The sequence below is a fragment of the Castor canadensis genome, chromosome 7, assembly GCF_047511655.1.
Source record: "Castor canadensis chromosome 7, mCasCan1.hap1v2, whole genome shotgun sequence".
Classification (NCBI taxonomy): Eukaryota; Metazoa; Chordata; class Mammalia; order Rodentia; family Castoridae; genus Castor; species Castor canadensis.
Window position 1 is genome coordinate 17893629 of NC_133392.1, and position 534664 is coordinate 18428292.

The 534664-nt window shown below is 39.0% G+C and overlaps 4 protein-coding genes and 3 pseudogenes across 18 annotated transcripts; 4 read left to right on the top strand and 3 right to left on the bottom strand.

The window, feature by feature from the left end:
* Positions 1-15394: 15394 nt before the first annotated feature.
* On the bottom strand, positions 15395-360795 carry Vti1a (vesicle transport through interaction with t-SNAREs 1A). Of its 7 annotated transcripts, XR_012449627.1 has the most exons (10): positions 360393-360795; positions 349945-350003; positions 346313-346423; positions 288885-288962; positions 282714-282734; positions 278037-278121; positions 148574-148644; positions 147816-147877; positions 134351-142382; positions 95906-132982 (listed from the first exon to the last, which is right to left on the bottom strand). XR_012449627.1 is itself a non-coding variant. In XM_074078311.1 (9 exons), the coding sequence occupies exons 1-9, from the start codon at positions 360484-360486 to the stop codon at positions 17373-17375; spliced, it is 675 nt and encodes a 224-aa protein (XP_073934412.1). In that variant the 5' UTR covers positions 360487-360795; the 3' UTR covers positions 15395-17372. The 7 variants fall into 7 exon arrangements, 6 of the variants coding, with proteins under 6 accessions (XP_073934412.1, XP_073934416.1, XP_073934413.1 ...); XM_074078311.1 differs by lacking the exons at positions 95906-132982; positions 134351-142382 and adding an exon at positions 15395-17466; XM_074078315.1 differs by lacking the exons at positions 95906-132982; positions 134351-142382 and adding an exon at positions 15395-17466 and having other exon boundaries at positions 147805-147877.
* LOC109702771 (small nuclear ribonucleoprotein G pseudogene) lies at positions 197226-197523 on the top strand (annotated as a pseudogene).
* LOC141424648 (large ribosomal subunit protein uL18-like) lies at positions 319705-320522 on the top strand (annotated as a pseudogene).
* Positions 360796-360904: 109 nt separating the features above from the next.
* On the top strand, positions 360905-381487 carry Zdhhc6 (zDHHC palmitoyltransferase 6). 4 transcript variants are annotated; one of them, XM_074078308.1, is made up of 11 exons: positions 360905-361146; positions 362127-362605; positions 371482-371573; positions 372741-372900; positions 374158-374319; positions 376203-376256; positions 377047-377214; positions 378152-378193; positions 379262-379407; positions 379496-379542; positions 380050-380551. In XM_074078308.1, the coding sequence occupies exons 2-11, from the start codon at positions 362339-362341 to the stop codon at positions 380166-380168; spliced, it is 1257 nt and encodes a 418-aa protein (XP_073934409.1). In that variant the 5' UTR covers positions 360905-361146; positions 362127-362338; the 3' UTR covers positions 380169-380551. The 4 variants fall into 4 exon arrangements, with proteins under 4 accessions (XP_073934409.1, XP_073934410.1, XP_020022610.1 ...); XM_074078309.1 differs by having other exon boundaries at positions 360905-361084; XM_020167021.2 differs by lacking the exon at positions 380050-380551 and adding an exon at positions 380873-381485 and having other exon boundaries at positions 360907-361146.
* Positions 381488-382685: 1198 nt separating this feature from the next.
* On the bottom strand, positions 382686-422821 carry Acsl5 (acyl-CoA synthetase long chain family member 5). Of its 6 annotated transcripts, none has more exons than XM_074078306.1 (23): positions 422666-422818; positions 411621-411708; positions 404992-405176; positions 401497-401605; positions 397669-397733; positions 397429-397530; positions 395879-395978; positions 394716-394894; positions 393948-393980; positions 393808-393859; positions 392958-393031; positions 392574-392651; positions 392053-392187; positions 391297-391431; positions 390601-390696; positions 388548-388620; positions 388200-388288; positions 387780-387896; positions 385592-385735; positions 384873-384974; positions 384203-384274; positions 383722-383868; positions 382686-382959 (listed from the first exon to the last, which is right to left on the bottom strand). In XM_074078306.1, the coding sequence occupies exons 3-22, from the start codon at positions 405145-405147 to the stop codon at positions 383728-383730; spliced, it is 2052 nt and encodes a 683-aa protein (XP_073934407.1). In that variant the 5' UTR covers positions 405148-405176; positions 411621-411708; positions 422666-422818; the 3' UTR covers positions 382686-382959; positions 383722-383727. The 6 variants fall into 6 exon arrangements, with proteins under 6 accessions (XP_073934407.1, XP_073934406.1, XP_020022609.1 ...); XM_074078305.1 differs by having other exon boundaries at positions 411561-411708; XM_020167020.2 differs by lacking the exon at positions 422666-422818 and adding an exon at positions 420516-421288 and having other exon boundaries at positions 411561-411708.
* Positions 422822-429585: 6764 nt separating this feature from the next.
* On the top strand, positions 429586-477819 carry LOC109674821 (guanylate cyclase 2G-like; annotated as a pseudogene).
* Positions 477820-479122: 1303 nt separating this feature from the next.
* On the bottom strand, positions 479123-496013 carry Tectb (tectorin beta). Its single transcript, XM_020151695.2, has 11 exons — positions 495934-496013; positions 494892-495054; positions 494033-494223; positions 492534-492676; positions 492357-492429; positions 486277-486380; positions 486060-486143; positions 484435-484597; positions 483411-483483; positions 482229-482261; positions 479123-480978 (listed from the first exon to the last, which is right to left on the bottom strand). The coding sequence occupies exons 2-11, from the start codon at positions 494965-494967 to the stop codon at positions 480929-480931; spliced, it is 990 nt and encodes a 329-aa protein (XP_020007284.1). The 5' UTR covers positions 494968-495054; positions 495934-496013; the 3' UTR covers positions 479123-480928.
* Positions 496014-534664: the final 38651 nt, after the last annotated feature.

The following is a 534664-nucleotide window of genomic DNA, read 5'->3' on the forward strand; positions in this document are numbered from 1 at the left end:
TACTCATTGCTTCATTTTCCATGGACACTTCCTGCTCACTCAGAATCACCTGGGGCTGATACCAGCAGATCTCTGCATCTGTCTCATGGGCCCATGCTGTCTGCCCTGCGAGGGGAGGAAACAGGTCTGGCCATGTCACCACAGAGCCAGCAGGGATAACACAGTAGCAGATCCATGGAGGTCTCTTGCATTTCAGATGACTCCAGTGGCCACTGCCCAGGATGTCACATTTCTACTGAGTCAGTGCCATTTCTGATCACTCACCTGGAGCGAGTGAAGTTCTCCCCATATTGGATATGGGGGAGGTGAGGGAAGAGGATAGTCTAAAAGCCAGAGGTTATGACTTTTGATCTAAGTGTTGGCTTTGAAATATTGAAAATTCCCTTGAAATGAACTTGGGTCAGTATTCCTTCATTCTTCTGAGAGAGAAGGCTGAGTACAGGTGGCCAAGCCTCTGGTGGCTTGGCAGGTGGGGAGGTCATGGAGCCCTTAGGTGACCATGGATGGAGCACAGGGGAAGGCAGAAATGCACAAGGCTCACTGGGCTCAGACAGGGCAGGGGCCCTTGTGTAAATTCCACCTGGCCCCCTCCAGCTAAACCAAAGGCAAACAGAGGGCCCGGGCCAGCTGATGGCAGGATCTGACTCCCAGGAGGAGGGCCTTCACAGGTTTATGTGTTATATCCCCCCACCTTGCGAGTATAATCTGACCTACCAGCGTGCAAGGCTGTGGGAGTTTTGAACTTGGCCTACATCAAATAGACCCCCTCCTCTGCTAGGGAGAAACCCAGTCACTCTGCTGCAGACTCGGCGGGCATTTGATTGTCTAGAACACATCAAACAGCCTAAGACTGCCTTGTAAAAGTTTTACAAGAAAATCATTGAAGACTAGCTGAGCCATCCTTTTTCTCTCCTCCTCCCTAAATTCCAAATCTGAGCCGATATTCTTGATTCCCACACTTTGGTGTCGGCCGGTGAGTGTGCAGCAATGAAAACCTCTGTGCCTGGGTCATTAGACTTGCAGGCCACGGCTTGTGGGATCTAGTGATTTGGACATATTTTATTTAACCAGCTTAGTAAAAGGTAATATTCAGCAGCTGTGATCTATAGCAGAATTACAATTTTCAGGGTCAAGGAGGGATTTTGATATTAGGAGGTTGGGCAGAATTGCTATGAAATCTCATGAGCTGTCTTTAAAAATAAATGAGAAAATAGGTTATCCAAGAGTCATTGTAAGGGAAAAATCAATAGGCAGTGTCTATTCACTTGGGCTATCAAAATCCTTGAAATTTGAACAAAAGTTTCACGTTTAGTGTACTGGAGGTTTTGAAATACCAGTGCTGGAGCTCGGTGGATACCAATTCATTGTACTTTGCATCCAAACGAGGCTTGCCCTGAGAAGCTGCTCTGCTCCCTCTTAGGTTGGGGGAGGATCTGGTGACCAAATAAGATGATAAAAAGGGACTCCTGGAGAGAACGGAGTCATCGCGGCCACAGTCTGCCACAAACACCTGAGATGCATCAAATGCCAGAGCATCAGAGCAGGTGTGCCTGGTGGCCAGCATGTCTTCTGTGCCCGCCCTCTTGTCTGGGAGGAAGGAGGATCCAGGTGTCTCCCTTCAACGCAGTTCAGGGCCCAGGCCTTTGGATGGGAGCAAGTGATAATTCAACAGGGAATTCCCTGGAGGTGAAATTTTGGCTAAGCTGGTTACCTGGAATGACAGAAGTTGTCTTGCAATTATTCATTCATTCACCCCTTTGTTCCACAGTAACCTACTGAGGACCCACTGTGTGCCATGCTCAATTCTGACCCAAAAATGGAGAAATAAAACAGGTCTTTTGCTAGCTGCCTGAACATACAGACTAGTAGAGAAAGTGGATATTAAAATGTTGACACAGAAATAAACACTTGAGTATGTGCTGTGATAAAGAAGACAAGCTGAGAATTAGGTGAACCTTCCTTAGGTTGAGGAAGGTGAACCCCAAGGTGAAAGCTTTTTACCCCAGGCCCACGGACAGACAATACTTGGGTAGAGGGCAGAGGTGGTGGGAACCTTTTGGCAGAGGTGCTGAGGTGGGAAAGAACTTGGAGTGTTGGGGAAAGAAAAGGGAGGGGAGAGGGGCCAGACACTCTGGGCCAGGGCACGCCAGGGCACACAGGACTGGGCAGGGTGGGTCATGGAAGGAATTCTGAGTGGAAAGGCTAAGGCAAGTCAAAGAATTATGAGCCGAAAGTTTCTCTGATCTGATTTTCATGTTCAAGTCATTACCCTGGCTCCTGTGAGCTGGAATAACCTACTAAGCACACGTGAGGATTTGGACTAGGTAGGTGGTGGGGATGGAAAAAAGTGGACACTAGTATTTTAGGGAGAGCCCAGGCAAGTCATTACTCCTTCTGCACTGTCCTTTTAATTTTAATTGACTGAGATTGGGAACAGCAAGCTCCGCCTCTTTTTTTGGAGTCAGAATCTATGTAATCCAGGCTGTCCTCGAACTTGAGATCCTCCTGCCTCAGTCTCCTGAGTGCTGGGGTTATAGGCATGCACCACCACACCCAGCTCAATCAGGCACTGCTTTGTTTTTTGGTGATTCTGGGATTTGAACTCAGGACTTCACACCTGCTAAGTTGCTCTACTGCTTGAGCCACACTCTGGCCCTTTTTGTATTTTAGAAATAGGTTCTCGATTTTTTGCTCGGTGCAGCCTGGATCATGATTCTCCTATTTTTGGCTTCCTGCCATAATCGGATGATAGGATCGTCACCACTCCCAGCTTCCCTCCCCCCTTGCCCTCCTCTCTCCCTTAAGATGGGATCTAACTTCTTCCCCTCAGGGCTGGCCTGGAACTGCAATTCTCCTGATCTCAGCCTCCCGCATAGCTTGGGTGACAGGCTCGTGCCACCCTGCCCAGCTATTGGTTGAGAGGGTCTTTTGAACTTTTCACCTGGGCTGGCCTCAAACTGTGATCTTCAAGATCTCAGCCTCCCAAGTAGCTAGGATTACAGGATTGAGCTACCAGCCTTGGTGCAGGCACCATTTTCATTCACTGGCAGTCTTTCCTCTTTTGAACTTCTGTTCTACAGAACCCATGTTCTACTTCCCCACCCACCAAGGTAGTGGGTTATTCAGGGACCACTCAGTTATCCAGGGATCCAAGATTCCATGTGGAGGCAAGTACTGTGTGTAGACTGCCTAAATACTACATCTTCTAAGTTTTATCTTTAAAACTGACATCTTTATCTGGATGTCATTGTTATAGATTCACGTAAAAGCATTTTATTATAGCATTTCTCATAGTCTCCATTTTCTCAATCAGTAGATTTTAAAAAGGTGGTTCAAGTATGTCTTCATTTCCTTCAGGATGCCTTACACATGGCGCTGGAAAGACTCAAGAGCCTAACCAACCCTGGCTGGCTCCTCCCAGGCCCCTGTGGCTGACCTCCTCGTCTAGGTAACTAACTGCCAGGCAGCTGCTGGTTTCCCCTCAGTAGCCTTGAGCTCTGGGAAAGGCAGAGATTGTTTTGTGGCTCAGTGTTGCCTTCCCAGTCCCTGGCACCATGTTTGCCACTTAGTGTTACAAAATATTTTTACAACATTCTTAGATTGAATATTTCTTAATGAATAAGAGAATGTTTTCTTTTTTGTGTGTGTGGTGCTGGGGATTGAGCCCAATGTTTGGCAAATGCATTGCCACTCAGTCACACCCCTAGTGGTTTTTTTTGAGACAGGGTTTCACTATGTAGCCCAGCTTGGCCTCGAACTCACGATCCTCCTGCTTCCACTTTACCACTAGTGCTCGAATAACAGGCATGAACCACCGTATCTGGTGGTACATATTTTCCTTCTATTTTTTTTCTTTTTCTTTCTTTCCTTTTTTTTGGGGGGAGGCAGTAGTGGGGTTTGAACTCAGGGCCTTGTGCTTGCCAGGCAGGCCCTGTACCATTCAAACCATGTCCTGAGCTTTTTTTGCCTTAGCTATTTTTTGAATACAGTCTCACTTTTATGCCCAGATGGCTTAGAATGTGATCATGCCACTATGCTTCCTGAGTAGCTGGGATGGCAGACGGACACCACTATGCCCAGCTACTGGATGAGATAGGGGGTCTCATGAACTTTTTGCCTGGGTTGGCTTTAAACCTTGATCCTCCCTGTCTCCACCTCCCGAGTAGCTAGACTTACAGGGGTGTGCCACTGTGCCCAGCATATTTTCCTTCTATTTATTGACTTATTAGCATATTACAGTTGTACCGAGTACATTGTGACATTTTACAAAAGTGCTGACAATATATCTTAGATTCACCGCCTCCATCTTTCTCCTTTATCCCTCCTCTCCCCCTTCTTAGAACTCATCGTTCCGTTTTCCTATGTAAGTGCATACACTTCCACCATATTCACCTTCCTTCACCCTTATGCTCTCCCCCTTCTATTAAGGTATTCTTTGAGTATTTCAAGGCCACGATCATGAGTAATCTATATTGAAAAAAAACATCTAAAACACTGACACTCCCCAGACAATATTTTTCCATTATACTGCAGAGCAACACATTGATGATGGGATGGCTTGTCACATGCGTGGTGCTGCTATCTGTGGGTTACCTAATTGAATTTTCTTATCTGTTTTTGGGTTGGGTGACATTTTCTCTACTTACAGTGTAGGAAACTGAGGAAAGGAGTAATTATTCGAGTTCACTAGTCAGGGAAGTAGAGGTCAAAGTCAGGTCTGCCACCACTCTGTGGTGCCAGCTCTCTGGGCAGGTCAAGGCAAACAAACAAAACCATGTCAAAGACAACCTTAGGGGGCTGGGAGTGTTGCACAGTGATAGGACACTTGCCCAGCATGCCTGAGAACCTGGGTATGGTCCCCAGCACCACACAAAACAAACAAACAAAAATCTTAGTCAGGTGTGGGAGATTTAGGTTAGGAGGATTCTTTGAGCCCAGGAGTTCAAGGCCTACCTGGGCAACACAGCAACACCACATCTCATAATGAAAAAACAAAAGACAACTTTGAACATGATCCTTTCAATGTTCACCATTTAAGAAATCGATAGTGTTGGCTGGGTGCAGTGGCTCAAGCCTGTAATTCTAGCTACTAGGGAGGCAGAGATTGGGAGGATTGAGGTTGGAGGTCAGCCTGGGCAAAAAGTTCTTCAGACCCCATCTCAAGCAATGGATGGGGTGGCACATGGAAGCAGTGGCACATGATGACTGTCATCCTAGCTACTCAGGGAAGAACAAATAGGAGAATCATAGTCCAGGTTGGCCTGGGCATAAAGAAATCTTACAAGTAACCACATAGAAAGGGCTGGCAGAGTGGCTCAATTAGTAGGGCACCTGCCTAGCAAGCACCAGGTCCTGAGTTCAAACCTAGACCTACCAGAAAAAAAAAAGTGACAGTGTCTATGGCAGAACACTAACCTACCAATTTGAAGTTGTATAACCACCCTTTGGTTAGAATAAGATAATAATTCAAATGAGAACAGTAGACTTTGGAATTAGGCATTCATTTAACTCATCCAATAACACAAGTTAGTTCAGGAAACAGTCAAAATGCATTATTTGTACTAATGACAGGTAGAACCACATTTCCAAGAAATCTAATGAAAATAAATGCTGAAATAAATTACTTTGTGGAATATAGCAAATAAATAGATTAAAAAAACAAAAACAAAAACAAATAACCATCCTGTGACTATTAGAAAAAAAAATACATGAAGGTTTTGGGGAAACAGACCCCAGGGAGCCAAGAGACAATGGAACTTGGAAAGAATGCCTGAGTGAGGTGTAAAAACAGTAGCACATTAATGAAAGAGTAACGGACATTCTCCCTCTCTCCCGCCACCCCCTTGGTTTCAGAGTGATTTCTCCCATCCCTCCTAACACCCCAGCCTAAGTGATCCAGATAATATAATCGCAGCATCATCAGTAACCATGAAATTGCAATTCCTCGGGGAAGGAGTGCTATCGCTCAGTTACAGAGAAGAGCGATTAATTAGCAGATCTCAGTTTAATGTGACTGTGTACTACATGGGTTCTAATCCCAGTCTGCAGTGGCTCTCAGGCCTAATGAATTATCTCTAGGAAGTTCAGCTGGAGCCAGAAGATGCCACTCAAAATGCAATTTCTGGAAAGAACACAAAATCCCCAAACTATGACCTGAAAGACACCATCCACACTGGGGAAGAGTCGGAAAAAGCAAATGAGGGTCACCTAATTTTTCCTGACCCTAAAATCACCCTGCTGTGTGTGCAATTCCATATCTGCACTCAACTTAAAGTGACTGGATGTAAACCAACTCACTAACTCACTCCATAAATGTCACCTTAAAGCCACAGCACATTTTACAGGACAGGATGCTTCTGGGGACCCAGAAGTTATATGTAGACACAGCAGAAAGCTGCCCTCGAAACCGCCATGATGGTGGCTTAGAAGACAATTCCAAAATGGGGATCCTTCTCTAGGGAAGTGCAAGCAGAATCTGAAGTTTTACCATGCACAAGAGGGTAGCATCTCAATGCATGCCTGGCTGGCACCCACCTTCCTTGGTACTGGGACTTTGGATTGAGCACCAACATCCTAGGCCTGGCTTCAAAAGCAAATGATGGGTAAGAAAGGATGGGTCTTCACATACTGCAAGGCTCATCTTGGGCCAGCTGAAGCCTCCATTTCATAACTTGCTTCATCCCAATTGACTCTGACTGCTTAACTGTATCTACGGTGGGAGCTTCTATTTCAGAACGTAATATCCAGGGGATACCAGGGGCAGACTGCCTTGACAGTGGTTAGACCTACATGAAGGGACTGAACTTTTTTTGGATGTCAGTCTAGATCTCCTTTGAAAGAGAAGGGCTTTTTTTTGCGGGGGGTGGAGGTGGGGGGAAAGAGTTTGTAGCTCCAAGGCCCAGGATTCACACCATACACTGGTTTTGAAATGTCCTTCATAGATTTTTTTCTTTTTCATTTTGGACAGGGTCTTGCTATGTGGCCTAGGCTGGCCTGAAACTCACAATCCTCTGAGTGCTGGCATTGCATGTGTGTACCATCATGATCAGCTGGCTTTTTTCATGGATATCCACATACATGCTCCTAGCATGTCCAGGAGTGAGGGAGGGGCAGGCACGATGTTAGTGTCTGGTTTACTGATAGGGAAATGGATGCCAACAGGGAAGTGACTCATCCTGGCAGGACTGGCTACATAATTTTCAAGACCCAGGCAAAACCGAAATGTGGGGCCCCTTGAAAAGGAGCAAGAAAACATGTTTCTTTCTTTTTCCCCAGGCTCTTTTGACTTGTCATGATGCTTTTAATTTGCAAGTTAATGTTCTAAGTCAAAATATAAATTATTGCCATGACTCTTATCATTCACCTTTGCATTATATAAGGCCAGTTTTAAATGGGAATATCAGAATATTTAACATGTAGGTGGAATTACCTACATTGCACACTGTAATTTCTGTCTCATGTCAGGAGGGTGCTTGGGCTGACCAGAAGAGACTCAGGAAAGTAGAAAGAGGCCTGGAATTGGCCTCTAGGGTGCTCCCTTAGGTGTGAGGAGTCTCCAGGGAGAGTGCAGACTCTTGCGGGCACCTGGCTGACTTGGCAGTGCACAAGCACTTTAGCCAGCTGCTGGTTCCCTTTCCTGCCAACTATGGGGCCAACACACTGTACCCTACACTTAGGGCAGGAGGTTGAGCTAGGCAACCCTGCCTTTCACAAGCACCTGTCACAACTCACACCAGTTGGGCAACCCCCAGAGGCTCTGGGGGCACATTAAGTGCTGGGTTAGGGATGGGCTAGAGTTAACCCCCGGAGTCCCCCATGTAACGTGCAACAACACTGGCAGCCCAGGGCAGCTGTCACCATTCCCTACCCCTAGATGCATGGAGTGCCTGGTGAGCCACCACCCTCTTCGTGCCTGTGTCCAGGTTGGAGCAGAATGGAAGCAGTTGCTACATGGGGGTGAGAAGACAGGCAGAGTAGACCTGGGGCTCCAGGGGGCTGAGAGAGCCATAGAGAACTGGATCCCAGAGGCAAGGAGGTGGTGGGAGGCTCCAAGTCCCCAGCTCACAGTTATACTATCCCTTTGGACTTCACTTACAAAATGCAACTACAAAGATGAAATTGTAAGAATTTTAGGACAGTGAGTGCAGCGCATTAGCTCAAATGTGGGGTCTTTCTGAGCATGGGCCCTGTGTCATTGGTCACAAGTCCGTGCTACCGACCCTGCACTCAAGACCACACAGAAGCTATGCATGCTAGGCTTCTGCATCTTCTAGAAGGTTCTACAGACCAGAGGCTGACATCCTGCCCTGAGACCCTTGGTCCTCACTTTGTCAGGAAGGTCTCCTTTGTGCTGGGAGCTGGCAGAAACCTACCTTCCTGGAGACTTTCTAGCCCCATTTTCCCATTTGCTGGATGATGAAACTGGCCCAAGCAGGACATCCTGGCCTTGCAGAGTTCATACATCAGGCTAGAGCACAGCAGGGTTCAGAGCCCTGGGACCTGGGCCCAACTTGGTACGGACAAGGCCAATCTGGCGAAAGACCAAGGTCTGCCAGGCTGAGCAGGGGAGTGAGTCCTCTCAGGCCACAACCACAAATCAGGAAGGTTTTCAGGGTCACTTGGTTCTAAGCCCCTTAGCATCAGCCACCAAGATTTTCTGATTGTCCCCCACAGGCTCAGCATCACAGTGGGGCCTCTAATTATCAATTGCTTCTTACAAGGCTCTTGGTGGAGGAGAGTGGCTAGTGATAATTGTGAGTGAAAAAGACACTGCAAAGAAGTGAGGACAAAAATGCTTTCTGCTGGGCAACCTTAGGAGCTCAGCTAAGAGACCCAGGATAGCCCCTGCAAATACTTCCAGAGCAAAGACTGACATTCAGGAAAAAGGCATCACAGCTAACAGGGGGAGAGCTGACTTTCTCTGTACACATGGGATCAATAGGACCAATGGTATAAAGACCAGTACTACTCAGGCCACTGGCCCTGTTGCCCTTCTGAGCCCCTGCATGATGAAAGGCTGGTCCAGGCTGATGGCTGGCTGAGAGTGGGAGTGGAGGGCCACTAAGACAGAGCATTCGGCAAGTGGTTCAGTGTGAAGTGACACCTCCTGATGCAGAGGAAAGAGGTAGCACCGGAGGCTGAATGCCTGGAGCCCATTTCTGGCCCTGTCACCAAACTGCTGGGAGATCTTTAGCAAGTCTCATTACCTCTCTGAGCCCCATTTCCCAATCAGAAAATGAGCAGGTTGGCCAACATGGCTCCTGCAGCTTGCACAGCTTGGAGGCTTTGTGAATCTGAGCTCCTCCCATGTGACATGCAGCTGTCGCCAAGGGCAGCCAGCATGGAGCTCGAAGGACGCACATCCACGTCTCCTCCTTTCAAACCCTGCTGTGCCTTGCTCTGTGTGTCTCATCTCCCCTCACATGGGAATTCAGAGAGGTCTCTTAGAGGCCAGAATGGGAGGCTGCTTTTGCTGGGAGGCTCAAGTTGCTCCCATCCTGATGTCACACATTCTGACATCAGTTTCTCCACTGATTGGGATTCTAGTTCTATTTCCCTAGGCACCAGGAGAAGCGAAGGGAGCCTTTGAAAATGTCTCTGGCTCCATTTCTTCCCTGCTCAATGTTCACTGCTTTGCATTCACCTTGTCACTGAGCCCAGTGACACTCCTGTGGTGTACCTCTTAGCCACTCAGCAACTTTTTTCCCTTTTATGATATTTTGGGTTTCTGATTGCCTGCCAAGTGAAACCTTGATCATTTAACAAGAAGCAAAAAAGAGAAAAAAATCCCTCCAAGTCAGTCCCAGTCCAAATAGTCCCTATTTCCTGTCTTGTCTCTCCTAGGCCAGCTCTGGATGCAGGACCAGTGCCGAGGGGACCTACCCACCTACAGGCAGTGTCACTTCTATTTGTGCTCATCAGGGTTCTGTGCAGATGCAGCTGTGAGAAGCACAAGGAGGAAGGAGGGCACAGCACTGTGTCCAGGGGCTTTTTGTGATAAGGTATTAATATCAGGGCAGAAGCAGGGGACTTGCGGTGTGATTTTGACTCAGAGAGATCAGAAATTGGATTGGGGCACAGGGAGTGGAAAAGCTTTCTGACCTATGCCCGGTGCAGCAGGACTCTGACATGCAATCTGTTTTCTTCATCACGGTCCTCCGGAGCCTGGAACGTAGTACATGCTCAGTAAATATTCATGGGCCCAGATGAATAAATCTAATTACACTCCTCCTTCAAACAGGAAAAGGTTTGATTATTTAGAGGTGTTGTCGGGGGCAATAATGAGCTCATTGGAGCCACCTGATTCTCCTCCCTCTAATGCTTCCTTTCTTTAGACATGCAACTGGAGCCCAGGGCTGGGGGGAGGCGCTGGGTGAATGGTTGAGCAGAGAAGTTCTGATGGTCATGTCCACTGTGGGATCTGCTGGGGCTTACGAATCTATTTTGGGCCCTTCCACAGATGCCAAATTGTGTCACCACAGGGGCCTTTGACTTTTCCCACTCTTAGCTAGGACTGGACAAGACTGGAACAGCTCTTGATGGAAGTGATGTGCTGGACTCCAGGGCCATTTAGCCTTCTGCTCACTTCCATCTTTCTCTGCAAGAAACTTCTGTGGAACTGCTAGAGGACCTGCAACCCTTCCTGCTCCTCAGCTGAGACCATTCTTGGACCTTGTGTTTGCCCGGACCAGAGCACAGTCCTTGAAAAATGGGCACCTGGCCAGTGGGTTAGGGGTATAGGCCTGCAGGGAAAGATGGTGTTCTGACCCTCCTTTACCATAAGGGAACTGAGATGAGAAAAGCCTCCACAGAACTGGTTCCAGGGATCAAGGCCCTCCTCCCTTCTTGCCCTTTTCCCTAAACCTGCTCCTTTCACACTGCAGGACCTCTCCTTTTGAAAACCCCACATTGGCCCCCAGGAAAGGGTCCAACATTTCACATACAGAAGTCTGTGATCAGCAGAACTGAAGCTGACTAAGGAAGACTGAACCTGCATTTTTCCAGTGTTCAAGGATCAGAAGCCAAAGGAGTGCTCTTTAGAGATGGTATTTCAGGGCATCACTGTGCATGTGCCTGGATGATCTCACAATTGTGAATCCCTTGAGGGGCTAAGGACTTGGCAACTTGTGCCCCGAAGGGATGCAATCCAGGGCCAGGGGATGGTCCAGTCTTGGGGTAGTAAGGCTGGCAGGTTTCCCCTTGGCTGGTTACCAGTCTATGGCTGACACTTTTCCATCAAATTTAGCAACATTCCCTCAACCCCCAAGAAGTGAGGGATTGCAGCCACATTCTTGCTCCTCTTCTTTCTAACGGTATAAGACAGGGAAAATTAACAGGGAACTGCAGTCTGGTATGTCAGAGTGTTTAGTCCAATGCTGGGCATACAGCAGAGTTCTCCTGTCAGTTGATGGTGCCTCTGTGGCCTTGGTTCTTGGCAGAACCTAAGGGAGAGAAGCTAGAGCTGGAGAATGTGTTCATTCCCAACTATAGGGGGCCTATCAGGAAAGTTCTCTCTAACTTAGGTAATTTTCCTGGTAAAAGAAGCTAAAAACAAAAAGTTGCTGCAGTAAAATTGTGCTAAGCTAGAGAGTGGACCGCTACCCCTGCCCCCACCTTCCCAGTATTGTCCCCTCCTGAACACACCTAGGGGAGACTGGGGGAAGGGAGAGGAGTCTGTGCTGCCCAGCGCCTTCCTGCCCCCAGGAAAAGTCCAGGCTCTCTTAGGGGCCACTCAGGCAGCCGATCAATACAGGCTGTGGAGCTGCTGAGCTATTATTCACGCCAAAGGGCCTCGTTTGGATGAAGGGAAGGAGGGGTGCACAAGTTCACAGAATCACACTCTGGGTTTCTGCTTCTTGACATTTCCTCCCTTGCTAGGATGACTTGGTTGTTTATGTAGTACAAGAAAAGAGGCAATTCAGAAGAGGAAATGCTTTCCCACTGTATGCTGGCAGCCTGTGACTTGGGCCAGGGTCCCTGTTGTCCCTTTCTTGGGGTCCTCTTGAAGAAGGACAGTGCTGGGCTCAAGGTGCTACAAGGTGAGGTCTGCTTTCCTGGGTCTCTCGCTCTCAGTTCTTCCCTGTGATGAGCTCATCTGCTACTTTCTGGTGCTGTGGACTCCTTTGTCTTTTATCTGAACACCATCTGGTCCTCACCTCCTCACACATTCCCAGCCCACTTGTTACCATTTTAGTTTTTTTTACTTGTGCTGGTAAGCTGGCTGTGATCTGGAATCCCAAGAGAGAGAGGGTAGCCCCTCAGCACAGTGTCTCTATCTCACAGTAGTGGCGATGCTTCATCATCCACTCCAGAATGCCTTGGCTCCAATCACACTTCTGTCCTGCCTATGCTTGGTTGCACCTGCCTACCCTTCAATATCACCCTTCTTGGTTGCAGTGCCTGTGCCTTTAAAATCTTTTCTGAGCTGTCTACAGTCACCTATGCCATTTAAAACTGGCTGACATCTCAGAACCACCTGACTGATCACATTTGTTTACAGCTTCTGGCAGATGCCACCAGTCTGAGCCTGAGGGACCACAGGCAAAGTAAAGGCACATAAACAAGAATATTTCTTGGGGTCAGGTTCAAAGTTAGTGAATTACTGCTGAGGTGTGGATGTCTCCCAAGGAAGGTGGATGGTCATGTAGCAATTCTGGACTAGAATGACATGGAGCCTTCCAAATCCTGGCACATTCACCATTCCTATGTTTGTAGTGATCATTGAGACCTGAAACCAGGCTTTACCTGGCTTTGCCTACTGGACCGGCCCATGGCTCCTTCAGGACCTCTGTCCTTGGGTAGATGATGCTGAGAGCTGCTTCACCGAGTAAGAAATGCACCTCATCTCTTCCCCTCACAACTATGGTAAAGCTACCTAAGAGGTCTGGCCCTTTGGGGATGGAGGGTGGGATTAGAAAGATGATCAAATAAAGGTTCCCCCAGTTCCCTGCTCCTCGCCAAAACACCCCAGCCCTGAAGTGCCATGAATTAGGCTTCTGAGAATGGCTTCCATGGTTACATAAACTACCTCAACAAACCAGAGAGCAGGTACAGCCAGCACATATAGCATGAGGAATGTCACTGACTTCTGACAGGATGAACATGGGGTTTTGCTTCTCTGGCCCTTCAAGCTCACAGCCCATGGAAAAGCTGATCAATTCACCAATGGCAAGTCATAGAAAGTGAAAAAGGGCAAAAGGTCAGTCCCTGCTCAACACTGCTCCAGTGGCCCGGCAGGGAAGCCCTGTTTGTAGACTCCACAGAGGTGCCTCAGATACCTACGACACCAACCACCTGAATACACACAGGTCTCTCTTTAAGACATCCCTGCTTACTCTCACTGCAGACCACAAACCTTCCAACCACACACTCAGCTGAAGGGGAAGGCAAGTGGCCGGCGGACTGGGGACTCACAGCAGCTCCTTTGAAACCAGTGCCGGCCACAACGAACTAACAATCGTTGGCCCTGGATTCCTCTCCCAACACACAATTTCTCCCAGGAAAGCCATCCATACCCAGTGAAGAGCACCCCACGAGGCTGGTAGTTCAAACCAAAGTGATGAGGAGATAATCACTCATAGTTAATTCTCAACTACGTAGACAAACTGCTATAAATATTTATGATGGGAAATTTCACTATTTAAAAATTCTGCTCTAAATTTCCAGCTAACTCCATGAAGAATGCCTGCTGAACAGGTTGCAAATTAAGAACAATTATTTTTCCTCTTCTTCATTTAAATATAACTTACAGCTAAAGTCATTTAAAGGGGTTACCATCAACCTTAATTAAATATTAAAGTGTGCCTGTACCTGCTGCTATTGTTGCCCCTTCGAATAAGATATAACCTATTTTTGACAAGTTTTCATCTTTCTCTGTGGAAGGCACTACATGAAACCAAATCAGTGGCAAAGAGGAGAGTAATGAATAATCTATTTCACATTCCAGGAGCACCCAGAGCTCGGGTAGGAAAATATTCAGCCGGATGATGGCAAGAGGCTGCTGAGGAACCACATGACACAGCTAATGTTTAAATAATAATAATAAAAAAAAGCGATAAACAAATCATTAGCCCTTAACAGTTGTTTAATGCAATTTGTTAATGAACGTAATGCTGGGGACTAATAATGAAAGAAAATAAAAATGTCTAAACAGGCGCCAAGTTGCTGGCGATGCGCAATTATTTCCTTGTCAAGTTTTTATGATTTAATGAGCCCCTCTGGGACTGACGGCTGTCAGTCAGTCGTGACTTTTTGACACCATTACAACTTCAAATACAGCAGCAGGCAGGCTGTTTTCCTCGGATTTGAAATACTGAAATGATCTGACAGTTTTAAAGAAAAGATGTGCAAAAAAAAAAAAAAAAAAAGGAGAAAGAGAGGAGGAAGACAGTGGCTTTTCCTTTCTTTCTTTCCCTCCCCTCCCTTCTTCTACGGGTTGATAATCTCTGGATGCTGTTTGGTAATGAAAACCCAATCACTGAGGTCATTATCTGATGAGGTTTTTGGAACAGGCAGGCTTTATTCCCCTCTTTCTTTCTTTACTTAATGATAACCCTCAATGGGCCTGCCCCGCATGGGACAGCCAGAGCTGCACAATTTTGTTCGCCATTAATTTCAGCCTTTGAAGCTCAGGCTCAGAAGCAGTAGCAAAGCAAACCCCCCACCAAGCTGGTTCCAAAATAAGACAATCCAGCCTGCCTGAAACAGAATAGCAAATGGCCTCCCAGCTCAGGCCTGGCAGCTGACGTCAGGCCCACTGCATCTGCAGCCATTCGCCTTCAACATGGAGCATTTAAAACTCTTTACAACTTAAGAGACTTTAATTGAATTGCTTTTGATTCTGGGGCAGGGTACCATCCACTTTATTTATTCTGTCAGGGAAACTGTTTAGTCTGCATGAATTTTGTATGTGGAAGGCTTCCTTTTCTTTTTTTTCCCACATCTTCATCTTCGTGTCCCCCCTGCCCCCACTTTACAGCAAACATCTTCTTAAACAAAGCTTCTCAACTTTATGAATATTCAACCAAAGTCTACATCTTAAGTACCTAGAACCTTCCACAGATCCATGGCCCATTTCAAATTCATGGACCTTCTCCTTCCCAAGCAGAGCAGAGAAAGAGGGCAAACACTTGGCTTTCCCTGGGGTTCCACAGAGTTCCTCCCACAGCAACCAGGAGACCTTCAGATCAGTTTCCTCCCCAGTAACTCCTTGGCTTGGTCTAGGACGTCTTTCTCGAGGGAATGTGATGGCCCTGTGAGGCCAATGGTTGTCTGTTCCCATTCTTTCCACTCCTGGGGTTGAACTGGGGCAAAATTGCAGTCAAAAGCTGATAAAGAAATAGAACTCAGCAGAAAAAGTCATTGCAAGGTGAGTAACGAACGCACTCCTTTCTCATTTCTTTGGCTTTCAGTGTGAACACAAGGTTTTAGTGAAATATTTAGGAGCCAGCAAGTGCAAGTGATCAGATCAACCTTGCCTGCTAGGTGGCCTTGGGAAGACCGCTGAGTGGTAGATGGGAGGCAGGTGGGAATGACAGCTTAGCACTCGGTCATACATTCAACTACGATCAACATTTGGGAAGGAAGCCTCCAGAGTGGTTGGCACACTTCAGGACTATCCCATGTTTCAGATGGAGAAGGGGCTATTTGTTTGTTTCTTTCCTCACTTTTTAATGGTTTCTTTCCTGTGTTTAGCAAATCCAGATTCTTGCTGAGATGGGTCCCTTCTGCTGAGAGGAAAATTAGCACAGTTTCCTGCTCCTTCCCCGTCCTATTTCACTCGGCTAGAATCCCAACCTTCCCTCTCACATAAAGGCTGCAGCTTTATTTACACAATACTAAATGATTTATCTGAACACATGCAGACCCTGGCTTGTTTTGCTAAGTATGATTTCTCTGGTGGATTTTGCATTCTGCATTTCCTCTCTACACCATAATGGTCCTCTTCCGAGTTGGGGAAAAAATCGAGTGCTGGGTTCGCATGATCCACGAGCACAAATGGTTAGCATATTTTATGAAGAGAACAGGTTTGCTTTTCAAGAGTTCAAAGCTTCTAACTATATTCAAAAGATAGTAGGAACTCGTAAGTGCCTATGAAGTCTTAAGAAAAACACATTTTGCTTTATGACTAGTGGGAAAATGACCTCAGCTTGGGCAACTTTTAAGCCCAATCACAAATGAGCTCATTTTGAACACAATTCCTGGGTACCTCAGACAGAAAGAAAGGAAAGCAAATCACAACGCATGTTAGAGGGTTGAATACACAGTGAATTCAGGAAAGCTTTGCGAACATTTGTTAGGAAAAAACCCAAGTTGTCCTTTTGTAACTCTCTGCAATCCCTTATTCTTTGAAAGGTTGTTAGTGGACATTTTCCAGAAAGTTTATTTCTCATGGACGTCCTATAGAACTCCCATATTTATAAGCACACTGGAAATTTCACACTGATAGAGTCATGCTTGCTCTTTCTGACATATTCATGTTATCTTTACATACTGGGATGGATGTGCAGAGAACCTTGTCAGACCTCTTGCATGTATAAGGGCTGCCTTTGGCAGAGCAAATATTCAAAACAAAAGGATACAGAGAGGCTTACATAGGTCAGGGATACAGAGAGGTCACAATTAAATACTGTGCCAGAGCTCACATCACCAGAAAATTCTGAGGAGCACGGGATTTTTGGAAAGGCATGGAAATATTTCTTGCAGCCAGTAACCAACATTGTGAAAAGTAGATATTGAGCAGGATCAGCACAAATATCTTGGGTTAAAAAAATTATGCAATAGAAAAACATGGAAAGTGCTAAGTCAATTTCCTGTACAAGTGACATTAAATACCTTTCTTTGTAATAAAAGCACTTGTGCAGGCTGACTATATTCATTGGGCCTGGGAGGGACAGGGCTGGCCTGCCGGAGCTGGTCACTGGCTCTAGTCCCTGATTTTCTTTGCATTTTTATACTCAGACATGATAAAAGGACATGTTGGCAATGAGAGGTATGTGAAAAACAGAAGCTCCTGTGACTGACTCATCATTCTCTTTCCTATTCCCTGACCCCTGACATGTCCACAGGGCAAGAAAGAATGTCACCAAGGCTATTTTGGACAGTAGATGAAATTACCAAAAGGCAAACAAACATTTACCTTTGTCTATAAAAAACAAATCTGGGTGAAGACCAACCTAGAAAAGGAAACCAACCCACATGCAAACAGGAATAGAAAATATTTTTACACTCTTTGCACTTCAGCTAAACAGTGGGGAAGGAGAAGGTGGGTCACCCAAGGGCCTGTCAGCGCAAAAGAATGATTCATGTGACCATTTTGTCTTAATTACTCAGAACAAGCCGTGGTTGTTGTTTATCAAGGGAGAGCAGATACATCAGTGTTTTCTGACAAAAAAAGTGATCGCCGTCAGGATGGTGATGACCACGATGATCCCCAAGATGACGAGCAGGATGCGGTTCTGGATGATTCTGAGAGAGAAAAAAGAGAAACACTTACATAGATAAATGGAGGGGGGTTCTGACAAAGATCATCCAAGGCCAACTTGGCTAATGAAACCACAGTCGTGTAAGGTGGGGTGGGAGCTTGCCTCTGTGTGCGTGTGTGTGTGTGTGCGTGTGTGTGTGTGTGTGATCACACAGCTTTTGGCTATAGGAACAACTCCATAGTGCTGTCACATTGCACTCAGAGGCACGCTTCCTGCAAAGCTGCATGAATCAATGGCTTTCCAGGCTCTGAGTACCATGTAGTCTCTTTAAGTGATCAAGGGCCCCATGTGAGCTTCTCTTTTTAATTTAAAATGTGAGACAAGCCTCATTTTTTTGCGGTGTTTCCTGTAAAAGGAAAGACTCCAAGGAAACATGTCAGTAAGGTACTTACCTGAACAAAAATACCCGGGGAAAAGTAAAAGAGAGATTTAGCAAGAAAAGGGCAGGATTAAGTAGCAAGTGTCAAACTTGCAGCCTTGGCTGTGAAACCGTCACCTGTCACTATGGTTCACGCTCTGTCACACCAGGAGGAAACATTACATTTGCTCCATAGTGTGACAAGATGGAAACGAGAAATGATACAAAGTCTTCAAGGTGCCTGGCATGCATTGGTGGGTGGGCCTGCACCTCCAGGGATCCTCACCCCTTGGTCCGGCCCTGCTGAAGGCAACCTCAGAAGGAGAAGCAGAGACATGCGCTCCCGGATGCCTGCAGAGAGCTTCCGAGGAAGTTGTTTCATAATTTGTTACCTCATTCGGAGAAAAGAGGTCACGCATCAGAATGCTTTGTTGAAACTTTCAAAGGGAACCTAAGTCACACAGCCTCGCCCACGTTTGCTCCCTCTAGCTGAGCACACAGAAATAGAAACCCAGAGTGACTGGCTGTCTCGCCAGCTGCCCACCTGGTTTAAAGCCCCATGGCAACCCCATCCCACCATCCTGACAAAAAAAGTGATCACATCAGGATGATGACTGAGACTATCCCGAGGATGATTCTGCAGGTACAGGTGGAAGAAGTGCCTGATTGTGGACATGGGACTCTGGACATGGATCTTCCACGGGGAGGAGCCAGGTGGGACAAAGCCAGGCCTCCAATTGAACAGGGACCTGCTCCTGCCTTGTATCTTCACACAGAAACCTTCGCAGGTGTTTGCAGCCTTTTCTAGCATCTGGATGTCTGTTTCTGGAAGTATGACATCAGGCTGTGTTTTCAGCCGGAGTCTTCCTCATCCACCCTCTTTCCTCACACCTACACGGATGGATGGAAGCGGTTATATCAGAGCAACCCACTCCCCTGTGGCCCCTAACAGGACCAACTCCCTCTCCTCCTGACAGGTTACAAAATGATCACATTTGCTGACAGGTCTTCCGCAAAACTGCTTTAGTGCCTGTGTGCACTTTCCTCGCAGGAGATGAATGGTCCGCTTGGTCCTCATTTATCACTCGAGGCTGGGCTAAGATCTGTCTCGTTTATTTCTTGCCTTCCCCACTGGAAAGTCTGCACCCTGACATTAATTCTGTGATGACAGAAGAGGCAGGAAGATTCTCTGTTCCCCAAATAAATTAATAAAAACAGGACTTTGCAGCCTATTAAAGTGAGGCTAATTGTGAACACTGAATGATGCTACTTCGTGACTCCAATTAAAACTCAAATTGATGTTTCCCCTTTTCTGCAGAAGGGACAGAAGTCTTCAGGACACTCCATATACATCCCACTTGCCCAAGGTACTGTCAAAATCTCTGTTTACCACAGATCTTTTGCAACTCTGACCCATCTCAGAGTTGCAAAGGTATTAGCCAAATTGAAACTCAGCAGTGAAACAGATTAAAAGCATGAAAATACTTTTTAAATGCTGCCTTAAGTAATCTATGGCAGTGTGTCTCTTGTGTAGTTAGGCGACAACAATTTTATTTGTGGATTGAGGGCCCCAAGGCATCCAGGATGCTAATGTATGAAGCATTAACTGTGAGTGTTACTTGTTTAATCTGAGGCCTAGTTGGAAAAATGAATGCACAAGAATCCCTAAACCTTTTGCTCTTCCTGGCCTGCCTACTTAGTCTTCCCCATTCTCAGTGTCTCCAGAGCCTGCTGGCTTTCACCATCCCTCTGCTGTCACCACCCCTTTGCCACTTCAAGTGGCCTACCTGTGGGGACCACACAGAATTCACCTAAAAAGTCTCAGACACCACACAGTGGCTGGCACTCAGAAGGTCTAAAGAATGACAGTGAAATCACAGGCCCTGGCAACTGTGGCCATTTCTTTCAAGGGAGAATGGAGAAGAAATCTGGGCAAATTCAGTTAATGGGAAAATGTCAGGGGGTCTGTGTAGAGAAGGCTGAAGGTAAAAGTTGAAACCAGTCCCCAAAGATGATGCCTTCTCAGAGCACACTGTGTCTTCTCCCTGAAACTGGGAGGTGTGTGCTGGCAGAAGGCATAAGTGGGAAGGGGCGTTTGCTTCCAAACCAAATGCTGCCAGATATTTGGGACAAAGGGAACAGAGGCAGAAAGAGTTGGAACAGAGGATTGTAAGTGAGCTTGACTGGCCTAGCCATCAACCTAACTTTGGACCTAAAAGGAGGTGGCTAAGCAGTCTAAGGACCAGAAAAGTTAGTAGTCATTAGGGCACTTTAGTAGACAGGGCTGAGTCAGTTGGGAGGGGGGAAACAAAGGCTGGCAGCAGCTGGTCCCATCTGTGAAGAAGCCTAGAGCAGTCACAGCCAGTTACTCTGGGCAAAGCAGAAAGGAATGGAGGGAAGGAAAGAGAATCAGAAAAACAAGCCAGGCCAAGAGGCTCCAGTGTGCAAGCTGGAGAAGGAAGTTTGGGGGCAGCCCAAAGTACCTTGCTCCTAACTCTGGGCAAGGGGCCTCGATGTTCAGCTAGGTCTGCAGCAAGCAGTCTTAATCTCCCTTTTGAAAATGCAAAGTGTGTTTACCCAGTAAATAATTTAAGAAAGAGTACACACTTGAAAGAAGACATCCATTGAAACAGCCAGGCTAAATTGCCTCCAGGCAGAAACTTGTGCATTTGCATGCTGCATTCTATTAAGTGAGCACACTGTGGCTTTAAAAGAATGCAGAGCCAAATTAAAAGGAATGCGGGCCTGAAACATCAAAAATTCTCCAAGTTTACATTATGAATCACAGTGCTGTTGATATAAGATGAATTAACCATTTACTTTGAGGCTGAACTCACAAAGTACTATTGAAAATACTGATCCCTGTGTGGAACCCAGGGAGCGGTTAATCTCCCCATTGCCCGGCTCCTCCCCTTCTGGAAACAAGCTCCTGTGTGTGGCAGCTGGAATCACAGAAGTGCTGGTTCAAGCGAAGGAGGCAGAGCGAAGGAGGCAGGCGGCTACCTGATGCAGTTCTCTGCTTCTGCTAGAGGAACATGGGGATTCCACTGCTGTAGGGCTCCCTGCGGCCCTCAAAACCCAGTTTTCCTCTACTTCCAGCACACACTGAAGTGACTGGGCCCTGGTGGCTAGAGTGGCCAGGGGACTTGCTATGGTCAATGAAATGTGGGCAAAAGTGCAGGGTGTCATTTGCTGGTGGAATGACCTGCAGTGCTTGACTGACCTGCTAGCTCTTCCCTGCTGTTCTGATTTAGAGGGCTGGCCTGCTCTGGAGAGTGCAGTTACAGGCTGTTTGGAGATTCCTGACCAGGTGCCCGGTTGTCTCCTGGAGGAATTGCCTTGGGACTTAATCTAGATTCACAGTGGATTTGTATTGAGTCAATGAGATTTGGGGGCTGTTTGTTACCACAGCATGACATGACATAAACTATCCTGAGTGCTACACTACTATCCCTCCTCAGACAAGGCGACATGTCTAACCAAGCCAAGGGAGACTCTCAGTTCATGTATCCCAGAAGCTAAGGAATGATGAGGGCCAATACTTTTGTTTTTTGATGAATCAAAAGTTTTTCTATCCACTTTGTCATAATGCATCTCACCGAACAATCAGGAGTTTCTTCCAGCTGGGACCAATACCATTGTGTGCTGCTGAGTGATGATGTTCACATGAGGTCTCAGCAAGCCTAGCCAGGCACTCTGCTTCCTGAGTACAGTGATACCATGTTGGCTGCATTCACCTCTCCATTCCAAGTTTCTAACACCAGCCTTGACTCCAGGAGTAGTTAGACAGTGTACTCCAAGCCCCTGGCCTCAATGATTGGACCATGATTGTGACTCATGCCAATCCAACAGATGGAATCTCTACTTTTGCTGGTGATGCTGGGTCCTCTGGACAATTTGGCAGGTGAATGTTAAGACCCAGCTCTGCTGCAGCTATTTTATTTCCCGAGGAAAATCAGCCAAGGAAAGAAGCTGACTCATGGAGAGCAGAGAAATGGAACCCTATCCCTGAAGACAAGGCGAACTTCTGTAGTAAGCCACCCTTCCTTTGAACTTTGACTCACAGGAGAAAATAAATTAACTTCATTTCTCAAGACTGATGTGGTTCTTCTATTATTTGTGACCAAAAAGCACTTTTAGGTTGAGTCACCCTGATTCCTAAATCCAGTCTTTGATCTATGGCATACTTTCTCCACCTCATTCAAGAAGAACTTCCAGACCCTGCCCCTCTCTCATTCTCCTATTTTGCTGTGCAGCTCACGTATCACTATGCTAACCACCTGGGTTTATGATTTTCTGTTTCTGTGAAGTTTTCTCCAGTAAAAAGTAGACTTTCTTCAGTCTGAACCTCCTTTGTCTTTTTTTCTTTTTTTATCTCTGGAGCCTGACACAGAGTTTGGCATAGATATATTAAAAAAAATGCTTATGCAGGTGCAGTGAGGCTGAGGTGGGAGATTATTTTGAGTCTAGGAGACTGAGGACAGCTTGGGCAGCATAGTGAAGACCCTGGCTCACAAAGGCTTCTGCACACCAAAGAGGGCAATTACCAGAATCAAAAGAAAACCTACAGAATGGGAGAAAATCTTTGCCAATTACTCATCAGATAAAGGATTAATATCCAGAATATGTAAAGAGCTCCAAACATTAAATACCAAAAGAATAAATAGTCCAATTAATAAATAAGCAAATGAACTGAACAGTTTTCAAAAGATGAAGTACAAATAGCCAATAAATGAATGAAGAATTGTTCAACATCATTAGTCATAAAGGAAATGCAAATCAGAACATCACTGAGATTCCATCTAACTCCAGTCAGCCTGAAAGCTACAAACTTGTCAAGCAGGCCATCTTCCACTGGAGAAGCTCATGGTTCCCGGACATGACACAGCATGGATGGGTACTGGCAGATGTGGCCTGGTTCCTCTGAATAGAAAAGGAAACTCAGAGTTCCTGCCCTGTGGAAGCAGGTAGTGTCACAATGAACAATCAATGACAGAAGGCTGAGAACAAAGGACAGAATTAAAGTAATGCCAGGCTCAGGACAATTTCTTTTGTGCTCACAATTCTGGGTTTGCCTGGGATGACCTGAGCAAGTCACTCCATGACACTTGGGTTTCAGTTTCTTCTCAAATAATATCAGCCAACTCACACCCTCCTCCTGCTCCAGAAAGAAAAGGATTAACTCATTAAAGATTTTAAAACACTTTCTGAAGCAAAGTTCTTTACAAGCATGCAGTCAGCATGTACTTCTGTGAAAGGAGACTTTCATGGAAGGTGAAAGGCACCAGTCACCAGGCTGGAAAGGTGCCTGAGAAACTTGCAGAAGCTGGCAGGGAAGGCAGAGACAGGAGTCCAGGGAGCTGCTGCCTTCCCTGGCCCGCCAAGCTGCTCGTTCCCATAGGCTGCTATCTATCTGGGCCTCACGTTGACAGTCTCCCCAGCAGGGCTGAACCTTCTCTCCAAGGTGAGTAGCAGTAACATCAAAAGGGAAGGGAGGATGTCCCATTGGCTGGCTCCAGGATCCCTCCCCAGCCTGGGAAGGCAGCCAACAAGTACCTGTCAGACCCACTGATAAGTCCAAGGGGTTTTGATCAGTGATGTGTAGCTACACTGCACTCTGCGTTGCCAAGTGTGTACATCAGATTGCTGCCTGGGCACCACGGCCATTGCCATTCTTAAATATGGACTCAGCGACCACAGGAGGCCTGGAGAGCAGCTTTGCTGGCTACCACTTTCAGATAGGATCAAGGCAGCTCGCTTCCATCAAAGGACTTGGAAAGAACTTGAAGAGAATTAAATAAAGATGCTCTAGAAATGCAAGGTATACTTAATCTCTCACAGGCTTGCAGACTGAGAGATGGGAAAGGTATTCAGGCCCAAGTCTAGATTCTGCAGGTGAGAGTTGAGGAGAGGCCCTGAAAAAAGGGATGTGCCCAAGGTCAACTGTTTAGGGCATGGCCAGGTCTTCTGGCCCCAGCCTATTCTTACATTACTGGGACACTCATTGTTATCGTAGTGGCCAGTGTCACTCATGGTGTCAGCACATGATGGCAAGTGGAAGCCATTGGTGGCCTCCAACTCTTACTGGGCCCAACCCAATCCTGTCTGTGTAGGACATGAAGAGGAGGCATGGGATGACTAGGAACAGTGGGTCCCAAATTTCAGGCTGAGGCTGAGTGAGAAAAGCAGGGGACAGAGAAGGTATCTTTTTCATGAAACCAAGATAGATTACTCAATTTAAAGGACACCCTCTTCTCTGAGACTACATCCTTTCCACTGTTTTAGTGTTAAAGTGTCCTTTATTTTATGAAGTGATGGGGACAGTAGATGGCAGATTTTTTTTTCTCCAGTTTCCTTACTTGCACATGAGAAATGTACTCTGTCCTTGGAAATTACTCTCTCTTACTTATCAAAATAAAACATGAACAATCTGCCATTAGTCCCCCATTAAAAAAAAAAAGTCCCTGCTGGATGTGGTGGTACATGTGTGTAATCTCAATGCTCAGAGAGTGGAGGCTTGGGCTCCACAGTGATTTTAAGACCAACCTGGGTTATATAGCAAGACCCTGTCTCAATAACACAACACAACACAACACAACACAACACAACACAACACAACACACCACCATAAAGTCACAATGTAAGAAATCTGAAAGCCTATGAACTTGGAGTTGGAAAATCCCACTTGGCTCTCCTCTTCGGTGAGACCTCAGGGCCCCTCCAGCATGGTGCCCATGGCAATGGCAGCAACAACACGCACTACAATGATGACGGCTGCACCAACTGGAACTCATATTAATCACGTGGGGCCCAACTGTCCTGTATTTCATGCCTTGTGGTTCACTGACCCCTCATCACAAACCTAGGAGGGAAAGCTTGTTACCATGGCCCTTTTTAAGGAGGTCCCCAGGCCCTAATCTACCTCCCCAGCCTCATCTTCCCATTGCAGGGCACACACATCAGTTATCACAATAACCCACCAGTCTATGTTCTCTACCCAATTCTCCTTTGCTTCTTTAAAGAATGTTTTTGACGTCTTCATCTTTATATTCTTCTCCCAGGTATAATAATTGGGCGTGAAAGTTTATTTCTGTTGGTACAAGTTGAGCATCCCTTGTGCAAAATGCTTGGAACCAGAAGTGTTTCAGAATTTTGAATATTTACATAGATTTTACTGGTTGAGCATCCCTAACCGGAAAATCCCAATACTCTGAAAAATTGAAACTTTTGAGTGTTGGCATTCAAGTTTCAGAGCATTTCGGATTAAGGATGCTCAACCTGTACTATGGTATACTAGTTAACCAAAGCCAACCAAGTCTTTATTTAATGCCTAATGCAAATACACAGCGAATTATTAAGATAATATTCCAGAGCATGCTTTTATTCCATAGTGTGTTTTATTAGCTGTTTCCAATCCCTAGCACATTGGCTGTGTCTTTTCAGCCTTTTAAAGAGCTTAATTTGTCTTTTCTAGGTACATACATGATGACCTAAGGGCTGGGGATGGAGAGAATGGCAGTCATTCTCTGGAGGCTGCCAATGACTTTGTACCACACAATTTTTAAATTACTTCTGCATCACTTACAGTGGTGAGCAGATATTATAGAAAGATTTCAGGTGTGCTAAAGGTTTAATTTAGTGAACCTGGTGGAACGGAGTGCTAGACAGAAAAGAAAATCAAGGGGGAGAACTGGCTAGGTTCACTGTGTGATCATGGGAAAGGATTGAAAGTCTCTGTTCTTGAGTTTTCCCATCCAGGAAATGGTAAAAAGGTATTCTCAGCTTGGTCTGTGGGAGGGCAATATCGCTTCAAGACAGTCTTAAGAAGGAAGTATCTTTTCCTGGGCTGGGATATGATTGCATACATGATCTCATTTAATATTCATAGTGATCCTTATTTATTAGGGCCCAGATTTGATGGCTCAGGCCCACCCAGGGAGAAGGCAAGGCCCACTCCCAGGGTGGCTGTGGCAAAACTGTAAGTCCAGGGCAGAGTGTCACGGGTGTCTGGGATGGGATGAGCCCCTCCCTACCCCCCAGCTTAGGTACTTCTCAAACTCCCCCAGCTCTTGCTCTGTGTCTTGGGAGCATCTGCCTGGAGGACTCCCTACTGGCTGCTGGATCCTGACCCTTTACTGAGAAGCAACTTTCTTGCCCTTCTGAATTGGTAACACCTGTGCTCTCTGACTGAGGGCCCCTCACCCTCTTCAGACTACAGAGAAGCCAGGGACCACATCGGGTGGAGGGTGACCACCAGCCTCATCTTGGGAGCCAGTCTGCCTGGGTTCAAGTTCAAGGTCTGCTGCATACCAGCTATGAAACACTGGACAAGTGATTTCATGACTTCTCTGAGATTCTGTCCTTTTGACTGCTGTAGTGTGAAAGGTTCTTTATTTCATGGTATGATGGTGATAGCAGATGGCAAGGATTTTCCTGATGGCCTTACTTGGACATTGGAAACACACTATCACTGGAGATTACGTTCTTACTTTGCAAAATAAAAAGTGGTCAATCCTTCATTAATAATAAAAATAGTACCAATATCTGGAGTCTGCGAGTTCCAAACAGCCTATATTTGGGTTACCTTCTTGGTAAATGGGCAATTAATTGCAGTAGTCTGTTAAAGAATTACATTAATAAATCAACGAATTAACACAATATGAAGTAATTTGATCAGTGTTTAGCAATAGTAACAGCTCAATGAGTAACTGTAATAACTACTATTAGTCTGTTACTATTATTATTCACCAATCTTCCCAAAACAGTCCCTGGAGCCCTGTACTTGTGATGGGTCCTTCACAGTCTTGACTTGATCTCACAGCCCCCAAAGCAGCATCAATGCATTCTAAGCAGATGAACCCCAGGGAAGGCCACCTTCCAGGAAGGTTCATTATTGATAAGCAGAATGGGTGACCCAGTTCTTTGGGTGGGGCGGCATAGCCACTAGACAGCAGGGCCCCAGGGTCTGTGCACATGAGACTATGTCACCCACTGGCCTAGGAATAGGTATTCTTCTTCCCTATCCAAGGAAGGAAGTCCTGTAAGGGTAGGAAGATCTGGCCTGAGGGCTTCACACAGCAGGAGAGCAGCCTGGGAGGACTGGAGTGCCTGCCTTTTTCCTAATGGAGCTGCTCCTGACTGATGCTGGGACTCAGAGCTCAAGATCTTCTGATTTGCCACGAGAAACCAGAAATAGTTTTCTCTCTACAAAATCTCCCATGTTTGAAACATTGGCAACTAAGTCAAGCTTTCCAAAACACTGAGTGGCCAAGCAAAACACATCTGCAGGGCAGACTCAGACTGTGGGCCTAGTCTGTAACCTCTGACTATTACTGAGAACAAATTACTGAAGGGGAGGAGGTCTGGGGCAGGCATCACTGCTTTGCCTTCCTGAAGATGGGAAGCCCAGCCATGGTGGCCCTGTTGTGACTTTTGGAAATCTGAGGTGCAGCCTTTGTGTGGGCATCAATAACCAGGTCTACATCAAGAGCATCCAACTTAGCCCATAACCCTTTCCTAACCACGGGGTCAAAGGCCAGGGAGAGGTCAACACGAGTCACAAACCAGCTTGTGCGTGCCTTCGCAGACGTTCACAAGGTCACAAGAAGTGCTAACAAAGGTCAGGGCTGCACTGCACATCTGCAATGCCCCTCCCCTTCTTCAGACAGTCTGCAGCTGGAGAAGCCCGGATGGTGCTTTCCATGGAGAAAGGCATACATCTTATATGCAATGTATTAAAAGTCCATGGGCCTGCCTGTAACAGGAAGCTTAAGAGGTCTCTATCAGGGCGAGTGGTGAAGAGAGGTTTGTAGGATTGTTATACCCACAATCTGTTTAGGGATCTTGGGAAGGCAAGTATACATGCCTCAGTTTTCCCATCTCTAAAATGGTAGTAAATATAAGAGATGCAGGCACCCTGAGGATGGATGCTCAGTACCAAATCTGTGGATCTGATAAAGATAAATTAGAAAAGCTGACAGAAGGAGGGAGGCCTTTGAACACTCTCTTGGGTCCTTTACATACTGCAATGAGTAAGAAAACTAGTCATAAATCAGGAGGGCTCTTTATAGCAGTTGAGTCAAAAGGCAGCCTACATCTTGCAAAGGAACCATCCTTTACTATCATTTTTTGGAGGCACCAACCCAGGCTTCCTGACCTTAATTTTCACGATGGACAATGAAGTCTGACCCCCACTGGCTATTAGGCAACAAGATGGCTCGTAATTACCACTGTAAGGTGGATCCACTCTGGGTGGCTGGCACAAACTCTCCTGCTGCTGAGTTGTTGTAAGTCCAGCTGAAAGAAACAGTGTTGGCTGAGGAGCCCGAGGACCTGGGGGGAACCTGGGGTCTCCCTTGCTTCCTGGAGATGCTAGAATCTCTCTGGAGCCTGAACCTGGGAAGTCTATACCTGCACTTGCACATTGTTGGCAGAATGTGTGTTCAGCTGGCCTGGCTCGGTAGTATCTGCTCACAGAAGGGCAGGAGCTGTAAGGTGTCTCCTGTAAGGTTGTTCTTGAAGACTGTTTAATACCTTGCACAGCAAGTGTCCCTGTGAAGAGATCCAATGGGAAATTGTTCTCTCATCAGGGTAGGAGAAAGAACTCTGTGTACGTGTGTGTTTAAAAATCTGTGGGTATTGACTCCTATGGCTGAACCCATCTTCTTCTCCAAGTCAGCTGCCAGATGCCTAGAAATAAATTTTGTAGTTCACTTCTGATAAACGCACAGACCATTTCAGCATGGGTACTGGCCTCAGTCCTGCCTTCATTTTGTACAAATACATTATTATTGTGTTGCATAAATTTTGGTAAATTGAATTGCTCTAAGTCTTTTTGGGACAAAGGTACTAATGAGATAAAATAAAAAAAGTTCCCCACAGTTATGGGTTGGCTACTTTAATGACTGAGACCTTAGTTTCCTTCATATCCCAAACAATTCTCTACCATGGGATACTTGGACTACAGTTTTCACATTTATCAAGATAACAGGCTATGTCCACTTTTTTCTCAAATCTCCTTTCACCACCAGCATGGACTTTTTCTAGAACTCATTCAAACTGGGACTCCAGGGGGATGGGATGGGGTGCCTGGGTCAGCTCAGTGTATGGTAGATCCCCTTTGTTTGGGGGTTTACAACAATTGTCTTAATACAGAATCTCTCTGTGAAAGCTGAAGGTAGTCCCAGCAAATGTTGGCTGCAAATATGCTAGCCAAAATGTTAGCATGGTCATGGCCCTTCCTTGAACAATCTCAAGTATATTTCTCTCAGTATATATTTGGCTTTTCAGTTGCTTTAAAGCCTGGAAAACAATCATAGCTGAGGCCATCTCTGAGATGGCTCTAAAGGAACCAACTTGGAGACAGATAAAAATAATGAGAATCTTTCTGTCAGGAAAGATTTAGAAAATATCACTGGCATTATTAAAATTTAATTTTTTTACTCGGCTTTTTGGTTCCCCTTTCCAGTGATAATGAGCAGGAGTGCACACCTCCGCCTCGCTAGTACTTGTTTTGTGCAATAAATTCAGCCTTCCAGTCTGAAGACATTTCAGACAACAGTTTTGACTGCTATAGGCTTATTTTTTACCCTGTGCTCTGCTTTGAGTCTTCCTATAAAAACCAGTTCATGAGATAATTTTCCACAAGGCCAGTGGAACTAATAAAAATCAATTTTGCCCAACTGGTTCAGAGAAATCTTGGGTATAGCCAAGGTGGAACTGCAAAAATAGAAAGTTAAAAAAAAGGATCAAGGTATTCACTAATGGTTTACTTGATAGAGAACTATCAAATTAGCTGGCAGGAGGTGCTTGGCTGTAGAAATTTCCCTTTCAGCCTGAACAGAACAACCTTTAAGGGCCCATGAAGACTATTTCTTCCCAGTGGTGGAAGGTATGAAGTATAATAATTCTTTCAAGGAGTTGCCTGTGCCTGGGTGACGAAGCTGACCTGGGGCCTGATAGAGACGTGGGTTTGTGAAGGGCTGGGCTGTTACTTGAATTGTACCCAGGCCACAGGATCAGTGGGTTAGGAGCTCACCATTGTGTGTGGGTGTGTGGTGCTGGGGATTATTAAATCCAGGGTTTCATTCATGCTAGGGTACTGCTCTACCACCGAGCAACACCCCCAGTCCACACCTAAGGTTCTTGAGACCTTCTTATATCCCTCCTCCCATGGCCATAACCACCCCTGACCTCCCATATTGTTTTCCTGGTGATGAAAGTGGGCTTCTCTTTTATAATTGGAAAGCAAGAGCAGAGTGTGGAGCCATGAAAATTCTCTAAAACACAGGCCTTAACAAAAGTCTATGCTCCATTCATTCAGAATACTGGTTGATATGTCTAAAATCAAATGGCAAGCCCTTGCACAAAAAGGAAAAAAGACGGGAAGGAGCAGGCAAGTGTTAACAGTGGTTGTATTTGGATGGTGGGTGCTTTTTTTTTTTTTTCTTTTCTGTCTCTACATATTCTTACATTTTCTTGAATTAATGTATACTATACATACATTATAATGACTGTTCAAAATAATGGTAAGAATTGAGTAAATTGGAAAAAGAAAGATAATAGATTTATTTACAATGTTGTAAAAAAGGAAATATGTAGGAAAAAGAAAACCAGTGGTAAAAATAATTTTTTTGTGCCTCCTACTATCCTAAGTCCTTTACACAAACTCTTTTTGTCTAATTCTCATCACAAATCTGACAAAAGCATCAGTGTTCCCATTTTTCAGAGGAGAAAGCTGAGGCTTAAGGGTTAAATCGCCCAGCATCACAACATCCTAACACAGACGGTTCTACCTAAAATCAGATCTGATTTCAAAGCCCCTGTGCGGTGCAATCACAGGCATCCTGCTTTTCAGCTCTTGCTGCAAGTGCTGTCATACCAGGTGAGTCTCTGCATTTATGAAGAAAGTCAGGGATACCAACAGCTGTCCTTTTCTGTACCTCACAGGTTCCTGTGATACTTGAATTTGATCACACATGTGAAAACAGAGAAAATTCAATGTTCTGTTCACAGGGATCTAGTGATATAACATTTCATGTAATATTGGTGAGTTGAGAGTTGCTGAAAAAGTCATTTAGGTGCTGATAATTAAAAAAATTACTACTACATTAAATTAACTATACTATAACGACATTGATTTTTTTTTTTTGAGACAGGGTCTCACTCTGTAACCCAGGTTGGCCTCAAACTTGTGATCCCCAAGTGCTGTGATTACAGGTGTGTGACACCACATCCAGTAAAAAATTTGTTCTTGATGATTCAGAAAGTGTAATAGATATGATTATATACTAGTCATCATTAAGACCAATCTTCTTGTCCATAATAAATTAGGCAAAAATTAAAGTTGCAATTAGTATGTACATTATGATCCCAACTGCTATTGAAAGAAAAACATATATAAATGTAAAATAGAAATTAGAAAGATGTACTTGAAATGTAAAATGACTGGACCTCAGAAGCAGAGCTGTGCCTCCTATTAGAGCACACAATCAGTAGCTTAACAGAAAAGTGCCACCCTGTTTGTAAAAACAAGGCCCAGTTCAGATTTCAAGCAGTGCCACCAACGAAGCTATTTTTTAAGTATCTGATTGTATTTGTAGCATCTGGCATTTTGCACACTTCATTTTTATGACTTCAGCACGATACATGTTTTGCGAGACAAACAAAAGAGAGATTAAGTATAGTACGTTGTAGTCATGTCAAATATCCCCAGCATAGAAACATTACAGTATGCCCTAGAGATTATTCTAGGGCCAAGCAAAACATTACCCAGTGTATGCAGCCTTAGAATGGGGGCTACTTAGCATTGAGGAGAACAGGGATTTGCTTCATTTATGAGGCCAGTACACAGCCTCAGATGCTAACGTGCACTGATAGGAGATGCCAACATTTCAACTCAAATCAAGACCGGAGTCCGTAACATCGACACTTTGCCTTTCAGCAGAAGATCACAAACAGCACAGATCCAGGTTTCTTCTACTAATTGGGGAGGTTTTCTAATTTGCTTGTGATAGCTGCCTCATGTCGAGCTAATCTTCCTCCAGTTACCTCCTAATGCTGTCTGAAATAATCCGCTTACTCTTGGTCTGTCTGCAATATTTTATATCAAATAACACTCACTTCCTTAACACAGCCAGAGCAAAGGCAGCTGCAGTCTGGCCTTGGACCCTCACATCACTGAGTGTGTGACGAAAACTGAAGATACTTACAGACCTAAGCCAGGCAAGAAACAGGGTGCAGCGTGGGCTTTTGAGTAAGTCAGAAAGTCAGAATGATGAAATATGTGTTACGGAGCTCTAGTTCACAACTAAAGGCATCATCTCATAGCTGTCTTGAAAAGATGCAGACAGATAACGTTGCTGTGTTACACAGGCAAGCAAAGTATTTCAGGGTGTCTACCAGTCTATGGAATTACTACTATCAACATTAATTACTGAACATTTTAACTAAATTACTATCAATTCAATTAAAAAAAAAAAAACAAAAAACCTCTTCTGAATACAGACCCACCACTTTCCCTTTTAATTACTCATGCAAACCTTACTGACCAGCCATGAGGATGTAACTGATTGGCGGACTATCCCATCTCAGTAGCGTCATTGTCCTACTTAGATTCAGGTTCACCATGTGAGATTTTTGCAAAGAGAAGCGAATGTTTCAGTTTTCAGAAGGCAGAAGAGTCCAGAACTCTAAGGCATATCAAACACGCCCCAGGTGTGTGTGCGCGGAATTCCAACAAACGCAGCAGTAATGAGTTGTGGTGTAGAGTGGGAGGTAATGTGGCACCCAGATGAGAGCTAGGTTCTGGTCCCAGGTGGGCTACTGCCTGGCTGTATGACCTTAGTTAGAATACTTTCTGCTCCTGGACCTCCATTTCCTTATCTGCAAAGATGTTGAGGTGTGCCCAGATCAGGGGATTTCTAAGATTTCTTCTATTGTTACGAATCTACACCTGTTAATGGAAAGGCTCTTATCCTGTTCCTAAGAATGTGTTTATTCTAAACAAACAGTCCCAGTCTCTTCTCTATGCAGCACATCATACTTGAAAGCAGTTTCCTCACATTTTTAGAGGTCACTGAAGGAGAGAAAAGTTACATTGCTTAATCCTACTTTATAGGAGTTTGCTCTTTCATTAGAGAACAGACTCAGAACAGTGATCAGTAAGGTTTACGTACCCAAAGTGGGGGGAGGTGGGGAGAAGCAAAAGGAGAGGCTGCCTTCAAGTGCCTTGTGGAAATGTATAAAACAAGCAGTAAGATAGTCCTTTGCCAAACGCTGTCATAAATTTTTTATTTGGCAGCTAACATTCTCACTAGTTTTCTTGGCAGCAATTGGGACCTTTAGCAAGAAAGGTGCAGAAGAAAAATACCTTGTTTAGAGATGTTTTCAACACTTTTCTGGGATTTTTTAGAACTTCTGCCTGAAGCACATTTTTACAACTATAGTCTCCAATCACCTGATGAGTGGGTGGTGGGGTTTCAACTTTTTCTTTTTTAAAAAAAGAACATACAGGGAGAAAGTGAACAAGCAGTGCTACCCCCTCTGGCCTTCCACTGAACATGTCTTTCTTATTTTTCGTAGTAGGTATTTCTAATATCCAAGTGCTTAGTCTCTGTCCAGACAAAAAACTGAAAACAACAGCACAATGTACCTTTTGTTGGGCCTGATACTATCTATAATGTCTTCCCAAACGGCAGAGAGAAATGAAAGTGAAACAAGTTGATGATTAGGGCAGCTTTCTTACAGAGTTCTGCCAAAAACAGGTCCCACCTGTTGCCCTTGGGTCAGCTAATGGGCAAAGTGCTACCCTGGATTGGATGCTGATGGGAACACATGCAGACGTGGCTACTGCAGGCCAACACAGTGGTAGAATGAGGGGGATAGACATCTGTGGACTTGACGGGTACTCAATCTGGGGGCACCTCAGGCCCTGAAAACTCTTTCAGGGTTCTCAAAAAACAAATCAAGAAGTGTTTATTCATAGGAAACTGGCAGAACTTTGGGTAAGAACATCCCTACCCTGCCCCTTAGTTTAATTGGCTAGAATGGTGCTTTTACCAGGTAGGGCCTGCCAAGGAGGGTGATCTGATCTAGACAAAGTATAAAACCTAAGCTCAGCAGCATTGTTAGTAAAAGTGGCAAACTCAGTGGGAAAATGAATAGAACATACCCACCGCTCTGCTAGCCTAGGGTTGCAGTGAATGACAGACCAACCAATAATATAATGGGAGATTCTGGAGGTAACAGAGCCAGAGAAGTGCTAGCCAGGCCCTCTATACATTTCCTATTGACCGGCAAAATATGATACGTGAGGGGAGATGAGACGAGAGAGAGCTAGTGAAAAGCCCCAGTCAAGGCTGACTTGAGAGCTGGCTAATCTTTGGATGTGCTCCTTGATCCACACACAGATCACTTGGCAAAAGTGGGAGCCTTATGGGATTGAGGCTTTTAAGCACAATCTTTGCCCAGTCACTGGCTGACCACTAACTATGCACACAAAGCTCATAAAATAAAGATAAGAATTGGGAAAAAAAGCAACAGTTTAGCAGACTGAGCAGACTTAAAAATGTAAGAATCCTGACTCCTTACAATATATTAGCTAAAATGTCCAGTTTTCAACAAAAATTAGCACATGACAAAGAATGAAAGAAAGAAAGAAAACAAATGAAAAAGAAGAAAAAGAAAACTGTAATTGATATTAAGGGAAAAAAGAGGCAGTAGAAACTGATTCTAGGTGATGGGGATATCAGATTTAACAGATAGAGACTTCAAGGCAGCTATCGGATTTATGTGCAAAGAATTAAAGGAAGCTGTGTTTATAGAATTAAAAGAAATTATGACAATTCCTTAACAACAGTGAATCTCAACAGAGAAAGAGAACTATAAAAAAGAGCTAAATGGAAACTTAGGAGCTGAAAAGTGCAATAAATGAAACAAAGATGCATTAGTGAACTTGAATGTTTGTGAAAAGAAATTATCCAATCTGAAGAAAAGAAAAAAAAATGGAGAGAGCCTCAAAGATCTCTGTGACAATATCAACCATACCAACAGATGTATAATGGAGTCCAAGAAGGAGAACGAAGAGAAACTGGCAGAAAAATGTATTTATAGAAAAAAATGGCTGAAGGAAGAAATCATGAAAGCAGTAAACTCATCATGTATAGGCAAAAATCAATGTGATTAATGACTGACGTCTCATCAGAAACAACGGAGGAGAAGACAGTAGAATGACATGGTCAAAGTGCTGGAAAGAGTGGGTGTGTGGGGGTAACCTGTCAACCAAGAATTCGATGTTTAGCAATACTGCTCTTGAAAAATGAAGGCACAAAGACCTTCCTGGATAATAAGGAATGAGAGAACTTTTTGTGACCAGACTGATTTTATAAGAAATACTAATGTACTTCAGGACCAAAGGAAATGATACTTAGATGGGAATGCAAATCTACAGGAAAAAAATGAAGAATATCAGAAGTGGTAAATATAATAAACTATATAAATGTATTTTCTCTTTTCTTCCCTTAAGTAATTTAGACACCATTAGATTACATAAGCAGTAATTACAATTCTGTATTGTTGGGTTTATAGATATGATGATCAGAGTACAAAGAAAGATGGAAGAAACTGGCTATATTGAAATAAAGTTGCTGCTTTATTAAAATGAAGCCAATATTTACCCAAAGTACATAATGGAAAGTTGGGATACATACTGTAATTCACAGAGCATAAAATAAGAAAATTACAACAAAATGGTACTAATGAAATGAACAGATGAATTAAAATGGTACACACACACAAAAATCTGTGTAGAAAAAAGAAGAAACAAGAGAAACAAAAAAAAGGCATAAGGCATATAGAAAATAAAGATGGCAAGCATAAATATAACAAGGTAAAAATCACATTAGATGCTCTACTCAAACAGTAGAGGTCAGATATGATAAAAAAAAATTCCTACTTTGTACTGTCCATGCAAGATACATGTCACATTTGAAAGCACAGACATATTGAACATTAAAAGATACCATACAAACGGCAACCATAAGGGGGCTGGAGTGTTTATATTAATATCAGACACAGATATTAAAACAAGATTCAGGAATTGTGGCATGCACCTGTAGTCCCAACTATTCCAGAGTTGAGACAGGATGATCATGTGAGCTCAGGAGATCAAGACCAGACTGGGCAACATATGGAGACTCTATCTCAAAACAAAAACAAAAACCAAAACCCAAAAAGCAAAACAATGAAAGACACATGGGCTTTAAGATGAGAAATATTCTCAAAGATCAAGACACACATTTTATTATTAAAAAAGATCAATGCATCGGGAAGAAATGGCAATTAATATATACACACCTAACAACCAGGTCTCAAAATATATGAAGAAAAACTGTCAAAAGAAAAGAGAAAGAGTTCACTTGTAGATCTCAATAGCCTGTTCTTAATAACTGATATAATATCTAGATAAAAAATTAATAAGGCTGTAGAAGACTTCAACACTATCAACCAACTTGATCTAACCAATATTTATAAAATACATCACTGATAACTGCAGAATATACATTCTTCCCAAAAGCACATGCAATATTCCCCAGCATGTGGAATATTGACCTATGTGACCACATGTAGGTCAGAAAATAAGTGTCAATAAGTTAAAAAGAATTGAAATAATGGATGTATGTTCTCTAGTCACAACAGGACTAAATTAGAAACCAACACTGGAAAGTAATTTGGAAAATCCTGAAATTAGAAAATTAAGTAACACACTTCTAATGAACCAACTGTTTAGAAACAAGCAAACAAATCACAATGGAAAGTACAAAATTTTTTTTTTTTTTGGGGGTAGTACTGGTGTTTGAACTCAGGGCTTCCTGCTTGCTATGTAGTGCTCTACCACTTGAGCCATTCCACCAGCCTCTTTTTGTGTTGGGTATTTTCAAGATAGGGTCTATTTGTGCAGGCTGGCTTTGAGGTGCAATCCTCCTGATCTCTGCTACCTGAGTAACTAGGATTACAGGCGTGAACCACCAGCATCGGGCTTAGGAAATATTTTTAAATGAACAAAAAATGAAACCATCAACGTCAACATTTGTAGGGTGTATTGAAAGCAGAAAGTGGAGAGAAATTTATTTGCCTAATTATAAAGGTCTCAAATAAATTATATAAGCTATCATATTAAGAAATTAGAAAAACAGCAAATGAAGTCCAATTAAAGAATACTCCAATTCATTCTGAGTATTACCTTGATATGAAAGCTAAACAAAGACATCACAGTAAGGTCCATCAGGAACGCAGACATCAAAACTCTTTACAAAATATTATCAAAATGAATCTAGTTTGATAATAAAAGGCTTAAACAGAATGACCAGGTGGAATTTATCCCAATAATGTATTGGTCAACAAATGAAAACTAATTAATATAATACAACACATTAATAGAATAAAGGACAAGAACCACAGGAGCATCTCATTAGAAAATGAAAACATATTTGGTAAAATTCTATACCAACTTATGCAGAAAATTCAACAAACTTAGAATAAAAAAAGAGCTTTCTCAATCTGATAACGGGCATTTATAAAAATCTATGCTGAGGGCTGAGGGTGTATCACAGTGGTAGGGCACTTGCCTAGCAGGTCAGAGACCCTGTTTTTGATCCTCAGCACTGCAACAACATCACCCCCACAAAACAAACAAACAAACAAAACAAAAACAACCAACCAAGTAAAAGACCTACAGCCAACATCATACTTAATGGTGATCGATTGAAAGCTTTCTCCCTAAGATGAGGAATAAAATGAGAATGTCTGTTCTTATTACTACTGTTCAACATTGACTGGAGGTTCTAGCCAGTGCAATCTGCCATGAAAAAGAAATAGAAGGCATCCAAATTAAAAAGGAAGAAGTAAAATTGTCATTCACAGAGAACAAAATCCTGATTATAAAGTCCTGAAGGACCTGTAAGAAAAAGCTATTAGAACTAATTGGTGAATTTTACAACATCACAAGACATAAGAACATATAAAAATCAGTTGTATTTCTTTAAACTAGCAGACATAGTCTGCAAATGAGATTAAGAAACAATCCACAATAACATCAAAAGAGAATGCAAAATTTAGGGATGACTTTAACAGTGTTAAATAGAAGTCCTATATAGTGAAGTCTATAAAATATGCCTTAGAAAAATTAAAGACCTAAATAAACAGAGAATAATTCTATGGTCATAGATCAGAGGACTCAGCATTGTTAGAATGACAATTTAAATGCAATCTTTATCAAAATCTCAGCAAGCATGTTGTTGGTGTTGGTGATGGAATTTAAAAAGGGAATCCTTAAATCTGTATGTAAATGGAATGGATATTAGAATGGCCAAACAATTTTGAGAGCTTGTTTGGAGGTTCTAGCAGGGGAGCGCAGCTACTCGTATACCCTTGACAAAAGAACGGTCCTCCTCTATCGGGGATGGTCGTCCTCTTTGATGGAGCACAGCTTTGGGAGGGACGCACATGGAGTGGTGAGGGAGGAAGGGGACACCCGCCTAGCCAGCCAGATCAGCTGAATCAACCCTGGCGATCAATGGGGTGACAGATGTCGCAGCCAGATCGCCCTCACATCCGCCAAACAATTTTGAAAAAGAGCAAAGTTGGAAGACCTACACTAGCTGATTAAACACTTACCACAAAGCTACTGTAATCAACACTACAGTATTGGTGTAATACTACATCAATAGAACAAAACAGAAATTCCAGAAATGGACATTTACATTTATAGTCAATTTTCAACAAATAATTCAAAGCAATTTATTAAAAAAATGAACTTAGACTATCATCTCACACTATATGCAAAATTCAAAATGGAACACGGATCATATATAAGAGTTAAAATTATGAAACTTCTAGAAGAAAATATTTTTGGCCTGGGGGCAAGCAAAGATTTCTTAAATAAGACACTAAAGCTATTACCCACAAAAAACTGGTAGGTTGATTTCATCAAAATTAAATTCTTATGCTTTTCAGAATTCACTATTAGGAAAAAAAACAACAACAAGGTACAGACTACGGAATAATATTTACAAGTCATATATCCCATAAAAAAGAGTTGTATCCAGAAGCATAAAATAAAAACTCTTGAGGATGGAGGGAGAGGGGAAGGCGGGCAGGGGGGAATGATGGCTCAAACAATGTATACACATATGAATAAATGTATAAACAATAAAAAAGAAAAAAAGCTTAGAAAAGCAAGTAATAAGCCCTTACATTGGACTATAGCAAATTTCATGAATAGTTACTCTCAACAAAGCTTTTTAATAAAAAAGTTTTAGCTGAGGGAAAACCTCTCAAAATTCAATATGAACATTACAAAAACTCAATTAAAAATTAAAAAATTAACAGAGATGAATAGAAATTCCATTAAAGTCTACACACAACAGCAACAAGCATATAAAAAAGATCAACCTCATTAGTCATTAAGAAAGTACAAATTACAATGAGATAGCATGGCACACATACTAAAAGCTACAATAAAAATGACTGACAATGCCAGTTCACGGAGCACCCACACATTACCTGTGCCAATATAATGTGGTAAGCTACTTGGGAAAACAGGGCTTTCAAGATAGTTAGAACATTTTATATATATACATACCATATGATGCAACAATTCTACTCATAGGTAGAGGAGGATAAATACCCAAGAGAAACGAAAACATGCCTTTATAAAAACTTGTATGCAGGGACTGGAGGTGTGGCTCAAGTGGTAGAGTACCTGTTTGCAAGCACAAAGCCCTTAGTTCAAACTCCAGTACTGCCAAAGAAAAAAACAAAACCTTGCATACAAATGTTCATAGCAGCATCTTCATAATGGTCCCAAACTGGAAATAATTCAAGTGTCTATATACTGCTGAGTGAATAAATAAGATGTTGTACATCCATACAATGGAATACTACTCAGCAGTAAAAAGTAATGTATGCTACAATATGGATGAAGCCTAAAAACATTACCCTAAGCAAAAGAAGGCAGACATAAAGAATTACATTGTTGTATGATTCCATGACTGCAAACAGCCAGGAAGGAACATTTTGGGATGATGGAACAATCGTTAAATTAGATCATGGTGAAGGTTGCATTACTCTGTAAATTTACTACAAGTCATTAAAGCAAATGCTTACAATGAATGAATTTTATGGTATATAGATACTTCAATACAGCTGTTGACCAAAAGTCTATAGAGCAGCAGTTTGCCTTCAAAAGATGCTTGAGTTGCCAGGGAAACTGCACTAGTAATGAAATAGCAAATTAAATCTTCCAGATTGACATAGCCCATGCCCCATCCCCTCCTCTTTTGGTAACAGTGTCCTGCTCATTTCCTTCAATTGGTAAATATTTGTTTCCTTGCATCCTATGAAGTAGAGTTGTGCAAGAGGAAGGAAAAGTTCACCTTGGTCTTTGTTGTATACCATTACCTATTCCAATGCTTGGGAAATTAGAGTTACCAATAAATATCTGATGAATTGATGAGTGATATAAAGAATGAAAAAATATTTGAATTTTCATGAAAAATATTTGAATAATCAAGGCATTAATTTCAATGCCTTGATTATTTGTGAATATCTCTATCCTGGGTAAAGATATTTATCTTCAGAACAGTAAAATTCATGGACCATGTGCCAGACATTATGTGTTTGATAATAGGGAACAAGACTAAACAGACCTGGTCCTTGTCCTAAAGGTGTTCACGGTCCGGTGGAAAGTGAGACATGGTATTCTGCCTTCTGGCAGGCAGGTGTGGCATGGCCCTCCCTCCAGCACATCTAGAGGAGAAGGTGTAAGAACCAGAAGAGCGCAGGAGAAGTTGCAGAAACGTTAACTCACCTGCAGCCTAGGACAACACTTGATTATTGCAGAGTTTGTCTGCAATCCCTCCTCCACTCAGATCAGTGTTGTTTTGTGTCAGTCATATTTTAGGACCCCAATTCTTGAAATGCAGTCTTGGGATTCTGGAGGTCCCTAAGACCCTTTCAGGTGATCCATAAAGTGAAAATTCTTTTCATAACTAACACTGAGATTTTACTTTTTCCATTCGTTTCGTTCATGAGTGTAGGGAGTTTTCCAGAGGTGACCTGACTTGTGACATTACAAAAGACTGAACATAGAAACGGGTACAACAGTCCCATTGTCTGCTATGAAGCCAGACATTAATGAGATGTGCAGCAAAATAAAACAGTACTCCCCTCTCACTAACTTTGCTTTGGAGAATGTAGTTATTTTTCATAAGAATGTGTTGATGTATAGCAGCCTATTCTCATGATTTAAAAAAGAATGTTTAAACTTTGTTTTGATTTCTGCTATAAGTACTGATAGATGTAATTACATAAATAAGAGCTCTTTGAGGTTCTCAATAATTTTCCATTCCCTCCTTCATTTCCTTCTTTTCTTCTCTTCCTTCTCCTTTCTCCTTTTCTTTTCTTTCTGTTGTGCTGGGGATGGAACCTAGGGCCTCACACATGCTAGGAAAGTGCTCTACCACTAAGCTCTACATCCAGCCCATCAACAATTAAATGTTCCAAAGGGTTTTGAGGCCTTAAGATCTGAGATTCGCTTGCTGTACTAGGGGAGGGAAGGAGGAGTTTGGGCATCTTATCTACAGAATAAGTGAAAAGCAGTAAGGTTCATGGACACTGAAGGATGAGTTTCCTGGAGATCATATGGAAAATCGAGTCTTGAGAATCTTTGAACTTGGTTAAGCCTTGTGATGAAGCAGGGTTCTGATCTCCCAGGACACTCTAGCTGAGCTGTTTCTTGGTCCTAGGTATCAGAATTGCACAAATGCACTATGGATAATAACTGTTTTGACACTTAACAAGCAAACACAGATCAAGAGAACAGTGAACTACTTGAAGTTAGTAACCAATAACACAATCTAATACCCACTGCTAAAATATTCAGAGTGGAAGGGAATGAAACAAGGCAGAAAAATGTGGGCCAGGTTATGTTAAGAGCCACGAGTGGGTACCATCCACATAATGGAAGATGACCTCGCATGAGTCTCGGGTCTCTTAAGAGTGTCATCTAGGCTCACACATACAAAGAGAGCCAGAGAGGTGGAATCAAACCCAGCTGTGTGATGTGGGACAAACTCACTACTTTTCTTGAGCCTCATGTACTTCTTCTGTAAGATGCAGATAATGACAATGTTGTAATTAAGGATGAAATGGGAAGTAATTAGGGCAAAGTGATCACTGTTAAAGTAAACTCCTGGACTATGATTTCTGTAGCCACCCCTTGCATGGTTCAGAAGCAGGGGAACCCAGGGAAGGCACTTGAGGCCCCCAGGGAGCCCCTCATTCTCACCTTCAGCCTTCATGGGCCTCTGCTGCTTTTCCCTCCCTTTCCTACCACTCCAGGGTCTTGCTTAGCTATATCATTGGTGTCTGTGGGAAAACACTACTGCCTGTGCTTATATTCAGGGGTGCAGAGGTCTTTTTCTCTATAAGTTTATAGTTAAGAACAATGAAAAGACTAAAGTCCAAAGCCAACAGGGGCCAAGGGATCTGCCTACAGTTGGATTTTGCCATGACGTGCAAACACATGGCTTCAGAGTGTAACATGAACAGCTCTGAGATCTCTCCAGGGTGGAATCTATGTTTTCAGCTATGCAGAAATACTTATGATGGACCTTTTAAAAAGCCGGTGGGAGGGTGTGTTAAATGAAAATCAAGATAACCTTTCTTAGGCATGCTTTCCCCATACACTTCCAAATCTTTTCATTGTGACTATGGTAAGAGATGGAGAGATGCCTTAAAATAGGGGAAATGTCTATTTTCCCTACAACCTCATTTGAATTGGGCACTCTTGGGATGAAGGCAAGGCTTGCCATTTGAAGACAAGAATGAAGCCTTTTGTGAACAGCCTAAGTAAACCACCACTCGCTTTAAAAAGTGTGAAAGGCTATTTTTGGAGAATATGTGGTTGACTAGGCCAAACTGAAACATTGACTTATCACCCGATTTAGCATGAAGACATTAGAACTTACAATTAAGACTACTCTGTTTATTCCAAATGAGTTTGTCAATATACACCAACTGTATTTATGTTATCGTAATACAAGCAAGAAATTGGTGGGAGTGGTTGCTAACTGTTGAAGGCCATGCTGAAAAGCACTTCCCAGTGCTGAAATTTGACCTGCCCTATCATACAGACAACTTCTTTTCCCCAAAGAGCAGACACTGGGTGTAGCTATATTAGTGCATAATAGGTTTATTCTCATTCACAGAACAAGAATGACTTTATGGCTCCAAAGTAAAACTACGGTAAAAAATATGCTGGCAGATTTGCTGCAGATGCGGTCTCTGACACGCACACATGGGGAATATGCTGTGAACCACATGTTAGGATTTGAACATTAGAAAGTACAAGGCAGACAAGCACTAAGTTCAAGGTCTGAACTGATAAAAAACGAGAAGAGAGAACCATCAGTGCGATATTGTGTTTACATGCATTGCTTTAAAAGATATCATTCATCCCTTTCCCTGTCTTCGCCCCATTTTATTTCAAGGTTGGTCTGCCTTTTGTTTGCTTCCTTTTACTCTGACACAGATGACAGCTCTCGGAAAAGGGCAGCCTTTCGGCTGTCCAGCTCGCTTGCTGGACTAGGACAGGAATGTGCTTGTTTGGCATTTGTTCAGGAGCGCCTAGACTTGATGGACCCCGAGGACCAGGAGAGCAAGGAGTACATGCCGGAACTGGTGTGCACCTAGGCCCTGCAGGCCTTTGTCACCACCTGCCTCCAGGGTTAAGGTGGCCACGGTAATTATGCCAAGGCCATGCATTACTCTGACAAAGTAATCCATCAAATTATTTCTCACAATTTCAATTCACCCCTTGAATTTTCCTTACTTTCAAAGCCAGCTGGATATTATATTACCCAAGCTGTTGAAAAGGTGGAACACTAGTCATGGAGCCAAAGGCCACGGCAACTATGCAATGCATAAATTTTTATTGTTTGCTCAGTATTGAAATCTCATTAGGGTCCATAATTCATCTGAACACTGTGAACATTTACATCTGTTGATCATGAGAACCTAGGAGGAATGTACACCTTTGGCTAACTTGTTTTTAGAGGAGGCAGTGTGTGTGTGCGTGTTTGTGTGGTGTGCACGTGCACAAATGCACGCACATACACTCGTATGTTTTTAGCCCTTAAACAGCTGTGGTTTAAATATCCCTTACTCAAACCAATTTCCAACCTGAATTTAAATATCCCAAAGTTGTTTTCATTTGGCAGCTTTCAAACAAAGACTCGGTTTTCTTCAAGTCCAGCTTAATCAACGTTGGAAAATTCCACGCATTGCACGTTGGCTTTAATGCAGCTCTGCTGTGTTAATTACATCAGAATTATCCCAAAGATTACACGCCTTTCATTCAACATATATATGTTTTTGTCTTCACTTAATTATGGCTTCAGAATCCACTCAAGAGAGGAAATACAACCGTGACTGTCTCTGGGTCCCAGGGATATCCAGATTTGAGTCTTTATTTTTTTAGTGTATATGTATTTAAACATCTTTCCTACCAAGTTCTGCTCTTTGATTAGGCAGTATTTTAATTTAAGGGGCTCTTAGCCATTCCATAACTGCTGTATTTAAGAGTGACAATAACTGAATCACAGAATTGGAAGAGGAAGGGGTCTTGGGGACCATCTAGCCAGCCTAGCTCTCTTCCAAGTGGGAGTCTCCCCAACACCAACAAACACTCTCCCCAATACCAACAAACAACCCACATAACAAGTGGCCCTTCAGGAATACATCCATTCTTGGAATGAACTATGGCAGCAGCTGAAAGGCTCTCACAAACACTCCCTAGCACTTCAGGGCAGAGAAGAAGAACTGTGTCCTATGAGAAGTCCAGAGGGAATTTAGGTGACCAAATGTAATTACCTGGTTGGCACCTGGCTAGGACACCAGCTCTAACAACCCCACTGTAATTCCAGCTGATGGCAGTGACACCTACTGATAAGAGTCTTGTCAACTACAAGCTACTGTTTAGCAGGACTAAACAGTACTAAACACTGAGACAGGAAAAAGTGAAGACAGATGTTTTCACTCAGAAGGCCTTGGGAATGCTGAAGTTCTCCCTTCTCCTCAAGGAGAAAGAGCATATACTTTCATGCAGGAAAAAGAAGCCAAAAGATTTTCATACGGGGCGGCCTCATGTGAGTGTCATCACCACATTACTTTCCAGCCTGCCTCAGCACATCTCTGATAATCTCAGCACACAACTGGTGACAGCCAGCAAAGTGGCCCTGGAAACACAGAGTCAACCAAGACTCTGAGCAGGGTTGGGGAAAATGATCTGGCTCCAATGAGGGATGTAATGATGAGCAAAATCACACGGTTCCCTGTTGTCATGGAGCTTCTAGGCCTAAACAAAACAATCACGCATACACATGCTGTGTGTAAGTGCTACTTAAGAAGTGTCTAGAAGAGTCTAGAAGGGCTAAGGCCCCTCATCTGCAGCAGGCAGCACTCCTCACAGTTAGGTGGCTATACTCTGCAGTTGAGCTTGTCTAGGGCCCAGACAGGGTTCTCCAAGGTGCTGCGGATATAGAATCCAGCTCTGAGGCATGCACTGGGTTAGTAAAAAGGAGGGAAGGGCGATGGGGAATGGGAAAAGGAATGCACACAGCACGTGCGAAGGTCCCATCTCTGGAGTGTGGAGTGGCAGGTAGGTGGGAAAGAAGGTGCTGTGCCCAGGAGGATGATGGGAAGTGGAGATAAGGCTGTGCTGGCCTGGTTTTCTGTTTCTGAGTCATGTGGCTTTGAGGAAATCACTAACTTTACAGATATTTAGTTTCCTAATCTATTATAGGGGGAACAGCAATGCATGCTTGATAAGGTTAGTGTGAGGATTAAATGACACTGCACATATTGAGCTCTATTTCTTAGGGAATAAAGGAATAAGCATTTATTAAACCTTACTGTGCCAGGCACATTAGACATGTTCCTAAGCTCTTAGTTTACAACAGTTCTGGGAGGTATGTAAATATTATCTATTCTCACTTACTGGATGAGGAATCTGAACTCAGGCAAGAGATTTGCCTATATTCACTCAAGTAGTAACTGATAGAATGACAGAAGTAACCCAGCCAGGCACGTCTGCCTACCCAACTCTGTTCAGGATTCTATCCTGCCATACCAAAGGAAGGATTCCAGGAGTAGTTTAATAGAAGCTAGAAGGTCGAGAGGGTGTGGTCATTTCATAGAGCATGTCAAGAGGTTTGAGACAGGTAATAGGAGTAGAGAGGTGAGACAATGCTTAAGGCAACTTTCAGCAGTATTTTGAAAATTTTATATGTAGTAAATTTCACTATATTGTGTGTACAATTATGTTACCTCAGATAATTTGGAATATAGAATTCAGTCATATAACCACAACACAACCGAGATACAGAATTGGTTAGGTGCATATCCTCCACCCCCTTGGGCTATTATTCTCTCATATTTCTCTCTGAAATCAACTCCTCCCACTGCCCACCTCCTCTGGCAACCACTGAGCTATTCTCCATCCTATCAGGCCATATAAATGGAATGTCATATAATTTGCAGAAGTATACACGTACAGTATGTACCTTTTTGAGTCTGGTCTCTCAGTATAAGGCATTTCTGACTAGGGTAATGATTTATGGTGTAAATTTTGCTGCGGTTCATTTTTTTTCCCTTTCAAATGCCTTGCATTAGCTCTAACTCCAGTTCCATATAAACAGGATATTTTTTGGCTATAACATGATTAAGTTAGAGCTGCAAGTACCAAGGAAGCTCAAGTAGACTCCTGATAAGTGTCCCAAAAAAGTGAAAATAGAAAAAAAATCAGCTGTCTTTCTCAGTCCTCTCCTTGCCTCTTGGATAGAGAAATCTGCACAGAAAGTTTGCTACCCATTGTGAACTTTGCCAGCTTGATATGTCACAAAATGCTTAGATCACAGAGTTGAACCAAAGCAGACCAGACAGGAATTTCTTCATTCACACAATGTCTGATGAGAAGGCTACTTATGTCTCCAGCAGCAGAAAACAGCCCACTTTGCTCACATGCTGTATTATTGACTAAACTTTCAAAAACTTACATTTTTTTCTGGAGGACTGATACCTGGTGGAATTGCACCATGCTTCCAAACCTTTCATTAAGGTGACTCATACTGTAAGTAATTTAAAAAAAAAAAAAAACAAAAACCTCTCCCAGGTTTTATCTTTTGTCATAGATTTGCCAAAGATTCTACCAATAAAACAGGAGTGAACAGGAAAAATCCTTAGCTCTGCACAGAAAATTCTGTGAATAATAATATAATGTTCTATAAAGGATTTGCATTCAGTCTAGGTTGGCTCATCACAGGGTCTGTGGTTAGGTGTGGATAACTGGTTCACATGGTTACATTTGGATGTAATTCACAATGGCCAACACCACTTATTAGGACACAAAAGGTGATAGCTGATGGTCTCTAAACAACCCAAAGCCATTCTGTGGTTCTTCAGTTCAATGTGGAAATGATGGCTTTCATATTAAGTTTTAAATGAGGAGGTGCATATCCAGGAAACTTGTAATTCTAAGTTGAAAAGGTCACATTTTTTAGAATAAGGTGAACTGGACAAGGTTATTATGCTATCATCAATTCTGTGTGCTTCCTTTGAAGTTAAAAGACAGTACAGGCAGAATCTAATTTAACTTCAGCACTTCCTAGGGAAGGAGCTAGAGGACAAATGCCACAGCATCCAGAAAACTGAGACTTGTAGACACTGGGTGGGGATCCTAGGGCTCCCATAATCCTGGACCAGAATGGCTCATTCCACTTCCTGCAGGAGAGTTCTGTCTCTGACTGATGGATGTCAGACATGGAATAGAATGCAATCATCATCAAGGATTACCAGGGAAGGTGTCCTTCCCTTACAGGTTTTACTTTCAGAAGAAAATACTTTTGGTGAAATCTTTTCTTCCGTGGTGCTGGTATTAAACCCAAGGTCTTGTGTATGCTATGCAAATGTGCTCTACCACTGAGCTACATCTCCAGCCACTCCTTATTTTTATTTTGACACAGGACTTGCTAAATTGCCCATGCTGACCTTAAACTCACTGTACAGCCTAGGATGGCCTTAACTTTTGATCCTCCTGCCTCAGCTTCCCAAGTAGATGGAATTACAGGCATGTGCCACCATGCCTGGCTGAAACCTTGCGTTCTTTTTACTGTATTGCTTCAGGGATTACCTTTCTCACAATGCTCTGTGTCAAAGATTCAAAGATAAGCCTTCTATGTAATAAAGAGTTGCCCCATGGCTGTGGCCACCCACCTGAAGAGAAGGCATTTATTTGTCCATGATCAATTTAATACCTGAACTGTGGGTCAAAGGTCCTGGAGTCATCCTCTGATCACCCTGAGAAACCCATCTCCACCTCGGGGTCTTAAGCACTCAGTCAGGGTGAGCAGGGGAGGCTGGGAACCTACCTTGTTATTCTTTGGTCCTCCAAGTACAAAAACAGGTTTCAATCATGACACAAGGCAAGGATTCTTCAAAAGGCAAAAGAGCAATGATGTGGACTTTGATTTTACTTTCTATAATTAAGAAACCAATCATGAGGAAAGTAAAATGAGAGTGCTGAGCTTCTACCAATCAGGGAAGAACTTTCAAAGACGAGAGCTTTGTTTTCTCTTTCTAAGCAAGCGTTAAGATACTGGCTTTTAAAGTTAGGCTAGTGCACCTCAAGATTTGAGAAAACTGGATGGATGACATCTCCTGTTCAGGTGGTTGATGCAGAATGTACTTTTGGGATTGGGGAGTTAGGGATGGTGGACAGGCTAGCACCTCTCACAGATGGTCAGTCTGGGAGACGGATGGGCAACAGACAGCAGCTATATGCAATCTCTTTGCTCATAACCATCTTGTTTCCAGGCCATAGACCAGAACAGACTGCCCAGTGCTAAGACCCAGAGCCCGCACTCCCTTGCACCAGCCCTGCCCCTGAGCTCCCCGAGGTTGCAGCAGATGTTAAAAACTAAAGTTGAAACCTTTAAGCTGTAATGAAGGAGTTCACAGGGTTCATAATCCCAGTACCCCACCCCGATTCTCTAGTGATCCTGCTGAAAGCTTTCAAATAGTCCTCAGCACTAACACGGCGCAGTGCGTGTTGAACACACTGATCTGCCCATGATTACCCTCGGCTGCTGTAAAACAATCTCACTCCTCCAGTGAATGCAGGCTGCAGTAACAATGGTGTTATTGACTTGTTGCTCCAGCTCTATTTAGTTATTACCCTCGGGGCCACAATCAATAGACTTTGCACCAAGTCAGCCTAATAAATCCCAGGCTCTCACTGGAGGTTTGCCAGGAACAGCAAGAAAATCTATGGCAGGGAAACGCTTAGAGTGTGAAGACAGAGAAAGCTGCACTGACAGCCGTATAAATTAATTAACAAGGAACTGTTTATTCTTCTAAAAGATCAAATCACACATTTGTCATCAGCAAAGAAGGCACAGATAGACGATCACAAAATTGTCTGGTGATATTTAAAAACCCACACATTTGGATGCACACACAAAAGAGAGAGACCCATGTTCTATAGCAATTGTTTCCTCCTTTATTACATTTTTAATTACTCAATGTATAAATTTGCTTCTTTGCACTCGTTGTGGCCAGTCTATTATTTCCAGCTCGTTTGGATTAATGCCGTCTGCCTTGGTAATTCCCTGGCTTGTGGTTGAAATAGTCAACGATAAAAATAAAATGTTGATCATTAATATCGTTAGGTTCTGGGATTTTTTTTTCCTCCCTGATGTCAGGAATTTGAATCCTGCTTGTAATGCAGCAGTGGAGGGGAAAATTTCACTTTGGTGAAAGTAAATGCCAGGTTATTTTTGATCATTGTAAAAGAATTCTAGGGTTGTTCCTCACTTAATAAGTAAACAGTGTATACATTCAGTGGCAAGGGGCCCAGGATCCTATGTCTTAGGATACCCTGAACTAAGCTTGGGCAGCTTGGGGAAAACCGTCTTCTTCCATGGATTGAAGACAAATAGAAGAGATCAACGGGACTCTTACAGCCTGTTTGCTACTGCAGTGGTACTGTCTAGAATCTTCATGCAAAACTTTCTTTACTGCCCATGCTAGTTTAGAATTTTTAACTTGATGAGAGAAAGTTCTTCCCAAATGAAAACAGTCAAGTTTTAAATTTGAGGGAAGGGATGTTAGAAATAGCCTGTAAGTAGACTTACAAGCCCCACTCCCCCATCACTCAGCCGAATAAGCAGCATTTGGTGAGTGCCTGTCAGGAACAAGGCACTGACACAGCCACGGACAGGCAGTGACACAGGCATCATTGTTCCCAGACATGGAAAGCTCACGTCATTGCTTCAGTCTAGCCTGGGATATGTCAGTCTTGCCGCGTGCTAACATACCTTGTGAATACCAAAGGACACAGCAATCCCCTCAAACACACGCTCCTCAACTTGATGGGGCATCAGGAGGGGCTCTCACATGCAACACGTGAAACCCATTTCATCGTGGGACTGCTAATTGTGTTGTGCCAATAATTTATTGCCTCTTAAAACACTGGCTTGAGAAACTCTCATCCACTGCAACAACCTCCTAACATTCTACAGTAGGTGCATGTACTTTCTATTATTAGTCAGGTCAAACATGTCACCTGAATAGGCACATTAACAAATGATGGAACTAAAATCACCCCCAAAACTTCTTTCTAAATATGCTCGAATGAAGTTGTTCATTCTCTCATTGGCTTACTTTTCCTAGCACAAGTAGGCCTTCTGCCTGGACAGAGGCACAGGATTTGGAGTTTACTTCCCTTATTCCTATCTTATTTGGGGGAGAAGACCAAGGTTTAGAGGGGAGTGTGTGGGCAGTCAGCAGTACAGGCAGGCTCAGGGCAGACTTTCCTGCTACTGCTTTCTGATATCCTCAAGTTTTGGCTGAGCTGGGATATACCCAAGGGAAGAAGCTTTGACAAAATGGAGTCTGTGCCTCCAGAAGCCCCATGAGCTGCTGCTCTGGTGCCCTCGGCTCCAGACCTGGACACTCAGCCTCTTTTGTGTGACACGTTCTCAACTGCCTTCACTTCAGAATGTTTCAGCTCAGGCTCCATGGCCTCAAGGCCAATCAGTATGTGTGTTGGGTGCCTGTCTTTGCTGCTCCTTGCTGCTCTGTCTCGGCTAAGTCACTCCTGGTCTCTGGTTCCTGGTGTTTTCTTTTGCCAGAGGGAAGAACTGGATAGAAGATTCCTAAGGAGGCTTCCTCTCAGCCTTAACATCCTGTGATTCATACCAATGGCTACTCCTGGGCTACAGTGCCTTGTCATGTTTGCATAGCTCTCCTTGCTCCTCCCAGTATCCTCACATCCACTAACTATCTCTCTGCTCCCTGTTCCAGACAAGATATTAGATCCTGGACATGACTCTATTCCTTAACCCAAGGGCAGAGCACCCTGAAAGCAAGTACAGGTCTGGAGTAAATCTTGTCACACCTTAGGCCACACTGGACAGCAGTCACCCAGTCCTAGGGCTACAAGTTTTCTTTCTAATGAATGGTCTCTTGCCAGGCAACAGGCACAGTAATGCTATGAGGCCTGGACACCCCAAGCCCATTCTCGGCTGAATAGCATTGTTTTCTGAGACTTCCTGTGGTTAACAGCCTGGTGGAAGACTGGGGCTTGCACCAGACAGTTTCTGGGGCAGGTGTGTGGCTCAAAAATTTTCTGTTCTGTGGGATTGCAGGGTTCTTGCCTCTGTGATATGAAGCAGCAGACACAGTTAGCCTCCAGCTTGACTAATGGTGGAACTGGGGACAGGAATGCAATGAGAGTGAACACGTACTGCTTTTCATAACAACCAGCTATCAGTATGTGCTTTCCCACACCCTAGAAGCTTCCTTTAATCCATTTGATAACACTGGAGACTTGATATCATTATCCTGCTTACAGATGAGAAAACTAAGGATCAAAGAGGTTGAGTGACTTGCCTATGGTCACAAAGGTGGCCAGCTCTTAGACTTTTTGTTTTTGACACAAGGACTTGCTATGTTGCCCAGGCTGGCCTCCATCCCATGGACTCAAATGATCTTCCTGTCTCAGCCTTCCACATGGTTAGAACTACAAGTGTGCACCACTGTGCTTGGCCAGCTCTTGGTCTTTTGACAACAAAATCAATTCTCTATTATACCCTACTTCTGTCCAAAAGGGGAGGTAAGAGAAAAGTATAAATTAGGGTGGTAAGTAACGTCATTGATTTCTATGTCATCTACTGAATATACACTTTATGAGCTTTAGAATACTCTGAGTTCCCAACGCATAGAAATGATTAATGTTTGAAGAGACAGAAGTGCTTATTACCCTGATTTCATCACTACTCATTTTATACATGTATCAAATTATTATACTATACCCCAGAAAGAAATATAAATATTATACCTCAATTAAAGAAAAAAAAAAAAAGCAGACTACAGCTTCTGAGACCTGAAGTGGCTTTCCCATCACTAAAGTTGCCCCTGCCAGTTCTGTTCTGTCATTGGGCTTCCATGATGAACTGGGCTCGGGTGTGTCTTGGTCGATGACCCTATCAATCCAGAGTTCTTTTTATTCTTTCAAAAGCATGTCTGTACACTCAAAAGAAGAGAGTTGAGCCCTTGCCTCACACCATATACAAACTTTAACTCAAAATGGATTAAAGACCTAAGTGAAACATCTTAGAAATTCTTCTGAGAGTTTGGAAAAAACTCTTAGAAATAAACATAGGGATAAATCTTTGTGAGCTTGGTTTTAGAAAAAAGATTCTTAGATATGATACTAAAAGCACAAGTAACTAAAGAAACTTCATCAAAACTAAAGTAACTTCATCAAAATTTAAAACTTCTGTGCTTCAAAGTAAATATACTATCAAGAAAGTGAGAAAAACTATAGAGTGGGAGAAAATATTTATAACTCATATTCCTGATAAGAGACATGCATCTAGGTTATGTAAAGAACTCTTTAACATAATAATAAAAGGACAACCCAATTAAAACATGGGCAAAGGACCTACACAGAATTTTTTTTTCCAAAGATAAACAAATGACCAATAAGCATATGAAAATTGGGTTGAATTCTATCAGTTATCTGGAAAAAGCAAACTAAAATCACAACAAGATACTATTTTTCACTTACAAGGATAGGTAGAATAAAAGTCACATGATCATAAACTGGAGTAATCAAAACCCTCATAGGGTGCTGGTGTGGGAATAGAAGACAATGCAGCTGCTTTAGAAAGGAGTGCCTCAGTTCCTCAAAAAGTTAACCAGTTACCATTTGCTACAGTGATTTTACATGTATATCTATATATCTATATATCTATATCTCCCAGAGAAATGAAAACATGCCCATAGAGAAACTTGCACACGAATGTTCCTAACAGTATTATTTGCAATAGCCAAAGGTAGAAACAACCCAAATGTCCATCAGCTGATGAACAAGTAAATAAAATATGGACTGACATAGCCATACAATGGCATATTATTCAATCACTAAAAAAGGAATCAGGGAAGTGCTGATACATGCTACAAGAATAAATCTTAAAAACACTGTGTTTAGTGAAAGAGGACAGATACAAAGGTCATATATTATACAATTCCATTTATAAGAAATGTTCAGAACAGGCAATCCCTAGAGAAAGTAGCTCGGAGGCTGCTTAGGGCTGGAAGAATGCAGACATTGAAGGTGATTGCTAAAAGGCACTAGATTTCTTTTTGAGATGATGGAAATGTTCTAAATTGGCTATGGTGATGGTTGCACTTATCTGGGTATATTAAAACTCACTGAGTTACATATTTGAATTTTTTTTTTGTTTTGGTGATACTGGGGTTTGAACACAGGGTCTTGTACTTGCTAGTCAGGGGCTCTACCACTTGAGCCACTCTGTCAGCCTTCAAATTATATATTTTAAATAGATGAATTGTGGTGTATGTGAATTACATACCAATCAAGTTGTTACTAATAACACTAACAACCTTGAAACAACCAACACCGAACACAGCTATGCCACAGGTACTCCTGTGAGGACCCTTCCCTGTGCTCCTCTCCAGCTCTGACTCTGTCCCACATGGTTGGGCATCTCTTGAGCAGTGGCGGAGGCTCCAGAGATATGAACTGCCAATCCCTGTGCACACACTGCGCCAGATGACCTATATTAAGTGTCATATGAAGTTAGTTCCTTTAACTCCTACCTCTGCTCCCTGCGGTAGGTGCCATTCTCATCTCTACTTACACATGAGGAGGCTGCAAGAGTTTGGGTAATTTCTCCAAGGCCATAGGGCTGGTAAGTCACAATGCTTGCATTTGAACCTAGGTCCTCCTAGCCCCAGGACTGGGCAAGTGAGAACCTTGGTTACCAGGGGCACTGTGTGGGATTGAGCACCTGTGTGTGTGCTCAGAAGCCTCTCTGGGACCTCCTGAAGGTCTCTCCATTCAAATTACCTAGTGTTCCTGGAAAAGTCAGAGACATCCTTAGAGCAAAGTCCGTCTATTCAGTTTTTTTTCTAAAATGAGCCACTTAAATATGGGAGGGTCACTTTTTCTTGCAGTTGACACTCTGACATCTTTAAGCCCCCATCTTTATTTTTGAAAGCCAATTTGTAGTTAGGAAGAAAACTACAAGGTGAGTTTTAAGGACGTACTCCTACAAATGTGGCAGAAGCAAGGTGTTAGGATATTTATGGAATTACTCTTCATTTTAAAGAACTGGAATCAATTTTTCCTGTTCATGAAGCTGCCATCTTTTAGACAAATTTTCACTTTTATGTCAAACAGAACACTATTTGAGGTTAACATTTTGATATAATTAAATATGGTGCCCTTGCCACTAACTTGCTGTGTGGTTTAGGCTAGTCACTTGTCCTCTCTGGGTGTCAGTACCCTGTTGGAGTCCAATAGATCTTGGTGGAATAAAATGATCAAATATGTAATATGAATGGGCTGGATCAGATCAGAAATTTCCAGGCTGCAGCCCATGGCTGGGTTCTGTAACAGATGTCTTGGTTTGGTCTGCTCAGTTTTAAATAAAAAAAGAAAAATTCTTGCGAACATTTCCAAATGGAAACATTTGTGTTATAGAAGTTGGTATTCTGGAAAACCCTGAAGACCTGATCCCAGCAGGTCCAGGTTTCCTATAGCAACAATGGGATGACCTCCAAGAAGCCTCTTCAATAGGGCTTGCACTTTTCTGCTTTCCATATTACTTCCTGGTTTGTTTTATTCACCTATGTACCTACCAGGTTTCTTGGGCATCTGAGTATGCCACCTCTGCACTCACCTTTTCCCAGATTCCCACCTGCTCTTCCAGGCTAAGTTCTAAACTTTGCAGTGTTCCAACAGGAAGGTGAAAAGTGAGGTGAGAACCAGGTCAGGCCATACACTGTTCTGAATACTATGCAAAGCAACACAACACAGGGGTTGGTGCTGATGGCTTTCACCAAGAAGAGCCCTTGTGCACACCACTTTGGCCCTCAGGCTTGACACCACACCCAGAGCAGAATTAAAGGGAAACATGGAGGACATTTTCATGCTCCCACTATTCTCCCTTGCCCAGGCTTTCCAGCTCGTGGATGGGTGGAACATCCAGGTATGAATTAGGAGGCTGTGGCTAGCAAATCTGTCCAAGGACATGAAGACAAGGACATTCATTCCATGGTTTCATTTAACATTCCAAATGGACTTGAACTCCAAGTCAACTCATTTTCTTCCTGATGAGATCCAGAGGTAAAGTGACCATGCAAATCAAACGATAAAGTGTTCCCTAATCCGGCCAAAAGCAGCACAGCCTTTCCATGCATGCTAAGGGCTGTCTACTTGTAACAGCCTTACAAGAGGGTCTGGGTGGCCACACTCTGTGCTCTGGGACAGCTGAGGCCTGTGTTCTCCATGCTGGTCAGCAGGGCTACTGACTGATCTGGGTTTTCATCTCATGGATATAATTAATTGCAAATTTCAGCTCTCCCTACTTCACACAAAAAATTATTTGGAGTGTGCATGTGATTTGTCTTTTCTAGATTTCCCAGTTTTTCTCTTAAGGAATGAGTAGCAATTAGTCCTACATGGCCAGACTTACTTCCGAATGTGATTTTTTAAGCTTCTTACTCTGAAATAATTTCAAACTTAACAGGAAAGTTGTGAGAACAAGAAAACAAGTTCTGATTCTCATCACTACATTTACTACATTTATTTTGCCAGTAAGCTTTACCTATCTCCCCCTCTGCATGAATGCACATGGCCTTAGGAACAATTTGAGAATTAGCTGCAGAGGCCATGCCCTTTACATTACTGTAACACATCTCCCCAAACCAGGAAATTTAATACTACAATATGAGCACCAGATCCACAGCCCCTATTCTAATTCTGCTGGTTATCCTAATAATGTTCTTTATTGCTTTCTCCCACCCTCGCCCTGTTTTAGAATTCATTCTAGTTTCCTGTCTCTGAATCCTGAACTGGCTTTTAAAGATGCTTTCTCTGTGACATCAGACATCCAGAACAGGTAGAGGGTGGAAACACAGACAAAATCCCAGGGTATGTGTAACGTGGTAGTCAGGGGGAGAACAAATGCTCCCCAGACGCCAGCAGTTGATCTAGGAATTGTGCCACGTGCTTACAGTGGAGAAGGCGGACCTGAGAAATGAAGAGTCTCTATTTTGGCCTCGTGTTTTCTTCCAGAGACAACTGCCATGTTCTACTTTTTTCCCTCAGCCTGTCCAGAAAGAGCTTTATGGAGTAGTAATTATACTTCCAGGGTGGCAGAGCTGCTTCCCCAGCCCTGTGTCTCACAAAGCATCTAAATCATTCCATTGTACCATAACAATGATTCCTCACACTCGCCAAGCAATTTGTTTTAATTATGTAAATCACTTCATTCTCTTTTCAAATATCTGCTGGGGAGCTGCAAGTAACTGCAGGTCACAATAGGATGTGGAAAATGTCTGGTGTAGGAACAGAGGGGCTGAGGGAAGCCTGGCTTGTCCTGGAGGTCACCTATCTCATGGGGTTGGGGTGGAGAAGGGACTGGGGCACAAAAGTCTCAAGAAAGGTGTGTGAATGCAAGAGGGAAGTAATGTTGGGTCCCATGGCTGTGACATAAGTGTCTCCATCACACAGCACAAAGCACGGTGAGATGTGGTGCCTGCTTTCTACCAGATACTCTGCAGCTGTCCTATTCATTTTCTCCTTTGCTAGGTTCGGTAGAGGAGAACCAAGAGTCACCTACACACCTATAGGTCACCTTCCTGAAGGTGCCTGATGACAAGACTGGTCCTGGGAGGGGCTGAGGGCTCAGAACATTCTGGGATTCACACTATCTTACGGGGCTATGTATGGAGTTTGTGTTTAGAATAAGCTGGTTAAATGTTTCAAACCATTTAATTTAAAAAAATACTTTTTTTTTCATTGCAGCTAAGAAGTCAGATAAAGAGGAATAGGAGGGAAGAAAGAAGGAAGAAAATAAGGTAGGTAGTTGAAATCTAAAACAAACACAAGGAAGTTTTCCTCTCCATTATTCCATTAATATCAACTCTACACTGTTGCTATTAGTTGATGCTTCCATGTTGTAAGGACAAGGACAAATACATTTTGTATAATATGGAATGGCTTATGGCTTTATTTTTTTTTTTTCTCCTTCAATGCTGAGGCTCAAACCCAAGGTCTTGCACATACTAGGAACGCTCTCTACCATTATGTCCCCAACCCTAGGTTTTTCTGAGACAGGGCTGGCCTGGAACTTGCAATCCTGCCTCAGCCTCCTGAGTGCTGCAATTACAGGCATGTGTGAACACCTGGCTCTAGTTTTGCTTTCAACTTCGCAGACTTTACATCCTATTCAGCACTGAACAGGCACTTACAGTAGACCCTTGGTATCCAGAGGTTCCAAGGAGATTGCTGCTGAAGAAAAACTGTGGATGTGTCAGGGTGCACATTGTTCAGCTCTGTGCTATGATACTTGCTTGATTCATTTTTCCCACAACGCTGCCCAATTTCCACTAAAGACACCCTGCCTTTCAAAAATCCCCAAACTTCACTTTACCTTCAAGTAAGTACATTCACTTTTACTTTGCTTTTTGGGCACCATTTGCTGTTTGGGAGGCAGATTTTCACAAGATGAAGAGCAGAGAAACACTCAGCAGATTATACTATAAAACGCAATTGACAGTGGGACTGACTGTGGGTTTCTCTGCTGTGGAATGTGTGTGTGGGAATTTAAATTTTTGGTTTTGAAGTTTCTTTTGATTTTCATGTATTTATTATTTTTTCTACTGCACTTGGGTCAAAACCCCATGTAATAAATCCATGAGTAAGTCAGGATTACTGTGTTTCCTTTTAGGCAGTAAGTCTGCAATTATCTGATGTTCCCAGGTAAAGAAGGGCTTGGGGAAACGAAATAGCCAGTTGATTAAGGGTATGGGTTCTGAGATTGGACCATCTGGATTCAAATCCCAGAATCCTCTTTTACTAGTTGTATGACTGTGGGCCTTGGTTTTAGCATCTGTAGTAGCTATCTGAAGGTTGTTGAGAGAATTAAAAATGAGATAACAGCTAGCTTAGCTCTGCACACATCATTTATAGCAGAGCACTCAATAAATGCTAGCTGTTACTATTATTTCAACATGGATTGAAAAGTCAAGTTTAAGACACAGATTGGGAAGTTGGTGGAATCATTTTCCCTTTAAAGAATAAAACTCATATGACTAAGAAATGAGAAGCTTTAAAACTCTGCTTTTAAGGGTATTTAATATACGTGGAACAAGTTTTAAAGAAGTCACACCTGAACACAGTATTGTTTTCCCGTCCTTACAAACACACAATTGGTATGGGTCTTGTCTCATTTCACTCCTTTCAAGGCTTTAAAGAAGAAACTGCCAGGTGCACTCTCATCCAGTTCACCTGCCACTAAACTTGAACTACTTCTTATGCTGTTGCCATTCATGAAGAAGCAAAAAGACATGTTTTTTTTGGCACCCCTACTAAAAGCCATCGCTTCCACTCTTCCTTATGGTAGGAATCAAATGGGACTCTTTAGTTTTATGGTCTACAGGATCTCTTGAGCACTTTTGTTATTTGGAAGCAGTTGTTTTTCTCTCTTTTTGACATGTACCATCATTTCCTCCTTCCAATGGGAATCTGGTTCCTGATCTTGACTATTCATTTGAATACAATGGCTTCCTCTTCAGGCGAGGTTTCCAGGAGCCACCAGCAGGTGGGCATCAGATACCAACTGCTTGCAGTAACAGCCTCTTTCTAATGATTAAACCTAAAATTATATTTGAGTCTAAGTTAGTAAACTAGATTTTAGTGACATTTAGCAACATTTTTAAAATTTAAAGTTACTCTGTAATAAGATTATACTTTATCAGATAAAGTATTGACCACCATCTGCTGAGTTTTTCATTATTTGCATATAGTTTATATCCTTCATACATTGCTTATACAGTAGTCAGTTTTTAACTTCTATTTTTGTTCCTTTCAACAAGAGACTTTCTTTTTTGCCTAAGGACTCCCTTTATGCTTACCCTTGCAAAGAGCCTCAGCATTCCTTAGGAGCCGGTTACCTTCCATCTTCAGGTCTGACCTCATCCCATGCTTTCCCCCTTCTCTTCCTCCTCCAACACATTGGCTTAACTCTGACTCTTGACCTCTGTACACTCTTTCCCATCCGAGGGCTCTTGCATTCATTCTTTTCCAGGACAGGAGCACCCAGCACAAGCATTCCTTTTTCCTTTGGCCTCCTTGTAGAGGTGATGTCTCTCTCCCAGAGTTTTTGCATATGTGGTCTTGGACTGGCACCATGAGTATCAACCAGACACATGGCAGAGATGCAAATTCTCAGCCCAGACCCAGACTATGGAGTTAGAAACTGCTTTATTTTTATAAGCCCTCCAGGGGATCCTGATGTCTGCTGAAGCTTGAGGGTCACTTGCATTTAGTCCTCTGCACCACGAAGCTCTCCTTCATAGCATTCATCATGACTACTCTCAAATTTGTGTGATTATTTTGCTAAGGTCAGAAGCTGCAGTGTTTCTTTTTTTCCCCTCACCACTGTTTCCCCAGCATCAAGCAGTGTTTAGCACATAATGCTCGATATTTTTCAATCATTTAAAAATAAATGTAAATTTACATGACAGATACTATAATAGAAGAAAAAGTTGAAACATAAGGACTAGTAATTTACCATGCAAGTTATAAAAGTGGTAAATATTTTGGCATGCTCAAATTCAACTAAACCCAGGTAAAATGAGGTGTGTCATTTCCCCTCACTTACCAGGTTCGGGAAGGTGAAAGGGAATTGCCATACTCAGCCAGGACATAGGAATAATCACTGCTATAGGAACAGAGGTGCAGGTAGCTTTTCTAGAATGTAGCTTGAAATCATTGTGAAAATCTAAAATGACCCATTGAGTATGAGGGTATATCAGAACATGTGCACACAGGTACATTATATGCATGGGTGCATAATGTAACAGTTAACTATAATTTGAAATTAAGGCAAATATTCATCATTGGAGATTTGTATAAGCAAATTGTACATTCAACATGAGTACCATGTAGCCAACAAAAATGATGTTGGGATGAATTCACTGATGTGGAATGATTACAATAGTTAGTAGAATGAAAAATCCAATTTAATTAAAAATCTGTATGTGTATACATCCAGAGAAAAATGTCTGAACATATATTTAGCAAAAGGGCTATTAACAGTATGAGTACAGATGATCTTTACTTTCTTCCCAATGTCCTGTAATTTTCCTAATTTTTTTTAACACATTACTCTGTATAATACAAAAAATAAAATAAAAATTTAAACACCAAGTTCAACTTAGACAAGATACAAATAGGAAGGTAAAGTACTTTTGTAAAACAAAACCAACTAAAGATAATTCTCAAAATATGAGTCTTGCATGATTCACTGTTTTGAATTAACCATGCCACAAGTCCTCTCCATTGCCACAGACAATCAAGAATTGCCTGCATCTGGCTACAATGACCAACACATCAAGTACTATAAGCACTGATTGGGATTAAGTGGCCAGTTACTGAGCGCTCACAAGCAAACTGAGACCAAGAACTGCTGGCATAGAAGAGGACTAAGAATCCAGAGGGTGCCTTATCCGAGGGCAGGGAGTAGCCATCCCCAATGCTGTGGCTTGGCACTGGTCTATGGGGAACCTCTGGGATGCAGGAGACACTGTCATGGCAGGCATGATTACAACTACTTAAAACTCTTTCCTTCCGCTTCCCCCTTTCAGTTTCACCGAAACCATCTACATTCTTGGTATGCTGTTTTCCAGAAAGAGTGCTGTGGCATGGATCAAGTGGATAAGCCTGTGGAGATTGGGTGATGGCTGAAAAGGTCAATGCCGCAGCATCTGACTGGTGGTTAGTTTATCACGTTCTTTGTGTCACATGGCAGCAGGTAGTAAAAGGATGAGGCTGAAGGTCAAAGGCCTCAATGACCTTATAGTGTCTTTTAATAAAACAACATCTGAGAGCTATACTGATATGAGGTTTAAGTATAAAATAGGTTCCCCCCCAAAAAAAAAGAATTCATGTCAGTATTATAGAAAAACTGCCAAACATGGGACAGTTAAGTCCAAAATTCAGAAAAGGAACGTCTGAGCTGCCAACCAGGGCATTAAATTCACTTCTTGGTGCTACAAAGCAGGGTGTGCTCTTGGTATGAAGAACTTGATCCCATCACCTCAATGCAGGTGGGGGCAGGTAAAATTATGCCTGGCACGAGGCTTGGGGCAAGGACCATGGTGTCTAAAGCCATTTTTCTTCTACTCGCCAAAGTGGCACTGCTAATGGGTTTTGGAGCCTGGTGCCAAGTGGCAGGAGTGTCTGAGTGCTGAGTGTTTGGTGCCTGAAGGCGGGAATTCAAAGGCTATGCAAAAACATCCTCTAGCTGTGACACTTTTTTTTTTTTTTTCAAAGTACCCTTGCTGCAGAACTTTGCTTGGGCTGAGTTGCATCACTGACATTTAAATGTCTTGATCTCTTACATGTGTGGTCCCCACACCTAAAGGAAACTACAGTCCAGGCCCAGCATTTAAATCGCCTCTGGAGGTACCTGGGAGGGAAAATAAGCCACAGTTTCAAGTCAAAATGTGCATTTTCAGGCAGCTGCAGCCTCAAGTTCAACAATTCTCTTCCGGATAGATATTAATGAGAAGTTGGAATACTGAAGCTAATGACTGCATATCCCTTGCATAATTACAATGACCTGTAGTCCTTTTTAAATGCCAATTTAGCTGATTAAAATGAGTCCTGTTCAAGTTATAATATCCTAATTCCAATGTCCTGCCCAAATATACTTGCAGAACCTAATACATTTAAAGATGGATTTGGCAAACACAAAAAGAACTCAGTTCCTAATACAGGGCCAAAATAATTTCAAATTCACTTTCAGAAGCCGGAACCATGACTCCTATTCCAATTTGTAGGAACCTCTTTTTGTCTCCCTGTTTCTGGATTGCTCTCTACTTTCCATTCAGGAAAAGATAACATTCTCAGCTTAATTTTTGGCTTCACTTCTGATTTTACTATAAAGGGTGGGTCACTTTTAGACCCTGCAAGTGTAGAGTTGTGTCTGGACCATCAGGTCCAGCATCCCTGTGAGTCAATTGCAGAGAAGGTGGGTGTGCTCCTGAAAGCCACAGGAAATTAGACCTGCAATAGCCATAGACCAGATTTTGACCAACCCTCAGCTGAAAGCATGTGTCTATCAGCACTGAAACTTCTTAGTTCGTTTTATTTGAGAGAGACTAAACAAAATCTAGAAAATAACACAGCAATGTACCCATGAATAGTGGTCCAAGAATAGCTATTTAATTTCTCTGGAGAGGACAGCAGTTATTCTGTCCAGGCTATAGACTTTACTGAGCCCAAAGTGTTAGATACTCAGAAAACAAAGTAACATAATTTCCCATAGCAACAAAATTATTACATAAGTAGTATAGATACACACATGTGGATAGGTGCTCTATCTACCTACCTACCTACCTATCTATCTATTAAAGGAAAGAGAAACAAAGCACTGGTAAGAAACTTAGCAATAGAATCAACAGTTTTAAAATTCAATTGTGTAGAATTGAACTTATTTTTCTAGCGTATAAGATTAAAACTGTATTTCAACCTAGAGGTAACACATTGCATTGACATTAAGAATAACGTCAGGCTGTGTAAATATTTTTTTAAAAGAAAATGTGGCATTATTAGTGAGAGCAAGACATAACTGTTATGTTTAAGGAAAGAAAGCCTTTATTTGTTCCCTCTACAATCATAACTCAATCAACCAAACAAGGCTTTCCCCCTCCTCAAGTCACCATTATAAAGGGAGTTTTGTGTAAGCTTCTTGTTTGTACAAAAGCCTGATGACATAGTGTTGAGGGGTAATCCTAAAGCTGTTAGACCGAAATTAAAACACATCTTACTGGCAGATCTGTGTTTTTGCGACAGCTCTATGTAAGAGGGCCAGGCTGATCACATGGGGAGATAAGCCCCACACAATCTCAGGGCGATCACTTTAGCAAACGTGAGCATGATATTATAATTTTCTAGTTTTTTGCCTTACAAAAAATCAAAAACCTCACAATCACTGTTTAAAAAGCAGATTTCTCAAGACATACACCCCTGATATGCATGGGCCTGAGTAACAGTCTGACTTTTAATTTTTTTTCTTGACCTTAAAAATATAATGCTCACATGCATAATTGGTTCAATTATCACTAAAATAGAATAAGGCTGACAAGGAAGGGTTCTATGTACTATTTCTGCATTCCTAAATTGAATGTGAACTTAATATCATGGATCAACAAACGTCTGGATGGTTTCCAACTTTTTGATTTTTCTTAAAATAAAATTTCATCTCTGTCCCTGCCGCAACACACACACAAACACAGAAGTAATCAACACCATGTTTGAAAAGTTTAGAACAAAACAGGATGACTTGAAATTGTTCAAACATCTATTTCCACCTCCCTAGATTCTATTTCTTTGTGAGAACTTTTTGTGTATTTCCCCTTGTTTGTATCTTCACTATCCCTCTCTTACTTCTGGCTTTTTGTGACTGGGATGGGGTGGCTCCAGCATTACCCACGCTGTTCTCATCCCAAGCTGCCCCATCATTTCTCAGAAGTGCATTTTTGTTTGTTTTGCATCATTTTGGCAGTCAAAGTCAATCACCAAACAATCTGAGAATTCTGGGGTTGGGTGGACCTCATGCACCCTAAGTCTTCGGATCTTGGCAACCTTGGGATGCTGGAACAGTGAGGAGAATGAACCATTCTGGTGATGGGAGACTATAGTCAGGGTGGGTAGAGACAGGTAGGAGTTTCTGGGGGGAGTTCCTTTGAATCTCCTTCTCAATCCAATAAAACAAAATTCTTTTACACTTTGTGTAGGTGTTATGGTTGACTGGGAGGATTCCATGAATGCAGAAGGCTCTTTATGAGCTTGACACTGGGAAAAAAAAAAGAAGTGTTTTGCCACTGAACTGGGTCTGTTGTCTCTTTCCAACAAAAATACTTTCTAATGCAACATCACTCAACATTGGTCCAGCAGCACATGTGAATGAACTTAATATAGTCAGGGAATAAAAGATGTATTTTGTTAAGTTTATTAGTAGCTCAAAACATGATACTTCAACAGTGGGAGGAAAGTGATCTACCCACACAATTTGAATGGAGTGAGCTTTTGGCTTTAACTATAGCTAATAAGTGAAACCTAAAACAGAGTTTTCCATCTGAAGACCTTTGGGGTTCTTTTTTACACTACCTTGATCAAACCAGAAATGAACGTTCAAGCTGCTTCCTGCAGCCCTTAGGGTCCTGGAGTTTCTCCAGTCACACCTCTTCACATCAGCCTGCCTCAGACTTCTCAATCCCTCCCACCTTAGCTTAACTTGGCTCCCAACCAAGGATGCATTTCTACCAATCACATGCCACTACACAGCTCCCCTCTGGTAGCTTGCAGGGTGTGGAAGTAAGGGAGGCACAGGCTGGTAGGGGACTCAGCAGGAGACTCATCTCGGAGGCTACTTTTACAAAGCAGTCTCACTGGTGAGCTCAGCTGTAGCCCATATGAAAGACTATGGGAGATGCATTGGTGTTTTAGAGAGAAAAGATATACATGACCCATGATAACAACTACCAAAAACATTAATTGAAAACTGGCACCTCATCCAATCCTCACAGTCTTGGAGGGCTGCTCTTCTATTAATTTTTTTTAGAGGAAGCAGACCTCAGTGAGCAAAGCAAGGAGCCCAAGGACACACAGTGGGGAGTGGTAAGCATGGACTGAAACCTCACCTCTCTGCAGAACGCTTTCTCTCGATTACTGGGCACTTTCTGCATTGTGACTGAGCCAGCACTTCCTCCTGCAAAGTTGATCTTGCACACTTTACCATGGAATTGCCTTGAGGTGCATTTTAAAATGCAGATTGCTGGATCCTGCCCCACAGGTTTTGACTGAGCAGGCCTGGGATGGGGGCCAGGAATCTGTCTTTTTAATATACACCCAGGTGAAATGTTTGTGGATCACTGACTTGAACTTGAGATGTGCAGTAGACACAGGTGATAGAGGCTGCCAGGACTGAGCTGGTGGAGAAAAAGGTGTTCTTTACAGATGCTCAGGAGAAAGTGCAAACTGGGGTTTGGGGTAAACCGCAATAACGTGCCTAAAGGCTGGAGCACTTGGTTCAAGACCTGCCTCAACTGTGAGACCTCTGTTCTGATAGTCTCCAGGGAACTCCCCATTCTCCAGATTTGTTCAGCTACACAGTGGGTCCCACAACCATACTCTGCTTTGTATTATGTAGCTTTGTATTATGTAGCAGCTACACAGTGGGTCCCACAACCATACTCTGCTTTGTATTATGTAGTTTTCCTTTATTTTACAGGGAGGTACTGAATAAATGCAATTTGTAAGTAACTGTGGGGATGTGAAATAAGTGACCATTCTTAAATACAAGGATGCTCATGACAATGTTATTTTGTAACCAAAATGTCCAGCAGTAAAAGATTAGACTTGGGCTGGCAGTGTAGCTCAGTGGTACAGCACATGCTTAGCTCTGATTCCATGCCCACTGCCCTCCCCTAAGATTGGCTAAACTCTGCAGACACTCTAAATAATGGTTTGAAGCATGCTGAATGGTATGGAAAATGTTAACATTATGTTAAGTGTAACAAGTAAACAATAATTCCATTTATATGATTTTTGTAAAAACCCAAAATAAAAGATTGGAAGAGAGACATCTAAATGTTAGACTGGGTATTATGGGGTGGCCAGATCACAGATGATTTTATTTTCTTTTAATATTTTTTATATGTGACTAGTTTTCAATAAGAAACCCAACTATATATTTGGTGGCATGGAGGATGAACTCAGGGCTTTGTGCTTGCAAAACAGGTACTCCACTGCTTGAGCCACACTTCAGGTCCAAGAAACACACTAATTTTCATATGAAAAATGTCATTAAAATCACATCCCCGGGGGCAGGGGGGGAGAATGACCCAAACAATGTATGCACATGTGAATAAATGAATAATTAAAAAAAAAAAACAAACTCACATCCCCAAAGCAAGACTAAAAATGATACACTTGCTCCTTTTCCTCCAGCAGCAAATTAGAAGAAAAACAGGCAGGTTATGTCAGAGCAGTTCCTCTTACTGGAGCTGTAGCACCTTGACTGCCCCCCCACCCCCACCACTCATCAGGTAGTAATTCCACAACACTGAAGTTGTGGTTGACTGACCATCTCCCTGCTAGATAGCGAGGGTGGAGGCTGTGCCTCCTTTAATCACCCCTGTATCCATGGCACCTAATAGAACACCTACACTTGTCTGCCTCTCAATAAATACTTGTTGCATGAATGAATGAATGGCCATATCTCACCTCTCCGACTAAGCTAATGGTGCTGAGAAAGCAGGATTTCTGAATTTCCCCAAACACCAGTGTTGGGTATATCACAGATGCTTAATAAAGGTTTGCTTTTCTAATGGAGATCACGTCAAAAGGAAGTATGCCTGCGGAATGGAACCAGCTTCTTGGATACCTCCCCCAGAGTTCAGGCACCACTCCAGTGTTGGATGGAGCCAGCCTGCCTAACTGTAAATGCTGTGTGGAACTGAATAGATGATTTTGTCTGCTGAGAGAAGCAACCAAGGTAGCCCTGGATCTTTATCTGTAGAAGCAGTCATGCCGTAACATACTGCTCCACCTCACCTCTTTTGGAAAAAGATTGATAAGCATAATGATGATGTTTTAATGAGCTTAATTGCACATTCCTTATGTTCTTGCAGAGTTGCCAACCAGCTACTTCACCATCCAGCAGTTTACTTGTAATAACTCTCCTCCTTTCTCTAGGCCAGGGAGCATAATTATTCTTGCACCAATCCCATAGTTCAGCTCTTTCTCCCTTGCTTCCCCTCCCTCTCTCTTTTTCTTGCTGTTTTTTCTCTTTCTGGGAATTACTCTAAATGGGTATCTTTGAAAAGGAGGGTGGCAGGCTGCTTTTGGTACAGTACTTACCAAGAACCCTTTCATCAAAGAGGCCCTTGTGAGCATGCTCTGGACTCAAGCCAATCAGATCATCCCGCTGTCTGTTTCTGAAGAAACTCTGGCCCTGGTATGCAAGTCAAGCCAGTCTGCAGACAGGCTGACTGCTCTCCCAGGCCAACCTGTCTTAGCTGACTGAAAAAAATGCTGAAGGGAAAATTACCTGTTTGGCTCCAGACGGAATTAACATTTTTTATATATATACACAAGTATGTTTATTATTTTTTGTTTAAAAGCGTTTGCCTATCTAATATAGTTATTAATGTTATCTGGTCAGTACTTGAAACATTCTGAAATATGTGCAAATGCAATAAGGCTACAGGGCCTGGAGGCAAAATAAGATGAATTTTCTAATTAAATGACAGAAAACTGTTTGGGGATTAACGAATGGCAGTTCTGTAATCTGTTTATGGATGCTGCTCACTCTGTGCAGGGACATTTGGTCCATGTACAGGCCTGGTGCATTAGAAGGACCTGAGTACTAAGCACTCCTGGCCCTCCATTTTCCTCCTTCACACCACACCCCACCTGAATCGAGTCCTGAAGGAAGGCAGTGTGGCCTACCTTTGGCAAACGATGCCTCTTCTCAAGGACATACAAGCTCGTCTTCTGAACAGAGTATGGGAGACCTCTTGGAGTCTTAGGCTCCATATTAACTTATGGACACATTTTTGATATTTTGAGAGAGGTCATAATTGAGAAATATATTTTATAGCTTCTTTTTGTGAAAAGTACTAACACATTTCTTCTTCTCTAGACCCATCCTAGATTGTTGCCTTCTTCCACCTCTGAAAACCTTGTGCATGCTGTACACACTGGGCTCTGGGCCAGCTGCCAGGGGACTTGGATAAAGAAGATATGGCTTGGTCCTAAAGGACGGGGTCTGGACACCTGAGCTCCTCTACCTTAGGTGATTTCCTGCAGATCTTGGTGTTTGCAGTATTACTAGGAATGCTTAAATAACAGCAGCTTTGTATCACTAAAGTGTGAGCAATACCATTAACGTATAGATGATAGAATTACTGTGCCATGTACTTTTTCTTTATACTTTTAGGATTCTCCAAAATTTCTACAATGAATTTTTACTTTTATAGGTATAAAATATGACATTAAAAACTTTTTTGGGAGCACTGAAAAGGCACATTCCAGAATTATAGAGAGAATAAAGTGAGGGACAATAGGCCAGGCAACAGGCAGTAATGGTAGAAGGGACTCGGAATTGAAAGGGGAATTTTAATGAGCGGGGCAACTTGAGAATCACAGCTGGCCTGGGCTAAGTTTCTGGAGTGTTAAATTAAGTAATAACAAAAATATGAGTATGCTTTACATATGAGATGTCATAACTTCCTGAGAAGTAAACTGTCCCTTCCCCTTGCTTGTTACTCCTAAGGAATGTCTATGTTCTTGCTGTGGGCTCAGTATTATCCCCAAGTTTTCTTGTTTATGCAGAAGCACAATGTCCCAGACAGAATGCCAACCTGATTTTCTCTGGTGGTGCAGCTCACAAATTCCGGTAATCAGGGGCCATATCCAATCACAGCAAGGGGTTTGTGTGCCTGATCTCTTCTCGACTCCTAGATTCTTAAATGTGCTATTATATAGTGTTCTTTTTACAGTTTTAGACTTGACCCTGCAAAGGATGTTTGGAAATTCTCTGATGGGTTGATTCACTTTGGCCTAAAGGGTTTCTTCCTGGGAGGCTTTTCCTTTTTATAAGTCCCACAAAGTCATGGATATAGGCTGAAATCGAGACTTTTCCATCCATGGAGGGAAAGAAATATAAAATTCTTTTCATATAAATATATTCACAGAGAATAATCCTAGTCTGCTCCTGGCTACTTCCACTCTGAAGGCAGAACATAAATCTCTGTGTGCCTTTGTATACTCTCTTTTCTTATACCAGGGGAAGAAAGCTAATTTTCATCACCAAACTATATCTCTGAATGGCCATAAGAAAATGATGGAAAAATTGTTTGAAAATATTGTATAGCATGCTATAAAATGATTTGATAACAGTAATTACAGGTTTAGTCTCAAGAGCAAATAATTACCCTACTGGGAAAATGCTTATTTATTTATTTTTTGATGCGGGGGTCTGGAATCCTGGACTCAAGTGATCCTCCTGCCTTAGTCTCCTGAGTAGCTGAGACTGCGGGAGCAGGCTACCACACCAGCCTCTGATGCTCACTTTTAAAGCAGAATAAACCCATTCTAGAATTTGCATAAAATGTGTCAGTCTGAGAACAGAAGCTTTGGGAAAAATAAAAACTAAAAACCAAGGTCAATCCCTTTCCAGAGTTGAGAAAAATGTCTTGCGGACATCTGTTCTTTCTGATTTGGGGACTAAGGGTTATATTGTTTTTATATTCGAAAAGTTTCAGGGTTATTTCTCTCAGATATATAAATTTAGCAAAGGAATTCTTTTTCTGAAAATAAGTTGTTGAATCTAATAGCTGATATAATGCATTGCAACTCTGAATATGTGTCGGTAGAATGCCTGTGTATCACATCTTATTAGGGCAGCTATTTTAGGTAATTTAATCTTTTTAAAAAGATGGTTCTCCCAATGTATACATGAATCCAATTAAACTAAGAAATTTTAGGGAAAATATACATACAAATCAGGCTATGTCTTACTTGACTTGTAAAATACAGCTTCAGAATTTATAGGCTACAGATTTCTATCACACAAAAAGAAAGGTAATTGGGGGAAAAAAGCCCATGTGAGTGAGCTGAAGGCCAAAAAAAAATTTGTGCTATACCCAAAAGCAAGATAGTCAAACTATCACAATCCCCATGCAGTGGGGATGAAGGAGAAATATAATAGATCACCAGCCAGACACGAGAGTTCTCCTTCCCGAGATAGTGATAATGTGTGTGGACAGTTTGATATAGAAGATGATCCATGACTTACTAAGTTGAGGGGACACTGAGTCTGAAAGGTGCTCTTCATGTACCTAAAGCAAATGGGCCTTCTGAAACCGTGACAGCCACATCAGGCACAAGATACATTTTCCCAAAGCACAACCCCTCCCACCCCGAAGGAGAGAATTATACCTTCCGCATTTTCAAAATTTTCTCAAATAGTAAAAGGTCAGAAAATGCTAGGGCAACAGAAAAGCAGTGGATGAGATATGCAGGTTATTCTTTCAGCAATTGTGGCTGGTGAGACAGTCTCCTCTATCATTAGGTGTTAGCTCTGCTTCTGAGTAGTCAAATAGTGTAATCAAAATAGTGTGCTCCAGAAAGGGACCCAGAGGAGGATGAGAGGCAAAATGGCAAGAGTGAGACAGCAAAGAAGGAGTGTATGGCTGGAGCCAGGCTGGACTCAGTCCTAGTGGCTCCTGTCAATAGGATTCACCACAGCATAGTGAATCCCACCTGCAACAGTCTCATGCCTGCGTATCAGTATAGTTTTTCTATATCTGTTTTCAGTTTATAGCTATTTGTTACCTACGCACAGTTATGCCTACACTCTGACTTTGGTTTTTCTTAACTTGAGAAGACAGACCTGCCTTACCTGAACTCTGAATTAAAAGAACTCTATTGTTAAAGAGATGTCCTTGGACATGTGCAATCACTCCCCTGGTACCTGACTGGATAAGACCAGCTAAGTTGTAACCATTAGAAATGCTGCCCAACTGTTGCCTAGTTTACTATTATGAAAATTCTTCCTTGAGCAAAGGGCAGCCACCTGCAAGGATTTAATAACTCAAAGTGATTATATAACTAGTGAGAGCAGTTATAGATCAACGCCTCACCTTTTCAGGTGCATGGTATTAAATTCATCCTTTCCTGTGGCTTGCTTTCTGCTTTACACTAAAATGCAAAATCTCTAGTAGGCACAGGGGAGTCCCAGACTCTTGCTCCATTTCTTTGTTTCAGTGAAGAGATGGACAACGTTAGTCCTTTTATTGGTCCTACTTACAAAAGTGACTATAATTGCCTCTAAAGAAACTATATATTTTGAAGAAATAGATGGTATTTTAAATGATGTCTTAGATGCTCTCCTGTGATATCCAATGGGGTGATGAATAGTTGGTTTGCTTGTTTTACAATTGTTCCTCATTATCTTAGTGATATGACAATAAATAAGACAATAGCTCAAACTATCTCCTGAGTTATTTAGAAGCAAATGTTCTGTAGATGCAAGGAATGGTAAAATTCCTGTGCTTCTACAAGGACATTCATAGCGATAGTTAACCTGTGTTTCTCTGCTCCTCTCAACACATGTCAGTCTCTTTCGCTATGTCTTTATTTGATATTCTCTCAAGGCACACAACTTACTGCACATAAAAATTGCTTAATGCTATTAAAATTGCAAGGCTTTGCCTAACAATTGTCATCATATAATTAAGTGTAATTAATGAAATGACTAAGATAAACAGTTCCCCAAATTTAGCCTAAATGTATCTTAGGGAGAATATCTACAAACATCTGAGGCTATGAGCTCTAACAGGAGATATGTGGGCTAACAGTTTTAAAGTCACAACCTTATATGGCCAGGAGGACTTGTATGAGAAATGACTATATACAGCTAATCAGATTTTCTTTTGATGGTGTGGTTAAGCAGAACACCAGGGGATCACTCCAGGAAAGTGGCAGATTGGATGGAAGATGCTGTTAGGCCAGCTGGTGTTTAAAGCTCATGGTGCCTATCATCAGACCTCAAGTCCATAGGCTCTTGTCTTCCACTCCAGGTGCTTCCACTCCTGGAGCTTCCTCTCCAGGTGCTTTACTCCAGTCTACTTTGCTATGTTTTTGCTTCCCTTTCCAGCCTGTCTTTGGTGAACATGCCACCTGTCCTTGGTACCAATGCTTGTCAAAAGGGAGCATGGTACTTACTTCCAGTTTCCTGCACAGAGCTGGCCAGGCTGAAAGTCTTACTACTTTATGGAGCAGAGAACAATGCCCCTTCGTAGGCACCTGCTTAAAACAGATACTTGGTAGAAATAATTCTTAACTTGGTTGGGAAATGGCCATTTCTCACTGGGGGCAAAAACAGTACTGGAATTAGCTTTCATAATAGCCTAAGCAGAAATGCAAATTAAAGAAATTAGGCGTTGTTTGGCTTATTTGGTACTTTTGAAAAGGGTGGATTGGACACTTTTGGATGGGCCATGTAGAGTTTGGTTCACTGTAAGCCCCCACTTTCTGCTGTGTGATGCCGGGCCAGTTCCATTCCTGAATACTGCTATGATCCATCTGCTTCCATAGGTATTGGAGGATCAGAGGATCTAGAAACAAAAGTAACTCATGAAGGGTCTTTTCCTCGTCATTACTAAACACAGCATTCCCTCTGTCTAATTAACTGACCAGCAGAGAGTTAATTATTGTGCACCTACTGTGTCTCTGGCAATGCTAGATGTAGGGTCTCAGAGATGACTGAGGTCTATTCCCTGCCCTCTAGAAGGTTTCTCTCTGTCCAGAACACATTAGTGTTCTTGCTAAAACACAAGCCACATTCCCAGCAAACCCTTTTTCATTACTTAAGCAGAATGTGCCCACAGTCTTAATTCATTTCTGCTTTCCTCAAAAGACAAGCATTTTATACCAAGACACTAGATAAAGCACTGGCTTATGCTATATGATGATGAAACCTTCAATATCCACATTTATAGTTACAGACAGATAAAGAAAGGAAAGATAACCTGAACCCAGGAGGCAATATAAAAAAGAAGAGAACAAAACACATGTTCATACACTCACCCTTAAAAATAGGTGAAAACCAATTGGGAAACTCTTGTTTTCTTCTGGAAGTGTATTTAAACAATCCTATGTGATATGGGTGTCTATGGAAACCTTCGTTATCTCAAGATAGTGAGGTACTAAAGGCCATTGTTGCTATGGAACAAGCAGTATTTGCTTTTTATTCTATTGCACAATATCTAATTACAGAGACACTGATAAAATTATGCATTCCTAAGCACAAATTGAGGTCATTTTACAGGAGCCTTTATGCACACACTTTGTCAAATTTCATTAAAAAAAAATCAGAGATGGTTTTGTAGAGTCTTAGGGATAACCAAATGCAGTCTTTTCCAAGATGGAATGCTCCTGAACCTCCAGTTGGGATTGGAGGTGTAGCCTAGGTGGGTACTTTCTTCTTCTACCAAAGCCAAAGGTAAAACTATGAAGCCCTTTCTCCTTGTGAACTGTTGCACAAGACAGGTATTTAAAAACCATTCTCTGTTTCCTCCTGAAACACAAGAGGTGATTTAATAGCATGGAAGGGTGAGCTGCTCTTTTGAAAAGATAACAAATTACAAATACAGTTAATGCTTCCTTATTGTTCATCTTTACTTCCAGGTAACCACTGACCTGAAGCTGGAGAATGCATCTGTGCCTGTTTTTATATTTTTTACCACAATTTATGTATCTGCAAACATGCATAATACTTTACATGTAGCATTTTGAAAAGTATATTTTGGATCAATGTAATAGTTTCATGATGCACACAAATGTATGGTTTACTTATTTTAACTGCTTATTTAACATTCTGTTGTGTTGACCCCTTCTCCCAACTAAATAAAACTTAAGTTGCTTCTAAATTTCTGCCATTCCAATGTTGCTATGAATGTCCCAGTCTGTGGTCAGTACTTTTAAGGATTTTTCTTGAGGTCTTCAGACTGGGATACAGCTGAAGTTTAAAAGAATCAGTTTCCACACCCCTCACTTTTATAGGTGTCACTTGCTAAAACCAATCTCCTAAGGAGATGTCTGCCACCCAGGCATGGGGCAGCACCTCACCCTCTCGTTCCTCAGGTGCTAGAATTCTCCGCTTGACTAAGTTGCTGTGCCCTGAGGTACAAAACCTCCATGGACTGCTGCTGCAAGCAGTCCAGGACCCCAGATCCGTCCCTTGAGTCTTCCCTGCGTCCCGCACAGTTCAGTCAAGGGAGAAGCATGATGTTAGGCCTGTGGGGTGGACTGAGTTCAGATACACACACGATTGCTGACTTACGATGGTTGTACTTATGATTTTTTTGGCTTTATAATGGTGAGACAGTGATGGACACTCAGTGGAAGCTATTGCTTTTGGCCTTTTCTCGGGCCACCAAAATGTGGCCTGATCCTCTGTCAGCAGTGAGCTGTGGTCCCTAATCAGCCATGTGATCAGGAGGGGAACCACACCCACCCCACTGCTACTGTGAGGATGTTGAATAGGTTAAGTGTCTTAAGTGTACTTCTGACTCAACAATACTTTCAACTTACAAAGGGTTTATTGGGATATAACCCCATCCTGAATCAAGGAGCATCTAAGTTTTGCAAGTTTTGACAATCTTTCTCCACAACGTTTCCATTTCCTAACTTATTTTCAAAGAATGCATTTTTTTTCTGAGAGTCTTGTGAGGAGAAAGCAAAGAGTATTGGTAAGAAGTTCTGATGGTGGCAGTACCTATGTCTCCATGTGACAAATCTGTAGAGAAGCTTAAAGCTTCCTGTTCCAAACATCTGCTTAAGACCTTCATCGTTTCCTACCTATCTTAGAATTGTCATACTTGAACCATGAACTAACACATTTACTGAAAATGAAAAATGAAGTCAGACTTATTCTACAGAATATGAGTATACTTTGGCTGTTTTATTTGACAGTGAAAACTGGTATTGCTAATTGGGTCACATTCTGGCTGTTTCCATAATTTGAATGAGTAAATTGTACCTGAAAGGTTTTGATAAGGACCTATCTAAAACATAAAAGATGAAAACATTTCCTAAAAAAATTCTATTGGCAAAGAGGGATTTATATGAATAACATCTTGACTTTCCAACTCCTTCCAAGTATACTTAGTTATGGTACTGGCACAAAAACAGACATGAAGACTAGTGGAACAGAATAGAGGACCCAGATATGAAGCCACACAACTATAACCAACTTGTCTTTGACAAAGGAGCTAAAAATATATGATGGAGAAATAGCAGCCTCTTCAACAAAAACTGCTGGGAAAACTGGTTAGCAGTCTGCAAAAAACTGAAACTAGATCCGTGTATATCACCCTATACCAATATTAACTCAAAATGGATCAAGAATCTTAATATCAGACCACAAACTCTAAAGTTGATACAGGAAAGAGTAGGAAATACTCTGGAGTTAGTAGGTATAGGCAAGAACTTTTTCAACGAAACCCCAGCAACACAGCAACTAAGAGATAGCATAGATAAATGGGACCTCATAAAACTAAAAAGCTTCCGTTCATCAAAAGAAGTGGTCTCTAAACTGAAGAGAACACCCACAGAGTGGGAGAAAATATTTGCCAGCTACACATCAGACAAAGGACTGATAACCAGAATATATAGGGAACTTAAAAAACTAAATTCTCTCAAAACTAATGAACCAATAAAGAAATGGGCAAGTGAACTAAACAGAACTTTCTCAAAAGAAGAAATTCAAATGGCCAAAAAACACATGAAAAAATGCTCACCATCTCTAGCAATAAAGGAAATGCAAATTAAAACCACACTAAGATTCCACCTCACCCCTGTTAGAATAGCCATCATTAGCAACACCACCAACAACAGGTATTAGTGAGGATGTGGGGAAAAAGGAACCCTCATACACTGTTGGTGGGAATGTAAACTAGTACAACCACTCTGGAAAAAAATTTGGAGGCTACTTAAAACACTAAACATTGATCTACCATTTGATCCAGCAATATCACTCTTGGGGATATACCAAAAAGACTGTGACACCCATGTTTACTGCGGCACTATTCACAATAGCCAAGTTATGGAAACAGCCAAGATGCCCCAGCACTGACAAATGGATCAAGAAAATTATCTATACACAATGGAATTTTATGCAGCCATGAAGAAGAACGAAATGTTATCATTTGCTGGTAAATGGATGGAATTGGAGAACATCATTCTGAGTGAGGTTAGCCTAGCCCAAAAGACCAAAAATTGTATGTTCTCCCTCATATGCGGACATTAGATCAAGGGCAAACACAACAAGGGGATTGGACTTTGAGCACATGATAAAAGCGAGAGCACACAAGGGAGGGGTGAGGATAGGTAAGACATCTAAAAAATTAGCTAGCATTTGTTGCCCTTAACGCAGAGAAACTAAAGCAGATACCTTAAAAGCAACTGAGGCCAGTAGGAGAAGGGGCCCAGGAACTAGAGAAAAGGTTAGATCAAAAAGAATTAACCTAGAAGGTAACACACATGCACAGGAAATTAATGTGAGTCAACTCCCTGTATAGCTATCCTTATCTTAACCAGCAAAAACCCTTGTTCATTCCTATTATTGCTTATACTCTCTCTTCAACAAAATTAGAAATAAGGGCAAAATAGTTTCTGCTGGGTATTGAGTGGGGGAGCGGGAGGGGGCGGAGTGGGTGGTAAGGGAGTGGTGGGGGCAGGGGGGGAGAAATGACCCAAGCCTGTATGCACATATGAATAATAAAACAATAAAAAAAAAAGTATATTTAGTTAAACAAGGTCCTTCAAAGAAAAAAACCGTAACAGGTGTCATTTGTGGGTGAAATATTTGTATATGTTCATAGTTACCTAAGGCACTTCTTGCTTTCAAAACAAAGAACCTGTTGGGCAATGTCCCTGAATATGCTGTGGAATATAAGTCTGAAGAAAACCTGATTGACTCAGGTAACATGATAATGTGTATTACCATGGATGAGTCAGCAACTTCATGAATAAAGTAGAGTTAATTTAAATTGCTTTTATTGCTCTACACTGAGAATCTAACCACCTGAGAAAATAGAGCACTGCCTCTAAGACAGTCGGTCTTCTCTGTACAATGTTAAGTGCAACCCTAAATTGGATCACTGGATGAATAATCTGGCTTGGTGCAAGTGGATGTGCCAGGGCAGGGGATCTCTCTGCTTGGGTGATGCTGCCCTGAGGTGGCCTGTCAGAGGCCTACAGCGCAAGAGTGTCTCAGCAGGAATCCTAATGCAGTCTCCACCATTTAGCTGAGGGACCTTCAGCAAGTCCCTTCCTCTTTTTGGGCCTCAGTTTCTCCATCTATGAAAGGAGGGGCTGGAGCACATGTTCTCCTGAAGTCCCCTCTCACTGCCTTGGCCCGTCACTTCTCCACATTGGTCCCTGAGCCCCAGTGCAGGTACTTCCCCTAGGATCTATGGGCTGGGCACTGATCACCACTGTGCTCTCTGGCTGGACTGTGTAAGTACGACTGCCACTCCTGGGAACTTTTCAAAAATAATGTGATGGAATTGTTAGGTATCAATGGTCAACATACAGGGAACCCTGTTGTAGTCCCAAGGAGGCAGCACCATGACCGTAGCTACTTCGTGGTAACCTGAGTTTACCATACTCTCCTTTGTCCTCTTTGAGGATTTCCCTTTATCTAAGACAGGCCTCCAAGCAGGGGTGAAAATTCAAGCCCGTATCAAGGCTTTCAGGGACCAATGAATATTTATTGTACTCCCTAAATAGTCCTATGTTTTACTTTAGGTACCCTAAAAAAGACACAAAACAACTCTATCTAGGAAGGGTGCTTGGGCAGACGATAAAAACAGCCCTTGTTTGCATCACTAGAAGTACATTCAGAGAGTGTCTCAGGGTATTCACCCTTTTATAGGAACTTTTGGAGGCAAGACGGAGTTCTGAGGAACAAGACAGGAGCAGCACTCAAATGGACCCCTCAGAATCAGATGATCATTGTGCAAATTCCTAACTCCCAATGCCTTGGTTCAAATCTGGCCTCAGTCACTTGTCTGCGTGGCTGGGCAGGTAAAGATCGAATCCCTCTGAACCGCACTGTTTTCATCTGTAAGTTGAAATAGCTCCATAGGGTTCTGCAGGGACTCAGTGAGATGAGCAGTGTAAACATACTCAGCCTAGGGGCCAGAGAATGGTGGGAATGAACAATTGTGACTAACATATTTTTATCATGCAGGCTTCTGTTTCGGGCATATGAGAAAGTGACTCCCTTGACTTCTTTAATAGGAAAGTCTAGCAGATAAGAAGTCAAATCCATCATTCGTGAAAGCAGTGAGTTCTGAGTATTCTCTCTCTAGGAATTTTTTCCATTGTAAAATGGGAAGCCAAGTCAAATTTGCTCAGTTAATTTTGGTTCGAGAGGTGCTCTTAGGACCCTCAACATTTGCCTGTAAGGTCAGGCTTATCAGTTCATGCTTGTTAGCGTGAAAAACTCCTTTCCTATATCACTGCTTCTGCCACTTCCCTTATCCTGTCTTTCTTCTGGAACAAGTGGACTTGTAAGATACTTCACTCCCTGTTTTGGCAAACACACTTGTTCTGTGAGAAAGAGTTCCACCCCTGTGTGCACCCGGGGCTACAGACATGGGAGAGTTTATCAGACAGAAAGCCTTTCTTCTGCAGGTGCCAGGGCACTGAAAGCAGGGCCCCTGCTGGCTGTCCCCCCTTTCATTAAGAGTGCCCCACCACTTCCGAACCATGGCTCTAAGGGACACCAGAATAAAGCTAGGAAGAATGTACTATATTTATCAATCCTTGGGGCAGATGGAGAACTATTTCTAGCTGAATGAGATGAGGTGTAACAGCGTTTCTAGAGTATGGGTGGAGTAGAGGGAGTAAGTTTTGTTTAGTGTAGGGCTATCTGCAATTCTGTCTCATGATAAACTTATTTTAAATGGAAGTTAAATTTTAGTTTTAAAGTTGGCTCAACAGTACTCAGAATACAGCAAATTTGTTTTGAGATTTTGCGGTCCATTGTGTGTGTGTGTGTGTGTGTGTGTGTGTGTGTGTGTGTGTGTGTGTACAGCAAATGTTGAGCAGTAGCTGTGTGCTGAACACTAAACTGGAACAGAGAAAGAAAGAATAAGACAGGAATTAGCAGAATTTAATAGATAGGAGTGTTGTCTCTTACGACTGTTTAGAACCTTGCTGTAATTTGCTGCCTGAGCAACCTTGCACAACTCTTTCATGAAACAAATGCTGCTTTGGGGTCATCCCTCACTTGTTTGTGCCCCTAGCAGAGTCTTAAGCAGTACATGCGCTTGCTTAAGTATTTTTGCCAAATTTGTAATTTCTACTGTGACTCCCCTTTGTATTGGTATCATGGGTGTGGTTTTGGAAATATGAGGGATCCAGCTAAGAGAAAATTGAGTTATGATAGTCAACTTTGGATTTAGTGGGATATAATCATGTCCACATTCAGTTAAAATACTGGTGCCCATCTTAGACAGGAAACAGTCACCTTTTCTAGTGCTGGGACATGCAGGTGTAGGGTCAGAAGTCCTACTATGATGTGAAGATGGTAAGAGCACCTGGCACTAGAGATATGTGGGTGGCAGAGGAAAACAAATGTATGGACAAAATTTCAAACACTGAGGCTGGCATACAGAAAAAAAGTGAAAAATGTTTTCATTTGAGGACTATCTTAAAAACACATGAGACTTACAGTAGTTCTCCCTTATCTGGCGTAACTGTATCCCATGGGCTAAAAATATTAGATGGAGAATTCTAGAAATAAACAATTCACATTTTAAATAACTTCTTACAGTATGTAGTTATAATTGTTCGATTTTATTATTTGTCATCATTGTTAATCTCTTATTTTGCCTATCTTATAAATTGAACTTTATCATAGGAATGTAGGGAAAAAAGCACAGCACACATACTGTGTGGTACCATCTAGTACTGCAGGATTTGGTACTATCTGGGAGTCTAGGAACATATTCCCCGTGACTTTGGGGGGACTACCATATTAATAGGGTCCCACAGAGCTAAAGAAGCTTGTTAAAACTCTCAATAATAAAAAATGTAGTTTGATCAATCATGCAAGAGGAAAAAGTTAAATATTCCCCTATTCCCTCCATAAACTATTGTAAAATAACTGCTATATGAAGAAATAGGCAAATATTATATACAATAAAAAATAGAGAAAAAATATCACAAATGTGTGTCATGCATTAATTAATAAAACTATGTAATTTTTCTGGAATTAGTGTGTTTATAATATTTGCCCATTTTAGAAACTTTGTTGTACTTCCTTTTGTTGACCTAAAGAAACATTAGCTTTCACAAATGATTCTGAATTTAACTTTTTTTCCAGAAGGGACTCCTAGCTATCCACCCTCAAATCCCACAAAGCCAAGAACTGCCCCTGGAAAGCTCATGGTTTCTTGGGAGGATGAAATGAGATGAGGGTGTGGAGCACAAGCAAAGGGTGTAGTGAGCTGCTTCTGCAGCTCTGGAGCTGGCTCTGGGAGTCTGGGCAGTACTCCACTCTCAAACACTGACATTTCTGTAGGGAACAAATATATTAATATTTTTAGTTTTGATCCATAATTTAACTTTAATCAGATTTATTTATATGGTTGTGGCAAGAGTGGTGGTTGAATTGGAAGGAATTGAGAATCAAGGCAAGGAAGCTAATTCTGAGGCTAAGCTAATGGGCCAGACAAGAGAAGTTTCGTGCTTGACTTTGGTTTCCTCTGTAATGTGCACAGGAGATTTGTCTCCTGCTAAACTTTTGAAGTTCAAAAATAATTGAGTATTGGTCATTTCTTATGGTTTAGATATTTGGAATATTAAAAACACAAACCAGCAAGGAAAGTACATTCTCTCTCTTCAAGCACACTGTCCTTCTTTTCTGTCACAGAGTGGGTCGCAATACCAGATCTGGATTCTTCAGCATGCTGCTGACTTGGTCTTACAAATGTCTCCTCAGGTTGAACAGGGGTTTTATTTATTTTTGCAAACAATTAATTAAGCTTATACTGGAAAGAAAGGTGTTCATTCTATGATGTCCTATGTTTTTATTTTTGGACTATTTGATTCAAATGTATATAACAGAAATAACTTTTTTATTTTTAAGAAAGTACCGTTGTAAGAGAAAATAAAGATGTGGCAGGAATTTCTCTTACTATTCCACAGGGGTAGGAAGTTCATGAAACTTGGGTTTGCCAGGTGGGAGTTTAAATCTAAACCTCAGGAGACCCTAGCCTTCTCCCAGCAGAGGCCTGGGAGTGGACAATCTCTCCCTCTACAGACATGGAGCAAGGCACTGGCCAGCTGGGGAGGAAGTGAAATGAGAGGAGGATTAGTTAATAGTTAATGGCTGCTGAGCATCAACAACTTGCTAGAAGCCACACTGCAGAAGGGATTAGCTCCAGTCCTTACCCAAGCACACAGCCAGCCAGAAGTAGAAGAGAAGCCTTTCATTCTGAGTGCTACAGACCACTGAGGGAATTAATGAAATAAAGACAACGATTACTGTATGAGTCATCTCTGGAAAGTAGTAAACATTTTTTGGCTTCTGAGTTTCATCTTCTCTAAGAGTTAATGTGAATGAAGGTGATTTATAATGGATCTGCACGTTGTTTCAGAGGAACATCCACAAACTTTGATGGTGGGATGGTACATTTAACCTGAGTCCTAAAAATGTTCTGTTTCCCAGATGAGCTCAAGGCTTGTCATATTCTAGACCTGGAAAGCATAAATGGTATTATCTTTGTATATACAAATAAAAATCAATTCATTTTCCAAATGGTTAACTCATTCAGGAAGAGACACACACGAAAAGATCCCAGCTAAATCAACGTTAGCAAATCTCTTTTAGCTTATCAAATCAGGATATGTTAGGTTCAATGAAGGTGCTTGACTTATAAATCTACAAATAAACAGCTATTTTCTGAAACAGCATTTTGACTTATTACCTGAAGCTGTATTTCCTGTTCATTTATCATAGCTTTTGGTAACTCTCCCCCCTCAAAAAGAAGGAAATAGTTCGTATGTAAAACAAAAGTATCTCAATAAACTATACTCTCTAGACTATCAAAGGATTACATTGTCTTCCTGTGAAAATATCAGAAATGCTGATGAGAAAAATTTTCTCCATCATATTTTTGGAGAAATACCAAAGAATGTATTTTTTTTATAGTCTATCAAAGGATTACATTGTCTTCCTGTGAAAATGATCAGAAATGCTGATGAGAAACCTTTTCTCCATTATATTTTTGAAGAAATACCAAAGGATGTATTTTTTTTTTTATAGTCTAACATCCTAAAAGGAGATCCACACAAAATACTGGAATAAAACTTACTTGTCTATTACTACAATCCATTTAACAGCCTCTACTTCTGGAATATTTCAAGCCATTCATGGAACACATCTCAAGTCCATTAGTGTGCTTCATAACACTAGAGTGCAGAAAACAGTGTGGGGTTGCTTATGTCTCATGAGCCTAGCCACATCTCCAGGGCAAGTTTCAGCCCCCCCAAACTCTTCTCTTCCAGCAACTCCAACAATCTGACCTGGCTGTGAAGGTTAGGAAGCTGGGGTTCCATATCAGACTGTTTACTTAACACATGTCACATCTAAAATAAGGATTGCTTTGGCTGAAAAAGCAAGTCATTTATAAATGTGCATTTATAAGGGCAAAAGTCAAGGCAACTGTGCAAACCACTTGTCAACGTATTTAGAGGAAATTGTGTAATCAACTTAACATACCAGTTAGCCTTTACCTGCAAGGTCAAGCTCAGAGTTCCTGTATGTCACCACACTAGCCTATTAATCACTCTGCAGGAAATTCCACATTTTTCTTTAGATTAAACTATAGAAAGTGGAGTGCAGACAGAATCTAGAGAGGATTTCCTATTCATTTCTTTGTTTCCTCTGACTTGCCTGATGTTTCATGATTTAATTTTTTTTTTACTTGCCTGATGTTTCATGATTTAATTTTTTTTTTTACTTGCCTGCTTCAGAATTCAAAGTAGGTTCAAAATGATATATTTCAATATGCATTGCTAGCGGGCATTTTATCACACAAAGGTAAATCTAGGTATTTGATGGCTGGGTGCCAACTTACTGCTATAGATTCCAACCAGAGATAGAAAGCGTTGACACTGTCAAACAAGTAACAGATCTTTCATTCCAGAAAGAAAGAAAGAAAAAGAAAGCAAGATATATGCTGCTAAATTTAAAACCATTTCCTCTTCTTTTTCATGCTGCCAAAAAAGTTCAGATATGTGATTTTGGAAGACATCCTAATTGTAGGTATGTTTTTAAAAAAAACCTCACCTTCAAATACCTTTAGATTTTTCTTATCTGCAAATGTCTTCATTTTCAACAAATTTATCGAGGTATAACTCACATATCATGCAGCTTGCACACTCAAAGTTTAAAATTTAGTGGGTTTTAGTGTATTTACTGAATTGTACAACCATCACCAAAATTTAAGAACATTTCTATCACTTCAAAAAGAGATCCCAAGGGTGGAGAGTATAGCTCAGGGTAGAGCATAAGGCTTGGGTTTGATCCCCACTAACCACACTCCAACCTCCCTCCCCCCAAACCCATGTCCATTACCAGTCACTCTCTCCTTTCCTTCAAGTCTCACCCTATGAATCCAACTACATCTCCAAGATGAGTTTCAGTCCCCCCCAACTTTTGCCATAGGTAACTACTAATTTGCTTTTTGTTTCTATTGATTTGCCTATTCCAGACATTTCGTACAAATGGACTCAAGTAACACATGGACTTTTGCGTCTGCTTTCTCTCACTGTGCACATTTTCAAGGTTCATTTATGTTGGATCAGTACTTCACCCCTTTTTAATGGCTGAATAACATGCCACATTCAACAGTTGATATTGAGTTGTTTCTGCTTTTTGACTATAATGCACATTGATGATATGAATATTCATGTACAAGCTTTTGTGTGGATGAATGTTTTCATTTGTCTTGGTTACAGATGGAAATGCTAGGTCATGTAGCAACTTCATGTTTAGTATTTTAAGGAAATGCCTGCTGTCCAAAGGGCTATTCCATTTTGCATTCTTGCTGGTAGCAGAGGAAGGTTTCAGTCTCTCCACATCCCTTACCAATACTTACTATTATTGGCCTTTTTAATTTTAGCCATTCCAGTGGGTGGGAGTGGTATCTTACTGTGGTTTAAATATCCTTAAAGAAATTGTTCACAGGAGAATTTCTGCATTGTTTTCCCATGGCCAGTATTGGGCTCACTGACCAATTAATGGTATAGCTGTTTGCGATACAGTACCTAAAGACAATATACACAGTACCTAGCAGACAGCTATACAGTACCTGTGCAAGACAGCTCAGGCGCCCAGGGTGATTGGGGTCCATCTTGAATTTACAGTGTTCTGAGTTTCTAGATATATAAAACAAACCATTCTCAAACCACATTCAAAGTCGCAATTTTGTTTGGTTGCTGTTTGTCATTTTCTTTGCATGATTTACTTTTAGGAAAACAAACTCAGTCTTAATTGCAATAAGTAATTTAGAAAAAATGATTAATTTTGCTTCTGAACAGCCATTTGTAGCTACTGCCCTGAGTAGCTTCCACGCTTATGTTTCTAGTTTCTGGGGGGCTTTGCCCCAGTAATAAGAAAGATAATCCTCCTTTGTGGACATTCCCACAGTTAACTCCACACACATCTGGATGGCAGTTCAATAGTCCACTGTTATTCAAACAATTTGTAATCACACATACTGTGTGTCAACTAACAAGCCAGGGTGTATGGCTTTTCAGTATTCCGTAGCATGCAGCACGCACAATTTACAAATAAAATAAAAATCTACAGCAGAGACAATGGCACATTCTTCCTTGAATAACTGAGTGAAAAGAGAGTCTGTTGGAATACAAGACATCACTTGTTATTTTGACAGAAAATGAAAAGAGGTTTGGAAAACCATATTTCATCTGTTAAGTCTCTTAGCATGGGAAAGTTCCCTATCTGTGCATAGAAGAGTCTGGGGCCATATGTTTCTTTAAGCTGAGCTTGAAGCAGAAATGGCCCAGCAACCAGAAGCATATCTGAAATGCAGCTGAAAAAACTCAGCAGCTCCATTCCTCTAAGTCCTGGAGCACCCGGGAAAATGGAGAAGGTAGTCATCTTTAGTATGGGCCACCATTTCTCTCATTACTTCCAGCTGGGAGGAAGAAGGAACGGATGAGTTGAGTTCATCCCCCAAGCGGCTGATTAACAATTTTGGAAACAAAGGGCTGATAAGGCCAGAGGAAGTGAAGTTGAGCTTGTCCTGAGAAAAGGGACTTGGGGACAGGCTCTCTACACATACAGCCGCTGAGCCCTCAGACAACTATGACAAGGTGGCAGAAACAGCACGCCGAGGAGCAATCACCATGGGATAGGGAGGTGTTGGGAACACAACCGGGGTGTAGCTGTACAACATTCTACTTGTCTTCCCTGATTGGCAGCCACTGTGGCCTCTGACCCTGAGGGACCATGTGCATTACTGGGAATCTGGAGCCACTGGGTCACTCTCAATTCTGTAAGATTCAGGGACTGAATGATGCAGTCCTTCTTTCTCTAGGTTTTCCCTACTGGCTTTCTGCCCACAACACTATAACTTGATTCTCAGGCTCTGCTGAAAGGTTCCTAACGGAGGACAGCTCTCCTCCTTCCAAGGTAAACACAATTCTGTCATATTGTAAACCCAACAACCTTGTAAGAAAACAACCATTAAGATCTAGGTGGTTCAAGAGAGGAAGCAAGTGTCACAGTTTAATCAGGTTGTATGGGGAGAAAATTAGTTTCACATTGAAGTTCACATATCTTGATTTCTCTCTACCCACAAAATGCTAATTCCATTAATATTTTTGGTGTCTAGTAATTTATTTTCCAATTCATCAGGAATTCACCCATGAATTATTATGTGCCAAGACCTGTTCTGAATCCTGGAGATATAAAGAAAAAGGAAACACAATCCCTGTCCTCAAGGGCCTCATAGGATAGCCAAGAGTATATGCAATAATGTAGAACACAAACTGGTGAATGTGGCGGGGACAGAGGAATGGATGTTTTGCCTGAGGGCTGGGAGAGCTTTCAAGAGTAGGTGACCTTTAAGGTGGGGCTGGTGAGATGAGTGGGCTCTACCCAGACAAGGGGACATACAGGGACAAGCATGTGTGGACTTGCAGGACCCACAAGGCCATGCCTGGGTCTGCCTACAGGAGGCAGATCAGCATCCTCAGCTCAGTTTACCCACTGGAAGGTACCAAGTGTATGGCTTAGGTATCCAACCAACAATTAAGTAGGAAAAGCAGATTTATAAGGTAAATGACTCAGCAACAGCAAATTATCAGCTTATAAAATGTTTTTGATTTCCAGAAGTATGTCAGGCAAGGAAAGGTGGTCACAGCCAGCTTCAGTCTTCCAGATCACTGTGGGTCTCAGCGACCTTGATAGACATCTTTACATGGATGGAGTGCTCTTGTTCTATTTTTGAGGTACCTCTGTGTTTTATATACAGAGGCTTTGCCTTAAGATCACAGGGCTGGATTAAGGTCTTCTATGCTATCCCTGCCACCCCCTGGGAATGCAGGCTCCTTGCTCACAGTGTACCTAAAATACTGCACATACCTATCTAAGGCATCCTAGGGAACAGAAGATGGGAAGAGGCTTTTAAAATTCAGCCTTATTATTTTGTTAGAACATTTTTCATTTTTATCATTTTTTAGTTATCTCCTTTTGGGACAAAATGAATAATGTACATCCTTTTTAAAGTAATTGCCAATTTTTAGAGAGTGTCTCAATCATTATAGACTTACAGAGTTTTAGGATGGGAAGAGACCAGACAAGACATGTAGAACCCCTATGAGAGCATCCTTGCATGTATCCTGTACCTGTGAATACTTTTACCACCATCATCTCACTACTTTCCATTCTAGGCAGCTCTGTTGGTAAGAAAGATCCTCATTTAAAGCCACAATATGTGTTCAGCCAATTTCTAACCACTAGTCCTGAGTCAAGCTTTTGGGACCTCAGAGAAAAGTCTACTTGTTCTTGCACAGAATCACCCCCTGTGAAAGTGGAAATTGTGATGTAGTAATTCTCACTCTCTCTTGTCTCTGAATGCATTGTTTAGATAGGTGTCTCTAATTTTGCAATATAGAACAGGCTTTGGTTTCTAATTAAAAAAAAGCTGTTGTTGAAGTCATGCCTGTCCCTGGCCTTCAATTTCTGTCTTAACTCTTCTGCTTGTCCCAACCAACATAACTTTATCCTTTATTTATCCCTTTCATGTAGTCACCCATCCATCCACTCACTTATCAATCCATCTATCCAGCACTCATTGACAGCTTACCATGTACTGGCACTATTCTAGGCACAGGGCTAGAGGACTGAACGAGATAAACAAGATGTGTCTGCTTGGCTTGTAGTCCAGAGGCAGTAACTCTGCATAATCAAATTAGATAAATGAAGACAGATGATAAAAGATAAGATATTAGGAAAGAAAGATAGGGGAAGTGTTTTTGAGGGGTGGCACTAAAGTGAAAACGGAGGAAAAGAAGAAGCCAAAGAAGTGAAGATCTAGAGGAATAATACTCCAGAAAAAAAAATACACACACACACACATCTGGGTATATTTTTTCAGTTTTAATACACACATACACATATTTTAAACTTGACCATTCCAAATAGTCAATAGTAAATCCTACTTTACCTGCTTATAGAAACCCCACATCTAGTTTTTTGACCCCTGTCTCTCTGTGGTCCATGAATATGTTGCCTTGCTCCAGAATTTCAATTGAAGAAGGTCTGGTGGCACCTAGGGTGCCATAGGGGATTAAATGACCAGATTGAGAAAACATTAATTTAAACTAAGTTGCAGGATTTTTGAGTAGAGGAAGAATAGGGTCTTTAAATGAAAAGTCAATTCACATAACCCAAGAATAGGCTTTGTGTGTCTAACCAATTAAACTCCCTTCAGTTTTTAACAGCACTGTTTATGAAGCCCATATTGAAAATTAAATGTTTATTACAATTTTTTGAAGGTGAGGTATAGAACTTGACACAGTATTGATTAATAACTTGTGGATGGCTGGTGTGGAAACCAGTTTTGAACCCAGCTGTAAACAATGCATCAACAGAGTGTTTCAGCTATTTGGAGGCTCAGGGCGTGCCAATTTGTAATTAGTTGCAGATTTTTCAATTACTTCTCCGCAAACAAAATTGTTTTATTTGCATTGTTTATTTGGCATTCAATTTAAGAAGAATCCAATTGATTGTTTTTAAGGACAGATGAATTTGGAGGGTTGGAGTAAAATAAATAGATACATTTTTGAGTAGTCCTACATCTGCATTTTTGTTTTGACTACAGAATGTGGCCTAAATTCAATCAACTCTATCACACAATCTCAAAATGCCTCCTGTGCAATTTGTCAAAAAGAAGATTTTTGGCAACTGCATATAAAACTCTTGAGATTTGTAATGAAGAACATAATCAGTGAGAGAGAGAGAGAGAGAGAGGAAGAAAATAAAAGCAAAGTTGCATTTTCTGCTAATTGAAACTGGTAACCCTGGTGGGTAAGTTAAATTCAATAAGATCAGAATAATCACTATTTTGAATGTCAGTTCTTGCTCAGTTCTCTCCAGTGTTTCAGACTGGGTCTCTCCATGACTGAGGGCTCCTAATAGGTCCATAGTTTTTTCTTTAGAAAATTCAAAATTATTCAACAAAATATTTATGAGGGGACATACACAGTGATTAGTGTGCTAGAAACATGAAAATGAGGAAGGCAAGATTTTTGCCTTCGAGAAGCTCGGAGTTTGGTAGAGAAAGGACACACATTTACAGAGAGCCCTATTTAAAGATTGGCTGGGCAGATTTTATCTATTATGATAAATAAAATGCCAGGATTAGAGAGAAAAGGCAGATTCATTCTGCCTGGTGGATCATGGAAGGGAGAAGGAAAAATACAACAGCCTGCTAAGGAGGAATGGACTTTTGCCGTGGCGGGGAGAGGAAGGACATTTCACAGTGAGGGCACAGGACACGTAAAGAGATGCAGAAACAAGTGAACTCCCTGTCAGAGACCCATGAGCAGTCTGATGTGGATGGATCAGAATGTATCAGATGAGGATGGGAGGGAGGTGGAGGGAGCGGAGGGAGGCGCAGGCTGAGGACAATGTTGGCTGGTATGATAAGGAGCTTGAACCCATTCTGAAGGCAAGGAGGAGCCATTGGAGAGAACTAAGCAGGGCAGTGACATGTCAGATGTGCTTGTGCTTGAGAAAGACCATCTGGGAAATGAATGGTGTCTGAAAAAGGACAGGAGCAGTAGGAATGTAAATGTGAATTAACTGAAGGTATTTCAGAGGTGGAATCCAATGAACTTAAAAGACAATTAAACAACAGGAGTGAGAGAGGAAGAGGGGCCTTAGTGATGACATTATCCAAGCCAGAGAACATATGAATAGGAATATCTGACAGAAAGATAAACACACATACACATGCACACACCAGAAAATGCCATAATAAAACACTATGGCAAAGCTCAAAAACATATTCTAAATGAAAGAAGCCAGTTACAAAAGTTCACATATTGTAATGACTCCTCAATTTACATGAAAATTCCAGAACAGGTAAACTCATAGAGACAGGAGCTACAGAAAATAGGGACTGGCCACTGGATGGGCAAAGAGTGTACTCTGGAACTTGATGGAGGGAATGGTTATATAACATTGTGTGTGTACTGGTTGACACTGACTGGTTCACTTTAAAAGTGGTTACGTTTATGTTATGTGCATTTAAATTAAAAAAAAATAAAGCAAAACCAAGCAAATAGAAAACAAAAAACACCATGGCAGCTCATGGAACCTTGCATTCCAGAGTGGCAGAGACCAAGAATCTTCTCTTAATCCCAAATGACACCAACACAGACAGCTAAGGGAAAGCTGGTGCCCATTCAGCAAGCATGTCTGTCTGGCTCCCAGTGGACACAACTCCTTCCTGCTGATTATTATGCACATTTTCCTTGCAAGGCTGGGCTGATAGCTTTGAGGAAATTTAATTGGCAAAGAATCTTATTCCTTGTAGGTACATCATCTACTTGGGGACCTCCACCTTTACTATGTCAAACTCTGGCTGACCTAGTAATGTGAATAGTCAATCTGTCATGTGGAGACATAGTAGTGGGTGAAGGAATGCAGCAAGGTACACAGAGAGGAGCAGTGGGTCAGGAAAAGTAAGGAAAACTTTCTGGCATTCTTATTGGTCATCAGTAGCCCTAGGGGAATAAAGGGTTCCCTGATGCTCAGTGCATCATCAGGAAGATTAATTAACATTTGTAAAGGCCACACACAATGTGAAAGGCCCAGTAATGGATCTCCAAAAGCTGGAGACTCTGTTTTCCAGAAGGGTCATGAAACAAGGAGTGGAAAATATTCCCTAGAAGACAGAACTGGATGACCTCGGCCATGAAGAACATTGCAAAGAAACGACGGGGCTTGTCTGGGATTCTCTTCATTCTCAAGTTGAATCTGATCTGACAGATGTGGTGAGTAATTAAACCCTTGTCCATTCATAGTCTGAATGCTTGCACTGCATAGAGAATGGGGCAGGAATAATGAGAGGCACAGCCCCTCTGGGACTATTCAGAAGTGCTCAAATTTGCATGGTCACATGACCCCGAAGGAAGTGGATTACGCTGGTCTGGCCAGGAAATGGGGACCTCCAAAGCTTTCTAATTTGCATAAATCACAGGGCTGGAAGACAGAGGCTTAAGGACTCTCACAGGGGACCAGCTGTAGCTGCCTTTCCTTGAATACAGTACTTTTCTGCAGCTAGATGTCTTCTCAGAAAGGCTGAATAGGTAACATAACTTGTGATGTCATTTATCCAAAGTTTTGTCAATAGTTACCTTCATGTTTCCAAAAATGTAATTTTTTTAAACAAGTGAAGTTGCCGGATAGTCTCCTTGTGAATGAATTCCTTTAATCACCTTGAAAAAAGGTGATTTGATAAGGAGTAATTCATTTTATTATAATTACTGCTGTCAAATAATTTCTAACTGTGTGACAAGGTGCTTAAGTAAAGAGTTATTTGTGTCTTTAAAATATAGTTAATGCCTCTCAAAAAGGATTATTTTCTTCTTAAGCTTCAAATGAAGGCTACCAATTAATTAATCCATTTACATAAAAATGTCTTGGATCAGTTACCTGTAAAGATAAAGGGTGAAATATACCCTCTAATTGGAAGAAAAAAAATTGCTATAAGTTATGTGGAATAAACATATAGAAGCAATCTACCAAAAGCAAGTAGAAGTCATTAATTTAAAATAAATGTCAAAAATTTTATTTCATTCTATGCAATGTGGGTGATACCATATACTTAATTGAATACCTTTTCCTTAAATGTGCCTTCTCTCTCTGCACTTTATATAAGTTCTTATTGGAAGACATGTGAAATTACATGATGGTTTCAAGAGATCAGATGTAAATCTCCCACCAGTTTTGTACCCTACATGTGGCTAATTTCATGGTATCCAACCGGATTTGTAGATCTTGGTCAATCAAACTTGGTTAAAGCCTTGCAATGAATCCAGTACTTCTCTGTGACTAGATGCCTTCTCAGAAAGGCGGTATAAACCCAGCACAGTAGCTCCATCCTGTAATCCTAGCTACTTTGTAGGTGGAGACTTGGAGGATGTTGGTTCCAGGCCAGCCAGGCAAAAAAAAGTTTGAGAGAACCCCATCTTAACCAGTGGATGGGCATACAGCAAGATTCTATTTCAAAAATAACCAAAGTAAAAAGGGCTGGCATAGTGGTTCAGGAAGTATACCTGCCTTACCAGGCACAAAGCTCTGAGTTCAATCTCCATTACCACCAAAAAAAAAAAAAAAAAATTCTGAATAGGGAACTTAACTTGTGATGTTCCCTATTTATCCAAGGTTTTGTCAGTAGGTACTTTCAAGTTTCCAAAGGAGCTTGTTCCCTTTAGTTTTACAGAAGTCCTACACTGATATGAACAGTCATCACAGACCCAGAGTGCAACAAGGAAGGCAGAAATTTACTAGTGGAAAACTGAGGTTTCTTAATCACCTTAATATGTATAATCAAATGGAAAGTATACATTACCCAGACTAATTATATATAATTTTTTGGCATTAGGCTTAAATTATTCAGAATATACCAAGGAAAAAAAGTGAGAAAGATTCTTCTTTATAGCAGGACTTTCATTGTAGAATACATCTCACAGCAAATTCTATCTTTCTAGTATCTTGTTTTGTTTTTGGTGTCTTAAGTTTATTTTTCCAAGCTGAGGCTGGGCCACCAGTTTTACTGTTGGGATTGGTTTTTACCCAGTTATTCACTGGATTTATTGACAAAAGGTTGTTAAATGCTGAGAAGAGTTGAAAGGGAAAAAGAGAAAAGAAGAGAGAATAAAAAAGATAACATGGACAAAGAAGGAAAGAGAAAAGAAAGCATCAGGGGGAAAAGGGTAAAGAGATTAAAACAAACAGCACCTCCCACCCCAACAGCAAAGGCTGTAATGAATAGGAAGAAGAAACATGCTGTTCAGGGACTGATAAGAGATGAACTGGCAGTGTCCACACATCCCCTGTCAAAGGGGCTCTATGTGTTAGTGAACTGGCAGGAAGTGACACTCACACATGCTGATTGTCCCCTCACCATCCCTCACCCTAAATGAACAGAATGGTAGAACTTACAGTTACCCTCCCTTTTGGGCTGACAGGTTCATGCCATAAGGTGACTATCAATTGGCAGGGCTGAAAGAAGGTATTATCAGTAACCTCTGGGAGATACAGTCTCACAAGTAGAAATGGAAAACTCAAGTCCTAGCAAAGTCCTTAAGGATACAGAGAAACAAGAGCTATGCAATGAAGGAAATTCCTGGCTTGTGGGCAGCTGTAATCTCTCTCCTTTAAAAAAGCCTATTTTCACCTTTAAAATCACACAGATCATTCAGCTGTTATCCTAAGGAGCTCAGTGTGACTCATGTAAGAGGGTAACACCATTCCATGCTCTTCTGCTGAGGAAGATGCTTCCTTTATGGTCAGTGTAACCTAGCTGCAGCGAGGTTAAAAAACTCATCCGGGTGACATTGTTGGGAAGAGAGGTCCTGATGGTAGGATCCTGCTTTTGAGGTCTGGATGCCCTGTTTTGGCCTTGGAGCTTTCTGGGGAGTATCAGGCTGGCTACTCACAAAGAGTGTTGTAAGAACTCTCTGGAATCACAGGCAGATGTCAGTCTGGGCAGAGTCACTGCAGCCCTGGAGAGGCATAAGTCCCCCTGCCTATGTCTTTGTAGAGAGTATTTTATAGGCTACACTAAGGGTGTCCAGCCCACTATCAGCCAGATCAGCTACCTGGACTATATTTTAATTGCTGCTCTGGCCTATCAATTGCTGCAGAGGCCACACCACATTGCTTATGACTTGTTAGAGAGCCCTTGGAAGTGCTTATCAATTTGTCCTGCTTTCCTTGTTACTTCTATTGTATATTTTGAATGAACTCAATTTCATGGTGGTAAAGTCCGCCTCAGATTCTATCTATATGGAAATAAAACTTCTTAACCTCATAGTCTTAGTTTTTTTCAGTTGTAAAACTGAGACAACAATTTCTGTCTTTTGTTGGCTGCTTGGCTTAAAAAAGGCCCATAACAATGGTAATTATTGCAATTATTAATACAGAAAAAGAAGTGTGAGTGTTTTAAGGCTATGAAAACTGAATTCTTTTTCCTATTTTTCTTTCTAAAGGTTTAAACTGTTCAGATCTGTTTGCATTTGTTTTGGTCTCTGCTGATATCAACACATTATTTAAGGAGTGTTAGAAACGTTAATCCAGGAGAAACAAACACTCCCTGTCACTGACCTCTTTAAGTGACACCATTCTATTAATTATTACCTTTCAGTGACTGTGCTGTGGCCAATTTCCCTTTCTTCTCACAACTTCTGTAAGCTCTAGAAAAAAATGTGGTTTGGAACCTTTCTCATCAAGGAGCAAAGGATCATACACACTCTCTTTAAACTTTTAAGTGAAACCAAAACTAAACAAAACATCCTAAAGGGCAGCATGATTGTTAAGGCTGAGAAGTTCAGCAGACCTGGTTCTGAGACCACCTGGGCCTCTTAGAAGAAACATGATCTGAGTGGGCTGTTTTCTGGCTTATAAACAAGAATTAAAACATTTTTCTACTAGGGCTATTGTGAAGACTAAAAAAAAAAATCCACAAAGTGCTTGGCTTCAAGGCTGGTACATGGAATACCTACCATAAACATGTGACTATCAATGACAGTAAAACTTTCATAGAGCAGTCAGGGCGTTGGTACAGCGAATATTCAATGTTAGATACTGTTGGAGAATATCTGGAGGTACCTGGAGCTTCTGTTCACCCCCAAGTATGACACTGTTTCTTTTCCCCCATTTCAAGAATTCATTTGTACTTGAAAACATTCATTAAGCCAAGCCCTTTGTGATACATGTGTTTAAAGTGGTATTGACACCTGGAGTTATCAGCCTAAATTTGTGAACATAAAGTTTGTATCAGGCTTCAGCAATCATACATATTGCTGGACAAACTCCATGATCTCCTTAGCATTTCTTGCACAACTTTCTTCTTTTTTTTTTGAGTCAAGCAAACTGCCTGTATTGTTCAAATGGACACTAAGAAGCAAAGTTATTTCCAGAAATTTCTAGTTCCTTTAGTAGTTGTTGATAAATGTAAACCAGCTGTCACTCTGCAACACATACCATATACTTTGTACTACCAATTTATCAGTTATGTGAGACAATCTCAAGTTTTCTTCTCTTGCATTTTGCAAATAATGTTTCTGATTCTACTCAATCAAAGGAAGGAAGGAAGGAAGGAAGGAAAGTAGGAAAGAAGGAAGGAAGGAAATCTGTCTCTTTATGTAGGTAATGGCTCCAGAGAAAGTGAGAATTTGTCCTGAGGTAAAATCCTTTTCTGTGATAAGTGAGACAGCTGGTGACTGTAGGTTTACAATCCCCCCTGCAGATGTGCTGCATACTGTCAGCCACTAAGTGGAGTAAGGCATGCTGGGAATAAAGAATGGATTCTATTGGGGCTGGGTTTGAGGGTTGGGGAAGGCAAGGCCCACATTTAACTTCTTATGCCAACTGGTCCTTAACTTGCCAGGAGTCTTGAGCACTAAAGGTGACTATAAGCCCAGTTTTTAATGCAAGACTTTGGATTCCTTCAAAGAGCAGATTTCATGAATCCTGACTGCTTAGGGATGACAGAAAGAAGTAAAAGAAGGGAAAACCAGACAGAGGATGTACTATCATATCTTTTTTCCCCCTTTCATTTATAAAAATCTTATTCTGAAAATCCTCCTGCTTCTAATAAGCCAATGCCCAACACTGCCTTGTTTATGAAAACAAATGATACTCCAAGACAGTTGGAGGTCTTGACGGTCCATGAAATGGGGTTCAAATTTTGTTTGTACATTTTTCTACAGAGAAGATTCAGTTTTTATAAGACAGTCAATAAAGTATGTGGCCTCAAATGACCTGACAACTCTGGTTAAAAATTTCAATGTGCAACCCCCTGCTTCCTAGGGAACACACACACCTGGATTGGTGATTTTTATGGGCTCCCAGCTCCAGTGACTTGGCCAACCATTTCCTGCATTGTGTTTTAATGTTCTCTTATTTTGGCTTAAGAAAGAGAGAAAATTTGTCTATCAAAAGCTTGGATGGTAACAGAAGTTGGTTCCGTTTAAGAAATGGGAGGGGGGGGGGGGAAAGGCAAGTTTCTACCCTGGCTGGCTGAGGATTGACTACTATCAAGACACATTAAATATATGGACTAGAAATTCATGATTACCTGACTACTTCAGAGGAAACAAATGGTCATTGATGTCCTTTAGCCTGGACAGACAATTAGGGAAAAATTAGCCAAAATGTATACATATGGCCACACTGGATGTCATCTTTGCATTTGGACTGAGAAACCATTTTGGTGGTGGCAAGACGGGTCATCTTTGCATTTGGACTGAGAAACCATTTTGGTGGTGGCAAGACAGCCGGCACAGGTATTGCTTATGATTTCTTGGATTGGGGAAAGAAAACAACCCAAACATAGACCTGTAAGACATGGACTATATGAGAAGAAAAAGATCTCAAGAAAAGAGTAAAAAAATCTGAAAAACAGAACAAAGTCCAATGTTGGCGCTGGCTAAGTAAAAGCTGGGGATTGGATAACAGGAGAAGGAAGAAAGATTCTACACTGACATTTTCTGTGGTGACTGTGTGGATCTTTCACAGGAGGATTGATGAATTGTAAAAACTCAAAAAAAAAAAAAAAAAACCAAAACCTCAAAAAACCCAAAAACCAGTCTGTGTACTGGATTACAGAAGTGTTTCCCCACACTGGTGTCTTACGAGCCTACACATGGTGGGGGCAGTTGACATACAGAAGGACAAAAAGGTGGAGAGAGGACATAGGTATGGATGAAGAAGTAGACTCATAAGGAGCACTGGCAGCCTATACGCCTATTGGAGGAGGGAGTATCAACTGGAACCATATGCCAACAGAAAGCAGGAATTATGAGATAGCAAGGAGGATGAGGTTGCCATTCCAGAACACACATCACTATTTTGGAGGGGATCTGCTGCTAGTGCTTAGACTATAGCCTTTTTAGTATTAATTATTATTATTTCTTGCAGTATTGGGGTTTGAACTCAGGGCCTTGTGCTTGCTAAGTGGACATTCTACCACTTGAGCTACGTCCCTGGTCTTAGACTGACGCCTTTACCTATTTACTATGGAAGGGAATTCAGATTCCTTATAGAAATAGTTGAGTCCAGGTTGGGCTAGAAACCTGGGGCATATTATCCTTCTAGAGAAGCCAAGGGTAATCTTTAAAAGGTGAGAGGAGGCAACTCCCACTGATCAAAGTAGGATACAGGGGATCGAAAAGAGTACTAAATTGACACACAGGAAATGTGTTTACAAAGTAATATATTATGAATTTGCAATGATAGGCAAAAAACAAACAGTCCTTGTTGGTCACTTTTGGAGGTTGTTGGTACAACTCAATATCATGAAAACTTGTTACACAGAAAGGCACTTATGCTGCTTTTCTTGTATGACATGCATTTCAGAATACTCAAATAGTTGATAATAAGCCATACTATATAGAATAATAGCTAGTAAATGCAGACAGAATGACAAAAGTGAAAAAAATCACCGCTTTGTAACCCCTAACAAATGTAAGCACCAGCAGCAACGGGTGCTAAAACTGGTAACAGGTTGATGGAGAACGTCACTGTGGATCAATCAGGCTGATCATAGCTGAATCCACCAATCAATTATGTGCATCCTGATGTGATAAAATTGAACCTGCATTTCACTAAGTCTTTAGGGCTGACGACTCATTTACAGGAAGGATGGAGGAAAAAGGACCATGTTAAACAGCATCATGAAGATGCAGCAGGCCCAATATATAATGTGGAAAGTTTTGCAAGGCAATAATCTGATTTCTTCAACAAACAAATACAATAAAAAGAGGAGGAGGATTTGTAATAGATTAAAAGACACTTAAGGACAGATCAACCAAAAGCAATCGGCCACCTGTTTGTGGACATTTCTGAAATGATTAGGGAAAACTGATCCCTGGACAGGCTTTGCAATTACTATTAAATCTGTTGGATTGTGGTTAAGTTTCTAAAAAGTTATAGTACATATGCTAGAGCTACATGCTAAATATTTATAGGTAACTTTGGTATCTGGTATTTGCTTTAAAATACCCCAGCAAAATAAGAGAAAGGAAATAGGAAGATAAAACAAGAAAGGCTACATACTGATAGTTGTTGAAGGTAGGAAGGGGGCTTACTACACTATTTTCTATCTCTGTGTATGTAAATTTCTGAAATAACTTAAAAAAGAGGATGGAATCTCATAGAAAATAAAAAAAAATGGGCAAGGTAGGAAAAACACACCCCTTATCTATTGAGTTGTTGAGTTCATGTCCACACTTGCCCAGGCCAGGGATTTGCGGAAGGGCAAGCACAGATCACAGGAGGGACTTCAATGTCATTGCCCTCTACAGTGCAGTGTTACTAGGTGCTGGGAATTCATGAGAGAGAGCAGTCTGTGCTGAGCCTACAGTTCCCAAGAGAGGCTCAGGTAGCTTTTTGATGGGTTAGAGAAGATGGAAGTTCCCAGGATCTGCCTGGGAGAGGCAAGCAAGAGGATTCCAGCCAAAGTCTAGTGTCCTCTTTAACCTTGTTCCTAAGAAAAGTCCAAGTCAAGTACCAACAGAGCCATGCCATCTAGAAATCTATAGTGAACAGTTGGCAATATGCCATGACAATCAAGCCTCAAAACTGTAGATGATTGCCATATTTCATGGCCACACACGTCTTTCCTTCAGTGCTCTATCTTCTTACATGTTATTAATGCATTTAAAGAACTATAATAAATCTGGTCTTTGAGAGCGTTTGTTCAAAAGGAGTAACACCATACTTGATACAAAAATGATCTATTGGGACCTATAATATCTCCATGCCAGCTTTTTTCAATTAAATGACCACAACTAGCAAACAACTGTTAACATGGGGACTGTGTGGGATACAAAGATATGCAGTGTCTGCAATGGTGAACCACAAAATGCTTGTAGGAGAGAAAGGGAAAAAGAGTTTCTCATACAAGTTTCTCATAAAAGAGACAAAGAGGTTATTCAGCTTTACAATCCTTTGAGTTCCTACTAGGAATATTCCACCAGTTTCCACAATTGCAGTTAGAGGCTGTCTTGCTGGAGTATCTATGAAATATCCACATTTGCCCCCCACCCCATCAAGAAAATCAGGGACTGTTGCTGCTGCATGCTCAGTAGCTAGAGCAACTTCAAGTTATTCCTTCATCAACTGAAAATGAAACAGAAACTATGCTTAACTGTGGTCTGTAATTCTTCTTGGAGGGCATCCCACATATTCAGATTATATTTACTTTTTGCACAATTAGTCATTGCTTCCTGTCAATCATACTTTCCAAAATGTAGGTCTGATCATTCGGCAGGGTGGGCCATGTGAACTTGAGACTGTCCTGAGTACTCAGGAGGTTGGCCTGCCATACATAGTGCATGCCTTTCCCAGTTACTAAACCGAAACTCAGTATTAGTCTTCACGTCAGCCCCTGGTTTGCAGTGCTGTGGTCCAATCTTAATGTAGAAGTGCTGGATGGAACTCTTAAGTTACCTAGCTCAAGCTTCAGCTTCTTGCAGAGAATCTGATTCAGAAGATCTCACCCGCTGAGAAGTTCTGAAAGCGAGGAAGCATGCTGCTAACGATGCCAAGAGCATCTAGTGCTCCCAGTTTTCAAGTAAGGTTGGATCTTGTTTGTAGCCCTGTACAGGATGGCCCAGGTTGCACTGTGCAATGCAACCAGAATTTCTTTCTCCTATCTAACTATACTTTAGTACTTGTTGACCGAATTTTCCCCCTTCCTTCCACACTGTACTCTCCCCAGCCTCTGTTCTTCTCTTAACTTCTACAAGATTAATGTTTTTAGATTCTTTCTGACTTTTCTTTTCCATGTATTGGTTGACAGACACTTAAGCTCATTTTATTTTGTTTCACAGCTACTGTGAGTAGTGCTGCAAAAGACACAGGTGTACAGATGTCTTTTTGACATAACAATTTCATTTCCTTCGGATATATATTCAGTAGTGGATCGATCATATGACAGTTCTGTTTTTCACGTTTTGAGGACTCCCATACTGTTTTCCCTCATGACTATACTACTTTACAGTCCCATCAACAGTGAATAAGGTTTTCCTATGTGTGAAGGGTTCTCCATATTCTCACCAGCACTTGCTATTTTTTTGTCTTTTTAAATAAATAAACTAATAGGGGTGAGGTGATACCTCATGGTGTTTTTATTTGCATTTTCCTGATGATTAGGGATGCTGAGCTTTTTCTTTCATAAATCTGCTGGCCATTTTTGTGTCTTTTTTATTTTGAAAAGTCTATTGTGCATTTGTAATTGGATTTTTTATTCTTTTTGCTATAGACTTGTTTGAGTTCCTTATTTACTTCCTATCAGGCATGTAGTTTGTAAGTATTTTCTCCCATTGTATAGGTTGTCTCTTCATATTTTTGTTTATTTGCTTCACTGTGCAGAATGTTTTTACTATTTATCTATTTTTGCCTTTTGTTTTTGCTTTTGTTCACTGTACTTTTGGGGTCTTATCCAATAGATCCTTGTCTACTCCAATGTCTCCTATGTTTTTCTCTTGCATTTCATATTTCAGGATCTTACATCTAAGTCTTTAATCCATTTTGAGTAGAGTTTTGTACATAATGAAAAATAGAGGTTAGGTTCATCCTTTATGTGCGGCTGTTCGATTTTTCCAGCACTATTTATCCAAGAGGTTGTCATCTTTCCAATATATGTTCTTAGTACTTTTATTGAAAATCAGCATCTGCACTTTTTTTAAAAAAAGCTCCTCAGTTGATTCTCATCAGCAACCAGAGCTGAGAACCATTGGGGTAAACTGACAAATGTGGTTCTGAAGTGCTTTGCAAAAATAAAAAGTAAATTTGGAATTGGCATATATTTCCCCTGCCTATTGGGTAGTTACAAGGACAATGGCACATTGACTGCTAATATTCAGGCTTAGTTGAATATGGGACCCTTGTGTAAAGCATCTGTCAACATAGATGGGAACGGCTATTCTAACTGGAAATCAGTAATCCAGGTTGATAAATTTGGTTACTTTCTTTTAAAAAAAGAAACCCCAGAGCTACAGTCTCTTTATTCTCTTAATTAGGAACAAAGACCCACAGTCTCATAGTTGGAAGAGGTCTTAAATGCCATCTCTCTATCTCCCCCCCTCCCACTTCCACACAATGCAGAAATCCCTCCAGAGGATCCTCCCAGATGGTCATTCAGCCTTAGTTTGAACAGTTCAATGACAAGAGACCTCACTCTTGTCTCATAAGACAACACATTCCATTGTTGGATCAAGTCTTCTTTATGTGGGCTCAGAATTGGCCTCCCTGTAACTTCTGCTTGTCCTTAGCTCTGCTGTCGTCTGGAATAATGGTATAATCTCTTCTTCTTTTTAATGCGTGTCCTTCAGCACATTATTAAGGTGGAGCACTGACAATGTTCCACTGGAGGAAACACAGGACTCCACAGGAGCCAAGAAACTTGGATTTGAGATGTAGTTTTGCCTCAGACTTCATAATCATAGCAACTAAAGCCTCTCAGGCCTTAATTTTTTTTAAGAATATAAAAATACATGAAAACAAAAACAATAAAAAACTGGCATAATTGTGAACATCAAATTAAAAGTGTAAGTCAAATGCTTTCTAACTGAAAAGTACTCTACAAATATAAGTGGCTGTATCAGTACTTTATAGTATAATATTTTTATATCTGAACAATTCTTTGGTTAGTTGAAACATATATTCTACTTTTGAGGCTAGATATGTTAGTGTTGCTAAGTAAGCATGTTAACAATACAAATGAGCACCCCATGATATCACCTATTACTTCTGTCAGTGATTTAGTGAATCAGTCTTGCAAGATGGCAAAGGCAACAGTATGCTGATGCTGCCTTTGATTGTCGGACAAACCACAAAAACAAAGAGAACAATGGCCTCTGAACCTCTGAGTTAGAAGGCCAGTTTAGGATCTGCCACTTACTATGTAGATGGCCTCCAACAAGTTAGCTGACCTTAGTTTCCCCACATGTAAAAGGAGAGAATGATAATATTAATCTTGTATGTGCTACTATAAGGATAAAATAAAATACTATGTGTTAAGTACCCAGCAGCAAATTTTGTTAATTCAGTTGCAGGGCATTTTCACCATTACTTTTTCTTTTTAAATCAGAGAGAACCATTTGAAAAGTGCTATATTTGCTCTAAAATAAACAGAATTTTAGGTACCTGGACTCCACGTGTATAGAGTTCCAACTCTTATCATCAATTGTCTTTGGGGCCTACATGGTGACTCCCAGACTGGCTTATACAGCCCAGACTGGCCTAGAAGCTTATGATTCTTCTGTTTCAGTCTTCTGAATGTTGAGATTATAGGCATACACCTCCATGTTTGGCTGGACAAGCTTATCTTTACAACCCCCTTTTTCAGTATGATTCTGGGACCTCTAATACTACCAAGTTGAAAAAAAAAAACTTTTAGAGGTAAACTGCTTCATGGGAACAACCCAGTTATTCTGGAATTCAAAAATACTATTGTAAAAACAATGTCTTCAAGTTATAAATGTGTTTGAAAATTGCTCCCGTTAGGAAGATATCCTTGTTTCTAACTTAGTTCTGCTAACCACTTTCCTGTGGTGAGGTAAAAGAATTTGTAAAAACTCAGTAGAAACAGACATTTCATCAAAGAAGAAATACAAATGGCCTATAAACACATGAAAAGATGTTCTGCATCATCACCCATTAGGGAATTACAAATCAAAACCACGATGAGATAATTCCTCACACCCACTCAAACAACTATAATCAAAAAGACAGACAATAACAAGTGTTGGTGAAGATGTAAAGAAAATGGAACCTTTGTACATCGCTGGTGGGAATGTAAAACAGAGCACCCACTTTCCAACACTTGGCAGTTTTCCAAAAGCTAAACATAGTTTCCACATGACTCAGCAATTCTATTTCTAGGCATATGGGAAGGAGAAATGAAAACATATGTTCACACAACAACTCCTATGTGAATGTTCATGTTATTTGTAATGTTCAAAAAGTAGAGACAACGCAAATGTCCATCAATTGATAGGAAAATGAATGAATGAAATTTTCATATCCATACAATGGAATATTATTTGTTGGTAAAAAGATAGGAAGTACAGAAATGGAAATGTGTCACATGGATGAACCTTGGAAACATTTTGCTAAGTGAAAGAAGCCCGACTCAAAAGACCACCTAATATATGATTCTATTTATATGAAATGTCCAGAACAAGCAAATCTATAGACACAGAAAGCAGATTAGTGGTTGTCAGGGGTTGGTGGGAAATAGGGAGTGACTGCTAATGGGTACCAGATTTCTTTTGGGGGTGATGAAAATGTTCTAAAATTATTGTGTTGATGGTTGCACGACTCAGTGAGTATACTAAGAACCACATAAATTGTATACTTTAAGTGGGTGAATTACATGGTATGTAAATCATATCTCAATAAATCTGTTAAAAAACCTCAATAGAAGCACATAATCATTTAAACCATAAAGATCAATTCAAGTTAAATTAAGGTACAAAGAGCATGTGTGTTTGCACAATAGCATTTTATGTGGATAACTGGTTTATATGTTCAATTGCTTTAGACCTAGTTTTGCATTTGGATCATTTTTCAAGGAGCAGCTGAAATTTAAGGAAGTAAATAATAAACAAGACTATGGCAGCACACAAAATATATTTCTTTTATTTTACTACCTAGGATTGACTCAGAGGTATAAAATGCCATTTTAAAAAACGAATGACAAAGTTTGAATGAGAAAATGTATTTCATCGTGGAAGATAAAAGTCTTTCCTTCCCTACAGTGAATACAGGTAATTTCAGAAGCAGCAGCTCCTAATTATTCACTGTTGAAAAGCTAAAAAAAAAGGTTGATATTGAAAACAGTGACCTCCAGTTTGCTCTGTGAATGAAGGCAGACAGAAATTCTCATTTTCCTAGAATCCTGGTTGATAAGTGAGTTGGAAAAAGCATGCATTTCTTCATTACAGTGCAGTAGACTGTTCATTTAAATAACAATAACCTGCATAAAAGTCACAAAAGCATTATCTAGAAATTCTACTGTGTTGAAATGCATTATTAGTGCTAACAATGCCAAATACAGTAAATAAATGACTGTCCCCTTATTTTCAGCATTATTCCTGATTACTTAGCTTTATGAAAGAGTAGCATCATTATTACTGGTGCATTCAACACCTTGGTCAACACCATTCTCTTGGATAACTCTTGAACTGGAAGGGATTTTAAAATAGAATTACATTCTTTTCTACTTTATCCAAGGATACGTGTGTGTGTGTGTGTGTGTGTGTGTGTGCATGTGTGTGTAGTTTCCAATTCAGTGCTTATGCTAGGTCTGTGTAAAGACTAAAATCCCCACTAAAGCACACTTGTAATAGAATTTATTAAAAGTTATAAAATTCACATCAATAGTTTTAACTTTCAATGAGATTTCTTACCAAGAATATAATAATGCTTAGGTTTTTAAAATTCCTTGGGCAAAACTGTGGGCCTTTCTTTTACTTTCTCCTCTTCACTCCTACAACATTCAGTGCTCCATCTAATGCTCCTGGTCAACTTGTTCTGAGAGTTTCAGGTAGGCAGCTAGGTAGTCATGGTCAGGAATGAGGAAATGGCCCAGGCTACAAGATTTCATTCTAAAACGCCCGATTGTCCTATACCCTCCTCATGGAGTGCATGTGCCATACTGAGGTTGGGCATACCTCTTGAGGGAGTAATGACTGACATATTACCTTCCACTGGCAATGCTAAACTGGGTAGGGCGAAGAACCAAATGTTCAGAAATATGCCTTCCCACAGCTGAAAGCCACTGATTGTTGGTAAACTATTTGGGGAGGGTCTCAGGTTCTGCACCATCTAGTAACCCTGCCTTACTGGATAAAGCCCTGAATCCTGACAGCTTCCACAGAGTTGGTGTTTATCCAACTGCCAGCTTCATCCTTTGAGGTTTATTATAGTTGGATAGTCAGTGGCTCATACTCAACTACTCTCATCAACCCTCAAGCATACTTTTGTTTTGCTAAGAAGTCACTCTTTGTTCTTGTCCTACTTTTCATGGTTCTTTTCCTGCACATGGGGGAGTATCCTAATCTTAGATGTTGTACCCAAGAACCAAGTAACATCTACAATACCACAACTACTGGTAACAAGAGTGCCTTGAATCTTCCAAGAGTGTGTGTATTTGTGGGTGTGTGTGTTTGGGGTGGGAGGAATAAGAGGGGAGATTAGAAATCCTTTACTCCGGAGTGTCTGGTTTGCTTTATTTTCTGTGTAACCACAGCAACAGGCAACTCAAAGAGGAGGAAAAGATGCCTGAGTACACTCATATCATAAACAACATGGAAGACAAAGAGCATTTGGAGCCAAGTCTTTCAAATCATGGCCTCTAGACATGCAAATAAAAGTACTGGATGAAGACTCTACAAATCAACCAGTAACATCCCAATCCAGTTAGGATTCAGAGCTTACAGTTCCTTAGCAGTGAGTCAATGTCCCCTCAGTGGAACTCCAGATTTTCCACGCAATAGAGCTCAGGGCAGGCAGAGGTGCCAGGGAACTGATATGAAGCTGCATTTAGAAAGCAAGCACAGTTCTCTAATTCTAACCATGTGCTGCGTACAATGGGCTCACAAGATGATAAGGAAACTGCAGCCTCTCCAAGGCACCCAGAGCCCATCCACTGATTCCTACCTGGCCTCTTCTGCTCCAGGAAGGCTAAACAGGTTGCAACTGCTGAGCATAACATATGGTTTTAATGCCACCATGTCTCTCTTCTCTCTTCTTTAGCTAACTCACACTTTTAAAAACTCAAGCCCGGTGCCCCAAATACAGAAATTCCAACAAATCTAAGAATTTCTTGTGTATATTTATGGTTAGGTTATATTGAAATTTTTGTCTAGGACTGTTTCCTCACTAGAATGAATAATGTTGGGAGATTGACACAAATTATTTTTACAGTATCTTTACTGTCTAGGGCCACTATATCACAGTAGCTTGTGCTCAGTGAATGTTGGTGAAATAGAAGTGAACACACCAAGACAAACTGGCTTCACAAGATGAATGGGAGTCATCCTTGTATTTCAAATATTCTTTGCTCTTTCCTGATCTCTACTGGACTCTCTCCAGTCTGTAAACTCTCAGGATTTTTTTCCTGTTACTTCCCTCACCTCAGATCCTCATCAGAAATGTATTTTCTTTCTTGGACCCACCCCTTCTACTTTAGCCTGTACTTACTTCTGCTCCCATTAGAACCCTATCTAGATGGTCTGTTCCCAGATCCCAAGTTCCTGGGGTGATTCACATCCCGACTGCTGAGAATAGCACTGCATATAGGTTTGGTAAAGCAGTGTGTCTTCCCAGTCTCAGTGCACTTACAAACTAGTTACAGACTCCAAAATCTCTTCCCTGGGGTTAGCAGCTCTGCCTCCAACAAGTCAGCAACACACTAGCCTTAGATATGTGCAACAGGTAATATCAAGATGTACTCAAATGATGTAAGGATAACCTGCCAAAGTCCTCAGAAGCTTACTGTGCCCTTGAAGTAGGTCATCCTCAGGAGTTGTAGCTTTTCATCTACCCAGCAGGTGTGTGTCATCAAATAAATATCATAAAATGTCTTCCAGCCAGGAACAAATATCTGGCAAGGAAAAGGAAGTATACATGCTCACTGACTACAATGCCTTATGGAAGGACAGCTCATGAGATAGCTTTTTTTTTTAACGTATGGAAAACAATATTCTTAATGAATAAGACTTCCCACCCCTACAATTTATTGCCCCCCATCTATCCATGTGCCTGATCCTCTCCCATTACATGTGCAACTGCCAAGTCTCATTGAACCCAAATATTTAAAAAATAATTATAAAAAAACATAAGCCTGTGGTTTAACTCTGACTTCAAAGTTATGGATACAACTTAAAAAGGAGAAATATTTGGATTCAAATGTGGATAAGTCTTAGTTTAATTTTGTGCACATAATTTATAAAACCCCAAACCAAAGATAATTCTAAGAGAACCATGAACACAATGCATATCATATGAGATCGAAAAGGATGACTCATAATTATTTCAAGGCAAATTGTGTAGATGACTACAAATTTTTCCTCATGTGAAGGTTATCCAGTAATGTAATGGTGGGTTTTGTTAGATTGGTGTTTTCTGGTCTAACAGTGGTTTTCAGTTACCCAGATCTCATTTTCTTAACTCTGCTGTACTTGAGCACCATCTGAGCTAGTATTTACCGAACTATTTTCTTCATGTCAACTTTACATTGGCCTTTTAAAGAAAAAAATTCAATGCATCCAAAAATACAGGTAAAATATGGGTTTGATAACTTCTTCAATTTGTTCTTTTGGAAAAAAGTCTGGATTAAAGAAAAAGCAACCCAGCTCAAAGAGGCTGATTCTTGTATTTAATAAATATATACGAAGCACCTACCATGTGCCAAGTCTTCTTGTAGATGCTGGACTTATAGCATCAAGGAAAAAAAGCTGCTGCTCTCATGGAGTTCACACTGTACCGGTGAGGTGACCATAGCCAGTAAGGAATTACAGGCTGAGTATCCCCTATCTGATGTGCTTAGGACCCAGAAGTGTTTCTGATTTTGGAATATTTGCACCTCTAATGAGATACCTTTGGAATGGGACCTAAACATGATTTATGTTTCATTTATGTTTTTATCTACAGATAATTTAAAGGTGATTTTATACAATATCTTACACTGTTTTGTGAATAAAGCAAAATTTCATGGTATAGAATTTACTCCTTGTGGTGACAAGTTGACCTTTAAAAAGCTTCGAATTTTGGGGCATGATGTATTTCAGATTTTTCGATTAGGAAGGCTCAGCCTGTAGTATAATTCCAGATAGTGATATGTTATTATAAGGAAAATTGGGGCAGGGAAAGGCAACGAGTGACAAATGAGGAGGGTATTTGAGCAGAGATCCAACCTAGCACAGAAAACAGTGGACTGTTCTAAGCAGAGGCAATGGGCTCAGAGGGTTCATACATATCTGTGCCCAATTCCACCCTTCTTATAAAACCCAGTTATGCCTCAAGATTGCATCTTCCTGTAGTTGACCTTCCCCACATTACTCTCCTAGTGGCTGAGGTTACTGTTTCTCATGGGCTGAGAGTTTTCACTGGTGAACACAATCCTGGAACAAACAGGCCTAGATAGGAAGAATGGGGCTGGGTGCCAAGAGACATGGAGAGCAGCAAGAACCTCTTTTGCTATGTCGCCGACTGTCTTTAGTGGAGTCACCTCTATGTGCCATAAGGAAATGATTTTGTACATTGACCTTGGCATACATATAACACTATATGTAGGACCAATATAGCATTTCCTTCCTACTGATGGAAAGGGAAGCTAGTAAATACATTCCTTCAATTTTTTTTCTTCAAAATTAGATTAAGTCATTGACTGAAACTATCATTGATACTCTAAATAGAACATATGTCTAGAAGCAGAGTCTGGGTTTTAAGCAGACTTACTATTTGACTACATAATTACTTATGTTTTTGGAGAATGTGTGCAGAATCCAGCTGGTGTCAGGTATCAGACAAGACAGCTGTGCTCGTAAAGTTGATGGATAGGTGTAGCTGCAATTCTTGCTTTGAGACTTGAGAGTTGTATGGCTCTGAACAAGTTATGAACTTTTCTAAGCCTCAGTTTCCTTCTCTGGAAAAGGAAATAATAATGCCTTCCTTATGGGTTTGCTCTGAGGGCTAAATGAAACTAAATGAGATGATGATTGCATAGCACTTAGTGAACAAATGCTCTTAAAATAAATGGCAGTTAAGACAACAGCAATCAAGGCTGTGATGGTGATTCAGAAATCACATGCAAGGAGTTTTAGTTTTGAAATTGAGAAGGATGGTCATGGCTTCTAGACTCCTTGAGGGTTAAGTAATAAACAATGATTTTCCAGGAGAATACTAGTACTCTACTGAGGTGGTATATGTGGCACAGTGGTGAGAGAAATACAGGAACAAGGGTGAGAGAAAGGGTCATCAACCTGGACCACAGGCCCATCCTCAAAATCTGGGAGGTTCAGAATGGGATAAGCAGTGGGACTACTCCAGTTAGTCTCAGTAGACATGGAAACACATATGGGGGCTTCTTTAAGCTACGACAGGGGTCTTATATGAGGAATTGCAGATCCTGGAGAAATCAGGAGGCAGTGAGTCATTGGACTCCACCCCCCAGCATTCTGGGGCTTGGTTTAGAGGCCTTCCCTCATTTGCAGCAGCTTTTGCTCCATGTAATTTTAAAGGTACTCAATATCTGACATCCTAAATTTTAAAACAATAATAGGAGAGCACATTCTGACTGTCTGAATCCATTAAATCTGCATATAGCAAAGACATCTTATATAATCAGTCAAAATCCCTTGAGCCCATACCAGTCTCCATTGGCAACAGAAGCAGATAAGGTCACATATCTGGGGAAGGGGGTGGTGTAGAGTCAGGTGCAAGTGGAAAATTGGGATAGGAGCAAGTCTATCCTGATACATGATATTCCTTAATAGGGACTGTGCTGCCTGTCAGGGTAGCTTCCGTAGGAAGAGAAGTGCCTCTTTATATCCCTTCTGCTCTGTATTTTTTTCTATTCTTCCCCCTTTCTTCCCCTCTGTAGTATACATATAGCTGGATTTATATCATGTGTGTGTTATATAGTAATTTATGTCACTTAGCTGGATTCTATTATTTAGTCCACATACAGTTGTTGAGTCCTACTGTGGGCTAGTAGAAAATAAAATCCTTAGGAAGAAGAGTCCTTCCAGGGATGTTTGGACTTTTGTAACTCATAGTCACAAGCATTTATTGATTATACACAGAAGGCCTCCAACTTCTTTCTGCCTGGGTCTCATAAGAGGAAATGTGCAAGAATAAAATTTTAGGTTACTGTCTGGCCAGCCCAATATTAATATGACACCTATAGCTTTCTGACTGGGAGAGAGAGGGTGAGAAGAATGAAGACATCGAGGCAGGATGTATCTGGGGAAGACAGACCAGTGTAGGTCATGAAGAGAAAAGCAGACTGGGAACAAGAAGATCTAGATTTCATGCCTAATTTCATTACCCATTCAACTATTGAAGGAGTAGTGAGGGGTATGAGATCTCTACCTTAGGCTTATCTTACTGGGCAGCTGTGAGGATCATCAAGCAATGCTTTCAAATGATTTCTACCTCCCTGACTACACCTGTGGAGCATGGATAGTGGATTGCTTAGTATAAAGTGAAACAAGTATTAAAACAGAAATTCATACACAGGCAAATGGTTTGTGGGAAAGACTGAGCTCGTGCCTGCTGTGTTGATTTCTCCCAAGCTGTAGCCTTTATCTGGCTAGAGAGTTCATCTGCTGTTGATATCCCAGGAGACACAGTCTGAGAAAATAAATGACTCAAACAGCATTCATGTTGTTGGCTTATTCTCCTTCTTGTTCCCCACAACATTCAAAGTGGCTTACATGAACACACTCCCATCATGTGTGGAAGGTCACCGGTTTTGGACTTGGCCCTGGTTACAGTAACTTGAAGCTACTAGGCCTAGGTAGCCTAGGCCTAGGTATAGTGAATGTGGGAGTGATTTTACCAATAAGAATTTGCTGCACAGATGTCAGGGTGATTGTTAGTAGTAGAAATGCTTGGCACTTAATGGGTTAAATAAAACATGCTAACAAACACAACTATGAATAAAAGCATGAAGTTCAACCTACATTGACAAGGCCCTCAAACCTTAACAGTAGAAAGATTTCTCTCAATAAGCAAGGCCATGATCTGGTCCTAAAAACAGTACATTTGTTAAACTTAATATGCTCTAAATTACTTCTTGATAAGGGCTCTTCTGCATAATCTGATGATTTGGGATTTCATCAAATTAATGTCACCAGATATGGCTTAAAAATTAGGATAAAATACTTGAAAAGTTTAAAAAATGAAGCTATTCATTAACTTATTGATTTTTTCTACAGATTGGGAGTCTGAATTTAAATGATATCCAAAAATATAACTCAATACACTCAAAAAGAATGAGTTGTGAGTCTTTAAATGGAATGCAGTAGTTTAAAATGCTATTACTATTCAGATTCCCTGAGAACATTAAAACTGCCCATTAAATAAAAATCTAATAATTGGCCCTACTGAACTGTGACATTTTGCAACCTGCAGAGAAATGCAGAAAATTGTGGAAGAAAAGTTCTTTTGAGGCAGAATTTGATTTGCAGTGTAATATCGTTCTAAAAGCCAAGGTTCTCATGCATACAACCACAAAAGAACAACAATGTAGACTGGCTAATGAAGATGAGGAGGACTCTGGAAACCACAGCTGAGGTGTACGACTCATGACTCTCAAAGCTTAGTTATGGTACTGCTCTGGAAAAAAAAATTAGGCAACTGAATGAGCTCAGCTAAAACCCACCTTGAAGCTGCCTTCTCATTGGACGCTGCTTAAAAACATAACCATGCTAGATCATGCCATGCTTTCATACAAGCCACCAAGTTTCCCAACTTACTTTTCAACATAGCTAAGTGAATAAAATGTAAAGGCATCAACTAGGAAGAATCAATGGTTTCAAAGCAGAGGATTAAAAACTCTCACAGGCTCATATTTATTGAATACTTTCTGTATGCATGGGAATGTGTTAAGTGTTTTTCAAGATTCAAATATGAAAGCCAGGGGTGGTGGCTAATGCTTATAATCTCAGCTATGTGGGAGAAGGTATAGGGAGAAGGAATAAGGTCCAAGGCCAGTCCCAGGCAAAAGCAGACTTACCTGAAAAATAACTGAGGCAAAAAATGGGCTGGAAGTGTGGCTCAAGTGGAAGACTGCCTGCCTAGAAAGTGCAAGGCCCTAAGTTGAAGCCATCAAAACCAACCAATCAAACAAAAACCCCTCATATATGAAAGATATGCTCCTGCTCTCAACAGCCTTACTGTATAGTAGGATGAATGAGACAGACTCTAAAAGAACTAAAACATCAGGCATACTAGTTATGTCTGACAGAAACAGTACACTCAAGGCAACATGGACTCTTGTGGAAGGGATGTGGGTGATGGGATCTTTCTTTCCTCTGAGGACTCAGCATGAAGGCATGGAACTGACAGGGAGGCTTCTGATGGGGAACAGAAGGTAGATGTCAAGGTGTGAGTGAGATAAAAGCAATAGGCGTGTTGCTGGTCTGCTCCGGATGCAGGTGAAGAGAGGGAGGGAGATGTGGTATTGGGAGGGTCCTGGGGCCAACAGTATGCCTAACACAGGATACAGCTGTGTCTGAAGACTGATGCTGTTGTCTGCACTAGGAATAATTAAAAAAAAAAAAAAAGAACCTTCATTCAACGTTTTCCTTTCTTTTAAAAATTTGAGACAGGGTCTCACTGTGCAGCCCAGTCTGGCCTTGAACTCATGATCCTCCTGCCTCAGCCTCTGAAGTACCAGGATTACAGAAATGTGTCACCACACCCAGGACCCATATATTTTTTATCTAAAAAAAATATAGGGCTCCAACTTTCTATCTATCTGAAAGACACTATGAAGTGCCTTTCATTGAAACAACAGAAACACACACACGCACACACACAAAAGACAAAAACAAAACAAAACGAAAGTCATTTGGAAGTGGTGACTAAAAGGAAACTAGGGCAGAAAATAATCTGGAATTTAAAGGAAGATGGTGAGTGAGATGAAGAACAATACATGCTAGAATGGGTGGTCGAGTGGGGACCATGACGGAGGTGGGGAAGGGGATGCATTGAGGCCCTCTCATCACCCTTCCCAGCTAAGCCCTAGGAAAACTTCAAAGGTACGAGGGTCTGCAAGCCCATGGATTGGGCAATCACTGACTGCCATGGCAACAGCATGAACTTGCAGCTATGGACTTCTACCCATAAACTAAGAGCGTTCTTTGCATTCTTAGGAGATAAATTTCCTGACAATTAAGCAGCCTTTTAGGAAAATATTTAATGTCAAGGGTGAATGTTCACAGCAAACTGTTAAGTGTGAAATGCTGTAAAATGGAGGCATGTACAACACGAGTCCAGTTTTACATAAATTATGACTAGCATTTATGGGAGCATCTGGTAGTCAGAAACTAGATTGGTGAATGGTAGAAATAGTTGAAAAATGCTCTATCAAAAATGTTTCTTCGATTCTTTCTTGGGATATTTGATGAGACTCTTCTGTCAAAAATACTGCTTAATGCTTTACTTACTATGCAGAACATATCCTTTAGAAATATCTCTGATAAGAAGAATAACTAAAACAAAGAATCTTGTCAAAGATGTAGTTGGAACAGTGTAAAACATTAGAGATAAATGTTTCCACTTTTATCACTTTTAGGAAACAGACTTCTATGCAAGGAATACAGAAGACTTTACTTGAAAAAAACAGAACTATTAACACAAATATCCAAAGCTTACATTAGCTCTTGAAATCAATGTAACTTGTTTACATAAACCTATTACTCCACTTACATAAATATATCCACGTATAAACTATGAACAGGGCACAGCAGTGCATGGTAGAGGTTTTTTTAAATGCAGATGTTTCAGGATCATTTTATATTTAACAAACTCATAGTAATGCAAATACCCTATATGTACCCCACAGGATTATTCTATTTCTCCTGAGATTACATATACTGCATACCTGGCTAGCATATGTGGAAGATGGGCCCATTTAAAGAGAAGCATGTTTAAGTCCTTGAATGTTAACAGGACAGAATTAACTAACAGAGAAAAAAATAAAAGAGAAAAAAATCTGTTTCCGTTAGGAGCGAAGAATGTTATCAACACCAAGAACAGGTGTGAAAAAGTTGGCTATATACTTTAAAAAAAGTATGACCAGGACTGCAGCTGCTAATTTTGGTTTGATGTTTCACAACTGAGGGTAGCAAAAAAGGTAAAAGGCAATTATGTGAACCAAGAAGACCTTTATAGTTTTTAGCTGATCTCAAACAAATAACTCTAGAAGATTCTATTATGTTACAATATATCATCGGCCAAGTAAGGATGATAATTTAAAAATTTTTATTGAAAGTAAGAGTGAATTACAGATAGGTTTCTAAAACTTAAAAGCCAACATTCAATTATTTGTATGCAAAATATGCATAGAAAAGGGAAGACCACACACAAAATAATTAACAATAGTTCAACATAGATAAGGCATAAAAGGAATTTAATTTTATTCTTTATTTCTGAATTTTCAAGATATTCAATAATAAATAAGTGATAGTTTTTAAATGTTTAGATTCTATTATTTTTGGTGGTACTAGTGGTTGAACTCAGGGCTTCCTGTTTTCCAGGCAGGTACGCTACTCCTGGAGCCACTCCACCAGCCCCTTTTGCATGGGCTATTTTTTTGGGATAGGTTCTTGCTTTATGCCCAGGCAGGCCTGGACTGTGATCCTATTCATGTTCCTGCTTAGCTGGGATGGCAGGTGTGTGACAACATGCCAGCTTTTATTGGTGGAGAGGACATCTCCCAAACATTTTGCCCAGGATGGCCATGCTGCAATCCTTCTGATCTCCACTTCCCAAGTAGCTGGGATTATAGGTGTGAGCCTCACATCTGGTAAAAACTTCTATTTTTTTTTAAAAATTAAAAGTACTCTGACAAACTCGCCCTTATTTAAGTATAAGAAATCTTTGTGAGATCTGAAAAAATAAAGTCCTCTGCAGCTAGTTTAAGCCAGTGGGAAAAATACAGCCAACGCTGCCTGAGTGCAAGAGCAAAGCTTCTGTTGCTTTATGGAAATGCCCTTGGGCAGCTTGTGTTTCTGGGGTGAAGAGCAGGCTTGGATTTTAATATATGACAGGGACAGGTGATATTAGGGTATCCTGAAAACATACAGCAGCCCAGGTTTCCTCAGTGCATAAAAGTCACATGCAGTTATGATCCACAGTGGGACAGGCTACAGGTGGTATGATGGGAAGTACTTCAGAGAACTGCATGCTTAAAGCTTCCCGTCAAACTGTTCTGTAAGGACCAATATTGTGCATGTAAGACTGAGCATCAGAAGAGTTTTAGACTTCTTAATTTCTTGGATCCTGGAATATTTGCACACACTTACTGGTTGAGCATCCCTGATCCAAAAATTCAAAATATGAAATGATCCCAAATCTGAAACTTTCTGGACTTTATGCAGGTCTCAAAAGTTTCAGATTTCAGAACATTTTGAGTTTTTGGATTACAGATGCTCAACCTGTAGATCTGTCTCTCTCCTACTTAGTTTAGAGGTAGCTTTCCTTTAATCTAGTCTGTGTGGCAGAATACTAAAGGTACAGAGAATGCAGTAGGTAAGACTTACTAAGAGCTCTGCACCATCTGAAACAGGCATTAACGGTGAGACACAACAGTTATTTAATTAGTGCACATTGATTAACTTAACCCCCTGTAACCACTGTCTTCTGCTGCTGCTAATTTTGTTTTTGAAGTCAAATGAAATACAGTAGCTGAAGAGTAATTAAATGTGTCCAGTCCCTTTACCCCTATGGCTATGATGACTGGGTTGCCCTACACTGCTGAGGTTTTCTGAGAAGATGATGGAAAGGCTTTGAAACAACTCAAAGGCGTGTTCTCAGGAGGTGGTGACTTCACAGCAAAACCTCTAATATGAGTGGGACTACTAGCAGCATTTCCCTAACGATGCATGTGAGAGATGAGTCTAATTTGTAATCATTTTCAAATTTTGCCTACTAAAGTGATGCTGTCCTATTAAAATGCTTATTAAGGAAACAAATCCTAGTCTGTATTTGTGATAGTATGCCTACCATAAAAGTAGTAGATTGAGGTAGTAGTTTTGAAACTTACACACGCACACACACACCCCAAAAACAAAAGAAAAAGGGGAAAATACTTTTTTCCAATCACAATTGCTGATCAGATTAACGTGGAACTGGCTGTCAAGATGAAGTCATGCCTGTTGGAGCTCATCTGTCTCCTGGGCAACCTTTAGGAGGGTGGGCACAGTTTTAGGGCTCATTGGAACACAGTTTGAGAATCACCACTCTGTGCTTCCCTGGGAGGCACTGTGTACTGATTGGCTTATTCCAGGGATTCTGATGCCCTTTAGCAGTTTTGACAACAAGGCTAGAGAGCCAAGAGCTACATTTCCACGACTCTCTTCAAAGCAGGTTTTAGATTGTAGCCCAGTTTCTGCCAAGCAAGTAACTGAAACACTTGGAAGTAGATGTGTACAGAACAGGATGGGCACTTCTGATAAATGCCTGTGTGTGTGTGTGTACATGGTGGCTGCATGTGGCTCCTCTTGGACAGCTCTGGCAGAGATGATACAGTCTAGATCATCCTGCCATGGGCACCATGTAGGGTAGGACTGAGGCAGGAGGTCTGCTGCTTTCATTCACGGCTGTATGGTAGCCAAAAGAACTTCACTGGCCTTTCCAAAGAGTCTGTAAGCTATACCAACAAATCTCTTTGTGCCTAAATGAGCAATAAGATTCTATCCCCCTGAATAAGCACCATGACCATACAGGTTTCAATGGGTTCTAATGAAATGGGTTCTCCCTCATAGGAGGTTTCTTCACCCGACCCCCACCTTTGTGTCCTTACTGAACCCAGCACCGATTTTTGTCATGCAGCTGCTGAACAGTAGTTAAACTACACTACTATAACATGGCATGATGATGGGCTCATTGTAACACCATTCAATGATGCATCTGATAGTGAGACAAGGCCTAGGAAGCGTAGGTAACAAATGTGCAAGGGGCTGACCCATTACAATTTTTGACTATGTTCATTTATGTAGGTAAAGCAAGAGAATTAAAAAGAACAGTTTCAGTTTTTTTATCATTTGGAGAAGACAGAAATAAGTCAAAATAACAAGAAAGAAAAAGAAATAAATTGGATCCATTATTAAAAAATAATATATTGTCACCATGGGGGGTCTCATAAATAAATAGATATTTGATTATTCCCAGGAAATATTGATTTAAAATCTAAATATTTGATTATTCCCAGTAAAAGTTTTTTATTTAGAAAAGACTATTTCAACGAAATTTTCTTTTTCCTATTTCTATTTCCTATTTCCAAACTTTATTTCATTTTCTAAAGGTGATTAGACAAAGGGTCAGATGATAACTTTAAATATTTAAACTGCTCAATGACAGCCAAGTAGCCAGGAATTTCTCTAGTTTATTGTTAAATATGGGTTGCCTTAGAGGTAACCTCAAGTACGTGGTACAGCTTCCTAATGAGTTATTAGTTATGAGACTACGAAGTAGTTCTGAATTTTAAATATGACTGAGGCATAGACTAGGGTGTAATCAATTAAAATGCCATAATTCTGTAGTATCGTGTGGTGCATTACAGAGTCAAGCTATCATATATCAAAAATATATTAACAAACCTAACATATTAATAAAAACCTAAATCTAGCCCTTTAAGACCTCTATGCTAATTGGAAAGAATTTTGACAGAACATCTTGAATAACTCTCATTATCAGTTTTGGCAAGCTATTTCTGAGCTACCTAAATAATGATTACTTGTGCACTGCACAGTACCTCAATCAAAATCTAAGATTTGAAAAATATCATTAGAGAGGATAAGTGAGGCAGCAGTGCAAATGCTGCAACTTGACTTTGAATTTATCTTTGTGATGTAAATAACATGTATGTGGTGTTTCATTTTCCTATATTTTACTTATATGTTATCCACTTAAAATAGATCACATATTTAAAATTATGTACTATACATTAATTACATGTCATGCATTATATTCCAAAGTTCAGCAAAATTTTTAAGATTGCACATTCTGACGAGGAATGGATTCCATTCCTGAAGAAGACATTTGTCAATACACATCAAGGGAAGATCAACCTCACGATAAACACACACACTGAGTAACACATTATTGGCAAAAAGTGTAAAAAGTACGATTTTACCTATAAAAGCTTATTCCTATAACCAAGACAGATTTATCCGCCAGCCCCCTTATTTTTGGAATTAAAGACACTGATTAGAAAAAAGAAGAAGCAAATCACTGTTAGGTTTAGAAAGCGTCTAACCAAAAAGAAAGCCTAATTAGGTACTACTAGAGAGTACTTAAGTATATACTACTAAAACATTGTTGATAGGGCTGCTGTGTGGCCTATCAATGCCTCTAACTCCTGTAGATTTTAACACTAGATTTGGTTCTATGAACGCTCTCTCCTTGAGGTAAAATGTCTGCCATCTGCCTGTTTTGCATGGATGGCCATAAATACCACGTTTTTGATGGATTTTATTTTGCAAATACTAGGCCTTAACTTTCACCAAAACGGAAGCCCTGCTGAACAAATAAACAATGTGCCCCAGGACATGAAGTTAAATATTAGAAACAGAGGAAGATGTTACAGCCCAGGTTGGCTTGCTGCACCTCTGTCCACACTCATGTTCCCCTAGACAAGGAGGCCTTTGCTTCCTGATTCTTTTAGTTGGGACTTTGACTTACAGACCTCATATGCTTCCTTTCCCTTTTCTCACTGAAATAAAAACTCTCACACAATATACATGACCATGCTGTAACAGTACAAATTAAGTTTATGAATGATGTCCTTCACTTATTGCCCCTTTCTCTCGTACAGTGATATCTGTAACTCACTAGCTGTAGGATTGCCAAAGCTGAGTGATTTGTAATATGATACTTCCAGAATCTCCAGAGTAATTTCAGCATTAGTTACTAATAAAAGTTGGCTCTCTGCATTTCTTAACCTTGGGAACATGAACCTTTAAGACTTAGAGATCAAATACCAGCATTCCCTTAGGACTGCTGTACACATCTGCATTTCTGGACATAGGACATTTTTTTGTTCCTAATCAAGTATAATCTCACTTCATAACTTCTGCTTTTGGCTCAGTGCTACCTAGATTTCTAGGCAAGCAAAGAAATGAAGTCCGAAGATTTTGTGCTTAGTGGTTTGGAAATTTGGCAAATACTATATTAAAATGCAACTATTTGGTCTTGAACCTCAACATGGTGAACTTTAGTTAAAAATGCAAAGAAACCAAAGCAAGGCTTTATATATCCCAAATGTGCACCTGCATTTTGATGTTGCCAGGTATTTGTACTAACAACTCTGTTTTTTGGGGCAAAGCAGAATGAAGAGCCCCCCTAATTTCCCTCTGGGATCATCCAGTCTTTTGAAGTAATCACTAATTCCTGCTTACGTTTCCAAGTCAGGCATCCAAGGGTTGCTATTCCTGGCTGATCTTGCTCTGTGATTAAATGGACTGAGTATTGGTCTCTGCATTGAAGTCCAAACCGATTCAACATGGAAAGTTAGTTCAAGGATTTCAACCACCTTTAAATTATACTTAAAGCCAGTTATGAACATAGCTTGAGTTATTAATACATGAAATGAAATGAATGAAAAATGCATTCTGACTCACCAAACCCAAGGATATCATTTTTAATACAACTTGCTCAGTTTTGATCTTTTTGGGTCCAGTTAAAAATATTGACTTTATTTTCAAATAATTTAATATAGCATGCATTAGCACTCTTTGGAACCTCAAACCCATAGAATATAAATGATTCTTATGTTCCAATAATTGTGAATATAAGTTACCTATAAAATAGAATTTCTATGAATATTTAGCCAGGGCAGGACATTTTATGGCCCTACATTTCATTAAAGTTAGTGGCACGGACTAAATTTAGGCTTAATTTACAAACACTTTCATGTAATATCTGTAGCTTTTATTATATTTATTCATTTTATAAGGTTAAAAATGGGGAAAAACAATCACAAAGTATCATAAACAGTAATGGTTAGGAAAAGAATATACTTCACCCAAAACTGCCTTATACAATAGCTGTGGTTTATTTATGAATTCATTCATTGCTGTTGGTTGAGAGCCAATATGTGTAACAGTTAAAAGTATGGGTTTGATTTAGAATCGGGCTTGCATTCAAATGCTAGCTCTGCTACTTATTAGTTCTTTGACTCAGAGTTAAGTTTATTATGGCTTTAGACCTTAGTTTCCTCACCTGTCAAACAGGGCGTTGGGAAAATAAAGAGAGATGATTCAGGAGAAGATGCCTAGTATAGAATTGTGTCATAGACCTCCACAAATGGGCATTTTTTTTTTTCACTAATAAGCATCTTTCCTTCTCTGTAAGCTCCTTGACGGAAAGGGCTATTTCTAGTACTTCCTAATATATCTTTCAGTACTTAGCTTTGTAACATGGCAGAAAACACACTGATTTAGATATCACAAGATCTGTGTTAACATTCAACCTCACTACCTACTAGCTATGTGATTTTTACAGAGTTCTTATGAAATCTGGATCTTAGGATCTATCTATAAAATGGGAATAATGTTTTACACCCAAGTGTTCTGATAGGGCCCCAAAAAGGGTACAGATAAAACACTTTATAAATGATAAAGTATTGTTGAAATTTAGGTTATTATCACCATTTTACTCTACTTGAATTACGAATTACTATTTTCTCTCCTCTCTGTCAATGTAAGGATTCATTGAGAAGATGAGAAGACAGACATTTGTACCAGGAAGTGAGCTCTAAGACACTGGATCTGCTATCACTATTATCTTGGACTTCTCAACCTGAACTGTGTGAAATAAGTGTGTGTTTTAAGCCGTCCAATCTGTGGTATTCTGCTACAGCAGCCCATGCTGACTGAGACGCCACCAAAGGTAGCTGTAGTGCACAGAATGAAGAGGAGCTTGCAGTGATGGCAGCTACCATCTGGGCTAAATATCCAAGAGGACATAAGAGAAGTTAAACAAAATCCCCTCAATTCTACATCTGGAAATGAGTAAGACTTTAGCTCTTACCAGTTTTGGAAACTACAAGAGGACTGCCTGGGGTAGAAAAGAGTACTTTGTGACATGACACCTCTGCCTGCTAAGACCACCATTCAGAGGTGTAGTGGACACATAGGACCATGGTCATCTTTATGAGGAGTCTCTTCAAACAAACTGAAGAAACTCAAGTGTGCACATCACCTAGCGGAGAGAGCTGTGACTTTAATTAATAAGGCACCAATCTTTGACTGAATGCTACTAACCAATAAACCACTGGAAAATGAGACCCAAGACAATACTCTGCCTGTGTTCCACAACGAGCACACAAAGGGTATCAAAGCATGTGCTCCAGCATATGTGAACAAAGGGCATAAAGACGTGTGAGGCAGTATTACAACACCAGTTCAAACACGTGTTTAACCATGTGTGAGCGGAAGGGTGCTAAACCATGTGGTAAAGCAAGTGTGAGAGCATATTCAATTACAAATGTTTCTCATTTGGGAGCTTAAATTATTCTCTGCTTAATCTAGTGTTGCTAAGCAATCTGTATTGTCCTAACTTAACAAGATAAACTTAAAAACTTAAAAAAATTAAAGCTAGAATTCTTTTTGCCTGTCTTAATTTCATCATGAGGAATTTACATCTATAATTTTTAATAAACACAGTCATCTTTTGCTTGTGAAAGCACAAACAGGGTAATGCTCTATCTGCAGGAAGGCAACAGAGACTAGGGGTGAATGAACCAGGGTGTTTAGAAGATATGGCGACACACTGCACCCATTTCAAGTTTGGCAAGCCACATGGTCTACTAACTCAGAGTGCCTACCACATCGCAAGTCTACTGATTTAGAGTTTCTTGGCCACCACTAGGATTCTGCTGTTTTCAATTTAAAAATATATGTATCACTGCTCTAGCAAACAGAGATTTAGTCAATTCTTATTGCTAGCAAAATGCGACAAGAGACTGGCTTTAAGGTATACCTGACACTATTTGCTAAATATTGTAATTCATGAATCTACAGTTGCTGTTACAAACTTCCATTCCAATGCAAATGAATCGCTGTATTTTAAAATAAAAAATTCAACTCTGGATGTCACTTAAAACAGAAAGAAAGTAGGCAAACTCAAATGTGTTGTTTGATGCCTTGCTATGGGGTGAGAAGAGTATAAAATAAATACACATATGATAATATAGAGAAAAAAATTCCAGGTAGCTATTTTTTATTTTGCTATGAAATGAAGCTCTAGGCAAATAAATTAATAAACCTATTTAAGCCCACACATTTCTTGACTCATAACAGATATATAATCAAGTATGTTTTAAAAATACAAATACAAAGAACAAAAAAGGGAAAGATCTCTAAGTTTGTATTTAAATTCCATTTCTCATGCAGTACTAATTAATATGGCTTCTATTGCTTAACCAGAATAATCTGTATATAAATACTATTTAATTATATCTACAAAAATAATTTTGTTTATTCCTTCTTAAAAAAAACCATGCTCAACAATTAGAATAAAAATGTTGCCTTCCCCATTACCTTCTGCTCCAGTTCATGGAATACTTTATTGAACAACAACTAGCAAGAGAGAAATAAACAATTAAAGCTAGTGTCTTCTGCCAACCACCCTTGCAGTACAGGTCACTGAATTTCTGAATACTTATCTCTTCCTGTTCGCTTGTGTCACTTAATGATTTGTTCATGTGCTTCAGTACATAATCAAGAAAATGTAATTCCTCAGCAGAAAAAGCATGGATTTCTGACTGCTGTGATCTGACTCTTCACTTAAACACATTTCAGAGTACACATTAACAAAGCAATGATAATTATTTTCATTTCTTGACAACTCAGTCCAAATTAAGGAAGCAAAGAAAACAGAATCTGATCAAGGAAATAATAAAGTTGTTCATAGGTTTTCTTTGTTTAATTCTGTAGTCTTCTTTTGATCAAAGAAATGACTGATGAGGAAATTCATTTCCTCAATCCTATGTTTCTTCAATATTAAGACACTTTACCCTTGATAGCGGAAAAACAAATACAGAATACAGATAGTTTATTTTCTGTGAATACTAAACACTCTCTGAAATCTGAAGCTATTTCACTGAGACTGGTCCCAAAATGCATGTAAATCAGGCTCAGAAATAATGCCTATGCTGCAAAAATTGTAAAATATCCCATAAATTTTGCTGGCTGGGAAAAACTATGAGGATAAGAATGTGTTTCTGAGTACTCAAAACCAGAGAACCGTCAGTCAGGTCAAGGAAACTGAAGGCCCATGTTCTGAGTCAGGTAAGCATGCAAATATGTTCTACTTTACCAACACAGAATAAGATAAATAGACTTTTGAGAGAATGCTTCTGAATTTCCCTCACCGTGCCCATCTGACTGTATGTAATAATTTGCCTTAAGTACATTTTTCTCTGAACATGGCATACTCAGTAAGCAAAACATACTGAAGGTAAGGAAAGAGAAGAGGCTCTTTAAATATTTCTCTCCAGAGCACCTTGTTGTACAGCATTGAGTACTGAGGTACTTAGCAAGCCTTGAATAACAATTTTTACTTTCAACAAAACTTTGCAGGGGATAGCAAAAATGACTAGAAACACCATTTTGGCTTCTTTCTATTAGAAGTAAGCATCATTAACTTTGGGGTGTGGGGGTGGGTCCCAAGCTTTCCCAATTTCATTCCAGGGCTATTGGTTGAGGGGCCAGGTGAAGACTGTTTGCCAGTGGGGACACAATGCATCCTCATTATGCTCTCCACCTGCCTCAAGCTTTGTGCTGTTCCTGGAATGAGCCTGCCAAAGAGTCCCTGTAAGAAGGAACTGTACCTAATAAAGTAGCGCCATATCTGCAAGTGACTGCATTTAAAGCAAGGTAGAGAACTTGCACAAAGTTGAATGTTCCAAACTGAAGCTGGGCAAGGGCCTTTTAAAGCTGGCACCACTTCCCTTGTTATGAACAAAACAACCATAGTAATCATGGGAAAAATAAAAATCAATGCAACTAAACCAAGTCCTTTTATCCTTTTCAACTTAAGCATTAAAAACAATCTTTTAAAGGCTCAGGAAAATGTGATGGTTTTTATGAATCTAAATCCTTATGCCCTTTTTTTTCCACTGGACACGCTTTCTTACTTCATGTTTATAGAATTAATTGACCCCAAAATTAGAACTACTGAGCTCTTAAAAGTGTTTTATGTAATTAAATGCAAATGCTTCAATGTGAAAAAAAAAAAAAAACCCAAACTTGTAAATACCATGCAGAAAAGTTCAAGGTAAAGTACTATGTTAACATAAATAGCTCTCTACATTTGAACTTTCATTGTTATGAATCAATAGATAGACCTCAGAAACACTTCTTTTATAGTTCAGATTATCCAGTAAGAACATTAATTTATAACTTTAAAGTTAGCTGATTAACTCTGGAATGTTTGCTTTCTGAAGCCAATTTCAGATTAAGAACTTTTTTTTTTTGGTTTGGTACTGGGGTTCAACGAGGGCCTATGTTTGCTAGACAGGTGTTTACTATTTGAGCCACACTGCCAGCCCCTTTACTTTGGTTATTTTTCAGATAGGGTCTTGCTTTATTCCCTGGATTGCTGGGCTGGGCTGGCCTGGACTGAGGACCTTGTATTTATGCTTCCCTATAATTGCTGAGATGACAGGCACATGCCACCACACACTGCTTTTATTGTTGAGGTGGGGTCTTGTGAATTTTTTGCCTAAGCTGGCCTTGAACCATGAACCATGATCCTCCCAATCTTTGCCTCCTGAGTAGCCAGGATTACAGGCTTCAGTTACTGTGCCTGGCTCAGATTAAGATTTTTTTTTTTAAAAGATTGAATTGTCAAGGTTTGTTTAAAGAAGGTTAGAAAAAGTTTACTCAAAAAAAAAATGGTACTAACTCTGCCACTCATAGGCATACTTTCAGATTTATAAAGTTTTCTTCTAAATGTATTTCTTGCCAGATCTTTGCTAAAATTCAGGGAGTGAAGTTGGCAAGGTTCATGTAAATTAAAGTCAGTAGATCACCTGCTCTTTTGTTCATTAGTCCATTTATACTTCTACCCACACACCCATCCATCCATCCACCCACCCATCCATTTCCTGAGTGTCCATTCTGTTCCAGAAATTCACAAGGCTCAGGGGATCTAAAGTACAATAGATTTCAGTCCCTGCATTTTATATTTTATATTGTGAATGTAACTTGAGCTTCGATTCAGGCAAACTTTTATTTAAAAAAATTTACATCTTTAAACCTTCTATGTTTCCCTATCTAACACTGTACAATGAAATTAATAAGAGTTTTGTCATGAAAAAAAGTTTCAAGAGGTAGAAAAATAGTTCTCAGCTCATTTACTTGTGTTTTGGTACTTATTTAATGTTTTGATTCCATGTTTTTGTGCTTAGGAGTTTATCAGAGGTTAGGAATCAAAATGAGAAAAAAAATAGCAAATATTTGTATTTGCTAATGGTGTTTTGCTTGTGCTCATGAGGGAGACATTCACTCATCAAACATTTATTGAATGCATATTATACACCAGGCTCACTGACAGGGTGATGCAGAGATGAAAGCTAGTCCCTGCCCTCCAGGGTCCCACTGTCTAGTAGGGAGATGGGCAAGGAACCCGACAAGGACAACACAGCAATGGTTCCCACCATGCTGTGTGCAGACCACTGGAGGGACAAGAGCTGATTGCAGGCAGTGCATAGATGATTACTTTTTATTTTAAGTATTCATTAATACTTTAAACATTTTATTTCAGACTTTGAGCTACGCATTTATTTTAATGGGTGAAAAAATGCATAGCCAGTGTATTAAAATCATGGTTATTGTGTGATAAGGTACAAATACTTAAATTTAAAAGAAGGTATGTGGGCTAGGGGTGTAGCTCAGTGATGGAACATTTGCTTAGCATGTGCAAGGCCATGGGTTCGACCCCCCAGCACTGCCAATAAAAGTGTACCAATTTAAAGAAAAACATTAACATAAGTGCTATATAGAGATAGCAAAAAAAAAAATGATGTAGTCAGGTCACTGAGGCATGGGAAGTACGGCAGGCCAAATGCAGATTAAAGGGATACCATGTTACCCAGCTGGAATTCTCACTGTGGGTTCCTGAGTCTGAAGTACAGTGGCAGGAAAGAGGCAAGTACTTCCAGGTGGGGAGTGGAGCGATGGCACTAACATTGTCTGGGTAACTCAGAGCATTTCAAGGAAGATGGGGCTAAAAGAAGAGAAGTTGAAATGAAAAACAAGCACACTATTAGGACCCTTCATATGTAGAAGTGTTGGATGGAATCTCAGAAGTCACTTGTAATACCGTCCGTAATTAACTGTAAAGACCTCCTGCTATAAAGTGACAGATATGCATGCACCAGGTACTTTTAATCTACATCCTAAGGTACTGAGTTTATGACTTGGTCTAATGGGAATACACACTTGGGAGGTGTTTAGTTAACATTTGAAAGACTAATGAAAAGCCACAATCCAGAGGCAGATAGGCATAGTGTGGCAGCTATCTTTATTTTACTAATTAGCTACTCTTAATTAGTATAACTAATACTGATGAATTAAGACATTAGAAATGGTATGGAAAATATGTGGACGGGCTTGGAGTAGCATCATTAGCACTTCTACAGCATGCACAGAAAGGTTCTAAGAATCTAAGGGTGAGGTGTCTTTTCTGGATGGTGTCCTTGACTTAGGATTCTGGCTTAGTCCAGCATCCGTCCAATTAAAGGAGGATTTTTATACTACTTTGACTAGAAGGTTAGCTGACTCCTGATGCTAGAATGTTCTCATATCAACCTTAAGTGAATATCTCATGCAAGTTGCTGTCAGTTCATCCTCCATCAGCAAAGAGGACAGGGACTTCTTTGGGCCCATGGGACAAGTTGGGTAACTTTTGTGTCTGCTTGCTCACACATATTTCTATGTACAGCAGAATTCAGTCTGCAATTTGCCTTCATCTGACAGGGTATTTGGGAAGCAGGTATAACCCTCAACAACTTCTAACTCATCTGTCTTCAACTGTGGCCACTGTCTACCAGAAAAAACCCCTAAGAATTGTGAAAGACCAAATTTGGTAGAGTTATATCCGTGCTAAATGAGCTCCCTCAGTGAGGTTGAGCAATTTGCCTAATGTCACACAGCTAGTTGGTGCTATAACTGAGTGTAGAATGTAGGGTTTCTTGTTGTATCTGTATAGCCAACCAACGGTTGCTGAAACAGAGATGCTCATTCCAATTATCTGTGAAACTGAAGTAATACAATGTATGCCTCCAGCCCTGATGATTTTGATTCCATAGGAAAGCTGGGGTAGGAGCATAAATGTGTATGTTTTTAAAAAGTTGTGCAGATGACTGTGATTCACACACACACACACACACACACACACACACACACACTACGGAGGATCACTGGGCTATCCCACAGATACTAAGAGTACCATTAATTACATGTTTTCTGTATGCCTGGCCCTGTGGTAGGTGCTTGACAGGCTCTATATTGTTTCATTTTTACAATAAATCATTAAATAAAGCATCCCTAGCATTTTACAGCTGAAGAAAACAAATTCAGAGAGAACTCCAAAGTGACAGAACACAAATGATAAGAGACTGAGATTCCACCTCAGATTCTCCTGTCTCAATGGTCTCTGTTCTTAACTATGATTCCCTACTGCAGACAATGGGGTATAAAGTTGCTCAAAAGAATTTCTGTTGCTTGTGTCACAAACCTACAGGTGACAGGTGGATAACATAAGCCAGTAAATGGCTCAAATAGAAACTGGGGTGAGCCGAAGACCATGTTGTTAGACACTATTTGGAATGTTTTAAGAGTAGCAGTGGAGAGCACCTGAGACACTCCTACACTGCTACAGAGATACAAGATGGTTCAGCCATCTTGGAAACAACTTGGGAGGTTCTTATAAAATTAAGCATGACTCAGTAGTCCAACTCCTATTTACTCAAGAGGAAGGAAAACCTATGTTGTAAAAAGATAAGTACACAAATGTTCACAGCAGCATTATTTTTATAAGCCCCAAACTAGAAGCAATCTACATGTTCATCAACTTGTAATAAATAAAATGTAGTAACCTTACTCTGGAATATTAGTCAGGAATTAAAAGGAATGAAATATTAATACAGTTACTAACATGGATGAATTTCAAAACCTCGATGGTGAATGAAAGAAGCCATATCTGAAAGACTACATATAGTATAATTCCATTCACATGAAACTCTAGAAAAGTATCAGAAAGCAGATCAATGATTGTCTATAGCAAGTGGGGGAAGGGAACTGAGTGCAAAGGTAGTAGGGGAAACTTTTTAGTGTGAGAGATCTATTTTTTTATCTTGATACATCATGATGGTACAAAATTGTATACAATTACCAACATTTAGCTAACTAAACTTAAACTGGCTGATTTTTATTTTATGCAAATAAATTTAAAAAGCAAACAAAAAACTATGTAGATCCTAAAGGGAAAACAAATTCTGTAGGCTACTCACAGACTACCAGTTTCCATGTTAGCTGCCCCCAAAGAAATACAAAACATGACAAGAAGTTATCCATCATCCTCCCCAGAGCTGGGCACAGGAAGAATGATTAAGTGGTCTCTTCCTCCACCAAATGCAAAATGCTCCCATGCTGCCCCCTGGCTGTCCAGTGTCCCCTGCCAGGGCACTCCATCCATACCCCTTCCTACAGGTGTCTCCCAAACTGCCCCTCCCTTCAGCTCCCAACTTCCTTCACTGAGAGGCTGCCCCTCTTGCACCTTGCAGATTCACCTTTGTTACAGGTGACCAAGTAGTACCCATGGTCCACACTGATTCCACAATAAAGCCCTGACATCTGCAAAAGATACATGAGACTTGGCCCAAGTTCAGTTATGACCTTTGGGTTAGGAAATACTTGGTGGAAAGGAGGTTTCTGGACCCTGCCACAGAGTGATTTCCCTGTTTTGTTTATATATTTTGTCATCAATATTATCCTTAAACACTAAAAATTAAAATTTGCAAGTAGTCTGAATGGAGGATATACAACAGGACAAATAAATCTTAGAACCCAACCATCAAAACTCAGAGTTTCTTAGATATTAGGCTGAGGAGCTCTAAGACATGATAAAATTAGCCAACCATATACTTTTGGATTTTTCTGAGCCTCTATAAATCAAAATAATTTGATTTAAAATAAAAACACTAGCTATAACATCAAGTTGATGTTAGTAGTGCAAGCTATAAAGTTAAGTTAAAAAGAAAAAGCCTGCATGTAAAATTCTGTTTATATTGGAATCAATACCACACAAATAAAAATGTCAAAATATGAATAAAAACTCTTTAAAAAATGGGGACAAGTTAATTAGAATTATATTCAGTTTTATTAGTTTAAAAAAATTTTTTTTTTTTTTGCATTGACATTACAATGTGTAATCAGAAGAAAAAGAAATCCTACTGACTGGTCCTGGCCTAGATGCTGTGTGTGGACAGTGTTCACTCTTCCTTCTCCTCAGAGACTGGAAAGGCCTAGGTATTGCTGAGTTCCTGCCAGGTACACTCAAGTATTTCATCAACACTTTAGTCACACTGATGAAGAGGACATTCTTCCAAGGCTGGCTGCAACTCCATTTGCAAATAGAACTATTACACAATAGCTAAGCTATGAGAACAGCCAAGGTGCCCCACTACTGATGAATGGATTAAGAAAATGTGGTATTTATATACAATGGAATTTTACTTATCCACAAAGAAGAATGAAATTTTATCATCTGAGGTAAATGGATGGAACTGAAGAACATCATCTTAAGGGAAGTTAGCCAGACTCAGATGGCCAAAAGCTGCATGTTCTCTCTCATATGTGGAATATAGATCTGATATAAATGTAACAATATTATGAAACACTGGTTACACTAAAGGGAGGTCACCAACAAGAGGGGTAGGGTAAAAGAAGGAAACTAAGAACTTGAATATGGCCGATATACTCTTTATACAAGAATGAATATAAAAATTTTAAACTGCCTGAAACCACCATAAGAAAGGGACTAAGGTAGAATGAAGAAAATTAGAGGAGATAAACCAATTGGGGTCCTAATACATACACACATGGAAATACCAGAAGGAAACTCCCCGTGTAGCTACCTTTATCTTAAGCTAAAATGTCATGTTTTTCTTTTTATCTTTTTTTTTCTTCTACAAAATCTGAGAATAGGAGGGTGCAACAGGTCCTGCCCAGGAGGAGGGCTGGCACCAGTGGGAGGGAGGAGGTGATGGAGAAACGGGGTAGGAGGGTGAAAAAATGTGTACTTATGTATCTAAATACAAAAATAAAAAAAATAAAAATGGGTTATTTTTTGTATGGTTATTAATACATTGTTATTATATGTGATCACTGAGTTTTCCTAAGCACATTGAAAACATGGGTTTTATCTCTTTAAAATAAGGAGAAATTAATTTTGAAGAAGTAATTTATGGAATAATGAAGTTCTTCAGACAAATGTATTTATAAGGAAAAACCATTTACATGTTATCCAGTATTCCTTTTTTGTGCAAAAAGAAAAAAAAAAATCTATTTTCTGCCAAAGTCTCAATCCTAGAAAACTTGGAAAATTTAAAATTAAACCTGCTAAAGTCCCCTGCATATTTAAGCTTTGGTCATTTCCCAAGGACTGAAATAAAGGTGTTCTGAGAAAACTCCTTTGAAAAAAAAAAAAAGAACTACTAACAGCCAGAGCACTTGATTAACAAAGCAGGTATGCACAAAGAACTCCAGTGCCAGGAGTTCATTCTGAAGTTTCATTCTGAATATTTTTTAAAAATGTTATCTTGACAAGACATATGGTTAATGCATTTTTCCCCAAAGCAAAACTGGGTTAAAAATTTCAAGTCCTATTAAAGCAAAATTGTTGCTTAAAATCAAAACAAAACAAACAAAAAACCAAAACAAAGTTGTAAAGTGGCTAGACCAGTTTGTTTCATCCGTGAGGGGAAGTTTGATTTGACTCCAGCCTAACTGGGCTCTCTGATGTGTGAACTCCTAATGTCCTCCAGGCTCTGCCTTTGCCTCTTCTCTATCCACACACGAACCTACTCTCAGGGAGCAATTGGATTATGGATACTCAGCAGAGCTGGAGAACAGATTACAGCAGAGCCCACTCAGCATCTGGAGAGACAGCAAAGCATAATGAGCAAGAGTAGTCATTTTGGGAATTGGCTCAGGATGATCCCGTGCCCCTAAAGTAGGACCCCACCTTTGAATGGAAGTCTATTCTGTCCATATACATAGTTTCTAATATCTCACAGAATTCTTAGAAAACACTCAGCACCAGTGAAGGGCAAATAAGAACTTGTGAAAGAAACATCAATGGGCTACATGAAAACTAGAAAGAACTTGGCCTAGGGGTTAGTAGAGTACTTGCTTAGCAAGTGTGACGTCTTGAGTTTTAAATCCCAGCATTGCCCACCTCCAAAAAAAAAAAAAAAAAAGAAAAACCAAAGAAAAAAACACTACAAAACACTATAAAGTATTTGGTCCTTTCTGCCCAGAGCACGTATTATATGCTCAATAAAGAACACTGATGGACAGAAAATGTAGAACCTAGGTTTTTAGGTCACTTAATCTAGGCAAGCTTTTATTCTCAGTGGGGGTAAAGATGGGAAGCAGGGCAGCTGTGCACAACTGCAAACATGTTCTAGGTGATCTACCCAGTTCTGTTAATGTGAGAACATCTGAAAATGAAGAGCCAAAAATCAGAGTTGGCAACAACCAGCTTATCTAATTGCAAGCCATGTCTGCCTTGCAAGATGCTATCTTCCTACTGATGTTCATGCTGTTCCCATAGCTTGGAGTCCCTTCTAACTTGTTTGGACAAATCCTCCCAGTCTTTCAAGGGCCATTACAGGGTCATTTCTTCCATGAAATCCTCCCTGATTGCTCCAAGCTGGCAATAATCTTTCAGTTTTGGGAACTGAGGTGTTATGTCATCATTCATTCTGAACCTGCATTTTCCCTGATTTTTTACCTCTGATTAAATGTGAGTTTCCTGAGGCAGCAATACCATACATCCCTATATACATCTCCAGGTACCCTGTACAAAATTGTGGATTGAGTTAACATTTTCCTAATAGATGCTTCCCAGAATAAAAACATTAATAGGGGGAAACTAGATCCTGTAGGTCTTTTTTTTTTTGGAAATTGTTGGAGATTAAACTTTTCCCCCTGAGGGGCAGAGAAGGGAAATGAGGGGTATGGAAATGCATAGGCTGCCTGGCCTGCAGGAGGGGCTGGGTAAGGCTGCCATGCTATAAACCACAGCAGACATGCCTTGTCTTCAAGATGCATCAGTGAGGTAACACACATGCACAGGAAATCAACGCGAGTCAACTCCCTGTATAGCTGTCCTTATCTCAACCAGCAAAACCCTTGTTCCTTCCTATTATTGCTGATACTCTCTCTACAACAAAATTAGAGATAAGGGCAAAATAGTTTCTGCTGGGTATTGAGGGGGTGGGGGGAGAGAGGGAGGGGGCGGAGTGGGTGTAAGGGAGGAGGTGGGGGCAGGGGGGAGAAATGACCCAAGCATTGTATGCACATATGAATAATAAAAAAAAAGATGTACCAGTAGATTCCATCAGTGAATACAGATATTGTGGCTGACTTTGCCAGGCAGAATTTGAATGGCCCTTAAACCTGCCTAACTATATTACTTGGAGAGATACTTAAACCTCAAAGAAGATTCATCTAAAGAAACTGACATGTGGGATTTCATTTTCCCTAAGGCTTCCATGCCTAGTGTCAGCAAATCGTCAATAATTAAATAGCAACAGTTAGAACAAGACCACCCAGGCATACTGGCCCAAAGGTTGAGCTACAGAAATTGTTTGTATGCATGCCCTGCTTATGGAGGGCAATTTTAAAGGTCACCCATGGTCTCCAGTTTAAAATGATGACTGATACATGACTCTTGATGCTGCATTTATCAAAGTGCCTATTACATTCAAATGAAAAAATAGAAGATGATGAAAATGTATACCCCCAAAACTTACATCATAAGTTGCCAGAGTTTGGAAGGGGTTTCTATTACTACAAAAAATGAACTGAGTTAAAAAATGCCAGAAGTCATTCACCTCCCCCAAAGTCTTCAATCAGATAAAAAAAAGTACAAGATTTGTGACAAGCAAAAATTAATACAGTTTCTCTTAAGACAGGATACTGCAACTGAGGAGGTATGGGCTGCTATATGTACTCCTTTTTCTTCACTCTCCTCAGCTTGTCTCTTTTCTACATGCAGTAAGAAACTGGAGCTCCCTGTAAAACAATAAATCAATATTAGGAAGCTACTGGTAAAGTGTGGCATGGTGTACTGAATCCTGGGAACTGCAGTCTTCACAATTTATAATAAGTGTGTTTGTGTGTGTGGTGGGTGGTAAAGTTGTAAAAGAGATGAGAATTGTGTACGCAAGGGTTGGACATTTTTCCTGCTAGAGTTAAGGAAAGAGAAGGAAGAAGTCTCATTTCCTTCCATGAAGACAGTCTTGAGACAAAGAGAATTGGGACAGAGCTGAGCATATAAAGTTGCCATTCATTTGCAAATCCAAAAAGAGGTAATGAAAAGTGACCAAACAAAAAACTTCGAAACATGTACAAATGATGGAAAAAAGATAATTTAGAAACCTGGGAAAAGAAAAGTACATTCTAAAGATTCACAGAAAGCATGCAATTCTGGGAAATATGTACTAATGAAACCAAATTGCTTGGCATCCTCAATAAAAATGGTAAGAAGACAGAATCTTAATTTATTTATTTACTTTGGCGGTACTGGGGTTTGAACTCAGGGCCACACACTTGCTAGGCAGATGCTCTACCACCTGAGCCACTCCACCAGCACCCCTCCAACCCTGCTTTTTTTGTGTTGGACATATTCAGTATAGGGTATTGAGGAACTATTTGCCCAGGCTTGGCTTTGAAATGTGATCTTCCTGTTCTCTGCCTCCTGAGTAACTAGGATCACAGGTTTGAGCCATCAGTGCCTAGCACAAGGCCAGAAGATTTCTATAGATTCCTAAGAAGGACAGGATCTAAAAATATTATGCCCAGCCCAGTATACATAGACACATACATACATATGTGCCACACATATGGAATTGGTGGCAATTCCTATATATGAATCACTATATATACAAATCATATATACCTTTCTTGAAAAAGTACTGGAAGATCTAGCTTAGCTGACTACAATTCTAGAAAATTAAGAAGCCAAGAGTGGGAAGTCATAAGTAAGATGAACAAATTATTTTCTTTAAGGATGCTGCACTAAGAGCATAATATAGTCTATGAAGACATATAGCATCAATGCATAACTTTAAGCTAGATAAACTTACATGCCTAACATATAAGAAATATTTTTATAAGGGAATATTATATAACCATTATAATAATGATTACAGTTTTTAGTGAAATGGGAAAATATTTTCAATATAATCTTAACACAAATAGTAGAATACAGAATTGTATATGTTGTTTATAAGTAAAATAAATAGAAAAAAGTTGGAATGAAAAACTTTAACAGTTGCTAACCTTTAGCCAGCATGAGTACAAATAAATCTGTCCCAGTTCCTACTTTCTCTTTAACTTTTCTTTTTTTTGAGACAGGATCTCACTATTTCCTAGGCTGACCTGAAACTTGTGATCGTCCTTTCTTAGTCTTCCAAGTATTGGGATTGTAGGTATGCACCACTATGCCCAGCTGTTCCCTGTTTCTTGATAATTTTTTTTCCCTGCAAAGTAAGAGGGTTTAAAAAAAACTTTTATAGTTAGAATATTTTTTTTTGAATTAGGAAAGATATAGTTACAAATACTGTGGAAATTTAAGACACAATATTCAGAAAAGCAACATAGCATAGTACATGAATCATGGCTGAGAGATGGAAGGAGTGCTTATCTTAAGGGAATAGCTTGTTTCAGAGTAGAGGAATCAGAATTTTTCAAAATGTAATTAATAACATTATTACTGTTTTATACTTTAAAGGGAAAAGTATGGTTTAAAGAGAATGCCCCAAAATAAAACATGGTCATGTCTTCAATATGTATTACAGAAAGAGAAACCTTTCTGATGCCAGCAACTGCTTTCTGCCCACAGATAGTTTCCTAAAGACCATTCAGGCTGACTTTCATGGTTCAACCAATTACTATTATTACAGCTTAGGCTAAGCTGCTGGAGGTCAGGGTCTTTCAATGTCTTACACTCTATTCCCAGCACTTAGCCCAGTGCTTTAAGTGCTCAAGAAACACTTGGTGAATGAACAAATAATTAATAGAAAGAAAGACAATTACATTTTATATGTACAACTTTTGACTTTTTTTTTTTTGGTCGGGCTGGGGTATGAACTCAAGGTTTTGTGATTGCAAAGCAGGCACTCTATCACTTGAGCCATATCTCTACTCCTATATGTACAACTTTTGGTCAAAAGACTTTTTGCATTCACTTAAGTTTTACAGCATCTCCAATGTTGAAAACTACATGGATACTGTGCTTCAAGAATTCTCATAGATTACATGCTCCATGGAAATAAAGTCAGAGCCAAAACCTCATGCCATATTTTTATTTCTCTTTTTCTATTTCAAAAGAAAAAGCTGTAGTTGATTCTAATTTTCCTGTGGGTAGAGGGAAGGGGAACTTTTTATGTGTGTGAAGAACGGCACCCCTGCCCTCAGTCATCAGAGGACGGTCCCTCCCAGGACACCTGTTCTGTCCAAGTTGAGTCCTGGGGATCAGGAGCTGGCTCTCAAATGTCCCACTACTCTACAACACTTACTCCCCACCTGTCTGATGACCGTGATAGCTTGGGAAGGCTCCAGCCAGGGAAAGCTGTTCCTTGGCCCTAGCACAGCGGAGCTAACAGCAGCTAATGTTCACCCAGGATCTGCTCTGGATCCAGTCACCCTCGAGTTCAAAACCGACTCTTTTCAGTCTAGCAGGCTTAGCTTTTCATCTTTATATAAATATGTTACAAAACCAGGCTTTCAAAAGCTAATTTATCAGTTTTCCACTTGTATTTAATATTCAGTATTCCAATCATATTAAATAGTTGGCTGACACTAAAAATGAGGATTGGTAAATTAATTATCTAAGAAGAAAACCATTAAAACCCAGAAGGTAAAATGCAATAAAAACAATCTTAAATACATAATTTAACATGTAATTCAAGGGAAAGAGAAAGAGATCCCACATCAAACTCCAGTTACAATACTGAAATAATGTTTTATTAAAAAATTCTAGCCATGAGAAAACTGTACATATGAAAAGTTTACATAAAGTCTTATAAAATAAGAGATCTTTTATCTTCTCTAGATCCATGAACTTGAAAATACTTTATCTATGCAATTTCAAGGCACATAAAAAACCCCAGTGAATAAATAAAATGTCTTTTTTTTCCTTTATACAGCAGCTTTAAAAATTATCCATATAAATAGCTTGGCCTTGAACAAACAGATTAAAAGTCTATAGCTTCAGATCAAGTATACAGAACAGAAAATGAATGCTTTTCTTTATTGGCCGGGCAAGTTTTCAACTAACTAAATTTCTATAAGGCCATTTGATGAGAAAGATTTAATTGGAGTACATGAAAAAATTTCAGCATTTTTAAGTGATATATTTATCAAATAAGTAACAGGCCATAATAAAATAATCGTGTGCTCTACACTCTGCACACATTCTTTGCATCTATTCATGACTTATACATATATGTATGGTAGACATGTAGTATTATTTAAAAGGCCATAATGTTTTCTAAATATGTAATTTTAGTCCAATGTGTGAAAATTCTCAATATTTTTCTAACACATGGAAAGGTTTTTTTATAATTGCTTATATAAATTAGAACGATTTAGGTGGTTTCACCTTTGCTTGTTTGCTTGAAAAAAACCTTAAATTCCATCAGAATTAAAAAGAATTTTCAATTTAATTTAAGGTAAAGATTATGTTGAAGCCCTTCCGTCATGTTAACTTTATAAGCAGATGAGGTCCAAGTTGTCAACTTCCTATGCACTCTAACCACAGCTGTAGCTAAACAGATCTTTCTAATACCACCCCCAGCAATCAAATTCTATCGCTGGGAGCCATTACCTTGAAGTTGCCATAAAAAGGGAAGTGGTGTGCTCCATATGGGGGTTAAGAATCAGGCAGTAACTTTCAGGCCTGGTAATCATGTGCCTCTCCTGTGAAGTCTCATTTGCCCACTCAGGCCCCAGAAATTTCTTCCTGTCATCTCCTTTGCCATCAATCTCTCACTTATAACATAGTTTTTATGTCCTGCTGCTTCCTAAACCATGTAAGCCAAGCTCTCAAGTTAGACATCAAGCTACCTGGGAATACAGTTTTGAGTTTTGGATTTCTAATGCCTAACATTTTTCCTTTTACCCAGTAAAATACCAAGCATTTGCTGCTGATGCAGATGCTGGTGCTGTTCCTGCCAGGATGCTGCTAAGAACATGGTTTCTATGGCTAAAACCAGGGCACTGGTCCAAATTTCACTCTGTATTGGTGAATACAGACTGTGGGCAAGACTCAACTTCTGCAGGCCTCAATTATGTATAACTGCTGGTTTGAATGTGTTCCTAAAGAGTTTGCATGTTGGAAACTTAACCCCTAAATTTACATGTTAACATTCTTTGGAGGTAGGGGCTGGAGGAGTTAATTAGATCAGATGACATCAAGAGGAGGGGGCCCTCATGATGACATCAGTGGCTTTACAAAAAGAAGAGACTCTGGAGCCTGCATGTCCTGCCTTGCCATGATGTCCTCCACCATGTTATCCAGCAAGAGGGCATCTACCAGATGCTGGGCAAATGCTGGCACCATGCTTTTGAACTTCTCAGCTTCTGGAACTGTGAGCCAAGTAAGTAACTATTCTTTGTAAGTAACCCAGTCTCAAGTATTTTGCTACAGTAACAGAAAATGGACAGACAATTTACATAAGGGTAATAACCATGATATCAATTTAGAATTTTATAAAGGTTATCTTAAATAAAATAATACTCATAAATGTGACTTATTATCCAAAAGGTCCTGTATACACTGTAATTGTTATGACTGTCTTTAAGGACTCACTTTTGACAAACTAATTTCCCAAGGAAGGCATCCCTGAATTTTCAGTTTGTTGCTGAACTTTGTAGACAAATTCAAATGTGTGCTTCTTTTATGCCAGGACCTTTCAAATGAACTAGAGAATCAAAATAATTCAGTGGTATTTAGCTGGGAAAATGGACACCGTTCTAAAACAGTGTCTAATTTCTAAACTTTTTTAGGGAGTTGGTTATGGGCTGTTTTGAAAATTTTATAGAAGTTTAATGGGAAATTACCAGAGAGATTCATATATACATATGCATTTTCATATATTCAGAAAACTTCAGAAGTTCAGAGACTCTGTGAAGCCACCCCAGGAGAAGGACCATTGCCCTAGGGCTTGAGACAGAACGTGTGGTTTCATAAAAACATATGGGGACCTCAGACATCTTTAGTTGATTTGGGAATAAAGTGTACAGTTTTTTTTTCTCATAATAAAATCATTAAGGCATCAGAAAAAGTAAAGTGACTTTGTCTTAGGTAAACAATAATTGATTATACAGGAAACTAGGGAGCTGTTGTTTCATAATTTCAACAACCCTCTTCTTAAAATTATGATCAAATTTACCATTTTGGCATCTTCCCCACTGATATTCACAGCTAGTTCTGATGGTTTTCGTGTAACTTCGCAAAAGACGTTGGTAGGGTTTTAAAAAAGACATTGGGGATGAGAAAAAAGATTAGGCTTCCTTTCTTATCTGCTTCTGCCTTGCCAAAAAATGTTGAGACAATTTAAAATGAAAAGTGAAAACAACCTTAATACTTGCAATTTGAGAAACATTTTAATTTCACTCTTGGATATTAAACATGTTACTTAACAAACAGTGTGTGCTTTTGCCATAAAAGCAAAGAATTCTTTCTTAATACCTAGATGACAAAGTCTTAAGATCTACACAGTTGTTTCTTATTATGGCTTCCTTGGAAAACATTTCTGGGAAAGCACAATTCCCAGCCACTTACTTTGTTTACAACAGACAAAACTGCTTGTGTGGTATAAATAGGAGTCTGTCTTTAAATGTTGCTGAAAAATAAAACACAACCATGAAAAGGAGCCATTTCCTGCCCTAAAGGTGGCTTAAAAAATTCGTAGCTACTTTAGGAACAGTACCAAAGCATAAATAATAATTATCAATTGCCGCATAATAAAAGACTAATTTTATAGGAAAAACCCCAAACAAAAACAAGCCACATATTCCAGAGATGCCCTCAAAATTGTCAGCATTTGGTTTCTTTACCCTGCAAGATTATGAAACCCTGCTTTGTCCCCCTCATTTGTGATGTATATCTATAACTCGTTCTTGTTTGTGCAGATAAGCCTTTCCTTGTCTCCCTAACTGCACTTTCAAAAGCAGATTCACAGTTGTGTGACTTTTGATCTGGGCAGCAGCTAGCTCGACCACCTGCACTGTGCATGAGCTGTTACTGAGCTTGCTTTGTCCCATCTTATAACACAGCAAGCCTTTTAAAATTGATGTGTGAATACGCTAATTTACAATGTGAGTGTTCAAACAAAAAAATATGGTAGTGGTAGTTGTGGTGGTGGCAGCAGAAGAAGGGGGAGATTTGTGAAGGGAGAAGTCCTAACCCTCGATTTATAAAGTTCCACTATTGTTCACTGCCTCTAGCATTGAATGAAACAGATGCGAAAGGTCTCCCTCAACTTACAGTGGAGCAGACAGTGGTGTAACAGTGCAGGGCCTGGGATTGTAAAATGTTGTTTGGTGATGGCATATGTTAATAAACAGCCATTTATGAGGGGGGCTGAAGGCTACATTACTTGTTTATAAGAAAGGCCTAGGGCTCCTCGCTTAAAGTTAACAGCTCAAGGCTGCATTCAAAGAAGGCATTGATGGTGAAGGTAAAGTGCTCCCTTCACACTCTACTTCCCATTACAGAATGGCATGTATTCTGGGGAAGAAAGGAAAATCATAAAAGAAAGGTAATTCAAGAATTAGGTCAAATTGTGGCTCACAATCAAGAAAAATATAAGATGTGTTTCCATTGTGGCTAAATAATAGACAAAATATTCTCTTTTTTGTGAACATACATATTTTACCTTTGAATGAACATGTTTATGTGTATCCAAAAGCACGACAGAGAAAAACTTGCAGGGTTTCAACTAAATTATACCCATATGGACCTGGATAGTAACTTTGAAACTATTCCTACTCATTCTTTCAAAGATGAAGCCTGAAGACTATTTGGTCATGAAGCCTGTACAGGGGTAACATGGCCCTGTGCTAAATGTAAAGAGGCTCCTGACTAGTAGGTTACAATTAAGAGAGGTTTGACCTCAGGGTCCTGCAGAGAAGTGGTAGGATAGAAATGTCTTCTCCTCCTAAGGGCAGAGATGTACCTGCAACCAGTAGTCACTTGACGCATGGTTTATCTAGGGCCCATCTCTGTGGCACGAAGGCTAAAGTTGTTTCATTTTACAAAGCAGTAGATCCTCTGTGTCTCCTGCTTTCTTTTCAAGTAGGAAAATTTCAACCTGTCTATAAATCTATATAGGGCTCTATTGAAAGTCTATACTTTGAGGGTACTAAAGTGACTCCGTGATTTTGTTTTATTTTTCTTTCAAATGTATTTCCTTCTTTATGTATTTCCACTGGCTGCACAATATTGTGGGGAGCTATCTAAACTCCTTCTTGGATTTTCTTGGCTGACGGTGTCTTGTGAGAAGTACCACTTTTGCACTGAAGACTTGGTGGGGAAAGTAGGAATTCACCCGGGATCAGGAGCGCTCATGAAGGTAATACCTGTACTTTTCGCCCATACTGTGGTCATGCTTCTTTCCGGCAGAAGCTCTGAGATTCCTGAAGGAACTATGCTTCACTCATTCCCAGTCCATTTGTCCATTTTCAGCTCAGGGTCTCCTGTCATTAATCAATGGGATTTTTACCTAATCAGAGCCAATCAGAATCAATATGACTCCACTCTATGATTTTTCTGTCTACTGGGAAGAAAAGACTTGCTATACTCAATGGGTGTCACTGATAGGCTGGCAAAACTGTTCTTATAAGGAGAAGCCCAGACGAAGAATAGAACACTCACTCAAGAGATCTGAGTGAGAGATAGGAAGAGCAAGACCCCATCCTGATGACATTGCTTTAACCCTTAAGATTCCATGGTCTTTGAAGTCACTTCTACTCTTGGTCTATTTAGTTACATTAGGCAATACATATCCTTTTTTGGTGTATAGCCAGTTTGATCTGGGTTTCTGACACTTGCATCCAGAAGACGTTGACTAAAATGGGTTGCAAATGGAGAATGCTCCAGATAGGAGTTACACACAAATCAAAGCAACAGAATTAGTGAGAAATCAAACTCACTTGGGTAGGGGACCTGGTGTCTGTCCAAAGGCAGTAGCAACTAATAAGGCTACAAGTTCACTGGCAGACCTCAGAGATGAGACAAAGGAGGACACACTTGTATCTGCAAGTGACAGGGAACTTGGGAGGCTTCTAAGCAGGGAAGAAACAGTACTAGTTTTGTCATATTCGGAAGGGCAAAAGAGGGGAGGAGGCACAGAGATTAGCTAGTGGGCTCCCTTTCCTAAATAGTACAAAGGAGAAGAAAAGCGTCTGAGCTTTGCTGTGCTCCAAGTGGAGCTCTGAGTACTCTGGGGGAGTTCAAGCAGTGTGACCAAACTGAGGGTTCCAGACAAAGTGAGAATGGTGGCTCCATTACAGAAACAAGGACATCAGGGAAAAATGATAGGATTTTATTTTTATTACTATTAATTTTTAATTAAAAAATTTCTAGGAAACTCTGGGAATGGAAAAAGCAAATGTAAAGTTCATCAACCTAAAATATTAATTAACATTTTGATTTTGGTCATTGCTCCCAGGTGTTTTAAAACAAGCAGTGATAATGATGATAATGATAATAGCAATAATAATTGCTAACAATGATAATAATGATAATTTACAGAGACCTTATTAAATACCAGGCACTGTGTGCTTCACATGCATTAGCTCCTTTAATTGTCCTGTGAATTTATGAGGTAAAGACCACTGTCATCCCTATCTTATAGATGAAGAAACTGAGGTACAAAGAGGCCAGATTCTTGCCAAAGGTAACAGCTACAAAGGAGAGCCAGTGCAGCACCAGAGCTTGCCTCCTATCCATAGGGCAGACACCTCTTGATGCCTCCATGGAATGTCATTTTGAATAATTAAACAAAACTGGAACTGTTTTCTACAGTGAGAAAGCACAGGTGATATGGGTTAGATAGGAAAATAAAACTTCCTAACTATGGTACTTGCCAAGGTCTGGTGGTCAGGGGGATTACAGACTCTCCTGCTGCACACTGTTGAATTTTATTGGTTCTAGTAACTGCTCAAAAATAAGACAGTTGAATAGGACTCCTCAAGAACCCACTTGCTTGGGGCTCCTTTTGGCATGGCAGCTGTATAACCTAGGCCTTCAACCTGTCCCAACAGTGGGATCTGGTAGTTTGCTGCTGCTTTCAGGACAATCGTCTGCACATTGAGAGTTGTCTGACCACTGCGAGGATCCTGATGCTGCTCAGAAGAGGGCTGCAGTCCAGCAGAGCAGGAGATCTAGGCATGGAGGTATAGCCTGGTGAAATTAACCAACAGTTCCCTGTTATTTTAAAATGGGAGTGATAATCCCTGCCTTCCTGAATAGTCTTGAAGGTGTCCTTTCAAACAGATTTCAGTAGGTAGTGCACAAAGTACAATGTGGATTCTGTATTTCCTAGACCAGTGAAACAGGAGGGGCACGGGCAGATGGGGAGACTGGCATGATTGCCAAAGTTTAATATTCAAGTGTTTTTTTTTCCATTTACTATAACAAGGGACTTGTTTAAGGAAACTGTTAACTAGACAATTGTTTCTCAGAAGAAATGGAATCATATCACAGCATATAGCATTGTTTTTCGTACACGGTTCTCACTGCTACCTTTTCAGCTGGCCTTGAATGTGAGCTCTTCCTGCATCCACTTCCAAGTATGTGGGATTACGAGCATATACTACCAAACCCAGCTAGTTCTGCTGCTTTCCACATGTGTGATGCTACATAGTTCACTTTACTTCACTGAGATTATCCTCATCTGTAAAATGGGAGATAGTGCTGCTTCCTGGTCATTAAGGGTTCCTTGCTGTTAAGGTTTAAATCAGATAGCATGTGTAAATCATGGCTCAGAGTTAGATGCTCATGGAGGGCTCGCCTCAGTGCAGCTGGTACTTATCCCTGACAGATTCAGATTCTGACTTTGACTGACACCAGAGTGAAATTATGGGTTTTTTGTTTGTTTTGTTTTGTTTTTGAGACTGGAATCTCACTATGTTGCCCAGGCTGACCTCAAACTCAGGGGCTCCAAGCAAATCTCCCAACTCAGCCTCTCAAGTAGCAGTGACTATAGATACGTGCCACCATGCCAGCCAAAATTTGTTTAAAGGCATAAGAATGTTATTAAATAAAAAAATACAAATAAGTAAATACAAAGCTGTTCTTTAGTTTGATAAAAGTACTACCCATTTTGGCCCTGAAGAGATCATAGGCCAAAGACAATGAGCCAAGTATATAGTAATAAATTTAGCCATACAAAAAGGACCAAGATTCAAAAACAAATTCTCTTCATAGCATTAATCTAGATCAGATCTTAAATATGCTAAGTCTGAAGAGTCTACAGCAAATTCAACAAATTAATTTGGAAGAACAGGCACTTTATTTAAACCTGAAAAATAGCTTAGAATTTGAGATCCTTGCTACATTAATTCTAAGTTAGGGCCAGTTCATCCTGAGTAAGTGAAACAGGCCAAGATGGAGGAATAGGATAAACAGAGAAAAGGATAAAAAAAAGAAAAAAGTGAAAATATAAATGCAAGCCACTACAAGAGAAGGTACCCTTTACAATGCATAAAAATTGAGAGTAAACTTTCAAGGACATTTTTTCTTATAGGTCTTAAAAGCTCTTGAATTTTAGACATTGTAATTAGAACAATTAAAACATAACAAAATTGTTCCTGAGCAAAATGACGGTGGGGAGAATGAAACTTTAAAGAAGCTAAACTTCTAGTCGTGGCTTATTTAAGATAAGCCTGTTCATTTAAGAAATATATTTCCATAGCTTACAGATCTTGTACCAGCATTTCTAGTGTACTGCCCCTTAGGAATTATTCTGATAGTACATTTAAGTTTTCCAGATGTTCTGCCTCTCATTCTACCAGAATAAGGAGACCATGCTTAAAATGTAAAACGTGATAGCAATGTTAGCTAGCAATTGCTCAGAAGTAACTCTAACAAAAGAACACATATTAGACAGTATTGTATGAACATTGTTGGGAGATCAACTGCTTTTACAACAGTCTGCTTTATTTATATTACAGGTTAGTTACAAAAGACCTCTTAGAGGCTCCACATGTACTCACGCTGCAAGGATAAACAGAATTCACTTTTGAAGGAAATGTTTGAATTTTGTGTGTGAAAACAGTGTGAGGAGGAATGGAAATTATTTGATATTGAGGTGACCATACAGAAAAGAGGTTTGATAATTACTATTACTAACTAATTATTAACAGTTATTTAGCTCATCAGAGGTGAAAAGAAACAGAATCCTGATCTCCTTTTTCTCCTGACTAAAAATCTTGAAAATTTCTACTTCCATTTTTACTGATTGCCACCAATATTTGACCTAATAAGACTTCCTAGTCAAATGGAAAACACATACACACACACACGTATATATATATATATAAATATATACTTATTTATATACCTCCCAGTGATACTCATGACACTTTTAAGACAACCAATTGTAATAATCAAGTTTTTGTGAGAATCAATGAAAAATCCATTTCTCAGACCTAGTTATCACACGAATGGTCATTTGTTTCATGGCTATTTTCATTATTATCTGAATTCCACTTTATTTAAACTCTGTCTACAGAGTCAGGAAATGAACAGTTTGTCCCTAGGTAGCTCTCCATCTATGTCAAGACAGAAGAAAAATGACTTTCCAGAAAATCAGCTCCAGCTTCATTCTGATGTCAAGTATTACTATTGTAATTTTGAAGGAACCAGTTTACTCCTGTGTTTTTCTTTTGGTAGCATAGAGTAGATACATGAAAAATAATTTCTTTTTGACCGAATCAGCTGCTGTTTCATTAACCTAGTTTTGTCTCAATATTTTCTGCAACTTTAGATCTTTTAAAACTTTGCATTACAGCTCCATAAATCACCTCCTATTCTTTAAGTTTCTCCAAATATGATGGTTTTATAGTTATTTAAATCATATTTTCTTTCAGTTCTGTTCCTGGTGCTCTTTTAAATGATCAGCAAAGATGAATGGAGGTCATAGAATTTTTAGAAGCTTCTTTGAGAATTAAACAATTTTGTGAGTTCCCACAAACAAAAAGATAGTGATCTTTCTTTTCTTTTTTCAGTTCTAGGGATTGAACTCAGGGCATTATGCTTGCTAGGCAAATGCTCTATCACTTTAGTCATGCCCCTAGTCCTTTTCCTGTTAACTTTTGTTTTTCAGATAGTGTCTTGAGGCTGGCATTGGACCACAATCTTCCTACCCCTGCCTCCTGAGTAGTTGGGATTACAGATGTATACCCCTATGCTTGGGTCCAATCTGTTATCTTTCCTTAAAATATTTATTTTGTTGTAGAGTAATTATTCTCAGTCACATAGAATTTACCATATGAAAATAAATATATTGTATGCAGGTAAATACCTATACTGCATGAAGAGGACATTTATTTCTTTTTCACATTTATGAAGGTGACAGATGAGCACATGGTCCAGTATTATATTATTTATTAAAACAGAAGCACCTGTTGGCACATGGTATAGCTATATGGTTTTAGGAAGAACAAGAATAAGAGAACATGGCATGTGAATAAGAGTGAATGGCATGTGAATGGGAGTGATGTAACAGAGGATACAAAATCACAGCATTAAATTTAGACTTTGGTATAAAGTCTTGGCTACATTTCTCAAGACACTGTTTTCTAGGGAATAACCCAAAATAACAAAGTGAAGCAATTGGTAATTTTTTTTTTCACTCTCCCAAGTCCAAAATGAATTGTGTACCATGTAGGATAGTAATTAGAAACAAAGCCAAAAACTACCACTAGGTATTTGGTTCCTAAAGAATCTAGTTCTGTTATGGCATTGATTCAAAGTACCTGGATATGCAGATACAACATCCCAGCTGTGCCCAGTGAAAAGCACTGTCCCACAGACAAATGCCATGTAGGGATTTTTATTTCCGTTCGTTTTCCAGACACATCCCAAAAGGACATGAGTCAGTGATTGACTGAGTTTGTCTACAAAGAGAATCACAAGTAGATTTTACCAGAGTAATTTTCTTCTGTAGGTTTCTGACGCTACCGCGTTAGTGTGATTTCCCTACAGAGGGCCCAGTCAAAGGTTGCAGAAGTTGTTTGTGCTTTACCCTCTCCAAACGACTTGCAAATTTATTCAAACGCAATATGAGGGGATGCTTTATTTGCTGAAATAACTGTCTGCAGTGTCCTGCATTAAGGGGTGAGGTACATCAAGCAGAAACACGGACAGAAATACATTGGTTTAGAAACCCATAAATCCTTATTTGAATCTGCCAACCTGAAAGCTATGTAGAGCCTGAATAAACTATTTTTCCTAAATGCTACATCTGATTAAGCCATACCACTAAATGACAGCTGAACTTTAACATTAATATGATATTATTTAAATAACCACATGATTTTTTTACACTAAAAAATGATGAATGATTTCTGGACAGCTCAATTGACATAAAGCAGGAGTACTCTTTAATGAGATTTGACAAAATGGAGACATATGCAGAATATTCGTTACAGCTCACATCGCAGGAGCCCTCCCATGGAAGCAACAGAGGATTTTTTTCCTTCTTTCGTTCTTTTTTATTGTCTTTAGGCACTGAAGCATTCTTTTCAATTGCCAGTGCTTTTCTCTTTAGATTTTGAGTTTTTCTTAGGCCATTCACATATTACTCTTAAACAGAGATTTTGGTGGTTTATGGTTCTGAGCTGGAACGTGTCTCCAGGAAAAGGAGGGGCAATGTAGAGACTTTGTTGCCAGTGTCCTGAGAACTTTAGGCTCATTACTGACAGACACTTACAGGCATCAGCTCTGAAGATGGAACAATTATACATATACTTGTTTCTTATGCAATATATCGGACAGATGATAATTACTGTATATGGACAGATGATCAGAGAAGGCTGTGGCCATTTTTATAACTATATAGAAGGCTTTCTTTTTTAAAATTTCAATTAAGCTATTCTAGGGGTCATTCTCAATGTTCCTCATTCACTTTCCACCCATGTTTCCAAAATGCCATGATGATGCCAGATGATCTAATTTGGTAGATTCTGAGTGTAAAATAATTCTGGGTTGAATATACATAGTCTATACTATATATAGACTCTTACCTGCCCTTATTCATTTATCTTTTTATATTCTCCTGAATATTTTTCATCAATCAAAGTTTAGACATACATATAAAACATAAAGATTTGTTTGCTGGCACATAGGCATTCAGATCTTGATGTTTTATAAATTGTCTTTAAGTATATACATTAAGTGAAAATGTTTCCCCGAACAGCATTCCTTACAGCAGTGAAAACACAGTAATAGAGAGCAAAGCTGATACCAAGTGTGCTGGGATGACAGCAAGCCCGCACTCCCCCTATCAAAACAGAGTCAGTCAGTCTGCTCCTGCCACAGGCCTTCCTCAGGCTATGAAAAAATGCTTCTTGTCTAACCCTAATTTTTTCCATTGCTTTAGGTAATCCCCCTAGCTCGAGCCTTCTCTCTAATCTGAGCTACTCAGTATGCGTCTCTGTCTAAACAAGAGTCAAGTCAGTGCTCTGTTATTTCAAAAGGGCCTTGACACAGGGTATGAAGAGCAGAAGCGTGCAAGTCTGTAAAATGCCCAATTGCAATTGGATGAAAAAACAGTTAAAAAGAGAGGGAGAGAAAGAGGAAGAAGATGATCAGTCCCTACCTTGCTCTTACCTTCGTAACATCCCTGTCAGAATCCTTGAGCTTTTCCCCAAGTTTGCATCTGTTTCCCGAAGCTAGGAGGAGAAAAGCAGCATTAAAACAAACCAGAACAAACTAGACTTCATGCAATTAGATTATTTCAAAAGTGCACGGCAAGTTACAACTTTATTTCATATCAGAAAAGCCAAACAGTAAAAAAAATGCTTATGCACAGAAGCACAAATGTATTTATATCTGACATACAAATTCTGAAAATTCATAGATTCAGAAAATGAGTAGGAGAGGTAATCTCAGGAGCTTAAAAATGGATACTTGAACTGGATATAAAAGCAAAAGCCTGATGAACTGACAGAGTTTAACATTCATGTGTCAATTAATCTCTAATGTATGGATGTGCAAAGTCCTAAGAACACGCATGGAAATGAAATGAAGGGAGAAAGGATAAGACACTAGTATTTTTATAGCCTTTGCTCTGAAAGATTGACATGCTCTAAAATCCCCCTCAATGGCCTTCTTCTTAGCCAGGACCTAAATAAAATATCCACGTGGACATTCCAGGATGGGGAGAGTCAGCTCTCAAATCCTTTCTTTTCCTCTTCACAGACACTGCACCCCTCATTCGCCCTAGCCATTTAAAAACATACCTAGTTCCATCTATGTTAGTATTACTATCTATGTTACCATTACTGTCTGGGCATGTTCCAATGACCATTTATTTTTATGTCTTCTCATTAACTGAATATTGAAAAGGTGATGTCACTTGCACTTACTCTTTCGCGTGCTCGCTGTATCTTTTCTCTGTCGTGACTGAGGTTTTCCAACATCTCTTGGCCAATTTGCTCTATGGAAAAGAAGATATGAGTAAGGAAAGACAACTAACTTGGGATGCATGTGAGAATAATCCTTACAAGTACCAAAATGACAATGGGAGTAGAATTTAGGTTAAAGTAGTATGCTTTATACACCAATGCATATTTTAACTCATATATATGAAAAATATTAAACAGTATTTGATAAACTTGCCTACATGTCTTGAGTATGATTAAAAGCACTTTATAATTCAGCCTATAGAATATAACCAACACAGCAGTAATGATACAGCGTTGATATGACTTGCCTAAGGTCACTCCAGCAAATTACCTGCAAAGATGGAGGAGAGCCCAGGTATAATGTTTTGTTATTGTGTCATCATGAAATTTGTCCTTTGGTCTTTACAGATTAAGAGTAATGTTAATAACTGTTCTACCTTCCTCCCTTTATTATGGTACTGTCTTGCCTATGTAAGTCAATGTTCATTTGAAATGATTTTGATTTGATTTGATTAAAAATGTTTTTGGCAGTACTGGGGTTTGTATTCAGGGTTTTGAGCTTGCTAGGCAGGTACTCTACAATGTAGCCATGCCCCTAGGCTTTTTTGCTTTAAGCATTTTTCATATGGGGGGGGGGCTCAAGTTTTTTGCCTGGGGTTGGCCTCTAACTGCAATCCTCCTATGTGATCCTAACTATGCCTCCTGAGTAGCTGGGATTACAGGTGTGAACCACCACATCTGGCCACAATTTTGATTTTAATGTGCTTACCCTACATAGGTAATCCTCATATTATCACTTGCTACAGCATACTAGTAGTGGATCTATCTCTAGGCTTCCATTCTTCTAGAAGCAAGGGCTTATTTAATGTGTTGTCAGTGCTATAGATTCTTGAGTCAAATCAAGATGAGGAGCACTCCTTAACAAGTAGTTGAGAGTTTGAGCTGAAGGCAGTATTTCACTCCCTAACTTCAAAACCCTTATGCTAGTATAAGCAGCACAGCACATTCATTAAAAAGCCACATGGCTGACACTAATGAATACTTTGCTGGCCAAGATTATCTGACTTGGCTGGCACAGGGCAGTCTCACCTCTGACTACAGACCTTTTACAAGACAGCAGGTATGTTCTGATCTTGCAAATATCCAGTTGGCTTAGATAAATGTTTTTCAGAGTCATTCTCCCATTTCCTGGGAGGAGCCTAATTCTATAAAAGAATGTCAATCTAACTTACGACTGGGCAACCTAACTACCTTATTCTCCATCTCTGTCACAGTCTCTCCTTTTTTCTCTCTTGCACTGTCTCTTTAAACTAATTTTTTAAGGACAGGGTCTCACTATGCAGACCCTGCATAGTTTGAGGCTGCCTCAAACTTGTGATCCTACTGCCTTGGCTTCCTTAGTACTGTGATTGTAAGTCTGTGCCATCATGCCCAGCTATGTCCACACCTGTGACAATGATCATGTCTGGCTTTACACATAACCATTCAACAAGTATTCAACCAAGTCTAACAAAGGCAAGTAATTTAATCAAGCCATTAAGGGATCACCACAGTGGTTAATGTATTTACATTTCAGAGCAGTGACTGTGATTGGGTCAACACATAGCCACAGAACTCTGGCTGTGATCTCACACGGCTTGAGCCTAAACCCCAGGGCTGACACTTATTAACTGCAAGGGTTCACATAAATCAGTTAACTTTTCTATCTCAGTTTCTTAATCTCTATAATGGATAATAATAATAATAGTAGTATATTATAGGGTTGTTATAAGGATTTCATAAGATAATTCAGTGAAAATGTTTAGCAGTGACTGGTCCCTAACAACAACAATAAGCATTATACTGAATGGTGATGATAAATATAAACAAATCAATGGACTATTATGACTTTGAAACCTGCTCCTATACTACTTCTGTCAGAATCCACTTTTTTTTTTTTCATTTTTCTTTTATTATTCATATGTGCATACAAGGCTTGGTTCATTTCTCTCCCCTGCCCCCACCCCCTCCCTTACCACCCACTCCACCCCCTCCCGCTCCCCCCCCTCAATACCCAGCAGAAACTATTTTGCCCTTATCTCTAATTTTGTTGTAGAGAGAGTATAAGCAATAATAGGAAGGAACAAGGGGTTTTGCTGGTTGAGATAAGGATAGCTATACAGGGCATTGACTCACATTGATTTCCTGTGCGTGGGTGTTACCTTCTAGGTTAATTCTTTTTGATCTAACCTTTTCTCTAGTACCTGTTCCCCTTTTCCTATTGGCCTCAGTTGCTTTAAGGTATCTGCTTTAGTTTCTCTGCGTTAAGGGCAACAAATGCTAGCTAGTTTTTTAGGTGTCTTACCTATCCTCACCCCTCCCTTGTGTGCTCTCGCTTTTATCATGTGCTCATAGTCCAATCCCCTTGTTGTGTTTGCCCTTGATCTAATGTCCACATATGAGGGAGAACATACGATTTTTGGTCTTTTGAGCCAGGCTAACCTCACTCAGAATGATGTTCTCCAATTCCATCCATTTACCAGCGAATGATAACATTTCGTTCTTCTTCATGGCTGCATAAAATTCCATTGTGTATAGATACCACATTTTCTTAATCCATTCGTCAGTGGTGGGACATCTTGGCTGTTTCCATAACTTGGCTATTGTGAATAGTGCCGCAATAAACATGGATGTGCAGGTGCCTCTGGAGTAACAGTCTTTTGGGTATATCCCCAAGAGTGGTATTGCTGGATCAAATGGTAGATCGAAGTCCAGCTTTTTAAGTAGCCTCCAAATTTTTTTCCAGAATGGTTGTACTAGTCTACATTCCCACCAACAGTGTAAGAGGGTTCCTTTTTCCCCGCATCCTCGCCAACACCTGTTGTTGGTGGTGTTGCTGATGATGGCTATTCTAACAGGGGTGAGGTGGAATCTTAGTGTGGTTTTAATTTGCATTTCCTTTATTGCTAGAGATGGTGAGCATTTTTTCATGTGTTTTCTGGCCATTTGAATTTCTTCTTTTGAGAAAGTTCTGTTTAGTTCACCTGCCCATTTCTTTATTGGTTCATTAGTTTTGGGAGAATTTAGTTTTTTAAGTTCCCTGTATATTCTGGTTATCAGTCCTTTGTCTGATGTATAATTGGCAAATATTTTCTCCCACTCTGTGGGCGTTCTCTCCAGTTTAGAGACCATTTCTTTTGATGAACAGAAGCTTTTTAGTTTTATGAGGTCCCATTTATCTATGCTATCTCTTAGTTGCTGTGCTGCTGGGGTTTCATTGAGAAAGTTCTTACCGATACCTACTAACTCCAGAGTATTTCCTACTCTTTCTTGTATCAACGTTAGAGTTTGGGGTCTGATATTAAGATCCTTGATCCATTTTGAGTTAATCTTGGTATAGGGTGATATACATGGATCTAGTTTCAGTTTTTTGCAGACTGCTAACCAGTTTTCCCAGCAGTTTTTGTTGAAGAGGCTGCTATTTCTCCATCATATATTTTTAGCTCCTTTGTCAAAGATAAGTTGCTCATAGTTGTGTGGCTTCATATCTGGATCCTCTATTCTGTTCCACTGGTCTTCATGTCTGCTTTTGTGCCAGTACCATGCTGTTTTTATTGTTATTGCTTTGTAATATAGTTTGAAGTCAGGTATTGTGATACCTCCTGCATTGTTCTTTTGACTGAGTATTGCCTTGGCTATTCGTGGCCTCTTGTGTTTCCATATAAATTTAACAGTAGATTTTTCAATCTCTTTAATGAATGTCATTGGAATTTTGATGGGAATTGCATTAAACATGTAGATTACTTTGGGGAGTATCGACATTTTTACTATGTTGATTCTACCAATCCATGAGCATGGGAGATTTCTCCACTTTCTATAGTCTTCCTCAATCTCTTTCTTCAGAAGTGTATAGTTTTCCTTGTAGAGGTCTTTCACATCTTTTGTTAGGTTTACACCTAGGTATTTGATTTTGTTTGAGGCTATTGTAAATGGAATTGTTTTCATACATTCTTTTTCCGTTTGCTCATTGTTAGTGTATAGAAATGCTAATGATTTTTCTATGTTGATTTTATATCCTGCTACCTTGCTATAGCTATTGATGATGTCTAGAAGCTTCTGAGTAGAGTTTTTTGGGTCTTTAAGGTATAGGATCATGTCGTCTGCAAATAGGGATATTTTGACAGTTTCTTTACCTATTTGTATTCCTTTTATTCCTTCTTCTTGCCTAATTGCTCTGGTTAGGAATTCCAGTACTATGTTGAATAGGAGTGGAGATAGTGGGCATCCTTGTCTGGTTCCTGATTTTAGAGGGAATGGTTTTAATTTTTCTCCGTTAAGTATAATGCTGGCTGTAGGTTTGTCATATATAGCTTTTATAATGTTGAGGAACTTTCCTTCTATTTCTAGTTTTCTTAGAGCTTTTATCATGAAATGATGTTGGATCTTATCAAAGGCTTTTTCTGCATCTATTGAGATGATCAAGTGGTTTTTGTCTTTGCTTCTGTTAATGTGGTTTATTACGTTTATTGATTTTCGTATGTTGAACCACCCCTGCATCCCTGGGATGAAGCCTACCTGGTCGTGGTGAATAATCTTTTTGATGTGTTGCTGAATTCGGTTTGCCATTATTTCAGAATCCACTTGAACTGCAATTTTGTCCATAGGATATATTTGTCCTATCTTCCTCACAAAATTACATTAGAATCAAATGATCTAACCCAAGTAAAAATGTAGATGCTATAGGGCACCACACAAATGCATGGCATTATAAGATTTAAAGCATTCAACAAATAATCACTGAGTCCCAGCAGACAAGACCTAGCATTTGCACTCATGGAACTTCCATGCCAGTAGTGAAGATATAGCAGAGACGAATGTTTTAGCAGTGTTTGTATTTCCTGGCAACCTGTATACTGCTTTCACAATAGAAAATCCAACTAATAAAAATGGTTACAAACACTATAATAATATAGTTTTGACACTATACAATCTCTGAAAATTCCTCCCCAGTATAGTACTTTCTCAGCAAAGTACTACTTCTTAGATTTATCTTAGCTCTTTATTAACTTCATATAATTTATCCTTAAGGTAAAATGATATAAGATACATGGTTCCCAGTAAAGGCATCATGAAAAGTGAAAAAAGAGGAAGAAAACAAGTAGAATTGAACTTTATTCTTTTTTGTATTAAACTACAATATTCAGTTTTTTTCAGATTGTCTTTCTTGGTGAACTGAATTCCTTTAGTCAACATAATACAGTAATGTTAATTCATTCTAAACTAAAAATCTCTAGTATGTATAAGTATCAGTACTGTCATTATTTCAGCAAAATACCCATTTATATAATACTTCCTATCAAGATTAATGGTATCATATTATATAATTTCAAACAAATAGAAAATAGGTTATTATTACTGTGTCTGTGGTCAGCACAATGTCTCATGTGAATATCCATGGAAAGAGTGAAGAAATGAAGTAAAGAGAAAAATGAAGCATATGAAAGATTTGTGACTATTTATTCCTGCTTTCAAAGCCCATCAAGTATGCAATTTGAGAAAGTAACATGGAAAGCAGGTAACAGATCCACAATTCTATCATGCTCACCAGGGGAAAACTCTACTCAGAATGGATCTATAGTCTGCTACTGAAGGAATCAATGAATGAGAAACAATGAGTTTGGGCCTTTTCAGAGTCACATGCCACTCCCACAAACTCCTTCCTTTAAGAGACATGCCTCAGAATCTCAAGTATTAACCCTCTCTGGCAAGAGAACGAGATATTGGCAAGAACGTATGCATTCTGGTCCTAATACACAAATATCAGGCATTTATTAGGAACAGATTTCCTTTTTCATTTCTTACTTGCTACCTTATATTTTAATCATCTAATAAAGAAAATTCTAGGACAGATACATTAGAAATGATCACTCTTATGGAGTGAAAAAAATTATACAGAGAAGAAACTTTTTATTATATATGAAACAAAGCAAGATGACAAATTAGAAGGAATTGTTTTTAATACAGACTACTATTGATCAGGATAGCATTAGACATTTAGGGACTATTTCATTACAAAGTAACACTGTTAGGCTTACTTTTCTTGAATAAGTACTTACACATAAGGAGTCACCAAAAACATCAATGAAGAAAGAACACAAGCCTACAGACTGGAACCAATGCCAACTGTGATATATGGAGTCTAGATTTTTCAATTCTTTAAAATTTCATAGGGCCTTTGATGGGAATTGCTGTACTGTATCTATTGAAACACTTGGAGAAATACTAGATTTTACAAATGCTGTATTTGTTGACCATAAGTATTTTCTTGAGATTAACAAATAATGGGAAGCACAACAGAAAATAAAAACTTATTTTTGTACATTGGAATTTTACATGTCAACATTACATGATAAATGAATTCCTGGAAGGAAGAGTTCCTTTCTGCACTCCTTCCATTCTTTCCACAGAATTATCCTGGGAGTACAGCACTCAAAAGCATAAAATGAATTGTTTTTACAGTTATACAGAATCAATCATATCCTTGGTCCACAGCCCTTTTATAGGGGTACACATTTGCAAAGCATCTTTGGTTAACATTTTCTAAAACTCCTCTTCAATTTTTTGGAGGGTGTACACAATAGGCATTCAACACTTTATTCCATACAGGAACTGAAAAGTAAGCAAGAAGCTACGTATCTAGTACCATACTTCAGGAAGGACTGTCCGCCATCACAAAATAAAACCAGCTTGAGGAGCTTTCCTCAGAACATCATGTTGTTCCATTCATAAAACAGTTATGCTGTGTGAAAACAGTGCAAGTTTATTGTGAGACTAACTTGAGTCAACCTCTTTTTTCTTTTAATTGGACCTGTATTTTGGAGATGAGTAGATTAAAATATTCCCTATAAAAAAGTCTGAACTGACTGAAGCTCACCTCATGTTATAACTAATAAACTTAGCTGAAGGAGAAGGCCCCCAAATCTCATTCTCAAGAAAATGTCCCATTTGATAAATTAAAATGATTTTTAAAAAAAACTAGCCGTTATGCTACCAGCAGTGCATTCTTCAGAAGACACTGATTATTCCTCAGCAGAACTGTCTTCAACTTTCTTTTTACAATCTCAGTTAAGGATGTGATTTCCAGCTATTATTTTAAAGAGTAAAGGCAGCCAGTTGAGTCTTTTTTAAATTGCTAAGAGAAGATAAGTTTATTTCCTGCAACTTGAAAACTTCAGCAGTAATTTTAGGAACAGGTGAAAAGTATTCAGTTACCAAACTATTGTTTGCTTCTGAAAACTTCTGTGCAGTGGAGTGCATAGCAATACTGTAAAAAGTACTATTTTAAAGCATGTGTGTTCATATGTGGATTGCAGAACACCAACCAGATAGATGACAAACATGAAGTGATATTTCCTAATAATTTGAAGTGCTGAAGTTTGGACATGGCTTGAGAACTTCTGGCCACTGAATCTAAGAAAGGGGAAAAGACTTAATGCTTTGGAAAGCTGGGGGAGTCATCTACAGCTGTCCCAGGTGAGATCTACCCATGGAATGGGGGACCAGTTACTTATGGTTTAACATGCTTCCCGGGGCACTCAGTCTGGCATCATGTCCAAGTAGGTTGTCCTTAGTACTGAAGTCTTTTGAGTTCCTAACCCTGGAAAAGTGGGGCAATGGAAAAGCGGGGCAATGGAAAAGCACTTTTTCACCATCCTCCCTTATTTGAAACTTAAAACACGTGAGGAGCTTCTGCTTCCAGTTAGGATGGAGAAAGTGTACAAATGGCCACTCACATGGAAACAAGAAAAACCCAGGCAAAATAATTATCAAACTATTTTGTGGGGGGAAGCCAAGCAGATGCAAAAAAGTTCTGATGAATTTCAGAGAGAAGCAAATACTTCACATGTGAGCAAAGACTTGGGACAATTTTCACTCCTAGGCTGAGTGCCTGAGTATGGGACTGCCATTCACAGAATTTTCAGAAATGAGGAAACTCAGTTATACAATAGACCACGTATGTCTTCAGGGCAGAATGGAATTTAGATGAGTTCAACCCACAAAACCAAGTTGTTTGGTCTTATATTCTCCCTCAATTTCTACATGTGCCAAGCAAGAGGCACTGAAGGAGAGATGAATATTAGAGGAATGACATATCCTCACACATTCTTATAATGCCTATACTCTAAGACACTGTTAGAGTTGAGTCTAAATGTGACTAAAGGATAGCTGTGATTACAGATTAACCCAGTCCCAGATCAAACACTGGTAAGATTTCTTTTTTTAAATTTTGAGATGGGTTTCATTAGGCTTAGGATTTCTCAAGGTCTAGGTTGGCCATGAACTCGTCATTTTCCTGCCTCAGCTTCCCAAATGCTGGAATTACAAGTATGGGTCACTGTGCCTGGGAAGATTTTTTTTAATTGTTCTGCTGGGTGGGGTACATTTTGGCATTTACAAAGGTTCTTACAATACATCAAATATATCATTCTTAAATTCACCCTTTCCACCAGTCTCCTTTATCTCCCCTCCTCCCATTCCTGGAACAGTTTCAACAGGTATCATATTTCCATTTTCATACATCTGTACACAGTCAGGCTGGAACTATAGTGATCACAGATTAATCTAATCTAGTGATTCAGTTCAGCAATATCACAACTTTTGGGAGAATCTGATCATTCCATTGTCCAAACACAAGGTAGAGTATTATGCTATTAGAGAAAAACAAGCCCAACATATATCAAGGTCTACTGTTCTTTATACCATGTTTAGACAACTATAAAATTATAAGACATGCTAAAATCAGGAAAAAAGTATAATCAAGAGAAAACATCATCTGTGTAAACAGACCAAGAGATTCCTAATCAGTGTAGGTAGCAGATAAAGATTTTTGGAATAATTATTATAACCTGTTAAAGAATTTATAAGAAAAGGTAAACATGGTAAATGAAGAGATGGATTTTTGAAGACAAAATATGAAACTCTACAATGGAGTTGAATGAAATTATAGAATGGAAAACTGTAACATCTGCAATGACTTACCTGGATTAATCAGAGAATCTTTCCCTATGGAAGAAAGGATCATTGAGTACGGAAATCAATTAGGAGAAATATCCAAACTGGAAAGAAAGAAGTTACCAAAAAATTTAAAAAGCAATAAAAAAGGACCCAGCGTCAGTAGACTGTTAGATAGTAAGAAGGGGCCTTATGTATATATAATTAGAATCTCAGAAAAAGATAATTAGGGACAAAGCATGGGAAGATAGGAGGATCACAGTTCAAGGCCCGCTCAGGCAAAAGTTAGTAAAAGCTTATCTCAAAACAAACTGAAAAAGCAAAAGGGTTGTAGGATGACTAAAGTGGTAGAGTGCTTGTGTAGCAAGCTTGAGGCCCTGACTTCAATTCCTAGTAGAGGAAAAAAAAAAAAAAAAAACCTGTGGATAAGTATAAAAAATTTAAAAACAATTAGCTGTTCAAAATAAAAAAAAAACATATACGGAGGTAAGATATATGGAAAATCAAAGATGGATGGAAAGGAAGTAAAGAGCAGTCCATAGTCTTCCCTCATATTCTCAGGTTCTGCAGACCAAAATTATTTGAGAAAAAAAACTGTGTCTGTACTAAACATGCACAGACTTTTTCCTAGTCATAATTCCCTAAGCAATATAGTGTAACAACTATTTACATAGCATTACTCTGTATTAGGGATTATAAGTAACACAGAGACAATTTAAAGTACCCAGGAGGCTGTGTGTAGGTTACATGTGACTGCTAGGCCATTTAATATAAGCCACTTGAGGATCTGCAGACTTGCATCTGTGGGGGGTGCTGGAACCAATCCCCTGGGATACTGAACACCAAGGGATGCCTGTACTATTGACTGGCCCCTAAGTTCCATATGAAAAATCATAATATTTATTTAAGATAGGTAGTGATACATTATGATGGAAACTGTATCTGAGTTTCTTTGTTCAGTATCCATTAGGCACATGGGACTGTTTAAATTAATTGAATTCAGTTAAAAATTTAGTTCTTCAGTAGCACTAGCCACATTTCAAGTGCTCCATTGCTACATGTGGGTAGTGGCTACTGTATGGCAGATGCAGAAATACAATCATCTCTAGAAAAAGAAGTAAGTATTCACTTATAGTTAGCTTCAGGAAAAACACTTCCCTTCTTTGAGCCTCACCTTCCTTTCAAAATACAATGAGAGTGTTAGGCTGGATGATCTCTGGTGCCAATTCTGGCTCTAAAGTATTAAGACACAATGACTCTAAATGCTTAGCGCTTCTTTTCTATAGAGCACGTAAGCTAACTAGAAAACAAGGGATGAATCTGGGCATCAGTTGTATTCCCATTCCCTGCTTCCAGGAAAAACCAACAATCAAAACTTTCAGGCAGGTCACATAGTGTCCAGTTCGCCCCAGTTCTCAACATTTGACTGCTTCAGACAGTACCCGGCTTGGCCTCTGAGGACATATGCATCTATTATGCACTATAAAACACTGACAACCAACTTGATAATTACATTATTAAAGAAAATTTCATGTTCATGTAAACTGAGAGTAAATTTACACATTTACACTTTCAGAGAAAAATAACAAGAGTGTGCAGGGACTAGGTGGTGTGATGTGGTGTGGTACAGTGTGGGGCAGTGCAGTGTGGTGTGGGGTGGGGTGTCTGTGTGTGTGTTAAAGCAATTATGGTTTAACATTATTTCCTTAGAAGCTGAGTATGTATTCTACTTTGCTTTATGATCACATCTATCATTAAGCAATTAAAAAAAATCACCAGTGCTACTTTTATCAAAGTCAAGTAGCAGAACCTCCCCTTAGTTACCTGGCTTGCTGCAGATAATTAACAAACACTATTCCCAGAGCCCTCAGACGTCAGGCAGTAAAGCTGTGCCACCAATAATGATGCTCTGGAATGAGCAGGTACTATGTAAATTGAGGGTGTTGAACAAAAAAGAACCATTTAATTACAGCTCCATTCAAAAATGAGAACAAATCCATTCTATTCTATGAAACAAGACCAGAGCAGGAGGAAGGACATCCCTTTTCCATAATTCAATAAAGAATGTAAACGCCCAGAAGATGAAGCAGCATAAAATCTGAATGGGCAAAACTGTCAAAACACATTCCAAAGGTTCACTTGTGGAATTTACCAAACCTGTATTTACTTAACAGACAAGACATGCTCAGTGTCATCCACCTCTCCAGGGTGAATGAATTACTCAGTCTAAAAAAACCAAAAAGTGCTGCAAAGTATTGACAAGTGACTGGAAAGTAGTTAGAAAGCCTTTTCAGAAGCCAGTATGAGCTGAGCTAATTACTACCTGTGCTCCTGTGAACTTCGCACATTCCTATCACAGATGTACAGCATCCTAATGATGTGCCCATTCAAGAAGTCATTATTGTGGTGACCACAGGACCTCCGTGGATAACAAACATGTTTTGCTCTTCTGAAACATCATTTTAAGCATTTTTTAACTGTTGCCAACAACAAGAATGTTTTTTAAATGGGGGATTTCATATAAAAAGATACACTTCAAGTTACTTCTGAAATTTGGAACATCTGGCAACACTGAGTCCCAATTCCCACAGGGCAAACACCAGGCACTATTTCAGTTTGCCCCCTCCTCCCCAGCCTGCTACACCCTTTTATAGTCCCCTGCTTGCCTCTGGAGGAATCAGTTTGTGGCTTCTTGCTTATATGCACTGCTTCCCTATTAAATTGTAAACTACTTTAAAGATGGGTGGGACTGTCTTATTCTTTTTAGTATATGAAGTATTTTGAAAGGAAGTACCTGACCTGAAGGTGCTGAGGACATTTTTACTCCTGGGAACCACTGAACTTGAAAATATGGCTAAGTTTTTTTTTACAAATATATAACAGAATCACAGACTTTTTTTTTTTTTTTTTTAACAACAAATGTAGGCTTTAAAGGTAACTGCACAGATGAGCAAACAAATGGATGCAGGAGTGTGTGAGAGAGGGGTAGAGCTCGCCAGATTATGTTGCTAATTACTGACAGCTTTGCAACCATGACCTACTTCTCTGACTCCTAGGTCAGTGTCCTTAGCAGTTTAAAAAAAAAAAAAGAAGGAAAAACCACAGAATTTAAAAGTGCCTTGTTTAAAATACATTGTAATGTATGTGACAAGGCATCCTAATACTAGACAGTTAAAATATTAGTGTCCAAGAAAAGCCTCTGCAATAACAGGCAAGAGAGAGGCTGAGTATAGTTGTTCACACCTGTAATTTCAGCTATGTGGGAGGCAGAAGTAGGAGGATCATGGTCAGAGGCCCAGGCCCAGGCCCTATGTGAAAAACAAACTAAAGCAAAAAAGGGCTGGGGGGCAAGGTTCAAGTGGTAGAGCACCTGCCTATCAAGCACAAGGCCTTGAGTTCAAACCCCAGTACTAGAAAGAGAGAGACAGAGAGAGAGAAAGAGAGAGACAACCATCCCCCACATTCCCAAACACCATCATTCTCACGTAAGAATTACTATACTCCATGGATAAATCTTTCGTGATTTCACCATCTCAACTGGAACAACATTCTATTTCTTGTAAATTACACAAGGAACAAAAAATCCTGGAAGGAGTATTATTCGTATCCAAATCTTCTGACTTCAGTATGTTTTTGTTCTCTTGAAAAGTGAGGGGTGGATTCTCATATAGACAAAAGTTCCTACTGTAAAATGCCCATCCCATTGACCCTTTCTGTACTCTATTCACAATGGCAAGTGAATTTGTTGTCCTTAGTGAATAATTCAGTGGAGTTGCAAGATTGAATGCATGTGAATTGACCACTGCTTCTCTCCCCCTCCTGCCTCCCATACTGAAGATTGAACTCAGGGCTTTCCACATGCTTGTCAAGTACCCTCTACCACTGAACTACACTCCAGTCTGTCAATTCATCATTAGTCATTTGAAAAATTGGTAATCAGGTGATGATATTCCTCTCTTTCTCTCCTCTCTCTTACATACACACACACACACACACACACACACACACACACACACATGCATGGAAGTGCACACACAAATACACAGGTGTACACACATAGAATATATAAAACATATTTACTTGGCTTAAGGCCCATGTTCAGAGCGTAAAAGGAGAACACCTCATTCAGAGCCCTTGAATGGAAACACAGGCAGATAAAATCATAGAAAATCTGTCAAACTGGACAAAAGATAATGCCAAAATTTCTGGCTTCTGATTTTTCTTTTCTTGATTAATTTTTTTCAGATATTAGTTTTATTCTTGGTTTGAACTGAAGCTAAAAGAGAAAGACTGACTTAAGAATGGAATCCCTTCTCTCCCGATTTAGGTCTGTGGCCATAATGTATGTCAGTATGCAAATACATGAATAAAACTCATACACAGATTATGGTCTTCAGGTGTAAATATTAAAAATTTCTGACATCACAGTAAATGGAAGATATGAACTATAGGTATCATCTTGAAAATATGTCCCAGAGCTAAAATTTGTATTATGGTAAAAGTTACACAGCCTAAAATTAAAGTGAACAATTCAGTAACATTTACTACATTCATGTGTTGTACAATCATCACCCCTTTTGAGTCCCAAAACATTTCCAAAACTCACACAGGAGATTCCACACCCATTAAACAGTCATTCCACATTTCCCCCTCCCTCAGCTGTGGGCAACCACTAATCTGCTTTCTGTCTGTATGTATTTGCCTTCTGGATGTGTCATATAAATAAGTCATACAATACATAACCATTTGTGCCTGGTTTCTTTCACTTAGCTTAATGCTTTCAAGGTTCATTCATGTTATAGTACATATCATTTATACAGCTGAATTAAGTTCTATTGCATAGATCCACATTTTGTTTATCCATTCAGCCACTGATTGTTACTTTCTTTGCTTCTCCCTTTTGGCTCTGTGAATAGTGTTGATATGGTATTGTGAAAACTATTGGACAAGAATTTGTCTGAGTACCTGTTTTCGGTTCTTTGGGTATATGCCTAGGAGTAGATTGTTGGGTCATATGGTAATTCTGTGTTTAACTTTTTTGAGGAATTGCTCAAAACTGTTTTGACAGTGGCTATATCATTTTATGTCATTACCAGCCAGGCATGAGGACTCTAACTCTCCACACCCTTGGCACTGTTTTGATTATAGCCACCCTAAGTAGGTATGAAGTGGTATTGCATTGTGGTTTTAACTTTCGCATCTCTAATGACTAATAATGCGAGGCATCTTTTCATGTGATTACTGGCCATTTGTAGATCGTTTCTGGGGAAATGTGTATTAAGTCCTAAGATTTACTGCTGAGTTTTATCCATATCCATATACATATATATACGTGTATTTTGGAGATTACACTACATTATCAAATATGGGATTTGTAAGTATTTCATTCTGTTGACTGTCTTTTCACTTTCCTGATAGTTTTCTTAAATATGCAAAAGCATATTTAAATTAAATATGATAAACTCTAACTTATTTTTTTTGTTGCTTATACTTTTGGTATAATATCTACGAATTCACTGCCACTTTTAGGCCTTGAAGACTGATCTCTATCTTTTCTTCTGAGACTTTTTAAAAAATTTATTTTTGGCAGTACTCATGGTCTTTGGTTTATGCTCATGGTCTTGAAATTTCTCTCTACCACTTGAACAACGTCCCTAGCCATTTTTTGCTTTAGTTATTTTTCATGTTGTTTGCCCAAGGCTGGCCTCAAATTGCCATCCTCCCAATAACTTCCTCCTGAGTAGCTAGGATTACAGACATGTCATATCATGCCTGGTCTTTTCCAAGAGTTCCATTGTTTTAGTTCTTACACTAAAAGTCTTTGACTCTTTTTAACTTATTTTTTGTATATGCATGCGGTGAAGAGTCACAGGATATTCTTGACTCACATGAAATATTTAGAACTCATTTGGAAGAAGTTAACTCTTTTATACTTTTTATCCAATATTTCTTCATATCTTGACTTTTCTGAGCACACAGAAAGCAAGTATATGTTTAATTAAAACAGGAAAAGGAAGCATGGATATATTGAGTAAATGGGTAAAAATTTATTGAGCCCGAAGAAACACAGGACAAAGGGGACATACAGGTAACAGTCTGCACGCAGAAATACTGCTGAATTTGAGCATTAAGAAATACAAAGTGTTTGCATAAAGAATGATAAACATTCAAGAAATATCAGGCCAGACATCATGCTGGATATGACAGAGGAAAGTTGAGGAAGTGAGAAGATTGACATTAAAGGTGAATCAGAAATTATAGAAATGATTAAAGTTGAAAATAAAATTCAGAGAGGTAAGTTATGTTCTTTAATTTTCCAAGGAAAGTGTCATTCCTTCTATTCACTTGTGTATCCCTGAGAACAAGACCAACAAATATGTATCATATATGCCACCATTCCTTAATATCAGGTACTTGGGCAGATGCCATTAATCAATCACAGCACCCCAAACCCATCTTGCAATAGCCCTCTATTTGAAATACTCCAGGCAACCAAATTCAATTGATCAGAGTTGGCACAGGGGATACAACTTATTTGTTATCTTGAACCTATAGCACTGGAATAGTTTATCAATTGAGAAGGGAAACTTGGCAACTGATTTTTAAAAAAATTTTTCCACTTTTCAGCTTCAAGCTAGTTCTCTCATCTTGGATTTTCCACATCTATTTGCGTCAAAAGCATGAATGAGAACTGGGCTTTGGTGGCTCATGCCTGTAATCCTAACATTGGGAGGCTGAGATCTTAAGGACTGTGGTTCAAGTCCAGCCTGGAGAAAGAGTTTCTGAGACCCCCATCTCAATGGAAAATTGCTGGGCATGGTGTCACAGTTTGTCACCTACAAACCAGCTACAGTGGGAAGACTAAAATAGGAGGATCATGGTCCAGGTGAGCCTAGGCAAAAAAGTGAGACCCTACCTCTAAAATAACCAGAGCTAGAAGTGCTGGAAGTATGGCTCAGGTGGTAGAATGCCTGCCTAGGAAGTATGAACCCTGAATTCAACACCCCAAAAAACAGCATGAGTGAGATGACCGAAATATGAAGGTCACGGTTTATGGCAAAGTCCTCATCCGGAATGCATGGTAGAATTTGAGAAACTTGAGTGTGTAGCTCTTAGTGTAGGCTGACTAAATTAGAATCCTTAGTACTGGGGTTCAGACATGTATACTTTAAAAGTTTTCCATAAGTCATGTTGATCTCCTTGCTGTGGACTACTGGTCTTTCCATTTCAACATTCTCTACCTCAACATACCTGACTCTGGTACAGAATTTTCTCTAGCTCTGGGCCTTTGGTTCTCAAATGATTTACTGAAGAAAGTAGGAGTGTTTCTACACTGTTTTAGTTAAGTTGATTTCAAGAACAGGATTCACTACAATTCTTAGCAAATTTTATTCAAAAGCTACCACCATACTTCCTTCCCTTCCTAATTTAAAACATTTTTTGACAGTACATTTTGTATTATTTTGTATAATTGAACAATTCAAGCCATGTAATACAATACATACTCCTCTTTGGCCTGAATCCTAGGAAACCCTGGATGAGTAGCTTAATCCTTGATTTTAAAAGCATTTCTCCAGGAGTTCTTCATACAGCTCCCCAACACCACTCTCGCTACACGCATACCTTCTATTTACATCATGGCTTCTGACTACTGTCCTGGGTTAGTTTTTTCTGCTTTTAATATACCCCTTGATCTTCTATTGTAAGAGACTTCAAGTCCTTTTTGTGAGAGTAGATGGCAAATAGATCAACCAAAAACCAAAAGTAGGCCGGGTTGTTAAAACATAGATTGCTGGGCCTCATAGCCACAATTTTCAGTTCAGTAGCTCTGGGTAGGGGCCCAAGAAGTTGCATTTATACCAAATACCTGCTGACTGCTGATGCTGCTGGTTCCCTGGACCATGCTTTGAGAACCAGTGCTCTATTGAAAGGATAGGCAAACTAGGTTATGAAAACATATCCAGCCTATAGTCTATTTTTTGTAAATAAAGTTTTACACACACACACACACACACACGTAAAACAGAGAAATACTAAAATCTCAGGGAATTTTATCATGAAGCAGACAAAAAGATGAAGTCATTTTATTTCTGAATTAACTCTAAGGTAGAAGAGCCTTATACTTTGGACACTGACACTTTTAGAAGTAGTAATTAATAAAACTCAAGACAATAGAACTAGTGAAAAAATGGGGAAATCAGAACAAAAAAAGGGATGGATGACTTTATGGTATACTCTGGCAGAATTTTAAAGTAATGTCTCCTTAGCATTATTTCTAAATTTGAGATGCATGAATGATAAGAATTCCAAACTGAGCCCAAATTACTGTCTTCCTAAAAGAAAGAAAGAAAACAAAAGGATATGAAAGAGCTAAAGTTTTCCCAGTATTTATGCTATCCTTGTGACATTAAAGAAAAGGCTAAGTAAGAATGGATTTTGACAATCTAGCTCATTAGATGGCAACTGCTGGTTAATGTCAGGTGGAGCACATTAAAGAATTATTGTTTTGTAAACTGAAATATCAGAGTGACTTTAGAGGGAGGGTACACAACCAAATAGGCAATTAGAGACTTCTTTTAGTAAAATTCCTAAAAAAAATAGTTTATTATTGTTCACCTTCTTAGCAAGCACTGTGACATTGGGAGTTTCTTAAAATACAGAATAAAACAAAGCCACTATTGTTTCTAAATACAACACAGAATTTATTAGACTTCATCAGCAAAGCTCTATATTGAACTTATTAGCATAATTCTAAGAAGAATTTTTAATTATATCTGAATGGGCTCCATTAGAGAACCATTAAAATTGGTTCCACATAAAAGTCTTAACCAGTAGGGATGGGACTGTTTTATGAGAGAGGAAAAACATGTAGGTTTAAACCCTTGGGGTGGAAAAAATAAGTTCCTTCATTCAATACATATGCAAAAAAGTTTATTGCTTACAGGCAGTACATAAAATACTGCAATGACTACTTCCCTCCAAGGATTATAATTATTATCTTTTGGGGGCTGTGAACTCAGGATCCCATGCTTGTTAGGCAGGTACTCTACAGCTTGAGCCCCAGCCCCAGCCCTTGATTCTATTTAATGAGTGCTTAATTTGATATCAGCCTCTGTGATAAGTACTTAGTGAACAATGCATTTAATCTTCACAACCACTTTATGAAGTAGATTACTATTAACTCCATTTAAAGACAAGGAATCTGAGGCTCAGAAGGATGAAGTAATCTGCCCAAGGTTGGCCAGTATGCAAAACCCATTGTGACTCCTAAACTGGATTTGGCCATTGGCACAGACTATGCTTTCACCAGTCATCACATGGCCAACATCACTGACACTCTGGCCTAACGATTTGCAGTCACACTATGTAACAAAAAGAGGAAGCTAGACATTGTCTTATTTCTTGAATGATATAAATCAAATACAAGACAAAGGTACAAGGCAAAATTTTTAAAAAATCAAAAATAATTCCCCTCTACTTGAAAGAAAGAAAAACAAGGTACATTTTCTAAGGCCCAAGAGCCTCATACACATCACGGTCTATTTTTCTAACTCTTGTACTCTCAGTCTCAGAGTCCATGATGCTCCTTCTGGGATTTTGTGTGTTTTGTCTTTTATGAGCCCTACATCAACTGTACACTCACCAAGACATACAATGAGCACTGATGGGAAGAGTACTCACTTCTGAGGACTGGAGCAGTGACTCTGGTCTGTTTTCCTCACCCACTGTCTGCATCACCTTGTTTATATCTTCTTGGTGTCAAAGGTGGTGGCAGGCTTTAATTTTACTGAGGACTTGGCTACACTCAAGTTCAGACATTGCTTTAATTAAGCACTGGCCCAGTCATACTCCAAAGCCCCTTTACCTTGTCTTTGATCACAGAGTTATATTTTTTCCACCTGAAATAAAGATATCCCATCACTGCAGAAATCTCACCATTCTGCTCTATCCCCCTGTAAACATCCTGTTAGAAGTTACGGCAACTTCTACATGGTAAGAGATCAATAGAGGATTATGCTTCTTTCCATTCCTTACTAAGGCCAATGTTCTGGAGAAGTTTCAGATAATCTATCAGATAATAGCCTTATGGCTAAAAATTTTTCCTTGATGAAGCAGGAATGGATAAAGTGGGCTTTCTTAACTTTCTATTTCACATTTTCCCTTCTTGGAAGAAGGGAGGTACTTACTGTTCAGAGTTCATTCATTTCCTCTGTATTCATCAGTTTTCTGTCACTATAGTAAAATCCCTGAGACAATTAGATTATAAAGAGAAAATGCTTATTTTTGGATCACAGTTTTTGAGATTCCACTCCATGATCAGGTGGACCCACTACTTTTTGGTCCCTGGTAGGAGTTCTGGAGAGCAATGGTTGGGGAGCTTGTCTGAAACAAACTGCTTACTTAGTGGCTAGGAATCCCAGAGGAAGGGGCTGGGGTCCCAGGGTACACCCCTAAGAATCTCCAACTAATTTCCATCTCCTAAAGGTTTACCAACTCCCAGTAGTGCTTCCTGGATGAACAAATCCCTTAATACATGTATGGGACACTCAATATCCAAACCACAGCATTCTGCTTGATACAGCAATAGTGTATGCTCAATTTTAAAAGTTATTGTTTTCTTTATTATTTTAATGTGAACGGTTTTAGTTTTAGCTAAAAGGGACTGGGATCATCAACTAATAGTGTGGCTATTTGATGAAAAGAAATGGAGCCTTTCTATCTAATAAAGACACTGAGATACTAAAAATTCTTGTGTTATAATTAAAATCTCATCCCCAAGCCACCTGTTAGGTCACTTAAGTATTAAGGAAACTGATGACAGGGCTGCCCCCAGGAGGACATCACCACAACCACAGCTGAGAACAACAGATTGGCTGGCCTTGAATGTTGGTGCAGCCATAGAGTAGTGCTTAAATTGTTCAATATGAAGAGGAGAGACAATAACCTCTTCAAAGCAAAGAATTAATTTATAAAATAAAGATGGAGAAAAAGACTTATTTAACCTATCAAAGCAATTAGTCACATAAACAAATGAGAATAATATGAATCATAGGTTAGAAAGTCAAGCCTAGCAGAAACACAAGAAAATATCTTCTATGTACTTAAAGTAAGTCAAATTTCAGTAAGCAGTAAGAGCTATTTTTAATTTGAGAATTCTTTACTGGGAGGACACATTTCATATAAAGGCAAATGGCTTTTCCTATTGTAGCCACATCTGAATTTATAGAGACAATACTTGAAGAGATCATAGAATGTGTTCAAAAACCTTCCTAGCAGAGAATGTATCTTAGGATTCTGTATCCTTCCCATTCTGTCCAGCATGCTGCAGAGCCCGTAGTAGGCACTAAATTAATATTATACAAGATATGATGTAATAAGCCACATTTCAAATCACTGGCACACATTCAGTTTTGGGGGATGATTCACCTTGAGCATCCAGATGATAACAAAATAGAATGAAAATTTCCTTTTTTACACAAACAGAAAGCTCAGGAAGCTGGTGAACAGCTCAGCAACCTAGAAACTGGCTGTGCAGAGCACTCTTTGAATACGAATTAGCAGTGGGTAATGGCAGCATATTTATGAGGTCTCTTGCCAGGTCCTTTCCTCCTGTGAATGTTGTATAATTCATTGCGCGCGCCCTGACCCCAGTGCGCTCCTGTTCTGACAAATCATACTTGATTAAGACAAATCTTTATTAGTTAGCTAGTCAACTTCCCCATTTATCACTGGCAAATCCTATTCTCCTCTTCAGGTACAGGAAAAGTGACTGAACCTTTAGGAAAAAAAAAAAGCAATCTCAAATAGCTAAATAAAAATAAAATATTTGTTATGAACAGCAAATAAAACTAGAAACTTCAAAGTCTTAATAGACAAATGAAGTATTTAATGGGCATACATTATACCCACTGTACCAACAAACTCAAACCCACTACACATTTCACCCAGGCTGAGAAACTGTTAGTTAGATATCTGTTTGGAGATTTTTTTAAAATCTCCTACTGAACTTATGTTTGAAAGCAAAATGCTATATGTAAAAACCTCTATTACAAAGTTGTAGGCTCAAAGTACTGAAACAATAATTTAAAAAAAAGACTTCAGAGTAGACAGAATGCTTAAGGCCCTTACCAAAAGAATAACAAGAAATCTTTAAAAACTAAATGAGAATAAGGCAGAATGAATTAAAAATTTTCATTCTTTTGTACTATAAGAAAATGTATCTCTCTGGAACTGTTTGCTATATTTTCATGAACTTCAATGTTGCTTTACTGTAATGATTATTTAATGTATTTATAATGGTGATATTCTCTTGAGAGTCCAGTGATATCAGAAATGTTCTCAGAAATCTGACAATGAAGCTATCAGTTACAAATAAGCACATCAGTAATATTATTGGACACAGGTCACACACTAAGGAGAGACAGCACACAGGAGGGATAGGACTAGGGAAGGAAACCAAAAACTTGAATGTGGCTTATGTGCTCACTGTATCGGAATGAATATAGTAAACTGACAGAGGCTACTATGGGAAGAGGACTAGGAAGTTGTGAAGAGGTTGGGTAGAGATGAACCAGTTTGGGTTGTAATACATATATGCGTGGAAACAAAATAAGAAATCTCCAATTATAGCTATCTTTATCTCAAACTAGCAAAAACGCTATGTTTTTATGCTTTTTCTTCTACAAAATCAAAATCACGGGGGCGGAACAGGTTCTGACCTGAGGCAAGGAGGGGAGACGAAGGTAGGTGGCCCAAATAATGAATACACATGTAAGTAAATGCAAAAATGACAAAACAAACAAATAAGCATATCATGTCCAAGCACTGCCACTGAATATACCAAACAGCAACTTCTGACAAGTTTTCTCAAAATTTTACTCTTATGCCCCAATTCCAACACAGGATAAATATCATTTTAGATTTTTTTATGTTACCAAATCAACCTAAACAAATAATTGATATGTAATTTCAATGTTTCCTTTAAAAACAAGGCACAATGTATAACTATAAAAAATTTCCATGTGAGCGCCTATACATTTTGCATTGATGATAAATAAATCAAGATATAAACTATGAGGAAAGCCCACTTTTGCTCTTGACAACTTTAATGAAATGTCAGTCAACACTATATGGTATGCCGTCATATTTCACCTCATTGATGTCTTTAAGTGTTAAACGGAAAGCAACATTCAAAAACATCTTGCACGTTGGGGTTGTCTCCTCTTTGCCAAAATTTCCTATTTAGAAAATGTGGATACATCTTGAGAAATGAGGTCAGAGCTTGGTAGGGGAGACTTCAAAAGAATACCCAGTACAGTGGGAAATACTGTGTTGATGATTTTATAAGCAGACTGGCTCTGATTATATCTACAGATTCAGAAGAGATCACGCCTAAACAATTCCCTCCTCACTCTATAGGTCTTTCATCATGATCTCAAAGCATTGAACAACTGTTCCAAAAGTGCAAATTGCCATAATCCAGTTGAAAAATTGTTTTTCTTTTTTTTGTGGTTCTGGGGCTTGAACTCAGGGCCTAAACCTTGAGCCACTCCATCAGCCCTTTTTTTGTGATGGGCTTTTTTCGAGATAGGGTCTTGCAAACTACTTGTCCAGGCTGGCTTCGAACTGTGTTTCTCCTGACTTCTGCCTCCTGAGTAGCTAGGATTACAGGTGTGAGCCACCAGCACCCAGCTCTATTGGTAAATCTTTATTTCATTCAGAAAGTTGCTGGGTGGGTATTAAGCACTTTATAATATGCCCACAGAATTTAAGGAAAAATTAGAAATCACTTCCACTTATTCTATGAATTCTCTACCATTTTTTTTCTTGGAAATCCTGATGAGAGTGATTTGTCTCAGAAATATTAAGCAATTTGCCCATGGAAGTAAATTTTATGCTACAGGTAGCATCATAATTCTATCAATAATTGTTGAGAGTCAACTATGTGGCAAGCATTATGAAGAAATAAAGGACAAAGCACGAACCTACCATGTAGCATATCATACCCAAGTGGGTAGAGTGACATAAAAACAACCACAGCACAGTATAGAACATTGTGTAAGGGTGAAATGGAGAGGAGTGTGTCAAATGTGCTGGATCAACTAACAAAAACATGGTACTCTCAATAAATCTGCTCACCATCCTTGCTGGTCTCCAAAAACCCAAATTTCCTGACTCACACCTCAGGCTTCTTATCTCCATCATACTAATATGCCTGATAATAATGTTGACTTTTTTTGACACAATTTAAATATGAGTGTCTACTGAAAACCTCTATTGATTCTCTGTTGTATTCCTCCCATTCCTTCCTGACTTTTAGAAGATGAAGAAAGGGTCTGTGGAAACAATGCTTCTTAGGTTTTGCTTTCTTTCACTGTAGCTTGAGAATGAACATCATACTGACTGGAAACTAATGATACACAATAAACATTTACTAAAATAGAATGGATATTTCCAGATGAAACTGTTGAAAGGCATTTGGTTCAGCTATTCCTACTTCAAGTATCTATCAAATGGCATGTAAATCAAAGGGGCTGGTAAGAAGATACTATCCTCTCCTGTCCATCTGCTATCCATCCCTGGCAATACGCTGGCATCCAGTGACCAAAAAAGCAGTATGTGTTGTTTCTTTTCCACATAATATAATACACATTTCCTGGGTAGATGGATGAATGAATAAATGAGTCATGGAAAGACTGAGTCTAAAAAAAAAAACAGATGTGTAAAGAAAGGTAAAAAGGGGATAACATTAAAAGCAAGAAAGGTCAAAGGCTGAAGGTGGTAGAGTGATTTCTTTAGAGGGCCAGAAATTTTATCAACAGAATTCTAGGACTGGATAGGATTTACAAATTATTTATTCCACTCAATGCTGGATTAGGTCATCTAGATCTAGTAGATTTTTCTATTTGTCATACCAGGTAGAACTTGGATTAGAATCTAGACTTCCTGTAAAATTTTTCATTAGTGTATTAATTATACAAAATAATGGGTTTCATTATGACATTTTCATACATGCATATAATGCACTTTGGTCATATTCACCCCCATTAACATTTATTACCCTTCTCCCTCTGGCTGGTATCCTTCCACTTCCCAAATAGTTCCCCATCTATTTTCATGTTTAGGTATTTTTAAAATCTAGATGCCACATTTGAGAGAAAAATGTGTGACATCTGTCTGAATCTGCCTTATTTCACTTAACAAGATCTCTTCAATTCCATCCATTTTCTTGCAAATGACACATTTTTTGTTCTTTTTTATGGTTGAATAAAACTTTATTGTATCTATTTTGTCCACTCATCTGTTGATGGGCACTTAGTCTAATTCCATAACTTGGTTATTGTGAATAGTGCCACAATAAACATGGGTGCACAGGTATCTCTGTTGTATGCTGACTTTGATTCCTTCATGTGCATACCCAAGAGTAATAAGCTGGATCATATGGTAGTTCTAGTTTTAGTTTTTTGAGAAACCTCTATTCTGATTTCCATACTGCCTGGACTAATTTACATTCCATCAACAGTATATAAATGTTCCTACTCCACGATCCCCAACAGCATTTGTTGTTATTTGATGATAGCCATTTTGATTGAGCCATTCTGACTATGGTAGGATTGAATCTCAATATAGTTTGAGTTGCATTTCCCTGATGACTAAGGATGTTGAACACGTCTACATGTATTTATTGGTCATTTGTACCTCTCCTTTTGAGAACTATCTATTCATTGGCCTATTTATTGACTGGATTATTTGGTCTTTTGGTGTTTAATTTTGTAAGTTCTTTATATATTCTGGATATTAATCCCCTGCCAGATGAATAGGTGGCAAAGGTTTTCTCTCATTCTATATATGCTGTCTCTTCATTCTGGATAATTGTTTCCTTTGCTGTGAAGAAGCTTTTTAATTTGATCACTCCTACTTACCAATTCTTGCTATTATTTCCAGGGCTATTGGAGTCATACTCAGATAGTCATTGCCTATGACATTGTCTTGAAATGTTTTCCCTATGTTTTTCTCTAGACTTCTTAATTCCTCATTTTATAACCAATTTAAAACATAATACACAAGCAGGAAGTTCAAAACCATGTAGTTATTGTGGACTCCTTACTAGACTCAATGAATGGCCCTGGGGCAGGGTTCCTTAAACTAGCCCTATCACTTCAGGAAGTATGGGTGAAATGCCACACTTCTACCCAGGAAGAATTTCTACCCAGGAGAATCCTACATAGCACTGGCATAACTCATCATTTTAGTGACACTCTCTGAAACTAGTGAGAAATACCAAATATGTACCTATTTATATGCTACAATGAGTAAATGGGCTAAGACATGAGGCAGAGGGGAAGAAGAAATGTACTTTTTCCTCACAACTCATTTATGAGCTTACTGAATTCTGGGAAAAGGGTTCAAGCAGGGTACACACTTAACTATGGTAAACTGATTCCCCATTTATTCAACAAATATTTACTGAATGCTTACTGGGAACCTGGCATGGGAGCATAAAACCAAATATGACATCAAATGATCATTGTGAGCTCTTCGGCAAACAATAGTTCTTTGAAAAGTGAAAGTCAAAAATATTTATTAGAAAGTCCGTTTGACAGGAGAGTTAGAGGCTATTTCCCCATTTATCCATTTTAAAAGAAAAGGTTCATACCAAATAGGCTCATTTAAAAGAGTAAGTTTCAACTTGCAAACACATTCCTAGAAAGCACAATAAATTTCCAGAAAGTATACTATTTTAGTGTTATGTCTAACTAAAATAAAATTTTGCCATTGTGTTTAAGGTTGATAAGTCAGTATAATCTGATATCTGAGTGCAAACACTCAGTAGAGAAATCCAATTCTGCTGCAAAATTTCAGAATGTGTTAAAATTGATGTCAATGTCTCAGTAATTTTGCAGTTTAAAAAACAGTTAGAAATGTAATGACTACACTACACTTGATTAAAGCATTTACAGCTCTAATCAAAAACTGACAGCAAGATCAAAGATGTTAACTTAAATCTCTCCTCTAATTATGTTTAAAATGCCACACCTCAGGCCTGTCTCTCCTCTTCTTTTTCAAACCGAATTCTGCTTAAGAAAGATCTAACACTTCTTAACAGTTCATTATCCAATAAAACTATTCAAAGCTTAAAAGCAATCTACACAATTAGTTAGGACCTCAGGGAGTCCACCGGTAGTCTTTATTACAGGACTTCATATTAAAACACCTTAATTATATTTGTCAAATGGATTTCATTAAAACCCATCGTCACTTTAATTTTCATATTTTGACAGTGCTGGCATAGGCATTATTACCACCTGCCAGGCTAGGAATCACAACAAAATTGTCAAATTCCTTCAAATCCTTAGCAGTTTCTTTTGTACCTTACTGATAGATTTCCCTGTGTGGGGAAACTATCACAATTAGGTGAATTAAAATATCCCTACTTACATTCTACTCTGAATATATATGTTTCCTGCAGGTGCAAGAAAAACAAACTCCATCCGTGCCGGGTTGCCAGGTGCACTTTGCCATGCATCTGAATAGCAAAGCCGAAACATCAAACAGAATGCACTATGATTCAATCACATCACAACCATCAGGACTTGAAAGCCAAGACATTTTTTTTTTTTACCTCCTATTCATTATGCTGCCATATTTCATAAAATATACGGTGTTTCTGGCCATTCACTTGAGATTCAATTGTATTTTCATTTGCCACCATGACTTAAACTATTGAAATAGCAAATGGAAAAAATACATATATCCCTTGCTTTCCAGCTATGCAATGTTCAATGTCAACAGTGATGCAATGTGTAAAAGCATTTTCTTAATTTGGCTAGTGATGCAACTTTAGGAAAATGGAGGTGCACACACTAACATGCAAAGCATTTTTATCTGTTTCCCTCTGGATTTTCTAAGTCGTTGGTAGCATATGTAATATAGAAAGAGAATTTCATGATAATCCTCCTTTTAGATTGTGGCACATAAAATTCTAGTTTTTAAGAATCAGGGATAGAACAATAACAAAAATGATAGAGGTTTTTTGTTTTTTGTTTTTTTTAACCTAACAGACTGGTAAGATATAACAAAAGAGAGAGGTTTCTGGCTTATGTCTAACACACTTCAGGGCTTTGTACAATGGTCTCAAGAGTAATAATCACCTTGCTTTATGAATACTTTAAATCATAGTAAATGGTCTTGGATTATTTTGAGTGGGGCTGGAATTTTAAAGATTTACTTACAAAATCACAAGACTTTCAAAAATCATAAATGATCACTGATTTATATGTCTCAAAATTTAACATAATTGAAATAGGAAACATGCTCAGAGAATTATTTGTTGGGAAAATGCATTTAAATTCAGTTCCAATGTTACTGCTGCCTGGAAGCCTTTCATGATCAACTTTGATGGCAAAGTTTCTCCCTTCTTTGGACTCATATCAATTCATTATCTGTACCACTATTGTGGTACATATCCCCAGGCTTAGTGTTTTCTTCTTCCCTCTACCCTTAGAGCCTAGCAGAGTGCCCAGTACCGTACATGCAATGCTTGTCTATTATAGAGTGACTGACTGAGCATCTGCCTTGCATGTCCTCTTGATTAGACAGTAGCGACTCCAGAGAATACCTTATTAACCGTCCTCCGTAAGTGGTAGATACCTGACATGCACATACATACACACATGTATACAGTATGTTTGTAAGTCTGAGTATATGTGCTGATATAATGAATTCTACGAATATAAAATTTATTTAAGAAAGTTCCAAAATTTGTATGCCAAAAATATAAGACCCATTAGCTCCTTTTAAAATTTTTATTAAATGTTACCATAATCTTGAACCACAATTCCTTCACAACTGTCCCACCTTTCCCATGCTGGCCCTTCAGCAATTCTGCCTAGCAATTCCTGCTAACTGAAGGAAATGATGGAGAAGGGTTGTGAGAAGACTACAACTCAGATGCTTTCCAGGAGGCTCCTCATCTGCTGGAAAGCACATTCCATTGCAAACAGTCAATAATTTATTTGAAGCCGTTATTATTAATAATCAGAGAACACATGGATTTTCCTCATTAGGAAAAAAATTGGAACAATCTACTACTTTAGCAATGTTCCTAGAGGGACACTTCAAAAATGAGGCCAGATGCAGTCTGCATTCTGGAAGATTTGAAGTTTATTTGATATAAATGGAGGCCTGCAGAAGCCCTGCTGACACAAAAGTCACACGGCACATACAGGTTTATGAATACTGCATCCACTGCATTTTAAATGCAACACATGCTAACTTGATACTCAAAGACTGGTTATGGTTATTCAAGAATCTTTCTGCACTAACACTGTACTATCAATTTGTGCTCAGTGGTGCCCTGGTTTTGAAGGGCATTCACAAAGGCTAATGCAGTTCCTCTTTTTTTGTTGCCCACTTGTGTGCAAGTGCAGGAGTTGGGGAATGAGGAAGGTGCAGGGGACAGGGATAACAGAGGAGGTAGAAGACCATTTAAGAGTGACATTCTGTAAGTGGGGCTTGGTAGTGAGGCTGGGGTCCTTATCAGTTTCTGCTGGGAATTTCTACCCAGGACTGTGTCCACTCTTCCTTAACTGATACTTCTATTCCTTGCTAAGGTCATCTGTCCTGAGCTCATACTGTCACACACATCATCATCTGATCTTCTGCTATGGCTACTGCAGTCTCTTCCAAACTGCCCAGGCTTCAGCCCTTGGTGGGAGGCCTCATCCTTTCTGCATTGGGCAAAATAAGGAAAGTGGTTATTTTATTTTCTCTCTTATCAACATCAAGCTTGGAGTGCTGGCGGGGAAAGGGCAGTGGGGAAGTAACGTAGGACATGTGGGATCACAGGAGCCTGCAGGAGGACTGGAAGGAGAGTTGCAAAGGCTTTCGAAGCACATGATCAGAGAGAAAGCCTGAAGTGTCCAACTGACAGCTCATCAAGCCTGCCCAGATAGTGCTTTTTCCAACAGGAGACAATCGTGACTTCTGCGATCACTGCCAACCCCCTTTTAGATAATCATCTTGGAAAAAAAGAGCATTTTCTGCAATAGTCTTAAGGCAACAGAACAATATTTACTGTATTTTTGAAGTTGCATAAAAGCAGACCATCAGAATATGCTCCATTTCAATGTTGGCTAGAACTGAGACCTATTGAATAATTTGGATGATAAATCACAGCATTTGTCAACATCTTTTTGGAGCCCAGTGAATGACACCAAGATCTGTTTCTGGACTGAGCCTTGTATTCTGCATTCAGACTATCCTCAAGACTAAGACTCTCTTTCCTACACAAAAGAAAACTAATCCTCTTTATATAAAACAACAACTGCCTGATTCAATAGCTGCTAAATGATAGGCTAATATTTAAATACTTTAGTGACATTTTTCTATTGGGAATCAGCACTAGCGCCTTTAACACAGTACATATCTATATCATTTCAGTTACTAAGAAAGGTGAACAAATCACTTACAAAGTTGGGCAACTGGAACCACTTAAATACTTATCTACAGAAGTTGGTGGGTCCCCCCATTGTCCTTAGAGAGCTGAGATCCTCCTTATCAACCTCCATGCTCTGAAAAGTTTGATTCCAAATGAGCTTGTCTACTTATTCTCCCTTAGAGTAGGGGGAAGAAGATGGCAAGGAGGGGTAAGCTATGAGCCAGATAAAACTTGGGATGGATTCAAACAATGTTTGCTATGGTTTCTGATAAATTGGGCAGTTTCTGATTAGTTTTTTTAACCTCCATGTTTCATTCCTAAAACAGAAGGATTTTCTGCTTCATAGGCTGATAATATTTTAATGGCATTGATAGATATTTCTATTTAAAGGCATCCTAATATGATATTTACAACATCTCTGTAGTTATTTTTGCAATATAGATAGGAAATACATATATAAATTTAATATGCAGAATTTTTAAGTGAGCATTTTACAGGTAAAACTGATTTAGAAGGTTTTCTCATATTCTATGAACTTAATTCTTTAGATAAAGACAAATAATTTCATCCTTTCTTTTTAACTTGACATGGCCCCTGGATCATTACTCTTCAAAGTCCTCAACAGAAGGTGGAAAGCCATGATTATTCCTAATTGCTTGGTGAAGAAAAGATCCATAAAGGAGTTAAATTACTTTACTACTGTTATAAGTGAGTCACAGAATTACGAAGTAACATTTTGTCTCCTGGTCTATTTTCCAGTATTCAAAGCAGAAAATGAACATAGACCATATTGGGAATAGGAGTAGTTTCTAGAGGACTCAGCTGAAAGTTAGGGAACATTTCAAAGAAACATATATATTAACAGCAAAACAGTTAATACTAAATTTGAGTTTTTTTTTTAAAACAAAATTTCCCAAAATTCCTCCTGCATCTTCTAAATGGTAATAAGTTTCTTCTATTCTAACATCAATTCACAGGTGAACAGAAATGTGTCAGGTCTTCACAAAGTAAGCTGGATATTAGTGTTTCCAGGCTGCACTAGGGCTCTTAAATGTTAAAAGGTCACAAAAAGTCATAGAATGCCAGTTCTTAAATAGTGCAATGAATAAGGCAATTCTATGCCTACTTTTCATTGTTAAATTTCATTAACAAGTAGTCATGACTTCTAGGTCCCGGTATGCCAAAATTATGATGTTAACACCAACAAGGAAATACAAACATGTTCAAAGACCTAGCCATTTTGAAATTCTGAAGACATCACTGTTACAGAATAACTATCCAGTTTGTAATTATCTATGTGATTCATCAAAAGAATAAACACAGAAAATCAAAGGCTCCTATAAGTCTAAAAGCTCAGTATTTAAATAATATTTTGCTTTTTATGATCATGTCAACTTTGATTATGCATTTTACATTGTCAATGAAATTTGGTAATAAAAAGGGAAAGCCTTAATTGAAATGCTTGTAAAATCCTCTTACTTGGAGAGTTTGTGTGAGTTGATTAATTAAGAGACTTTCACAGTTTTCATATTGATTGCCTTTGTGTTTCTGAACTTTCTGTCTGTTGCTCATGTACAGAGTAAGAGTAAGAAACCCTGGATATAACAAGACATAGGATTTCTCACACAGGTTTCTTCTTTGATAAATTGAGTGCCTGCCCTCCCTTTTTGGAGCATTTCTCTGTTCTCCCATTTTTGCAGAAAAATAGGCTTTTAAATGTTGATATATTTACCTCAATGTCATAATTTTCCCAAATGTTTTCAGGAGATGTCTAGTACATGATGTCTACGTCTAGTACAATTTTTATTTATTTTATTAAACTATTAAAAACAGAAATAGAAAAGCCCAATCTTACCAAGGCTAAGCCAGAAGATGTTAGTATCTCTATTTTAGATCTGTATAGGAGAAAATATTAAAGCAACAGGAATTTTCTGCCTATATTTAGGGCTAAAAGTACATTGGTGTTGACTTTTCCAATGATCTTGAGAAGAAAAAGGTTTGAAATATGGGAACTCAATCTATTCAATACTACAGTTAAACATTTCTCCACAGCATCACTAAGAAAGTGTTTCATGGGATTTTATGTAACAAGTTATATTCCAAAATAAAATAAAATTTGTTTTTGATATTTTTGATTAGTATTTCCTTCTCTTTTTCAGTATTTAGGATGCTATTATGAGACAAAATAAATATTTAGGGTGTTGCTGTAAGATAAATTAATTTTAAGGATGTTATTATAAGGTAAACTTATAAATTTTCTACTTTGTTTCTTTAGGAATTTCCTCCCATACCAAGAAAAGATACTTCTCTCTTCTTTTGAACATTTCAGCATATTTGTCCAGCATTATTTTTTCATTCTCTTTTATCCCTGGGGCTCTCAATGTTTAAATAGCTCCCTCCCATGTAAAGCTTTACACCGATATCGATCAGCCTAGGCTAGAAGTTACTATGAGGCATTTTCAATAATCAGCCCAGCTGTTCAGAGAGCTTCTTGAATAAAACCCTTAGGTAAACAGCATAATGTACTGAGAACTCTCTGCCAGCAACCAGACCTTCTTGGCAATCTCAAGGATTGCTATTAGTGCTTCGCCAAACAAAGAACTTAATTCTGATTTTAACAATGGAGGCTATAGAGTAATTCAAACAAATCCCACCTTTGATTCGCATATGTAGAGACTATAAGGGATCCCCCCAAACATGCTTGCACATCTGATTAATTCCAAAGCATTATGTGTCAAGCAAATCATTTTCACAGAGCCCCAGAAGCAACTATATGCAAGGTAATTTGGTAGTATTAACATTTTACTCCTTAATATTCACATTTAGATTTAAGTTTATGGACTCAGATCTTTTAGGCCAATTATATTATCTACCTTTATGGAATATGTAACATATAACACAGAAATAAAGACATAGTTACACATTTATACTTTACTTTTGAATTTTATCTCTCCTCAAGAGTCAAATGTTAAAAAAGGAAAGAGACTTTTATATAGCAGTCCTAATTATGATTTCCTGCTGCTATGCAGCAAGGAAGCCTGAAAAGAAGCACTGAAAAACTGACACTGTGTATAAAGGAAAACAGCATTAGGTCTCCATGCAGGCAACCCAAAATGTTCACACCCTTCAATGGAGGAAAAATAAACATCATAAAGTAAAAAGCATTTCAAAATAGATAACACCTATGAAATCTTGTGAGTTCCCAAATTGTTTTGATTTTAGAAAAAAAACAAAATAAAAGTAGGCATAAATAATTTCTAATGTTTCTACTGGAAATATTTTAAAAAGACTTTAGGTTGTTTTTTAAAGTTAAATTAAACATATTTGTATTGCTACAGCTATTCTGTGATATATTCCTCCAAGTACTGGAAGAATAGACCAGTCTCTGACTTCTGGTAAATAAGAAATTTGAAATGTTTCCTCTGGTTTATGACTTACCCCAAAGTCCACATCCACGACAGTAAATCTGACTGACATTTTTCTTTCTTTTTTCAGATAGGGTCTCACCCAGGCTGGCCTTAAATTCTAGAACCTCTGTTTCAGTCTCCTGAGTGATGGGATTACAGGTAGTATCACCATGCCTGGTGACTTTTTTTTGTTGTTGTTAGTTGGTTTATTTTGCTTTGAAACGGTTGTTTGATTTTATGAAGCCAGTATTACACTTATCCCAAAACCAGGCAAAGACACCTCCAAAAAGGAGAACTATAGGCCAATCTCCTTAATGAACATGGATGCAAAAATCCTCAACAAAATAATGGCAAACCGAATTCAGCAACACATCAAAAAGATTATCCACCACGACCAGGTAGGCTTCATCCCAGGGATGCAGGGGTGGTTCAACATACGAAAATCAATAAACGTAATAAACCACATTAACAGAAGCAAAGACAAAAACCACTTGATCATCTCAATAGACGCAGAAAAAGCCTTTGATAAGATCCAACATCATTTCATGATAAAAGCTCTAAGAAAACTAGGAATAGAAGGAAAGTTCCTCAACATTATAAAAGCTATATATGACAAACCTACAGCCAGCATTATACTTAACGGAGAAAAATTAAAACCGTTCCCTCTAAAATCAGGAACCAGACAAGGATGCCCACTATCTCCACTCCTATTCAACATAGTACTGGAATTCCTAGCCAGAGCAATTAGGCAAGAAGAAGGAATAAAAGGAATACAAATAGGTAAAGAAACTGTCAAAATATCCCTATTTGCAGACGACATGATCCTATACCTTAAAGACCCAAAAAACTCTACTCAGAAGCTTCTAGACATCATCAATAGCTATAGCAAAGTAGCAGGATATAAAATCAACATAGAAAAATCATTAGCATTTCTATACACTAACAATGAGCAAACGGAAAAAGAATGTATGAAAACAATTCCATTTACAATAGCCTCAAAAAAAATCAAATACCTAGGTGTAAACCTAACAAAAGATGTGAAAGACCTCTACAAGGAAAACTATACACTTCTGAAGAAAGAGATTGAGGAAGACTATAGAAAGTGGAGAGATCTCCCATGCTCATGGATTGGTAGAATCAACATAGTAAAAATGTCGATACTCCCCAAAGTAATCTACATGTTTAATGCAATTCCCATCAAAATTCCAATGACATTCATTAAAGAGATTGAAAAATCTACTGTGAAACTTATATGGAAACACAAGAGGCCACGAATAGCCAAGGCAATACTCAGTCAAAAGAACAATGCAGGAGGTATCACAATACCTGACTTCAAACTATATTACAAAGCAATAACAATAAAAACAGCATGGTACTGGCACAAAAACAGACATGAAGACCAGTGGAACAGAATAGAGGATCCAGATATGAAGCCACACAACTATGAGCAACTTATCTTTGACAAAGGAGCTAAAAATATACGATGGAGAAATAGCAGCCTCTTCAACAAAAACTGCTGGGAAAACTGGTTAGCAGTCTGCAAAAAACTGAAACTAGATCCATGTATATCACCCTATACCAAGATTAACTCAAAATGGATCAAGGATCTTAATATCAGACCCCAAACTCTTAAGTTGATACAAGAAAGAGTAGGAAATACTCTGGAGTTAGTAGGTATAGGTAAAAACTTTCTCAATGAAACCCCAGCAGCACAGCAACTAAGAGATAGCATAGATAAATGGGACCTCATAAAACTAAAAAGCTTCTGTTCATCAAAAGAAATGGTCTCTAAACTGAAGAGAACACCCACAGAGTGGGAGAAAATATTTGCCAATTATACATCAGACAAAGGACTGATAACCAGAATATACAGGGAACTTAAAAAACTAAATTCTCCCAAAACTAATGAACCAATAAAGAAATGGGCATGTGAACTAAACAGAACTTTCTCAAAAGAAGAAATTCAAATGGCCAGAAAACACATGAAAAAATGCTCACCATCTCTAGCAATAAAGGAAATGCAAATTAAAACCACACTAAGATTCCACCTCACCCCTGTTAGAATAGCCATCATCAGCAACACCACCAACAACAGGTGTTGGCGAGGATGCGGGGAAAAAGGAACCCTTTTACACTGTTGGTGGGAATGTAGACTAGTACAACCACTCTGGAAAAAAATTTGGAGGCTACTTAAAAAGCTGGACATCGATCTACCATTTGATCCAGCAATACCACTCTTGGGGATATACCCAAAAGACTGTTACTCCAGAGGCACCTGCACATCCATGTTTATTGCGGCACTATTCACAATAGCCAAGTTATGGAAACAGCCAAGATGTCCCAGCACTGACGAATGGATTAAGAAAATGTGGTATCTATACACAATGGAATTTTATGCAGCCATGAAGAAGAACGAAATGTTATCATTCGCTGGTAAATGGATGGAATTGGAGAACATCATTCTGAGTGAGGTTAGCCTGGCTCAAAAGACCAAAAATCGTATGTTCTCCCTCATATGTGGACATTAGATCAAGGGCAAACACAACAAGGGGATTGGACTATGAGCACATGATAAAAGCGAGAGCACACAAGGGAGGGGTGAGGATAGGTAAGACACCTAAAAAACTAGCTAGCATTTGTTGCCCTTAACGCAGAGAAACTAAAGCAGATACCTTAAAGCAACTGAGGCCAATAGGAAAAGGGGACCAGGAACTAGAGAAAAGGTTAGATCAAAAAGAATTAACCTAGAAGGTAACACCCACACACAGGAAATCAATGTGAGTCAATGCCCTGTATAGCTATCCTTATCTCAACCAGCAAAACCCCTTGTTCCTTCCTATTATTGCTTATACTCTCTCTACAACAAAATTAGAGATAAGGGCAAAATAGTTTCTGCTGGGTATTGAGGGGGGGAGCGGGAGGGGGTGGAGTGGGTGGTAAGGGAGGGGGTGGGGGCAGGGGGGAGAAATGAACCAAGCCTTGTATGCACATATGAATAATAAAAGAAAAATGAAAAAAAAAAAAAGAAATGGTTGTTTGTTTTCTATTGGGAGAAAAGAATTGGCCTCTAGCATTTAGTTTACACCAATTAAACCCCTGTAGCAATAAGCCAAAGAACAAAAGGCATAGTCTTTACCATTGATGGAGCTAATAATCTACTTGAAAAGATGGAATTCCTCCTACCCTTGCCCTAACACACTGCCCAATGACAGGAGAAAATTAACAAGCTATTATAATAGACACATTATTAAGTAATATTAATTGCAGCTGTGTATTCTTTTATAAATTTCTGATATTAAAAAAATCATATACATGATTTTGCTAGCTCAAGATTCCTGGCTTACAAAATGCCCCATACATAAAGCATTATCATATTGAGGAAATATTTGCAGTGAAAAAGACTTGGCCTTGACTCTGACAGTTGTCCACCCCAAAATGAATCTGTGCAGAGTGGCTACTGTGAGCAAAGCACTTCCACCCCTCAGATCTTTCTCCCCATTAGGTGCCACTATCAAGTCTCAACTCATATTGGCTATTCATGTTGTTATCTTGCATTTCTTCCCTATATTCTCCAAATTTCCTTTGAAATCCTTATTGACTGTCATAGCTTTAAGATATCGTCCCTGTTTCTATGCTTCCAGGTTTTAGTCTCTATTTCCTACTTAATGCTGGAGTTTACACTGTGGTCTCGACAGTCCCTTAAACTCAGTAGGTATAAAATTAAAATCGTATCTTATTATATGCCTGTTCTTATCAGGTAAGAGTGAGCAAGTTAAGGGAGTTAACTTGGGATGGACACCTATCAACTCATGTGGAATGTTCCTTTATTTTGTTTCTCATTTAAACCAGTCATCAGATCTTCTCAACTCTACTTCTGGAATAGCTCTCATACTCACTCAATTCCTACTTCTGAAACCTCTTACATAAAATAGTACAAAACCCTTCTAATTGGTTTCCCTTGTCTTCATTGTTTATAACTATTGATACAACTTGATTACTTAAATTTCTAGCTCTAGCAGCTAAATGCCAACAGCAGCAACTCTTCTCCAGGTGTGACAACCTGCAATGTTTCCACATACTACCAAATGTCTCCTGGTGGGAAAAATCAGAAGAACCACTTCTCTGGTCAGATTGCTCTTGACCACCTTGGAGCCTCTCTCTACCCATGCGGTTGATTCTCTGTATGAACAGAGAATCTCTAACAGTTCCCACTTCTTACAGTCCTGCTCGTTGCTCATGGTTCAGCTAAAACGCTAGGCCCGCCATGAACTTTTCTGCATTTGTGCCTCCCCAAAGGCTCTCTTTCTCTTCAAAATTCCTAAGAACTCCTAAGTTCCTTGTCTTCCTTCAATAGGACTAATGTACATCAGAGTGAAAGCTGCTTGCTAGCAGGAACTGTGTTCTTTGTTTCCCCAATGTGTTTAGCCGGGTTCATCTTCCAGCCCAGCTTTCTAAACTTTGTAGTTATAGACAATAATGCAGTAACAACTCTGGCAGGTGTCTGTAAGAGACTTAGCTTCTAGAATACTAGATTTTTCTCTGCCTGCCTATGTCAAAGGGTAAGGAGGACACAGAACAAATCCTGACCACTCAATCTAGGGCACATCTCCCTCACCCCCACTCTCAAACAGGCAGGCAGGCTGTGAAGGAGGCAACAGGCAGGGATTGTAAGGTAATGGCAAACTTAATGAAGAAACAGACAGTGTAAGAAGGCATTTTAAATGCCCTGTGAACATGGCTGCGATATTTAAAAAGTCTTAAGAAAGTTTATACTAAAGAAAAGAATGTGGAAGGGTGAGAGTCGAAAAAGATAACTACACAGAAGGTTTTTAAACAGCTTGTCTAATGGAGATGTTGAATGATGAAGGCAAACCACTTGCTGAGCCACCTGATCACAGGACACAAACCTGCAAAAGCGGCAGACTCTTCAGAAAGGTCAGATAACCTTTAGTTTTTAAAAGGCAGAAAACATGAGATTTGTGCATAGATTTTGCATGCCTGTGTGTGTGTGTGTGTCTGTGTCTGTGTGGTTATTGGGAGGGAAGGGTAGGATATTGATAAACTTCCGAGAAAGAAACCATTTGTATTAGCAAGTGACTTAAAACTCAGAGGCATAATCTGAAGCGAGAATTGAATAGCACAGCATAGTGTAGTCAACACCTGTGAGGGGTGCCTTTAGGGCAACACACACTGCTGCTAGAACACCAACCAAAAAAATGGACAATCAGGATCTCAAAAGAGAGGAGTCACCCAGAGGGTCTCTGTAGGACCAGTCTAGTTTCTTAGCCTTGAACTAATGTGGTCTTGCTACAGGCAAGGAAAATGTTGCTACTCCACAAAGTCAATTCCAAATGCATAAGCCACAGAAGCATTTACCCATGGAATAAGGCCTGAGAAAAACTAATGACTGAGGAATGAATGAAAGGATTCAACAAAACTTGTAAAGTGATCAATCTTGCATAATAGCTTCCAACAAAAAGGAAAGAAAGCCCCATCACTCTGACAAAAAGGATATCCTACTAAAAAAGGAAGACTGAAAAATCCTTGAGTTTTAAATTCTGAGTTAAGAGTAATTCTTTTTCTTTTGTTAACTGATGGTATATTCTGGAATAAGTCTTTAAAAAAAGTTTTTTGGCTTTAGCCAATTTGATCATGCCATTTAAATAAATTGATTAAATTGCTAAGTGCAAGCTCTATGCCCATGAAATCAGAGAAGCAGTGGGAATCCATAAAGATGGATAAAACAGGAGAGGCACTTACTAGAGTTTGTCAGAGTGAGGGTAACTCAGTGACTCATCTATGTAATGTTGGGCTTTTCTGGGTGGGGATCTTACTTTCTGGGACAGTGGACTTTTCCTTACCAGTCTTTTCCAATATCTTCTTTGACTTCCTTTTTGGGTTCCTGATATCCTGTTGTGTTGCCCCAACCCTTGAGTTCTGCCTGCTGTCACTTTTTGATGTTCTAAGATCAATTATCCTTTCATAGAAAGTAGCATATAGTCCTACTTCATAGCCATATGCTGGTATGTAGTAGGCAGGAATGTGAACCACAACTTTCCCAACATGTTTAAATAAGGAGAGTGGCTCTCATGTATAAAACGGAGAATTCAAAAGTTTCCTTATAGGCTTCTGGTGAAGATTACAGCAGAATTAATGAATAAGGCTTAGAACAATGTCTGGAACATAGGGTCTGCTTAATAAATATGAACTAATTCTACATTACTACATAAGTACTATAATCCTGTAGGACCTGGTATATGCTCTGGAAGATGTGGAAGACCTAGAAAGTAGCTTTCATTCATATCACACCCCTTTTTATTTTATTTTTTAAAAATTTTACTTTATCGTTTTTACATTTGCTTATATGTATATACATTATTTGGGCCACCTCTCCTTCCCCTCGCCCCCTGCTTCTGGGCAGAACCTGTTCCACCTTCTTGTCCTCTGATTTTGTTGAAAACATAAAAGATAATAAGAGAAACACTGTTTTTGCTAGTATGAGATGAAGATAGCTATACAGAGAGTTCCCTTGTCATATATCTGTGTATTATAACCCAAACTGGTTCATCTCTACCAGACCTCTTCACTATTTCCTAGTCCTCTTCCCATAGTGGCCTATGACAGTTTAAGATTACTGTATTTGCTCCTATACAGTGAGTACATCAACCACATTCAAGGTTTAGGTTTCCTTCCCTTTCCCTATTCCTCCTGTGCCCGTTCACCCCTTAGTGTGTGACCCATGTCCAATAATATTTTTGCATTTGTTTTAGATCTATAATCCACATATGAGGGAGAACATGCGGTTTTTGGCCTTCTTAAACTGATTACTTTGCTTAAGATGATGTTCTTCCGTTCCATCCATTTACTTGCAAATGGTAAAATTTCATTCTTTGTGGCTGAATAAAATACCACTGTGTATAAATATCACATTTTCTTAATCACTTTGTCAGTAGTGGGGCATCTTGGCTGTTTCCATAGCTTGGCTATTGTGGATAACACTGCAATAAACATGGGTGTGCAGGTGCCTTTGGAATAACCTGAGTTGCATTCTTTTGGGTATATCCCCAAGAATGGTATTTCTGGATCAGATGGCAGATCTATGTTTAGTTTTTCAAGAAGCCTCCATGTTGTTTTCCATAGTGGTTGTACTAGCTTACATTCCTACCAACCGTGTATGAGGGTTCGTTTTCCCCACACCCTTGCGAATATTTGTTGGTGGTGGTGTTCTTGATGGCAGCAATTTAACAGAAGTGAGGTGGAATCTTAGTGTGGTTTTGATTTGCATTTCCTTTATGGCCAGTGATGGTGAGCATTTTTTCATGTGTTTTCTTTTGCCATTTGGACTTCTTCCTTTGAAAACGTTCTTTTTAGTTCAGTTGCCCACTTCTTTATTGGTTCATTGATTTTGGGGGGGTTTAGTTTTTTGAGCTCCCTGTATATTCAGGTTATCAATCCCTTATCTGATGTATAGTGAGCAAAGATTTTCTCTCATTTTGTGGGTAGTCTTTTCAATTTAGAGACCATTTCTTTTATTGTGCAGAAGCTTTTTAATTTCATGTATTCCCATTTGTCAATCTTTTCTCTTTAGTTGCTGGGCCACTTGAGTTCTAATAAGGAAGTCCTTGCCTGTACCTATTGCTTCCAGTGTAATCCCTGCTCTTTCCTGTGCTTAACCTCAAGGCTTCAGGTCTGAAATGAAGGTTCCTAATCCACTTGGAGTTGATACTAGTACAGGGTGTCAGGCATGGATCTAGTTTCAGTTTTCTGCAGGCAGATAACCACTTTTTCCAGAGTATGTTTCAGATGCAGATCCAGGTCCTCTATTCTGTTCCACTGGTCTTCATATCTGTTTTTGTGCCAATACTGTGCTGTTTTTATTGGTATGGCTCTGTAGTATAGTTTGACGTCCGGTATCGTGATACCTCCCAGCATTGCTCTTTTTGCTCAGTATTGCCTTGGCTATTCACAGTCTTTTGTGTTTCCAAATGAAGTTTAGGGTAGATTTCTCAATCTCCATGATGAATGTCATTGGGATTTTGATGGGAATTGCATTGAACATATAAATTGCTTTTGGAAGTATAGCAATTTTTACTATGTTAATTCTGCCAATCCATAAGCATGGGAGATCTTTCCATCTTCCGTAGTCTTCTTCAATCTCTTTCTTCAATGGTTTGTAGTTCTCCTTATAGCAGTCACTTACATCCTTTGCTTATTCCTAGGTATTTGATTTTTTTGAGGCTATTGTAAATTGAATTGTTTCCTATATTCTTTCTCAATTTGTTCATTGTTGGTGTATAGAAATGTTACTGATTTTTGTCAGTTAATTTTGTATCCTGCTACTCTGCTGAAGCTGTTTATGGTGTCTAGGAGTTTTTTTAGGTTTTTAAGGTTAAGATCATGTCATCTGCAAATAAGGATAGTTTGAGCATTTCTTTACCTTGTATTCCTTTTATTTCTTCTTGCCTTATTGCTCTGGCTAGGAATTCCAGGACTCTGTTGAATAGGAGTGGGGAGAGAGAAGTGGGGAGAGAGTGACTTTAGGGGAAATGGTTTCAGTTTTTCCCCATTAAGTATGATGTTGGCTGTAAGTTTGTCATACATAGCCTTTATAATGTTGAGGTACATTCCTTCTATTCCTAGTTTTCTTAGAGCTTTGATCATGAAATGGTGTTGAACCTTATCGAAGGCGCTTTTCTGTGTCAGACCCTCTTTATGACAAACATTTCTCAATGTCTCTTGACTATGATGAAATGAAATATAAAGCTAATATAATCTAGACATCTATCATTTAAAAAAACTCACTATAATGCCTTAACGGTAATATAATGAAAAAACAGAAAGTAATTTATAAAATAAATGCACTTCTGTATGTAAATATACAGGCACTGCTATCCTAGGCACAACTAAATATGTTTCTACCTACACTTGCACTACATAGACATTTCAATACATGAGCACCGAAATGACAACTCAAACAGTGCAAGTGCCATTATCATGAACATTAACTTCCCAAGTTGTCTATTTATTCTGCTTCCCCAGGCCCCTTACAGATGGTTGGGACTATGTGACTAGTTCTGATCATTGGGCTATCGTCAGAAGTGATGTGTCTTATTTTGGGGGTTAAAGCATTAAAGAACTGACATGCAAGTCTCCTGTACCCCTGCCTGAAGTGGCTGGCAACACTCCTCATGGTGGAGCCTCTGTTAATCTGGATCCTTGAGTAACTAAACAGACAGCCCTCTGCCAACACTAGTTGGATTTTTTTATTTAACAAAAATTTTAAAATAAAAAATTACAATTTAGGGAGAAGCAATGTGAAAAATATAAATAGAACATTATGTGTTAAACTGCTAAGGGGGGATATCATAAAACATTTGCTGAAAAGAAAATTCTTGCAGAACTCAAAATCAATAGTCCTCTAAGCATTTTGGAAGGGTAGCTATTAATAATGATGAATATTTGCTATTGCTATCTTTAAACAAAGTCAAATCTGGATACAGATATCCCAGCTATTCAGGAAGCTGAGGCAGGAAGATTGATTGAGCCCATTTCAGGACCTGCCTGGGCAACATAGCAAGAGCCTATCTCAAAACAAAACAAAACAAAACAAAACAAAACAAAAAACTAGTTTTGTGGCAGAACTTAGAAAATCATCTCCATGAGCAGAATGGGCTGAAGTATGCTTGAAGAACCTAGAATTGTCAGCAAAACTGGCTGTGTCTAACAGAGAAAAAAAACGTAAAAGTAGAATATGAGATAATAAGGGGCTATAACTTTGAAACAGTATGAGACAGCTGCAGTCTGGATTAGTAAAACTGTATAAAGAATATTTCTATATCTTCTCTTAAACTTTGTCCATTGGTTTAGTTCATATCTCTTCCTTATGATGTCATAAATTTCTTCAAAAATAGTATTAGAAAATAGTGAATCTTTTGGAATAATGAACACTATTATCTGATAACAAAATCAAGCATTTTGTTTCCATTATTGCACTGGCTACTGTGAGACACTTTCATGAGTGTCACTTTCACCACACAATCACAGTGGACAATTCTGCAGGTTTTTCAGTAGTCACTTCCTTTTTTCTAGTGTGTGTATGTATGTATGTATATATATATATATATATATATTTTTTTTTTTTTTAACCTTTAACTTTTAATAAAAACACTCTCAGATTCTCTCAGGGAAGTGGACAGGATGCAATTAAAAATATATAGTTAAAAATGATGCCTATGGAAATATGCCCAGAAAAAAGTAAGTGAATATTTTTAAAACAAACCAAAAGATCTTGGTGCTGGGACCAAGATCTCTTTAGAGGCTTGAAAACTCCAGTTACCATCTGGGGCAAAAAATAAAATAAAATAAAGTAAAAGTAATTTGAAAGTGAATGCTGAAGAAGGAACATACTAGATGGATTTTTGACATAAACAAAGAATAAACATTTGGAGTGCTAAGCTGCCAGGATTTCTAGGTTACTTTGTTACCACAGTATAACCTTGACTATCTTTCAAGGGTAAAAAACTCTTTTAAGATATACGCTGACTTTGTACATGATTATTGCACACTTGGAAAAATAGGTATATATTAAAAACATGCAAAAATATTTGTGTTCTTAAGGAAAACTAGGCTCAGAAAATTACCCACAGGGTGCTCACCTACACGAGTGGCCACCAGGACATTTGAGAGTTTGTGTAGGACCAGAAACTGTCTGTGTAGTGAAAGATTGTCAAAAATGTTGCCGGATGTCCATTGCCCTCACTGGAACAACCAAAATGCCCAATAAAGGTTCATAACCTCTCCTAGTAAAGTATAGCACCCCAACTGAGAGCCACTAACCTAGAGGAAAGATCAACATGGACTTTGCTGGTCAGGTTGTACCTTGTTGGATTGCATAATAAAGTGGTTCATAGATTAGTGTCTTAGAATGTTGAATTATGTTTTACAAGACACAATAGAAAGAGATGAACAAAAGGGTTCTGGTCACAGGTTGGGAAGAATATAAATCTTTAGCTATTCAGGAGGTGGAGATCAGGATGACTGCTATTTGATGCCAGCTCGGGCAAAGAGTGAGACCCATCTCAACACAAAATGCTGGGCATTGTGGCATATGCCACCATGTAATTTCAGCTATTTAGGAGGAATAGGTTGGGGCAGTCAAGGGTCAGGCTGGTCCAGGGTGGAAGAAAAAAGTCCTGTAAGACCCTATCTAAAAAACCAAAGCAAAAAGTATGGCTTAAGTGATAGAGTACTTGTCTAATAAGCAAGAGGTCCTGAGTTCAAACCCCATTACCAACATAAAAGGAAAAAGGAATATAAAACTTTATACGTAGGGCAAGAATCCCCACAAGGGAAACAGCATACAATCCCCCACACTTCCTTGAGCGGGAGGCCTTTGGTTCCAGAGCTTTCTGCAGAAGCTGCTTTCCACAGGGAATGCAATTCTCACATCTGCAGATGAGTAAACCAATGCCCAAAGATGATAACAGGCTGGTGACCAGTTTGCACAGACAGTAGCAGAGCTAGGCCTCAAACCCTCACATAGAAGCCAATATTCTGGGCCACAAAAATAATGAAGTACAGATGTATGCTGTAATGTGGATGAAACTTCAAAAATATACTAAGTGAATGAAGCCAGACAAAGAAGGTATCAAATTGTAGGAATTCACTTATATAAAATATCCAGATAACTATCCAGAGACAGAAAGGAGACTGGTGGTTGCCAGGGGTCAGGTGGCACATGGAAAAGTGAACAACTGCTCAGTGGCCACCGATTTCCTTTTGGGGTGATAAAAATGTTTTGGAGCTAGGTAGAGGTGGTATTACACAACATATATGTACTAGATATCACTATTTGCACACTTAAAACTGGTTAATTTCATGTGATATGAATTTTACATCATTAAAAATAAATAAGTTTTAAAATTAATCTTCTTTTCTCTATACTATGCTCTTAATCAGAGTTCACTAACATATAATTATATATAATATACAGTAGTATTTTCTTTTCCCTGTGTGTTCTCACATTGTTGGTACAAATATCATTTTATTACTTTTCATTTTCTGGTTATTATGCAAGGAAGTAGATGCCATAAACCTACAATGATAGAATTTTGTGGGGTTTGCTTATTGGATAACAAGATAATTCAGCTACCTAGAATGGGACAGGTAGCTTTTTACCCATCAACTACTACAAGTGTGAGTCTTTGTTCTGCTGAGCGGAAATTAGAGGGCACTGGAGTCAGAAGAAATAGAGGTTCAAATCCTGATTCTACTGCTTAATAGTTATATTGCTATAGGAAGTAATTCAAGTTCTCTGAGCTTCAAATTCTGAATGTGAAATGTGGAGTAGTAACACCTAACAACATGGGGTTACTGAAGCAATTGATTGCGATGATGCAGATAAAATGTCTACAACAAAACTTGATTCCATACTAGAAAATCAACTCAAGTTCCAGTATCCCCCATATGTAGTATTTTCCTGGGAGCACACAGTGACACTTAAAATTCCCTTCAGAGGGCCAGAAAGGGGACCCAACCCAGGCTAGGGGTTTTCTTTCTGAAGCTGAGGACGTATTTGGCTCAGTAAAGAATTTCAGAGTAAAGATATTCTTTGTTCTGTGACTCCGTGGGATGCTCTGTTGTACTGTGCAGATCAGAAAGTGGGAGTATTGGGCAGAATATATTATGCATATGCATGTGTTTATAAAATAAGAAGTTCTCTAGATGGGAACTCCTACATAATCAAGTCTGTCAGAAGAAAGACTCTCTGGAACCTTCATCTTTTGATCAATTGGGAAGTAAGTGGGCATTTCAAGAAAAAACAAACACGTTTAGGCACAATTAATGTGTTTCTTTAAGACTGTATGGTTCTTCTCACCTTTATTCTCAGTTTTAATACTATAAAACAGTATTTTGCGAAAAAATCACCTTCATTTAAAAACATCAAGTAGTCACACAATTGTGCACTGCACTGCACAGAAGGACTTACGAATCTCATAAGGCATGTTTGTGAGATTTGCCTCCTATGTGCATAGTATCACATGGGATTTATCTACATCTTAACCCTCACAACTGGTGAATTATCCAGTTAAAGGAAATAAACAAAGTTGCCAACTGCATTCACTTGGAACTCAGTTGCTTAAGCCATTCTTGAAAACTGGCATGCAAGTTAAAAATTTTAATTCTGAACTGCTGCTGTAGAGCCTCACTTTGAGTAACAATTTCTGCCTTAAATAAGCACTCATTCTCAAATTAGTGTTTTCACTAGTCCATCATGGGCTATGCAGGAACCCAAAGACAAGAAGCCTTAAAGATTCTGTTTCCTGTTAATTCCAACGTGGAGAAAACACACAAGGTCTAGTGAAAAGCCATTTATCCTCTCAGAAGTTTTTGTGGGTCAAATATAGAATAGGAAGAATGAAAGGGTTATGAGGAACAGTGAGAAAGTCTTTTCTATAAAAATCCAAAGAGTTCCCTCGGGAACCTGATAAGAAGAAGGAATGGGATAAAAGAACTTTTGTGACTTCTGGATTCAAATGCTCCCCACATAGCATTGAATGCTATCCTGAGCAGACCCAGTCAGCAGCTACCAAGACAGCCATAAGCAAATATCCAAGGGCTTGAGGGTTGCAATAACATCACCTGTCACCCAGGAAGCCATTCCCTTGACAAACAGTCAGCAAGGCACATATTTATTTGAGTGACAACATGGGGAAAGTCTGATAATGCTATTTATTATAAAGTGAGTACCCAGCACTCAAAAGGTGATTTAAGAGAATTAGTGGGTCTCCTCTCATTGTGGGTCATAAGAAGTCAGGTATGCCAAACAGAGTCAACAGAACTGGACAACCCAAAATGAAAGCTCTAATCTACAAAACAAACCAATCTACACATAGCACAAAAATACACACATTGAAAAAAACCCATGTAGAAGGCTGTATCCAAAAATGTCTACAATGGTTATCTCTGGGTTATATGGGTTTATCTGCATTTCATAGTACATTTTTAACTAAGAAAATTATACATTTAAAAGATAAATATAGTTTGGTTCAAATTATTTCAGACAAATAATAATATAAAGACAGCAGAACTTATGATGACTTAATGGATGATGCAGGCTGAGGATACAGGTTAGTAGGAGAATGCTTGCTTAGCATACGCAAGACCCTGGGCTTGATCTCTGGCACAACACACAACACACACACACACACACACACACACACACACACACACACACACGAGGATGATCCAATACAAAGAGAACAGATATAAAAATAAATGATCCTAAACTGGCCACTGCAGTTTTATGAGTGAGAACAAGTGTCTGGGAACTTCTTTGTACAACTTGAAAAAAAAAAGTAAAATATGGTGTTTAATAACAAAGATGTGATTTAGGATTCTTTGATGGCCCAACTTAAAATTAAAAATGATTAGGTAAATCTCACCTCTATCTACATGTAAAATGGTATACACTTTTGTATCCTATGTCTGTTTCCTTTAATTGTGAATAGTGAGTGTATTTCACTGATATAATCCAAATACTAAAAATAATTTCACAGAACTATAATATTAATCTATAATATCTAAACATTAAGATTATGATCTAGAGAATTTTACTGCAGTACTTATAAATGCAAAATGAAAAGAAAAATGTCTAGCAATGTGTGAATGGTTACGTGATAGTACAGATTTATGAAATAGTAAGCAGCCACTAAAAAGAATAACTTAGATCCATATATACAAACATATACATATTGGAAATGTGTACATAAATCATATTTGAATGAAACAAGACACAGGACAGTATACATAACAGAATATTGTTTTGTTAAACAAAGTGTGGTTTTGTACACATATCCTAGGAAGAACTTAGTTTAGCTTCCTCTTTTCCAAGATAAATACAGAGCTCATTTCCTCCCTTCACTCTTTTATTTAAAAGATGTTTTTTTAGTATATAATAGTTGTACAAGGACTTTTGTCATGACATTTCCATATATGCATATAATGTATCTTGGTTTGGTTCATCCTCTCCATTATTCTTCCTCTTTCCTCTCCCCGCTCTTAAAATGACTTCAACAGGTTTCACTGCTCTATATTCATACATGAGTAGAAAATACATCAACCATATTTACCATTGCTTACCCTCTTCATTTGTCCTCCCTCTCTCTCTAGAACCTTCCCTTTAACATGACCTATTTTACATCCCTGTCCTTCATTGTTTGTCTATTCATTGTTCAGTGGGGTTTTGCCTTGGTATTTTACCTACGAATATACTGTATTTTAATCTGTGTAACCCTATCTATTATTCATCTATACACTTTCTCCCTATCCTGTATTGTTCAATAGTTTTCAGTGTGTTTTGTTGTATCTTGTTCCAATACAGATGTGGTGCATTTTAATATTATTCACTCTCTATCATTCTCTTCTGTTTTCCCTCCTTCCACAGTCTCCTCTAACAGTCCCACTTTTGGAAACATGTGTGTATATATATATATATACACACACATATATATGATAATGCTTTTGTTTGTATTTGCATCTATCCCCCACATGAGAAAGACCAGTCTCTGCCTAAACATTATCTCAGAATCTTACTCTGGCCACCATATCTAAAGTGAATGCCCTTGGAATTCTCTATCCTTTTATTCTAGTTTATTTTTCCTTATAGTATGTATTAGTGCCACATTTTATATTACATTTTTATTGATTGTCTGTCTCACTATTGGAATGTAGGTTCAAGTTCCACCTCAAAGCATCACCGAGTCCACCAAGTAGATACCATGAGTAAAGCACACCCTCCCGAGCTAAAAAAATTTATGGACAAGAAGTCGTCATTGAAATTAAATGGTGGCAGACATGTCCAAGGAATATTGATGGGATTTGATTCCTTTATGAATCTTGTGACAGATGAATGTGTGGAGATGGCAACTAGTAGGCAACAGAACAGTACTGGAACGGTGGTAATACAAGGAAATAGTATCATCATGTGAGAAGCTTTGGAATGAGTTTAAATGATGACAGTTCAGCAGAGAAATCCACGTCCCCTCTCCAAAGGGCCTGTTTTACTATGAAGTAAAAATGAGGCTATATACATTTTCATATTAACCTTTTTGTTAAATAAACTTTTGTAATAGTCAGAAAAAAATGTAGGTTCCATGACAACAGGGACCTTATTTGTTTGGTCATTGTTTTCTCAGTACTAGTTCCTGGAACATAGCATATGCTCAAATACTTGCTGAACGAATGAATAAATATAAACATATATGTACATACACAGGTACATGTGGATATATTTATATTTGCACATATAAATACACACTTACACATAGAGAAAATACAAATATACAGGGGACAAGTCTCCAAGGTTATGTACCAACTATAAATAGTGGTTGTACTTGGGTAGTGGGAGACCTGGGTGGCTGGGGGAAAGAACTTTCATTTTAAATTTTATATACTTCTATTTTATTGGAATAATTTGCAGTAAGGATGAATTATGGTATGATTAAAAATGTAAAAAAAATTGTCATATAAGAATTAGCATTTGTTGAATATACATATTTATAATTACATCTGGTGATACATTTAGGTATCTCTAATTCTTCCCTCCCTTTCTAGACTGGCCTGAAACTCACAACTGTAGCCCAGGCTGTCTTCAAACTGCCAATCCTTCTGCTTTGGTCTCCAGAGTGCTGGGATTACCAGTGTGTATTACCACACCTGGTTGCTATCTCCAGTTTCTTAACTGGGCTGATTTAACTGAAGATATTTTAATCAGTTATGATGTAATCTCATTACTTTAGGCAGCAGTACTCAGTGTGCAAAGATCACCTGACCAGTTTATTAAAAATATAGAATCCCAACCTCTATCTCCAGAGATTCTGAATAGGATTGGGTAAAGCAGGAGTTTACACTTTAAAGAAAATCACCCATGGTGATTCAAACCTCACAATTTGAGAAATTGGTTTGAAACACAGCTGAGACAGGGAAGACTAAATCAACATATATTTAATGAGAACTAATTATCTGTCAGGCAATTGTGGATAATAAACATGAGATAAATTTCATAATTGGCTATTAGCAGATGACTATTTCAGCTACCACCATTTGCAATTAATTTGTAAGTGGCTTAACAGTGTGAGTAGAACAAAATACCTTACAAATAAAAAGTTATGATGCAGGCTTTGTGGTTCCATTTGTGTGAATTTTAAAATATTCTTATAATTAACAAAATTGTTACATATGCCTTCATCCATTTATATGGGGATGGCAAAGGCATGGAATCTGAAAAGGCCAGAGTATATCCTGATGCACATTACATTAGCAGGACTACCAGTTGGAAAACTTGGTTCTAGTCCATTTGATCATCACCTATGTCTCTTCACTAGGCCTCAGCTTTCTCCTTTGTAAGCAGCTAGAATTAGCTTTATGATCGCTTCTGGCTTTATCAATTTTTTTCTAATACCAACCCACATAGGCTTTTTCTTTGCCTTACCCATGATACTTCTGGTATGGTGTTTCCATAAGTAATGGCAGTTTTCAAATTATTATGCATACACACATTCTCAAATATGGGTGTATTCACAAAGAGTACACCCAAGTCAAACATATGTAATCAGCCCTTATTTTATTATAAAACACTCACTACAATAAACAATTTTAAGAGTTTAAGTAAAAAATAATTTGGGGATTAGTAGGTGGAAAAGTGTCAGAAACTTCTGACTCACAGACTTAACAACAACAGTGGTAATAAGAGGCTCTGTGGCTCTGAGCTATTTTAGTTACCTTAAGATTGTATTGTGTCTGGGACTTTACACTTTCTGGTATCATACTCATATTTCACCTATAGCATTCTTCCTAATAAGAAGTTTTTTTTGTTTTAAAAAAGAAGAAAATAAAATACTAAGAAAAAACAACTTCCCAGGAATCCTAGAATATCTTTACGTAAAATGAATTATGGCAAATACATCATCATCACCCACAAAGATTTCAAAATAACATCTTAAGAACAAGGATTCACAATGGCTGGTTTCAAACATTTCTTTTCCTTCACATTTCATTCTAGACTAATCAGGAGGCTCAAACTGCCCTGCTGCCAGAATAACCCATATTCCATTTAGCGTAGCTGATGATGGAGAGGGAGGAAAGGAAGGAAATGGGATGCCTCAAGAGGATGACAAAGAATAACATCACAAGGACAGTGACTGCTAATTAGTGACATATTATAAACATAGGTAAATGCACTAGTCTTTCAACTCTTAAGCCCCAAAGTTCAGACTTCAGACAGAAGTGAAAATGTGTTTGTCAGAACCATGCTGGTCTCTTTTCTCAGAGGTTGAGGCCTGTACACACAGATCTGCTGCTGCAATAAGTTTTGCTGCCTCTGATCAGGTCTCTATCCGCCTTGTAACTTGCTTACAATCAGGGCTCAAAATCTTAAAACAATCTGTTTTATTAGCAGAAGCCATTTTTCCCTTTACCCCTGAACAGTCCCTAGATTGTGAATAGGGAGCTGGGAACCCTCTCCAGCAGTTGTTTCCAAGCCTCTCCTAAAGAAATGAATATTGTGTCCAAGTTGGAAGAATCTTACAGGAATGGATTAAAAAACACCTCCAGGCTTGAGGAGAAAGTCTCAGTGCCCTTTGGGAAGCAAGATTCAATTTATAGCCCAATCTCCTTTCCTAAGACTGCTGGGGGACAGCATTCCCTGGCCATACAGGAGCCAGCCCTGCAGCTGTTTAAGAAGATGGTGAGATCCAAAAAGAGTTCTCAGCCAGTGGGCTGAGGAGAATGGTGAGGTATTGAGTGGTCCAACGGAAAGAGATGATTCAGAGTGTTCTGGCAAAGAAGGAGAGTTATTTTAATACTGTTTAGAAGAAAGAAAAATCTGTCTACACACATGCACTCTGACTTTTTTGGGCTACTCTAATAAAATGGGAACATGGTGTTTTTAGCCTTTTCTTAAAAGCCTCTAGCTTGTCTCTTTCCTGCTGGATTTACAATGCTAAAAAGCAAAATCCCAGAAACCTATTTCTGTTTACTTAAGAAGGATAAAGTGTTACCCCAAAACAGAGGGGCCTTTTACAGAGATTGGAAAACAAATGGTTTAAGAGCATTAAGATCTACATCTCTCTCATGCCAGCACATTCAAAGTCATCAATCAAGCATAATCCCGGGCATACGAGGTGCAAAAGTGCTAAAAAGGCCCCATTAAATTCCAAGCCTTTTCAGGTGTACCACCCAATCCTGAGACTTACATACAGGCAGAAAGAGCTCTAAGTTTATACACACAATACCATTAGGGACAATTTATCATGTCTTTAAAAGTGATATATAGTACACTGTGAAATTGCTTATTAACTCCAGAAATAACAAACCCAGCTTGTCTAAATGCATTTGAACACCCATAATTGGAATTTTGAAAACTTAAGTTGGAGCAAATTCTTATTTACATAGCTTAACCTTTTACTAATCTACCTCCTCAATTGTACTTCAGATTTTAACCTCACATTTTTAAACCGGCACTACAAGCTACCACTATTGTGACAAAACTTTCAAGATGTTTCAAACAGGTTTACATAGCAAATGCTTAAAAGAACAAAGAAGATTACAAAAACAAATAGATTCAGGATAAAAATTTAAATTATAGGAATTGATCATTTCATCTTGCAGATCTTATTTTCTTTTAAAACATAGCCAGTCTGCACTTATTTCTTGATTTTTTCCCATGTTCATTATAAACATCTATGCAACTGTTAGTGTCTTGACTCTTCTACCTGTTGTCATTACATCTTTTTTGCTAAACAGCTACTATTTATTCTATAAATATAAAACTTCAAATATAAAAATAGCACACTTGGTCTACATTAAGATTTACTAAAGCCAAAGCTAAAAACTGCAGAAGTAACCGTCAAAGGAACTTCAAAACCAAGCATAGACCTTGCTGTACTGGGTGTGCCTGTTAAAACCTTTAAAAACAATTACAACTGAAGAGTCTTTCTCAAGCACAGAGCCTGGTTTCCAGTTTGGTTTTTAAATATATTGATTGCCTTACTGCATGTTGTGGGTACATTTTTGTGCTTATGTTTTGATGGGACAACTGCACATTTCCCTATCAGGGGACGGACCACTTCATGCAGAAAACACCATCTTTCATGTTTCTTAGCAAGCTGACTCAGCCACATGATCAAGATCAGAGTCAGAAGAAGCACCCAGGTCTCTCCTCTTGATTCCTACTCCTGAGGAATACTCTCATTCATGCAATCACTCAGCAAACCAGTCCTGAGAGAGACAGTGGCCCAAGAACTGCAGTAGATACCACACATACTAAATGTATCTTGTGTTTAAAGAGCACATAGCCTGGAAAATAGAGACAAATTTGCAGACTGCTTCCCTGCCACCTGCCATACAAAAAAAAAAAAAAAAACCCCAAAACAAACAGCATAGTTTATAATATTAGGGACCCTGGAGTGGTCAGTCCCATATGGAAAAGCATAGGTCATGAAAGGTATTACACACTGGACAATCACAGATTTAGGACTACAGCCTGTGACTGGAACAGCCAAGGCAGATGCATATATTAACAAGGCTCCTAGAGACAAAGCCAAGAGCCAGGTCAGATGAGAAACATCAGAGCCACCAAGGATGGTACATGTCTGTAATCCTAGCACTCAAGAGGCTGAGGCAGGAGGATGATGAGTTCAAGGCCAGTCTTTCTACATAGCAAGACCCTGTATCAAAAACAAAACAAAACAGAAACAATGTAACAAAACAAAAATAATGGGATACACTGGTGCTCCATTAAAAGATGTAACTGAATCCAAGAGGCAGAACAATGCAGTAGAATAGTTCCTAGGTTAGGAAAATCCATATACACATTTTGAGTTTTTTATTGGTCTCTGAATTTAGGAAAGTAAAGTAATTTCAGGTCTTATTTGAAAAATGGGCAATAGTATTTATCTCATAAGGATGTTACAGGAATGATGAGAAACATGCACAAAAACTTTTTATGACCATACATAGTGGTGCATGCCTGTAATTCCAGCACTCGGGAGGCTGAGGCAGGGGATTGGGAGTTCAAGGACAGCTTAGGATACACAGCAACACCCTGTCTCAAAAACAACTCCCCCAAACACAAACTATTTATGAAGCGCATCCTAATCCAACATTTTCCCCATCTTGTTTTGTGAGATAAAAATAAGATGAACAGGATCTGTGGCCAAATGCATTAAATAGTTAAATGTAGTTAAAAAGGACTTTTCTTTTCAGAGTCATTACTGTGCTAATGTATAATCTGATTACACAAATCCAAGAAAGGGGTGCAGAATGCAGCCCTGCGTGCCGAGGCTTGACTGTGAAGCCCTTTTTTGGTGGGACATGTCCTTCTGTAGATAAGCTCACTATGGAAAATAGTGCTACAGGTTCTTTAATGTATATCTATCCAGAGATTATCAGTGAATACTGGAACAGACAGCAGTTACTGGAAGTTACCAAAACAAGAGAATGGAAGATAACACATCATTTTTCAACAAATTTCACCTTTGATCAACAAATAGCAGTCAGTAAGAATTCTAAGTCTCTGTCCATGGAAGAGGGAAACCCCCCAGTGTACTATGTAGAATCAAGTTCTGGTCTACAGGAAAAGGTTTCTGCTATTGGCCTCAGCCGCTGACACTACACTGCCCATCTGTAGCCCTAGCCTCACTTCTGAGGTGCTTCCCACTCCCAGACCTCACTTCTCCTAAGCAGCTCTGAACTCTCCTATCTCATGGCCATATATTAAAATTAACAGTTCAAAACTGATCCCCGACCAGAAGTTCTATTACTTTTCTCCCAAATGAATCCATTTCTTGCTCTTCTATTGGCCAGTAAGTATTCTGTACCTCTGTTGTAGTTGTTGACCTAGCAAGCAAGTCTTCCCCAGAGTATTTATTATTATTATTATTATGGTCTCAACTAAACTGTAAACCCCTTGAGAGCAAGGATGGTGCCTTTCTTCTTTATAGTTCCACAATGCCTCATAGCATGTACTGCACATAAATGTGAAATAAAATGCCTGTTGGATCAAACAGCTTCAACCATCAGTAATGGTAATACTACAAAGAGTCAGCGTCCAATAATGAAATGCAAATTCTATTAAAGTCCAATAATAATTAAGTGAAAGGAACAACATGCACTGTTAATGTTACACGAAGTTACTTACTAGGCCTGAAAACATACCATGCTTTTACCTATCACAAAAATTTCCACACTGTTGCCAGAATTACTTTAGTGGAGAGTTTTAAAAGTCCTGGGAACACTTCCAGATTGTTACCGAACAGTTTCAAAAGTAAGACTACAGCCCAGGGGGTCAAGCCCTCCCCCAACCACCTGGATGGCTGTATTCTCTGTTCCAGAGTCCATTCAATCATGTACTTCCCTAGGTGGAGTCTCCTCCTCTTTAACCACTAACTTCCATCCACCCCACCTGATCCCACTACTCACTACTGGCAAGCAAATCAGTTCCTTTGTCAGGAAGAAAGGTAAAAGATCCATGTACATGTTATCCCAAGCCCTACTCACAAGGAAGGAAGTTAATTAAAGTCTCATCTAGCAGGCATTCTTCCCCCAGCTGGGTCTAGTCATGAGCAGAATGATGGTTATATGCATCTGGGCCAAACATTAAAGAGAAACGCTTTGTAAAAATCAGGTATGGTCTGGAAATAAGAAACAAATATTGTCTGTATATTCTGCAGAAACAACATTAAAGAAGCACCAGGCCAGCCTTGGCGCTTCGGGGCCTCCAAGGTGGAGGCAACGAGTGGTTCAAAGAAGAGCTGCTGGAAAGTCAGTACAGCTCTTGAAATGCGACTGTAAGATCCTTGTGTACAGGGGCCATGTTTTCTCCATCATTGGAAAGCACACACAGGCACCTGGGTTAGAAGGCTGTTATTATCATGTCTCTCCTATTTCCACATGCTTTGTCTCAGTAAGCCCCTTCACTGCTTCTCCCCAAAGAACCATTTTACTCCAGATGGGTTGGCTTAGACCATGCATATATTTATTCTTTCAATCACGGAAGTCAGTGGAAAAAACCCTACTGTAGTTTGACACGACATTACCAATATGACAATTATCTGAACCCACTGCACTGTATATGCTAGTTATTTAAAAAAACAAAACAAACTGTGATTATTAATGTGCCAGGCATTATTCCAGAGAATGGATTTACCTTTCCTTAGATATTCTTCCGTTTTCTTGTTATCTGACAACTAATTAATACTTGGTTCACTGTCACGATGGATTGCACAGACAAAACCCATTGTGTCATTTGTGTGTATTTCCTTTGACCCATCCTTCCAACTTCACGTCTGCTCAGCCAGCCAAGCCGAACTATCTCACTATCACAAGGAATCATGCTGTCCACCTCCCTGCTGTTAACCTAGAATGTCCAGAGTATTCAGTCAAGACAGACTCAAGGTATACAAAGCACGCTTTCTGCCCAATGTCCTCCCCGTCCACAGTACACATATTCCTACCTTACCAGTGATTTTACGGCTAGACTAAAAAAATCATCTACTTCACAATGTATCTTCTGAGGACACAGCCTTTCTCTAGACTAAAATTTCTCCTCTTTCCTAAGGACTGGGTGAAGTCACCTTCTGACACAACTTACACATCCTATGATAACTTCATCTATTTTGACATTTACAATATACACCTCTTAAGATAATCTCCATCTATTTTGTTTTCCTCTTGATTAAGTTCCAAGATGCTTGAGTACGGGGCCATTGCTTCCCTCCTGGCTTTCCACCTGATGCCTAATGATGAGGATGAGGATGATAAGGGTTCTGTGGTATACTACTTACTTACCTTTCACCAGACTATAAAGTAAGTACTACTATTGCTGTTATATTAGAGACAAGAAGTTGAAGTTCAGAAAATTTAACCTGCTCATGATCTCAGTTGCTAAGTAAAAGAATTAGGTCTTGTACATGTTTTGTTATATTCATTCCCAGGTAACTTCTACAGTTGTAAACGGTATCCTTTATTTTTAATCTCTTTCTTTTTTTGACTGCAGTATAGAAACGTAAGAGGTTTTGTAAATGTTTGAATCCATAAAATATAATTTTTATTCTTCTAAAGGGTGTATTTAAAATTTCACCATGCATATGTGACAAAGTTCAAAGTTAATGAGTGCCTTTATTCTTAACCTAAAAATTACAGGGTCATTAGAACATGCTAACTATGATACTCCTCTCCTAACTCCTAAAAACAAGGCAAATAGCAAGATTTTAGTTTTTTTTTCATTTGTGGTGTTGGGGATTTAACTCAAGGCCTTATGGATGCTAGGCAAGTGTTCTTGTACTGAGCTATATTCACAGCCCTAGTTTGTTTTTCCCCTCAAAGTCGATATTGTTGCTATTATTAATTAGTTAATATTTTTGCAGTGCTAGGGATCAACCCAAGGCCTTGCACATGACAGGCAAGCACTCCACTACTGAGTGAGACCCTCAGCTCCTATTATTATTTTTAAGCTAAACTATAAATGTAAATCTCACAACACTTGTTAAGGTTTCATTTTGATTTAATGATTTATTGTCCACTTTTCATTCTTATATCTTAGATCATCTTTCTGGAGTCATTTTCCTCCTTTCTCAACTACTCCTTTTAGAAAGTTCCTTTGATGAAAGATCTCCAGGTAATCTCTTAGATTTTGTTTATGTAAAAATGTTCTTTGCTATTGCTGTCAAAGACACTTTGCTCAGAGGACAATCCTAGGCTGGTAGTTATTTTCTCTTTAATCCCATAAGCCATTGTTTTCTATCTTTTGTCATCAATTCTTGTTGAGATGCCTACTTTCAATCTAGTTTACTGTTGCTTCTAGATAATGTATCTTTTATATCTGGCTGCTTTTACTTCTCATTGAGTTTGGTGCTATGCAGTTTTAAAACAATGTGTCTAGATGTGAAATTCTTCATATTTATTTTGCTTGGTCTATATTGTCTATTTGTGGATTTATGTCCTTTGCCAGATTTGGGAAATTCTCAACTATTTTTTTTTTAAATATTGCTCCTCTAATTTTACCTTCTGGCACTCTGAATTCATGTCCGTTTTTTGTGGGTGGGGGAATATTACTTTGTATTCTAGGCCTCTAAATTGCAATCCTCCTGCCTGGCAAGTGCTTGGATTAGAGGCATGCACGAGCATACCCGGCTTAAATTGATATCCTTTTAGTCTTCCATTCTATTCCACATGTATCAAAGATTTCTCTCATGTTCTGCATCTAATCTTCCATCTGTACTGAATTCTGCATAATTTCTTGAGAAAGATTTTCCAATTCACTAATTACCTTTTCAGCTTTTCTTTAATTTGCTTTTAAACCCACTCATCCAGATTTTGATGTCAAAAAGTTCTATATGGTTCTTTTTAATAGTCTATTTAACAATTAATTTATATATTTATATAAATTTATATTCTTATCTTGTATCTATGTTGATAATGCCAACATCTGAAATCTTTGGGAAGTAAAAATGTCTTATTTGCTGTTTGAGTTGATTCTCATTTATAGCATTTTTTTTCTGTGTATGCTGGGTAATTTTTTATTTTCTTTTTTGAGATAGGGTCTCACTATGTAGCTTAGGCTGGCCTCAAACCTGCAATCCTCTTGCCTCAGCCTCCAGAGTGCTGGAATTACAGATGTGTACCACCATGCCCAGCTGGTAATTTTAAAAAATAGACTCATATTTTGTTGAACTTAACCAGTGTAATTAAGTTAGGGATGCTTTCTTCTAAAAATAAGAAAGCAAAAAATTGTTTACTTTTGCTGGAATCAGTAGGTATGACTTACCTATTTTTTCTTAAATAGGTTTAAGAGATCTTCCTATTTATGTTTCCCATGTGGCTGATGCCACATGCCACCATGCCTCAAACTGTGATCCTCCCCATCTCCCCATCATGATAACAGGCATGAACCACTATTCTCCCACACCTAGGACTACTGTAGCCCTCTATATGTGCACTGGCTAAGCAGAAGTTTCAAGTTTTAGTTGCACTTCATGTGTGCATGTGTGTATGTGCATGTGTACTAGTCTGCAAACGCTCCTCTATCTCAGATCCCCAAGTGCTGTGCTGGGGCTGAATTTGGTCCCTAGACATCTTGGAAATTTCTATTTACCTCTAGGTCACTGGTCTTTATTCTGGCTTCCACTCAACACTTCCCTCTTTTTTTCATCTCGAAGATTTTCCTTATTTTCTTGAAAAGCCTTCAATGCATCAAAGAGAATGTTGTAACTTACCTAATATCAACTTATACCTAGGTTGAAACACCTGTACTGTCCTAAGTAACATCACCTTCATTTGTCTTGTCAGCAGGAAAGCTCTGAAGCTGGAATAATAAATAAAATTACTAATATCAATTTTACTGTTTTCTAGAGGCCAGCATCTTACTCTTATTTATAAAATAACAGGCAGATAGAATATTGATTGGAAAGGCATCTAAGTGATTATTTAGTTCAGAATTTCCCAATGCAGACACTATTATATTTTGGGTAGAATGATTCCTTGTCCCATGGGACTGTCCCAAATGCTGTAAGACATTTAGCATTTCTGGCTTCTACCTGTGAAAATCAGGTAACTGAAACAGCAATGAAAAGTGTCTCTCATTCCAACAGCCTCCGACTCACATCTCTATCTATGGGTGCATACCACCACATTCTACCTCACTACAGCCATACTCGTCTTTTTAGTCCTTTGGTATGCCATGCTCCTTCCTGCCCCAGGGCCTTTGCATTTGGCTCTTTCCTCTTTGGCTCCTTTTCTATCCTCTTTACCTATTAAACTCCTACTATCTTACAGATCACATACCAACTGTTACTTATTTAGGAACATTGCCCTGACTTCCAGACTAGGATCAAGATCTGTTACATACTTTAACAAACAGCCCTCTAGACTTTGTCAATCTATTTAAAATAGTTAAAGATTTATGTTATCTTAATGACTATTTCTATCAGTAGGCTGTAAAGTGCATGAGGAGTAGAGGTATCAGTTTTATTTACCACTGAATCATACCTAACAAGTATCAGCCATATAATAGGGACTCATGCGTAAGTGTTAAATGAACGAACCTGAGAAGTCGCTGATACATGACTCATCCACATCTTATACAATGTGCTCTAAGGAAAAGTTAAAGTGAAGCCATTATCAACAATGTCCATCAGGACCTGAGTGCAAAAGAAATATTCCTAAACTTACTTTCTATGGCCTCTCTGTTGCTATCTGCTCTCCAAATACAAATATCTCAGTCTATAGTATCTGAGACAAACCCTGCCCTTGCTAAACTACTGTGACAGTGGTTTTTGCAAATAACTTAATGCTAAAAAATATCTTTTGGAAAGCCAATATCATGGACTGCCACACCATCTTACAGGAAATCCTTAACCTATTGCCAATATAAACTTTGGATAATTATGAAGTTTTAAGTATTTTAGCTAATAATTTCAACAAATATCTGTTTGCCCCACATTTTAGAAATCAGAATTCCATTATCTATAAAGTCCATCTGTTTCCTTGGACTGATCCATCAACATGATTCTGTTTAATAGCTACTTGTCCATGCTAGTGGTGTGCTTATGAAAAATGAAAAAAAAATACCACATACTTTTTGTCCCTGTCCTTATCTGACCTCGTTTTCTGCTGAGACTGGCTGCTGCCATAGACCTCACAGGATTTACACTGTTATGATTTCTCTCACACTGTGACTTGTGACCAAGGGTTGACAATAGCCTGTGGGTTAACCAGACTTTACAAAATGACCAGGTTCATAAAATCCTCATAAATCCTTTAAATATATACCTCTACCTCAATATCTACCTGTGCAATTACTAGGAGCTCTTTTAGGTGTTTGTTATTAGAATAATGAAAATTCCCCTTAAAGCTTCTTTTTAAATTTTTTTGAGAACTCCCTTTAAGAGATAATTTCTCATAAAAGACTAACTTAGCCAGCCAGCCACCCAGTATGATGTAGCCATGGGCGGTCTTTTTGTTTTTCCCATAAACTTGAGTAAACCGCAAAATAGCGAAACCAAATATAAACTGGTTGTCTACACTTTGTCCCACCCTCAAAAGCAATAAGGTTTCATTCTCCTCTCAAAAAAAAAGAAAGCCAGCACCACCTTAGATGACAAGGGAATGAGTCAAGGATGTGTTGTGAAGAAAGAAGGGCAGTGCTTCAGCATTCGAGAGAGCTGGGTGCCTGCTACTCTTGCACTCTTGAAAGGCCTAAAGGAAAATTGCTTCATGAGACTCAAGACCAAGCTTGGCACAAGCACAAAACATCAGTGAGCGTTGCCTGTCACTACTTCTTTAAGCAGTCTACTCAGGTATTACCAGATTTGAGCACATTTCCATGAATAAAGTCAAGGTACTGGAACCTACATGTGTTACTTCCTCTGACATCTTTGCAAAAAGGTAAAATAGTGTGAATATATGATCACCGAATGAAACATGGGTATCTGGAGAGAACTGAATGAGAAAAATGGAAGCAAGAAAAAAGGAACAACAACAACAAAAAATGGTTAACATGTGGCTATTGCATTTCCCAAGCACAGCAATATGAGCTTAATCGAGGCTGACGCATGACAGACCCATATGTGCAATATCGCTGGGCTCTGACTGAAGCTGCTGACAGAGGGTAAATGGTGCATGGTAGCGGGGCTTGCCCTGGCCTGGCATGGCCACGTAGGTGCATGGAGCCTGTCAGGAGATAGCATGAGGGCTAATGAAGGGCAGCCCTTGTTTTTAAAATTCTTCTCACTTAGTTTGGGATCTGACTCTGTACCATGAAGCCTTCTCAACCTTTTAGTGCTCAGTTAAGGATTTGTGACACTTATTTAAAAATTAATGCATTCCAATCAATTTAAAGTTAGACAGCAGAGTCTGCAAAAGAGGGAGACAAAAAGAGAAAAAGGCAGAAGGAGGTGAGAAAACAGACTAAGAGGGAATGAGCTCTACAGATGTGGAGAAAGGTGGGAGGCATAAAAAAACATGTCATAACACCTAAGTGTTTTTGGACATCTTTATAGAAAGAATTTTGTAAAGACGGCCATTCCAACATAAGAAGTCAAGGGGAAACAAACCGTACTCTTTGCATATTCTACCAATAATATAAAAATTCTAGCAACCAAAGTGTGAAAAGGCAAACACCAAAGGGAATCTTTAACATCTGTAAAACACACAAAATTGATACTTTTTAAAAAGAGACTGATGCTGTCCCCAAAAACCGTAAGACTACTGTGCATCCCATTATTAAAAGCTTTTCTTTATTCCTCCAATGTGGGTAGTTGTCAAAAATGACTGCATATGTGAACTGTATACGTACTTCAGCAGAAAGGAACCACAATATTTGTTTGCTCTGCTGAATAAGTATTAACATTAAGGGACGATTATCATTAATTATAAAAACAGTCATTTATATAAATAAAATGAAAGAAGAAAACAGTCTGTTTTCTACCTCAAAGCCACATTTATAAAATAGTTAGCTTAGATGTCAAATAAATGGCAAAAATGGAGCCTTGACAAAGGGTTCAAATATATAGCATAAGTATATATTAACTATTTCTCACTATTGTTAATATAGAGAAATACTTCATTGCAAATTTTATTTACATTATAGGTACCTGAAAATTGCACACATGAAATCTACATTTTGTTGGTTCTTCTCTACCCAAAACTTTCTCTTAAAAGGTGCTTTTCATTCTAGTATAACTAATGGAATGGAGGAAGAAATCACCCCAGGTTAAAAGCAAAATAGGCTACATTAACCACACTTTAAGTGAGAATGCACACTGTTATTTCAGTTTTTATTAATCTTAACTAAAACTGTATTTACCTTTGTAAATTTCTCTCGGGAAAAAAAAATCTCTCTCTAATAAGACCTGACATTAGAATGTGAAAATGGCCATGTTTTTAATCACATGAAAATTCTAATACCCCAGTTTTCCAACTTCTGATAAAATGAATTTTCAATTTAAGAAGAATTTAAGAATTTATACGTTTGTGCCCCGTCCCCCAAATAACTCTAACAATTACTTTTCTCTACAAATGGGCTTTACCAAAGATGACTGTTTGTCAGATTAAAAAAAAAATTTATCATTCCATTTGTCAGACTTAATGTAAGAATAATTCATTTTTGTAAAGATTTGAATTTTATATACCAAAGAGTTCAACTTAGGGTACTCACAAAGAAAATTAAATGTTTTCTAACGACATAATCTTGACTACTTCTAAGTAACTCAAAAAAACTTTGCAAATTTGCAAATAATCTCATATTCATTCTTATACAAGTGACCAGAATAGGTTGCTAAATTACCAGGGATCTTTCCAGGAATCCACATACAGGAAGCACAGGCAGTCAATCAGAATGTGCAGTCCTTTCCTAAGTTATATGCTCAAAAGCCTGATCCTGGAAACAATGGAACATACTGGCAACAGAGGAAGGACAGGTCTGCTTAGGAACAGACTTAAGCAGGTGTACATCCTACCTGCTCCACCAATGTCTGACAAGAGAAGACATCTTACATGTAAGTCACTCCTAAATCCAGTGCACTTCAGTCAAAGTGATGACATTACTCCCTTACTGTTTCATGTTGAAGATCAGTGTTTATTGATGTCACTAAGCTGGAACAGTTCCCTTTACAAATGGCTGGAATTAAAAAGAGTTTGAGGATTCTTGACCACACAAGGAAATTTAGGAGGCAAGTAGAATCAATCCTATTAAGAATATACCAAAACATCAGCCTGACAACAATGAACATTTTCATTTCATGGTAGCAGTCCAGATAGTGTAGATCCATCCTAAAATCTAGAAGAAGAGAAATTCTTAAATGGCCATTTTCTTATAAATGCTGGGTGATAAGCTATGAAAGGAAACACAAAAAGTATAGAAATTTATTTTTCCTATTGATTAAAATTACTTAATTCATTATGATATGAAATTAGAATCAATTATTTAAAAGAAATTTAGATAGATAATGAAAATCAGATTGGATGACTTCAAAGATCTTTCCAAATCACGGATTCTTGGACTTCCTGCCATGTTTTGCTTGGTGTTTTGGTTGGGAGATTCCTCTGAGGGGAGCATGAGATTTGGAGGCTCTTGTGATAACGATTGGGGAGGCTTTTGTCTGGAGCACCAGCAGCTAGCCACTGGCCCCTTTAAAACTCTTAGAGATGCTACCAAGACTGCTCATGTTTTCCAAGGCTTGGCCACAGTGTGGTCCTAAATGAATATTGGAAAAACAATGGCTAGAAAAGTATGTACTTTCTGTGGTTCCCCCAGAACACTGAAGATGTAAAGGACACTACATGTATGCAATAAACATTTAGTCTAGAACTCCCAAGTCTATACATTTTTGTGAAGTTAGTATCTGTATGAAGGGGTAACTTTTATTTTTATATTCCGTTTGTTTACCAAATTTTTTTCCTGCAAATATTTTACTTGAAAGCCAGGGCTCAGATCTTTAAAAATGTCTGGGAATAAACTCGTTATTTTGTGGTAATAAGGTAAACTTCACTGTCCTTTCACAAGTGAGATTCAGAATCCATTTCAGAGTGGTGATTTGCTTATAAGCAGTGGTGAATTCAACAGCAAGCCTGATTCTGCACAGACTTGCAACTGCTGCTCCATGAGGCACCACTGAATCTGCCCCCCAAAACCCAAAACAATTAATGCACCAACATGATTTCAATTTTCACACTGATGATGTGGTGGGAAGGTGCATAACAGATAAATGCTTAAAATAACTTTAAGATGTCAAAGTATTCAGAAGACTAAGAATCAGGGTTATCTCTTTCTTTCATTTTTCTTTTCGGAATAGGTTCACTATGTAGCCCAGGTTGGCCTTGAACTTGTGATCCTTCTGTCTCAGCCTTCTAAGTGCTGGGATTATAGGCAAAAGTCACCATGCCTAGCTAAGGGTGTTTTTAAAAATAAGACGCATGACTTGTTCACAGGAATAAAGATGTGTGATTATTAAAAATCTACCAAGTTATTTATCCATCCATGTGACATTTATTGTCTGTCCACTGTAATCAAAGTATTTGATTCAAGAAAAGGACTTTAAAAAATTAATAAAATATGATCCCTATCCTTCAATTATTTTGAAATTTTTTCATCATAAAATAATAATTCATAAAAGTTATATTAATTATCCCCAAAGAAGTTTTAGTATATTTTTAATGATCTTTCTTTAAAGCTATGTCTACTTTCATTAATTTAATTTTTTTTAAAATTAAAAACCCAGGGCCTTGACAGGCAAGTACTAATTTAATCATTCAAAATGTTCAATACTACTTCTTTTTCTTAGGATAAGTTTTCATCTTAATGAATTTTCTCTCAAACAGCAGAAATATATCTTATCACTTTACTCTTTCCCCAAAGCGTATCTGTAATTTTTAGTGCAGATTTACTGATATTTAAATAAGATTCACTAAATCTTTATCCTAACTATGTATTCTACACACAAAAATATTTTCCAATGACAATTTTTTTGACAGATTTTTACTGTTATCCCACCACCCTTTTTGAGTCAAAGTCTTACTATATTGCCTAGACTGGCATTGAACTCCAGGGCTCAAGCGATCCACCTGCCTCAGCCTCCAGAATTGGTGGGACTACTGGTGTATGCCACCACACCCGGCTTCAACCCTATTTTTACTAAGAACATTTTGTTAAAATGATTTCTAAAATACAAATATTTGACTGAAAGTATAATGACTGTAAAAGCTTCTACATCCCCACAGCTACACCACAGATAAATGATAATTAAAAAGCTAAAGGAATAAAAATATACCTTGATCATTTAATACCAGTTTTGAGTAATAAGAGTAGAAGAAGAAACAGAGGTGTTGAAGACTTTATTTTCCTGACCAAGAAAGGTCAGATATAGGGCGTCAGAATGCTGCATCTTAAAAAGTCATTATTTTAAATGCTGAGATTCCAGTGAATAGAGTAGTTTTCAAATATTAAAATCTCTGTGGTAGGCTCTCACCTCAGAATAACAAGAAAATGGCAGATGCTTATTTTTCCACGTATAAAAATGACACTATTATAAGGTCATTATATAAAAGTCCTATTTCCCCTTTGTAAAATAAATAATTGTACTACCAGTTCAATCTATTTGCCAGCACGTCTACATGTGGTTTAAGTGGTTATTTCAATGACCTAAATATAGAATAGAACTAATACTTATAAACTAAAAAAACTATGGTCCAAGTGGTCCATAGCCTTTGTGTATCATTTTTCCTTGGCAAATCATTTACTCAGCCTCACAGAGAGCACCATAAGTGTTCTATTTATACATGTGGTACTTCTCTGATCACATCTGGAGGACCAAGTGTACTTTGTTTTAAAAATTAAATCATGGTTATACACACACACACACACACTCACACATACATACTTATACTATGTTGCCCAAGGTTTTATACATATATGTGTGTACACACACACACACACACACACACACACACACACACACATATACATATGCTACGTTACCCATGCTGGCATTGAACTCACAATCCTCCTGCCTCAACCTCTGAAGTAGCTAAGATGAAAGTTGTGTGCCACCATGCCAGGCTAAGATATTCTAAAAGAAGTTAACAGGAAAGATTTCACACCAGGTGGTAGAGTGTTTGCCTAATATTCACAAGGATTCAAAAAAAAATGCAATTTTCAAAGGAAGAAGCTGTGGGGAAAAAGTCTGCATTACACAAAGGTTTACTATAGAGTGTTGTGGTAGGCAGCCTGCAAGATGGCCCCAATGGTTCCCAATGCACTTACCGTGACATTGTGTTAGGGTTAGTCTGTTTAGTCAAAAGAATTCTGTAGAAATAATGATCTGTCTGTATTCCAGCCTGGTGTGCAGGAATATGCCCAAACAGTCCCATGAGAAAGAAGTGATGTGTAGAACCAGACTAATGTCTGGAAGCAAAACAGTTGGCAATTTCTGACTGTACAGGAGTTTCAAAATTACCTATTTCTCTCAAATAATTGTTTTAATCTATTTTGGATTGATTCTTACTACAAACAAACAAAAACAAAAATAGAAAGAGGAAGGCAGTTAGAGAGAAAAAGAGACAATGAGAGGGAGAAACGAAGACAATCGTAATTTATTGAGCACTTACTTTGTACTAACCCTGTCCATGTATAACCCTTATGTTCATAAAACCCATGTATCTTCATGAAACTCATGAAGTTGTTACGAGTTCACTTTATAAGTGTATAAAATGAAGCATTAAAAAGGCTGGATTATTTACCCAAACTAACACAGCTAGTTGGAGGCAATGTTGGGATTTAAACCCAGGCAGTTTGTCTCTAGAATAACACTATGCAAAATTATTAAGTACATTATAAGGGTTTGGCTTCCAGTCAATACTGGTTCACTCTTATCCTTGAACTCTAGGTCAAACCCCAGACCAGGAAAAAAAAAAAAAGACCTATTACTTAGCTATGTAGATCTGGTACTGACAGACTGAGCAATAGAGAAAGTGCTCAGAGGCAACCACGAGCCAAAGGTGCTTCACTAAATTGTTTTTAAGGGAGATGAGCTTATGAAGGCTTTGTGACTACCATTAGGTATTGTCATTTATCAACACTAACTACTTTCCCCTTTACAGGTAACCAGATACAACACTATGACTTCTATGTCTGGGTATGGTGGGGGGTAGAGGTTGAGGTGGGAGGTAGGGGTCGGTAAAATGAATGATACGAAGATATTCTTTACCATTTACTGAGCTAATTTGAGGATGTATGGCCTTTTTTAATTGCATAAGAAATCTGTGACTATCATATAAGGTTAAGGGATTTCAGAAATTCCTGGGACATGTTTTGCAATCTAAAATGTGAAGAAGCCAGTTGAAGTAAAACAATATTTAGTTCCTGTAGCAAAAAAAATATCTGAATGAGAAAAATTCTGTCTATGAAGAAAAACACTCATTTTTACAAAGTGATTAAAAACTAGACGCAGCTGGGCACCGGTGGCCCCCACCTATAATCCTAGCTACTTGGGAGGCAGAGATTGGGAGGATCATGGTTCAAGGGTAGCCTGGGCAAATACTTAGCAAGATCCATCTCCAAAAAAAAAAAAAAAAACACCCAAACAACAGAGCAAAACGAACTAGAGGTATGAGGTATGGCTCAAGTGGTACAGTGCCTGCTTTGCAAGCACGAAGCCCTGAATTCAAACTCTAGTCTTGCCAAAAAACCAAACCAAACAAACACAAAACAAGAAATGACAAAGAATATCTTTGGAAAATTAAACAAAATCCTCCAAACCACTGCTATTCATAAACAGCTAGAGCAGTTCCATACTGTTAGGACCAAAAGGACTTCCATAGACCCAAAGTTCTCAAAGCCTCTGTGACACAGGGAGCAGGTTCTTAATCTTATTACATTGTCAACAAGCTCCTGGTTAATCAGTGTCCAGGCTCATTTGAGTCTTGGCTGATACGCTTGCAATTACATGCCACAAGATCCAAATCAGCTTAAATAAGTCATTTTCCCCCTCGTATGGCTGAATCACATAGCCAGCATGGCAATACAACTTAGGCAAAACATATCATCATTAATTAGCAGGGAATTTGAACAAAATGCATTCCATACATCTCCAAAATTTATTTACCAGATTAAAAAAATATAAACTATTAAAATAAATACCTGTGACCCCAGATAACTATTTAGTTGATATAAAGAATGTTTTAATAATGTCCTAGGCTTAAAAAAATAAGCAGCACATTTACTTAGCTAGCTATTTGGATAATATTGTCAAACAGTTTCATGTGACCAAATGATTTAAAAAATAATTTTTTTTTTTGTGGCAGTACTGGGGTTTGAAATCAGGGGGTTCATGCTTGCTAGGCAGGCATTCTACTGCTTGAGCCTTGCTTCCAGCCCAAAAAATTGATTCTTGATACGTTTCCATAAAGATCATTCTCTAAAGCCTGTCTATCATGAAAAAAATCATCCAAATAAGTGTTTACAAAATTAACATAAATACAAATGCAACTAACCTGAGCTGTGCTACTTTACTCTTTGACCACAATTTCCCAACTATGCATGCTTTATGTTAGGCAATTTTTATGAAGGGGAGTGAGGGACTGGGAGAATAATGGAGGAAATGAACCAAACTGAAGAACAATATATCTATATATGGAAATGTAGCAACAAAAATCCCTATACAACTATCATATATTAATAAAAAATGGTTTTAAAAAAGAAAAAAAAAACACCCATATGTTAATAGCTGCCTCCTAAAAGCTGTCTGATAGTAAAAACTCTTTAACCATAAGTCTATCAGAATGCCTTAGAAATCCACTGGTGGCGACATCTCTCTATTCAAAATATAATCAATTAGAGTTTCACACTTACTTGAGGCATTTCAGTATTTTTTAATCAAAGTCTACCAAAATTACTTCAGGGCTTAGAGGGTTTAGGGGAACAATTCAAGATTAAGGATAAATCTGGGAGGAAACTTTGATAAGTCCCCATCTACCTTAATTTTTTTGAGCTCCTCTTGGTTAAGTCCTGGGTTACTTTGGGTCAATTTTGTCAAAACTTTGTACATCAATTGCTTATTTGGAGCAATATCCAGGGTATGATCTTTGCCATTGTGGACCTGCTGAGGAAAAAATTTTTAAATCACAATAATGAACAGTAAGTCCCAGATACTGGGCAAAGTTGAAGTCAAAGGATGCATAAAAACTGGCCTTGTTATAATTACTCTTAATTATGAAAAGAATATGTTAGAATTAATGATCTAATTTTCACTCTTGATATTCTATTACTCCTACTAATTTTAGAGATGCTCATATTAAAAAGTGCATTCTAAGCTGGGTGCAGGGGCTAAAGTCTGTAATCTTAGCTACTAGGTTGAGATCTTGAGGATCATGGTTCAAGGTCAGCTCCTGCAAAAAAAGTTCATGAGACCCCCCTCACAACCAATGGCTGACCTGGTGGTACCTGCCTGTCATTCCAGCTACGGCAGGAAGCATAAAAGAGGATGATGGTCCAGGCAAAACATCAAGACTCTAACTCAAAACTAACCAGTACAAAAGGGCTGGAGGCATGGCTTAAAACACAGTGCCTGCCTAACAAGTGGGAAGCCCTGAGTTCAAACTCCAGTACTTCCAGTCATTGGGGGGAAAAAAGCACTTTCAATGGAACATTCTTATTTAGAGCAATTGTCATGTGAGAACTAATGTCTGCACTTTCCAGTTTTTCCTATTCAGAAAATATGGGCCAGATCCCATCCATATGTTTTCCTAAGAATTTAATGAAATGCATTATCTAAAGACTCTAGCTGTGATCATTTATGCTCCCTCAAAATCTATACCCAATTACAGATGTGTTTATTCAGTTTCCCAAAGCCCTTCAAAAAAAATTACTCGTACAAGGATTTTATCCCTTAATGGATCATTCTCACTGATAATGATACCTTACAGCATGCATATGCCACTTCCTTTTTCTTACCTTACAAAGACACTTGATACACAGAATCCTCATTTTATGATGGGATAAAAGTTGAATCTATTGTTTATCAGCTTAAAGGTTAAGGATTATGTTAGCAGTTATGTTTATGAACACAAACAGGACAGACCTACCACTTTGGATGAGGCATCAAACAAACAATAAATGACTGCATTCCAGAGAAATAGTAAATAGTGTCAACAATTATTGGGCATCTGGTTGGTACTGAATAAACTAGACCAGAGATCTTTATAAAGTTTTCCTATAGAAATAGATGTTTAAATTTAAAAAATACAATAAATAATTCTTGAGTCACAATTTTATCCTTCTGGGTATTAGCAAAAATGTTTATGCTTAGCAGACATGTTGACTGGTTTTTTGGACTTCAATATTTACTGTCATTGAGGCATTACTGACTGGTTTTTCTTTGGTCAATATTTTCCTTTAGAAAAGCACCTTGGACTTTTCTGCCTCTGTATCTTTGTTGAGGCACCTCCTCTCACATGGAATGCCTTTTCCTTCAGTTCCATAAATCTAAATACCACTTACCGTCTAAAACCCAGGCCAACCTTACTTTCTCCCTCCTTCCAGTGAAGGTACCCTTAATCCTTACCAGTGGATATGAGTGGTTTCTCTGCATCCCTGAAGAACTGTTCTTGCAACATGATTACAGTAATCAGAGTTTACTGTGTACTATACCTGATACCCCAACCTTTCTTAAATTTCAGTTTCTTTATTAAATCTTAAATGCCTTGAGGTCAAGGAAAGAATTACATTTTAATTTTTGCATTTTCAGGAGAAAATGAAAATTAACATGAGAAATAGCATACAAAAGATGGGAGATTTGTAAATACACATCATAATGTAATTCACACCAAACATTAATTTCAAAACATTTGTAAAATTTCATTCATTCATGATTTTCTGAACATTTACCTTTTGTTGGTAGAGACACAGCAGAGAACAAAACAGACCTGATCTCATGGACTTTACCTTTTCATGGGAAAAGATAAGAAATAAATATGGACTATATATAAGGTCAGGTACTGAGAAGTGCTAGGTAAGGAGAGAATGAAAGAGATACTATTTTAAACAGGGTAGTCAGGAAAGAGCTTTCTGAGGATCCCATACCTGAATAAAATGGGTAAGCCATATGTAGATCTGGAAAAAGAACTTCTAGCAGAGAAAATAGTGAGTGCAGAGACCCTGGGGCAAAATCTTGCTGAATATACCAGGGAATAGGGAAAGAAGAGTGTCAGGAATTACAGTTGGAGGAATAAGTGGTCAGATAATGAAGGTCTTCTGGATCATGGCAAAGACTGTATTTATGCTAAGTGTCATGAGAAGTCATTGGACATTTCTAATCAGGGGATAGTTGATTTGATTTATGTTTCCAAAGCATCATGTTGGCAGCGATGAAGGATGAAAAGGACTATACTTGGGGCACTCTTAGAGGGGAGAGCAATAAGGATGATGGCACAGCAGCCCATGGTGCAGGATAAGAGAGATAATGGTGGTGGGCCAGGGCACTGGTCTGGTTTGAATGTCCTTTCAAGGGAGATCCTCTAGGATTTGTTGATAGATTGGCTGTGAGAAATCCAAGATGGCACCATGGTTTTGGTTTGGGCAAGTAAATGCAAGCTGTTAGCACTTGAGATAGAGGACGTGGGAAAAGCAAGAGTTCTGTTCTGGACACGTTAAGTTGTACTGACAATTAGCATCCAACTTTACATTTTGAGTAAGAGGATAGATATGTGTAAGTGAGGGACATAAATAAACTTGAGATTTATCACTACAATCTAAGTGTACATTCATGCTTTGGATGCTATGAAGTTAAAACTAACTGGTAAACTTTAAGGCCCACTTATGCCCTATTAAAGCATACTAATACTAATGCCAGGGACATAAATAAGCATGCATACTTTGGGCAAATTTTAGTCATAAAAACAACAAAGCATATTCTACCATGAATTTATCAGCAAATAGTCATATGAAGAAACATATATTACCTCTGTTAGTAAATATTCGATTGCATGCATGTGATTTCTTCTGGAAATTTCAAAATGCAGGCACATTTTCCCATGTGTAACTGAAAGTGTTATTTCCTCACTTTCTTTTTATTTATCCTTCACCTGAGCACACAAAATCCTTAACAGAATGAAAATGTATTTTATATTACTCTGATCAGCTTTGAGCTATGAATCCAAGGTAAAAGCCAACCCAATATAGGTACCTATTTAGTATGTGTCATGTGTACGTATGGTAAGAAGGATGATCTGGGGAGACAGTTAATCACCATATAGTCCCCCTTAGTATTATAATTAGCTAGTTCTCCCAAATCTACAATTTCCCTAAAATTATTTTCCAAGGGAGGCTGATAATATAATTTTAAAAATGAGTAGAAACTTTGCCCATTACAATGATGACTGGCCAACCCCAAAGAGACAATCCTAACACAGTCAGTGCTAAGAAGCAAGTAGAAGATGAAGAGAGGATACAGTTCCAGGTGACCAGAGGGCTGGATGATTACAACAGCCTCTTCACTGAGCTTACCTTCAATCTCTCTGTGTTGATTTTTTCTAGATTTCATGATAGAACTAACTTTTCTTTCTTTTTCGTTTTGAAACGAAGTGTTGATACATAGCCCAGGCTGGTCTAGAATTCTCAATCCTCCTACCTCATCCTCTCAAGGGCTGGGATTACAGGTGAGCTAATCTTTATGAAACACTGTGTACTGGTTTCCTATTGCTGCTGTAACAAATTACCACAAATTTAACGGCTTAAAACAACACAAACTTATTCTCATATAACGTTGGAGGTCTGTTGTCTAAAACGGGTCTTAATGGGCTGAAAATCAAGGTGTTGGCCAAACTGCATTCCTTCTGGAGGCTCTAGGGGAGAATCTGTTTTCTTGACTTTTCCAGCTTCCACAGGTTGCCCAGATTCCTTGGATTAGAGCTTCTTCCTCCATCCTCAAAATAACGATGAGCACAGCATATTCAAATCTGTCTGATCTCCCCTTCTACTGCTACCTCTCTTTCTTGGACTCTGATACTGCCTTTCTTTGGTAAGGGCCCTGTCATCACACTGGGCCCAGCCAGATAATCCAGGACAATCTTCCCATCTCAAGATCATTAACAATCGTATCTGCAAAATCTTTTTTTCCTATGTCAGGTGAAATATTTATTAGGATGTTGTATCTTTGAGGGAGGGGCACATTCTTCTATGAGCTGTTCCCAAAAATTTTGTTCTCAGAAATGGTTTGTGATATGATAATGACTAGGACTCTGCGATAAGTAAGCCCCAGACTTACCACCTGTTTCATCACACACCAGCTGGTGCCCTTGGACACAGTTTGTTAATTTCTCTAACCTTATTTTATGACTTTATGAAATGAAGATAGTAATAATGCCTATCTCACAGATCATGAATGCAAGACATGTAGCATGGTTTATTTAAAAATATTTACTGGTTTGGTTTCTATGTGTCAGGACGTATGGAGGAAAATTATTATTTTTTTGTTGTTGTTGTTTTTAAGACAGATCATTGCTAATGTAGACTAGACTGGCCTAGAACTTGCTATGTAATCCAGAATGATCTCAAACTTGAAATCCTTCTGCCTCTGTCTCCCAAGTGCTGGGATTACAGGCATGTACCACTACACTCAGCTTATTTTTTGGAGCACAGAAACTCTCCGATACTGAAGGTTTTCTACAAAAGCCTTCTCCTGCAGTGCTTATTGGTGCCCACTCATTTGGCATTCGTCATATATTGCTTTGTCCTAATATTTAACTTTATAGACATAGATATAGATATATGTTACTGTACTAGAAGATCCCAGGGGGCAGTATCTTATCTAAGACCACCTGTATTTGAAAATGAATAAAAGCAGGCCAGTCCAATCTGCCTGCAACCCATCCACCCAACATCACACAGAGACATAACATGGCTGCCTGTTATGTCTGCCCTTAATGCTTTTACCCTAATCAGGCTCTTTCTTGTGGCTTCTTTCCTACCTCACTCCACTCAAACAGATCACCAAATCCTACTCTTCCAGCTGCTTCTCATTTCAGGCCTTTTTGGAAAGCCAATCAAATCTTGGCTTTCCACAGTGGCCCTGGCCTCTTTTCTAACACTTTTGTTTCTAAAGGAAGTTTCTGGAAGGGTGACTTTTGCTCTGGGTCCAGATCCTCAAACTGTTTTGAACAAATAATGAATGAGGGAAGGAACAGAGTAGAAGCTTATTGCTATCTGGGATCTTGTTATTACTGAATCAGATTTAATGTTAATTCAATCTGGAACCTCAAAAATATAAAATCCTGCAGCTGTGTGCAGTGGTGCACGTCTCCATTCCTAGCAGTTGGGAGGTTGAGGCAGAAAGATTGAGAGTTGGAGGCCAACCTGGGTTGTGACTGTATCACAAACAATTATGTCATAAAACCAAAGCCTAAGAAAACTGGCTAAGTCCAATTCACATATGAATGTATATATGTAGCAGGTTTCTAATTCCCAGCATTACCCAAGGGAGTCAGTCTACAGTATACAGAACATCAACATGCATCTAGATTCATTAAAAGAAAGTGATCTTGTCCTTCTGACACCTAATGGCAGCAGCAATAATACAAAATCAGCTCTTAAAAATTGCATCTCCACTGTTCTCCACTATTTGTGTCTTTGATGTATCTCACATTATGAGCTATCAAAGCAAGGCAAGACATCCAAGGTTGGGAACACCTCTAATGAAGGAAACATTAAAAGGTTATGCTTTTCCCCATTACTTTTGTCTTCTTTGCAAACGATTTTAAAGGTCACTTTAAAAATAGCCCACAAGGCTACAAAGGCCTCTAAATATTTAAATAATACAATATAGTTTATTTTTACATGGCGTTCTAAATGCACATCACAAAATGCTTCACAGAAATGTCACTCAAAGGCTAAAGAGAGTAAAAAGAGTATTTGCAAACTAAACTGATGGAAGTAGATGATTAGGAACGGAAGGAAAAGGTCTTTCAATCCATGGTGCCTAACTTTCTTGCGTAAGTGAAAAATGCCATCATAAACTATATGAAAAAGACAACTCCAAATCAAGGTATTGGGATTTATTGGAAGAAAACTGACTCAGAAATTGTCCTGGACCTTCAAATGCTAGTCTGATATGTCATTCTGAAGAAAGGGGCTGGAAGAAATCACTGTTTTTCTTTTTTAGCATTTACTATGTGATCACTACTTTCTATGATGCCTCATTTAGTCTGCACATGTTGGGTATTACTTTCAATATTTATAGACCAAGGAATGTAGTCCTAGAGAGGTTCAATAAATTCCCTAAGGTAAGAGTTAGTAAGTGGGAGACTCCAGATCCTAAGATCTGTCTGAGTCTCAAACCTCTAGTTCAAATTCCCAACAAAGGATGAAACCCAGACAACAACTCAGTGAGTAAAATACAAAACCATAAAAGACTTAGAAGAAAATTATGAGTTTATTTCTTATCTTATATATGGTATAGGGCATAAAATCAAAGGGAAAAACAATACAAAAACAAATATTTAATTGTATTAAATGAAAATTTTCAGTATTTCAAGAACAGAAGTCTACTGATAAACCTGAAAGTCAAAGTTGCTACTAATACGACACACAAAATGGTTATGAAGAGCTCTTGTATGAACCAAGAAGCAAAACAAACACACCAACAGCAAAATAAATAAATAAATAAATAAAATTTAAAAATTAGCTTTTAAAGAAAAAATAAGCAAAAGGATCACAACAATTAATGAATATAAGAGAAATTAATATCAAGCTTATTCAGGGTACAGAAATGTAATAAAACCCAAAAGCATACTTTCTGCTCAGCATGAGTAAAGATTTAGGAAAGGGAAATTAAATCTTAAAAATATTCAAGCTCTTTGGCTCAGCAATTGCACTTTTAGGAATTTATAACTAAGAGATAACTAGGAATTCATGCAAAAAATTAGGAATAAGTATTTGCACTGCATCATTAGAATGGTTTAAAAAAACCCTAGAAACAGAATATCCAACAATGGGCCGTAGAATAATTAAATTTGTGGTACGTTTATAGAATGGAGTATAGACAGCCATTAATTTCCTTTTCAAACTAGACTATTTGATGACATGGAAAAGTGTTCATACTGTATTAACTTTTTAAAGCTGGCTTTTAAAAAGGCTCAATGTCTTAAGGGGTTTCAAACTCAAATGCTTACAGAGGATAACACATCTGCAGTGATCAAGTCTAAAAAAACAGACTCCATGTTCAGTATAAATGTGTCCACATCCATTAGCCTGTGGCCCCAGATTATTTACCAAAAATGTTTAGAGTAGCTGATGGGATCATGAGTAATTTTTATTTTCTTCTATGTGCTTTTCTATTTTTCCATAAGTTTAGCAAGGATTTATTTAGCAAAGCAGGATAAAGTAGGGAGAAATAAAAAAGGGAAAGAAGAGTACCTCCTGCCTGAAAAGCAGAAGGTGGGAGCAGAGAGTATCTCCCCTTACTTCTATATTCAGAAAAATTCCAAAAAAAAGAAAATCAGCTCTAGTCTGCATTCAGACAGAACTACTAACACACTTGGAAGAGACTCCTATCCCCCTATTTGTAGAAGTGTCTGAGGAAGGGGAGTTCATAGCCTTTACTTCATAGCCCCGCCTATCTTTTGGTCACTAATTGTGAAAATACACCCAAAATACTAAAGCAGTGGTTCCCACTCTTCATTGGTATCCAGAGTAGCTTGGAAGCTTTTAAAAATATTGATAACTACAACCATTCTTGGAGACTTTGATTCAACTGATCTGGGATGAGGCCCAAGCATCCATCACTCCTTTCTAAAAGCTCCCTGGCTGGGTCTCATGTGGAGCCAGGGTTGAAAGCTTCTGGTCTAACTTTAACTCTTCAGAGGGAAACTTCATTTCACTTCTCATTGCACTCTTTAGGGAGCTGGGTTATCTCTGCTTTTAGAATAAGATGCCTTTATCTACTTCTAATATCTATTTGAAAGTACTACTATGCATTCTTTCCTTTAAACTGAATGACCATGATTATTTTTCCAGACACCATACAGTCCTTCATTCAATAAATACTGACTATAAGGCTCCAGAGCACCATATTTCTTTTCTCTGTGGCACTTGACACAAGTGTAATTTTAGGTTTTACTGCAGGATTACTTATCATTTTCCACCCATGAACTCTAAGATCCATTTGGATTAGGACAACATAGTTTTATTTGCCACATTATCTCCATAATTTGCCATTGAGTAAATGTATAGGTACCGTTTTCAATGACTGTATATGAGTACCATGTACCTAATCATTTTAGACTCTCTGAGGATGACATTCAGCATGTAACACTCATGGAATTGGATAAGGGACTATATCGAATAATACGGAGATATAAACCAACGCTTGACAGATTTCAAGTGTTGTGATTTGATAGGGGAGAGATGAATGCAAACAGGTAGATGCAGCACAAGGCCAAATGATGAAGTGCCATCACAGAAACTGAGACTCAGTGGCATCAACACATGGCAGAGTGATTTTTCACCAAAGCCTTTATGGAGGAGAAGTCATTTGAGATTGGCCTTGGAGGATAAAGATGTTGGTTACCAGAAAGGTGGAGAAAGGGCATTATAGACCAATGTACTTGCTTCCTCTCACTTTTATAACCAATGAGCACAAACTTAGTGTCCTAAAGCAAAACATGTTTATTATCTCAAATTACTATAGGTAAGAAGACCAGTGGGCATTGCTGCTTTCTCTGCTCTGGGTCTTATAAGGCCAAAATCAAAGTGCTGCCTGGGATATATTCATTTCTGAAGGTCTGGGAATGAATTCACTTTTAAACTCATTTAAGTCATTGTAAGTCATTTCAGTTCCTCATGGTTGTAGACTGAGATCTCTGTTTTTCTGTTACTTGTTAGCCAGGGGCCTCTCTCAGCTTCCACATTCCTCATTACATTGTCTCCTCCATCTTTAAACCAGCAATGGTATCTTGTTTTTTTTTTTTTTTTCATTTTTCTTTTATTATTCATATGTGCATACAAGGCTTGGTTCATTTCTCCCCCCTGCCCCCACCCCCTCCCTTACCACCCACTCCACCCCCTCCCGCTCCCCCCCCTCAATACCCAGCAGAAACTATTTTGCCCTTATCTCTAATTTTGTTGTAGAGAGAGTATAAGCAATAATAGGAAGGAACAAGGGGTTTTGCTGGTTGAGATAAGGATAGCTATACAGGGCATTGACTCACATTGATTTCCTGTGCGTGGGTGTTACCTTCTAGGTTAATTCTTTTTAATCTAACCTTTTCTCTAGTTCCTGGTCTCCTTTTCCTATTGACCTCAGTTGCTTTAAGGTATCTGCTTTAGTTTCTCTGCATTAAGGGCAACAAATGCTAGCTAGTTTTTTAGGTGTCTTACCTATCCTCACCCCTCCCTTGTGTGCTAAAGCTTTTATCATGTGCTCATAGTCCAATCCCCTTGTTGTGTTTGCCCTTGATCTAATGTCCACATATGAGGGAGAACATACGATTTTTGGTCTTTTGAGCCAGGCTAACCTCACTCAGAATGATGTTCTCCAATTCCATCCATTTACCAGCGAATGATAACATTTCGTTCTTCTTCATGGCTGCATAAAATTCCATTGTGTATAGATACCACATTTTCTTAATCCATTCGTCAGTGCTGGGGCATCTTGGCTGTTTCCATAACTTGGCTATTGTGAATAGTGCCGCAATAAACATGGATGTGCAGGTGCCTCTGGAGTAACAGTCTTTTGGGTATATCCCCAAGAGTGGTATTGCTGGATCAAATGGTAGATCGATGTCCAGCTTTTTAAGTAGCCTCCAAATTTTTTTCCAGAGTGGTTGTACTAGTCTACATTCCCACCAACAGTGTAAGAGGGTTCCTTTTTCCCCGCATCCTCGCCAACACCTGTTGTTGGTGGTGTTGCTGATGATGGCTATTCTAACAGGGGTGAGGTGGAATCTTAGTGTGGTTTTAATTTGCATTTCCTTTATTGCTAGAGATGGTGAGCATTTTTTCATGTGTTTTCTGGCCATTTGAATTTCTTCTTTTGAGAAAGTTCTGTTTAGTTCACCTGCCCATTTCTTTATTGGTTCATTAGTTTTGGGAGAATTTAGTTTTTTAAGTTCCCTGTATATTCTGGTTATCAGTCCTTTGTCTGATGTATAGTTGGCAAATATTTTCTCCCACTCTGTGGGTGTTCTCTTCAGTTTAGAGACCATTTCTTTTGATGAACAGAAGCTTTTTAGTTTTATGAGGTCCCATTTATCTATGCTATCTCTTAGTTGCTGTGCTGCTGGGGTTTCATTGAGAAAGTTCTTACCTATACCTACTAACTCCAGAGTATTTCCTACTCTTTCTTGTATCAACTTAAGAGTTTGGGGTCTGATATTAAGATCCTTGATCCATTTTGAGTTAATCTTGGTATAGGGTGATATACATGGATCTAGTTTCAGTTTTTGGCAGACTGCTAACCAGTTTTCCCAGCAGTTTTTGTTGAAGAGGCTGCTATTTCTCCATCGTATATTTTTAGCTCCTTTGTCAAAGATAAGTTGCTTATAGTTGTGTGGCTTCATATCTGGATCCTCTATTCTGTTCCACTGGTCTTCATGTCTGTTTTTGTGCCAGTACCATGCTGTTTTTATTATTATTGCTTTGTAATATAGTTTGAAGTCAGGTATTGTGATACCTCCTGCATTGTTCTTTTGACTGAGTATTGCCTTGGCTATTCGTGGCCTCTTGTGTTTCCATATAAATTTAACAGTAGATTTTTCAATCTCTTTGATGAATGTCATTGGAATTTTGATGGGAATTGCATTAAACATGTAGATTACTTTTGGGAGTATAGACATTTTTACTATGTTGATTCTACCAATCCATGAGCATGGGAGATCTCTCCACTTTCTATAGTCTTCCTCAATCTCTTTCTTCAGAAGTGTATAGTTTTCCTTGTAGAGGTCTTTCACATCTTTTGTTAGGTTTACACCTAGGTATTTGATTTTTTTTGAGGCTATTGTAAATGGAATTGTTTTCATACATTCTTTTTCCGTTTGCTCATTGTTAGTGTATAGAAATGCTAATGATTTTTCTATGTTGATTTTATATCCTGCTACCTTGCTTTAGCTATTGATGATGTCTAGAAGCTTCTGAGTAGAGTTTTTTGGGTCTTTAAGGTATAGGATCATGTCGTCTGCAAATAGGGATATTTTGACAGTTTCTTTACCTATTTGTATTCCTTTTATTCCTTCTTCTTGCCTAATTGCTCTGGCTAGGAATTCCAGTACTATGTTGAATAGGAGTGAAGATAGTGGGCATCCTTGTCTGGTTCCTGATTTTAGAGGGAATGGTTTTAATTTTTCTCCATTAAGTATAACAGCAATGGTACCTTGAATCCTTCTGAAGCTGCAAATCTCTCCAACTACACCTTCTGCTGGATTTCTTCCGCCTCCAGAAGAAATTCTGTGCTTTAAAGGGTTCATGTGATTAGATTAGGCCCACCTGGTTAATTGAAGAAACTATCCCTATCTTAAGGTCTGTTACCTTAATTATACCTACAAAATCACTTTTGCCATACAATGTAAAGTAGTTACAGGTTATAGGGGATTAGAGCATGGCATGTGTTAGGGCATTCTGCCCACAATGCTATGTAATCTGCAGAACTGTCAGCATGATGTGGATGGCACACAGATTTCAGAGATATAGGGGAGGAGCCTAGCACCCCTGAACACCAGCTTGAGACAGCGGGATTTTTATCTTGTCAGCAAGAGAGAGTGAAGGCTCTGAAAAAGAAATCTTATATATAACAAATATGGAATTGTTTTAGAAAGTTGCCTCTTATAACATAAGTCTAAAAACCCAATAGGGAGGCTAAGGTCCTGTGCTTTACAGGCTCAGTTCCTAATAATGCAGTGCAGAGTGGTGTTATTTTATCTGAAGCTATGTCTGTTTTCACTTGGGGCTATCTTACTATATACTAATTATTAAACTAGGTAGATCTTCTATTCCTCTTTCCAATCTCTGGGCAAAAAGAAACACACACACACACACACACACACACACATACCCTCATGTACATAAAAATATATGGAGATAAACAGATACTCTCTTTTTCTACCTATGCAACAAACATTGTATTTTGTTCCTTAAAACATTCTAATTCACTAAATATATACTTCTATTCATCTGTAAATAACAAAAATTTCTTAATACCAGTTCACCAATATTTAATCTTCTGAGTGGCTACTGACTTTTACCTCTTGCTAAATACCAGAAACATGACTAGGATTCAAAATATCCTAATAGAGATTAGGGTAAAAACATCTGGGTGGATGAGTAAGCTGTGCTCAGTTACTGAGTTCATATTCTCAGTACAAAAATATTGTGTCATGAAAACTGGAATTCTGCACTTAAATAGCACCCTAACATTAAGGTTTGGCCCTTCAAATGCTGCAAATCTATAAAAAGGAAGAAAACTATAAATCACCATCTTTAAGGAAATGCACATTGCAATTCTCATAAAATAAATTCAGTCTTTCTTAATATAAAATTTTCTATCTTCTGACTTAATATTGTATATATAGTACAATATAGTTCCTTGTTAAGAACTTAGATTCTGATGTCAGACAGCTGCTTACACTCCTATTCTTTGATATTCTGGTAGACTTTCCTTCAGCAAATTCCTAAAGTCTCAGTGGTCACCTCGCTATAAATGGGCACAAAGACAAAACCTACCCCATAGGGATGTTGTGAGGGCTTAATGCACGACGACCTCTTGGAACAGTGTCTACACATAGTGCATGCTTTGACAAATGTTAGCTATTATTTTTAGATATGTCAGATGTTATAATTAATTTGTCCTAATGCCCACCCACTTATTAAGAAGAAAAGGGTTTTAGTTTTATGAAGATAAACTAGTTCCCAAACACAAGACAAATCCAATAGCTCTCTTAGAATCAAAGGTCTTTAAAATTTATACCTTTTCTATAAATACTGGAAAAAAGAAAAGATGAGGAAGCAAAGTGTTGAAATATGTAGAGAGAATGGCTGTAGAAAACAACATTGGTGCTTCTGACTGAAATAAATACCTCCACCTCTGCCAGAAACCATGTTCTGCAAGTACATGAAGGTGTCAGGAGAGGTAAAAAAGCTGGACAAGGCCTGGAGGAAGGGAGCGATGTGATTAAACAAACGCACAACACAGTGATGACGTGCACGGACGTTAATGCCACCAGTTACAAGAAAGTGTTGAGGCCGTATCATAAGGCATTAAAGTCTTACACAGTGACAGCCTTTATGCAATGCTGTGAAAATTTACCTTTCCCTACTGCTTGCTCCCTGCAGTTCTACTACCAGGAAAGAGCCTGTCTTTAAGCCATTCCCAGTGAAACATAGCCTTGGCCTTTATACTCTCAATTTGTAAGAGCATATTATCATTTGTTTCAAAGGAAAATGTAGAGGAGCTCCAAATTGAATAGACTCCTAATTTCAAATGTGTTACAACATAGTATTTCTAGGCTTCACTGAGTGACTTTTGAATATTTGTTCTTATGAACAAATGACCATCAAGTGACACTCTGAAATTTATTATATTTACTGTGTTTTCTACTGGCTTGCTTCAGAAATTTGTCATTTGAGGCCTTTTTTTCTTTTTTCAAAAGAAAAAAATCCTTCATAATGATATGACCTAAATTACAACGACTTTAGATGAGCTTGAAAAATAGCTGTATGTTATTGCTTTTTCCTCCAGGGCACTCATATTTCTATCATTTTCTTTTCATAAAACTAAATTCTATATAGAGACACTAACATCTAATTGTTGCTTAGTTAAAGTTAGAAGACAATGCACAGCTCTTTTAAAATCTTATAGTTTTCTTTACACATTTCCCTATGTTAATACACTTCATTTTTCTTTCATGACATCAGAGCAGCAGTGGTTTTTAATTTCATTTCATTGGGGAAGAAATGGCTTTACTTTACTAAAACCAACAAAGCACAAGTGAAGGGTAGTAAATGCCTTCTCTTGATTAAAACAATGCAGTGAGAATGTAAGAAAGCATCAGAAGCACTTAAAACAGTTGAGGAATTTGGAGGGAGGGAAAAGGCAAAGCAGAAAGTCATCTTCTCCTCCAGCACTGAACAGGAAAGCACCCACATAAAACCCATTACTTTTTTTGTAATACAGTTTTTATAATTCTAGTTATACCACCTGGAATCCAATTCTGAGTCTTAGTTGTACCTGGACATTTACTAATTAATATTCAAATTATGGGACCAGGCCTATGATGTAGTCATTACATTTAGTCTTCTACAAAATGCAACTTTCTAAAGTTACAATTTAAAATTACTATTAAAAGTTACTATTAAAATGTATTTTAGTAAATTTTCCACAAAAGTATCTTTGTATAAGTAAATTTTCTGCAAAAGAACCTTCTGATATCAAACTTTAGGGAATTCTATGTTACACCCACTTTACCTGCTCTCCTTCATCAAAGTTTATTATCTTTCTCCTTTTTTATTCTCTTCATTAAGGTACAGAAATCTGAAAAAGGACCTTTTCCTTCAATATTCTTTCCAATTCATTTCCCTTGGTCACGGTCTTTTTCATTCTTCACACCCATCTCCATTCTAGCTTTTGACATTTTTAAGCTTTCCTTCCCCTATGTGATAAGCTCTTGAGGGGCAGAGAACACACAGATGATATGTCTTTGAAGTTTCCGCAGTGACTAACTACTGCAAGAGTATGAGCATGACAAGTATTGCATGTGTTAAGTGAATCTTTGGAGAACTGCTTACTCAGAACATTTATAGAGCGAAGGAATTTTAAATATGTGTTTGAAAACACCACAAACAGAAAAATAATAATTTCTCACGAACTTTATTTAACTTAAGCATTCCTTCAACAACTGACTTTAATATCTATTAAAAGGAATACGTACTCCATATATAGTGTCAGGACCTATGCAAATGTATGAAGCAGTACTCAGTTCTTAATTCTTATGCCTAAGAAAATAAGACTCAAACAAATGAAAAATGTGAAGCTACACACGAGCATGCACGCACACACACACACACGCATGCACAAATAGATGGTACTAGAACAAGCTAACTTAATGGATATGGAATTTCTGAGTTTAAATTTCAAGGTCCATGAAAGAATAAAACATGTTTGTTGTTAAAAACCACTGCCATTTTTAGACAACTAAATCACCGGTGGTTACCCTAAAACTAAGTGCCGTAATAATAGGATGTGCAAAATGGAGATGTTGGAAATGAGAAATTGTGAATTTGTTTACTTTGGTCTTTTTTACCATGGCTATGAGAGTAACTGTTTTGACTTCCGACCTTGTTAACCACAACTGTTTCTAAGAAGATTGGCTAGAGGAGGAGGAAAGCAATAAAGACAGAGAAAAGGAAGGGATAAAAAGGTGAAGAAAAAGAGATAAGGAAGTTGATGTTAAAAGACGGATGATAAAATTATTACTTGCTCTTGAGATTATAGGTCACATGCAATCTTGAAATTATGCTTTATTTTATCAGGTTGAAAAGCTAGTAGGTCTTTATAGGAGAAAGGCTTTTTCAGAGCATTTCAGGAAAAAAATGAAGGAGAAAGGTTGCTATCTTTTGCATCTATAATGCTCATTTTTTATTTATTTTTAACTAATCATTTAATCATTCTGTTTCCCATCATGATTAAATATGTTATAGGCATTATTAGCTGTTCTAGAAAACAATCCAAAGTAGGTTATTTATTTTAAAATAAAATGAATTTGCATGTATAATACAAAAGGTCCAGAATAAACAGCAACCTAGGAGGAATACAGAGCTTCCTTGAATGCTTTTTGGCTGCAGAAAAGAATGTTGCCACAAAAATCTGTTTTGCATCATCTAAATGCTTGAAACAAGAACACATAATTTAGAAGAGGGGAAAAACAGTGACTGCCACTTAGCCATAAAGAGCAAAGTCATGTTAGAAATAGCTTCCCTGTGATATTTTAGTACAGTTCTGGGTTTTTCAGCAATTGACGTAATTACGTGGTTTGAGAGGACAGTATTTATCCACATTACCATTTATACACTGTATACAAACAGAGGACTTGACTCCAACAGTCTGATGAGCACATGGGTTTGTAGGCACATCCTTGACCTCAGCCTCTGAAGAAGCCCAGGTGGTTTTATCAGAAGTAACGCCAACCTTTAGGTTGGAGAATATTGATCTCTGATTCAGCTTCATTTGCCTGAAATATCCAATACCTTTTCTGCTGAGAGCTATATTACAGTTGTAGGATACTGCTTATGTGTAGTATGCCAATATATATTAATTCTTTCCAAAGTTACTGACATGATGCAAAGACGCAGAAGGTGGAATCTGTGACACGCCAGCACACACACACACACACCAAACAAACTGTTGTTTCTTTTGTACAATTTGATGCCATAAATAGACCCTTATATCCTTCCCCATGGCTATTCTGCAAACTATGGAAGAATATCTGGGAAACAGAAAAAGAAACTTATGCTTATAAGATTACTCAAGCTTAGCAAATCATTGCATATGTTAGGATGACTCTAAATGCTAAGTTTTTTGTACAGAAAGTTCCTTCATGAAAATGACATTCTTTTTTCCGTTAGGAATGTTCAGATGTCAAAACTGGTGCAAAGAAAAGTAACAAGCTGTAATTGCTATTCTGTACAGCAAAAGTACAAAATCATATTTTAAATATCATGCAACTGCATCTCTTTGCTTGTCATTTTCCTAAGTAGCATGCCTGTTTCATTGGGCTGTTGGCCAAAGCTCTACTGGAGTGATGCAAGCAGGGGCCTACCTCGCCCATTCCTGCCTCACGCTGTCAGCAACATCATTTATACAAGTTAAGAGATGTGAATCGACATTCTATACATATACTTTCTTCTGTGTGGCCCTTTATTAAAACTGGGCTGGTTCCCAGTAGCATTATATACATAAGTTGATCCACCCTTAATAAAAGAACTAGTCATGCAGTCCTTGTTATGAAAATAATTGGGGGATAAAATGCAGACACTACTTCACAATAGAATTTAGAGTCTTGGGGGGGGGAAGGGAGAGGGTAGGGTAGGTAAGGGAGGGGGTGGGGGGAAGGCGGGAGAAATGACCCAAACATTGTATGCACATAGGAATAAAAGAAAAAAAAAGAATTTAGAATCTTCTGGTGAGTTTTCACAATTCTGTTTTCAAAACTCATCAAATATAATTATAAATATATCAGTTACTTTGCTCCAAAACACCAAAGAATTAAATGTACTATTATTGTACATATACTTTTCTCTATATATAATCTTTACCTGTATCAATATTCACATAGAAACACAGAGAAAATGTGAATACGTGATCCTAACTCACTGTATATAAAGAAGTTATGACCTTATTGAGCAAATGTTTCCCTACCTGTTGAATGGGTGGGGGGAAGGAGATAGTAATTCTTCACATACTGTATGGGTTGATGTAAAAATTAAATGAGGAAACGCTTATTGAGAGTCTAGTATAGTAAGAGGCTGGCTTTTAAGACATAGTCAAACACCCACCTGAGAAGCTCAGTGTGTTATCAATCACAATTTGAACTAGACAGAAAACTCAAGCAAGCAAGCAAGAGTCAGGTGGGGGAAGCTGATGTTTCTGATGGGACATGCATACACTTTCCAGGAGCAGTTGATTTCACAGTGGAATCATGCCCCATGGTCAGCTGGCATTCTTTCAGAAGTCAGGATATATTATCTTGGATACAAAAGTCATTTTGGAATGAATAGTCTTTTTAAAATCACATTCTTACTCATTTCTCTCTCAAGCATTTCTCAGTAGTGCCTTGGGAAATGATTTAGTTTCATGAGTTCTTACGGAGAAGGGGGAAAATATACATCATAAATTCTTGCTACTAGTTTGTTACCCAGCTGATACCAAGGTTAGCTTTAATTAATGTGACTGGTAATATACTAGGAATTTTGTAATAGTAGGAAAACCATGTACTGTATTAAAATAGTAATGATGATGAAAGCAGGGGAATTAAAGGCAAAAGATATTATATCTCTTTGCATATTACTTATATGCTCTTCAGATATTTTGTAGGTTCTAAACAGTTTTCTCAAACTTTAGTGTATCTGCCATGCTGCCTGCTAGTTGTGAATTTTGACACTGTTATGTTTTACAAATGGGAGAGGACAAAGGTATATTATATGCGACTGCCATATGACAAGGCAACTTTGGGTATGTTAAAAAAAACAAGCTATTTTGGCAGTAAGAAAAATATGGCAATATGCAACCACATAATTCGTCTGTCACTTTAAGAGCTGAAATAGGAAAACCTGTACCATTTTTGTGCTTTTGTTCATTCTTTTCAACTCATTCTAAGTTTGCCCCCTGGGAGTTAGCCCTCCACCAAAAGTCTCTTTCAGTATACAACTAGCTCTCTCTATTAAGCGTACCCACCCTGCTCTGCTGTAACACTGCTTCCTTTGTACTTGCCTGGTGAACTGACCAGCCATACAGTACAATGGCCACAATTACTAAATTACACTGCCTGTCACTGCCTTTTGTATCACACCTCTAACAGGTGCCATTACCATGATAGGCAAATTGTAATAATCCATTCACAGCATCCACAGCCTTAATAATGTATTTTTTATTTTACATAATCTGTGTGTGAATACCACAAGGCATCTGAATAGTTAGTAAATACATAGGACTGAAAGACTGAACTGCATGGAATGTAGCCACCAACAAAGGCGCTCAGGACAATGGACCTGAATACAACCACATTCCTGATAAAGTGGATATACATATAAATATATCCAGTGGAGAAATGGCCTCCAGACTTGAGAGTTTTCTAAATCAAACTTAGGGACGGACCCAAGAGAGTGAAAAATGAGACACCACCAAACTGAAATTGTTATCTGCTTAAAACTGCATATGGTGTGTAGGTGAGTAAAGCCACACAAATCCTCTGTTATTATCAGTAACCAGAGCCAAAAAGCAAAAGAGAATCATGAAAGCACAAGTTGAGCCACGTGAACTCTCCTCTTGATCACTGCTTATCCTTTCATCACTTCCCTTTCCCTCCTTTATCTCCATAAGATGCTTACATGCATATAAGACACGAAACATGAAACCACTTAAGCGATTCATGAAGAGTTTACAGAACTGCTCTAGTATTGAACACACATATTAACAAAAGTGCCTTCTTTCCTAAGCATAAGTCAATGGCAAACTTGAGTTGGTTACTGATGGAGGGCCTCATTTTCTTGGAGGCTGTCACAGGTAAGATACACTCACTGATATCCTCAAAGACTGGTCTATGATGGTGATTTCCAGGTGGCCAGCCTCACAGAGGATCATGTTTATAATATGATGATGTCTATACTTTTGAAAAGTGACTAAAACCACTAAAAGGGACTTGTCATATATAAGATGCTATTACTTCATAAATTAATAAGAAATATTTAACAAAGTCTAAGTATTGCCTTGTTAAGTTATAACAAATGAAAGATAATAAGAGCCTCTGAGGATTTCCTCTAACGAAGTTAGTTTTTTGGACCAAAATACAAAAACTACTATTTTTGTACCATGTAAAAGGCACAGTCATGCCTTCAATGGTTTAAATTACCCATATAAGGCTTTACAATCAAGAAGAAGGCCCTAAGAAGGCTTTACAATCAAGACAACCAGTGATGGCTCCACATTTCCCATTTTTAATAGTGATTTTTGAGCTGTTGGAATAGGATATTTGAGATATCTGGCATATGTGAAGAACATGAATTTTGGGGGACTGAGTAAATATTATGGACTGCTTATGTCTACCTAAAAACTCACGTTGAAAACCTATGCTCCAATGCGATGGTATTTAGATTATCTGAGTGGAGTCCTCATGAGGAGATTAGGGTCTTTATAAGAAAAGACAAGAGACAGCTTCCTCTCTCTTCCAAATAGGAGACAGCAGCAAGATGGTCATTTGCAAGCCAGGAAGAAGGCCCGACCAGAGCCCCACGTTGGCACTTCGATGTCTGCCTTCCCAGCATCAGAAATGTGAGAACTATATTTCTGTGTGCAAGCTACCCAGTTTGTAGTATTTTGTTATAGCAGCCCAAATCAACTAAGACAGAAATTAGTGGTAAAACAGAAAGGTGTGTCAAGAAATCTAGTAAATCAGAGAAATCGTCCTGAAACTGCATTTGCTTATCAAGCCTGGCATTTTTACTTAGATTATATAAATATATTCTAATTATAGTTTAAAGATGTCTACATATCTAATTTCTTCTTTCCACAAATAAAGTTGTGATACCATCAACCTTTGCTCTTCTGGGAGGAGGAACTAATATGGATCATAACAGTGGCTTGTGTTTCTCCCTCCAATTTGTTCCTTCAATATTGTCATGTTGAAGATGCATTAGGAAATGCTACTTGCTAAAATAAATTCAGTCTCTGGTCTGTAGATCTTTATAAACATAAATGGAAATTCCACAGTCCATACCTTATCACCATCATCATCTATCCAGAGCTTACTTACTACATGCTCTGCATTATATAAGGATTTTACATTATCACATTAATTTTGCTATCAAACTCACAAGGAAGGTAGATACTATTACCTTGATCTTGCAGATTAGAAAAGTGAGGCTGGGAATGTAAGGAACCTGTACAAGGAACTTGATTTTATCAGAGGCCCAATAGAAAACAGATTGCATGCTAAAATTGGCAATTTAAGCAGACTTTCATAGAGACTATTTAGAAGGTATGACCAGAAGGCTTGGCACAATAGCTTCAGGGTATGTAATTGTAGGCAACTGACCATCCCTAAGCTTAGAGATAGGAGGAGAGAGAGTAGTTTCCAGTACTCTGAAAGAAGAGTTGTGCAGAAAGAACACAACACAGGAAGAGAACCAGGAGAATTCACTTGAACCTCACTCTCCTTCCCATGTTCCATCTCTTACCAGATGGCCCTACTTGGGTAAACTGAAATGGGAAGGGCTGTTGCTGTGGTCCATACAAAGTTGTCTTCCTAGGAACTCAGCAGGGTAGAGGTGGGGAGGGGAAATTCATGTCCAGCATGGTCACACAGTGTGTAAGTGATAGTGAGTCTTGGATTCACACCACATTTGTTGCTACGGGTTGAGCATCCTAAACTGCAAGTGCAAAATTCAAAATGCTCCAAACTTTTTGAGCATGGAAATGATGCAACAAGTAGAATATTCCAACATCTGATTTCATGTGATGGGCTGCATCCAATACAGGCACACTAAAAATACTGTATAAAGTTACCTCCAGTCTACATGTCTAAATTGTATACCTAACATAAATGAATTTCATGTTTACATTTGGTCTACCTCAAGATATCTCATTATGTATATGCAAATATTCCCAAATCTGAAAATAATCCAAATTGCTGGTTCTGAGCATTTTGGATAAGGGATATTATATTAGCTACCAAGCTATATGCTACATCCTAAGTCGGGTATGTTTATAATTCTAGTACATATAAATCTATTTTCAAAATCTCTTCAAATTCTCAAAATTTCCATTCAGCTAACTGGATACTCCCCATTCTTTCTCTTCCCTCTTAGCACATGTCAACCATCCATCCCCTCCATCCCCTCCATCCCCTTTTCTTCCTATCCATCTCCTTCATTTGGCCTTCCGTTGCCTCACAGTCTGGCCTACCTCCCACAATCAGCCATCGCAACCTCACATTCACACTACTCTACAATCACTTCTTCTTTGTTTGCCTGTCATTCCTACTCTGCCAATTCTCAACAGGGATTGACTTTCTACTGTTTGCTTTCTTGGCTCCCATTCCTGGTCTGCCAAGCAGTCCTGGGTAGAACTGTGAAACCTACTACAAATTCATATTCCCTACCCTCCACTGGGCCTTTGCAATGGTTCAGCAATTTCTGATCCAGTTCATGCTGAGTCACCTTGACACTCCCTACAGCAACTGTTCTAAGTCTTTCCTACATTCTTTCTAAGCCCTGATTGACCGTGTCTTACACCTTCAAGAAATAACCTGGTTTCGTGATCCTCCAGAAGTTCTCTCCTTTCTGTTTCAGCATTATTCAAAATCTACTCCATCTTCCTCTTCTTTCACCCCTGCTTCTGAAGAAGTATTTCTTCTTTCTAAGGTTACATGTTCCACCTGTACTGTTGATTCCACTCCATCATACAACTTCCAGATCCTGAAATGATCTGTCATGTTCCTTCATGCTGGCATTGCTACTTCTTCTAGGCTCTAACATATTGCTCAGGACTGTCTTATGTGAAGTTAAGAAAAAAAAAAAAAGTTAATCCTAATCCTTATCAAGGACCACTTTCTTTCATAACCACTTTCCTTAAAAAGAAAAATATAGGCTGGGTACAGATGGCTCACACCTGTAATCCTAGCTACAGCTATCAAAAGGCAGAGATCAAGAGGATCCTAGTTCGAGGCTAGCCTGGGCAAACAGCTCAGGAGGCCCTCTCTCGAAAAAACCCATAAAAAGGGCTGGCAGAGTGGCTCAAGGTGTAGGCCCTAAGTTCAAACCCCAGTCCACAAAAAAAAAAAAAGGATCAATTTCCCCACTCCTCATAGCCACCATTTCTTACCTGTTTGAATACACAGCATTCAACTGTACTAGATTATTCTAAGTTCCTTCTCTTTCTTGAAAAATCTCCCTCTGGCTTCCATGACATGACACTACCCAAGTCATCTATGAATCTCCTTCAGTTATTTTCTCTGACTCCTCTTTTGTCTCATGAAATGCAGACTCTCCTCTGGGTGCTAAGGTTCTTTTTCTTCTAGACATGTTTTCCTACCTTAAATGTGTCTCCATGAAGGGGAATACAAGAGGGAACGTAAGTGGAACATGAACTGACTTTTTTTTTTTTTTGGCTTACTCTAACCTTGGACAGTATCAGATAAAATGTACAATTTTTTACACTCTGCATAGAAAATGGCTGTCAAATTATGACATGATCCTTCCTTTTCATTTAAAATTTTTATTTTAAACTTATTCATAGAGCTATTTTGACTTACTTAGAGAGATTTTCTTATGCATCATTCTTGTACATACAAAAAACAGGAAATACAAGAAAAACAAATGGGTTAAAGTTTTCCTAAAATATTCTCACATGGCAACGTTCACCTCTTCTGAGCTGCTTTTCATGTTGGTCATAAATGTTTCCTGAGCTTTCAAGAACACTGGGGATGTATCTCATCTCTTGGAGGTTCTTTTTCACATCACCAATATCAATTTGCAAGTTTCCACACTAGTGCTTTCTTGATCATACCGGAAGGTAAGATATTTAGACAACAATTAAAGCTCATATTTTTGTCCCATATTCTTTTATCTCTAAAGATATTAAATGGTATATTGACTCAAATGTTGATGGGTTGCAATTTTGTTTTGCTTTGCTCATGTCAACCAAGTTGGCTCATGTTCTGACAAGGACAAGTATGTAACTGCTGTCTAGGCAAGAGAACTTATAAAATGTTATTATGTGTAAAACACCCTGATTTCAGAAATGTTAAAGTGTGAGGAGATATACACAACCAGGAAGTATAGTAATTATGCATTTATTTTAATAGGCATTTAAAAAACTCTGTTTATTGTATCACACTCACTACTTTTTTTTTTTTTTTCCATTTCCTGATGCAGCTGTGATTTCTTGTGCATTAGATGAAAAAATCACACTGGCTTGCTGGTGGGGTTTTTTTGTTTTGGTTTGGGTTGTTTTGGCAGTACTGGGGTATGAACTCAGGGCCTTACACTTGCAAGGCAGATACCGTTACAGTTTGAGCCACTCCACCAGCCCTGTTTTGTGTTGGGTATCTTTGAGATAGGGGCTCATGAACTGTTTGCCTGGGGCTGGCTTTGAATCACAATTCTCCTGAGTAGCTAGGATTTCAGGTGGGAGCCACCAGTGCCCGGCATCACACCAGTTTTGTGGGAAGCACACTAGTGTTCATTGAGGACCTAGAGTGATGTAGAAAGAAAGGACAGATCATTCATTGCCTTGGCACCTATTTCCGAACTTTTGATGTTAGCTTGATGTTAAGCCTTGTCTGCCCTTGCCCCCAACAGAGGGCTATCCTTTTAAAAACATATTAATTTAAAATCATTTTAAAATAGAAAATAAGAGTATAAGTGTCACTTAAATATGGCAAAGAGCTTCCCAATCACACTCAACTGGGTAAAGTTTGGAATATACAGTTTTAAATTATCACTCCAAGGATGATTTATATCTATGCATCTGGCAATCATCTCGCTCCTAAGCTGGGCCCAAACTTCCATCTCCCTGTTCAATGATATTACGTAGATATTCTGTTGATATCTTAAATGTACTATCTTTCCCCAAACCTAGTCCTTCTTCTGATATTCCTTCACCATCAATGCATATTCCTTACTCAGCCGGAAGCCCTGGAATCACTTTGGATTTCTCCCCATTCCTCCTTCCTGAACTCCATGCCCCCACCTTCTGTCCTCACAGCTAAGCTACAGTCTTTGGTGACTTCCTCAGCAATGTCTCCTGAACCTGTCCTCTTATCTTCATTCCTGCTTTCATGATCCTAACTCAATCCTCACTTACTTCTTCTGTGACTTACTGTCAGTAGCCTCAAAGCCTTTTCCTTAGGTTTCATTCGATGCTGAATTGTCCTATGTGCTATTGGCCACATTCACCTCCTAAAGCATAGTTATTAACAAGTCACTTCTTTGGCTCAAAATGGCTCACATAAAACAATAAGAAAGGTACATATACACAGTATTTTCAGGTTTTTTTCTCAGCAAATCTATGAGGAAGGATAGCTATTACTAACTCCAGTTGAAAGCAGAAATAGAAATAGATAATGAGAAAATGATTTGCTGAAAGTCTAAAAGTGAATGGATTTAGTGGTCTGACAATCTTGATAACCTGGAAGATATTTTGGCTGATCAAACTACACATATAATTCTGTATGTAATTTAAAAACACATTTCGGATAAATTAAAACTCAACTTCGTCCTTTCTCCAACTTCCCACGTTACTGCCAGGACAATGTTGTTTGTTTGTTTGATACAGAGTCTTGTTTTGTAGCCCAGGCTGACCCAATCTCACTACGTAGCTCAAGCTAGCCTTGACCTGGTAATCCTCCTGCCTCAGCCTTCTGAGTACTAAATTATTTGCCTGCACCACCATGCCTGGCTTCAGGATAATGTTGTTTAAATATAGGTTTCATCACTTCACCCCACCTTTTGCATCACTTTAATTAGAAGCTATTAAAAACAACTTTCCTCACTATGCATTTGTACACAATGCTGTCTCCACAGGAGATGGCTTCTCATAACCTCACCAATCTTCAAGACCTATCCCAAATGCTATTGACTTCTTAAACTCAGACTTCTATTGTTTTTAACTGTTTACCAAAGAATGTGTAGTCTACTGCTGATGGTACACAAAACCTTTTAATATTTATGCAATTTCTTATTATTTAGGCATTGGGAAAACTTTAACTGGCACATTTAACACATGGTTTCCCCATAGGACAAGGATATATAATAAAAATTTCAGTAAATTAAAGTTGATTGATAGAAAAATATTGCTATAATCTGAATGTCAAAATTCATGTGTTGAAACCCTAACTTTTGATGTGAAGTATTTGAGGATGGGGCCTTTGGGAGGTGATTAGATATAGATGAAGTCACGAAGGGGAGGTCTTGATGATGGGATTAGTGCGCTGATAAGAAGAGGAAAAGAGGCTATAGCTCTCTGCTTTCCACATGAGGACAAGAGAAGAAGGTAGTTGATTGCAAGTCAAGGAAGACAGTTCACCCTAGAAGCTGAACCTGATGCATCCTGACCTTGGATTTACCAGGCTCCCCTCTTGTGAGAAATAAATGTTTATTTTTTAAGCCATTCAGACTGTGATATTTTGTAACAGTAGTCCAAGCTAAGACATATCCTGTATAAATAAAACTATGTGGTAGCACAAAGATGAGGTAAACATTACGACTGGTTCATAAATGATGGAGATTTTGAAAATATTACCCTATAACACTTACAACATGTTGTCTTTCAGTAAAATTCTTTATATGAATGTTTCAGGCTCCCTATTAGAATATACAAGCTGTATGTTAGAGCTAAAACTTATTTATCTGTGTATCCCTAACAAACTATGGATTGTGACCTTGTAGATAGATTATAAAATCAATTTAGAAATCAAGACTGGTATTCCTTTTTAAAAAATCAAGATTAGAACATATTAGTGAATATTACCCATAATTAGAAAGGGTAAATGTTGTTTTATGAAATACTTATTTCAATTATGTGTGTGTAATATGAATTATGATATGAAATGTGCTTTTCTTTGGACCATTATTTAAAAATTTATAGAAATACTACACTGATATATGCAGCCTGGTCATATTATGCACTCAAGGTATAGGATAAGGGACTACTTCCTTTAGAAACCAGAAAACATTTTCTTTTTTAACCCTCTTTTGATTATGAAAGTAATGACTCATTAAAATTTTTATCCATTATAGATGGCAAATGCAGCACCTTGGAATCAACATTCTACCCCTTGACTCCAAGATAAATACTCTTGACAATTTAGTATTTATACAACAAAGATAATAGCTATAATTTAAAATGCACTTCCAACTTCTACTTTGAAACTTTAAAAAATTTACTTTAGATTCCAAAGTTAGTATTTTGAGAATGACACTGTTCTGAGGCAATTAAATATGGACATCCACTTGTATGAGTGCAGAGTACCTATAAAGTACATGGAAATGATCTCAAGATTATTTGTGCTTGGAAGGCTGAGGCAGGAGGATCTTGAGTTTGAGGTCAGCCTGGTCTACATAGTGAGACCTCATCACCAAAACAAAACAAAAGGCAATGAATGGAACCAGAGTGTTCCCTGATAAGTCACAAAATTGCAAAAACAAATAAGAGTGCCATTCTTCAAAATTTACAGTAAGCATTTATGAAATTATTTAATTTCATAAAATAAAAGGTAATTAGTTCTATAATTACTAATTTAAATGAAGTCAGTACTTACTCAAGTGGACTATAAAATAAAGCCAATATGCTTCCTTAGAGGATGCACACAGTGGGGAATAAGAGTAGCTAAATGTCTGGAAAACACATGATAGATATGAACAAGTGTTTACTGAAGGAAGCAGAAAACTTCTGTGCCTCTGGCCATTCCTAAAATCACTCTGGCACAGACAGAACAAGTATGCTATGTAAATACACATGAAGAAAATCTTGATTTGTATATTTATGAAAACATCCACAAAGAAGGCTCCTAAGTTCTATCAGTAAATCAGAAACTGAAAATGAAATACAGGAACACAACCTAACTTTAATTGGGTTTCAGTGCCAGGGAAAGACATCATTAGGTGAGAGAAAGCAAAAAGATTTTTTCTGTAAAATCTCAAGAGAGAAATCAATCATTCATTCTACAGATATTTATTTAGTGCCTACTATTAGCACCAAAGAGAGATATAGTGGTGAGAAAACCATAAAAGGTCCCTGTGGTCATGGAAACTGCATGTCACTGAAGCAAAGGACAACAGTGATTTGGAATCTCAAGCTTCCTCTGCCACTAACTGGTTGTGCAAACATGGGCAAGTCACTTAGTCCATCAGGCCCTACATTATTTCATTTGTTAAAATGAAGTGGTGAAGGTAAGTCAATTCAGAGGGAAAATGCAAACATCCAGGTTCAATAGAGAGGACCACCATTCAAACCTGGACTTCAAACAACACAGAGTCATATACCAGCCCAGTATAATTCACCTAGCACTTTCCTCTGTATATTTAAGAATATTCATAATTAGAGTAGGATACTGAAGCCTTCTCTGGCCCAATACACCCCTCAATGTGAACTCACTGATTAGTTCTGTCTTTAGACTTCATGCTCTTCTCAGTGCCGGATAAAGTATTTGAAGAAAGCCAATGAGTATGTGGTAGAAGCTCGAAACAATAACTATACAATCAGTGTCTCACTGGCTAATACTGTAGAAGAGAGAAAAAATCTCAGAAGGGTTAAGTGACTTAGCCCAAAGTCACGGAGCTCATGGTGAAGAAAGCTGGGATAAAAAGCCCAGGTGTATTTGATTCTACACCCCAGGCTCAGCTGGGTATTTGACAAATGCTTGTTGAATTGGTAATGAATTACTAAGACTCCCATGGCTTTCGGGTAGTGGCTCCAAACTAGGGTCTGAAGACTGATACTGTTATGAAATTTAAAAATAAGAATGTAGCAAGTTTTTCCTAAAACTAAAGATATTTGCATTAAAGGCCAATCACTTTTTTGAAATATAAATGCTTAATTTGTGGCATCAAAACATGCTTTCCTTCATAAAATGACAGAGTAAGCAAACAGCAGTTCTCCCTATCCTTTTTATCTGCTTACTTGGAATAATAAACAGCTAGCAATCATGTGCCATTCCTCAAATTTATGATTTGATTTTCCAAACACTATTTGTTTTTAAAATGAAAGTATCTGGAATGAATGACTGGGAGTATACAATGATACTGTAATTTAAGTAACTCAGAAAAAAAATGGAATTAAAGCTACAGTATTCACTAAGAAGGGCAGAGATTTATAGGAATGAACGGTTACATTCAGAAAAAGAAGCTAATATGTTAACAATATGCTTTATCATACTCTGAAGCTTCTGGGGAACATTGTTAAAGTGTAAAACATTCCTTGCAGAAGCCAATGGTATTAGTCTGGTACTAGTCTATTTCGTTTTTAAGTGACAGAAAGCCATCTCAAATTAGCTGAAGCAAAAAAAAGAGTTATGGTTGAATGGAAGAAAGATTACTGATTAACTATTTCAGATAATAATGACAGATCTGTTCTAAAAGGCATTTTCGCAACTAGGTCTTAGATATACCTCAACTATTACCATTTTTAATGCATTACTGAGCTTGCTTGAAAATATGGGGATCTCCGGAAGATATGGGAAAAAGTATGGAATGAATAATTTTCCTAAAGCCACAAAATAATGGTGGAATTGGAAATAAAATCTGGATTTCCTTAATTTCTTGCTTTTTTCTTTTTCACTCTATTACACTGCCTCCCAGGTAAGTAGCATAGGAAGTAGCCATATTAATTTCCTTTAAGAGCTGGTATTAGCTTTTCATTTCTTGGGGACTGCATATCTTCATCAAGTGTGCAGATATCATTGTCTGTTTATGGCTATAATGAAGCTATTTTGCAGATATTATTGATATTTTTCCAATAAACATACCCTTGGTAAGAGTTTTAGAACCACTGAGATAAACACTCACATAATACAAATAGAATGGTTTAGGAAAAGGGAAAAGAGGAGGGGTAAGGCATGCCTGGTGTATCTCACATCATGAAGCAGATGGCCCACTAGAATGTGCGCACAGGCAAAGCATTAAGGATCACGAACACAATTCATTTTGGGGCCATGAACTCTGAGCTGAATGATGGCTCCATCATACCTGTTTGGCTAGCATAATTTTTTAAAATACCAAATGTTTTAGGTGGGGCATGCTCCCTCGAAGTCAGCGCCATTCACATCACTACATTGCTTACTACATTACTAGTGGGGATATTGTAGTATGGGTGTGCCATCCCTTAATAAGCCTAAAGCACTGTTTAGGTTGGGTAACAACTCATTTATCTACTATTGTACTGAAATGAAGTGTTACAAGAAAGATAAGTTTTCAGATAATTAAAGCTGATTTAACTTCATGCAGCATCATTTATTTTATTAATTAATGAGAATCTTCCAAAATGCACCATTAAAATATACTTAAATGGAGACCATTTCAATTTTTTTATTGACTTAAAGTTATTATTACAGTCATCATTGGACTGCTTATGAGTTTTATAGCACTTTCTTTTAGGAAAATTCTCTTATATCATGGTGTCTGCTCTCCAATTAAAACTTTCTATGATAGCTGAGAAATAAAATAACCAAACAGTTAAAGAACTATAAAAACAAATTTTTTTAAGGATTTAAATGCGGGGATAATAACAACATCCACCACCACTCTCGTACTTCTTTCATTGGGACCTTAACAGGTACATAACAATGCTATCACTATTTTAATGCTGAAATAGAGAGAGAGAGTAATTTGTTTTTCCAAAGTCACACATGCCTTAAGCCAGAGATCTAACTCTAAAACATATGCTCCTTTCTCCTTGCTCACAATGTATGTTTTTGTGGTAAGCTTTTTTTTTTTTAAGGCATCCCAAAATATCTTTCCAAGGTTAGTGTTGTCTTTTATAGAGAAATAAGTTTATGATGGATCACTGGATACACTGGATATTACTGGTCACTAGTCTTCATTTAGGTTATAAAGTTGGGGAGATTAAATAAGATGGGAAAATATTTCTAACTAACTGGAACAAACAAAGCAAGGGGGAGTGGAGTCTCTCATATCTAGCTGTAATGGGATTTTTATACTTATTTATTTTTGGCTACATAGGGTTTGAAACTCAGGACTTCATGCTTGCAGGTAGGTAGGCAGACGCTCTACTGCTTGAGCCACTCTACCAGCCCTTGTGTTACGGGAGTTTTTTCTTTCTTTTTTTGGTACTGGGGTTTGAACCCAGGGGCTTGCTAGGCAGGTGCTCTACCACTTGAGCCACACCCTCAGCCAATGTTACGGGAATCTGAATAAGACTCTTAGTCTCTCAACTTCAATTTCCTCATGTGTGAAATAAAGATAAATACCCACACAACACAAATAGAATGCTTTAGAAAAAAAGATACTACAGGGAAGAGCACAGTCTAGTATCCAGCACATAGCAGATGCTCGGTACATATTAGTTGAATTGGTTGCTAATTACCTCATCTGTAAAGTGAGGATGCTAGTACTCACAGCGTTATTTCAGAGCTAAATGAAATAATATATGCAAACTCTTTAACATGGTGCCTGGCACACAGGAACCGCTCAGTAAGTGTTTGATACTATAGTCATGGGTCTTTTGTTATCTGTTTACTCTCTTGCCTTAGTCCTTTCAGCAATGAACTAGGATAAAGAGGTGTGAGAAAATTCTGAGATAGGTGATAAATGGATTCCTTTATTGACTTCAGAAATTAATAAGAAAATGAATATAGGAATGCATCTGGCATTCCCAGATTAGGTTGGAGGTGTAGTTCAGGGGTAGAGAGCACTTGCATACCATGTACAAGGCCCTCAGTTTGATACCCAGCATTAAAAAAACACCCCAAACAAACAACAAACAAATAAATAAATGAATAAATATATGTAACTGGCATTTTAGTCTCTTCAAAGAAATGTACTTTTATATTGTTACATGAATAATATTTCACTTTATAGTTTCAACATTTTATTTAAATACTTTGTGTTTCTTCATCAAGGAACTAGTTTTTTTGTTTTGTTTTGTTTTGTTTTGTTTGGTTCCTGTATCAAAGTACCAGCCAACATCCACTGAACTTTTAATTTAAAAGTTTATCCAACTGCAAATTAGGCTATCACAATACCCAAAGCATTACAAATTCTGGTCTTAATCTTTATAACTCCATTACCATTGTAATGTCAATATTAAGTTTTCTTTTCTTTCTTCTTTTCTCCCTCCCCATAGGAAGGCTTGCTTTGCTTTGCCACAGGGAAAAATAAAAGAAACAGGGACCTTAAATATGCAAACTTCAGGCACCTATCAGTTTCTAAACTTACAAAAATTTCCTGTATATAGCCAGTTTAGAGTTTGTTGGATTCACAGATGTGTGCCCTGACTTTGTTTTTCACAAAAGACAATTTAATATCCTAATATGGTGCTGTTCAACATTTCACTTTGTATTTGAAAAAGACCACCACACAACAAAGTCTGTGTGATGGGTTTCTATAGAAGAAATCCCCTTAATTATGTCTGAATGTCTGAGCACCAGAGAATTGGTGTTAAATGGACATTTTGCACAGAAAAGACATTTTTCTAGAGAAAAGCAGACTTTGCAGATAGGCACGTGGTGTTTCAAAGTGTGGGTTCTCCCAGGTTCTATTAGCTTTATCTACAAAAGCAATAACCTTCAGAAGTTCATATGCTTCAGAAGCATCTGAAGTTAGTGATCAGGAAGGATGATGCCTGAGCCACACCTCCAGAGATCCCGATTAGGTTCCTTATTGTTGGGACACAGGGAAGCTACATTTTAGTTAAGTACACAATGGGTGAAGATCCAAGTTTTCATCCCCTCTTAGAAGCATGCTCTAGCAACATCACATCCACTACCTTCCAAAGTTTTCCCTGGATACCTGCACTTTGCTTGTCAGTCTCATTTTCACTAATGCACAGATATCTGCCAGCTGCATTACAGGTAACACTGCTTTGGGAGTTGACTCCATGGACAGAGCAAAAACCTCACCTCTGTCTTCTCAACAGAAAGACTAACATAACTTTCAATTCTGTTTTCTATGCTAGAAGTCAGTTGGGATAATTAAACCCTTTAGCATGTGATAATGAAAAAGAAAAAGCTGCATAAAATTCCATTGTGTATAGATACCACATTTTCTTAATCCATTCATAAGTAGTGGGGCATCTTGGCTGTTTCCATAAATTGGCTATTGTGAATAGTGCTGCAATAAACATGGGTGTGCAGGTGCCTCTGGAGTAACCTGTGTCACAGTCTTTTGGGTATATCCCCAAGAATGGTATTGCTGGATCAAATGGTAGATCAATGTTTAGCTTTTTAAGTAGCCTACACATTTTTTTCCAGAGTGGTTGTACTAGTTTACATTCCCACCAACAGTGTAAGAGGGTTCCTTTTTCCCGCATCCTCGCCAACACCTGTTGGTGGTGGTGTTGCTAATGATGGCTATTCTAACAGGGGTGAGGTGGAATCTTAGCATGGTTTTAATTTGCATTTCCTTTATTGCTAGAGATGGTGAGCATCTATACACAATGGAATTTTATGTAGCCATGAAAAAGAACGAAATGTTCGCTGGTAAATGGATGGAATTGGAGAACATCATTCTGAGTGAGGTTAGCCTGGCCCAAAAGACCAAAAATCGTATGTTCTCTCTCCTTTGTGGACATTAGATCAAGGGCAAACACAACAAGGGGATTGGACTGAGCACGTGATAAAAGCGAGAGCATACAAGGGAGGGGTGAGGATAGGTAAGACACTTAAAAAATTAGCTAGCATTTGTTGCCCTTAATGCAGAGAAACTAAAGCAGATACCTTAAAAGCAATTGAGGCCAATAGGAAAAGGGGACCAGGAGCTAGAGAAAAGGTTAGATCAAAAAGAATTAACTTAGAAGGTAACACACATGCACAGGAAATTAATGTGAGTCAACTCCCTGTATAGCTATCCTTATCTCAACCAGCAAAAACACTTGTTCCTTCCTATTATTGCTTATACTCTCTCTTCAACAAAATTAGAGATAAAGGCAAAATAGTTTCTGCTGGGTATTGAGGGGATGGGGGTGAGAGGGAGGGGATGGAGTGGGTGGTAAGGGGGGGTGGGGGCAGGGGGGGGGAGAAATGACCCAAGCCTTATATGCACATATGAATAATAAAACAATTAAAAATAAATAAATAAAAAGTGAAAAAAGAAAAAGAAAAAAAAAAAAAGCAAGGGGTTTGATTTCAGATGGCAGTTTGGTCTTTAGGACTGGTAACTTAACCGCTCTTGGTCTCCATATTCTCACTTGTAAAATGGGAATGATACCACCTACCTTTTAAGGTAAATGGGAAGATTAAATGAGGTACATGCCTACATCATAGAAGGCAACAAAGGCTGTTCCCATTCTCAACAAATCTAGAAAGCATATAATTAACCAATTTGAATTTCACATCTGAGTGGGTCTGCTCCACAGCAAAGAAGCACAAAGATAGAGAGGTGGTGTAAGGGGAGTTAGAGAAAGCAGCAGGAAAAGTATGAAGCCTTGAAAATCCCCAAACTGAATAAACAATATACATAGGTAAAACATGGTCATTTAAATGAATTTCAAAGAAAGAACACAAAACAATACCTGGTTATTTTAAACTGTTGGGCAATTGCTACAGGCTAAAATTGAGGATCTTGTTTAGAACTCTAATCTTTCAGAGGAAAATCATTTGCCATCATTTAGCAAACACTTTTTTGGGCTCCACACCTGGAACACAGCTGTGTAAGGGTGCTAATACGAAAGCAGCCCCATGAGATCCTGATATGCATAACTGCTCCTAAGCCTTGTAATTTGGTGCCTGTATTTGAGACCATGCATTTCCCCCCTCCATCCACAGTATCTTAAGATATACAGCATATTTCTCTGATACCCAGTTTCAACTGTTCTGAAAAAACTATGAAATTACATCTTGGGAATCAAAATGTATTTTGGGTACCTTATGTACCAGTCATCTTAAGATGCAGTGACATGTAACTCATGTATGAAAATGGAAAAATGAGACCCATCTAAACTGTTCCAGGAATGGAGGGAGTGGGGGATAAGGAAGAATGATGATTTGGTAAATGTCACAATGTACCACCAGTACAACAATGATTAAAAAAATAACAGAGAGACAGACAGACACAGACACAGACACACACACACACACACACACACACACACACACACACACACACAACAAAAGATGAGTGACAAATAAAGACCAAGCTGGTTCTACTTGTATAGATGTATGCCCATTTAAACACCAATTCTTTGTACTTATCTTTAACTATTTTAATTTCTTTCCATAGAGTTCTAGGTCATCTAACGTCATTATCAGAGAGATATGACCTACCACACCCTTGGGAAGAACTGTGCAATAAATCAATGGTGAATCTTGTGTTTGGACAGGTCACTAATACAGCACTTGCTGAGTATCCCAAATCACACCTGTGGGAAATCATACCACAAATAAAAGAAACTGACAATGTCAATTATCCAACTTGTCAGAGTCCCAATCCATAGTTTTGGTTATAAGAATTATCTCTCCTCAATCACATGCTTGGTGCTTTAACAGCAATTATTCACTATCAGGAAAAGATTTGATTATATAAAAAATACTAAGAAAAAAAGTTAGCTTGATGCTATAAATTTCAAATCACCCTATTAATTCTAAGATTATTATATGACATCATACTTATTATTCTTAATAAAATTAAAGTGATACCATGTAAGCAATAATAGATCTTCATATCATATTATTCTTTGTAAAAAACAGAACTGCCATTCATTTACATGAATTCATAAAAAGGTAAAAGTTACACCCCTAAGAAACCACACTTTATAAAGTTAATTATATTACAACATCTCAAGTGGATATTATAAGCTATAAAAAGGGAGTTTTGCAAAAAAATATGCTGTACTACGGAGAACAGAATTTTATCAGTTCCAAGTAAGATCTTTTTAAATGACAAACTTAGATGTTATGTCCAAATTGTCAATGAGGACAAACTTGTCTCAGTATAAGCATTTTTTGGGAACACCTCCCAAATATATAACTTGCTGATAAACACACCTTCTCTGAAGATTCACACATATAGAGATGGGGTGTTCATGAAGGGGAGTTTATGAACAGAAGTAAGGGAGGACTTGCATGCTGGAGATCCAAACAGAGCAAACAGAGACACATGGGTCAACAACAAATACCAATACTTTTGGAACTTTTGCCATGGCTTAATTGTTAATCTTATTGTTTACACTTCAATCACAAATCTCTCCACTATTAGCACAGAGAAATAGCTTACATTTCTCAGTAAATCACTTTAATTATTAAATAAGAAGACAATGATTTACACAAAGTATATTTATGCAAAGAAATGGTCACAGAGCACTGTTTTCAGAATCTGCCAATGTACAACATACAAAGATCAAAGAATGACATTTAAGTCTACATATAAAGTAGAGTTTTCTCATATATTTACAGAAGCATTTGATTATTCTCAAAATTTGCTTTCTAAGAGATAAAAGCTAAGAAACATTTGAAATGAAATGTACTTGTAAATGCTATTTAAAATTTATTTTTGCATATACTTGAATCAAAGGGAAAAATGCAACAGAATTACACAGAGTCTCATAGGTTAGCTGCATTTGCAGAAATAAAAGATGAAAATGTGGTGTGTAACAATAACAACAAAACAATTCTTAGATTTGTTGAAGCTTCAAAACTTTCATTGGGTAAGAAACAGTATTCACTTTGACTTTACAAATTTCTTCTGGAGATATGCCAAATAGATTTTAACTTAAAATTTCTAAGCACATATTTATATCAATTATTTTTGACACTTCAAATTTTTTTTTAATATTTTTATACATATTTCTCAAAGAAGACATAAAAATGTTCAGCATAACTAATAATCATGGAAATACAAATCACAACTACAATGAGCTCCCTAACAGTAGACTCCCGATTATCAAAAGCAAAAAGATGACAAGTGCAAGTGAGGTTGTGGATAAAAGTAAACTTTAAAAGTTATTTTAGTGTTTATCTTTTAAATTAAATGAGACTTTAAATAATCTTCCAAAATACTAAAATAACTTCACATGCATAAGTTACAAATGATATTTTTTTAGATTTATGCTTTTCTTATACATTTATTGGTATCTGTGGGAAATAAAATAACCAGAACTCAACAATGTATTCTTGAAAGCAGTAAATTTAAAATTGTTAGAAAATATCTTTAAAAGATACAAAACAGGTATATCAAAATATGCTTCCTGTTACATTAATTATAGTACAAACATTAAAAACTGATAGTCCTCTTCATTTCCATTCTATATAGTATAGACAACACAAGAAACATTTCTTTGACTAGTGGCTCAATGGCGCAGCCTACATGCAGAAAAGTATAATACAACATTAACTGGTATAAACTATAGCTGGTAGTCCAAGTTATAAATAAGAGTTTAAAACGACATTCCTAGAAAATGATCATGAAAGAATTTAGCTTCTATTGCATCATGACTTTCACTGGTAGTTGTGAAACTAATTTTTAAAATGAAAAGTGAATATAAATAAAACATATAAACAATGATGGTCTTTTTCATTAAAGATGAGAGATTATAGTTTTTAATTGGTTTTAAAATCCCTCTGAATAAAACCAAAATCCTTCTATTTTAGCTACTGCCAAAAACCTAAAGAAGCATGGTGGTTTTTGAGTGCACTAATATTTTTAATAGTTGCTTTCTGTCAGGCTAACACATGACATTGGGGTTTTGTAATTTCTTTAAAATAGTTTCTCCTCCCCCCCCAAATACTAAATATATACAACACTTACAAATTCTAAGTCAGGAAAAAAACTCCAATTTAACAATTTTGTTAGGCTAATTAAACAGATGCCCTCTTTTTTACAGTACGGGTGAAAAGGAGGCTAAATAAAACCAGTTATGCTACCACATGTATGAACTTGATAAATGCATTAGCTTCTATAAACTCCTGCAATCTATGTGTACTATGGTTCTCCAGCCAAATGTAGAGGGGATGGTATCTCACTTCAATCTCTCACAACCTTTTTAACATTAATAGACAGTAAGGTAAATAAATATACATAGGTATATGTTTGAAATTTTAAACAAACTCATTTCCTAAAAAAATAAAAATAAAACACCAAACAACAAAATAATTGACAAAGCCCCACTGCTATTAGCAAAATGTGAGCAAAAAATCAATGAAACCATTTTTTCAGATGTGCAATGAAAACCAGCATTCCACTGTATACAATTCAATTTCCTGTTACTTTTTGTGTCTCCTTAAAAAAACAGTAGCTATCACATAGGGAAGACCTGCCTATATACCCACAAATTTTCTTCCTTCACGCAGATCTGGTTATTAATTCTATGAGGGAAAAGACCTATGTTCAAAACTTGCCCTCATTCCTCTTCTCCATTATATATAAAAAAAGGTGACCCTATACATTTATTCAAGCTGTTTAAACACAGAAGTGCAATAACTCAGACAGCTCTGTTGCAAATTGAGTGCAATCAGAAAAACTGCCTCAGTGATGCTACAACTTAACTGTTTCAACTTCACAATATGAGATTTTAAAAAACATGTACTTCAGTCACACAGCAGAGAGAGGCCTGATCAATCTGACATTGACTACAGAAAAATAAACTCACAGTGAAGACAAACACAATGCAATGAAAAATTATTTCTGTTTGGTTCACTACTGCTTCATCTTTTCTTTCTTCCTTTGGAATAAAGAAATCAACAAAATGTTGAACAAAATTAAAACAAAAGCCACTCAAATGTTTATTTTTTCAGTCACCGCCGAGCAATTCAATTCCTAAAGCTCTTTTCATTCTATAAAAGTTGTGGTTGCATTTATTTTTTTCCCCCTCTCTCAAGGTCAAATTTGTTGATTTAAATTTTGTAAACTATTTTCAGGATGAAATTAGGATTTTTCCACTCACTATTATTTCATGAACCACAGTATTTTAATTACTTCAGTTTTTAAAAATAAACCTTATGATACCTCACGTTTTAAAATCATATTGTAAATGAAAATTTACAAACCTAAAATACTGTGAGAACTGAAGTGATACTTTACCCTTTACCATGAAAAAAAATCTTATTGTCCAAAAACTATTCACAGATATTCTCATGTAGAATAGCCAGTCCGTGTGCAAGAGATCATTATGCTTTGAAATAGAGATACGTGTATGCTAAGAATAACCCCATGGAACAAATTAAAATTAAATTTGCCAGTAATTTCTACTTCAGTAATTTCTCAACTTAATTGTGTAAAAATATATTGGTACTAATTTGACGTTAATAAATTAAGACCATTAGAGACAGTCTTTCATTGTTGGCCTTCCACAATCATCAATGACACTATTTTCTGTTTGCATTTCCTCAAGCGTGTTAATGTATCTTTGTTTAGGCTCACAAGTCGAATGGTCAATGTAAACACAGTCAATGAAACATCAGCGCTGGAAAACAAGTCTACTGAGAGGACTTAGGGAAAGACCATTTGGTCTATTGCCAAGTATGCAATAAGGACACAGCACTGAAAGGCTACTTAGAGATTTTTTTTTATATATATGATGAATGAATTACTCTTTAAAAAAGTCTCAAAATTCTTTGTTTTGCATACAAAGTCCATCAAGGAGGAAAGGTCTGAGAGATGAACTTAGTACGATGTGGGTTATGGTCTTTGTTTGCGGTCTTAACTGGGGATTGTACCTTAGCTACCGTAGTTCAAGCGTAAAAATACTTTGTCTGTAATACTATATACTGTTGCCAGTGACCCTCTAAATCCTTGAACCAACTGTGTCTTCTGGTGTCACAGAAGATAATACCAATTTATTGCAATGTGTAGCTTTTTTAACTGATTAAAATTAAGCCGTAAGCACGTGACAATGGAATTAGCACATTTAGAGTCTGTTTTCCCACATCCCATTTTGCGCTAGTGCGGCTGGTCCCTGCAACTCTACGCGGGTGCAATTTTAATGACTTTGCTGGGTTTTGATGTTCTTATGAAAAAAGCACGGCTTGGTGTTTGTGGAGAAGGTAGATATGGGGGCTGAAGAGCTGTGATTGGGAACATGGTGACATCGTTTCTGTTTTCCGATAGGATCGGTGTCATTTTCCTCTCAGCGATAAGACACCTCCACTGACAGTGCCCGATTAGGGAAAATTTTTATTATAAAATTCTCTTTTATCGAATGAGGATAGAGTGATAAACAGTTCAGCCTCAGGGAAGGAATAGGAACAGATTTACCCCTTTTCAAATTCCACCTTTTCCCTCTTCTGTCTTTCTCTCCTTTAGAAAGACGATTGAGTTTTAGTTGTTATTAGTGGTATAAAAGAACTCCCCACAACATGTGATGACTATGATAAAACTATCAGAATCAAGAGACACTTAGATGTTGTTATAAAGGAAAATCTATTTTATATAGTTATATATGTGTGTGAATCTCTCTCTCTCTCAACTCCCTACTACCGCCCCCAAGAGATAATACTTCTTTCTCAACCCTTCCATTTCTGGAAGTTACCTGGCATTTGGTACTTAAGAAAATGTAACACCCTAGAAGAAAATCAAACTGAAGTCATACTGACTCAATTATCCAAACATACTCACATTTCTTATTTATCTTCAGAATTAAACATTTGTCAAACAGAAATGAAAGATAAACATAAACACAGGCCCCTAAATTTTGAGTAAACTCTAATGCTTCAAGGAAGGATATGGGAAAATATGGACTGTTTTAAAATAATAAAAAATGATTGCTTCTGAAACCTGGTAGTGTCATAATGATACCTGAAACCTCCAGTGTCAAAAGTGATGGCTGCTTACCCCTGATAAATCGGCTGGAACTCAGGAAGGTTCTGTATGACGCTACTTGAAAGGTCATTTGAACAGAAAAAGAAATGTTTGACATTCTTGATTTTAAAATATTTTCTTTTATGAAGAAAAGTTAATCAAATGACTCAATACGCCTACTTTTATGAAATAAAAACATACTGTCTCAGGGCTGCGAACATCGGGTAGCACTGGTAAATTCTGCTACATTACAGAGTTCACTGATAAATTTCTAAATTTCTAATTTTTTCAGAGGAGGCTGGAATATTAGGATAAAAGTAACTCAGACAAATATTTCTTTATAATGGAAAAATATTCTAAGGGGAAGTAGGAGACAGAAGTCTTTGGTTTATAGTAGACTTCCATGTATTTCTAGGGCTTCCCTGTATTCTCTCTTTAAAAAGACATTTTTTTCCAGAATGTCTTTTTCAAATGTTGATTCTAGTATGATCTATTTTGGCACAGGATTCCCTGCATTATTCTAATGGAAAATTTTGGTTATCAGTAAGCAGAGAATCATGTGAAAATATATTATTCCTATTAGAATTAAACTTCTAAATTGAAGGTGCTTATAACTTTATGTTGATTAAAAGTATCTGTGTGATCCTTATAAGTAACAAGAGAGAAATGCTTCACTTATCATAAACTAAGTGGAAAGCTGAGGTTTACACAATTACAAATGTTCCTGGTCCCACCGTTTCTCTCCCATACTCTGTTCCAGGATTTCAGCAAGACAAACATTAAGCCCACGTTTGTGACAAGGCAACATTATCATACTGCAACCTAACTTCACTGTTAGTTTTGTAGCTTAAAATCAATTACCAAAGTAAACTTAGGAAACTGTAATCGGTAAACAGTGGAGAAGAAATAAGGCTCAACAATTAATGTGTACAGTAAGTCAAAAAGGGAATCCAGACTCATTATTGGCCGACAATCACCACTACCAAATGCTTATTAATGAGGATACACCAGCTGCCTGGTAGAAAAGCTTAAGTAAAGTATTCTTTTCTCAATTATAACTTTGCTGAGTAAGATATAATGGCCTTTAAAACAGCAACAGTATTTTTGAAAGAAGTACTTGAATTCATTAAGAATTTCAACACAACGAGAGACATACAAAAATTCTGAAATGTCACAAAGCCATAATATACCTTCTTCAGGGTAGTCTGGGAAATGGCTATGATTATTGAAATGTCAAAAGGTAGTTGGGAAACTTTTTGCAATGAGCACGTTTAAAGGAATACCACTGCCTATTTCTTTCCATCATTCAATAAAATGCCCCTCAGGAAGCTTACATTCTTTTGGAGAAGACAAGCAAAAATGAGTTACATCAATGCTACAAAGGGAGAGGCCTGGATGGAAGGAGTTTAGCCACGTTCCCTACACAAAACAGAGAGAAACATGATCAACAATATATCAGTATTGTTCTTTAAAAAGTATTTCTGGAAAGCTGCATGTTAATTTTTAATTATCAAAAATTAATAATTCGAAAGACTTTATTAAGATAAATCCAATAATAAAAGAATCCTGAATAGAAAATCTCTCTATATAAAAGTACACTCATTACTAAGCATAGCTGACCTGAAACTTCCTAATGATTCAGAAGGCCTTTCAAGATCAGATACCCAATGGACTAGAACCATCACTGAAATTATCCTGTCTGGGCCAAGTACAGTAGACTATACCATTTTGCATGTCCTAAAAGCAGGATGTTTACTCTAGGTACCCATGAGCATGGTCACACAGATGTGTGTGCCCCTTCTGGCTGGTCAGCACTGTATAAAATAGAATACTTTTTGCGGTTTAGAAAATATTACTGCCTTGTCTTCATTTCTCCAAATTTTTGTTTCTCTCACAGGACACCCAATAAGGTATTCTCCAAGTCTGGAGAGCACAGATGCCTTTCAATTCTGTCACAAACAGCACCTAAAATGGCTATATGCATGAGTGTGTACAGAATTGACAGTTTACTGGAGTGAGCACCAGTCTTTCCCTAGAGGGCTGTCCAATTGGTTAGTCGAAAACGGATGGAGTGAAAGGAGGAAGAGCTGATAAAGAAACGTGGCTGAGCAGGAATGCAACATTGGGGGTGCATGTAGAGTGAGGGAAGAAGAGGAAGGCCCCCTTTCTGTGGCTGCATTTGAAGTGGGAAGGAGGCCTGCAGTGAGCAAACTTCAGATGTGAAGAACAAAAGGCCAGGTTTTCCCCTATACTATCGTGCTACCTTTTTCTCAACATTGACGAGATGATGAGGTCTCAAGCTGAAGCCCTATGGAATTACATCTGACAGCCTATATTTATTAGTTAGGTTTATCTTCCAGATATACAAGGCAAGGTATTTATTATTGTGTATGAAACAATTAAATGGAGTAGTGTTACCAATCTGTACTTGGTACAAAGTATTTCTGTTATTTATAATCAAACCAGTTTACATCAGTATAACCAATGTCCAAAGTCTTAACTCACATAATCAAATAAAATACTGTGGTCAATAATCATTAGTATGGCTTATATCAATTTACACATTTTTTTCTATTCCTTTAAATGAATAATTTGGAGGACAGTAGCTCCTAAACTGATGGTGGATCTGAGGTTGCCAGTTACGGGAACACTTAAGCGCCCATTGGCACAGCAAGATTCAAAGCCCTGGTAGGCTTCAAAGAAACACTTTTTTTTCTTCTTCTAGAACTCTTTGCTTTCTAGTAAAGCTGCAACCACAATGTTCTCTCTCTTAATGCCACCATAAAAAATCAAAACACTTTAAAACAAATTGATGTACTCTTTAATACAGTCATCACATCATCACAGGACCCTTGCACCCTGCATGGTGACAACCGTAGGGATGCATACCACACATCTCTTTCTTTGTTGCCTGCTTCAATGCTTAAAGAAAAACTGAGAGAGTGTGTGTCTCTCAATCGAGATATGGGCACCTTTGATTGACAAGACCTAATCAGCTTATCTCTACACTAATAAAGTTGGGGCCTGTGGTGCTGGTCTGTGCCCAGCAACAAGTGAACTTTTGCTAGCCAAAGACTCACGGGCCATGTCTCAGGGTCTGGTTCTCTAAACTGGTTCAGATCAATACTTAATGGGCTAAGTTCATCTTGATAAACCTCCATAGTCTTCACTGATGATGGCCTTAGAGGCAATTTACCTGGATGAACTGCCTAAAGTAATGACTATACAACAACTCTATGATAAGTTATTTATGTACATGGAATCAATAAGCTATCTTTTCCAAGCTCTCTGTATCAAGTAAAAAGTATCTTCTTGTAAAATAGTGTGATTTCTTTATTAAGAGCAATGACTTTTTTCTTAAAAAAAAATTAAAGACTGAGAGGATCCTCTGCACATTAGGAAATAAATAAATCCTTTAATAATTTCTGCTGTATTAGATTTCCAACTCCTTGAGATGGAGCTCCAAAGCTGACACAGCCATACACTGTAGTTTCCCTGTCTCCACCATTCTGATACTTTTGTGACACTGACTTGCTCATACTAGATATTCATTAAACCATATCCTAATTGACTGATGGGAATATAGAACACAAAGCTAGGAAACACACATGGACTAGAGTCAGAGCCAGGTGAGTACATAATACACACCCATTTTCTTCTTTGACTTGATTTGTAGGAGGTCCTTTCAAACCAAGGACTTTCCATCTAATTCAAGAACAATGTCTTTGTTATCTGTTTGTAACTGCTATGTAAAGGTTAAACTCAGGACTTGAGTTGTAAATAAAATTATTAAAGCACCAGATGCTTCTTTAATATACAATGGAGTTTGGGAATAGAGATCTACTGTACATGTGCTGGGATGAGAGTAAAATATACAGTGGACTTTTTGATCTTACCTTTCACCTACAGTTACCTAAAGGGAGAGATGAACTCACTGGATAAGCCAGGCTTTCTAAAAAGAACCCAGTAGTGTAGAAACTTTTTGAAATGATGACAATTGTTCATACACACACACACACACACAAATATATTTGTACCTCTCCCCAAATATAAATGGTCCTTAAAACTATTCAGTAACACAGCTTTCAAATCGCAATATGCCTTAAGTATAACAGTCACCTACATAAGATAAGGCAATTTTCAATACATTCAAAAATGAAGTTTTCTACAGATGATAGGAAACTCAGCAATACTTTTCATTCTGATTGTAGTCTTCATGCTGTAATTGCTTTACACAAAATCCACTCCAGTCTTATCACTCAATATTATCTTTACTGCTGAACATCGGAAGATAATTTTGCAATAAAATTTAATTTACAGGGCTTATTTTTTCACTAATCTCCTAGCAGAGGAAAAATGAAACATGCCCAGGTACACACTCCAAGCTATGACCCTAATGATGTTTTTTTTAATTTCTGGAATAGCAAGACCCCAAACATATCAATTTTATCATACTGAAAGGCTGACATATTTTAATTGGTGAAACTTCATATCTTAGGATAGAAAGTAAAATAAGCTATTAAGAACATGTATAAAAATAAGACTCGTGAAGTGATAAGGGTTCCTAGGGGACAGCTTTTCTTCCATAAGATAAGAAAATATTTAATATAAAAATAATGGAGTCAATGAAGGTATTTTGTACAACTGTTAGTTTGCCCAATAATTCTTGAGATTTTAAATAATAAAAAAAAATAAAGCTAGTTGGAATACGTAGAGACTAAACATCAGGATTCAGTGTTCTGTGTAAAATGACAAGAATCAGGGGTATCATTCCTAAGGCTTATTCCAGCACTCTAACTTTTAAATATACACACTATGCAAACCTTGGAAGAGCAAATTAGTAGGAGGTCTGCTTCTATAGGCATTTGGCTTCTGTTGATCATTTATGTCTTCAAAGGCTCTTGATATGGGAAACTTTTTTAATACTGAAACTTCCAACTGAATACTGAGTCACCAATTAGGATAAAATACAAGCCAATCCTGTTGCTCAAGAATGAAATCATGTCATTTTTATAATGATGCAAAATACTAAAAGAATTCTTGTGAAAATTCAATTTTTTTATCAAAATGGTTACATAAATTTTATAAAATTAATGACTGCTAACAAACAGATTGCGTTATCAGTACTTTATACTTGGACTGAATGAAACCATAACTTTCTCAACCAGATTTAATTCACGCTGCCTCTTTTCAAAGTTATATCATAACAAGGCCAAACTAATACTGAATCATTTATGAGGTTTTTAGAGTTGAAATATCAGAGTCATATATGTGCAGAAGTATTGTTCTGACATTTGAATTTCAGCAATAGGCTATTCTGAGACATTTCAAGTTATGCAAAACTTGACATTTCCATGTTAATATACAAAACGATGTTGATGTGAAAAGCCACTTCGCCACCAATACTTAAAACTTAAGAACTTAATAAAACTTTAGAAGCACAGTCCTCTAAGATTCAGATCCAAAAAAGAAGTCCTTACCTAAAAGCTTTAAATGTTGATCTGTATGAAAAGTGTATGCTAAACACTTGACTACATTGATTTTCTTCATTCACACACAGAAAACCAAAACATTATTGATCCCTTTCAGGTCACTCATCCCTGCATTTCCAATTTAACTTTCTTTTTACTTCTGTATATAATGTCAGAATATTTCTGCCATGAGCTATAGGTTATTTTAAATTGTTTCTAAAATGTTAATCACTACATTAAATAAAATGCAAATAAGTGTATTTCACTTTCCTGAACAGCATGAATCTCAGACATCTGCAATTTTATAAGGAACTAAAATGAACCACTCATGAATGACCACCTTGCTCTGTAATTATCTCCTTAAATCCCAAAACTAACATGTTGATCTAGACATGATGATCTCTGGCAGAAACAGCAAAGACATTTTTTAAAAGGCTAAAATAAGTAGGGTAATAATGAAGAACAAAATGTATAACATTTACAAGCTGCAAATTAACAAGCGCATATTGACTTTCTTTGAGGTCAATAACAGCTCTTTATTGATCTCAAAAGTTAATACCTAGGAAGGTCAATATAAGATCTCAAGTGTCAACAAATCTGGATTGGAACCTCCTTTCACATATAAATATTGCTGAAATGGGTATAATTGTGTTTAGAGAAATTACCCTTATAAAGACATAATATCCAAAGAAATAGGCCAAAGAAGTTAAAAATACAGAGAAAGTTGTGACTGTGGAATTTTCTGAGACACTGATCTTTAGTTTAGTATATAAATCCTAGCATTACAGTTTGGGAAGTTAAATAAGGAGGACAAAAATAATTGATATTGACACAGGGAGTCTCTTTGTATGTACATGTGTATTTATGTATGTTTGAGAAACTATTATGTGAAAAATGCTTCCTAGAATATTTTATTATTAAATATAAAGTTATTTTATAAATTACAAAATTAGATAGCAACATTTTAGAAAATTCAGAAGAGGAAAAATTATCTATAATCCTGTTATTCTAGCATAATCATTTCTATTATTGTCATACAGTCCATTGCATTTTCCTAAACTGAAAAAGAAAATACTAACTCTCATTCTTTTAATAAGTAAAATGGCCTCTTACTTCTACACATTTAAATATAATGCATATGGATGGACCCCATGGACTTTGGAACCATGTCCCCTATATATCTAATATTTCTGGAGTTGTAAAATTGAGAGATTTATTACTGTGATCCTTCCATTCACCAAATATAGGTCATATTATTCTTTTTGGAAGTAACAGAAACATTTAGGACGAAAGAGGGAAGGAGAAGAGGGACAGCAGGAAGGAAGAAGCAAACATTCCTAAGAGCATTTACTAGTGCAGAACCCCAGACCAGATGCTCTCACATACACAGTTCCTATTTGTTACTGGAAGGACAATTATCTACAGTCTGATTTTTAAAAAGTTTAAAAAAAAGGAGAGGCCAGATCTGTGACAAAGACAATATGACAGCATGGGCACTTCATTATACCAAGACGACTGTAACTGAATGTAGTTTTTAAATAACCTTTTAGTTTTACAACAGTTTCACATTTACAGAAAAATTATGCTAGTAATACAGAAAGTTCCCACTTATTCCCAATCTGTTTTTCCTTATTATCATCTTTCATTTCTATGGCACATTTGCCACAATTAATGAGCCCAAATTGATATGTTATTATTAACTAAAGAGTATAAGTAATTGTATTTCTTTAGTTTTTGCCAATGTCCCTTTTCTGTCCCAGGTCCCCATTCAGGACAGCGCATATTTAGCTGCCATGTCTCTTCAGGTTCCTCTGGGCTCTGACAGTTTGCAGTGCTTTAGAGATGGAATGCATGAGTCTGCAGACTTGTATTTATTGTCAACACTTACATAAGAACACACGCAGAAGAGTTATCTTTTGCTACAGATCTAAGGAATAGAAATAAATTTGAGAAGTGAATAGAGATAAATGCCTAGCAGAAAGAAGGCAAATCACAATGGATTTCATGATGTGTCTATTAGTAGAGCACAGACACGAGGAAAAAAGCCTCATTTGTTCCAACTCTCGAAGATGACAACCAATGACCTGGCCTGTTAGCCATCTACTCCTCGGCCCCTTCCTGTCACACAGGTAGTAGCTGGGGTTTAACTGCTTGTTTCTGAGGCAGTGCCATAAGCAAGAAATACCCAGTATGACTGAGGTAGACTAAGTGCCACCTGGATTTGTTCTCCCTATAATATGATTAGAAAGTGGGCATTCAGTTGGAATTTCGCTTCCTAGTCCGCTTGCTTCTAGAGGGCATCATTAGACTTCACAGCCCATGCCAGCTGATCATTAGACAGAATCAATAGAGAACTTTATTTTATAAATTTATTTACCTACTTATTCATTTTTAGTAACTAAGAGCTAAGAGCTTGGCATCCAGGTGCTTTTCTACTTGAACCATGCTCCTGCCCTTTTTTACTTTAGTTATTTTTCAGAAAGGGTGTCATATTTTTGTCTGGGGCTGGTCTCAGACCAGAGTTGTCCTACACATGGCCTCCTGCATACCTGGGATCACAGATACATGCCACTATACCCAGCTTGTTTGCTGAGACAGAGTCTTGCTAACATTTTGGTTAGGCTGGTCTTGACTCCATCTCCCAAGTAGCTGGGATTACAGATCTGAACCACTGCATGCAGCCCCAGTGTGGAACTTTAAAGGCAGATATACCTTTTTCATTCTTTTTGCCAGCTGCTGACTAAATGTAGAGAAATCCAAAGTTTAGTGCAGGGCAGAACCACAAGGTAGGAGAAGCTGAAATTTCTGAATCACCACATGGTAGGCTGTCTGCTCACTTGGAACACTTGCATTAGACTGGGTCAACAGTGAGAAATAAACTCCCCTGTGTCAAGCCCCTGGGATAACTGCAGCCTGTTTGTTATAACAGCTAGTACTACTATGCAAACTAGAACACATGGAATTAATGTTTACTGAGCACCTGTAATGGACTTAACATTGTGTTGGGTTTATGTAGTTTACCTTACCTATTTCTCATGACAACCTCTACATAGGAGACCTGCAAAGAGTTTTACATATTAAGAAACAAAAAATCAGAAAGGTTAAGGAACTTGCCCAAAGAACTGCAGTTATGAAGTGGCAGGGCCAAGACTTGAACCCAGTTTGTCTAGCTGCAAAGTTCCATGCACATTCCACCCTGTTTCACTTCAGGTGAAAGAGAGGTGATCTTACTTGGCACATGGATTAAAAAGTAATTCCTATGCATTGTAGGTGAATAACTTTTTTATCTTCAAGGGAGAGCAAAAATGGCACATGTGTTCTCCCTACTTTTTATGTGAAAGACACGAACTTCCAATTTATGAGGGGCAGGTATGAAATGATTAGTTCATTTGAATTTGTTAGCATTTTTCACATCAAGACAACCCTATACAAAAATGTGGAAGAAAAAGATGCACTCCATGTTTGTAACCTGCTGATAATCTTACAGTGTTTAATTTGAGCAGAGTCCAGCAACTTACAGAGGGCACGAAAGAACTGTTGCTCCACGAGGTTTACAGCTAACAAAGGACAGAACAGAAAGACTTACTTGTTCTCACAACAGTATGAATTTAAAGAACTATATGGGGTGTGCATTCTACAGGAAGCCCAAGTAGGAATTAAAATGAAACTGTACCTTGCACACAGCAATAAAGATGAGGGGATTCATTGTAGTAGGAAAATTCACAGCTGGCAGGCAATATTAGTGAGGCAATAAGATATTTGGTCCACTTCATGCTTACCTTTTAGTCATAGTGTTTTTTAAAAAATGGTCTCCTTTTTATATTAACAAAGTCACTCCAGTTAATCTCTTTAAAACTTACCTACATGAAAAATTTGGATGACTTTGTAAAAGTCCTATGGTAACAAACTGACACCAGTCAGAAAAACTGGCACATCCTTTAAATTTGTGCCACCTTCTTAAGACAGATTTTTATTTGTTTGTTTGTTTTTAAACACCTCCTCCTCATCAATATAATTGCACAGAATACTGAACTTTGAATTATAGATAATTCAAAGGTATGCTAATGAGGAAGAGGAAAACAAAAAGCCCTGATTCCTCATGAAGCCATTTTAAAACTTAATATCCACTCTGGTTGGTGAAAGTAGATGGCACTTGGGGAAGGAATTCCTTGCATCAGCCTCCTCCACCAGATTAGGTAATTCCCACTTCAGGTCAGTTAACCTGATGATTGATACCATGAGGTAACAAACGTAGACGTCACCTGAATAGGAATTTACAGCTATTTGTATTCTCCTGAGGTATTTTTGCCAAGATATTCCAGTTTATTAAAGGAACTTTATATTCTAAGTGCTTAGGACAGTGCCAGGGTCTGTTTCCTCCTAAATGACATCAATCTACTTTCCCTTTCAGGTAGACTGAATTTCTCCTCTACCTTACTTCCAAATGCAAATTTTGCCAATGATATTAATTTAAGGCAGCATTTTTCTTGCTATATCAGATGAACTGTAACCCAGTCTGAGTCAAATTTCTTTGGACTCAATTGTTTGATGAGTAAATATTAAGGCTCCACTGTGCTCTAAGTGCCATGTGTTGCAAGTAAAGTTGAAAATGGAAATGAGGAAAATTAGTTGCATTGCAAAGGAATTTTATGTAAATGCAAATATCAACTTTTTTTTTTCTCCCTGGTACTGGGGTTTAAACTCAGCGGCCTACACCTTAAGTTACTCTACCAGGCCTTTTTTGTGAAAGGTTTTTTCGAGATAGGGTCTTGGGAACTATTTGCCCGGGCTGGCTTCGAACCACAATCCTCCTGATCGCTGCCTCCTGAGTAGCTAGGATTACAAGGAGTGAAACACCGGCACCTGGTAAATATCAACCTTTGAATGTAGCTCAGGATCTTAGGCAAGTGAACACAATGAAATGAGCAAAATGTGGGAAATGGCAGGACTACCCAAAATATGCTTTCTTTTTTCCTCCTAAAGGGACAGTTTTGAAAGCTTTTTTCCTTGTCTGGGTTCAGAGTGGTTTCTTCCTCTCTTTAAGTAAACAGATATTTATTTAACTATGACTTAGAGTTTGTATCTTAAGATGCAAAAGGGTAACACAGTGCTCTACATGAATGATGACCCACCATGACAGCCTCTTTGATAATGACTTTACTTGGAAAAACGCATTCTTCAATAAAAAAAAAATTTTTAATGTTCACTTTGTTCTCTTGTCACAATGTTGGAAAACACTGTAGCCCAACAGGAAATACAGACGAAAGCGTCAAATGCAGAGTGCACAAAAAGCCATTTTAAAAGCTCATGCCCATCAAGTTCCCCACTTGGTATAAGTTGTGCACAAAGTCTTAGTCCAATGCGAACCCATGCTGTGACATTCTGAAGCACCCCCTCAGAAAACTCTGTTAAATACATAAACACCACTGAAAAGGAAACTTCTGAGCACTAGAAGTCACACTCAAAGGAAGAATAAACCTGATTTTTTAAAAATCCCAAAGGAAGTTATATAAGCACAGTGCAACAAGGTCATAAGCTTAACTGTCCTTCACTGTCACATTTGAAAGTAAATTGGCATTTTAGCTACCTGCTTTGGTCGTCATTCTTTTTCTTGGCTCACAGAGATGCAATGGAATAAGGATGGCTTCATGTGTATCTTACAAACTGACTGGAACAGTGCTGGGCATGATGGGTAAGACACCTCTAAAACGAGTATGATACTTTTTCATGGATTAAAAACGAGCTCTATGAATTCACTTGGACCACCTAAAGAGAAGGTTCTCCAAATAGGGTTTAAATGACATCCTTTTCTTACCACTACAAACCTCACCAAGATCTCAGAGAACCTAGCAAAGCAAATTTAAGCACAGCTTCAAAATACTCTTTAAGAGCATCATCTAAAATGACAACTTCTATTCTTTCCACAACAGAATCACAGCCTTTTCAGATGTAAGACTTTAATAGCATATAATTATAAAGGAAGTGATAACTAAACATTAAAAATGACTACTTTATAACTGGGTAGACTTCTAAAACTTATCAGGACATGGTCAAGTAATTCTCAGCATTTAAAAATGCCTATTCAAGCATAGATGTCCTTACGAATCTGAAATAATTCTACTATCCAAAATAATGAGTAGAGAAGCTTTTTCTAGAGGTACTTCGCTCTATCAATAAGTTTAATACATCTATAGAAAACTTTTTTCCTCTAAAATACATATGGTTGGATAAAGTAGGTGGTTAATATCAACCAATTGTAGAATCCTGTTTCCTATTCTATATTGTACAATAACACAGTGTTCATTAGTTATTTCTACAATAATTTAGACAGGGCAGATAGCAGTGCCTTTCTGAATTACAGCATGTGCTTAATTAAAAATTACTTAAGTTAAAAATTTGACTCAGTGTTTATGGACAAATATTCTCTACTCAGATAACCCAGTACTGTGATATCTGACTTGTCTTGTCAGTTCTGCATCCTTAGAAGGCTCAGTGAAAGTTTGTTGAATGAGTGAAATACAATACTTAACTTCTCTTATATAATCTTATACCACTCTCGTAAATACTGAGTAGCAGAAACTTAACATTTATCAACTGATAGCATCTCTGAGAACAGGATCACACGGTGAATACTTTCTGGACCTACCTTCTCAAAAGTCTTCAAAGTAACTTATCAGTATATATATGCAGGGAAAAAAAATCCAAACTCTGACACTTCTGCAGGAGATGTTGGCTCAATTTCAAGATAGCTTCTAACTACTAAAGTTGTTTTCTAGATTATCTTCTACTGTTGTGCATTGTTTTATCCTTTAATATTTCCATAGATTATAATTTACATGTTTGATGGTTTGTGTTTTTGAATCAAAGTATTTCATTGCACCTAGCACAACAAACACTTAAAATACTACTTGAAGAGAAGAATAAGACAGGAAAGGAGGAAAATAAAATAACATGATATAATAATGACGAGGCGGGGGTAAGAGAAGAAGAAAATGTCAGTGGATATGGAGGGAACTACTGAAATAATAAGGGAAATAACTGGCTTTAAGTTTGGTAAGTACTTTGTCTCAATAAATACTTCTCAAGATGACTCAAATTTCTAAATAAGTTCTACAGCAAGTAGGTTAAAGTAATAATCATAAGGTGAATTGAAAGAAAGTACCAAGAAGCAAAGGAGACTGATATGGTTGTAGAACTGTATTCTTATACCTCATTACCTCCAAATAACCATATGAAAGGCTTAGGAAAGTTCCATCAGCAGTTCATTAGAGATTTTGAAACAGATATAAAGAAAGTTACATTCGTCAGCTCTCCATCGCTGTTGCAAAATACCTTAGATAGTCAACTTATAAGGAGGACAGGTTGGTTTTAGTTCATGGATTCAGAGGTTTCAGTTCACAGCCACTAGTCCCATTACCTTTGGGCCTGTGCTAAGGCACAATATCATGGCACAGAGTCCCTGGTAGAAGCTGCTCACCTCACGGCAGCCAGGAAGCAAGGTTAAAGAAGGGGCTGATGTAAACGTCCCCTTCAACAGCATGTGCCCTGAGACCCAACACCCTCTAACTAGGTCACAACGCTTAAGAGTTCTACCACTTCCTAACAGCACCACAGGCTAGCAAACAAGCATTTAACACATGAGCCTTTGGGGTTCTTCAATGTCCAAATAGCAGCAGAAGTCAACTCAAATTTTAAACACACTTGTTCAGATTCTTCAAACACTTCTGAACATGAAATATATTTGGATTAAAAAATTTAAGTGGGTATTTACATTTGACCACTTTTCCTGTAAAAACTCTTTTAAAGGAGATAGGTAACCAAAAAAGAAAATGAGGTTTCATGAATTATCTCATTCTCAATAAAATGCTATAATCCAAGAATTGTTTTCCAGAAAAAAAGCGTGCATTTCTCTGGTTACTCAGTTACGTAAAATGAATTCAAATTTTTGATAAGGCAATCATAAAACAAAAATAATCTAAACACAGTATGTGAAACAAGTCACTGGAAGTATACTTCTAAAATGGAAAATGTCTAATGCCTAATGTTACATAAAATGAAGCCCTGATTTTGAAACTGAATTGAAACCTATATTTTAAGGAGATAATCCTCATAGAAAAGAAGCAGGATGGGGGGGGAGAGATGGCCCAAACAATGTATGCACATATGAATAAGTGAAAAAATAAACCAAAAAAAAAAGAAAAGAAGCAGGATACCCAAGGAAACCCTACATCTGAAATGTAATGAATCCTCTTATTAATTTATAATGAATAAGGTTTGGGTAGAAAGGAACTTGTAAATATACAACACTGGTATTATTCTTGGTCACAAAATCTATCTTTCCAATTTCCCAATGAAGCAAGATATAAAAACTTAAAATAAATGTAAGTAGTGTTAAATGTAGGGATAAAATGTTTTTTAACAAAGATAAAATGATAGAATGAGTATCTTTTAGGCTACTGGATAGATTACTAGAAATTTTTGTTACTGAGCAATGCCTATGCATATATTCCTAAACTAAAGTAACATAAACAATTATTATAGCTCCTAATAAGACTATTCTCATATTCAATGTCACCAACATTTAGGTTAACAGAGGGCTCATACTTGTTATTTCATACAGAGTGTAGGTGTTCAGTATACCTACTTACCTGCCCAAATTTTTGCATGTATGTTTAAATGTAAAAACACACATTATGAGATTCAATGAAATTACTTTTATCAAGTTCAAATAACACAGACAAAATGCTAACACAATAAAGTATCTCACTAAACTTTAATGTGCACCTGAATCACAGCTGCTCCTGTTAAAATGTAGATCTGATTCAGCAGACTTGAGTTGTTTCCAACAACTCACCAGGGAACAACGGTGTTACTGGTCTTGAACTCCACTCTGGGGAGCAAGAAACCAACCTGTTTCTTCTCTGGACTGATTTAAAATTAGCCAAAGTGACAAAGTATGTTTATACTTAGAACTTTTCTGAAGTGAAGATGATTAGAGAAAAAAATGGGTATTTTTGTAAGATAACTTATAAAACCCTTCTCTGTGTGTGTGTGTGAAAGAGAGAGTCAGAGAGAGAGAGAGAGAGAGAAAGAGAGAGAGGTGAGGATTTTATATATACATAAGATATAAATATATTTTATATTAGATATAAACACTTATATATACTTTATATACAAATAATTTTATAATGCCTCTAGGAACTCTAGAAAATACTATCATAAACTTAGTATTCAGCCCAGATTCATAATCACAAATGTGCATTCCTGTCAGCCTGATGGATTGGTCATTTTCTGCATGTAGGCCATTTGCCTACAGAAGGTCGTCCAATGATGTCACAGTCTACTTAAAATAAAATCCAGACTCCTTCCATGCCCATGGCCCCCACACACTCTGCATCCTACTAGATTCTGTTCTGACCACATACCGTGCCCTTGTGCTCACTTCACTCCAGCCATTCTGTTCTACTTTCTGTTGCTTAAATATCCCAAACATCATCTCATTTCAGGGTCCTTTTGCTTGCTCTTCCTTCTTCCTGCATCATCTGTGCCAGACTTTCTTATTGATGGAATCTATGTAGCATTCAACACCCAGCATACAAACAGGTCTCTTCTCTCAGAGATCTTTCCTGACTAGCCAACCTACCTAGGCTTTATCAGCTTCTTTTAATACCCTGCTTCATTTAACCACTGTCTGAAATGGTCTTTTCCATTTATTTATTAATTTGAAAAATATCTGTCTCATTCTGCCCACCCCTTCCCCCTATATATAAACTGCCTGAAAATAGGCACCTTATCTGTCTTGTTCACTGTTCTGTCCCCAGCATATGGCACATAGTTAGTTTTTTTGTTAATAGCCATTTTTTAAAAAAATGAATTATGGAGAAAGGAATAGGAATATGGAATCTATTCTAATTTTAGTGTGGTCCACTGGATTAAGAATATGGAATCAGATGATCTGGTTATACTATTTTCTAGCTTTATAACCGTGGGGAGGGCTGGCAGAATGGCTCAAGTGGTAGAGAGCCTCACTAGTGAGCACAAGGCCCTGAGTTCAAATCCCAGTATTGCCCAAAACAAACAAACAAAACAAATAAGTGTGGGAAAATGACTTAATCTCTGTCTCTTCTTTTCTCCTCTGTAAAAGCCATGTGATAAGGATTAAAGACATGACAAACATAGAGTACAAAGAACGACGTGTGGCCCATATTAAATGTTTAATAAACATTGTATTATTTCTCACAGGTCCATTCACTAGCCCACAAAGCCCTAGGTGAAGGATGGAACACCATTTTTTCAGGGCAGAAAGTGTGGTGGAAGTTTAGCACTGTGTTGTCAAGAGATTAGTGGCCAAATTCGAAGTTAAGGCTAAGTGGTCTGAGATGAATGTTAAGAGAACAGTGTGAATGAATAAAGAATGAAGACTCAAGGGCCTCAGGAAGGAGGTCAGTAAATGGTATAGATCAAGTTCCAAAAACAAGAGACTACAGAATATGGGCAAATTCACTCATAGTTCCAGAGTAACAACTGCCAGGTAAGTTGAGCCCCTGTGGAGTACAAAGTGGGACAGTCATGTGGGTCTTGAGCTATCTGTTTACAAACTGAAAAGAGAGAGTAAGCTTTCCTTTTCTATCCCTTTACAGTTTGCCTTTCAGCCTATTCCTTTTAGTAATCACACACCTTCAACTGGTTTTGAATCTATTGCAATTCTGGGATATTTATTTCAGAGAAAAAAATGAATCATAATTTCAAGATAAAGGGCAGATAACCCAGAGTTTGAAGGATTAAGTCTGGGCCCCTCAAACAAAATGGGTATCTTCACAGCTAAAAGTCATATCTGATTGAGTAACTGAAAAAAAGAGTCATCTTTTATTCAGAAATTCCAGGACAAGAGCTTAGAAGAAAAGGAAAAATGAATCAAGTCAATGGCTCTTGCAGTCAGCATAGTATCTAGTCTATGGCAGTCATTCCCAAGGAAGTTTTGTTAATGAGTCTGATAATGGGCCTTCTTGGTGTCAGTCTTAAATTGGAATGTGCTAGCATCAGCTCTTTAATGTCATACTCTTCTAACTCTCCCTTCTTTATTAAATGGAGTTATTTAATTGATTTGTAACTTCACTGATTTCTCAAATAGAAAGAGATCCATGAAGAACACTTGATTGATATTAAACTCAATGTATATTGGGTACAAATGGCACTTAAAAATAATCATAGGCATGTTCCTCTGCTCAGTAGCTGTTCTTCAGAGGTAATAGCTACCTATTTGACAAGACAACTTAAAAATGTCAAAAGTGATTCAAGAGTTTTACAAGATGAATTCTATTATTTGTTAGGAAGACAGTAGCAATCAAAATTATATGCATTCTATTGTATCGTCTGTATTACTTTTTTTAAAATGATATTTGCAAATTATGATAATCACATTAACATGTGATTTATAAATTTTTGTTAAAATTCCTGCCAGTTATTGTGAAAGATAACTATGTTTTGGTGGTGGTAACTTATAAATATACACAGTTTTTTATTTTCTAAACACTTAAATCTGACCTTATTCTATCTCATAACAACCTTGTGGGATAGTCTAATGTCAAACTTCTGTTTTGCAAATATGAGAATATATGTGGAGAGCTTAAGTGACTTTTCAAAGTCACACAGCAAATTAATGACAAGGCCAGATGATGGGGGTTTTCTCTCTCCAATTCAGTATACCAGGTAATAATTCCTAGATTTTGTACTTAAGTAACATCTCAAAAAACATTTCAGAGAACCCAAAATGAGGGTGACACTTTTGTTATTTATCAGGTGAAGAAAAATACATACCTACAATTGCTATCATACCATTAAACTGTCCCCAGCACTGCTTAAAAAGTTTTTCCTTTAGAAAGATGCTATATGATATTGTTCTTCCACTGCTACTATAATAAAAAGATGACCAACATAAACTTCTATACAATCAAAACACAGAACTGTTTGTTGACTAAGAATGACTAGGGTGAGGGCTAGCAGGGGGAAGGAAATATAGAAGCAATATGTTGTCCACCATAATGCACTGCTTCCACATTACTTTAGGAAGAAGTAAAAGCAATCTTCCTGTTCCCTGTCTTCTCATTTGACTCCACGTTCAAACTTAAACAAGGAAATGAATTAGCATAACTCCTGCCTAGGCAGAGGCTGTGTCACATCTGTCCTGACTGCAAAAGGTATATTCTTATTCCTCCTCCCAGACTTACTTTTGTAGTCTGCCAGAAGTTCCCAAGCTTTATATGACAGACTTCTGTTTTTCAAACATGAGAATATATGTGGAGAGTTTAAGTGACAAGACCTAATGATAGGAGTTTTCTCTCTCCCATTCAGTACACAAGGTTATAATTCCTAGATTTTATACTTAAGTAATATCTCAAAGAGCATTTTAGAGAACCCAAAATGAGGGCTACTTTTCTATTTTGTAAGTTTTCTATTTTTAGAAAACTTTATAGTTAATCTACCATTGTATTCTACACACCACTGTATACACAAACCAAAAAGATAACTATCAAATCCCATCCAGGCTTACACTCATGATCAATGCATGGCCTTCTGGTATATGTGATCTTCATTAAAGACTTCCTTCAGCTTTGGGAAGGAACTACATGAATTCCGTAGTGAAAGAGGAAAAAAGACACTCAACTATGTGCCCCAGCAATCAAATTAAGCCTTGTGATCAGGGTTTCAGCAAGAGTCCCCCAAGCCCAGGTCCAAACCAGTCCCATGTGGGCAGAAGCGCATGAATGGAAAGTCCCCTTAGTGACTGTAATGTTCAATAGAGACAATGCCACATTTCCTAAGGGTTGTTGTAGTACATTCCTCCCCCACCTTATTAAAATGAGCAAATTTCACTCGCAACACAAAGACTATTTTCTATGAGATAATCACTGGGTTGCAACAAATGAACACACATTAATAATAATACTTACATTTATGTATGTATTGATGAGGTGTAAAAACCCTTTAATATATGCTATTTTCTCAAAGAACATTGTGAGGCAAGCAATATTATTCCCATTTTACTGAAGAAGAAACTGAGGCTCAGAACAATTATATGATTTGCTCAGGGTCACACAAACAAGAATCACAAACTGAGCCTGGTCCTTTTACCTCATGTTCAGGGCTCTTTCCACTACTCACATTCTTCCCAAGAGTCACCTCTGCAGGTGAACCCCCAAACTAAAAGAACACACAAAAGCTGGCTTTCATTCTGGTCAGGGCAGAAAGCCAATCCATCACTAACCTCAAAAAGAACAGCTCATGCTATTAAAAATATGGGAAGGTTTATGGTGTTCCTCATATTTCTCACCAATAATAGAATGCCAGTGCTGTTTGCATTCCTCCTTGTTCAGTTCCTTACCATTCATCATATAAACCAATCCATTTAGGAGAGCCAGAGATCCAGGGCAAGAAGAACACTAGCCATTCAAAACCAAATTACTTAGAATCATTTTCATTATACCTGTGCTTCCAGAAATCAACATTTTGGCAACATTAAATTTTTAAAAAATTGATGGATATTTTGTTGATCACAAGTTTTTGTGGTTTATATTCTGGGTAAGAGCTATCAAAAATAATATATTAAAATGGATTACTTATAATCTATAAAACAAAACCAAAAAAAACTGGCTAAAGAATAAGAAACTGGTAACCACTATGGCCTTAATGGATATTTGTTTTTGGTGTAAAAATACTCATTGCATGAAATATTTATAATTGAAAAGCTTGTCTACTTTAAATAGACAAGTCTTAGAAGAAGCGGGAGTGTGTTTTCTGAAATTAGTGACTATGGTCAGTTCAAATGAAAAGTCTGACAATATTAGCTAGCGCTGTAACAAAGTTTCACCAACAAGCCTGATGCTTACTATGGCTTTTCCTATCGTATTGTAGGATCTGATAATTTTTTTTTTTAAATACAAGACCATTAGGAAGCATTTCCAACACCAAGAAAAATACAGTAAACTAGGTATCACTATTTCTTTGTCCCCAGTCCACATCATTCAGATTGATTAAAATGTTAATTTTTACATATGTGAATAAAACGTAAAGGAGCAAACAAGCGGACTGCACGGTGTCCTAGCAATCATTGCGGGTGGGTAAACTGACAACATGTAACTGCATATTAAGACAAATGTAGAATTTAGACAAAGTATTCCATCTCTTTTCAGATGTATACTTTTAAACCTCAGGAACTGTTTTCAGTAGATGTCATGCCTTTTAACTTGAAAAAAGATAAGCGCAAATAAGCTCCCAATTGTCTCCCCAATATGTAAACCACATCTCGGGCTCTGCCTCTGCTACTCCTTTGAAGTTTCCCTGAAATGTCATGTGTTGTGAAGACTGCTGTGCATAAGCAAGACAATTTGCTCACTCTCAGAATTCTTACCGGTTTCCACTGCTATTTGGTATCCAGCCTCTAGTCTCCGAGATGACCTTTCCAGCCTCTCTGTGTTATCGAGCAGATGTGCCCTCTGAAAAAGAAAAAGGGGGGAAAAAAATCAGACGGCCGTCTACAATGTTCTTTTTTTGCCTTTAAAAAAAAATGCCTTTGTATGCCCTCACATTTGTGTGTGTTGCGGGGGGGGGGGTGGCTTACAATCCATTACAGTTAATTTTTAGCAAATCTTTCATTACAGGAACACAATGGACAGGTTTCCAATCACTCACACATGGACCATCACTTTTTTGTTTTAAAAGATGACTCATATTGTAAGTGGCCACAATGAATTTACTCCAATACATGCACAGATCTATGATTTCTATTTGTGTTGATTTTTTATAAAATGCAATCATTTCAAAAATCCTCTTGTTCCTTTGATTCCTGAAGATAGTAATTTTTAAACAGGAACTTTATTTTTAAGAGAATGCTCCTTAAGTTTGGATGTGCAGCAAGATGCCATATAGAAGAACATATGCTACTAAAACAGAATACTAAACAGCACTTCTAGTCTGAAGACAACTCAGGGCACCACCAAGAAAGAAGAGATACAGGTTTCTGCATTTACACAGATGTAAAGAACTGTGGATTTATTCCCATATATAAGGCACTAGATTGAAGATGAACCTTTTAACAGATAGTGTTTTAGACTATAAACTAAAATTATAATAATTACAACTATCTCTTTTATATTATATCCTATGGGGGAAATTAGAGAATTTCTACCAAATTCTAAGCATCTAAACTTTCTTTCCTACATGAAGACTTCTTAACTTTTTAAAATATATACTATATCCATTTAGGCTGCTAAAATAGATCTATATGCTAATTATGGCTACGAATGAGTATATATATCTGTGTGTGTGGTACAGATCCGACATACTCCTGGAAACTCAGAGACAAATGAGTATGTATGTCTGTGTATCTACGTGTATGTTTTGTGTACATGTATTTGTATATTATACCTTCTTCCCTCAAATTGGTTTTGGTATCTGTTCAAAAAGAAATAAAATAAAAAAATACAACCACAACACCTACAACTTTGTGTTGTTGACAGATGTCACTTAAAATCGAAGAAATGCCTTCTAATAATAATAAAAAAGGAGGTGCCACACACATTATCTGAGTGGCTGTTGAGTGAAATGATGTACCTTGCTCTAATGAGCCCCCACGGATCTTGGAGATGCAAGCTGTATTGACATGCACACTTAAGCTAATACACCTAGACCAGTGCCTCCAAGCTCCAGCAGCCAGGGATGCTGACAGAATATCTCGCTTCCATCTTCAAAGAAAGGAAGTGATTAGTATGTTATCATTACCATTCAAAACGTGATTTCCTTATTCCCTCCCGGCATAGGTGACACATCTGAGATGCGGCCAGACGTTAGAGGCAGCTAAAGCCACATCAAAGCTTTCCTTGAAATTTTTTTGGGGGGAAGGGTTGGAGGGGAAGAGAATCATTAAAACAATGCATTTAGAACAGAGAGATAAGACCTGATGTGAAGGTCAGTAAGCTGCAATAACAGTCTATAATAATTAATAGAGTTGTCTAGTATATAGTGGGAAAATTAAGAAAAATATTGCCCCCTCCCTCTGCAAAAAAAAGTCCTAAATAAATAAAATGGAGGAACAAAAGCGTCGTATATCATGAAAAAGCAAAATCACTGAAGGCTGCAACTGAAAGAAAAAGAGCAAAGAGCTCTATGTGTTTGGCACTGCTGACTATTTTTAAATAAAATTAGATACTACTAAAGCTTCTCATAAATATCTTTCTCCTACCTAAATCTCCCTACATGTAGATTCTGGGAGAAAGGACTGCTCTTCCCTCCTCTGAATATTGTTTTCTACTTAAACAAAGGACTTATAACTCCAAACTTCTGGTTTTCATAAAAGGTTATCAATCAAACCTTAGAAAGCAAGAGTAAATCTGAATTTTAATCCACACTAAGAGAAGAGGATATTTGGGTTCATTTTCATATTGGATATAATATAAAAATAAAACATTTAGCTAATACAGATTTAGAAAATTATAGATCAGTACTGGAAATGATACTCCACTTACATGCTAAAATCCAGTGTAGAAAATAAAGCTATGCTGATAGACAATGTGGAAAATGATGTGTTTAAATGTGGAATGATTTGGTGGGTTGTATGGTTGTACTGGAGAGAAAATCCCGGCAAGAACTTTAAAAAGTGTATATTCTCAAATAACGGAAGTAACTGCTTCTTCCGGAGGTTTTGACTTTATCAGAGTAAATGTGCACACAGAGGACAATCGGTTTACCAGCAGCTTTCCAGCAGGATTTCACTTTGTATTTTGGAACCTCTTTACTTAAGTCAAACTAAAATCAAGTTCCTATAACAGCTGCGCTATTTACATTGTTCCCTTAGTCATACATTGCCCTGGTCGCTATAAATGAAAGGAAATACACTACAGTAGCAGCTGATGCTTTCAACTTGCCCCCACACTCCATCCCAAACTCATTCTCTCACCCTCTTCTCAGCCCTTTTCAAAGCAGGTAAGTGAAGCTGTGCAGGAGCTTCAGACAGAGCTCAACTTGTGTGAGGAGCTGTGCAAAGTGGAGAGCTGGAGATGCAGGATTCAAACAGCTCGGCACAGCCAACGCTACATCAGCTCCCTCGGCACCCAGCCCTGCCTCCAAGCAGCCCTGAAAAGAGCCTCCTGAGGAAGGGATGTGCACACTTTGTTTCCAAACACAATAAAACATCGTATTTTGGGGCAGATGGGTGCTTGTCTTCTTAGCAAAGGTGCCAGTTAAGAAATCTGGGATAACATTCACTGTATGATTACTATTAGAATCCTGACTGAGAGGTAGTCACCTCTGAGCAAACCATATGCCAACTCAATGTCACCCTCAAAATCTAGTCTATAAATATCTATGCTATATCCAGATCAGAGAATATGTAGAATTTTGCTTCAGAGTAGATCAGTCTATTAGTTGAATGATCTAATTCTTCCAATTATAATTCTATGTACAGGGCACAGTTTCAAAAACATAAACTCTAGAGCCATAATTGATAAAACTATTGCTATACAGAAACAACAAATAATTAAGCCATCAAACAACAATAAAACATCTTAAAAGAAATGCATACATAACGTTTTAAGCTTTTAGAATTAAGATTTCTAATTATACCATACTCAATTTAACAAAAATCTGACAAAAATACTGATTAGAATAAGGTACAAATTTTACTGCTCATACTCATTGCTTAAATTCAGGGACCAGAGCTTTGTGTAATTTCTTTATTAACTCTATCGTTAGTTCCATCAACATTTGAAAATTCAGATTCTTCACTTAAATGTGAGAATATGTAAATATATACAAATGGATATTCTATCATTCAGAAAAATCACTCACCCAAATAATAATCTTACACATCAAAACTGCAATTATCTATCTATCTATCTATCTATGCACCCACATCCCATACAGAAAAGAAAATCCACAAAAACACTGGATAGTGATGGTGTTCGTGTTTTCACCCACCAGTTTATATGCTACTTTTACTTTTACTAAGAGGGGACATCATTAATGCATCTGAAATAAGAGTTATTGAAAACCACTATTTATAAGCTTCTATATTAACATCCGCATCACCTAGAGAATAATGATACAGCAATTAAAAAACCTCTAGGAAAACATCAATCAATATATCCAACCCAAAGTCAAAAGTAATTCAATGTACTCTGATTATAAGCAAGTAGACAATTTTTAAATGGCAGTATGGTCCATTTCTATGTCTTAATAGAAAAATAACAAAACTCAAACTTACTAAATAAAAAATATAACTATTTTATCTCTGAGAAAAAAAAACCAAAGCATATTTGACATATGTAGCCTAATTAAAAGTAAAACAAAAACTATAAACAGATTCAGCATTCCTCATTGATATGAGGATAAAATTATTAACATTGCTGCAACTATTTACTAGACCACAAAAAGTCCAGAGCTACATAATGAAACTGACTAGTAAACTCAGAAAAATGAGAACCCATTTGGGTGCAATTTCCTACAAAAGGAAAGTATTTAACAATGACACGAGCTTTGGCTATCCTTAGGTATCTGTGTACATGGACTAGCAGGGTGTTTATAACGTATGTATGTTTTATGTATGTTTCCCAAAAGGATAACACATTCATGGTGTCTTATGTTGAGCCTGAGAATGTGGAGGGAGGGAAAAGAGTTGATTTAAGAACAGTTTTTAATAAAGTAAATCAAAATCTCACCAAAAATTAAATCATATTATCTTTTTTCGAGAAACCAACACAAATAGAGCAAATTTGAAGTTAGAGCTTACAATAAAACTCAGAACAGTTTAAAGATATTCCTTTATTGTCTCCCCCTTTGTTTTGTTTTTGGACTTCAAAATATTAACTTTCCTTCAGTGTCAACAAAGAATAATGAGCCCTGTAGTAATCATGATTGGAATACAGCTGATTTTTTTTTATAAGATGGTCAGTACAAAAGGTTTTTGAGCCAATTTTGCTATGTGTAGATTTCCCTGGGAAAATGAATGCAAAGATTCACTTCAGATTTAGAAACAGAATTTTATAAGGAAAAGTAGAATTAAAAGGAAAAAAGGAAGCTAGAAACTACTCACCTCTTCACGTAATTTTATCAACTGCAACATGAATGCACAAAAAAAAAGATAAAAAGGAAAGAAATGGCAGGAAAGAAAGATCAGTTGTGTGACAGTGTACAGAATTAACATTGACAATTTATCTGTTTACATGTTTAGCATTTAAAAATCACAGACAAACACATTAAAAGAACCTAAACATAGACTACACGCAGAGTTTTTTGAACGAATAAAGATCACTTTCTCACTGTCACATTAAACAAAGAGAATAGTGTGAAATTCTCTTTTAAAGTACATCTAAGACACCATCATGAAATAAAGAGGAATGACTTCATAGAAGTCTATATTATAAAGAAAGAAAACAAGTTTACTGTTCCTCTCTTCTAAGAACGTACCACTGAAGAGGTTTTGTATATACAAGTTTTCAGGATGTTTCTCTATTCAGAGCCTTGACAAGTGATTTCAGATTTTACCAACAAATGAAAATGATTACTAGTTCATGTTTTGGTTCCAGTAAGTATTTAAAGCAAAAAACTATTATGTGAGTCAGTGTCATACTTGTACCCACTCTAGTAACAGGACTGCATTTGGAGGTAACATTATTTTGATTGAGAATAAATTATGTATCAGCTAATTTTTAGATACTTTTGTTTTGTTTAAGAGACTACAGCAACCACATGGCATGTTTTGTTTCCTCATTTTTCAATTCTCTTTATCTTATAAACTAAGCCATCTTAAAGCAACAACCTCTTCTTCATTTGTGCTGTGGTACGTTTTCACTAAATTAAATAAAAAATCACTCTTTTTAGTAATTCTCCTATGATAACATTTTAATTCTCCTATATAAAACATTTTTCTATTGCCTTAAATATAACAGATAAAACAAGTTGCTTAACCTGTAGGAACTAAAAAAATGATGTAATCTGCTTCATTCTCTCTGTGTGTTGTGTTTGGCATTATTCTAAACCACAAATATCATTGTATAGTTAAGATGACTACCACAGTTTCTGAAATGCACAGAAATTGAAACCTTTGTTGTAGTAGACTATAAACCATTTTGTAGTTCTGAAATTTGCATCCTCAGCAATTCAGGTCTACAACTGATAATTTTTAAACATACCAATATCTGCAACATCTGTTATAACACTTGACATTCGCAGGCCAATAAATTAAACTATTGCTCTGGGAGAAACATGCTATGAATTTCTCATTATAGAGCTCTCTAAAAGTATCATGTTTACCCAGCCCTGAATTCTCAATGCTTAATGCTCTTTTAGTCTCAAATTCAAGGCAGGCGGTATGCTTTCCAGCTTTTGTTTTTTCATTTGTTACATGAAAAGTATTTCAAGTACAAAAGAATGAGATTTCAAAATTGGTATGAACCTTTTATAAAAAGGTATAGAATTTATTATACATCTCAGTGCACATTTAATAAAAATTAAACTTTTGATATTTTATCTTCAAAACGGACAAGAAGTTGCCATTATTTTTAAATACACTCATTCTCTCAGCAACCATCCAACGTGTTCAAGTAAAAGCAACTCATCGCGTTACAAGAAAAGTTACAAATTCTTCCCTAGAAGAAGTAAAATATTAAACGAAGATACCTGGCCTATCATATATTGGAATCTTTCTGTTTGCTATTCGAACATCATGGGAGAAAAAAGCAAACATTTCTCAGAACGAGATGATCTGGGAATTGATCGCACAGCCCTCTTTTCTTTCTGAGGCAACCATTCTTCAGTTGACTATGATACTTAAAGGGCCAAAGTTTAAAACTACTCCTCAGCAATGGAGACCATTTGGGGCATGCCACCCTGCCATAATCAATGAGTGTTTAAAAATGCTACCCATTTGTTTTTTCAATAGGTTCCAAACAAAAACCGTTCTATCTTGTTTGTGCTGCATGGCTGCATTCAAGCTCCACACCGGATTTGTAGCTAAGCTAGGTAATGGGAGGGTTTTAATCTTTATCTTTTTTTTTTTTAATTAGGCCCAGAGTTATGCATTGAACTAAACAAAGATGGTGTATGTTTGAAAATGAACAATGCTTAGACTATACTGTAAGTAGTGATTTCGTATTTTATTGAGTTATTAGCTCCATCATAGGTGACATGAAAGTGTGCAATGTCACAAAGTTGGGTTACGATAATCAACATCTTTATTGAAACAAAGATTTTTCTCCCCCAATGCAGAATTTGATACAAGAGGTAATCTGTTCCTTTGTGGGCTGAAGAAATCTGGTTTACGCTGGTTTGAACCAGTGGAATCTCTTGTGGTTAAGCCTTCTGCTGTGACTAAAATCAAACCCGCGCTGCCAGGCGTGGGAGGCTGGCCTGCGCGGGCGTCACGTGACCCCCACCGCAACCGAATTTTTTTTTAGAGGCTGATAACGCGACTGCCGTCTCTGTCCGCACACAGATAACGAATAAATGCTGAACTCTATTAAACGCCCTTTACACATTATCGTGGGTCGAACACACAATTTTCTGAACTTATGATGACAGTCTATTTATTTTGCTATAAACCCTCAGCACGTAACGAACAGATTTGTGCCTGGTAATGATCTGCTCTGCCAGGGCTATAAGAAATGATACCGACCTTCTTCAGATCTCGGGGAATTAAATTGACCGGCTTCACCCCCTGCTCCGTAGCTGAAGTTTGACACACTTTATGCACAGCAAGCCCGAGTCGGAACTTAAGAGAACCTCACATTAGAAAAATTAAGCAATCATTATCTACTAAATATTGCTTCACCACAAAAACTGTTTCAACGTTTGGAATTATCCTACCCTTTACATACTTTTTGAATCTTCTATTTCGGATTTACTCAAAGTCATTGATCAATGTAATTTTGCACATGGTGACTGTAAGACTGCTAGGGTTCCAAGCGAGAGCTTAATATTTTACTTGCCCCATTAGCATTCTCCACTATACAAAGGCGATATGATTTTGTTCTATAAGCTGTTTCTTTCCTTTTTAGAGAAGGGTTCTCATGAAAGGAAATCAAGAACTACTAAGGTTTACACTCTAAATTACAGCACCACTATATTCAAGAACTCAATTCTCTCAAAGAAAAGAAATGTTGCCATACTGAATGGCAAATACCCTATTTTAAAAGAATAAAAGGATAACACTTAAGACAATAGTTCTTGGAAAGATGATAACCCAACAATACTCAAATGTGCAAAGAAACAATAAATGGGTATAAGCCAGAAACAAATTTATACAAAGCAATTAATTTGGCTTTAAATGAATGTGCATTGTATGAGGGACATTCAATTAAGAATTGAAAAATTCTAAATTTCTGAAATATTGGTATCTCCAATTATGGCAGAAATGTTTATATACCTAAGAGAAAATGTAATTTATAGCTAGTTCAAAGATAATAAACTATTATGTATTAACAATCAGATTTTAGATGCCTAAAAAAAGTTGCATCATAAATTCCAGAATGAGAAATAATAGCTATTATATTCATACTTGTTTAAATCTTCACAAAGAAACCACTATAGGGAGATGTGCACACTGCATTGGAATTGACTAGTCAGCAACTTATTTTATCTATATGTAATCATTGCAATTAATTCCTTATTTTCCTTTTCTACTCTCCCTATATGTTTTTAATTGACAGATATATCCCAATTTAAATTTAAAAATATTGCTAATTTTTTCATTTTATTGGCAAGTTTGACCTATAAAAGTTTATCATAAGTGTTATATATCAAAAGTGCTGAAGATCAACCTATCAAAATTAAATTGAGTATAAACTTTTTTCTGGGCTGCAAATATTATCTTAATAAATTATAGGTACTCCTACCCAGAAAACCTATCTTCCTAGCTCTGAGCTACAAAAATTAATATGAAGAAAGATCTTTTCTTTAAAGAAAGAGCTTCTGTTTTCATTACTTAGTTTGAATAAATGCCAATGTAGAATAAAAAGTTATTTTCAACTGACTATACTTGGTTAAGGATATGTTTAGTTTGAGATATTTTAATGCCTACATTATGGCAAAGAGCCTCAAAACACATCATGATGTAGAAAGTTTGCTATACTTGGTAACAAAATATCCCAAAAGGTAAGCATGTTCTCTTTGAACTTTCAAACTCCATTCAAATTTTAGGCTGAAAAGTTCACATAAGTAATAATCTTAAAAGTAACATAATCTCATGACTAAAATTTATCAGACTCTATTTACTGAAATGACAGCTCCTTACAACTAAACAAACTTCAGGTTCTCCAAGCACTTTCAAAATCTATAAGTTTGATTTATGTAAGTCCAGGAGAAATCTATGCATAATCACTTTAAAATGACAGAAATACAATTTGAAAAATTCAGAAAAATATAAGCTCAAATCTATTTTTGTGGAGTATTTCTCTTTAGGCATAAAATCATACTTCCATGTACATAGGCAAATATTTTAGGCACATAAAATGTCCATTAAGAGAAGTGAACAGGCTTTAAAAAAAAAAGGATTCCTGTCACAGAACTACAACACTCATTACAAGAAAGGAGTCAGAGCCAGACAGGAACAGCCCCTTCCTTTCTATTTCCTCTACACTGGGCACTAATTTCAAATGAGGGAAAGATCTATAGCTTTTTAAAGAACTGACATGGGAACTAAACTACATATACTTTTTTTTGGAAACCAGATAATGGTTTTTTTGCAGTAGGTAGGAGAGAAAACTATGATTCATTCATTCAAGAGGCACAAACAAGCCAAACCTCACTTTAAAAAAAGGAAGAAAATATTTTTTCTCTCATCCTCATATTATTTAACCTATTATGAGTAAAACCACTCCATCACACCACTCTTTTATGTATGATGTGCTATTTTTTTTCCTTTTGCTATTCTCCTTTTCCAATCAGGGAAGCTGAAATCCCATCAAATTTGAATGTGTTTACTTGTCTGAACTCAAGCTGGTTACATTCAAATAGTGGAGGACATGAGAACTTCAACAAAACAAGTATCATCAACTTACTAATTCTTTCCTTTTCTGGGAGGGTGGGTGGGTGGAGCTTTAATCATACCAGTAACATCCCTGTTTATAGTATTAATATTCTAACAGATACTATAACAGACATATATATAGTAGATGGTAATTTAGTATAGCAGATGGTAATTTAGTATATTATATTTGATGATATAATGGTATACCATTTATCGAATGATAAATGCAATTATGCAAGTTTTATAATGTATCAGTATTGTTTCATTATCTTATAGAAATTTTGATTTTCCCAATAAATGGTTTATTTTCCAGAGTAGAGATCTTTACTATATCTGCCAAAGTAACCTTAATAAACACATTCAAGTCTTGCTTTGTGAGGTTCCCCATCCTCAATCAATCTTTAGTGCAGTTTGAGTCTAGGACAAGTATTTTTTTTTAAATCATCTCTTCACTGAGGTGCTTGAAACATTTTTTAAAAGTCATGTACATAATCAATCTGAGTTAATAAAGTCTGCAGTATTAATTCAAAGACAGAAGTAGTACATTAATTAGGCTCATATCACTACTGTGTGATCCAATGAGAATTGACAGCCAAGTTGTAAGACCCTTTTAAGAAGAAATTGTATCTCTCTCTCTTTTTTTTTTAACCTATGCAGATCTTAAAATGCAAAAAAGACTTATCCTATTTTTATTTTATTACTATTATTTGGCAGAAGCAGGTCCTCTGTCTGGGTAGCCAAGTTCTGCACTGGTGCTTGCAATTTGCATTTTGGTGAATGTATTTTTAAGAAGCTACACAATAGGAGACTGAGCTGCACTGCTGAATTTTGAAAGCTTACTTTCATTTGTTTTGCTGCAAGTGTTGATTTAATTATACTGCATTATTATCAAAGCTGTATTATGTACTTTTTTATTCCTTTTACATGTGTTTGAGGTGAAGACCTTGGCTTTGTCTGCAAACAGTGTGTTTCAAGTTATTCCTTAAGTACTAAATAATAAAGAAAAGAGAAGAAAAGATTTTTAAAAAGATAGCAGACAGTGATCACAAGGTAAAGGGTTAAATGTAAGATCTCCAAGAAACATTTTGAAGTTGATTAAGACTCCAGCTTTGCATTAAACAGTACCGCTTCCACATGAGTTGCTGCTAATACTGTTAAGGAGCAGCTTGAGAGCCCAGTGTGCCTGTGACCTCCTTCACCCTCCAGCCACCCACCGGGCCTTCCCCATTAGCATTCTACCTGGTTCTCTGAGGAATTCCCATCATCCCCTAGGAGCTCATTCCGTACTTCGTCACTGTAGGCGATCCGTGACCTTTTCTATAAAACAAAACAAAAAGGGAAAGAGGGAGATGAACGTTAGAAAGTAAAGGCTTCCAAGCATTATTGGAATCAAGGCTGATCATCTCAAACCTCGAGAGCCCCCTAATGGAAACCTACTGGTGAACATTTGCAAACCAAAGTTGTGTAAAGTTCCTGAACTTGAGAGGATTAGTGTAAATAAGAGTTTTTAAAAATGCCAATGAGAGAACATTCTGTACTATGTAAACATTCATAAATGGACTAGAACTTGTATATTAGTCCATATATTATCATTCAAATAAGACCACTGGACTTGAAAGAAATATAGCTAAATAGCTCTTTATCTATAAAACTCACAGACTGTAATTAAAGCACGAACATATACAGGTCTTCAATATTATAGCAGGAAATGGACTACAATTTGGAGCTTTAAAAATTTCTAATTTTAGGATAAAAATTGTATCTCCAACTCTATGCTGGAATGCTTGGACTAGCACATCTATATTCCTTTCGTTATTGCAATGTTACTATCCAAAATGAATTTAAAATCCCATCCTTATCCAAACAATGATTTAAATGTCTCCAACTTCTCTATAAATAATGGCTTAAGGAAAAGTAATGGGAGTGTGTGTGTGTGTGTGTGTGTGTGTGTGTGTGTGTGTGTGTTTAGTAAAGCAAATTAAATTTCCCACTCCCAGTAGACAATAGGCAAGTAGACAATAGGTCAATCTTTCACAATCCCAGGAACTAAAGACAAGAAGGCTGCGAGTCAACGTTTCACACACTGAAATTTTGTTTTACAAGAAATCTACTTCTTCCTGTAAAGTCAGAGGGACATGTCTGCAAGCAATTCATGAATTATCTAAATGTACACACATCTGCAAAAGCCAAAAGGAGCTGAAAATAATTGTGAAACTAGAGTATGGTACTCATTTCCAACTTCATCTTCACTATTTCAGAGATAAACTCAGATTTACAAGTTACTTTGCTGCTTTTCCTGCTCCTGAACTGAGCAAAAATGGGCAATTAGAAAATGGTTGAAGGGAAAGAATAATTGCTTTCTTACTGGAGTCTACAGTTTGGGACTTAAAACTTCCTACCTGTTTAACTGTGTTCTGAAAAGGTATTATAGTTTAAAAGGACTACTTATAATCCATGGACATAAGTCAACAAGATTTTAATTAGATTTTTAGACTAGCCAGTGAGTAACAATGCTTGGCCTCACAGAAAACATCTAAAACAAAATCACGTTAGATTAGAACTTAAAAGGACCTTAGACAAGAACAACCAATAAACTTTAAATCATTTTTAAGAGGCCTTTTTCCACTGGGGTTCCTTATCTGAATCACAAAACACACACAGAGTGTTATTTCTGTGACTATTTTCTCAATTCTCCCAAGGATGTCACATAGAGAGAATTTAGTTTATTGCATATAATTGAAGACTTAGGGTTCATAGCTCTAGCAGAACCCAGTTTAAAAAGGCTTAATGGCATATAAATAAAGCTAAATAAATATAGATACCCCTCCCATTTGTAGGGAACAAAATCACCTTCATAGAATTCTAAAGGTAGTTTTGGTTAAACTGAGATTAGAACCTTGGGGTCCTGACTCACAGTTGACTGCTCATTCTACTTTACAAAAACTAGTCCCTATTCTTTCACCCTCTGGATAGACTCAGAGAAAAGGCACAGTAACTGCCAAATGTTACAGTATAAAGTAAATAGAGACATCCCTTTCCTGCTCTGAGTGGCCAGGCTAAGCTTTGTTTCCCTACCACAAATATACACATATATGTGTGTTATACCTTAGCAACTGCATTAAGTCTATAAGTAGATAAATGAAACTACAACAATGTTGCAGGCAGAAGGACAAACTAGAGAAGTTACGTCATTAGCCTGAGGTCAGTGAAGGCATCTATATCAATCTCTTGAAAATTCAGGAGTGACTCAACTCGTTCACTTGTGAATATTTTATCACCGCGAAGAGTATATATTAAGCCTGATTCTCTTACCGGAGCTACTGAAGCTACTATAATCTGTTTATACTGACTTCATACTGAATTATATTTAAAATGCTAAATTAAAGACAGTCCACTTCATGCCTTAATACAGTACTAGGATCAAGTCATTTTTCTTTTGCCTATTTGGAGATTCCCCACTACAGTAGTTTCAAACTAACTAAGAAAAAGTATTTTACAGCATTAAAGGAAATGAGAACCTTTAAACAGGCTGTGAAATCAGAGCTGCCTTTTTAATTATTCATTTCAGCACTATGGGGGACTAAAACATTCCACAGTATGGAAGAATATCATATGGAGATTGTTTTTGTTTTTCCCTTTTTTCACCAAAATACCAACAAATTGGCATAGATTGTTCAATTATATTACATTCTTACTTCTATTTACCATACTTCTAAAGAAGAAAATTACAAATATGTATCGCTATACCTAATCTTGTTTTGGCCAGAATGTACTGTTTTTGAAAACTAGCAATATCAGAGAATACATGCTTAGCAATAGTAGAGAACACAGTTGAAGGGTGGTCCTCCTAACTGTCATTTTTTGCCAATGGAATGGCAAAAACTGGTCATTTTGGATGCCTTTTCTGGATTTCATTAAGCAAACGATATGCTGAGTTTAACAAAGTCCTCTCTAACAGGCTGACTTAAAGAATAAAAAGACAACTCATTTCAAGTATCAGAAAAAGTTCCCCGTGAAAATGACACAACAATTCTGAAGACAGAACTCTTAACCCTTGAGTTTCATTTTATAAAAACAAAACAACAATACTTTGTTTTATTAAAACTTATATTTAGATGCCCAATATTGGCATACTCTCATAATTTCTGAATGTTTGAAATTTTAAGTAAGCTGATTGTATGTAATCAACCATAATTCAGTCTGCAAGATCATCACTAAGCTAGTTGAAAACCCAAAAATGAAAAATTCCTTTGAATACCAAACTGCTTATTTTATGGACAATTTTTCTCCAAAATATCAATAAATTATGTTATCTTTTAAGGAATTTTTTAAAACCTCATGCTACAGTTATTAGTAAGTACCTACATAATACTCTAATCTAGAGATTAAAAGTAAATGAAATGGGAACCTTTCCTGTATCTTGATAAACCTAACTAAAATGTTTTTACTTCATTACCAACAGTATAAAACCTGTACTTTAGCCAAATGCAAGCATGAGAATTTGAGTTGGAAATGTCACACATTCAGCTACAGTTTGAAGGAACCCAATTCATAATGCATTTTATAAATAGTTAATGACTTCTATACATAAGCTAACCAGGCAAATCAAGAAATTGTCAACATTTTTAGTCTTAGTTGTCAGTTACCACTGTCTGCTGGTGCTTTATATGTGGCTTCTGGAGAAGACAGAAGCTGTATGCAGTTTGTAATCTACTGCAATTTCTGGTCTATACCATAAGGGTGGAAAAACTTCAACTGACAATATTTCTGTCTCTCTCTCTCTCTCTCTCTCTCACACACACACACACAGTATTAAATATAAGAGCACCCCTCAGTTTTAGTTGTATGCTTATATAAAGCTCATCATTCCTTCCAACTTACACATACTTCAGTGAACTAGATACTGTTAGAAAATTTACAGAACAAGTATAAACAAAAAGATGGAAAATTAGCAATTGACTGTTGCCTCTGAGAAGTCAGATATGCAAAGTTTAAGTGGCTACTTTAAAATGATGACAAAAGTCTGGTTATGAAAGTTGAGAATTTCATATTCAAAAAGATTTTCAATTTTTGACTTAGAAGATGAACAGGATTTGCACACTGATTGGCTGATTTTCTTAAAACAAAGTTCAAACAGATACACTTGTCCAGTTCTGTCTGGAAATTTGGCTTGAAATAATCTATCTACTTGACCCAAGCCTTAACATCTCCCAGCTGAGCTGAATGTGTTCATGGACAAGCACTGCTAAATTAGAAACAAAACAAATTAACTTAGCTTAAACTAATTAAAAATTGTGATCTCTGGTAGTGTCTCTTGTACGATTCTATATGTGAAGCACGGTATATGTAACCAAAATGAGGATTCTACAGCCCACCACAAGCAAAAACATAACAATGAAGTTGGTTTATTACTAAAGCATATATGAGAATTTAATTTCCATGGCGTGCACATGGCAAAGCAATTGCTTAAATTGCCTCACCTGGGAATTTAATACAATGTTATCATCAGACCAGCCACATTGTAAATAGATTTATAATGCTTTCCATGTGCTGTACTCTGTTGCATATGAATTAAGTAATGATCTGGTATTACAATAAAATCAGCTAGTTCCCACACCTGGCAGACAGGATATTTCACTAAATTAATACCCATACAGCTACATCACAGGCATGGAAGAGGAAACCTTCTCGACAGCATCTGACTAGAGTTTTACATGGGAAGCAAATACTGCATGGCCATGTACAATGTGAGTGCATTGAATGGGCTGCTCAAGGCAATCTGTTTCTAACATCTGGATCACAGAATTAAGACTTTCTCATTCCCATTCAATTTGGGCCCAATTTCTTCATTCAGTACTTTAATTACTAATCAGCAATCTGCAATATTCACAAACACTAAGAAAGCCCTTTACTCTAATCTATGTGCTGCAGACAGCCAAATAATTGATACAAAGTACAGTGGGGGTTTTGGTAAGTAATGAAAGAGCGGCTTGTCCTACTTCCTAATCAAACTGGTCTACAGAAGAAATGGTTAATAGATTTCTCCATAGTTCTAAAACAAATTAACTAGTCTGGCCAGACTTTTCCACTGCTTCTGGAGGTTTTCAGTCTCCATATTTTTAATAATGCCCCAGGTTACCAGGTGATACATCTATTAAAAACTGCTGTGCTTTCATAGCCAAAGAATTTAGCTTGCTCCTGTTATAATTAACACTTTGGGATATCTACAGAATACTGTGAAATTATATTTATTAGCCAGCTATATAATTGCTGGCATTACTTTCTTACCTAATTTTATCTGGTTCTAATTAAATAATATCATAGCAATGTTAATACTCGGCAGTTTTGAAAATACATCTGTCTTTGGCACGAACTACTACATTTTTTAACCTCACTTCTGTTTCTCCATGGCCGGTTTCAGCATTTTAGCCACATGCCACCCCTATACCAGGACTCAAAAAAAAAAAAAAAGAAAAAGAAAAACAACTCACTAATCCAGAGCAGGAAACTTATATTTTGGAGAAAAAGGAAATTTATGAATGTTAGAGTATTCTCTATACTGTGTTAACTTCTAGCCAGCCTCCTCCCGCCCCCCCAAAAAAAAACAATTAAAGGTTTAAACATATCATATTAGATGGTTTGGGTAAAGACAAACTGCCTCCTAGAAAGCTGTTAGAATGAAAAGGTGCAAGGAACTGAATGAAAAGAACAGAGCCAATACTTCAATTTATGACCTTGGTCAAAGTAAGTATTGTGAATATCAGTTTTCTCATCTCTAAAACAGTGGTATTAATACCTATTTCCTGTGGCTGGTGTGAAGATATAAATATTATAAACCTGTCCTAATAACTTGGCTGTGATAGCCTTATAAAGTATATGCATCTGAATATGAGATGATATTAGAAACAGTGCAATAAAACTTGTATACATATGTGGCAATGAGTATGTTTAGTGCTCCCTTTCAAACAATTTGCAGTATATTTTGAAAGCAGCTTTTCAATCCATGTTACTTAAACCAGTAACTTGGTCACTTTGTTCTATCCAATTCCTTATTTCATGGTGCTGAAAGTTTGGGAAGGTTTCCAAAAGTAAAAACTTCACTGCATTTCTTTAATGTTACCAGAGAAAGTAAGTTGCAATCTGCTTTTCTAAGTAGTCATTGCACTAAACATGGCTTGCTCTTGCTCAAGGGACTGTTTAGAGCCAAAGGTCAAGCTCATTCGCTGGAAAGCACACACACCACATGTCACCAATACCATGGCATTAATGAAGGTAAGTGTACTTTCTATCTGTCATAATCTCACGGCCAGTGGACCATTTGCAAGCCACCAGAAAGAATACACTAACACACCCTGCTGCTGGGCTACCACCAGAGCTAGAAAAGCAGGTTGCCATGAGAATGTGAAATAATCTACTCTGCTTTACTATGCAATGCTAGGAAAAGAGACTTAATTTTTTAAAGTTTTTTGGTCATTTTATCTTAACTAGTCTCACTTATTACTTTTGTTTGGACTTTCAAACACATTTGACTTGTGTGAAATGGTATTTATGTTTTGGCTGTAAATAATGAGATAAATTACATCACATTTCTTTATTACTTTTGTTAACTTGGGTATAACAAGATGTGAATATTTACATGCATATGGTGAGATTCTGCATGTGTGTATTCATATAGACCCCCACGAGCCCGTATGCAATCCATATGGAAAAAGAACTAATTTGTGCTGCACAATGCTAGAATAGACTTTTATTTAGACTAGGAACTCTGACCACATTGCTGCTACATCATTTAATGATTTGCAAAACAGAGAGCCCAGAAATCAAGTAACTGCATTTCTTCATTTCCTCTTTTAAACTTCAGCCTGAAATTTAAGTTTAGCATTAGTGTTTCAAAAAGCAACATAAGTTAGCTAGCATCATGACCCATTTGCTTGCATATGCTTGTGGTTTATGACTTTTGACACTGCTATTGAAAACTGTGTGACTGTGTCTTCAATCTTGTTAGCTTGTCAATCAACAATTAAGTTATTTCATTCAGAAAAACAGCTCATGATAGAATGCCCAGATGTTGTCAGCATCTGGAATAGTGTAAACCTGCATAGGAAAAATTCTAATTATTTTTCTTTTTGTTTGTTTAAACTAATTTTTAAAAGTCTTTCTGAATGTAAAATAACATGACTCCACAGACTCAAAGAAATCAAAATGTTTATCTCTTGGTTTTATTGGTATAAAATACCCTACACACCTCCACTGGAAAAGCGATCTTCTGATAAATGAACGTTATGCAGCAAGATGCATCATATGTATTTTAAAATGAACTACTGAAATTGAAGACATAAATGTATATAATTCATTCACATAATTCTAATTTCAGTGTGTATTCCACCTAGGTGGAAGGAAAAGTGACCATTTATTGAAGAGCCATCTGTAGCCATGGTTTCCAGTGATCCTGAGGACTCTGTATAACTGACACAGAGGTATCACCTAGCCCAGGTTACAAATTCAGAGTTGTAAGTCACATTTGTGATCTATCCAAGGCCACAGGGCAAGGAAAGACCAGGCAGAACAAGGCAGACCTGTTTGCAAATGCTGGTGTTCTTTTCACTTGATGGCACCACTAAGAGAAGCTGGGGTCGTCCTATTTTCATTCCCCAAAGCCAAAGCTTGCGGCACCATTCCCCTGTTCTATGAACTCATCATCAGCTACAAAGTTGGCTAATCTACAGACGTTGTTTCTTGTCACCCTCCTCCAAAAATAAATGATAATCACGAGGATGACAATGATAGTAAGTCTTTACATATACATTCTTGTCAACATTTGGAACACTGACAACTTTGAGAGCTCAACGATGACAAATGCTTAAGGTAAAATATTTTATTTGATAGAATAAAAAGCCTGATCTCAGAGGGTGAGTCACAACCACACCTATGGGAGTTACTTAGACATGTTTCAAGATTAATCTTCAAAGGCCACTCCATAAAGCAATAACCATCACCCACGTGGCTCACGGGGGAGCCACACAGGTTTTTAAGATGTGTTAAGAATTGCCTCCTTATCCATAGAACCTGGTGATTCCTTGTATGGTTACTCTTGAATCTAGACTGTAACCACCTATCACATAGGCAAACGGTTTCTAAAACTTTTTGTCCTGGTGATTACTTTTGTATTCTTTACTAAAGAATATTCTGTGTTATATAGTAAGGTTATAGTGTTTATAATTCAGAGATGTATGATATCTTTTAGTGCCTTATGGATACAGCCAATAAAGCTGCGATAGTTAGGCAATATAAGAAAAACATTTTAGCACAAAGTTTCTGTGAGAACACTTTTATACTAGGGTGACCCAAAACAAAATATAATAAAATAAGTATAAGAACACACACCTGCCTTAATAACAACATGTTCTTCTAAAAGAGTCTCCATTTTGGGGCTGAGTATACACCTATAATCCCAGTTATCCAGAAGATGGAGATCAGAAAGGTCATGTTTTGAGGTCAGCCTGGGGCAAAAAGTTTTTGAGACCCCATCTCAGCCAACAAACTGGGTGCAGTGGTTCAAACATGCAATCCCAGTGATGTGGGAAGCATGGATAGGAGGATTGTGGTCTCAGGCCAGCCCTAGATAAAAACATGAGACCCTATCCAAAAAATAAAAGCAAAAAAAGGGCCAGGAGTGTGGCTTAAGTGGCAGAGCACCTGCCTAGTAAGCAAGAAGCCCTAAGTTCAACAAACCCCAATATCGCACGCACACACACACACTTCTCCATTTTGAATTGAAAAAACATAAAATCCTGCTACTCGGGGGTCTTGCTTTTAGCAATTAAATGATCTTTCTTTTATATCTTTAATGTCTCACTCTCTCTTACTCTTTCCTTTAAGTTTATAAGCATTTGTAAATGCATCCAGCTTTCTACATGTAACAGACTTCCTCCTCCACTACCCTTCCCAGCCAGTGCCCCACCTCTCCTTACCCTTCTCTCTGAGCCCAACTTTCTGAAAGTTTTGTTTGTTTACATGCTAGTCACTTCTCAACTTCCTCCAAGCTACTTTCCTACCACTCTCAGACTCCCCTGGATCACCAGTGACTTCTTAGTCACCAAAGTCACTGGTCACATTTTTTAAATGAACATTTAACTTTTACAATTTTCAATTTACATAAAATTTACAAAGAACTTGTGTAAATGTCAGTGTATGCCAAGTACAACAATAAAAAATAAAGAATTTATGATGATAGTACAGAGAGTTCTCATACAACCCACACCCAGCTTGTCATGATTAATACATCAATTGTTCACAATCATATATGATTACTAACTATAGTCCATCTTTTTCCCAGGTTTTCTGTTTTTTTTACCAAGGTACTTTTTCTGTCCCAGGATCCCATCCATTATATTCAGTGGTGTCTCCTTGGGCACCTCTTGGCTTGTGACACGCTCTCAGACTTTGTTGGTCTTAACAATCTTGACATTTTGAGGAGCACTGACCAGGCACTTTGTAAAATGTCCCTCAAGTGGGAGTTGTCTGAAATTTTTCTTATAACCAGCCTGGAGTGACCTGTTTTGGGGAAGAAGACCACAGAGGTAGAGTGCCATTTTTATCACACTGCACCAAGGCTGCATATTAGCAACATGTTCTCACTGCTGAGGCTGACCTCGATCACTTGGTGGGTTTCTCCACTGCAGTTACTCTTTTCCTCTTCCCATAGCGCAATCCCTATGAGCAGCCACATTTAAGGGTGGGGGTTATGCTCCATTTCCTTGAGCGCAGAGGACCTACATCAATTATCTGGCATTCTTCTGCATGAGAGGCTGTGTAGTTATCATTTGTATCAGTATGGACTGATGGATATTTGCTTACACTTTAGGTTACTATCCAAGACTTCTTCATTTATTTTGTCATTTAAATTGTACCACTTTTGGCCTCAATGGCCCCTTTTCGGTTCTTTTCTTCATTTGACCTCTCACCATCATCCTACACTGTAGCCTGCTTCTTCCTTAGCTCTTTTCATGGCAAACTCCCTCAGAATCCCTCCTATTCTTCTGGTTTCTCCTTAGTCTCCTTCATCACACCTTCTTTCTCAGTCTGCCCAGGAAGTGCAGGTGTTAGCCCTCTTCTCACTCATCTGAACGATCTCATTATATATCCATCATTCTAACAACATCTAGAAGCTCATGGAGATATTTTCTGCAGGGCCAGGCTTGGTAGTACACACCTGCAATCCCAGCTACACAGGAGGTGGAGATTGGGAGGATCACAGTTTGAGGACAGTCCCACGGAAGAGGTTAGAGAGAGCCCACCTCAACAAACAGGCACAGACCTGTAATCCCAGCTACATGTTAACCATAGGTAGGAGAATCACTGCTGTCCAAGGCACACTAGGACAGAAAGCATGAAACCCTATCTGAAAAATAATTAAAGAAAACAAAAGGCTGGGGTGTGGCTCAAGTGGTAGAGGTCCTAGGTTCAAACTCCATTACTACCCAAAAAAATTTTTTGTGCATATTCTACCCATAAATCCAATCCATACTGGGCATCTTATTCTAAAGACATCTCAGACTTCTTAACACAGATAACATGGGATATTTCTATCTTTCTTCTATATACACTGAACTTCCTCCTGCTTTTCTTAATCTGATAGATGAGGTCACACCAGACACATGATATCCTTAGACAAAAATCTTGAAAATTATTCCATTCTTTTCTTTACTCCCCAAATCTAATCAATCAGCAGGCTCTGTCGATTACACTACTACTTTTCAGAATATCTACACCTGCGCCTCTTTTCGGTATGTTTGCTACCTTATGCATTAGTCCAATTCTTTCCTTTTAACTGTGGTCACCACATACTTTATCTCTTTTATATATGAATTGTATTTGGAAGATGCTTCTACAGAAAGACTCACATAGTTTTTTTTTTTTTGTTTGTTTGTTTTGTTGAGGTAAGACCATAGGTGCCATCTTGGGGAGAAAAAAGGAGACCCCTGAAGCCCTATCTCTAGAGAGTATCAAAGCTATTGAAAAATTATTACCTAGAGATATAACTTATTTCAGAACATGAATATTAAAACAGAAAGCAAATTAATTCAACAAAAGCCAATATACTATGGGAAAACGCTAAGCAACAGAACTGTCTCCAACTTTGTAACTCAGTACCACACTTCTCTTTAATTTCAAATATAGGCACATCTCATCTGGCTGTTTCATTGTTCTCATAAGCTAGATTTCCTATTTCTATTGCATGGAAGCTAAAAGACCGCCATTTCAAACAAGATGATGCATGTACATACTTCTTCTTTGTCTGAGCTGTGGACCTGAGGAATATGGATTACCTCTGTTATCTGCACGAAGAAGCTTTCCGACAAGCCTGGCATTCGGGTTGCTTTTATCTCTGAGACCCCAAATTGTACTGTTAGGCAACAGAGGGCACTTATCTAGATTGAACTGTCATACAAATAGATGTTTGTCAGCCATTCAATTTGTATTGGGGAATATGCCAACAAAAACAAAACCCAGCAATTTAAAACAATAAACCTGTCCTCTACTGACAGGAACAAATTGCAGCATTTCAAATAAATAAGAATTACTATAGATCGCCCATCCTGCATGTAGATGGTTCAGAAAGAAAAATATGCTTTAGATTAATACTGTCTACTTTTTCTGGTAGTCATCTAACATCAAGCAAGAATACAGCATGCTTAAAGCTAATAAATACATAAGAAAAACAGTAACAAACAGGAATTAAATATTATCAAAGAAGAATAGAGTTGTCTAATAAAATTCAAAGATAAAATTCAATGGCTATAGGAAGAGGGGAACATTGTGTGGCATGCTGATTTTGATCTATGATCCTGCCAGGAGTGCAGGTAGTGACTCTGCCTGCAAAACAATCTGAGTAGTGAGACCTTCATTCTCCTTGAGCCTAAATTGATGCTGGCTCTATGTCTTCAATATCCACAAAAACCATATACACACTTTAGTAAACTAACCTTGCCACAGTTACACCATGCCTCAGACTATTTGGAAGACTATTCAGAATTGATTCAAAGTTGGTGTTAACCTCAGACACTAAAGATGCTAATGAGTCAATAACAATATGGCAATAAAAAACAGTATCAGTACCAAAACAGTTTAATCTCCTTCTCTATTATCTTTGGTGAACCACATTTTCATTCCAGACCTTATTTAGCAAGAGTGAAATTCAGTCTTAGACTTAAGGAATCAAAAACTATTTCAAGTGAAATAAGCAAGCATGCAAATTCAGCACTATGATTCTACATTAAGAAGAAACAGAAAATAAACTTGCAGACCAAGGACTTCAATTGAACCCAGGTAACTTTACTAAATAGAAATATAATTAGTTCAATTATTTAAGTGAAAACATTTGCATTCTGAAAATGAGTTTCTTTGATTAAAATTACATAGTAAGAATTAGGCACTTTGAAAAGTTCTGTAATATATCATATGGCAAAGTTATGGCATTATGTACTGTAGCAACACATAATGTCGAGACTTACAGATTTAGAAAGAACAATCAGCAAAAATTGTATACTCCATATATGAATGAGAGGAATCTCCTAATGACAGTTAAAGCAGATGACAAGGTAAAATGTAAACCTTCAAGAGCTATATGAGAAAAGTTATTTTTACTTTGAAGAGAGTTATACAATTACTTTAAAAACAAGAAAAGATACATGATGTATGCAATTTCCTTTCACATGGTTAAAATACATACATGCATACACACACACACACACACACACATATATATAAAGAGATTTATACAGAAAGTATTGCACAATGATGAGCAAATGGAGCAAAATGTGAACAATAGGTGAATCTACATGAAGTCTGTATTGGTGTTCCTTGTGCCATTCTTCAAACCTTTTTGACAACTTAAAATTATTTCCAAATAAGAAGTTTAAAATAATTTAAAAGGGTACTCATGTATGTAAATGGAAAAATGAGACCTGTTGAAACTATTCCTGAAATGGGGGTAGAGGAGGACAAAGGAGAATGATGAAGGGGGTGAATTCAACTATGACATATTGTAAGAATTTTTGCAAATGTCACAATGTATCCCCAGTACAATAATAAAAAAAACCTAAAATAAATAAATACATTCTTATCAAAAATAAAATAGAAGTGTAAAAATATTAGTGGAGAAGGGGAAAGAGGTTCCTGTAGGCTAATTTTCAATAAGTAGCTAATGTTTGAGATTAGCTATGTGCCAAATAAATCTTTGATTAGGTAAGTAACAGTTAATGTTAAAAAAAGTATAAGCCTAATCTTCCTTTTGAATTTGGATAATTTAAACAGTTATTTAATCCACATATGATGAAAATTCCATCATTTCCTTTTTTCCAATAAAAATATGGAACTTCATTTGAAGTTTTAAATTAGTGATATAATTTAATTTTTTTAGTTCAGCTATTAGCATGCATTCCAAATCATCCATAGTCAAAGAAACGGAAAGTTAGCAGTTATTCTTAGTTATCAAACTAAGAATATTATATACCATTTAAAACAGCTTGCAATAAAGTTCAATTCTTCTTCTCTATTTTATTTTACATTAAAAGTTTTGAGGACAGTAATTCCAAATTAGATTTCTTAACACATAATAATGATTTACTTATTTGTTATACAATTCCAGAGGAAGCTAATACAAATCTCACTGGACTGTTGCATCACTAACTTAAGGTCTTTTACCATGTTCTTGGGTCATTCTCTGGTGTTCTTGAAGAGAATGCACACTTTCAGGTATAGACAAATACCCACTAAACTCTGACTTGACTTCGCAGCTAAGGCATTGCTGATCTGTCTAATTTTGACTGTGATAGCACTGGACAGGGACTGAATGTAATTCTGGTCTCTGAAAAGAACACAGCCAATTTTAGTGCACTATAAATATGCAATAATAATAGGACCTCAGGGCTAAAAGGGACCTTGAGAGTCCTCTAGTGTGTCTTGTTCCCTTACATCATTCTACTCTAACTGTATCTTATAAAGACCTCAGAGAGGGGGTCCCTGACCTTCCACAAAGAAGCTTACCAACAATCACTGGTTACTGTCAAGAATTATTTTCCTAAATTGCACTTACCACGGTACTACAGTTACACATACAGTAGAGCGCAACAAACAGCTGCTGACCATACGTGGCATAATAGCTCTCCACAGACTTGAGGATATATAACAACTCTACAACTTTCCATTCAGGGAAAATGATCCCAGGATCCTTCTTCATCTTTCTAATTTTCCAACTCTTTAATCATCTGAGGGCACATCCCAGAATTTTCTCTGAATTATCTTTAGGCATAGTAGTTCCAATTGGATTACAGAGATGGATGGAAGATTCTCCCAGAATCTAACAAGAACCAAAGTATATTCGATCTAACTCTGGATGTGTAAACTTGAAGAGATCATTTCTTTTTCTGTTCTTTCTTATTTCTGCTCTGAATATATTTCATGTCACACATGTACACTGATTTTTTTTTTTTTTTGCAGTTCTGGTTTCAAACCCAGGACTGATTGTACGCAAGGTAAGTACTCTACCACTGAGCAACACCCCCAGCGCCACATTAATTTTTATTTGGGATTCGGACCTAGTTTCTATTACTCTTTTAATTTTGTTTTCTTGCTCTTTGAAGAAATAATATGATAAAATAGAAAAGCCTCAGATTTGGGCATTTAATGAACATGGGTTCAAATTCCAGCATTGATTAAGAATCCCTATTTACTTCAGGGCTACTAGAAATACAGTTTATAACAAAGCTAGACTAATGATTAGCACATACTAGAAATTTAAGAAAAGTCACTGCTCTGATACTAATTACTGTTGAGAAAGGCAACAAGTTTATTTTTCCAGCAAACAACTGGCTTTGCTTCCCCAGTACCTCAGCTCTAAACCCAACATGGCCACTTTACTTCCCACCCCAGCTATGACCGCCCCCTAATGATTTTAAACATCAGGTGGCTATTCTATTCCAGTTGCCCTTGGCTCTTGGGATTCAGTTTTGCACCACCCCCTCCATTTTTGGCCTTTTTCCTCTTGTCTCTTGTTGGTATCTGAGATTGATTTTCTCTGCTTTGTGCCTCAATTTGGTCTGAAGTCTAGATTCCCTTTCACCCTTTTGCTCTGTCCCTAAAAAATACTTGGACATGTTATCCAAAGCTCTGAAGATTCTGACAGTCCTATGACATAAAAGCTGCAAAGACAATGCCCTTCATTATCAGCACATTCTTTAATAGTTTGAGTTAAACTATATTCAAATCCCAGCTTTGCTCTTTACCATCTGTGGGACTATGAAGAGGCTGTCTAACCTCTATGAGTCTCAGCCTGCGTAGCTGCGTGAAAGAAATAAAAGTACATGCTTTTGGGGAATGATAAAATGGGACTCACAATGCAGTTCTGCAAGTTAACAGGCTCCCCTAAGTCATTGTTTTTAATCCCTCCTTCCCCTCTGCAAGAGGATATGTAGGCGAGGAACAAGAACAAATATACAGCAAATTCCCTTATCTTGGCAAAACTAGAAAAAAGATATTCACAGATTCCAAAATATATGAAATACCCAAAAGCTGATAAGATTGTATAGAAGCCACTCTATGAAGATGACAAAAAAGCATGAAGGATGTGAAGAGTACTCGACAATAGCTGAGCTCAAAAAACACCAGCCAAGATTTACTTCCTAAAGATGAGCAACTCGCTCTGAAGCACAAAACCTCTATTCGTTGTTTGAAATAACCATGGTATAAGCCAGCTGCTGGCAGAAGCCCTCCTCCCACCCAGACCCAGTTTGTTCAGAGAAGCAAAGGTGGCAGGGCTACACAGAGAATAACACAGGACTTCTGCTTCCCAAGGATGGAAAAAAATCAGAAGAGACCCTTGCTTTCTCCTTAGCATACTGAACAACTTGAAGAAACTACAAATTCATATAGTTTTAAAAATCTATCAGAAAGGTACATAAATGAAGTACATCCCAGAAAATCATGAACCTTTTAAAAAAGAAGAGCTCCACAACTGTTCTCATTCCTGGTTTAGAGAAGGGGTCCTCCACAGAGATACATAAGAAGAAAACAACCAAACTTCTAACAAGGTTTTAAGGTCTACACCAGGGCTGGCACAACAGGATAGAATTTCAAGAAGCTTGAACTATAGAACAAGATATAAGGTCCACCAAGCAGTGCTTTTCTCCTATAGTTCATCACTGAGTCCTCAGAGCACATGAAGAGTGTTGAGAGAGAAGTTCCCAGTTTTAGGGTAGCTGGTCCTCTGAAGATGTGGTAGGAGGCAGCTGAGAAAGAGAAGTCCACAATAAGTGCTGTGAGAGCTGACCCGAGGTATTAGAGTAGGGCACATGAGCCAGGGAAACCTGTCTGAGGCATTTCGCAATTTCAGCTACCAAGAGTTGGGATGGGAGGAGAGCCTGCTGGGAGTAGGGAGAGCAGTGAGAGAAAATCCTCTGAGTCATTCTGGGTCTTCAAAAAGTGGAAAGCAACTATCATCTATGACTCAGTCTGTGTATGCAGAAGCAAAATCTCCCAAGTTACAGAAAGCCAGAAGCACAACTGGGGCACAAAGAAAACTTCCTAGGACCCAAAAAGTTAGCAGTAGGGCTGTGAAGCAGAGAGAGAGCTTCCACAAGTGAAAAAGCTTGAGGCTCAGCTGAAAAACAGAAAGAGATCTCTGGAAACCTACCAGTGCTTGAAGTTTAAGCCCTGCTAAAAGAAAAATTCTAACTCCAACCTTAAAACATATAAATTAAACAAAGTTCGCAACAAAGCCTACATACAACTCAACCCAAGAGCAGGCTGACTTGGCCCTTCCACTGCAAGGGCCTGAAAGTAAAAAGAGTAATGTTTTGGTTTTCTGTAAAATGTTATTCACTTAACTCTCTACTTCACTTTTATATAAAATATATGATATACAATAAAAAATTCTAAGACACATGAAGAGACAAAAAAATTAGATCTTGAAGGTACAGAAAGGGAGAAGGGAATGTGTTAAACTAAAATTCAGTATCTGTGAATATATCATTTGAAAATGATGGTGAAACAAATAAAGGAAATTTTTAGACAGGTAAAAATTGAGAGAATTCATCTCCAGGAGACGTGCCCAACTAGAAATTTTAAAAACACTCATTTAGACTGAAGAGAAATGACACCTAATACAAACTAAGATTTGCATGATAAAAAAAAGAGCTCTGATAACAGCAAATATTTGAGTAGTAGACTTTTTCTAAGTGTATGTCAGGAGGGTCACAGCATATGCAGAGTAAAATCTAAGACAACAAAAATAAAAAGGACAGGAGACAGGTGAATGGAATTCTCCTGGGAAAGGTGTTATACTGCCCATGAAATAACATAATATTATTTCAAAGCAGAATATAATAACCTAAAGATTCACACCAAAGAGACCACCAGAAAATAACACAAGAGATACAATTGAACTTTTAATACAGTAGGCAAAGCCAAACACTAGAAATTATGTGATTTACCCAAAAGAAAACAAGAAGAAATTCACCATGGCAGATGCACAACAACACGTACCAAGTGTACCACTATAAAACTCTTTGGAAAAGAGAAAAAGTGAGAGCGACCACTCGCTGACACTACTGTAATTATTGACCATTTTATTAGAAGTACCAGCAAACAAAATTAGACTATTACAAGTTAAAAGTAAATAAACTAAATTGTAAACAATAAATGAGTTCAGTGAGGCAGCATGCTATAAGCATACAGAAATCAATTTATACATAAAAACACCAAAAAGTTAGAAGATATATAGTCAAAGAATAGTCCCTGTGTAAAATAAAAGATGAAACAACCAGGAATAAATTTAATTTCTTATAATATCAAGGTGCAAAAAGTCTTTCTAATTATGAAGAACCATAAAGGATGGATAAATTTCAACTACATAAAAACAAAAAATTGTGAATGGCAAAATTTAGAATAAAGATAAAATAAATTTAGTGTTTGATGAAACCATACCAAAAGATAAATGATAAAGTGGAAAAATAATTACAATTTCTATCTTTAGCAAGGACTAATTATTTAAAACATATGAAAAAATATCCACACCCACAGCCCCCCACCCCAAAATAACCTTGCAAAGGATAACAGCAGCTCTGAAAATACATGAAAAGACATCCCAACCACTCATAAGAGAACAGTTAATAAAACTACAATGAGATACCTGTTACACCTGTCAATCTGACCAACATTCAGAAGTTTGACTCTTGACTTTGTAAGTGACCAATATTCCCATGCACTAACAGAGAAGTGTAAGTTAGTACACCTCCAATATGGGAGCTGTATTTATGCATTTATTTCACCATCATTTTCAAATGATTTATTCACAGGATATTGAATTTGAGTTTGACAGGTTTCCTTCTCCCTTTCTGTACCTTCAAGATGTAACTTTTTTTTTTTTTTGCCTCTTCAAGTTGTCTTGGAATTTTTTCCAAAGATTTTCAATATTATAAATGCATACATCCTGTGAAGAAGTAATTCCACTTATTAAGATCTTTGTCCACCTGAGAAATGACATAGTTCAGTTACTCATTTTAGTACCAGGTACAGTAACAAAAACATTCACACGGGATTGTTTAATTTGGTAAATCCATTCAATGGAACACTATTCCAGTGGCTCACGCCTGTAATCCTGGCTACTTGGGAGGCTGAGGTCAGGAAGATTGCTGTTGGAGGCCAGCCTGGGCAAACAGTTTGTGAGACTCCCATCTCTAAAATAACCAGAGCAAATTGGACTGGAGCTGTGGCTTGAGAAGTACAGCATCTGCTTTGCAAGAGTGAAGCCCTGAGTTGAAATCCTAGTTCCACTAAAAAAAAAAAAAAAAAAAAAAAAACCCAGAAGTTTTTCAGAATTTGGCAGCACTGGAGTTTGAACTCAGGGCCCCATGCTTGCTAGGGCAGGTGCCCTTACCACTGGAGTCATTCCACCAGCCCTGTTCCTCACATATTGATATGAAAAGTCCTCCAAGATGAATGGCACAGTGAAAAAGCAAGTGTGGAATAGAATGCACAGTATATGCTGTCTTCTATGTAGTATGCCATTTTGCTGTTATTGCTTAAAGGGGGAGATATAATCTGTATTTGTTTATATATACATGAAGAGAATGTGGAAAGGTCCTGTGTTGGAGATTTGTGAGGAAGGAGGAAGGTGGAACTGGAGTGGGAAACAGATGTGGAAGGGACTTCTGCCTGCACACCTTTATAACCAACAAGACTGTAATCATTTTCATCATGCCAGCACTACCACCTCCAGCATCTACTAGGTGAAAGATGCTCTGACACTGGAACAAAGAACTTCAGGTTGTATCATTAGGACACCTTTTCAGCACTTGTCTATGGATACTTGGCATGATAGTTGAAATAACGGGACAATTTTAGACACGAAGTTATGAAAAACTCCAAATCACTGTTATCTTTTGGACCACAAACTAGTTTCCCAAGGAAAAAGAAAGGTTGGGCAGAATGGTGAACATTTTGCCACAGTGGGTAATCATACCTTGCTTGTCTGAGAAGGAATAACGAATGCAATGAGATTTTTCCATTTACTTTTTTCTGTACACCTATGACATCAGACTTTCACGGATAAAATAAATAGTAAGTAGGGACCCAAGGGACAGTGATAGAAATACCCTATTTCACATGGAAAACAGCAAGCAATAAAGCTTTCAAAACTGAGCAGTTAAATGATAAAAGATGACGCCTATCATACACCCACAGGATTAAACATTAATATAATGGTTGTCCTCTTAAAATCGCTCAGAAGCTGCTGTCTGCTAGTACAAGCACATTTAGAAAATGTATTTAAAGAAAATATTTGCTCAGAATCAAAACTTTAATTTTAGATTTAGAAAAAGGTACAAAACGAGTACCTTTTTCAAGTGGGAATCCTTTAACTTTTTAGGAAGAGCAACAGGCAACAAGAAAATTGTTTCCAAGAATGAGAGAAAGACTAAGCAATTTAAATGAAAGACACACTCCAAACTGCCATATAACTCTTATTTTGTTTGTTCCTCAGGAACCAAGATGTGAAGACATGGAAACCAGTTGACTGCAGAATACCAACCCTAGAAATAAAATAATGAAAATGAAGCCAAGGTAGTTAGGTTAAAAGAAAGAAAAGAAGTAGGTTTAATTCTTTAAAAGTGAGCATAGAGTTATATCAGGTTGCAGTTAACACCTTTTTGAAAGGCCAAGATTTCCCCACTCCTGAGGAAGCTGCAGATGAGTCTGTCCGGAGACTACTCACAAGCAGGAGCTGGAGAGAAAACAAGGAGAGATGCATACAAATCCAGCTCACTTTCAGAAAAAGAAATACAGATGCATGACCTGATGACAGCAGGGTAGCATCATGCTGACATAGAAAAGTCAACACATAAAAATCTGAAGGCATCCTTCTAAACATGCCACATTTAAGATGTTGGTTAACCATTCAATTCCATTCTTTTCTTGTGGGGCTTGCTGAATTGAAGGTCATAGACAAAACGCAAATACTAATTCTTGATGTTTCTAGCTCAAGTGAAAAATTATGCTAGGTAAAAAAAAGTAAGGAACATCTGGGATAAACTTTGCTAACTAACATCAAGGTTGACTAATTACATTATTTTTATTCGTAAAACAGCACTGAGGTCATACAATCATTGAAATTGAATTAAATATTTATTTTAAAGTTTCTCACAACAAGCAGGGCGCCAGTGGCACATGTCTGTAATCCTAGCTACTTGGGAGACAGAGATCAGGAGAATCAAGGTTCGAAGCCAGTCGGTAAGTAATCTGCAAGACGCTATCTGAAAAATGCCAAACACCAAAAAAAAGGGGGGCGGGGGGGAGAAGGTCTGATGCAAAACCTTAATACCACCACCAAAAAAAGAAAAATTTCTCACATACAAGTTGTGCTCAACACTACTCTAAACTCATAAGCATTATACTTTTCAAGAAAAAGCTACATTTTAATTTCAGGTATTATTTTAGAAAAAAATACTAAATAATCCCCAAACAAAATAATTTTACTATTCAATTTAAAGAAAATACAAGAATTTTTATATAAAAGTTTTAGATTTTTGGGGGGTAGGGAGGAGAGAGAGCAAAAAAAGGGGGGGAGTTATACTTCCAATTATTAATTAAATTGTAGAGTTCTTTAAAATATGAGTATTAATTGCTCTTAAAAATCAAAATATGTCAAAATATTGATCAGAAGGGGAGTCTTGGAAGTAATACCTCACTTCTTTTTTCTTTTTGTTTGTGTTGTTCCTTTAAAAATGCCTTTTATGAATCCTAGCCTAGAATTTGCCTTCAGAGAAAATAGAAAGATTTGAAGTTATTAAAATTACTTAGCATGAAACATCAGAAATAACTGAATTAGTTACAAAACTGAAAATGTCTGACATAAAATAAGGATTATCACTAGTTTGCGGGAGAAATTCTATTAATAAAGACAAACTTTTATGGAACTTCTTGTGCTTAGACTAAAGATAACAAATCTAAGTAAGGCTAGAAGGGCTTGCAGAGTGGCTCAAGTGGTATAACACCTGCCTAGCAAGCACGAAGCCCTGAGTTCAAACCCCAGTGCCACGAAAAAATAAATAAATAGTAAATAAGACTAGAAGTATGTGATTCTGCATTATTCACCAATCCACTCAGTGTTTCTCCGCTTAACAAAAATGTATTGTATTAGAAGTACTGAATGTCATGCACTATATTACTAATATTGCAAAAGATTCCTAGATTGTAAGCCCCTCCATGATACTGAGAGAAAAGAGGCAAGAAATAGTTCACTGTAGTAAGTGTAAACCTGACTTACTACAAAGTGGAGGTTGATTTTGGTATGGCTAAAAAAAGGAGGGAACTAACTTAGTTTGAGTAAGTCAAGAATGGCTTTACAGAGGAGTAAGATGCTTGACCTTGGCCTAAATGATGAGGAAAAAAGGAAAAGCATTCAAGGAAAAGGAAATGACATACATAAAATAAGTAAGGCCTAAAATATTAAGACATTCCTAACAAGTGAACTTTAGCATGTCTGGACAAAATGTGATGGAAGGAATAAATGGTAGGTGGAGATAAGGGTCCACTATAGGAAGCCTGACGGGCATGCTCAAGAGTTGGATCCAGGCTAACAGGAACTAACTCATATCCTTACAGGCTTCAGGCCAACAAAAACTGGGTAAAACAACAGATGGCTGTGGCAACCCAGACAAAAATGTTTCACTGAGTGGGAAGCCACGACTCAGCTATAGCTATTTGCAAATTGCCAAGATCTCCCAGAATTTCAGAAGAAACCCAAAACTTAGACATTAATGTGACATCTCTGAATCTCTTAATGTTGGACACCAGTGTCGATACATCAAAACACCGAATGTGCTAAAGATACCACGTCCTTCAGCTAGACCCGGCTGGCAGACTGAAACTGTGAACTCCTTCCAGTAGGTACCATGAAGTCACAAAACCAGGAATTTGATGGAGTCAGATTTACATTTTTACAAAGTTTTCTGTAGCATCAAAGTAGAAAATAGAGGGAAAGAGTGCCAGACTGAAGGCAGAGATCTCAGGCTTGCTCTTAAAGTTTGAGAGAGACTATGTGGTCCTTGTTTAAGAAAGCAATACTGAAGACGGAAGGCAGGGATGTTCTGGAGGCAGACTCCATGGGACTTAGTGACAATGAAATATGGGATCAAGGCAAAGAAGCAAGCATGAAACATCACCCAGTTTTCTCAAGCAGGGTATTGAGTCCATGAAACATTAACTAGCAGAAGCAACATGTTCAACAAGCAGAGTAATGTATGCAAGAAGAGGAATATGTTTTAGAAAAAAAGACATGTTTAATGAGCTCAGATTTGACATTGCCATTGACTGTGTATAGGCCTTGCACATGTGCAATAAGCAGTTAAAAGAGAATGAGTACAGAGAACAAAGAAAAAGCCTGGGTTAGAGAGATGATTGTGAAGCCATCAGCATGTAGGCACTTATGAAAGCTATGAGCATAAATACAAATAACCAGAAAGAATAAGATGACAAGTCAAAACAAATAACCTGAGAAGTCAAAGATTAAGAGGAAGATCAAAAACAACAACAACAACAAAATCCAATGGAGACAAAGAACAGAGAGCCAGACAGAGACCAAGGGAGAATGGTACCTAGTTCCAGTAAGGGAGTGAATCAAGACTACATAGTAGACAAGAAGACACAAAATGGAAAAGGACTTCACAAACAGGTTTCATGTGTAACTTTAGCAAAAAATTTCAGGGAGTGTGATATTTATCACAGCTGGAAGCAATACAATATAAAAAGTTAAATACCTCAATTTTTCCATATATACATTTCCATATATATGTATATGTACATGGAAATGTATATATGGAAATACCATATTTCCCCTCCTCTAAATGTTAGAATATTTGTACGGTATAGAGACAGACAAGGCCACTTTTCTCAAAGTTTGGCTATTTCTTCATTTAACTTAAACCTTTGCTGACATCCAGCAGATGAATTATTGATTGTGCCATTCCCTCAGCCCCCATTGTCTTTGGATAAAACTCTACTTAGATAACATTTCAGTCCCAGTGGTGAAAATAGAATAATTCAGGTAGAAACACTTAGGAAGGAAGACATTTATTAAAGTGACAGCCTACCTGTATAGATCACCTACTACTTGAAGCAACATTTCTAAGAAAATTGTTCATCTGAATATGCTAACCCTTGAAAATTACATGAGCAAAAAAAGTGACCAAAACTCCCACTGTGTCCACTCAATCTTATTTAACTTAAACTTCATATGAATAAATTCAAAAACAGCCATTCAATAGTCTGGATGAGTATCTCGCACGACTTCATTCTTCCTAGTTTAAATATAATTGTAAATTAGTCATTTTGCTACTCTAAGTACTTATAGCATATTTTAAATGTTTTTTTGCCCAAGGATTTACAAAAATATCCAGAAAGTCTAAGAAATGAATAGGCACTAAGTTCATTTGTTGGTGGTGGAGAGGTTAGTTTCCCATGTACATGGAATCTGTGAGTAAACCAAGTAAGAGGAAAAGTATCCACTTTAAGCATAAGAAACCACCTTTTATGGTCTAATAAAAACAGAGCAATTCTCTAGTCAGTGCAAACTTGGTTGTTCTGTTAATAAAGTCCTGTTTTGGCCAAAAACTCAGGTTTATGCCAAATGCTCAGCAGAAAGCATTTTTATGGATACATAATCCAGTGGAGGAAGGATATAATAAGCAACATCAAATATTCTGAATCATAATGGAAATTATACATGGCTGATCTATTAGATTATTTCATGCCATTTACTATAAGCAATGGGGAATTAACTGAAAGTAATGGTATGGTTTCATGTTTTAAAAACCATAAATTTTAGGAAAGGTTAACCAAATACCTATCATCCTTTTCATACGTAAAACTGGCATTAGTTTATGTGAGACTCTGTATTAGGTGAACTTCAGTGTATTTACAAATTTTATTTAGATCTGTTTTCTAGAACTGGAAAATATAATCCTGGTAAACAAGAATGAGTCAGTAATTAAATGGTGTCACTCACTACAGTAAGTGATCAAATACATCTTAGAAGTCACAGACCAGAGGAACTTTGTCTCTTGGGTCTAACTTAGATCATGTTTCATTCTGGAAAGGAGCAAAAGTTACTTAAAAATCAACATAATTTCCTTCAGGAAAAAAAAGCAGCTAATACATTTTTGAGCTTACTACATTTCAGGTATTATGCAAGAGCTATGAGCAATAATCCTGAGGCAGACACTGTTACTACTCCCATTTTGCAGATGTGAAAATGGAGGTTAAATACGTAGTTTGCTTAAGTTCACACCACTAATAAGTGTCAGAGCAACAACTTAAAAGCAAGCAAAGCTTCCAAAGTAAATCTCTTCATATAATTGATCTAATCACATGTCCTCAGCCTTCTTTTATTATCACTGCTGCTCTTATCTAGTGTTGAAGAACTGTAGGTAATTTGTTTACTTTTATATTTTTTGAGACAATTTGTTTTAAACACAGCCCAGCTGACAGCTGTATTGGTTGGAAATAAAGGAGGTGTAGACAACTCTTAAAAAAAAAACTTTTAAGTGGTTATGACCACATGTAAATGCAATGGCGGAATATTTAGAATAAACCTGGGTTCTTCGTAAACCATGCATTGTCAGCGCACAGCCAGGCTCACACTGACTGAAAAATTGCACTGTTTTATCAGAACACCGTATTCATTACCATGACCTCTTCAATGGAAATTGATTAATAGCTGCTTCAGTGGAATGACCTTAACATTGAATTTAATAGACTAGTAATTTTGCCTTAATGATTTTCATTTATAAATTTTTCAATGACTATGGTTGAGTGATCAATTCAGGCTTTAAAAGGATTTGTTGATTCTTAGTTCCTGTCATTCAACCTTTAGGTTCTTATCAATGTCAACAAGGACCATCATGCTAATAAGCTAGCAGATATTTTTTGTGTCTTCATTTCCTCAGTGTCTCAATATTATTTAACTTGGTGAAAAGCTCTCTATTTTGAAATAGTCTTGTTTCTACAAATGATCTAGCTCACTAGGACCTTTTTTCCTAATTCAAGTCAAGCTATTCTCTAACTGAACTTTACTACTATACTTCCTGTGAGCTTGGTCAAGAACCCATTTCTCTCTCTTTTCTCTCCCTAAGTATTCTTATCTACAACTAAAGGTTTAAATTCTATTAGCTGACATCAATCTTGATCCAACTCAATTTCTCCTCTGAGCTCAAACATGTTATCGTTTCACTGGCTATTTAATTTCTCCACTGAAATGTCTGATTAGAATTTCAAATTTAAAACATACAAAAGTGAATGATTCTACAACCACTATTCCCCCAAAAAATACACCCCAAAAAATCAACTTGCCTTGCCTATAGTATTCTCCAGCTCAATATTTACAAACTCAGTTATTCAAATGAGAGGCTTAGGAGTTTATCCTTGATTTATTCTTAAGAAATATTTATACACTGTACAACCCTCTCTAAAAGAGACAGAGAAAGAAAATGAGGGAAACTATTTATAGTTTCTTCACTGCATCTAGAAAGGCACATACTCATCAGCTTCTGCTGTATGACCTAAAAAATTACTGGGACCTTAAGGGCACTAGACTTGGTATTGAGAAAACAACAACAAAGTTCTGATTCTTAGCTTCTCAAGCCTATTTTCAAATTTAGCAGAGCTCAGCAATATTAATTGGGAAAGTAATAGAGAAAATGGCCATGGGTTTAAATTTAAAAGGTAGAAGGAAGCAGTTATCTTATAAAGAAAGGAAGATCTAAAACCAATAATCTAAGCTTATTCTTCAAGACACTAGAAGAACAAATGTAACCCAAAGAAAATAAAAGAAAGGAAATAAAGAGCAGAAACCAAAGAAACAGAAAACAGATAAGCAGTAAGGAAAATAAAAAAAGCTAAAAAAAATTAACGTTTAGATAAATTAAGAAAAAAGTCACAAAATTACCAAAATCAGGAATGAAAGAGGAGACACTTGTCATGAGGCTACAGAAATTTAAGAGTGCAAAGGAATATTATGAAGAGTTTACTGTCAACAAATTAGAGAACTTAGATAAAGAGGACAAATTGTTATAAATTATAAAAACTGACTCGAAATCAAAATAGAATAGACCTACAACTAAATAACATAATTTGTAAATAATTTTTTCCACAGAAAATAACAAAAGCAAATCCAGGAAATGTGGGTTCACTGATAAATTCTATCAAATATTTAAGAAAGAAATATCTCTCCATAAAGTCATTTGGGAAGGAGAAGAAGAAACAGTTCCCAACTCATTTGATGAGACCAATGCTATCATGAGGCAAATGCAAGATAAAGACTGGACAGGAAAGCTGCTGAGCAATACTCCTTGTAAATACAGATGTAAAAAATATTAACACTATGCCAGTAAACCAAATACAGTAACATATAAAACAACCATACTCATACCCTTAGCCAACATTATCCTGTTACCAGATTGGTTAAGGACATGAAAAACATAAGAAAATCACCAACTAATTTCCTTGATGAACATAGATGCAAAAATTCTCAATAAAATACTTGCAAACTGAATTCATCAACACATTAAAAAGAGCATACATCTGATCGACTTGGTTTCATTCCAGGAATGCCAAGATGATTCAATATACACAAATCAATAAACATAATATAGCACATAGGCAGAATAAAAGCCAAAAATCAAATGATCATCTCAATAGATGCAGAAAACGCCTTTGACAAAATACAGCATCCTTTCATGATAAAAACCCTGAATGAACTAGGAATAGAAGAATTGTATCTTATTGTAATAAAAGCTATATGACAGACTTATAGCCAACATCAAACTGTGAAAAAACTGAAAACCATTGCCTGTAAAATAGGAACAAGGCAAGGGTGTCCACTGTCTTCACTTCATTCAATATTGTACTTGAAATTTAAGCCAGAGCAATAAAGCAAGAGAAAGATATAAAAAGGGATACGAATAAAGTAGTCAAATTATCTCCATTTGAAGATGATACAATTCAGCACTTATAAAATCCTAAGGACTGCACCAAAAAACTCAGATGTGACAAACACTTTTGTCAAAGTAGTAGTATACAAAAAACTACATAAAAAATCAGTAGCTTTTTTATATAACAATAACAGACTGAGAAAGAAATCAGGAAAACAATCCCATTCACAATAGCCTCAAAAATATTAAATATATAGGAATAAATCTAACAAAGGAGGTAATAGACCTCTACAAAGAAAAAAAAAAACCTTGAAGAAAGAAGACAATAGAAGATGGAAAGACCTCCCATTGTTCATGGATCAGCAGAATTAATATTATGAAAATAGCTACACTACTGAAAGCAACCTACAGATTCAATGCAATCTTAATAAAAATTCCAATGTCATTTTTCACATAAATACAGAATCAATCCAAAACTCTTGGAAGCAAAAAAACACTGGATAGCCAAAGTAATCCTGAGCAAAAAGAGCAAATCTCTAGCATATTAGCATATCTAGATATGATAATACCAGGCTTCAAATTACACTACAGAGTCATAGTAACAAAGCAGCATGGTACTGGGACAAAAACAGACAGATAGACCAGAGGAATACAACAGAAGATCCAAAAATAAGCCCACACAGCTACAGCCATCTGAGTTTTGACAAAGATACCAAAAACATAAATTGAAGAAAAGACCGCCTTGTCAACAAATGGTGTTGGGAACTCTAGATATCCACCTACAGAAGACGGAAGCTGGACCCATATCTCTCACCCTGTACAAAATTTAATTCAAAATGAATCAGAGATCTAAATGTAAGGTTTAAAACTTTGAAACTACTGGAAAGCTATAGGAAAACATAGAGAAGACCCTGGAAGATATAATCATAGGTCATGCCTTTCTGAATAGGGCTCTAATTACTCAGGAAGTAAATGGAATTGTGTCAAATGAAAAAGCTTCTGCATGTAGATATCTAGTTTTTCCAACATCATTTGTTGAAGAGGCGATCTTCTCTGAAACTTATGGAGAAAGGGAAGGGAAGTCATTAAGTGAATAAGCCAAGCACAGAAAGACATGACCTAACTCATATGTGGAATCTAAAAAGTTGATCCCATAGAAGTTGAGAGTAGAGAGGTCAGAAGCAGGAGGGAAGAAGAGATAGAGACCAGCTGATTAATGTGTACTAAGTTATAGTTAGGTAAGAGAAAAATATTCTAGTCTGCTATTGCACAGTAGGGAAACTATAGATAATGATAATACACTGTACTTTATGTGTTTAAAAAGCTAGAAGAGATATATAGCTCATAGTAGGCAAGCACTATGCAAGACCCAGGGTTCCATCCCCAGCACTGCAAAAAAAATTAAAAATTATCAACAGCTAGAAGGATTTTGAATATTTCACCATAAAGGAATGATAAATGTTTGAGGAGATATATATATCTAATCTGAACATTATAAAATGCACACAGGTATCAAAACATTACATAGTACTCCAAAATATGTACAATTTTTATATATTCATTAACAATTTTGAAAAGGAACATAAGAGGGGAAAACTATATCATTCCATAACCAACAGATAGCAACAATCAAAAAGACTTGACAGTATCAAGTTCTGACAAGACAGAAATTGTGAACCCTCATACATTGCAGATGGGAATGTGAAATGGTACAGACTCTTCAGAAGCAGTGTGGCAGATTAAAAAGCATACATGTACTCTCTAATCAAGAATGTATACAGAATTTTTTAAACCTGTTGAAATCACCATAAAAAGGGGACTAAGATAGAAAGAAGAAAAATAGAGGAGATCAAACAATTTGGGTTATAAAACATATATACATGGAAATATCACAAAGAAACTGTATGGCTATCTTAGACAAACAAAAAATTCATTATTTTTTCTCTTTTACAAAATCAGAAAATAGGAGGGTGGAACAGGTCCTGTCCAGGGGGGGTTGGTACCAGTGGGAAAGGGGAGGATGTGGGGAAAGAGTGTAGGTGGGTGAATATAATGCAAATACTGTGTGCACATGTATGTAAATGGAAAAATGCAACCTGTTAAAACTATTCCAGGAATGGGGGAGGGGATAAAAGAGAATGATGGAAGGGGTGAATTCAAGTATGATATATTTGATATGTTGTAGTAATTTTGTAAATTCCATAATGTACCCTCCCAGCACAACAATAAAAAAAGAAGCATGTGCTATATGACCCAGCAATTTCACTTCCCAGGAGAAATAACATTTCTGTCACACATTTCCACACAAATTTATAAATGAATTCTCGCAGCAGCATTAGTCATAAAGGAGAAACTGATGAAAATGTCATCAACTGATAATCAGATAAATAAAATGTGGTACACATCTGTACATTAAAAATTAATATATGCTATAACATAAAAGCCATTAAAATATTACAGTGAATAAAAGAAGCCATACATACTATACTGTGTGATTCCATTTACTTGGCATTTCTAGAAAAGGCAAAATTACATGCAGAAAAAGATGAGTGGTTGCATGGGACTGGGAGCAGGAATGAGCACTGAAGGCAAATGGATAAGAAGAAACTCTTAGGTGTTATGAGACTGGATGTGTTATGTTGCACAACTGTGTAAATATCCTAAAAATTATTGACTTGTATACTTACAATGGAAATGGGACTGGGAGCAGGAATGAGCACTGAAGGCAAATGGATATGAAGAAACTCTTAGGTGTTATGAGACTGGATGTGTTATGTTGCACAACTGTGTAAATATCCTAAAAATTATTGACTTGTATACTTACAATGGAAATGGTTATGTAATGTAAATTATACCTCAACAAATCTGTTTTTAAAAAGAGAAGCTGGGCTATCATAAAATAACCTTTGTCTTAGAAAAAAACTAAATACCAAAAAAATGGTGCTGATTAACTAAGGAAATTGCTTTTATCTACTGCATAGAATTTCTGAGATTATGACAAATGTCAAAGGCTCCTCTTGTACTTATGTATTGTTCTGAAAATACTTCAAAGTGCCCACACTTCCTTACATATCACATCTTGGGAGGGCACCCAGGCATCAGTAGCTGCTAGAACAGCTCAGGTGATTACAGTGGCTGCAGAAGATGAGAACCACTGGTCTAGTGGAAGTGGAGGCTTACGAATCTGTGTGTTCATTCCCAATGGGCTCCTGGAAAGTGGTTTGGAATAGATAATGGCAGCATCTGAGGTGTTGTCCAACACTGAAGTCAGCAGCCATGTGGGATCAGCAGTGTTTGAAATATGGAAGGTCAGAACTGAACTATGTGTGGATGTAAGATACACACCAGATTTTGAAGACATAGAAAAAAAGAATGTAAAACATTTCATTAATAATTTTTAAAATTTAGTGCATACTGAAATAGCATTTTGTTTGGATTCATTGGGTTAAATAAAATACATTATTAAAAATAATTCACTTTTTTTCTTTTTGCACTTTTTGATGTGGTTACCAAAAAGTTAAAAGTTCACATATGTGGCTTCCTTCCCCCTCCTCCAGTACTACTGGACCTACAGGATGGGATTTGTCAAGAATAAGGCCTACTTTAAGAGATACCAAGTGAAATGTAGAAGGTGAAAGGAAAAAAACTGGTTATTAATCTCAGAAACACCTGGTAATTCATTATAAAAATGAGTACAGTAACCAAAAATAGGATGATAGTTCAAGTATGTAACAGAGACATCTCTTGTCAGGCTACTTACACCCACACAGAAGAAGAGATGATAGTCTATGGTGCAGCATACCGTACTAGCCTGCTGCTGGCCTGCAGTCTTCTCAATAGGAATGGTACGGAAAACATCTCTGAAGGCCAAGTAAAAAGAGATGAATACGGTGTGGAAAGCATTAATAGTCAACCTGGGGCCTTCATCTGTTATTTGGAAGCAGGCTTTTCTAGCAATGACTACTGTTTTGGGAGCCCTGAAGGGAACTGTGGATGGAGATTTGTCTAACCCTCAACAGAACCAAAAGATTCGCTGGCTATGATTCTAAATGCAAGGAGTTTAATGGAGAATCACATCAGAAACACATCATGGTTTGCAATGTTGCAGACTCTATGTAGTACCTAATACAAGAAATTGAAGATATTTACAAAAACAATTCTTTCAGAACATCAAGAACAATGTAAATTCCAGATATGGTGGAAGCCATGTATAAGAAAATTTGTGCTGCTATACAAGGGAATGCAGTCTATGAGATGAAGCCCAAGAGAGAAGTCAAAAAGATGTCAAACCATCTAAATGTCCCTTGCCTATAAGAAAGACTGGTTAGCTCAAAAGAAGACAAGCTTCCCCAGAGCTCAGGACTGGGCTGCTGAGAGTTTAAATTTTCTATGAAGATTTTTCAGTTAATAAACTAATTGACCAAGCAGTTTTAAAAAAAAAATTACATATGCGGCTGACATCATATTGTTACTAGACAATGCTCATCTTCGGTCTTAAAAAGAATCCTAACATCTCAGACCTAGAAATGACTTTTGGAATCATCTAATTCAATCTCTTCAATTACAGATAAAGAAACTGAGGCCCAGAAAGACACAGTGACTAACTCAAGATTAGTTAGATCCCCAGGCTCCTGCTGTCTAGGGCTATTTCCATTACACTTCCTCAAGGATTATTAAAACAAAAAGGTTCTATCATCTCTCAAAATAGAATGTTTAATTTAGTCAACCAGTACTTTTGATGAAATATGTACTTTTTAATAGGAGCGTACTTTTTCCCTCTAGGATGTTCTGGGTACATCTTATGCCTACAACTTCTCCCGAATTCAGCGCCATTCATCCGATGTACTACTCTTGGTAATAAACCAAGAAAAATAGAAAAAAGATCAAATCTCACGTTCTACTCTATACTAGCAGAGGTTGTATGTCAAAGGGCACTTGCAGAAACACCTCAAAAATAAACTGAAGGGAAAGAAATGGGGAGGGAAGGGCAGTCAGGGGGTTGAAACACAATGAAAATAATGCTTTGTGTTCCTATTTTAAGTGCCTTTCTCAATGCTATATGCATAGCAGCTAGAGGCAAGCTGGAAAGCAGCCAGGTCCTGGCTGCCAGCAAAAATTTTGTCACCTCCTTTGAACATCTGAAGTATGTTTACCCAATAGATTTCATTAAATTACACTTCCATTAGGAAGCATACAATGTTGATACTCATCTCAAAGATCAAAGGGATCGCTAAGAGGCATGTCATCCTGCTCCCCAGCTGATTGCTATTTCTGGGCCAATCAAGGAAAGGAGCCAGAACAATACTTAGTTAAAAAAAAAAAAAAATGGTAGCATCTCCCCAAGGACTATAGACTAAGACTCTGCAGCCCCATTATCAAAATGAGCATATCATTAATGACAATACACATGCAGTGAGCTATTTTAATACAACTCCTACACAACAAACAAGCTGGATTTGGGTCATTAGCTGAATTTGTAAAACAGTATTTCTGAAGGCTGTAAAACTCTTCAGTAAAAATATAAAATTTAAAGATGGGGGAAGAGACCTATTTACAAAAGCAGGAGAAAAATCTAGTTTTTATTCAGTTCATTGTGACATTAAATAAACCAACAGGTGAGCCAAATTAGAGATGGCTAATTTAATTGTTGAGAATTTGTAAGACTTTTTTCTCATTTCATTTTTTTTTGATGGAGAAAGTTAAAAAAAAAACACTATTAATACATTTGTTTTAAAAGGCAAAAATGATCCTATCTGGGGATCCAATGATTTATGTTGAAAACCCTTATCTTCCAGGAGCAAAGGACACTAAAAAGAAATACTATTTGGCTATCAAAAATTAATATGTCATTTTCAACTAGGGATAAAATATTTTACGTAGGTTCAATAGAGTTTAGAAATCTTTTAAAGAAAGGTACTGGAAAAGGCTATACATTCTGAATCCTTTATTTTGATGTGAGAAAGGTAGTTTGACAACAGCTCAATTTTCTAAGCCTGATGTCAGCTAGTGGGAACTCTTTTCCAGTAGTTTTTATTGTGAAGAATTTGCTGAAAATGGATGGAAAAGGCAAGGGTCAGGCAAGTGTTCATTCTACAAGCCCTGGTGGGAAGGGTAAATCACCCATCTACAGCCACAACCCAGTCTCGATTTCAGCCGCTCTCTTTTAGTGTGTAGTCAACCTCTTGGTTACCCGTATTTGACACATCATATGAACTCTAATTACCTATCTTTTGCGATTAATCATCTGACAATTAAATTTCCTGCACTTAATAAGCATCCAGCTGGGAAATGAGTATTAATCTGAGAGAGGAAAAAAGAGGATTCAGGTTTCTAACAAATTACTACTAATTAACCAGAACCATTTTTAGTCATCCCAACGTAAAGATGCCTACAGCTAATCAAAGGATTTATTGTTTGCATTCATAACGATACTTTAAAATTTCATTTAAATTTCCCCAAAGAGCAGTCCTGGAAGTGTAACGCTAACATTACTTAAACAAACATTCTGTTTGGCAATACACAAGAAAGGGGAGAGGGGGGTACTTCTAAAGGAAAGGAACTTAAACTAGAAAAGGAACCAAGCAAAAGCAAATAAAGCAGAGATTCAAGGAGTACATCTTCAAAGTAAAAGATCCTTCCAGGGGTCCAGGAAATTGACAGAGGTGAGTCATTAAAAACTTTAATGATGAGGAGAACTCAGGGATCGCCTAGATATTCAGGGGGCTCTCAAGTGTGGCTCTGTGGCAGAAACTGCAGCACCCATCTGGAACTCTTTAGAAATGCAAAGCTCCAGGCCCTCCCTAGATCCTGCCTGGTCCTTCTGAATCAGAAACTCTATGGTAGGCACAGCAATCTATGTACAAATAAACCCTCCCAGGGATTTTCATGCCAGCTCAAGTTTAAGAGCTGTGATCTTGTCTAACCACTTCATTGAATAGATGGGGAAACTGTGAGCTGAGACAGAGGTTAAGATTCCATAGGCAAACTAAATGATGACACAGAGAACTTACTGCAATCTTTTCTCCTTTTATCTAAAAAAGAAATTTTGTTGATAAATACAATATTGTGATTATCACATTAACTTCTGGGACTACTTAGCTTTGGGTTCCCCAACAGTTCTTTCCTTTCATGTACAATTTATGGGTTCTGAGGACCTAAAATATATAGCTGTTCCTAGAGTACTGATTGCAAGGTTTTCAAAAACATAATATACCACAAATCTTGAAGTGACAAGAAATGAAGACCAATGAGGAAGACCAATGAGAAAGCCAGAGTCTTACATGACTTTAAAAAAAAAAATCAGAGTGCCAGGCATGATGATGGACAACTGCAATCCCAGCATTTGGGAAGTGGAGGCAGAAGAATTGTGAGTTTGAGGCCAGTCTGGGCTACTTAGCAAGACCCTGTCTCAAAAAAACTGAAAAAAATATATCAGACCACTGTCAGAAGTACAACTTATGGACAACAAAGTGGTATACTGGGAAGACTACTGAATATAAAATTAAATATTGATATCTAAATTTTTTTGGTGGTGGTAATGGGATTTGAACTCAGGGCCTCATACTTGGTAGGCAAGTATTCTGCCACTTGAACCACTCTGCCAGCTGATTTCTAATTTTTGTCAGCTCAATGAGTTGATTACAGTCCTATAACTAATGCCTTTGGGTGTGGTTCTGGTTGATATGGATAATAAAGTTCTATATTTTAACCAAGAATAATACAGGAATTTTACTCAAATTTAAGGAAACTGCACTTGACTCTCCTCATTTACCGCAAAGAATAGCTAACTGGACAATTTCAATGTTGTAAAATATCAGATTTGATATCCCTATTCATCTATTCAATTGCAAATATTTACATAAAATTTATGTGCTCTTACACAGCATGATAGGCCACCGTTCCCTTCTAAAATAATATATAATGTAGTTGAAGCAACAAGAATGATTGTATGTGAAAACAAAGCAAGGTATAGGGCAACAGAAAGTTTAGGATGAAGCAGTTTAAACATGTTAGAATTAAACTGGAGGTATGCATTGTGACATTATCACAGTACTCTTTCAGTTTATTTATTCTAACATGATGAAATGTGACTCAGTAAACCGTATCATCATCTAAGCAGGACAATGAACATTTCTTTGTAAAGTAACCCCTTTGTCTTCCTAAACGATCTATACAGGCAGGAAATGTAAGGATTGTACCTTTTTATGCATATCAAAATATCTGAATAAAGTTAAAATGTAAGATTACAGTCAGTTTTTAAGTTAAACTATTTAGAAAAAAGCATTGTCTTCCTTTCAGTTACATACATTACAAAAGAGTAACGGAGATATAGGGAGATGGCACTAGTTGGAGTAACTAGTTGGCTTTGAATCATTAAATTACAGGCAGGTGGAAAGAATCCAGACAGGATAGTATGGAAAAAGGCAACTAGGTGAGAATAAGTGAATCGACAGCACATACCAACAGCAGACTAATTTTATTATGGGAAGCAAGTAAGGACAATTAAAGATTTAGGCTAGGAATTAGGGAGAAGCAGGAGTGAAACAAATATGATAATGTGAAACTTGGATTTGATCCAGCTGACAATGGTAAACCTCCCCATACTTCTCCATATATGATAGACGCAATACCGTAGAACTCAACTTCCAACACACTTTCTTAAAGTTGTTAATTCTAGCTTAATGCTTCTCAACCCAGGTGCAGAATAGCTGCAATATATATATGCTTATACAATCGTCCTTATTTGGAGATCATTTTTCACTTTTAAAAGTGGTATTATCTCTAACAGAAAACACTACTGTTTTAATAGACACATACACAATGCACTGAAGGGGAGATTAAATGTGGCAAAATCAAGGATATGTTATAAATAGAAGTATGTAGATATGGTAATTCAGAAATGACTGTGGGGCCTAGAATTGGCCATAAAGCCTAGAAAAAAAAGTATAAATGCAGAAAATACGGTATCAGGGTCTTTAATCTGAGTGTGTTACTACAGGGAAAATTAATGGTTATTTGCTTTTTTGGGTACATGGTATATTCTTTAGAGATGTGAGAATATTTCTAATGGTTATCACTTGCAGCTATCTTCAAATTCAAATCTTAGTATGTTAGATTCAAAAATATCCAATACTCAGATTTCCAAGACTAGTTTTGGACTTGAGAGGGTTATCAGAGCCCAGTCTATCAGAATCAGGGCAGGTAAACAAGAATACACCAGAAACGGGCACTATAATAAGGATTTCCTGAGTACATTCTCATTCTCACTCTAGAGATGACCCACTTTCAGTCTACTGAAATTGTATGTTTTTCCTAATTAACTTTACTATCACTTTCACTACAAAAATAAAGGATTTCCTGGCATGTTTTTTCTAAAGTACATTTTTAAAAGCATTTTTCATGGTATATTATTTCACAATTATGCCTAAGCAGTTCTCATTATTCTTAGCAAATGAGGAAGGAAATGCCCCTTCCCCCCAAATATAGGTAATCTATAAAAATTCTCAAAGGTAGTTGGCAGCTAAGGCAGGAATTAAGTCTGGGTCTTCTAACTAGAAGATAGGGCTCTTTCCAGCCATACCACTTATGTCCCATGTGACAAAAAGGTTTTTTGTATACTCCTATATGGCATTCTCAAGTGTTGTATCTTATCACAGCACTAAGTGTGGCAAAGTGTTGTAAGAAATGCTTCAGCATAAAGTATGTATGGGACAGAGAGAAGAATTCACAACATTTTCCTTAGGACTTGCTTATTATCTCAAAATACTTTTTATGCGTAAACAGAAGGATGCTACACAAAGACAGGAAAAAAAAAGAAATAGGAAATGAACGTAGGAAAAAAAACCCATACAGTATTAGAAAAATACACACACACACACACACACACACACACACACACACACACACAGTTGCAATGGTTTAAGGAGGAGCTCCACAGGAAAAAAGGTTACAAGTACAAATCTTACAGCAACAGCTGCTTTCAGTGGTACATGAAACAGTAATGATAACAGGCTAAGACATAATAAAAACTTTGAAATAAAGTTAAAAGATACATATAACTTAAAACTAACATCTTTTCCTACACAGAAAGGTTAAATTGCGAGGCTGCTATTTGCATTTGTTACGTTGTCAACAGCTTTCTGTCTATCAGCATGTGTACAAACAGTATCTAAAGATGTCATCTGGATACTTACACACAAGGAGCTTATGAACAGGACCCGCCAGCATATTTTAACACCCTTCTAAAACATCAGCTTTCATCAGATATGAACACAACATGTTTAATTTATTAGTTTGGTCTTAATATAAAAAGTTGACAATCATATGTCACTCTAGGTATTGATAAGGTAAATAAGACTACAAGAAAATGTCAAAAAGCTATTGAGATATTTGCCGAAATACTATATCACGTTGTATTTATCAGCTCTTCTCTGACGATGAACATGTCACATTTTTCTACACGTGGCTATTTCTAAAAAGATAGATTCAATGGAGCATTGCGGAAACTTCATTTTAAAAGCATCTTAATTCCCATGTCTGACAAATTTAAAACGAATCAGAATAGAGAAGATACACACTGTAACACTCAGCAATATTATTTTGCTCCACTAAAGTTAAACAGAAATTGTATTCAAAGAACAATTCGTACTACACAACTTTCTGATTGGAAATCTTACCTGCTATATGTCACTTATCATAGATATTTCTTCTTTTAAAAAATCTGCTTTAAAATAGTAAATTCTTGGTCTTAAAATTAACTCAATAGAAAGTTACTGGACACCCATTACATACATTATTTACTAAATACTTCAGAAAACATAAAGTAGACCAACTCCCCTCTCTTGAAGACCTTATCATTGGTCACCATAATAAAACATAAGTAAGTAAAAATCATTTCAACTTTGATATGGAAACAGTGTGAAAGTTGGTACAGGTTACAAATATAAGTGCCAAAGTGAATGGAAAGCAAAGAAAAACTATCATGACAGGAAAGATAATTAGAAACATCTTCACAAAGGAGGTAAATAATTAACTAGGGATTGTAAAAATGGAGGCATAGCAATATAAAATTAATAGACTGAGTTAAGCCAAATGTTCCAAAACAAACTGATTGTCCTAAACGGCATTCAGAATAATTTTACAGCAATATGAAAACTTTCACTAGTCCTGAAGTGTCAAGTACTCCAATTTTCAACATCATTAAACAACAGAGCTCACTAACCTTAGAGGCATGGATATTGACCGTTGTATTTTAGGGATAAAGAAGCTGAGACATAATGATTTGCCCAAATGGCACTCAACTAGTTAGTACCAGAGATGGCAGTCAAATCCAGAACTCTTGACCCTTAACCCAGTGTACTTTTTTCTTACTGTGTCACAATGCCTCCCTTGATTTATAGCTTATTTAAAATAAATGTGCATTGGCTAGTGAACCAAACTCTATACATTGGATCTATAGCAGAGACTTTATGGCTCCTTAAAAACAAATGCTAGAGTGGTATGGTCAACAACTTTAAAAGACAGTTGGATTTGACTTAAAGTCTTGGATACAAATCTTGAGAACTCGGAAGAGTTTTTCATAATTTCCCATATCTAAATTACAAACTAGCCATAAAGAATAAATGACACAACCTCATACCTAAACTGTTAGAGGCCTTCAACTGTTAATTCATATTCTCTCTCTCTTTCTCATCCCCCCACTTACTCCCTCCTTCCCTTCCTCCTCTCTTCCTCTAAAATTCCTGTCAGTGATTTTAGACTGAGGGGTTCTCAATTGGGGATAATTTGCACCTAAAGAGACATCTGGAGTATCTGGAGATATTTTTTGATTGTCACAACTGGAGGTGGGTGGGTGGGGGCAGTCTGCTGACATTAGCAAATAGAGGTTTAGATGTTGATCAACACCCTGCAAGGCACAAGAATTACCTACCCCAAATTTCAATAGTGCTGATATTAAACATAGTGTTCTAGACCAAAGAGATTGCCCATTAACTATTGGTGTTAGTATCTTTTCTGTCCTAAAAGGTTAAGTGTACTGATCTTACCAAAGTATCAATATGAAGGTAGAAATTTATCCAATACTCTAGTTTATGACACAGAATACAAAAATACAACTGAGTTAACATCCCTTGTTGCATGTATTCTCCCCACCATTTGTATGTGATAGCAAGCCTGGTAAGATTCTTTAGGCAAATTAGAATTCATTAACAACATCTGCCTATACTTTTAGCTATTTCTTAGTACTGCCTAGATTCCAAGAAGTCATGAAAAGCATGTGGATACAACAGGAGCCACAGACTACAGACTACCTGGCACCGGGGCCATGCTACTAGCATCCTCACCTCTGGAATGCACCTGGTGTTTTTCCTCCCTTTCTCTAAGGCTTTTGTTTCCTCTAGTCCTGCTTCTTTTCACTCTTATTTTCCCTGCTGTTGGTGCCTCTTGTCACTTGCCAGTGACAGTTATTTAGCCCCAGTAGCTACAGAACTCAAAAGACAAAGTGCCTTGATTTGGAGGCAGGGTTTCAATGATGCTTTTGGAGAGACAAGACTGAGAAGCATGGATGTGCGTGTACTTCAATTTTCACACTGTAGGTGCTACTCCTATGGAAGAGGATTTTGCAGAGATGGTATTGAGAGACTCAAATTCCAAAGACATTATCAAGGTCACAAGAAATACAGCTGTTCATAATCTGTTACAAAACATTATCAGTAGTTTTTAAAATGCTGTTAATATTCTTAATTTTGCTGCATTGAAATGAACTACTTTTCAGAGTGAAAGTAAACTCAATGCTAAAAGATTATTTTAAATGAATTTGGTCTTAGAAATTTTTTTTCAGGAAATGCCACAAAATGGAATATTTTAAATACCAATGTGAGACAGAGTGCCATCCACGGCCATTTTCCACTTGAATTAGAAAGGACGATTTTACTATTTTACAGTCCCTGAATAGAGTAACAGGGCAGAGAGCCCTCTCAGATATAAAACACACTGACAAAAATGTTACTCCAAGGCTGTATTTCCTGACACAGAAAGATTACTCCCTTCGAATCTACCTGAGGATATAAAAAATAACTTTAAAAATGTAAACTTATATACTGAAACCACAAATTTTCTTGAGGACAATCCCCTCTGACTCTGTGAAGTCTATACCAAAACTCTTCAAGAGATATGCTACATTAAAAAAGCTAAGAAAATAATTATTTTGCTATAAGAAATAAAATGTATTCGAAAACAGCAATTGTTTAAGACACAGGATAGTATTTTTCCTAATCTGAGTCATTTTTTGACTAAATACTATTCAGAAGTGGTTCAAAAGACATTTCATAATTGAAAATTCTAAATATCATTTGATATAAGATTTAAATTGACATCATAAGCTATGAGCAATATTAAGTTAGAAATCTTTCCAACCCTGCCAAAAGAAGAACTTCAATTTTCCTCCTAAACAAGAGACAAGCAACCCTCCAGTAATTCTACTATCAAGTTGTAAGTTATTTTCCCCACACCAATGCACAGCTATCATCATTTGGAACCAAGGAGATTTTCTCTCTTTCTTTTTGTTCCAAATTCACTCGGCTTACTGCCAAGAGAAAATACAGACACAAGGGAGGCAAAGAGCAATTCTGTTAAGATCAGTGAAGACGTTGACCATAACAGAATCCTATTTATCCACCACATCCGTACTTCTCTTTCTCTGATTAGAGATTACTAGCAATTTCTTGACAATCCTTGTACAAAATTAAGTTACAATCAGTTTTGCAAGTCTTCATGGGGTGGAGGAGTGAGTGTGTGTGTGTGTGTATGTGTGTGCACATAGTTTTGACTATTAAATCTACCAAAACACATGTGCATGCATATATCCACCAAGTCTAATTTTTTCTTACAAGAAAATTTGTATCTGTTTCCAAAGCAATTGAAACTGCAAATTTACAAAAATTCATATGAAGGTGTTCTATTGGCATTGACTTAAGGTAGGAGGTCAAAGATACAGTCAGTGTGCAATTAAAAGCGGAGGGTTTTGTTTTGTTCTATGCTCAAGTAAAAATTTTAAATATTCATTTTGCCACCTAGGGAGGAAAATTATTTATGCATAGCTTTTCTGTTTAACTAACCAAAGCTTATCATAATACCTAACTATACCAAAACAAAAGTAATTTTTAAAATAATTTGATACAAATGTAGGAGACTGTCACTGTAAGATAATGGATTTTGACAAATTTTTTTGTTTAAAATAATATTAAGGATTTGAAAGTAAAAAAATGAAAATTAAATAGCACTTCAACTAGTATAGAAGAGGGAGCTTCATTGTTTTAAGTGCTTCATTCAATAAAAGCCACAGTACTGCTCAGCCTATGTAATCCTTCAATAGCTTTTAATCACAAGGAGATAAGGGCTGAGAGGCTCAACTTAACCAACAGCTCTCTAGTTCAGTTTCTCATACTCTGGTTCCATAGTTCCCAAATTCTACTGCACAGAAAATCACCTAAAGAGCTTTATAAAACAACAACAACCCCCTTCTGATGCTCAAGTCACACCCATATCAACTAAATCATAAGTCCGGAAGTGGAAATCAGGCATCAGGATTTAAAAAAAAAAAAAAACCCAGGTTCTAATATTCAGCAAAGTTTGGTAACAAAGGCTGTGACCCCACATCTCATACCTGGAGCAATTTCACATACTCTCACTCTCCCCTTCCTCCGTACCTCTGTTTCCCAATCTCTTACTTCCCTAGTCCCTACCCTGCACTTGCCCATTAGAGTCTGTCTATTCAGGCTGACTGATGTGCTTCTCTCTAATTCCTTATCCTTCAAATCACAGTGTGGACATCACCTTTTAGGGCACCTCCCTCACATCCTCTACTTGTTTCACACTCACATCTGGGCTGGATGCCCCTCTGTGCTTTCACATTCTACACCACTGACACTTCCATAATTCAGCTTACCACACAATTATAATTCTTAAGCCTTTGAGCTTCCTGAAAAATATGTTGATTCATCTTTTGATACCTTGCACTATGCTTGGTGCAGAGTAGGTACTAAATATAGGTAAGTCATTTATGGTAACCTATACTAAAACAACAATAAATTATTGAAAGCCACTAAAATTAAAACTAACTCTAAGGAAGTGACCAGAAACAACACCAACTTGAAGATTTCTTCTTTGGCTTCCTCATTTGTTCTTTCATTTGAAATTACCTTTTTTTACTAGTGAGAGCCTGACTTATGTCATTTTGGTTTCTACCATATTATTTCTACTTGTATATTACATTGCCTTATTCTATGGCCTTATATTTTAGACAAAGTCTCAATATATGATAAGATTTGGAACTTTTAAATTACAAGGCCATTTGGTTATTGTCTTAGGTATGCTACAGTCAACTTGTGGATATTAATGACAACATTTAACAGATCCTGTATTGGCCTAGTCAAGTCAGTGACTTCTAACAGTTTTAAGAAAGTGTCAGTTATCAGAAACTAGGGAAGAAATGGGAAAGAAAGCCTAGACAATTCAATGTGTATTTTGTACTCTGGATGTAAACTCAGTGCAAACACAATTCTAAATTGTATTTGTATTATAAAATGACATAAAATAATATATAATATCATAATTCCCTACCTTCAATTCTTGAATCTATCAAGGTCAAGGAGAAACACTGCTTGCTGTTACTATAGATTAATTTCTAAGATGTCTTTTACAAAACAAAATGTGCTAGCATACAAAAACAATCCAACTTAGAAGGTCATATCTGAGAATAAGATGGAAGATTTCATGTTTCCATCTTTTGTGTAAGCTCCACAGTCAGCCCACTGAAGCCCTGGGGAAAATGGTTTACAGTTTTAGGATATTTAAGGAATCTTCTGACCTTGAGACACTTCAATCTCAATTCTTTAAAGTATAGGATTACCACTTGTTCACAGGAAAGTCATTGATGAAAAATCAGTGCAGCTCAACAAGCATTTTCACATTTATTATCTTATGACCCTCATAGTTCCCCATTAGATAGGCAGAGTGGATACTATGATTCAAATTTGCAGATCAGAAAACCTAACCCACAATGAATATGCCCTATGTCTAAGGTCTCAGGCCTAGAGGTGCTGAGCTTTTCTCACTTTCACACTTGCTGTCTTGGAGACCTGGTCCATGACAAAATTTAGATTACACACAATACAAGAAAAATAAGGAATTAACATATCTGGCAAATGTCTAAAAATATTTACATATTTTTGAAGAACAAATAAAGCCTTCAAATAGAAGCCCTGAGTCAAATTGTGTTTGGAATGGATAGCACTAAACAACATTCTTATAAATAAGTTAAAAAGAAGGAAGAAGGAAGGGAGGGAGGGGGGAAAAAGAGAAAAAGAAAAAAATTAGACTTTGTTGAAATGCAAACTATAAATCTACAGGATTCTAGCCAGAGATGTAAATTTTCTCCTTTCTAAGTTTTACGTTAAATATCCTGTGTGTCCATGAATAAGACAACTCTATTCTTACTTTTGTTGAAATTTATTTATTTATTTTTATGGTACTGGGGTTTGAACTCAGTGTCTCCTCTTGAGCCACTCTACCAGTCCTGTTTTCTGGTGGGTTCTTTGATATAGGATCTCACAAACTGTTTGCTTGAGTTGGCTTCAAACCTTGGTCCTCCTGATCTTTAACTCCTAAGGAGCTAGGACTACAGGCGTGAGCCACAGGCACCCAGCTTATTGAAATTTATTTGTAGACTAAGTTTAAGAAAACAGTGAAACAGAAAATGTTAGCTGATCAATATGCAAAGTTGTAATATTCCATCATAAAAGTCAAAAGAGTATCAGATTAAAAATTTAGAAGAGAGTAATAAAGGGCATCCTTGTTTTAAGTATGGAATATATTTCACACACAGAACAATGCAATGCAAAGTGACCTTCCAAAGGATGAAGTTTGACTCTCTTGCTCCACTTTATGAATGGAAATACAGGTCAAATTCCTCATAATCAATAAAAGAAGTGTCAGTCTCCATTTCACAATATCTTGGATTTTCCAAGTCCAAGATAGTGATGACTTGTTTTAAACAATATTTAAGAGAACAGATGCAGAATGAGAATATCTGGACCTTTCCTTAGAACTTTCTGTGTTGGAACTTGATTTGGAGTCACTATTATATATTTGCAGAGACATAGGGTCTGAAAAAGCTAATAAAATGCACCAAAGATGGGGTCACATTCCTCACACCATATTTAAGGATTTCAGAGATATTTCCAGCAAAGGCACTTAATCCATGATCTGAAGAACTTCTTAAAAGACAAGCCGAAAAAAAGAGCAATTTGACTCCACATTTGTTATTTGGTTTTATTCTTACATATAGTTTTTCCAGTTTGGGTAACTCAAGGATAAAAAGTTAAAGCAAGCTAAGAAAAAAATTAGCCCAACTATACACATGGTCTATTCCCTGGCAGGTTTACAAGGACTTGAGATTAACAGCAAAGACTGGCAAAAATCTATTCTAGCCCTTTGTAAACTTCTCATACAAGAAAGCTTAAGATAGTTGACATAGCAAAACTCTTCAACCACTATTACACAGTTAAAAACCTTTACCCTGGAGATAAGATCTGGTCAGTCTTCATCACAACCAGCTGGATGTTCCTAAAAGCAAAAAGTGCCCAACCTACTTTAAATTTTGGTCTGAACCTCACAAATGTAGAACTAGATAAAAGACAGTAAGAAAGGAACTGAACATTCATGAAAAAAGAAACGGAAACAAGTCAGAACCATGATGCATCATTTCAAGTTACTTAACTTACTTTAGTTTAGCAAAGCACAAAATTGATGCACTTTATTCAAATATTACCGTAGCCCTAGGGCCTGAGTGTGAAATGTCTATTTCAGCTGGCAGCATTATATTATACAAGTGTGAGTTTCAGGATCCCTAGAACATAAGCCTTCAGACAATGAATGTGTGCACTACTTCTGCATGGACTCACCACCTTGAGGACTTCCGTTTCTTTTGCAACACCATGACCCCAGTGTCACTTTCTCCCCTTTTATGTTTAACATTTACCAGAAGAGTGACTCACAACTATTTTTATAAAAGGTATTTCATTTAAAATCAATTAGCCACTTTTCTTTCCAAGGAATAGTATACCTTATAGGAAAAATGAGCATGACTCAAAGGGGAAAAACCAGGGCCAAGTACACAGTGCTTTTCCTAGGAAAATTGAGCAGGGCTTCCACCAATACTGTGAACATAGTCTCTGGCCATATATTTGAAGACTATCATACAATTTTTGACCATCGGTTTATAAGCAACCATTAAAAAGTTTACTATTTATGAACAAACAATTTAACATTAAAACAGAGCTGGCTTTTTGACGATGGCAATTAGCTTCTTCATGTTCCAAACACCAAATAACATTTTCCCATTAATTTTTAAACCGATGTGGCTTTAACTTAAAATAAACTGTACATCAAAAGAATGGAAAATAAACAGCCAGGAACACAATCTGACGAATTGGATTTATTTAGTTTATTTATCTAAACAGGGACCATTGGATCTCTTTTAATAGGCTGACAGTTGCACTGGGCTGGTTAATAAAACATTCAACACAGTGTCTTCAGCCAATATAGAAATGCAAATCCCATCAGAAATATTTTATTCATGAGGCAGTAATTTCAGTTACTACCATAGTTTCTTTAAAAAAAAAAAAGGCACTCTGCAAACAAATAGTGCCATCTAGTGACTAAAGATAAAGTCAAATTTGTCACAGATTTCTAATTAAATCTTGCAAAATATCTCACCTGTTTTTATCTTTTCTTTTTATTTCCTAGATAAGATCAAAGTGGCTACGTAAAACAAGCAAACAACAGAAGTCGAAGACAATTTGTTAGGTCATTAAGATGGATTACAGTAGAGAAAATGGTACTAAAACCAGTAAGTTGTGTGTGTGTGTGTGTGTGTGTGTGTGTGTGTGTGTATACATATGCAAATATATACTTCATCTACATAGAAAACTCAAACTACTAGAATAGCATAAAGCCATAGCGAATGTTGGCTCCTTTAATCATAAAATTACACCATAACTTTAATTCTAATGATGAAAAAGCAGTTACTTAGGTAAAAAAAAAAATTTCAATCAAACTGTCAAATCTGATCCAAAATCTAACAATTTTTTTAAAGTTTACACAAACATGAATATGTTGGTACATACACATACATGTATGTATCTGTATCAGTAAACACTTCAACTCTTCTGTCACTACAGTGGATATGGAAGCTATTTTTACAGGTCATAAAACTCTACAAAAGTTGAAGAGCCATCATAAAAAGTCACATTGGGAAAAAAGTGTCAAAGCTTCCAAAGTGAAAAAAATCTATCAAAGTTAACCTCAAATTTAGCAACAAGCCCAACAGTAAAATTAACACATGATACCGTTTCATTCAAGTATACCTGGTGGGGAGAAGGGTCAAAGCACATGAACCTTTTACAGTCTCTAGGTAAGAAATCCGGCATGACACAGATTAGCCCCAAAAAGGCAGGACTACAGCTAAGGGCAGATTTTTGGTTGCTCCTCTATCAAGTTGGTACATTTCCTATGTTTGCCTTTGAAATTAATAGGGGCTCTGTGAATAGATTTGCCAAGGTTGAAATCTAAGCTAAGAAACAAGCGAAGGGCACTTGTATGAGGATTTTCTAACAATTTTGCTTAGTGGGGACTTAGTAATGGGAAATCATCTTCAGAAAATGATTGCAACAAGGAAAATGATATGTGCATACATGTACATTATACATAAATACAGTAATGTTCCCCCCAAAAGATGATGGTCATATCCAAATAACTAAAAGAAATATTCTTCAGTTTCTGACTAAGCCAGCATTTCTGTTAGCCTTACCAACATGACGGTATCTTCCACAAGAGTACCTTGCAAAAAAGAAATCTCAGTGGTATTTAATTGTGAAATCTGTAAAATCCCAGACAACTATTTGAGGATTAAATGAGTAATACATAAAAAAGTATTTATCACTGGGATGCCTATGATTTTTATTTCTTAAATCGCATTTCAATATAGAGGAGATATGGAGAGAACAAAAATGATCTGATAAGCCACAATAAAAATGCAGTTTCAGGCATATTTATTACGACCTATAAAACTATTGATACTCTTTAGCCTGGTAATCTGCCTTCTGAGAAATGATCCTGAATAAACAATCCTGTTCAAATGTATTTGTTGCAGCACAATAAATTGTGAAAGGGATAAATGGAAATATATTAGTATTCAACAAAAGTTAACATCACTGAATGAGATATTGTGCACCAAAGTGACCAAGAATTTATAGCAATGGAAAATATCAGTATTAGAACTTATGTTAAAAAAATGTGGATCAAGTAACATCATTAATATGTCAAATAAGACAGGAAACAAACCTAAATGTAAAATGTGGTTCTTTTGGAGTAATAGGGCTAAGACAATTTTTCTTCTTCTTTACACTTTTTTTATTTTCAAAATATTTTGTATTGAGCAGATATTTTTACCCACAATCAAACAAGAATAATTGTTTTAAATGGCAGGCATATTAATCAACTATACATAGTGAAGGGAATTTGTTTTCCAAGATGGTTCTTCCAGTCTGGCTCTTATTTCTTTTTAAAATGTACACATTCTTGCAAGGATTAGCTCATGCTACAATTGCCACATATTATCCCTGAGACTATCCAAACCTCTGAACATGCCTTCATGGTTTCCTACAACTTCCAAAGAAATATTCTGTAAGTAAAATATTCCAGGAAACCACAGTACAGGAAAGATAAAATAAAAATAGAAGCATCAAGTTCTTGACCTTTTGGCAAAAATCAAAATTTAAATTTATCTTTCTCATTCACACTTCTTTATATCAGATTAAAAAAAATAGAAGATGTGCACTGGTTTCCCTCAGATACTCAAGTTGTCCATTCACCTGTGAAAAGAGACAGTGCAGGTAGTGGCAGTAAAAGCTTCAAGCTGTTCCACAATATCCTTTGAACCCTGACCTAAGGGACCAACTCCAGTAGTCGCAGGTAGTTGGATTTCTAGGACCATTCAGCCTCACTGCTGAGACTGTCAATAGAAGTGCCATTCTCTGATGTAGACAGCTCTGCACTAGGAGCTGGTCTAACAATCACATCACATAGCCTGCCAAACAGGAAAAGGACAGCATTCGGGCCCCACTGACTTGGGATAGAAGTGAACTTGAGACAGGGGCTAAGCTGTACTTCTAGCATTCATTACAATCTAATCCTCCACTTTACTGTAGATGTGTGTCTTAAAGAAGTTCAGCTTTGTCACAAGAAAAAAAGAAATTTGCAACTGCACAAATCAACCACAAGATGGTGCTAGCATTACAGTACCATGTCAGATGTGAAAAGCAGTGAACACTATTCTTCATGACCTCTGGAACCTCATCTAAGTATACCACTCACTTGTTCTTTTCTTTTTTGTTTACTGAGACTTGATCAAACATTTTACACAAGTTTAAGGAGTTTTGTTTGTACTACTTCAGGGTTGTTATTTATTTGATTGGTTTTGTTTTGTTAAAAAACCAAACAAAAATTTTAAACTTGAAAAAAATCCTCATTTTTCCCCCACTGCCTGGTTTATTTTCCTAGAAAATCTTGATGTGACCAAGCCTTAGTGAATCTCATACCAGTTCTGAAGAAATAAATTAAACGAACAACTTAAATATATGAATTCTAGCTGGGCACTGGTGGTTCACGCCTGTAATCCTAGCTACTCAAGAGGCAGAAATTAGGAGAACAGAAGTTCAAAGCCAGCCCTGGGCAAATACTTTGCAAGACTCTATCTCAAAACAACCCATCACAAAAAAGGGCTAGTGTAGTTGCTCAAGGTGTAGGCCCTGAGTTCAAACCCAAGAATTGCAAATATATATATATATATATATATATATAGAGAGAGAGAGAGAGAGAGAGAGAGAGAGAGAGAGAAATGTGTGTGTATGTGTGTGTATACATATATGAATACTTATTTCCTAAAAAGTTGTTTGCAAATACAGAAAGAAACTATTAAATAACTTTTAATGAAAACCTGAGATTGGGTCAGAGGGACTACAATAGACCCTGCAGAGAACATGAGAACAGATGCTGAGTCAGTAAGTCACATGGTCTTTTTGTCCTCTACTTCTTCATCTGAAAAGTAAGGTGAATGGATGAACTCTTCTGGACTTAATATTCCTAACTCAACCTGAGACTACAGAAGGACAAAAATTAACAATATTAGGCTATAAGAGCCCAAAATCAAGAAGAATGGAGTTAGACAAGAGAACAGTCATCAGAACAGCAATAGTACCAGTATGAAAGGGACATAAAGGTGACCACTGTCATCCCTTAACTGCCCAGATTATGATTATAAACTATAGTATAAGCTTTAAAATTTTTGTTGTTGTTGTTGGTACTGGGGTTTGAATTCTGGGCCTTAAACTTGCTGGGCAGGTATACTTAACACCTGAGCCACTACTAGCTAAAAATCTTTTAAATAGGTATCCAGTCAGTTACAAATTAAATTCTATTGTAAGTCATTCTAAACACTAGACTATTATTTTTTTTCATTTTCAGATGGACACAATTGTCCACTAAGGAATTAACATTAAAATTACACTGAACTTTCATTTGCAGTCATGGTAGAGTCAACGATACAAGACTAACCCTTCAACTCTAAACAACAGACAGTATAAATGGACAAAATGTGTGAAGCAAATGTTTCAAAAGTCAGACAATGTATAGCATAGGATTTCAGTCCCTTGAAAAAGAGAAATACATGAAAGGGGTTCAACTGCTCTCAGACTGGAGGTGTTTTCAGATTGCAACATATGGAAGCGGAGCCCAAATCAAAGGTGAAGGCACCATGTCACTAAATGTAGGGAGCAGACACTGGAGTTTGGTACTGATGAGATGGGTGAAATTCAACAAGGTAGTGGTGAGAAAGGAACTACAGAGAAGGAGCTCTAAAAATCTATAATGTGGTCCCCTTAAGTCTTTGGCAGAAAATGAACTTACATATGCAGAGAATAAGAACCCGTGAGTTCTCACAGAGGGGTTGAGGAGCTATGGTTAAATGGGAATTCTGGAGTCTGCTCAGTGCATGGAGAGAGAATGCTGACTAACCAGAGGAGAGAGTGCTCATGGAACACTCCAGTCCATTTATCTGCAGCTTTAAGACACCACACCTTGGAATTAGGGCTGCTCTAGACATGTCTAACCAAGCTTAGCAATTCACCTTGAAACAGCCACCCTGATCTAACTGCCTGAAGAAAGCTCAACATTCTCTAAAGCCTACTGCCATAAAGAAAACAAAAAACAACACATGCTGGCAAGGATGCAGGTAAAAAGGAACCCTTACTCATTAATGGTGGGAATGTAAGCTAGTGCAGCCACTATGGAAATCAGTATGGAGGTTCCTTAAGATAGTTAAAAATGGGGGCTGGGGGCATGATGGGTGCTTGCCTAGCAAGTACAAGGCCCTGAGTTCAAACTCAAAACAAAATTTATATATACATATATATATATGTATATATATATATATATATAAAATTACCATATGATCTAGGTATAGCACTTTGGGCATATACTCAAAAGAAAGAAAGTCAGCTGATTAGAGATACCTGTATACTCATATTTATCACTGCATTATTCACCACAGAGAAATTATAGAATCTGTCCAAGTGCCCATCAACAGATGAATGGATTAAAAAAAATATGGCACATATATACAATGGAGTACTACTCAGACATAAAGAGGAATAAAATGTCATCTTCTGGAAAATGGATGGAACTGGAGATCATCATGTTAAGTGAAATAAACCAGTCCCACAGGAAAAAAAAATCACGTTTTCTCTCATATGTGAAATTGGTGCAGGGGGGACATATAAGTAAAATTTGGTCTATGGGAGCTAGAAAGGGGAAGGAGAAAAAGAGGAGGGGGATAAGAAAGAGTAATAGAGGGGTGAATGTGCTCAAAGTACACTATATGAATGAATGGAAATGTCATAATGCAACACTAATAAAAAAATCTGAAATCAGAGTTTCTTGGTTCTATCACGTGTGAATGAGGATAATAATCCACATCTGCTCTCTACTCTTCATACCATGGAATGAAACAATGCACATTAAAGTACTTTTCAAACTGTCAGTCACTGCACACTAGAAGTGGAGGTGGTGCAGAAAGACAAATACCACATGTTCTCACTCATTTACAGAAACTGACCAATCAGCCTTGTACAAGTATGGAAGAGAACAGTAGTCACTAGAGATGAGTAACAATAACTGGGAAAGGGACAGAAAGAAATTAAGAGGGACTTTAAGGCACTGGGAAAGATGTTAAGAGAAGAGGGGCAGGAGAGGCATGGGCATAAGAAATGTGGACGGACAGCATTGGATCAATGCACAATGTATGCATGTTTGGAAACATCACAGGGAACCTCATTAATTTGTACAAAAATAATATGTGCTGACAATTATAATGAAAACAGAAAATACGCATCTTAAGAAAAAGAAGTGGTTTTGATAAAAGATGCTTCCTGACACAGTAGAAGAAGGATGAGAGAGCAAACATATATAAGTACATAAATATTTAATGAAAGCCTATAGAATAAATTTTAAACTCACTGGCTCCATTTTTCTTTACACTAGAAAATATATCTCAGAAAGGAATACTTATTAAACACACACGCACAGGAAATCAATGTGAGTCAATGCCCTGAATAGCTATCCTTATCTCAATCAGAAAAAACCCTTGTTCCTTCCTATTATTGCTTATACTCTCTCTACAACAAAATTAGAAATAAGGGCAAAATAGTTTCTGCTGGGTATTGAGGGGGTGGGAGAGAGAGGGAGGGGGTGGAGTGGGTGGTAAGGGAGGGTGTGGGGGCAGAAGGGTGGTAAGGGAGGGGGTGGGGGCAGGGGGGAGAATGACCCAAGCCTTGTATGCACATATGAATAATAAAATAATAAAAAAAAAAAAAAAAAAAAGAATTTCCAAATACCTAAAATTTAAAAACTCTAAAGGTCTCTACCCAGTATTAAACACTTTGGGAAACAAACTGAACATTAGATTAGATGATATAAGCCACAGAAGAAATTTAATTTCTAAAAAAAAATACAAGAAGAAAAAATTAACACTCAACTCAGTGTTTTCGGCTGAATTGTATCTCCCTCAAATTTATATGTTGAAGTCCTAGTCCTCGGTATTGAGAATGTAACTATTTTTGGAGATAGTCTTCAAATAGGTAAAAAGTTAAAACAAGGTGTATAGTGTAGGCTTTGAAGAGTGGTGTCCTTCTAAGAAGAGAAAGGCAGGACACAGACACATGCAGAAGACTGTATGAGAGAGTGAGAGTCCACCTCGCCAGGGAGCAAGGCCTCAGAAGGAAATGACCTTGTTACCTCTTTGACTTCAGACTTCCAGAGTCCAGAATTGTGAGAAAACAAATCTCTGCTGTTTAAGCTACCAAGACCACGGGATTTTGTTACCACAGCTCTATAAAGCTAGTACACTCTGTTTATTTAGAACCCACAAGAAAATCTTTAGAAAAGCGTTGTACAAAAAAATGAATTAGGGAAACTAAAATAATCCTTATGAATATTTATCTTACTTTAATCACTTATAGTGAACACTAACTTAGCGTTTTCTAAGTATAAAAAAATCTAAGTGGCCAAATTTTCTGTTTGTTTTGGTGGTACTGAACTCAGATTTTGTGCTTGCTAGGCAGGAGTTCTGCCACTTGAGCCACACCTCCAGCCCTTTCTGCTCTGGTTGTTTTGGAGACAGGGTCTTGCATTTGCCCAGGCTGACCTGGACTGTGATCCTCCTTTTATGCTTCCCGCTATAGCTGAGTAGGGAGGTGCATGCCACCATGCCCAACTCTTTTCCATTGAGAGAGTCTCAGGAACTTTCTTGCCTGAGTTGGCCATGGACCATGATCCTCCCAATTTCAGTCTTTTAAGCAGCTAGGATTACAAGCATGAGCCACCAGTGTCTGGCAAAAATTCTTAAATTAATCCAATTTTCTTACCATATCTCATACTCTTGCTGAGAGAAACTACCCTTTCTCAGAGCAGCTGAAGAAGTTTTTATCTAGCACACAGCACAGAAGCTAAGCATTTACATTTCTTTGCTGAATTCAAGTCCATCATGGACTGCAATTTCTTCAAATACAAAGGAGCAGTTGCATCAGAGTGACTATTATGCTCCCCAAAGGCCCATGTGCCTTTTGGTTGCCAGCTTGTGGCCCTACTGGGAGGGGTACAATCTTCAGGAAGTATGGACTAATACAAGAAAGTTACGTACTAGGGCATACCCTTAAAGAGGGTGTCGAGAACCAAGTCCCTTCCTGCCTCTCTCTTTGCTTCCTGGCAGCCATGAGGTGACAGCTTTACTCCACCACATGCTCCCCACCATGATACTCTACTTCACCCAAAGCCCCAAACAATGGAGCCAACTGACCATGGACTGAAACCTCTGAAGTGTGTCAAAATCAACCTTTCCTCTTTAGAAGCTGAATATCTCAGGTATTTTTGTCATAGTGATAGGAAGATGACATAATGACTAATGTAGCCTATATCAACTTCTCAGAAAAATATCCATTAAAATAAAACACGTATACCACAAATCACCCTATTTCTAGACTCTTGGGAGGAATTTCTTTTTTTTTTTTTTCATTTTTCTTTTATTATTCATATGTGCATACAAGGCTTGGTTCATTTCTCCCCCCTGTCCACACCCCCTCCCTTACCACCCACTCCCCCCTCCCTCGCCCCCCCAATACCCAGCAGAAACTATTTTGCCCTTATGTCTAATTTTGTTGTAGAGAGAGTATAAGCAATAATAGGAAGGAACAAGGGGTTTTGCTGGTTGAGATAAGGATAGCTATACAGGGCATTGACTCACATTGATTTCCTGTGCGTGGGTGTTACCTTCTAGGTTAATTATTTTTGATCTAACCTTTTCTCTAGTACCTGTTCCCCTTTTCCTGTTGGCCTCAGTTGCTTTAAGGTATCTACTTTAGTTTCTCTGCGTTAAGGGCAACAAATGCTAGCTAGTTTTTTAGGTGTCTTACCTATCCTCACCCCTCCCTTGTGTGCTCTCGCTTTTATCATGTGCTCATAGTCCAATTCCCTTGTTGTGTTTGCCCTTGATCTAATGTCCACATATGAGGGAGAACATAAGATTTTTGGTCTTTTGGGCCAGGCTAACCTCACTCAGAATGATGTTCTCCAATTCCATCCATTTACCAGCGAATGATAACATTTCGTTCTTCTTCATGGCTGCATAAAATTCCATTGTGTATAGATACCACATTTTCTTCATCCATTCGTCAGTGCTGGGGCATCTTGGCTGTTTCCATAACTTGGCTATTGTGAATAGTGCTGCAATAAACATGGATGTGCAGGTGCCTCTGGAGTAACAGTCTTTTGGGTATATCCCCAAGAGTGGTATTGCTGGATCAAATGGTAGATCGATGTCCAGCTTTTTAAGTAGCCTCCAAATTTTTTCCAGAGTGGTTGTACTAGTCTACATTCCCACCAACAGTGTAAGAGGGTTCCTTTTTCCCCGCATCCTCGCCAACACCTGTTGTTGGTGGTGTTGCTGATGATGGCTATTCTAACAGGGATGAGGTGGAATCTTAGCGTGGTTTTAATTTGCATTTCCTTTATTGCTAGAGATGGTGAGCATTTTTTCATGTGTTTTTTGGCCATTTGAATTTTGTCTTTTGAGAAAGTTCTGTTTAGTTCACGTGCCCATTTCTTTATTGGTTCATTAGTTTTGGGAGAATTTAGTTTTTTAAGTTCCCTATATATTCTGGTTATCAGTCCTTTGTCTGATGTATAGTTGGCAACTATTTTCTCCCACTCTGTGGGTGTTCTCTTCAGTTTAGAGACCATTTCTTTTGATGAACAGAAGCTTTTTAGTTTTATGAGGTCCCATTTATCTCTGCTATCTCTTAGTTGCTGTGCTGCTGGGGTTTCGTTGAGAAAGTTCTTACCTATACCTACTAACTCCAGAGTATTTCCTACTCTTTCTTATATCATCTTAAGAGTTTGTGGTCTGATATTAAGATCCTTGATCCATTTTGAGTTAATCTTGGTGTAGGGTGATATACATGGATCTAGTTTCAGTTTTTTGCAGACTGCTAACCAGTTTTCCCAGCAGTTTTTGTTGAAGAGGCTGCTATTTCTCCATCGTATATTTTTAGCTCCTTTTGTCAAAGATAAGTTGCTTATAGTTGTGTGGCTTCATATCTGGGTCCTCTATTCTGTTCCACTGGTCTTCATGTCTGTTTTTGTGCCAGTACCATGCTGTTTTTATTGTTATTGCTTTGTAATACAGTTTGAAGTCAGGTATTGTGATACCTCCTGCATTGTTCTTTTGACTGAGTATTGCCTTGGGAGGAATTTCTACAGGCCCATTACCATTATCCTTGTAGTGGAAAGTTACATACAGCATATTGTAGAAGGTATAGCCTCCAAAAGTAAAATATCTATAGTAGGGAAGATGCCAAATTCTTGACTCCCCTTGTGAATTCGGACCCAGATTCAGAAATACAACTGATTTATGTGCCAACATATGAGTTTTGCCACTCACAGGCAAGTCTCAGATCTCTTCTTACCTCCATGTTTTCTATTAATGTGAATGATATGAAATTTATTTACTGAAATCTTAATTTCCTATGTGAACCTATACAAAAGCAGTTAGTTACCACTGCATTAAGTTCTTTATCCTTTTATTAGCAGCTTTTCATACATACTTATCTGTATATTTTAAAAATGTTTAATTGTGGTAAAATACAGGTAATAGAAACTTTGCCATCTTAACTATTTTTAAGTGAATAATTCAGTGTACATTCACATTGTTGTAGCTGCTTAACACAACTTTTCATCTCGCAAAATTGAAACTTTATACCCATTAAAGAGCAATTTCTCTCCTGCCCCATCCCTGAAAACCGCCATTGTACTTTTTGTTTCTATGAATTTGACTACTCTCAAGACTTCATATAAGTAAAATTATATGGTATTTGTTTTTTTGTGACTAATTTCACTTAGCAAATAATGTCCTCAAGATTCATCCATGTTTGTAGCATGTGTCAGAATCTCCTTTTTGAACTCTGAATAATATCCCATTATATGCAAAGACATTTTGTTTATCCATTCATTCATCAATGGTCATGTAGGTTGTTCTACCTCTTTAATACAATGAAAATGTTGCTCAGAACATGGGTGTGCAAATATCTTTTTAAGACCTTGATTTCCATTTTTTTTTTATTATATAGCCAGAAGTTGAATTTGCTTAGCTGTGTCTTTTTTTACTTTAATGACTGGCAACTTCAACATTATGACTTTAAATTTACATTTTTATATTTTCTATAAAGTGGGAAGAGTTAAAAGCTTAATAATATACAGGAAGAGAAAGCTAAATGTTCTCATGGGGCAATCAATATAAGGATCACTTATACAAATTATTAATTGAAAGTAGTTCTTGTCATCTTTTGGAGGAAGGGGCATATATATCCTTTTCTAATGAATGTAGGAGGTAAAATGCACATAGAAATGTGTACCCAGCCAGGTGCCAGTGGCTCAGGCCTGTAATCCTAGCTACTCAGGAGGCAGAAATCAGGAGGATCATGGTTCAAAGCCAGCCCGAGCAAATAGTTCAATGAGCCCCTATCTCAAAAAACCCTTCAAAAAAATAGGGCTGGTGGAGTGGCTCAAGGTGAAGGCCATGAATTCAAGCCCCAATACAGCAAAAAATAAAAGAAACATGTGCCCAAAGATAGGGATAACCTTTCACGAGATTTAGGTCCTGATGTCCCCTATCAAAACCCCACCTTAAAGGATACACACTCTGAAAGCCAGAAACTGGGTTTTGAAATTCTAATAAAGGCTAAGTACCAGTAAGTACGATCCAGATTCAAAGGATCAAATGATTTGGATCTATTTGTGAGTCATGAATCCAACATACTTTAAATTCCATCCATGGCTGTCTCTGTACTCATGTGTTATCTCTAACTCATAAACAATGAAAGCTGCTGATTGGCCCTTCAAGGAGCCCTGAAGACCATGCATTTAATGGTGAATAAGGCACGAGGAGAAAACAATAAAAAGCATGAGTGAAAATGCAGTTTAGAATTCAATAAGTATAACAAATGATAGAATTTAACTCACAAAATCTGTTTCAAGTTTTCCCATTTCTTGCTTGTAGCTTCTCATTCTGTTACTGTACATTCCTCGACTTTGGGGTGGTATTTCTCGAACTTCCAAATCCATCTGTTCAAGCTAGAAGTGGTATAAAAAAGTATGACTTACACCATATTCTTATTCTTTATTTGACCAAATGTTTGGAGTTGAAAGGATTTAATTCTACATCCTCATTCTGTAGTTGAGGACCAGGCCCATGATGCTGACTATCCATAATAAATGCACTGCCCACGATCAAATGGAACTACTTTTGTACTCAGTTCAACAAGCAAGTCACTGAGTACTTGCCAATGGACATACAGAGTGCCAAGCTGCTTACTTTTGTCAACTTTCTTTTAAAACATATGCATTAATCCAAACATTCTCAATAATTTAATTTCAATATTCTTGGAGTACTCCATCATTCAGTCCAAACTGGTCTTCTGACCATGAAACTCCAGAATGATTGGAAAACAAAATCATTATTTCCTGTGCCTAATCCACGAAACATCAGCCCAGCCACAGTTATGTAGTGAAACATCTTTTCAAAAGTCATTTCTGCCTAGGAAATGACCAACCAACATGTGATCACAACCTCCAGTCTAATTCCTTATACCTTATAACCATATGGAGTTAAATGAATACACAATGTCCTAAGTTATACATAGCTCTCTGAAATCACAGCAGGGCATTTTGAGCAACCTGTAGTCACATAACACTTGGGAGTGTAATGGGCAGCAATGTGGACAGACTATAATGGTTTAGAACATGGGCTTTGTAGTGAGACTCCTGTGTTCATGTTGTAGGCTCCTCTATGTGCTAGTTGTGGAAACTTGTTAGTCTCTCTGCCTTATTTTTCTCATTTCTAAGAATAATCTCTCTTTCTTGGAGCAGCTGTAAAGAATAAATGAGGTAATTCCTATAATGTACTTAAAACAGGATCTCTCAATTACTAGATTGACATTAACTATAACAACGATGATTACTTATGATGAAGAAGAAATAGAGCAAGCACTATATAAAGGAGCAAAAGTAGCTTATTTGTATTTGGCATTAAAAGTATGAAAAAAGAGTAAACATGAATACATTGTCCCAGGCCACATCTGGTAACATGCAAGAATACTGCAATGTATTTTGCAACAATACATTTATTTATTGTCCAGTGTGAGACTGAATAATTATAATAGAATACAGAGAACCCAGATAATCAATTTCAATTAACAGACCCCTACTTTTATAAGAAAAAACAGTTTTAATTAGCCTTGATTTAAACAATGATGATTTAAGTTATTGGTATGTTTCAACACAAATGTGAAGCACCAATAAATTAAAGCATTACTCAGCAAAGCAGTTACTTAAAGCACATCTCTGGAACCATCATTAACTGTTGGCTTTTAACATAGCGAACGGGATCATCCAGACAACTGCACAAATGCATGTAAGTCAGAACCTGAGAGCTGAGTACATTTTTGTGCAAAGCATTTTACAAGACATTTAAAATGAAATTAATAGTAGGCAAGAAAGGAAAAGGAAACCAAGAGGAAAGAAAAGCAAGAAAGTAAAAGGAAAAAAAAAAAAACCAGCAAACACTTAAAATGAAACTTGGAATGGGGGTAACATGCACTTGTTCTATGTTTGTCACAACATTCCTGTGGCCATCAGAGAGTGAAGACATGATAATTATAAGATGTGCATTGTCCAAGGAGTAACATAAACCAATTGTTCAGCAGACCAGTTACACTATTAAGGTTATCCTACCAACCACAGAAGAATCTGTTGTGCCTGGCTGCTATGGTATACACAAAGTCAGTCTTTTTACATGAAAGCCAGGAGCCACAAGAGAAGCAGTTGAATACAAAAAGAATCTAAAGTAAAGAGAAATGCATAAAATGGAAGGAAGCTTTTAAAAGAGAGGAAGACATTAGAAGTCATGGAGATTGAGGTAATGTTGTCACTGTAGAGATAGGTGCAGCAGCCAGCAGAGCTTAGTAGACTTTACAGAGCACAGAGAGCACCAGTTATTACAATGGCTAGAAACAAACCAGTAACAGCTCTGTAGGTCTGTGTCTTAGTGACTAAAGACACAGAGGAAATGTCTGCTGTACAATGGATGGAAACATCTGACTACTCAACTGCAGAGTGAGTAGCTGCAGCCCCTCATGCATGTTCTATTGACAAACAATATTCGAATAAGCTTGGGAAACACTCCAGGCTTCAGCTGCCCTCCAGAGTCCCTTCTTAAGAGATTCAATGTCCTTGAGCCTACCTAAGCATCCAAGAAGGTTCTACAGAAAAACAAAGACCCTCATCCTTCAGCTCCATTTAAGCTACAGCTATCCAAACTGTAGCTTAACACATGATACCAGTTAATAGCAACACTTTTGATAACTGTTTTAAGTCAATCAGCAAGTAGCACAGAAGGAAGAACAAGCAGTACCCTTCAGTATTTAGGGAAGCAACACCTCATTTGGGACTATAATGCACAGTCGAAAATTGAATCACACTTGTAAAACTTGGCTTTTAAAAGCAAAAATTTGACACAATACTTTCACCCTTGCTTTTGCTCCATGATTAGGAATTTATTTCTATGAAAAAGTAGCATATGCACTAGAACTCCAGGTTTAGCGTATCTAGGTACAAATCCTTACTGTACCATTTAATAAGATGTGGAACCTCGGACAAGTTACCTCACTTTTCTAAGCCTCAGTTCCCATCTACAAAACGGTGGTAACAAAACTGTGGGCATCACTTCACCATGGTTCTCTCATTCTGGGTATGCCAAGAATGCAAGGTTCTAACCACTCTGTCCATGCCATTTTTCACTGTCCTGTTCAAAGGGAGCAAACTTGGAGGAAGTAAATGATGTGTCCTTCTGGGTCAAAGAGCAGCCTTCTGCAGGCTGCTATGAAGTGGTTCATTTTCCAGGCTCTGTGTTCCTCTCCCGTAAGGTATCCCACTGTCTATGTAAGCATACACCTGCATTGCCCCTATGGAAACTGGGGCTCAGGAAACTGATGCAAACAGGTTGAAACTCTGGCAGATATGTTTGTGGTGTGTAATAAAAGTCTTTTGCTTCTGACTTAGAAGTCTCCTATCTTCTATGGGCTTCCATAAAACTGTGGCAAGTTCACTTAGCTTGCAGACCCTCCATGGTTTTTGTCAAACAGTATTTGTCTCACAGGATTTTCAAGAAAGTTAAATATTATAAAGCAAATAATATGCTTACCCCAGTGTCTCGTACCCAATATGCCTTTATCCAACACTAGCTATTTACAGTTCTTAAAAAAAGTACTCTGAAGGAAATAAAAGTTAGAGGTAGAAGGCTGGGCATGCTGGCACAGGCCTGTGGTCCCAGCATTCAGGAGGCTGAGGCAGCCCGGGCGACATTGTGAGATCCTGTCTCAAAAACACATGCACACAAAAATTACAGGCTGACATTCAATGAATCACCTTCACAAAAGAATAAAATCAAGACGCTATTAAATTCTCTTCATTTTAGAAACTGGTGGGTTCTCAGTTAAAAACACTAGTCAGTGATGGTCCACATTTCCACAATGCGTACAACAGAGCAGGAAGACATCCCTTGTACGTGTTAAAATGCTTTGTAAGTCTCTACGTACCAGTTCTTTTGCCTCTTCAAGCTGTTTCTCCACATTTGCAACCATCTGTTTCTTCTCATCTGAAACAAACAATAATATCAAGGAATCACCAAGGACACAAATAAATTTAATATTTTAAAACTTTCTATTTTTACACACTTTTCCCCCTCTCATCAATCAGATTAGAGAATATAAGGCAAATGAGAATATCATTCTTGGTAGGTTAGAAACCACATTAAAAGTGTCCTTTTCTAGGACACTTGGAGATATGTCATCCTAGGGAGTACCTTACTATTAAGAAATGCCATACATTTTTAAGAGAGTCTGAAAATCATCTTGTTCTTTAGAAGACAATATATCAACAACAGCAGATTTAGTGGTAGCCTGAGGAGTTTGCAAAGTCATAACTTTATTAATATATTAGAAATCAAAAATGGATACAATTTAAGTCACATATAAAAATACTTCCTATCACTGAACAAAGACTTTCAACCCTTTAAATATTATATTTTCAGTAACATTAAGAACACGGTATGCTAGAAGAAATATTTGAAGTCTGGACTGCTGATTCCAAACCCAAAGCATGTGGGCTGGTGGAGTGGCTCAAGTGGTAAGAGTGTTTGCCTAACAAGTTTGAGGTCCTGAATTCAAGCCACAGTTCTGCCAAAATTAAAATAACAAAACCAAACCCAAAACTACTATCTTACTCACTGGTTATGAGATCCCGGACAAGAAATATGATTTTTTTTTCTGAGACTCTCAAAAATGGAGATTTTAAAAAGTATGTACTGGATAATTTTTAGCTCAAATAGCTTGATATCAATGAAAACTGTGAAGTGCTAAGACTCTGTGTGTGGGTTAATTAACTCTGTTCACAATCATGTTATAACCCAACTGTAATCCCCTTCTGTAGGAGAGACATATTCTAACACATGACTTCAAAAAACTTCCTGGAATCTCATTCCAAATTGATCAGTCCATTTTTTTCACAGTCTCTACCTAAGTTTTGTGCTAATGGAGCTTATTGAACATTTATACTTTCCTGCCTACCACCCATCTCTTCTCAGGTAATAGCCACCACTTCTCTGAAACATCACCTTCACCCAGCAGGTCAATGGAGAATGCTGTCTCCTTACATCACTCTGTCTTTTTGGTCATGGTGACCTGGCAAAGGACAGGCATCTCATCCTATCTGAACTAATTTAGCAGCTTAACTCCTCTGGGTCAACATTGGTTTGGGGGGCAGGGTAAGCATATGACCCAAAGAAACCAATCAAATTTCTGGAGCAAGAGGAAAGTCTTTTCCTCTACCCTTGGTATTGAGAGCATGTGCCTAGAAGCTGTGGGCATCCAATGCTCTTGATTCAAGGAAAAAGTGTTTGTAGTGGCTGAAAATGAAGGCAATATTTAGAAAGAAGAAAGCTGTAAGACCAAGAGATAAGTATAGTTAGTTCCTACTTGGAAACAACTAAAACAGGTTTTACTTGACTTTACCATAGTTTGGTTTCTTTTGTGAACAAATTTCTTTGTCTTTATTTAACATTAGGTTTATATCAGGTGGAAGCTAATGACACTAATACAGATCAGAAAAGTCATGAAGCTTAAAGTACGTACAACACCCACTAGCTGACTAGTTATTCAGAAAGAGATTTAATCCTAAATGGAACATGTTTAATAGAAGTTACAGTTTTACTAGAATAATAGATTCTGATAATCCCAAACCCTTCCCTTTATTCCCCTTCAAACTGTGGAAGGAAGGGAGCTGTCACATAAGGTGTTTTCTGTATAATGTCTCCCTAAGAAAAATACCTTCAAAAAGGTAAATCTATATGTAACCAGATTAAAATTACAGTATGATTCCAAATTTATCTACTTCAGGCACATTTCAATCCCTCTAACATCTCTACACAGTTAACACTAGAATGGCAATGTATTTTTGTGATAAAAACAGAAATACAAAATAAGACAAGCGTATCTTGAATCGAGTGAAGTTATATATTTACACATGAAAAGGAACACATTTTCTTTAAGGTAATAAATTACTGAGAAAGTCCATGTCATAGACATTTAGACTAATATGCATCAGTTTTTTCTCATTAACAAAACAAAGAAAAAACTCTTCCTTGACCTGTATTCCTCTTTGTTACTAATTCTCTCCTTCATTCACAGCTAGTCTTCTTGAAAGCCAGGGCAGTTTCCCTCCCTTATCACCCCACCCACTCCCCATCATCTCACTCCTGCCTCTTCATTCCACTGAAATGCCTTTCACTAGTAATAAATTTTCCTTTATACAAACTAACTGCCATTCTTAGTTTTTATTTAATCTTGTGGCCTCCAATACTCTACTCCTCTCATCCTGCAACTTTCTCTTCTCCTGGCTTCCATGACCCCCAGATATTGACACTCCCAAAGGTTCCCTCTGCCTCTGTGTTCTCTTCTGGCTTCCTCCTTTTCAGCCCATCTTTTAACTAGTGGGTTCCTTGAAACTGAGTCCTTGCTTTGCTTCCCTTATTCTCATCTGTATCCCCAAGGAATTCTGTCCATTTTAAACTGTCATATCATGTATTTATGATCCTAAATTCATATCTCTAATCTTGATATACTTCCAGTACTCCTGTTATTCTCTGTGCTCATGCCCATCTTCACTGTAACCACCTGGTACACTTCTATGCAAAACTTCAGAAATCACCACCTTGCTAAAGCCTTTCCTAGCTCAACAAAAGAGTAAATCACTTTCTTTTACATAAAACACCTATAGTTTTCACAGAATCCTAATGATTTGTCTCTCACACTAACAGTCTTGATTACTTTTCAACTTGGGGTCTCTGGGAAGACAGGAGCTGTGTCTTCATCTAGCAATAAGCCTGACATATATGTAATCAGTTCTCAAAAAATGATGATGTACTGAATAAATAATACAGGACAGTGCAAGCATTTACAAAAGAAGCTATGCCACCAACCACCCTGATTACCCTGTCTCCAAGCCTTCCTCCTCCTCTCTCATTTAATCTTCCTAATATGTGACTTTAATTAGATCCCTTGAGCCTAGCAGTAAAGGCCCTCTGCAATTCAGACCCAAACAACCTTTCCAACTTTATATCTAACTACAGGCTTTCCAATATGTAATCTACTTATTAACTAGACTGTTTATTCACTATTAATTAAACAAATCGCAGTTTTTACTTCTCCAAACCTTTGCTAAGCTACCACTTACGGTTCTTTGGCTAAATGCAACAGACTGATTCTGGCTAACTTAAGCCAAAAAAAAGGAGAATCTATTAGAATAACACAGAACACTGGATGCACCTTCATCCCACCTCTGTATTTAAAACAGAAAAGTTTTACCAGGTAGGAGCTCACTAAGTGCTTACTGAATGAATGAATTCATCTTAGCATTCAACAACATATTTGTTTCTCACAGAGCAACTGAGAAAAAGAAAACTGTTATCAGCATGGACTAGAGCAAATCTTTCCACTTGAAATGTCAAGTTTCCTCTTCTAAAAGAAATAACAAAGCAGGATGGGGACCGAATAATACAAGTAAATCATTTTCTTATAACTCTATTTCATGATGGCATTGTCAGGAATAACAATGGAACAAAGATCATCTTTGATTGACTCTCTATAGTACTCCTCATATTTTTAAGAAGAACTTAAAAGGTACGATCTGTGGAGAAAACATGAGGAAAGGAACAAAGGAGGAACAGACAGAATTAGATGACCTTAGAAATGCCTATGAATGCTTATGCTGAGTAACTTCCTAGCAGTATTCCCATGTAATTCCCAGCAGAGTTTTGTTCTGCCCACTCCAAGCAACATTCTCTTTATAAATGGCATGAGACTTTCATAACTAATAGATATCATTAATGTGTATAGTGTATCATGTTTAACATTATCACAGTCAACCTTTGGAGTCACTATCATTATTATTTTACTCTCAGTTGTAAACAAGTTCAGAGATTAAATAATTTCTCCAAAATTCAAGAGCCAATAAATAGCACAGGTGGAATCTGTTTTCCTGAACCAAGTTCTTAATCGCTATATGTACTATATAAATGTACCATATAAACAAAGGCCCCCCTTTTGAATATAAGCTTGACATGAGTCTTAGTACCTACTCAATACTAACAAAAGTATGTAGTCCTGATATACACACAAAGTATGATTCTTTCCCAACATTCACAGATGTGTTTATTCAGCATTGAACACTCCCAATAAAGTACAGTGAAAGTGTCAGGACTCACTGGAATTGTAACTGGTACCTGTCTTTGTGAAACATAAGTACTCTTAAATAAACAGCAGAAATTACGTACTCAGAAATGTGGGATGAATCTACTAACAAGAACTTTTTATGTTAGAGAATTTTAAAATGGATGTATTATTGAAGCTATACCATGTAATACTGCACATACCAGTCAATGTCAATACAAAGCCACTCTAGAATGACCCAAGTGATACTGGAGTACAGTTTGAGAGACCAGTGTTAATTCACATTTAACTTACTATACATACACATGATTATGTATACAAAGACTTATAGATACATTTGTAAATGTGTATTAGTATTACACCCAAACCTCCCTGCTCCATCAGCTAAGAGATCCTGGCAGCAATGACATGTCAGTATCAGCAAGCACACCTAGTACCCGTACCTTGGTTTCTCCTATCACTCTTCAAGAAAGGAAATAGAAAATGTCTGATTCTAGGACTGAGACAACAAATGTACAAATGATCCTGGAGTATTTTAGAGCATCAGAAAATAGAAACTGCTAAAGAGAAAACCCCACAGAAATGTCAAAAGGAGCCAACAAAAAGAGCTCCCAATGATCAGGATTGGAATAATCCTGACAATAAAGTAGAGTTGAAATATAATACAGAGTACAAAATAAATACCGATGAATACACATTGATTCACATACATGGCCAAATAGGTAAATAAATGAAGAAGAGACAAATCTTTTCTCATTTAGAAGAATTCCAAATAATTGATGTATATACTCAGCATTCACGGAGGTACAGCATAAATCCATACTCCTTAGGTATAAGTTATGCATGTGATTTCCATTTTTCAAACACGGAAGGGAAAAGGTGTAACTCACTAGAGAAACCTGAAAAACACTGTCTCAGCCAGGTGATCAGAGTTAACACCAGCAGTGTCCTGTTGAAATTATGTGAAAGCTTCATTTATGTGGCCTTCACCTGCGACTCAAATGGACAGAGAAAGAAATCTGGGGAAATCCAAAAACATCCTACAAAACATCTGACCAGTACTCCTCTAAATTATAACGTCATTAAAAACAAGATTATTCTGAGAAACTGTCACAGCCAAGAGGAGCCTAAGGAGCTATGACTACTAAATTTTTTGTGATAGGCTCGAAGGGATCATGGAATAGTAAAAGGTTAAAAACTAAGAAAATGTAGATGATGTATGGACTTTCAGTTAATAGTAACAAATAATATGGGTTCACCAGGTGTAGTAAATGCATTCGATTTAGGAAAGATGTTAATAATAGGGAAAACTAGGGTATATGAGGATTCTCTATTTCTGTGATTTTTCTATAAATTTCATCTATTCTAAAAACTTTTAGGGCTGTGGGTGTAGCTCAGAGGAGCATGTGCTTATAATAAGCAAGGCTCTGGGTTCAATCCCCAGCACCACAAAAAAAAAGTTAAACAAAAAAAATCAGAGCCAGATGTGGTGGGACATGTCTGTTATCACAGCACTTGGGGGGCCAAGACAGGAGGACGATGAGCCAGCCTAGACTACATAGTGAGACCCTGTGTCAAAACAAAAACAAAAACAAACAATGAAGCCATAACTTAGATTAACTAAATTCTTGAAAGGTGGAAAGTCACTCTGGGATTAGTTTAGAAACTGTGTGTGGGTGTGTGGGTGTGTGTAGATGATAGATAGATGGGTACACACATATATATAAATATAAATATATATTAAATCTATATATATTCAAAATACATGTTTATTTGTATCTTACTCAAAGATGAATAAAATTCCCTAAGTATTTAAATTTTTGATGAGACATACTGGGCCATCAGTTATAGCTGAAGGCTGTTTTTCCCTGCATGCTCAACTGAAAAAGCTGGACCTTGCCCAGTAGCTCATGAAGCTTATTGTGAAGAGCTGGACTCCTAACAAGGGGCAAACTGTCCCTGGTGGCAGTGAGCTGCTGAGTTAGGACTGGACCCAGCCATTCTATTCTAACTATCTAGAGCAACAAAAATGTCACGCAAACTACACATGTAATTTAAAACTTTCTAGTAGCTGCAGCTTAAAAAAATAAAAACAAGTGAAATTACATTAAATAATATGCTTTTAGTTGTAATATTATTTAACCAAATATATCCAAAATATTAGCATTTCATTATGTGGACACATTTCAAGTGCTCAATAGATACCTGTAGACATTAGAGCTCTACAGCCACAAATATTTAAGCAAACCACAGAGTACTAAGCCTGCCTTATTTGCCAATTTATTACACAGGGTTTTGATCAAGTATAGTTAAAGAAAGAAAAAAAGGAAAGAAAGAAAGAAAAAAAGGAAAGAAAGAAGAAAGAGAGAGAAAGAGAGAAAGAAAGAGAAAGAAAGAAAGAAAGAAACTCTCCATGAAAGCATTATGCAGTTCAGTTGATGCAGAGAAGCTGTCTCTCCTGTGTTATCACCAGTAGTGTTTAAATTGTTGGGTAATAATGCTGAGTGTTCCCCTGTCCTTAACTTTGTGAAAACATGCCTCACAAAAAAGCAAATGGTGTTCCAAAAGTACCATTTTAAGTGACAAAGTGAAAATTTTAGATTTGTTGAAAGGCTATGTATCTTTAGCATAAGTTGAGCTGCATTACAGGGAAAGTGAATCAGCATCTGAGTTCAGTTCCGAATTCTAAGGCATCCTGAGCATTTGAGGTTTTTCCTCAGTGGTGGTCTCCTCGCAACCACATTCCAGGACACCAGGTATCGACTGAATTCATAGTTTAAAGAAGAATCTTCTGAATTCTCTCCCTACATCTACTTTTCAAAAGCAAAAGATAATTATGTAGCAATGTTATGGCTTCATTAATACATGACTATTTAGGTGGTCTCCTAAATCTTCCAGGGTTTGCATACCTAACCCATTAGACTTGAGCATTTCCTTATAGAAGACACTTGTCTTGCCCCCATCATCACTATCACTTCTCTTTGATTCCGTTCTTGATGTCCTGAGTTCAAATTCCAATTTCATGTCCAAAAGCTCCTGACCAATTCCCTTTTCTTCAAGTGTAGGTCTTCATCAAGAGAATTTAACCTCACTCTAGTTTAGGCACCAAAAGGAAGAATTGAGGTTCAAAGTTCCTTTAAGGGTGCAATGAAGATGACAGAGTCTGAAGAGCTGGGTGCTAGCCAACACTACCCACTGCTGTTTCCAGCAGCAGTAATGACAGCAAAAAAAGCGAGGCTAGTTTATCACATACTTCTTCTGTGCAAGAACTAAGCCAGTGTGCTACACGCTTTATTTCATTTGATTTTTATAACATTATAAGGTTAAAGTATTTTCCCTTCCTGCTCATTCTAAAGATAGAAAAGGCAGGCTTAAAGAAGTCAAGCAGTCTGTCCATGAGCAGACTGAACCGGGATTCTAAACAAATCTGCAGTCAAACACCCAGCAGTCTAGGTCTTAATCACTTTGCCATAATCTTTTTTGGTATATTTCTTACTAAAACCACAAAGTGGTTCACAATAGACCATCTATGTCTCTGTGAAAAGTGAAGTAAGAAGTCATAGCAAAATAAAACCTTAAGATCCTTTAAGAAGTCTGTTTGATGTAAAGGAACCACTGCAAATGTGCAAACTATTCCCCACATACAAATGTACTGGAATGTCACAATAAAGTATTAATTGTGGTTTCTGCTCATTAATTTTTCTTACTTTCCCACAGAAGTAATCATTAAAAAATCAATTTTCAAATAAAGTACCAGAGTTTTCATTAAGTGACTCACATTTCAAAAGTACAATTACTAAAATTAGTTAAGATGCAAACACTTTAATCAAAGAGCAAAGTTTTTTATTGTTAAAAAAATCACAGGATAATCAAATTTCTCATTTAAAATAAAGTTTTAAAATATCCAATCTTCTCTATTCTACTTGGAAGTAGCACAGATACATTGCAAATGCACACCAGACAGTAAAGTTCATTTCAATAGATCCTACCTACTCTGCTTCAATTTAAATAAAATAATACGTGTGGAATGAACTTCTTTGGCTTGAAAGTTTGCTCCATTTTTTTAACCTTCTTAAGTAAGTAAATTATAGTTCACTTCCTCTGGGCCAATTTTAGCTGACCACCACTGCCACTAATTATGCCCAGAAAGCGATATTATAATTATTTTAATAGCTTTGCCATAGTTACACATATTAATTTCTGTTAGTCCACAGACATACATTTGAAGTTCAAACCAAATAAATTTTTAAATCTTTTTCTATTTATCAATTAGAAGCAGATTATAAAGGGAGCAAGCACAAGTCATTATTAAGAGGGAAACCACTGTTTTTTTTTTTAAGAGTTACTTAATTATTTAATTAAGCAAGCATTTTTCCAGTGCTATCAATAATCTCCTTTCAAATTTAATATAGCAGCTGTGTTTGGGCCTCACATTATACTACAGTTAAGAAGAGGCATGAGCTTTATGTTTAAGTACTTAACTCATATGTTTCCTTCTATGTGTTAAGAATTGTTACATTAAAATATAAAGACAAGAAAAACAAAATCTATTTTCTTGTAAATAGTTTTTTCAAATTAGCACCTGGGAATGACTGTTACTTTGTAAAACAGTTTCCCATTACTAAAACTACTAGCATAAACAAATGTTTCTATTGCTTAAAACCATTACAATTTAAAATGAGAAAAAATAAAAAATCCTGACAGTTTGAGGTTCTGGGACTCAATTCAAAGAAAGTAGTCTGTGATCACAATGTCAACAAAATCAAGATGATCTTGGGCAGTGGAGAAAAGTAGAACTGAAGAGAAGAGGCGAGGTCCTGTATCATGAAGTGATGAGGCCATCATACATTTTCTCCACAAAACTCTCTGAGGCAGCAGAGCTTGGAGGTATATGCTACCTTGGTTCTCTCCTCTTGTTCCCTTACTTGGACTCATAAACCTCTTTAAGACATCATCCACCTTTTCCAGAACTAACCCGAACTTCAGGAGATGAGTGGGGTGTAAGTTCAGAGATCCTGGCTTCAAGCAAATATCCCTATTAACAGAAAATAGGTGGGGGAAAAGAAAAACAAGGAAATAAAGAAAGAAAATTATTTATAAACACGAAGTTTGGGAGAAAGTAAGGAAAGGAAAAGAGGAATGACAAGTTAGGCCCAAGAGAAATGATTGCTGGCATCAAGGACTTGACTGACAAGTGAGAAAGTGAAGTTGCCCACAAGTCTGCAGATCGACCAGCATCCTCTTTTCTTCAGTTCATATCCCAGAGTTTCAGTAGGGTCAAGTCCAGCAGCCCAATGATACATAGTTCAACTTCCCTAACAAAACTAAACCAAACAGCAAAACTCTTATCTGTAATTAGCTACTCAAATCTGAACTTACAGAAAAAAAAATCCTAAAACAGTATCTTACAACACAAGTCACAAAATATATTACAGTCATCTGCTCATTTGCTGAAACATTTTTCTAAGCCCTTAGTAAATAGATGCCAAGAAAATCAGACACAGCCCCACGATCACAACCTACCATGGTAAATAAGGCATGCTAAAACACAAAAACAGTTCCTGATGGTAAACACGGAATTTTGAAAGTAAGCAAAATTATCCAGTACCAAGCTTTACATAAAGTTGGGTTTTAAACTCCCAAGAAGGATGAAAAGCACGAAATGAGGGAGACACAAAAAATAATAATTATAATAGCAGCTAACATACAAGGGCTTTACGTATGTTTTATCATTCAATTTCACAACAATCTAGTGAGAGAGGCACAAGTCTTTCCATTTTAGGAAGACAGGTTAAGAAATTTGCCTAAGAGACAACTTCTAAGTGGCAGAGTTGGAATTTGAGTTCAGTCATCCTGGCCCTTAACTCTATTTGCCGCATATAATACTATTATAGTAAATAGTACTATAATAATATTAGTATTAATAACACCACAATGATGTTGTATATTGCCGAACGTGGCATTGGTACTTTCATTCAGTTTTTGAACATTTAACATCTTCCTATTATAAAACGAAAAATTTAAGACTCAGAAACGTCTCAAAGATTATGCAAATTACAAGGCGATGGAGTCGAATTCGAACCCAGATAGCTCAGACTCCGAAGCCTCTTTTCAATTGCTCCCCACAACCTACCTTGGAGTCCCATTATCCCGGGGGACACACCACCGCCCCCACCGGCCTCCCGCCTCCACTGGCCCAGGCGGCGCCCAGCAGCCCGGCTCCCCACGCCGCCCCTGCCCTGCCGGGGCAGGGCTCTTACCAGGCGGGAGTCGGGGGACCCTCGAAATCTTGCTGGTAATCTCAGCCGTGAGTACTGCGAAGTCCTGCTCATAGCCTTCAAAGTCGGAAGACATGGCAGCTCCGTTGTGACCGACCCGGACCGGAGCCTAGGTCGGGAGCAGGGGCCACGCGGGGCAGGAGTCCGCGGCGTAGAGACCCCTAGAAGCACCCACAAGAGCAGAGCAGAAAACCGGGGACAGCTCCCAGCCCAGCGGCTTCCTGGTTGTTCTTCGAAATCTCTGTCCTCCGGAAATTGGGCTGCACGCGGTTTTTATTTTCCGCTCTGCCCACAAGATTAACAAATTCGCTAAGGAAAATTGTCCACATTTGTGCCTCCACAAAGACCTACAAAAATTTTCTGGTTCTCAGCAATCAATGAAATTAATGTCGTCCCCTTCACTTCCCAGGAAACGGCTTGGGCTCCCCAAAATACAAGTCAGGGAAGTATGCTTCCCGGGGGAAGTTTGATGTCGTGAGCCTACCGGAAGTGGCTGTAGCACTGACTACGTAGGGGGCCCCAGCGTGAGATTAGCGGCGAAGCGCTGGCTGAGAGTCGCACGGGTTGGAGAAAGACCCGCTCTCCAGTGTCTCGGCAACGCGACTGACTTTCTGCTTGCTCTGGACTGAAGTGCTTATGACCGAGTTATCCCAGGAGGAGAAAACCTGTTCCGGGTGAGCCCAGGCCGTCCCGGAAATACGATGGCCGAGGAGCGGGCACCAAGAACCAGGCAGAGGTGGGATCACGGCCGCGAATGTAACCACGATTTTGGTGGTCTTCGCCCCACCCGAGTGGGACCAGAATCTCCCAAATGTTGAGACCAGCCTCGCTTACTAGGACGTTTCTCCCCGGTGCTTCACGATACGGGTGGGGAAACTGAGGCACGATGTCGCGGCATGAGCTGCGCAGGAATCCGTTACCTGTTTTTCTCAGAATGCCTGTTATCCATATATCCCAGGTCCTCATCCCGACTAACTCCAATCAGAATACCCTCATATGAAGTCGTCCGGGTGCTCGCTGTCCTGCCTCCCACGCCCTTCCTCTTTCCCGGAGGCAGTTCTTTTTCCCTCAGTTCTTCTCATTTTTGCCTATTCTCATGTACTACTGCAGTCTTGATTCACACGCACGCACACTCTCTCTTCCTCTCCTCGCAGTCTCTTTGCTTCCACTCTCTCTCCCTTACTTTTGGTCTGGATAGAATATTAATGTTGGTGTTTGGGGTGGGGGGCAACTACAAACGGATGGCATCGACCATGTCTGGTTCACACTTATCAAAGCCCCTCAAGAGGCAGTTTAAAACTTCCCAAAAGGAGTGCCGTGACTTGGTTCCTATTTTAGGCTTAGCTGTTACATACTTGTGACCTTGGCCCAATCACTTAGCCTCTCTAAGCCAACCAATAATGTCTGAAAATGGGAAGCTGCATTAGATCAACTCTAAGGCCCTGCATCCCAGCTTTAAACTTCTTTGTCCTCTTAAGCTAGTCACTGATTAATTGGACATTCAGAGTCCCCTGACCAGTTTAGAGCAAAAGAATAAAGCTGTTTTAGAATCATGTATGCAAACTTGAACTGAGTTTTGGATAAGTTGGAAGTAATTATTTTTTACATTTGATAATATGCATCCCATAGTCGTGCACTTGTGAGATGATGTTGTTTAGGTGCTTTTTGAAGTAAAACAGATTTTTTTACTGAACTTCCCCACTTTGTTTTCTTTAGGTTGGGTTTCACACCAAGATACTGGATTCTCCTAATTAAGATAAAGAGCTCTGAATATTAAGCAAAAATGGCACAGTCTGCAGTAACATCCCATAACTTGAAGGCATGACAATTAAAGAACACACATGGACTTTGTGGCACATGGAAATGTGTGCACAGAAAAAGAAAACCTCTAATTCTTTAGGAGTAGAAAGGCATTCTTCTTCACCAAAATGGGTACATTCTGCTCGATTATTAAGTTTGAAAATCTCCAAGAATTAAAGAGACTGTGTCACTGGGGTCCCATTATAGCCCTCGGTGTTATAGCAATATGTTCTACGATGGCCATGATTGACTCTGTGTTGTGGTATTGGCCTTTACATACTACTGGAGGAAGTGTGAATTTCATCATGTTGATAAATTGGACTGTTATGATTCTTTATAATTACTTCAATGCCATGTTTATTGGTCCTGGCTTTGTCCCTCTGGGATGGAAACCGGTAAGAAAAAAGGTTCCTTTTGATAATGAACTAATGATCTTCTATGTTTAGTTTTTACCAACTGCCAACCAATAATATCAAACACAACTTTTGTCCTGGTAGAGTCTAAGTGCATTGCATTAATCACTGATAACTTATACTGAGAGAATTTGTATCTGTTTGAAAATATTGATATAAATGAGCTTTTCTCAAAACAAATTCATTGAATTCTTGTCCTATGTTAAGGGAAAAAAAAAGCACAGAGAGTGGATGGGCCCATGGGAATGTTAAGCAAATTCTGTGTATCCTGTATCTCTCTCATAAATTCACAAGGCAGTTTGGCTATAGGATCTTTTTTTTTTTTTCATGTAATGCTTTAACATCCCTTACAACTGAGAAAAACATTTAAGAACTGCTGGTTTATATCATAAATTTTTTTTCTTTTAATTTATTTCTTTTTCTTTTTTCTTTTTTTGTTGTTATTTTTATTTTTTTTATTTTTTTTTCTTTTATTATTCATATGTGCATACAAGGCTTGGGTCATTTCTCCCCCCTGCCCCCACCCCCTCCCTTACCACCCACTCCGCCCCCCCCTCTCCCCCCCACCCCCTCAATACCCAGCAGAAACTATTTTGCCCTTATGTCTAATTTTGTTGTAGACAGAGTATAAGCAATAATAGGAAGGAACAAGGGTTTTTGCTGGTTGAGATAAGGATAGCTATACAGGGCATTGACTCACATTGGTTTCCTGTGCGTGGGTGTTACCTTCTAGGTTAATTCTTTTTGATCTAACCTTTTCTCTAGTTCCTGGTCCCCTTTTCCTGTTGGCCTCAGTTGCTTTAAGGTATCTGCTTTAGTTTCTCTGCATTAAGGGCAACAAATGCTAGCTACTTTTTTAGGTGTCTTACCTATCCTCACCCCTCCCTTGTGTGCTCTCGCTTTTATCATGCGCTCAAAGTCCAATCCCATTGTTGTGTTTGCCCTTGATCTAATGTCCACATATGAGGGAGAACATACGATTTTTGGTCTTTTGGGCCAGGCTAACCTCACTCAGAATGATGTTCTCCAATTCCATCCATTTACCAGCGAATGATAACATTTCGTTCTTCTTCATGGCTGCATAAAATTCCATTGTGTATAGATACCACATTTTCTTAATCCATTCGTCAGTGGTGGGACATCTTGGCTGCTTCCATAACTTGGCTATTGTGAATAGTGCCGCAATAAACATGGGTGTGCAGGTGCCTCTGGAGTAACCTGTGTCACAGTCTTTTGGGTATATCCCCAAGAGTGGTATTGCTGGATCAAATGGTAGATCGATGTCCAGCTTTTTAAGTAGCCTCCAAATTTTTTTCCAGAATGGTTGTACTAGTCTACATTCCCACCAACAGTGTAAGAGGGTTCCTTCCCCCCCCCCCCCCCCCCCCCCCCCCCGCATCCTCACCAACACCTGTTGGTGGTGTTGCTGATGATGGCTATTCTAACAGGGGTCAGGTGGAATCTTAGCATGGTTTTAATTTGCATTTCCTTTATTGCTAGAGATGGTGAGCATTTTTTCATGTGTTTTTTTGGCCATTTGAAATTCTTCTTTTGAGAAAGTTCTGTTTAGTTCACTTGCCCATTTCTTTATTGGTTCATTAGTTTTGGGAGAATTTAGTTTTTTAAGTTCCCTATATATTCTGGTTATATGTATATAACAGTCCTTTGTCTGATGTACAGTTGGCAAATATTTTCTCCCACTCTGTGGGTGTTCTCTTCAGTTAAGAGACCATTTCTTTTGATGAACAGAAGCTTTTTAGCTTTATGAGGTCCCATTTATCTCTGCTATCTCTTAGTTGCTGTGCTGCTGGGGTTTCATTGAGAAAGTTCTTACCTATACCTACTAACTCCAGAGTATTTCCTACTCTTTCCTGTATCAACTTAAGAGTTTGTGGTCTGATATTAAGATCCTTGATCCATTTTGAGTTAATCTTGGTATAGGGTGATATACATGGATCTAGTTTCAGTTTTTTGCAGACTGCTAACCAGTTTTCCCAGCAGTTTTTGTTGAAGAGGCTGCATTTCTCCATCGTATATTATTAGCTCCTTTGTCAAAGACAAGTTGGTTATAGTAGTGTGGCTTCATATCTGGATCCTCTATTCTGTTCCACTGGTCTTCATATCTGTTTTTGTGCCAGTACCATGCTGTTTTTATTGTTATTGCTTTGTAATATAGTTTGAAGTCAGGTATTGTGATACCTCCTGCATTGTTCTTTTGACTGAGTATTGCCTTGGCTATTCGTGGCCTCTTGTGTTTCCATATAAATTTAACAGTAGGTTTTTCAATCTCTTTAATGAATGTCATTGGAATTTTGATGGGAATTGCATTAAACATGTAGATTACTTTTGGGAGTGTTGACATTTTTACTATGTTGATTCTACCAATCCATGAGCATGGGAGATCTCTCCACTTTCTATAGTCTTCCTCAATCTCTTTCTTCAGAAGTGTATAGTTTCTCTTGTAGAGGTCTTTCACATCTTTTGTTAGGTTTACACCTAGGTATTTGATTTTTTTTGAGGCTATTGTAAATGGAATTGTTTTCATACACTCTTTTTCAGTTTGGTCATTGTTAGTGTATAGAAATGCTAATGATTTTTCTATGTTGATTTTATATCCTGCTACCTTGCTGTAGCTATTGATGATCTCTACAAGCTTCTGAGTAGAGTTTTTTGGATCTTTAAGGTATAGGATCATGTCATCTGCAAATAGGGATATTTTGACAGTTTCTTTACCTATTTGTATTCCTTTTATTCCTTCTTCTTGCCTAATTGCTCTGGCTAGGAATTCCAGTACTGTGTTGAATAGGAGTGGAGATAGTGGGCATCCTTGTCTGGTTCCTGATTTTAGAGGGAATGGTTTCAGTTTTTCTCCATTAAGTATAATGCTGGCTGTAGGTTTGTCATATATAGCTTTTATAATGTTGAGGTACTTTCCTTCTACTCCTAGTTTTCTTAGAGCTTTTATCATGAAATGATGTTGGATCTTATCAAAGGCTTTTTCTGCATCTATTGAGATGATCAAGTGGTTTTTGTCTTTGCTTCTGTTAATGTGGTTTATTACGTTTATTGATTTTCGTATGTTGAACCACCCCTGCATCCCTGGGATGAAGCCTACTTGGTCATGGTGAATAATCTTTTTGATGTGTTGTTGAATTCGGTTTGCCATTATTTTGTTGAGGATTTTTGCATCAATGTTCATTAAGGAGATTAGCCTATAGTTCTCCTTTTTGGAGGTGTCTTTGCCTGGTTTTGGGATAAGTGTAATACTGGCTTCATAAAATGTGTTTGGCAGTTTTCCTTCCCTTTCTATTTCATGGAACAGTTTAAGGAGGGTTGGTATCAGTTCTTCTTTAAAGGTCTGATAGAATTCAGCAGAGAATCCATCAGGTCCTGGACTTTTCTTTTTGGGGAGACTCTTGATTGCTGCTTCAATTTCATTTTGTGTTATAGGTCTATTCAGGTGATTAATTTCCTCTTGGTTCAGTTTTGGATGATCATATATATCTAGAAATCTGTACATTTCTTTAAGATTTTCAAATTTATTTGAATATAGGTTCTCAAAGTAGTCTCTGATGATTTCCTGGACTTCCATGGTGTTTGTTGTTATCTCCCCTTTTGCATTCCTGATTCTACTAATTTAGGTTTTTTCTCTCCTCATTTTAGTCAGGTTTGCCAGGGACTATCGATCTTGTTTATTTTTTCAAAGAGCCAACTTTTTTTTCATTAATTTTTTGTATGGCTTTTTTGGTTTCTATTTTGTTGATTTCAGCTCTTATTTTTATTATTTCTCTCCTTCTATTTGTTTTGGGATTTGCTTGTTCTTGTTTTTCTAGGAGTTTGAGATGTATCATTAGGTCATTAATTTGGGATCTTTCAGACTTTTTAATATATGCTCTCATGGCTATAAACTTTCCTCTCAGGACTGCCTTAGCTGTGTCCCATAGGTTCCGGTAGGTTGTGTTTTCATTTTCATTGACTTCCAGGAACTTTTTAATTTCCTCTTTTATTTCATCGATGATCCATTCTTCATTAAGTAATGAGTTATTTAGTTTCCAGCTGTTTGCATGTTTTTTGTCTTTACTTTTGTTGTTGAGTTCTACTTTTACTGCATTGTGGTCAGATAGTATGCACGGTATAATTTCTGTTTTCTTATATTTGCTGAGACTTGCTTTGTGCCCTAGGATATGATCTATTTTGGAGAAGGTTCCATAGGCTGCTGAGAAGAATATATATTGTGTAGAGGTTGGATGAAATGTTCTGTAGACATCTACTAGGTCCATTTGATCTATTGCATATTTTAGATCTTGGATTTCTTTATTGATTTTTTTGTTTGGATGACCTATCTGTTGATGATAATGGGGTGTTAAAGTCTCCCACAACCACTGTGTTGGCGTTTATATATGCTTTTAGGTCTTTCAGGGTATGTTTGATGAAATTGGGTGCGTTGACATTGGGTGCATACAGGTTGATGATTATTATTTCCTTTTGGTGTATTTCCCCTTTTATTAGTATGGAATGTCCTTCTTTATCTTGTTTGATCAATGTAGGTTTGAAGTCTACTTTGTCAGAGATAAGTATTGCTACTCCTGCCTGTTTTCGGGGGCCATTGGCTTGGTAAATCTTCCAGCCTTTCATCCTAAGCCTATGCTTATTTCTGTCGGTGAGATGGGTCTTCTGTAAGCAACAAATTGTTGGATCTTCCTTTTTAATACATTTTGTCAAGCGGTGCCTTTTGATGGGTGAATTAAGTCCGTTAACATTAAGCATTAGTACTGATAAGTATGTGGTGATTCCTGTTATTTAGTTGTCTTAGTTGTTTGAAGGTTTGATTGTGTGTACCTAAGTTGAGGTTACTCTCTACTTTCTTGCTTTTTCTTTTCCTGTGATTTGGTGCTGCCTGTCTTTTCATGGTTAATTTGGGTTTCACTTTCTGTGTGCAGAATCCCTTGCAGAATCTTTTGTAGTGGTGGCTTTGTGGTCACATATTGTTTTAGTTTCTGCTTATCATGGAAGACTTTTATTGCTCTGTCTATTTTGAATGATAGTTTTGCTGGGTAGAGTATCCTGGGGTTAAAGTTATTTTCATTCAGTGCCCAGAAGATCTCACCCCACGCTCTTCTTGCTTTTAATGTTTCTGTTGAGAAGTCTGCTGTGATTTTGATGGGTTTACCTTTGTATGTTACTTGTTTTTTTCTCTCTTACAGCCTTCAATATTCTTTCCCTACTTTCTGTACTTGTTGTTTTAATGATGATATGTTGTGGGGTAGTTCTATTTTGATCTGGTCTGTTTGGTGTCCCAGAGGCCTCTTGCATCTGTACGGGAATAGCTTTCTCTAGATTTGGGAAATTTTCCGTTATTATTTTGTTGAATAGATTACACATTCCCTTTGCTTGCACCTCTTCTCCTTCTTCGATGCCCATGATTCTCAAGTTTGGTCTTTTGATGGGGTCGGTAAGTTCTTGCATTTTCTTTTCACAGGTCTTGAGTTGTTTAATTAATAGTTCTTCGGTTTTTCCTTTAATTACCATTTCATCTTCAAGTTCTGAGATTCTGTCTTCTGTTTGTTCTATTCTGCTGGATTGGCCTTCTGTTTTGTTTTGCAGTTCTGTTTTGTTCTTTTTTCTGAGGTTTTCCATATCCTGGGTGGTTTCCTCTTTAATGTTGTCTATTTTTGTCCTGAGTTCATTTATCCGTTTATTCATCATGTTCTCTGTTTCACTTTGGTGTTTATACAGTGCTTCTATGGTTTCCTTTATTTCTTCTTTTGCTTTTTCAAATTCTCTATTTTTGTTGTCTTGGAGTTTCTTGAGTGTCTCCTGTACATTTTGGTTGACCCTATCCAGTATCATCTCTATAAAATTCTCATTGCGTACCTGTAGTATGTCTTCTTTTAAATTATTCTTGTGGGCTTCATTGGGTCCTTTAGCATAGTTTATCTTCATTTTGTTGGAGTCTGGATCTGAGTTTCTGTTTTCTTCATTCCCCTCTGGTTCCTGTACTAATTTTTTGCTGTGGGGAAACTGGTTTCCCTGTTTTTTCTGTCTTTCGTCACTGTCTTTGGTGTTGTTACTGTCCCTGTACTGTGTGCAATTAAGTATTTTCTAGCTTGTAATAATAACAGTGGTAATGTTTAGAATGGACGGATGAACTGAGATGGAAAGCAAGAAGTTAAAGAAAAGGGGAAAACAAATACACAGACAAGAGGGAGAAAGCAGAACAAGGTTTCAGACAAGAAAGTTTCAAAGGTATAAACAGGGAGCTTTAGTGTACTAATTGACAGTAAGCTGAACAGACATTAAGAGAGACAGAGGATTGAAAATCAAAAGTAAAAAAAGATAAAGATAAGAATAAAAATAAAAAATAAGTAAATGAAAGAAATATCTATATATAAATATGAATTAAAATAAAATGGAAAATAGAAAATTAAAAAAAAAAAAAACCAAAAAACCTCCAAGTTCAAATGCAGTGAAGTTTCAGTCTTAATAATTTGGGTGTCCGTCTCAGTCTCCAGTCCTGGAGATGGTGCCTCAGATGTTGTTCTGTAGTTGTCTCATCAAAGGGGACACATAAAGTAGAACAATACTACACACACACACACACACACAAACCCCACCAAGTGTCCCAAGTTCAAATGCAATACAGTTTCAGTAAGTTTTTCCACTTGCTGGTGTAATTCAGTTGTTCTCTCATCAAAGGTAGGGAGAAAAAAAAAAAGAGTCTGGAGACAGTTCTGAGAGTGGTATCTGCAGCTGTAGCTTGCCTGCCCGCTGATGTCAGCCTGCTGTTGCTGGAGGCGTTATTTATGCAGATCTCAGGGGTGAGCTTAGCACTCACCTGGCCCTGCAGGCTTTGTTGCTCAGAGTTCTCCTGTGCGGGAGCCTCTGCTACAGGCTTTCCCCTTTCCAAGCACTGGGAAAGGTGACACTGCACCTGCATTGTCAGGCCTGCGTGTTTAATTACAGTTCATGTGGGAGGTGGGTCTTCCCCCATCTCCTATGGAGTTTTCCTCCCACCACCACTTTCACAAGCTTTCCTGCTCCTGATTACTGGGCGGTGCTGCTGCTCCTGCTAGCCTCCATGTTTGTTTACAGTTCACATGGGAAGTGGGTCTTCCCTCCTCTCCTGTGGAGTTTTCCTCCCTCCAGCACTCTTGCAAGCTTTCTTGCTCCTGGTTGCTGGGCATGCGCCCCACCCCCGCTCCCGCCAGAGCCTCTCCAGCCCGCCCACCTTGTTTATTTACAGTCCTGGGAAGGATTCCCTTCCCCCAATCTTCAGCACTCAGGGCACCCCACCCTCTTTCCCGCATGTCTTTATTGTTCTTATTGCTTATTACTCAGTTTCTCTTTTTTCCCCGGGTGGAGGTCAGTCTGTCCAGGGGGCTATGCTGCTCTGGCCCAGGCTTGTCTGTGGGGGAACCGCGGTACTGCGAAGCTCACCTGGTCTGCGTCTTCCCAAGCCATCTGGGCGCGGGCAACTGGCGGCCCGGGGGCCCTCCTGGTTTCTACGTTTAACGTGAAGTGGAGATTCTCTGCGACGGCTGGAGGTGGGGAGGGGTCAAAGTTATGCCTCTTCTCAGTGATTATGCCTGCAAAGTGTGTCTCTGGCGTCTCTCCAAGATTTCACTATAGGAGACTCGCTTTCTGCTTCCTCCCTCTAGCTGCCATCTTGGAATCCCCCTATCATAAATTTTTTAAATCATTGTAGTGAGATTATAACATTGGGAAGTATAATATTAATCAGTTTATGGTTTCTTAAAAGTTGTTAGATTATGCCTGGGAATGCCACGTTCTTTGCTGAGGGATATCACTTGGTAGCTTGTTAAAAATACAGAATCTTGGGCTCAACCTACTGAATCAGAATCTTCATTTTAACAGAGTCCTCAGATCATTCTTAGGTATGTTAAAGTTTGAGGAACACAGTAAAAAAGCAAGAGATAGACAAATATAGTCATTCTCTGTACAGAGTACTATTTGAAATGGATACAGAGGAGAGTAAGACAAGTCATATTCTGAAAAGGCTTATAAACCAGGAGAGGAAACAATGCACTTGTACAAATAACTAAACTGTAAAATAGAATGTGCTAAATACTTTTGAAGTTCAATTGAGCCCTTTCAGCTGGGGACTCATGGGAGCACTAGGAGTTTGCACAGAAAATGATAAATAAGGCATTTCATATTGAGAACAGTGGCAACACATATTCAAAAATAGGCAGCCTTGGGTGACTGGAAAAGAGATACTGTAGTATAGATAAGGGTGAAACAAAGTCAGCTCACATCAGGTCATGAGTTTCTGAGAAATTGTTAAACCATGGTAGTTGTAGAGGTTTTCAAGCAGAGCTCTAACATGGAGTTTTTCTTTAAGAATACTATTTTGACAGCACACAGTTTGAATTAGAAATTCCAATAAAGTAGTTAGAGAATTATTAAAATGGCCCAAAAAGAAAGGCAACAGTAATTATCAAAGAGGGGGCAGATTTCAGCAAGAATGTCATCTCATGCTCAAATCTCCATTCTGAAATACCTGCCAAGTTATCAGCTTTCTCTAAACTCCTTCACTCTGTTGAGATTTGAGGTGTATAGGATCAACTAATGACATTGTATTTGGATGGAGTATGGGGAAGAGAAATTAAAAATGACTTCTAGCTAATGAGAATAGTGAAGTTGCTCTTACCACAAACTTCTTATTTAAATATGTTTTAGCTCTAATGAAAGGACTGGAAATGCAAGTTAAGAGTCCAATCTTTCCCTATCATCTAGACAAGAAATTTCTACCCAGAAAAGCATTTATTCATAAATCCTGACTTGTTAATACTTGAGATCAAATACCAAATGTATTTTTGTTTATATTTTGCTTCAAGGAAAATACTCAGGATAGCATGTATCTCCAGTATTGTAAAGTCTGCCAAGCGTATAAGGCACCACGCTCACATCACTGCAGAAAGTGTAACAGGTATCTGTCTTTGCTGTTCCTTGGATCCACTTGGTTGCTGCTGTTTTCGTTGTTGTTGTACTTGCTATCATAACAGTAGAAACTAGTTTTATTCTCTGCAAGATGGCTACTTTATCAAATATTGTGTCAAAATACTTGTGTCCATTTTCTACTTAAATTATAAATCCAGATAATAAATCTCATTCTGTTTTTTGTTATAAATGAAAAGATTTTTCTACAAAAATGAACTTACTTTACCTCTAGCCCTCTTGCAGTGTAAAAACTTACACTTTTAGTTTGTTTCCGTGTACTGTATCAGGGTGAAATCTGTTTGCTGACAGTCATCTTGACTAGCTTTAGAATTGTTCTGAGTCTGAATTATAAAGAAAACATGCTTTTCCAATTCTTATGACAAATCTTTACACTTTGTACAAATCTAACAAATAAATACAGGTGCCTATTATCACAAGTGTTTTAATATCAAAGCCTAATGGGAAGAAAGCTGAATCATTGTAATAAATGTGAAATAAGCCAGAACCTGTTACCATAACAGCTATATCCATTGACTATTGAGAAATTTAGGGAACCACTAAAGACAAAATTTAGTTTGAAGCCACAAAATTTTCCTCTTAAGGAAAAGAAGGAACAGAAGTACAATAAGACTCCACTTACAATACAGTATCTTATATGCTGAAGTCAGCTTGCTTATCTCAAAGGTGCCACATCTGAAATGTACTGTGAGAACAGGAAGGAAGTTTTAAGTGTCTATTCATGCCCATGAATCCTAGGGGAAATTTAAGGTGATTTTGTTGAGTCACTATTGTACTCTACTTCAGTCACTGCATTTCCCAGCTAGAAGGAACCCAGGAACTATGCTTATTTCTTTATAATGACCCTCTTGCTGTATCTTGCGGCTTCTTTAAACAAACTCATTTGTAGCCAACATCTTTTCCTTAGAAGATGTTATAAAGTCTCCCTTTCTTGTGCTGTCTAGAATATAAATGGACTCACTGTTCATAATTATTTAAAAGCAAGCTCATAAAGATTTATTTTCTGTTCCATGATGTATAATTCCCCTGTTACTCTTGGGCATACTAGATTCCTATTTGTTTGATCTTTTGAAGATCAAAGTCATTTAAAGTAGATAAGATTTTCTGCTTTATGTTTCATGTAATTTTTTCTTACTAGATGTGTGATGAAGATGGACCATCACTGTCCTTGGATCAACAACTGTTGTGGTTACCAAAATCATGCTTCATTCACACTGTTTCTCCTTTTAGCACCACTGGGTTGTATCCATGCTGCTTTCATTTTTGTCATGACTATGTACACACAGCTTTATAATCGGGTAAGTGAAAATGTTTGGTATGATATGATATTCATGCCAGATTAAGTGGTAATTACCAAGATTATATTAGAGGTGCCTCTTGGAAATATGGTATCTGTGATTTTACTTGTACATATCCGTTCCTTTTTAAAAAACAATCTTTAAGATAAGGAAACATTTTGTTCTGGAAGCTGAACCTTATATGCTCTAGCTGAAGTTGGTAATTATTATAATACTATATAAATTATTAAATTTCAAGCTTAATACTTATAGTAAGGAGAGGGAGAGGAGAGCAAGAAGAAAAAGGCACACTGGTACTTTCTATTTCCAGTTCATATGGCAGGCTGTAGTTTTTTTGTTCACTTCTAACTCTAGTACCCCTGGAAGGTGGTTCATGGAGCACATGCATGCCCTGAAATAAATAGGTTAAGCCAGCCACAGTTTGAGTTGACTTAAGGCCAAGTGGTCATAAGATAAAGTTTGGAGTTCATAAATAAAAATTCCTATGGAGGCCTGTAAGGCAAATGGGGAACACAGATCTTATGGGTCTATGGCAAACTAAAGATTGCATGTCCTTTACAGTGGGGACAACCCATATTTGATTTTAGCCAGTTCATGGTATTTGGGAATCCTAGCCAGTAATGCTAAATTTTCTAATTTTTTAGGAAAAAAATCTAAAAATCTGAATTTTTATGTGAAATCTCCAGGTTTTTTAATGTTATAAATATTTCAATATTTTATAACATTGTACAGGGCAGATAGTACATATCTGCAGGTCTTATTTAGCCTGCATTTTACCAGCTCTTAAACACTAATTGTTGAACATAAGAGAAATGGTTAAATCCTATTTGTTGTGAAAAACAATGGAAATTTAAAATAGCAAGGAACACAGATATAGCTATGTTGAAGGTTGTTCATGCATATTAACATTTGTGGAATTGACCTTACTGTTTTTGAGGAAGCAACCAAAAAAAAGTAACATTGAAGAACAACTAAGAATGAGGCTAGAGATGTAGCTCAATGATAGAGCACTTACTTGCCCACGTGTGAGGCCCTAATTTGAATCCCCAGCACTGGAGAAAAAGAAAAGAATAAGAATGATACCATGCATATCAGCCTGAGCCCAAGCACAGTATTCATTAGAAACAGCTACATTTGCTGTATTTGCTGTGGCCGTAGTGTCAAATTGTCATCATTTGATCACATTATTTTAGAATACATTGTCTTAAGTGAGTGTGACCAGTTACCACAATCAAGTATTTCACATGTATTTTATAGCTCTCCTTTGGTTGGAACACAGTAAAGATTGATATGAGTGCAGCCCGGAGAGATCCTGCTCCAATTGTTCCTTTTGGATTAGCTGCATTTGCTGCCACCTTGTTTGCCTTGGGATTAGCTTTAGGAACAACCATAGCCGTTGGGATGTTGTTTTTCATCCAGGTAAGTTTCTCAGTCACCTCTGGCTAAAAAGTGTCACATTATTGGGGCTGACCGTAATGAGAAAGAGATAAAGGCTACATTAATTATGTTGTATGAGATGGAAATTACTTTTGCATATTTCATCTAGGCAAGTAATTTAATCATCTGTACTAGACAAATAATTTTGAAGTGATTTTGCCAGCATTTTTAGGTAATCTATTTAATTTATGAAATGTTTACCTAGAGTTGTATATACATATATATAGTTGTTTGTAGTTGAGTCTCAAGAGCTTTCTCGTGCTCTCTTGTTCTCCCTGACCTAACTGGATTTGACAAGAGATGCAGAAAGGACAAACGATAGAAGACAGACATGCAGAAAGTTGGGGCCAGGTGTGCTGGGTGCTCAATGGAGAGGAACAGCAGCCTCGTTGCTTCTTTTCTCTAATAACTCTTCTTTTACTTTGCTTATTTTGTGTTCTTTAAAACTTTACTTCTAAAGTCTTTCTTTAAAACCTTGCTGCTTTTCTATTCTTTAAAGTCTCTTTCCTTAGATTTGCTCTGTCCTGTGTTTTCTTTAATCTCTCTTAAAGTCTTGGCCCTCAGATTCACACTGTCCCATGTTTCCTCTAATCTCTAGCATAACTCAGAAGCAGCAACATTGTTCTCGCAGCAGCCTCACAAGCAGCCCACAGCCAGCCAATCAAAATCCCCCATCAAAAAACCTTCAATCCCCATCCTTCAGCAAATCTTTTATATCCAGTGTAAACAAGGAAGTGGAGCAACAGTTCTCTGGAAGGGGCATGACATTGTAACAAGAGAAACCTGGGTTCCTAGTTCTCTGAACTTGAACAACTTAGGAAAAGCAGCTGTGCTGCATTTTGCCTTTGCTCTGTGGCTGGGGCCATGCCAAACTCAGCCGGCTGATTATGGGCACAGCTGTGCTTATGTCAAGTTCTCATAACCTGCTCCCCACAGTTGAGAAAGCTCTTTGAACTTCACAGTTGCTCTTGATTGTCCCATCACCCAAAAAAAGGTTGATAGAGAATATTGTCTTCCCTTCTTTATAGATGTGTGATTGATTCTCAGAAAGGTTAAGTGACTTACCCAAGACCACCCGTTCATATACCTAGTAAACATAATTATTAATATAATTTTATAATATGTTCTTAATACTAAAATCATAATAATATAGCTAATACTTGTTGAGCACTTATTATTTGTACTGTTTAGGTACTTTATATGTATCAACTTATAACAATCCCATGACATAGTTGCTATTGCTCTTTAATGCCTATTCCATCACAAATTACTCTGCTAATTTCAGAGGCTGCAACAATGAAAATGAAGAGGTTCCTTAGGGAACCCATAATTAATTATTTGAATTTTTTTCTTAATGACTTTAATTAAGAATCATTGTTAGAAATAAACTAAGTTCCCAAAGTGTAAAAACCTACATTAGTAGAATACATGAGTAGAAAACGGGATAATAGTATAAGGACTGAACACAATGTCACTGTTACTTGTAAATGAGTCATAAATTTAAAGTTAACTTAAAAATACAGATAGTAGAAGTTAATAGCAAGTGCATTTAAATACTGATCAAATCAATTGTGTCAGTGTTTTATTAATACTCTGAAGGTCTTGATCTGAAGGTGGTACTTAAAACACGAACCTAATATGAGATTCAGATTTGATTATAATCATTTTTATGTGAGATGCTATAGTGCGGTGGTTAAGAACAAGTACTTGAAAGTCAGATGGAGCATATGCTAACAATGAAAGGTAACCTCAGTGTCCTCAGTGTTTTTTTCTCTGTAATGGAACTGTCTCATAGAATTATGATGAAGATGATAACCATACATAAACCAAAACATTGTTAAATGTTACTGTCATTTAATTTACAGATGAAAATAATTCTCAGAAACAAAACTTCTATTGAATCATGGATTGAAGAGAAGGTAAATTTTAATAATTGTTCCCGCAATGTAAAGTATTAATTAAGTAACAGACCGAGCTGTTTTAAAACTGGAACTTCATCACTGAGTAAAAAGTTCAAATAAGTGATCATATTCAATCTAAGGAAAATGTATAGAAGTTACCAGATACTGATATGCAAATTCGAACAGTTTACACTTACTGTTGGAATAAACAGTGTATCTTTGCACCACTAGGTGTCAGTAGAACTTAAGGAATCTGAAGCTAGTTTATTTCCTTAAGTTAAAGCTAATCATTTAATTGCCTAGAATATAATTTATGCTACCTGAATATTTATGTATATGTATAATATTACATGTAAATGCAAGTGTAAATGTGTGATGATATAAAAAATGAAAGCTCTCCTATACATACTTGCTGGCTTTTTTTAAAAATGTATTTCATAAAATGATGACTCTCTATCTACCCGTTCTGGCCATTCTTTAACTCTAACCTTTACTTTCTCCTGAATCTATTTATCTTATTTCATCTTTTTTACCTGGATTCTCTTGTACTGTTAAACAATCAGGAACATTGACTTTTCTCTATATAGGACAAAGTTAGCTAACTCTTTTAGCTTATTCCAAAAGAAAACCCTGGCAGGTGTTTTCTGGGCAATCATATATGAGGTTGGTGTTCTGGATCAAGTTCTTCCTGTATTATAATAAAAATGTCTCCTATGTGTGCACTAATATTATAGCAATAAGAAAGTATTTTTATGAATGATTCAAATTTGCGAGAATATCTGCCATTCTATATCTCTGCTGTCCACAGGCTAAAGATCGAATTCAGTATTACCAACTAGATGAAATCTTTGTTTTTCCTTATGATATGGGAAGTAGATGGAAGAACTTTAAACAGGTATTTACATGGTCAGGGGTTCCTGAAGGAGATGGATTGGAGTGGCCAATAAGAGAAGGCTGTCACCAGTACAGCTTAACAGTGAGTATTTTTGTTCAAAAAGCCCTTTTACCCTGTCCTTCTATTCCTTAAATCCCCTTAACTCAGTGACATTTTATAGTAACGTAAGTAATACAAATGTTTTCAGTATGTCAAAATCAATCTAATGTTCATAAAGCATTCCTTATATACATACCATGTTTCTTCCTTTATTTAACTCTCCTGAACATTCCTGTATGATAAATTCCCAATTCTTTAATTTAGTTTTATAAAATTTGAACTAAAACTGTCTTCCAACTTACAGTATTTTATGAGCTCCTTGAACTTCCTGCCACCTAACTTTACCCACACTGTTTACTTAAGATGGCCTCTTCTCTATCTGTCCTTAAGACTAGTTCTAATTCCACCCTTCCATGTAGACCAACCTACCTACTCTAGACTTAACTGCATTGGCACTAATCATAAACCACTGTCTTTAGCTCGTGAGAGTTCATAATTTTCTTTTCTTACATCTTTAGTTGGACAAGATTCTAGAATAGAGATCTTATAGTACCATTTAATCATTACTAAGAGGGAAAAGTGAGTTACAATGACTTAAGACTTATTAGCAATAAGTTTTGTAATTTGTCTGTTGGTCTAAGAGAATCAGTGAATCTCAGGTTCTTTGCCTTGGACACTAGCCTGGAAACTTCACAAAGACAGAGAACACATTTCCATGGTTCCTGAACCACAGTAGGTACTCCAAGTATATACAGAGATAAGGCATTAGAAAGTGGATTCTGAGAAGGCCCTACTCTCAGCCCCTGGTTCCCAGCCACAAGCCTTCCTTCCATCTAGAAGGGCCTTGGCCTTTAAATTGTTAGCAGTATGAAATGCTGGAAAATTGGGGAGTTCTCATGTCACTCTGATAGAAGAAGGTAAGCTGGTTTTCAACATTGAGATAAAAGACTTAATTTTTTTTCTTATGTCTTCCAAACAGATAGAACAGTTGAAACAAAAAGCAGATAAAAGAGTCAGAAGTGTAAGTACTTCTTTTGCAGTGATACAAATGCCTTTCTCCTTTTTTCAGGCTCTGCACTTCTGTATTGTTTTTTAACTTTCCTTTGAGTAGAAACTCAAAGCTTTTATGAAATAATATTTCTTTAATACATGTGTTAGAGTTTTATGTAATTAACTTTTGTTTTCATTTAAATAGTTTGTTCAGATTGGAGGTTTGGAAGGAATTTATCAATTCATATTGCCAGCATAGAAAAATGGTTATCATCAATATACCTTGTTAAGGACAGGGTATGGTTGCATATGGCTGTAATCCCAGCTACTTGGGAGGCAGAGATCCAGAGGATTGCTGTTTGAGGCCAGCCCAGGAAAAAACTTAGTGAGACCTCTTTTCAACAAACAAACCAGTCATGGTGATACACAACCATAATAGGTAGGAGGATCATGATCCAAACCCAGCCCTGAGTAAAAAACACAATACCCTTTCAAAAAATAAAGCAAACAAGGGCTGGGTGCATGGCTCAAGTGTTAGAACACCAGCCTAGCAATCTTGAGGCCCTGAGTTCAAATGCTAGTACTATATGTGTGTGTGTGTGTGTGTGTGTGTGTGTGTGTAGTTTAAGATGAAACCCATGCTTACAGCCACCATGACAAATACAGTGCCACTAGCCATATGTGTTTATTGTTTAAATTAATTAAAATTAAATAAAATAATATTTTCATTTCCTCATTTGCATTTGCCCTGTTATAAGTTCTCAGAAGCTCATGTGTCTAGCAGCCTCCCATTAAGAGCGCAGATGTATAACATATAGAACATTTCCTTCATTGCAAATAGATAGTTCACTTCAGTAGCCCTTCTTTGGAGTTTAATTCTTAGCAGCTGTGTACTTAGAATGAGGGGTGTGCTTAGAAAGAAAAGCATGAGAACTAGACATACAGCTCATTCCTAGAGAGGACAGAGTGGATGGAAAGTTGGGAGGGAAGGCTTGTCACTGGATACTTGCGTTCTACTCTTAAAATTTTTAATTCAAACTTAAAAGAACCCAGATATCATGGAAAATATTCATCTTGTTATTCTGGCCACTGATGACAGGTTCGCTATAAAGTAATAGAAGATTATAGTGGTGCCTTCTGTCCTTTGAATAGAGGAATCAAAACCTTCTTCACAAGCCCCTGCACTGAAGAACCTCGGATACAGCTGCAGATAGGGGAGATCATCTTAGCCACCAGAGGGTTACGGTGAGTGATAGGAAGTGCTGTTCCTTCTTTAATGACAAAACTGGTATCTTACATAAAAAAATTAAATTTAATCTTTTAAATGTTTCAGATACTGGTTGTATGGAGACAAAGTTCTTGATGATTCCTTTGTAGAAGGTATGGAAATGGAAGGGTGTGTTTAAACAACGTCACTGCTAGTAACAATTCCAGGTTTTATAAGAATAACTTTTATAAATAATCACATGCCATATGACTAAAAACTGCATAAAAGTACACGTGAGTAAACAACAAAAGGAAGTTTCTTACACATTTCTCCATAGCAGTTATATCTTTCAGGTCTTTATTATGATAGCTAACATTGGAGCTCCTAATTATGTGACAGGTACTTGTGTGTTTCACTCATGATACTGAAGTCCCCACAAACCCCTGTGATCGGTGCTATCACTTAACTTTTTATTGGTGAAGCACATGGAGGCAGAGCAACCTGCCCCCAGCCACACACTAAAACCAAGTAGAGCCAGGTCTCAAACCTGAGCAGTCTGACTCCAGGTTCTGTGCATCACACCATTGTGCTGTATGCTCCCCCTTTGAATGAGAATTCTTCTTGTTATAAAAGCTAATAGATTGAAACTTTGTTTTAATTTTTTTTTTTTTTTTTTTTAGAATTGTTCCTTTTTAAAGGAAAGATTAGCCCAGGATATTCTTTAGAAACACTTGGAGCCAGGCTCATGCCTGTAATCCTAGCTACATGGAAGGCTGATATCTGGAGGATTACTGTTTGAGGTCAGCCCAGGCAAATACTTTACAAGACCCCATCTCAGAGCAAAATGGACTGGGGGTGTGGCTCAAGCAGTAGAGTACCTGCTTTGCAAGTGCAAAGCCCTGTGTTCAAATACCAGTCCCACCAAAAAAATTAAAAATAAAAAATACTTTGGGTTAATTATAAATTAGCCCCATATGACAGCTTAGGCAACCATGGTATATATGCCAGGCATAGTGGTATATTCTGATAATCCCAGAACTTGAGTGACTGAGATAAGAGAACCACAAAGCTGAGGACAGCCTGGGCCACATAGTGAGAACTTGTCTCAAAAAAAAAAGAAATAAAAGCGTATATTAGAAAAACTCCAAAAAGGAAAAATTCACAAGGACTGTAGGAAGCTAATTCCCTGGAATAGATAGTGTGTAGTGTGCCAAAACACTATTCCTGATGATAAGCACATACCTGAACAACCCACACTGAAAAGTCCTCCAACTCCAGTTAGGCACTATCTTGAACCACATTAGCCCCTTTCCCAGATAATGGAATTGGGGGAATATTTATTTGCTAGTTCATTAGAAACATACTTTTCTCCTCAAGCTATGTTTGAGTGAAGGGGTATTAGGAAGTCTAACTAAAACCTTATTAATTTGAAATAACAGGACTTGATCTAATATTACTGCAGTTCATCTGGCTATTTCAATTCAATTTCATTTTCTCTCTCAGGTGTTTCAAGAATAAGAGGATGGTTTCCTAGAAACTGTGTGGAAAAGTGTCCCTGTGATACTGAAACAGATCCAGCCCTAGAGGGTGAGAAGAAAAACAGATAGCTACTGTTAAAGTGAAATTATTCTTTAAATCCATTTTATTACTTGAAAATTACATATTACTAAAGAATTATGCAATGAGTCTACTCTGGTTAAGGTGTTCTTTTCCTCAAAGGTGCCCTAGTGCCATGATTTAAATATTTCTATTACCATTTTGAAATGGAGAAGCCATTCTGCATATGCCTTTGAATTCCTGCCCTTCATTACCACCTCTTCCTCCCCCAAAAGGAAAGACATTTCACCCAAGCAAATGAATGACATTTCTAGAGTTATTTTTTATGTACTACACACCATGAACCTCACCTGCAGATCTAGTTCCTCCTTTGCCAGGAGCATCTGCATGTGATAAGTTTGTTTGCTCTCCCAGTTAATATTTCTCATGTAATATTCTAGATACTGTAGAACTTAATTTGTCAGATTGAAAATAAACTCAAATTTTGTTACTTGTCTTTTAATAATGCAGATTTTTGTCAAATCAAATAAAGATCAATGGATGTTCTATATAAATAATAGTTTTTACTTAAAACATTTTTCTTTTTTGCCGAGTAAAAAGATTTAAGTAATTATGAAAAAACTGCCATGCTACTCTTTGAAAAATTAGCATCTTGAGTCCTGAGACATGACATATTCACCTCAATATATAACCCATACTGAGATTACAGCTTTCTGGGAGAATTTAAACTGAGTGATAATCAAATTGCTTTTGTGCACTTGAATATTTCCCAAAACTGAACCTTGTGCAAATGGTGAGATCCAAGCTGGTGTACTTGGATGCTTAAAGTTGGGCTTGTCTGAACAGATGAGTAGAATTATAGTAGAAAGATGAACTATTTCTCTGGACTTCAGTAAACTGGTCCAGTACTCATTCTTTCCTGGTAAGGGAATTTGAAGCTTTGGGGACCAGTCTAGTCATAGTAAAGAGTAAAGGAAGGGCATTTAGGGGGTTCAGCAGTGATGAATGAAGGGAGACTATCCTATTGCAGTGGGAGTGGGGAGGTGGACAGACAGTAAAATGTGCCAGATGAAGTCATGTGTTAAAGCAGATAAAGGTGTCTGCATTTTAGGAGGAGGAAACAGCAACAACACATAGAAACTGGAATGTGTCTGGCATGTTTGAGGAGCAGGAAGGCAGTCAGTGAAGATCAGCCCAAAAAGGAAGTGAGTGATGGGGGAAATAGGAGGGAAACTCAAAGAGGTGAGAGAGAGCTGGACCACAGAGGATTCTACTAGTTAATTCACGCCTTCTCTTTATTTCATATTCTTGAATATAGAAGTGCTTCACCCTTTCTGGTTCAAAGCTTAGAAAGATCATCCATGAATATTCTCCTTAACTCCAGTCAGATGCCAGAAAAGAGCACTAGTTAAGATTAGAGTAAAGCAAGGTTGTAAATGAGAAGAAATATGAACTAGTGCTCAGTTTGGGCTCAGCTAATAATTGTTTTACTACTCACAGCTGTGGGATAAGACTGCCTGGCTCTTCCAGTTTATTTCAGTAGTTACCAAACTTGGTTGCATGCCAGAATCAACTGGGGTCCTCTTAACAATCCCAGGCTATTTAACTGCTGGGGTAGCACCGAGGCATTGTCTTTTGTTTAACTCCTAGGGAAATTTATTGTGCAGCCAAATGTAAGAACCAATAGTTAACTTGATTTTCAAGTGGTCCTTGTTTAAGGCAGACTCTAATGACCCATGAGGTGACAAACACCACAATGTATGTATCTGTAATAGTTTATTTTACAGAATTTACATTTACAAATAGAAGCAACAAGTGCTATCTGGGGGTTTGGTACAGCAGAAAATGGAGTCCAGGGAGACATATCAGTAGGTTCCTTCACAGAAGATAAGCCTGTTGTGGGTGTCATGTTTGCCCATAGATCTTTGTTCCCAGTGCAGGAGGGTTTTATTCAGTGCTTGCTTCATTTACTGGAAAAGTTCACTGGACATAAGTTTCAGCTCCTTCCCCACAGCTTCCAGCTCAGCAGCAAACTGTAGAGAAAAAATTTTGTCACCAGATCACACTGTAGCTAACACTCTAAGAACAACATTGTCTTTGGACGTGTCATGCACCTAAGTTTTAATACTTCCAAGTCAGAAATCTAATTAAGAGTTTATGCCACCAAAAAGAGAATAATTTAGAAATGCTTAGCATGATCAAATGCTCTCCTTCTATACATAGACTTTAGTGTACCTGGAAGTCCATGAAAGAAATCTGTCTCATAAATAATGAGTGGTAGTGTGGTAGGTTAAAACTCAAAATTTTAGTGATTTGGGTGTGAATTGTAAACAGCTTTTCAGACCTTAAAGATCTTTTTATGACATTAAAGGACCTACATAAGTAGTAGGTCTGCTGGCAAGCTAGGTTTTACTGTAAAACAAGGAAAAAGCATCACAATGGATACTTTTGACCCTTGAAATAATTACTAATAAAAATGGCATTATGGTTAAAGATCATGAGGGACGGAACACAACGTCCACTGTGAAGAAAGGGTTGATAACAGTAGCCCTAAAACCTTAATATCAGCAACATCTTAAGATGGGAAGAGCAGGATTTATTTATTTCCAGACTAAATTTTCACCTTAAAATTCTCTCAGTTTAAAAAAAAAACATGATGGTTAGATAGTTCAGTAGGTAAAGCAATAGGTAGGAGGAAAGTCAACATGAATGGAAGAATAGTTTTCAATCCATATTCTCACAAGGCACATAGAGAGGGCAAACGGGCTGCTCTGAGCCCCTTCAGCCATAAATACCTTAACCTACTCCTGGATACTCTCATACAGGCTGCCAATTTGGATCTGAAAGAATTTGGAGAGCTCTCCTCTTTTTGCTTTCAATGTTGGCGTCAAGAGCCCATTTTCAATCGAGAACGGTTCTGGATGAAGAAAGATGCTTTTAACCTAGAAAATGAGATAAACATGAATGTATTTATTAGTGATTTGGACTTTTCAGCACAGCTCTCTACGTGCTCTATGAAGACCTTCAAAGCATATTTCACCTTAGAGAAGTGAGGTTGATGCATGGGAGAGTAAACCAGCAATCTCTGCCCATTTTTATGTACTTGCAATTTGGGATAGAAATGAGTAGGGAGAATGGATAAGGAACCACAAAAAGTCACTGCCATTTGCAGCTAAAGGTATAAAATCTGAAATTTCTTTAGAAATTATATGTTTAAACCCATTATAAATGGGAGCTTTAAAATTTTTAGTGTGACTTGACAGACCAGGTACATACCTGTTCAAAGGATTTTAGGCCACCTTCTTTCCCAATTTTCTGCAAGTCTTCTAAAATGGCTTCCTTTACAGTCTAATAATACAAAACATTGCTTAAATCAAGTCTGAAAGTGAAAAGCTAAGCATGAACTAACTCAAACATACCTATAAAATCAGTATATAAAAGTATGTACAGCATTAAAGGGTTTTTCTCTGGATGACTTTTTTAAGCAGGGCTGGATATTGAACACAAAGCCTCATGCTTGTTAGGGAAGCACTCTACCACTTATGCCATGCCCCAGTTTTTTGGCTTTTAGTTTGTTTTTTTAGGTACAACCTCATGCTTTTTGTTCAGGCCAGCCTTGGACCATGATCCTCCTACCTCTACCTTCTGAGTAGCTGGGATTACAGACACGTACCATCATGCCCAGATTTTCTACTCTCTTTCATCCTGTTTTTTCCCACAAGGAATATATTTCTACAAAAAGAATAGAGTTTAGTTTTGTGTTTTAAACTCCCCATTCTATCCACAGTCTGATAAAACCACTAAGTCTTATCTTTCACAGAAACGGGAGGGGTCTGTTCCTCCAGAGAAGGAAGATCCAGAAACCCAGAGTTACTACACCTGGTAGGGCCTTCTCTCTGCCACAGTGGGCCATGGTGCACATTAAGCTTTCCTAAGGGATACTTACTTGGTTTTGGCACAGTTCTTCAAAGGAACCCTTAACCCCAAGCTTGCCAGCAAATGAGGGAAGCACTTCTGGATCAGGAACCACCACTCCTACTAAGGATGACTGTGGAAAGAAAACAGAGGTGCAAGGGCATGAGAGGGAGAACATAGGGATGTTCCCCAGTGGGTAAAGAGCAGGATTATGTCATAATAGATCTGTGCCCCAAACTTCAAATCCAGCACTAGTGTCCTGCTCTCTCACCATATATCATCTCACTCAACATCTCATTACAAAGACATCTGTCCAAATTTTATTCTTCAGAGAGAGGTGGTAGTAACTAAGTTTAAAGAATCTCTAGCTTGTCCTTGTCAACACTTCCCTCCACCCTCCTACCAAAAACAGAAAAGAAAAGCCAAGTTTAAGTGCAGCATGTATAAGACAGTTTGTTGTACCAGAGGAGCTCCTACCAGAATGGAAACTAAGTGCAGTGTAGGATAAAAGCTACATTTTAGTATGGCTGTTTTAATAATTCTACTGACTTGTTTACAAAGTCCAGTATAGTTACAAAAAATTGTTTTGCATGGATGTTGCCTTATTTGAGATATGGAATGTAGCTTCATTTCTTTTGGCTTATAAGCTAGGATCTTCTCATCCTGAATCCACCTGGACAAATTTCTTTTGTCTGCAGGAACCATCACAGTCTATACCTAAAAATGTCTGTTGTTAAAACAGTGTATTACCTGTAAGCTCTCCCCATGTACAAAAACTTGTGACACTGGTCTACTTCTGATATAGATGTTTTCTATCTTCTCTGGAGCAATGTATTCTCCTTGTGCCAGTTTGAAAATGTTCTTTTTCCGGTCAATGATCTTCAGAGTTCCATTCTGTATGGGGCAGATAAAAACATCAGTTTTGAACCCTAGGAGTGGTGTCAGTGGGAAGGTGGGGATGTCACAGGTATCATCTTTATTTAAAGCTGGTTTCTCTAGAGACTTTTGAGAGTCTTTCTTGGGTGTGGGGAAAGGAGAAGTGGCTTCCAGCAAGAGCTGATCTATACTGTATGTCTGTGGAAAGCCAGTGGGCAGCCTCAGAGAAAGTACCCAGGACCTCCTTTGGGGTTATGCAAGTAAAGGGTTGTCTCATCCAATAAAGAAACTTTGCAGCTTTCAGTTTCCAATAACTTAATTTTCAATTACTCCTCTCCGCAACTCTCAGCAATAGGAAAGGAGTTATATTTTTACTAAGACTTTAATTAGTTAGCTCTCCCCCTACTTGGCTCCCTGTGTGTTTCCTTCCTATTAGATCCAGAAGCAGGCCAAAACAGCTCCACAGTACAAATCAAGCAAGTCATAATTGGGTTTGTTGGGACAGAAGCAGGACTGAGGAGGGCTCTCTGACCAGACAGCCACCAGAGGTCATTTGTAGCTTTATCTCTCTGAGCTTCGTTTCTCTGAGGAGCTTATGTTCTTAAGGATTTGAGCTGTAGAACTGGAATAAGTGGCAAGCACAATCTACATGAGTACACCTAGGTAAGGCAATAGATTGAAACAACCTGGAACCGCCACCCAGGCTGACTCATCAATTCAGCATAACATTAGCTGAAATGATTAATAAGGAGTAGACTTAAATAACCCTGTAAGGGGCATATCTGTTGCCTACATCTGGTACTATTGCAGCAGGAACATATGTTAACAAGATACTGTGAGACCCAAACCTATGCACTACATCATTTAGGACCATGTTCTTAAGGGTTTCATTGTCAAACATTCTCTGAATATCACTTAAATTTTGAATATTGATCAATAAAGGAGTTTTAAAACTAGTTACATTCTCAACCACCCATCCCCACCCCTTTGCACATAGCAGATAAAGAAAAGTTTTGAGAAAGAGGATCCTTTGGAAAATCCTCTGTGAGGGTTTAAATGCTCCTTGCTACTATCCTGCAGTTTCCTCTCAGAAAAACGGGTGTGATTAACAGAAACTACTGCTAATTGTTTGTCAGCAAAACAAGCTATGAAAAGGTCTTGGATTGATTGTGGTGGTGCACACTTGTGGTGCACTTAGGAGGTAGAGGCAGGAGGATTGCAAGTCTGAAGCCAGCCTGGGCTACACAACAAAAGCCTGTCTTTAAAAAAAAAAAGGTCTTTGTGTCTTCCATGGAGAGAGGCTGTAAAGATCATTGAGAGACAAACACTAGCTTCTGGAAACACCTGGTTTGGAATCCTGCTTGTTTTGCTATGTCTTTGTGAATTAAGTGGGAAGAAACGACCCTTTGGAACACACAATAGGTAAAAGTTGAGGGCACATGGAGTTATCAAACTACAATTTCTACCTCAAAAAAGCAAAACACACACACATACATATACATACATCCCTATTCCTTTCCTGGAGAAGTCACCTAATTTTTCCCTTGACCATGAGCAGAGTTAGCCATGCTACCTCTGAGGCCCAAGGACTATCTGACCTGTTAAAGAATCCCATCTTCAGATTGTGTCTGGAAACTGTCAGCACCATTGGATATTGCAGGCATTGATAAGAAACACAGAAGAAAAATCCTTCAGCTGCTGTATGTCTTGGTGTTTTCTATAACATTATGGTCAAAGTAGTAAACATACTTTGGCCTAGAGGAAGAAACTCTAGATTTGAGAGCTCCAAATCACGTATTAGCCTACTTTCTTGGGATTTCACATTGTTGGTCCATGGGAGAGCTGTAACTAGAACACAAATCTCCCAATTCCCTACCTAGAGTCTTCCAATTATTATTCTTTATAGTCAGAGGAAGCCACAAGCCAGAGAAGATACAGACCTATTCCCCTCCAGCTACCTCAGATAATTAACCTATTTGCATTTCTACCCATCTTGCAATAGGCAGAGTGTTCTCCTCAGTCCAGTAGCATAGACTCCCAGAATTGATGAAGAAATACTCACTGGAAGCCAGCGGCCAATGTCCCCAGTGTGAAGCCAGCCATCCTTGTCCAGGGCTTCCTGTGTCTTCTCGGGGTCTTTTAGGTATCCTTGGAACACATTAGTGCCCTTGATGCAGATCTGTATACCAGACAATACAAGGTGGTGACAGTAACAAAGGCTGCTACTCCTACCATGGGTACCTTGTGGAAAATGATGCTAACTTAATCATTTGATGATTTCCACTACAATGTGAAGAACACCACATCTCAGTCCCCACTATAAGGAGAAGGAAAATGAAACTCAAGAGATAATTTAATTCCTTGCTAAAGATATAAAAGGACTCAAACCCAAGCCAACCCCCAGTTGTGTATTAAGAATGGCTAATGTGTGATCTAAAACTCTCCACCATGATTATCTGATTACAGCCCAGGACCTATGTACCTCTCCTTCATTGTTTACTGCAAAGTAGTTCATGTCAGCCACATCTTCCAGCTTCACATAGTTGCAAGCCACGGGGGCCCCAACATGACCTAAAACACACCACACTAAGTCAGCTGGGAAACAATAAAACCGATAATTACAGGCACATTTCTGAGATATTTATGGGTTGACTCTTAAAAAATACAACTGAAAAATAATCTGATACAATGGTAGATCACTGAGATAAGCAAGCTTAGATGCAAAACTTGAGTTTGATATCTGCTACACTCATTGGAGCACTGAAATTATCTAAACTCCTGTGTCCTAGTTCAGTAGAACCTGTCACCCAACACCGTACCAACTGCCTACCTGTCGTCCAGTCCCCAGGTGATGTAATTGTACAGCCAGCTGTGCATTCTGTTTGACCATAAGCTTCAAATACCTGGGAAACCAAGGAAAACTTTGAAACTTAAGATTAAGTATGAACTGCTGTGCCCTATGGCCAAGATATGAGGAAAGCCAGTTCTCTAAAGGTTGGAGGAGACTTAGTTTTTAAAACTTTGAATCCATGCCTTAACTTCTAAATCTTTACTATTCATTCAAAACCAAAAAGTGTTCAGAAATAGATCAAGGTATAGAAACCTACATGGAAAATGTGGCATTTCAGGTAGGTGGAAAAGTACAAATTATTTTTTAATCTGCGACCCAATGGCAATTGAATGTGAACCTGGGCAAGGAGTACCTTTGAAGGAACTAAAGAAATGGGTAAGAAGTTTTTAAGGAAAATAGTTCATGCTTTAATAAAGAACTGAGGTTGGCACAGGGCAAGACAGTAAATATTTCAGCTTTGTGAGCCATCTGGTCTCTCTCCACAGTTTAACTCTGCCAATGTAGCATGAAAGCAGCCACAGACCATCTATAAATGAATGGGTATGGTGGTGGTCCAATAAAATTTCATTTATAAAGCAGGCAGGAAGCCAGATTTGGCCTTTACTGCAGTTCACTAACCCCTGGTATAGAAGGTAACTGACTGGAGAGAGGCAAGCAGCAGAAAGCAAGTTGATAGGCTACTGCATTGGTAGGTATGGCCTGTGGTAGGCAGAGTTGACAGAGATAAAGAGAAAGGCTTTAAAAAGACATTTCTGGGAGGGAGATGGAAGCAGCCCTTCATGATCTATTGGTCATAGGGGCTGGAGAAAAGGAAAGTATTAAGAATAGCCAAAAGGGTGGTAGTTTGAGAACCCAGAGGACCTCTGGCTGGCCTATTAATTTGGAATCTTTTTTTATTATGGGTGTATAAATGGGGGATAGAATCTGTAAGGATAAGCCTGTGCCTATTTTCTATTTTGTTCATGCTGTGTATAGTTGATTGAATGAGGAAACTAGTTATCCATTTGGAGGAGGGGGGAGAAAATGAGATTATATATGTGCCCAGGCTCTATATACATTTCATATTGAGCAGAGATATAAATGGAAAAAAATTTAAACCATAACATTACCAGAAAATATGGGTAAAAACAATCTTACCAAATATTGGGGATTAGAAAGTCCTATCTAAGCAATTCAAAAAAATTAGTCAGTTTGACTGCATAAACATTTGGAAGTTTTATATAATTATATACAAGACAAAAAAAGATGAGACTGGGAAAAAGGTTAATATAAAAAAGATTAGTCTTATTACTATATAAAGAACTCTTAGAAAGCAATAAGAAAGAAAACGAAATCACTTTGCCAATTCTGTCAGGAAGTAACACAGTAATTCATGGAGGAAAAACAAGTGTCCATAAACAGTGGAAAAATGTTCAATATTATGCAAGAAACACTACAATAAGGTTTTTAATTTAGAGGTAACTTACTGGCTAAAGTTTAAATAACTGACAAAGCGTGTGGGTAAATGAGGCTTCATGAATTATTTGCAGCAATGCATACAAAGGAAAAATTTTTCTGGAAGAAAAGTTTGGTAATTAACATGTAATATATATGTATATGCATACACTCTTTGATCCTCCTTTCACGAATTTATTCTAAATTGATAACTACATCAGTACTATAGGATACTACACAAGTGTCCTTATTGATTCATCAATTTTAATAGTGAAAAAACGGTAACCAATTCACTTATCTATTGTTGACTCATTATTTGAGTACATTCAATAAATTCCTATGAAACCATTAAAATGGTATGTGACAAGGAGCAGTGTTGATGGGGTGCTGTTAAATGGATACATGTATACTTTAGAACACTCCATTTATGTAAAGATTTGCATACACAGATGAAGAAAAAGGTGACTAATATTTTCTTTTGGCTTCGAGATTGGGGTAACTTCCCCTTTGATAGTTTTCAGTTGTGTTTATTTTTTTCAGTTGCATTTCCATTTTTATTTAAATAATGAGCCCTACATATGCAAAAGTAAAATCTTACCGAACATCCCAGGGCTGCCCGGAGAAATGTCAAGACCTGGGTGGAGATGGGAGCAGCTCCAGTAATCATGACACGAATCTTTCCACCCAGGTTGTCCTGTGCAGTAAAAACAAAACAACTGATGAAACTTTTTCTTGTGATTTCTTCCACTGTCCAATGGTTATAATAGCCTACCCAGTATTGTTATAAGAATTAAACTAGTTAATTTACAAACATCTATAATGGGCCTGGCACTGTGGAAAAGCATTTAAAATGTTAGTTATTGCTGTCATCACCATCAATAGCTGGGACCAGAAATTGATTGCTCTTCATCTTTTTTTTTTTTTTTTTTTTTTTTGTGATACCAAGGCTTAAACCCAGGGCCTTGTGCTTGCTAGGAAAGCACTCTGCCACTTGAGCCATGCTTCCAGCCCTCAGAACTTGCATTTTTAAAATTTATCAAATAATATTTATTACTTATAATCTCAGAATGATAGAGAGTGCAAGTTCCTACATAAAATCTGTTTCATGCTTTTTGACCAGTTCTCTTTAGTGACAAAGTACTACAAGAAGCATCTTAGAAGGTGAGTGGACACATGGAGTCTTGAAGGATCTCCAGTTAGAGTCATGCTTAAACATGAGAGAAAGAACAAAGGATCTGGGTCAGAGGGTAGCCCTGGTGTCTGCCTGGCTCTCCCTAGGACCCACACAACCTACCTGGATCTTTGAAAATATGAACTTGTCCCACAAACTGTCACGCCTGATGATACCATTTTTTACTTCATTGAATTTACTGGCAATAGCCAAGTTCAACAAGAACTTCTTGAAGGGTGTCTTGGCTTCATTTTGTACCTGCAAGGTGATAGCTCCTCTTAGTTGGGAACCTAGTGAAGATACTTATCAAGGCTACTAGTTAGTAAGCAAAAGATGGTATCTTCTAGTTTCATAAGGGAGTACCCCATGATCATGAATTGGGTTGTTGAATAGTGTTGACAACTTTGGCCCTACTCAGAAAGAAGTAACTTAGTATATGCATACAGAGTTCCAACTCTCCCAGATTTCTGGTCCTTGGAAAACAATTTTGACAACTAAAATAAGCGAAAGATGATCAAGAATGATAAGGTCACTGGGCTTAAAAAAAGATTAAGAAATAACTTAATTAGCATCACCCCATGAATTTTTTATTTAGTAGGGCAAAGATGGGCTAAGGAATCTGACTTTTAAAAATAAGTACTGCCTGAGGGGCTCCCCAAGTCTCTGAGTTGAGCTCTTCCTCAGGTCAGTAATCTTATTCAGAGAAAAGGGGATTTTGCTTATTATTGTGTGTTGGCAGCAGTCATAATGTGACTTTAAGCAGGTAGTTGTAAGGGGGCTAGAGATGGAGATGGAGCTAATTTCTTGGCAGGATACACTCCCTCAGAGTCTTAGCACAGGTCTAGATCCAGAGCATTCCTCTGGAAGCAAGGTTGATACCTTATCATAGATTCTGTTAAGGAGTCGAGGCACTGTGGGAAACACTGTGGGTTTCAAAGTCTTCATGTCATCAGGAAGCAACCGGATATCTCCTTGGAAGAACCCAACTCTGGCTCCACAGGAGTACATAACACCCTGAAATGAGACCGAAGAAGAGTCTCAGAGCTATGGGAGCACTGCAGGTGGGGCCTGACTTAGATGGAACTATGGAAATGAGTTGAGGTTTATGGGCACATTTCTCGGTACAACATCCTCCCATTCAGGTACCTGGGACTCTGAGAGTTTCACACAAGAAAGGATGGAGAGTGGCAGGACAGATGAGATATATCTTGAGACTGAGTAGAGAAAGGCTCTGCAGTAAATCAGGAGTGCTGACAGAATTAGGGCTCAACAGAGCCAACTCATGGCCTATCACTGACACAGTAGGGAAATGACTAAAAATGCTGCATTGCTGAAATGTGGGACTAGCAAGGTAGAACCCCCCCCTTTTCATATACTTGCTAGGAATACAGGATACTCACCTGTACAACCCTCTCAAACATATGAGCCAGGGGGAGGTAGGATATGGTCACATCTTCAGTACTGGGATGGAAAGTATGCTATCGATCAAAAAACAAAGAGGACACAATGGTGGATCAATGCAACTTTCTTCTCCAATGAATATTTTAAAAACTAACCCTGCGTGGGTCTGCCACATATGGCATATTGTAGAACTCTTATGAGTTGCTTTGAACTTCATGGAGTGTAAAGATTCACAGTGATCCTGTAAAAGACTGAGACTTGAAATGTATAGTCCTGAAGACAAAGACTATACCATTACTTAGGGCTTTACTCTGTTTTTCTTTCTTTCCTCCCTCTGCCTCCTTTACTTCAAGAATTAAAAATCTTATAACTGATTCACTAACCTCCAGAGTTTTGAGAAAAGCAGCAGTATTTGAAACAACATTCTGATGGGTTATCATAGCTCCTTTGGGGTTACCTGTAGGAAATACAAAGTGGAAAGAAAGTTCTTTTATGTGGTTAATTGGTAACCTCTGGCCTTCAAAGAAGTGAGATTCAATTGGTTCTGTTCCAGAGAGCAGGCATTTTTCCTGTCACTGTGTCTTTTTGTGGATTATATGCCTCAGTTCAGTAATAATTAATGCCCCAGGGATTCTACCACTCAATGAATCCTTAACCTTCTACAGCCAATCAGAACACAGCCACAAACTCAGATAGCAGCACATTTAAAAAGAAAAATTCACAAACAAAATTGTGCTATTCACATGTTTTAGATTTCAGAGTTTACAATATTACTTAGTAATATTGCTATAAACCTTACAAACCATCTATACTGGAATGACTGTAACTATGGACCATGATGTATCACATTAAAAATGATTAAACCTGTACTAGATAAGCAGATGTAGGTTTAGGGCACTGCAAGCTGTGGAGAACCATCACTGAGCTACCTCGATTGGATGAAATTAACTCAGGGGTATCTAATTGAGAGTCGTAGGTTGGCAGGAGGAAGTGACTTTCTGACATCATCTTTAAGACCTCTGAAATCCATAACATGTAAACACCTCCCTGCATATTCCATGAAGTCTGTTTATATTTACTTATGCTTGTGTTTTTCTGTATGGGAATCCACACCCAAAAGCCTTAGATTGCAAACTGAGGATAGGGCTCATGACAAAGTGTGTGCACCAGTGAGTGCACTCAAGTCATGATTCTGGCTGCATGGGGCTCTAACAGGACCTCATGGGCACTGACCTGTGGTTCCACTGGTGAAACAGATGATGCTCAGGTCTTCCGGGTTTGGAGGCTAGAGGAAAAAGCACAAGGCTTTAGTCTACTATGATCTTTGAGAGTAGACAATGGCAAGACTCAAATTCAGGCAGAAGAAAACTTACCACAGGTTTTCTGAAGTTCTCTTTGCCTAGAGTCTACGTGAGTTGGAAACCAAGAAAGAAAGATAACAATTGAGATGGACATACTTATGAAAATACAGCCCTTTCTTTCCTATTTCCATGAGGACACTCTATGGAACCAAAATTCCAACTTGGATCACAACCAGAAGCTGATATTCAGGCACAATGGAAGCCTCAGGGAAGAAAATAAAGTTTATCTAGAACATTAACCTACACTAGGCAGATCCCAAATTTCTAAAATTCCCCTCATCCTCTTAAGATTCAGTCATCTAGTAACATAACTAAATCTTCTTTGAATAATATGAATAGTTAACATGTCAGGTCCTACAACATACCAGTTGCTTTCCTGAGCAATGTACACTCTAGCTCATTTAACTCTTCACAGCACTTTTATGAGATAGGGAAAGAGAGATGTGGAGTAAATTGCCCAATGTCACCTTACAAACAGATGTGATGATGGAACATGAACCCAGGTAGCCTGCTTCAAGAAGCCACATAACTGAACTCTGTTCATAATTCTCTTCTTAGAAGTACATGCAACTGCCAAAGAACTTTTTCCACCCTGGCCTGAACTTCTGAGTTGTCTTGAAGAAAACCTTCTCAAAGCTTCTTAGCATGAGTCTGACTTGCTCCTTACATACCATCCATGGGCAGCAACTAGCCCTGTGCTTTTGTGCAAATATCCTGCAATTTGTTCATCCTATCAGTTGTATTGTTCTTCAAACTGCAAACGGAGTTTCAGACTCATACCTCAGCATCAACCAAGGATAAGACCTCAACTCCACACTTCTCTCCTCTTTGCTTCAGGTCATCATCAAAAGGGTCCATGAGGATGACCATCTTCAGGCCTGGGGTGAGGCCCTTTTCCACATTTTCTATCAGCACTGATGCCTTTTGGAATGTATCACAGATGACTGCAGGAATATCAGCTGAAAGCAGAAATAGAGATAAGAGGTCACCATACTGCTCCGCTAAGTATCTGATTATGCACTGCAAAGGGAAAGAGATTTTTTTTTAATTCAAAGTGATGTGTCCCCAAAGGAGATTACAGCTGAAAATGAGATTTATAGTATACAACATGAAACATTCCATTGATAATATATGAGCTTGTTGAAACAGAAGCACATAGATTTTACATGCTGTCAACACATTTTTACACTTTCTATAGGAACCATGAAATTCCTTCTGCTTATAAGGGAAGTCATTCAGAAAACTTATATGAATCACTGAGGTGGTGGTCCTGTCAACATATTTTATTCTGAGGAGGGGAGTTGGGAGTAGTAGAGAAAGGAGAGGCAAATGGAATTTGTAGTAGGTAAGCATTTTATGATTCCAAATGTTGACATTTTCTCTGACACTTGTTTGCACAAATATCACATCTCTTTTTTAAACGAATCTACACAATCTACTAGTTCAGTAACAAAGAGTAACATCTTAGATATAAGAAATGTCTGTTGTTTATCCATTGAACTCAGTCATGCTTTTTAACAGCAGCAATTTTTTTCTACAAATTCACCATGGATGCTGATGCATGTTGGGCAATTGTACTGACCTGAATTTACAAAGATAGAACATTTACTCCATAGTTCCATGTTAGGTGATTAAGCTTACTGTATAGGCATTTATCTAATATTATAAGTTTAAAGTAAGTCTTATCTGTAAGCTATATTTCCATGCTATGTCAGCTTGAAGCATTTCATGGAAACTTTTATCTAAGTATATTTTTGCCTCATGAAATATTTTTTGTAATTTCCCTGTGAATTATATCCTAATTAGTATAAGACCTGAAAAATGAAAGCACTATTTTCTGGCCAAAGGCATTTTGTCTTGAGTCTGCTAAAAGAAAAGCAGATGTTGAGGAATTACTCAGCGTTAAGAAGGAATCAGGTTGTAAAATAATAGCAAAGCTTTACCCTTATTGACAATATATATGATGGCTTCTGCTCCCAAGGTGTCATACAGGGGGACAGCTACCATGGAGTATGTGTAACAAGCCAACTCGGAGATGACCCACTGTAGGAAGACAAGGTGACAAAAGTCCTGGAGGATGACTTTGAACAGAATTAATTCAGTCAAAAACGCTTATTTGTTACATTTATATAAAAAAATTATTGTGTGTCTGGTCATAGGGTCTGTCACTGGTAGTGCTATCAGGAATGGTCAAATGAGTGACACAAGATAGGCACAGAGATAACCACAACACAAAGGTAGACCAGTATACAAAGGTAGAGTATTTCAGTTCCATTCACAAGAGGAGTGGGAAGCATTAGGGAACTGTCAGGAGCTGGAGATCAAGGGACAAGATATTCTGGAACTGTTTTGAAGAAGTGAGGGAAATTGGGCAGTACTTCAGAGGATTTGGTTATGGAGATGGAGAAGGCATTCAGAAAAGGAAATTCACAAACATGAGAACAAGATATACCATGTCTATACACTCATAATCATGTTGAGAGACAGGAAGTAAAATGGGAAAGGTAGGTTGGAATCTGCTAGTGGTGGACCTAAAATGTCAGTTAAGGCATATAGATTGAACTGTATTCCTTCCCCCTCCTCAAAATTCATGATGAAACTGTAAACTCCAATAAGACTATATTTGAAATAGGGTCTTTAGAATTTAGTAGGGCTAAACATGTCAGAGGAGTGGAGCCCTATAGACCTGGTGTTCTTGTGAGAAGAACCAAGGATGCATATGCACAGAGAAGTGACCATGTGAGGTCATAATAAGAAAGTAGACACCCGCAAGTCAAGGAGAAAAGCCTCAGGAGAAACCAAACCTGCTGACACCATAACTTGTGTGTTTTATTATGGCATCTCTAGCAGGCTTGCTGTTAACTTCCTAAACCACAGTCTTATTGAAGCTGCGTATAGTAAAAATGGAGTACACAGATTCACCTGACAATGCAGCCAGTGCCTTTTGACATTAACCTAAAAATCTCACTAAAGCAACAGACTCTCTTGAGTGTACTGACCATACATAGATTTTCCCTGAGGATATAAGGCTTAATGACTGCTAGAACTTGGAAATAAGCTTAATTCCAATCACTTTAATGTGTAACATCTACTTCCAGCTCTCTGTGGAAAGATGGCAATGGCCAGATCACAATAGCAACCAGTGCTTTGGTTTACCAGTTTAATTATCACATGCAAGTACAAGTTTTAATACTAACTCATCCCTTTCTACAATACTTTCGATATTTTATCTGGACATCTCTCTTAATGTCCTTATTTTCCCCATATAATAATCAGACTGACTTAAAATGATCCATGCTAGGTTAGGAAATACAAGTCCAAGCACTCAGACTATATCAGTTAGGCATTCATCTAGGAGTTAAGGAGGCTCTGAGTCCTAACTCTTTCAATAAGCAGTATGAAATCTTTAAGTAGCTTTGGTAAGTCATCAGCAAGTGTCAGAATGCTAGATTTGGGTGGGTTTCGTTTTCTTTAGTTACTCCAACATGGTTACCTCTGGCCTATTCTGAGCGAAAATGCCAACAAATTGGTCTGGTGATGGCTTATATCCTTTATGTAAGAGACAGGAGCCCAGGTACTCTGCTCGATCAGACACCTATGAGAGAGAAAGATTGATAGAGATGGGGCGGGGGTGGAGGGGGGAGAGAGAGAAAATGAGAATCAAAAAGAGAACAAATTAGTTCAAGATACTACATTATAAACGAATCTTTCTAAAATCATTGACCTGAGTTACCTGTTTGTAGGACAGCCATCTATAGGGCTGGTTTGGTTTTCTGTATCCCAAGCAGGGGCCATTGTCTAAAAACATAACATTAAAAGAAAATCAACTCCAATTCCAAATCCTTTGGACCAGAGAAGATAAAGGAGATCCAGAAAAGACTAAGACACAAAGGATAAATTCAGCTTGTCTTGGGATCTTGAAGGCAGAATCCTATAAAGTATACTTGAAACATTTACAAAATGTTACAAAACAGGGTGGCTCACTATTGAATCTATGACCTCATGGTAATGTGGGCATTCAGAGAAAGCCATCAATATGGACTAGTCACATAACATGAACAAGTAAATGCCACCTTCAAGTAAACACAAACAGCTTTATTAAATAATCTTGGGTTGAACACTTCTCTATAATAAAACAAATGTACACATAAAAATATAGAAAAAAGTCAAAATATGAATCATCACTCTCAACGCACAAACACCATTATTAACACTATTTCCTCCCATAGTTCCTTTACATGGTTTTCCAGAGTTCCGCTCATTCACATATTTGGAATGAACACAAGAATTGGGTATCCTGCTTCCTGTCCCAATTTGATAGAAACATGCCCACACTATTTCTTTTCTGTAGAGATTTCAACGGCTATCTGATAAAGGGCTCTACTACAGTTGACTTTATCTCATTGTGTGTATTTATATTGGTTCTAAGTTTCTAAGACATGCTAAATAATGCTATGATAATATTTTCAAGTAGATCATTTTAAATTTTGAGCATTTTCTTAAAACAGTCCTCTGGAATGAAATAAGTATATTAGGAAGGGGAGCAGGGCTTTGGTCACCCCTGCAAAGCTTGGCAAAACAGTTGTCATCATTTAGTTTTCTCCCACCAGCAACATATCAACGCTTGTCACATGCTTAAGAATGTCTTTGAAAAATGTCTTCTGATTTGATAGTCTTGAAAAGTTATTACTTTCATCCATGGTTCTTTTAACAGCTAATTAAGTGGAATTTTTCCCCTTATTTGTTAAGTTTTATTTACTCTCATGAATCATCCATTAATGTACCTTTCTTGTTTATGTGAGTGTGTCTTCTAAGATGTAGAAGCTTATAAAAATCTACAAGAACACACATACCTATTTGCCTTCACATTTATCCAATCTGTGTCTTACTTTTGTTATAAGAAAATTCAACTTCTGAACAGCTAAACCTCTTGGGCTTATTTTAAATTATTAAAATAAGTCTAGGAACATCTGCTTACTAGAGCAAATAGCTGGTAAAGCTAAGCCAGTATTATTAGGCTAAAGAATAACCCCAAGTGGCTGAGAAGTCTCAACATCTAAGCTTAAATGAGGCTTTATAAATAGAAAAGTCAAAGGGAAGGAAATTTTATATAGAAGATCTAGCCAAATTGCTGACAGGAATTCAGGTCTTGCCAAAAGGAAGCATTCAGAGGAGGATTACTAAGAATTCAAGGCAAATAAATGAACTTCTCAACTAAGTGATGGAGGAAAAAAGGAAGGAAAGCAGAAAAGAAGCATCCATTCTGATTAAGGAGATATAAAAAAATGAATGGGGAGACTGTCTGCAGGAACCACTAGTACTTTTCTTCCTGTTGAAACAGCTGCAGGAAAGCTCCAGAAATAAAATCTCAGGCCCTAATGTTCACTGGAGTATGGCAAGTCCTGATGTACCAGTTGATAACAGTCACTGCTCCCCCAGGGCTGTATCTCTGATAGTCCACCAATGAACTCCTTTGTCCTGACATTAGTCACTAATGATTACTACCTGTTGGTTGAAAGTTATGCTGTGCCAGGCACATTAACTCCTTTGGTCCTCCTGACTACTATCATTCCCATTGGACTAAGAATTAAGAAGGACTGGGGAAATTTCTTCAAACTCACTAAGTAAGAAGCAGAACAGCTGAATGTGAAGTGATATCTTATCACTTTCCAATTAACAAAAATGCTAGCAGAAGCCCTTGGCCAAGGAACAAATCAAATAATTGGCCCAAAGAGGCAATAACTCAGATCTCATTAAACTTTGTTCCATAATTAGCTTCAATTTTAGCCAATGTCCTGACCAGGCAACAGCCTTGCCTTGGTTAACTTAATTAACTCAGACCTGGCTGGGTTCTGAGCTGTGGTCATCCCCAAAGATTCCACCAATGCATGATTTCCTGGCCCCTCAGCAGCAATGCCAAGGTAGAATTTAAACTCTGTTATGCAGAACCCCAGGAAGCTTTGTATTTTTAATATTCCCTGGGGACTGTTAGTTCTCACCATCTAGAATTCTGATTCAATGGAACTAAAGTGAAGCCAGGGGATATGTATTTTTTAAACAATATCCCCAGGTGATTCTCAACATAGAAGAACTACTGGCTAGAAGTCATAAAGATATATAGGACTGATGTATTCAACTCCAGAAGTCAATGGCTTGACTATGGAAGTAGTCAGCCATTTCTCATGCCTGCTTGTATAAGAAGCCTTTTTAACCTTACTGCTTTAATTTTAGTTTAGAATTGAAAAAAATCCTAAATGATCTTATGTGCTACATATTACTACAAGCTGAATGACTTGCTTTTAGTCATAATAACAGCACATGCTGAATGAATACAACATCTAAAAACAAAAATTCCCAAAGGAAATTCTACTAGCTTAGTCATCTGCTATCTGAAGTTATCGGAGAAGAAACTAATGTTTAGTTTTCTTTTTTGTAATTTGCATGTAGTGTAAACAATGTTAATTTGGAGCTGGAAATACTAGTTAGAAACCCTTATGAAGCTTTCTCAAAGAAATTTTCATTGCTTGCAAGAGTAATTACTTTTATAAAACACTTAAGAGCTGATCTAAAATAGAGACATCTAATCAAACAGATAGACTTGGGTTTCAGTATCAGCTCTTACACTTCCTAGTTCTGTGACCTTGGGAATGTCCTTGAACCTTGGAGTCTCTATTTCCTCATTTAGTGAAATGGTGATGACAGTAACTAATCCCCAGAGTTTACAGAAGGTTAAGTAGATAATATATGACAGTTACCTATTGCATAATTAGTACTTGATAGACGTTGACGGTTAATACATAGTCACACTTAATAGTCAGACTGGAAGGGAGGGATAAGAAGTCACTCAGGCAAAACTATACCTGGCAGAATGTCACTCAAGGGGTTAAAAAAAAAATGCATGGTGCGAACAATCAGCCAGGTGATTTTGAAAGGAAACTTGGATGCCCAGCATTGTGTTCAATGATATATAAATGCTAACGCTTGAACGATCTCAAATTAATTTATCAAACCCCATTTGGTGCTATTTTTAAGAAAGCCCAAAGATAATTGCCTTATGTGATACTAACATGGTAGCTGGGCCAGAAGTATGGTACTAGAATCAAGGACAAGGTAAGAAGTTAGAAGTGCCAACTACTGATCCAGGCTCAGATTCTCCATGTGTAAATACAGGGAAATGCATTTATGAAAAGCATGTTCCTAAACAAATCAATGTACTAGCAAGTTAATCAAAATACTTTCCTACAAGTATTATCTCCTTGACTCTTTAACACATGGAAGTATCTTGTACTGAGGAATCAATACAAGGATCAGAGAAACAAAGTGGTTTGTATGAGGTTACCCAGCAGGAAATGGAAGAAGTAGGTTTCAAACCCACATCTGTCCTACACCATTTCCAGTGCTTATCCTGATATTGAGTTAATGTTGCCTCTACTTCGTACATTATTCTTCTTCTTGGACCGCAGAATCAAATAGCTGAGGTTTAGAGGTGAGACAGGGAAGAAAAGGGTGGAACATTCCTACCTCAGATTTCTTACAGGCAAAGCCATATGGCCAGGCTTACCAGAAACAGCAAGTCCTCTTTGGAAAATTTCATACACTGTCTTGGCATCTGAGAAGTAGTAACGTATTAGTTCGTTGCTCTTCTGGGAAGCACCCTTCCGCGCTCCTCCCTAAGACACAAGACTAAATTTAGGCCAAGTCCCAGTCTCTTTCCAAAACCTTTATGGATTGAGCTGAAGAGAACATAAATGCTGATTTTTGAGGTCACAAATAATTTTAATAATTTTTTAATCTCAAAATTGTAGTATGTTCACATCACAGAAATTTCAGAAAATAAAATTATAAAGAATACTTTAAAAATTTGACATGTAATTCTACCATCCAGAATTTGTCTTGATAGTATCCCCCCACATGTGCATGTGTGTGTATATACACACATGATTTACATATATATATATACATATACAGAGGAGAGTTAATATGTATAGATTTACATCTTTTAAAGCCATATCAAGTTTAAACATGTACTAAATGCATCATACTATATAGCCTAGACACTGCACAAACACTGTAGATGGGTATTAGGACAAAAAAGCTGACTTTGAGCACTTCATAAAGTTTTGGAATGTGGGTAGATAAGGAGGGAAAAACATGCACATATAATACTGTGATGTACATGCTGTAATAAAAATAAATCTATGATTTGGGAAATAAATGAAACAGCCAATTCTGTGTAAAGCAGAAAGGTTACAGTGAAGAAATAATATTTTAATAGAGACTTTGAAGATTAGAAGACATTTACCAAAAACATGTGGCTTGGGAAAGGTAGAGGAAAGAAAAAGGAAAAATAACCCAGGGTGAAAGAACAATGGAACAAAGGCATAAGGATGGAGCAAGGAATCATATGACAGTCTAGTGTGAGGCCAGAGAGCCAGGTGTTCAGGAGAAAGGGGAAGCAGACAGGGACTCATCTAGTGATGTCAGCTGGAACTACAGGCTATGGGATGGATCCTGTAGCTGCACCAGGAGTTATAGGCATGGTCCAATCCTCATGATAGTTAGTGTAGAGAAGAACAGGCATCAATTAGCATTTGAAACTGTAAACTACTAGCCACTATGAGGACTCTAATAAAGTACAGATAACACATGAGGCTGTAACAAGGGATCTGATTTAGCTTGGAACATCAGGGAAGATTTCCATGAACTGCCACATTACAGCAAGATAACAAAAATTAATTCTTAGTCCAGTGAGGAAGACAGGGTCTTTCTGTCTGTTTGCATGCATGAGAGAAGTAAGAAGGAAGAATCAACACGATCTAGAATCTTAAGGCAATTGGATGAGAAGAGATAGCTTTAACTGAGGCAGAACAGGAAAGAGTGTGTGTGTGAGTGTGTGTGTCTATGTGAGTGTGTGTGTGTGAGTGTGTGTGTCTATGTGAGTGTGTGTGTGTGAGTGTGTGTGTGTCTATGTGTGTGTATGAGTGAGTGTATGTGAGTGTGTCTATGTGAGTGTGTGTAAGTGAGTGTGTGTGTGTGTATATGTGAGTGTGTGTGTATATGTGAGTGTGTGTATATGTGAGTGTGTGTGTGAGTGTGTGTGTCTGAGGAGTGTGTGTGTGTGTCTATGTGAGTGTGTGTATGTGAGTGTGTGTGTCTGAGTGTGTGAGTGTGTATGTGTAGAAGATGGGCAATAAAGAGTCATGCAGAGCTTGAGTTACTTGAGCATCACTGAGGATAGAGCTGAGATTTGGGTGTCACAGCCTTTAGTGACATTTTCAAGTCATAGAAGAACAGATGTTGCCTTAGTCGTGAGACTACACTCTGTGGACTGAATTTGACTTGTCATCTGCTTTTATATATAAAGTTTTATTGGAACACAGTCATGCTCCTTTGCTCGCATATTGTCAGGAACTGTCATTCTACAACAGCAGCATTAAGTGGTTGCAATAGCGACCACATGGTCTATATGATGGTTTTATTTAGTTAGTTAGTTTTTGTTATTACTGAGCCTTGAACTCAGGGCCTCATGCTTGCTAGGCAGATGCTCTACCACTTGAGCGACTCTGTCAGCCATATGGTCCATAAAACTAAACTATTTACTGCTTGCCCCCTACAGAGTATGCCTGCCAACACTGCTTTAGACAAATCAAGAGCTGTTGAGAAGGAAATCCTAGGATGAGGAGAGAAAAGAACTTGGGTGACAAAGGAAGACTCCCTTGGGATTAGGAAGATACCTCATTGAGGAAAAGGAAAGGAGGAGTTTCAAGAAAGAAGTCTCATTGTCAGTTGGCAGGAAGGCTGAAGGAGGAGTCATTGAATTCAGAAGGTAGGTTGTGAATGAGGAGTATTCAGAGAGGGGAGTGACAAAAAGGTCAGACTCAGGGGGTTGAAGTTCTCAAGAAGGAAACAACACACAGACTACTCCTAAAGAGCTCTGGGGGCAGGGAAGAATTGAGAAGAGGGTAGCATGAAGATGGCAATGAAGAAATAGAACATGGAAATTTTGGAGGGTACTAAAGTTTTGAACTCAGGCCTCACAGCTAAGCATTCACTCTATCACTTGAGCCACTCAAGTCCTTTTTTGTGCTGGGTATTTTTGAGATAGGATCTTGTGGACTACTTTCCCCAGGCTGCCTTCAAACAGTGATCCTCCTGATCTCCTGACAGCCCCCCCAAATAGCTAAGATTATAGGCATGAGCCACCAGTGCTCAGCCCAGAACAGGAAAAGTTTGATAAAACAAAAGATGGTGGTGGGGTGGCAGAGAGTAGAGGGATCTTGAAATAAAATTCCTAAGTAGATTAAAGAAGAAAAAGGAATTCGCCTAATGGAATAAGAATATTTTGATAACTGAGAAGGAATAAAATGAAAATGGATGATTTTTTCATGGGGGCAGAACGAAGAAAACATGATAACATTCTTGGTGCTGTCAGAGATAGAGGAAGAAGCCAGTATTCTGCTGGAAACTAGGGAAATGAGCCTAGTTCAACTTGTACCGGTGTTAAGAATGAATGAATGTTCACTCAGAGCTATAACTGAACTGAAGAAAATGACTTATTTCCCTTTCTCAGACAAATGGTATTTCTATAAAAATATTTTCCTGCTCCCAAGTAACTGATTCTATCATGTAGGTTATGTGTGGCAAACTTTTTCTCTAAAGCAGCTAGACAGTGAATATTTTAGGCTTTATGGAACATACAAAATCTGTCTCCGCTTCTTTTTACTTACCCCTTTAAAAATGTAAGAATGATTCTTAGCTTACCAGCTGCACAAAAAAGTTAGGTTATGCCTAAGTAGTTTGCCAAGTCTTCATCTAGATTATCAGCATCCTAGGAACTAGCTGTGGTTTCATTTTGATACAAAGAAAAAGGTGCTCGTGAGAGAAATTTAAATTTGTAGATTGTCTATTGATTAGTAGCCTAAAAGGTTTAGGCTACACCCAATTCTATACCCATTCTACACCCAATCCCTTTCCTCTTGGTGAGTTATCCCCAGGTTTGGAGCTACAGTTTGTGTTCCGTCAAGGCTGACAAACTATAAGGAAGGCTGGAAAATACCTCGATCCCCAAAGACTGACTGTTCAAGTCAATGAGAGGTAGGACTGGCTGAGGTCTGTTGATCAGCCACAGGAAGATGGCGGTTCCAAACGTCAGGAGGCAGATCAGTGCCGGGGTTGGGAGTGGGGAAAACAAGAAGTTAAAGATAAAAAGCATCTTTCTGAGTAGCAGCAGAAAATTCAGACCTTTAAAGAAAAAAAAAAGAAAAAGAAAAAATTAGAGGAACTGGGTGGTTTTTTTTTTTGGTCAATAGTTCGGTTTACAGAAGCCCACATACACACCAACACACACACACACACACAACACACATTCACATGCACACACACCCTCAAACCCTCCAAAGAGAGCTGGACCTCTCTAGCAGAATTTTTTCCACTGTTTACCTTAGCAATGGTGGAAATAATAGAACGCATTCTCCACCCTGGCCACTTGAGCGTCCTCACACAAGGCGGAAGGGATCAAAGGAGACAAGTTAATCATTTCCCAGACAATTTTGAGAACCAACTGCCTTTTTGTTTTGGGCTCACAGATTCTAGAGGAAGGTAGCTGAACCCAGCATAGACTGGCAGAGGAGAGTGCACCAGGCAGCTTCCCCCAGCTCAAACCAACCCTGAGGTCAGAGACTCTTCCTCCTGGATTTCCCTTGTATAAACCAAACTGAAGAAGAGACCTCTGGAGTGGGGATGTCACAGGTTTTAGAAATCAATCATTTTGCATGAAGAACATTTCCTGTTGGTAAGATATGCTTTGCTCATGGCTTTCTTTTTGGGGAGCATCAGGAAGGTCTCAGAACAGTAGAATTACAACTTGCTATTTCTAAAATCCTCTCCTCTAGGGAGCCCCCAAGGAATCATTTTTCCCTGAGGGAAACAGTAGCTAAGTACACAGAAAGGATGCTGGAGAATGGTCCAACACACAGTGAACACTCAGGATTTAGGTCAGAAATGGTAGGAAGGAACTATAGGAATGAAAGCTTTCCCAACCCAGTTTTTCTTACAGCTTCCAGCTTTGGGGAGGAACTAACTTTGGGGCAGCTCCTAGGAATCTACCTTTGCTGAAGCCATCTTTTTCAACTGTTATGTTGTAGCTTTCAGACTTGGTTAAGATAATAATAGTAGCCAAGGAGCACTGGCTTGCCTGGCCCTGGGCAGGACTGTTTACATGGCTCAGTTCATTTACCAGTCAGTGCCATGAAGTGGGATTTCCCAAATGAGAAACTGGAAGTTCCCAGTGGGTAAAGTGACTTGTCCAAGTTCACATGCTGTTTTGCATTGTTGTTATCTTATGATAGCCTATAAAACCACAGCTCATTTTTTTTCTTACTGATTCTAGTCACAGTGTTCAAGGGATCTGAATATGTCTGGCACCTTACAAATGAAGTGAAGTTCCAAGTTTGCACTCTTCAAAGCTCACTGCAACTCTTGACGGAACAATATCTCAGAGATGAGGCCAAACATTCCTACTCAAAATCAAAAGGGCAAAACAAGCCCAATAAAAAGTTTTGTCAGATTAAGATCATAATTGCCCTTAGAGCTTTGGGGAAGCTGCCATTGGTTGGCAGCTGGAACCTTCTTTATTAAAGGGCAACACTTCACTGGTCTAAGAAAGGCTGTAAGGTATAAGAATTTTGTGTGGGGGCAGGAACAGCCACAAGAAACCCTGAGTCACTCTTATCATTTTTCTGCTTGTTGATTGATCATTGACTGACTTTGGAATTGTCCCTTTCAATTTTATAGAGGAAATCTGGGTCTTCCAGAGACTGAAATGATAGTACCCAACTCCTGTTTCCTTCCACACTGCATATAGGGGAATTAAAAGAAAACAAAACAAAAACCAAAGCCAGGCCTCACAGGTGATGGTTGTGTAACAACACGGTGCTATTGTGATTTCGTGACAGGGTCCTGACAGCTGGGATTTTTGGAATCTGGTGGACCTGGACTTGTATGGTAAAGCAGCTCTCTAGGAGCCAAAAGCATTCAAGAACCAGCCACGCAGGACAGCATAGTTAGGTCAATCACTTGGGCTGGAAAGGGAGACCGCCCCAGGGAAAACTGTGACATTGGCAGAGCATGTAGCAGTGCCAATGGGGAGAAGTGTGCTCTGTGCTCACCTATCCTGCCTACCACCAACCCTTCCCCTTGGGCTGGGACACTGCCACTAGCCTGGCAGGATCTTATCATCTGGGCTTCTTCTCCCACCTGCAAACAAACAGATTCTTACCTGCACCTCTGTCAACTATTGAAACAAATTGTGGCACTGAGGACTTCTGCCCTCTCCTCTGATGGCAGAGTTACATTTTAATGGGTGTCTTTACAGTACTGTCTTCCAAGTAGGATCTAAAGGTGAAGTTTCTGTTCAGTGGCGGTGGCATGGGTGTAAGAGGGGAGGAGGCAGAGCAAATAGCCTTGGCAACCCAGTAGGAGAAAAGGGACAGAGAATCCTTGACTAGTCTCAAGGGGGCCATGTGCTGTCAACCCCAGCTGATTGTTAGCACATAGTCACGTGGGCTCAGGATCACCAGACTGGGAGACTTTCCCCTCTAGATAACCTAGACGACTGGACACTGCCACACTTCATTTTTAACTGGTGGCAAGTTTTAAGAGCTAGGAAATAAGAACATATCTGCTAAGTTAATTCGGACCAGGGTCTGACAATTCTTGGTTACTCCTTTTTGACAGATTTTGGTCATCCTGCCCACAAATGGAACGAGACTGAGTACTTCATTACAAATGAGGGAGAGATTTAGAAATTAGTCCACAGTTTCATGAGAATGAAGGACCTTGCCTATATTAGCAAGGGATTTTAGCTGCAGAAGATACTGAAGGATGTATTCATTTGTCAGCTCAAATAGCTTACTCTCTCAGTTCCTACTTCTGGCCAGGTACCCAGCTCAAGTAGACGCACAGAATTTCAGATGGTTTCTACCTGACACTCCCACATTATTATTTTTATATTTACTTATTTCGTGGAACTAGGGTTTGAATTCAAGGCTTTGCATTCACAAAGAAGGTGCTCTACTGGCTGTACCATGCCTCCAGTCTATTTTGCTCTTGTTTTGGAGATGGAGTCTCATGAACTATTTGCTCTGGCTGGCCTCGAACCTCAATCTTCGCTATCTCAGACTCCCAAGTAGTCAAGATTACAGGTGTGAGCCACTGGGTGTCCAGCTCCCACCTTATATTTAAATTGAAATAAACATCACATAATAGAACCAACATTTTAGCCATTTTAAATGTACAATTTAGCAGTATTTACTATATGTTGTGCAACCATCACCTCTGATTAGTTCCCCCAAATTCCCAAATGAAGAATATTCCACACCCATTAAGGAGTAATGTCTCATTCCCTCCAGTCCCTAGTCTGTGCCTATAGATTTATCTGTTGTAAATATTTCATATAAACGGATTCAGATAATATGTAATCCTTCATGCCTGACTTATTTTATTTATCCGTTTTTAAGGATCATTATCCATGTTATACTATTTATCAGTAATTTATTCCTTTTCATGGCTGAATTCTATTCCATCTCATGGCAATACTTCATACTGTCTATCCATTCACTGTGAATGGGTCTATACCTATGAAAGGAATTACTGGGTCATATAATAATTTTATATTTAACTTTGAGGAACTGTTTTTCCATAGTGCCTTGTACCATTGTACATGCCAGCTGGCTAAGAGGGTTCTAACATCTTTATATGTTCACCAACAATGCTATTCTATTTTTGTAAGTAGCCATACCACTAGGTATGAAATGGTATCTCCTTGTGAGTTTGCTTTGCATTTCTCTAACGATAAGTGATATTGAGTATTATTTTATGTGTGTGTTGGTGATTGCTTTTCTCCCAAGACACGTCTGTTCAAGTTCTTTACCAATTTTTGTAAAAATTAGGTTGTTTGTCTTTTTATGATTGATTTGAAAGAGTTCTTTATATACTTTGGCTACTAGACCCTTACCAGCTATATGATTGCAATATTTTCTCCCATTCTGCAGCTTATCTTTTCACTGTCTTGATATTGTCATTTTAATGCACAACACACACACACACATTACTGAATGGGGACACTCTGGCACCATTCTAATTGGTAGAATCTGCAAGCACCTCTACCTGTGCTCAGATAAACAAGGGAAAAAGCCACCACTCCACTTGTCACATGTCACAAATTACAATTCTGGTTTAGTCTCTCCACATAACCCCCTACAAGCAGTTGGTGTGATGGCATTTCCTCTTTCCTTCAATGTCACTCTTCATTGGGAAAAAATGGGGAAGGAAGAAGTGTGAAGGGAAGAGCTTTGTGACTGGGAGTTCCAGTTCCAGGTCATGTACACACAGCTGAGGAAGCCACAGTACACAATACACATTAGCTTTCCAAGTGGAGAGCTCCCTCTGCTTTTTGACATGGTGTCTCTGTCCCATATGCCAGGATGACCATTTGCCAAGGTTCTCTCCTCCTTTACGGCATGGATGGCAGAGCCAAAGTCACTCATTTCTTGGCTCCTAATAGGTTTTACGTCCAAGCTGGCTGAAAGACACTTCCTACTTCATACCTCTTGCAAGCCTCCTGGACCAATTTTGATACCCCATATTTAACTTTGAGGTTTGCCCCTTTGTGGATTTGGAGCAGCATTCTTCAGTAAGCTCATTTTTTAAAACACAGTCCCTATAAGTCCCCTTTTTCTCTGCCATTTAAATTTTTGGTTAAGTCTGTTTATTGCTATGAATCTTTCAGGCTATCTTGGGTATAAAATAGTTTTCTCTTGATAGTCTTTCTTTTTTTTGTGGACTGGGGTTTGAACTCAGGGCCTACACCTTGAGCCACTCCACCAGCCCTTTTTTTTGTGATGGGTTTTTTTGAGATAGTGTCTCTCGAACTATTTGCCTGGGCTGGCTTTGGACCACAATACTCCTGATCTCTGCCTCCTGAATAGCTAGGATTATAGGCGTGAGCTTCCGACGCCTAGCAGTCTCTTTCTTTTAAGATTGTATTTTTGTACCAGCCTTGGGTTTGATCCCCAGTACTGCAAAATAATAGAAAAAATAAATAAGAGGTTGTATTCATGCTACATGAATTCCATTCAGAGCCTTACCTAAGTCCAGTCCCAGCTCAGAGCCTATGTATTTGCTCTTCCCTTTGCCTGGAACAAATTCCCCAGCTCTGATGTGTATTGCTTAGAGGTCAGGTCTCTCCTCAGAGGCTGGTTCCCTGATCACTCTATTTAATGCCATACTTTCCTCTCCAGTCATGGACCAGGCTTTCTCTCCCCGTGACACTGTTCACTGTGTGAAACAGTCCTGGTCCCTTATTATCCACTGTCCCTCCTGAACTGATGTTCTCTTTGGAACAGGGATTTATGTTTTGTTTGCTACTGTGCTTCCCATTCATACACTATGCTTAGCTCATAGTAAACTTTTGACTAGTGGATGTTGAATCAGTGAAGAGTTTTCTAGCTTAGAAATGTCTGCTCTAAATACTCTCAGTTAACCCATTTTTCCTTCTACCTCAAACTCCAAGGAAGAGGAAGGCCATCAAAAGTCACAGGAGCTGGCATGGTGGCATATACCATGGCACACTTGGGAGGCTAAGGCAGGGGGATTGTGAGTTTGAAACCAGCCTGGGCTACATAGTGAGTCCAAGGCCAGCCTGGGGTATACACAGTAAGACCCTGTCTCAAAACAAAAAAAGAAAAGAAAACAAAAGAAAAAAGTCAGGTTGGAGGTGTGGCTCAAGCAGTAGAACACTTGCCTAGCAAAGCCCAAAGCCCTGCAATCAAACCTCAAGTACCATCACACACACACACACACACACACACAAAATCACTGTGGCCAATCTTGAGACTAGTTCTCTCAAATCAAAATTTTGCTAAGCTAATGAAATAGAAAGAGTATGTCAATAATGCAGATCAAAGCCCACTTGTCTTCTCCAGGCTTGGAAGAATTGAATGAAGTAATCCATATTGTTAAGTGGGCAGAAAATCTAGCCAAGAAATAAATCATTATTACCTCAGGTTTCTGGAATTGTAAAGAAAATAAGGCAAATTATTTTGCTTTTTATGACTAGAGAACTAATTCTTTTCTGTGTAATGATACTATATAGATTGTAATTATAAGCACTTTTTATATCTGCATTCTAGGAAGGGGCACAGGTTCATTTGGATTTAATTGGTTTCTCTGTCCTCTTGCATGTACAGGCTCATCCTGTAAAGACAGAAAGCTCATTAAAAGGAAGACCAGGGTCCCCAAGTTCTCACCCTCAACTAGTTAACACATTCTTCCGTAGAGTGATGTAGTTACTTCCAGAGACTAAGTCATTACAACTCATAATGACTCCATAGACATCAATGTGTTATTTAGGAGGTTTTGCATGAAAGTTCTGCCCTCTGGGCTGGGCTTTCCCTATTTAACTCAGCCTCCATTGTTATTTCCCTTAAATTTCTGCCACCCTCAACTTAGGAGGGCTCCATCTCAGCTCTTTCACACAGTCCATATTTCTAAATAAAGCAAGGGCAAAAGGTTGACAGGACTTTGCCAGTGAGTAGCATCATGAGTGTATCTGGAGGATGTGCTAACCTTGACCTTGATGTGCAATGAAGGTGAGCCAGGTATGTGTTCTACTGCAAGATCCTTCACCTATTTCCCGCAGAGCCCTGTGGAGAAGAGCTTTTCCATCTTTTCTAACACCAATTTACTTCTTGTTATCACATGTAGGCTTCTTCTTCTAAGGAAATAAAAGACAACATGATTTGAGACAATGCCTATTAATAAAACTCAGAGAAATTGGGGAAAAACATTGTCCCCAGTGAGAAAAATCACAGATATTCAACAACATTCGATTAGCAATAAAAATTTATGCCTGGCACCAGTGGCTCTGTCTATAATCCTAGCTATTCAGGAGGAAGAGATCAGGAGGATCATGGTTTGAAGCCAGACAGGGCAAATAGTTCTCAAGATCCAACACAATACAGGACTGGTAGAGTGCCTCAAGTGGTAGATCACTGATGTAGTAAGCATGAAGCCCTGAGTTCAAACCCCAGTACTGCAAAAAAAAAAAAGAAAAAAGAAAAAGAAATATATATGTAGTCACATTTCCCAACTTAAAAAAAAAAAACAAGGCTCTGTAGTGTGGGCTCAGCCATGAGGTAGAAGGATCCCTTGAGCCCAGGAATTCCAGATGAGCCTGGGCAACATAGCAAGACCTCAAAACAAAACAAAACACACCTCAAAACAAAATAAAACAAGCAAACAAACAAACCAACTGAGAGAAGAAATCCTAAAAAACCTCTAAGGAAATAAGTGGCAATTAGTACTTTTTACTTTTATAAGTACTGAGATGAGTCTTTGAGGTGGTCAGATACCAAAATCAGTACCCAGAAATTCAGTGGCCTTCCTATATTTTATACAAATAGATAATTTGAAAATCATGAAAAAATATGCCATTCTCATGAGTAAGAATTTAAGGGTAAATGTAGAAAGTCTATATAAAAATGTTTAAGGCACATAAGAAGGCTTGAAATATGGAATGATATACCTAAAATAGTCAAGTCCTAACTTGACTAAATTGTTGATAGATTTTATGTAACACTAGTTAAGACCAGTAAGATTTTCTTGGGAAATAAAGAGCTAATTGTAAAGGATACCCAGAAAAAAAATAAAACTTAGAAGGGGGGTCAAACAATTTTGAAAATAACAGAAATTGGAGAGGGTGCAAAGTAGTAAACATGACTACATATATTTTTACTAAACAGCTATAAAAGCTTTCTATTGGTATGAATAGACAAGTCTATTTAATAAAAATAAATCTGAAATACACCCAGTGCATGCTATAATCATGGACTAACTTGCATTTCAAGTCAAAATAGATTTTTTTCACTTACAATAAATGTATTGGAACAACTGGCTAGCCATTCAAAGAGAGAATATGTAAAGCTGATTATGCAAAAATAAGTTGGAGATGGATCAAAGACTTAAATATAAAATAATAAAAACCATATGGGGGAAAGTATGAGAGAAAATTTTTTATAATATTGGTATGGGAAGACACAAGATAGGCATGTAACCTGAGATCTAGAAATGAAAATGATGGCAAGTTTGATTATATAAAAAAAAATTTAAAACATTTCCTTCCAGAAAAAATAAAAGAGAGAAAGTCAAAGATAAACTGGGAAAAGTCTCAAACATCCCAAACAGGCAGAGCTAATTTCCTTAATAAGGAACACTTAGATGTAAACTAAAAATAAAACATCGCCCCATTTAAAGGGGGGGGGGTGGAGCAAAAGGCATGGCCAGAAAATAAGCAGCAAAACAAATCTTAGGTTATCTAAGATTAGGGAAAGACATTCAACATTTATAGCTTTTAAAAATGCAAATTTAAAATGCCTTTACCCTACCAATTAGATAAACAGAGATGAAACAGTAGAACCGTGCAACTTGAGATGTTGATTTACTTTTTGTAAAATTGGTGCAACTCTTAGAGATGTGCCTATTGCCTTCTGCCACAATTTAAATGTATGTCCTCTGACCTAATGATTCTATCATCCATTTGTCCTGTAGAAACACATCAGCTTAATAAAGTACATCACAAACGGTGCATAAAATATTAAGGATTTGGGCTCTTGAGTAAAACTATTTGGTTTCAACCCTTGCTTGGCTATCCTCTTTGTGACTTAGGGCAATTAACCTACCCTCTGTGTAGCTTCTCATCTGTGAAGTGGCAATAACAGTATTTCCTTTATAAGGCCGTCACTCTGGTTTATATGTGTATGTATATAGTGCTTAGAACTATGCCTGCCATAGTCTTAGCTGCTATGTTCATCATCATTAAAGCTATAGGATTGTTTCAAATGCAAGAGTCCATGAAAACCTTCCAAGGTAGGTAGCCAAATAAATTATAGCACTTCCACATATTGGAACTCTTAGCAGATAGATCTGTGGGTACTGGTAGGAAAACAGCTCCATGATCTATTGCTAAGTAGGAAGAAAAAGCATGTGGACCAGTGTTTATGGTATGTTCTTAATTGTGATAAATTATATATGCATTTGTGTTTCTGAAAGGATAATCTTCATGGGAAAAGACAGATGGAAGAGGAGAAATTAGCAATGGATTTTCCACAAAGTTTTGGTATTTAGTCATTCAGTCAAAAGCTACTGGAGGGGGGAAATGGCCCAACCAATGTATGCACATATGAATAAATGAATAAAAAAAAGCTACTGGAGGGCTTCACGATGAATCGGGCATCACTCCTGGCAGTGAGGGTATAGCTGGACTCTTGCCCTCATGGGATGATTTCTACTGGAGAGTCTGACAACAAGTCTGAACAAGACTAGATTATTATAGTACTGTGGATCATTAACAACAAAATAGAGTATGGAAAGGGGACTGAAGGGTACAACATGAGGTGGGTGAGTTTTAATTAGGAAGGTTTGAGAAGGTCTCATGGAAGGTAGCACTTGGTAATGTGCATTGTTTAGTCTAAAATATGTATTTTGTTTTGTTTACAAACAATACTATATACAACTACTTATGACCCCAGGTCTGACTGCAGCAACTGATTTAGGAAGCTCCACACCCTTGGTTGGTGCATTGCACATGAATATACCTAAGAATACACCCAGGCTTGTTTCTACCAGGACAGCAATCTCACCACCAAAACACATTTTCCAGTCTTTTCCAGGGATCACATTGTGAAAAATGCATCTCAGCCACTGAGCAGTCAAGCCTGAACAGCAGCTATGGGGTTGGAACACATTTCATTCATTTCTCCACCAGATAAGAAACCAGAGCACAGGTGAAGTCTGAGTCACGATGCCAATGGGGTTATAAATGTGCATCTTTCAACATTTACTCCAAGTAGCTTAGAAGAGAGGCTGACATAAGAGCCTGATCTATGAACCTGTAGATAACTTCCCAGCCACTCACCAGTGCCTAGACACTCAGGCCACTGCCTCACATTAGCCATGTGACCAGTAATGAGGTACAGGTTCCTCTTCTCACCTGGGAGTCTGCTCTAGGGTGCTCAGAAGCACACACACTGGGAATATCTCCAGGCAGTTGGGAAATCCAGTCTCCACATGGACCATGAGGCAGAGCAGTGAGATAGCATTACCAAAGGGAGTCCAATTAAAACCCCAGGGAGTGGTTGAGTACTAATTTCTATACCATGGAAAGATTCAGTTTGGTTATTTAAATAATTAAAAGGAAAAAAGCAAAGTGACCTCAGTTTCCCACATCTCTCTCTTCATAGCCCAATTGTAGGCTGTATCTGACAGCCTATAAGTTGTAAGGCAGCTGGCAGACAAAGGGTGAGATTTGGGGTTGGGGTGGGTTCCCTAGCCACAAGCAAGCACACCATACATGAATCATTAGGGCTCTCAAGGAATCTTTGCTGCCCAATTGCACAGGAAAAGCAATGGGAACCGGAATTCAGGAGAGTTGTGAGAAATGAATCTTGGCAACCCTTGTCCACCTAATGGACATTTCTGGAACAACAGGCCTCTGTGCTGTGAACACTCCACATGAGATCATCCCAGCCTTTGGACTCTGGCACACCTGGCATGGACCCTGACGTATAGTGGGAATCCACTGTTACTGCACCATCTCCTGTTTTTGCTTGCCGTTGGCACAAGCTCAGAGAAAGGCAACCGGGGAGGGAGAGGAGTCTGTTGAAGGAAACCCATTGGAGAATTCAATCCCACAAAGAACGCCATGTGTTCCTATTCATGGAGGGGGTCACAGTTGGCTGAGCAGGAATACACAGCCAGTGGCTTCACCCCCTGAGGGGCGACATTCAGCAACCCAACCTAAGTGAGGTCAGGGTTCACTGATAATGGAGGCACTTGGATATTTGAGCAGCTATTATGTGCCAGGCACATAATAAAGCCAGTTCCCTGGCATTGTCACAATGCTTTGAGACAAGTGCGCTCTGAGATGTACCTCAGCTTCACAGCCCTTGGTAGACAGAAGTTTGCAAATGGCAAAGGGTATGTTTATCCTCTGTACTTTTAACTTACTTACACACTAACTTTTAATAAGGAAAATGAAGATCTTAGACTTGTACCTGTCACTGTACCATATATCAAAGAGCAGATACTTAGTATATGTAGCTCCTGTCCTCTGGGGTCTTAAGAGTCCATCTAACAGGAAAAATTCTTGCAGAATGGTTCAGTATATGCGATGAGCTTATGACTTTGAAGAAAAGAGACTACTGTAGACTGGAGTCGATTAAGAGAGCTTAATGGAACAAGAGCCTCTAGGATGCATGATTCTTGCTTCCCTTTTTCCAGGGAAGATCAAAGATGATGATCCCATCAATGAAGTCTTCAGCTAATAAGATTCCAATTCTGATTCCAATGAGGGTCACTGTCACCAGACTATCTCAGTTGTTGTCTCTGTCTCCTATCCACCCTCTTCCTGGAGAGATCCATTAACACATTGAGTTGGATGGAACTTGCAGAAGGGCACAAGGGCCCAGATGTGGCTAGGGGCATTAATGATGGGAAAAGTTGGAGCTCGCTCTTTCCTTCCTTCCTTCCTTCCTTTCTTCCTTCTTCCCTCCCTCCCTCTCTTTCTCCCTTCCTCCCTCCCTCCCTTTCCCATCTCTTCCCCTCCCCTACTCTCTCCTCCTTTTCTTTTTCTTTTTTTTTTGGCAGTGCAGTATTTGAACACAGAGCCCTGTGATTGCTAGGTGGGTGCTCTACCACCTGAGCCACAACCCCAGACCTTTTTGCTTTTATAGGTTATTTTTCAGGTGGGGTCTGCATTTTGGCCTGGGGTCAGCCTTGGACCATGACCATCATTCTACCTATGACTTCCTGCATAGCTGAGATTATAATCTCAGGCCACCACACTCCAGTTTATTCATTGAGATGGGATCTTGCTAATTTTTGCCAGGGCTAGCCTCAACCCATGATCAACCTGATCTCTGCCTTCAGAGTAGCTGGCATTGCAGGTGTGAGCCACTGCACCTAGATGCTGTGAAGAGGTATTTCTATTATAATAGAGGTAGAGGGCCCATCTTTAATTGAAAAGAAAAAAGAAAAAGCCTCCAAGAAGGCTTGGTGCAGTCACTATAGCACTGGAGTCAATTTGGTTCACAAACACTGAGATACTTGAGATGGCCAGGTCTTGGCCAGTTGAGTGGAGTAGTATTTAAAAAGATACGCCTTGCTAAGTCAAATACCAAGGGCTTTTTAACTAAGTCCCTTAGTGATGGATAGTGGTGGATTCACCTATATGGTGGTAACAGGACGTGACAAATCCCACCAGCACTTAGGTAGGATGTAGCCAACCTTGATCTACCACTGTGCTTCAAATAAATCACTGCCCAACAGCCACACCCTGGGGAAAACCTTGTCAAGGTGAATGCCCTCAAAGGGCATCCTAAGCCTCTTGCTGACCAAGTGAATTATGAAAGAACAAAGTAAGGAGAACAAGTATCACAAGTCCACTGGATTTGATAAGAGGGTCTATAAAATGTAGATAGACTGGACAAAGTGCTAGGTCCCCATCACCCCTGCCAGGAAAAAGACTCGGTGATGCAAGAGGTTGTAAAAGAGGCCTTTCTGCTCTGGTTCCCTACAGAATCAGCCCTCATACTACCTGGCCAGACCACTGGTCAGGAGTCACCCCAGTCAAAGTACAAGCTGCAAGCTGTATTGCCAAAACTCTCATTTTCAGAGGCAAACTTTCAAGGCCCTTAGAGCAGATGCTAGAGCAGCAGCCCTACCACTTTCCAGATGAGTGGCCCTGGGGACAGCTATTTAATGTCACTCAGCATCAGTTTCCTTCTGCTGCACACAGAAAAAATACTGTGAGCAGCATCTGGTATACAGTCCAGCACATGTGAGGCCTTTAGTTAAGAGGAGTCTTCTTTTCCCTCCTTATCTATAACAGATCGGGATGTTCCAAAAGAAAGTATATGGTCATGGTCTTCAATCCAATTATGTGCAAAGATCTCAACAGCTCTTCATTTCTATTTAACCAGAGCACTTTTAATTGGAGGAGACATGGTCTATCTCTGACCAGGCCTCTGTTTCTTTCCCCACATCCTCCCACAAGCCATTCACAACCACACAGCTTTTAGATTAGAAGGACTCAAGAAGACTGAGAGCTCTGCAATGGTGGTACATGGCCTGTCCAACCATCTAAATTCATGAACTCATATACTCATTTACACACCAAGAATTGAGAAGCTAGGATGTGTCAGACACTAGACTAGGGGAAGAGCTAGTGAGAGTCTATTTCTGACCTAAGGATGCAAGAGGGGAGAAGGATACAGAGCGGAAAAGCAGACTTAAATGCATTTAGAGGAGACTGTGTAAGAGCCATGTTGGCTGAGGTCATAGCTGCTAGAGCCACAACACCTCTTCAGAGTATTGTCATAGTTAGGAGTCACTTCTGGCTGCATCTGACAGGGTTAGCACATTTGCAGGCCAGGCATATGAGACAGACACAGCAGGCAATGAATTCTTGGTTTCTTAAAAAAATTGCCAAATCCTGGGAAGATCATTTTTTTCTTTTTTTTTTTTTCGGGTGCAATTCACATAACAAAAAATTAGCCATTCCTCCCTCCCGCTTTGGCAATCTACTGCTATGTGGATTTGAAATGGGAGGATCTTCAAAAGATAAATTTCTTGCAGTTTCTGATTCTTTGGCTTATGCACTAAAGTAGACCCACCAGAAATTGAGGCACATATCACCTTTGGACTAAATGAGACAGGGTTCAGATTCCAGAGTCAATCTATTCATTGTGTTTAGTGTCATTATTTCTAAACCTTACTTTTCTATCAAATCAAGAATCTATTTCATAGGACTCTTTTGAACATCAAAAGGTAAAAGTCCCATAAAACACTAAGTATAGTGCAACAAATCATACTTGTCATACTTGTGGTTCTCAAAAATGTCAACCTGAAATACATGTGATAAATATGGGGACTCAAATGGGGTGTCCAGGTTACCATACACGTATATCTTTCTACAAATCTGAAGGAAGGCTAATCCTATATGTGAGTGGATGAATACATTTTTGGGGTTAGACTGCCTGCAGCTTTAATTCGATTTTGACAATTTGCTTGCTTTGTGATCTTGGGGAAGTTGCTTCTTACTTTCTCAACCATAAAATGGTGAAACAATGCACCTCAAAAGATTGTCTCAAGTCTGAATAGCTACTATGTGTGGATACTTCACTGGCTTCGTCTTCCCTCTCTCCATTCATAGTTTCCTGTTGTATTTGTGTTCTTACTATCTGTGTAACACAGGTATAAAATGGGAGAAAAGGACTGGCAGAGTGTGCTTAAGTGGTAGAGCACCTGCCTAACAAGCATGAGGCCCTGAGCTCAAACCCCAGTACCGCCAAAATAAATAAATGACTAAATAAATAAATAAATAGATAGATAAAATGGGAGAAAAGAGTCTCTAAGGTCAGGACCTAGCCACATGCTGGAAGAAGCATTCTGTTTAGTCTGGGTAGTATTTTTTAAAAAAATTAAATTTGAAAATTTTTTTCTGGGGCATGCCAACCCAGAATTTTGCTAGAATTCCCATTGTTAGCATTTCATTATATAAAATCTCCTTTACTTACCTATATCACTTACTTCTCTTACAAGAATTTGCTATTTATGACTCTTATTTAGGCTTTTGTCCCTTTTATTGAGCCAAGCACACAAGTGGTACCCACAAAATTTTATACCACATTTCTTCTAAGATGTATTCTGTATTGACCGGAAATACGTGTCACTTCAGGGGCTAAGGGGGAGCACCATAGAGTGATTCCATGATAGAATGTTTCTCTATTTGTATTTTTAAAAATAAGTATGTCTTTTATTTATTTATGGTGGTACTGGGCTTTGAACTCAGGCCTTCTTGTTTTTTAGCCAGGCGTTCTACCACTTAAGCCACTTTGCCACCCCTTATTTTAGTTAAGACTCTGAGAATAACAATCACCTATAAGTTGAAGTTTACTTTCAATACTGCCTTTCAGATAAGATCACCAAAAGAAAAAAAAAGGTTGATACCCATATGGAAGTTACCAAGTCCCAACTGTGGGGCCCCTTCTCAATGTTCACTCCCTCAAGGTCCTTCAAGGTCCTCTTAGGCTGAACCTGTGGCCCTATCTCTGAAAGTAAACCCAGCGTCATTCAGAACCATTCCGTCAGTCTCTCCATCTCATCACATTATCTGCTCTTACCATAAAGGGGAGTTAAAGTCCAGTAAAAACAGCCCATCACAGGGGCTATCCCAGACACTTGGCCCCAACAAAAGAGGTCTCTGGGGTAGTTCACATCCCCAGGAGAGGCAGGAGAAAGTGCCCTCCATGCCTCTAATTCATCCTTCCCCTTGCCCCTCCTGACACATGGGAGCTTAGAGGGAGTCCTTGGAGCCCTGGGGGGCAGAGAGAGCATGATATGCACGTGGGATACAGCGAGCTGTAAATTCCAAGCTGCTTTGCTGAAGTTGCGCATCAGGATGCCTCTGTCACAGGCTCACAACACCCCCTGGTAAGTAACACCACCCCGATGATGGTCCCTTACCCTGTGAGGGGGCCAAGTGCCTCGGTCTGTCCAGCAAATGCTTCCTGGCTCCAAGCTCTTCTTGGCACACACCAGCCCCTGCCCCTGTCACTCTTTCCTCACCCCTGGTTCAGCCAGGGACAGGGTGGCTTCTTCACAGCGTCCATGCAGGCAGGCAGCCTGGCTTAGAGTGTTCCCAGTTCTGCCCTGCTCTGAGCTGTCCCAAGTCAGGCCATGGCCCGGGGCTTTCTAACGTGCTCCTGCTTGGGGACTTCACTTCCTGGTTTTTCTTTCACAACTGAAAGTGGAAGTGTTCTGACCAGGAGGAGAGAAGCCGCCCAATCTACCCTGGCTGGTTTTCAAAGCCTTTAATCCTAGCCCCTGAGGGCTGAAACAAAAGTCAGCTTGCATCAGTCACTCCACCCGGCTGCCCCTTTGTTCCACTATCTCTCAACCAAGACAAAAGAAAAAAAAAAACTCAAACTAAAACAACTTGAGGTGTCCCTCACACTCGTGTCAGAAAAGCGGAGGTGACGCTGCTCTTTGCTGGATTCACAGGACAGGAAAGTCCAGTGAGTGGGACCTCTGCCCATAGGACCATCCCCAGACTGTGGTCCTCTTCTTCAGGTAGCCTCTTTCTCCAGTCCTCAGAGATGCTTGCTTCAGTTCATAAAGCATTTCTCACAAATCCAACAGAATAAACAAGCAAGGTAGGAACGACAGGGGCAGTGAGCTATTAAGCTGACATAGTTCCTTCTCCTCAGACATGTCAGCTTGGCCTGCCCTCAAGTTTAATTTTAAAATGTATTTTGTGACCTCTCTACTCCCAAGTCTTACCAGGGTCTGTAGCAGTCTCATTTGATTTACTTAAGACTGGCCTCAGAGGGTGACTGGAGCTGCCATTCTCAGATTCAGAAGCAGAAAGAACATGTTCTCTGGGCTTTTCCCACCTCCCACTCCTCACCCCAACCTCATAGACACAGAGGAATTAAGCAATACTGTCCTCAGCCTTGATACCTCCAAGAAGGCTCACAGGAAGTTCAGTGTGAGCCTGGCTCTTCACAAAAGCTAGATTAGGATTCGTTCTCTTTGCAGAGAGGAGGTCCTTAGCCTGTAGCTGAAAAAGCCAGGGCCAGCTGTGCCACAGTCTCAGGCAATATCAGGGCTGAGTCCTTGGCCTTGAAGGAGCCCCTGTGGACATGGGAGAAGGACATCCTGCTGACATCCCATCATCCAAGCCTTCTCAGGGCTGGGGGAATCCTTGAATTTAGTTTCAGGAGCTCAGCTCCCCAAGAGATAACTTCCTCCAGAAAAGAAAATTAGGTGACAAAATGGATGTCAAGCCTCCCTCATTCAAATACTGTTTGGCTCTTTTCTGGGGACTTTCTATCTAACCAGAGGAAGGGCTCAGGGCTAGGAAAAGAGGAGGATTTATTTTATTTTAATTTTTTAAATTGATCTCCTTCATAATTGAATACTCAAGTTCAGAAAGGTCTGGGTCATTCTAAAATCTCATCAGAGTTGTGTTTCTATCTGATCCTTAAGAGTAGCATTCTTTCAAAGAATAAGAGAAGGTTTGGACAACACATAAGGAACAGGGTATAGAGATAGGGTGTTGATCAGGATTTAAATTCTGGCCATCCTACCTTCTAGCTGTGTAGCCCAGGTCATACTGTTTAATAGCCCAGAGATGCATTATTCATCTCTGGAATGAGAGGTGCCAATGAGCTAACACATGTCATCCCTTGTACAGCCCTGAACACCTAGCAGAATGTCTGCTGAGGATTTTTCTTTTCTGCCACCTGCTATTGGTGAGTGGCTGTTCTAACCAGACAGAAAATTCTGAATGGAAGATGAAGGAAACCCACATCCTGGCTTTGTCTTTAGCCTCTAAAGGTTTTAAGTCTGTTTTAGTGAAATTAATATCCTCTTACAATTTTTTTTCCTGCTAGCATTCAGGTGACTAGAATGTCTCCACCTCCCTTCCAATTGATTTTTTTTTCTTGCCTCCTACACAAGTCAGATGAGATTACTAGCCAACAAACGTAATTTCACATTATGTAAGAGCCTTAGGCTGAGAATAGACACCATATCCCACCTTCTTCCTCCACACCACCCCCATCCCCGCCACCTCATAGACATAGAGAGCAGGTAGGATTATTTCAGCTTACCTCGTAAGGACACGCTCACCTCCTGGGTCCAGGAGATACTTCACACATCCAGATATATTGGCTCAGCACCACAGTTAGTTGTCCCTGTTCTTTCCACACCTCTGGGACTAGCCACTGTGTCCTATCCTAAGAGTGTCCAGCCAGTTCCCCTGGAAACTTTGGACCTGTTGCAATAGAGGTACAAAGGTAGAAGTTACCTGTTCAAACACTCAGTCACCTCTGACAGAAGTAAAGAATTTGGCAAAAGGTTAAAACGAGACTGTTAGGCAATGGACTCAAGAGGGAAAAAATATAAGACAACACTCAGCTCTGAAAGCTATGGTTTAACAGGCGAGACTTTTATTAAACCCAAGCTTCAGGGGCAGGGGTGGGCATGGACAGGGCTTTGCATCTGCTTTTTTTTTTTTGGTACAATCTTTGGAACTGAGGTAGGAAGAGAAAAATCCAGACAATAAGATAGAAAGGTACTCCTTGAGTTTAGGGTGAGAAAAACTAGAGAAGCCACTCAAGTTGGCTCCAGCTGTTACTTTAACATTTGGACTATGTAGAAGTCTGCATTTGGCGACCAGCTTTCTCCTAGGAGGGCCAGTGTCCCCTCCAGGATAACCAGATTGCTGAGTCAGCTGGAAATCTGGAGTATAGACTGAGAAAACCTAAACAGGTTATACTAAGAATGCAGAAACTCAGAAATGGCAGAGTGGCTTAAGTGGTAGAGTGCCTGCTAGCAAGCACAAGGCCCTGAGTTCAAACCTCAGTACTGCCAAAAAAAAAAAAAAATCACAGAATGCAGAGACTCATGGGCTCTGTCTATACCACTCACATCAAGAAAGTCACCAGAGAAGAAGTGTGGCCTTCAGCTTGTCCTCCTTCTTCTGTTCATGTGGAAGTCACTAATCACTATTCTTGATCCCAAATCTTTAAGAGTACAAGCCATCATCACTAAACAGGTGGAGGTAAGGCGAAGATGAGAGGCCCTGCAGACTGTGTGCAGGTGAGGCCAATGATGAGGTCTTTGTAGGTGAAAGAAGTTGCCTTAATCACATAACCCATCCCTGATGCTGGACCACAGATGACCATGGCACTGCCTTTGCCCCTTTATGGTTGATAAGTGTATGTTTAACCATCAGTAGACCTGCATTGCTTGAGCACCTTCTGTGTACCAGGCCTGCAGACATATGGGGGAGATGCTGCATTAGGTTCTGTCTTATTGTATTTGGTCAGGTGGTCAGTGTCAAATTCAGAAGGCAATACCACTTCCTGCTGACTCTTGTCAGAGTGACTAGCACATTAACATAGAGGTTTCTCCATTCTGATCTATGTCTTATGTGCACTGACCCTCAATGGTCACCTCTTGCTTCAGAGTCTGAGTCCTTTCTTAGTGCTACAAAGAAAAGGGCCTCTAACAAGTGACTAGAGAGGATACAGTTCAATGGGAACTGGGGGTGATTACTACTTGACAGGACCAATGCCAAGTTGTGTTAAGTAGTAACCTCCTGGACACCTGAAGCCACACTTGCCAGAGAGCAAGATATGTCAAGACAGTGGTTCCCAAACTCCAGTTAAGTGTCACAATCACCAGAGAACTTGTTACAACATTGTTTTGGGGGCCCATGCCAGAGTTTCTGATTTAGCATGCCTGAGTGAGGGGCATGAGAACCTGTATTCCTAACCAATGATGCCAAACAGGTGCTGCTGTTTGGGGGCCATACTGGGATCACTGTGGGAGAATCATTGCTTTAAACAGCCACCTGCCTTCAACAGACCCAGCTACTGAGGTGTTAAAAGAGGGGTTGTGTTTGGAGTGGTCTGGGTATGGTGACCCCATAGTTAGGAAGACATCTTGACACAGGGTGGAAGTCATTACATGCTCTAGGAGAGATGGGCCATCAGACTGAGTTCCAGAGCAATGCTTTAGCACCAGCCTGAGGCATTGCCATTCACAGTTCAGTTCTCCTTTCCATAAATATAATTCCAAGTCACACAGCATCACAACTCAACAACCCAGAGGGCATGCATGTAGGGAGCATCACCTGACCTGACAACCTTCATCTTATTCTTAAGGCCACCTGAGACTTCAAGAGGGGGAGCAGCTGGCTAAGATGGTGCATTGGCTTAGTGAGAGTGCTTAAGTCCAGGACCCAGCCTCCAGTGCCTTAGCAGGCTATACTAGCTCTTGGTGAACTATTTGTCTCCTATGGCATTTCTCTTTAAAAACCATGTGTTACATAAGATGGTCTTGCAACACCCTCTGTTCCTTGCTCGTCTCCCACAGCTATATACATTTAGAATCCAATAATGAAAACATTCTCTTGAGACTTGGGCATTCTGAAACTCCTAAAAAGCACAAACCTTCATTTTATAGGTCATTCATAGGTGAGGTGCCTATGGTATGAGATGTCTGACCAATAGCTTCAGTTCTGACAGGATGTTGAACCTGCTTACTTTGCTGGGCCAGTATACAATCCCTGTTTTCTTAGTGACAAAGAAACCATACACTCAATATGCAGAAGTTCTAGAATACCAGAGGCTAACATTCCAGAGCCATGTAACACAGCCTGGAAACAGCCAGGACACCTCTGAGGATGGAGGTCAGCAGAAACCAGGTTTTCCTCAAGTTTTGAAAGCAGAGAGCCAGTATAAGCAGGCCAACTTTACATAACACATAGTGTATTTATATAGCTCCTCTCAATTTATAGAACTCTTTTAGGCTGCCTTATAGCACACCTGTGAGATGTGAATGGGACAATACAAACATCCAAACTTTCAAAAAATAATACCATAAGCATGTTGGATAAGGGCAAAGATAAGGGGTGTGTGTGTGTGTGTGTACAGATATATTTTTAAGGGGGGACATGATATCTTCAGTAGCTGAAACATGTGGGGTATAGGGACATTTAATTAGAAAGGGTCTTAGGCTATCATGTCCTCTGATCTAAGTAAAACAGCATGGCCCAAGAGGAAAGAGAAGCAGAGTTCCGGAGGTGCAGGCTGAATCTATTCATGTCAACTCAGCACGATGGATCAGAAATGTGGTGTCCCTCCCAGAGTTAGTTGAACAGCAGGGCAGAAGTTGTGATGGCATGACTATACAGAAGTAAAACTCTAATGGACTGACCTTTAGCTTCCCATTTGGCAGAGCTGACGTTGAAGTTTTTATCCTTCCACTGAGATATGAAAAGGAAGGGGCGAAGTTCCTTAAACTCACTCTTAATAAGGCTGCCATAATTGGCCATCAGAATTCCATATCCACCCTATTCCTGGTTATCTGATATTTCTAAAAGCTAATGACAAAGTACAGCTTCCAAGGCAGCAATCAAAGGTCCTCATGCTAGACCCTTGTTGAAGGCCTTATAGAAGATCATATGGAGAACATTATGGGGCACTTACCATGTGGCAGCAGTCCTGTGCTAAGAGCCTTGTCTGCAATATCTCATTTAATCTCACAGCAATACTATGAAGAAATTATTGCTGCTCTGTGGAAGAAGAGGAAAGGCTCTTTTTGGAAGAGGTCAAGGAACTTTCCCACAGCTGGCAGTTTCAAGGTCAGATTTTGAGCTTAGGTAGTCTTGGATCCAGAACTCAAGTATATAGCCATGATTGAACACCATCCATTCCATGACTTCCTTATAATCTTGGGTGTTTATATGTGCATTTCTCTTGGGAACTGTCATTAGTTTCTTGAAGAAAATTAGGAAACTTTGCTTTAAGAAACCAGAACCCAATGCCAGCCATGGAGGCCTGATGCCAAAGGTGGAACAGTAGCCACCTTCTCCTTTCAAGGGTTTCCCATTGTCTGGACATCCTTCCTGCCACTGACCTCATTTCCAACACAAGTCTTGGTTTCACTTGATTGCAGTGGCCAATGTGCCACACATTTAGCTGGGAAATCTTCCCTCACCAGCTTTTTCTTTTTAGTTGTCTGTTGCTCCACGAGAGCATATAGCTCTATTCTTTACCGTTTGTCAACTGTGCACTGTGGGGGCTTCCTAGAGCACACAGAGGAAGCTTCGTCTCTATAGCTGCTCATTTCTTTCAACTTCAGTCACTGACAGCAATAGCTTGGACATGCATGTGCTTGAGGCCACTTGTTCATTCTTTGTGGGAAGGAAATGTTACCCAAGCATAAACACTTAGCTGACAAGAATGGTGTTTGTACAAATTGCAATAAAAAGCTTCCCCCAAGCCCAGCTATTGACCTCCCTTTCCCCAAACCATACATACAAAGCAAGTTGCTTCATAGCCTTAGAAATGAGCTTTCCAACTAGTAATTGATGGCATATTGGCAAAGAGATACTGATCACTCTCCATCTCAGGGCCACTGAGTGTACCCATGAACAACCTCATCTAGAGGTTGCATAGTTTTATATTACAATTCTCAGTGTCATGGAGTGAACAAGATGGGGACATAGACAAAGGCAACTTGCTTCTTTATCACCAAGAGCTTCCAAAGGGAATTACAAATCAAATGGAGATTGGGCAGTCCCAATTCTGGGCATATATCCAAAGGAAACGTCTCTTCAGTATGTTGAAAAGACATGTGTCCTATGTGCATCACAGTGTTATTCACAATAGCCAAGATGTAGATTAATTATCCACCAATAGATGAATAGGTAAAGAAAAAGTAGTAGATATGCACAGTGGAGTACTAATCCATAAAAACAAAATCCTGTCACTGGCAACAACTTAGAAGGGGAGGATAATATGTTTAGTGAAAATAGGCAGGCACAGAAAGACAGACACCACATGATGCCATTCATATGTGGAATTTACAAAAAGTTCATCTCACAGAGTAGAGAGTAGAATGGGATGGTAAGGGAGGAGTGGAGGGTGGGATAATGGTCAAAGAATCTGTAATTATAGTTAGGAGGAATAAGTTCAAGAGATCTAGTATATAGCATGGTGACTATAGTTAATAGTGATGTATTGTATTCTTCTTTAGCCTAAATCTCTTCCAGTTAAGCTATTTTGGCCAGATATGTATTATTGAAAGAAGCAAAGAGAAGCCTAGCATGGCGGCACTCACCTGTAGTCCTAGCTACTTGGGAGGCATTGATTAGAGGATCATGGTTTGCGGTCCACCCTTGACAAAAAGCAAGATCCTATTTGAAAAAGAACCTAGTGCAAAAAGGGGCTGGAGGTGTTGCTTGCCTTGCAACTGCAAGGCCCTGAGTTCAAACTCCAGTACCAGTTTAAAAAAAAAAGATTCAAATGAGTGGATGTTAAGTGTTCTCATCACAAAAGTAGTAACTATGAGAGACAGTGCATTTGTTAATTAGCTGGACTTCAATATTTCACAATGCACATATCATGTTGAATAGGGTAAATACATTATAATTTTATATGTGAAATCAAAGGAAAATGAATGAGATGGAAAGAATAAAGGTTCCTGAGAGAGGTGTCAAGCCCTAAATCCACCAAAACCTCTTACAGCCCCTCAGGAAGCAACACTGCCACACAGCGGACTGGAAGAGCAGTCCATAGTGAAGACTTAGACCTGTACCATCTAGTGCCATGACCATGAGTCACACTTTATATCAGGTAAGCCTGAATTGAGATGTATGTAAGTACAAAATGCACAGGAAACTTGGGGACAGCATGAAGAAAATAACATAAAATCTTTATTTTGAAAGTATTAATTACATGCTGAAATGATAATATTCAGGCTATTAGGTAAGTAATCTCACTGCTTTGACTCTTTTAAGTGCATCTGCTAGAAGGTTCTAAATGATATTTGTGTCTTGCATCATATATTTTTTGGGCAATGCTCTTTTAGAAGGTCCTGTGACTGAATGCCAATAGAGGTGGTGTCGCCCAGTAGAACAACAAACACATTGTAGTTACACCAGGTAAACTTTTCTTTTTTCTTTCCAGTGGCTGGCCAGAGCCTCATCATACTGTTGAATGCTTGACAGCTATATACGCAGGCATGCATATATTTGAAGCTGTCCCATGCAGAAGTCTTCCAAAATCTGGCCCAGCAGTATCTTTTACCTGTTCTTCTGGTTTCATTCCTTTGGGTTAAGAAGGCATCCATCCAACAGAGACTATAATCTTTTTTTAACCAAGCATATTTATTTATTTTTTATTGTTGTGCTGAGGGTACATTGTGGCATTTAAAAAGTTCTTACAATATCTCATAGTTGAATTCACCCCTTCCATCAAGCTCCTTTATTCTCCTCTCCTCTTTCCTGGAATAGTTTCAACAGGTCTCATTTTTCCATTTACATACTCGTGTACACAGTATTTGCACCATATTCACCCTCCTACACCCTTTCCCCACATCCTCCCCCTCCCACTGGTACCAACCCCCCAGACAGGACCTGTTCTGACCTTCTGTTGTCTGTTTAAAAAAAAAAAAGACATTTTGTTTAAGATAGCTATATATTGGTTTCCTTGTGACTTTTCAGAGTTCATAATCTTGATTGCACGTGCAGTCCCTTCTTACACAACTCTCCTGTTCTGCATCAGGCACCATGCTGCGTGTTCTGTTACTCCATTTAACCCTTATACAAGGCATCAAGGTAACTACAAATGAGGAAACTGGATTCCGGCAATACTTAACTTGTCTAAACCAGCTTCAGTCTCATTCCACAGCCTGTGTCCTCATCGTTCTGCTGCACTGCCTCCTACACGAAGATGGCCAGGAGACGTGTGACTCCCATGTCCTAGGCAGGAATAATCATACTTTAAAGGGAGGGTGACACCTCCTTCCATGTCAGGCTTTTAAGGATACTGTCCTCTACATTGTGGCCTTGGTTCGCTGGGCTCAGAATGTTGGGAGAGCCACCCTAAGTGCCTGGCTGGAGAGCTTTTAATAGGAATGGAGAGGAAATGCCAGGAAGTGGGAGGGCCTCTGCTGTCCCCAGACAAGAGGCTGAAGAGGGTGGGGGAGTCAGAAGGAACATCCTGTCCCCCTGAACATGGCCGCCCACAAGAGAAAAGGGCGACACACAGGTTACCAATTGGCACAGCTGGAGAAACATATTCTCATGGGCCAAAAGCATGTCACCACCACAGAGAGCTGTATTAGGACACATTCTATTCACTCAATGTCCGGGACACTGTGACCTTAATAAAGGAGTTCTTGGAAAATCTAAAATTGTATCGATAGTGGCTAGAGAATTAATTATATTGTTGTTAATCATTAAGGATCTTTGCATATCCAGTCCCTGGAGCAGGTAGCCATCTCTCCTCCCTGCTACCTTCTGAGGGATTTTATTCTTCGTGCTAGGGTTTTATGGGGGGAGGGGCAGTAATCCAGGAAGTAGGATCAAAGACCGTGAAATATTCAGAAATCTGGCGATGAGACCAGGACAACAAGCTAAACTGCAGATTATATTTGTGGCCAGGAGCAAACTTGATTATCGACCCAAAATTCCCAAACTTGCTCAGGTGTCATAGACTCATTCTTTACGGACTCAGGTGTGAGTAGTAGGGGTTGAAGTGCACATGACACAGGTAGAGCCCCCAGGAAGGAGAGGTGCTCTTCCCTGTGCACAAATCCTTTTAGAAACACAAGCACACTGCTCTCAGTCAGCTAAGGCCAGTGCCTTCGCAGAGCAGTGCCCACGACCAACTACAGGAGTGGCTTTTAGAGGCCTGAGGGGTCTGCTTTCTTGCAGGCTTGAGACACGAGATCACCAGTTCAGGCTTCACTTTGCTGCACTCCTATGGTGCCAACCTTTGCTGAGGAAAAGTCTCATCTTCTGAGACTATGTCGGGACATTTGGCAAGGGTTGAGGACAAGACAGAGAAGTCTGAGGTTCACAGCCTGACAGGGGATGGCCATTTTTCCTTGGCATTTCTGGAATGGTTAGTATGAGGTGTGCTGAAGCTTCAGGAATGTTCCCATTAGCAACCTGTGACCTAGACGCAAAAGGAAGCTGCTATTGTCACCCAATATAACTTTCTATAGTACTTAGCCAGGGACTCGCTGGAGTTCTTGGTATCTTAGGGCCAGAACATGGTAGGGTCAGAGGTCACTGTTCTGCCACCTCCGCACTTCACAGATAGGGAGCAGAGGCTCAAGAGGGGGCTTGAAATGAATGTTTTTTCCCAGAACACACAAGGGATACAAGTGTGTGCTGCCTCTTCCTGAGGCCATTACAGACTCATTGTATCTCATCTCATTCCAAACAGGCCAAATGCCCTTTTCTGCCTCTCCCCTTCTTCCTGGAGAAGTTAGTACTGCCTCATTGCAAACTGTCACTGTTCCTCTGAACTTGATCAGGTCACTGATCAAAATGAGGTAGGGGGTAAGCAGGAAGGAAGGCTGGATGGCTAGGAAGATTCTAGAGCTTTTACTAAAACCTCACCCTCCTGGATACTGTGACTCTTATCTGATCTCGGATGCTAAACAGCTGGTCCTACCCCTGCTTTATGGTCTCAGCTGGTCAGCATTGAGGAAACCATAAATCAGGGATAGAGATCCCTTCCTCTGTAAGAGTCTCTTCAGGAAACAGAGGGAAATAAAGTTGCTAGGGATTAAAGCATTACCCCACTGACATAGGAAGCCAAGCTCTGAACGTCTGCTGGCCAAGCTCAGATCACTTTTGCTTCAAAGTATTATTAGATGAAACAATGGGGCCTCTTCCACCAACCACTGTGCCCTTGGCAACTTGTAGGCATCAGAATTTGCTAGAAGGGAGGAGGATTGGAGAATGTGGCACAGCCAGCTCCCTCCAGCAGCCACAGCCCTTCAACTCTCCCTAACTTGGTATTAACCTCAGGCCTTCCCAGTCCTTCTGATAAGCAAATCACACAAATTAGGCCTGTAACTATGACAACAGTTTTGCAGCTGAGGATGGGCATTACCAAACCACTGCATTCTCTGTCCTTTTTGCCCTCTAGGGGCAATGGAGAAATGGAAGGGGCTGAGCTCAGAAGAGAATCATCAGCCTGGTGTGTGGAAGTGTGAGCATCCAGACTAAGGTGGAGTGCTTCTGACCTGAGGAATTAAGGCATAAGTAAGGAATTAAGTTTAACTCCCTGTGACTTTACTCCACCAGAACAAGTCTGTAGGGCTACTTTTTAAGTTAAAATGTTTACTTTTTCATTGCGAAGACATTAAGGCAAAAAATATGAAACTCAAAACAAGCGAAGCAAGGGAAAAGCCATTCATAATTCCTATCTCCTAAGACATCATTTCCATAATTGCGAGATACTCAGTTCTGTGAGTGTTATTTAATGCAGACACCTTCTCTCCAACATGAAGTTTGTGTCTAAATTTTGCCTGCTAGAAGCCTCTTCAACAAAAACTGCTGGGAAAACTGCTTAGCAGTCTGCAAAAAACTGAAACTAGATCCATGTATATCACCCTATACCAAGATTAACTCAAAATGGATCAAGGATCTTAATATCAGACCCTAAACTCTAAAGTTGATACAGGAAAGAGTAGGAAATACTCTGGAGTTAGTAGGTATAGGTAAGAATTTTCTCAACGAAACCCCAGCAGCACAGCAACTAAGAGATAGCATAGATAAATGGGACCTCATAAAGCTAAAAAGCTTCTGTTCATCAAAAGAAATGGTCTCTTAACTGAAGAGAATGCCCACAGAGTGGGAGAAAATATGTGCCAACTATACATCAGACAAAGGACTGATAACCAGAATATATAGGGAACTTAAAAAACTAAATTCTCCCAAAACTAATGAACCAATAAAGAAATGGGCATGTGAACTAAACAGAACTTTCTCAAAAGAAGAAATTCAAATGGCCAGAAAACACATGAAAAAATGCTCACCATCTCTAGCAATAAAGGAAATGCAAATTAAAACCACACTAAGACTCCACCTTACCCCTGTTAGAATAGCCATCATTAGCAACACCACCAATAACAGGTGTTGGCGAGGATGCAGGGAAAAAGGAACCCTAATACACTGTTGAGGGGAATGTAAACTAGTACAACCACTCTGGAAAAAAATTTGGAGGCTACTTAAAAAGCTAGACATTGATCTACCATTTGATCCAGCAATACCACTCTTGGGAATATACCCAAAAGACTGTGACACTGGTTACTCCAGAGGCACCTGCACACCCATGTTTATTGCGGCACTATTCACAATAGCCAAGTTATGGAAGCAGCCAAGATGTCCCACCACTGACGAATGGATTAAGAAAATGTGGTATCTATACACAATGGAATTTTATGCAGCCATGAAGAAGAACGAAATGTTATCATTCGCTGGTAAATGGATGGAATTGGAGAACATCATTCTGAGTGAGGTTAGCCTGGCCCAAAAGACCAAAAATCATATGTTCTCCCTCATATGTGGACATTAGATCAAGGGCAAACACAACAAGGGGATTGGACTATGAGCACATGATAAAAGCAAGAGCACACAAGGGAGGTGTGAGGATAGGTAAGACACCTAAAAAACTAGCTAGCATTTGTTGCCCTTAACGCAGAGAAACTAAAGCAGATACCTTAAAAGGAAAAGGGGAACAGGAACTAGAGAAAAGGTGAGATCAAAAAGAATTAACCTAGAAGGTAACACACACGCACAGGAAATCAATGTGAGTCAATGCCCTGTATAGCTATCCTTATCTCAATCAGCAGAAACCCTTGTTCCTTCCTATTATTGCTTATACTCTCTCTACAACAAAATTAGACATAAGGGCAGAATAGTTTCTGCTGGGTATTGAGGGGGTGGGGGTGAGAGGGAGGGGGTGGAGTGGGTGGTAAGGGAGGGGGTGGGGGCAGGGGGGAGAAATGACCCAAGCCTTGTATGCACATATGAATAATAAAAGAAAAATAAATAAATAAATAAATTTTGCCTGCTAGAAATAAAACTGTGATGAAATCTGATTATAAGATCTTCAAAATTGGAATTTTGGAGTCAAATATGAACATATTCTTAAGGTTTGCGGATGCATATTAAAAAACTGCTGTCTGATATAGTGGTTCATGCCTGTAGTCCCAGCGCTCAGGAGAGTGAGGAAGGAGAAGTGGGAGTTCAAGGCCAGTCTGGGTAACACAGTGATACCCTGTCTCAAAAACTACAACAAACCCCACAAAACCCCAAACAAACAAAATGATAACAATAAACAAATAAAAAACCCAAAATGGATATAATTAACATTCCTACTTATAGTATGTATCTATTTTTTTTCTCTCTGACCTTTTATTAACATATTATTGTTGTACTGGGGGTGCACTGTGACATTTACAAAAGTTCTTACAATATATCATAGTTGAATTCACCCCTTCCAGCTTTCTCCTTTATCCCCTCTTCCCCCATTCCAGGAATAGTTTCAACAGGTCTCATTGTTCCATGTTCATCCATGAGTACGTAATAGTTCCGCCATATTCACCCTCCTACACCCTCTCCTTTTATCCTTCTCCCTCCCACTGGTACCTTCCTTGTTTTGCCTTCCTGTTCTCTGTTTTTGAAAAAAAGACATCTTTGTTTAAGATAGGTATACAAGATGTTTCCTTGTGGCATTTCCATGTATATGAGTATTATAACCCAAATTGGTTCATCCCCTCTATTTCTCTCCTTTTTACCTTAGTCCCCTTCTTATGGAATTTCAACAGGCTTAAAAATTCTATATTTTTTCTTGTATAGAAAGTATATCACCGATAGTCTCCTTTTATTTTATTTTTTTTGGTGGTACTGGGGTTTGAACTTAGGGCCTCATGCTTGCTAGGCAGGTGCTGTACCACTTGAGTAACTCCACCAGCTCTTCTTTTAGCCTCCCATTAGTGATCTTCCTTTAGCATGACCTTTTTTTCATAATATTGTTTGTATTTGTATTGAGTCTTAAATTCCATATATGAGAGTAAACATGTGAACTTTGGCTTTCTGACCTTGGGAAACTTCACTGAAGATGATGTTCTAACTCTTATCAATAGTAAGCATCATTGGTATTTTCTTCTGGTTTTGGCCATGTTCACTTGCAAGGATACAAAATACTTTAATTAATATTATTTTATGTGCATAAATGCATAACAGTGCTAGATCTGAGGCTCGGAAGAGAGACACAACAGGAATCTCAGAAGAAAGGCAACATAATTGCACAAAGAATCAAAGGATACTCTGTGCAAAATAAATGCAGCAAAAGTGGGAGTCCAAGTTTTAAAAAATTTGTATGAGTATACACAAGGTATATAATAATATATTGTTTCCAGCATACTGATTTTGAGACCATGGTTTGTGCAATGGCACACCCATTACCAACTCTTCTTTATTGAGTTCCTCCTAAATGTGACATGTTAGGCACCTCACACTATTTTTTTTTATGTGGCTTGGATACTTTTTTATTTATTTTTATTTTATTATTCATATGTGCATACAAGGCTTGGGTCATTTCTCCCCCCTGCCCCCACCCCCTCCCTTACCACCCACTGCACCCTCTCCCTCTCCCCTCACCCCCTCAATACCCAGCAGAAACTATTTTGCCCTTATTTCTAATTTTGTTAAGAGAGAGTATAAGCAATAATAGGAAGGAACAAGGGTTTTTGCTGGTTGAGATAAGGATAGCTATACAGGGAGTTGACTCACATTAATTTCCTGTGCATGTGTGTTACCTTCTAGGTTAATTCTTTTTGATCTAACCTTTTCTCTGGTTCCTGGTCCCCTTCTCCTATTGGCCTCAGTTGCTTTTAAGGTATCTGCTGTAGTTTCTTTGAGTTAAGGGCAACAAATGCTAGCTAATTTTTTAGGTGTCTTACCTATCCTCACACCTCCCTTGTGTGCTCTTGCTTTTATCATGTGCTCAAAGTCCAATCCCCTTGTTGTGTTTGCCCTTGATCTAGTGTCCACATATGAGGGAGAACATATGATTTTTGGTCTTTTGGGCCAGGCTAACCTCACTCAGAATGATGTTCTCCAATTCCATCCATTTACCGGAGAATGATAACATTTCGTTCTTCTTCATGGCTGCATAAAATTCCACTGTGTATAAACACCACATTTTCTTAATCCATTCATCAGTGGTGGGGCATCTTGGCTGTTTCCATAACTTGGCTATTGTGAATAGTGCTGCAATAAACATGGGTGTGCAGGTGCCTCTGGAGTAACCTGTGTCACTGTCTTTTGGGTATATCCCTAAGAGCCTCACACTATCTTTACAACATCTCTAAGAGAGCCATCATTATGCTCTCTGTGAAATTGAGGAAACTGAGGGAAAAGGTTTAATCGAATTGCTAAAGGCTACATACATCTGGAAACGTCTGAGCCAAAAATATCCATGGAATTTTGCTTGTGACTAGAGTGGGGGGGTCTTTGGAGGAGTTTGCATGAGAGAGAAACTGAAGCTGAAGCTTAAGGAAGAAGCAGTTATGGTGAATTTGGTTTGGAGAAAAGCAACCCCCATATTCCACAGGCTTAGAAATTTCCCTCAGAGCTAGGCTAGAGCTAAGGGTCTTTATGAGCTTGCTAGTGAAAGAAGAGAAGTAGAGACTCATTATTGGTTATTCTTTCCCTCCTTTTATTCAAATAATCAGGGTTTTTCAAACCTTAGTGTATTTAGGGATATATGAGAAGCTATTCAATGCAGATCTCCAGAGCAAATTCTGATTGAGAAGGTTTGGAGTGAGACTCTGGAACCTATAGGTTTAACCGTAAGAAGAGACTGGTATAGATCAAGCTTTGAGATTCTGCATGTCTACCATGCTGACTACCTAAACCTCAGATGAAAATGTGATACCAGATCCTTTCCTGCCAGAGTGATCAAAAAGAAAGTCCATGCTACATGGGAATTCAACCCTATAGATTGATACAGATGTGCCTGGCTAATAGCTGGGCCATCTGACCTGGGACTAGCAGTGGCTTTCCAAGAGTCCTACCATCCCTGTGGTATGTCAGACAATGAAGAGCTATGCTCAGCTTCTTGTCCTGAACTATGTAGATGGAAAGTTAATATTCATCCATGGTACCAATCCATGGTGCCCTGTGCCCAAGTGAGGGAGATAGATAATGCCTGGCTGTCAGTTAATCTACTCATAGTCATTAGTGCACCTATTCTAGAAAAAAGTTCCTGTAAGATGAACCAGCAGGTAAGAGTAATTGTCATCATCACCACCACCACAATTATGAAATCTGATACTGATGGAATGGTTCTTTGTGTAGGCATTGTACCAAGGATTAGATTTGCATAATTTCTTTTCATCTCATCATGTATCACTTTGGGGAAGACTTCATTACAGTTTAACCCCATTTTACAGATAGGGAGATGAAGGCATAGAGAAGGGGATGTGTCCTAGCTCATACAACTAATATGCTTTATAGTCAAAATTCTGTTGCAGGCCATCTGACTATATTAGTGGCTCCTGTGATTCTTTCTTTATGGATGGAGAGGGACGGGGCAGGTGGTCACAAGATTTGCTGAGTCATGAGGGTTGTCAGTGGTGTCACTGGATCAGTCTCTAGGACCTTGCTCATTTTTTCCTTCAGCCTTTCTGCAAGATAGTGCTTTTGGATTGTGTTAGGACAGAATCAGAAAGGGAACGTTTCAGTTAATTAGTGTCACTGAATAGAAAGCAAGATGTGGTCCTCAGGGAACTCTGGACTATCATATAAGTTCCTGGCATGAGTGGCCAGGAGGTTGGAGCCTGTCAGTGTTCTGCACCGGTTACAGTATTAGATGTCACCCATGGCTCCCAGAACAGTTCCCAAGGTCCCACAAGGATCCAGGCTCTGTTGAGTGGCTGAATGCCATGCTAACCACCCAACACTGGTTGCGATGTTCTTTGCCAGTTTGCTTGTGACTTGGCTTGAAACAGCTAAGCTCACTGTGGGCTTCCATGCCCCCTGGAACATCTTCCAGCCATTCAGTGTGCAAGGGCTGGGAGCAGGCCTCCAGATTGCCATGGACAAGATCAACTCAGAGTCAGCAGGTCTTGGAAACTTCCACTGGGAGTTCACTTACACCAACTCAAACTGCAGTGTCAAGGACTCTCTTGCGATTTTTGTCAACCAGGTCCAGAGAGAACAGATTTCTGCTCTGTTTGGACCTGCATGCCCAGAGGCAGCAGAGGTAGAATAAAATTTTTGGGTTAGTTTCCACTGGAAGGGGTGGTCTTAAAGATGATGGCTCTGATTTGAATAATCTCTTGATAAGGCCCCCATATTTATAACAATTGCTGTGTAGGTAATGGTACCATTGGATACCATTTTTTGAGATATAACTATACCATGTAATTAGAACAGTTAACAGTCTCTTTAAAGAAAGACTTTCAAATAAAAATTGTTAGTTCACATACTTTCTTTCTCTTCTTGTTGATTGAACTTGGTGCTATTGTGTATAGACTCTTAGTCTTTACTCTTATGTAGTCAGTCACATGACTTGGGAAACTTAAGATGAAGACAAGTGCTTGGTTTTAAATATAAAATTATCAATTGCTTGAGGCAGATTTCCTCTGATGTATGGAAATAAATTGGAAAGAATAAAGTGTGAAAGATTGCTTTAAGCTATAGCACACAAATGAGGGAAACGAATGCTTTGTATTTGTGTGATTAATGGAATTAGCTTTGTCACCATCTTCAAGTATCATGTCACCTGGGAGATACTGATGAAAAGGGTGACTAGGAAGAACATCACAGATCTCAGTTCTGAAATCCTGTAGAACTGTCATTATTTGGTGCTGTAAAATTAAGTTCAGCTTTGAATTTGAATCTTGGTCTCTCCTAGAGTTCCCATTCAATACAACCTGCCCAAAGCCTACCAATTCAGCAAGTTCACCTCAAATGTCATGGAACTTTTTTCTTCTCTCTGCCCTCACTCTCTATTTCTCTAATGCCTCAATTAAAAGTAATGTATTACTTCTCCAGACTCCTATAAATATACTGTCTATAAATTCTAGAGGGTATCTCTCATTCTATAGCTATTTTTATGTATCTTAGTTCTTATAACAGGCTATAAGCTTTTTAAGATAAAGGTCTCCAAAGTTCTTCTTTGTAAATTATAGGATCTTAATGACAAATGCATAAGAAAAGAACAAGGAACAAGTTCAGAAAGGAAGAGTGAATGTGCCCTGCATAGTGACTCACATCTGTAATTCCAGCTACTCGGGAGGTGGAGATCAGGAGGATTGAGGTTCACAAAGGCATCCTGAGTGAAAAGTTAGTAAGACTCCCACCTCAATCAAAAGTCAGGTATATAATCAAAAGTCATGTTTATAATCCAAGCTATGTGGGAGGCACATATGAGGCTGGCCCTGAGCAAAACCATGAGATCCTATCCAGAAAAATAACTAAAGCAAAAAAGGGCTGGTGGCACGGGTCAAATGATAGAGCACGTTTTGAGCAAGCAGGAGGCTCTGAGTACAAACCCGTACCACACATACACACACAGAGTGAATGATTGGCTGTACCTGTGGGCTTTGGAACCATATTGCTTGTGTTCTAATCCTGCTCTACTGTTTGCTAGCTATGAAACTTACATCTCTGTGTCTCTATGTTTGCATCTTTAAAATGAGAGCAATTATAATATCTACCTCATAGAACTCCTGCAGAAGTTGAGATATGTAGTGCTTGTCACATAGTAGAGTTCAACAAATTCTTGGATTTTTAACTTTGTCCTCTGAGGTCTTGCATCTGCAAAGTGGATCCAAGACATTATCATTGATATTCCAAAAGAGAGGATCCAGTATGACACACAGATTCCCTGAATTCAAGGTTTGTACATGTACTTGACACTGATGTTTAAGGGTAGCATAAAGTCTATTATGGAAAGATACTCTTTTGGTTTCTTTCAAGGTTATTGGTTTGTTGGTGTCTGAGTGGTTGGACAAATGACAATACTGGAGAACCACTTCTTGTATGACACCTGTGTGACACTTGTGCCACCCAAGCAGGAAATTGGTGACATGCTTCAGAAAAGTCTCCAGTACCCGGGATGGAAACACATTGGGATGTTTGGAGGCCATTCTGGGGTTTCCTTCTGGGATGGAGTGGATGAGTTGTGGAGGGTTGTGGAAGAGAAACTCCAGTCAACCTTCACCCTTGCTGCCAGTTGCCTGGGGTAAGTAAAGATTCTTCCTTTGCTTATGTTTGGAGATTGAAAACAACTAAGAACTCATCATTTTTCTATGAGTATAAATATTAGATGGAAATGGGGTACAAAATTGATACATAAGAGCAATTTGCTTGACATCACCAACACGCATGTTTTTCTAAAGTAAAATCTCTGATGCTAGTGTTATGATGCATACAGTAAGTTCTAGAATCATATTCCAGGCAAGGTGGGTCCTGGATGTTGCTAACTATTCAGAGCATGGGCTCTGGAGAAAAACACTTAGTTTTGATTCCAACCTCTGCGCTTCCTGTCTGCTCCTTGGCTAGGTCCTTAAGCATTCTGTGCCTTAGATACCTTACCTGTAAAATGGAGACAGCCATCCTACCTCCTTCATGAGGAGTGTGAGGATTAAGTCAGGTCCTATGTGGGAAGCACTTAGTGCTGTGTCTGACAAGCACTTGGTTAATATATAACAATTGTTTTTGTGCTGCTGTTTAGAAGGCTCTCTTTCCTAGCCTGGATTAGTCACTGACTCCTTTCTGTGCTTCAAATAAACTAAGTTGTTTTTAGCCTTGGAACTTTGGGTTTTGCTGAGTTCTCATCTAGGAGTGAATCACGTGACCACAACCCGTCCAGCACTCTTTCAGTGGGTAGCTTCTCTCATCCTTCCCCACTCAGCCCAGAGTGAACCCGCCTCCTCAGAGAGGCCTTCTCTCTTTTTGAGGCAAAGTTGTCCTCCTCTCCCATTTGGAAAACATTGTTTCCTCCTTCACCAATGAGAGTCATCAAAGTCCTTTTTAATCTTTCCACTAGTAGACTATCCGTCTGACTGTGAGCCCCCAGTGTAGGTACCTTTCTGCCTTGCTCACAGCTGTATTCTGTATCTAGCCCAGTGCCTGCCAAAGAATTGGCGCTCAGATAAGTAGATTATAATTTACCTAATTAAAAAAATAAAACATTACATCATCTATGTCAATTTAAGATGAATGATGATGTGATTGAATGGAAGAAAAGTACCATGGCTACTTCTCCCCAGCCCAGCTCAGAAGGTCAGAATACCCTTGAATCTAAATCTTCTTTGACCGCCTCCTAACTCATGTGCAGCTGATGAGTCACAAGCCCCACCTGTTGTTCTGGTGGTTTCTTTTTCCCCATTTAAATGAAGAAACAGGCACAGAAATGAAGCTTTTTTACTTGTGCATTGTAGAGCAGAGAGGGGACTGTAGCAAAGATTTCACTTTCTGTAGAGCAAAAGCCGCCAAGTTTGTATATTATAGGCTCAGTTTAAGAAATACACTCTCCAGGAATAGCTCAGGCATTCCAACTCCCTCAGGCATGCTCGAGGAAAGAAAATGTTCATGTCTAGTTTGGAGTGGCTTTAAGCTGGACTTGAGACAGACAGAGAGAGAGGGAGAGAGAGAATATGCAAACGTGTGATTCTGACTCTGTTTCTTCTCTTACAGTTATTGTCTTAATCCGCAGTTCAGAAGATGCAAAAATTATTGTGCTGGCTGCAGAGAACCTTGGACTCAGCACTGGAGAATTTGTGTTCCTCATTTTGTAGCAGGTAGGGGTGGGTGCCGCTCCCCACCCAGTGGCTCTGAGTGTGCAGTACATGCTATGCACCAGAGTGTGGTAAGCCACCGAATACTCGCTACCACACTAGAACATAGGCACTCTTGAGTCCTCATCTTAAAAAGCAGGAGACTGGGACTGAGTTAAAAGAACTTACCCAGAATTCCTTTGCACAAGTAGCGAGAGGCTAGGCCTTGAAGGAGGTCAGCTGCCTCTGAAGCCTGCCTCTGTACTCTAAGTCGGCAGATGCCAGCTAGGAAGAACTGTCATTTCTATCTGGTAACTGAGGCCTTCCTGAAGGACTCACGTGGCTTTCACTTCTTTATTTTATACAGCTGCCTCCCTGCGCTCTTGTTGAAGCCCTAGGTCTGGGGAGACCATCACACCCACGTAAGGAGGCATTCTTGAGTGGTGTGGTTCTTTGGTCGTGATGGAAATGGCTGAAGTACCATGTGCTGATTATGAGTACGGAGTTGCACACTGACGTGCACTGCTACACTTGATATTCCCATATTTCCAGTAGCCCCACGGGCAGGTGTTACGTGTGACACTTCCAACAGCCTTGGGAAGTAGGTATGATCACTATTCCAATTTACAGATAGAAAAACCAAGGCTTAGTGAAAGTCACCTAACCTAAGATGCCCACACTCCCAGGCTGCCTGGCTGGTGTTCCCAACTGGCTCTTTTTCTCTTTACCACACAGTCCTGAGTGATGGAGTGCTTATACGGTGCCAGGGCCCACCATGAGTGCTTGGTATATTGAAATTCCTTTCAGTTTACACACACCCTATGGGGCAGCTACTGTATAAAGTCTCATCTAAAGCCCAGAGAGGTGAAATAACTTGCCCAGGGCCACACACTAGTATAAAGGAAAGGTAGACTTCCAACCCAGGTGGGCTGGCCTCAGTGCCTGTGCAGGTAACTATAGGCACTGAAAAAGCCACTTGCCTCTAGTTCTGTGCGTACTGTCTAATTTTTCCAGTAGCTTTAGTTTTATCAAATGAGCTTGTTTTATTTGATCATAAAAAGTTGAAATGGGGCAAGAAGGAGTAAATAAAGATGTTTAATAATGTTCCAGATTTCTCTCTCTTTGTCAGGAAGGATTTTAGATGGCCAGAAGTGTTTCAGACCTCTTTGGGTGGCAACTAGAATTCTAAATGTATGCCTGACTTTCCACAACATCTTCCTCCTCTGCCATTTTATCGCTCCCCCATTTTCTCTTCACTTTTCCCTTCATCTTTGCCTTCAGCAAGATGAGGAGAGGAGAGGATAGACTGAATCTTGGTATTTTCAGGGAAGTCTTTCCACCCCCTGTTGCTTTCTCCCAAAACCTTGGTGATCAATTCGAATTGCTTTGTAGTGGCAGAAAGAATATAGAACCAACAATACACCACAAAATGTCCACGTAATAGAATTCATGCTGCATTTCAAAAGAACACATAAATCCATTCTACAAAAGTGTTCCCAGTGGAGGTTCAGGTGGAAAATAAATCAAGTTGCAGCAGAATAGTGTGAACCCAGCTGTATAAAATATATATATTTGCTGGGCACCAGTGGCTCAGGTCTGTAATCCCAGCTACTCAGGAGGCAGAGATCAGGAGGATCATGACTCAAAGCCAGTCTGGGCAAATAGTTTGTGAGACCCTATCTCAAAAAACCCTTCACAAAAATGGGGCTGGTGGAGTGGGTCAAGGTGAAAGCCCTGAGTTTAAGCCCCAGTACCGAAAACACACACCTCTTTAAATATTTATTTTGTTTGGCTACTTCTCAGAGTGGGACAAGAGGGAACAATAGGGAAATTAGGACATACCCAACCAATTACTCATAAGAGGAATAATAGGAATAATATGGTGATAAGAAAACAATGCACAAGCAGAACATTGAGATTAGATAATCCTCACTGTCTCAAACTTTAGCAATCATTGTTATTGGGTAAGCTTTTTATATGCTAGCTGCTTGATGGCCCAATATATTTTAATTTTTTTATTTACTTTTTGGACTCCTTCCCACTGCTCATGTGCTAGCTAGAAAGCATGGACCTTGTATTGTAGGCCTTCTGGAATTGCTATGTGTCCAAGGATGAGCATGTGCAATTCAAGTTCAACATTGCCTTAAGTGCAGTTTCACTGCATGGGTCATTTCCTACAGAATGGCAACTTTTATTTCATTACTTTTTAGGATGGTTTTTAGAAGGAGACACTGACAAATCAGAGGGTGATGCCCTTCCCAAAGTCTATGAGTCAGTGATTCTTATTGCACTCAGCTCCTACGGAGAAGGGCCTAGAGACAACAACTTTCGGAAACAAGTCTGTGAAAAGTTAAGGAGCTCACCCTTCTACAGTTCCATCTCCTCGGAGGAGCAGGTCTGACAGAGGCTTCTGCATAAGGCCCATCTCCTGTTTTTTGACCATACTTGTGTCTGGCTTTTGCATTTCTCCTCTTCTTCTTTCCCTGCTCTCTTTACACAAACATACACACACACACACACACACACACACACACACACACACAGTTCCCTATCTTCCATAGTCCACAATAAGCAGTGGTTTCTTTCATGCTCTCTTGTGAAATCTGCATCCTATATCCACAGAGGGGGACAGAGGTTATAGGATGAAATGTCACTGGCCTTAAGGGTCACAGACCTTGGCTCCCATCCCACTTCCGCTATTTACTAACTGTGGGACCTTGGAGTTAATTGCTTAACCCCTCTGTATCAGTCTCTTCATCTGTAAAATGGGACTGCTAATGGCATCTCCCTCCCAGGTTCTGGTTCTGAGTGTCTAATAACATACTCTGTGGAAGTAGTCAAACAAATACCAGTGGGTACTTAGCCCATGCCAATTTCCTCTGCCAGGAGGATAGCAGGATTGAGAGGCAGGATGGAGCAGTGAGCAATGGGGACCCAGGCCAGTTAAGGCAAGCAGAGAAGCTAGAGCAGGGAGAGGCCATCAGGGGAGAGGATATCAGGCAGTGGGATTCTGTACATGTATGATTGATGAGCAATTGGCTCCCACAGAAGACTTTTTATAGAGAGAATGCTGGGTGCAGTTGGACTTACTTCAAGTTTGGGACCATGCTGAGCCCAAAGGTGACAACCAGCCACAACTAACAGGGAACTTGATTAGAAATGAGGGAACTGATAGTGGATCCTAACACACAAGGCAAGGAGACCAATCAATTAATGAATCCATGAAGAGCCATCTACTAAGCATCAACTCCATGCTGGCTGCTGTAGGAGGACCTGGCACTTCTAGGCACCTGCATTTTCATTGACTGACCCAAAAGAAGAGAAAAGGTTTTGAAAACCTAGTATGGGTGATAGGTACTGCTGTAGGTAGTTTGCTTATTCTCTCTCATTTAGCCATCCTCATGCTTTATAAAAGTGGCTTTACACTCCTTTTATAAATAAGTGAGCTGAGATTTGGAGAAGTTATGGAACTGGTCCTGGGTCTCAGAGCCCAAAAGTAGCAGAGCCAGCCTGGGTCTAGCATCTTCCTTTCACTAAACAATCCTCCCTCCTAACAATGGCCTGCAGAGCCATTCCTGACCCCAGAGATCCTAGATCTTACTATGAGGAAGGGTGAAGGCTGTGGTTGGGTAGCATAGGCCTGCACATGAGGTGACCTCCCCTCTCAGTGGGCTGGATGAAGAACACATGGCTATTCCACTGCCCAGAGGATGGAGAGAGGCTCCTCTTAACTAGACATGGGGACCAGGGGCTTCTCTACATCCTGTTTCCTCCTCTTGTTGAAGGTGAGTCCTTATTCTGCCTCTCTCCACGATGGCCTCCTTCTTTATGCTCAGACCCGTGGAGGAGATGATAAAGGTTGGGAGAGACTTCCGGAATGGGTGACAGCTGGTCAGCACTCTGAAAGCCAATCAGACCCCACTGCAGGGTAAGAGGGTTTTTGACCCCAGAACTCTGGCTCAGTCCTGTAGACTTTTAGATAATGGACATATGATTGCAGACTTCCTGCAAGCCCTGCCTTACTCTGTGCTACAGAATTCATCTTTCTCAAGGAGATTCTGATCTTCTCTAAATGTGGTTGAGGCTAGATTCTTCCAGTAAGTGGTCCAGAGGCTGCCCAGACCAGACTCTTCCATTGGGAAGAGTCCTATAGCTGATTTCTAATTATATCTATCATGAATGAAACCTGACCATAAGTCCTGCCCCTGGTGCATATGTGCATAGCAAGGCTGTGTGGTATGCTAGGAAGAACAAGGCATGGGCCCAGTAAGCATAGTATCCCAACCCCCCTTTCCCTACCTCTGGAAGGCAGACTCAGGAGACCCTGTACCTCTAGGACTCACCTGTTAGGGGTGGGCTAAGTGATCCACAGTGAGACCAAATGAATCCTTAGCCAAAGCATGTGTGCTAGTTTAGGGTGTAGAGGAGTTGTACTTTATTTCTTCTTCTGAAGGCTCTGGTGTGTTCCTTTGTGAGCAGAGTTTAGCACATCTCAAGCAAGGACAAAGAGCATACAGACCAGGACTGAGCATCCCACCAAGGTCTTAGCACGTACCAAAGCCAGGAGGAAAGGACCTGGCCTGAGAACAAAGCTTGCAAAATGTGCCCCAGGGGCCTGGCACTGGAGGGAAGGAGCCAGAAATATGGCAGGGACTGAAGGAGGCAGCTGTCCCACAGCCCCAGCCAACTGCCGTTGGCCTCTTGTCACATCTTCTGATTATTCATGGGAAATATAAGTCTGAGGTGTTCTGTGAAATTAACTGGAAACTGCTTAACATTGTTAAAAATGCTTGATTTTTAACATGGACCTAACAAAATACATACTGGCCTTGCCCAATGTGGCCTTTCAGCCCTCTCAAGATATTTCTGAGATATCTTTTTCATTTTGCAGCACCCATTGACCCTGTCTGAGATTCCTTGGAATGGCAAAACTTTGCACCTGGTGTTTAAGAGGAAGGCACCTGCTGATCTGAGTTAGGTCAGGCTGCCATTTCGAAACATGAGTGACACTCTGTCCTTCTTACCTTATGCAATCTTCTCTTTCCAGGGATCTCTGGTCTTGCGTCTGTGGACTCCCAAGGGGAAAGGCACATGGATTATTCAGTCTATGCCTTAAAGAAATCTGGAAATGGGTCCTTTTTTCTTCCTTTTCTTCATTATGATAGCTATCAGAAAGTAATCAGGTACCACAGGATATTTGTGCAAGTTTAACTCATGCAGCAGGAAGAGCCTTGGGAGGAGGAGGGAGATCAGAGCGCCTACTGAGAGTTTAGTTTGGGATCCAGTCCCTAGAATTCCCTTACCAAGTAGTCTGGTGCTCTCTGCACTCATAAAGATCGAGTTTGGACCTTTAAGGGGATTTTACCCTGGATCATGGGTATGGCTTGACATTTTCAGGTTCCAAGGGACAATATGCCACCTCTGATGGCACCTCCGTAGGTGCCAGGCTTCTTCTGAAGCCTCCGGAGAAACCAGTCCCCATTTAACAGTGGTCTCTGGGAAAGACTCTGGTCCCCAGGAAGTGATGGAGCACAAGGCCCCTTGAGGGATGGCCCGTGGTTAGCAAGACTGCTCACATCACAGTCTGACTCTCAGAGACATGTATGTACATCAGGACCTTGTGCTGTCCTGGGCTCCAGCACTCAAGAATCTGTAGGAAAATCTCTAGTTTATTCTCTTAGCTACAAATCAATAAGAAAAAAGTTTAGCACTTAATTCAATATCTTCTCGCCACACCCACCGCCCCACCACTACCTCCATTGAATCCAGATTCCATTTTTTTTCCCTTACTGTTAGGGAGAGTTGATCATCAAAATTGGTCAGCCCAAGAAGCAAAGTAACTATGGCAAACCAGTTCTCAGTATCAGAGAAACAAGCATTCTTCATACAGGGAAAAATGTTTTGGTCCAAAATGTCTTGACATTACTACACAGTAAAATTTATCTGTATCAAACATGGGTGAAAATCCCAGCAGCACTGGATAATTGGCATATCGTCTTTTAAATAAAAAGACACATGGTTTAAATCAAAAGACTGAGGCAGCTATTCTATCCATCAAATGAGATACTGCCTTAGGTTAGCAGAGGCTGGATTTGAAGAGTGAAGAGGATGGAAGAACATTGAATGGGTCAGCAGGGTTTGAATTAAGAGACTAAGGCCTAGTTTTTGCAAATATCACATATATTTTAGTTCCTGCTGCACACGAGGTAGAGATGAGTAGAATAAATGGAGTGAACACTGACCTTTGTCTTTCTTTTTTTAGAAGACCCTTGAGGAATTTCTCCAATTTTACTTGGCCCGGTGGCTCCCTTCATGAAGAAGAACTGGCTGTGGATTTCACAATGAGCTCTGCAAAACTGCACCTACTTTAACAACTACGTATGGCTGGTTGGAGAAGGTAGCAGTGAAGGTTTCTCCATAGCAGGGTTTTTCAACAGCACTCTTGACATTTTAGGACAGAGAATCTTGGTGTGGCTGGAGCTGTCCTGTGCTTTGTAGGATGTTGGCGGCACCCCTAACTGCTACTAAATAGGTACTATTAGCAGCTCTCTAGTTGTAACAACCAAAAATGTTTCCAGACATTGCCAAAGATCCCCTAGGGGGCAACAATTCCCTGTAGAAAACTACTGCTCTTAGAACCCTGGCTCCTGAGATTCGAGGCTCTGGGACATCCTTCCTAGGGAAGCAGGAAGAGTCCGGGCAGAGGAGTGTTGCTGAGTGGTTAGGTGCCTGGCCCTAGAATTAGATGGATCATACTTAGCAAGCAACTCTACAGATAGGTCACATGTTTAACAAAAATGGTAGTGACTTGGAAGGCATCATTATTTCCCTACAGTGGAAATTTCTATATAGAGGAGGAGGTGAGTATGGTTGCCATGGGAACTGGAGGGGTAGTCAGGGAAAGATTTCTGAAAGAAACAAGTCTGAATAGACTCAGTGCATCCTAACCTAGACCACACCTGGCCAGCCTTTGAGGTAGCTGCTTGGCAGAGCCAGACTGAGACAAGGATGTGCTCACTTCTGCTTTAGGCAGCTCTAAGTAATAGCTATCTCTATCCTCCAGGTACAGTTGCTGTGGTGCTCACAATGACACTCCTGATTACTGCATTGGGAGCTGCCATCATAGTCTGGTTTTAAGGATGCAGAGGGGAAATTTGCAGAACTATAATAAAGACAGCTGGTGGCAAATCAGTATGACAGCATCACTATTCTGCCCCAGAACAAGGTGAGGCCACACATGATCCAGATGTCCACTTTCCTAGTCACTGCTGGTAACCTGTAGAAGGGAGCTTACCTAGGAGCTTATGAAAGCAAAATTCATGAAGTGACCTGTTAATGAGGAGTCCTGAGACCCGAATTCTGTTTGTAGGCCCTTCACTTCCCTGCTGAATATTCCTGAGAATGTCACTTTGCCTCCCTGAGACTCCATTTCTGACTATTTTAAAATGATTGATAGTCTCTAAAGCTTCCTTCAATTCTTACTCTGGGGTGCAAGCACCATATAGCTTGCTCAAATAGTAAAGCCATTCCAGGGGAGTGTTTAGTTATTTTCAAAACCATTTCATGCTGGGCAAGGTGGTGCACACCTGTTATTCCAATGCTCAAATTGTTGGAGGCCAGCTGGGTTACATGGGGAGACCCTGACTCAAAACATACAAACAGACAAACAGAACCCCATATTGACTCCCTTAATCTATTGAGGACTAATACAGAAAAGTTAATTTATATAACACTTGATGAGCATCTACCAAGCATAGTCCAAGCCTTGGGGACACCCCACAAATGAGACTCCAGAGAAAGGCAAGTACTCACTGATGAATCTCCACAGTGAGACTGAAGTCTTGCAGATGAAGGCTGTCATCTTGAGGGCTTCAGAGAGGAGCTCACATTTGGGAAGAGTGAGTTGCTAGTGGTGAGGAGGAGAGACATCACAAAAGATATCCAGAATGTGGGGTGCTGAAGGCTGGGGAACTTGACTGGTACCAAGTCCAGGAAGTTTCAGACTAGGAGCCTGGGGTTCATTAGTAACTCATTTCATGACCCAGGGGAATTGTGCCTTCCTCTTCCCTCTTCAACCAAAGCAATTTTGTTCTGATTTGCTTGGTTTGTATTTTAAGGTTCGAGGGAAGATTCTCCTTGAACAACAGTGTTCCAAAGGTGTTCACTAAATGTTGATGAGGCACTGGGAGCATTGAATATAGAAAGAACCCAGATTCATTTAGGTAAATGACTCTGACCCCACATTCAGCTAAATTCCACAGCTAGAATTTGAAGATGGGAAGTTGGACCTAAGCACCTGTGCTCATGACCTATGTGATCCATGGTGGCACACAGGCCAAGAGTGAGGTGTGTAGCAGGTAGGCTTTCACACTTTGGGTCAGAAAGATGAGAGTTCAAGTTCTCATTCTCCTAAGTATTGTTTGTGTGATCTTGGATCACCCTCCTCATCTAAAAAGTACACTGTCCCTTTAGTACTTGGCTATGCTACTGACAGCAACCAAATCATGTTTGTTTTTCAGCCATCTCAGAGAGGCATTCCTGTGTGGAGAGGCAACACTAGCAATGCAACTTCTGCAATGATTTCTGCAGACTGTAACTCCTTTGTCAACAGCCAGCAGGGGGAAGAGCTCTTTTATGCCCCAGTAGGACTTTACCAGGTATTTCTATGCCATGTGGCTGCACATAGGTGTTAATGTCTGTCCCAGTCTCAATATGAACTTTTGGTCAGGCAGGGCATTCTGAATTGCTTTTTCAAGCAAAAGCCAAAGTGGTCGTGTGTTTCTAGACTGGTGCTTCTCAAACTTTAAGATACATACAAATCATCGGGCAGTCTTATTAAAAATATAGGTAAACTGTATAAATATTATGTGTCACTTAAAAATTTTTTGCATATTTAAAAGCAAGTAGCCTAGCCTAGTAGGTCTAGGGTGGAGTCTGAGGTTCTGCATCTCCAACAATCATCTCCCAGGTAAATCCTTTGCTGGCTTCTCACTTAGACCCAGCCTCTGTTCAATACAATTTTCTGGAATCATGGACATGTCTCAAGTCTTCACTATCCAATAAGGTAGCCACTAGCCTCATGTGACTATTGAACATTAGTGTGCCTGGGGAACTGAATTTTACATGCTCTTTAATTTTAATTCATTTAAATTTAAATAGCCCAGGGGAACTGGTGACTACAATCCTGGCCTGTGGATTATTTCATCACTGGTGCTTTAATAATTCAGTCATGTGTGTGGTGCTTTTTATAGAGTAAATGGTGGCTGCTGCTAAAGCTTGGACATCAGTCCTGCTTGTCTTTTCTCATTTCCCTTCCACATTCCAAGCCATGTAGCTGCTTGTGCAGTAACAATCCTTTAGAAGGATCCAAGAATTCAACACCCCTATGGAAAGTTTATACATACACACCTGTATTTATTCTTTTAAGCAGAGGTCCTGGAGAGTGGAGGAGGAAAGCTCCACGTAAAGGAAGCATTGATCACTGCTCTAAAGTTAGGAGAGGGTTAGGGTTAGGAGAGATGAAAGTCTATTAGCGATTAAAGCCAACTCATTCCCTATGCAAGTGAATTTATTTTTCTAAATGTTTACTTAGCTGAGGTTTCAAACTAAAAAGTTTCTGGGACATTACCAAATATCCTAGGGACTACCTTTTATTCAAAAGTGTGTGGCATGGCCACCTGGTCATTTAGAGAAGGAAGCCAGCAGTCTGTAGCATACGCACTACTGGATTAATTTTCCTAAATGTTTCCCCTTGCCCTCCTTAAAACCCCATCACTGGATTTCCCACCTCTGTACATATTAGTGTCCAAAGTCTTTAATAAGGGACTTAAGTCTCCTGACTACTTGGCCGCAGCCTACTCTCAGGAACTTTTTGTCTTGGACTAAAAATCCATATTCATCTAAGCAATTCTGCCAATTATGTCGTGTATGTTTCACCTGCTAACAATGCCAAGCCTGTTCTGCCTTCTCCACCACATCTGGAACCTTCTTATCCTTCAGGGTTCAGAATAAGCATCACTTCTGAGATTCCTTTCTTTCATCCTGCATGCATCCCTTGTGCTGAGGAAATCCCATCACAGTCTCGAGTCCTTTACAGTTACCGCCACATGGAAAGTGGCAGAGTTGGAGTTGATGTTTAACTCACACTGAAGCTATCTTCTCTTGTGTCCAGATTCCATCTCTCCTTCCCAGCTCTTACCCCATTATTATATGATTTTTGTGGTGACCAATTAAGTGACTCCAAGAGCAAACATAATAGGTAACAACAATTTACTGAAAATCAAGTAGACCTTGATTTTCCAGTGTTATGCGTTTTAACTGGTTCAATCCGCACAACAGCCCTGATGATACTGGTATTATTTTTAATTCCCATTTTGCAGATGAGGAAGTGGAGGCTTAGAGAAGTTGATTCCAGTGATGGCACTGGGCTTTGAACTAATTAACTGACTCCAGACTTGCGACTTCAACTCACTCTTTCCTCTGAATGATAATGGGATATTCATTATTGTATAAATACAGAGTATGGTCATGGAGTTAGACATTCAAATTCTGGCTATACCACCTACAAATGTGCAACCTTGGACAAGTTTCCTAACTTCAGTGATCCCATCTGGGGTTGGGTTAGTTGTATCCACCTTGCAGGGCTATGATGCCAATTAAATGAGGTCTTACTGCTCAGCAGCTAGCCTCAGTGTCCGATCATAGGTGTTGACAGGACAATGAGGATCTGAGCGATCCCTCTCATAGGTGGCTTTCTTACTTGTCTTCCTGTTCCCCTTCCTTGCCCTTTCTGAGTGGACTGTTTCTGGATCATCCTGAGTTAAGAACATCCCACTTTGCTCTGATTCCAGGGAATCCATGTGGCCATTCGCTATGTCTGTGACCATGCAGAAGCTTGGGTTAGGAAGCTGCCTGTGTTACAGGAGGTCAGACTGGTGAGGCCTCTCTCTGCCCCTCCTCTGCTTGCTCCCTGTCCCACCTGGGGCCTTTGGGGTGACCTCCACCCCCAAAGAAGCAAAGTGGGCGGCTGCTTCCCTAACATGGGTCACCATCCCTGCTCTGGAAGTCAAGGCTTTGAACCTCAGACCCTTGGCCTGAATCAGGTACCTGAAGCCTGGATCTCTCCTACCCTTGCTTCTTCCCCTTAATTCATTCTGGCCTTAACTCTGGCCCTTTGTCCTTGATTTCTGTGTTGGCTTCACAGTCCCTGGCACAAAGACGCACTCTATATGTGTGTTATCATTACCATTATTATTTCCAGATTTGCAAAAAAGGAAGTCTTAAGGTAAGCAATATATTAAATCCTTATACTGGTTTGCTTAGTGATAGCTAATAAAGAACCTTATGAATTCTTTCTCCTGTTCACCCAAGGACAGTTCCTCTTTGGTCAAACTGCATGACCTGAATTATCTTGTTGAACTGCCTGCTGGGGATCAAATTAGCAGTGGAGTTGCCAAGTGTCTAGTTTTCTTTGTTTGGGTAGAAACTGTATGAACTTGATTTCTTCTCCTATGATGTCACAGCTGCTCCTGAATTGGGTTCCTGGGCCCATCCTTCCCCTGGTATGTGACTATCAGCTTTATGTCAGGAATGAGGTCATATTCATAAAACTTAAGACTTTATCCTTTCAAAATGTTGAGTCAGGTTATGGAAGCTCCTAGGAAGATTTCCATTTATTTAATGGAATAATGCCTTACATTGTATTAGTTCTGACCTAAGATACCAGATCCATTAGAGTCAACCCTGTTCAATGTTTGGAACTCACTCTGCCTTGGCTTGAGTACTTGGTGACATTTTAAATAACTATGTTTTTTCTAGGATGTTTTGAGAAACTCAGATCATGAAATGGATTGGATATTCAAACTGTCATTTGCATGTGACATAGTCAATATGAGTATAACATAAACTTATTTAAAAATAAATACTGTAGTATTTTTGAGTTCTTTGTTTTGGGTCTTGGATTAAATGAACTGTAGTCTTTACTGAAAATTCTGGCCCTCTTCAAGTCTATTCAAACAAAGTGATTTCAACTCTAAAATCTGTTACTTCAATCAGAATTTCCATTATTTTCTCTTTCTCTAGTCACAAGTAAATCTGGAAGGAGAAAGGTATTTTACACAAAAAGATGGAATAAATGTTAGGCTTAACCAATCAGGAAAGAGCAGGGTATTTACATTTTAACCTAGAACATTTTATCCCAAAGAGAATCTAATTACTAGACAATGAATCAAGCCAAGGACGGGAATTCCTAGTACTCTTTCCATCTCTCTGACCCTTGATTCCTTTCCCCAGAAAATGGGGATCTGTGCTACAGCATCCACAAAACTGCTGACTTAAGAAGTGGGCTAGGGATGCAGATCTGAGAAGGCTCATAAGTAGGCAAAATCTTTATTCTGGACACTGGGGCTGTGGTGGATGTGATCCAAACCTAGACATTTTTGAGCTGACACGCTTAACTCTTATAACATACTGCCTCTCAGTAGGAAGAACTAGAGATTGCTGTTGTGTTTGTAATAGAGAGGAGTCAGCCTCACATCTAGGTGCCTATTCGGGTGCTGGCAGAGTGGCTCAAGTGGGAAAGCACATGCCTAGCAAGCATGAGACCCTGAGTTCAAACCCCTGTACTGCCAAAAAAAAAAATGCCTATTAGGGGCTGGCAGGGATAATTTGCAGAGAAGTAGAGAGAGACTCATTCTTTCTCATTGCCATGAAAAGAGGGAACATTTAGATTCTAAGCCCAAGATGACTCATTGTAGATATGTAACTGGTGATGAGGGACTGAGGGAACAGAAGTGCAGTTGAGATTAGTTGTGGAGTGGGCCACATCAATATGGACCAACAACCTAAGTGTGCTCTCCTCAACCTAGGCTAGCATCCAGCTTCTCTTTTTTTAAGTTTGCTGTGTATCCTCTTACCATCAGAAGGAATCAAGCCAAACTTTTACCATCAGAAGGAACCAAGCCAGTGACCTGGGAGTTGGTCCTAGGGAAGAAACCTCTCTGACATGGTCAGCAGGGTGAGGGATGAGGGCTGATTGACAATGGTTAGTGAACAGTCTAACCACCAGTAAACATTTGTACTCATCAATCAACAGACTCCTGCAAAGACTCTGATGGAGTGTTGTAAGGGTTATAAGGGTAAAACACAAACTTGCCCTTCTAGAATATTGGGCCACTGACTCATTCAGTGACATTGCCAGGCTACTTCCCCTCTCTGGACCTTCACGCAGATATAATAAATGAGATTGGCCTGGTTAGCATCAAAAAGGCTTTCCTTTCTGGAAGATTGTGTTGTGCTTTCTTTTTAAGGAGCTGAGTCATATGGCCTGATAAGATTTTGATTTCTTAGGTTTTATCTTTGCTAATTAAGGTAGACAAACAGAGACCTCTCTGTGATTGGGTCTTTAAGGGCGACCCTGGATCACTGTTATTATGGAATTAAAACTTTACTGAGCTATGTTAAGGGTTAATTCTACTCTAGGCTCGTTCACAGGAAGATAAGGACTTTTTTTTCTGGCAGTATTGGGGTTTGGATTTGGGGTCTGTGCTTGCCAGAGCACAAGGTGTTCTACAACTTGAGCCACACCACCAACCCTTTTGGTTTTAGTTGTTTTTTGAACATGTTCAGGCAGACCTGGGGCTCGATCTTCGTTCCTTTATAGCTGGAATGACAAGTACATCCAGCTTTTTACTGGTTGAATGAGGTCTCCCTGACTATTTGCCCAGGCTGACCTCAAGTCTTCATCCTCATGATCTCTGCCTCACGAGTAGCTAGAATTATTAGGCCTGAGCCACAGCATCCAACCAAGACAAAGACTTTTGACTGTCAGATACCAATCATTAAAAAAGGTCTTCTCCCTGTCGATTTGATACCAGTTTAACATCTCCTCTACACCAGGTACTGGATAGATTCTGAGATGTGGAAGGCTTTTCAAATCATCAAACAAGTTACTCCTATCACACTGGATTCTGGGCATGGAATGCACAGAGGCTCATTTCCTTGTCCCCAAGGAGCTCCTCTCAGTGGGATGGGCCTGGAAGGGACTTTGGAGAGTATAATAGTCTTCATGAGTAAGGGACAAGCCTTCATTTCTAAGTAAGAGAAGTCTTGATGGATTGATAACATAGAAGTTGTCTCAGGGATTTGAACTTTGACTCTGCCAGGTGACCATTGCTATCCCAAGCCTCAGTTTCCCTATATATAAAATAAAGATAGCATCAGTATCCACCTCATAGTGTTGCTGAGATTAAGGGATGTAAAATGCTTAGTGGCATATCTACCCTATAACAGGTGTCCACTAAATGCTAACTGTTAGTACTCACAGGTGTGTTGCTACTGTCATAGATAACTCCATAAATAGTACCATGAAAGCACATTTGTCTCTCTCTTTCTCTCTCTCTCTCTCTCTCTCTCTCTCACTTTCTCTCTCTTTCTGTCTCATTTTATTTTTTTGAGATAGGGTGTAACTATATAGCCCAGGGTGGCCTTGAACTCTCCATCTTCCACCTCAGCGTCCCGAGTGCTGAGATTTCAGGTGTGTGCCACCCCTCCTGGCCTAAATACATTTTCTAATTGAAGTCTCTCAATAATCTTATGGACTAAGTTTACACAGTTTAAATATGGTGACTACCAGCCACATGTGCTAAAGACCACTGGAATTGTAGTTAGTCTGAATTGAAATATGTTATAAGTATAAAAGTCTTCTCAAATTTTGAAGACTTAGTAAAAAAAAAGACTAAAATATTTTGATATTTTTATTCACTGAAATGATAAGATTTTTAATTTAGATACATTGAATTAAAAAAGTATACATGTTTTTATTGAACAGTGACCTTAATAATTAACAATTAACTACTATCAATTCATTTAAACTCAAACATTAATATTAATATTTGCTCCATTTACAAGAGGGAAAAATGAGGCTTGCTCAGCTAATAAGAGGCAGATTAGGATTTGCAGTCAGTCTGTCTCCAAAGGCTGTGTCTTGCTTTCATGTTCTACTTCCTTTCTGCTAAGCACCAGAAAGCAAAGATGTGGGATGTGGAGGTAGGAACCCTAGAGGCTAAAAGCACATGAAATCTGGCACATGAATAATGAACCCTCCCACAGTTATATTTATTTTCTGACAATATACACAAGACAGAAAATACAAACAAAAGCCTGCATGCCATCTCCTGGAGAGGACTGTACTACAAGGATACTAAGTGTCCCTCACTGTATTGTTTTGGCCCTCATGGAATGAGCCCTGTTAAAATTCCAGAATGGAAAATGTCTCCTGTGTAGGGTGGGCCTGGCACTAGTAAGGGCAGGAGAAAAGCAAAAAAAAAGCCTTGTGTGTGAGGAACAGTCCAGCTGAATGGAGAGGAATCCATGAGCTCAGGGCGCTCTCTGGATTGCACACAGGTCTCACCAGATTGCAAGGATGAACCTTAGCCCACTGGAGCCTTGCTGGAGAAATTCCGGGACCAGGCCCCTGCAAGTCTGGTTGAGTGGGTGGCAATTCCAAAATGTGTTTCAAACTTACCATCACACAAACAAACAAGCCACAATGATGGAGGAGCATAAAATGGTCTCCTGATTTGGGGGTGTTGAGTGGAGTGAATGGTGTATCCGCTTTCTAGATATTTCTTTATTCAATATTGGCCTGAGGACTCTGGCTAAAGTGAGTTGAAGACTCTGCCTGTCAGTACCATTGGGGGCCTGAGAGGTCCAAGGTGCAGTGGTCTCTGCCCCTGGGTCCAACAGCCCTTTGAGGACCCTCATAGTCCTCACCACACCATTTGGTGCCTCCAATAGTTAGGCCCATGTGTGGCTTCCCTCCCCCTTACCAGTTGGCTCTGGGCCTTATTGGAGCCAGCTGTTCTTTTGCAGTGGTGTTAGAGAAGTCAAGCGTGCTTTGACCTTTCACCTCTCCCACACTGTCCTCAACAACCACCCAAAGCACAGGAAACAGTAAACCCTAATGGTTTATAAGAGACAGGGCTTTGAAGCCTAAAGAGCGTGGGTTTATATCCCAGCTCAGTCCCTGACTTCTTGGGAGCAATTTGAAATCCTGACTTTCCCGTTGTGAAACAGAGAATGAGAATAGTAACCTGGTTCAGAAAAGACTAAATGATAAATGATAAATGAGATAGTGTGTATATAAAGTACCTTACACAGTGCCTACTACGCAATGCTCAAAAAAAGGTTTATCGATATTGATTTGCTCATCACAAAGTCATCTTGCAGTGTGGATTTCCATGGAAACTTGTAGCTAAAACACACTCAGTCACGACCACTCTCTTCTGTCCACAGTCTTCCTTCCTTAGCAAAGGAGCAGCTGGAGCTGGTCAAGGGCACAGGTTGAAGCTCCATCACTGCCAGCTGGGAGAGCTGGGCAGGTTATTTTCTGTGTTCTTCCCTTTTCTCACCTGTAGGATCAAGTTGATGATAATACTGCCTTTCTCTTGCGTGAGTTAGCTCAAGTACCAAGATTGGTATCTGGCAGAGGTTAGCGCTATATAAACTTAAACAAGCAAGAAGAACAAAAAACCCATGGCGAAGACCCTTGAGAGAGGCACTGCCATTTGCTCTTCTCTCTTTGAAACCCATGGGGAGTCTGTACCTGGGAAATACGAGGGTTGTGGATTTTCTACCAGCCCCCATCAGTGTTCTGCAAATGAATGAGTCAGAGATTCCAGTTAAAGATACACAGAGCTTTTAAAGCGGTCCAATAAACTGGAAATGTTGAATAAATATTATCTCAATGCCTTCTCAGTGAAGCTACCAAGGACAGTAAGGAAAACAGAATAAGAGGAAACAATCTTCCCCTCCTCTCACACTATTATGGTGCTTCTGAAATGCAGTTCACTGTCTTCCCTTTTACCACTTCTTTCTGTTCTTGGAAATTTAAGAGAAGTACAAACATCCGCTTCTCCCACCATGTTTAAAATATGATGGTTTTATTCTCTAAAATTACCTCTTTGCTTACCCCTCCTCCTAAAATATTTTGCTCCTCAACCCCAGACCTTGCTTCAAGCCCCTCCCTGCCCACGGACAGGCCCCTCCCCCTCGTTGAATGGGAGTTTCTCCCTGGTCTTCATGAGTCACCTCCTATAGGGAGGGTCTCCAAATGCAGCACTCTCTCCTCATCCCGACCACTCTTCATGCTTTTGAGTCTGTAGTGCTTCCACTCTGCTGGTACTGTATGTAATTTGTAGCTAATGCTTAGGTTTGGGCTCAAGCATTGCATGTTTGTTTTGTCTTATCTGCCTTGGAGATTTTAATGTGCAGTTGAGGTTAGGAACAACTGACCAGGACAGGACATCTCAGACTGTCAAGTGTACATGAATCACTTGGTACTCTTGTTAAAATACACAGTCTGATTCTGTCAGTCTGGGGTAGGGCCTGGGCTTCTGCATTTCTTTCAAGCTCCCAGGCCATCATTTAAGTACCGGGCATCTAGTCAGTCCCATTTCACAGATGGGGAAATCAAGGCCCAGGGAGGTGAAGGGGCCTACTCAGAGAGACTGAGTGGGAAATTTCACACTATAGTACATGTCTCCTGACTCAAATGTTCTTTCTGCCCTCTTCATAATTAAGAATAATAACATATAACCCTTCTGGATGACAGAAGAATTTTCCAATGTTCCTCATTTTATAGCTTTGTCCTATAAAATGCTCAAAAGGGGTCCTTAGGCTCATATAATATAATTTGTAATATGTGAGTAACAATATTCTTAATTAAGTAGTGTTGCTTCTATGTTATATCATATTAATTACGTTATATTAATTATATCATATTAATTATATTAATTATGTTATATTAATTATATTATAGTATAGTATAGTATTAATATTCTTTGCCCTATTAAGACAAATATCATATTATATGACTTTGTTATAATTTATATTTGCTGTGTGTCATGTACCACATCTGGCATTTCACTTGCATCATTACATTTAATCTCCACAACCATGCTATGAAGTAGATATTATAGTCACTTCCATTTTGAAAAGAGGAATGAGGCTTACAGGGGTAAAGTAACTTGCCTTCTGCTAAGTGGTGGAGGTTGAATTTGAACTCAGAACTCTGACCACCAGAACATATTGATTTGAAGCTAGCCTTACCTTCTTGGCTCCTCCCAGAGGAGCTAGAAATGGTTTTATGGTTTTTACCTTTTTGGCTGTCTCCTGCCCAGGTTGACTTCATGGACAAGGGGCTGAACACAGAGATGGGAATACTGCCCTGCCTGGAGTCTGTATGTCTGTGTCTTTGTCCATTTGTCCACCTGTGTTTCTTCTAGCAATGCCCATTGGCACCTATGTTGCTTGATGGGCTGGTTGTCCCTTGCAGAGCATGCTGTTCCTCCACAGGAGCCCGCTGAGGTCCCATGGCAATCTGAAGCCTTCCAACTGCCTGGTGGATGGTCACATGCAAGTGAAGCTGTCGGGATTTGGGCTGGGGGAACTCAAGTATGGCTGGACGTGCAGCACTTAACAATGAGAAAACCACCAAGCACTCAGGTAACCATTGGGCTCTCTGGCTGAGTGGTCAAAGTGTTTCTTGCTCCATTTTTGCTTTCCAATACTCCCTTGCACAGGTGTACTCACAGGTGGGCCTTCCCTTATGGACTGCAGTGTGGGGCTGTTCCATTCACCCAAAGACAATGGGGGAAACACAGCCCTACAGGTGGCATGATCCATGGTGTGGGTGGCTTGACTGGGCCACCTGAAGCCACTATTGCTCTTTTCTTTAGTTCTCCATGTCCCTTCACATATTCCTCCTTTGTTCTCAGCACAGATGTAAGATCTTCCAGGCATTTTAAAAATGACTGAGTTTGGTAGTTCTATCCTGCAGGCAGCTCATGCCACCCCCTCTTATAACTGAATCAGAATGTCTGAAATGGGGTCTGGGCATATGTATTGTTTTATCAAAGCTCTTGTGTGATTCTAAAGCGCATTTCAAGACAAGACCCACAGCTCCAATTCCATGTGAGCAATTTAGAGCTTGACAACCCTTGCTATTTGCTCAAAGTTCATTGAATGTCCTTGACTTTCACCTTGTTTTATACTGTAGGGCCCACTGAACCCAATGTCCTCAGTCCTGTGCCTCTCTGGTGGGTAGCACATTGGCAATGACTTTTCTGTGGGAATGTGGGAGGCTTCTGTGCCATGTGGTAGCATGGTGTTTTCAGAAAACAAGGGGAAGGTTTTGAAAACCAGCTGCTAGCCACTCCTGGTTCTCTATCCCCTAATATATATTTCCTCTTAAAGATTATAACCTATAATGATATAAGTGTAAAGACCAACTGCAAAAAGAGTGGATATATAAAATGTCCAGAATAGATAATTCTACACAAAACAGAAGCAGATTGGTGGTTGCCAGAGGCTGGAGGTGAGGAGGGCAGGGAGAAACTGCTTAAAGGGTAAAGAGTTTTGTTTTGGAGTGATGGAGACGTTTTGGAGCTAGAGAGGTGGCGATTTCACTATACGATGAATGTACTAAGTACCACCGAATTGTTCACTTTAAAATAGTCACTTAATTTTATGCTATGTGAAGGTTACCTCAGTCCATTATTTTTTAAAATGTAGGCATACAGAAAATGAGGGAGAAAACAGAAAGCACGTATTATGCCATGGAAATGGGTCAGTGCCTGTCCTTCCTCACGTGAACCCCTATGTGCTCCTCCAGGGCTGACTTCTCAGGCTGATGCATTCTGTTCTCTCCACTGTCCCTGAAAACAAAGGGGTGGCTTTTGGTTTTGCATGGCAGCTCTCCCTTCATATGGACATCTCGTTACTTTGCAGAGCTCTTTTGGACTGCCCCAGAGCTACTGCGACTTCTAGAGGTTCCCTGGTTGGGCACTGCAAAGGGAGATGTCTACAGATTTGCCATTCTCATGAGGGACTTGATCCACCACCAGGACCAAGGGCTCTTTAATGACCTCCATGAGGCACCAGATTGTAAAACTGGGACTACACTTGGGAGGCTTCCATAGTGTGGGATACCTTTGAAATGTTTGTCTCTCATGACCCACGAGAGCTACTTTCCTACTGACCTTACCGGGGGCAACTGGTGATGCAGAAAGGACAAAAGATAGAAGACAAACATGCACAAAGTTGGGGTCAGGTGTGTTGGGTGCTTGGTTGGAGACACACAACAGCCTTATTACTTCTTTTCTACTTCTCTTCTTTTTCTTTGCTTCTTTTCTCTTTTCTTTAAAACTTTACTTTTCTAATCTTTAAAGTCTTTCTTTAAAGTCTTGGTCCTTAGACTCGCACTGTCCTACGTTTCCTCTAATCTCTCTTAATGTCTCGGTGCTCAGACTTGCACTGTCCCATGTTTTCTTTAGCTTTTATTTCTTTAGCATAATCTCTCTTAAAGTCTCAGTCCTTAGACTTACATACACACAACAGCAGCTGCCCCCGACAAACAGCCCCAGCAGCATCAGCCAGCATCATCATCAGCAGCAGCCTCGCAAGCAGCCAACCCCCTTGCAAGCTGGCAACAAACCAACCTCTGTCCTCCTTCAGGGAGTCTTTTATATACAGTGGCAAACAGGGAAGTGAAGCAACAGTTCTCGGGGAGGACATGAAATTGTAACAAGAGAAACCTGCAATCCTGCTCTCTGGATGGAAACATTTTAGGAAAACAGCTGAGCTGCATTTTGCCCTTCCCCTCTTCTGAGGCTGGGGCCATGCAAAATTCAGCCTGCAGATTATTTGGCATAGCTGTGCTAATTGTTCTCATACTACATGCTCAACATCTCCCCCTTTTTTATTTCTTAAATGCTACCAATGAAGCCCATTCCCCAATCCAAGGAGCTGTCTCGAAACTTCTGTTGTATGCCAGGGCTGTTAGGGTCCAGTCTCTCAAGCACAAGGTAAAACCTCCTTGACTGTGAGTCATCTGTAAGGCAGCCTGTAGGAACTCTTCACAGGAGTAGGAAGCCTCTTGGCCCCTGGAGGTAACCTCAAATGCATGTTCCCAGTACTAATGAGCTGGTGCATCTTCCTGACCCTCCTCATCTGACACTGAATCAGAATCAGAGTCATCTCTGGACTGATTTTAATTTTAAGGTGGGGCTGATGGTTCAGTGGCTCCACCTCCCACAGCATCTTTTTACTGTCTCTCACACTCCTGTATTTGTTGTAAGGGATGAGTCCCACATTTCTGAGCTTGGCTACCAAGGAGGAAAATCTTTGTTTATGTGAGGAAGTAGGCTCCCAACAATCTCTAATCATAGACCACAACCTGAAAGTATTTCTTCTCTATTATATTTCTTCTCTATTAACTTATATTTCTTCTCTGTTATCTTATATTTATTCTGTTATCTTATATCTTCTCTATTACCTTATTTCTACTTCTTTTCTATTACAGCTTTTTTAAAGCCTATATACAGAGTTTCCCATGTTTTTACACTTCACTGTATTCAATTCACTCTTCCCCTCACTTTACTTATTTTTCTACATATGTGCTTCTTGGAGAGTGTCTCCTTATCTCAGGCTTTGAGTTCCCCCATGGTTAGGTCCCTGTTCAGGCACCACTTCTCATGACCCACGAGAGTTCTTGTCCTATTGACCTAACTGGGGGCAACTGGAGATGTACAAAGAACAAAAGATAGAAGACAGACATGCATAAAGCTAGTGTCAGGTGTGCTGGGAGCTCGGATGGAGACACACAACAGCCTCGTTACTTCTTTTTTATTTCTCTTCTCTTCTTTTACTTTGCTGCTTTTCTCTGTTCTTTAAAACCTTTCTTTAAAGTCTCAGTCCTCAGACTCGCACTGTCCCATGTTTCCCCTAGTCTCTAGCATAACTCCTAAGGTCTCGGTCCTTAGACTTGCAGACACACAACAGCAGCCCCAGCAGCATCATCAGCGGCAGCCAACCCCGCAAGCAGCCAGCCCCCTCGCAAACAGCCAACTAACCATGTCCTCCTTCAGCAAGTCTTTTATATACAGTGGCAAACAAGGAGGTAGAGCAACAGTTCTAGGGGAGGGGAGTGACATTGTAACAGGAGAAACCTGGGATCCTACTCGTTGAATGTAAACATCTTAGGAAAAAGAGCTGTGCTGCATTTTGCCCTTCCCCTCTTCTGCGGCTGGGGCCAAACTCAGCCTGCAGATTATTTGACATGGCTGTACTTATGTCAAGTTCTCATAGGCTTCTTATACTCTGCTCTCCACATTTGTCTTTGTTGTTTTACTAGGTTATTCCATTCTAATTTTTTTACTTTACAAATTCACATTCTTTAAATTAGAAAATGAACTTTGGTTAAAACTAATCAAGGGATTCAAAAGACATAAGCCACTGTATTCCACCTGCTAGAGTGATCCTGTTGGAAAGAGTCACTTTTGAAAATCCTCCCAGCTTCCCAGCTGGGAGTTTGCACTAAGTTCTCCCCAGGGCCTACAAAGCCAATGAAGGCCTCCAAACTCCAGCCTCTGTGGCCTTTGGCATTTACCTTCTAGGGCTCCCATAACAATGACCATAAACTTAGAGGCTGGAGGCAACAGAAATTTATTCCCTTGCAGGTTTGGAGGCCAGAAGTCTGAAATCAAGGTGTCAGTGTAGCTCAGCTCCTTCCAGAAGCTCTAGGGAAGATGTCATTCTTTGCATTTTCCAGATTCTGGTGGCTGCTCCACCATTCCTGGCTTGTGGCCACGTGGTCCCAGTCTCTGCCTCTGTGTCTTTATGCCCTGTGTTTCTCTTACAAGGTCATGTATCACAGGATTTAGGGCCATGTAGTTTAATCCAAGATTCTCAACCATTATTTTTACAAAGACATTTTCTCAAATAAGGTAACATTGACAAATTCTGTGGATTGGGATATGGAAATATCTCTTTGGGAACCACTATTCAGCCCACTACACCTTCCTAATTCCATCTCCTGTGGTTCACTGTTTCATCAACACTGGACACCTTATGTGTCTTTAGAATACCAGGCACATTATTACCCTAGATCCTTTGTACGTGCCATTCACTCTGCCTGAACATCCCTCGCCTCATATTCCTATATGCAAATTTGTCTCATTCTTTTTTAAGAGTGACACATTTTTTCATGTTAAGGATATGTCATACATAATTCATTGATAGACATTTTGATTTTTCCCAGTTTTTGCTATTACAAGTTGTTACAGTGACAGCATTTTTTATATTTTTGCACAGATGAGTGAATATTTCTTCGGGATAGATTTATAGCCATGAAATTGAAGAGACAGCTATGTTTTAAGTATATTTAAGATTTGTGATCAATGGTGCTCAACTGTCCACTTACAAAAGATATATTCAGGGCTATACTTGCAGCATTGTCTCTTATCAAATGCCGATGTTTGGATCTCAGTCCCAGGTTTGATGTCAGTGGGCTAGGGAGCTCAGGTGATTCTGATATGCAGCAGGGCAGGTTGAGAACCCCCTTCTTGGAAAGAGGGTACATGGGGGTGTGCATGGACGTGTATGTGTGTGTACATATCTGAGTTTCTAAGTAAACCAAGCCTACTCTTCTCTCTTGATTTGTTTTAAATTGTCTTGCTGACCATTTCTAGCCATCCCTGGAGACTGGCCTCTGTCAAGTCTCTTCTTTAGACCATGATCTAGTGCCTGAAGACTTTAAAAGTCAGGAGCCAATGTGAGTGCAGTTGTTTTATCTATTTAATTTATTTATTTTTGGTGGTACTGGGGATTGAACTCAGGGCTTCACTCTAGCACTGGAGTCACACTCCTAGTCCTTTTCCTTTTTAGATTATTTTTCAGGTAATTTTCTTCTGGCTGTTCTTGGACTGTGATCCTCCTACTTCTGCCTACCAGATAGGCATACTCAGTGAGTGCAGTTGCTTCTAAACCAGATTCTACTTTCTAATTTGTGGCTAGGTGAGACTAATCAAAAGGGTGGCTCAATTAATTTTGATTAAGTAAATGCTTAGCAGATGTTTTAAAAGTTTTTTTTTATGAGGTAGAGAGTTGTGGCCAGTTAAAATGATTCATTTCTATGATATTTGGCAGTTTTGTTTCTGAGTGTGCTTTCATTTATGTTAAGTGGATGAATTTGCACATGAATCTTTGAGATGACTGCATGTATTGAATCTAGCAACATGTAGAATCTGTTCAAGTGACACAATGAAGGTTTGGGTAAGTAGAAATATTTTTCTAAGGTGGTAAGATATGCAGATTAAAGAAGAGATGCTCAAGATCCAGGTACATCTGAGTTTGGAACCAAGCCATTACACAGATATTCTGGACTGAGACCAGACAGGTGCCTCCATAATCCTTAAACCCAGCTCCCATGTGGTCTGCCCACAGGTATCTGAGGGTGGACTGGATCAGTCAATATGCTCCTCCTCATTGTAGTTAAATGACAGCCGGCCTGTGTGTGCACAGTGCTACAAACAGGAAAAAGTCAGTGTGTACTTAATTTATGGACAAACACAGGTCTTCTATTAACTTCCCACACTTCTCTACAAACAAACCTGGTTCCAGGAACTGGGTAAATATGAATCCTCTGTGCACAGCTTCCCAGTAGTTCTCAAACTCCAGTGGGTATCAGAATCACTTGTAGGCTTCCAGTGCCCTGGATTGTAGGGATCCCAGTGAGGATGTCTGACTCAATAGGTCTGAGGTGAGGCCTGAGAACGTGTGTTTCCATCAAGTTCTCAGCTGAGTCACAGTTTGAAAAGGACTGGTCTCGGTCCCTGTCATCCTTGGCTAGCAGTATCAGCATTACTAGAGAACTTGTGAGAAATACAGGTAAAGGCCCTGCTCCAAACCTGCTTTGCTGGAAATGTCAGGTTGGGCCCAGAAATCTGTATTTGCACAAGCTTCTCAGGTGAGTCTAATGTCCATTGCCAAAGTAAAAGAACAATTGCTCCAAAGCAACTAGTAGGCTGTGAGATTATGGGATGGAAACAGCTAGCTCATGTTACTAGGTAACAAGCCCATGTCCTCCGAGGTGCAGATCTCTGTTGTCGATTTGCTGGCCAAGGTCCTTGTCATCTATCGACTCTCTCAAGGCATCACTTAGAGCTAAATTCAGGACAGCTGAAGATGAGTACTGTCTTCTGTCACTGCTTTTGAAGCCATGTTGTCTCTTACCTGGAATTGTACTACATTTATATCTACATTCTTTCAGAATATTTTAAGTATTAAAATATAGACTTACACAAGGTCATATTTTACATATTTTGTAACCTGTTTACTATATTAAATTGAAGGGCATACTTTAGTTTTCAGATTTCCTTGATTTTTAGCTAATGTCTTTTTTCTGTCCCAACATTCCATCCAGGGTACCACATTGCGTTTAGTCATCATGTCTCTTTAAGCCACTCTGGGAAAATTTCTCAGACTTTCCCTTTTCTATGACCTGGACACTTTTGAGGAGTACTGGTCATATATTTTGCAGAATGTCTCTCGTTTGGAATTTGTCTGATTTTTTTCCCCTTGTCTTGTGGTTTGACTAGCATTATGTGTGCTTGGGAGGAAGACCACATTGATAAATCATCAGTTTCATCACATCCTATCAAGAGCACATGCTATAAAAGATGTCAACATGACATCATAGTTGATGTTGACCTCAGTCACCTGGCTGAGGTAGTGCTTGTCCATTTCTCCACTGTAAAGTTTTTCTTGTTCCCCACCCCACTGTCTTCTGTGGAAGGAAGTTACTATGGAAAGTCCACATTTACATGGTGGGGAGTGAGGCTTTGCCTCCTAGAGGTGAGAATACCTCCAGAAATTCTTTGGATTTCTCTTTGGTAGATTCGTCTACTCTGTTCTATTTCTTCAATCATTTATTTTGACCAGTAGGACTCCTGAGTATTTATTTTCTACTTTGGATTATAGTCTAATACTTCTTTGTTTCTTAAATGGTTCTATCTCTGGTCATTCGGTTTCAATTGACACAGCTATCACTGTGGTGTTTTGTTTTACTTTGCTTTGCTTTTGAGCACTTTCCTACTTTCTGGTACTTACAAGATGCTCCAGGCTCATTTTCTATAGCCCCTGCCCAAGTACTAAAACCAGCCAGAGCTCCAAAAAGATGTGTTTTCTTTTGTTGGAGGATAGTATTTGAAAGTAAGATCAAAAGGTAGGTGTGCTTGTTGTTACTGGAGTATTATTGCTTCTAGTCTCTCTCAGTGGACAGAGCAAGGAGATGTTCGTGTCTATCCATAAACATAGGCACAGGTATGTATCTGCACTATGTTATGATAAACACGAGCTCATCTGACATCTCCAACTCTAAGTGCTTCATTCTCTTCTCCCCCTTACTTACCTGTAACTGCACCCTTCAACACTGAAGATCCTGGCTTCTACCATCTATTATCCATTTGCTTATTTGTTCAATCCTAATGCATGTGCATAGTGGTTTTAGACTTGTTAACCTGTACTCCCATGAGAAGTAATTCAAATACATGATTACCAGTAGTTGCTTTTGTCTTTCCTCATTTTCTTATTTCAGAATTTAGGGAGGTTAGCACCTTTTAAGGTCTCCCCTTTGATGAAGTTATGTGACATGTGTACATACAGTTAGATCCTTTCCCACTGTCCACATTTCATCCCCAGGTTGCCTCATCTCCTAAACGACATGTTTTAAAGTTTGCATTCCTTAAGGTTCACTGTGCTTTAACGTTCTCTGGGTTTTTGCAATCACATAGTGTCAGGTATCCACCATTCTATCATATAGAATAATCCCCTCCCTGCATCCTTGTATTTCATGTATTCAACCCTCCCTCCTCCCCAAACTCTTGGCCACTTCTGATCTCTTTTCTGTCTTTCCCAGACTGTATAAACAGAATAATACAGTATGTTGCTTTTCCAGACTGTCTTCTTTTTTCCTTAGTGATATGCATTCAAGATCCATCCATGTTGTTAAAAACAAAAATGTATGCATTATTCTCAAAATATTATTTCCTTTACAAAATCTGGGTAAGTGGAATGTTTGATAAATGTTAGCAAAATTTAGTGAGAAAGTAAGGGAAGCAGGTTTATAAAAGTGGGCAGAGGTAGAACATGATAGTAATATTTATTATTAGTTAAAATCCTTTTAATGTAACATATTACATGGAATGCAAAATTGTGTAAATCATACTTTGGGGATTTCCACACCAAATGCTTATCCATTACTGAAATCATATAGATGCATGATTTGCTTCAAGAAAGTTATATTTTAAAAAATCCTTATTTAGAAACTGATGAATAAAAGGGGTGCTTCTATTGTTCCATTCAAATGCTTCATTTTCTAGGAGGATCCAGAATATCTATTAAAACATCCAGACTTTTCTGGAATTCTAATCTGTTCTATTTATTTATTTAAAAACTGTTCTTTAAGCTGCTTTTATTTAAAAGCCCAGTTTATAAATTTAAGAGCACAATTATTATTTAAATGGAAGGGTACCAAGTGGCAAAGATCAGGCATTTGCTTATGTGAACCCAAATGAATTTTAGAAATTATCGATTGGATCAAAGACACCACTGCATCCACCCCACTGCAACCATCCCTATCTGAGGAAAAGGGCAATGAAAAGATCATGGTCATGGGGGGGGCATGTTGGGGTGAGTGTCCAGAGAACAGTTTCCATCAAGAAGATGTTAAGAGAAGCCAGTCCCAAAGGGTGAGTTAGATGTGCAACAGATGTTTTCTCATAGTCATTTAACCATTAGAATCTTTAATGACTGCAATGGGTTTTGTGTCCTTCCTTCCCACCTCCCTTCTCCATCCCTTTTTTCTTCCTCCCTCCCTCCCTTCCTTCCTTGCTTCCTTCCTTCCTTCATCATATATTCATTCAGTGCCTACCATATGCAAAACACTGTGCTACATGTTGATAGAAGTGGAGTGAGAAATTCTCCCTTTATTTCATAAAGATGGACCAGACATTAATAATTCCACTTCCCTCTGTCCATTTCAGACATCACTAATCAATCAAAATACTCTTTTCTAGGGAGTTTTGACATGGCCGAAGAATTGTTTACACATCAATATTTTAAGGAGTACAACTAATTAATTGAGCTTAGACTATGAGATAAAAATTATTCACCATCTTTAAAACAGATTATTACTCATTTTTTTGACTATATTGCAGAGTGTTATACATGCCTGTCAAATACTTTCTCAATAGTAGCTTTATTCACATCAGGATAATTGTATCATTTTTGATATTTGAATATATGATACCACCATGTTAGACATAGCTTGAATTGGTAGAAAGAGCCATGGTCTGGGACTTAGGTGTCTAATTTGGTCATTTAGTTTTGTATATAATAGCTCTGTATTTGTATTTTCTAGAACTTAATAGTTTTTAATTTCTAAATTTTTATATAATTTTATTTGGTGAATGACAATTTCTTTATATTTATGGCATGAATTGTGGTTTTGATGTAAATATAGTTTGCGGAATGATTAAACCAGCTAATGAAGATAATGGCATGTCTCAGGTCAGTTGATACATCCTGACTTTGCACTCAAGGAAATATGGTCCCAATGACAAATCATTTTCCTATCTGAGTCTTAGTTTTCTCATCTGAAAGATGAAAAATTTAAATGATCTCTCTGAAGACACTTCTAAAACAAAAACCTATAGAATCTAGAAGTGCCATTATGTTGGACAATCTGAAAAGACTGACACTTCTTCAATGGCCTGGCCAATGAATGTGTTGGGAAGTGGGACAGGGCCATGGAAGGTGACCATTTATTGAGTGTCCACTAGTTGCCAGACTTGCTCCTAGGCACTTAGTGCTTCCTAAATTCTAAGAAAACTCCCATGAGGTAGGTCATTATCCTTTTTTTCCAGATGAGTAAATGGAGGCTCAGAGAAATGAAGGGTGCTGCTTTAGCTCACAGTGCTGGGAAAGGGCAGACTCTATCTTGCCCCATGGCCTCATTGCTATTGTCATTTCATGCTGCCCATTGGGAACCCTTCAGTAGGAAACCTTAAGGATGAAAAATCTTTTCTTGGGATGTGTAGTTGGAAGTGGTGCTCTTCTGTGGCCCTTCAGTTCTTGGAAGAAGACATTAACGTTTGGGTTCTTTTAAAGTTGTGTGAACATACTAGATAATATGATGGGCAAGCTGGAGGTGTATACCAACCACCTGGAGGAAGTGGTGGAAGAGAGGACCAGCCAACTGATGGCAGAGAAGACAAAGGTGGAGAAGCTTCTGTGCACGATGTTGCCCAGGTATTCCAGAGAAGTGGAGATTTAGACAAAGAAACTTGGGGAGCAAAACATCACTATCTAAGAGTCTTCACATGAGGGATTATTTCCAGTGTTCTTTTCCTAAGAGGAAGTCAAGTTCCTCTAAAAGGGGTCAAAAATTTTTGCATGTGTTATTTGGCACACCTTGTTAAGGGAAATAGAGGCAAAACCCCCCTAGATTTATAGGAATCCAGAATGTAGCAGGTCTTTTACACAGGAGGTGGTGATGCAGCAACAGGAAATAGCCACTAGATGGCGATCAAGTTTCATGAATCTGACTAATCTCCAGTTCTGAGCTAGGGCAGCTTGTATCTCTGCAATCTTTGCATCCTACAGTATGTACCCATGCCCTCAGATGCAAATATTGCTTCATTTTTGGTTCTATTTTCATCTGTGCACTCTCTGAACACTTGACAGAAACATTTACTGTTAAATTTCTTGTACGTTTCCATGTTGGCCAAAGAAATGGGGGTGGGGATTTCAAGTTTGTTAATACGAGATTGGTTGATTGAAGTAACAATATGGATTTGTGGATTCTGAATGATTACATTGACTTTTACATGTAAAGATCAAGTCTTTACAATCAAACTCTAACCAATAAGCGAAAATGAGGTGCTTTCAGTGAGAAACACCTTCTGGTAAAGGCATTTATGTGACCCAGAATTTATACACACCAATTAAAATATCTCTCTGGAGGAAATACAGGTGAATGGATGGAGGTTAAAAAAAAATTCCTCTAGATGATAGATTTTTGTTAACCAAAAACCTAGTCTAGTGACACCAAAGGACCCGGGAGGCAACTTTGCTGGAGTCTGTGGGAGATGAGATGAGTAAGACCCCAGTGAGGCCTTTCTCTGGTTTCAGTTTCATTGGAGAACAACTCATAGCTGGAAGGTCCGTGGAACCAGAACATTTTGAGTCTCTGACAATCTTTTTCTCTGACATTGTTGGATTCACAAAACTGTGTTCTCTCAGCTCCCCGCTGCAAGTGGTGAAGCTCCTCAATGATCTGTACAGTTTGTTTGACCATATCATACAAACCTATGATGTATACAAGGTAAGAATCCTGGCTCCAGGCTGGGAGGAACATGTGCTCCTTTGTAAGCCATTTCTGGGCGTGATTGAGGATGGATGCCCAGGATGTCAGCTAGGAGGAAGCCTCCATTTCATGCTAGCAGTTCATCTCAATTCATGGCAGAAACTCACTGTTTTATTCTTGTGTGTCTTCTTGGAAAAGGGCTTGATTAGTCACAGATGTGTGTTTGTCAAGGACCATCACTTGTACCCTCCATTTCCTTCCATTATTTTAATCTCACAGCAAATGCATTTCTAAAGAGGCATTGACCTTCTGCTGACTAATTCCTCTCTCCAGATTTGGAGAGGCTCAGGCCTGCTATCCTTTAAAAACTGCTTTTGGATCCAGTGAGGGTCTTGCTTCTGTTGTTATGATTCTTAGCGATTTAGGGTGAAGATAGACTCCCCAAGTTTAGACTGTCAGACCATGGCTAAAGGGGAAATGAAATAATTAGCCATCTGGTGCTGCTCAAGGAACTCTGTGACTATGGCCACCTGGAGTGAAAATGAGTCTGGGGGAGGATAGCAAAGGAGCAAAAATCGGTCTTCGTTTAGATGGTGGCGCTGATGGCTGCATTTTGCTGTCTCTGACCTTTCTAGTGAGGTCAGGTCAGGGCTCTGGGACGAAACCATGTGCCTATGCATGGACATACCTGCACCCGCTCTGACTGCATCCCAGGACACTGCTTCTGCCCATGCTTCTGGGACCTGCACAATTTAGGGGAGAGTGAGACTATATCCCCGGGTGACAGGTCCTCAATGGTTATCCCCCAGTGTGTCCCACAAGTGATGCCTCTCTTCCAGGGCAAAAGAAAGGGTGATGTGGATCACTTCCCTCCCAATAAAACCAGAACCCACCCGACTAGGACAGTATCTTCTGGGATTTCCCTCCTAGTGCCACCTTCTTGGAGATTCTTTGCTTGTGCTGATTTATAGTCTTTTCTCAGGGATTTTTTATTAACATACATTAATAGTACAAGAGGGTTTCATTTTGATATTTTCATCGATGGGTATAGAATACTTTGAGCAAGTTTAGCCCTCTTTTACAGTCCTTTAATACTCTCTACCCCTGTCCCACGAATTTATATTTCTGAAGAATGCTCTCTAGGTGGGGAGTGGAGGCCCAGAAGCATAGCAGACTGGTCCAACAGTTGACTTTTTTTTTTGTAATTTAGGGGTCATGAGGATAGAAGTGTTTGTACGGCTAGTGCTTGAAATTCCAGTTTACCACATTGTCTTTGGATTGTACCTGGAAAGGGTCAAAGCGTTAAGCTTCTATGCGTCATTCACTGCTCTGTTGTGAATGAAGGCTCTGAAAACTGATCTTATTAGGAGATTGGGGAGAAGAGTGCAGTTCATTGCTGCCTGTCTAACTAATTCTGATCTTGGGCTAGGGGAATATGGTCAAGACTACTGTCAGATTTCAGAGGCCAAACCAGTGGTTGTTGGGAGGAGGGCTCAGGAGAGGAAGGCTTTGTGGAGGAATGTGGAAAAGAGAAGGAATTTGAAGAAATGCTGGTACTTGGATAAGGTAGAGGTCAAGCAAATATGATACTTCAGAGTATGTGGCCTCAAGGCAGGAGTCGATAATAAGGGGCCTTGTTCTTTGACCCCATCCTCACCCCCATCCACCACCTCCTACATGGAACACGCAGGTCACTCTGTTGCTTTATTTTCAGGTTGAAACCATTGGAGATGCATACATGGTAGCTAGTGGGCTTCCCGTTTGCAATGGAACACGACATGTGGCTGAGATTGCCACCATGTCTCTGCATGTCCTCAGTGCCACCCATTCACTTTCAGATTGGGTACATGCCTGAGGAGAAGCTCAAGCTCTGGGTTGGCCTCCACACAGGTAGTCAGAACTGATGGCCGTTGCCCAACAATCCCTGTGTGACAGCAGGGGGTTCTGGGCTCTAGTCCCAGGTCTGAGGCTTTTAGGAACACAACTTCAGGGGAAACCACAGATTAAATTGCCTTTGTATGTGTATTTCTGGTTATCTAGGTTGCTTGGTAGGAATAAAGAAACAGTGACTCAAGGATGTTGAACCAAAAATAAGGAGAACAGAAATGAGGGCAGTTGTCCTGGGTTACTTTCCCTCCATGTGTCTGTCAAGTGCTCTTTGATGTGCTCTGTATTTGAAAAAGTCATGGGTATGTGACTGTGCAGAAGTGACTCCGACTTGGTTTAATGCTTTTCTGTCACTGTTTTAAAATTCTTAATACTTTTTTGAACAGAGTCCCATATTTTCATTTTGCACTGAACTCTGAGAATGATGTAGCCAGTGTCCTATTCCTATGTATCCTTCAAGTCTCAACTAAAATAAATCCTGACCTCCAATCAGTATTAATTACTCCATGTTGTGCTTCTGTAGGCTTTCCTTACACCTGTAGTTCCTGAATAACATGGTCATTAATTATGTCACTTTCCACAGGAAGTATAGGGGTTCTGTAGGTTGCTCTACAGAAAGCCCAAGTTGTATTGCTAAAATTTTCCCCAAGAGGGCATCTAAGGAATACTTGCTGACTTGCTTTGTTGACTTGACATGTAGCCTGGAGCCTAGCCTTAGAAATACAGACAGATGTGCCTATTGGTTCTTTTCTCCTCAGGTCCTGTGGTGGCTGGCGTGGTGGGAATCACCATGTCGAGATACTGTCTGTTTGGAGACAATGTGAACATGGCATCCAGGATGGAAAGCAGCAGTTTGCGTGGGTATCATTTACAGCACTCTAAACACAACACTGCTGTCCCCTCAGTCCCACTCTCTTTATCTGGTGGGTATTTTTAGAAGACTCATTTGCATCTTTGTCTCCTATGTTCCATTCGGAAGATAAGATCATTGTCTACTTGAGACAACACTGATCACAAGCTGGATAGACAGAGTTTTGCATTATGCTCTCATTGGATTTACATAAACACACATGCCCTCCTCCTTCCAAGACTCCATTTTAAACAGACACACATACAACAAAATCATTTATACAAAGAGCAGGAGTTGGAAAACATTTTCTGTACAGGGACAGACAGTAAATATTTTAGGCTTTTCAGGTCAAAGAGTCTCTGTTGTAATATTTAACTCTACTGTTATAGCTCAAAAGCAGCCATAGAAATATGCAAATGAATGGGCATACCCATGTTATAATAAAACCTTATTTACAAACACAAATAGCGTGCCAGATGTGACATAAGGTCACATAATTTTCCATACCTGATTTAGAGTGTATCCTTAGTGGTGTAAAAGAAATCTATGATCAGGAATTCTAAGACATATCACATTCTTTTGCTTTATAAATTTTCTTGTATTGATTATTGCTAGACACATGTATGCCATTTATCAGTGGAGACATGGAAAAAACAATTACTCAATGATTTAAGTTTCACAGAGTTTTCAGTTAACATTGTTTTGAATTTATAGATTTCCCAAAAGATGTAAGCACACACACACACAACTGTCTCCTTTGGTTACTTCATTGTCTAAGTTAATAAACCACATTCAAATACATATTTAAACCTCTCTCTTAGTTTGTAAAGGTTTCAGAACACACTGGGAAGGTGGCTGCTATATAGGCTCCAAAACTGATTCTAGTTTCATTTGTGCAATTTGTCCAAGCCCATCCCAGGAAGTTTAAGGAGCCCAGTTATCTACCATCCATGGGAACTACCAACTTGTATGTTGAGTCAGTTCTACTGTTTCTAAGCTAAACATGCTAAGGTTTGAGCAGTACCCAACAGTGTCTGATCAATGCCTGTGTGGTTGGCTGTCCCAGCCTAGGTCCCAGATTTCAAATGTTGCTTATGTTTTGTTTAATGAGAGGTCCTAGGGAATGAAAGAATTGGAGTAGCGTAAGTTACCTCTCCAAAGCTGTCCCTGCCACTGACTGGCCCTCCCCAACCCTCTACCGATAAGGTGATAACTAAGCAATGACTGGTTTCTGGCAGCTCTCCAGATCCATGTCTCTCAGAGCACTGCTGGCACCCTGCTGGCAATGGGAGGGTACCATATACAAAAGAGGGGCACCATTCCAGTCAAGGTAAGACCAGACCAACTGTGTCTCACCTGTCTAATGTGAGTCCCTAGGCCAGGTTGAAGAATTGGGTGGATGAATGATTCCCTGTGCATGGGGACCTCTTAAATCTCTCTGGATGCTTCTCTGACTGGCAGATCTTCTGTCTTCAGAGAGGACTATGCAGTTCCCTCAGATGGACAAACATGGAATGTCCAAGGGAAAATACCTTAGCTGTCATCTAGACTGGCCCCTGAAGGGATGCTTCCTTTCTCTCTGCCAGAAATGGTTCCTCAGTTTTCACCCCAGTGTGGCCTCCCACACATAGCTACAACAAATACCAGAAAGTATGATGGCCACCTTTCCTCTGTGTTCCTTTACCTGAGTCTAAAGTGCCCGGGTAGATGGGACAGAAGCCCATTGATTTGGTATTGGAGGAACTCATCTTTATACATTAAAAAACAAAACAACAAAACTTCCCTCTTTCTCTTTGTCCCTCTTCATCCTGGCCTTTGTCTGTCACTGACATATACCATGTCACATTCTCATCATTCCCTTTAGATTGTTCTTTCCTGGGGTGGGGACATATGCTCACCTTGTAATGTTCTCAGGGCCATCTTAGAGATATGCACATGAGAGTAATAGGTGGTTCCTATGACACTGGGAGTTTGGGTGGGGTTGGGAGAAAAAAGTGAAAGGGAAGAGAGTGACATCATCTCTCTGATTTGCTGAGCCTGCCTTGGTGTACTGTATCCTATCCACTGATTTCACATATAAGGAAGGCCTTCAAGAAGGCAGCAACACAGACCTAGCTTGGATCAGCTAGTGGGACAGATCCCACTCCTTACTAGCTGTCTGATTGGGGAACTTGGTTTTATCATCTGTAAAAAAGGAATGGTGACTATACTGGATGTGAGGATTGGATGTAAAAATGTATGTGAGGTGCTTTACCTGGTGTCTAAGAGTTCAATAGGTTGTATCACTGTTTTTAAGATTTTTTTTTTTTTTGTAGCAAACTAGTTTCCACAGGCCCTCCCTACTAGGCTATGGCTGATTGTCCATCTAGGCTTATTAGCAAAACCCAAGAGAAGCATCAAGATTTTATCTAAAGGAGGTTTGTCCCTCATGGGTGGGAGGGGTGGATCTTGCTGACCAGGCTAATAAGGCAGACTCAGCTATGCTTCCCAGGCAGTCCCTCTTCTGTGGGTCACCAGCACTCCTTTGCCTACCACAGGGCAAAGGAGAACAGACAACTTTCTGGTTGAAAGGCAAAGAAGGCTTCACAATTCCACTCCCTGAGTTTACTGAGGAGGAACCTAAAGGCCCAGAGATCTTGTGAGGTGGGTATTATCTTTGAAGATGCACAAAAGTCTATGGGGACCTCCTCTTTGGAATACATCCAATAGCCCACTGAAGAGGTGCAGTTCTGGGGTATTGAGTCAATCTCCCACTAGTGGGTGCTGTCCAGTCCAGCTGGCCTCCTCATCCTGTCCCAGACTTTGCTCCAGCCTGTGGCCTTGGACAATGCCTGCTTGGATGAGGTGGATAAGTGCTGGCGACAGCTGCTAGCTGTCCTAGCTCCCAGACATTTCCAGCCCATTAACTCGTGAGTTTTTAGTGAGCCCATTTCATTTTGGGAAAGAGGAAGGGGCATAGCCTCAAAAGGCCACTGTCTCCTAAGTTTGGTGCTTCCCCCCTCCCTTATCAGTTAATCAGCTTGCAAAGAACTAGAAGCCCAGAGCAGAAGGTGTCTCAGAATTGTTCAGGGCAACAGCTCTAAGGTGCATGCAGTCCCAGAAGTCCAGCTGTGCTGAGCTATTACAAGAAGCCAAGCCCACGGCAGGACTTGAAGGCTGTTCCTGAGCCCTGACTTCCTGTGAGCACTGTGCCTTCAAGTGGATAATGTCCTGTTCTCAATTTATTGCTTAATTTCTTTCTTACCCACTGAGCAAGAGCTCCTGCAGTCAAGGCTTGAATGTTAGGTGGAAAATTCCATCCATTTATGAAGAGTTTAATTTTAAAAAGTTTCAGCAAAGATGAACCTATCCTTTACTGTGATGACTATTTTACCTTCTTCACAAAAAAGTAAGATTCAGTGTTGTTTTATTCAATGATTCTTTTAATGGATTTACTGACCCACTCAGGTGTTTACAGGATTTCCTTTTTCTCCCCAGGCAGCTTCTCACATACAAACAGCTTCTGCACGGTTGCCTCTGAATATGACAGAACAACTGAATGAAATACTGCATTCGAGACCTTTTCCCATGACCAAAGGAGTGAAAATCAATCAGACTTTCTTTCTTTCTGGTCCTGTAAGCTGCCTTTGTGGAGATATTTTTGAGTACTGTATCTGGAAACAAAATACCTTTTAATTTATTGAGGGCCTTTGATAAAATTTTACAAAAGACTTGGTGGAATTCTTACCTTTTTTCAGGAAGTGGGGTACTAATCAGAGCTAAGAAAAGTGCTTTCTGAAATAACCCTCCTGACCGAGCATCTAAGCATTGCGGTCTGCAGCATTTTGCTTGTGCCCCAGAGGTGAATGACTGATTCTACAACCTTCACGGTTCTATTTCTATAATACAGTTCTGTTTCCATTATGGCAGGTTCTGCTCCTCCCCAAAGGCCCTCAGCATCATGGACTGACAGCTTTAGATTGGCGCTTAGTGGGAGGGAAGGCAGGAGCTTTCTCCCTTCTACTCCAGCAGGGAGACAATGGGCCAGAATTTATCTTCTCCTGCATAGGATCATGGCTTCTGGATCATGGCTTCACTTTGCTCAACCATGAAAGGAAACAAGTCATCTTCTGTTATGAGGCCTCTTAGATGGGTAGGCCAGTCCCCATTCATCCCTTCATCCATCCGAATATTTAATTAATTGGAGGAGCATTTATTTACATTTACTCTGCCAGCTACCACACTGGGGGGCATAAGATAATATGAAATTTTCCTTGCGATTTAGTTGAGAGGAAACATAAATAGTAGTAATGCAATATTAAGGAATAGTGTAGCTCTGAACAAAAGTGAAGCGACCAAGCAACCCAGTATTGTTACATTAAAATGGCATTGGAAAAGGGCATTCAGATATGGGAATGGGGTTGGATAAGGTACTTATTTACTATTGTCCTGTCTTTGTGCTTGTATTAAGGGTATGTGTGTTTGCTTCCATGGAGCTGTAGCCCAAATGCTTACATAAATTATGTTCATATAATTCAGTCTTCTTCATCAAACATGGTAACATAAACATTTAGTGACAGACACACATAACTAGACAAAAACATAAAGACATACAAATTTGCATGTTTATACACAGACACCCACATACACACATATGTGCACATATATACATATCCATTCCTTTGTGTGTATATGTGTATACATATATACATGCATACATACACAAAAGCATATATATGATTAAGGATCATAACCAGGAATTTTAATGAGAGCAGTTTTGTAAAAATCTATATCCAGTGTATTTTCTGTGACAACCAAGAAAAACTAAGGGAGTATATTATTTTCCTCCTTCTTTGAATGTCTGTTACATGTCTAGCCCTAGTGAGAATTTATGAGAGAGATTGGTTTGAGGGTATTTTATTTTAATCCCTCAATAGACAAATCATGAGATGGGAAGGACAACCAAATATTGTGGGACTGTTATTTAATCTTAAGCCAAACACATCCACTTACGGGCAACAGACATTTGGGCATTGTAGACAAGGATAACCCAAGAGCCCTTTCCCCCAGACATTACTCATACAAAATGCTTCCAACTCTTTTGCCTCCTTGACTGGGAAATCCAGTTCTGCAGTGTTAGAAGTGTGACTGTAGGACAGAATGATTGAAAGTCTGTGGTGTGGTCGTGACTCTAAGAAGCTTGACCCTGGGAGGGTTGAGGAATTGGTTTTCACCATGACATATTAACACTGTAAACTGCAGTCTTAGGTTATTTATTTTGAGGCATTTTGTTTATTCCATGACACCAGGTAGAGACATAAGGTTATAAAATATAATGATAAAAGAAACCTAACTCATTGTTTTAAACTCTTGACAGCCAAAGTCTTATTAATTTGACTATAAGTATGCTATTTAGGAGTTTCTGACTAGAACCAATAAAACATGTATTCTGTCCTTCCTGACTTCAAAAGTCTCTGAATTTACAGAAGGAAGAGGTTCCAAACTGACCAGAATATCAGTTTAGAGACCAAGTTTAGATGCCATTTAGTTGTTTTACTCTAGCCTATGGTTAAACAAACAGAGACTTCATGTCTCCACAGATTTGATAACTAGTTTAATTTCTGAGTTCACTAAAGCAAGTTGTAAAAGAACTACCAAACTGCAGCTCTTGAGATTTCTCAAATACATTAAATATAGAAGGTACAAGCCAACACATGATTTCAAGCTATAAGCCCACTAATTAAATCTGTATACAACTAAAAAAAGAACTTAGAACTTGGGTTTATCCTATCACACTCCAGCCAATTCTCTACCAGGGTTGGTTCATTTCAGCTTTTGTTTATTGACAAAATGTAAACCATTGACATTGACATATTCTGGATTACTGGGGTGTTCACATGTTGAGGGCATGCTACCATGTGATTTTATTGGCCATATTTGCATTTGTGTTTCTGATACTGGCTTGAATGCTTGGAGCAAAGGCTAAATGCAGTTAGATCATTCTGTATAAATGAAGATTTCTTAGAGCAAATGAGAGCATTAAGTGTCACAAGCTCTGAGGACCCATGTGGAGGGGGTCTTTCCATTGTCAGTTGCAAGCACATTTCATTTAGGCCATGCTGCATTATTATGTTAAATCAACGTGTTTTATTCCTTTTGTAGTTTTCTTTTGATTTTAGAAGTAGCTATCAGCTATAAGAATAGGATTTTATACTTACCTAATGTTTGTGTAGATCTAAGATACCCTATAAGAAAAACTCTACAGTCGACATTCTTTCTGTTATTCAGGTTTGAGCAAAACTATTGTATTCCACTTTGACTTCTACTTCACTGTTTGAAGATTGAAACCCCTGCCCTGGGCTCAGCTCTGGTCCTCAGGTAGAATTGCAGTTACAATGACAAAGCCCCTGTTGGGCAAAGTTGGTTATTCCTGCGCATTTTGTATTTGGCATTGGCTTTGTGGTTATGCCCTACAGTCTCCTCAAAATGCTCAGCTGCACCTGGTTGAAGTGTAAGTCTTTCTTTTAAAGTTAGAATAGCTTTCAAAGGTGTCTACAGCAGCAGCCCTGACTTGAGTTTGAGAAAAGAAGACTCCTCCCCCAGCTGCAGGGGGGACTGGTAGAATCTAAAGGCCACAGGAAGTACCAAGAGGAAGAGGGGCAGCAAGGGAAAATGACCATGGAATTCACACAAATCTCCAGAACACATATTTGGCAAAGTGTTATTCTCTGCTTCCCCACAATGTAGTCTTCTGTTTGTCCTTTTTGGCAGCACAATAAGGGAGTTTGTCATCACTGAGGATGACTTTGGTGGGAGGAGCTGCAGCTGCCTCACTAACTCCTATAACACAGCACAAATCCCCAGCATCACGATGAGGTGATATAGAACATCTGTGAACCAGAGCAGATGGCGACAGCACTGAGAAACAGTTGCACAAGGTTAAGGACAACTCAAGTAGAGTTAGCAACAAAAATGTAAATTCAGGGGTTGTAACCAGGTTTTCATAAAACTCCAACATTTTGTATATAGTCATTTTTGTTCATTATTTCGGGATTCTATAGGTCACTTTTCTCAGTTCAAAGAAACAGATGAACCTAGGTGGTGGACCTCTAGCAAACGGGCATCTGAGCTTCAATCATAGAGTGACAGCACAGTTTAGTAGGACTTTGGCTGCGGAACTCCCTTTAAAAATGACTGTCTGTTCTCATTTACGTCCTTCCCATCTTCTTCCTTTCCCACCCACCTGAGTTCTGGGGGTGGGGTTTGGCAGGGAAGTGGGTGGTGTCATCCCTCCCACTTGTTGGCAGCTCAGGTTACAATAGCAGTTTCCTGGTGATCTTTGGTCCTAACTACCTAATTTCAGCTAACTACCCAGCCTGTCCTGTTCTGTAATCCCTTGGTCCTAACTATACCTACCTATCTGACTTCAGCCAACTTACCTAGCCTAATTGCTAAGAGTTTATTAATAATGAGACTGTCTTAACACATCTCTTCACATGGCTGCTTACTTCTCATCGCTCCAGTGAGATCTTAGGTCTTAGCTGAAATGTTTCTTCTTCTGCAGGGCTTCCCTGGCTACTTTCTAAATCATGTCTCCTCTGTCCCTTGACCCCATACTTCGCACATACTAGGAAGGACAGGGACCTTGCTTGTCTTGTTCACTGTGTTTTTTAGTGACCTTAGTTGTGATTAAGTAATCCATACAACACCATGTATGATAGGGGCAATTATTAGCCCAATTTCACCAGGAAACTGAAGTATGAAAGGGTATGGTCCTTGTCCAAGGTCACTCAGTTAATGCAGGGTAGAGCCATAATAGGGACTCAAATGTTTGTTGAATAAACAGATGATTGAAAATCATGTTCTCCAAATGCAGGAATCCAAGTGAAGCTCCCTAGTGATGGCTTTGCTGAGACTTGAGGGGTGTGGGTTGTGGTTCTACTTTGTCCACTTGAACCCCAGCTCTTCCCTACAGGCCCAAGGTCTGGTTAAAGAGAGACCTCTTTACCTCTATACCCCTTTGCCCCATGAATGTGCACATTAAAGTATAAATTCTCAGTCCTTAAAGGTTTTGCTGGTGTCAAAGTCAGCTTTTTTAAAAAAACATATGCCAATTTCCAGAAGGACCACTTTTCCTTACCTGAGAAGCTATAGAGACTCAAAAATCCCCTGCCTGGAGTGAGTAAAGAAAGAGAATGCAGGTGTTAGAAAAGATCATGGAAGGAGCTATGGCTATTGTCTTTAGGACAAAGTCTGTACTAAGATTTATGAAGGCATGTAGTCTTTTCTCCCTTCTTTCTCCTTTCCTTTTTCCTTTCCTTTCCTCTCCTCTTTCCTTTCCTGTCCTCCCTTCCCCTTCTCCTTCCCCTTTCCTTTCTTTTCTTCTTTTTTTAAAAAATTTTCTGGTAGGAGCTCACTGTGTAGCCCACCTAGAATTTGTAATCCTCCTGCTACCACACCCAGTATGGTCATACATGCAGTCTCTATTGCCACTAATCCACACTGTCATTGTACCATGCACACAACTGTAGACAATACCACCTAAATGAACAAGTGTCTCTGTTCTAATAAAACACTATTGGCTGAAAGTTGAATTTCATATAATTTTTTTGTTTTAAGCTAACAACACTTTCTTAGCTTGCAGGCCACACACAAAGTCAGGAGGTGGCCTGAGACACCACCCTGGCTGTAGTTCGGTAATTACACTCCAAGGCACAGCTGCTAAAGTCAGCCTCCCCACAGATATGACTTACCTTCAAGTCACACCATTCTTTGAGTCTGCTTCAAGATTTGCAACAGAGGTCTTTTATAAGCCTTGAACTGAGTGGAATCCCCTTGCCATACTCCCCTACCCCTTAACTGTAATCTCAATCTCCCTTCCCATTAGTGTGTACTATCTCCTTTCTTTCTAGACAGTAAGTTCCTTGAGGACACAGCCCTCATGGGTCTTGATTACTTTTGAAACTGTAGTGCTCAGCCCAGCCCAGTAGTGCTGCATGCTCAGTAAAGGTTTGTTAACTTGCACTTGACATTCTAGAACATTTCATTTTCTATTGTTTTGCTCACTGCATGCTTTGTTTGGAAGCTCAGCATTTCCTCATTTCTTGGGAGACATTTGGACTTGAGATCTTTTCAGCGTCACCTACAAACCTCAACCCTTTAATCAGCATGAGCCACCCCCCATCCTTGCTGGAAGACTCGAGGAGCAAGTTAGGGCTGTGTCCCCAGGAACTCCAGGTTTGGAAATTCAGTCAAAATGCTCAGACTGGTCATGCCTGGAGACACAGCCCAGAGTGTGTGTGACCTAGGGGGATCAACTTACTCTGCAGGGACAGCTCCACCACCAAGACGCCCCCTGTCTGGTCCCGCAGCAGACGCTTCCTTTTGTCACAGTTCTGAAGACCCAGAGAGGCGGGAAGAGAAATGAACAAAGAAGAAGAAAGAAGAGGTCATTACCATTCCATGGGGGAGAAATGGACAGCTTGTTTTTTGATAAGGAGGGAGGCTTTTACTTATGATTATTCTCACCGCAGTTATTTTAGAAGCAGACACTTGCAAAATGTATTCTGGTTCATTTTCGTTTCTTTTTAAAAATGTGGTATCAATATTCATCCTTTGACCAGCTGTGAAATGTTTCTCCCTTCCTTTCCCTGGCCCTGTCTCCTTCCCCCTTTTCTATCTGTGCTCATCAGGGACCACCTGTGGCCCAGTGAGTCAATGGAAGTTAAGGTCATAACCTTACTTCTGCTGGTTCCTCTAGACCGTGTGGACTAGCAGCCTCTTGGGAAACTCTGAGGTCTCCTGTCTAAGCAGTCCAGAGAGGACAACAGTTTGGACCTCAGTACTTTTAAGTCTCTAAGGTGGTGTTTTCAAGCTCAGTGAGCAAAGGATTCACCCCATGGCTTGTGGGCACAGCTTGTTGGCCCTTCTTCTCACTGTTGAATCAATTTTGGCCGAGAATTTCAGCAGCAACTCTCTCAAGAATGCCCAACTGAGACTAAAATGGCCCACCTTTTGAGTTCTGTTCAGACCTTGCATTTCCCTTGCACCTTAAATTTTTCAAAGCATCTCCAGGTCTGTTACAGCCTTCATTTTATGTTCCATTGTTCTCAGAAAAGTGAAGGCCCATCAGTACTTGTCACCACTGGTGACATATGAGAAAACCAGGCCCAGTGGTAGGGTGAGTGACACATATCTGACTGGGTAGTTTGTTGGTGGCAGGATGGACAGGCCTGGAGCTTCTGTCTCCGTACCCATAGCTGGGCCCTCTTCTCTAGGAAGCCCTCCACACACACCCACACAGAGTGCAACCTCCCAACTTGAAACCCAGCCCTAACATGGCTCACCACTGGGCAGGAAAGCTTCTCACTGTCACAGATGAATGTCTCACAGTGCAACCAAACCTTGGAGAGTTTGGGTATGTTCTGGAACCGGAAGGCATTGAATTGAAAGGTTGCCCTGTGATCCTTGCCATTCTCATGCACTAGGACGGTTTCATCCGTGGGGCAGCTGATGCATATGGGGGAAGCGAGAGCACAATGTCATGTTGAAGAACTGCAGCAAGGGCACTGAGGCAAGTCTACATATAGAAACTCTCCCCTAGATTTGTGTGGAGCTCTTTGCCCTTTGGAAAAACTCTGATGGGTAGTCGCTTACTTGATCTTCACAATTACAAAGTCAAGGAGAGAGAATATGAGATGAGTATGATTGTTTTCATTCCACAGACAAGGCATAGTAGGAGGAGACTGGCTTATGAGAAGCTGTACACCTGGTAAGTTATACTTCTGTCCTAAAGAAGTGAAATTTGGTTGGGCATGATGGTTCATGTCTATAATGCCAGCACCTGAGAGGCTGAGGCAGGAGGAGCAGGAATTTCAGATCATCCTGAGCTATTGTAATGAAACTCTGTCTCAAAAATAATGAAAGGAAGGAATGAAGGGAGGGAGGGAGGCAGGAAGGAAAAAAAAGAAATGAAATGAAATCCCCACGCTCTTCTCAGGTCTGTGATATTGAAGATCTCCAGCTAACACAGGATATGAACGTGATGCTAGGAACAGCATTCTCCAATGTTTCTGTAGACCCCTACGCTCAAGTCATACCTGACACATATCTCTATGTGTATCATGAGGTTTTGCTATTAGAAATTTGAATTTGTGATCCATTATTTAAAGTATACACATATTTATATTATATGATTACCTTTGTAAAAATATGGTCATATTTTCATGTAAGCATAGAAAAAAATGACTGGAAATAGCCACCTAAATGTTTCTTTACAAATGTAGGTTCAGGACATTAGGAACGTGACTTTTGAGAGTTCACTAGAGAGAAAGGATGGGTGAGCACTGTGTCTTCATATCTGAACCAAGGGTCAGAGCTGGTTCTATTTGTGAGTGGCTTCAGCAGCAATGGATCTGTAGATACTTTCCAAATTATGAAACAAGGCTCTTACAGGCTCATTTGGTCAATAAACCTGAGATCCTTGTATGAACTCAAGAAAGGAGGCCTTAAAATAGTTCTTTGCAGCCAGAGTACCCGGGTGTGGTGTCAGCCAGTGGAAAATAATGTAAGCAGAGCTTCATGTAGGGGGAGGTGAAGGAAGGAAATAATGGCAAGCCTAGATGACTTGGCACTACTGCCTCTTGGCACCAGCTGTAGCACCTGCCTCTCAGTGACAGATACGTCTGAATGGGAACAGCCCACTTGGAGGTCTTCACACCCTTATGTGCAAGTCTCCTTCCCCATACAGATCACTCTTTGAGATGAGTGTGATGTTTCAGCACAGCTCAAGTGCACAGGAAAAATCCCTGATAATATATCTATTATAATCTCTCTAGGAACTCTAGAAAACTGGGGTCTCCTCCAAAAGGGCCCAGTGCAAGCAATAAGTATTCTCCCATGCTATCCCAAGCTGGAGCAAAGAGGATTGGGGTATGCCAGGCTCAGTTCTGACTCCAATAGTGGTACCTACCCCTTGTTGATCAGTTGCCACTGCAAGGGATACATGAAGTCAGCAGAAGGTGTGGCCCAACAACTGTTTAAGACCACTTTAAACCTGGAAACAAAGCAAAATGGTATCACTTTGAGCCGCAAATTCTTGTGCCTAGAAATACCTGATGATAAAAGAGTCTCTTGGCTTGTATTTTTTTCTGCATTTAAAAATGTAAGCATAGAGGGAACACACTTACCTAATACTTAACCCTTTAGCTTCTACTCCTGCAAACAGATCTGAACCGATTTCAGATGTCTCCAGGACAAAGGGGGCTTCTTTCTTGGTAGAGAACTTGGCATTCTTTGGAAGGAAATGGACACTAGGCATTACAACCTCTCAGAATGAGCGCATGAATCTTGATGGGAAGTGACAGGAGCCAACCCTCCAAAAACAAGCATATAAGACTCCAGAGCCAGAGGAGCTACCTGCTAGGATGCTGGTGCCATTGTGGAAGGTTAGGGGGAGTGAGACATCTGTATTTTAGATTTGCCGGTCATAGTGAGACACACGCTGTGTGTTTAATCTGTACCAACAAGATTGGACTGATTTCAGGGATTCCATCCCTGGAATTCAGGGATACTGAAGCACTGTGTTTTATGAAGTTGTCCAAACCAAGAGGGACCAAATACATACAGCTCCTCTCTGCTCCTGCTCACCTCTACTTCTTGCTCGAAAGTTTCTGATCGGATTCCCAGTATGATTAGTAGTAACAACAGCAATAAGAAGCATTAACTTATTGGTTGCCTATGTATTGGGCACTGCTCTACATATCTGGAGAGTTTCTATGTCAGGAGTTTCTACACGTTGAGATATAGTGGTGAACAAAGCACAGATCTGTCTCTAATGATCTGATATTCCAGTAGGAGAGACAGATGACAGATAATAACTCAATTAGAAAAGATATTAGAATAGAATATGGTAGGTTATATAGAAAAGTATATAAATGGTAGGCAGGGTAAGACAGATTGGGAACATGAAGAAGGGCAGGTTACAATTCTAAATATAGTGTTTAGGGAGGCCTCATTGAAGAGGAGACATCTGAATAAGACTTTAAAACAGTGAGAAAGGGGGCCATGCAGCTATTTAGGGAAGAATCCTTCTACACGGGTGAAGTCCCTGGGACAAGAATGTGGCTGGCATAACAGCAAAGAGGCCAGTGTGACTGTTGGCTGGAGCCAGTGCAGGGGAAGTGTAAAGGTAGAGAATAGAGCAGGAGATGGAGTTGGAGAGGCTACAGGGAAGGGTGGAGGAGACTGGGGTTTCAAATCTGAGTGCAGTGGGGAGTCACCATGATGACAGCTCAGGAGAGGCAGGTTGTGATCACTAGTCTAGCTGTGTGGTCTTCCTGTCATCTTCTTCAGGTAGTTCTGAGTGAATTATTAGGAATAACAGCTGTGTTTCCAAGTGACTTACTTAAAGAAGGCTGCCTTCTCCATTCTCTGAGTCTTGGATTTAACTCTAGGAACAACCTTGAACTACTCTCTGGATTTAGCCACCAGAGAAAATAAAGTATTGCAGGGAAGTGTAAAGATCCTGGGATGGCCCTAGCTCTCACCACTGACTTAGAACACACTAGAGGCAAGTCAGTCTTTGGGTCTCAGTTTCTCCACCTGCAAAATGAGAATAGTCTTTGTGATAACATTTAATAGAAACATAAAGCTCAATTTTTGAGCCAGGTGTGATGGCATGCACCTGAAATCTCAGCTACTTGGGAGACTGAGGCAAGAGGTTGAGAGTTCAAGGTCAGCCTAGGCAACATTGTAAAACTCTATCTTAAATACATAAATAGAAGACTACTTAGAAATTTTTTTTAAAACAATACAACAGAAGAGGGGGATGAGGGAGAGAGATGGTGGTGGTAAAACTAACCAAAGTACATTGTAAGCATACATGGAAATGTCAGAATGAATTCCCCTTGTGCACCTAATATATGTTAACAAATATGTTTATGAAACAATAAAACAAAAATAAAATGAATACTAAAAAAAAGAAAAGAGTCAAGTGCTGATTACATGCCTGTAATCCTAGCTACTTTGGAGGCTGAGATTGGGAGGATAGCAAATGATTCACAAGATTCCATCTTCAAAATAACCAGACTCAAATAGATTGGAGATGTGGCTCAATCAGTAGAGCACCTGCTTTATAAGTGTGAAGCTATGAGTTCAAAACCCAGTCCTACCAAAAAAAAAAAGAAAGAAAGAAAAAGAAAAAGCTCAGTCCAGGGTACTGCTTAAAGATTGTGTTCCACGGGCTTAAAGATGTGCAGAACTGCACTGTGTAGGCAGTGGCAGGCATTGATGCTTAAAAGGATATCTAGTCAAAATGGACTTTTACTTCCATCGTGTTGAACAGACAAGGACTTTTCTGAGAAGACTCAGAATCTTTCATCTTCTAGTACCTCTTACATTATTTTATGGATTGCAGGTCCACCAGGGCTCCCAAACTCAGTCACCTAGAACTCAGCCAGCCTTCCTCCCACTTGTTAGACCCTTACACTATTTCAATTGGTGAGATAATGAAACAGTAATATCCTTCATCATAAATGGCTTACTAGCTTATCAGTGTTTGAAGATTTTCTGTGGTTTTTTAAATGTTTTTTTGTTACTATCTGAGATTTGGCATATATCAAGAGAACATTTCCAAATGTGAGAATGAACTGGGGGACCATGATGTGGTCCCAACCTAGGAAGAAATGTTCCTCCTAACTCCTCTCCCAAGGACCAGCCAGTAGAACACCATGATATTGAAATAATACTTCTACTCATGGTACAATCCTGAGTCCATTACTGAGTGAAGAAGAGAAACTGCACAGCACCATTCATTTCTGAGACAGAAGACTTTTTCTGTGGTACTGGGTTGGTTTTTCTTTTTTTTGGTGGCAACTCAGGGCCACATGCTTGCTAGGCAGGTGCTCTACAACTTGAGCCACTCTGCTAGCGCTGAAGCAAGACTTTTAATGATTGTTTTCTCCTCCTCATCCAATAACTACAGCCATACTTTGCATTATGGCTTTCTTTCTATATAGCATGAAAATTAGGGACCTGTTTCCAGATAGCGTCACCATATAAATGCAGGAAAATTGGTTTGGCATTCCTAAAACCATAGAAAACCCACAAATGCCATGTAAACTACTCATTCATCCAACAGAAGGGGAGTACACCTTGACAAATCAGTCATGTCCTTCAGTCCCTTCACTTGACCAAAAGATTGAATCACAACTGGCTAGTGACACAAATTTAGGATAAGTACACCTGGTTTAACAGTTACTCAAAACAGTACTTATACTCAAAAGCTCAATGTGAGATAGTGGTGAGAGAAAACTGCCCAAAATCCATATCTTAGGACGTGTTTCTAGAATCTTCCAGAGTCACCTCTAAACCACTGAGTCCCATATTCGTTCAAGAATGTTGGTCTGGAATATTACATTTCATTTCTAGGCCCCACTTTTTAATAGAGGCTAATCAACTGGGTCATACTACAAGAATGACAAGGATAGTGAATAATCCATAGTTAGGTGCTTAGTTTGGTGAAGATGGAGATGTTTGAAGGCATATAACATAATTATATGGTATTATTTCAGGAGGCAGAACTAGGACAAAAGGGCAAGAGGTCAGGGTGTCAGGTTTCATTTGGTCTAAAATGGGAAGGCCCAACTCACTGTTGTCTTTGAAAGAGGCACAGAAGTCACCCCTAAGCAATACTATAGAAGAGTTGTGGACTTTGGGTGGAAGGTCAAGGTCAAGGCTGATCACCTCTGGTTTTTTTTCTGAATCTAGTAGCCTGTGATTCTGGCCTTTATTGCTTGCATTTGTTCTATCCCATGCTTTTTCATTTCTCTCTAAGAAGAATGATCAGCACTGTTTTGATTGAATAAGTCAAATTAGTATGGTTGAAAATTATATTCAACCCTCTAAAGGTAACAATCCTAATGACCCTCAGAGCTTCCATGTCAAATAGGGAGGGTCAAAATTTATAAGCATGAGAATAACTATTTTCTTGGGCACTGATTTAGTGCCAGGCACTGTGCTAAGTGCTTCCTAAAGATGATTTCACTTAATCCTCTTGACAAACACAAATAAGGAGATGGAGGCACAGAGGGCTAAGTAATTTGCCCAAGGTTACACAATTAGTAAATGGTGGAACCAGCCTTCACGACATGGCCCATTTTCTTAAGAACAGTATTAAGTTACTTCTGCAAGCCAACTACCTTCCTTTATTTTAGATTTTTACTGGGAATATGGGACCTTGGCAAAAGTAAGTGGGAGGGGGATGGAGAGAAAAGAGAGAGGAAGCATGCTAAGTAGAACTGGTGCTTTTGGTGTCCAGCGTTTGGAGTTCTCAGAATCCAGAGCAATTAGCAATGCATTGGTTCCATTGTGCTATGTAGGTCATGGCTCTGTTTTTGGTAATTTGATGGAAATATATGCAGGGGGCAGTTGTTGCTTCAGAAACACACAAGAATGCTCTCAAAGCAGAAAAAAAGGAGGAAGAAAATACCAACCACATGGGCCAGGCATAGGAAACCAAGTCCATAGGGGGGAATAATAACCAGTACAAATGTTTCTGGATAGCAGAGCCCCTTCTTTGCTGAGGTCCATTTCTCCTGGAGTGGTTTGGAGGGCCCTAGTGGAGGCCTTAGCCTCATTTCTGGAGAATGGTACAGAGCCCAGGCATGTTCTCACATGCCTCTCAATTTTTTTTTTCCCAAGAGAATAAACTCCTTTTAGTTCTAAGGTTTGAAATTTATGTCTGAAACTCAGCATGGCATGGCTGGTGGTAGAAGCTGACTTTTATAAATCCTGGTATTCTCTATAGCTAACTGTTGTAAAACCATAGGATCATATATTTAATTTTATCTGGTTAGAATAATAATTATTCACTTCCAGACAGGGACTCAGTAATAAAGACAACCTGTCATTAGGATGTCCCCTATACTTTTGTTCCTATGTGGAAGCCCATTTTCCTCTCTGGACAGCCTTCATCAGGGGCTGTTTTGTCATCCTGGTAGCCTGTACTGCATTTGCCCCCTAGTATGAGATTCCTTTTATTAGGTCCTAATCACTGGTAGTATATGGCTAGGGGCAGATCTAAATTTTAGGTGACCTTGAAGCTTATATAATTTGGAGAGCTCTTGTTAATAAAAATAATTAAAATTTGAATTCAAAATTAGACATAGGGCCTTGAAAGGGGCCTCTGTAGGTGAGGGGCCCTGACACTCAAGCTTCATGTCCTTCACTGGTAGTACACCACTGAAACCACAGTTAGGAGATCTGTGCTCTAAACCTGGGCTCCTCCAAAGCACCTGTGTCATCTTGGGCAAATTCCTTATTTCCTCTGGCCTTTAGCAACTAATCTGTAAAACAGACTGGGTTATTTTAGGATTCTCTAAGCACTCACTGCTGAGTTCAGCCAGATTAATGGCTTCCAGGCAGCAGGTAAAGCAAGCTCAAAGTTAGTGGAGTTTGGGAAAGATAGTGTTTTTCTTTTGTGAAATGGATGAGTTGGATGTGTTGCCTTCTAAGGATGCCTTTCTAATGTCCCACATACAGGTTTGTATTTCTGTGTGTCTCTTCCTTTACCCATCTGGGCCAGTGTCTCCTCTGTGTGCATGTGTCCTCACTGGAAGTTGCAAATTTAAAGAACAAAGCACCCCTTCTAAATGGGAGAGCAGCTGGGCTAATAGCCTCAGCATATTTAGTTTCTCTGGAGCACTTTATTTTGACAGAAACCAAAATGCACCTTTAACTTCAATGTCAGCATTGACATCTAATTCAGGCAACAGTCCTGAATTAGACAATAAGGAAATCCACTTATGAAAGACTTAAGAGACCAAAAGACTAGGTATCAGAGGCCAACCCTAAGTCTTCTTTTTAGTTCTTTCTCAGTCAGGAAGCTCAATACTCCTACCAAATGTTTTAAAGAAGGATTAGATCCTAAATTTAAACAAATTTCTGGAGGGGATTGTAGTAGAAATTAATCTGGATTAAGAGTCAGACATTGTCCTCCTGGCTATTGCCCTTGCCTCAATTTCCTCATTAGTGAAATCAGAAGTTTGGCTTTTTATCTGTGTGACACCATTCAGCTATTTCCCCAGCCTATGAATCTGGCTGTCAGCTGCATACAGTCTATAAAGAGGTTTAAAACTAAATGGAAGCAGATGTCAGCACTTGAATTCTAGAATGGGGCTCTGCCCTGAGCTTGGGAAAGAGTGAATCCTGAGGAAGCATCCGTTATGTCCTAGAAAGGCCACAGGGTGCAAAGGGAGCCTGGACTTACAGTGTAGAAGTTGAGAGACAATTGGCTTTCAAATGTGCCCATGCTCCCGTTCTTCACGTGAACAGTGGCCACTCTGAAAAGGGGAGAGAATTTTGCATAAGGACTGAAACATGCCTGATTGACAGGGACTGTAGCACACACAAGGCGGCCAGCCCTCTGTGCCACAGAGCTGCTTACCTCTGGTCAAAGGCAGCCTGGTTCACCAAGTAGGTGGAGTGGTAGGTGCAGGAGAAGGAGTAGTTCACAGGCTGGTTCTTGACGATCACTGTGCTGTCATTGGAAACAATGTGGCTGTAGAAGTGGTAGATGGGGGGCTTGTACTGGAGGAAGGAAGAAGGCAGTTAGGTGGCCTAACTCAATTCCACAACAGGAATGAGGGTTTTGAGGAAAGTGGATGAAAACAGCTCAGAACAAAGTCCAGTGAGAAGACACCAGTGTTTACCAGGGGTGTAGAACCCCCTCTGTCCATGAGTGAACTGATAATTTTTGTAGAGTTCTTGAGTCACTCCAACTAAAATTGTTTAAAATAACCTAGGGAGATGTTGCATGCTTTAAAAAAAAAAATCCATATATCCATTGGGCTTCTGACCAAACAACTGGCACAGGAATCTCTATTTCTCAACATCAACTTGTTTCCTCTTCTTTTTATTCATTAGCATACATTAACAGCACAAGGAAGTTTCATCGTGATCAATGTCAAGAAAGCGAATGTCTTTGTCCATCTTCCATTTCTAGAACATTACTGTCTAGTTCTTTGCTTTTTGCTTCTTGCAACCATACACACTATTTTGGAGATTCTTTCCTCTGACATATTGGACTCTAAAACTACAGACTATTAGAGCTGGAAGGGACCTTGACCATCCACTTGCAAGGTAACTGACCTGACCTCCCCGAGATGATTTAAAGTTCACCTCACCAGAATATACTAGAACACATGATGCTTGCCTATCATACCCGTGGCTCTTCTCACTAAATCTCTGAATCCTTATGACCCTATAGGAAGAGGAAGGTCTTTGCTCTTATCCTCTGAGACCCACAAATACATAGTCTTCTGGCAGGCAGGGCATTCCTAGAGTGCTGGACTATTGTAGGAGGGTCAGAAGACTTAGCTTCCCTTTCATGACTCTGTCCCTACTGGTTCTGTGGCCCTGAGCTAGTGACTTATGGGGAGGTCTCAGATTTCTCCTCTATCATTTGAGGATACTTACCAAGAGGATGTCCGTGATTTCTTTTAATTTCGTGGTTCCCTAGATGCTTCAAAGGTCCCCGTTAAGGACTGTGTTATAGTCTGGTCACTCTTCCAAATGCACTTTATTATCACTTCCAAATCTTTGGGACAGAACAGCCATTCAACCCAGGAAGGATGGTGGCTTGTTAGAACAAGCTCAGAACATGACATAAGTAGGAGGTGGGAAGCGCGCTTTGCTCTTTCACAGAAGGTGGACTTGCTAGCTCCTGCCACAAATTAGTAGGATAAAAATCAAGCCAAAGAATCATCTAACTAGGTAGAAGAGATTTTAAGTCACACCACCCTCCCAGGAAATTTGGTCAACCAGATTGACTTGTGAAAGGAAATTGGGACATTCTGAAACCTCCTAAGGAGGATAGCAAACATCTCCTTCTCAGATTCAGTTGTCTTATGTTAAGCAACTGTGCATTGTGTGGCTTAGCCTTACCTCTGACTGGGTTCCACAATAGGACTTGTTTTTAGGCGATAAATCTGGGATGACAAATTGGTAGTAGCCGCCTTCGTGGACCCCATTGTAACACAGCCCCCCAAGGGCCAGCTGGTGCACTTCCCATCCATAGGGACACTCGGGGATTTTGGTGATGATAGTTTTGGGATAACAAAATACAAGAATGACATCTGGAAGAATACACACATGGTTTGGATCAGATGTGGCCATCGTATCAATCCACTTAAAGAGCTGTGGAGTCCAGCCACATTTGAATACACAGGGCATTGGTTAAAATAATTTCCCAGCTTTTCGTCACCAGCTAGGATGAGTTTTCCCAAACTTAAGCCACTGAAGTTCCACTTTATAGTTTATGTTACATCTATTTACTGACTGTACAACTGAGTATGTATTTAAAATGGTCAATTAAAGATCTCACTTTATTTTAAGGAATGTCTCTGAAAATACAGAATAGAATACATATATATATATATATATTTCATATTCCATGAAAACTTAAGCATATAACTTAAGATTTAAAATGCCCATTTCCTGAACAATATTGTAAAACATTAGTTTATGGCACAGGACAGAAATTTAATAGCTAAATAGAAAAAAAAAAGCCAACATTTTATATAAAAAGGGAGGGAGGGAAATAGAGAAAGTATTCCCTAATTTTTAAAAAGTTTACATTTTTGCTTCCTGTGGGTAAATTCTGATTGACACTGGGGACCTAAGTATTCTACTTGGCAACATTTTTGCTTTTTCATAACAAAGCTAACCCAGAGTTCTGATCATGAAACAGGGAAGACTCCAGAAACTTTCCTTTCTAAGGAAACAGCGTGGCACCAGGGCATACCTGCTTTGTTTGGTGTGCATGATCTTGCTGAGGCTTCTGCAAAGACAGCCAGCAGGACAAGGGTCCTCACCACCATTGCTTCTCAGAACCTGGTCTTTGCCAGGGAGCCAAAATGAACTGGCCAAACGCTCCCGTTCCCTCTAGAGCCCAGGCCTCGATCAGTCTAGGTCAGAAATGTGAATGAAAATTTAAAATCAAGGTAAGAACATAGGAGCACACACAGTCTTGGGGGAAATTTCCAAGGGACGTCAGCGGTAGTGTCTAGGGGCTCATACCATGGAAGCGTCAATGACCCAGGCAGTTGCTCATGTTCCCAGATGTTTCGTGCTCCCTGGACTCTGGATGCTGCCTCCCAGATGCTCCCCAACCCTCCAGTCCCAGTTGTAGTGACTTTATATAGCCGAGGGATGTAAAAGAAACCGCTCCAGATAAGTCACAATGAGCACACATTATCCACTGTGGGGGGAATAAAAGGGAACCTTGCACAACAATCCAAGGGGAAGCTCAGTTACCACCTGAGTCTAATTTCTTTCACTTTGCAGAGTTGGAAAACTTTTTTTTTTTCTTAACTGCTTCAACCAGATTGGAAAGAAAAGTTGAATTTTCCTTTTTTTTTACAAAAAATAATTCTAGTCAGAGTCAAACTATTTCTGCACAGTTCCGGCTGTTAATTTTCTTTCTTTTACATCTTGCTTTCTTCATTTTATTTCTTGCTTTTTATTTTTATATGCAGGTGAACAAAATTTTGAAGCCTCGAGTCTAGTCTGATTACATTTGGTAGTCAAACAAACATAGGTTATGTTAATGTAAATGTTTTAAAAGTTACTTTTCTCTAGTATTGTTAAAATAAATAGAATTAATTTATTATTAGAAATTCATTCTGAAATACAACTTTAAAGCGCACAGCCTCTAGGCTTCTTAACTATATTCATTTCCCAGAGCAATGACTGTGAAAGAAGGACCTTAGAAAGGCTCTCCTATAATTTAATCCTTAATCATGAAACCAGATCCCACCCAAAACAGCATAGAAGATGCTGCTCACCTGAAGGTTCCAGAAAAGTTTCATGTTTTAGAAACTTTTGGGATGTATCTTCTAAGCAATCTGCCTACATGAGATGGTAGAGTTGTCTTATATTTTCTCAAAAAGTATTGTCAGTTGAAAGTATGTTTTATAATGGCATCAAAGAATTAAGGAAATAGCTATATGGCAAGCCATTAAAAATTTCTGTGACTCAGTTTCCTTCTCTGTAAAATGGAGGCAGTAATCCTGGACTGAACTCTCAGAGTAGGTGGAGAGCAGCGATGCAAAGGCTCTTGGGAACTGTAAAGTACTAGATAAGTAAGTAGATTTACATGAAAAGACAATTAAGAGCTTCTGGGAATGCATGCGTAGCATTTTTTCTTAGAAGTATAACATGATGTATGTCATTGTATGATTCATGTAACATGAGGCATATCTATATTGTAGAACACATATGCTATATTTTGTGGATATTAAGTGGCCGAAGAGGGTAGAAAGAGGGGCTATGTTAAAATTTTTGAACACTAGGATGGAGTTTAGTGCCACTTCGAAACATTTGCAACAGGTTATACTATTGTCCATTAATCATTCCTGAGCAGAAAGAAGACACTCGAGTCTTACCTGTGTGAATACTGAGCTCCTCTTCCTGGGGATTGAATTCGAGGACTTGTGCTTGCTTGGCAAGCATTCTACCACTCGAGCCACACCCCTAGTCTTTCTAATCTTTAATTATTTTTCAACTAGAGTCTCGTGCTTCTGCCTGGGCCAGAGTCTGGCCAGCTTCAGAGTAGTCAGAATTACAGGTGTGTACCACTACACCTGGCCCAGAGGGTCTCCTTTTCTAGGGCTTAGTACTAATTCTCTATGTTTCTTCTTCCCTCCCTTTTATTAAACATTTATTGTGCCCCTGTGGCAGACCAGGCACTGGTCTTTTTTCCCTGAGAAAGTGAGGCAATGCAGAGTGGTTGGGTTTATACTGGGAATGTGGGATGGGAGGAGGGAAAGAGGAATGAACAAGTAAGCCAAGCCAAGTCATAGAAGCCGTGGACAGCTATGGGCCTCTGATTTGACATAGAGATTGTTCATCACTGAAAATTCAGCATTGTTCTTCCACATGTGTTGGGATACTAGTCCCATCTCAAGAGGATTCTTTTCACATACCTTCAAATATCTACTTCTTTTCAGCCAACTTTGGCCCAGGCAGGTCAACAATCATCTCTGACTTATAAAGGCAGAGCTCACTGACGGAGAGGGTAGCAGTGGAAATTAATGCCTTGCCTATCTCCAGTGAAATGTCTGATGGCTGCCAAAAAGATGCTCTAGTGCTACAGGAGAAGGCTGGCCATTAGATGCTGGCCTGGAACCCAAAGCCTGCGATGGCCACTTACTGACTGTGTGTTCTTGGGCAGGTTTCTTAGCTTCTGTGAGTCTAAATTGCTTCCTTTTTGGGGAGGATATGATAATGTTGTAACACAGTGTGTCTCAGAATTTTAAATGAGCTATACGTATGTTAGCATAGACATGTCTTAGTTTTCTCTGCCAGCACAAGGCTCCCAGAAAGCCTTTTGCTTTATGCTAGTTCCACTTGGAAATCCAAAGAGTGAAACCTATTAGGAGTGGGTCAACCCTAAGAGCATGCATTATTGTCAGGTTTGGTTTATGTCATATGTCACTAAGAGCACAGGTTGTGGAGTTAGGGGTTGTCACATTTCCAGTTGTGTGATTTTGGAGAACTAATCTGAGCTCTTTAAGCATTCCTTTACCAAATCTGTAAAATGGGGCTTCCTATCTCCTGTTGCTGTGGCAAGGACATAGTGAATTAATCTATGTAGATTGCTTAGCATAACGCCAGGCACTAAGCAACGAAGACAGCGAAGGGCGAGCATGTGAGCTTGGTGTCCTCAGGCTGCGAGGGCACGTCAATAGTGTTCCCATATGAACCCTGGGTGTTTTCTGATGGTAATACTTCTCTCTTTAGAAGCCCACCTTAACAAAAGAGCAGGCGCTTTTGATTTCTAGAGAAGCCTGATAACGATAAGATTCTGACACTGGGAAAGAGATCTCTCCTACAATTTCTTGGAGCAGCAATCCAGATAACAATCAGGCACATGATACTCCTTTCAAGGGCAAGCTGAATGAAGTAGGGGAAGTGGATCCCACTTTTGTGGCATTCTGGTCTCTAGATGTTTAATTTACATGGGAAACAGAATGGGACAAAATGTACTTGGGCCAAACAGTATTTGATATTTGCTCTGATAAAAGGCAAGAGGCTTCTATTTTTTTCTGGTAATTACCCACCATTCTGTTGCCCCACAAGGTCCCCTCTCTGCTTTCCAACATGAAGATGGAGTGAGAGGGGCACCACTAAGAGATAGAATCCCAAAGCAAATATCCCTTTGAGACCATTGCTATTTCTTCAAAAACACGTAAAATGGATTGGAAGATCTTATCAACCCCAGGATTTTGGAGGAGCCCAATAAACAGGGTTTTATGGAAGGCTCATCAGAAAGATGAGCTTGCCTGTGCTGCATCTTTCGTTTTGTGAGTTGCCAGCAGTAGGTGCTACCTGTTCCATTTGAAGGTGCTGAGTGATTTGTAGAAGCTGGCTGGGCACAAGCTGGTGCTTACCATTTGCAAAATTCTAACCAACATTTTTATCAGAAATCACACACAGGTGAAGGGTCACATGATAAAGTCTCCCAGTGACCTCTTATGAGGTAACAGATGGAACTTTAAAAATAGGGCTAGTAGTATGCATTAAAGTTGAAAAAGCTGTTTTATGAACTCATTTTTTCAAGTGCACTGTTTTAAGTTCATTGTGTTGGGTTTCTTAAATGGACTCTATTGTTTCCTGTAAGCTCTGAATCAAGCCTTCTTCCACTTTGTAGGAGGCTGTTTGTCAGTTTGCAAATGAATGGGAGTTCCTTTGTGGGCTTCAATGACTCAAACTTCACAGTACTCCTCAGAGTGAGCAATTCTCCAGAGAAAGTGTTAGAAAGTGCGTTTATAAAAGAGAATTGAGAAGTGAGAGAAGACCTTCCCTGATAGTGCATCAGAAATTCAGAACAAGTAGTGCTGCCTTTTCCATCCCTCACCTGATCTGGAGCTGCCCACTGCAAAAAACCGCATTTTTCCCCAGCAGATGTGCTGGCTCTTCCAGGAGATCCTGGACTCTTCTCTGGGAATCTCTAAACAAGGGACTATGCCTTGCTCCTGTGGATGAGCAGGACCCACACTCATGCTCCTTAGCACTCCTTTGGCCCCTCTCCTACCTACCTCCACCACCCTCCTCACTTCCACACTCAATCACAAGGTTGAAGAATAAAATACTTCCTCCTTAGATCAAGAGTAGGGATCTCACTGCTTGTCCAAGAAACTTCCAGAAAATCTCCCCTGCATTCTTTCATTTATTTACCAATGGATTCATTCACTAGATAAATAAAGAGTATCTCTTATTACCAGAATATCTATCTATCTATCTATCTATCATCTATCTTCAACTTGGGGGTGAGTGGTGAGATAGTGAGGAGGGACCCAAATAAGCTGTTGAGATAAAGAATAATGGGGCAGGAGGAGGCATTTACCTTAAAGATTCTGGTCAAGACAATCTCTTGAGGAAAGACTTAAGATGGGGCCTGAGGGGTGAGGCTGGAATGGGTGATGATGGGTTGTGTGTGGTGGGGGAAGGGCAGTGTATTCTAGGCAGTGAGTATGGCACTTAAGGAGGTAGGATGCAGATGATAATGTATACTCACCATGTACAATTTGTCTTAAAACTCTTTTCAGAATTCAATTTTCCATTCAAGCAATTGCCCCTGTTTGAACTGAACCCCATTTCTTTTTCCTGACCCGCCTTCCCATGAGAATTTCCATGTTTTGTGGCCAGGGCCATTCTGGATTTTCTATTTCTTTTTGGCAGATTAGCATCACTTTCATTATGACTTTATAATTTAAGGACAGAGTAACAGTGCCATAGAGCTGCAGAAATCAGAACTAACAGATCGGCATTGTGAGACCCATGTCTTTTTTGTTGGCTACTTTGTCTCCCTAGAAATTTCATGCCAAGCCATTCTTCCCTCACTGAGCTGCTCCTGGCTTCTTCCTCATGCTTAAAGTCTAACCAAGTCAGGTATCTTTGTAATTATGCCTGACACAGGGGTGATCTTCATTTTCCTTCACATCTGTGACAATTCCTTGTGGAAGGTGTGGGGAGTGCTCAGGTAACCAGAAGAGAGGTAGAAGGAAGAAGAGAAGAATCTATGTAATCACCACAAACACTCGATGACTGCATTGAGTTTGCCTACCACATTTCACTTTGTTCTCAAATGGCTATCTGCTCTAGAGTTTTGAACACTTACAAGTTGTACATGTTGCCACTTCCCTTTCTGCATCCATACACTCTTCCCTGATCTCTAACAGGACCCCTAACAGGCACTATTAATCAATTGGAATTAGCATATGAGTTGAAGCCCATCTGTTATTCCTAGGATAAACAACTGTATTGCTTCTAGGGTTGGAAAGTATGCTGTTAGAGCACCAAGCACCAAGCACCGTGAACTTCTATCTCCTTCATAGTGCTTGTCACAGTTATGAGAGTTGTTACTTTTTTCTTTTTTGCATGAAGTCACCTCCACTAAAGCAAGGAATGCATCTGTTTTTTTTTTTTTTTTTTTTTGGTCAGCATTGAAGCCTAACCACCTGACACAGGACAGAGCACATACTTGGTTCAGCAAATGGTCTGCTGAATGAGTGAATGACACTAACTTCTTTGGAACAAGTCAAAGTACTTTCCAAATTGCAATACAACTGCCCCTGCCATTAGCCGCCACTGAAGGGTGTTTATTATTCTATATTTCTTTGTGAAGTTAATTAAATTTTGACAAGTTAGCATATGGAGACTCAGACAGGCTCCTGAAGACCTCTCTGGTTTTTCTTCAGCCAACTCTTTCCAGCAATACTTGCTATTAATACTGATTTTGATGATAACGGTCCCTAGAGGGAACTTGAAGACACCATTTCCACATTGCTCCAAAGGTGCAATGTATCCTTCAGCTTTAATGACCAAATTGCATCTTGGGGTGGGGTTGGGGGTGGGATGGGGGGGTGGGAGTGTCTTCAAAATCCTGCAGCTCCATTAGCACATTCCCTGCCCAAGGCAAGCTCACACCTTGACATGAGTCACCTAAATGATCTCACATCCCAAAGGCTGTCTCCCTGACCCTGCATATATGGGTCTCTCTTGTTTAGTAAGCAGGCAGATGGCTGTGTCACACTTGCAGATCTGTTTCCCACATCTCTAAATACTTTGTGCAATTCTGACCCTGGAGAACTGCAATGCTTGTGTCCAGAATTTCTGGGAAAGTTGAAAACCTGGGAAGTTACCAAGGTAGTTTCTGATTTTCATATCATATAGGCACTCTGACTGCTTTTAGAGACTAAAGTGTAATAGTTGTGATTATTAAAAACAACATCAAGTCATAAATCATAGCAGAATTTCCCTCACATCATCTATAATTCATTATTTGGTGGATGGAAATATTGAGTGGTGAGTTTATGTTGCAGACTTTCTTCATGTGGTAATCACTAAAGCACAAAACTCTTCTGGTGGATTGATCGGCCTTTTGACTTCTGAAGTGAGATGTTTTGCTTATATGGCCTTGAGGCTTAACCAAAGGGAAATGATCACTAAAATGGATTAACTGGTCAACACCTGCAAGAAACACAGCAATATGAATACACATTATGGTCTCATTTCCTTAAAGCCACAGACCCAGGCTGTGATGGACTTAAGAGGTAAGACATCAAAAATTCTAAAGCTGCCAGTTCTTTTCTTGACCACGGCTTCTGAGAATGAAGAGCAGAAATGTTAGGTGACTTCAGAAAGTTGCAGAGGCCAGGGCCAGAGTTGGCAGGGCCAGGCATGGTGCCTCACATCTGTAATCCCAGAGAGACATGTTCAAGGCTAGCCTGAGCAAAAATGTTAGTGAGATCCCATCTCAACAAGTAACCTGGGCATGGTGAAGTTGGTCTGTAATCTCAGCTACTAGGGAGGCATAGGTAGGAGGATCACAGTGTGAGGCCAGTCCCTGGCAGAAACACAGGACTTTATCTAAAACAATAACTCAAACAGGAAAGAACGGCAATATGGCTCAATAGGTAAAGCATCCACCTAGAAGAAGGCCTTGAGTTCAAGGCATTTACAACCATTCTTCAAAGATAAGCTCAAGACTGCCTGCTGTTTGAAGCCATCTCAAGTTCCCCCACCTCTGGGGTCTTTGAACTTTTTTGGATTTCTGTTGTCTATCACACGTATATGGCTGTGTATACACCTCTTTTTTTTTTTTTTTTTGCAGTGCTAGGGTTTGAACTCAGTGTGTCTGCCACACACTTTCTAGGCAGACACTCTATCACTTGAACCATTCCCCACCCTTTAGGCTTCAGTTTGCTTTTTAGATAGGGTCTCATGCTTTTTCCCAGGGCCAGCCATGGACTTTGATCCTCCCACCACCACCTCCCATGAAGCTGTGATTATCATGCCTGGCTTGTTGGTTGAGATGGGGGTCTTGCTAATTTTTTTTGTTTTTTTTTTTTTGCTCAGGCAGGCCTCAAATTGCTATCCTCTGGATCTCTGCCTTCCGAGTAGCTGGGATTACAGTTGTCTGCTGCTGCATCCAACCATGTCTTATTTTCTTAATAATTAAACTGAGAATTTGTATGTCTTTGAATGTCCGATAACAGTAAAAAGAATCATAATGACCATTTATATATCACTGGTTATTATGTCATCCTCTGTGCAAGAATAGTAGATAGACAGAAAGACAGGCAGATAGACAGATAGATGTAAAGTCCCAAATCTCTGGCTTAATTTGACAGAAATTCAATTTTTATACATATGAATTTGTGGACAGATGTTCTCAGTTGGTAATTGATCTTTCCATGGTCACCCAGGGATTTGAGCTTTGTAGATCTTTTGGATTTGTTTTCTGAGTCCTTAGAGATCTCTGTATTGGGCCAACGGGGTTGGGGGGAATCTATGAAGACCAGGCCTGGAGTGGCACATTGCGATTCTGCTCAGCGTTCATCAGCGGGAATGTGTCAGATTGTGACATAGAACTTCAGCTGTCTGCACAGCAAGAGGAAGAAATAGGTTTTGGTGAACAGATGACAGTCCAGTACATATAGATGCTTTATGGGAATTATATCTATTTGAAAGTGGGTTTTATTCTTCCCATTTTCCAGAGAGAGATGACATCACTTGCTCAGTGTTTGTTGGAGTTTGAATTTGATCCATGGTTGTTCGGTTCTAAAGCTATTACACTGTATTTGCTTATTAACTTACTAGCTAACTGCTTCCTGTTTCCTCTCCACCATTCTTACCCATGCCCTTACAATATCCTAAATGGCCTGCAGTAATAACCCCTAGCTTTGCTTCTTGATATCAGTTGACCAGACAAATTATTGACAGACCAATCTTCTTAAAAGACAGCTCAGACCTTATCAATTCATGGCCTGAAAATCTTCAACAAATGCTCAGTAAATATTTGTTAACCAACTCTCTAATGACTCAAAAGTAAAGGCCACGGCCTGGATTCAAGGCCCCAGATAGAGAATTATCTGGAAAGGATGCCATAGTTGTTCATTGGGTCACAGGATGTCCTTGCACTCTATTAATAAACCCAAAGAAGGCTGTGCTCAAAAACAAAGATTCTGGCTTTTAGAATGACTTCTCTCCTGACCTCCTTCCAGCCTCTACCCTGGCTGTGGGCGAGCAAAGAGTCACAGAAGATTCCTGAGCCTGTGGTGGCTTTGATTAATTAATCCAGTGATTTAGGTTGAAAACCAGTTTATGCACAATGGTGGCAACAGATTTTCAACAAGGAAGGGCTTTAAGACAGCAATTGAGCTGGAAAACAGAGCGTTTGAGCGATTAAGGGCACCTTACATAAGATCGACAATAATCTTCATTGTGCATATCAAAGACTGAAACAGTTCACGTGGCTTATACAAAGCTGAGGTTTTCTCACTGTCCTCACCTTTTTTACCCCCCCTACTGTCCAGGAAATCAGGGCTGACTTTGCCTGAACCAGCTTCAAACCGTAATCCTCCTACCTCCACCTTCCAAATAGTTGGGATTACAGGCTTGTACTACCACACCTGGCCCCTTAAGCCCTTTGATGTCACTATTTCTTGGTGCTCTTAAAAACTGTTGAGGAACTTTGTTTTATGTGGCATAGGCCCATTAGTATTTAACTATATTGGGAATTAAAGCTGAGAAAGCTTAAAAAACATTTAAATTTAAAAAATATTTATATATAATATAACAATACTAAACCCATTAAATGCTAACATAAACAATATTCATGTTTAATGAAAGGTAACTTCTTCAAAACAAAACAAAAATCCACGAGTGCTACTGTCTTAGATTGTTACCAATAATCTTTAATATCTAACTTAATAAAAGACAATCGGTTTCTTATATATGCTTTTGTGGTCATTCTTTTGCTAACAGGTTGTTTTTATATGAAGAAAATGTCACTTCACACAGATTTAGAGTTAGAAAAAGGTGAAGTATTTTAACAGGGCTTTAAGATAGTTGTGGATATTCTGTGAGACCTGCAGACCTTGCTTTAAGAACTGCTGATCCAAGTTAATTATTTAAAAAACCTCTTGCACCATCATTTTCTAAGCCCTTTGAGGCTGTCAAGTTTGTGGTAGTGCTCACAGTATCATCATTTCTTGTGGCATGCCTGACTCTCCTACTATGCTATCATGACTCCAAGGCAGAGAGCTGTTTGGTTTATCCACAGCTGGCTTCTCACTACCAGGACTGGGGTCTGGCATTTAATACTAACTAAATAACATGTTAAATCATGAAATAAAATACAATTATTTCTGGCTGAGTCTCTTGCTAACCTGGAGAAAGCATCCCAGCCTTGGTAAGTATGGAGTATGAGAGTAATGATGGGAGAGGGTACAGGTGTGGGAAGCAGTGTATGCTGGTCAGAAGCCAGGATGTGAAGATAAGACGCACACATCAAGGTGTTTAACCTTTAAACAACATTCAAACCACTTAGATGGTAGCTTTCACTGAGCCCTTAGGGCTTCTGCTGCCTAGGCTCTCAGTGACTCACTGTGTCCCTGGGGACTGCTGTTCTACCTTCTCATACTGCCGGCTACCAGGTGTCAGTGACTCACACCTGTAATCTACTCACGAAGCAGAGATCAGGAATATCCTGGTTTAAAGCCAGCCAGGGCAAATAGTTCTCAAGACCCTATCTTGAAAAAAAACCTATCACAAAACAAGGCTGGTGGAGTGGCTCAAGGTGTAGGCCTTGAGTTCAAACACCAGTACTGCCAAAAAAAAAAAAAAAAAAGTTTGGGTGCTTCAGAAGGCCAAGGGAATTTCTGGTCCCATGGGATACTATTTCTGACAATACCTTTGGTTTTAAATCACCCTAAATCATCTGCCAGTTTTATCTCATCAGCCTGCATCTGCCCATGTTTTTGGGAAATCAGGTGAAAGCAGCAGAACATGCAGGATTCCAGGATCCCAGCGTACAGGAGAAATTAGGTCAATCCCCTAACACCTATAACCTGCAGCCCTGGAACATGGGCAAGCCATTTTTCTGACTGCAATTCCATATACTCTTTTGTTGACTAACTCTGTTGTTACAGAGCCAAGTAATTCAGTGATTTTGTGGTTACTGAATATTTCCCCATCTCATTAACAGTTCACAACTGAAGGGTTTTCTCAGGCAGCGACCTAGTGAGCAATAATTTGGTCCAAATAACAATACTGGTATTTGGGAATCATCCAGAATTGGGCTCATATTGCACAGTTGCAAGATCCTGCATGGAATTCTTTTTGAAAGAAAAGAATTCGAGCAACTTGGGAACTGCGTGATCAGGTCTGTAATTTTTTCCAAGTATTGCATATGCTGAGCAGTCCTGTGGTTCCCTGTCCTGACCTTCGTGCACTGTGACCTCTACTAGTTGCCTCAGACCATTGGTAGTGCTTTGGCTTCTGGTTTGAGATCAAGTCTTTTCTCTCTTACAACTGGAGTGAGTAGCTATGGAAAATTGAACTTTTCTAGCAGATAGTAGATTTAAAAGATGGTTAAAATTGATAAGAAATTCATTTACAGTTCTGTGCATTTCCCCAAGATCACTATAGCACAGCACGGTCTTCCCTTTGAGTGGTAGAGACGCCTCTGCAAAAGGACCTGGGTTTGGGAAGCACTTAGATTCTGCCCCAGTTCTTGTCCTGCCCTTGACTTACTGTTTGGCCTTGGGGAAATAGTTCCATTCATTTCCACCAACCACCTTATAAAATTGTGGTGAACTTCAGAGGAGAGACATTCAAAAACTGTTTTGAAAAAATTAGAAGTTGTCTATCAAAGTATTTCATATAAGGAAGTATGCCAATCCATATATATGTATGTATGTATCTGTCTATCTGTCTATCTATCTCTTCTTAATAAGTAGGGAGACAGACAGGTGGGCAGGGGCTGTAAAAGCATTTCAACACTACAAGGTCACACATGCAAGGTATCATTGGGGATGACCATTTCTAACAGTGAAGCTGGTCTTGTGGCTGGTGGCACTTTTATCTTGAGGAAAGGCTGCTGGTTGGCCTGCTGCTGTGACTACAATTCCCCGGATGTGCAAGTGGAGCCAGTCCTTGAGTGGTAACTCTGAGCTTTGGTTTGCCTGGCTGTGTTGGGCTGAGACATTCATTTTCTGAGACCTTTACCATCTTCTACCCATCTTCCTTTCTTGTTTCTTGTCCTTATCCACCCTCCCTTTTTGTTTTCATTCTTGTTCTTGCTATAGAAGAATACTTGAGCATTGCAGAAATACCTAGAATGTGCATAAAATATTAAGAAAACAGAGAAAAATATAAAATTCTATTTCTTTGAGGTAACCCTCCTCTCAAACTTTGACTTATTCCCTTTCTGGTGCTGTTGCTAGTGTTTTTAGCTACACATTTTGCAAATATCATTAAGAGCTTGTGCTTAAGAAATTTTGGTGTGCTGCCACTCTCATTTCTGGTTAGAGCATAATAGAACCTTGAGGTTCTCTGGAGATGGATATCAGGACCTCCTTAAATTCCCATATTTGCTAATACTTGTCTAAAATATAATTTCCCTAACAAAATGTGTCTTCCTTATACTACTTTTCTTTTCATTATCAGACCACATTCACGTTCATGGTCATTTCCCACTTTCCATAAATCAGGACACGTGTGAAAATACTTGCATTGCACTGAGGCTCAGAGACTGGGTTCCATTACTAATTCTGGAACAGGATCCCATAACCCAGTCCTCCATTGCTTGAAAAGCAATCTCACATCACCAGAAAGAACAAATGATTCATTACTCGGACTGTCATGATTACTTACGAGTAGTTTAAGCCTCAAATATTCAGTAGCAATGATGGGAGGGGTAAAAAGTCATGTGTGATGGCCCAGGGTACCCTGACCTCCACATCACTGAGTAAGAGGGACAGTAATGCAAGATTGTCTCAACTTCTTGGTCTTTTCCCAGGTGAACTGGAAAATTCAACTGGGAGAAAATTCACCTCACTTAGCCTCATTGCTATCCACAGCAAAAGTCTTTATTTTCCATCTGGTAGAAGAGATTTGTGTGGGGTTAACAACAATATGACTTCTAAGCTGCCCACCAGAATCTCTCACTGGGGCCCCTTATCAAATGGCCATTGGAAAAATGCAAATGTTGGTCTCTGCCCTCCTCTCTTGAGCTTATCCCGGGTGGAATCAATATTCTCTCCTCCACATCACTCAGGCTCATGACTTCATGCCAGGGCCTCTTTTTCTGTACACTGACACAATTATCCTGCTGAGCAATCACTTTTCTGCATTAGTGACTTCAAGAGAGCAGATAGCATCCTCCATGGAGTAGGACCTATTGTCCCTGGGCTTTTGGAACCCATATTAAGTAACTTCAGGGTGGACCTTTAGAGGTAGTTTACATGCTACAAGCGAGAGAATGACTGAAAGTGGCTTTAGGAAAAAAGAACAAAGTCAAGTCAGTGAATAGGCGGACCTGATTTGGGCTTGAATTTCAGCTGACCCAATAGCACAGAAAGAGCTCCCCAACTCTTCCTGTGATTGCATCCCCATTAGTCTAACTAAAGGGAAAGTGATTTCCACACTTCAGAAAAGAGATTCTAGTCCTCTAGGGGAGGACTGGTTTAGTATGAACTTTCTGCAGCCAAGTGCCAGTCACTCCCTTGCCCAAACATTTTCAATGGCTCCTTATTATTTCCAAGATAAAATCAAATTTCCAGATACCCATATGTGGGCCCCATAATGATGTCCCTTAACTTATGCTTCCAGTTTTATTTCCTTCCTCTCCACCCCTTTTCTGGATTAATCATAATTGCTCCCTCGTGTTCTATTGATTAAGACCTCTCAGGTTTTGCTCAAGTGTTTCCACTCTGCTGGTAATAGCCTCCCCCTTCCTTCTCTTCTTTCTTTTCAATTTTTAACTACTTACTTATTTCGTAAGTATTTATAAGAGAGCATTCCCATAAATAAGTGATTGGGAACTGGCAGGCCACAGGTCAATACAACCTGTCTTAGAGTTTAATGAATTTGAGCCGACATTTAAAAACTGGGAGATTGTGTATAATGACTTTGAGCTCAAGTTGAGGCAGGCAGTGCCTAAGATCTGGAAACACCGTGCCCACACTCCTGCGTGGTGCTGGCAGTGATTACAAAGAGCTCCAATCTCCCAACTACTGCATGAGAGTTTGCTGCTTCTGCTTCTTGCACTAATACTTCCTGTCTGAACACTGTAGGTATTTGTGTTTTTGACTCCTGCTTTAAATAATATAATAGTACTTTACAAATAATAAATTAATAATTCAAATACACACATACACAAGCTCTTTTAAATTACTATTAAAACAAATTAAAATGCTACATAGAGAATAATACTGTGGAGTGAGTGGGAATGTGTGGTGGGTGAACCTCTGGTGAAAATCTCAATAACCACACCATAGCAACTACCATGGACATACAGCAAGGGATGAGATGGTGTGTGAGAGACAGAGAAGAGGGGGTGTTACTCAGGTTTTCACTCTGAAATTAGGATTATTGAGTTGTCATTTAAGAATGTGAGGATTCCATTTACAATAGCCTCAAAAAAAATCAAATACCTAGGTGTAAACCTAACAAAAGATGTGAAAGACCTCTACAAGGAAAACTATACACTTCTGAAGAAAGAGATTGAGAAAGACTATAGAGAGTGGAGAGATCTCCCATGCTCATGGATTGGTAGAATCAACATAGTAAAAATGTTGATACTCCCAAAAGTAATCTACATGTTTAATGCAATTCTCATCAAAATTCCAATGACATTCATTAAAGAGATTGAAAAATCTACTGTTAAATTTATATGGAAACACAAGAGGCCACGAATAGCCAAGGCAATACTCAGTCAAAAGAACAATGCAGGAGGTATCGCGATACCTGACTTCAAACTATATTATAAAACAGTAACAATAAAAACAGCATGGTACTGGCACAAAAACAGACATGAAGACCAGTGGAACAGAATAGAGGACCCAGATATGAAGCCACACAACTATAACCAACTTGTCTTTGACAAAGGTCCTAAAAATATACGATGGAGAAATAGCAGCCTCTTCAACAAAAACTGCTGGGAAAACTGGTTAGCAGTCTGCAAAAAACTGAAACTAGATCCACATATATCACCTTATACCAAGATTAACTCAAAATGGATCAAGAATCTTAATATCAGACCACAAACTCTAAAGTTGATACAGGAAAGAGTAGGAAATACTCTGGAGTTAGTAGGTATAGGTAAGAACTTTCTCAACGAAACCCCAGCAGCACAGCAACTAAGAGATAGCATAGATAAATGGGATCTCATAAAACTAAAAAGCTTTGTTCATCAAAAGAAATGGTCTCTAAACTGAAGAGAACACCCACAGAGTGGGAGAAAATATTTGCCAGCTATACATCAGACAAAGGACTGATAACCAGAATATATAGGGAACTTAAAAAACTAAATTCTCCCAAAACTAATGAACCAATAAAGAAATGGGCAAGTGAACTAAACAGAAAATTTCTCAAAAGAAGAAATTCAAATGGCCAAAAAACAAATGAAAAAATGCTCATCATCTCTAGCAATAAAGGAAATGCAAATTAAAACCACACTAAGATTCCACCTCACCCCTGCTAGAATAGCCATCATCAGCAACACCACCAACAACAGGTGCTGGCGAGGATTCGGGGAAAAAGGAACCCTCTTACACTGTTGGTGGGAGTGTAAACTAGTACAACCACTCTGGAAAAAAATTTGGAGGCTACTTAAAAAGCTAGACATTGATCTACCATTTGATCCAGCAATACCACTCTTGGGGATATACCCAAAAGACTGTGACACTGGTTACTCCAGAGGCACCTGCACACCCATGTTTAATGCGGCACTATTCACAATAGCCAAGTTATGGAAACAGCCAAGATGCCCCACCACTGATGAATGGATTAAGAAAATGTGGTATCTATACACAATGGAATTTTATGCAGCCATGAAGAAGAATGAAATGTTATCATTCGCTGGTAAATGGATGGAATTGGAGAACATCATTCTGAGTGAGGTTAGCCTGGCCCAAAAGACCAAAAATCATATGTTCTCCCTCATATGTGGACATTAGATCAAGGGCAAACACAACAAGGGGATTGGACTATGAGCACATGATAAAAGCTTTAGCACACAAGGGAGGGGTGAGGATAGGTAAGACACCTAAAAAACTAGCTAGCATTTGTTGCCCTTAACGCAGAGAAACTAAAGCAGATATCATAAAAGCAACTGAGGCCAATAGAAAAAGGGGACCAGGAACTAGAGAAAAGGTTAGATCAAAAAGAATTAATCTAGAAGGTAACACACACGCACAGGAAATTAATGTGAGTCAGCTCCCTGTATAGCTATCCTTATCTCAACCAGCAAAAACCCTTGTTCCTTCCTATTATTGCTTATACTCTCTCTTCAACAAAATTAGAAATAAGGGCAAAATAGTTTCTGCTGGGTATTGGGGGGGAGAGGGAGGGGGCGGAGTGGGTGGTAAGGGAGGGGGTGGGGGCAGGGGGGAGAAATGACCCAAGCCTTGTATGCACATATGAATAAAAAAAAAAAAAGAATGTGAGGAATTTGTGAGAACAGATGAGAGGGAATTCATACCTTAGTTATGAATTGATTAGATTTGCTCTTCATATTAGATATCTCTTAGGAGTTGAATTAAGCCCCCACCCCCACCCTCCTCCAAAGCCATGTTGAAGGACTGACGCGTTGTGCTTCAGAATGTGACCTTATTTGGAAACAGATTTCTTGAAAATGTAATTAGTTAAGATGAGACAGACCCCATTGTGAGGTTCTCATGTTATACACCCCCCCCACCTTATCAACGTTTGAATCCAAAGACTCTATTTCTTGACATTTCAGACACAGCTCTGATTGAACATGGGGGCTTGCTGTCAGGCCGGAGGCACATTAGTCTGTGACTTGGCTGAATGTAACCAGCTAATGTTGTGACATCCTTCAAAAGCTTTGAATCATTTTCCTGGGTGACCTTTTCTGTGGTTTTGTTTTCAAGATTGTATTGCATCAGGTGAGGTGGGGAAGGGGACTAGGGGTGTTGATTCTTACCATCCTTCTGGATAAGGGGATGGGTGAGGGAAGAACCCCTAGATATCTGGAATTATCTGCTGGATGCTGTCTGGTGTCTACCCAACACATTCAGTGGTGTGATGGGAGGATTGCCCTAACTGCAGGTGCATGACCTCTCTCTGTCTCTCTCTCTTTCTCTGTTGGAGCCAAAGCTCTATACCAGAGCTATTGCTTAGCAATAACTCTAATCTTTACCTGTTAAAAGGTATTAGGGTCCATAAAGTAGATATTCTCTTCAAACAGTGGGATATGAGGTGGACACAAAGCTGATCTAGACTGGGGTACCCTGAGTTGAGTCCTAGGAACCTAACTGGGAGCGATGGGAGATTGAGCAAGGACAAAAGACAAACATGCAAAAAACTGGGATCAGGTGTGCTGGGTGCTCTGGTGGAGACACACAAGAGCAGAGACCATCTCCAGTGAGTTTATTATATACAGCAACAAACAAGGAAGTGGGATAGCGAAGTCAGCCGAGCAACAGTTCTTGGGGCCACGTGACCTTGTAGTTATCAGGAACAGGGGGACCTGGGATCGCTGCTTTCTGCACATACTGGTCATAGTATAAACATCCTTGTTCTTATGCAAAGCAGCTGTGCTGCATTTTGCTCTCTCTCTCTTCTGCAGCTGGGGGCTGTGCCAATCCAGCCTGCAGATTATTTGACATGGCTGTGCTCATGTCAAGTTCTCATAGGCTTCTCACACTCTGTTCTTCACAGTCTTGCTTTATCCCCAGGTAACTTGATCTTCCTTGGGTTTCAGTTTCCTCCTCTGAAGGATCAGCGATCTTGGTGCACCACCCTTTCTCTCCCTCCCACACACAGTCTGCTTGGGGAAATACACTAGTTCTTTCCTCTCCCATTACCCTCTAGCATCCAGAACTCTTCATGGTTGAAGGGCAGTCGGTTTTCCTAGAGGTTGCCCTGGGAGAAAATGTCAAAGAAAGTAAAAATGAAGCCCAGTGGGCTGTGACTGTAAGTGTTGGGGAGGGGGCAGACAATAAGAGAGGTGTTGGGTCTAAGTGACGAGCAAGGCTCAGAGAGGCCCTATACTCTAAAAGGCTCATGTTGCCCCTCTCCTATCATGAAAAATAGGTGTCATTAAAATAGATATCAGGAACCCAATGTAGTTCTGAATTTTTATTGCTTTTTTGGAAGTATAAGATGACAGTTTTACAAAAAGTCTGTGGATGATGGTGGGTGTTGCCTGGTCTTGGCTAGGATTGTGGTCAGGGCTCTGATCTCCTTAATAATTGGTGAAGAAAATCCCATTCCTGGAGTGTAAGAGTCACTCTCCTTGTCTGGTCACCAGACGCATGTCTGACCCAGATCATGTCACTTCTCTCAGGTATCCCACTTGCCAAATGAAGAGTTTAGAATAAAGATTGTCTGAAGCCTCCTCATAGAGCTGACATTTTATGACTGTACAGTCTTGGTACTTTGGTTGGGTTTTTAAAGGTCTATTTATCTAAGCTTCTGTGCTATTGCTGAAGAAGCTATCACATATAAGTTCAAAAAGCTGTAGTGTTTGAACCATACGGCTCTCTGCAAGCCTGTCCAATTTGTCCAGCTTCGGTGGGTTGAGGACCAGGAAGTGTTGCCTAGAGACTGAACAATAGTGCAGTGGGGTTTTTCCCCTCCTGTAAATGAATATGCTTTTATAGAGAAAATGTGTGAGAACATATGGAACGTTCCATTCCCTGGCCCACTATTGTCAGAGGAATCTTGTGACAGTGAAAGCATTGTTCCTTCAGATTTTTTTGCTTTTTTCTTCTGTCATCCCCCAAATTCTGCTTTTGACTCACCAAAGGTGGTGGTCAGCACAAGTTTGACTTACTCCCTTGTCTTGCTTCAGCCAGCCCTCTTCTCTCTCTCAAAGCCAAAATAGAGAAAGGTCTGCATTGACTTCTGGCAGAAAGGCTCTTTTCTGGGATAGGTGAGAGGGCAGGGGAGGGTCATGATTAAGTGACTGTTTTCCAACCTCTGACACAGCTTCTGGTGTTAGAAGAAAATGTGAGAAACTGGAAGGAAGAAAAATTTGATATTTATCAGATTTATACAGCAATGGAGGGGTGTGTGTAGAAGCATGGTGACGGAACAGCTGAGTGCTTCCTCTTGTCTGGTTTTAGAACCTCCCATGCACTGGGTGGGGGATTAAAAAAAAGCAGGGAGTTAGACGGGTACCTGTGGCTCACACCTGTAATCTTAGCTACTCAGGAGGCAGAGATCAGGAGGACCCTGGTTCCAAGCCAGGAGACACTATCTCGAAAAATACCCATCACACACAAAAAAAGGACTGGTGGAGTGGCTCAGTCCCAGTACTGAAAAGAAAAAAAAAAAAAAAAAAAAAAAAGCAGGGAATTGGTGAGTTGGTTCAGCAATCCATGCATTGTCTACCAGGGGAGCTCCCTTTGTTTGTTAGAGTAAAGTCCTTCCATTTCTTCTATGTGACACCATCATGAGGGACCATTGGCATATACTTCTGCCTCCTAGCGGAAGCTAGTGTTCTCCTAGGATGGTAAATGTGGAGGCTTTGAAATCATCCCCAGAGAAGAGTTTCTATCATTTTCTTACTGGTTAGCAATAAAATCATATGTTCCTTTCAGTAAGCAGACCATGGTTGTAGATTTTCAGAGACCTTTGAGACAGCACAGATGAAGATTGGCACCTGCTTGTGCCTAGCCTCACCCCCCTGGCCCAGAAGCAGGTGATACCACGCCCATAGCCTCCTTGCCCCCTGGAGACTCTCTGCAAGCACTTGAGGGGCAAGGTCCCTGTGTAGGTCTGTGACTGTCCCACCTGGGCTCATGGAGGGCAAAGAACTCATCCCCCACCAGCACTTGGCCTGAAGCTTTCAGTTAAGTCCCTTGTAAGTGACAGTGCAGGGGAAGTTCCTGGTGTGAGTTGAATGTTGCTTGGATTCATTTCTTCCTTCTAGAGTCACAGAATCTCCAGCCTTTGTCAACAGCTCATAGATGGCTACCATATTAGTAGGGAAATTTGGAGGATGAACTGGCAAAAGTTTTTCCACTAAAAGTCATATCCAATGTGACCAATTGTGGGACATTATTTGAGGCACTTAGCAGACATTATACCATTTATTTCTCAAAATAATCAAGTGAAGTAAGTATTTCTAGAACCTTCATTTTTCAGGTGAGGAAGCTAAGGCTTAAGAGTTTAGGCTGCTGAGCAGATAAACTATAGGGTTATGGGCTCAGATAAATTTCACTTTAATGTCTTCATTTTATTCCCATTTCATCTTTCTTAGCAATGGCATGGCTTAAGTGGATTGTGTGCGTGGAAGGAAACTTCAAAAGCTTTTTATTGATGAGGAAATGAGACTCAGTCAGATTTCAGGGGTAAAGAGGATGCTGCATCCCCTACTCGGTCTGTGACTTTCGGTCTGTTACTTAATTTTTCTCTGTCTCTACTTCCTCCTCTGTAAATTGGGTAGACAACAATACCTACCTCATGGCATTATCGTAAAACTCAAAATAACTCATAAAATGCTTAACACAATAAGCATTAGCTATTTAGCTGTTATTGTTTATAACAGTGAAAAACCTGGAAATAAATTCACAATAATATTGGTTAGATAAATTATAAATATATATACATACTTACTGAGATGTATGTGTAACTACATAATGGAAATATATATAGTTTACAATGCATTGAATATATAATACATTGTGATAAATATAATATTCTAGTAGAAATCATCATTTTTAAGAATTAATACATGGGAATATGCTTAAAACTTAATGTTTAGTGAAAATAGGTTATACAACACTGTAGATAGTATGATTCTAAATTCAAATTAGACACACATGCACATACACACATCTGTCTATCTACCAAAAGTCACACCAAAATGCCAGCAAGTATTTAGTTATTATGTTTTCCTGCATGTCTCCAATTTTATGTGACAAAGTGAAATGCTCTCAAAATACAAGCAGTGCCCAGAAATAAGAATTTTGTCATCCTTGACATTTGGTTGAGGTGTGACCTTTCTTTCCACTGGAGAGTTTAGCTTCTGGGTTTCCTTTTGCACGTTGTAAGAATGACTGGCCCATTCCCTATCTGTTTACAACATCACAAGGGCGCCTGCCTCAGCCCATGGGATGTCCACAAGGGCTTTCTGACCTGGGCACAAAGTGGAAATGCTCTCCTAGGACCAGGGAGCCCTGAAGTCTGGCGCCACAGAGCACTTTGTCGGCTGTCTCTGGCTTGCTTGCTTTTGAGCCAATTCTTTTTAAGGTAAACTAAGATTTTCTACCCCAGTTTCATATTTTAATTCAGTTCCTGTTTTTTTTTTATGGTGGTTCTGGCAGACTCATTTGGAGAGACAGGGCTGGAGCTGGCACACATACCTAACCACACGAGATTTTAGGGAGACCATTCTTTAAGCATTCTACCTCACAATAGAATATGTGATTGGGTTATGCTCCTCTTTGTTCTGGTTTTAAAAACCCACAAAACTGTATTGCCATAACATTTCTGTGTTTGTTTTAATAAAAGCAAACAATAATATTTTACATTACTACTTAAAAAATATAGCTAGTGTTTCAGTATGGTGAGATGGCTCCTGTCCCTGGGTGTCCCTGGCTCATGCTGCATCCCTACAAAGACACATGTCCCTCAGTTTGAGAAGCAAGGGTTTCAAGTAATCTTTCCTGTCCTTGAGAGAAAAGCAGTTGCAAAGAAGTTTTACCTGATAATATTAGTGGATTCTATGCAACAAGGTTTTGATGCATTATTATGCTAATTACTTTCAGCATTATTTTGCCTAGTATTTTCTGTCTCTCTTCTCCATCTTACTAAAGACTTTCTCCCAAGGTAGCTGAAAGCCAAGCTGGTGCCAGGAGGCATGGGGGTTGGGAGATGATGCAGGTCCTATCAACATAGATCCAATCTGACTTTCTTATCTTTGTGAGATAATGGGTATTATCTCAATGTTTCAGAGAAATGGAGGCTCAGAGAAGCCATTTAACTTCCCAAAGTCACAGCCAATTAAGAAGGGCTGAGATAGGCTCTTCAATTCACTGACTATAAAGCCAGGGATCTCTCCAACTACATTGTGGTTCTTGACTCGATACTCATGACCCGCTGAGAGTTAAGTCACAGGAATTTGTTTCATATGATCACCAAGTGCTCATGCCTGGACACAATTAACATTTTAATTAAATCAGGAGGAATCTTTATTGCTCATCTACTAACAAGCTTTTTTTCAGGTGGACATGAAAAAGGAAGAATGGGTGAGAGAGTACAGGGGTATGGAAAGATGTATCATAAAGAATGTTCTGGAACATGTTACTACCTCATGTTTGCTTTACTGCTGTATTTTCATTTCCCATACATTAAAAAACTCTACTCTCCCTTGAGAAAGTCTGTCATTTGATTGTGGCAGGTGTAGATTGGGAATAGCCACAACCACCTTGTTTTCAGGGACTTGCCCATGGCCACTCTGAATGCTCAGTAACAGGTCTGGAATCAGAATTCAGACATCCCAGTTTCTAACCTAAAACTGAAAACATTGCCACTTTCTAAGATTTGGCCTTTTGAGTGTTGACTTATGGGAGACTAACTGAGATGAAGGACTTGACCTTTTCCACCTTAACAGTCTGTACCTACACACTTCTTTTCCTTCCTTCCTTCATCCATGGGGCAGGAGGCATCTGAGGTGCTCATTCAGCTTGGTTGTATATATGAGGAAGTGAGCATCCAGTATGTCCTTAGGGAGTGGTTCTAACTTACTTTGAGCCCCTGATAAAAGCTATGGGTCCTTGTGCAGACAAATTAACATCTTCATACTTTTTTTAGGGTGATATTGGACATGCAGTCTGTCCACTGTCATGAGCTCCCAGGGGAAGGGCCTTTGGCCTAAGCATTAGACCTTGAATCAGACATAGTTCCAGTTCTCAAGTTGCTCACAGCCTAGCTATGTACTACTGCTCAACCCTTAAGTTTCATAGTCTGTTCCATTTCAGGACTAACCAAGATGCTAATGAAGTACAATATACTTCTCTTACAATTCATTGGGAGGCAATCCATCTCTTCTCCAGCTTCTAAAGAAAGCCTTTGTGCCAGGTGCCATGATATAGGGAACACAGAGGCACCCTGCGCAGGCTCTGCCCTTCCACTAGGAAGTACAGACAGTGATACAGAAGTTGGTGATTTCAAGGCCCTGTGAGTGGGACAGCTGATGAGGATAGTGGGGGCTCACATGGTGCCCAGGGAAGGGCAGTCAGAGCTGAGTCTGGCTGCCTGATGATGGTTTCTATGACAGAGACTCATATGGGGTGAGTAGGACTCTGCAGCGCTGGTGTTCAGATAATGTGAACAGTTAAATGTCAAACGTAGGGCCCAAAACCCATATTAGCAGAAAGAACTGAAGAGTGGCCGGAGAGGGGACACATTGCCCAGGGAAACTGGATAAGAAACTAGGCTCCAGCAGTCACGGCCTGCATGCTCCTGAGCACTGTTTCCTCATAGAGTTGTTGGGAAAAAATAGAAATAAAATGTAACACAGTGGGTGGGTGGAGTGCTTAACTGCTGAGGAAAAAATTAAGTTAGGGTCAGGGCAACTCTAGCTTCTCCAACTTAACTCATGTCTTCCCAACATTTTCATTCCTTCAAACCTGTTTCACCAGACAGTTTCAGTAAGAAGGAAAGAGCAGTGTAGCAGAATAGCTGAACTTGAGCCCAGTCCCTTCACTTACCAACTTGTGAGTGACTTTGAGCAAACTATTTGACACCTGCTCCTCAGCTTCCTCATCTGTGAAATGAGGATATGACAGCTAACTTCAGAGCTGCTGAGAGGGTCAAGTGAGAGTATATTGCAAAAAACTAATCATTGTTCATGATTTACAGAATGCTGTTGACTTCCATGGAGATCTGACTGAGCTCAAGAAGAGCTGTAGTGACCAAGTCTAGGTAGCCTGGACTATTGTCTCTGAAACTAGACATAGCACATGAGAGCAGATGGAGGCTGGAGCTAATGGTTTCTTGCAGTATCTATTTCCCTGGATTCATTGGAGTAGAACCTGGAAAAGGAAGTGAAAGAGAAACTATGAGTGTTTACCCAGAGCCAGCTCATTTCACACTCACCCAGCCCCATGAGGTCCATATGCTTATTCCAGACCAGCGGTGATCAAGCTGAAACTCAGCAGATCCTCTCCAGAGCTCACAGTCAGGATTGCTCTGGGATCTGACAGCAGGTGGTTTCACACAGGGGGAAGAAATGGAAAGAAAGGATGGAGGCCAAGTGGAGGAAGAGAGAAGCTGCAACCTTCAATTGCTCTAGCATCTTTTCTTCAGAGACCTAGCATGTCATGGAACACTGACATTTCAGAGATAGAAAAAGGTACATGGAAATATCTAGATTAAATTCCCTTTCTTAGAATGAACAAATTGAAGCTCAGAAGATAGGGGACTTACTCAAACTCATGGCTACAAGATGGAGGGGACTAGATAAGAATTTAGCTCACTAAGCCCTTAGTCTGACCTGTTTCATTACATCACTATTCCATGCTTCTGTGTGGGCCTGTGTGTCTATCTAGGGTACAAAAATTTGAAGAGGAAAATATCTTTTGAGTTCATCAACTCAAGAGAGAAGGGTTAGGAATCATTGAAAACATATTAGACTTCAGCTCTGCTCAAGTGATTGTCATACTGCATGGGTTGCTTTGATGCCCAGTGCTTATCTTTCTGGGTCTTGGGGAAAGAGTTCCAGGTAGACTTTGAAAAGATTGATGTTCACATGAACAAAGAATGCTTTGCCACAACTGAACTTTGCCACTTGAATGTTAGTTTTGAAAGATGCTGCCTAGTTTCAGAGCCTAAGCTACACTTGGAAATGGAGCTATGCCCTAATAGACCAGAAGAATGAAATCCAGCCTAGATAGAGTCTGCTGTGGCAAGAGATGTACTGCACATATTCACAGAGTGCGTCCTCTTCCTCTGTGCTGGGCTCTTTCTAATGGAGGGAGATGGACCACAGCTAATAACCAAAATATACAGTGGCAATGAACTCTACAAGGAAACACAAAGCAGTAGAAGGTAACAAGAAGTTCCAGAGGTTGGGGCTGGGGTTCATGGTAGACCTCACTAGGAAGTAGAGATACATGCAAACTCAACAAAAAGATTTGTCCTCTTAATTTTTTAAGTGCATAGACAGTATTGTTAACTATAGATATAATGTTGTGCAGCAAATTTCTACAACTTACTCATCTGGACAGATGAAACTTTATACGTGCTTCTTCTTCCCCTTAGTGCCTAGCAATCATGATGAGTTTCACAATTTTAGATACACCATGTAAGTGAACTTTGGCAGTACTTGTCCTTCTGTGTCTGGCTTATTTCATTTAACCCAGTGTCCTTTAGGTTCAGGTTCAGCCATGTTGTTGCATATAGCAGGATTTCCTTCTTTTTAAAGACTGAATAACATTCCATTATAAATATAAATATATATTTATATTTATATTTATTTATATTTATTATATATATATAAAATATTCTTTATCCATTCATCTGTTGATGGACGTTTACCTTGTTTTCACATCTTGGCTATTGTGTGTTATGCTGCAAGGAACATAGTAGTACAGATATTTCTTCATTATCCTAATTTCAATTTTTTTTTTGTATTGCTGGATCCCATCCACGGTAGGTCTCTCTTTCATTTTTTTGAGGAGCCTCCATGCTGTTTTCCATAGCAGTTGTAACATTTCTTAGTCTCACCAACAGTGTACAAGGGTTCTAGTCTTTCCACACCCTCACCAACACTTAGCTTTTGTGTCCTGATAATAATCATCCTAACAGGCAGGGTGACATCTTTGGAGAAATGTCTATTGAACCCATTTTTTAATTGGGTTGTTTACGTTCTGTTCAGTTTTGATTTTGCTATTGACTTGTGGGAGGAAAATGAGAAATTGGGTAAATCCTTGAAGGACTTAGAGAGTGGGCCATGCCACCTCCAGAGGAAGAGTTGTTTGAGGCAGAAGGGACAAGAAGTGCAATATTCTAGGCAGGAGCCTGCCTGGGGAGATGGGGAGGGGAAGGAGGCCAGGCCACATGAACCTGCAAGTTAGTGAGGACATGAAATCAGAATGGTGCCAGGGACCAGCTGAGGTGGGAGCAGGAGTCTGGTACTGGGTCTGTTTTTAAAGGTGATATCACAGCAAATCATCCAATAGAGTTTTATTTAACAAATGTGCATTGAGTGCTTTTTTCCTTCCAGGTAAATACAGCACAACTTTGAAGCACTCGCTATGAAGAGGGAATGATAAGAAAAGTAAAGAAATAACTGTAGAACCAGGTGGCATCAGATAAACACCAAAGAGGACTCAGTGGTAAGGGGAAGTCCCTCCTGCCTGGGTCAAGGATTGTGAAAGGCTTCACTGATCTGGCATTTGGGATAGGTTTTCAAGAATGCACAGGATTTCTGATATTTTTTATTGCTTTGAAAATAAAAATAATATATATCCATTATAAGAATGTTGTAAACTACAAACAGATACAAATATAAACACATAGTAATCCCACATCCAGAGATAGTCACTAATTGTATTTTGGTGTATTTTCATTTCCTTGACTCTATGTACACAAACAAAATAATATATAATTTGAACCACACTGTTTTGCAGGTTTAGTTTTCATTGAGCAAATTGTGAGTTTTAACCAAGGTTATATACTCTATTCTATCAATTAGTTGCAGTAGAAATTTATTTAAAATTTAAAAACTAAAAATTTAATGTTCTATTTTAATAGCTTTTTTGGAACATAATTCACATAGCGTTCACTTCACCCATTTAAAGTGTGCCATTCAGTTCTTTTTAGTAAATTTACACAGTTGTGCGACCATCACCACAATTAATGTTAGAACACTTTCATCATCTCAAAAAGAAACTGTATCTATTAGCAATCACTCCTTCCTTGTCCCAAACATGTTCTGGCAACATTAATTTACTTTCTGTCTCCACGGATTTGCCTATTCTAGACATTAATTAAATCATATAATATGTAGTCTGCTGAGTCTCGCTTCTTTCATTTAGTGTGTCTAGCATGTATCAGTATTGCATTTCTTTTTTTTTTAAGTCTGAAAATTTAATGTTCAATCAAAGTTTAATCAGAAGTGACCGATTGTTTGAAAAACCAATGTCTTTTTAATTTCACTGTCACTAAATGAGGACTGGGGAAAGTTATGACAACTGATAATTCTCAAGTAAAAATTAAGGAAAAATATTATCAGAAGTCAACTAAAAGTGTATTTTCTTTATGTTTTAATTCACTATGGAAATAGTCTGCTTTAGTTGGAAGTTGGATAATTTTTTTTTTATTCATGCTTTTTTTTATTGTTGTGCTGGGTGGGGGTACATTGTGGCATTTACAAAAATTCTTACAATGTATCAAATATGTCATACTTTAATTCATCCCCTCCAACATTCTCCTTCATCCCCCCTTGCCCCATTCCTGGAACAGTTTCAACAGGTCTTATTTTCCATTTGCCTACATGTGTACACAGTATTTGCACCATATTCACCTTCCCATGCTTTTTCCCCACACCCTCCCCACTCCCACTGCTATCAACTCCTCTTTCCTCCCACCCCCCAGGCAGGACCTGTTCCATCCTCCTGTTCTTTGATTTTGTAAAAGAAAAAAAATGACATTTTTTTTTTGTCACAGGGAGTTTCCTGTGACATTTCCATGAATACATAACCCTAATTGGTTCATCTCCTTTATTTTTCTTCTTTCTACTTTAATCCTCTTCTTATGGTGGCTTCAAAAGGTTTAAAAATTCTATATTCATTCTTGTATAGAGAGCACATCAACTATATTCACCTTCTTAACTTCCTTCTTCCGTCTTGTATGTGACCTTCCCTTGGCATGACCTGTTTTTCATAATATTGTCGTTGTATTTGTGTTAGCTCTATATTCCACATATGAGAGATCACATGTGGATTTGGCCATCTGAGCCTGGCTAACTTCACTTAAGATGATGTTCTCCAGTTCCACCCATTTATCTGCAAAGGACAAAATTTCATTCTTCTGTGTGGCTGAGTAAAATTCCATTGTACATAAATACCACATTTTCTTAATCCATTTGTCAGTAGTGGGGCATCTTGGCTGTTTCCATAGCTTAGCTATTGTGAATAGCGCTGCAATAAATATGGCTGTGCAGGTGCCTTTATTGTAACCTGACTTGCATTCCTTTGGTTAAATCCCTAGGAGTGTTATTGCTGATCATGTGGCAGTTCTATTTTTAGTTTTTTGAGGAGCCTCCATACTGTTTTCCATAATGGTTCTATCAACTTACATTCCCACCAGCAGGGTTTTTGGGTTCCTTTTCCCCCATATCCTTGCCAGCATTTGTTGTTGTTTGTGTTCTTGATGGTAGCCATTCTAACAGGAGTAAGATAGAATCTTAGTGTGGTTTTGATTTGCGTTTCTTTATGGCCAGGGATGTTGAGCATTTTTTCATTTGTTTTTTAGTCATTTGGACTTCTTCCCTTGAAAAACTCTGTTCAGTTCATTTGCCCATTTCTTCATTGGGTCATTGATATTTTTGGGAGTTTAGTTTTTTGAGTTCCCTGTAAATTCTGGTTGTTAATTCCTTATCAGATATATAGCTGGCAAAGATTTTCTCCCATTCTGTGGGCAACCTCTTCAATTTAGAGACCATTTCTTTTATTGTGCAGAGGCTTTTTAAATTTCATGTAGTTCCATTCTTCAATCCTTTTTCTTAGTTTCTGGGCCTTTTGAGTTCTATTGAGGAAGTCATTGCCTATGCCTATTAATTCCAGTGTTTTCTCTGCTCTTTCCTGCAACAGCTTCAAAGTTTCAGATCTTATATGAAGGTCCTTAATCCACTTTGAGTTGATACTTATACAGGGTGAAAGACATGGATCTAATTTCAGTTTTCTGCGTGCAGATGTTCAGTTTTCCCAGCAACATTTGTTGAAGAGGCCATGTTGCAGTGCAGGAGACAGACACTTAACAAAGATGTCCTGTGTTAGGCAGAGACCCATGGCAAGATGTAAGCCTGAGTCAGGGAAGAAGGCACGGTGTGGGGGGAGTGGGTGGTCTGTGAGAAGGGAAGAAGTGGTGCTGGGAGGCCAGGGAGAGAGTGTTGGAACTGAGGGAAAGGGGGAGACCTGGACCAAGGACCTGCTGAAGAGCATTCCAGGCAGAGACTTCTAGAAAATGCAAGGATCCAGGGATGAGACTACTCTCAGAGTGTGAGTTCCTGGGGCTGGAGTGGAGCAAGGAGGGAGTCAGAGTGGGACCAGCTGAGTGTGGAGTGGTGGCTGTCCAGTGCACAACATTGACAAGTGACTAGCTGTTGCGTAGAGGTTGGCACAGGGTCAGCCAAGAGGGACAAGGAGTCAGTGGACTTTGGAGAGACATGTGCCTTGCATCTGGACTCCCCATCATGCCACAGATAAGGTAAGTGAGGCTCCAGATGGTCAAAGGGATTGCCCAGGAGTCCAAAATGAAGACAGGGAAAGCAGATGGCAGCTTCCATCCTTTAACTGGTGGATTGAGCCTCTTCCCACTCCAGCTTGCTAAAGATGGCCAGTTTCATGGAGGAGAGAGTAAGCCTTGACACATATGACATGTGGATGAAGATGTGCATGTGAGGGCAGGTGTGTAGGTGCCATTTTAGGGCAGCTGGGATGAAAAGCTGAGGTTCAGAGGTGTTCCCTCCCCTCACACTCACTCCCAGGAGTGAGTAGCTGCCCAAGGAGTGTGGACATGCTTCACCCTCCTTTCTTTGGGTTCTTCAAACCTAGAAAGCAAGAAGTGAGATGCACATAGATGTCCTGGGTTCCTCATCCACCCCTACCTGAGGTTTGTTTATAAGGTAGAAGGGGTCAACTCTTGGTGCTGGTACACACCAAAACTGGGAGGGCCATCTTGTTTCCTTCCATTCCTGGCAGGACCTGGTCAGCAGGAGGTCTGATAAGTCAGGCATGTTTGATTCTAATTCAGCACTCACTTCTAACTTGCTGCATGACCTTGAATAACTTCCAGCCTCTCTGAACCTTTGAATTATGCTTGGCAAAGATGGGACACCAACACATTAAGATGTTGAGTGGTTTTCAAAAGTTAAGCACTTGCTCAGTGCCATGAAAGATGCGATGCCCTGGAGCTAAAGAGCTTTGTGTACAAAATGCAGAAGTAAGAACTGGCTCACATCTGTCATGCTGAGGTCTTGGTAGCCATGTGGTCATTTGGCGGAACTTCAGGCACCAAAGGCTTTGTGCATGTGTTTCAGATCTGAATGTGCACCCAGGCCTGGCTTGACTGCTTCTGTTTCTCCCTCATCGCAGAGGTCTCAGGGACTCATGGGAAGAGCTGGACTCCATCCTGGACTCTTTTCTCTACTCTCACAGCTAGTCACTAATTTTAAAGAATTTCACCTCCAAGCCACCCATTTGGCTCCATTCCCTTAATATCAACTGAGTCCAGGCCCTGGGTTACTGGAATCAACTCTTGACTTGTGTGTACCCTGGTTTGCAGGGAAACTGGAGTAACATTTGCAGCTAGACCAGGATCCTTCCTGGCTCCTGCTCAGCCCTTCAGGGTTGCTCCACTCCTGCTGCATGGTACCTAAATTCCTCATGTGGCATCTGCCTGCTGACCTCTGTGACCGTCTCTCCAGCCTCTTCTCTGTCTGTTTTATGAACCTAGCCAAGTCAAATTACCTACTTTTCCCACCTCTGGCCCTTTGCACATGCTGCAAAGGAACCACTGTCTTTGCCATCTTCTCTTAGGTAACTCCCACTCTAATCTTCAGCCTTCTTTTTTCCTCCCCCTCCAATTTCCCTGATGCCCATGTCTGGCTTAGGCTGAGATTTCTCCTCCTGTGCTAACCCTCATCCACTGAGATATCTAGCTGGAACATGGTTTAGCATGGTTTTTGGCTTAAGATGAGTGGGCCATGTGAATAGTTTGGGCATCATGCAGCAGGGGTGGAGCAATATCTGTTGAATGGATAGATACAGATGGATGTGTGGCTGGTTGGATGAATGAGTGAACGAGTGCCTAAGGGACAAGTTGTCTCTTGAGGAGACTGATGAGGACCTTTCCTAAAGTGTTAATTTCCCAGGCCTTTGAGACTATGGTCTTTGGTTCAATAAATTTAGGAGAATTTTAGATGGCTTCTTGCTTCCTGGGAGAAAGCAGAATATTTACTAGGTATGGGGGAAAAAGAAAAGAAATGTCTGCTGGTTTCATGTGTGAATTAGGCCCCTGAAAGTTAAAGGTAAAGGAGTCATCTTCCTGCTCCCCAGCCTCCCCAGCCTCACCGGCCTCCCCAGCCTCGTGGGAAGAAAGGAGGCAAGAAAGGGCCCTTTCTAGCAGCCATATTTGCTGCAACAAATGAGCCGCATTTCACAGCTGACTCTCCAAACAGGAACAAACAGCCCTCTATCTAAGACTGAGCCTTAGACTTGACAATCCCCTAAAGAATGTTAAGGGGGTTTAATGTTTCTCAGCAGAAACTGCCTTCAGAGAAAGGAGGGTAGGAGGACGACATTTTACTGCTCCCTTGTAGGGCTTAACAAACAAGGATTGTTCTTCAGTACAGCCGTATCTCTCTCTCTCTCTCTCTGTCATACGAACACACACACATACACACACACAAATAAGAGCTGCTTTGCTCACAAATGCTATTTGCAATAGGATTTTTTATTGTGACCAATTTGGAAAACACCAAAAAGGAGGAAAAATGAAAACCACCTACATTCTATCTTCTGTCTAGAATCATTGCTGGAGGGAATCCTGGGACAATGCTCCAGGCTTTTGCTTCTCTCATATATATTTATGTCATATCATATATACTGCTGGTACATGACAATATACCATAAACAATGTTGAACTTTTAATTTTTTTTTACAGGGTCTCACTATGTAGCCCAGGCTGGCCTCCAATCCTCCATCCTCCTGCTTCAGCCTCCCGAGTGCTGGGATGCAGGCGTGCACCACCACACCCAGCATGAACATTCTTAGGAAAATTGTTTTGCTTATTTTTTATAAAAGTACACTTATATTATAGGAAGTTAAAAAAAGCAAAACAAAGAAGAAAACCAGATAGCACAGAGAAATAAATAAAAAGTAACCTATAATTTCACCATTCAGAGACAATTACTACGAAGTGTATATGAAATTGTTCCTCCAAATATATGCTTAAACCATAGTTGTGTTTTAAAACTTATTTTCAAAAGATAAAAACATGGTCATGTTGTACATTCCTCGAGATTTGGAAACAGCCTTTTAAAATAGAACCGTGTAAAATGGAGAAAATTTCATTTGTTTTATGATTATTATGTGAGAAGTGTGTGGCAGAGGCTATTGGTCTGGTGAAACCTAGTTTCATCACTATCTCCCTTGCCTTCTTTTACTAAGGAACCTGCAAAGTGCAACTTATTCTTCCCTTGCAACTGGGAACAGCTATGTGTTTTGTTCTGGCCAATGAGATGAAAGCAAATGCCTGAGGAAATCTTCTTTCAGCAAATAAAAAGACAACACCTTATAAACAGAAGACGTCTGCCCTTTACATTTCTCTTTTTTTTCCTTCTTGGAATGTGGAGGTGATGTCCAGAAGGTTGCATCCATTTTGAAAACATAAGGACAAAATCCCAAGTAGAGGGCAGTATAACAGGTTTTCATGGCAACTTTTGCACTTATGAGTTCTCCCTCTCTAGAATTCTTGATGGATAACAAAAATCCAGCAAGTGGCTGAAGCCTCTATTTGGAGATTTTTCTGCTTGCAGCAGCCTACCCTCCATTCTGATTCTAGACACATGACATTTTACCAAAGCCAGCATCATTCACATCTGGCCTAATTACCAACTCTCACATCAGAACTTCAGGGGCCATGTTCACAGTAATATGCCAAATCCAGCAAGGTACTTGTTTCAGGAATTCATTTTGATGGGAGTTTATAACATCTGACTGAGTTTTCACTCACCTACTTTCATGTGGGTTATAAAACTTCCCTGTCCTGAACCGCATCAGTGACCACTGTTGGGACCAGGTGGCTTGGTCCTCAGTGTGGTGCTAATGAGATGATGAATCCTTTAAGTGGAAGAGCTCAGTACAATGTAATTAGGTCACTGGGGTGCTGTCCTTAGGAGGGATTAATGTTCTTGAGAGACTGTTGTAATAAGGTGAGGCCACCCTCCTGCAAGTGGCTGGTTCCCTTTCTGCTTCTCTGCTATGTTGTGATGCAGTTGTGGGGGGACCTTCCCCAGAACAGAGGGATCAGCTGATCTTGGACTTTTAGCACCACATACTGTGAGGTAAATAAGGCTCTTTTCTTTATATAATGCCCAGTCTCAAGTAGTTTGTTATAGCAACAGAAAATAGACTGACACAGTGACCAACTCACCAACTCTGTGTCAAAGACTGAGCTGGATACTTCTGTGTATCGACCCACAGCACAGTGCCTTGTGAGTGGTAGATGCTTAATTAGCATTAGTTGGTTATAATGCCCTGATTTCTTAGTTACAGAATGAGTAAGAGTTTCCAAGACTACAGACTATGGATTTAAACATCTTTACAGAACCCACAAATATTAAACATTTGTTTTTCAAAATACTATGCAAAGCAGTTAAAATGACACCAACAGATTTGGTCTTAAAAACCAGCTTTTCAGAATTCTGTCATGGGTCACTTAATTATTGTTATTACCAACATATTTCAGTCTGTGAAATGACATTTTTGAAAGAAAGGTTGTGTTTGGAAAGACCTGGAGACAATTAGTAAAGATTCTGTTCATGTTGTCTCATTGTGATTGGAAATGGGATGTGGTCAATTAGGTGAACTGTGTTCTATGTGTCTCAGATCCTTATAATTGAGGGACTGGTGTTCTTGCCTATCTGGGTAGGCTATGAGTCAGCAGGGAGCCTCATGATTTGGTGGATAAAGAGGGAAGAGGGCAGCATGGTTGCCCAATGAACCTTTAGAACAATTGATTCAGACTATTTGTGGTTCCAAAAGCCACCAAGTACTTGCCAGGCAGTTCTCCTTGTGTGCGATGGAGCAATGGTTGTGAGTGGGGGCAGGGAACTTTGATTTCTGCCTATCCATCTGCAGTCACAAGACAAGAGCCAATTGCTCAATGTGTGTCTTAGGTTCATGTCTTTTCCTGGCTCAGTCCATCTTCAGCAATGGGGACCAGCATGAAGAGGGAGAAATTGCTCAAGAAGCCAGTCTTGTTGGCTTTGCCTGTGGGATGCCAAAGGGTCAGAAGTCAAGGCCTCTTGGTGACTACAGAAGCCTAATGGACTATGGAACTCATGGCAACTAGATAAGTCACTTGAGCAACAGAAGAATAAAGATAACCAATGGTTGGGCTAGAGGAGGAGGTGGTCCCAGCAGGAAGGGACGTCAGAGGAGGGTGCAGCTAAAAGAGTGCTCTAGGGTTAAATGGAGGGAGCAGAACAGAGAAACCACTGGGATCTTTTATGTCCCTTCCCCTCTAATGATTTTGCCTACGAAGTTCAAGTTCAAGTTTAATGGAAAGACCACTTTATACACCATAGTTGTTTTCTCTGCCAAGGTATTGGCATGATTTCTATGGCATGGGGGAGAAAGATGCTGTACTGGTTAGCAAGGATCACAGATTTCTGCACGTGAAGAGCTTAAGAGGCCACTGAGTCCACTAATGCCTGTTGCGATTGAAACACAAGAACTAGAGAAATACCCAAGGTCACAGGGTTCAGGGTGCACCTGGTGATCCTCCACATCTCTTCCAAGCCCCCTTTTTTATTTCCTATGAACAATGGCTCCCACTCCCCTCAGCCTCTTGTCCTGCCCCCCTGTATTCTACAAGTCTCCCCTGTTCTCTGCCCCCCAATCCTCTGCCCACTGAACACCCTCCCGATTACAAAAGAGCACTTACCACATGCTGGGACTATGGGAGGTGCTTGGTCACTGTCAGCCCCCTCCCTTCTTCAGAATCTCCTTCTCTGAGGAAGAAAAAAATCCTATCATTAGGAGGCAGTTGGAAACCCAACTGGATGCTTTTCATATGCTAAAGGACATTGCATGCTTCGGGGACAAGGACTTTGCTTGTTTCTCCTGTAAAGCGAGAACATTGTAGGGGGTCAACACAAACTTCTTGAAAAACAAATGAATGATCCTGAGGAAGCAAAGTTGTGATCCTCTGAGCATAAGGGGAGACTGAGTAGCCTAGAGGAGGTGGAGTCTAGGCTCCAGAAACCTGGCCTCATCTGATTCCTCTGCTGATTCATTACAAGGATTAAATAAATATTTTTTGCATTAGTATTGCTCCCTTTTTTATTCGTGTATATTAGTTGTACAAAGGAGTTTCAATGTGATATTTCCATACATGCTTTGATCAAACTCAGCCCTTTCTATTACTCTTTTTTAAAAAAATCTTCCCCCCTAGTTTTTTGCACAATTTTTAATGGATTTCATTGTTCTATTTTCAGACATGCATATAAAGTACTTTGATCATATTCACTCTCTTTCACTCTCTCCTTTCACCCTCTTCTCTCCCATTGGCCCCACCTGCAAACTGTCCTCCATTTTATACTTGTATCATTCAGTTTTAATAAATATTCATCCTTCTAGATGATAGGGCTACTGCAGTGAGCAAAACAAAGCTTGAAAATTCTTGCATTTGAGAAGTTGACCTCCTAGTGGAGGGTGGGAGACAATGATCAGTGCACTCTGTAGTGCTTTGCAGAGCAATGCATGGTGTTTTGGGTAGTGGAAAATGAAGGATGTGTGGGGACAGTGATAATATGTGCAGGTGGGGAGGGAGGTGGCATTGGAGGCCAGGGAGGGCTCCACTTGTGGAGATGGACTATAACCTGCTCCCCCAACCCATTGCCCTCTAGAACATTCTCTTCCATTTGATTCCCCATGTAAACATCCTGGTCATGAGATCGGGCTGGCAGGAAGGGACATTGCCAGCTGAAAATGCATGTGGTGACACAGGGCCAGATGGCTCAGGACACTGAGGCTTTGAACTGCAGGTTCTGTTTGTCCAAGACTTGACTCAGTGATCCCCAATCTCAAGACAACTCTGTAGGAGCCAGTGGCTCACAGGGAAGATCATTATGAGGTCCTTAGCCAGTGCTGGACTCTGCTGTGAGAGCTTGAAATTGTGGGCAATTTTGTGCCTCTGTGTGTAGTGGGTGGTGGGTGGGAACATGGATACTACCATATTGTGAAAATGTAGCTCATGCATTCCAGGCTGGAAGCTAGCTTCTGTTTTGGAGCAGTGTCCACCCTTGGCTGGGGGAGATTCCTGGGACACTTCCTTCCAGACATGAGGTGGCACCAAGGTGGGTCCACTGGAAAGGCCCTAAGCAGATAACATCATCCAAAGCCATGAGCTGGTAACTGAGATGATAAGTGATTGAAACAAGTAATGAGAAAGGCTATTTGCCTTCTGCTAAAAAGATGATGCCATTAACTGTTCAGGCATTATGGTTGTTTTGATATTAAGCAAAGAGGTAATCATGGAGTTGGGAAAATGTGGGTGATTATAGTATGTGCCTTTCCAGCAGAGAAGCTCCCTGGATGTTATTAGATTCCAAAAAGGATGGTGGGCCCCCAAATGGCAAAGATTCACTTATTTAACATCTACAGGGAACTTGGCTTCCCAGGGGGCAGGAGAGTAGGTTTTCAGTACTGAGTGTCTGCATATTTTACAGAAAGCTTTGATCTTTCTGATGAACAAGTTGAGAAGAGAGAGATGTCAAGGTTGCATTTCCAGAACTGCAAGGACACCATGACAGCTGCGAGGGGAAGAGAGGGCTGGGGAGTATTGTGTATCCATGTGGCTTTGCTTTGAATTCAGACACTTGCTTGGAGGGAATCAAAGACTGTCCTCTCAACATGTATTGTTTTGCAGAGGCCAAGATGCAGAACTTGCCTCCTGGACCCCAGCCAAAGGCCAGGAGGCCCAGCCTATTTCCTGCCAGCAGAAAAACAGAGCAAATATTTACCTGTGTATACTTAAAATGAATCCCCACCTTCTAAGAGATGACAAGGGGTACTTAGAGTCCAGTTGTTTCTGCTGTAGAAAAAAATTGTGACCATTTGGTGTAAAATGACTTCGTTCCTTCTTATTTGAATTATATTTTAAATGGCTGATTTGGGTCTCAAAATCAGCATATTTTGAAGGGAAGTGCTTTTTGCATTTCAAAATGCTTTTGTATTTTTTGTTACTGAATCTCTAGCCTCAGTTTTCTTTGTGGAGAGTTAGGGAACTGAACAAAATTAGGGGAGCTGATAGACATCACTGTAGTCTTTTGAGCTTAGCTGTAGCCCTGTGTTAAGGATTCTGAGACCATGTCTGACTATGCAGGAAAGTACTTCCAGATTGATTAGTCAGGTCTGCCAGGAATGTAGGAGGAAGGATCTGGAATCTGATGCAATCTGTGACTCTATAGCAAGGGTCTGCAAATAACAAACTTGAGGCCAAATCCAGTTTGCATCCAGCCTACTTCAAGTTTTGATTTAAATAAAGTTTTGTTGAAATGCAGTTACACTCCTTGATGCATGTGGCATGCAGCTTTTGCATTGCATGGCAGAGTTGAGTACTTGTTCTTTTTTTTTTTTTTTAATTTTATTTTTTCCCTTAATTGTTGTGCTGGATGGGGGTACATTGTGACATTTACAAAGAGAGTTGAGTACATGTGATAGAGAACCAATGGCCACAAAACCTAGAACATTTATTATTTGGTCCTTTCCAGAAAAGTTTGCAACCCTGTTTTGGGGCAGTTGTAGGGCACTTTAAAAAATGATATGTATGTATTCATCCAATATCTCTGTGAAGAAAGAAAGAAGTTCCTATTACCCTCAGTTTAAGAGTAAAGAAAATGAGGCCCATGAGAAATGCTTTGCTCAAGGTGGCGGTACCAGATCCAACGTTACAGGTCCTCCAAGCATTCAATTTATTCCACTATAATGTGTTACTTCAAAATAGAACATTTGAGCTGGGTGTGGTGGAACACTTTTGCAGTCCCAGCACTTGGGAGTCCGAGACACGAAGATTAAAAGCTTGAGGTCAGTCGGGGCTACATCTCAAACAAAACAAAACAAAACGAAACAAAACAAAAACAAAAATAGAATGTTTGGTGCAAAAGAATTTATTTAATTTGTTTTAGAACAGTATTTCACCTAATTATTTAAATATAAGCAGGGAGGTCAGTGGACTTTGTTTTATGAGCTAGTGAGGGAGCTGGGAAGTCCCTGGGTGTCAGTGATGCTTAGGAACTTCAAGTGGCCAACGGTTTAGATTCTCCAAGAAGCAAATGCTAGAGAGGCGTCAAAAGATGTACTGGGCAGATGCCTGAACAGGGTCATGGGGTGGGGAGAAAGGCAGAAGCAGGCAGGCTTTGGGGCACTGTGCAGGGCCTCAGGGAAGGGCTGACTCTCTGCCTCCTTTGTGTTCAGTCACTGAGCAGGAATAGCTTGAGAGCAATTTGGCCTTGGCAAGAATGCCATTGTGGATCCAAAGGGGCAGCAAAAGAATGTTTCTTAGTCAACTACGCTCCTGAACATAGGATCTGAGTGGGATTTGGGCAGGACTCCTTTGAGGCTGCCATGGCATGCATTTTCTGCCAATATACCCTGGACCAGGCTCTGTAGTGCAAGGACTGTAAGCTACAGAGATCTGAGGACCCTTGTTCCCATCCCCAGGGAGTCCATGGTTGAGCTAGGAAGACCAAACCTGCAATCTGACCAAGCAAACGTGTTAATTAATGCCACAGACAATAATAGAAAAGGGACAGCAATGGAGCAGTCTGAGATGTTGGGACAATGTGTCCCAGGAGATCAAAGAAGGACCCCAGGAGGAAAGCTTGGGCTGTTCCCATTTGGCATGTACTAGGCATGTGTGCAGGGTGTTCCACATTATTTCAGCCTTCCCAGTGCCCACGAGTTGCCCCCATCCTTTTGGCATTCATTGAGTACCTAAATAGTACAAGTCTCCATGTCACATTCAGTGATCATATTAGCAAGTGCCTGATCATAAAGAAGCTAGGATACTGGAGGAGTGCATGGACACTAATACAAGTCATTATAAAAGTACAGAATTTGTGTGGGTTCTTGTGGGACTATAGTGATTAGAATCTTATATTATTCAGGCAAGGTACAAATTAATGGGTAAAGTCATTCCTTTAGCAATTGTGTATTTGTTAAACTCTGTAATGTCTGATGCAGTAGTTGGAAGGAAGTCTTTTATTCCTATTCCTTTTGAAAAAGTGGAAAAATTTAGATAGAAATTTGCATATAGAAATGAGGACTATAGAATCAGATAATGGACCACGAATATACCCATCACCACACTTTAGCAATTGTGAGTTCATGGTAGATTTTGTCTCATCTTTGTCCTTGCCCATATCTCCCCTCTTCTATTAATTTGGAACAATACTGTGGTATGTGTCTCTGAATGATGACGATACTGTTTTTCTTTTAAGACACACCCAGCATACTACTACAACACTTCACACCCTGTGCCTCATCTTCTTATCTATAAAATGGACTTAACAGTATCTATTCTGTAGGGTTCTTAGTTGTTTTTTATATAAAGTACTTAACCTAGGACTCAGCTATAGTTGTATTCCTCATTATGATTAAAATACATACAAGAAATTGTGAATGAGAAGGACCTCAAATCTTTATTTTGGCAGGGTATTAAAGTGATTCTGATGCAGGTGGGGTCTGGACCATATATTGAGATGCATTCTTTTGGGATGTACAATAATAAAGTAGAGCCATCTTTTTAAAACAAAATTGAACCATGTCATTCTCTGTGGTTTGCCAGGGCTTTCAGGACACACTCAAATCTTTATCTTAACTCCCAAGGACCTTTAGAACCTACAGTCAATGATTCTCTGATTTTAGTGTGTGTTGGAGTACTTGGAGAAGGGGAGGTCTTGCTAAAGCATAGATTTCTCTAGAGTTTCTGGGGTGGTCTATAGGAATCTGTGTTTATTAAGTAGCTGGGGACTTCTGATGCAGGGGTTTCTGACCACACTTTGCTGATTCTAGT

Excerpts from the sequence above, each read along its gene's own strand:
- Tectb (XM_020151695.2), bottom strand. The coding sequence starts at position 494,967 with ATGGTGGTGAGGACCCTTGTCCTGCTGGCTGTCTTTGCAGAAGCCTCA. Across the intron at positions 492,677-494,032 it reads ATTGTGGAACCCAGTCAGAG|TACAAGCCCCCCATCTACCA; the intron begins GTAAGGCTAAGC and ends TCCTTCCTCCAG. Across the intron at positions 486,144-486,276 it reads GCTAAAGGGTTAAGTATTAG|GTTTAAAGTGGTCTTAAACA; the intron begins GTAAGTGTGTTC and ends CTTTGTTTCCAG.
- Vti1a (XM_074078311.1), bottom strand. The coding sequence starts at position 360,486 with ATGTCTTCCGACTTTGAAGGCTATGAGCAGGACTTCGCAGTACTCACG. Across the intron at positions 282,735-288,884 it reads GGAATTCCTCAGAGAACCAG|TTGATAAAATTACGTGAAGA; the intron begins GTAGAATGCTAA and ends TTCATGTTGCAG. Across the intron at positions 148,645-278,036 it reads CCAAATAGCAGTGGAAACCG|AGCAAATTGGCCAAGAGATG; the intron begins GTAAGAATTCTG and ends TCTTTTCCATAG.
- Acsl5 (XM_074078303.1), bottom strand. The coding sequence starts at position 405,147 with ATGCTTTTTATCTTTAACTTCTTGTTTTCCCCACTCCCAACCCCGGCA. Across the intron at positions 397,734-401,496 it reads AAGAGGACTTGCTGTTTCTG|ACAATGGCCCCTGCTTGGGA; the intron begins GTAAGCCTGGCC and ends TTATGTTTTTAG. Across the intron at positions 392,652-392,957 it reads CTTTTCTCAAAACTCTGGAG|CATACTTTCCATCCCAGTAC; the intron begins GTTAGTGAATCA and ends TTTGATCGATAG.
- Zdhhc6 (XM_074078308.1), top strand. The coding sequence starts at position 362,339 with ATGGGTACATTCTGCTCGATTATTAAGTTTGAAAATCTCCAAGAATTA. Across the intron at positions 376,257-377,046 it reads AATCATGGATTGAAGAGAAG|GCTAAAGATCGAATTCAGTA; the intron begins GTAAATTTTAAT and ends TGCTGTCCACAG. Across the intron at positions 379,543-380,049 it reads TGATGATTCCTTTGTAGAAG|AATTGTTCCTTTTTAAAGGA; the intron begins GTATGGAAATGG and ends TTTTTTTTTTAG.